Raw genomic sequence first — 568,154 nt, 5'->3', positions numbered from 1 at the left:
GCCACCTGAAACGGGGCCTAGGTCTACATAGCTCTCCGCAGATGCTTCCCAGGGTTGAGCTGGGTAAACTGTTCAGAGCCTGAAGGACTTCACTTAAAGTAAACTGAGATGTTTACTGTTGCTCCTCTTAATTTCTTAAATATGTGTTGTGTTCTTACGAATTCTTTAAGAATCTTGTTTCCTAATCCCTTTATCTTTCTAAAAACAGACCAAGGGATTACTTTCCAGCCACCTTTTCCATGACTCCTCTGTCCTTCATCTTGGCTATTCTCCTTTGCCACGGTCAGGTATCAACTTCGTGGGTATTCATATTCAGGAAGGAAGAAACCATATATCGAGTGCCTGTTCGTGCCAGATTTTTCCACAGACATTACCTCATTTAATTTCACAAGAACAACCTTGTAAACTAGGCTTTATTATCACAAACTCAAGTGCAACAGACCAGGCAGGGAATGTAAATGGGTTAAGTAGGCTAGGTGATTTTTCAGGATAAGAATTTCATATGAAGCTCCAATTTTTAAACATTGGCAACTAGAACAAATGAATGAATGAATGAATCCATAAACCCATTGTGGTGGATTGTAAAAAATGCCCATAATTTCCTCTCATCCTTGTATGCATGCCCCTTTGCAATGTCACTTTGCCGCTCCTCCCATCAAGAGATGAAGTCTTTTTCTTACCTCCTTGAATCGTATTTTGGCTAATAGCAAACATGACAGAAGCAGAGGCTTGAAAAGTGCTTTGTGCCTCAGGATTTGTCCATTTCTTGCTACTTGAGACCACCATGCAAAGCAGCTGGGCTAGCCTCCTTGAAAATGAGAGACCATATGGAGAGAGAGGTTCAGGCAACAGACCAGCACTAATGCCAGCCGTGTGAATGAGGCAATCTGGCTGCCAGATGATTGCAGACACATGAGTGATCTCAGGTGAGACCAGGAGGAGACCCACCAGCTAAATTTAGCCCAAATTGCTGACCCACAGAATTGTGAGCAAATAGAATGGTGTATTTTATGCTACTAGTTTTGGGGTGGTTTGTTAAGTGGTGATAGATACCTGATACAATTATGTCAAAAAAACATTCATGCAGGTTTGAAATGACTATGGGCTGCAGTGTAGACCCTCTGCTTTAGATAAATGGGTCTAAGCAATCTCCAGATGTCCCCTGGCTCCAGCATACTGCAGTAGCAGCAGAATGATTTGCCTGTGTATGAGGCGTTAGCACAGAGAGAGCCAGACCAAAGGGGCCATGTCGATAGAAACAAGTGACAGGTTGGTAACAAACCATGTGGATTGATGCCTGCGGACCAGGCAGCTTATAGGACATTTCAGCGTCTGTCAGCATAGACAGATGAAATTGTGGTGTTATATAAGCTTCCCTGGAATTTATATGCAAACCTGAGAGGAAGTGGGGGTGCAGACCCCAGCTTCACTGAGGCTAAGTTTTTATTATTCCTGCAGGATACAGACTCAAAATCCAAAAGTGAATTCAAGAAAAATATTTCTTGCACCTGAGTTTATGAGTACATTGGGTCTTGAATCTCTACTGATCTTGGAGGTTAGTCTTCAGTGGTTAGGAAAAAAAAATGAATGGGAGTCAATAAAAGACAAAGGAAAAAGCTTTACTGCTTTATTTTTCCATAAACTTCCTAGCTCTTTGCACTGAATCAGCTTTGAAGACAGATTTAAGAGATGTTTCAGTTCTTAAGGTGTGAGAGATTTCCCAAAGAGTGAGAAAGTGGTAGCAGATCCCTGACCGGATAAAAATTACTTTGAGGGGCTTGAAAATATTTAAAATTGAATAAACCTATTGCCAAACTTTGGGGGGTTTTCTCCTAAGTGGGTTAACTTTATTTCCTGTTTTTATAACAATAATTCAATAAAACAAATATTTGCTTTGTAACTACTGTGCAGGCACTGTGCTATATACACACAGGAAATACAAGAATAAACAAAACAGGAACAGATAGTTCTGACTGTACATCTGATGGTTTTCTATTTTAATTAATGTAATCATGCACTCATCTATTTTACAATTACTGAGGACCTCCTATGTGCCAGACTCTGTGAGATGTGGGGGATACAAAAATGACTGAGATTCAGTCCTGTTCCCTAGCAGGGCAGTGTACCGAGAAGACTGACCCACAATCGGGCTGCTACAACAGAGTGCCATTCATGCTAGGACAGGGAAGAGCCGAGGGTGCTACGGGAGGGGTTGGGGGCACTCAGCCCTGCCCAGCAGGGCACAGAAGGCTTCCCAAAGGAGATGATGCCTGAGCCAAGTCACATAGAATGAAAGTTGGATAGGGCATTGAGCAGAGGGAACAGCGTGTGCAAAGTCAGAGAAGTGGAAGTGCAGGGCATTCAAAGAACTGTGTTTAGGGCAGCGTGACTGAAACAGCAGAGTGGACGCGTCTAGCGAGGAAGGCTTCTGGGAGAGGGAGAGAGTGGGCAGATATTTGACGCAGGGGAATAGGGGAAACTTCTGGGCAGGGTGTGCCTTCTAGCACTCAAAAAGACACCCAGTGGAAGGAGCAGGTTGTGTGTTGGGGTAAGGCAAACACATACTGGACTGGAAGAGTCGCAATATGGAAATGCTGAACAAGAACAAAGATGCTAAAAACCAGACAAAGGAGGATGGATTCAGTGAACCAAAACTGGGAACATGTGAGGTGGAGAATTTGAAGAGGACCAGGAATTGGAGACCAGGTATCTCCTTCATATCATATTTCTGTTTTTTTTTTTTTTTTAAAGACTGGCACCTGAGCTAACAACTGTTGTCAATCTTTTTTTTTCCTGCTTTTTCTCCCCCAAAACCCCCCAGCACATAGTTGTATATGTTTTAGTTGTGGGTCCTTCTGATTGTGGCATGTGGAACACCGCCTTACCATGGCCTGACGAGCGGTGCCATGTCTGCACCCAGGATCTGAACCAGTGAAACCCTGGGCTGTCGAAGCGGAGCGTGCGAACTTAACCACTTGGCTACGGGGCCGGCCCCCTCATATTTCTATTGTATAACTAGAAAGATGTTCCTTTTCTGTAGTGGGAAACGGGCGATTGTGAAAGTCGAGGTGGGAAATAAGAACTAGCAATGAGCTGCATCCACAAGCAGATCAATTTTAACATACATGCGAACTGATGATCTGGAAAGTGATTCCCTTAAAACTATCTGTGCCCATGAACCTCTTAGAGGGGATATTTGTACCCATCCCAGTCGGAAGACCACTGATCCACACCAAGATGGTGGAAAACATTACATCCAGGAAGCTGGGTATTGTTACAGGTAATGTGAAGGAGAGTGTGACAGGCTTATGGAGCAATCACTCCAGAACCGAGACAGAGGATGGAGGATGCCAGGACAGATGGCTTCAAGACAAAGATGGAACTGATAGATTACCTGATATACTTGATGGTACTGAGCAAGATTTTACATCCTTGTTGAGTTTAGGGGTTTCAGTCTTCACAATTACCTGTTGAAGACCTTGGTAAAGCTTAGTGGTTAGCCAGCTGAGAAAACAAACATGGTACAAGAGACGGGCTGTGAATAAGATGGTAAGGCATTTTATTAGATCAGAAATAGATATACCTGGAGGGTAAAAAATTGGTAGCAAATAAAAATGGTAGCAGTACCATTTCCTGTTTTGCCAATAGAGGGTGTGACAATCAGGTCATGATTACGGTGGCTTGTGTGGCCTTGAGAGGGAGGAGTGGCTCAGTTCATTAAGGTGAGATCATGTGAAGGAAGTCAAAAAACTTGACGAACTCTGCTATAACAGGGCCGTAAGGTACAGAATCTGTAATCCATGTATTCTCTACTTTTTTGATATTAGTCCATTATCTTTCTCAAAGGGTGAATCATGGTCTACCTACATCAGAATCACCTGGTTTGCCTATTAGAAATACAAAATCCTGGGGCCAGCCTGGTCGCATAGTGGTTAAGTTCGTGTGCTCCACTTTGGCGGCCTGGGGTTTGTTGGTTTGGATCCAGGGCTATGGACCTACACACTGCTCATCAAGCCACGCTGTGGTGGCATCCCACATATAAAATAGAGGAAGACTGGCACAGACGTTAGCTCAGGGCCAATCTTCCTCACCAAAACCCCCCCCAAAATCTGTACCTATTGCTATACATAGAATTGGGAGAGAGGGACAGATGAAATCCTGGAATCTGCATCTTAAACAAGTACTTCAGAGGATTTTTATGTACTTTTTTGAGTTGGAAAGCTACTGCTTTAAGTCCTTAAATGGAGGTGCTGATTAATTATAACTGGAAGTCAGATCCCTTTCCTACTCTATGGAGCAGCCCTGGCAGGCTCCAGCTCCAATTCTGCATGAGGCAAATACACTGTGGAATACCTGAGGCTCAGGGTTCTCCAGAGCTAGATTTCCTGGAACCCTTCCTCTCCTATCACAGTGATTTAACTCAGTCTTGCGATTAGGGAGAAGTGAATTTTTCATTTCCTTCTCCTCCTTCCCCCTAAACAGTATGCTCCTTTGAATTTTAACAGATGTTAAATCAATGCAGACATCCTGTTAGACCTTCAAACTTCTTAAAATAGATGCTACCTGTGCTTCAAAAATTTCAATTAAACCCCCCAAAAATAAAGAAATTTCAATTAAGTCAACACTTATTAAATACCCATATGAGGCCCTGCAATAGTGGGGCTACAGCTCCAACTAGGACAGTGATTAGGAGCTCTTCATCCTAGTCTAACAGCTGAGCACAACTGTTCCATGCAGTCCATCTTCAGAATGGATAGAAAAACAGCAGGGTCAAGGCACTTGGATTATATCATGGAGACCTCAAGTTCAGGGCCTTCTGAGAAGCTGAGATTAAGCTGATATGGATCACCCTCCTTGGGAAAGCGACTCTTAGAGCACTAAGGTGGAGAGACCAACCCAAATCCTTCGTTGGATTCCAACTAAGGGTCCTGCCACCTGAGGGACAGATGAGTGGCCATATGCCTTCACATCTGGTTATCTCCACAATGCGTAAGAACATTGGCTAGCCATCTAAATCACAACAGGGAAAAAAAAAAAACCTTTCTCCATGGTAGCAATTTGTTCCATCAACAAAGTAAGAAAATTAGAGATGAACATTCTTTAGAAAGTGTTTTCATATTTATACTCATTTATTATCTAAAAGCAATTTTTATGAGCAGGTCTCAGGAAGTCTTAGTAAAAATTAGGCTTCAAAAACATTCTTTTGAAGAACTCTGGCTAATAACATTCATTTTGGCAAACAGCCTTTTGCTGCTACTAACACTTGTAACAAACTTACCCTAGATTATTAAAAATCATTTTTTCTTAGAAAACCATAACTCAGGGAGTCAAGCCCGACAGCAAGAAGGAATGGAGTTCAGTACTACTCATTTTTCAAGGCTGACCCTGAAGCCATCAGTGTTGGGTTACTTTTATTTTATTTTTCAATAAGGAAGAAAATAAAGAAATTGGGATTTATTTTAATTAAGGGAAAGAGGAAGAAAGAGGAGAAAAGGAGAGGGTTTTTGATTTATTTTTTAAAAGAGGAATACACAGCGCTTTGGCTGGTTTGGGTCTTTGTGGATGCATTTGGTTTCTACTTCCTAACTGCACAGCCTCTGTCACAACACACTTGTGCCAAATTCCACATACAGATCCTGATTTGCATAGCTCTCCTTTATGTCAAAAAAGAAATCAAGGCTAAGTCTTGTGGGGGAGGATGCAAAGAAAGACTGGAGAATATTCTAGCTGATGAAAGTGCTTTAGCAATCCTTTTCCAAATTCCCAAGACTGCCTTTCTAAAAGCTCTCTCTAACATTCTTATTTTAATATCTTCTTTCACAATACCTTGATTTCCAAAGTACTTCTGAAATTTAATTAAAATGGAATAGAAAGGGAATTTGAAGTGATTTTTTCCCCTAGTTTTAAAATGAGAAGCTGAAACTGTGTATTTATTATTACTATACTTGAATAGGGAGCAAAATGAGGAGTGCAGAGAGCTGTGGCAGAGCTGGAGAGAGAATATGTGTGAAAAGGTGTTACTGAATAAGGGAGCAACTTACAGTTTTTGGAAACCAGGTTTATATATTAAAGAACTGGGGAAGAGAGTTAAACAAGCAAAAATGATGGGTAAAAAAAGTAACAATGAACAATTAATGCCCATACACACACACCGCCCCCCAAAATTCTGGATTATGAAAGCCAAGAATGCTAGTCCATAACTGATGTAAATATGTTGCTCTGGAACTTATTTTTACTTCTCGCCATAAATACACCATTGACACAAAGAATGATATTCTTAGTTTACGGACTATCGTTAAGGGACAAATCACGAGTTGATTTTTTCCTTCAAAAAAAATAAAAACTGAAGAGGCTGTAAATCTCTCTTACTGCCCTTGCGCAAGTCTTAGATTTCAGCCTATTTCCAAACTGAAAACAGTAAGAGAGTGCAGACAGCTGTAACCTAAAGAGTGAAGGATTTAGTGAGCCGTCAGTTTCTTGCAGAATTCTTCTTTTCTGGTACTGCTGTTCTCTATGTATTATTAATCTATTTATATTTAACTCTAGCTATTAGTCTGCCTCTTCCAGCCATGGAGCCATTTGCAAAGGAGAGGAGAGGGAGACAAGGGTGGCTATTATTAGGCATCCTTGTGTGTGATGAGGGTGGAGACAATTAAATAACACCATTTTGCTTCTTTGAAAATGACAGAGATTGTTCGGGGTGGACAACTTAGGGCTGGTTAACATAACCTTTCCCCCCAAGAAAGTAAAACAATAGAGATACATTTCTGAAGTACTTAATTAAGCCTTCAGCAAGGAGTGTGGGAGAATTACAGACCCATAAAATCCCTCCGGTTCTAGGCAAGAGTCAATTTTCTGTGCGGCACTCTGTCACCGCTCATTTACTGCATCATTTTGACAACATCTCATATTTCCACAAGGCTTTTACATAATCTATAAACAGGGACAGAAAGGTGAGGAACAGAGAGAATGGGGACAAAGTTTGGACCGACCCTCCCCCGCCACTGTCACTTCCTTTCAGTTTTTCATGAAAGGGTGAGGCTGAAGGGTGGCATCTTAAGATGATTTCTTCAAAGGCTGAGACATTAATAATCAACACAGCAAGAAGAAAGCCCTGAAAAACTGCCTCTGCTTGCTCAGTCTTCCAAAGGAGGAGTGCAATTCAGTCATAATGAAGGCTCTTTAATGTTCCGCCCCCAAACCTTTTTCGATCAGGAAAGCCCGGAATCTGCAGGCAAGAAAGATAATCACGTTAAGTCTCAAGCAGACAGAGTTCAAGTGCTAAAAGTCTTTAGATTTTACCCCCTATTTTTTGTTTCTGTATGTTGGCCTCTTTTTCCTTAAAGAATCACCATTATGAGGTTTTACTCAGAAAACCATGGCAGATTCACTAAGAAAAAGTCTACCAAATGGAAAACATTTGCCAACAAATTGGTGATAGTGTCATCTAAATCAGAGAGGATGAAGATGAATCTCGTAACATTTACCTATTAGACTTTTATATGAATTATCTGCACTGTGGTAGACTCTGAATATACACCTTTAGTCTCAAACAAATAATTTTCTTCTTTTATTTTATAATGTAACTTTACCCCCATCCCCTTTTTTTGTCCCTTAGACCCTTATTTTCCCTTGATCTGATTTTTTCTTTTTTATTTAACAGGACAGAAGAAAATCAGTTGCTTGTACCTACAAATGACTTCCCCTCACTTTTTTTTTAATCACTTCTGAAAATAAACTTGGAAATCACCTCTCTCTAAATTTAAGAACCCATTTTATCAAGAAAAGATAGATACTGACCTGATTACCATCTCTTAAAAAGTATCTCTTCTCTATGACCTGTGAAAAACAAATAAAGATTTTAAGGGTTTAGCACACATACCTGGAAAAAGTGGTTGACTGCAATGGCCACTAACAGGACTAAAAGACACATATCCAAATTAAGAGTCTTTTCAATAGCTACAGACGTCTAGTACAATGAGTTAAATCTGGAGCTAATAAGATCAGGATTGTGGGAGTATTTCCATAAAAGCCTGCCTCATTCCAAAAAGCATTAGTGATAGAGTAAAGAAAAAAATGAACAAACAAAAACGACTGAATAATTAGCAAATGACATAAGATCCCATGCAATTCCTAGTGTCTGACAGGAAATTTGCCTCTAAGTTTCCTAGCAGCCAGTCCCAAAAGGTACCAGAGAGAACCCATAAGACAAAAGCAGAGCACTTTTCTACTACAATAGTACAGCTATTCCTAACAGAGAATGCTGTGTAATATAATGAACTGCCACATCCCTCTAGTAAACACAGTGATAAATTCTGTAGGTCCTCAGTGGAGAGAGATGACACATCGACATCAGGCAATTAGCTTCTTTTTATGGACTTAATCTGTACCCTTCATTCAGTAGTTTCAGAAGTGTTATTTGGTCCGTGGGAGAAATAAGGTGAAGCAGTGGATGAATCTGCACAAATCCATCACTACTACTGAAAAGAAACCCTCAAAATATATGGCCTATTATAATGAGTTTAAGAGCACCATATGTTCAGATGATGAAAAACAATTGAAAAAATAATGAATTCTGTTCTAACACTTGAGAAACTGCAATGGTTGCAGAAGCAGTATTATTTTCTTTACTTAGAGCTGTTGTGATTAAGAAAAGTTAATCAAATAAGAATACAGATTAGCTGGAGATTAACTTTAAGACATCGGAATCTAGAATTATGAAGCTAAGAATTCCTCTGAATAAGAGCAGAGTGTCCTCCAGGCCCACGCCAGCTTGCTCTCACTGGCCTGACAGCCAAATCATCCAGATTCTATTTTCGTGACTATGGTTGGATTACTTTTAGCCACAAGAGACTCAGCGTAAGGTGGCATTCGCTGTCCTGAGAGATTAAAATACTCGACCCCACAAAAACCAAGAAGGGAATGATTCTCTTTCCCCTCTCCGGGGCAGGACAGGAAAATCCTATCATGTAGAGTAGGGAGGAATTACTACTGGCCAAATGAGTCTGGAGGAGTTAGATTTCCTCTTGGAAAAGAAATCTTTACACTAAATTCTGGAAGATATGATGTAGAGAAAACTGGGTGAAATACAGCTGTAAAGTGCCTTGGTTTCAGGCAACCACCTCAGTCTGGAGGTCTGGCCAACCTCCTAATCTACATACGTGTTTTTATGATTTAGGCAATGAAGAGAGAAGCTGCCTTTTTGCTTTTGCTCATAATTCCCTACCCTCAACTTGCAACACCCTTTTCTTACCAAATCTTGCTCTCTTCTTAAAACCAACCAAGTTCCCTCTAATTTTTTTCTTTTTGAGGAAGATTAGCCCTGAGCTAACATCTGCTGCCAATCCTCCTCTTTTTGCTGAGGGAGATTGGCCCTGAGCTAGCATCCATGCCCATCTTCCTCTACTTCATACATGAGATGCCTGCCACAGCACGGCTTGATAAGCAGTGCATAGGTCTGTGCCCAGGATCCGAACTGGTGAACCCCGGACCTCTGAAGCTGAGTGTGCGAACTTAACTGCTGCACCACCAGGCTGGCCCCTGATTTTTTTTAAATAAAGCCTTACCTGAAAACTTGGGTCACACTAGTCTATAAGCCATTGTTTCTCTAAGATATAACTTTACTTTTTAATTTCAAAATTAATAAATTATTTAAAAATTTAAACAACATATTGTGGGATCATTCCATGTCAGACACAGATCTGTAAGATGTTGCTTTCAGGGGAAAGAATTTTGTATTAGGTGAGGGCCAAGGATCTACACCACATGGAAGTTCTTACATTTTAAGTTTGAAAACAATGTGGAGAGAAAATCTGGTTTCTAGCAATGCTTCCCAACATTTTTCATGACATGGTACTCTTAGAAAATGCTAATATTTGTACAGCACATTTACCCCAGGGTACAGCACTGGGGTAAATGGAAGAGACTGTCGGTCACCCAGCCCAGGGGGCTCTGGTTGCACTAGAACTGAGGGGATCACTATCTCAGCACACCTGTGTCCCTTTGCCATACACCAATCGGGAAGTGGTGCAATGACGCGAAAAATTCCAAGTGACCTAATATTAACCAGGGAGGGGCATGGGGCTTATCTTATGCTGGCACATTGGATAAAGGTCCAAATATTAGACCCCTAATCAGCTAAAAGAAAAATGATTCATAGAAAAGAGCTATGAGAAGAGAAATGATTTTCTTGGGAGATTATAGTTAAAAGGAACTATAATACAGAAATTAATCCTTTTCAATAATGCATAGAGAAATACACCCTATTTTACTTTACTACACAGTGTCAACACTGGGCAAACAACTTAAACTTGGTCAATACTATGTGCAATGCAGCCATGTGGCCTGGTGAAGGAAAGACAAACAGTGCTCTAATTTCCCAGTATGCTGAGTCATTCTGTTTTCATTCCGGTCAGGACAATAAGATGATGCTAGCAGGAGTCAAGAATTGGAATGCAAAGGTTTCTGATGGGGAAAGATTAGGGAATCAAGAAGATGATGTAACCTTAAAAGTAATAGTAATGTTTATGTGGAGAATATTAATAGCTGGGAGAGCAAAAAGAACTCAGGGCTTTAACTAAGCTGAATTTCCTCAGTTCAGTGCCTTTTGAGGGGGCTGGGGGGAGAATAAGTACAAAGAGAGCTAGAAAACAGGAAAACATAAATTGCTCTAAAGAGGAGAATTAAGTATCTTTTAAAAAAACCCATTTAAATCCAGTAGCTTTCATCCTTTGCTTAGAGAACGCTGGTGAGAGAATAAATAGGCCAGCAGGACTTTAGCAACTATACCAACAGACAAGAGACATCAAAACAGGTATTATTCAGGCTGTGAAGTTCAAGACAAAGGAACAAAAGGACAAAGCATTCTACAAAAAATTTAAATTCCTGTAATATATAAATTAAGTTTAAAAATAACAATTGAAGCCATTACCTTATCAAAAAACCTACTTAGCTTGACAGCATTGGAAGAACCCGCAGCTAAGTATCGTGGATTTGTGCAATCCTAGAAGATAAAACATAAAATCCACAATTAAAAGTTAGGAAACATAGCTCTTTGTTAGTTATTACTGTTCCTGTTGCACATTTCTATACTAAAATATTAGGCATGATACTCTCATAAAATATTCATGTAAATTTTCAAATTATGATGCACAAAGCAAAGATAAAAGTGCTAAAGGAAGATAAGGACACTTTTGTTATTTAAGCAATTTTAGAGGATACTGAACATATTCATCATAATTCATAAAGGAAGACAGGATTGTCAATATCTTACTAATAACAAAACCAAGACACCAATCAGGTGACCTACCTACATTTACCCTGAAAAGCAGAAGTAGAACCATTAAAAACAGTAAACACTTCACTGTTTAGTACTAGTTACTGACCAGTACTCAACTAATTAAGTACTGTGCAGTTCACACAAACAGTAGGAAGCATGAATAAAGAGTTAAGAGGAGTAAAGAACAAACAGAATAGTTGCCAGAGATTTCCCACTCATTGACTGCAGGGTACTACATCTCTTGGTAGGTCATAGAAAAAATAATAAACAATAGATACATTTTTTGATAATAAACAATAAGTTTATTATTATTAAATATCATTAAGTATTATTATTTAATAATAATTTGTGTGTGTGTGTGTGTGTGTGTGTGTGTGTGGGGTGGAAGATTGGCCCTGAGCTAACATCTGTTGCCAATCTTTCTCTTTTTGCTTGAGGAAGATTTGACCTGAGCTAACATCTGTGCCAATCTTCCTCTATTTTGTATGTGGGACACTGCCACAGCATGGCTTGATGAGTGGTGTGTAGGTCTGTGCCCCAGATCTGAACCTGCAAACCACGGGCTGCCAAAGCAGAGTGTGCGAACTTAACCCCTAGGCCACCACACCAGCCCTAATAATAATTAAATAAACAATAATAAACAATAGATATATTACTATTAAGTAGGATTTTTAAAAATAGAGAAAAAATGGGGCCCAGAAGAGACAAACAATCCGGACTATTAAATCACTGCAATGACTAGTAAAGACCTTAAAAAGTTTACTATCTTTTTCCTGGAATTCCAGTGTCGTGCTGCCTTCGCTTGTCATCATTGACTTGCCACCTCAAGAGAGAAAACAGTCATGAGCTGCATAACGATGTTTCAGTCAATGATGGACCAAATATACGATGGTGATCCCATAGGATTAGTACCATAGAGCCTAGATATAGGTAGGCTATACCATCTAGGTTAGTGTAAGTACACTCTGTGATGTCTGCATAAGGATGAACTTGCCTAACAATGCATTTCTCAGAATGTATCCCTGTTGTTAAACGACACATGATTGTACTTTGATTTTTTTTTTGGTGAGGAAGACTGGCCCTGAGGTTTACCTGTGTCAATCTTCCTCTATTTTTTATATGTGGGATACCGCCACAGCATGGCTTGATGAGCAGTATGTAGGTCTGCACCCAGGATCCAAACCCGTGAACCCCAAACCACCAAAGCAGAGTGCATGAACTTAATGACTGGGCTGGTCCCTGTACTTTGATTTTTACCTCAAATGCCACCTAAGATCAAACTATGAGGATATCATGTAGGGTCCTTTGCAAGAATGATATTTGTCTTCCAGTTGTAGATCATCTGTGTCCCTTGGGAAATTACTGAAATTATTGTTGTTGCATTTATTCTGTTTTGTAATCCCTAAGCCTACACAATTCCTTCCCAATGGATTTTGTAACGATCACCTATTTTGTCCATATACAACATTTCAAGGTTCACATTTTAAAATTTGGCTGGAAACTATATAATACATTTTCCAAAACCACAAAAAAGAGATTACAACAAACTTTTCAGAGATCACAGAGTACTAGAAAAATTAGAGGTCTTTGAAGCCAGCAAGCTCTGAATCAAATATCCGTCCCAACATTTCTAGATTGTGTGACATTGGTTAGGTTACTAAATCTTTAAAGTAGAGCTTGCTCACTTGTGAAATGGGGTAACATCACTTATACTGTAGGATTTTTGTAAAAATTAAATGAGACAACGCATGTCTGGCACATAGAAGGTACTGAAATATTAGTTCCCTTCTCTCTTCCTTCCAAGAAAATGCTATCAAATTGAATTTTCAGACACAAAAGCAGCTAACATAATAAAAGATAATTCTATATATGGATTAAACAAACTGAACTGTCATCGTGCAAACTGTTGTATTTGAAATAATGTTTGAACACATTTAAACAGCAGTTGGGGCACGTAAGAGACAAACTGTAGATAGAACTGTGTTAGATATGTTTTACAAAATGGATATTGATTACATAGTCATCAGAACGTCAAAAGACTTCTGAGGTGATTCCAAATAGAGCCAAAGTACTAAATACAAAAACTAAATCAAGCAGCAAACAAACAAAATCTCCCAAAAACTTAATTCTAAGGATCCACAATTTCAGGTTGATCGGGCTAGAGAAACCCAATGATTTAGGATGAGAATTTTAAATTGAAAGAGCCATCTGCTTTTGATCATGGCTGAAGGGAAAGCCTGAAAACTAATAGCTCTAAATAGCTTGTCCAAGCTTCAGAAAGGAATACTAACTAAGGAAGATGTTTCAGTATGATCACTTTGAAGTAAACACAGAAAAATTTGTACTCGATGAAATAAACCTACCAGGATTTTAAAAAATAAGTAATCTTCTTCCTGTTTATAATGTAAGCAATTTGCCTTTTTTCAGGCACAAGATAACTGATTCCATCTTTGATGGATACACTTACGTTATATTCTTCCTTTTCTATAGTTTTAAGTAAATTCATACAGTAACCAAAGATGCTAGCGCTAATATTGTTACATTAGTTTATTTGAGGGTTCATATTTACTTGCTGAGTCTTTTTGATTGCTATCTCTTTTTGATACTGTTACCCCATTCTCCTCTCCTTTTTCCTTCCCTGCATACTCAAGACCTTCTTGTGGTTTCTGCTGTGTTCTTGAAGCCATACACTGATAACAGACAAAAGTATGTTGCATGTGAACTCTGTGGAGACTGTGTTTGCCACAGTACCACCACTTGAGTACCTTTAGATCTTGTTAACAATTAAAAGACAGCCTTGCCTTTCCAAGTAGGTGATTGTCACTGAAACCCACAGGTACTAGAAAGAGAGACATTCCAAAATACATTAAAAGTAATTACTGGAACAAATTAAGTGTATTTGATGGTAAATTTCCCTTTGGAAATAATGTTCAAAGGAAGTAACCTCAGCACTTCTTCAATAAGGACATTGTATCTTCTAAGCAGCAGGAATCCTCTGGAATATCACAGTCCAGTGCTGACTACCTGGGGGATATATGCTGAATATTCCATGGTGGCAGCTAAGAAAAATAAAGCACCTCCACTGCAAAGTAGAAGGTGAAAAACAATGGCATGGCAGACAGAAGCTGACTCATTTATTGGGGCAGAGGTGGGGTTGAACCAAGCAGTGTTCACAAATGTTGACTCACAGAATAAGGGCATCAGAATCACCTGAGTCATTTGTTAAAATTACAGAGTCCTGGTCCTTCTGCCAGACCTTATGAATAAACTGTGGGGCAGTTACTTAAAATTTTTCTCAGATGCTGTTGGTAATACGAATATGCAGTCAGGTTTGGGTAATTGTTAATCTAGATAATTTTTAAGAGTTCTTTCAGCTCCAAGATTCTAAATGTTAGTTGAAGGATAATTAAGTGGAAAATAGGCTTAACTGTAGAGCACAGGCTCCGAAGTCTGAGTGCCTGGTTTGACCTGTGTAACCTTGGCCTAGTTATCTCTCTCAGCTCCTAGTCTTCATCTTTAAAACTGGGGATAATAACAGTACCTGCCTTAGACAGATGATGTGAAGATGATGAATGTGAGATAATGTACATAAAGCTCTAGAACAATGCTCAGCACAGACGTGCTCAATAAATGGTACCCATTGGCATTATTATACTACCACGCCCACCCCACGTCTGAATGCCAGCACATGAATATGCTGCAGAAATCCTACTTGTGAACAATGACATATAAACCATGACTGAAGCTGCTGCCCAGAATCCTTCTCTGGGCAACACTAACTGGTTTATCTGAGGGCTTATCTTAGCCTTTTTAGTGCCAGGTTCTAATTGAGCTAAATACCTCAGGAAAAGACTCAATCCTCTGTATACATTATACATATAAGTTTATATAAACTAATGCTTATGAAGCACTCCTGGTTTACAGGTTGTAATTTTCTCATTTATTTGTTAGCCCTTTTTAAGGTAAACTCTGTAGTTTAGAAGCTAAGAGGCTTTTCTGAAGCACAAATAGTCAAGGAACAGCATCACTGACATTCTTTGTCATCTTAATTCAATTATTTTTATACTAATTAAATTATTTTGACTTTGGTGAGATATTTAAAAATCTTTTCAAGAAAAAGCCCATGATTTACATTATTCATAGAACAAAGTTGGAACATTCCAACAGATCAGCATACAAGGAGGCTGAAGTGACTGTGTACATCTGACAGTCTTTGTTGATCCCAATCTTTACTACATTTTGGACTAGAACCCTAAAAGCCTGATTTCAGGTATAAAGCTTCTTTTGCAAGAATATGTGACTTATGAAGTCTTTGGTTTTGCCTTCACCTGATAATAATACAAACATGCTTTAGTGAAAATACACACCAAATTAATCTCTTCCGCATTGAAATCTTCAGCCAGGAAAGCAGTCCTAGTTAAGACTTCATGGCGCTTGGTTTCATGAATCTGATCCAGTTTAGTCCCTATCACCAATAGCGGGATTTGGTTATCAGCAAACTGTTCCCGGTCATAATCCCTGTGATAAACAATAATGAAGAGGTGAAGAGAATTTACCTTTCTGATGTGGATGTGTAATATTTAAATGCAACTAGCTTATCCTACTTTACTGATAATTCACTGACTCTTACCTATCATCAATAAACCCATTTTTCTCCCAATTTCTTCCACCTACTTGTTTACTTAACAATTCATCACCATCTATCGAGTTCCAACTATTCATCTAACTACTCAAAATTTGTTCCCATGAATCTTTATAGATTACTTGAATAACTAAGTGCCCACCAGGTAGACCAAAGTAGGTTGACTTGACTTCTCCCAACAGCTCAGGAATTTTTCTGTGTAGATGCAGAGACTGGATTCAAACCTCAGTGGAAAGAAAACTCAGGAACCTTGCACAGCACTCAAGCCTTGTGCCAGAGGGGAAAATGGCAAGCTTCTAGGTACCTTCTTGGATATACATAAGCTCTACATCTACCATACATATTTTTGTCTATGAATAATAAAATAAATAGATCATTTTAGGGAAATAAGAAATAGGAATGCTGAAGGCCAGAATAAGTCAACCACAGGAGATGCTATATAGCCTGGGGAAAGATGGATTCAACAAATGGAAAGGGAAGGAGATAGCTGAAATGCAAAATGAATAGGAAAAGAAAATAATTAAGTACCAAATACCTAATACTTGTTTGTTCTGACACAAGAGCTGTGGGAGGCAGAGGACAGGCAATACAAATCATTTAGGGTTAGTGGCCTTGGGTCACTGGCTATTAGAATCCCTTTTTTCTATTCTTACCCAAAGGACAGAGTGGTGTTCTTTCTATTACCGAAAGGAACACAGAGCCCAATGTTGTTGAATTAATTTAAATTCTGTTCACATATGAGAAATAAAACAGATTTGAATTTCTGACATGTTATAGGCTTAATTTACAAAAGTCAGCAAAACTTGGCTGCGAACACCTTATGACAGTAAATCAATATTGCATAATCCAATCAATACAACTCAGTTGAGCATAGCTTTTTTTCTTCCTTTAATATTGCTTTTCTTTTTCTTTGAATAATCTAAATTGTGGGGGCATGAAAAATTATCAAATTCTTTTGCCCTTCATAATAATCTTACAGAGCTTCAGTTACTGTTCAGCCTTGGAACACAATTGTTTTGAACTATGTAACCTCCCATTTCATAAAAATATTATTTTATTTATGCATCAAAGCCAATAATAACTGGAGTTCAAGGCTTTTGATTCTCCTTACCAACATCAACCCTGACTTAGGAGACATGGTCCAAAACTGCAATTTGCTTTCTTAGAGAATGAAGTATTGAGTGTCTTCCTTTTGCATTATTTCCTTTTCCTATACTCACTAACTCTGGCTCAGATACAAATTTTTATATATATTTTATTAAACATCATCTTTGATACACATATATCTCTGTCACTTGTAGTCTTGTATAATTTCTTGTACATGTATTAACATATATATGGTACTATATATGTAACTTAAAATATATATGTTGCCATATATATATAATTTGTTCTCTTGTTTCTCTTTTCAGCTTTCCTTTTTTCTCACTTTCTTTCATTAAATCTTACATCCAATTTGAAGTCAGATCTTGAGATTCCTTTTTTTTTAACCGTTAGGTGAAAAACTAGTGGGGAATTTTATCGTGGATAGATAAGGCTGATAATACCTTAACACCACAAAGAGACAGACAACCAGGTATTGTAATATATGCAAAATACCACTATGGAAAAACAAAAAACTTGCATCTTTCAGGCCACTATATTTAATACCATTTTAGAGAAGATTTAGCATTCAGAGAAACAAATTTAACAGACATTATAGGGATATGGTCAGCAAAACCCAGGACACAGAAAACTCTCCAGGACAAACAAGCCATCTTCTTTCACAAACAAACTGCTAAAGGGTTAAAAAAAAAAAAAAAAAAAAGGAAGGGGAACTTAAGATCAAAGACACTTAAGAAACCAAACACAATGAGTGGATTTTATTGAGATACTGTTTTGAACAAACCACCATTTATGAGACATTTGGGGAAATTAAAATAATATGTGATATTAAATAATTACTGTTAAATTTTAAGTGTGACAATTATATTTTGGTTATGTTCAAAAGGTCTTATCTTTTAAAGTTACACATTGAAGTATACATAGATGAAATGATATGATGTCTAGGATTTGCTTCAAAAAATAAATGAAGAGACATACTGTGTTTATGGATTGGAAGATGCAACAAAAATTCTCCCCAATTTGATCTATAGGTTTTAATGCAATTCCAATAAAAATCCAAGTAGAATTTTTGTCAATATAGACACGCTGATTTCAATTTTATATGGAAAAGCAAATGAGCTGGAATAGCTAAACAATTTTGAAAAGTAATAATGTGGACGGAATCACACTGCCTAATTTTAAGACTTACTCTAATGCTACAATAATCAAAACAGTGTAGTATTGGTGAAGGGATAAAAACAGATGAATGGGACAGAATTAAGGAATCTAGAAATAGACCCATATAAATATGGTTAACTGATTATTGGTAAAGGAGTAAAAGCAATTCGATGGAGAAAGGATAATCTTGTCAACAAATGGTGTTGGAACAACTGAACATTCACATGCAAAAGTTAACCTCAACCAAAACCTCACACATTATAACTAATTCAAAAAGGATCACAGATCTAAAAGTAAACCTAAAACTATACAACTTCTAGAAGAACATAGGAGAAAACCTGCATGATCTGGGATTAGGCAAAAAGTTCTTAGACATGATTCCAAAAGCACAATACCTAAAAGAAAAAATTGAGAAAACAGACTTTATCAAAATGAAAAATTATTGCATTGTGAAAGACACCGTTAAGAAAATAAAATGACAATCTACAGACTGGGAGAAAATATTTGCAAATCAAACATCTTACAAAGTGTTATTTTGGGTACGTTCCTATGATTGCTGTAACATTTCAAGCCAATTGTGAAGTAATCTGGGCTTACCCATTTGTTACCAAGACTCCAGTTGGCACCAGATCCCTGTTGAGAGCTTCCAATGACCAACGATACAAGTTTTGGGATGACTTCTTATTTGTTAAGTCGTGTACTAAAATAATACCTAAAATAACCAGAGAAAATAATGTTGATACTGTAACAATTCCTCTTCGTTTTACAAATGGCAAAGTGAGGCATAGTAAATTCAAGCATTAGGTTGCTTAATGAATCTAGCATTTTAGTATGACTAACAAACTCAGAGACAATTATTTTAAAATTTCCTCTACAAATTCTCACAAATGATTACCTACAAAATTTTCTTTGTCATTATGTAACTTTTTGTAATTCTACAAGGGCTGACAAAATGTCATCAAATTTTTAGAATGTCTTTTCTTTGTTTCTTCATTCAACACTTACCGAGTGCCTTCTTTGCCTGGTCCTAATTGCAAAACTACCTCATCAATAAAAATAAGCAAAACCACATCAAGTATATAGGGAATTATATTCATTCAAAAATTTAACTGTTTCTGCACTGTGCATAGTACTGATCGTAGACAGTACTTATGTGCTACATATTGTGCTTTATGTGTGTTATCTAATTTGATTTTTAGAACAGTCCTATGAGGTAAGAACTATTTTACCTCATTTTACACATGTGAAAACTGAGGCTCAGAAAGGTTGGGTAACTTCCCCTGGACACAGAGTGGTCACTCCATGAATTGCAATTATATCCTCTATTACATACGTCCATCTAGAAGTCTGTTCCAGGTATCTGAATTTCTACAACTGGATGAAATTTCTGCACCCTAAAAACACCCTTAGGTAGCTCTTTATTACATAAGACTGTCTCCCAGGAGCAGATGAAAGAAATCTCTATCTCTGTGACATCTGGCTTAGACTATGGGACTCCTAATGGTCCTATCATACATACTCAACTGACTGGAGAACAGAACTCCCAGAGAACAGTGTTTTGAAAGTTCCATGTTTTATGTCAAGTACCCAAAGTACAATTTCATTTCTCAATATTTAGTTTATGACAATAATATAAACAGAAACACTTAGACAAAGCAAATATGTAATGTTCTGAATTACATTGTTAGAACCTGGAAACACAAACTGGAATGTGATATGTAGATTTAAATTAAGAGTCGTGAGTAACTAGATCTTTCTTAAATTAAGATGAGTCCAGCATCCCATAGAATTTCTTAACAGATGATCTATACTCCTAGACCATTAATAAATGGTAGAAATAAAAAATGCTTTACCATTTACAGAGTTGTAGAATACTGCTCTTGTGCTTTTCACACTGCTGGCACTGCCCACAGAGCCTCCAACATCCCATAATTCTATATAGTAGGTCTTCTCTTCTGGTGTTCCTTCTTTGTAGTCATGAACCTAACAAATCAATCCATCAAAATAATTATTATGGCCACTAAGAAAACTGATAAGCACCCTCATTCCAGTTTAAAGCAGTGGACATTCCATATGGGCATCTCACCCTCTGATTCTCTGCTCACCACCTCCTATCTTTTAAGCTTCCTTCCTCTAATATTCCAACTCTATTAATAGTCTTTGACCCCACAGTACCCTATAGTTAATTGATCTTAACACCTTTCACAGCTTTCCCTTCCACTTGCAAATCCTCACTTCCTTCCTAACTAAGCACAAATTCCATGACTATCTTAGTGATGAATCATACTGTATTCACCTGGAAAAATTCCAACCCAATTACAGTCAGGTGCCACTTAATGAAATGGACATGTTCTGAGAAATGCATTGTTAGCTGACTGTGTCTTTGTGCGAACATCGTAGAGTGTACTTAAACAAACCTAGATGCTATAGCCTACTACACACCTAGGCTATAAGGTACTAATCTTATGGGACCACCATTGTACACGTGTTACACAATGAATGGCTGTATATTCACCTTTTCCCTCATTCCATGTCTACAAGCCAGCTAGCTGAATGTGAAGCTCAGAAAAATACAGATTCAAGCTGACTGGATTCACTTTAAATTCAAGTGCACCTTTGGAGCTTCCCTTTAATCAGTTCCATAGTCCATTTCCTCTTTAGATAACTCATACTTTCTCCTCTTTTTCACATTTCCAATATGTCTTCCCTATACTCAAGCACAGCTAATAACCTTGCTTCCTGAGACAGAAGCAATCAGAAGAGAACTTCTACAATCTGTTCTTCCCTATCTATCTGAAGCATCTGTGCCCATATAATCTGCTTTCGCTCCAGCTATTATAGATAGGCTGTCTGTGCCCCTGAGGCCAAATCACCCTCTTGTGCATGAGATCCCATCTCCTCTTTCTTATCAAAGATGTAGCTCCACCAATTCTCCCCTCTCTCCCTTTCATCATCAAATTTTCCCTCTCTGTTGGATAATTCCCATCAGCATACAAACATGCCATACTTTTTCCTATCTTAAAAAAAAAAACCTTCTCTTCACCACCTTCTCCAGGTATAATGCCACTTCTCCATTCCTTTTTATAGCAAAGCCTTCCAAAGAGTTGTCTATTTTCAACTGTCTCTAATTCTTTCCCTTACATTCTCTTCTGAACTCATGCTTTTCACACTTCTGCCCCAATTACCTCACTGAACTATTCCTTATCAAGGTCACCAATGGCCTCCACATTGCTAAATCCAATGATCAATGAAAAGTTTGCATCAGTTACTCTACTATTTGTCACAACTAATCACTATCTGCCTTGCAAGACTTTCTTCACTTAGCTTCCAGGATATCACACTCTTCTGGTTTTCTTCCCACCTCTCTGGCTAATCCTTTTTAGTCTCCATTTGGGTTGTCCTTATCTTTCTGATCTTGTATTGTTCGAGTGTCCTAAGGTTTAATTCTTGGATCTCTTTTCCTCTCCGTCAACACTTGCTCTCTTGGCAATTTCATCTAATCTTATGATTTTAAATTCATCATTATGTTGATGAATTCCAAATTTACATCTATCCTGGACCAGCCCCTTGAACTTCAGACTACCATATCCACCAGACTACAATTTGGATGTCTAATAGGCACCTCAAAATTAACATCTAAAAAAAAATTTCCTTATCTTCCTCCCAAATCTATTCTTCTCCCAGTTTTCTCTTTCTCAGTAAAAGGCAATTCCGTCCTTCCAGTTACTTGAAGGGCCAAAAACTTAAGACTGATCATTAACTCCTTTCACACTGCATATCTGATCTGTCAACAAATCCTGTTGCTTTTGCCTTAAATATTTATCCAAAATCTGTTCATTTCTCACCATCTTCTTTATTACCACCCAGGTCAAAGTCTCTGTCCACCTCTTTGCCGGAATTAATATAATCATCTCCTAGCTGATTTCTCTACTAGAGCATTGCCCTGCTCATGTGGTCCACCCCCAACATTGGTTTTCTATATAGTAGCTAGAGTGATCCTTTAAAAATCAATGCTAAGTTAGATCATACCAACCCTCTGCTCAAAACCCTCTAATTACTTTCTTACTCAGAGTAAACTTCCTTTCTCAGGTCTGGACTCTATAGGCATTTATTGCCTGTACTATATAACTATTCAGACACAAATTGAGATACTGGGCAACCTTATCTATTAGAATAAAGCTAAGAGCCAGATTATAGTATGGTGGTTTAGGGGTGTACATCAGAATCTTCTAAGAATTTTTTTTTATTTTTAAAAATATACAAGCTAACAAAAGAAAAAACAAACATGTGGGACTACATCAAATGAAAGACCTTGTACACAGCAAAGGAAACCAGCAACAAAGTGAAAAGGCAACCTATGGCATGGGAGAAAACATTTGCAAATCATACTTTTTATTAGAGGTTAATATCCAAAACATATAAAGAACTCACACAACTCAACAGTAAGAAACCCAAAAAATCTGATTAAAAAATGGGCAGAGGAACTGAATAGACATTTTTCTAAAGAAGACACAGATGGCCCACAGGTACATGAAAAGGTGCTCAATATCACTAATTATCAGGGAAATGCAAATCAAAACCAGAATGAGAAATCACCTCACACCTGTTAGAACAGCTATCATCAAAAAGATAAGAGAAAACAGTATTGGCAAGGATGTGAAGAAAAGGGAACTCTTGTGCACTGTCGGTGGGAATGTAAATTGTTGTAGGCACTATTGAAACCAGTATGGAGGTTCCTAAAAAATTAAAAACATAACTACCATATGATCCAGCAATTCCACTTCTGTGTATACATTCAAAGGAAATGAAAACAGGATTTCAAAGAGATATCTGCATTCCCATGTTCATTGCAGCGTTATTCATAATAGCCAAGATTTGGAAACAACCTAAGCATCCATCAATGGATGAATGGATAAAGATGTGGTAAATATACACAATGGGATATTATTCAGCCATGAGAAAGAAGGAAATCCTGTCATCTGTGACAACATGGATGGAACTTGAGAGAATTATGCTAAGTGGAAATGATCCAGACAGAGAAAGACAAATACTGCACGGTATGGATTATATGTGGAATCTAAATAAAAGGTCAAACTCATTGAAACAGAGAGTAGAAAAGTGGCTGCCCGGGGCTGGGAGGTAGGGGAAATAGGGAAAGGTTGGTAAAGGGGTACAAACTTTCAGGTATAAAATGAATAATGTCCGAGGATCTGATGTATAACATGGTAACTACAGTTGATAATACCATATTGTATAATTGAAATATGCTAAAAAACTAGAACTTAAATGTTCTAATCCAAAAAAAAAAAAAAAAAAAGAAAAAGATATGGGCCCAGCCCCTCAGCTGAGTGGTTAAGTTCTGTGTGCTCCACTTTGGTGGCCTGGGTTCATGGGTTTGGATCCCAGGCGCGGACCTACTCCACTCACAGGCTATGCTGTGGAGGTGTCCCACATATGAGCAAATAGAGGGGGACTGGCACAGATGTTAGCTGAGGGCTAATCTTCCTCAAGCGAAAACAGAGGAGGATTGGCAGTGGATGTTAGCTCAGGGAGAATCTTCCTCAGCTAAAAAAAAAAAAGATAAACCAAGCAGTGACGGATGTGTTAATTAACTGGATGGGAAGAATCATTTCACAATGTATACATGTATCAACTCATCACAATGTACACTTTAAATATCTTCTAATTTTATTTGTCAATTATACCCTCAATAAAGCTGGAAAAAAGTCCTCAAAAAAAGAGAAATATCCATGGCAGACTTACTGAATCAGGACCTTTGGGGTTCAGTCCTAGGCATGCTTACTTTGAACAATTCTCCAAATGATCTTGCTGTAACCTCTAGCGAGAACTGCTGATTTTATAGAATGGAACTATTCTGGTATCAGGAGGCCTAGATTATATTCCCTGATTGCCACTGATTATTCCCAATATCTTTGGGCCTCAGTCTGTCTATAAAATGAAGGAATTGTATTATGTGTATTATGTGGCTCTGAAATGATAAAAAGCAAGATATCTCAGTAGTTAAAACAGATGTCATAAAATGCAGTAAAACTCACATACTGTATTTAACAGAATGCTTTACACTTTTTACTTATTCCCATTTTTTTTGTCCAAATCGTTCTAAGGAAAAGTTTAAGTAAATAAGATAGTCTACAGACAGCCAAATAGACATTAAGAGAAGACAATTATCAACTGACTGAATAGCACAGAAAAATGAGAATAGCAAAGTCATAGCAGTTGGGGACCATTTTGGATAACGGAAATTAATCCTGTTTACTGTGATAAAAGCTATCACTATTTTTCTATATGGCATAAATAACTGATAATATGTGATCATGCTAAGGCATCAATAAAAAGGTTAAATTACATGAGTTCTGTTTAAGAAAGCAGGAAAATGTATATTTTAACAAGATTTCTAAGCAAAACCACTGAAAAAAAACAATACAAGGTGTTATAAGAAGTCAGTTACCTGTCATCAAAAAGCTCAGCCACGTTAGCGAAGCTTTCTTGATCCTGCTCCCCTCCCCCTGTGCCCCAAAACCAACCAGGGCAGGTTAGGTACTCCTCCTATTTGCTCCCATAACATCCTGTACCCCTCTATCATTTCACTAACCACACTGTCTTATTTATCTGCTGATATCTCTTCTATTAGACTTTGAGCATAAGGACAGGGATCATGTATTATTCATCTTTGTAGGCCTAGAAAACAGCATAATACCCAGCACATATTAGATGCTTGGATATGTTTGTTTAAACCAACAATTAAATTAGGATGTTTCTTCCTCCAAGGTTTTATTACATTCAGTTTATTATTTTACTGAATTCCAGTGCTTCTCAAGTGCAGTTCTGAGAATGAACTAAATTAGAACCATAGGAAGTTTGTTAAAAATACAGATTCTTGGACCACTCCTGAAGCTTCTCGCGTGGGGCTCAAAAATCTTTACTTTTAAAGAAAGCTCCGTAGGTGATTCTGATACATAATTAAGTTTGGCAATCACTGCACTATATGACTTTTTCTCTGAAATTATTTCAAATGTCTAATGTTGTCTCCTCTAAAAGACTAACTCCTCTAAGAATAGCCACTATATAATACAATTCCCAGGTAGCACGCCCTCTCAGCTTTGCAATGTACCAAGTCTGCTAGCCAGCTCCCTTTTGGCTATGCATGCTCTCAAGCCAGATTGACCCACTCATCTATACTCTTCTCCATCACAAAATACCTTCCCTAATCAATCTTTTCATGTTTCCCTCCAGACTTAGAAGAGAAGGTGGCCTTCTTCTTTTCCAACTTGCTCAATTAATACTAAGTTTAACTTAATTCATATGGAATGAGTTTTAAGAACTTTAATCAGTAGCTTGTAGCTATGACATTCTATCTTTTACACGGGTGAGTGATCTCCAAGGGAAAACTTGACATTATAACAAGTATTGTTCTTGACACAATAAGTGGTACCTTGGTGCTATACTAAAAGCCCAACATGATGGGGGGTAATGCCAAACTACAAGAAATGTGTTTTATATTTAAATCAGGTCATCAAGGATATGATACTTAAAGTCATTACAGACCTTACAGCTATACAAGGAAGGATTTTCTCAACAGGTAGCAATAGTACGTGCTGATCATCACATGTGAAGAGGAGCCATACTCCTCAATGCTGCTGTCACTTTGGTACTTCTCGTTTACTCACCTCTTGACTTTTTATTGGAAAATAAATCAAGACTAAGTACAAAGGTTTTGTCTCATTTGAAGAGTTTATTCATTGTTTGTAACTTTTAAAAAGCAGAAAACAAATTTAGTAAAGAAAATGATATACATCAAGAGAGAATACTAGAATCATTACTAAATAACCAATAGAATAAGTTTGGTTTAGTATGTGTGCCTGCAGAATCATTACTAAAGAGAAACACGAAGGTGGGAGGTTTTAGGAGAGAGTCGGGAGAAAAAAGAGGATAGAAATGAGCAACTAGGACAGTGCACTGGGGAGCAGGAATTGAATTGGTTTCATTCATTGCTATACTTCCAATTCCTTACAGCGCCTGGTCCCCAGTAGGTATGCAATACATGCAGTGAATGAACAAAGTAATGAATGGATAGTATAAAGGTTACTGCTAATTGCCATTTCCTTTCCAGTAATCTTGTTTTGCCTTCAGCCAAGCTCATTTTCTCTATTTTGTAAAAAAAAACCTTCATTTTTCCTTCTGTTGTGTACCCATTCACTCCATTATTTAACCTCTAAACTTTGTGAAAGATTAATTTAAACCCTTGTCTCTATTTCCTCTCTTCCTACTCACATCATTTGGTTTCTGCCACTAACATTCCATTGCACTTTCAAAGATCAGTACTGACTTTGTCATCACCAAATTCAATTCTTTTTTCTCTCCCTCAGTCCTTATATTGCTATAGTATTTCATAGAAAAAGTCAAAGTCTCCTTCATGAAATTTCAAATCTCTCATCACTCGTGTGGTATTTCATCAACTTGGCTATCCTACTTCTTTGATCAATCTTTCTCTGACCCCTCTTTTTACCATCAATTCTCTAAATATACCCCAAGGTTCTCCCTCAGCTCTTCTCTTTGTAAATTTTCTTTTTTGAAAACCTCATCAGCTCTCATGGTTCAGGATTATCTCTATATGGATGATTCCAACTCAGAATTCTCTCTTAAGCTTCAGCCCCTTATTTCCAAATGCTTTCTGGACAGCTTCAGTTGGATAACTCACAGATACCTCCCTTCATCATGTCCAGAACTGAATTCATTATCATTTCCTTCTCTTTCACCTAGAATATATATCCCCCTCCTTGAGGAAGAGTCCATTTGTCCATTGCCCAGGCCACCCACTCAATCATTAACACCCGGTATAATTTTCCATTCTTCACAAGAGCCTAACTTTCTCACTTAAACTGCTGTAACACTAATTTTCAGTATCAGTGCTGTCCCACAAAACTTTCTGATGATACAAATGTCCAACATAGCAACCACTAGCAATGTGTGACTACTGAGCAGTTGAAATGTGGCTAGTTCAATTAAGGAACTAAATTTTTAATTTTAGTTAATTTAAATTTAACCAAAGTGCCACATGAGTCTAGTGGTTACTGTATTTAATGGTATTAGAATACTTTCTTCTTAATATCATTCTTGAACAAGAGGCAGTACAGAGTAGTGATCAAGAGTACAGGCTCTTGAACCAGACTCCCTGGGTCTGAATCCCAACTCCATCACTTATTAGCAATGTGACCTTGGACAAATCATTTAACAACTCTGTGCCTCAACTGTTTCATGTATCAAACAGAGACACTAATAGTACCTACCTTGAAGGGTTGTTGTGGGAATTAAATGAATTAGTATGTAAAACAGGTGCCTGGCCTAACTAAAAAGTGTTAGCCATCATTCATCATTATTGCTATTTTAAAGATCATTTATATATAAACCTTGTCCTGCCTCTAATCCCACCTCATATTCTTAGTGAGGATACAGTCTGCCTTTAAAATAAATTCCTCTCCAGTGCTTGTACACTGTTATGCTGCCCAAAGAGGAATTCAATAAATATTGATTGTATGCAATGTGTAAAGTAGAGAGTTAAAATCCCATTAAAGTGAACCAGAAATGACAAATCAATTTCTTTATTTACAATTTGTGAAAAGATTAAGTTCTAAAAGTCTTGTTTTCATAATTAAGAGTAGCCATGCATTTATATTAGTCCCATTAGACTTGGGGCAACAAAATTAGAAGACAGGAACAAATAAAGAATACCACAAAACAAAACTTTTCTCTCTTTTCCCTTCAGTTCAGTTATGAAGACCTCTGCACTGCATAGTAAATCCAAAATGTTAATAATTACTAAGTTCATACATTAAGCTCACTAACTTCACCCAATACTTGAAATTAAACAATTACATTATCACCTTTATCCATCTCTATTTTTGGTTGGCTCTTAACAGATGTGAAATGAGTGAAATGGAGCAACTGTTTCTAAGAGTTCTGAAGAGTGTGTATTCATGGGCCTACGCTGATTCTGGAGATCCCTTCTCACAGGTTTCAATAACAGGGGAGCTGTAATTGCAATACAAAAGCTGCTACAGAAGAAAGGGTTCTTTCAAGCTATTTAGGTAAAGGTTTTATCAGATTTAATCATTCTTGCTAGAGGAAAGAAATGTTCACTTTATTATAACAAGAGTCAAGATGATTTACATGTCTATGACAGTTTTCCTTAAGATTATTGCTTAAAAATGCATTTCACTTATTTTCTCACTCAAGAAATGCATTCTTCACAAAGATGGAGGACAGATATCCAAGATACAATGAAGAGTAATAAAAGCAAGGCCATTGTCAGCCCCATACGCTCCACTCTTCCACAATAATGCAATTCAGGCCAGCCTGGCTTTAAAGGAGTCAATTAGTACCATAGTCATTCCAGTAAAATCAGTCACGTTACATGACATGTGTCTTTGACTACTGTAGCCTTTATTCCAGCCTCTTTTTGGGCAGTTTTGTGTCCTCCCCAGGGTTCTTTGGAATTATGGGAGGAGTTAAAAAATCTGCAGTCTAGCATAAGCATAACTCAAGGAAAGTCCCACTTAACATTCTCCAAAATCAGGGGTTTCCAAAGAGAATTGCTATTGTTACTTCTAAAACTTGGTCAGAGTCTTGAGAACTAACTAATCTCATGTTGGTCTGCCCTCTGGAACTTGCATAGAAGCACTCCTTGCAGATACAACCAAGTCTCCACTGTCATATGCAGGGGATGGTTGGGACAAAACTTCTTTTGGAAATTGTGCCACCAGCTATACTCAAGACATTTTACATCTCTGTTATCCTCAGTTACCATACATTTTGGGTCCTTAATTGGTTTCTCATATTCTCATCCCTAAACTACTTTCTGCTTCCTCTACCCATCATTCCACCTCCAATTGTTTCCTTCCTCTAAATCTCTTCACTTTTCTCATGGAAACTTACTCCATGGTTACAAAATTCCAACATATCCTTATCCTCAGTCTCATTGTATTAACTGATGCCAGCCTCTCTCTGAGGACACAACATCTCCTGCTGCCCTCTCAGGTGGATGCTGTTCACTCTTCCTCATTCTAATTACCCTGGAGTTGAAAAATAGGAAATGCCTTGGTTACTCTCCAAAGTTACTTGTAGTACCTTATTCCTCTGCCCTAACATAAAAAACCTGTTTTCTTTAGAGGCTTTGGACTATCTAGCTATACTCCCTTCCCTCTCCCCTTGCCTTACTGTTAATACCTACTAGCTTCCTATCAGCATCGGATTCATAGTCTTGCCCCTCTGCTCTAAGTCTCATCATTTAACCACTTCCATATCCACTTGGAAAACTGCTTCCACATCCTACCCAGTGTTCCTAAAACACTATTCACCTACACCAGAATCACCTCAGGTGCTTCTTAAAATGTCAATTCCCGGGCACCATGTATAACTCTGAATAACTCTGAGGGCAACGTCCCAGAATCAAATTAAAAGACTAAAACTGTCAGATTGGTTATCAGAACAAAATTTAACTATATCCTACTTCCAAGACATATATATATTTATACGTATTTGCTGTTGCAAATGGCAGGATTTCCTTCTTTTTTATGGCTGAATAATCGATTTTTCTTTACTCATTAATCTGTTGATAGACACAGAGCTTAAAAGCTCTCATCACAAGAAAAAAAATTTATAACTATGTGAGGTGACAGAGGATAACCAAACTTATTGTGGTAATAATTTTGCATTATATATAAATATGAAATCATTATGTTGCACATCTTAAAGTAATACGTCAATAATATCTTAATAAAACTGGAAAAAATATGTTGGTTTAGCTATTTTATTATCAGACAAGATAGACTTGAAGGCACAATATATTACCAGATATAGAGGGACATATCACAATGATAAAATGTTAAATCCTTCAGGAAGTTTAAACAATCTTAAATTAGTACTTATCTAGTAATATAACCTTAAAATATATAAACAAAAAACAAACAGAACTAAAATGAGAAATGGACCAATCAACACTTTTAGTTGGAGATTATAACATTCATTCCTTAGCCACTGATGAAACAAGCAGGCAAAAAAATCAGTTAGAGATAGAGAAGATTTGAACAAAATGATTAACAAACTTGGCCCAACTGACTACACTCAACAACTACAGAATACGCATTCTTCTCAAGTGCACATGAAATATTTACCAAAATTGACCATATAATGGGACAAAAGTAACTTTCACCAAATTTCAAAGAATGAAATAATACAATGTATGTTCTGAGCACAATGAAAGTAAGATAGAAATCACCATTAAAAGATGATAAATGTTCTCAAATGTTTGGAAATTAAGCAGCACATTTCTAAAAAACACAAGTCAAATAAGAAATCACAGTGGAAATTAGACAACATTTTGAACTGAATGATAACAAACAAAATTTCAGAGATACAGCTAAAGCTGTGTTTAGATGGAAATTTAGAGCCTTAGAGCTCTAAAAGGAAGCCTGGGGAAAAAAATCAATGAAACTACTTCCCATTTCAAGACGTTAGAAAAAAGACAGCAAATTAAAACTAAAGAAAGTATGGATGTAATAAAGAAAAGAGCAGAAATTAATGAAATACAAAATAAATATATAATAGAGAAAATCAACAAAGCCAAAAAATGGTCCTTGATAGACCTCTGGCAAGACTGATCAAGAAAATAAGAGAAAAGCTACAAATTACCTATACCAGATATGAAAAGAGGAATATTACTGAAGACTACATATATTGAAAGACAACAGAGGATACAAAACAGATTTTTTGACAATTTACATGAAATGGACAAATTCTTTCAAAAACATAAGTTACCAAAATTAACACAAGAAAAAAATAGTCGTTTTCATATTTTCTTTAAGGCTATTTAAAAATTTCCCACAAAAAAAATCTTTAGGCCCACTTGGTTTCACCTGTGAATTCTTTCAAATATCTAAGAAAGAAATAACACCAATCTTACATAAACTCTTCCAGGAATAGATACAGGAATAACGCTTCTCAACTCATTTTATGAGGCTAGCATAATAACGCTGATATCAAAACCCCACAAGGAGATTAGAAGAAAGGAAAATGATAGGCCAACTTGTCTCATGAATTTAGATGCAAATCTTTGAAAAAATATTAGCAAACTGAATTTAATGATATCTGAAAAGACTAATACATCAAGACCAAGTTGGATTTATTCCAAGAATACAAAGTTGGTTTAACATTTAAAAATCAATCAACATAATTTATCATAGTAACAAAACAAATCAGAAACACTATGATTATCGTGAAAAAGCAACTGATAAAATCCAATACTGGTTTATGATACAAACCTTTACGAAAACAGGAACAGAAGGGAACTTCTTTAATCCGATAAAGCATATCTACAAAAAATTCTACAGCAAACACCATACTTAACGGTATTACATTGAAAATTTCCTGCGATTGGGAATGAGACAAGGATGCCCACTGACATCACTTCTACTCAACATTGTACTGGAGATTTAGCCAATTCAATAAGACAATGAAAAAAAAACAAGACAAAAGGTAAATTAGAGGAGCAGACTGGGCTTTTGGTGGGGATAAGAGGGGCAGGGCAGGGGTAAAGAAGCTGGCAGAAAATTGAACAATTTCAGTTCTATTTCAACTTCAAGCTGTAAAGCACTATACCTTAACTTCACGTCTATTAAGCTTTTCTGATCCTCCCAACAAACCTGTAGGCTAGATAAAGCAGGTTTTATTTACCTCTATTTTGCAGAGGATATACTAAGGCTCAGAGAAATAAACTGATTAGTCTAAAGTCACTCTTTAAGAAGCAAATGGCAGGGGCCGGCCCGGTGGTGCAGCAGTTAAGTTCACACGCTCCGCTTCTCAGCGGCCTGGGGTTCGCCGGTTCGGAACCCAGGTGTGGACATGGCACCACTTGGCATGCCATGCTGTGGTAGGCGTCCCACATATAAAGTAGAGGAAGATGGGCACGGATGTTAGCTCAGGGCCAGGCTTCCTCAGCAAAAAGAGGAGGACTGGCAGTAGTTAGCTCAGGGCTAATCGTCCTCAAAAAAAAAAAAAAAGCAAAAGGCAAGATAGGGAGTGACTCAGGGGGTGGGAGTTTAAAGGGAGCTAGAAAAGTCCAAAGGGAATTTTGTCTAGAACTTGTTATTGGGTCTCCTGAACTTAAATTAAGTTTCCACTGAACTCATTATCTAGAATTTGTTTTTCTTCTATATCTAAGAATTTGGGAACATGGCAGGCTGAAATGACACAGACAGGCCCCCTCTGACTTCAAATTCATAGAAATGCCATAAAAATATTTTTTAAAAATAAAGAGGACAAGTTCAAGAGAAAGAAAGGAAAATCCCCAGATGCTAGAAATGAAGACAAAACTTAAAATCAGAGTGAGAAGTGGGAAATGACCCAGATTCAGATATAGCTTCAGGGGCTGGTCCCTGGAGTTTCAGTGCCCATCTGGGAATAGAAATCTGTTTCCCAGCTTGTGAGGCAAGAGCACACGTGGATGAGTGACAAAGACCAGACTGTAGCTCCCTTCATGAAACCCAGACCCTTGATGAGCTGCCCAGTCAGTGAAAGAGAGTAGGAAAAACTCTATCCACTGGCTCAGGAAAGCAGAAAAAACTTTCTGCCAAGGACCTTGGGTAGGGTGGTAGTGAGTAGATAAAAGGTCCACAAGAAATGGAAACCACAGGCCCATGCTACAATCAGATACTGGCGGAATTTACATTTATCTAGATAGCATGGAAACTCCAAGGTGAGAAATTACAAGGACCACTGAAATCTCTAGTGCATCTCCAGTGCTTTCACAGCAACAGAAATGAAAAGGCACTGTGCTTTCACAACACAGCATACAGGACTTCCACCGGAATGAGGAAAAAAATCCTGCTGAAGATGTGATCATCTTTAAGAATTACAAACCATACAAACAGATTCATTTTCATGAAGTCAGCAAATACAGCAAGTAGGATATCCACCACCCATCCAGAAAGAAATAGAACAAACCAAAAGAAACCATAAAATAGTATGTTGAAAATGATTAAAATTAAAGGTAAAACCATTATCGAAGATCAGGATATTTTGAAAATTTTTGACATCTGAAAAAGAACCAAAAGGAACATCTAGAAATTAAAAATTACAGTTACTAAAATGAAATATTGAGTGGAGATATTAAAAAGCAGATTAGACATAGTCAAAGAGATTCTTGGTTACCTGGAAGGCAGATGTGAGTACATCATCCAGAATGCACCAAGCAGAAATACAGAATAGAAGACATGAAAGTGCAATTAAAAGATACAGAGGACAAAAATCTAATAGAAGTTCAAAAGGAGAGATAGAGGGAATGAGGGAAGACAAACAGATAATGGCTAAAAATTTTGAAAAAGGAAGACAGACATGAGAAGCATGACAACTTCTGAACAGGATGACTAAAAACTAATCCACACCTCGACACAGGTTGGTGAAACTAGAGAACACCAAAGACGCCATAAAAAAAAATCATTTAAAAGCAACTAGAGAGAAGAAATTACCTTAGAAAGAAAGGAATAATAATTAGGCTGACAGCAGATTTCTAAGCAGCAGGAATATAAGTCACAGACCTTGAAACAATAGCTTCAAAGAACTGAAGGAAAATAACTATCAATGTAGCTAAATACCATTCCTTCCCTATTTATTTCTTAATTCAGTGAGAAGAGACACTTGGACAGGACTAGCTGGAATTAGCAAACACCAACAACATCCAGGAAGATATTTAATTCAATAGAAACTGTACCTGTTTCCTAAATGTGAAGTGGAACAGACAACCTAGACAACAGGCTCCAGAGCTTTCACATTTACACTATATTTCTAGCCAAAATTTGGCCATCTCAGTGGCAAAGGCTTAGGCAGATTTATTTATGGAACATACTAAGTGAACTCTAGATATATGGCATAGTAATTAAAACTGAAGTCTCTGGAATCAGACTAATTGGGATCAAATCTTGACTTTGTTTGTTATGCACTGAGTGTATTTGGTGAAGTTACTTAACTTTTCTATGCCTTAGTTTCTGCAGCTATATTTCACAGTTTAAAAAAGATTAAATAAGCAAAGGCATGTAAAGCATTTGGCATGGTATCCAGCACAGAGTAGGTGCTTAATAAAGCCCAGCTATTATTATTACTCAGTCTTGACTACAGTAGTGTAATTTGATTATGTAGTTTGAAGGAGTTATCTTTAACATGACTATAAAAAAACTAAAATAAAAGAAACACATACTCTGACATCTACTGAGCAGCCCACGGTCCACGATGGATTTCCCAGTACTTGATTTTGGCACAGAAGATGAACTAGTGAAGATTTCCCAACTCCTGAAAGAGATACAAGAACTCTGGTCATATAAGAAACTCGCTGAAATCTATTATGGCAATAGTAAGTCTGAGAATATGGAGTAATAACGGTATGTAAAGTACGGTTGTTTAAAGGATGTTCAGCATACCAACCATTTAATAAGCTTTACTGATAAAGAGAAGATGGTCAAAGACAATGGTTCTCTCAAATTTAGCATCAGAATCACCTGGAATGCTTGTTAAAACACAGAATGCTAAGTCCTGCCCCCAGAATTTCTGATGCATCAGGTCTGCCTTGAAGCTCAAAGATGTAGCACTTCTAACAAATTCCCAGGTGATGCTGATGCTACTGGTCCAGGGGCCTCACTTTGAGAACTGCTAATCTAGTACAATTTCATATGAACTAATCCCTTTCCTTTTGAATGATTTCATCTATTTAGCCTATTTTAGAATTGTAGAATATTAACAGATCTTGGAGGTCATCCTCTAATCTGACCACCAAGGCAGAGGTCCCTTCCAAAGTACCTTGTTAGATAGTCTTCCAGATTGTGCTTGAACACTGTCAGTAACGGGGACTCATACTTCACAATTCCAAATTTAGACATTTCAGTTCTTCCACACAGTGATTTTTAAAAGGCAGCCAACCATTTGGCCCAGACTTACCCTGTGGAAAAAGAGAACAACTCAACTCTCTCTTCTACATCTTGGCCCTTTATCTTAAGGCAGCATTTTCTTTTCTTTTAGAGCTCCTGGATTCAGGGCAATCTAGTTATTAATGCTAGGGTTAGCATTCTGAGATCTGTACAAACAGGCAAGGGAATGACATTTCCCTATACATCCACGTGTAGTCACTCATTCAATTAACATTTTGAGATACCATCATGACAAGCATGGGTGGGGAATCTTTATGCATCACTAGTTGTATCAGAAATTTAGACCATCTATTTGTGTGCATTACTGTGTATGAAACTATCACTTATACTTATTTTTATTATAAAATGTTATATTTACAGACAATCTAGATAGTATTAAAAAAAAAAGAAGCAAAAAAAATCACTTGAAGAGCACTGTTGTCAACATGTAGGTTTATTTAATTCCAGAAGCAGGGTTTTCCTATAAGCAGGTTGTTATCGTGAAATACACAGTGTTCTTAACAACAACACATATGCCTTTGTTTACACACCTGGTTCTGTCTGGAATGTCCTTCCCATCCTCCCCCCTCCATTTCCACTCTTCCGTTGGCCTGGTGAATTACTTTCAAGACTCAGCATCATGCTAATCATAAAGTCTTTTCTGACTCCACACACATATAACTATGGCACATCATCCACCATCCTCTGGGTCTCCACTATATCCTGTACGTTTTTCTATAGAGCACTTAAAATACATTATTACATTACATTTGTTTACAGGTTTTACCCACTTTTAATTTTAAGTTCTTTGAGGATTGGTACCAGGTTTTAGTTATCTTTTTCTACCTCCAATATTCAACATGGCCTTAATTAGTATTTATTTAGTGACTAAAACTTTCCATGTTACTACAGAATCTTCCTCAACATTTTTAATGTTTCCATTGAAGTTTAGAGAGTTGACATAACAATTTACTTAAGCATTACCTCATTATTAGATATTTAGTGTTTTGAAATTTTCACTATGCTAAGAAAAGATTTGTTTAAACGTTTGCTTAAAATTAAAATTATTTCCCTAGTATACCTTCCCAGAAGTGAGATTAATATGTAAAAGGAAATGAACATTTCAAGTCCTTGATATACACTGACACCTTTCTTCTGGTTACTCTGCCACTAGCCATACACATAAGCCTGCAGGTCTTGTTGCACCTCAATAATATCATCTAGTTGCTTTTTCCTTTTTGTAAATTTGATAAGAGAAAAAAAAGTGATATCTCACTTTAGTCTGCATTTCCTTACTTTCTGGAAAAGATATACACTATGATCATCTTTGCTAATCAGCTGTCTTTCCTCTCTTATGAATTATCTATTGATGTGCTCTACCCATTTATCTACTGGGTTTTAGTGTTAGCAATTCACATGACCTCTTCACATATTAGCCGTCTCTTGTAATTGATCAAACATTTTCCCAGGTTTCCCCTTCCTTTTTTTCTTTTTTCACATACAGACACTTAAGATTTTTGTGTACTCAAACTTAGCTTTGTCTTTGTATTTACTGCATTCCATCTGTGACCTTCAGGGCATATTGTCGATTTTTGTGTTTGCATGTAGGTTTGTTTATGTTGGAGACACATATCTAGGCATTTAGTTATCAGCTTGATGCAAGGCTTGAGCTTCTAGTTAGGCTTAACTGTGTCAAGAGTAAACATCTTTATGCAGTAATACTGTATAACTCTCCATGAATTAACTTTGGGTGATAAGAGTCAGCTAACACTTGATGAACTCTAAACAGCAAGAACAATTGAAAGTACCAGGAACAATGGCTAACTATTCATTTCTTTAAGAATTTTGGGAGGTTATGATTCTACATTTTCACCACTAGAACTAAATTAGATCAAAAGAATGCACTTGATTTGCTGGGGGAGAAAAAGGCCCAATATAATTAAATAAGTACCCAGTTCCAAATATAGTTGTTGGTAATGTGTTATGCTCATCTCTTATCTTTGAAAGAACAAAGAGAAAACAGCATGAGCATGTTAGTGGGACTTTCAGGATTACTAACTAAATTATCAAATATCTCTAAATCCCAAGTCATTCCTTTATTTATCTGTGAAATCCTCAACATTTCTTGAAGGAAATAAGCCTTTATTCAAAAGTAAAGTTTGAAGTTTGAATACAAGGGAAGATGAAGTGTAAAAAGTATATTCTAACCTGTCAGACAGCAAATCACTGTTAAAAGGGAACTGATAAAAAGGTAATAACTGACTTTGCACATATAGCCTAACAGCACTGAATGTGTGACAAGGTCAACCACTTTTCCTGGTGGGCATGGCTGCATCTTCTGTTTTACAACTAAACTATAAAGAAAAAAAAAAGCTTATTAATTGCCAGATCACTTTTCTACATTGAGTGCAGCAGCCAATTCAACTCTGTTTTGTAATGCATTGACTCCACAGTTATAACCCCAGCACCCAACACAGTGGCTGCTATGTAATAGGTACTTTAAGCATTTTTGGAGGAAAAAGAAAGAATAAATTGACCAATTCCAACAATATGTAACATGAAGGGAGTGTTAGATGCAATGGAAAGGAGAATTATAGACGAGAGAGAAGACCCGCTTTACATATCATGAACTGTGTTAGCTCTGGATTCCTGTTCTAAATCCTATTTAATGATACCCTTACCAAGTCTCTTTAGACCACCATTACTTTCTTCATCTGTAAAACTGAGTCATTTTATTAAATTAACTTCAGGACCACCTCAAGCTAAAGAACTGGAATTGACACAAATTGGATTATGTTCATAGCATTTCATAATGCAATTTTTTAAAGGGAATATTAAATAGTGCTCTCTGTAAAATATTCTGTAATGCAAATAATCTTTAGGCAATGTGAAAACTTCCTTAACCTTCTCCTCTCCCCTCAAATTTTCTTCAGTTCTTTAAGGCTAGTTTTCAAGCTCTCTGGGGTATGTACTCCACTCCCAATCATCTGGCACAATGTCTTTGCTCACAGCACACATTCAAAGGTCACCTCCAGAAAAGCAGGTCTAGGAAATGCTAAGTTAGCACTCATTCCAAGTTCTTAAGAAGCATAGGAGTGGAGGTTATAGTGAAAAAGAAAAGCTAGTGAGAGGGGAGTGGGGGAAATGCAGACTTCTATCCTAGTTCTCAAATTTCCAAGGTGTCAAAAGAAGAATTTTAACACAAGGATTAAATTGGGCTTGGCTTCATAATATGGTCTTTATCTTACTTTCTCTATTTCTTACAACCTAGCACATACTATGCTTTCAATTAAGATTAAAGAGAACAAAGCAATCAAGAAGCTCAGCTGAGAGTAAAATAGGACTACCATCCAATACTTCCTTTCATAAATAGCCTACTGTTAAGTACATGGACTCTGGGTTCAACTTGGTTTTATCATTCACATCTCTCTGCCTCAATTTTCTCATCTGTAAACCAGGGTAAGAGGGCTGATCTCAGGATTAAATAAATTAATACACGCAAAGCACTTGGAACAGCGTGTCAAAAATTGACTATACTGGAGCCATTTTAAAAGGAGTCAGAGCCACCTTTCCAGAGAAACTGCTTTGATGTCTTCAACCTCAGACTGGCCAAACCTTTGGACTGGGCCAAAATGGCAATTGTGCAATTGTTTGAGAAGTCAGCAGGAGAATGGATAACCAGATAGCAAAGACTGAGGGTTGTGGACTTTCTGAAGACAGAATCAACAGTCAATCAGTTTAGCCAAGACCAACTCTCTGCCTCCAATTCCAATTAAATTCTTTGTAATACAACTGTCCCTTCTTTGCCTTTAAATGCCCAAGACTTTTATTCCTAGCGGAACATGTCTTGGATTTCTACCTGAATCTGTCTCCCGAATTATAATTCGAATGGCCGAAATAAATATCTGCTGCTTAAATTGTAGGGATTTTTACTCGGTTGACAAGTGTCATTCTTCTTATAGTCCGTTTTGATGTGGGCTCGGGGAGCTGAGTCCTCGAAAGAAAGATTTCTTGGACTCTCAAGCTGTGGCAGTAGTACTCTTTTATTCAGAGAATAGCGTGGAATAGCATGGGGACAGGACCCATGGGCAGTAAAGAGCTGCAGGCATGGGGAGAGGACCCATGGGCAGTGAAGAGCTGCAAACACGTGTTCAGGGCAAGGCTAAATTTAAGGCATAGGTATATGAGTTATCTCTTTACAAGACAAAGGAAAAGAATATGTAAAAAAAAAAAAGTTGTTAAAATGGTATCAGTAGAGGCGAGGTCTGGTTATTGGGTGGTCCTATAACTTTTAGATAAGAATCAGATCAGGTTAACTAAATGGCTGAAGCCACCACCTTAAATATTATCTTCAGCTAAAGACAAAAGATGTTGGGGGGGGGGGTCAGTTACATGAGGTTACCAGACAGTAAACAAGAGCAAGATTATTATGTAGACTTAAGTCCTTGCCTTCCCCATTAAGAGTTTCTAGAGATAAGGTCATCCCCACTTCCTCCAGGTGCAGAGAGGGGGGACACCCCTACAGATGCAGATCTCCTTTACAAATGTAAATATCTCTTAACAAAGGGCAAGTAAATTCCACTTTTCAGAGCCTCTTTCCTGTCTGCAGTTTCAAAAGCAACCTGCCCAAAATAATCCTCATCGGTTTGACTGACTTAATGAACCAAACCTCTTGATGGGACAGTCCTAACTTCTGTCTACTTCACACAGCACCCAATATAGTACTCAGCGTGAGGATATCTTTTAAAACAAAGGAATTGACAAAACACACTAGACTACAGGCGCCAGGGAGACCAACGTGGAGAACTGCGAGGGCGGAGAGGGACTGGGGCTCTGCGCCCCCTACCCGCGCGACGCCACCGCTGCGTCAAACAGAGCAAAGTCCTCTGGGAAGTGTAGTCTTTAGGCTTGAGAGGGCTTTCACCCACGGACCAGACACAGCGAGTTGTAGGGGAGAGAGTAGTGAAGGGGGAGGGTTATCAGATAACTCAAAAGTGCCGGGAGCCCCAGAATTGGGTTAAACCGCTCACCTGAGTCTCCCAACACCAGTACCTTCACCCGATCCAGGGACGCCATCTTGCCACAACCTTCCCGAGGTGAACACCTTTTCCGGGACTGTAAGCCAATCAGAGCTGGGTATGGAAGGCCGAGCCTTTAATTTCATTGGCCAATCGGAGCATGACGCCTTGATTGAAGGCTTCACTGTGCTGATTGGCCCGCCTGGTTAAGAGTAGCGGTGGTTTCCAAAGCTGGTCGCAGGAATGATGCGTTTTCGTTGTCGCACAGGTGGCGTGGCTCGGTTAAGCCGGTAGTTGAGGCGCTGAGGGAAGCTGTAGTGGGAGTGTTCGAGGATTCGCTTTGGTAAACCTTATTCCCTGTTCCTTGTTCTCGGTTCCCTGGCCTGGAGTCGCATTTCAGGGTTTCTCCTCCTTTTCGCTCCTCTCTCCTTAGCTACCCTCTTCCTCTTAGGTACTCTCTTGACTTGGTCCTCCAAAGAACCATTGACCCCGGAGCGGCCCGTGTGCGACCTCTGGTAGGACGGACTTGGCCTCGCCGAGTGTGGCCCTGGACTCAGCTGGCAGAGTCCGAGGGAACTTAGGGCCTCGGGGTCTCTCAGTGGGGAGTAGTGAACATGACTGAACCGGGCTCGTGGAGGGCAGCTGGTCCGGAGGTTTCGCGGTGATAGCCGCTTTATGTAGGAAGGCGTGGAGAATACCATGAAATATGGTAACCGAGAAAACCACAGTTAGATGTAGAGAATCCAGATTCTAGAACTGGAATAGTAGAATACTGAAATAATCCACCTGGGCTCTCCGCATCTGCTCCTTTCTCCCTTTATTTTACGCCCTGCAGTCAGAGTCATCTTTTAAAATCGCGAATTTGATCTTGTCACCTTCTGTTTAAAACCATTTGAAGTTTAGGAAGAGGATTTCTAATAGCCTATCCTTCTCTACTCTGGAAGCAGCAGTGGAGGAAGTGAATTGGGGGAGGCTGGCAGGGTGGGCGTGTTGGAAGAACACGTGCTTATCTGTTGAAAGTTTTATGGAAGTACTTGCCTAGCTGTGCTGGATGCTGGAAAGCCGGTAAACTAGTTTAAGCCCCCAGCCTCAGAGATAGACATGGAGAAAGTACGAGTATGTGTCCTGCAAGAAAGAAGGGTAAAGTGCTATGGGAACGTGTGAGAGGGAGTCATACTAAGCTACCCAGGGGAATCTGGGAAGATCTCTCTGAGGAAATGTCATTTGAGATATGAAGGATGATTAGGAGAAGGGAGTTTGGGCTTAGCTTTGAGGGCAGAAAGAACAGCATGTGCGAGGGCCTGAAAGTGGGGAAAGCACATACGGCTCATGTGGCACTGAGAGAATGCCAGTCTAGCTGGAGATGAGGCCCATGGGTAGACAGAGTGCAGAGAATGCATTCGTCTCAGTGTTGTTTCTCTAACTCTGTGCTTGGTGCACAGTAGTCCTTACGTGTTTTTATGATTAGAATACATACAGTTCAAAAACAAAACCAATTTGCCTTTGGGGGTCTGGGCTGGTTAGGGAGATAGGTGAGGTTGGGAGACGACTGATGGACTCTGAGACAGAAAAGGGCTGGCCTGAGAGGTTGCACACTCAGAAGTCTCCAGAGGCCAGCCAAGCTCCTTCCCTCTTTAAAACTGTCAACTGCTCTTCAGCTTCAGCATATTGTTTCCATGTGGTAACATGGCCTCACTTTTTTCCTCAGATAATTCCAATTTTCAAGAGGAGCTGAAAGTTGAAATTTATGTGAAATCTCACAATTTTAAATGTTGACAACTAATGTAATTCAGAAGATTTTCAAAACATTCTTTGGGTCAAACAGTGGCAAGGCTGCCAGTTTGAGACCTCTGACCTAAGTAATTTAAGAAATCCAGAAATTGAGGAGGAGCTTCAGCCTAAGTGGGGAAGTAGAAGTGGTGGAAGAGAGAACACAGTGGTCAGGAAGGAGCATTTTAGAAGACAGAGATTTTGAACAAGGTGGCATAACCTGGCTACTTTCCTGAGCTCCAGTTTCATTTGTTCAGCTACCTGCTTGACATCTTCACCAGAATATTCTGTGGTGAAGACAAGCAACTAAAAGTTGAACACTTCATTTCTTCCAAACCTGTTCCTCTTCAGGTGCTAACCTATTTCTCATGGTAGTACTTTTGTCCTCCTAATTACTCTGCCTCAAAGCAGATAGCTACATGTTATTGTTTAATATTAAACTATGTTATTTTTTAATGGCTATCGCATTTCAGTTTTACAAGAGGAAAAGAGTTATGGAGATGGGTGGTGGTGATAGTTGCACAAAATTATGAAAGTATTTGATACTACTGAACTGTATACTTAAAAATGGTTAATTGGTAAGTTTTGTGTTATGTGTATTTTACCGTAATAAACAATTGTAAAAATAAGACCCAAATAGCTATTTAAAATTTTCCTACTCTGTTACTCTATTTCCAATATATTATTGGGTCCTTTTGATTTTGTTTCTGTAATAAGTTTCATTCATCCTAGCCTCTTACAATTTTGCTCTCTTCCTTAGCTCCTCATCCTTCCACAGTGCGTCTATCTTCACTTACTTCAGTCCATTTCTCATGTCGTTATAAGAGTCACTTTCCTAAATAGGGGGTCTTATTGTGAATGCCAGTGCTTAATGGAACTCTTATGATATCAAGCCTTGAAAGCAGAACACTTTACATGAATTATCTCATTTAATCCATACATCAACTCTATGAAGAAGGCACTGTTAATCACTTTTTATATATGAGGAAGCTGAGACAGAATTTTCCAGGGTCACATGCTAAGAATGGTGGAACTGGGATTCAAAACTCAAAAACTATTGGACTGCAGAGTCCTCATGTCACTCTCTTGCTCAAATCTTTAGGGTCCCCTAAGGTGTTTCAGGCAAAGGAAACCAGGTGAATGGTAAGTGGCACTGGGTCCTCCCCATGCAGGATGTGCAATGGTAGGTTATGTGATAGCCAGGCACCAGATTTGTCTGATCAGTGGTCAGGGACTTTTTATGTGTATTAGAGATACCTAAAGAGCTTTTAAAATAAGATAATGCCTAATCTGGCCCTCCCAGCCCAGCTGAAACAGAATCTCTGGGAATGGGGCCCAGGGTGGGTATTTTTAAATGCTCCGCAGATGATTCTGCCTAAGAACAAGGGATGAGAATCATTGGTCTGGAAAATGGAGTGTATGGAATGGGAGATCAGGGAGGGGAATACGATAGTAAGAAATAATACTGGAAAAGTGGGTTATTTTGACATTTGTCCGCCATTCTTTGGTCTGTTGGATGTTTCTGAAGCCATGTGTTGTGTTCTGCCAACTGTTGAGCATGTAAAACAAAACAAACAAAAAAACCAAAACTGGGCTCAAGTACGATGTATAGACCAAATTGGAAAGGAGAACAAAATGTATCTGGTAGCATGCTATGATACTACTTTGGTGTTGAATCCAGCCCTTGCTGGGCATCCTTAAGCCTTGGGACGAGCAGAAGGCTCTAGGACCACAGGTTTGGATGTAGGTGCTACTTTGTTATCTCTTGTATATAGTCATGCCTGTCTATTTAGAATATGAAGTATATATTACAGCTGACTCCTTTTATTTTTCCTTTATTACAAGTAGAGCATTATATCCCCCCCCCAAAAAAAACCATGTGTATAGATTAGTTATTTAGGAATATCTTATTATAGTACTGTGGATATAAATAATTTCTTATAAAAAGAGATCAAATTTGATAGGATTGATGGTAACCACTGATTTTAAATAAAAGGTTCAATAGAAACTAGTGTTAATAACAGAATATGACTCCCTATTGAAATAGTTCAATGGGATATCTGTTAAAAATTTCTCTATGGTGCAGGGAAATTTCATTTGACATAGTCTGGGTGGATAGCCTGGTCATTTTTAGTTTAGGACCTTTTAAATCGATATGGAAGCTATCCTTATTAACAAGTGCTTTCTAAGCACATTACTTACATTCTCATTTATTCATCACAGCCTCATTGAGGTAATTGATATTATCCTTATTTCTCAGATAGTAAAGTGTGGCTTGAAGTTGTTTGAGGGATTTGCTTAGGATCACACAGCTACGAAAACAAAACACAGGCTGTCTAACTCTGAATTCCAAAGCCCAGGCTTTCCAACAACCACATGAAAGTCTAGCCCATGCCAGTTTGGGCTTCTGGAATACAGCTTTCTGGGTCATGGACAGGAGAATTGGGTACACTTAGCTTCTGCTTTGTCCTGCAAGGGATCCAGTAGTTAAGGATATCTTGGACTTTTATTTTTTTAGGACTGTGTGGTGTTTACTTAATTGGTTATTAGATTTAACTTTCAAGGTTGGTAAAGCTGTCTGGATCTAAGTGTTAATTTCTTTCAGATTTATAACAGTAATTTTGCCAAACACCCCAACTGGTCATTACTTATGTGTTTATTGGTTTGTTGTGATTTTATTGTGAGAGCATGACTATGTAAAACATCCTAGAATATATTTTGATATACAAATTTTACTCAAGAAAGACACTTTAAGGATATGCTAACTGCTAGGTTTCTCAGGGGGTTTCCAGCATTCCCAAAGATCTGTGGCATTGAGAATAGTGAGACTTCAGAGCCTGCCCAGTGGTGCAGCAGTTAAGTGCGCACGTTCCATTTCAGCAGTCTGGGGTTTGCCACTTTGGATCCCGGGGGTGGACATGGTACTGCTTGGCATGCCATGCTGTGGTAGGTGTCCCATGTATAAAGTAGAGGAAGATGGCATGGGTGTTAGTTCAGGGCCAGTCTTACTCAGCAAAAAGAGGAGGATTGGCAGCAGATGTTAGCTCAGGGCTAGTCTTCCCCCGCCCAAAAAAAATAAAATAAAAAGTAAAAAAATAATAAATAAATAAAAAGAATAATGAGACTTCAACCCAGCTGTGATGGCCTAATGATTAAAGTTCAGTGCTCTCTACTTTGGCTGCCCAGGTTCAGTTCCTGGGCACAGAACCACACCCCTCCTTTTCAGTAGCCTTGCTGTGGTAGCAGCTCACATAGAAGAACCAGAAGGACTTACAACTAGAATATGCAACTAGGTACTGGGGTTTTGGGAAGGGAAAAAAACAGAAAGAGGAAGATTGGCAACAGATGTTAGCTCAGGGTGAATCTTTCCCAGCAAAAAAAAAATAAAAAAGAATAGACTTTATTTAGCTTTTTTGTGTGTCTCTTTCTAAAGTAAAGTGGGCTTGATATGTCATTGCTGTAAGTAATAAGTTGCTTTTTGGGATCAAGCACACTGTAGATCATGGAAATAACTATTTAAGAAATATGTCAAGCTTTTTAGATGTAATTTTTTGTGTACTCTACAGAAAAATCTTGTTCTCTGTTAAATGCTTAGGCATTGTAAGTCTTAAAACAATGTTTTGAGTACCTTTGTGGCACTCCAAGAATAGTGGTAGCTACCAGCTACCTAATGGGTTGATTATTCTAGATTTAAAATGATTACTGTGTCTTTAGCCTAGCTAACCTTCTCTTTTCTTTTTTTTTCTGAATTCAGTATATCTAAAGTTGAAGTTTGCTGCTAAAAATGGCAGACCCAGACGTCCTCACTGAGGTTCCTGCAGCATTGAAGAGGTTAGCCAAGTATGTGATCCGGGGGTTTTATGGCATTGAGCATGCTTTGGCCTTGGACATCTTGATCCGGAACCCCTGTGTGAAAGAGGAGGATATGCTGGAGCTGCTCAAGTTTGATCGGAAGCAACTTCGATCAGTTCTGAATAATTTAAAGGGAGACAAGTTCATCAAATGCAGAATGAGGGTAGAGACTGCTGCAGATGGGAAGACCACTCGCCATAACTACTACTTTATCAATTATCGTACTCTTGTAAATGTGGTCAAATATAAATTGGACCACATGAGAAGGAGGATTGAAACTGATGAGAGAGATTCCACCAACCGGGCTTCCTTCAAATGTCCTGTCTGTAGTAGTACTTTTACAGACTTAGAAGCTAATCAGCTCTTTGATCCCATGACAGGTGAGATTTTTCCAGTTTATGGATCTTTCTTTTAAGTAACTTTAAAATAAAATATGTATGTATCCTTTTTCTTAAATTGATCTAATTTTTAAACCAGTCATATATATCCTTATGAAAGTGAATGAATTGGTATCAGTCAGCATACAGTCATTTTTAGTCGTCTTACTGTCCAGTTTGACTGTCATACTATTTTTAAAAACTTTTACAAAGCCTTTCTGCTTCACCAGGGAGTGTCCTCTCCCACCCATGGCCCTCCTACCTCTGCTCCCTCCCCAACCCCTTATTTATTTATAGCTGTAGCCCAATCTGAAGGGTTGACTTCAATACTACTTTGAGGCTATTCTGACAGCTTTATTTTTGACCTCTTCATTCAACAAATATTTAAGTACCTACTTGTGCCAGTCACTGCCAGACAGTTACAATGCAGTCTTTTTAAACACTTTCTTAGTGGAAGTGCAAAGTGCTATCAGGAGTATATAACTAGGGCATCTAATCTGAATTTGGAGAAGGCCTCTAGAAGAAGTTAAGTAACAGCTGAGACCTAAAAGATAAGTAAGAGTTAGCCAGATGAAATAAGAGGAGCACCCTTTCCAAGTTAACAAGTTGATAAATATTGTCTCTTAGCCGTTCATTAATGGAAAAGAATTGTCAACAAGATATATAATTTGTTTCATTTAATTAAATAGTTTTAAGGATTTTTCTTATCAACACAGAATTCATAAAACATGTATTTTCTAAAAATGCAGTATGTCTAGCATTAACATGAGAAACTTGAAAGTGCTAGGTTGTCTAGTTACTTGTCTTGTTATTTGGAAACTGGAAAAGAGACTATAGTTTTGCTAATTACTTGGTGAATCAATTTTGCGTTATTTTCTAGAGATAAAAATCTCTAGAAAGATTCAGTACTGTTAAGTTAGATTGTCCTTTGTTGGGGCTAAGTTCAGGAGTATAGGTCACTTTTTAGTTCGTAGATCTACCTTTTAAAAAACTATATGAAAAATGTAACTTAAACTTGCACACTTGAAACATTTTATTATAAAAAAATTACAGATTTACATACATGTTTAATCTTCTGATTTTTGTATATGTTATGAATTGTACATTAAAAATTTTTTTTGATGGGAAATAATCCCAATATCAACTAAGATTGTTGACAAAAAGCTAGAGCTAGCCTGTGACTTTTTTTCCTTATTTACTGTGAAGCAGTCGTTTTGGATGAAAAGTCATTTAAAGTATTCACATTTGTGTTAAATGTTTAATTTGTCTGAACCTAATTATTTACCTTGAAAGGGCTTAAGTAGGAGAGATCTTAGTTACAAGAAAATCTTAACCATCCTGAGTATAAGAATTGCTTGAGTGTGCTATAAAGGAAGGTGGTAGAATATATCTGGAGCTCTTTCAAGATAGACTAGAAAAGTCTCATGATTTTTGCCATTCACTCTAACAGATTTCTTAAAGGAGCTCTGGGTTTTGGTTTTGTGATTCTCTGCAGATGTTGGTGTTACAGTGGTCATCTTCGTCACTCTTGACTGCAGTGGAAGGTGTTGTCCAGTCCCTCAGAGAGGGTAATCTAAAGTAATGTGCTTCTACTACATATATTCATCATTTGGTTCTTATTTAATTTCATGAAACTTTCTAAAAGGAAGTTATTCCACTCTTGTATATCAGTATTTAGGAGATTGGTCCATGATGCTCTTTGAATTTCACCTAGGGTTAGTGTTTGAATGAAACTAATTGTAATCAACAGGTGGCCTGTGGAAGAGATGGCCTAACACCCAAATATAGTCAAGGTTATTAGAATGAGGGAGTTGAGAAAGGGTAGGGGACAAGAAAACATTTTATGAAAGAGAGCTAAAACTGAAACAGTCATTGTGTGGCCAGTCTGAACAAAGACTGAATTAATATGAGGGTATGGTCAGCATGAAGTGGAGAAAGAAGGAGTTTAGGAAAGCAAGAATAGTCACTTTACCTTGGCATCACTCAGGGGAGGGTGCCCTGATCAGCCAACACTCATAATCAACTTAATTGGAAGTTATGTCTCTACAGTGAAGCCTGAGGAATCATAATTGAAAATTCTTCATCATTGGTGACCCTCGTTCTGAGAATGTTCTCGCCTTTTGATTATAATGTGGTTTTTCACTTGAGCTTTCCTTTAAGGAGAGCATGTGCTGACTGGGTGATATTAGGCCCCAGTCTGCTTGTCAGCTCTGATGTGATGTTTCACCATTAATACCTTGACACCCTCCCTTGGTCTATACGTTCCCTTTAGAAATCTTGGTCTTTTTCTCTCTGCTCCCTTCCTATTTTGCTCAGTATTCACCTTCCTGCCCCTCATTTTCAAGAAGATGGGAAATAAACATTTGGTATGTGTCTCAAAGGAGGAGGAGGGAACTTTTTCTGCTGTAATATTTATGCTCTGTTGAAATTGATAGAGTAGTTTTCATCCTAAGCCCAGTCCTGTACAAAGCTGTTCTATTTCCTGGTTGCTATTGGAGATTGACGATATTTCTGATCAAATGATGGGGATATCTGATGGGCTTCTATCTCCATTCCCATATGAACCGTTATTAGGTTGAACTGTGGTTTATATTAGCAATTAGGGAATATTCTGAAATTAGATTTGAAGCTTCTAGACTTTACGGTTTCCCTGACAAAAAGTTCATAACTCAAGTGTATGGACAGTTCTCTGCCACTGAACAAAGGGTAGTGACTTCTTAGATGAGCATTGGGAATTTCTATGCTCAGGGAACTCTGAGTCCAGCAAGAATTGTTTTACCAGTGTTGATTCGCACATAAGCCAGTGATCTTCCTACTTCAGTTTCCAGTTTTTCCCTACCCTCTCTTTTTTCCTAAAGAGTGTAGGTTCTCTCCATACTTTCCATTTAGATTTTGCCTTTGGTGTTCTCTCCGAATGTTTGGTGTTTGGTATGTATAGATACTCTCTTTCCTTAAAATGGAATAGCCTAGCCTTTGCCCACTACTTCTTGGTTTCAGAAACTTAATCAGGCAAAACCAGCTGTTTGACTTCCTGAAATATGGGGGTTTTATGTAATTAAAACAAAGAAAACATGACATGAAATCCCTCAAATTATCAAAATAGCATCTTGTGGTTCATAAATGTATGTTTTAGATTTAGCCAGCTTTCTGATCATGTAAATAGAATTTCTACTTTAGCAGTCTCAGTCATGGATGATTTAGTTAATGACACTTCTAAGTTAAATTCAGCAACAGGCTTCCCCAAAAGGGAGGAAGAGACCATATTCTCTTTTTAGATATTAATGTTGGACGATATAGAAATAGCTTTATATTTTCCATTTTTAATTTAAAAATTATGCAGCCATAAAGCCAGAGAAATTTTTGAAGAGAAAAAAATTACCCACAAAACCACCAGCCTTTTGCACATTATCTATAATTACAATCATAGCCAAGAATAATGTGTTATCTCTCGGTTCCATAATGTACCAAACTCCAGTTTCTATCTAGTGTTTCATATATGTTTTAATAGGTATGATTTCCCCCCACCGTCCCATTTTCCTTTTCAACCCTTTTGGGCACTTTGATTTTATCTATTTTTTTGCTAGTATAAATTTGATGCTTTTGATACTTTTGTGTATATAGCATTTTATTCCTGTTTAAGTTTTTCTTTAAGAAGAATTCTGAGCAGTGGAAATATTGGGCAAAAGAATATAGTTTTACAGCTTCTGTAAAGGCATATATGGCACTGTCATTTTATTGTGGCTGGGATTAACTTGTTAGATATTTGAGTTGGAAATAGTTTCGGAGCTGCTATTACTGAATTCACCTAGAGACCTGGCAATCTTATTTTAAATAAACTTTGAAATGAGTTAAATTTTTTAAAAAGGAATTTAATAAGGGGCCGGCCCATGGCTGAGTGGTTGAGTTCGCGCACTTCGCTGCAGGCGGCCCAGGGTTTTGTTGGTGGGAGTCCTAGGCGCGAACATGGCACCGCTCATCGAGCCGTGCTGGGGTGGTGTCCCACATGCCACGGCTGGAAGGACCCACAGCTAAGAATACACAACTATGTACCTGGGGGCTTTGGGGAGAAAAAGGAAAAATAAATCTTTAAAAGAAAAGGAATTTATTAAAATCTTAGAAATAGGAATTTAGAAATTGCTTATCTAGTTCAGCTCATCAAATGATGTGTGTATGGGTGCACATACACATGCCTACGTTGTGCTCTAGGGATTGGAGGATCCTACAAAGTAATGGATAAATCTAGGGTTATATAGATTTCTAGGATGTCTTAGATTAAATATTAGGGAAGAATATATAGCTTTCATGGAGATTCAGCTTGTTTTGTGTGGCTCCCTGGAAAAGACTTAGAGACGGATTTTAGGATTAGTATGAAAGAAGTCTTTAATAACTAAGTCAGTCTAAAATAAAATAAGTCTCAAATAACTGCTAAAAATAGCCAACAGTGGGAATTGTACCTTTTCTAGTGGTTAGTTCAGAGCCACTTGGGATATTCAAGTAAACCCCATATCTACTGTACTTGGGATATTCATATACAAATTTAGGGTTAAACCCCATATCTACTGTACTTGGAATATTCATATACAAATTTAGGGTTAATCATATGAGTTCCTTCTTGCTTTGTGACTGCAGGTAAAGCCTTTTGGTTTATAGAAGGATCAGTTTCCTGATCCCTGTTTCATTAAAATTCCTCTCTAATTCCCTTACCTAACCTTTTTAAATTGTTAAGGTCTTATATTTGTGAGACTCTTAAAGACTTGTTAATAATGTTTACCTTCATAGAGCAGGCTTTTTCCTGTCTTCATCTCTTTCTGCTTAGCATAGGAGATGTCTTATAAGCAGTCTTTTCAGTTCCTGAAAAGCTAAAAACACAAACAGACAAACAAAAAAGAAATCTTTCAAGGTTATTTTGCTCAATTGCTGATTTGGAATCTTGCCCAGGATTGGTTCATTACAAAATTATGCTGGAAAGCTGAGCGGCGTGGATGTTTTTGGTGGTGGGAAGTGGGTATTATTAGAGTAAGTTAAAAAAATTAAAAACAAGTTATGGAAAGATGTAAGGAACAAGTATGTTCCCTCTCTTTATTTTGGTGAGGAAAATTGGCCCTGAGCTAACATCTGTGCCGATCTTCCTTCCTTATGTGGGATGATGCCACAGTGTGGCTTGACAAGCGGTGCTGTGTCCACACCCAGGATGCGAACCTGCAATCCCTGGGCTGCCGAATTGGAGCATGTGAACTTAACCACTACACCAGCAGGCTGGCCACAGTATCTTCCCTCTTTTACTCATTCTTCCCTGCTACCAAACCCTTAAGACTGATTTTTAAAAAAATTTTGTTGCTTTTGATTTTGTGGATTTGAGAGCTTTTTTTAAAAAAAATGTTTTATCTTTTTTGTATTTTGATGCTGATTACATAGGAGCTAATTTATTTGTGAAGAGTTGCTGTTAGTTTTGATAATAGCACATAATATTCTATTGATAATTGTCTTTCAAATAGTCATATAAAACCACAGACTTTTTGCCTGCTCACTGCATGCTGAAATGAATTTGTTTTAGGCCTAATTTAGAGAATTTATTGCAAGCTTTAGCATTCAACCAAGTACCATACTTAAATTTATTTTCCCTCCCACGCATAGTACATTTTTTCCCCTATATAATGAGTTCCAGAATCTAGGAATGATGCTTGATTAGACCAAATCTAGAAGTGTCCATTTAAGGAAGGACAGAAGCCAATTTCATTGAAAGATAGAGTTTTGGGGTGTGAGATTTTATTGTGTACATCGTTAATACGTTTGAGATCTGAATTTAAAAATACATTAAACTTGCTTGGTTTTTTCCTTTTGCATGCAAACAAATGAGTCTTTTACAGTGTTACATGTTCTGCAGTGAACTGTTAAAGGATGATTTTTCAAATTCCTTTTTATTACAGGTAAAATAATTCTAGGAAATATGTGACTACGTCCCTGTCACGTCTGTTACTATTTTATAATAGCAATTCCTTTTCCGTTCATTTACCCTTACTTAGTCAAACTGAAGAAATTTGCTTTATGAAATAAAGTTTGGAAATTAGAATAGAAGGTGACTTTTTGAGACTAGTATTTTAATGTGTATGCCCCTGAACTTTTTTTTCTGCTTTTTCTCCCCAAATTACCCCAGTACATAGTTGTATATTTTTAGTTGTGGGTCCTTGTAGTTGTGGCATGTGGGACACTGCCTCAGTGTGGCCTAACAAGCAGTGCCATGTCTGCACCCAGGATCCAAACCAGCGAAACCTTGGGCCGCTGAAGTGGAGAGCACGAACTTGAACCACTTAGCCATGGGGCCGGCCCAGTCCCCTGAACATTTTGAGTTATAAAAGTTACAACAAAGGACTTTGATAATGCTTTCAAACATTAGCCTAAGAATGACTGTAACTTCTGTGTATTAGTTAAGAGGGAGTTGAGTGTCGTTGGAGGACTCAAAATAATTGTTTTCTGTCTTCTAAAAATACATAAGTAATATATGTATATAAATTTGTTAAGGACTCAAATCATAGAAAACTATGTAGAATAAAATGGGAAACCTAATTTTTCCTCTCTCTTCTCCCACTCAGTGCAGTCCCTGATCTCACCACCTTTCAATGTGTTAACAACTATTAAGTTTTGTGGTTATCCTTCCAGTCCTTTTACCTTACATCCCGACCCCACCTCACCACCCCGCATAAGCCCTTTTGAAATCTAAGAAAGCAAAATGATTCTTTTTCTTTTGTTTTCTTTTCTTTGGTGAGGAAAATTGGCCCCAAGCTAACATCTGTTGCCAATCCTTCTCTTTTTGCTTGAGGAAGATTGTCGCTGAGCTGACATCTGTGCCAGTCTTCCTCTATTTTGTATGTGAGCTGCCTCCACAGCATGGCTTGATGAGTGGTGTGTAGGTCTGCACCCAGGATACGAACCTGCGAACCCAGGCTACTGAAGCAGAGTGCATGAACTTACCCACTACACTACTGGGCTGGCCCCCAAAGTGATTCTTAATTAAATATTTTGTTGTTATAACAGCTTATGGTTATTAATGCTTGGCCAACTTCTGATAGTATTGTCAGGGATTTTTAGAGCGCTTATTACATAGGGACCTTTTGCATAATCAGTGTGTTCAATGGATATCATTTTCAGAATTTTTTTTATTTTAAAGCAATGGCTGTAATAGAGTAAAATGACAGTGTATTAGGATTCTAGAGCCCTGGCTTCTAGTCTCGGACTATGTTAGTAACTGTTACCTTGGGCAAGTCCTGTAATCATTCGAGGCCTTTTAGCATGTGTAAAATCATAAGTTCAGTTTAGTCTATACCATACATGGTTTCTGTCAACTCTAATTTGAAAGCACCCTTTAATTTGGAGAATAGTTGACATTTTGACATTTTAAAAGTATATATAGGTTTGGGCTTGTTTTATCACTGCTGGTAGAGGATGGTGTTAGTGACTTGGTTAATTTGAAAGCCTTGGTTAGCAGTTGAAACTCCTGGTTATAGTAGTGTTCGTGTAGAGAACATGCTCTGTTCAATTATGTCATCTTCAGAAACACATTGTGACATAATGGAGAATAATACTTACAATTTTCTGGCAGTCTTATTTTCCCAAGCTCCCTGGTTCACTCCCTTTCCCCAAATCTACAAAATCCATAAAATATTCACCGAGAGGGAAAACAATGTCCAAATATGCTTCCTAAGGTATATATGGTGGTTGGATTTTTAATCTAGTACGTTAGTGATGTGTCTTGCAGTTTTATAGTTTCCTCTTTATCTCACTAAAATCCTAGGAGTTCTGGTCCTAGATGCTTGGTTTTAACATGGAACTGTTAATTGTCATAAAATACTTTTATCCAAAGTTTTCTCATAGGATTGTCCAGGAAAGTTATCTAAGCTGTTCTCTCTTGCTTAGATTTTGCTGCCCATATGGAATATCTGTCACAGTAGCTCGTGACCTTTCTAAAATGCACAGTCCCTAACAGAACTTATAAGGTCTTTTGTCTATACCCCCCCCACCACCCCCACCCGCCCCCCACCCCCCATTTCGGAGACTTTATTTCTACTGCTCTCTCCCATGTTCACTCCACAGCAGCTGCACTGGCCATGTTATTTATGTCTTGCATGCACCAGGCCCACCTTCACTTTACGTGCCTTTTTACATGCTGGTTCCTCCTGCCCAGATATCCACCTGACTGGCTCCTTTATGCCTTTTAAGTCTCTGCTCACATGTTGCTGTATCAGAGAGGTCTTCCCTGAGTTAACTATATCATAGAGCAATGCTCCTTTCCCTTCACTCCCTTTTTCTTTATCCTCTTTCCCTGCTTTGTTTTTCTTTAGTATACTTATCAATTTCTGATGTTATTTTTTGTCTTGACTACCCGCCACTAGAATGTGAGCTCCATTCCACAAAAGCAGCTCAGAAGATAATTGGCTAGACTTAGGAAGGCAGATTGTGGGAAATCCTCGGGACATCAGTCCCTCTGTGCTGGGGTGAGAGCTCTGCAGTGGCAGACATTTGATCCTCCCGTTTCCTTGGCCAGCCTTGAGGACTTGGGCTGCAACCTGGCTCCCCCTTCGGCTCTGCGGCACCTGTGTCACCTCAAAGCAATTGGGCTTATTTTAATTATTTGGGGGGGAGGGGAGGAAGATGGCTGAATAATATTCCAGTTGCCACTAATACCTTTGACAGATCTTTGACAGAGAATTCTGGGCATTGGCTGATGACATGTTCATTGTATTTACTGGAGTGAAGAGGGAAAAGATACAATCCTAAATAATGTCTAATTTTGGGGGAATTTGACTCATAATGTTTTCTGCTCTTTTCCTCAATGATAAATTTTTAAAGCATTCTTTTCAAAGTAAGGAGGGTAAACATTTTTTCACCTTGATTTTATTTGTATTTATTTATTATTCCCTTGACTTAATATTCACATGACTGAGTGCTATGTTTGTTAAAATGAGTAACATGTTGGAAACAATTAAGTGGAAGACCTTGGCCAGCATAATAAACACCACTTAAATTTTCTTTTGTGGTTAGCAAAGGAAAAATATTAAGTTTGAATTTTGTTGAATTTTACTATTTTTTTTTCTTTTGTTCCTAGTCCCTTCTCTCCCTTCCCTCCACCCCTGATTCATTTTTGTTTTTACATTTCTTATTTTGGGAGAAAGTTAAAATTGTGTAGAATTCTTCCCTCTTCCCCTCACTCTCCCTGCTCTCCCTTTTTCGTATCCATAATTAGGTCTCTTTCTTTTCTCATTTTGGAGTGATAACTTAATTCATTAGAAGAGTCCTCAGTCATAGAATTGGGATATTGATATACTACTGGATAGTCAACCCTAAAATGTGGTTTTGAAATATCTGTTTGTTAAAGATCTTTTTTTCCCTACTTTCAATGCCTGTTAGTTATCTACAACTGGATATATTTTGATCCTTCTGGCAAATCTGATAGATTAAAACTCAGGTGAGTAAATGCCAGGCATGTGATAGGCACTTAATGTCTGTTAAGTAAATTCTTTGTTATAAGTCCTCTATCCTGTTTCTTATTTTACGAAGGTAGAGCCTATGTTTATACATGGGGGAAGTTTGCTACACTGGAGCTGGCAGGGATGATAGGAGGTTGGGAAAGGGATGTGGAATTCAGGATGATACAGTGAATTTAGTTTTTTGAGTCAGAAAGATTTATATTTGCATCGAGGCTGGTGATTTTTGTTTTTAAGTTATGACCTGGTAAATTTAACCTCTCTGAGTCTTTATTCCCCTGTATGTCAGATTTAGATAATACTATTGGCACAGACTTGGCTGTGAAGAACACATGGGAATATTTTTGAATTAGCTTTCTCAGTTCTTTTGTGGTTTGTGAATGTAGATAATCAAACGAATGTGTTATCATTGAACTTTTTTTCTCCTAATCCCATCATTTGTCAAACTTTGCCTAAAGAATCTTTGTAGCCTTCATTTTCTCCTTGCTGCCACATCCTTAGATCTAGCTTGCGTGTTCTCCTTTATGTGGCTTGGATTCACCATTTCCAGTTTTTGCCTTCTTAGTCTTATGTGTGGGAAGGGAAAGATGGTACAGAGCTCTGAGTTTCAATTCCAGTTTCTTCTCATACTTCAGCAGTGTATTCTGTGCACGCTACTTAGTACAGAGTGGTCTAGTTACAAGAAGAGTTGGGATATTTATTATATTGATTACTTAACAACAGGTCTCCACCAGGGGTGTACATTAGAATTCCTTGTGGGACTTTTAAAATTTGCATTCCTGGCCCATTCGAGACTTACTGAATCAGCATCTCTGGGGTGGGGCCTGAGTATAATTAAAAATTCTGCTAGTAATTTTATGCAAACACTCAGTTAAGAACTGGCTTATTGGAAGACCACCTCAAGCCACTAAGGCAGATCAATACTTATAAATATTAGTTTTGATGACCTCATGTTCTTTCCCAAAATCTTTCACTTTCCTATTACTAAAGAATGAAGTCAAAATGAAGCTTGGCATTCAAGACCCACTTATGACCACCCTAGTTTATCCTATTAATTCCATTTTTTACCGTTCTTTTTCATAACCATATTCCTACTAGAATGAAATTGCAGTTTAGCATTATTTTCAGCTACCTACTTCTCTTATAATGATCTAGAATGTCCTTTCCTCTTCCACCTTTCCTTGATCTCTGTAACAACTGCTTTTCTTCTACCTCAAAAGGCACACCTTCTCCATAAACCTTCCCTAGTGCCCTCAGCTAGAAGTCATATTCCTTCTTTGAACTCCAGAATGCTTACGTGCTTTATTTTTGTGGTGATCCCGGATCAAGAGGAGGCTGGTTTGTAATGTTTTGAAGACACATTGAAAGGATTGTTAGTGTTGCTCTTTGTCTTAGCTGTCTTTCTGTGGTCCAACCAGAGCACTTGCTTTTAGTTTATATGTTAGGTTTTCTTCACTTAAGGAATGGGATGTCTTCCTTTAAAAATAATTTTGAAAACTACTGAATTAGATAACTTCTCTGTAGTATTCTCCAGTTCTCATTGACAGTCTCTGTAAGTACCCATCTTTCAGCAGTCAACATAAGTCCCACATCAGTGTGTTTTCTTAATTCAGGTATCCAAGAGCTGATTTAGACCTTACTTTATATGATTTATTTTTTAACTCCCATGTGGATTATATTCCTTATTGCCATTGAAGAGAAGAGGCTGAGGCAGCCTGGAATAGTTAGAGAATAAGATGGCATACCAGCTAAAACCTCTGTAGTCAAGGTCACTAATTACTGTTTGTTACTAAATGTAAAAACTGGTTTTCAATTCTTGTTGACTTTGAAAAATTAACACCATACCATTTCTTCTTTGAAACACTTTCCTATCCCTCTGGTTGTACCATTTCTGTCTCAACGATTCCTCTTTCCTTGGGTTTTTACCTTGACTACCAATTCTTCTCACTCTTAATCTCTTTGGATGCTCTGATCTACTTTATGGCTTCAGTTACCATCTATATGTTGTTGATTTTCATATAAAAATTTCTAGTCCAAATTCCACTCTTGAGCTCTAAGCAGTTGTAATAATTTGGCTTCTCACATAGCCATTTTGATGGCCAGTGGGCAACGTGGATTCAGATATCTAAACCAACTTTATATCTTTTCCACATGAAGAAAATAGAACTTGTTCTTCCTTTCTTTCTTTATTTTGGTAAATAGTATCCTTCTCAAGTTGGTCAAGCTAGAATCTGTATGTCAATGCCTGTTAGTAAAGACCATCAGGTACGTGCCCGTAGTCAACAAAGAGGGCTTTACTGATGCTTTCTGTAGCAGGGGAAGCATGGGAAACCATGGACTGTCTCAGTAAGACTGTACTGGACAGACTTAGAGAATTTGGTTATTTGTTAGGTAATTTTGGGGAGGATTCAGGGACATGGTGGGGGTTTGCTCTGGGTTGGGTGTTGTCAAGAAGTGAGGATAATTCTGTGATTGGATATCTTAATAAATCTTATCTAGGAGGTAAGAGGAAGAGGACAAGGCTAAAACTGCAATCGTTAAAGCAGCATCAGTCATTCGTGTTAGCTGCGATTCTTTTTAGTTGTACAGAGACCTTGCTTTTGTCTGTACTCAGACAGATTCAGACTCAAACTGGCTTGGTGTTGCCTCACTTCCATCATGGTCACAGAGGACCTTATCTGATATGGGTGATCTGTGAGAATCTGTTTGACAGAAATCATCACAGCCTAGCTACACATGCTGGGCCACCTCCTACCTGTGAAGGGCTGTTTTTCTCTATCTTTCTCACTTATTTGGAACAGATATAAAAGATTAGGTAGCATTTGGACAGCAGGAAGATGGATCAAGAGTATTTTAGACAAGGTATATGAACAAAGAATTTACATGGTGTTGGCTGTTTATATGTGAGAAGCAGTAAAGAAACTTATTCTGCTTGAAATATATCAGTAGGATCTCTTGTTATGTTGCGGTAGAGATGCTTAGTTTGTTTATTCCTTACCTGGGGAAGACGGGTTAGGGGGTGGGGTTATGTATCAATCATATATGGGGCTTTTTAAAGCTAAATGTTTGTGTTCTCACAGTGTGCCAGGCACTAAGTATTGTATGATCTCTTTCAATCCCTCAGGTAAATTGGGTTAGAAAGGAAGGATGCCTATCCCTGGCATTGGGAATAAGAACCAAACTGGAGATCCAAGAGGGGCTAGAGAGGTAGACTGTTAAGTAATTTTAAGAGTGTGAGTTTCAGCATAATGTTTTAGGTTTGAGTCCTGCCTCCTTCCCCAATTACTAGTTGTATGATCTTGAGCAAATTACTTAACCCCTTAGAACCTCTGTATTTTGCAGATTTAAATGGACAATAATACCAGCCTCAGACGGTTGGTGATACTTGGTACTTAGTAAGCACTCGGTGTATAGTAGCTGCTCTTGTTACGTTTTTTTAATTGGCTACACGTTTTTGGACAAATCACAAAACTCCTCAAAGCCTCTTTCCAGGCTTGGTATAAGGATTGAAAAGTGTGCATAGAAGCGTTTTAGAAACAGAAAGCAGTATACAAATAAGATAAATAGTAATGTCTAGTATATCATCTCTCAAATGTTTGAATCTACTTGACAGGTAAAGGACTGTGTTTATGATGTTTTTGGGCCAAATTATATAGGGTCTTGAATGTTAGGATGCGAAATTTAGATTTGATGCCGTGGACTTTAGGAATTCAGTTACCAGATGGACTTTAGAGCAGGGGATAAGATGATAAAAATGGTGCGATAGGACACTTGGAATTGGAGAAGGAGAACCTAGGGGTTCAAAGACCAGATTGAGGAAGCTATTTCAGGCTAAGTAATGGTGGCCCAGATTAGTGAAATGATAGTAGAAGTGAAAAATCTGAGATGTTTCTAAGGAATTACCACAATTTAGTTACAAGTTGAATGTGAGGGATATAGAAATAAGAACAATAAAGGCTTCTGAACTTTAATTTTGGAAATGGATTGAATTAAATTTGTTTAGAGAGAAATAATTAGTAAGTTTGAGGAAATCGCCTTGAAACAACGTACAGGATGACTAAGGACTTGGTTTTAGGTGTTTATTTGGCTTTCCCCATAATGTAGACCCTAATGTGTCATATACAAAAGGAAGGCTGTTGGGAAAAGGTGCAAGTTTCAATGGGAAGCTATAAAGAATTTGGTTTTAAGTTAAAATAAGTTAAATGTTAGAAATATGATTAAAAACTGTTTGCTATGCATGGTACTGGTACAAAAACAGGTGCACAGATCAATGGAACAGAATTGAAAGCCCAGAAATAAAACCACACATCTATGGACAGCTTATCTTTGACAAAGGAGCTGAGGGCATACAATGGAGAAAAGAAAGTCTTTTCAACAAATGGTGCTGGGAAAACTGGAAAGCCACATGTAAAGGAATGAAAATTGACCATTCTTTTTCACCATTCACCAAAATAAACTCAAAATGGATCAAAGACCTAAAGGTGAGACCCAAAACCATAAGGCTTCTGGAAGAAAACGTAGGCAGTACACTCTTTGACATCAGTATTAAAAGGATCTTTTCGGACACCATGCCTTCTCAGAGAAGGGAAACAATAGAAAGAATAAACAAATGGGACTTCATCAGATTAAAGAGCTTCTTCAAGGCAAATGAAAACAGGATTGAAACAAAAAAACAACCCACTAACTGGGAAAAAATATTTGTAAGTCATATATCTGACAAAGGCTTAATATCCATAATATATAAAGAACTCTTGCAACTCAACAACAAAACATCAAACAACCCAATCAAAAAATGGGCTGGAGACATGAACAGACATTTCTCCAAAGAAGATATACTGATGGCCAATAGGCACATGAAAAGATGCTCATCATCGCTGATCATCAGGGAAATGCACATCAAAACTACACTAAGATGTCACCTTACACCCGTTAAAATGACAAAAATATCTAAAACTAATAGCAACAAATGTTGGAGAGGTTGCGGAGAAAAAGGAACCCTCATACACTGCTGGTAGGAATGCAAACTGGTGCAGCCACTATGGAAAACAGTATGGAGATTCCTCAAAAAATTAAAAATAGAACTACCATACGATCCAGCCATCCCACTACTGGGTATTTATCCAAAGAGCTTGAAGTCAGCAATCCCAAAAGTCCTATGCACCCCAATGTTTATTGCAGCACTGTTTACAATAGCCAAGACGTGGAAGCAACCTAAGTGTCCAGCAACAGACGAATGGATAAAGAAGATGTGGTACATATATACAATGGAATACTACTCAGCTGCAAAACAGAACAAAATCATTCCATTTGCAATAACATGGATGGACCTTGAGAGAATTATGTTAAGTGAAATAAGCCAGCGAGAGAAGAATAATCTGTGTATGACTCCACTCATATGAGGAATTTAAAATTATGGACTAAGAACAGTTTAGTGGATACCAGGGGAAAGGTGGGGTGGGGGGTGGGCACAAAGGGTGAAGTGGTGCACCTACAGCATGACTGACAAACATTAATGTACAACTGAAATTTCACAAGATTGTAACCTATCAATAACTCAATAAAAAAAAAATGGTCAAAAAAAAAAACTGTTTGCTATGTCACAGTTAGTGGTGAAATTACTTTGAAATGCATCAAAAAGTGATAGGTAGATAGAAATGTGATAAATATAGCAAACTATTAATTGTAGAATCTCGATGGTGGGCACATAGATGTTTACTATAAAGTTCTTTCAACTTTTCTGTATATTTGAAAGTTTTAGTAATAACTTGTCAGAGGAGGAGTGGAGATATCAACTATTTGCTAAAGGATTTCTCTTGCCTGACATGAGACTATTTTTTTCTCTGTAGGAACTTTCCGCTGTACTTTTTGCCATACAGAGGTAGAAGAAGATGAATCAGCAATGCCCAAAAAAGATGCACGCACTCTTCTGGCAAGGTTTAATGAACAAATTGAGCCCATTTATGCATTGCTTCGGGAGACAGAGGATGTGAACTTGGCCTATGAAATACTTGAGCCAGAACCCACAGAAATACCAGCCCTGAAACAGAGGTGAGTGTAGGCCTTGTGTCTTACCAAAAACACTTTGAAGCTCGCCCTTGTTTTAACTACCTGTACTTTGGAGAGCAGGAGTGGGTAAGTAATTTACCAGGAGACTAAATACTATAACGTTACATGGATTCTAAGCTCTGCCACACACGTCTTACTAACTTGTGCCTGTGATGAAATTTATACTGAATGCAGAACAGTGTGGGCCTTAGGCAAAAATCTTTAAATAGTCAGATTTGACTTCAAGTACTCACTCTGCTTGGGCCTGCTGCAACTCAGCCAATTGTTAGCTAATCCTAAATTGGTTGTACCTCTTGGGGATATTTGAATTTTCCTAGCCAACTTCTGGGGGCTGAAGTTCTTTAAGGGATACAGCATTCGCTTTTTTTTTGTTTTTAAAGTATTTTAACCACACATTTCTTGCCTGCCTTAGTTTTCAGTGCAACTTCCTTGAAAGTGAAACATAGTTGGTGTTACCTGTGGGTAAATACTTCTAACTATGGCTCCCTATTTTTATCACTGTACCCTAATGTTTGAATTGCAGAGAACTGTTGGCCTTTCAGCAAGCCAACCTGTTGGTGCTATTTAAAGTCTTCCTATCTTTCTTCAATGGAATTCCTTGCTTTTTCCATTATATCTTATTTAATACTCACCTTAAAGATCTTTAAAATTTTAGTTTTGAAATAATAGTCTTCCCTTACCCTGAGAAGGGTTGTATCTTTTAGAAGTTCTAGAATTTTTAAAATAATAGAAAAAGATTCAAAACTGAATTGTCACTTTTGTCATCTTTAAGAGACGTTCTCTTTATAGAAGAAACTTAAATATACAGAAGGAGTGAAACTGGGTGTTTCTCATGTAGATTTTTTTTCTTCCTTTTTTTTTGCTGAGGAAGATTCACCCTGAGCTAACATCTGTTGCCAATCTTCTGCTCTTTTGTATGTGAGCTGCTGCCACAGCCTGGCCATTGACAGACAAGTGGTATAGCTCTGTGCCTGGGAACTGAACCTGGGCCTCTGAAGCAGAGCATGCCAAACTTAACCACTAGGCCACTGGGGCTGGCCCTAGATTTTCTTTAGTATAACATTTGCTGGTGATTTAGATTTGTCTTTATCTGTGGTAAGAGTAGAAATAAAATCTATGTAGTGAACTCTCCATAGTTAAAAGTATCTTTCTAAAAATATTCTTCCAAATTTTAAAATTTGTTTGACTTGTGGTCAAATCTCTCTTGCCTCAAACTGGAATAAAACCAGTCTTGAGTTTCTATGATGGAGTACTAAAAACAAAAGACTTTTAAAAGTCGTCTTGTGCTAACATTTATTTTAATTGTCCTGTCCTTTATCTCTACTCTTGTTGTTGTTCTCAAAGTACCAAATTCTTGCTAACCTTCAGAAGATAGTCTTCAGAGTTAATGCTAAAGATGGAGCGTAGATGAAAACTATGTGTTCAAGGTTATATACGGAGAGAAACAGAGTAACTTCAGAGAGAGTGAGGACTCATTTAAGAGTCTGGATGAAGGGGAGACAGACAGCTAAGGACAGGGATGTAGTTGGCCAGGTCAGAACTAGAGAAACATTGGTGGAAAGAGACAGAAAAGGTGTATGGTTAGCTCAGGGAGACACATTTGGGGGAAGACAGGCATATAGAGCAAGCTTGGCACAAGATAAGGATGTTGGCTGAGGATAGTAGAGATAGTAAAAGGAGTCACAGAGACAACCGAGTGAGAGAGGAGAGACTCAGAATGTAGAGCAAACACAGAAACACATAAATACAGATCAGGCCAGGAGAGAAGAGAAGAGAAAGAGAAGTGAATGCTTGAAGGAGACCAGAATTCAAAAAGCCAACTTCCACCAGTGTAGGCAGATTATAGTGAAGACAGAGACAACAGCCTTTTGGAAGACAACATGGGACAGGTAGAAGATAGAAAGAGAATGACTAGGGACAGAAAAAGATTAAATTGAGACAAACCTAGTAAATCATGAAAAAGACATTAGATGAATGCAGAAAGAAATAAAAGGTAGAAAGAGACCAGTTACTTGCAGCTGCAGGATAAAACTTTAATATAGCAAGACAAATAGATGGATTGGGTACAGAGAGATGCCTCGTAGACTTAGACTCAGAGTAGGAGAGCAAATAACTTGTACAGAGGTGATGGGAAGGGATGGTTTCCAAAGCAGCCCTGGGTATAGCTGGAGGCGATAGCTGGCAGGCATGGATTAAATGACTGGATTGGCATGGATTGGACAACTGGAGAGAGCACATTTCTTGATAGCAAAAATAGCACTTGATGGCAGTGGGCCTGTAGAGATCCAGAGGCAGAGCAGGAAGGATGGGATAAGCCCAGGGTTACCTACAGAGGGTGGTCAGAGAGAGACACAGTGCTCTCAGGGAGAGATGTAAGGGGCCAATCAGATACATGGGCAGAGATATATACAGAGAAATCTCAACTAAGCATGAGGCAGAAGGCTCAAGTAGGTAAAAGTGGGCCAGGAAGAGCAATGGAGTAAGTAGAAATGAAGTTGAACCAAAAAGAAGGAAAAATAGTGAACGACTTCTGAGAGAGAGAAGTGGTACAGAACATAAAAACAAGTGAAGAAGTATTGGTTAGGCTCAAAATGAGACAGGCTCCACTTAGGAAACAGTCCAGGATCCACGGAAAAGATTTAGAGAAGAATGGAAGAGAAGTAAAGGAGAAACATGGGGCCACGAGAGTCAGCCAGTGACTGAAAGGAACACAGCAAAAGGTATGGAGACAGATCAGGTCGTTTATGAAAAAAAGATAGTTTATGGGATAAAACGTAGCTGTGTAAACAGAGAGGGAGGGAGAGTCATGCACAGAAGTTGATGCAGAAAGCATCAGTAGCAGGCAGAGAAAGACAAGGCATGAGCTTAAACACACAGAGAATGGGGTATAGTCAAAAGAATGTGGAACAGATTGAAAGTGAAACAAGCAGATAAAACGGGGGAGCAGCAGAAAGACTGAAAACTTGACTTAACTCCTAGAAATGAGGCAACATACAAGGAATGAGCAGGCCTGGAACAAGCTAAGAAGATCATGGGTAGTAGCAGTAAAAAGCAAAACAAAATAGACTGAGAATTAGATCATGGTTACTGCAGGGTAGAGATAATGGTTGGGGGTGGACCTGGAGAGTCGGTGTAGGTGCAGGGATGGAAGAACACAACGCAGTAGAAAAGAGTCTGATCTGTGCATAGGGATATGCCTTTTTTGGTGAGTAGCAGGAGAAAAGCGTTAACTCTAAGTTGAGGTCTGGCTTTTTAGAATACTTTTCTAGCTTCCCAGCACACCAAAGAGAAAAGTGCACAAAACCGCTTTGACTTATTCTGGGTTGAGCTGAGAGAATGCTTTTAAAAATGTAATGCATTTTGTTTTGCTTGTTTTGTTTTTTAAACAAAATACTCATGAAAGATGTGACTGGGAGAGATTTTGGGTTATGGATTATGTCACCATATCATTCTCCTCTCCCTAAGTAGATTTATTGAAACATCTTAAACTATAAAACCTTCGTCATTTATACACACCAGAGGATCCAGGAACTTAAATGTAAATATGCCATGTTCTTCTAACCCATTCAACTTTCTCCTTGAGGTATGAGAGAGGTTTCTCAGAATTGTTAAAGCATGATTGCTACATAGCATTTATTTGTAATACTTTAGTATTCACCTCCCCAGCTGCCCTTCTTTTCCAACACCAAGACTTTAATTTTTCTTCTTCCTGTCCTCTAATCTTTTTATATAGCAAGGACCGTGCAGCAGCTACCACTGGATCTGCTGGCCTGGCAGGTGGGCACCACCGGGAAGCATGGGCCACCAAAGGTCCCTCCTATGAGGACTTATACACTCAGAATGTTGTCATTAACATGGATGACCAAGAAGATCTTCATCGAGCCTCATTGGAGGGCAAGTCTGCCAAAGAGAGACCCATTTGGTTGAGAGAAAGCACTGTCCAAGGAGCATATAGCTCTGAAGAGATGAAGGAAGGTAAGAGTAGAAGTCAGTAAAATGAATATGACTTGGGTTCAGTAGAAAATGAGCCTGACTTAATGGGAAATTGCCTGGGCAATTCTTAGTTTTATTGATAATCCACTGTATCTGTTTTACGAAACAATTGCATAATACTAGGAAGTAAGAAATTGAGCAATAAGCATTAAAACCAACCAATATACTTGTATTATCCTTCAACTTAGTTGAAATAACAAATAGCTTTTTAAATCTCCATTTTTAAATTTCAGAAATTACTATCTATTTATCCTAATTTCTTAGAAAAGTGCTATTGTGTTCAAGGTGGCCAAATTCACCTCTTCTTTATTCTTCTGTTGCCCTAACTTACCTGCAGTTTTATTTCTCTGAATTGGGAGCCGTAACTATACACTAGACCAAATTTCTTATGTTGTTTCTTCATAAATACCAAGGAGTTTGTGCTGCCTGAATTATATAAAAAGATATTACCTGAGTGAGAATCAAGGATTCTCACCATTCAAGAAGAATTATGGAACTTTACACTAGAAGACTTTAGAAATTTCTGTGAGCCCTAAAGTGGTAAGAATTGCACAATAACCAGAAGTTTGAGAACTGCAAGATTTTACCTTTTAAATTTTAGTCTTAAGTTACTGGATTCAAAGACTTTGGGTGATGATGGTTTAGGAGTATGTAGAAAATGGGAGGCTAAGACTGGACAAAGATCGCTCAGAACCTGGGAAGGAGGACTGAAAGGAAGTCTGTACCTCTGATTTGTTTCCTCAGCATTGGAATCTGTGTGCCCCTATTCCCAGGTTATGTATCATCACTTGCATATCACCTGATTATGCTGCTTTAACGCTAAAGAATCATCAGTAATTGAAAACCACTGTTGTTGTTTGGCCTTTCTCCTAACCTCTTTTCCCTTCATACTTCTTTACTGTGTATGCCAAGAATCGTAAAAGTAGTGTGGAGTTGGGTAGTGATGGTAAAAGCAGGTAATACCTTTAGTGTGATTCTCTTTGGTGTTTTAATTCCAATCAGAAAAAGTTTTCCTTGGCAACCATTTTTCACTCTCCCTCCTTGCCACTGATTAGCTCGGGTACGATGTTTGGTTATTTTGATTCAAGTTGTTTTAGTTTATATAGTAGTTAGACTGTCAACTATTTAATAGATGTGTTTTCCCCAACTTGGCTTCTTGCCTGTTCTTGAGGCAACCGAACGTTCCTTTCTTTGAACTTAGAAACAAAATAAAATAAAATAAAACTATTGTTAGCCAATATTAAATATGGTTAGACTCATAAGCTTAACATTCGATGTTTACAGTTCCTTGAATGATAGAATTTCAACTGTAAGTGCCTTAAATAAGTCGTCTAGCCTACCCAAGTTAGTTTTGTGAATATTTCTTTCTCTATACAATAGGATAGTATTGCTGTCGTGTCTAAATTTGTCTTTAAGTTTTATGATAGTAGAATAGGCTCTATCCAGTGAATGTGTGAAGTGAGTCTTATTTATCCTACTTAATTTTCCTCAGACTTTTTTTTAATATCTTTCAGAATTTTATAGACTTCAGTCATGTCCTCATTACTATACTGAAAGTTCTAATTTCTTTTGATTCTGCTTTCCTTACAAATAGTCCTCTACCCTCAAGCGACCTCCACCCACAGTTTTTGTTTTATTTTAATTAGATGATGGTCTTTTTCTGGACCATCTTCCATCATATAATACTTTACTTGATACCTAGTGCCCAGAACAGTACATGTTGTTCATGCATGGATTTATTGTTAATGATCTGAGTTTTGTTTCCAGTATCCTTCTGATTTTTGTCTGACTCTTTGTTGCTTTGGTTCTGGAAGCATATTACGACTAAGAACTTGGGAGACACGTGCAGGGATTTTTTCAGACCTTCTCCTGCCCTGTATCTGATAGCTTGGACCCTGTCTTTCAGTATATTTTACATTATTTTTCCATAGGCAGATTTTCTTTTGCCAGTATAGAAGTAGACGGTCCCTGACCTATGATGGTCTGACTTAGGATTTTTCAGCTTTATGATGGTGTGAAAGCGATATGCGTTCAGTAGAAACTGTACTTCAAAGTTTGAATTTTGATCTTTTCCTAGCTAGCAATATGTGGTACAATACTCTTGTGATGCTGGGCGGTTGCAGCGAGCTGCAGCTCTCAGTCAGCCATGTGATCACGAGGGTAAACAACGAATACACTTACAACCAGACCGTCACTCAGACATCAACCATAGTCAGACAATCATTTTGTTTTTCAGTTTCAGTACAGTATTCAATAAATTACATGAGATATTCAAGACTTTTATTATAAAATAGGCTTTGTGTTAGATGATTTTGCCCAACTGTAGGCTAATGTATATGTTCCGAGCACATTTAAGGTAGGCTGGGCTAAGCTATGATATTCAGTAGGTTAGGTGTATTAAATGCATTTTTGACTTATGATATTTTCAACTTATGATGGATTTATTGGGACATAACCCCATCATTAGTTGAGGAAGACCTCTAGATCTGCCACTTTCCTGCCCACTTTACAACCTTCAGCTCTTTCTATGTCTTTTTTGCCATCAGCTTGGCCTTTAAGCACCCACAATTGCTTAGCATCATCTGTGAACATGACCATTCCATGGTGTACATTTTCTTTGTAATTTTTAACTATTAAATAAGACTGTTCCTAAAACTAGTGTTTCTACCCTACCATCCAGAGATTTGCTCATTTATCTTTATTTTTTATTTCTTGTCTTCATCTATAACAGAACAATTCCTTTTTCCACAAATGTCTCAAGACCTTTATCTGTTAGATATGACTTCATTTAGTTTACAAAACTAAATTGCTTTTCCCCAAATTTTATCTTTACTTTAAACCTTAATCAAAATATGTTGGTAATATTAAGCTATTTAGAACATTCTTTTAGAAGCGATGATTGCCTTAGAGACTTGTATGCATTCCTTGTCTTTCTTTTCCTGTTGAAATGCTGCATTGGCAGTAAGGGCTCTAGGGAGGAAGTTCAGCCTTTGGCAATGTTTTAAAGTAGAGTTTGATTTTAATTCTCAGTTTTATATCTGTGTTATCAAAAGCCTGTTTTCTCTGACCTAAACTTTCGCCTTCTGAATTCCTGTTTCCCTTTGTCTTATCTACCCAATATCTCACCTCAGGAGTTCTATACTTTCTAAAATGTCCAAGGTTACAGCTAATCCATTCTAATGCGTTAATGAGAAGATGCTTTCATTTCATTCATAGGCAGAATTGACCGTTTCTGAGCCTTCTCTTGATGATAATGAAGACGATAGATGACTATTCTAAGTGCTAGGGTTATCCTAAGCACACCACAGATATTCACTTAATCCCCACAATAATCCAGTGAGGTAGATGCTATGATTTTTTTTGATTTTCGTACTTGAGAAAATTGAAGCATAGAAAGATGAAGTAATTTGGCCAAAATCACACAGCTAATGAGTATTAGAGTCAGGATTTGAATCAAGGAGCCAGGTTCCAAACAACACTTTTGATCCTTTTATATATTTTAAATGGCAGTATGTTTGGTAGTATTTTCAGAATACTGAATACAAATATTTTTCTTAAATTTTTCGTCTGCTATATATCAGGCAAGATGTGTACACAAAATGATAGGAGGCGTGTGGTGAGAGAAGCTTCATTCCTGATACTAGATGCCTTTTTATAAAGAGTTCAAAGTACGCTTAGTTTGCTTTAGGAAAATAAGACTGCATTTATTCACTCATTCATTAAATATTTGTTCAGTGCCTAACAAATGATAGGCACTATTCTAGGTACGTGGGATATATCACTGAATAAAAAAGATAAATATCTGTTGTGGAGAATCTACATCCTGGGAAAAGGGGGTGACAAAGACAATATACATAAGTTTATATGTAAGTTATTTATTAAATTAGAAAATAAGTGCTATGGGGAAAAAAATAGAGCCTTGGGAATATAGGAGTGGGGGTGAATTAAAAGAAGATGACATTTGAGTAAAGACGTGAAAGATGTAAGGAAGTTAGCTGTATGATACCTAGAGGAAAAATATCCTAAGCTGAGGGGACACACTGTACAAAGGCCCTGAGGTGGGAGTATGTGTGTCGTGTACGAGGAATACCATGGAGGCCACTGTGGCTGGAGCAGAAGGAGCAAGGGGAAGGAAAAGAAACAGTAGGTGGGCAGGAGGGGTTCCAGGTGATGTAGGACCTGATAGGCCATTGTTGAGCCTTTGGCTTTTACTCTGAGCAATATGAGGAGCCATGTTTTAATTTCTTATTATGCCAGCTACTATACTTGGCCCTTCATTAACATTATTTCGTATGTTCTTATCCTGAGCCCTAGAAGGTAGATGCTTTTATCGCCCCATTTTACAGAAAAAGGTACTGAAATCTAGAGACTACATAACTTGACCAAGGTGGTACAGCTTGTATGTGAAAGAGCCAGGATTCAAATCCAGGCTATATTACTCTTAAAACCCATGTACTTAAACATTGTGCTACGTAAGTTCCAGTTTGTGAGAAACATTTTGAATATATTACGGGTAGCAGCTCAAAAAATGGAACCAGTGAAGTCTGTGTTGTTTATTACTGTTATCCTGTATGTAAATATAATATGTTAAAATGTTAAATATTGGTTATAAAGGAATGTCTTATATTAACTTTCTGGGTTTTGCCTCCCAGGTGGCATAGATATAGATGCATTTCAAGAGCGCGAGGAAGGCCGTGCAGGGCCGGATGATAACGAGGAGGTCATGCGAGCACTGCTTATTCATGAGAAGAAGACCCCCTCTGCCACGGCGGGCTCAGTAGGGGCAGCTGCTCCTGTGACTGCTGCCAATGGCAGTGACTCGGAGAGTGAGACCAGTGAGTCAGATGATGACTCCCCACCCCGTCCGGCAGCTGTGGCTGCACCTCATCGGGAAGAGGATGAGGAAGATGATGAGTTTGAGGAAGTAGCAGATGACCCCACTGTTATGGTGGCTGGCCGTCCATTCTCCTACAGTGAAGTGAGCCAGCGGCCAGAGCTGGTGGCCCAGATGACACCAGAGGAGAAGGAAGCATACATAGCAATGGGACAACGCATGTTTGAGGACCTCTTTGAGTGAGCTTTCCCTACCTTTACCTCCTTTCCCTAATGCTCATTTCAAAAAGAAACTCCCTACCTTTGAAGAAAAGTTTTTATTGGCTTTCTGATCCTCTTGATGTAAAGCAACTATTAATCTTGCAGAGAGAATAATGGGAGAGAAAGTTTGATTTTTATGCCAGAAACTTCTGAACAAGGTAGGTTGGCTATAAGCATTCCTTTTCCTGCTATTATTACAGTATTAATATTTTACTGTATTTCCTTATCTAATCTTTTTTCTTCCCTTTTTAAGACACATTTTTCTCCCTTCTGAATGAGTGAGGGAAGTCTGTAAGGTAGATTCTTCCTGTGTGCCTGCAGAAGCCCACCATAATAGGTTACAGTAATTCACTGATCACATCCTTTTTGTCTATTCTACAAGCATTCCAGACAATTCCTGATATTGCTGCCAACCAAAGCAGTTTGCCAACAGGCAAATCATTGATGAGGGAAAAAACAATCTTAAAACTTCATACTGCCTCACAATTGAGGATGGAGTCAATATGTAAGGGGAGGTGGGAGTGTGTATGGAAGTGGGATGGGTATGCATAAATCTCATCATCAATATCTAAACCAAAATTTGTGTCTTGGGAACCGACCTGACTGGTAGATTCTTTTGTTTTGCATATTGACTTTTGGTTTGGATGTTGGATGATAGAAAACAGAGTGTGGTGAACCCTTATGAAGAAATTAGAAACAAACATGGACATAGGACAAGGAGTTCATGTAAAGGGCTGAAGAGTGGAACAGTGCCTTTTAGAATTGCCTGAGTTTGTGCTGATTTGGAAATCGTTTATATAAAGCGGAGACTGGTCTCCTTTTTCCCTTCTTCTGCAATGCTAAAAATTGTTTAATGAGGCCATTCCAGCAGAAATCAGCATATGACAGTTGATTACTCCTCTCTTTCTCTCAGCATCAGTGAAGGCCTTCTTTTTCTCCCTTTTGGTTCTTGTCAGACATGATATTTTAGAGTGCATTCAGTATATTGTTGAGCATTGTAACCTCAAGGAACATAGTTTATTTTTGGTTCCGATATGTAGCATGGTATTATTCCCTAAGGCAGAACTTCAAAAATGAGGAAATTTCATACAAGGATCTATAACAATTGTATTTTTTGTAATATTTTCCCTTGCTTTGTAATTTTTAAGTATTTATCATTTGTGTGTGAAGTTAAGATAGATTTTAGAGTATCTGAGCCTTGTATGAAGTGATGTTTCATTTACCTGGGTTGTATTAATGACTGAATGTTGACAATAAATCTATTTTATACTGACTGAAATTTGCTCATTTCCACCTCTGTAACATCTTGGAGCATAATTAAAATGAATACTCTTGCCATTAAAAAAATGTTTCAGACGTTTTTCTCTTATTGATTATATTTCAAATAATAGATGCAATTGTATGTGGTCTAAACTTTTTCTGGCAATAAATTGCCTTAAGAATGACTTTTATATATTTGCCTTGTACACATGGGGCTATTCAACTTTAAACATTGTTTTTTAAACTTTCATAGTTCTAGAAAGAAGTTCATTTAAATAAAATAGTAATTAGCTGTTAAGTTTTAAAACATAGTTGTAGGTGAACTGTCAGCTCTTTATTTCAATGAATAAATGTTTATTGCTATTTTTTCTTAAATCTAGCTTGCATGTTCTACTTCCTAAAGCTACTGTTCTATTTTTCTTTCCCATTATCTGCCAACTTCTTAAAGAATCATGTAGACTAGTTGCATATTTCTTTCATCTCCCTCTTGAAGTCTGGGTTTTGTCCTGTTACTGCACTGAAACAGCCCTCTCCAGTCCTCATTGTCCTACCTTACAGCTCTTTATTTCTCAGTCTCTTTGGCTGCTCTTCAGTATTTGATGCTGTCAACCCATCTTTTCTCCTTGAAATGTTTTCATTTGGTATCCTAGCCATTATACTGACCTGGTTCTCTTTACTTCATTGGCTATTGGCTCTTCCTTCTCAGTCTTCAGACTTTATTTCCTCCTCTGTATGTATATGAGCATACGTCAAGGTCTAGTTCTTTTTTCCTTTCGTGTGTGTGTGTGTGTGTGTGTGTGTGTGTGTGTATGGAATCTGTGTTATGGAAAAACATGACAAGTGAAGACAAAAATATAGATAAGTGTATTCACTGCAGCTGTGTTTGGAATAGACTAGATACATAGATATACTACATGTGCATTAATCATGAATTAGTTAAATTATTTTCCATGTAGCCATTAAAAAGAATCATTGTTGGGAAAAGATATTCATAATGTATTAAGTATAGAAGGATTCGATTTTTCTGCGTGTGTGTGTGTGTATGTAAAGAAAAAAGTAGCTAACATATAGTGCTTACTGTGTGTCAGACACTGAGTACTTTACATATGTTGACTCATTTAATTCTTTGTAACAAACCTGTGAGGCAGATACATGTATAAAGGTATATATAATTAGGAATGAGAATTACAGTGGTCTTAATGTGTTATAATGGAAAAGATGCTCCCGTTTTGGAAAAAGAATCAAATGGACATTTAAAGAAGTTCATGTAGAAAATACCTGGTAGAACTAAAGAAATAGCAGAGTGACAAAAAGCAAGCTTTTTATGTTAATGCTAGGATTTTTAGGTGTACCATTTTTTTTTAATCCTGGGTTCATCATTTCCTTAGACAAGCATCTCTGAATTTATACTCATAATTAATAGGGAAATATAATTTAATATGTAAAATTTTGAACATTACCATATATTTCAGTAACATATCTAATGACTCAATAGAGTTTGATATTACTTTATCAGACAGGTTTATGTCTATTGAGTGGCACAATATTCTGGTGAGAAAAGTCAGTCAGTGATAGAATAACCAAAAATGGGAGCCCTGCCAATTATCAGCCTCTGAAGCTCTGGTAAAGCAACTGACACACAAGGTTGGTTGCTACATGTAGTCACAGTGTCTCTTGGCCTCAGGATGACTGGAGTTACTACCCAGAGCCTATAATAAGGGATGGCCAGGAGCTTGTTGTCTCTGAGTGAAGTTGGCTGTAGTATAACTCAAGTGTGAGCGGCCCTGGCGTCCCAACCTATCCACTGTCCTTTAAGATTTAAGTAGAACATTTTTATCCTAACATCATGGGATACTTCCAGTATTGTTTCTTTTTTCAGTGGAAGGGCTTGGTGGTTTGTATCCTCCTGCTCTGCCTCTCTGCTTCCCTGGCTTCTCTACGTCTCATACCCACTATATGACCCCGATAGTGCCATCAACCCAAGTCTGTGTAGCTGATCTTCCCTGAAGTTTTTACAGTAATGGGCAGGGCATGGGCAGTGAGGGGTTTTTGTCTCAGCTTTGCATAATCAAGGACTATAAGAGTGGATCCTATACATCCTTGTTCTTAAAGAGTCCCTTCATCATTCTCACAGGTTTCATCCCAAGTAGAATCCAGCCTCCAAATCTTGCTAAAATTTCAGCTTTCTTCATTCTTCTCTTCATCACCTCTTTCTTTCCAAAGGCCTTGGAAAGTTATAAGTGTATTAGAGAAAATAACTTCATTCTTTATTTTATTCCTATTCTAAATGGTGCTTTGAAAGCTCCTATCCTATCCCAAGAGGCCTATCAAGATGTTTCCCTAACCAAGGAGCCATCTCCCCACCTCTAGGAGTCGGCATGGGAGGTTAACTGTGGCTTTAAAAGGATTGTTTTCTCTTCTCACTGCACTGAAAAATATTACTCATCATACTTTGCTACAAGTGAGGTGATGAATAACAACCTGGCCCTAGGTGATCCACAACCTTGTATCTGGTGGAAACTGCTTTCATTCTATCTGCCCTTGAAGGTGAAGCCTTTTTCTTATTTAGATACCCCTTTTTCTCAAAACTGTCAATACTTAAGGAGTATTTACACGATTAAGAGAAAATATCCAATTTGGCATAGCCCGGAAGTCAGGTGGCTAGGTTCTAGTCCCAGCTTCAGTTAACTAGACACTTGCACTGTGACACTGTTATCTAATGTAATCTTTCTGGGCCAGTTTCTTAGCTGTCAATAATCAGAGGATAATACTAGAATCACCAATGATTCCCTTCTCTGATATTTTATGGAGGTAAGTGGTAGGTAATACCTTTTAAAATGAGTCCAAATAATAATAATCTCCCTAAAAAAAACCAAGAAGTCTGAAGTGGTACAGCAATTCAAACCAGGTGAAGGATATTTTAATTGAGGGACTAGTGTAGGTGGCAGGTTTACGATTTACAATGTAGCAAACCACAGCATAAACAATTGTTAATTAGGTTTCCTTTTTCTTTTCTTGCCAAGGTACTTCATTTCTAATTATCCAAAAGGCTGAGGGAAAAAAACTGAATATTTCATAACTCTTTTTGTATTGTTTTGAGAGAACTGGACACTCAATAGGAACAAGATTGGGAAGAGCAGTTCATTTTCTTTCCGACCAGTTGGCTCTATGGCTAGATTCCTAGCCAGGACCACAATAGAAAGACTTAACATATGTACTTTCTTGTTCTCTTTATTCCTGAGTTTTAAAAAAATAAGAAATGACAATCAAAAAAACCAAATATGAAAATCTTTAGAATTTAGAAATTGGTATAATTCCGTCTTCTATTTGTTTAGTATTTTGTTTCCACCAAAGCAATTTAATGTGTTATCTCTAGCAGAGCTGGGCTACCATGTCTTTGTTTTTTAAAAATATCTAGAAATCTCTAGGGGAGATGAGGAAGATTTTCAGAAAGAAACTGGCACTATGGTAAATTTACTGTCTGTTCTGTTGGCTTTTTATATTACAAAAGAAGCAAATAAACTGAAGATAAGTACAGGTACTCTTAAAACATGTAAAGCCAGATGGGTTGAGAAGGGCAAAGAGTCATGAAATTTTGCTGCTTCCTTTGAAGAGCTAAAGGAATGAACTGGTTTCTCTGTGCCCTCAAAGGGAGGAAGAAGTACCTTAGCTTCTCTTCAGAAAGAGCTTCACACCTTCTGAGTACTAGAGGCTGCTTTTCCTCTTCCAGTTGCAAAGCAGACCCAGTTTCAACAGTCAGTCCACGTTTCCCATCACACAAGAGGACACTATCGCCTACCTAATGTAGATAAGTCTGAGAAATTAGTCTGGAGAGAGGCTGGTACCAGGTCCTAAAGTGCCTTGAATCATGTCAAGGCATACAGGATGGTCGTAGAGTTTGTTGTTGTTTCTGTTATATAAATGTATTATTTAGAAATTCATCCAATAAGATTTATACAGTAAAAAATGAAAACTCCCTACCCAGCCCATCCCCATCTGACTACTTCACGATAACCATTGTCAACAGGTGAATGTTTATCATCCCAGATTATTTCTAAGCCTTTAGAAACAACATTCACACATACTTGCAGTTATACTGCAATGCCTTTTAAATAAATGCAGTCACATGCACATTGCCATTTGCTTTTGCCATCTGCCCTTGAATGATCTTTCCATATCAATATATTTAGATCTGCTTCATTTTTAAAAATAAGGACTACATAGAATTTTATAGTTGTATGATACTTTGTGTAACAATTCCCTTACTGAATGGTATTTAGGTAGTGACCAGTTTTTCACTATTAAAATGCTATAATGAATTACCCTCATATTTTCATTCTCTGAGTATTTCTATATGATAGAATCATAAAAGAGAGCCAATCAAAGGGCATGTTCATTTTAAACTTTGATAGACATTGCCAAATTGTTCTTTAAAAAGATTGTTGAATTTTAAGCAGAGGAACAATTTATAGCATTCATGTTGGTCTGGAATTTAAACTTGGAGATTATTAAGGCCATTTCAATAGTTTTGCTGAGTAATTTGGTCAAAGAGCTGTGCAAGTCAGTGAGGGTAGAAAGGAGGGGACAAATTTGAGAAACTTTGGGGAAGTAGAGTTAATAGATTTGGTGACTGTTTGTTTAGGACAGGGCCTTGGATGGGGCTCAGGTTTCTGACTGGATGGTGGTTCCATTTACCCAGATTGGAAATATAGGAGGAGGGGCAGGTCCTCTTCCTGTTTCAGCTCCCCATCTCAGTAAATAGCACCACCGTTCCAGCTACAAGCTCAAGCCAGAAGTCTAATAGTTGGCCATCATTCCTTTTTTTCATCCCACCTCCAATCCATCAGCAAATCCTGTCAGGCTCAAAATATACTCTAATTTATATAATCTAATTTTGAAGGTAGAGCTGACAGGACTTGCTTATAAATTCGAAATATATTCTAAATCTGACTTCTCATTACTTCCACCACTACCTGCCTACTCCAAGCCATAACAGCTCTTACCTTGGCTACAGCAGCAACCTCCCAACTGGTCGTTCCTCTCTTAAACCCTCCCTGCCTACCCCGTCCCCGCCCAAGACACACAGGGATTTTGACCATTCCCTTCATACAGAGGGATTTTTTTTTAAATGTAAATCAGATGATCTCACCCCACCCAGCTTAGAACACTTCACTGATTTTTTCTAAGAATAACATCTAAACTCCTTACCCTTTTCTACAGGCCCTAAGTGGTCTGGCTGCTGGCTGCCTTTATGACCACATCTTTTATGATTCTTCTTGTTAACTACACTCTAACCACATTGACATTCTCTCTGTTTTGCAAATATGCCAAGCTTTTTCCTGATTTAGGTCTTTGCCCTAACTATATTCTCTGCATAAAACACTCTTCTCCACTCCTGTCCATTATTTCATTCTCAGCTTAAATGCCACCTTCTCAGAGAAGCCTTCTCTGTCTGTCCTATCTAAAGTAATCTCCTCTCCCATTCAGGACCATATTTGCCTATTTTTTCTTCATAGCAAAATTGCTATTTGAAATGAACTTGTTTATTTCTTATTTAATTATTTATGTCTATCTCCCTCTGCCCCCAAAGACTGTAAACTCTCTGAGGGGAGGATACTGGCCTATACAATAATTCTGGCATATAGTAGGCTCTCAATAACTGTTGAATGGATGGATGGACAGGTGAATTGACACTCGGGGAACATAGCCTTTCTCCACCAAGGCTGATCATTTCATTCCTGCCTGCATTGCAGATATAAGTATATTCTCTGAATCAGTTAATTATGTTCACTTGTGGTACATGGTACCTAGGGCCTGTCTCTAGGACTTACCGTAGAGGGTGCTATATTATAGCTTCTTGGGCATAGCCAATGAGACTTCTGGAAACTTCAATTCTGGGAAGCCATTAGCTTTAATGTTCATGGAAAAGGGAATTTAGTAAACACTCTGTCTAGGGCTGCACTGTCCAGTAAGGTAGCCACTAGCCACATGTGGCTACTGAGTACTTGAAATGTATCTAGTGTGAATTGAGATGTGCTATAAATATAAAACACCAAATTTTGAAGACTCAGTGTGGGAATAAAGAATGTCAAATGACTTAACTAATAATTTTTATATTGATTGTGTCTTGAAAAGATAATGCTGTAGATATGTTGGGTTAGAGGAAATACACTATTAAAAATAATTTCACCTGTTTTTTAACTTTTTTATGTGGCTATTAGAAAATTTAAAATTGCACATATGACTCACATCTGTCGCTTGCATTATATTTCCATTGGACAGCACTGATCTAGGGCATTGTCTTCAGGAGCTAGAGTTACATGTATTGTACTTAGTGATTATTTGCATTTTTCCTCATATACAAGTCTTTGACCTGAATGCTATGCCCACTTCCTCTCCTCCCCCACCCTCTACCAGAAAGGTGGGTTCTGTTTTGTTTGTAGGCTTTTTCTTGGAAACAATAATGGATTTTGCTTCTGGTTTAATTTTTCCTCTTTTAGGGATGGGAGTGGTTGGGGTGAGGTTTGTCTTATTTTGTTTTTTTCCCTGAAGTAGGGTGAAATGTAGGGATAATATCAGCAATGGTGATAAGGAATTGAGAGGTTTTGACTACTGAGACCAATGTTGTGATGTTGAAAATGCTGCTGCCGACTCCTGGGTAACAGGGGAACCTCAGCACCCTGTGAAGCCCTGCTGGAGACAGAGGAGCTAAGAACCAGTCCTAAATCAGAGGAGAGTTGGAAGCCCAATGTGTCTTTCCCTATGCATTACGTTAACGTAGAGTGCATGTGAAATTGCTTATCTGTTTACTGTCTGTTATCTCCCCTCGCTAGAATGTAAGTTCCATGAGGGCAGAGGCCCTGTCTTCCTTGCTCACTGTAGTGTTCTGCTCAGCCCTGGCTCAATGCCTGTCACATGGTGAGCAGTCATCAATACATATTGAATGAAGAAATAATTATGTTTATTCAGGCCAGGAGTAAACTATGGCCTTTATATAACTGTTATTTTCAGTTCTGTCATCCCTCTTATACCTAATGTTTATGATGCTGTTTTGTATTAATTACCTTCCTGTTGGGAAAGCTTACAGATGGAGTGTTGATCTGCATAGCAAAGGGCATTGTCCCAAACCCAGTGAAACCATCTCACCAAAGTACAGCTAACAGATACATCCAACCCCAGCCTTATGTGTGGATTTGTTCACTAGGTCTAGGTTAAGGTCACTCTCTAAAAAGGAGATTTGTAAAGAACAAAGATTGTGCTGTTTCTTCAACCTGGGGTTTTATTTGTCTCATAATAAAATTGATGATCCCATGGTTTCCTTCATATCAAAGACCCAGCTTCCTTTTATCTTTCTGCTCAGCCATTCTTGGCAAATATTTGTTGCTTCATGGTCACATAATTGCTGATCCACCTATATCTTCAGGTAGAAAGAAGGGAAGGGATAAGGGGATAAAAGTTTATGCAGCTGAGTCAGTATCTCTGTCCCTTTGCAGGGGTGGATTTTTTATTGTGAAATTCACATGACGTAAAATTAACCATTTTAAAGTGAACAGTTCAGTGGCATTTAGTACAGTCACAAGATTGTGCAACCACATTCTCTATCCAGTTCCAAACATTTTCATCACCCCAAAAGAAACCCCAGTACCCATTAAGCAGTTGCATCCCATTCTCTCCTCCCCCCAACCCCAGCCAATAACCAATATTCTTTCTGCTGTGGACTTACCTATTCTGGGGATATGTCGTATAAATGAAATCATACAGTATGTGACCTTTTGTGTCTGGCTGCTTTCACTGAGCATGATGTTTTCAAGGTTTACCCACATTGTAGCATGCATCAGTACTTCATTCTTTTTTATGGCTGAATAGTATTCCATTGTGTGTATATACCACAGTTTGTCCATTTAGCTGTTGATGGACTTTTACATTGTTTCCACATTTTGGCTACTGTGAATAATGCTGCTGCACACATTCGCGTCCTAGTATTTGAGTACCTGTTTTCAATTGTGGGGAGTATATACCTAGGAGTGGAATTGCTGGGTCATGTGATAATTCTGTGTTTATGTGCTATTTCTTTTTAAAGTAATACCTCTCCCAGCACTGTGTGCAATAACTACTGTCATTCATTGGGGAGTAAACAGGGCCTTGTAACCAAGATGTCTGTTTTGGATGTGAGTGTCAACAGAGAATACCAGAACTCTAGAGTTTGTGACGAGAGAGCCTTTCTTGACAGCAGCTACAGAGGACAGAGTAATAGGAGGCATGCAGATGAGGTAAAAATTCAAGAGTCCTGGATTTCCTTTCCTGAAGGAATTAGCTTCTCTGAGTTTTCCTCTTTACATCCATTCTGGGATACAAACCCTAAGTCATACCATGGATTCATCCTGGCCTCCCAGAGCCCTCACCTGAAACTGCCATCTGTGCTCCTATTCTCTGTTACATAGTCAAACCTTTAATCCAGGCTCAGAAGTGTGCTAATATCTTCATTTGGTTAAGCATGAAGTGAGGCCCTTCTGTTTGAACATGCTTGGAAGTGTACCAATATCAGGGGTGGGGGCGATGGCAATTGTTAAGATCCCGAGGGTGGATCCCGAACTAAATTACCTCTCACAAGTATTTGCTCAGTATGAATTCAGCTTTAATCAGCCCTATGCCACTGGCTTCAAAAACGGGAGGCTAGCAGCATTTCATTTCAGGGTAGTGACCTACCTGGGAGGTCTAAAGAATGATCCTGACAGTGTTCCAAGAGAATCCTTCCCTGCTGTTATGTGCCTGTGTGCAGGTATAATGTGCACGTAGGAGGGCAGAAAAAGGCAAGACAGGGTGAGCCTCTGTGTTTAGCAGGTGGGTGGAGAGGACCTACCGTGCTGCGTATGTCAGTCACATTTCACATCTCTTTGACAGGCTGTAACTTCTAGTAAATTTAATGATAATTTCTTTGCTGCTTTTTCCACTGAGACTCATTAAGCTATAAAATTATGGCAGTGTTATGGGCATCTATGTCCATGTCTCCTGCATTAGTCTAGCTCCTTCAAGACTGGCAGTCCTTTCCCCTCCTCCATCCCTCCCCCGTCCACAACAGTTAGGGACAAAAACACCATTCAAGCAAAGAACTAACTGGAAGTCTGTTTCAGTGGCTGCTTTTGCCTCCTAAACAGCTATTTCTCAAAGGGTGCATTGGGCTACTTTGGGAATTCTTAAATACGTCCTCACTGTGTTCTCACTGACAGATCTCTGTGTTTCAGCACCTGTCTCATTACACCAACTCCCCACCCGCAAAGTACACTCAGTAAATCCCTTTTAAACTTGCCTTTCTTTCTCTAATAAGTGCTACTCTTCCTCCGCCTTGAATTCTCCCTTGATTTTCATCCTTCCTCTGTCCTGTGTCCTCTTCTCCACAATCAGCACTTCTTGAACAGGCCTCTGACGCCTGCCTCCTGTGGTAGATGTGGGTGGCTTTCATTTGCCCCCCCACAGCTTGCATTCCTCCCTGCCCTCCGTCCCTGTGATTCAGCTGGGGTTGACGGCGGTCACAGGGATTGGTTCAGAGAGCAGCAGATGATTCAGGCCAGGAGAGTCACCTCAGCGTTTTCACTGAAATGAGAAAAAGGCACCCTCTTTTTCTACCATGGTTACTAAACTGGTAGAGCATAACTGGTAGCTGCTGGGGACAATCTTTGTCACAGTTTGAGGAATACCTGCCTGAAAAATGAAACCAACACAGTGGAAGGCAGACACTAGAGATGGAGAGAGACAGATTTCCAAGCATAACACTTGAGCATCTGAATCCTGCCACACTTGAAGCCATTTTTCCTCATGCAATTATTTCTATTATGTGGGTCAATACATTTTATTTTATTCTTCGGCCAATCTGAGTTGGGTTTCTATCCCTTGCAATTAAAAGTCTTGACTTAGACAGTGCTTCTCAGTCCACTGATATCTCCAATTTACCTTCACTCTGTCTTTCCCTCCAGACCCTATTCAGTTGGAGACAGCATCTCACCCATACCCTAAACCTCCTCACTTCCTCCCGCTGACCCACATCAGTGTTACAATCCCATACATATATTTATCTAGGGCTTTGTAGTCTACCGAGAAGCTTTCCTATCTCATCTGATCTTCACATAAGGCTCTCAGGAAGGTAGAGGAGCCACTATTGCCCTCTTTCTGCAGCTGAGGAAACAAATTGAAGAGAACTTTATGATGACTTGCCCAGATTGTATTCATAGTCACTGCTGGGACTCAAACCCAAGTTTCCTGACTGCTGATCTAGCAGAGTTCTTCCTTTTATACTGTGTTGCCTCCCCTGGGTAGAAACCTGAAACACGGCTCTAATGTAAACTCACACTCTCCTCTCCCATGGAGACCTCCTTTCTCTAACACCTGTAGGCCCAGTGGGACAAAAGTCCTCATCTTTGTTTCAGTATCTCTTTCATGTTGTCTGTGTAGGGGAGCAGAGTTTACCACCCCAAAATGTGTCTCTTTGGCCTGATTATTTTTAAGAACAAAAGATGCAGGAAGAAACTTTGAACTTGCCCCTAACTGCCTAAAAGAATTTAAGGTAGAAGGCCTGTTTCAGGAAGGAGCTATCATCATAGATAACTATAGTATAATATAAACTAGGTGTGGCAGACAGGGAGGAACCTTGCAAGGCCCATTTGATCAAAGTCCTCTCCATGTCTCATTGTCTCTGTAAGGCATGGCAAATATTTATTTACCAAACATTTGCTTTTCCATTTTCATGTGAATTGCCTTCCTCCCCTTTGAAGTCTCAAACCACTACCCCCAACATCCTCTTTTGTCTTTAGCTGAAGATGATATTTAAGGTGGTGGCTTTAGCCGTTTTGGCGAGTTACTCAGTCTTCCTGCATTTCTTCCATGTATACATGTTGTTAAACCTGTTTGATTTTCTCCTGTTTTTCTGTCTCATGTCAATTTAATTCTTAGACCAGTCAGAAGAACCTAGAAGGGTAGAGGAAAATTTCTTCCACCTCTGCAGCTGTCCTCCATTTTTTATCATTTGGATTCCATTTCATCTGTCTGGACCATCTGCCACAAGTCTTTGTCATAGGTTACTTCTCAAGAACTTAACCTAGTTTAAGAATATGACTGATTCTGGGTTATATTATGATATTGTCCCCACTGCTCATTTGAGAACCCCTTGACTTCTTCAAGTCTCCAACTTCTTTAACAACCCAAGACCTCCCACAAAGCCCTTCAAATCATCCTCCATCCCTACATATCTTCCTTCTCTGCTTTTATGCTCCCATGCCTGGGCTGGAGAGTGTAGCAGCAAAGCTAACTCAGGCACTGCTGGCCCTGCTGCCTATTTTCATCTGGGTCTTCCTGCTGTACAGATCTCTAGTTGCCTACAGTCCTACGGTGGTTGCTTCTCTCTCCCTTAACCTTTGCCAATCTGTTCATGATCTTGTTTTCTCCATTTCTTTGATGTCTGAGATCAGTTTGCCTTCATATAACTTCTATAATAAACATTATTGGTTGCCTATTCTGCATCCCTTGCGCCCTTCCTAGTAGTACCTGATTTTTGCTAAGGGATCCTCTTCCCAAGAAAGTACATGTGCTTCAGGAGAAGCTAATGCTATAGTCTTCTGTACAGTTGGTCCTGATTGAGCCAAGGATAATTGTAGTGGTAGCTGGGGCTATTCACAAATACTCTAGTTCTCTTAGATACATGGTAAGTTTGCATTTCCTAGCTTGTTGAAGTTAGGTGTGACCACGTGACTTGCTTTGACCAGTAAAATGTGAATAGAAGAGATATATGTCATTTCCAGGCAGAAGATTTTAAGAGCCAGTGTATGATTCACTAGGTCGCCTTCCCCCTGCTGCATTGATTGCTAAAGCAAGTGTCAAGATGAAGCCTCCATCAATCCGGGTCCCAGAGTGACTATAATGGTAGAGCTCCCCCTGCCGATCTACACTGACGTGTAGTGAGAACAACAAATACATCCTTGCTGTATTAAGCCACTGAAATTTGGGAGTTAGCTGTTGCTACAATATAAGCAGCTCATTCTAACAGATATAGTAATCTCATCCTCTTACCAGTGTCTGGGTCAGGAATCTAGCCTAAGCCAAGCAGTCCATGGCATTCTTTGGTCAAGTAATTGGTTGAGAAAAAGGCTTGTGACTCACTTGGTACAATGAGATGAGAAGGGAGATTTTCTGGGGCCATAAAAAAATAAGGTTCCTCACTTTTAAGAGAGCCACCAGAAGAGATGGATTCTCTTTTCCTCTGGATATTATTTGTAAATGTGAAACCTGGAATTACTACAATCATCTTGCTAACAGCCTGAGGATAAAGCCAACACATGGAGAGAGTAGTACCAAAAGAATCACAAAGAAATGAAGCCAAAACGCTGATTGAGTCATAATCAATCATTACCCTACCCCTGGACTTTTTCAATTAGAAAAGCTAATAAATCCCCTTTACTATTTAAGCCATGTGATTTGGGTTTTCTGTTACATACCTCCAAAAGCAACTGAACAGTTGTAACTTCCTTTGTCATTTCTCATCCCTACTTGCCACTCTTCCATCTAGTCTCAGAGAAATAATAACTAATAATAGTGTCCATTTACAGAAGACTTACTGTGTGTCTGGCACTATGGTAAGTGCTTTACAGAAAGAGATTCTGATTCCATTTCAGAGTAGTAAATACATGTGTGACCTCCTTGAGAGCAAGAACCTTTTCTTATTTATATTTGTTTCCCCCACAATGGCAATTTGGTATAAAGTAGCAAAGTAACAAATATTGATTAACAGAACAAATATAAATTGAGCTTTAACCCTTAAAGAGCTTACAGTATTATTGACTATCCAAGTCTCACAAACCTGAAAGATTAGAAACCAATACAAGACAGTATAAGATGTTAGGTACTAAATTGAAGTTCCAAAAGGCATATTAGGAACAGCAAGGCGATGGAGAAAGCTATCAATATTGCCTGAAGGCTGGGAGTGAAAGGCTTTTGGAGAAGATCAGACTTGATCTAAAAAAAGAGTCAGATTTGGATAAATGTAGCAGAGTGGGAGAGTGGATATCACTTAAAGTTAGGGCAAAAACAAGCAACAGCATGGTGTCAAGAAGGAACATGGCAAATTGAAGAACATTCAATACATATAACAGAGATGCTCGATAAATGGCAGTTTTTAAATTTTTCTCATCTTGACACAATAGAGAGCCATTTTCTCTTGAAATGTTTGATGTGGGCTTGATAGAAAAAAGGTGTGGTGACCACTAACCTCTTTCACTACTTACTTTCTCAAACCCCTTGCACATAGTAGGCAGTCAAAGATGTTTGTAAAATTTCAAAGACATCCATGCACTATTTCTCCCAGAGACAGGAGCTTCCAAGGGCTTGTCTGCCAAGCATTCTACTTCTTTTCTGGCTCTCTTAATTCAATGCTTGGCACACAGTAGGCTCTTACTTAAGTACTTGATTGAATTGATTCAAATTATCTGGTTTAGGAAGAAGTTATATGCCTAGTGAGCCTGGTTTCTCAGCACATCAACACTTCATCGAACCTCTGTCAGATCAGATTCTCAATAGGGTATCTTAAATACATGCTATTAAAATACCTAAGTAGAAGTCCCATCTGTTTGAATAGACTGAGCCTGATGAATCAGCTAGAGAGGTGGGAGGCTGATCCAGCCAGACATGAACTGATCGGGTGGGGAACAGGCAGCTCTCTCTCACTTTGCCATCCCAGAGTGCTTACGCCATAACGTACAGATTTATAAAGAGAAAACTGGATTGCCAGTTAGCAAAAACACGAGGACTGAAGCAAGCCACAGGGCAGTGTCTGTTGGCTAATTAGCAGAAGTCTGGCTGGAGCCCCTTGTCCCGGCTGTGGCTCATACGGAAGCACGTGTCAGTGCAAGAGAAAGAGGAGCCCAGGGACTTGCCCCTTTCATAATTCTTGCACCTCTGGAATCTAGATTTTGTTTTCATGCAATTGTAAAAAGCGTTTTAAAAAACAGGATTTATTTCGGAAACTGTCACTGGTGAGGTCACCAAGGACTTAAAGACCTAAGATAAAACACAATGATAGAAAAGTGTGGAGGAAGCTGCATCCTTTTTTATTCCCCCAAGAAGGATTTTGCACAAACATCCTTTCCTGATGAGATGTCATGAAGCCCACATTTCCTTGGTCTTGGCCGCCAGAGTCCTAATCACAATCAGCTTCTTAACTACCATCATCTCCCTTTCCCACCGCCCCTTAAGTACCCTAGGTGTGGAGTGTACTCTGATGCTGCCATTAAAGAAGGAAAAAGATCTGGGGGTCACTCTTCACCACACCAAAATACATGTTAAAAAATGTTCTTTCCTAAGGTCTACTCCTCTTGGTATCACCTAGTGTACAAGGCCTTGCATACAATAGGTGCTCAATAAATAATCTGTTCAATTAAATTGAATCACTCCTCAGTTCTCTTGGCTAAGAAAAAAATTTTATGTGCTTCCTTATTATCACCAACAATCTGATTTCTCTTCTGCTCTGCTGTCAACTTGCCCCTCCACATCTGTGTCCTTAACCCAGCCCCGCATACACACAGGCAAACACAGTCCCACACTATCTCATTCAGGTGTTTCTATTGCTCCTTTAGAGTTTTTTGTTGTTGTTGTTTTAAGGTATTTCTTTATTAAATGAGAGAAGAAGTGGAAGAATAATGTATAAGAGTCAAAAGATCTGGATTCTGGTTCTAGCTGTGCCTTTTACTTTGGATCTGAGGTAAGTGACTATGGGCTCAGAGTCTTCATCTCTGAAATAATAATAATAATAATAATATTGGGGGCCGGCCCCGTGGCCAAGTGGTTAAGTTCATGCGCTCTGCTCCAGTGGCCCAGGGTTTTGCTGGTTGGGATCCTGCGCGCAGACATGGCACCGCTCATCAGGCCATGGTGAGGCAGCATCCCCCATATTACAACTAGAAGGACCCACAACTAAAATATACAACTATGTACTGGGGGGATTTGGGGAGAAAAAGCAGAAAAAAAAGAGATTGGCAACAGTTGTTAGCTCAGGTGCCAATCTTTAAAAAATAAATAAATAATATGTACATGACTTACCTTGTAGGTTGGCGCAAGTGTCAAATGAACTAAAATATATGAAAGCCCTTTGAGAACAGAAAAAGTACTTTAAATGAGTATTTTTATCATAAGAACCTCACCCCTTCTTCCAAGATCATGTCGTCAGTAAAGCACATGTAGTAACAAAAAAGTCTTCCGTAGTGTGTTTCCCCGGAAAATGGGCTCCCTTTCACCTCCCTTCCCCAGGAGAGGCCAACTGGCTGGCCTCCTGGGGCCTGGATGGGACACTTCTTCTCTGGTGAATTCACTGGGGTCCAGGGTCAGGCCCTCTGTTTTGCAGCATCAGAAACTGGATCTTGGCAGAGCGTCTGAGTTGATCAGACTCTGGGATGCTGATTCATCTAACTCACGAGAGACTGATATATAACCAGAATGCCAGTTGATTAATTTAGAGTGGGAAACATTTGGCCTCATCTGCCCCTTTTCTCCCTATAGGCCAGTGGCAAGGGAAGGGACATCATCAGAAGGTTGCTCAGTGAGTAGGGAGCCTTGATGAGGGAGTTAGATGATTCAAATGTTTAATAACATCAGGATCTGCTCATCTGGCTCTGCTAGCTCCTCAACAGGCATCCTCCCTCCAGGTGGTTTAGACGTTTCTGGCACTCTGGCAGGGGACCCAGTTCCAGAATCCTGCTTGCATGAGCCCTAATGTTCCAAATGTGCCCTTTTCCCCACATTCCCTTTGCTCACCAACCCTTTTCTGACCTACACATTGCTCTTTATATATGTTAATCCCTGTCAGACTTCTTGCAGTGGAACTGTGCTTCCCAAAGCCAGTCTGCTGACCAGCATGGGGCTGATTGCCACAAAAGAACCTGGAGGATTTACAAAGAAATAAAGACTTTTTTGGCTCTACTAGAAATTATAATTTATTGAATCTGTGGAAGAGTTTAGGAATCTGAATATGTACAGGGATCCCAAGAGACTCTGATCATTAGCCAGGTTGGGGAACCACTGATACAAAAGTCTTATAAGTCAGAGGGAGAAAGCCAAATACCATATGATCTCACTCATAAGCAGAAGATAAAAACAACAACAAACAAACACATAGCAACGGAGAATGGATTGGTGGTTACCATGGGGGAAGGGAGGGGAGAGCAAAAGGGGTGACTAGGCTCACATGTGAGGGGATGGACTATAATCACTTTTCGGGTGGTGAACATGATGTAATCTACACAGAATTCGAAATATATTTTGATGTACATCCAAAAGCTATATAATGTTATAACCCAATGTTACTGCAAGTAAAAATAAATAAATAAATAAAATTGAAAAAAAAAAGCTTTACTTGGCTAAGAATCTGTACTGTCACTTTAAGATGACTTTGTATATTCTGATCTGATCCACTATGGATTGATTGTACAGATTAACTCTCAGAACAGAACGTTATTTCCTAGTTCTCAAGGGCCAATCACTGTTGCATCCTTGAACCAACCTACCTTCCTTCCTGCTTTCCTTCCTCCCTTCTTTCCTTCCTTCCATAAATATTTATAAATACCTAATGGATAAGGAAGCTTACCAAGGGAAAGTTGTGGCAATCAACACTCCAAGTGCCAAAAGCAAAAGCTGCTTTTAAGTGATAATAGACTTTGAGGATTAGGATATATAATCCTGGTGCATAGACAGCTCTAAGGCCAGCCAATAAAAACCAAGGCCCAACATTGAACAATCTAGAGACAATTTCCCTGTGGTAAGTAACACTGGGTCTTGGCATACTTCCTGAGCCTATATCCTCTAGGAAACAACCTTATGCTCACAAGTGGCCTTGAGGGAAACTACAAGTACCATGTCCCCATCCCACTCATGGCAAAGAAAACAGCTGTCTTTCCTCTTAAAATGGGACATGGTTCCCATCTCACTAACACCTGGCTGGGTCTTGCTTCGAGTAGCACATCTAAATCAGGGGAATCAACTAAGAATAGTCTAAGGAGGGGTGCAAACGTGTGATGGCCATCTCAATATACCAAGCATTATGCCCCCATATTTGATATGCCTTTTGTTTCTGTTGGTGCTGTCCAGGCGATTCTGACTCCTAGCAACCCTGTGTACAGCAGAGCGAACCCTGCCTGGTATTTTTTGCACCATCCTCTCACCTTCTGGTGCTATATCAAACAATGCTCTGCTGCTATTCATAGGGTTTTCATGGCCAATTTTTTTGGAAGTGGGTGGCCAGTTGCATCTTCCTAGTGTATGTCAGTCTGAAAGCTCCACTGAAACCTGTCCACCATGGGTGACCCTGCTGGCATTTGAGATACCATTAGCATAATTGTCAGCATCACAGCAACACGCAGCCACCACATTATGACAACTCACAGATGGGTGCTGCATTCCCTGACCAGGAAATGAACCTAGGCCGCAGTGGTGAGAGCAATGAATCTTAATGAGTAGACCACAAGGGCTGGCTTGATATGTGTTCTGCATTACAAAAACTACTGATAGGGGTTAATATCCTCTTTTTCCAGAAGAAGAAATGAAGCTCAAAGAGGTTAAGTAACTAGCTGAAGATCACACAAGCAGTAAGTGGTGGAATTGGGATTTGAATCCAAGCCCACTCAGTTCCAAGATCTACATTCTTTCCATGAGCCATGCTGCTTAGTAAATGCTGTTTTGAAGTGGGAGTTTTGAGCATAAAATTCATTGTGCTATGCATATGTATTTATAGATAATACTTAAAATGTCTCTATGCAGAAATATATCTATATATCTATATCTATATCTTTTTCATATATTCCACAATGACAACTACCACATTCCCACATATAAAATATATGAGCATCTAAATCTGTATCTGGTTACACAGCTAATTCTGATTCCTTTCTGGGAATAAAAAGGCTATAATTGGGGACAGGATGGGGAGTCAGGGAGCTGGGATACCTGGTTTATAGTCCTGGCTCTGCTGTTCACTCACCATGGGGCTTGGAAAACTCCTTTTTCCTCCCTGTGCCTCAGTTTCTTCATCTGTAAAAGGAAGGGTCAGACTCAACTCAAACATGATAGGATTCTAAGAATTTGGTGACAACTGTTACCATGTTTCTTAATTGTTTTAGATCAAAGCATAGCAATTGAATACTAGAAAAAAAAAAGCTGAACACATATATTAGAAAACTACTTAAAAATTACTAATATTTATGAAGCACTTTAATACATGCTATGGACTGTACTAATTAGTTTACAAGCTTTTGATTCATTCTTATCACATCAACTCTATTTTTATTTATCCATTTCTGAGGAACAGAGAGATGAGTAATTTGCCCAAGATCATATGAGTGTTGGGTAGAGAAATCACTGCTGAAGTCCAGGCCTGCTTCTAGGGCCAGCTCCCAACCACGGTCCTATCTTCTACTCTCTTGCTGTATGGCACACTCTGATGACTTGTGTAGGACATTTCTCAATGTTCCATGAGAGGTTATCCGACCTTGGAATATGAGGAAGAAGGAGCCCGTAGAGCCCGTATAAGCCCAGGTAAGGGAATTTCCTAGAGATTATTATTATGATTATCTCCCTCTGGGAGGAGAGCTGTAAAAGTCAGACTGAATATGTTCAGGTTCAGAAAGTATGTTTTCATTTCAACTGCCTCAGAGAAAACATTATACTGGTCAGCAGGCCCTGGCCACAAAATTGTGTCTATTCCTTAGTTTTGTTAGTAAGCTTTGTTTTCCTAACATTAAGTTCATAAAAGCAAGGCCCCAATTCCTCTGATTGGGTCTAAACAGGAGGAAACAAATCAAAGGGAAAGACTCTTTTTCTGTCTGGTACTTATCTGTGGAGGGGAAGGAAAGTGGGAGGAAGGGATGGTTGCTGGCAGGAAGATGGCGAACCATCAAAGGTCTGAGTCTTGTACAGACTGGGGCTGCTGTATTTGACATCCATCCTATTCAAATGATGCCTTGATACTGGCCTGTTGCCTCTGATCTTCCTGGAAGGGAAGTTGAGCAGCTAAGCTGAACCCTCGTCTAGGAGAAGCTATAAACACATCATTAGCCTCATCCACCCCCAAGGGATGAGACCGGGATCAGACCACAGAGTGTCCAATCCTGGGACCAGGGACAGGAGAATAGGGAGGAAGGTGCAGGTAGTGTCACTACTTCTTTCTGTTTTCTTCCTTGCTCACTAACTGCATTAGAGAGGCTTCTTTTTTCTTCTTTGTGTGCTTTATATTAACATGTCATGCAGGTGGGTTGGAAGGAATTGAAAAAGGCTGTCTATAAATTGCTCAAGCTAATTTAGAAGTCATTCTGCATCATGTACCCAAGCCTACACTTTCAATAATGTCAGAAAAGTTTGCTTTACTTTTGCAATGCATCAGTAGGTTAGATGGCATTTTTACTAAACCTACAAGTGACACAAAACTGGAAAGTATAGCTACAAACCTAAATCAGAATTCAAAATTGTCTAGACCGTCTGGAGTATCTTGCCTAACTCAATAAGATGAAATATATCAGAAATTATTGCAGAATTCTTTATTTAGAGTAAAAAAGAAAACCAGCTGTTCAGGATGGAGGAGATTACCCGGCCAGCGTTTGTTCATATGAAAGAAATAGGGGCTTTAATTAACCACAAGTTGAATATTTTCCAACATTAGGATGTGCCTGCTGAAAAAAACCTACCCAATCTTTAGTATGTGAAGGGAAGTGAGGTAGAGATCACAGGCAGCCCTGGTCCTACTGCAGTGGGCTGTGGTCAGACCACACTAAAGTACTGGGTTCTGTGGTAGGGACCACAATTCTTGGGGGATATTGACCAACTAGAGCACAGCAAAGGCAAATGGGATGATGAAAGTCAGGAAATCAGAGAGAATTAGTAGAAATGGTCACATTTTGTCTGGAGAAGAAAAAAAGCCAACCAAAAGAAACCAGATCACTGTCTGCAAATATTTCAAAGGCTCTTGTGTGACAGGCAGAATAAATCTGTTCTTCCCTGTCAAGATGTGGAGCTAGACAAAGGAGCAGAAGTTAGGAGGGCATGTTTCAGTTCATTGTAAGAGCTGTTTAACAGCTGAGCCATTGTCCTAGTGAGAGGGAGCCTTCAGATGCCAGAAGTACTATGGGGAAGGCTACCTTGGAGGAGACCTTCACACTGGGCAGAGGTGAGGTGAGAAGTGAGGCAGCATTATTTGTTTCATTCATATTCCTTAGACCAAAGGAGCCACCATTGTCTGTTTTACCCCAACTGGATTCATTTCTCTGATTTCACATGATATTTCATATTTACTCTTGGGCCTCAAGTTTGAAGCCACCAACATCGGCCAGAGGAACAAGCCTGAGGATTCAAGGCCTATGACTTTCTAAGCAGGAACCACCACTTTTGAAAACCTGAGCCCCTTAGGAATTCTCCCCACAGTGAAACTTGAGCTCTTGTCCTCATCCATTTGCTTAATAACAGACTCACTTTGCTTTTTGAGCATATATTAGGCAATTATTGTTTCTGCTGCAGAAATATTTTTATTATTCCATACATTGTACTTTTATTTCTTTGAGTTTTATTGGGTAATTCCTAGACACTTTTTTCCCTGCTTTTAAAAATGATGAACAGACCTTTGATAATATGATAATTTTAATAACTAAATTTATTACACAAAGGAAAAAAAGATGAACAGGAAGTTTCTGCTCTGAGGCTTGACCATGCAGCTAAAATGACAGCAGGAGACTTTGCTGTATGAGGTGCATCTACTCAGCCCTGAAAGAGATTGACCACCAGGCCCGCATCATCTCTTCCCTTACAGCTCTCCCACTAGGAAAGGCAGGCAGTCTCATTCTTAAAATCCTTGATCCAGGAGCTTAGGAGAATTATAGCCCAAATTTCTTTTCAGGAGAATACAAGCTTGGCTTCAAAATCTTTTGGAATAAAATAATAACAACAACAACAAGAAATACGTTCATAACACTTACCATGTGCCAGCACTATTTAAGCTTTTTTTTTTTTTTGAGGAAGATTAGCCCTGAGCTAACATCTGCCACCAATCCTCCTCTTTTTGCTGAGGAAGACTGGCCCTGAGCTCACATCTGTGCCATCTTCCTCTACTTTATATGCGGGACGCCTACCACAGCATGGCGTGTCAAGTGGTGCCATGTTCATACCCGGCATCTGAACTGGCAAACCCTGGGCCACCAAAGTGGAACATGTACACTTAACCGCTGCACCACCGGGCAGCCCCTATTTAAGTATTTTATGTAACATAATTCATTTAATCTTCACAATACTCTGTGGTAGGTGCTATTATTATCTCCATTTTCTAGATGGAGAAAATAAGTCATGGAGAAGTTATGTAACTTGGTCAGGGTCACAGAGATAGCAAGACAGGAGGCAGGGAGTCGAGCTCATGAGTTCTGGCTCCAGAATCCAGCCTCCTAACCATCATACTATATATACTACTATACCATGCACCCTCTCATTTTTAGAACAGCACAATTCCTTAAGATAAACTCATGACTAAAGTTTCTAGTTTCAACATTTTATAATCTTTTTAAAAAATGCGTACTTTTTCCGTTATAAAAATAATAATGTAGTAGCTACGAGTCCTGACTTTAATGTCGGATAGACCAGGACTCACATGCAGGCTACCCACTGATAAGTTACTTAATTTCTTCACTTTCCTTATATGTAAATTCATAGATTTGTAAGGAGGATTAAGTGAGATAAAATATGGAATGTGCTTAGCAGAGTGCCTGGCCCAGAGTCAGTGCTCCAGAAAAGTTAGCATTCATTAATATGTATTATAATAAAAAAAATATGGGAAGACTGAAAGTAGAAAAAAGAAAAACAATTACCCATAGTTCCACCACCTGAACTAAATTTGAGCTATTTTCATTTTGTCTTTTATCTATGTGCAAGAGAAAGTAATGTTCTGTTGTTGTTTATAACTCTGAGAGCGGGATCCTGGGAGCTAGGATGCCCTCGTTTGTTGAACATGATTGGAAGGTGAGGATAAAATTTGGAGGTAGAAGTTGGTGTGTACATGTGTGCAGAATTGCTCTGCATAATACAGGGAGGTAAGTGAGATTCCCTAGGGGAGAAATGATGTAATTTCTGGATTAGGTCTTCTGAAAAGTCCCTGTTAAAGACAGAGAAGGAAGCCATTGAGGGCCCCAAGTTTTAGAACTGCCCCTGTCAGAATGGACTGCCTTTGTGAGGTCTTTTATACCAGTTTCCAATTCTTTGAAAGTAATGATGAGCGTCTAAGAGCTGAGCACACACGTGTGCAGAGAGCCATTTATCCAGCCCGCCACCCCTCCAAATCATTCTTCTCTGACCCATTACTCCCACAGGCAGCCAAGGTGGTCTCTTCCATGTTTCTTTATCTCAAGTTGGACGCTTACGGAAGTGGGAGCACACATGAGCCAACTTAAATCACATTAGTCAATAGGCCTGCAAATGCTTTAATAGTAGAGAATCTGGACCAGGAAGATTGATTCCCTGAGGGCTTGAGTTAAGGCTAGCCACCTGAATCCAAGGAGAAACTACTTGACCAAACTAATTTATAATCACAAGCTGACATTGTTGAGTGATAGCCTAGGGAAGAACTATACTTCCCACTAAAATCCAGGCACCAATGTTGCTATTTAATAATTTAGTTTTCTTTGCTTATTTATATCCATGGTTGGATATTTTAGATTGGTTTGAAAGTTATCACTTACCCATTAAGTAAATTTGGACCCTAAAGATTGCAGATCCTGTGTGTTGCCAGAATCATACCTCAGTAAGAAAGATTAAGGGGCAAAAGTAATAAAATAGAATAAGGTCTCTCTATTTCTATGGCTAACATTTTATAGAACCAGAAGCTTCTTCATCAGCCACCTGTGGATAGATTTTCAGCTCGATCTAATCAGCCATGATTACCCCTTGCTGGAACTATGGGGAACTAGTCACTCAGTTTGATAGACTGTTAGGAAGGGACAAAATAAATCTGGGAATTTTAGATAAAATTTGAGCACATCCTAGAGGATGTTCTACAAAGAAATATTACACGTAAATCTTCTGGTAAGTATTTAGTAGAAAGTTGGTCAGGACGACCACTAGCAGGCGCACAAACTAAATTAAGGCGGGGATGGGAGTGAGGGGGTGGGGTTTAGAAGGAGCAGCAGCTTCCCAGGCAAAACCAGGCCCTTCCAGGAAATGCAACTGGAAATGGGCAAAGGTAAGAGGCAAAGAGCCCAGCCCTGGGAGTCCAGAGAGTCAAATCCAAAGACTCCAAGGGGTAGGGTCCAGGCCTTGTCAAGGCACCAGTGAGGGAGGTAGAGGTGCATAGAGAGGAATGGGAAATCCCAAGGAACCAAAAGATCCAGACTTAGAGGAACTATCATTGAATCCAGAGACGGCGTTCAAGGGAAGCTGTCTCTGAAAGCATTTCAGGGTCATTTGGGTCCTGTATCAGTTAGTAATTTTTAGCTTCGAGTAAAAGAAAAATCTGATAAAAGTATGACTTAAACAAGATGGACATATACTTTTCTCTGAAATAACATAAAGGTGGGAAATTGGTAGTCCAGAGCGGGTATAGCAGCACCACAACGTCATTGATGTCCCAACCTTATTTTCCCAGATGCCAACATCCTTAGCTTGTAGTTTCCATCCTCAAGATTGACTCACCATCAACAAAACAGACAACCTAACAATTGGGAGAAGATATTTGCAAACTGTAGATCTGATAAGGGGTTAATATCCAAAATATATAAAGGACTCATGCATCTCAACAACAAGAAAACTAACAACCCAATTAAAAAATGGGCAAAAGATCTGAACAGACATTTATCCAGAGAAGATATACAGATGGCCAACAGACACATGAAAGGATGTTCATCATCATTAACTATCAGGGAAATGCAAATCAAAACTATAATGAGATATCACCTCACTCCCATCAGAATGGCTATAATTAACAAGACAGGAAACAACAAGTGTTGGAGAGGATGTGGAGAGAAGGGAACTCTTACACATGAGTGCAAACGGGTGCAGCCATCATGGAAAACAGTATGGAGATTCCTCAAAAAATTAAGAATAGAACTACCATACAATCCAGCTATTCCACTGCTGGGTATTTATCCAAAGAACATGAAAACACAAATGCATTAAGATACATGCACCCCTATGTTCATTGCAGCATTATTCACAATAGCCAAGACTTGGAAGCAACCTAGGTGCCCATGAAGGGACAAATGGATAAAGAAGATGTGGTATATATAATGAAACACTACTCAGCCATAAGAAATGGACATCCGGCCATTTGTGACAACATGGATGGAACTTGAGGGTATTATGCTAAGTGAAATAAGTCAGAGGGAGAAAGTCAAATACCATATGATCTCACTCATAAGTAGAAGATAAAAACAACGACAAACAAACACATAGCAACAGAGATTGGATTGATGGTTACCAGAGGGGAAGGGGGGAGGGAGGAGGGTGAAAGGGGTAATTAGGTACATGAGTGTGGTGATAGATTGTAATCAGTCTTTGGGTAGTGAACATGTAATCTACATAGGAATCAAAATATAATAATGTACATCTGAAACTTAAATAATGTTATAAACCAATGTTATCTCAATAAAAAAATAATAATAATTCCAAAAAAAAAAAAAGATTGCCTCACAGTCACAGTTGGTTGCTGCAACTCCAGCCATCACATCTACCATACAGGTAGAAGGAAGGAGGAAGCAGATGGGGTGGGGGGTGAGAAAATAAACACTTACCAACTGAGTCAGTCAGTCCCATTGAAAGAGTATTCCTTGAAACAGTCCATCCTGTGATTTCTGCCTACATCTTTTCACCAAATCTGTTTCATATGACCAATCCTAACTAAAAGAGAGGTTGCAGAAATATAGATTTTAAGCTGGGCACTGAGTTGCCTTAGGTAAAATTGAAATTCTCTTAGTAATGTAAAAGGGAATTATGGATATTAAATAGACAGTTAGCAGTCTCTGCCACAACCCCCAGCCATAGAATGACAGAACAAGTGTTTGCAACTCTCAGCTTTGCATTGGGTGAGGCTGTAGATGTATTGGTGTGTCTGGATGTCCTTTCACTGATTGTGAGGAAGAGCAAGACGGTTTATAGACATCTTATTCCAACACTGGGTTTGAGCTAAGTCAGGTTAAGGACAGATGACAACAGTATTAAAAAGGGATGCTTATGAGAACAGCCTAGAGGAAGCACATCATAAGGATTCCAGTGATGGGGAAAGTGATGCGATCATGACTTTTCTACTTCTCTGTTATGCATTTGTTTTATTTTAAATTTTCTTTTTTAAAAATAGAGGATTTTCATTGAGTTCCTTTTCTCTATTTTGAGACTCCTTGTGGAGGGAAGGCATTTGGGCCAGCCTACTTAAAGTGAGACATATGCCCAATGTGCAAAGTAGGCCAAAAGGCCACAAAATGTTTTTAAGAAACAAACCAGGGCCTGTGAGATTGCTCTTGTACAAACATATTGTGTGTGTGTCATTTTGAGCTCCATGTCATAGGGGAGCCATAATGAGCTGCCTAAGGACCCCAGGAGGGAAAATTAGAAGATGAGAGAGCCGCCCCAGGAAAGTTACTGAAGAGCAGGTGGCACAGTAGGAGGCCTTTGGGAGGGTGACCTAGGTTCTAGGTCTTTCACCACTCTTGCCTTTAATTAGCTGTATGATTCTGGGGAAATTAACCTATTTTGTCCTCTATTTTTAATCTATAAAATGAGAGAAGAGGACAAGATGATCACTAAAATTCTTTGCCATCGTAAATAGCTTTATTTTCTGGAATTGTAAAACCAAGAGAGAGAACTGAAATATTTCCCAAGGTTAGGGTAAGGGAGAATGAAAGTAAGTAAGTGGCCTAACATGTAAAGAGGTTTAGCCAAGAGTAAAAAGACTTGGAAGAGGAACATGAAAACAAAGGAAGCATTTGGGGTGATTTTAGGCGCATGGTAGCTATAGGGAAGCCCTTTGATTGGGGGATTTAACACACCTTTTTGATGAATTGAACTTTGTGATTACAATTCTAGCACTAGGAGGGGATGTGCATCTGGTTGCAGCCGCCCAATTAAAATTCCAGAAAAAAGGAATTATTTTTATAATCCCTAAGTCAATGAAATGGACTAATTCCCTTAGAAAGAGTTTTAATGCAATTATTATTATTATTATTATTATTTTAAAGATTGGTATCTGAGCTAAAATTTTTCTTCTCCTCAAAGTGCCCCCCGCAAGTACATAGTTGTATATTTTAGTTGTGGGTCCTTCTAGTTGCAGCATGTGGGACGCTGCCTCAGCACGGCCTGATGAGCGGTTCCATGTCCACACCCGGGATACGAACCAGTGAAACCCCAGGCTGCCCAAGCAGAGCATGTGAACTTCACTACTCGATGACAGAGCCTGCCCCGAACGCAATTATTTTTAAATAAGATTAATTCCACAGTTCTCCTAACCTTGCTGTACAGCTTTCCTTTACGTCTGTTCCTCCAAACTCCCAGACCTTTTCTCTTTAAAACTCCACAACCTTTCCCTCTTTAGATTTAGGAACATCTGGTCACCAGTTTCTTACTTTCTGAATGCTTTTTAATTGAAAAAGTATGTGTGTACTTATACTCTAATATACTGCTCTAACGAGATTGTTTTTCAAATGGATATAAGTTCCCGAATTGTGCAGAAGAAATGGAGTTTCTCTGTCTGCACTATCACCCTAATTACAATTATTTTATTATAACAGCTCTTCCTTGAGCAAAGCTTTGCTCATTCTTCCTGCCAGCAGCAACTTGGGGATAAGGAGGTAAAGTCAGTTTCCTGGGTTGGTGGAGAAGTCAACGAGCAGAATATTAAGAAAGAGGAAGCAGAGCAACGCAAATTTAGCCCCAAATTGGTGAAAACTCAGGCTCTTCACATTCACTGTGGCCTGAATGCAGCATCCACTCCTTGGTCTCCCTAAGCCTGAGCCTTCAGATTGCTTTGATAAATTTGGCAATTCCGCTTTTATTTTCAGCACATGGCACTGACATCATTCCACGAAACTGCTCTTTCAAAATCTCCCTTCACTGGGACAGAAAAAACCCTTCGCATCCTGTTCCCTTATCTTACCCTCTGGATCTAGAGAAAGAGGTCTAGCATTTGCCTAAAGTTAATTTCTGTTATTCATACTTCTCCAAAGTTCTCGGAGGCGTTACCTCTGGGTAAACCTGAAGGAGCTGGGCTATCTAACTCTCATCAAGGCCAGGCTTGGCACATTATTGGAGACTAAAGAAAATCCAAGGCAGAAAATTCTAAAGAGGAATGTAGATCTTCACCGAAGTTTCTGAGGGAGATGGAGACAGCCTAAACAAAACTTCCTTAAAATATCTTATAAACGTCTCTCCTTTGAAAATCCCACTTCCTTCTTATCTGCTTCTCCTCCCTCCAATTCCCACCACCTGATCTTTCCCTCTGGAAGTCAACTGCATCTTCTGAAGCCGTTTGGTTTCCATCAGCTTTTCCAGTGACCCTCTCCCCTCCTCACCGTATGGCACAATTAAGGCTCAATAATTAGCTGCTAAAGAAAATCTTCTTTCTCTTTAGAGCCCAGAGGACTGGATAATACTCAACATTCAATATTACAAAATAGGGATAAGAATCATACTTCACAGAGCTGTTGTGCGAATTAAATGAGATAACATATGTAAAGTTCTTAGAATAGTGACTGGTGCAAGGCAAGTGCTAAATACATTTTAGTTCCTTTAATTATTAACTATTTTTTTTTTTCTGGCATGTCACGTTTGCTTTTCTTTTTCTAGCAGTTTGTATTTCCCATTTGCTCCTATTGTCCATCCTAAACAATCAACACTGACCATTTCAGACAATTTTTTTCTTTGTTTTTAAATGCTAACCTTCTTGGAAAGATAAGCTATTTCTCCACATTTTCATTTTCTAAATGCCTATTACCTCCTCAAGTCCTTGATTTCTAGAAGTTCAAAAGAGGTGAAAATAACATGAAAAGAGCACATTGCAACACATACCCTAGCCTTACAAAGCTCTGTTAGTGCCAGAAGGATGATGGGATGGAGAGAATATTGGGCTAGGTGGAGTGGGCTGGGAAGACTTGAGCAGAGTTTGGGAAGAGAGGAAGATACTTTTTGGCAGGGAGTGAGGAAGGGCATCCGGATGGGCATGAACTGTGATTTGGAGCAGAAATGTATAAGTTGTGTTCAAGGAGTAGTAAGGTTGTTATAATGAAACAGAATGTCTCAAACAGGGCAATGAAATGTGAGGTTATTGAACAGTATAATTTGTGATGAATGAGGATTAGGCTGGAGGTAATTGGTTGAGAGCTTAAAGCAAAGGCAAATGTCTGGATGTAAAGCAGGGAAGAAGCATAAGATCGTGTAATTCAGGCTCATAATTATTAATAATGATGATGATCAGTCTTACCTCTGGAGGGTCTACTGCGTATGAAGTATTGTGCAAAAACCTCCTAAATGGTCTCCTTGCATTTTCTTTTATTCTTCTGCTAATTCTTTCCTCAATATAGCAGCCACAGTAATTTTTTTTTAAATGCAAATATGATCATATTACTGACTCCACCCTCACTCTTCTTAAAATCGTTCACTGGCTTCTCTTCGCTTTTATGAAAAAGACCGAAATCCTTTACATGGCCTGCTAGGGCCTGCCTCACCCAGCTCCAGCCTCTTCAGCTTCAAGTCTTGTTCTCTCTTGGTCCCTTAACACAAGTCCTGCCCTCTCCTGGTTCGGTGCTTCACAGATCCTCTTTCTTATCCTGGACAACTCCTGCCTGCAGGTCTTGGTCTGATTAACACTGCCTTGTCCTCCAGATCTCCATTTAAATGACACTAGATCAGGGAAGCCTAGGTTAGGTTCTGCATTAACCTCTCTTACAGTTTTCCTTCATAGCACAGACAGCCATGGAGGTCCAACAAGTGGATCTTCCTTCAAGAATTTGCTATTCAGTTGCAAAGAGTGCAGTTGACTGACTGCCTTCTTTCAGAGCCTTCAGGACCTGCCTGAGCTTTCTAGCCAAGGCCACATTCTTCTGTGGCAGCCCCAATCTAATGACTGGACATAGTGGGTGGTCCTCGTGCCTGGTCATTTCTGTCCAGTGTGGGATTCCCTAATGGGCAATCTTTGTTCCTACATCTCTCTTGAACTGGCCAAGCCTTTAATAGAGCTGCATTGCAGTCTGAGGCTCCTCCTGCCCGATCCTACTTCCTCTTTCCTTAAAGTTTCTCAGGCACTAGCTCCAATAAATCTCTAATGCTTCTAATTCTGTCTTTGCATCTGCTCTCTGGAGGACCCAAGTGACACATAGCACTAATCACTATTTAAACTTATATATTTATTTGTATAATATCTAATTCATGTTTGTACCACACTGAGAAATTCTTCAGGGGAGGGGCCCCTTCTACACTGGAAATTATATATAGCCTTAGTTATCTTCCAAAATACATAAAAGCCCTCAAAAACTATTTGTGGCAAGAAAGTGAAGAACTTTCACATGCATTATCTCACTAATCCTTTGAGAGAGTTTCTATTATTATGCCATTTTGAAGATTAAGAAACTGAATGAGAGATTAACTTGCCCAAATTTGAATCCAGGTGCATCTCACATCAAAGATCGTCTAAATCTCTACTTAATTCCCTTCCTGAACAGGTGAAAAAGAGGCTCAGAATGACTCTTCAAGTAGGACCCTTGGGTTTTGTACCCTGCTGGGTCCTTGTTCCTACTAAAAATTGTGAGCTTGATTTGAAAAGGGATCTTACTCAATTAATTTTTGCATTTCTAAGAGCTCCTGGAACATAATAGTGCTCACTCTGTGTGTAGTAAACTAGATGGGCAGTGGAGGGCAGGTATGATGCTTAAAGAAGATGATTCTTGCTGCTTCTATGGATGCCAGTAGAGGAGTGTGAGTCAACTCTACAGATTCCTAAAGAGGAATCGATGCCCAGGACTCTGGAGCACAGTTTTCTTTGATCCCAGCTCCCCTACTCCCATGTCTAAGGTTATATGGCAGTGCCCTCTGTAAAGTTTCCATTTATGCTGCAAAGAGAATTCAGTGCATCTGAAAGCCAACGATTTTCCTCTTGCCTTCAGAGTTGTGTTGCACTTGATGCAGCTAAGAATGAATTATTGCAGCAGAGCCTGGAAGGAACCTTACAGAAAGATTTAGCCTATTGATTCTGCAGGAGGAAGAAATTGAGGCCCATAGAAGTAAAGCAACTTGCCCAAGTAGCTGAGGTAGAACTGGAACTAAATCACGTATTTCTCCATTCCTGACTTCCAGCCTGCAGAAGAAATTAAGGATCTTCATTTTCCTTCTCAGCAGTAAGGCGAAAGTTTGCTTCAGAGAGAATCATGCAACCACATTTTGCAGGGATGTGGCCCAGGGGGAGAGGAATGGGCCATGGGGATGAATAGGAGGTTCTAGAATAGCAGTACTGTGGGAGAATCAGTATTTCCTAGACAAGCCTGACTTCTGAAAATAAGATAGACTCACTGGAAAGAGAAGTGCAATCCTTGACTACAGTTACCTATTCTAATTTGGATCTTATTATTGGAAAGTCTGACCAAATATGAGTTCTCTTGCACTACTTTCTCAAATCTTTAATAGTTCTAGCCTAAAGCAATCACTGCTTTCTTCCAAGGAGCTCTTGCCACTGCTCTGACAGTGAGTGTCTCTGTGTGAATATTTGTGCCTTCCTGGTGTTATTTTCACCTTATAAATTAAAAAAAGGAGGCAAAAGCAGGTCATGCCAAAGGTCACACCACCTTAATATTAGGACCAGTCTCTCTTCATTACAAGGGTTAAAGGGATTCTCAGACTAGGAGAGATGGACAAGAGAGTCCTGGTTCTTCCCCAGCCGCCGGTCCTCCCTGGTGTCTCTTAGCTTGCCAAGAGCCAGTGCCGCAGCTCTCTTAGTGCCCATCATTATTCTGGTTGGCAAGAAGGCCCTGCTGGGTTTGGAGAGGGTCAGGGCACAGGGCCAGCCAAGATGAGAGGCCACAGAGAAGAAATGAAGAAAAAAAATCCTGGGGAAATGGATCAAAACAGCGCTGAGAGCAAAACTCTGGCTATGGACTGAGGATTGGCAAGAAAGTGAAATAGCCCTGTTCAAGGTCAAAGCAGTGAGGACATCTCTTAAGTTGGAAACTGAAATCAATTCTTCTTTCCTTTCAGCCTGGCAGCTGCGTCTGGTGGGTGTCTAGGAAGCTGGAACAGTAAGAGACAGGCCCGGCAGCAGCACCAGTAAAAGGCAAAAGGGCCCACAGACACAGGGCTGGAGCCAGAAAGGAACCCATTCTTTGACCCTTGTCATGGACCCGTTGCTAACAAAGGCAGAGGCCCTCTATGGCCTAGAAAGGACATCATGCCATATCTATTCTTGAGGGTTCCCATTTTCATCATGATTAGTTTTTCATAAGTTTGTTTTTAACATATAGGAATCATATGTTCTTGTAGCTAAGGCTGTGTTTTGATGAGAGTGAGGTAAGAGGAGACACTTCTTCTATTATGAGGCTTAAAATTCAGGACAGGAAAGCTGCTGCACTTCTTACTAGAGTCAGTTCTTGCCAAGACAGGTCCAAGTGTTTTAGATCAATGGAGCAAGAGGAAGGGAGGTAGGGAATATAGGAAAATAAAGCCCCTTTTCTCTCTCTTCTGCTTCACTGCTTGGTGGAGTGCATAAACGAGAGTGTAATTCAGGGATGGAGAACAGGAAGGGAAAATAGCATCCAGAGAAGAAAAGTATCACAGAATGAGAATTTCTAGAGATAGAAGAAAATTCATATTTTGAAAATTTTAATGTGAAAGATCCATTTTCACACATATATAGTTTATGTAGATTTATAAATGAGCAAATAAAATGAGAAGGGACATGAAGAGAGAATACAATGGCCAGAACAGTGTGGACTGGAGGCAGATCTGACAGCCTCTATAATGGAGAAGAAAGAGAAAAGATGAGGTGGAGGCTGATAGTCCACCCTTTTCACATTTCAACTTAACCAATATTTATTGAGCACCAATTAGGTGCAGGCATTGTGCTGGGCACTGGACATTCACAAGCTAACAAGATAAAAGTTATACCACTAAGGAGTTCACATTCCAGAGGAGGAAACAGATTTGTTCACAGAAAATCTCAAAACAAGGTATTATATGGCAGATTCAATAGAGGTTCAAGCTGTGTGCTACAGAAGACAGAGGAGGCTGAGATTAATGCCATCTAGCAGATCACGGAAACCTTCATGGAGAGACTGATATTTGATCTGGAATTTAAAGGATGATTTCCTTTTCCTTTGCTCTGTGCATTGATGTTTTGCTTATTTGAATAAGTAAATTTATTAGCTTAGGAAAATTAAATCTCTCCATCCTGAATTAAAACAATAATAGCAACAACATGTGTAATGACTCCTTGGGGATATTATCATTATCAGAGCTAAGGTCCACATTCAGTCACTCCAATAGCCATGCAAAGGGTCTTTTGGAAACATGAGAATGCAGAGTCCAGAGATAATCCAACAAACTACAATAAGAAACAGAAACTTCTCCAGGGCAAATGACAACACATTATTTACAAAAAGCAGTATTGCCTCTTCCTCTGTAATATGTAGCTGTTGCAGCCTTGTGATCCCAGCTCAGATCATATTTATAATTCACTTATTTTTATATGTGAAATTGCTTTAAGAACATAGCAAATATTAAAGTCAGAGATTGGACAGCCTCACTCAGACGTTTTAGCCAAAGGTCAGCAGACTTTTTCTGGCCCACATAGCAAATATTTTCAGTTTTGCAGGCCACATGGTCCCTGTTACAACTACCCAACTCTGCCATTACAACATGAAAAGCAGCTGTAGGCAGCTCTAGGCAATATGTAAATGATGAGTGTGACTGTGTTCTAATAAAACTTTATTTACAAAAATAGCAAGCTGGATTTGGTCTTAGGGGCATCGTTTGTTGACCCCTGCTTTCAACTATCAGTTTAGCGTGACTCTCCCCAAACCCAGCTACCCTCTCACTTCTGTACCATGAAGAGCAGTGAAGGTATCCATTAAGAGCATAGACCTCTTCTTCAACCTCCCATTCATATTTTCTCATCAATAATTTCCTTTTTATACTTAAAATCAAAACATTCTATCCCTGCATTCTAACTTAGATTTCTGCCTCCATTTTTTTCTGCCTCTAGCCAGGCGTATTTTAATAGTGACATGGATTAATCTTCTCATCCTTAACAACAGCTGTGGCTACGCTGCTCTGGAAACAATTTCCAGAGCTCTATCCTGAAACGCGGCATAGATTGCTAGTTGTTAATCTCAATATTTATTCTTCTCTTTCCTTAGTAATATAGTCCTCAATATTTACCTAGGCATATAGCCACCTGGAATATAGACATTTCTCAGTCTCTCTGTAGCTGTCTATGATCAGGTAATTAAGTTTCAGCAAATGCAACATGAACAGAAACATTGTGCAGCACCTTCTAGGAAACTATTTGAAAAGGTAGCTGCTGAGAGTCCTCTGCCCGTCTCCTTCATCCCTGTCTCCACATCATGCTACCTGAAAAAATGATATGATGACTGAACTCTAGTTACCCCCTTGGACCATGAGGACAAGGACTTTGTCATAAGGATGTCAAAACAGTGAGCTGGAAGAAGCATGAATATCTGAGGATTTTGGATTCTCATACTAGCCCTGGGCCACCTTTTAACTGATAGAGAAACAAACTTCTGCCTTGTTTAATCACTGTCACTTGTAGCCATACTTAATGCTAACGAATACATTCAGATGCTTTAAAATTTTAAGTAAGGAAAAAAACTTTTAAACGACTGAGATGAGTTTCATTGTAGTTCTTAAAATGACTTTTTTAAAAAAAAAACAATGATCATTTGAAGTTTTAAATCATTGAATATTTATGATTGTTAAATGTGGCAGAAAAGAGCACAGGTGTCCATTTGAATTTATTGCAAGTTTTTTTACCATAGTTTGTAAACTTTCATTGCTTCTTATGAATTCAAACAGAGGGAACTGAGAAACACTTACTAATACATTAAGTAATCTTGGGATCTGGAGCCTGCTGGTTCTCTCAGCAACATTGTTAAAGCAACAGGGCAAAAGTCATGCTATATAACCAGGTTAAATTGACACCGTTAGGGTGCTGAACAGAGCAGCAGCTCTCAGAAAAGCTGAGGGTGTACATCTTCTACAGTTCACCTGTTTCCCACACGCATTGCAATCTGCAGCCATACCTCCCCCTCCCCCAGGCTTGCACTCTAAGGCCAGCTTGTTGGAGGATGTAATCAAGAGGACATGACCGCTGGTTGACCTGAGAGCTGAACTCGGGCAAGCAGAGGCTCCTCACCCCCTCCTCTGTCCTTGGAATGGATGTTTTACCCACTGTTCCCACAGTGGGAGCTGTTCCACAGACACAACCTTGAAAGAGTAATGTGGTATTGAGACCATCTGGACAGTATACATGACTGAGCCCAGTTAAGGCCTTTCTATAAACTTCAAGATTCTGGCAGGCAGGTGCGGAAATCTACTTCTCTTGCGGCCACCCAAGACAAACCTTGTAAGTAAGTTCTCTTGCTTATTGAAACTACCACCTACCAATCTGGAGTGGTCTGCCTCCTTCTTCGGTCTTTCCCTGCTCTCCATGTTGGGGGACCAGTTTGTGAATCAACATAGCTTCTTGTGGATGGTAGGATATATAAGGACCAGGGAATCCCATAGGCATCAGCTTATACTCTCGATTCTTTGGAGAGGGATTTGTCCTTTGGTCTCCAGTCACACTGAGTTCTCACGTTGTTGTAGGAGTTCCCCATAAGGGGAGGCCCAGCAAAGCAGTCCTCTTCTGCCTGATACTGCAATACTGGGTGGCATAATTTGTCTTTTCCTTCTTTGCAATTGGTGTGGTGTTCCCTGCCATGTCGATTTCAAAACACAGGTCAGAGGCAAAATGGTTGCACACTGGTCCTGTTTTTCTCTATCTGCGCTGCCTGGGTAACCTGGAAACAAAGATTGCCCCTTTCCTGCTGCGCTTTACTAAAGAAGATGAAAATAAACTACTATTCTTTACTTTAATTCCTCAGAAATACTCTAACGCAGTGGCTACAAAGTTCCTGAAAGGTTTGTCTTTCAGGGGCCCAAGATATCCCAGCCCACAGCTTATCTTTCCAGCCTTACCTCCTCAAAACCTATACTTCCTCCTTCTCATACAAGATGGGAAGATGTGACTGCTCCTCACCCTGATAACAGACCAGAGCAAGTACCACACTTTCTTTGGAATTTTTATTTGATGCCCCATTCTTGGTACCATTTTCAGGTTTAGTTACTTTCTTGTGGTTGCAAAGAACAGAGACAAATGAGGAGGAGGAGTGACTGTTCTAAGGATATACTTGGACTGTAACTGAACCTGGAAATCTCATAGGAGCCAAAGCAGTTCCAGAGACTGGCTGCTTTCTCCAATTCTCTCAGAGACTTATGGCTTCTGTAACTAATGTTGTCTCAGATACTTTCTTTTTGCTCTCCTAATTGGCTTTCTCTTCATTCATCCACCAAATATTTATTGGTCATTTGCCATGTGCCAGGTATTGCTCTAGGCACCAAGAATGCAGCAATGAACAAAACAGACAAAATCATGGAGTTCAGAATTGAATGGGAAGAGACGGGCAATAAATGGATGAAAAATGTGTAATGTCAAGGAGCAATAAATGCTACGAATAAACATAAATCAGGGTAAGAAGAGAGTAGCAGGGTGCTATTTTACACAGGATGGTCAGAGAAAGCCTCTCTGAGAATGAAATGGGTAAACCATTCATACCTATGAGGAGGTACAAATTGAACATAGACTTGAATGAACTGAGAGAGGGATCTATGGGGGAAGGGTGTGCCTACAGAGGAAACAGCAAGGTAAAGACTCCAAGGCAAGAATATGCTTGTCATATTAGAGAATCAACACAGAAATCAGCTGTGGCTGGAATGCTGAGAGCAGGGAAAAATTCATAGATAATAGAGGTCAGAGAGGTATCCAGTGGCCATATTACATAGGGTCCTGTGGGGCATGGTAAAAACACTCATGACCTGATTTCCAAGTTAGAAGTATCATTCTGGCTGTGGTGTAGAGTCTAGAATCTAGGGGAGCAAGAGTGAAAGCAGAGAAGCCAATCAGGAGGCCAGTATGGTAATCCAGAAGAGAGATGATGACAGCTTGGACTAGCATACTACCGCTAGGGAGGCAGAAAGTGGATGGAGTGGGATAAATTTTGAAGAATTTGCTTATGCATTGGATATTGAATATAAGGGGAGAAGAATGAATCAAAGATGACTTAAAATTTTTTTGGCTGGAGAAACTGGAGGGTGTTATTTTCTAAGAAGGAAAACATTGGGAGAAGAGTAGGTTTAATTAGAGGATATCAAGATTTTAATTATGTTAATTTTTTTCTCATATTGATGAGTTTATTTTAGTCTCTGAAATTATCCGTTAATTCTCAATGGCAATTCTATCACATTTAAAGATAGTAAATTAAGTGTGACAATTGAGACACTTGTGGCATAGCAGCAAATACAATTTGGAGTTAGAGAAGTCATAATTTTCATGATCCTTAGCAAGTTTAGTAATTTAAAAAATAGTGAAATAATAACAAAAGTTAGTGACTAGCAGTTACGATGTATCAGGCACTGTTCTAAGCCCTTTACATTATACTGGCTTAATTCTCAAAACAACCTCAGGGAAAAGAAGCATAGAAAAGTTTCCAACTTGCCCTAGACACACAGCTAGTGGTGGAGATAGTACAGAACCTTATGTAGTTCGTTCCATGGCCCATGCTCTTAGCCATTGTGCTCTACTACCTCATGTGGCTTTTTCCTTAGCCTGTTAACATGGTATATTACACTGATCAATTTTCATATGTCAAACTACCCATGCGTTCCTGGGACGAATCCCACTTGGTGGTGATGTATGATTCAGTTTTCTGGTACTTTTTTGAGAAGTTTTGCACGTGTCTTCATAAGGGATATTAGTCTGCAGTTTTCTTGGGATCTTTGTCTCATTTTGGTATTAGGATACTACTGGCCTCACAGAATCAATTAGGAAGTATTTTCCTCTCTGATTTTTTGGAAGAATTTGTGAAAGATTGAAAAGCTGGACTTTCCTTTTTGGAAAGTTTTTCAATTACTAATTCAATCTCTTTACTAATTGCAGGTCTATGCACATTTTCTATTTCTTCTTGAGTCAATTTTGGCAGTTTGTGTCCTTCTAGGAATCTGTCCATTTCACCCATATTTCACATGTATTTTACTGGTACAGTTGTTCATAGGGTTCCTTTACAATCCTTTTTATTGCTGTAAGGTCAGTAGTAGTGTGCCCTTTTTTATTCCTGATTTTAGTAATTTGAATATTCTCTTTTTTTTTCCTTGGTCAGTGTAACAACAGATTTGTCAATTTGTTGATCTTTTCAAAGAATCAACTTTTGATTTTGTTGATTTCCTCTATTGTTTTTCTATTCTCTTATTTATTTATGCTCTAATATTTACTATTTTTCCTTCTGCTTGCTTTAGGTTCAGTTTGCTCTTCTTTTTCTAGCTTATTAAAGAGGAAGTTTAGGTTACTGATTTATGACTTTTTTCAGCTTTATTGAGGCTAATTGACATATAAAATTACACATGATGATTTGACATAGGTAGACATTGTGAAAGAATTCCCACAATCAAGTTAATTAACACATTCATCACCTCATATATTTAAGTTTTTTTTGTGGGTATGAGAACATAAGTTCTACTCTCAGCAACATTCAATTATGCAATACAGTATCATCAACTATAGTCACCATATTAAATATTAGATCCTCAAACCTTATTCATTTTATAGCTGAAAGTTTATGCATTTTTACCAACCTCTCCTCATTTCCCCCACACCACAGTACCTGGCAACCAACATTCTACTCTATTTCTATGAGTTTGATTTTTTTAAAAAAGTATTCCACATGTAAGTGATACCATGCAGCATTTGTCTTTCTCTGTCGGGTTTATTTCACATAGCATAATGCCCTCCAGATTCCTCCATGTTGTAAATGGGATTACTTTCTTAATTTCTCTTCCCAATCTGTTGTTAGTGTACATAAATGCAACTGATTTTTGTATATTGATTTTGTATCATGCAACTTTATTAAATCAGCTTATTAATTCTAACAGTTTTTTTGCAGAATCTTTAGCATTTTCTATATATAATATGTTATCTCAGAACAGAGACAATTTTACTACTTCTGTTACAATTTGGATGCCTTTTATTTCTTTCTCTTGCCTAATTGCTCTGGCTAGGACTTCCAGTACTATGTTGAATAAAAGTGGCAAGAGTGAGCATCCTTGTCTTCTTCCTGATCTTAGAGGAAAACCTTTCAGGTTTTTACCACTGAGTATGATGTTAGCTGTGGGCTTGTCATATATTTGGCCTTTATTATGTTGAGGCACATTCCATCAACACCCAGCTTGTTGAGAGTTTTTATCATGAAAGGATGTCAAATTTTGTCAAATGCTTTTTATGCATCATTGAGAGGACCATATGATTTTTATCTTTCATTTTGTTAATGGAGTGTATCATATTTATTGATTTATATATGCTGAACCATTTTTGCATCCCAGGAATAAATCTCACTTGATCATGGTGTATGATCATTTTAATGTACTGTTAAATTTGGTTTGCTAGCATTTTGTTGAGGATTTTGCACCTATGTTCATCAAGGATATTGGCTTGTAATTTTCATTTCCTACAGTGTCCTTGTCTGACTGTGGTATCATAATAATTCTGGCCTCATAAAGTTAATTTGGAAGTGTTCCCTCCTCTTCAGTTTTTAGAAGAGTTTGAGAAGGATCGGTATTAATTCTTCTTTAAATGTTTGGTAAAATTCACCAGTGCATTTTGATTGATTAAGTGTTTAATCCATTTACATTTAATGTATTACCGTTAAGGATTTATGTCTGCTATTTTATTATTTATTTTCTACATGTCATATCTTTTTTGTTCCTCTATTTCTGCCTTCTTTTGTTTTAAATAGATATCTTCTAGTGTACCATTTTAATTCTTTTATTATTTCTTTTACTACATTTTTTGTTATTGTCTTTTTTTATTTTATTGAAGTCATACTGGTTTATAACATTGTGAAATTTCAGGTGTACATTATTTTTTATCAGTTTGTGCATAGACTGCATTGTTCTCACCACCAATAGTCTAATTTTTATCTATCACCATATATATGTGCCCCTCTACCCCTTTTACCCATGCTTCTACTCCCTTCCCCTCTAGTAACCACTAATCTGTTCTCTTTGTCTATGTGTTTATCTTCCACACATGAGTGAAATCATGCAGTGTTTGTCTATCTCTGGCTTATTTTGCTTAATGTAACACCCTCAAGGTCAATCCATATTGTTGCAAATGGGATGAATTTTTCTTCTTTTATAGCTGAGTAGTATTCCATTGTATATATACACACACACACACACACACATATATACTATGTCTTCTTTATCCATTCATCAGTTTATGGGCACTTGATTGCTTCCACATCTTGGCTATTGTGTATAATACTGCAATGAACATAGGGGTGCATAAATCTCTTCGGAAGGTTGATTTCAAGTTCTTTGAATAAATACCCAGTAGTGGGACTGCTGGATCATATGGTATTTCTATTTTTAATTTTTTGAGAAATCTCAATACTGTTTTCCGTAGTGGCTGCTGTTTGCATTCCCACCAGCAGTGTATGAGGGTTCCCTTTTCTCCACATACTCTCCAACATTTCTTGTTTTTTGTCTTCATAATTATAGCCATTCTGACTGGTGTAAGGTGATATCTCATTGTAGTTTTGATTTGCATTTCCCTAATAATTAGTGATGTTGAACATCTTTTCATGTGTCTATTGGCCATCTGTATATCTTCTTTGGAAAAATGTCTTCATATCCTCTGCCCATTTTTGATTGGGTCGTTTGTTTTTTTGTTGAGTTCTATGAGTTCTTTATATATTTTGGATATTAACTCCTTGTCAGATATATGATTTGCAAATATTTTCTCCCAGTTGGTGGGTTGTCTTTTCATTTAGTTCATGACTTCCTTTGCCTTGCAGGAGCTTTTTAGTCTGATATAGTCCCACTTGCTAATTTTTTCTTTTGTTTCCCTTGCCTTAGTAGACATGGTATTCGAAAAGATGCTGCTATGACTGATGTCAAAGAGTGTACTGTCTATATTTTCTTCTAGGAGTTTTATGGTTTCAGGTCTTACAGTCAAGTCTTTAATCCATTTTGAGTTGATTTTTTGCGTACGGTGTAAGATAATGATCTACTTTCATTCTTTTGCATGTGTCTATCCAGTTTTACCAACACCATGTATTGAAGAGACTTTCTTTTCTCCATTGTATCTTCTTGGCTCCTTTGTCAAAGAGTAACTGTCCATAAATGTATGGTTTTATCTCTGGCCTTTCAATTCTGTTCCATTGATCTGTGTGTCTGTTTTTGTGTCAGTACCATGCTATTTTGATTACTACAGCTTTGCAGTATATTTTGCAGTCAGGTATTGTGATGCCTCCAGCTTTGTTCTTTCTTCTCAGGATTGCTTTGGCTATTTGAGGTCTTTTGCTGTTCCATAGAAATTTTAGGATTCTTTGTTCTATTTCTGTGAAGAATGTCATTGGGATTCTGATTGGGATTGCATTGAATCTGTAGATTGCTTTAGGTGATATATACATTTTAACTCTGTTTATTCTTCCAATGCATGATCATGGAATATCTTTCCATTTCTTTATGTCTTCTTCAATTTCTTTCAATAACATCTTATAGTTTTCAGTGTAGAGGTCTTTCACCTCTTTGGTTAAGTTTATTCCTAGATATTTTATTCTTTTTGTTGCAATTGTAAATGGGATTGTATTCTTCAATTCTCTTTCTGCTAGTTCATTATTAGCGTATAGAAATGCCACTGATTTTTGTAAGTTGATTTTATATCCTGAAACTTTGCTGTAACTGTTGATTCTTTCTAATAGTTTTCTGATAGATTCTTTAGGTTTTTCTATATATATAGAATCATGTCACCTGCAAACAGTGAGAGTTCTGTTTCTTCATTTCCAATTTGGATTCCTTTTCTTTCTTTTTCTTGCCTAATTCCTCTGGTCCAAACTTCCAGTACTATGTTGAATAGGAGTGGTGAGAGTGGGCACCCTTGTCTTGTTCCTGTTCTCAGAGGGATGACTTTTAGTTTTTCACTGTTAAGCATGATGTTGGCTGTGGATTTGTCATAAATGGCCTTTATTATGTAGAGGAATTTTCCATCTATATCTATTTTATTGAGAGCTTTTATCATAAATGGATGTTGAATCTTGTTAAATGCTTTCCCTGAATCTATTGAGGTGATCATGTGATTTTTATTCCTCATTCTGCTAATGTGGTGTATCACATTGATTGATTTGTGGATGTTGAACCATCCCTGTGTCTCTGGTATAACTACCACTTGATCATGGTGTATAATCCTTTTAATGTATTGCTGTATTTGACTTGCCAGTATTTTGTTGAAGATTTTTGCATCAATGTTCATCAGTGATATTGGCCTGTAATTTTTCTTCTTTGCATTGTCCTTGTGTGGTTTTGGTATTAAGATGACATTGGCCTCATGGAATGAGTTAGGAAGCATTCATCTGCTTCAATTTTTTGGAACTGTTTGAGAAGGACAGGTAATAAATCTTCTTTGAATGTTTGGTAGAATTCTCCAGAGAAGCCATTTGGCCCTGGACTTTCGTTTTTTGGGAGGTTTTTGATTACTGTTTCAATCTCTTTACTTGTGATTGGTCTATTCACATTCTCTATTTCTTCTCGATTCAGTCTTAGGAGGTTGTACGAGTCTAAGAAGTTATCCATTTCTTCTAGGTTATCTAATTTGTGGGCATATAGTTTTTCATAGTATTCTCTCATAATCCTTTGTATTTCTGTAGTACGTGTTGTAATTTCTCTTCTTTCATTTCTAATTTTATTTATTTGAGCCTTCTTTCTTTTTTTCTTGGTGAGTCTTGCTAAGGGTTTGTCCATTTGGTTTATCTTCTCAAAGAACCAGATCTTAGTTTCACTGATCCTTTCTACTGTTTTTTTTAAGTCTCTATTTCATTTATTTCTGCTCGAATTTTTATTATTTCTCTCCTTCTGCTGACTTTGGGCTTTGTTTGTTCTTTTTTTCTAGTTCTGTTAGGTGCAGCTGAAGATTGCTTATTCGAGGTTTTTCTTGCTTGTTGAGGTGAGACTGTATTGCTATGCATTTCCCTCTTAGAACCAATTTTGATGCATCTCATAAGCATTGGTACGTTGTATTTTTCATTTTGATTTGTCTCCAGGTATTTTTTAATTTCTTCTTTGATTTCTTCATTGATCCAATGGTTATTCAGTAGCATGTTGTTTAGTCTCCACATATTTGTGACTTTCCCAGCTTTTTTCTTGTAGCTGATTTCTAGTTTCATAGCATTGTGGTCAGAAAAGATGCTTGATATGATTTCAAACTTCTTAAATTTATTGAGGCTTGCCTTTTTTCCCAACATATTGTCTATCTTTAAGCATGTTCCATGTGCACTTGAAAAGAATGTGTATTCTGCTGGTTTTGGATGGAATGCTTTCTATATATCTGTTAAATCCATCTGATCAAGGGTTTCATTTAAATCTACTATTTCTTTGTGGACTTTCTGTCTGGATGATCTATCCATTGATGTAAGTGGGGTGTTGAGGACCCCTACTGTTATTCTGTTGCTGTTAATTTCTCCCTTTAGGTCTGTTAATAGTTGTTTTATATACTTTGATACTCCTATGTTAGGTGCATTATATTCATAAGTGTTGTGTCCTCTTGGTGGAAAGTCCCTTTTATCATTATATACTGTCCCTCTTTGTCTCTCATTGTCTTTTTTATCTTGAAGTCTGCTTTGTCTGATATAAGTATGGCAACACATGCCTTCTTTTGTTTGCCATGTGCTTGGAGTATCATCTTTCTTCCCTTCACTCTGAACCTATGTTTGTCTTTAGAGCTGAGATGTGTTTCCTGGAGGCAGCCTATTGTTGGATCTTGTATTTTAATCCATCCAACGACTCTATGTCTTTTGATTGAAGAATTCAATCCATTTACATTTAGAGTGATTATTGACATATGAGGGCCTAATATTGCCATTTTATTTATTTATTTTCCAGTTGTTCTATGTTTCAATTGTTTCTCTTCCTTTGTATTACTGACTGCCATTTCAATTTGGAGGTTTTCTGTGGAGGTTTTCTCAGTTTTCTCTTTTTTTATGAATTGTGGCTCTGTTCTGATTTTTTGTTTAGTGGTTACCTTGAGATTGGTAAAAAAGTTCTTGTAGATGAGATAGTCCATTTTCTGATGGCCTCTTATCTCCACTAACCTAAGCAGGTTCCATCCCTTTCCTTTTCCTCTTCTGAGTTATTGTTGTTACGAGTTATTCTATTTTGTGTTGTGAGTTTGTGACTAAGTTGAAGTGTCTATAGTTATTTTGATGCTTTCTTTCTCTTTATCTTTTAAGTTATTATTAAGTATTTGCTTCTCTGTTCTAAGGAGATCTGAAGTTTTCTGATTTTGTCTATCTATTTATCTTCTTGCTCAAAGCTTTGTAGACCTTTGCCTTTTTGTTTCAGGTGTGAGGGCATCCTTAATTATTTTTGGTATGGGGAGGTCTAATGGTGATGACCTCCCTCAGGTTTTGCTTATCTGCAAAAGCTTTTATTTCTCCATTGTATCTGAAGGATAGTTTTGCTGGATAGAGTATTCCTAGCTGAAACTTTTTGGCTTTCATAATTTTGAATATATCATTCCACTCTCTCCTAGCCTGTAAGATTTCTGCTGAGAAATCCACTGAAAGCCTGATAGGGGTTCCTTTGTAGGTTATTTTCTTATGCTTTGCCCCTTAATATTTTTCTTTGTTGTCACCTTTTGCCAGTTTTACTATTATATGCCTTGGAGAAGGTCTTTTAGCATTGATGTAATTAGGAGTTCTATTGACTTCGTGTATTCCTAAGTCCAGTTCCTTCCCCAGGTTTGGGAAATTCTCAGCTATTATTTCTTTGAACAAGCTCTCTGCTCCCTTCTCCTACTCTTCTCCCTCTTGAATACCTATAATCCTTCTGTTGCTTTTTCTAGTTAAGTCAGATATTTCTTGAAGAATTCCTTCATTTTTTAAAATCTTAGTTCTCTTTCCTCCACCTGAAGCAATTCTATGTTTATATCCTCTAAATCACTAATTCTTCCCTCCATAACATCAGCTTTATTTTTAAAAGATTCTAGATTATTTTTTATTTCATTAATTGTGTTCTTCATATCCAGAATTTCTGCTTCAGTTTTTGTTACAGTTTCAATCTCTTTGGTGAAGTATTCCTTCTTCTCATTAATTTTATTCCTGAGCTCATTGAACTGTCTTTCTGAGTTGCCTTGTAACTCATTGAGTTTCTTTATGACAGTTATTTTGAATTCTCTGTCATTTAGATTGTAAATTTCTGTGACTTCAGGGCTGGTTTCTGGAGAATTGTCATTCTGCTTATGCTCTGAACTGTTGCTATAGTTTCTCATGGTGTTTGATGAACTAATCTTTTGCTGGGGCATTTGTGGTAGTATCAGTCACACATTCTACCTGCTACCCTGGGGGGAAGTAGGAGCTGTGTTTCCGATCCCACCCCATCTGCCAGATGTTGCAGGGTATTATGAGTGCTTTGCCAGCTGGGAAGGTGTTCACCTGGGTGTGTAGATCTGCTTCTGCCTCTTATAGTCATGCTGGCCGCTGTGCTTCGTGGGTGGGTGTTCCTCAGGAGTCCAAGCCTGGGCCCTCCTTCGATCACAGTGGCACTGTGGACTCTCCAACCAGATTGGAAGGTGATCACGTGGGGACTCGGGGCTGCTGTCATCTGTTCCCACACTTGCGCCGAGGTGTGCTCCACCTTCTGGGCAGCAGCACTACTTTGGGCACGAATGCCAACTGGTAGAGCAGTCAGGTGCATGCACAGGGCTGCCAGGGGCTGGCAGGGGCCAGGGAAGTACTCACCTATCTCTACCACCTCCTTGGGGGCAGTCCATCCACCTTCAGATGTATAGCTGCATGGGTCTCTCAGGTGTCCTGTCGTGCTGTTTCGGTGTCCTCTGTTGATCAATGAAAGTCCATTTAGTTGTAGTCTGAAGTGGGAGAGATCAAGGGAACTTCTCACTCTGCTATGTTGCTGTCATCACTCCTATTTTTTATTTTAATTTTTGCATTTTCTCCCCAAAGCCCCCCAGTACATCGTTGTATATTTTAGTTGTGAGTCCTTCTAGTTGTGGCATATGGGATGCCACCTCAGCATGGCTTGATGAGCAGTGCTAAGTTTGCATCCATGATCCAAACTGGCAAAATTCTGGGCTGCTGAAGCAGAGTGCTTGAACTTAACCACTCAGCCACAGGGCCAGCTCCACTCCTGTTATTTTCTTAATGGTTGCTCTGGGGGTTACAATTAAAATCTTAATTTATAATAATCTAGTTCAGATTAATACTAACAATATAACAGTATAAAAAAACTTTGCTCCTATATAGCTCCATCCCCTCCCCCTTCTTTGTTCTATTGTCATACAACTTCTATTTTTATTCATTATAAACCTATTTACAGTTTTGTAATCATTGCTTTATGCAGTTGCCTTTAAATCAGATAGAAGAAGAAAAGAGTTACAATTAAAAAATATGTTTATATTGTCTTTTACAATTACCCAATTAACTTTGCTAGTTCTCTTTATTTTTTCATGTGCATTTGAGTTATTGTCCAGTGTCCTTTCATTTCAACCTAAAGATCTCCCTTTAGCATTTCTTGTAAGGCAGATCTGTTAATGATAAATTCTCTCAGTTTTTGTTTATCTGGGAATGTTTTAATTTCTCCTTTGTTTTTGAAAGAAAAGTTTGCTGGATATAGAATTCTTGGTTGACTGTAGTTTTCATCTAGCATGTTGAATACATCATCCCACTGTCTTCTGGCCTCTGTGGTTTCTAATGAGAAATCAGCTGTTAATTTTATTGAGGCTCCCTTGTACATGATGTGTTGCTTGTCTGGCTGATTTCAAGATTTCTCTGTCTTTGGCTCCCAGTAGTTTGATTATGGTGTATCTCAGCATGGATCTCTTTTATTATTTATTTTAATTTTTTTTATTGTGGTCATATAGTGAGATTTCAGTTGTACATTATTTTTTGTCATACACCATATAAGTATGCCCCTTCACTCTTTGCCCCAGTAACCACTAATTTATTCTCTTTGTCCGTAAGTTTGTTTATATTCCACAGATGAGTGAAATCATATGGTGTTTGTCTTTCTCTGTCTGGCTTATTTCACTTACCATGATGCCCTCAAGGTTCATCCATGTGGTTGTGAATGGGACGACTTTTTTTTTTTTTTACAGCTGAGTAGTATTCCATTGTGTGTGTGTGTGTGTGTATATATATATATATATATATATATATATATATAATATACCACATTTTCTTTATCCAATCATCCATTGATGGGCACTTGGGTTGCTTCCACATCTTGGCTATTGTGAATAATGCTTCAATGAACATAGGGGTGCATAAGTCTCTGCATTATTGATTTCAAGTTCTTTGGGTAAATACCCAGTAGTGAGATAGCTGGGCCATATGATATTTCTATTTTTAATTTTTTGAGAAGTCTCCATACTGTTTTCCACAGTGGCTGCACCAGTTTGCATTCCCACCAGCAGTGGATGAAGGGTTCCCTTTTCTCCACAACCTCTCCAACATTTCCTGTTTTTTCTCTTGGTGATTATAGACATTCTAACAGGTGTAATATGGTATCTAAGTGTAGTTTTGATTTGCATTTCCCTAATGATTAGTGATGTTGAGCATCTTTTCATGTGCCTATTGGCCATCTGTATGTCTTTGGAAAAATGTCTGTTCATATCTTCTGCCCACTTTTGATTGTTTTTTTTTTTTTTGTAGTTCATTTGTGTGAGCTATTTATATATTATGGAGATTAACCCCTTATTGGATATATGATTTGCAAATATTTTCTCCCAGTTGGTGGGTTGTTTTTTCATTTTGATTTTGGTTTTCTTTGCCTTGTAGAAACTCTTTAGTCTGATGAAGTCCCACTTGTTTATTTTTTCTTTTGTTTCCCTTGTCTGATTAGATGTGGTATTTGAAAAGATCCTTTTAAGTCTGATGTCAAAGAGTGTACTGCCTATATTCTTTTCCAGAAGTTTTATGGTTTCAGATCTTACCTTCAAGTCTTTGGTCCATTTTGAGTCTATTTTTGTGCATGAGGAAAGATAATGGTCTGCTTTCATTCTTTTGCATGTGGCTGTCCAGTTTTCCCAGCACCATTTATTGCAGAGGCTTTCCTTTCTCTGTTGTATGTTCTTGGCTCCTTTGTCAAAGATTAGCTGTCCACAGATGTGTGGTTTTATTTCTGGGCTTTCAATTCTGTTCCATTGATCTGTGTGTCTATTCTTGTACCAGTACCATGCTATTTTGATTACTATAGCTTTGTAATATGTTTTGAAGTCAGGGATTGTGATGCCACCAGCTTTGTTCTTGTTTCTCAGGATTGCTTTGGCTATTTAGGATCTTTTGTTGCCCCAGATGAATTTTAAGATTCTTTGTTCTATTTCTGTGAAGAATGTCACTGGGATTCTTATTGGGATTGCATTGAATCTGTAGATTGCATTAGGTATTATGGACATTTTAACTATGTTTATTCTTCCAATCCATGTGCATGGAATATCTTTCCATTTCTTTGTGTCATTATAGGTTTCTCTTAGTAATGTCTTATAGTTTTCTTTGTATAGGCCTTTCACCTCCTTAGTTAAATTATTCCTAGATATTTTATTCTTTTTGTTGAGATTGTAAATGGAATTGTATTCTTGAGTTCTTGTTCTATTAGTTTGTTATTTGAGTATAGAAATGCTACTGGTTTTTGTCAGTTGACTTTGTACCCTGCAGCTTTGCTGTAGTTGTTGACTATTTCTAGGTTTCATGATGGATTCTTTAGGGTTTTCTATATATAAAATCATGTCATCTGCAAAGAGTGAGAGTTTCATTTCTTCATTGCCTATTTGGATTCCTTTTATTTCTTTTTCTTGCCTAATTGCTCTGCCCAAAACCTGTAGTACTATGTTGAATAAGAGTGGTGAGAGTGGGCACCATTGTTCCTGTTCTCAGAGGGATTGCTTTCAGTTTTCCCCCATTGAGTATGATGTTGGCTGTGGATTTGTCATATATGGCCTTTATCATCTTGATGTACTTTCCTTCTATACCAATTTTATTGAGAGTTTTTTTTTTTTAATCATGAATGGATGTTGGATCTTGTCAAATGCTTTCTCTGTATCTATGGAGATTATCATGTGGTTTTTGTTCCTCATTTTGTTAATGTGGTGTATCACTTTGATTGATCTGCAGATGTTGAACCATCCTTGTGTCCCTGGTATTAATCCCACTTGATCATGGTGCATGATCTTTTTAATGTATTGCTGTATTTAGTTTGCCAATATTTTGTTGAGAATTTTTGCATTTATGTTCATCAGTGATATTGAAGTGTGATTTTCCTTCTTTGTGTTGTTCTTATCTGGCTTTGGTATCAGGGTGATGTTGGCCTTGTAGAATGTGTTAGGAATATTTCCATCTTACTCAATTTTTTGGAATAGTTTGAGAAGAATGGGTAATAAATCTTCTTTGAATGTTTGGTAGAATTCTCCTGGGAAGCCATCTTGTCCTGGACTTTTATTTTTTTAAAGATTTAAAAAAATTTTTTCCTTTTTCTCCCCAAAGCCCCCCGTACATAGTTGTGTATTTTCAGTTGTGGGTCCTTCTAGTTGTGGCATGTGGGATGCAACCTCAGCATGGCTTGATGAGTAGTGCCATATGCATGCCCAGGATTTGAACTGGCGAAACCCTGGGCCGCCAAAGCAGAGCACGCGAACTTAACCACTTGGCCATGGGGCTGGCCCCTGGACTTTTATTTTTGAGGAGGTTTTTGATAACTGTTTCAATCTCTTTACTTGTGATTAGTCTATTCAGATTCTTTATTTCTTCTTGATTCAGTTGTGGGAGGTTGTAAGGATTCTAAGAATTTGTCCATTTCTTCTAGATTGTGTAGTTTATTGACATATCATTTTTCATAATATTCTCTTACAAACTTTTGTATTTCTGTGGTATCCATTGTAATTTCTCCTCTCATTTCTAATTTTATTTATTTGAGGCTTCTCTCTTTTTTTCTTAGTGAGTCTGGCTAAGGGTTTGTCAATTTTGTTTATCTTCTCAAAGAAACAGCTCCTTGTTTCATTGATCCCTTTTACAGTCTTTTGTTTCAATTTCATTTATTTCTGCTCTAATTTTTATTATTTCCCTCCTTCTACTGAGATTGGGCCTGGTTTGTTCTACTTTTTCTAATTCTTTCAGGTGTAGTTTAAGATTGTTTATTCGAGCTTTTTCTTGTTTGTTAACATGGGCCTAATTGCTATAAATTGCCCTCTTAGAACCACTTTTGTTGCATCCCATATGAGTCGGTATGGTGTGTTTTCATTCTCATTTGTCTCCTAATATGTTTTGATTTCTCCTTTTATTTCTTTGATGACCCATTGGTTGTTCAGTAACATGTTGTTTAGTTCCACACTTTTGTTCCTTTCCCTGCATTTTTCTTGTGGTTGATTTCTAGTTTCATAGCATTATGGTTGGAGAAGATAGTAGATATGACTTCAATCTTCTTAAATTTATTGAGGTTTGCCTTGTTTCCCAATATATGGTCTATCCTTGAGCATGTTCCATGCACACTTTAGAAGAATGTATACTCTGCTGTTTTTGGATGGAGTGCTCTCTCTATATTAAGTTAATCTGGTCTAGTTTTTCGTTTAATTCCACTATCTCCTTGTTGACATTTTCTTTAGATGATCTATCTATTGAAGTTAGTAGGGTGTTGAGGTCCCCTACTATTATTGTGTTGTTGGTAATATCTCCTTTTAGATTTGTTAATAGTTGCTTTATGTACTTTGGTGCTCCTGTGTTGGGTGCATATATGTTTATAAGTGTTATGTCTTCTTGCTAGAGAGACCCTTTTCTCATTAAATACTGCCCCTCTATGTCTCTCTTTATCTGTTTTATCTTGAAGTCTACTTTGTCTGATATAAGTATGGCAACATCTGTTTTCTTTTGTTTGCCATTAGCTTGGAGTATCGTCTTCCATCCCTTCACTCTGAGCCTATGTTTGTCTTTAGAGCTGAGATGTGTTTCCTGGAGGCAGCATATTTTTGGATCTTGTTACTTAATCCATCCTGCCACTCTGTGTTTTTTTATTGGAGAATTCAGTCCATTTACATTTAGAGTGATTATTGATATATGAGGGCTTAATACTGCCATCTTATTGCATGTTTTCCAGTTCTTCTGCATATCCTTTGTTTCTAGTCCCATGTATAACAGGCTACCAATTTGATTAGGTAGTTTTCTGTGTTGGTTTTCTGCATTTTCTCCTTGTTTATTGTATATGTCTCTGTTCTAATTATTTGTTTACTGGCTACCATTAGGTTCATATAAAAAGTCTCGAAGATGAGATAGTCCATTTTCCAATTGCCTCTTAGTTCCTTAGATTATACTGACTCTGTCCCTTTCCCCTTCCCCTTCTAAGTTATTTTTGTCATATCTTATTCCATCTTGTGTTATGAGTTTGTGGTTAAGGTGAAATAATTTTTATTTTGGTGTTTTCCTTTTCTTTATCCTTAATATAAGAGTTAAGTGTTTATCAACCTGATCTGATAGAGAGTTGCTGATTTTTTATTGTTGCATACCTATTCATCTCCTTGCTCAGGGCTTTGTAGCCCTTTCCTGTTTTCTTTTTTTCCCTTTCAGGTATGAGAGCCTTCTTGAGGATTTCTTGTAATGGTGGTCTTGTAGTGATGAACTCCTTTAGCTTTTGTTTATCTGGGAAATTTTTTATTTCTCTGTCATATCTGAAGGAGATTTTCACTGGATAGAGAATTCTTGGCTGGAAGTTTTTGTCTTTCAGGATTTTGACTATATCATTTGACTCTCTCTTAGCCTGTAAGGTTTCTGCTGAGAAATCTGCTGAAAGCCTGATAGAGGCTCGTTTGTAAGTTATTTTCTTTTGCTTGCTGCCCTTAGTATTTTTTCTTTGTCATTGACTTTTGCCAGTGTTACTACTATATGTCTTGCAGTAGGTCTTTTTACATTATCATAGTTTGGAGTTCTAGTAGCATTTTTCACATGGATTTCCATCTCCTTCCCAAGATTTTGGAAATTCTCGACTATTTTTTCCTTGAACAAGCTTTCTGCTCCATTCTCCTTCTCTTCCCCCTCTGGAAGACCTATAATCCTTATGTTGCATTTCCTAATTGAGTCAGAAATTTCTCTGAGAGCTTCTTCATTTCTTTTTAGTCTTAGTTCTCTCTTTTCCTCCCTCTGAAGCTTTTCTATAGTATTACCTTCTAAATTGCTAATTCAGTCTTCCATATTGTCAGTTTTGTTGTTTAGGGAGTCTAGATTTTTTTAAATCTCATCCACTGTGTTTCATCTCCAACAATCCTGATTGGTTCTCCTTTAAAGTTTCAATTTCTTTTGTGAAGAAGCTCCTGAATTCGTTAATTTGTCTTTCTGTGTTTTCTTGTAACTCATTGAGTTTTTTTATGATAGCTATTTTGAATTCTTTGTCATTTAGGTTATGGACTTCTGTGTCTTCGAGGTTGGTTTCTGGGTACTTGTCATTTTCCTTCTGGGCTGGAGATTTAATATACTTTCTAATATTGCTTGATGGTGTGGATTTTTGCCTTCACGTGGTGTTACTATCTGGTTGCTGCTGCCACATGCCTCCACTTGGTGAGGATAAGGCACTGTGTATTCTGGGTCCAGCATAATCTGTGGCTCCCCAGCTCTGGCCACTGGCTTTATATCTCACTGTTTGATTCTCTGGCTGATGGCAGATCTGGAGCACTGGGAAGGAGAAGGGCTGTTCTCCTTCCCCTGTGCTTCCTCCAGCCTGCGCTTCTCACTCTGTGTGGAGTTCTGGCTGATAGCAGGACTGGAGTGCCAGGTGGGGTAAGGAGCACTTTCTTATACCTGCATTCCTCCGCAACTGCTGCCTCTCTCTCTGCATGGTGCTCTGGGTGCTCATGGAGCTCCACCTGCCACTGCGTCTCTCTCCATGTGGTGCTCCCAGCATTTGTGTGGCTGGAGTGCAGGGCTGGAGCATTGAGCAGGAATGGAGTGCCTCTCCCCAGCTGAGCTGCTCCTCTAACCGGCTCCTCTCTCACTGTGCTGCTCTCTTGGTGAATCTGGGGCTGGAGTGCAGGGTTGGAGCACCAGGTGGGAACACAGTGCCTCTCCCCGGCTGAGCTGCTCCTCTAACCAGCCCCTCTCTTGCTGTGCTGCTCTCTTGGCAAATGTGGGGTGGAGTGTGGGGCTGGAGCACTGGGAGGGAACAGAGCACTTCTGCCAGCTGAGTCACTCCTCTAACTGGCCCATCTCTTGCTGTGCCACTCTCCCAGAAAACATGGGGCTGGAGCACCAGGTGGGAACAGAGCACCTTTCCCCTGCTGAGCTGCTCCTCTAACTGTCCCCTCTCTCACCGTGCTGCTCTCTTGGTGAACTTGGGGCTGGAGCATGGGGCTGGAGTGCCGGGCGGGAACAGATTGCCTCTCCCCAACTGTGCCCCTCCTCTAGCCATGGCTCTTCTCTCTTCACAGAGCTCCTCTTGAGCAGGTTCACCTTCTTCTGGAAGATCCAGCCTCACCACCACCTTCAGGCATATGGCTGCGTGGGTCTCCCAAATGTCTCCTGTGTTTAGTGTGTGTCCTCTGTTGGTGTTTGAATGTCCTTTAGGTTGTATTTTAGAAGGGAGAGTCCAAGGGAAGAGCTCACTCTGCCATGATGCTGACATCACTCCTGGATCTCTTTGATTTTATCTTACTTGTAGCTTGAGTTTCTTGGATGTTGATTAATGTTTTTTCATCAGATTTGGGATATTTACAACCATTAGTTTTTCAAATATTCTCTCTGCTCCTTTCTCTATATTTTCTCCTTCTAGAACTCCTATTATGTATATGTTGATATGCTTGATGGTGTCCTACAGGTTTCTGACACTCTGTTCACTTACTTCATTCTATTTTCTCTCTGTTCCTCTAATTGGAGAATCTTAATTGACCTACCCTCAAGTTCATTGATTTTTTTCTTGCAGCAGCTTAAATCTGTTGTTAAGTCACAGTAAATGTTTCATTTCAGTTATTGTACTTCTCAACTCCAAAATTTATATTTGCTTCTTTTTTAAGAATTATAATTTTTTATCTCTTTATTCGTATTCCCTATTTGGTAAGACATTGTTCTCATATTTTCCTTTAGTGCTTTAGACAAGATTTCCTTAAAGTTTGAACATATTTATAATAGCTGATATAAAGTCTATATTTAGAAAGTCCAATGTCTGGGCTTCCTCAGGGACAGTTTCTAGTGACTACCTTTTCCTGTTTCTTTGCATGTATCTTACTTTTTTGTTGATAACTAGGCATTTAAAATAATATAATGTGTCAATTCTGGACACAAGATTGCCCTCCTTCCCCAGGGTTTGTTGGTTTTGCCCTTATTGTTACTATTTGTTTGTTTAGTAACTTTCCTGAACTAATTCTGTAAATTCTGCACTATTTTTCATGTTTCATCTCTGAAGTCTCTGCTTGGTTATCTTAGTGGTCAGCTAATGATTGCACAGTGATTTCCTTGAATGCTTTGAACCAATACATCTCTTAGCCTTTGCTGATGAGCTCTGTGTATAAGCTGGGGCACACCTTCAACTCTCTGGCAGTTTAAAACTTTGTCTTATCCTTCACTTCCTGCTTATGTAGAACCTCACTGTTAGTCAAAGTCAAGAGATTAGGGCCTTCTCAGGTCTTTCCTGGGCATACACACAGCCTTGCACATGTGTGTAGTCTTTTAGATTTCCAGGAACATGTAGGAGGTTTTCAAAGCCCATAAGTATATCTTATTCCTCAGCTTTTCTTTTTACGTTTTCTGGTCAGCCTCTTATTTGCCCCAACAATGATCTCCCCTTCAGGCAGTTATAACATTAAACAATGACCACTAATTATTTTTGACAAATGCCCCAGGGAAAAGGCTCTACACACTGAATGAACTCTGAGCTAGATTAAATAAAGCCCTATGAGTTGGGGTTTCCAGGGAGCTGTCAGACAGGTCAAATAATGATAGTTCTCTGATATGGGAGTGATCCAAGCCAATTCTCTTTGTCTCCAGTGGCTGCTAGGCTGTTGATTTCCACAGCTATTGTATTCACAAGGCTGTTAATTTTCAAGGCTACTGGGGAGTTGGGAAGAGGGGGATAGGAACAAGGCAAGTTAAAACACCACAAACTTCACTGTCCTTACCAAAATTTGACCATTTTTCTTGAATAAATGCCTCTCAGATAGTTGCGAGTATTTGGTTAATTTCAAGAGTTCTGAAAACTTGATTATTTGTTGCTAGTATTCTCTTTGCTTTTATGGAGGAATGGACTTTTAGAGGTCCTAACTCTACCATTCTGGAAGTGCTTCTCTTGAATATGTTAAATTTGAATTATTTATTAGCAGAAGGCAGGATTGCAAAATTAACAGCATGTAATCTGGAACCAGATTGGCTTGGTTATGCCAATTTTTAGCTGTGAGAACCTTGGCCTCAGTTTCCTCTTCTATGAAGTAAATATATCAATAGTATCTATCTCATAGGGTTGTTGAGAGTATTATATGTGTTAATCACAAGTAAAGCTTGTAGAATAGTGGTTAGCAAACTATGACTTGTGGGCCAATACTGCTCACTGTTTTGTTTTTTAGGGCACACGAGCTAAAAATGGTTTTTATGTTTTTAAATAGTTTTAAAATCAAATGAATATTTCCTGACACTTGAAAATTACATGAAATTCAAATTTCAGTGTCCATAAATAAAGTTTTCTTGATACACCACCATGCTAATTCATTTCCATATTGTCTATGGCTGCCCTTACAGTAAAACAGCAGAGTTGAGTAGTTGTAACCAAGGCTGTATGGCCTAGAAAGTCTCAAATACTTACTATCTGCCTATTTTTAGGAAAAATTTGCTGACCTTTTGTACACTGACAGGCACGAAAGAACTTAATCATCGTTAGCAATAATTTTTACTAGATAGCTTATAGTTACTGCTCAGTCTCTGCTCTTTTTAAAGGTATGTTCCACATAGTCCACACTGATCTCCTCTGTCTCATTAGGTCACATTGTACTCATTGTGGCCTCCCGATCTCAGCATGGTCTGGCTCCTGTCTCTCTCTCTGAGCTCATCTTTCCCTCTTGCTCCCTCTGATCCGGTTGCTCTGGCCGTCTGTCAGTTCTGGGAATGTGCCGAGCAACTCCCTTCTCCAGGGTCTTTGCATTTGCTTTTCTCTGTGTTTGGAATACTCTTTCCTTGACTCTTCACAAATCTGGGTTTATATAATTTTTCAGGTCTCAGTTTAAATTTCATACCTCAGCAAGCCCTTCCCAGACCTCCTTATATAGAGTAAGTCCCTCCTCCTTGCTATTCCTTATCCAAATATTCTATTTACTTCCTTCACGGCAATAATAATAATCTGTTATTATCTAATTTATTTATTTATTTTAACTACTTTTTGTTTGCTTCCCCACTGGAATGTTAGCTCCTTGAAAATAGGGACTTATGTTTCTTATTCTTTATTAAAACATGGTAGTGCCCTCACTCAATATTTGTTGAATGAATGAATCACATTTTAGCTTCAACTCCCATGGTTAAGCATATTGATTCTTTTATTTTTCTCATATTCCCATGCCAAGGAAACTGATTTCCTTTACTTATCTTTTTCTCAAGGGCATGTCACAGGTCTCTGGCTGAGCTGTCATTTGGCTGACTTTGGTCAGATACCCTTTGCTGGTCTGGTCAACTGTGGCCAGGAATTGGGAGTGAAATGGAGTCACAAGGGTCAGAATATGGCTCTCTAGGGTCTGTCCTTTCAGCACAAGCTGTGGATGTATAGGAAAAAGCAGGGTGCAATCAGAAAACACCTTTGTACTTTTCTTTCACTGCCCACACTCTGTGCAGTTATGTCTTCCTCTGCTCCCAGATGAAATCTTGGGCAGACCTCATAGTTTAAATGCTCAAAATTAGATAATAAAATCTCATCTCCTCTGGTCATTTGATTTCCTAAAACAGTCTTAGTTCAGTAATGAATATTAGTCCAGTGTAATAGTAAATTCTGAACTTCTGCTCAAGGGAATGTCAGAGGTCCCTGGTTGAGCTATCATTTGGCTCGGCTACATCATCTTCTTTCCCCCAACCTGGACCTGCTTCAACTGGAAGCTTGCTGTGCAGGTGGGTGTGGGTTCCTTTTCTTCTGTGCCACTCACTGGGCTCACTCTGGCTCCTTTAACATTGAAGTGTGGGGAGGCAGGAGAGGTGTGGGACAGCAGAAGTCTGACCAGCACCACTGTAGTTGTCTTAATTTTCTCGACTGGGGTAGAGATGCAAGCCATCTCTCTAGTGGTGCTTTTGTGGCCTCCTCAGAGATCTCCCTGGTGGGTAGTCAACTGTATCCCCTTCCCCTGGCTGCTGACAACCCCTCTGTGCCCCTCCCCAGAACTTTTATGTCCATTGATACTTCTGAACATCTTTCTTCTGAAGGTTGTCTTGTCCCTCATAGAAAACCCTCCTGGACACTATTCTAACCAGTTCCAGGTCAGCACCTCTCTCCTGAATTGTCCACAACAGACTCACAGCAAACACCTTGGCTGGTTGTCAGCTGGGATGTAGTTACCTACCAGCTGCAGTGCTCTGTTCTGCTGCCTCAGGTTACTTCAGGCAGTCTCTAACCCTTTAGACTTCTCACAGTTGACCTGGAGACACATATTGAACTCTGGTGTCCTCTTTGACACTCCTTTCACTGGGCTTGAGGTACAATACAGGGCTCCATGTTGGTGCAAGGTAGGCATGATGAGGAAGGAAAATGTCACCACCCTTCCACAACTCACTCTAGCAGAAATTCTTTTCTCCATCTTCAAATACTCTCTTGGCATCTCCAACCTTATTTTTCTAGGTAGGGAATGGGTTATCAAGTAATCATTACAAAACCGCAAGTCCTGCCTAGGGGATCCAGCACTTCACTTTGGAATGTGGCAGTGGTTGGCATTCATTATCATGAGGGCTTTGGCCCAAGGCAACAGAGTCTCATTTTAACATCTCATTACACATGTCTGGTACCCTCTGAAACATTACATGTCTCATGCATGAAACGCTCAGTTAACTTGTGTGTATGTGTGGCAGTTTTTATTAATTCCAAGGATTGCATCATACACTTTTCAATCTGTTCTGGAGGGTTTGCAAAGGCCCGTGGCCAAAAAGTTTTAGCTTCATTTATAAACTAACTTAGACTATTGGGTCTATATCAAAAATATCATAAGCAAAATTGAAATATTTTTAAAATAGTTTCAGGTGTGCTAGGTGGGGTGGTACAGTTTTATTGCATGACAGATTCTACTTGTATCTCTTGAAGCATCATTTTTGTAACACAGCTCATAAAGGCAACAGAAGGTAGTTCTGCGTTTATTACTTATGTGTTGGTGGAGTGAGAAAGAACAATTTCTAATTTCTGCCAGTAAAATTCTTTTCTGTTCCTGTCTGTTGAGCTTGTTCTGGCAGTAATCATATTCTCCCTCCCTCCTTCTCCCCCCAGCCTAACAGAGATACATTTGTGCTCATGCTGGATTGATGTAGGAAAAGTGGAAAAACTCTTCTTGTTTTGGAACCACTAATTTCTTCTTGAATTCAGAAAGTAGGATTGAGTAGCCTACACATCTAATTGTCTTCTCTGCTATAAAGTGGAGGGAGCTTATAAAGACAGATGAAGAGTTAAATGCTTTGTGGCATTTTATTAACAGCCTGAATCTCTTTACCCCTTACTAATTATTTTGTCTCCACTCCCCTATCTATTCATTGACTTACTCTTTTTTTAGAATCTTCTTTTTTTATTGAGTGTGAGTGACATTGTACCTGAATAAGCATAGGTGCTCAATACATATTAACAAATGGATAAATGATTTTCCAGGAGCATCTGCCTATATGGGTACCATGGGTACTATGGTATTTACAGAGCCTTATGTTAGGGATGCTTGATTAGAGAGCTGTCCATGTATGTTGAGCCGAAGTCAAGTGGCCATGAAGTTGGAGAAATGCTACAAAATAGAAGTTCCTGTTCCAGTTGATGCTAACTGCTCATGGATTCAACCCAAGCAAGAATAGTTTCACCCATACTTTTTGGTCCCAAGGCTGATCTTAATTGGCTAGAAGAAGAGTAATCGTAGACTTACAAACTCTGACTTAAAAAAAATAAAAAATATCTGTGGGTCATATTTTATATCACTTCCAGTTCTTGTCTAAATAATCAATTAACATACCTCTCAGGAATTCAACCCACCAACAAAGCTGTTAATATTCAGTTCTCTTTTATACTTTGTAAGTTTTGAGGAAGATGATCCTTTGGAACCTTGGGGCACACTGAGACCCAACTCCCTTACTATGGAGACATTGCTCTCGAATCAGAAAGGGGAGCTGCTATAGTTTACCATGCACCTCTCTCCTTTGAAAGTTCCTTGTCTGCCTTATCATCTAAATCTGTGTTCTTAACTATGTATGGTAAAAGCTGCCATTCATTGATCTCTTACTATACGCCAGTCACTGTGCTAAGTACTTTACATACACCACATTTAATTCTCCAATGTTCCACCCTAAATCCTAAATTATACGCTCTCTCTTTTCTCTCTTCACCAGGGGAGCTCATCTGTTCCAATGGCTTCGACTATCACCATCATACTTAATCTGGATATGTCCACATCATCAGGTCCACACACCAAAACTTCAATCAATGTTTCTCCATGGATGACTTGCCATCACTACTCTCTAATTCAACATCTTGGAAACCTGTTCTATTCTCCTCTCCCATCTTCTTTCTCTGTTTATTACATCATCATCCTTGCCATCATGCAGGTTTAAAACTTGCAGTCATCCTTGACTCATCTTTCTCCTCTTTTCATGTATATATGTGAGAGATTCACCAAGTCCTACTGATTTTCTTCCCTCTGTTCCCTGTACCACAGTACTACATCAGATCTCCTCACCTTACGCATGAATTATTGCAACTCACCTCTTGAGGGACCTTCCCACTTCCAGGCACTTTGCTCTCTGATGCATTCTGCCACCACCCTTGGCCAAGCTTTTACACACACTTTTCTCATATTACTCTGATTGCTAGTGGCCCGCTGAGCTGAGTCCACATCTTATTATGGCCTTACTTATCTAACTGTATCCATGTGACCTCTTTTTTTTCCCCCCAATATATAGTGTCCGCCCTAGTCAAGGCCAGGGTCTTCTGTCACCTTTATCCCCAGTTCTCTGTTTATAAAGTTACCTTCATCTAGAATTTTCTCCCTTCTATTTTTTGGATGAAAAATCCAAGGCTCAGAGAAGTTGAATTATTTTCTTGAGGTTGTACTACAAGTGACTGAGCCACATTTAAACCTATTCTTCTGATCCTCAAGACAGTGCTTTATTGCCTTAGCCACAACTCCTTGTTTCAGAATCAGATTAATATAGGATGGAATCCATAGATGGAAACTCAAATTGCATTTGTGTAGCACCTGCTTGACAATAAAATACTACCAGCCAAGACAACTCCAGCCTCTGAAGACGGTCACCCTTATACTAAATCCCAGGCATGGCAAATGAAGACATTTAATATGTCCAGTCAAATTAATCTGCAAAATATGTCTTAATTTTTAATAGCTTTTTGATCTGTAGTCCCTTCGAGAAGACTTAAAATTCAAAAAAATGATAGTGGGGTGCCCATAATTTGTTTCAAAGTTACTGAAATTCTCCATTCAAATTCAAAATCAATTATAGGGGCATTGCTCTTAGTTGTCCTAGGTTTGTACTTTAAGCTGCACCCAAAGTTCTAGCACTGGTTTTTTTATGATTCTAAAAAAGGATCAGATAGCATATGTTCAAGCTGAGCAAGCTACTAGGATGCCAATAGCATGATTCTGTAAACTTTTGATTGTAGATTTCCTATGCAAATAGGATTTCTTAGGGTCTTGGCTAGTGCTGCTTTTAAATGAGGACATGATCTTTAGTTCAAATGGATATCAAAGATGACTAGACTCTTATCCAGAATCTTTCTTAGGTGTCCTAAGAGTGCAGAAGTCTGGATTTGTGATCTGGCTGCTAACTTGCCGAATAACCAACGGATGTCTTTCTCCATCTCCATTTCCTCTTCTAATGAAGGAAGGTAACAATGTCTTTCCACGCTCTCAGGGGTATCAAAGGATTAAGGATGTTGTGAACATTATTAAAAGAGAGGTTATATTTTATTACATAAAAATCTCATGAATGTAATCTCCTCCTGGCAATAGCTGAGTTTTATCGCAGGTACATGCAATGGGCAGTTTTTGTTCTTAGTCAGCTGCATTATTTGTCATGACCACATTGATTTCAGTCTGAAAAGCTAGATTCTCAGAAACATAAACATCAAATTTGATTCAAACTAGCAACACTCATGGCCCTGACAAACTTTTAAAGAGAATTAGAAATTAGACAGTTGTCAGAATCTGCTTCTGGAATCTTCTTCTCATTTCTTAGATTTAGTGTTTCAGTTCCAGAGGCTAGTTGCTAATAGTAGCAGAAGATATGTCAACGTCATTCCAAACTCTCCAAACCATGATGAAAAGCTAATACTCTTCTGTGGTGAACACAGCAACTTCTTCCTACTGTCTTCCCAGTAAAAGAAAACCACATATTATACCACAAACCAGATACCATTGACCACTCATTCTTTTCTTATTTGACACCTACAGTATGTAAAACATTCTTTGCAATTATAGGGGGTGGGGAGGAAGGTTCAAAGCAGAATAAGACACAGTCTCTGCCCTCTACAAACTCATAATCCAACACAAATTTGTTGCACTACCCAATATCATAATTTGTATTTCATATCTAATAACTGAATTATTTTTCTGCCTTTCTTTTAACACATGGAATGGTGTAAAAAGCTTCAAATGAGTGGTTCAAAAACTTGGGTCTTAGGACTGGCTCTGACATTGACCAGCTTGTTTGACCTTGACAAGTCAGTTTACTTCTCTGGGCTTCACTGTTCTCATCTGTAAAATTCCAAGCTTTAGTGCCCTACTCATTCCTCCAACATTCATCAGCTATTGTTAGAGAACCTCCTGTATGCCAGGCACTGGTCCAGTACTTGGGTTATCTTGGTGACCTAAACAGACACAAATTCCTGCCCTCCTCTTCTCTTACATTCCATAGAGGAGGAAGACAATGAACAACACAATGATAAATAAATAATAGAGTATATTAGAAGGTTGTAGTGCTTTAGGATAAAGACCACAATGTAAGGAGGAATCAGGAGTGCGGGATGAGGGAAGAGTTGCAATTTTACATAGAGTGATCAGGTGAGACTGAAAAAGTGCCATTTAAGCAAAGACTTGACAAAGCCATGTCTATTGACCTCTCAAATTATTTTTTCCTATGTGGTAAGAGGGAAAAGAATCAAGAGAAATGCTGGAGCAAACACCACAGAGATGATTCAACCTTTTATTGCAGCTTAAGTTAGATATACGATCTATAAGTTCTCTGTCGAATATAGTAGCCACTAGCTATATGTAGCTATTGAACTCTTGAAATGTGTCTAGTCCAAATTGAGATATTCTATAAGGGTGAAATACAAACCAGATTTCAAAGATTGTAAAATATCATATTAAGGCTTTTATGTTGAAATAATATTGTGTGTATGTTGGGTTAAATAAAATATATTTTTAAAACACATTTTACTTGTTTATTTTTTCAGTGCTGCTACCAAAAAATTTAAAATTATACGTGTAATTCACATTATATTTCTACTGAGTAGCTCACATCTAGAGCTTGAAATGGAAGTTTTGCTATTAGAGAAAATGTCAGTCTCGTCTTGCTAGGTAAGTCGTCTCTCATTTTATGGAACGTCTTTCCTCTGGCATTCCTCAAAAATTTTCCCCCTGTGGCCCCTGGGTCAAGGAATGCAATCACAGGGTTCACATTTCTAGAATTAGGATGCCTTAGGGTTATAATTATGATACAATGTGGTAGGGGCAGGAGAGGAAAAGAAACTTAGGTTCTGGGATGGAACATAATTTCACAAGAGCATATTTTAGAAACTGTAATACAGGCCATTTTGATTTGGTGGTTATGCTAATTAGAATGAATTATTTCTATCTTAATCTTTGTTCTGAATTTAATGATAGAAAATGTTAGCTGTCATAAGTAGTGAATGAGGGTATGCTGGTATAAAATAGGTACCATTTCTCCAAACCACAGCTAGTCATGGAGGTCAACAAACCTTTGCGAGTCAAACTAAAATTAGGAGAAAGGCCTATAGAAAGGCCTATATAAAATACAAGCAACTCTTTTTTTTTTTTTTTAAAGAAAGTCAGGGTATAGCATGGGACCAATTTAACATACAGCTCTAAACAATTCACTTTCTAGAATCCTGAGTTCTCCTGAATCATGGTTTTGGAAGTATTCTAGAGCCACAGAGAATGCTAAAACATTCTTCAGTTACCTTTCTTTAAGCAGGTAAAGAACTAAATTTTCCAGGTCAGGGCATTTTCTGTTCTCTTTATGATGATTCCTCAGGGATAGCAATAAATACTTATCGAATGACAAGAGATTCCATAATCTGCCTTAGGAGCCCATTTCAGTATTTCATCCCTCTGATAGTAAAGAAAGCCTTGCTGGTATACAACCCAAAATAGTATTCTTTATTCTAAGCCAATTTTCTTTTCTTTCTTTCTTTCTTTCTTTTGTCCATGGAGAACAACCAATGAGCACTAGTCTCTTAAAATTTTTCAGGTATATAAAATTTTGAATGTAATTCATCCCTCTCTTCTTCCCTTCAGTAAATTACTGTATTAGCTGCAAAGCTCTACACAGTTGCACAGTATTGTTCCCTACCTTGTATTTATGTTTTATTGCCTCTGTCAATAAAGCAACCACCTTGAACTTTGTTGAATTTCATCCTGATGTTCTACTTTCGCATTTATCAAGGTCATTATCAATGTTTTTTCTTTCACCTCATCTTACCAAATAGATATATTCCTGAACCTGCAGTATCAGAATGCCATAGACCATGGCACTACTAAAATATATGTTCCAGTAGGGAAACAAGAGAAACCAGCTTCCACTGAAGAACACAGAAGAGAAGGAACAAGGAATGTGGGATTATGAGAAAGTCAGTAATTGAAAACCAGGTAGGAGCCATTCACCACAGAACACAGGGAAGAGGAAAAGATAGAATCCATTGAAGATAAAATGATTCCTAAATATCCCAAGTTAAATTATATAATCTGAATCATCTCAAATAGGTTATTTAGAAGTCCCCTGCCCATCCAGTTTAGAACAATTCAGTTTGAGCTCTTTTATTTAGAGCACTGTTCTTTGAGATCAATGGAAAGTAAATCTTGCTCAAGTCCCAAAGGTTCTTCTAGTCAATCTTTTTAGACCAATATCACCATTGGTTTGTTCTCAATCTAACTGCTGTCTTGCTGGGCACCAAATAAAACTCTAACTGAAGGGAATATAATTTTTTCCCACTGGTCTGAAGAATCATTGCCTCAATAAAAATGTAAAATACTCATGAGTCAACTGCTTACTGATGAATCAATCATCTTGGGGTAGAGAGCGTAGGGTAATACTGCCTTCTGTTGCTATATGGATGGGGGAGGGAAACTCCTATTAAAGTAGATGACAATTCCAGGTGTCTGATATAATTGCAATTATCTAGTTTCTTTTCTGTCTCCCTCACTGCTCTGTAAGCTCTTTGAGGATAGTGACTGGGTCTTATTCATCTTGGGATCTTCAGGTCTCACTTCAGGGCTCAGAACAAAATGTATTCAGTAAGTAGTTGATCAGTGAATGAAGGAATCTATATGAATGAATCAAGTAATCTATCTATTCATGAAGGAAAATAAGTGGCAATATCAACATTTCAAAGCAAAATTATTCATTTATTCTAAAATCATTAATAATCTGTGTATAATTCTACTCTATGCTAATGAAACAAAGTAATAAAGTACCTTAATTTTATATAAATTAGTTTGGAAGATAAATAATATATAAAAATAATTATATATATACATAATGCATATGTATATATATTTGTGTATATATGATAGTACATGCAAATGAAAATCAAGGTGATCATGAGTGTGGCCTACCTAGGTTGAACCAAGGAAAGCAGCAAGTAAATCTTGAATATGATTAATTGAAGGATGGCCATGAATTGATGGGGAGATGTTGAGAGCCACCCCGGCAAGGGAAAAATAATTAAAAAACAAACAAAAATGGGAATGACCAGGAGTTGGAAGGAAAATGGTAATATCAATTTGACTTACACCATGCACAGAAAACTAAGAAATGAGGAAATATTAATACATACATATCTAACTACCTATTTTGACTTACACCATGCACGGAAAACTAAGAAATGTGGAAATATTAATACATACATATCTATCTAACTACCTATCTATAATTGAGTCAATAGGCAATTAGAAGAAATTGGTGGTTCTTAAGAGAACTGCAAGATGAAAAGGTTTTTTAGAAAGCTGTGCTTTCCAGGAAGATCTGGAGACCAGGGGAAGGAAATCCAGCCATGAGGATATTGTGATGACATGAAGGTGAAATGATTAGGGTCTGTACAAGAATGATGACTATGGGATCAGACAAGAAAGGAAAGATAGGAAAGGCATTCATTGAAACAAACCACCAAACTTTGTACCAGGATATATACATGGAACAAAGAAAAGAAAAAAGTAAATTTGAGATTGTGAATAAGGGGAATTTGAAGACATATGTGTCATTAAGAATAATGGAGAATTTAGGAAGGTATTATATTTTGAATGGGACAGTTTTTGATCTGTTAAGTTTTAGTGTCATTAAAACAGCTATCTCTGGAAGTAGCTAGAAGTTTAGGACTAACAAGGAGAAGTCAGGGCTAATCCCTGAATCTTTTTTCCTCTCAGCATGATTGCTTCTCCACTCTAGGAATGATTTTCTGTTTGTTTATTTGTTTGTTTTATTTGCTGGCTTTGGACCATATTGGAGGCTGACCTCTGCCTTTATGGGAAGGCTGTACAAGTCTCTGAGCCAAGACAATTCTTTCATTTATTCATTTATCCAAGTGATATGAACTGAGTATCTTCTCTGTGTCAGGAACAATGCTGAGTGCTACAGACACAAAGATAAAAAATGACCAGTTGGTAGTCATCCAAACAAATAATTACAAAAAATATAATAATTACCAGTGAAACCCAGCTTATTTCATCATCCTTGCTTGACGGTAAATTTCAGGGTACAAAATTCCTCATGAAACTATGTCTTTAGCTCTGTCCCAAGTCTACTCAGCAGAAAATCCAGCCCTTTCAAAAGCCTCCAAAATAATTTAGGATTCCTCAACGTGTCACACATTTTCTCTCAGCTACCACATGGCATCTCTTTTACATACTAGAGTGCATGGAAAGTTCTAGATCTAAACCTACTTCAGTATTGCTAGACTATAAAGTATGGAGTGAAGTCTAGTAGGATATGAGGCTGGACAAGCAGGGAGAAGTCGTATCCATACTGAATCTCTCTGACTTCTGTAAATTTCTTCTGTAGATTTCTTCATAATTCGCTTTTATGAAATAGTACACAGTCTTCCTAGGAGTATTCCACAGAACCGCTGTTCGTTCAGAGGAATAAAGAAAAGTAAACAGATCCCTTTGTTCTGCATACTTGGAAATCTTTTGATGTGAGTTGGACTGGCTTCCTCTGATGGAATGCTGCCATTTGCCTCCTTTGGACTCTCCATCTCTCTGTTTTTCTTCTTTTCTGTCTTATAACAGAGCCTCTCACCAATTTAATCTCTGGCTCTTCGTGACTAGGTAATCTTCTCCCAGTCATCTACCGCTCTAGGCCTGAACACTGCCTTTGGGCCTTCCTCCTGAGGGGGTCTTTAGGGATGCCTGATTTTTTTCTTTCTACTCTTACCTGCTTTGCTGGCCAAGGAAAGGAATCTGTTCTCTCACCAAGAGATGCCATCCTGCCACCTGCAGTAGTGCTGGCTTTCTATCCTCAGATTTTCCTGAGTCTAGCTTTGGTTCAAACTGCAACTCATCATCTGCCTCCAATTCCGCAGATTACCCCCTTCCTCCTGTCCTTTCTTTATATAGTCGGTAATGCTCTTTTGAATTCTCCAGGGATATCCTAGAACGGTGCTTTTCAAACTTTAAATTACATAGGAATCACTTGGAGGTCATGTTAAAACACAGATTCTAATATAGAAGGTCTGGGCTGGGGCCTGAGTATCTGAATTTCTAACAGCACACCAAGTGAAGCCAATGCTGCTGGCCCATGGATCGCACTCTACATAGCAAGATTCTGAAGGTTTTTCTCTTGGGGGTCTACCTTAGCTCAGGTCTAAGTAAGCTACCTCATCTGAAGATCAGATAGTGGTCCCCACTGTATCTGGCTGGTCCAATTATGCTTCCTTACACCACATTCCTAAGCTTTCAACCTGGCCTCTCAGGACTTAGCATGAGTCCAAGTGCAATCAACCTTATGTCTGGTCACCAAGTGTCAGTGAACCTCACCAGACCCTTCAACCGGTCACCCCCAAGTTTTCTCCTGTTTTTCTTTCTGCAGCTATCGCCATCCTTTGAGATCTGTTTCCCCCCTAGTTTGGCCACAGAGTGGGACACAGGCCTTAGCATTCCAGTCTCTTAGCCCCTTGAGGCCCACAGGTCCTATTAGTTTTAAGGGTATTCCTTCTAACTGTTTTGGCAAAAATTTTTTTTCTATATTTATAGTAAAAATTATAAACATAAGGAAGTTACAGAGATTAAAGTTTTAAAAATCCTGATCTCTGTTTTGCAACTGCAGCTATCTTCCTCTGAGGTGGTAAAAATGGATGCCTAAAATCCCTTCCCTCTGGTATCAAAGTCCTACTTTCTTCTGGATGCCTTGTACCTGCTATCTTTTGGTTTCTCCCTGCTTCTCTGGTTTTGTGAACTCCCTCCTTGGTTGCTCTCCAATATCTGACCCACCCCCTCATGACCCTCTCTCCTCTTGTATATTCTGACACTGATTTCCTACTTCTGGTCCCTTGCCTGGTCTAACCTGTCCAACTCACCATTTTGCTTCCTCCAAGGAGGCAAGAAACCAGAAGACCCTGCTGGTTTTACAGCAATCTTGTAGATGATTTAGAATGTTGACCTTGCCAATATTACTTGACTTTGTTCCCCTTGACCGCAGCTCTGGCTCCTGACAAGTACTTTGGACCTTAGCTGTGTTAGTACCATGCCTTTATCAACTGCCTGGTTATGCCATTGAACTGATTATTTTCTGCCACTTAATTTGGACTCCCTGTCCCTATCCTCATTTTCTAGTTCCAATCCACAGACCTGCTGCCAAACAACAAATATTTAGCATAGAGCAATTAGGGCCGTCTCCCACATTTGTACAAGATTTACTATTAACAAACTGACTGTCCTTGCTACCTTTTAAAAGAGCTGAAAAATCCAAATTTTGTATTATAGATTCAAAATAAATTGAGAGGGAATATGGATTTCTTTGAAAGTTGACCACTATTCTTCAACTGCACTGGTCCCTTTGCATATGCTGTTCCCTTCTAACACTTCCCCCCACTGCTCTTTACATGGCTGGCTCCTTCTCATCATGTATGTCTTGGCTTAAACATCACCTTCTGGAGACCCTGACATCCTATCTAAGAAGTTTCGCCTTCTTGTTTCATTATGCTTGGATACTTTATTCTGTTTATCTTCTTCTTAGCCTAATCACAAGTTGTGCTTATATATTTATTCATCTATTATTGATTTTTTATCTACTCACTAGGCTATAAATTCTATAAGGACATAGGAACTGTGTCTGGTTGTCCAATATTATATCAGCATATTAAAAAAATTTAATACTTGGTGAAAGGATGCTTGAATTGGATCTAACCTTGGTAGGAAACAAATATGCCAGCATTAACTCAACCAAAAGAGTGTTTTAAGACTTCTCAGTGAGGGTGGAGGCCCAAAACTTTGAGTTGAAATAGGCTGAATGGGAAGCCTGGAGAGTCATGTGGAGTTCTATAATTCCAGAAACCCCAGATGGGTTTCAAGGCTAATCAGCAATCAAGCATGGTTGGTCCTTTGACCTAATTTTTGCTGAAATCCCTCCTGAGACCATCAGACATGATTAATTATTGGATTAACAGACAAAGGATTAATGGTGCCTCCTGGTTCAGACGTTTTGAACTGTTGATGTAAGGCATTCATATTCTCTTATATTCAAGTCTGTCCCTTGAAAGATTATTCTTTTTTCTCTGCCCTTAAATTTGTTGCTATAGCTCCTGTAAATGACTGTAAATATTATCACCTATTGATTTTTATTTTTCTTGCAGTACAGTTAAAAAAAAACAACCAGATGTGAGGTCTCTAAGGTAAATTAAGACATGAATGGGGAGAAGTAGAGCCTGGTGTGATTAGGGAATAGAACTCTGCACGATTTTAGAAAAGTTAAATATACAGTAAGCTCCCTGAAAATAGAACTGAAGAAAATGAAAATAATTTTCTGTTATGGTTGTGAGAAGGGAAAACAGGAGCACAGTGAAGGTTTTTATACAACATTTTCAGTCTCTGGAAGAAGACTTCATTAGGCTTAGACTATTAAACTTATTAAACCTATGAAAACCAAATAAGCTTCTCTTACGAGAATAACACATATATGAATGTCTGTAAGTGTAACTGCAAGAGGGGAGGAAGAGTAAAGTCATTCTTTGTGTTCACAGCGAAGTTCTTTTCCTGGAGTGTGAAACCATTAGAACTGCAAAAGTGCTTGGTGGAAGTAAAGCCAAATATGTGCCTACCGTATGACTCAGCAATTCCACTCCAGAATATACCCAATAGAAGGGCGTACGTAGATTCACCAAAAACATGTGCTGGACTGTATAGAGAAGCACTATTTATAAGAGCCTCAAACTGGAAACTACGCAAACGTCTAACAAAAATAGAAAAGAAAAATAAATTGTGATATATTCACACAATGGAATACTATCCTGCCATGGAGAAATAAGATCTAAATCTGAACACAACAACCTGAAAAAACTTCACAAATGTAATATTGAGCAAAAGAAAACAGACACAAAGAGTCTGTATGAAATGATTCAAATGATATAAAATAGGAATACAGGCAAATCTACGCTGTTAGAAATCATGATAGTAGTCACCCTTGAAGAGGAAAGTGAGGACTAGGAGGGGGCTTTAGGGTTTAGTGTTCTAGAATGCTCCTAATTTTCTATTTCTCGATCTGGGTATCAGTTAAATGGCTGTATTCAATTTGTGAAACTTCATCAAGCTGTATGCTTAAGATATATGCACTTTTCTATAGGTATATATTACATGTTAATTTTTAAAAATACAGTTCTCCTTTGGGACTAAGGATTCTCTATTTTCCCAGCTATCAAATAATTCTTGTCTTTTCTCTCTGCTTTCATCCTTTTTGGTTGATATCTTGAAAAATTTAAAAGAGGGACAAGAAGCAGTGATTTCAATGGCTAAATCCAAATGAAAAGAGTGAAAATCAAAGAAAGTTTTAAAAGAAAGGAAGAAAAGCAAGAAAGATAAAAGAAAAAAAAGGAAAGAAAAAAAAAAGAAAGAGGAGAAATCCCATCACCTAGTGTCAGCCCTTATCGCTCCCTTCTGGTGACTGAGCTTCTGGACCCTTAAACAGCTCCATCTTCCCTCAGCCTGTCTGTTACAGAGTAGCCAAGTTCTACACAGTCTGAGGGCTCTGTCAGGAAGACAGGGCTGAATGGAGAAAGGAGAAAGAAAAAAAGGGGAGGAAAGGATAAAAAGAAGGAAAGGGAGACGCCATCTTCAATGAGGCGCTTCATAAATCACCACCTGCACACCGTTCTGAAAATTTTACTTATTTTCTTGCCATTTAACTAGTCAATGGCCACTTTGAGAAATGCACTCAATAAAAAAACAGTAGACTGTAGTTTCAAATCAAACACATTTAAACTAGACACAAGACTTTCAAAAATTTCAATGGCCTACAGTAGATAAAACTAAAAATTACTTTCTGACAAGACTCTTGAGTGGCTGAAACCTGACCTGGGTGGGGCCTGTGAGTTTAGCCACGGAGTAAAAAGACAAGAGCCAAATAGTTTGATCCCAGGTATCACTGATGTATAGGATGACTTGTGATGGCTCTTATCTGTTCCTGGGGTGCCTACATAGTAACTTCTAAATGAAAAAACCCAGTTGGCTCTTTTGTCTACAGAATACCAAACCTTCAGGAATATCTGGATGATCCATTTTCCATCCAGAAATGAAACATTAACATAAACTTTGTTACTTATTTCCAATAAGCTGGAAAACAAATTCTCAGAAGTCGATAGAAGCCCCATGTTCTATAGTCCTAGGTAGAAGAAACTCTAATGATCATCAGATGCCAATTTCTCATTTTATAGACAGAGGTGAAATAGCATATTCAAGGTTAGACAGGGAGTTGGTAATTAGAGCCCAGGCCAATCCCTTTGGCATCCCTGGGTAATGTGTGATGCATGTTATCATATATTCTTTTTAAAAATCTGGTTTCATTTCAGTTTCGGGGCACAGAAGAGAATTAAAACTGTATTCAGTTTTTAATTTTTTAGATATAGGTTATCATAGAACTGGGAGTACAGATTGTAGAATAAATTCCTCCTAAGAGCTTCTTCCTTAAAAAGTGTGTTTCAGGGTGGCATGGTGGTATAGTTGTTAAATTCATGTGCTCTGCTTCAGTGGTCCAGGGTTCACTAGTTTGGATCCCGGGTGTGGACCTACATACTGCTTATCAAGCCATGCTGTGGTGGGCGTCCCACATATAAAATAGAGGAAGATGGGCTCAGATGGGAGCTCAGGGCCTCTCTTCCTCAGCAAAAAGAGGAGGATTGGTGGCAGATGTTAGCTCAGGGTTCATCTTCCTCACCAAAAAAGAAGAAAAAAAAGAGAATGTGTTCCTACAAGAATATTTTCTCTGTCCCTTATCTTTTCCCTGCCCTTTCCCAATATCATTGTCTTTCATTATCTGTTTTTATTCATTCATTCTTCTTGTTTCTGGATTCAACTGGGAGATGATTTAAAAATAAATACATGGATGAAAATGTTCACATATAGACGTCTTACTAGTTTAAAGGGCCTAGTTATAAGAATATTGAAGTAGGAATAAAATTCTGTCTTGCATAAAATTTTACCCAAATTCTGGGGCCGGCCCAGTGGCTGAGTGGTTAAGTTCGTGTGCTCTGCTTTGGTGGCCCAGGGTTTCGCCAGTTTGAATCCTGGGCGTGGACATGGCACTGCTCATCAAGCCCTGCTGAGGTGGCATCCCACATGCCACAACTAGAAGGACCCACAACTAAAAAATACACAACTATGTACTGAGGGGCTTTGGGAGAAAAAGGAAAAAAAATTTTTTACCCAAATTCTATTTCCTTTTGAAAAATATCTTGGTACAGAACATTATTCTGAATTTTTAAAAATAAATTTTCTCCTCTTTAATCTTGAATAACTGTGGAAATTTAAAGAATATTAGGTAATAAATAAATATTTTGTTATGCAAGAAAGTTTTTACAAAGTCTTTAAAGAAGAAACATTTATCTTTCTCCTTTGGAGAAAGCAAGGTTTAAAAGAGTTGTCTTAGGTACTACGGTATCATGAGATGCGGATATAATCTTAGTTTACAAAGCATTTTAACACAAATTAAACTTGCTTAATCCTTATAAAAGTATGAGAAGTAAGCAGGAAAATACTATTATTCCCACTTCACAGATGAGGAAACTGAGACTAAGAGAGGTGAAGAGATTTTTGCATAGTCACATAGCAATTTAGTGGCAAGAAACAACTTGAATAGATTTTGGTCTCTAAGTTCCGTGTTTTTTTTAAACACTATATCATGGCTGTTACCCCTCTTCTCCCTAACTCCTCTGCCCCATTAACTGCCCTCCCCCTTCCACACAGTGCTTCTAAGGTAGACTGTTCAGAGAATATACTCAGGAAGACATATTGAATTAAGCATTCTGGCTGTACAAGCCTCTACCCTCCTACCCAAGCAAAAAAATTCTGGCAAGGCCATCTGTTTAGTCAAGCATGTGCCTGATGGCTGTGGGAGGATTGACAACTGTACCGCCATGGATTCAGGCCCTAGAGAGTAAATATTGAAACATGTGTTTGTTTCTGTACATGTGCCTCAGGGCTCAGTGATGGGCACATTTTAAGGATCTAAATAATAATAGTGATGGTGATGCTGCCAGCCCTCGTATTATTGCAGTACCTGAGCTTCACTTGAAGGAGAGCTGTGGTTATTTTACTGACTTCACATTCTCTCTCCCATTTGTGCAGTGTCTTCAAGCAAGCCCCTGCTCTCCCCATACCCGCCTTGGTTCTCTCCTTCCTCTTCTCCCAGCCATATTTTCTCTTTTGAAGGGCCCACTGTGTATTCCCACGGATTCTTGACAACTGATTTCTTCCAAGGAGATGCCTAAATTCCTAGTTTTTTTCTCCTCTATATGATGGGCTACCTCACTCCATGTATCAGTAAGAAGCAAATAACACAGTCATGATTTCTTGAGTGGGGTGTGCATCAGGTGTCATGGGAACATACAAAACAAATAGGAAACTGTACCTGCACTCAAACACCATCACAACTGGTTTGGAAGGTAAAGGATCATATCACCTAAGAAAAGCAACCTTGAAATAGGTGTCCAAGATCATACGTGATGGCACATAACAAGAGAATCAAGGGAATTCCGAGTGAAGGCATCAGGTGGGGTTGCATGGGGGTGGCTTTTAGGAAGAAGAGAAAACAGTGTCCAGCAGTGATCTAGGTGGGCTTAGACACAATAGTCTCCATCAGCACTCATTTCCAAACTATCCCAAACAAACCTACAATCTAAGTTAAGAAAAATGAGTTTTCTACCCAATATCACTTCAAAATAAGATCCCTTGCTACTCTCTTCAGATCAAGTTGCCATATAACCTAAGTTCCTCAAATTTAGAAGTCCTGGATATATACTGAGAAGTGAGCTTCAAATGAAATGATGCACATAGCATTTTAGAAAAAAGATTTGAGAGAATTTTTCCACTTGGTATAAAGTTTGTATAAAGCCAGTAACAAGTATGTTTGTATCCACTGGTTTGTATAAAGCCCGTAACAAGAAGGGAGAAAAGAGATGTGACTAAAGTAAAAGGAAAGCCATGTCAGGTTGTAGAGAGAAAAGAAATGGAAATTGAAAAAGAAGAGTGAGGGGCCAGCCCAGTGGCGCAGTGGTTAAGTTCACACGTTCCGCTTCCCAGCGGCCCGGGGTTCGCTGGTTTGGATCCTGAGTGTGGACATGGCACCACTTGGCAAGCCATGCTGTGGTAGGCGTCCCACATATAAAGTAGAGGAAGATGGGCACGGATGTTAGCTCAGGGCCAGGCTTCCTCAGCAAAAAGAGGAGGCTAATCTTCCTAAAAAAAAAGAAAAAGAAAAAGAAAAAGAAGAGTGAATTAATTGATGGAGGTTCCTGAAGGCCAAACTAATAATAACAATGGCTAACTTTTATCAAGCTTCCGTTACACACGAGGTTCTGTGTAAGGTATCATAGTACACTATCTTATTTTAGTTGCATAACAATCCCACGAGAAAATGTTATGAGTCCTGTTTTAGACGATACAATAAAAGGGTTAAAAGGTGTACCAAAGTCCCACAGCTAATAAATGACACATCTGTCTGAATCTGCAGTTCACGTTATTTCTCCTTTTCATAATTTGAATAACAAGTAGCTTAGATTGACTGTGTTAGGAAGTTGGGAATCTTTTTAGGTTTCATCTTTCAATTAAACTATTTTTGTCAGAGTAATATACACAAATAGTTTTAAAAGTCAAGTATAAGACACAACACAATTTAGCACTCCTCCCCATCTCCAGGTATTGCTCCTCAGAAGCAACCACGTCCATTTCTTTTAGTTTTTTTTATTCTACTCCATTTTCCATATTTCAAAATGACATGGTTGACTACTATTTATTGTTTTATCATTTTTAAACAATACCTATTGATATCTTGTTTTCATAGATGAGGATTTATCTTTTATATACTTCCACCTCTTCTTCCCCTCTCTACTCTATCCTCTCAACAATTATATGATTTGGGAGGGGGTAAATTAATATTCAATGTTTACATTATGATGATGATATAAATACTGTTTACTGCCCAGCTAGGCAATATATGCTGATTATGTTTCCTTCTTATATAACTTTTTTGCTTTTTTTTGGAGTAAGAAATTGCTTCATTTTTTTTTTAACGACTTTGTTTCCTGTACACTTATTGCTAATTCTAAATGCACCATAAATTTTTATAAATATCTCACAATATTATCTCCATATGGTCAAATGCATCAGATAACCTGTCAGTTCCTTGTTTTTTATCCTTGAGAACCTCTCTCAGCCCTTGTCTCCTGCCCCAATTGAGACCAGCTGTCCTACAGTCATCTTTCACTGCTTTCTCATGTTGGAGTTCATGTTTCCTGAATTCTGTATCTTTTTATTTCTCAATTTACTCTGTTGCTTTTGGTGGAGTGCATCCCCCAGAAGCATCCTAAGAAACGGTACATGTAAGGTCCAGTTCTGAGTCCCTGAAGGCCTAAAACATATTCTTAGTCTATTCTTATAATTGATTGATAATTTGACTATTATAGAATTTAAGGTTAAAATTTCCCTTAGACTTTTGAAGGTATTTCTCCAGTATCTTCCAGCTTCCCATGTTGATATTGAAAAGTGCAATGATTTCCAATCCTTTGTTCATGATTTGTTTTTTTCAGAATTTTCTCGTTTTTTCTTATGCTGTTATTTTCTATGAGTCTTGGTATCTGGGTCATTTTCTTATCCTTTTCTTTCCATTATGCATCTCATTGTCATTTATTCTTTATTTGAGAGCTTTCCACATCTTTGTCTTTCAAGCATTCTATTGCATTTTTATTTTTTATTTTTTATTTTTATTTTTTAAAGATTTTATTTTTTCCTTTTTCTCCCCAAAGCCCCCCGGTACATAGTTGTGTATTCTTCGTTGTGGGTTCCTCTAGTTGTGGCATGTGGGACGCTGCCTCAGCGTGGTCTGACGAGCAGTGCCATGTCCGCGCCCAGGATTCGAACCGACGAAACACTGGGCCGCCTGCAGCGGAGCGCGCGAACTTAACCACTCGGCCACGGGGCCAGCCCCCTGCATTTTTATTTTTATCATATTTTTATTTATCAAAAGTTCTCTCAGCCTTTAATTTTTCTTCCCTCCCCATTTTTGCTTCATTAGATGCAATAGCTTTTCTTTTTTCCTCATAGATATTAAGTTATAAATATTTAATTTTTGGAAATTTTTTCTTCTTCCTGCATTTTCACTATTTCTTCTACATTTTTTTCCTGGTTTTTTGGTCTATTTTTCATATTGAAGCTTTCTTCAAATGTTTGGTTACTCTTGTCTGACCATTCCTGTGTAAGAATGAAAGATTACAAAACCGGAAGCTCTGTGTGTGTGGGAAGCGCAGGGTGATCGAGCAGCCGCATATCTTTTTCATTCAGGACCCCCAAATGCCATACAATGACTTTTCTCTGGAGTCATTCAGTGTCTACAGAGAAAACTCCCCAATCTCTTGTTTGGGGTCAATATTCCAGCCTTTGTAAAGAGAGCTTATAGGAGGAAACAGAGAAGGGGGGAGCAGTCTTCCTACTCAACATGCAGACTTTAATTTATTCCCATTATTTTCAGCTTCAACACTCCCTCCTCCTGTAGCGACCCCAGCATCTCCAAATTCAGAGCCTCCCTTGTCCATTTTCCAGGAAATAAATCTCTAGTTTTATGCAAGGATAAAGGAAGATACCTAGGAGCTGTAAGCCTTTAGCACGTTGATTTCAATCGGTCTCCTGTGATCCACTTTATTCTTGCATCTGTCTCCAGGGGCTCCAGTCCTTCCAAGTCCTGAGGCTTTAAGAGGTTCTATGGAAGAAATCACCCAACTTCTGATTGGTATCCACTCTACAAGAATTTTTGTTGCTTCCTACTTTCTCCTAAGACAACTATGATTCCTTCATCCATTGAGTTTCTTTTCTTGTTGTCTTTCACCGAAGGAGTTAAAAACAAAAATACCTTACCTTCATTTTAGTGGAGTTTCTGAGATATGGAAGAGACGCGTATGCCTAATCTTCCATGTTTAACATTGTCACAGGTTGGGTTCCCTGAAAGCAGATGCTAAGATAGCTTGGAGTTCAAGGTTAGAGACCAGTACTTATGAAAGGAAAGATGAGTAAGCAGGATTGAGCAGAGAGAGAAGTCAAACCATGATGCAGTTCTGACAAAGCCTCAACCAACCCATCAAGGAACTCTGTAGTGAGCAGTGCTAGTCAGAATTGTCCTTCATCCAGCAAAAATAGCTAGGCCTTTATACCCCTGACTCACTGGAATGTGGGCTCCTCTGGAAGGGTGTGACCTTGGATGTAAAGGAAAAACTCAGTTTTCCACCTGTGTTTCTCTCCTATGTATCTCCTTTACTGTTCACATGGAACACTTCACTTCTGACCCTTCTGGTCACCAAATGTGTAGAGATTTTTCCCCTAAAAGCAATTCTCTGTGACACTAGCTGGGTGTCCTAAAACTTAGCTCAATTTTGACCCTATCTACCAGATCCAATGTCAGATCCCACAGGTGAAGGGCTCAGTCCCTCAAGACTTCTCCTATCCCATTTCAGATGCCAATTACAAGTAGTAGGTCCCCAGGTTACCCATAATTTCTGTCCAACTTGGCTACAAATCAGAGGTTTCCATGACCCCTTCTTCAGGTTCCATTAACTTGCTAGAGTGGCTCACAGAACTCAGGGAAGCACTTACATTTACCAGTTTATTAAAGAATATGATAGAAGATAAAGATGAACTATCGGGTGAAGAGCTACATAGGGCAAGGTCTGGGAGGGTCTCTAGTGCAGGAACTTCTGTCCCTATGGAGTTGGGGTGTGTCACCCTCCCAGTAAGTGGATGTGTTCACCTACCTGGAAGTTCTCCAAGCCTGTGCTATTGGGATTTTTATGGTGCTTCCTCACATAAGTATGATCAATTATTCATTCCATTTTTAACCCCTCTCCCCTTTCTGAGGAAGTTGGGAGTGGGAGGAACGGGGCTGAAAAATCTAAGCTTCTAATCATGGCTTGGTCTTTCTGGTGACCAGCCTCCACCCAGGAGACACATCTTTAGAACAAAACATGCTCCTAGTGCTCTTATCACTTAGGAAATTACAAGAGTTTTAGGAGCTCTGTGCCAGTAAATGGGGGCAGAGACCATTATATATTTTTTCTATTATCTCACATTGGGCCAGGCAGCTCTCTGAACCTGAGGCAGACCCTGAAGGAGCTGACAGCTGTAGGCTGTCTGCTGAGTGCTCCTCTCAGCTGGGCAGCAAGAGGTTCCTTGAAGGGGAATCTGGGTATTGTATCTCTATGTCTACAACAAACAGTAAGCCTAGGCAGGTTTTCTTAACAGCTGTATTGAGATATAATCCACATACCCAACAATTCACCTACTTAAAGTGTATAATTCAATGACTTTTAGTATATTCACAAAGTTGTGTACCCGTCGCCATTAATTTTAGAATACTTTCATTACCCCAAAAAGAAACCCTGCTCGCCTTAGCTGTCACTCCACAATCCTGTCAGCATCCCTAGCCCTAGGCAACCACTAATCTACTTTCTAATTCTATAGATCTGTGCTATTCTGGACATTTCATATAAGTGGAATCATACAATGTTTAGTCTTTTGAGACTGGCTTCTTTAACTTAGCATAATGTTTTCAAGTTCATCAATGTTGTAGCATATGTCAAGTCTTCAGTTCTTTTTATGGCTGAAGAATATTCTATTGTATGGATATTATTTATCCACTACCAGTTTATGGACATTTGGGTTATTTTCACTTTTTGCCTATTGCGAATAATGCTGCTATAAATATTCATATACAAGTTTTCGTGTAGACACCTATTCATTCTCTTGGATATATATCTAGGAGTAGAATTGCTGGATTATATGGCAATTCTATGTTTAACTGTTTGAGGACCTACCAAAATGTTTTCCAAAGCAGCTACACCATTTTACACTCCCATCAGCAGTTTACGAAGGTTTCAACTTCTCCATATCTTTGCCAACATTTGTTATTGTTTGGGTGTTTTTTTTATTATTATTATAGTCATTCTAGTCATGTGAAGTTGTCTGTCCTTGTGGTTTTGTTTGGAATTTCCTTCATAGCAATAATGTTGAGCATCTTGTCATGTGCTTATTGGCCATTTGTATAACTCTTTGGAGAAATGCCCATTCAAATTCTTTGCACATTTTAAAATTAGATTATTTGTCCTTTTATTATTGATTTGTAATAGTTCCTTATAGACTCTAGATACAAATCTTTTATCAGATACAGATTTGCAAATATTTTCTCCCATTCTGTAGGTTGTCTTTTTACTTCCTTGGTGATGTCTATTGAAACACAAAAGTTTCAAAATTTTGACGATGTCCAGTTTAATCTATTTTTTCTTTCGTTATTCAAGCTGATGTCATATCTGAGAAACCATTCTGTAATCCAAGGTCATGAACATTTCCATCTATGTTTTCTTCAGAGAGTTTTATAGTTTTAGCCCCTACATGAGTTAATTTTTGTACGTAGTATGAGATAGAGGTCCAAATGTGGTTATGCAGTTGCTCCAACCACCATAAATGTTAAAGCTAGAGAATGGCATGATTAATTTAAGAAAGTTAAGACAACAGCTATTGAACATCTATTCTGTATGCAGCAATATATTATGCATTATGACATACAGGACCACTGTCCTCTCTCTGGTTATTAGTTTCTGATTCTTTTGCACTGGACCATTTGCCTTTAAAATTTTATTTAATAATTGCTAGTATTAGAGTGTTGAAGAGGATAATGGTCATGCATAGAGTATTTAAAACATGCCACTTAAGAATTCTTTTGTGGTTGACCTGCATCCATTAAAAAGTTCATTTGGAGTAGACTTGTTTAAACGCCTACGACTTCAGGAAAAATGGATTGGGTACTTAGTGTTTGTCAGGCATTGAATTAAATGTGAGAGATGCAAAGAAATATAAGACATGCTCTTTTCTGTCATAGAACTCACAGTGTAGTGGGAGAGTGACACATTCTAAAGAAATTTCAACCCACTATCTAAACCATCATCCTATCTCACACCAAATCACCTTGTCCATGACATTCTAAGAGACTTACTTTTTTTCCTGACTTATTGAAATAATTTGTCTTTAGAATTCCTTTTACTTAACAAACTTATAATCTTAATTAAGGAAAATAATTATTTTTTAGGATCCCATGCTGCCTCCTGATGGTCACCACTTCTTTAGCCATGTGCTTGTAAGCCATCGTAAATAAATCTGTTTTTAATTTTACACTTGTTTGTCCTTAGTTCCTAGTCACAGAGTAACTCTCTCTTTTACCTTGCCACTTTTGTTAATTGGGCAAAAGTTAATCCATTTCAATCTTCAGGCTCCTTTACTATTTTCTGTGATCACTAAATATTAATCTGTAATGGTTCTGTGAAATTGACTTTTCTTGCAAATTTAATTAGGAAAATTTTCAACCTTACATATGACACTTTACATAACATTCTTCTTTTCCGTCTCAATAAATGCAATCACTTAATAGTAGGCCAAGTAGGGCAGGGAGATATAGCCCAAAATCAAGGGCTATAATGAAGAATTTACATTATACAATGCAGGAAAAACAACTTTTTAAAAAAGATAATGGATGAAGGTGACTCTCTGAAATTTAATGGAATGGGAAAATAAATAAGAATAAGCATAAAGACCTTGATCTAATTTTTAGAGTACAGCATATATTTTTGGTTCTGAGGATTCTAGTATAGATAGCAAAAACTTATCTCAGCCTCAAATCTCTTTATCCTAAAATAAATACACTTTGGTCTGAAAGTATGGTGCAAATTCGTAAGTGTCTTTCCTCCCTTCCTTCTCAAATTCCAGCCTTGTCTTGGCTATATGCACTCTAAGGTCTGATTATGCTCCGTTTCCTATGAACTGGTCTAACTCGCCTTCTCAACTCTTCTCAAAGCAAATTTATTTATGTATGTTGTATTTATTTATTTATTTAATTTTCGTTTGAGGAAGATTAGCCCTGAACTAACATCCGCTGCCAATACTCCTCTTTTTGCTGAGGAAGACTAGCCCTGAGCTAACATCTGTGCCCGTCTTTCTCTATTTTACATGTGGGATGCCTGCCACAGCATTGCTTGCTAAGTGGTGTGTAGGTCTCCGCCCAGGATCTGGGCCTGCGAACCCCAGGCTGCCAAAGCGGAGTCCGTGAACTTAACCACTGCACCACTGAGCTGGCCCCAAGCAAATTTATTTTTTCTGGCTCAAAATTCCCAGAATTCTTTAAGTTCTTGTATTTAACTGAGGTGTCTCATTTGAGAGATGTGCCTTATCCACAGGCACAGCAAAAGTAACTGACACATGTTCCCCTTTTGAGCTCAAGTTATTGACTCTCATAATGCTGGGTAATTTGAAGACGTGGAATTATGAGAGAACGTAATGTTCTTTGCAAATCTTGAGGATTTTGTAGAATGAGTGACTCTCTCTGTCCATCACTTATTATTGCAGATGCTGTACCCAGCAGAGGTTTGTAAGATTATGGACTTGAGGATATGCTTTAAAGTCACTCAAAAAAATTAAATCCATGATGTCTAATTTTTTTCTTGTACTTTGTCTCTTTCTAAAAATATAGAGCCATAGAAAACATCCTCAAGTGAACCCAGCCTCAGTAGTTGGGTTCCTATTAAAGGAGATCTTACTATCAGAAAATTCATGAAGTAGAAAATGTTGTGTTTTTTAAATAAAACGAGTGATTATAATCCAAACTCTACCAATGCTCCCAAATCATGATTAGAAGTGAACTATTTTAAGCCTTTCCCCTGATTTTCACATGCAGACCAAGAATTGTGTGAGTGGTATTTTCTGTTTATCCTATTTATTGTAATTTCATTGTTTATGCTGCACCATGAGGAGAGGAGCATTATATGTGAAATTGTTATGAATTATTGTTGGCAGGAAGAAGAGCAGCCAGAATAAGTGATTAAAAAGAGAATGAGGCGAGGGTCTGGTGGGGATAGGGTGCAGTGCTGCAGCTGCTGCCTCAGCATGAGAACAGAGACCTGTTACACACGTGGGGGGAACACATGGTCTGATTCCATCCTTGCAGAGTCCCTATTTCCACTGAGTTCTCAGCTGACTCTAGTTCTCAGTCCAGAAGGAACTGGCACAATGTTTAGTACCTGGAGGGATCAGAAATAAAGACCAAGACCCCATGGTGCCTTTGAACAAGTAAGCCTAGAAAGCCACAGAAGGGTGGACAGATTGCTAATAGCAACGGGAGGTGGGTATGCCTTCTATAATATGGTCCTAAGGGAATACTATCTATGGGCTCTATCCAGGAAGAGGAAAAGCCAGACCTCTACCAGAACAAAAATCTCATTGCTCGGGTGAGGACTGAACAGACACTGGCCCTGTGTTCATATGCTATTTAGAGGATTGCTTAAGAAGAATAGGCACACGGAAGCAGCCATTCCCCTGTTGGAAACTGCCTCCTGGTAATTTCCTTCCCTTGGCATGGTGAGCCTCTCATTTTTCGCATAAAACACACTGGCACCTGGACACAAAGCTCCTTGGAAATTTTCCTGAGTGTCTTTTCTGGGACATGCCAGGTTCATGGCAGTCACTTAGGATCACAGAATCTTAGAATTAAAAAGGCAGAAGGGGCCTTAGAGGTCATCCAGTTAGCTGTGTATGCCCAACAGACTCTGAGTGAATCATGAGTTTTCATCAAGTTTGGCATCTGCCTGTGAATTTACATGATGTCACTTGAATGCTGACAAATGAGCAGCCTGGCTAGAGCCAACACTTGTGTGGGATGCTTCATCCACAGGCGTTAGCTGGTTAATTTGATGAGAAATCAGTTCTTTCTGACTCAGTGGACTGCAGCATCAGTACTCTCATCTGGTCTGGGCTTTATTTCCCTGTCACTGTCACTGTGATTGCTGGGGCTCTGATTTTTTCACTTCCTTACTCTGCCACTGACTTTCTGGTGGGCTAGCTCATTGGCTCACTCTTCTCTGTCCCCCTTGCACTCTGCCTTCTCACAATCTCTCCCCTCAAATTAGAGAGAAAGAAGGGCATAGATCAGGCCTCATGTCTCAGGATGAGGGTTGATTGTCCATCTTCTCTCAATCTGAAATTCTTCCCTTCTCTTCCGGGGTCAGGATCTCTCCATTCCCCTCAGCCCCTCCCTCAGCAGCACATTGGGAGGACTAGGCAGTGGAATGGCCTGCATTGAACCATTTCAGCCTATGGGTCAGGGCCTGAGACCAGGCCAGACATGAAGAGGCAACAGTAGAGATTTAGTTCCAAATAAAACCCTCAAGTGGGGTGAAGACACAGGAGTCTGCATCATTCTACTAAGGGGACCTTCTACCTACAGACGCAGTGAATCAGAGGTGGGATAAGCTGCAGACCTTTCTCTTAAACCCACTTGGCCAAAACCTGTCTCCTAACCTGAAGCCAGGGCCTGAGAGAAAGATACAAACACGTCAGAGAAAGGAACATTGAGAGAGGCTATATGACTGAGATAAACTGAAACAGGAAGAGACAATACTACTTTGGGGATGAATAAAAGCAATGTTCGTCCATTCCATTTCTGAACCAACAAGTAATCCTACTCTTGTCAGAGAAGCTTAAGAGTTGTGAGAGTTAAACATCTATATTAAGGGGGAAAATCCCCTTTAACTCTGAATCAGTGATTTTCAACCTTACCTTTACATTGGAATCATCTGGGGAGCTTTAAAAGATACTGATGCCTGAGTCCTACTCTCAGAAATTCTGATTTAATTGGTCTAGGTGCTGCCTGGGCATAGGAATCTTTAAAATCTGCCTACTTTAATCTAACAATCAAGGATGAGAATCAAGATTCCGAAAAGAAATAATCATATGTAACAGAGAAACTTTTCAGAAATTAAGTTTCTTTTCCTTTCCTCTAGAGAGAGGTACCATAAAGCACCTTGGAATCACTTTAGGACTTTCCTTTAGACGGGAAATTACCTTGGAATCTGAAGGTGGTTTCTTTCAGACAGGCAGGTGTACAGGAGCCTGTGGAGTCTGAACTCAACAGTCACTGTCTAGAGAAAAGGGGATATGAATAGACGATTTGGGTTTTGAAATTTCAAAAGAAAAGGCTACTCAACCCTTTGTTGCAGATCCTCAGAGAAAGAAAAGGTATAGTGGTTCAGGGTCAGCTGATGTTCTGGCAGGTGTCTGCATGGGACTCTTACCTTTGCTTTTGCTGCTCTGTGTCTGAAATTCTCTTCTCCCTCTTATCAAGTTCCCAGCTCAAATTTCAGCTCCCCTGACTACAGTTTTCCCTGACCACTTCAGGTAAAATTAATCTATCTTGCATTTCCAGAGTCTGCATGCATATTTCTATTCCCGTACTTGTCACACTGTATTACAGTTATTTGTTTACCTGCCTGTCTTCTTTCCCAGCTAGACTGTGAACTTCCTGAAAGGAGTGACTTCACTTTTCATCTTTATGTAATAAACATTGAGAGTGGCTGACATATGGTAGGTGCCTCACAAATACTTATGGAACCAATCAGAAACAATGCATCGGGTTCCTAGACTAGTTCAAAATCCTGTTTAACTTACGATGTAATTGAAATAGATTTACAAGTAGTGAATGGTGGAAAGCAATAATGTGGAATCATCTCCATCTTTAGAGTACTATGAAATTTGTTTAAACACACAGAATAAAAAAAAGAACATTAAATTCATAATGCGCAAATTTTTCAACACACTACCAGTCAACGGTCCACACATAATATGCATGGGGTAGAAGAGTGGCTGGAGCTGAGGATGGGAAGACTGGTTGGAGCTTATTGTGAGAAGCTGTGCATGCTGGGGGAGGCATTTGGACTTTACACTAAGATGTTGTGGAGCTAGAGGAGCCCTCCAAGCAGAAAATGACAAAATCAGACTAGTCACTTAGAAGAGAATCATTCTGTTTAGAAAAGGAACAATCGGGTGGCTTTCCGGCAGAATTATCACAGTGTAGCAAAGTGGGCATATCAGGTAGGAGGCTACTGTCCAAGTGAGAGATGGAAAAACGTGTCTTCTATTCCTAGTTCCAAGTAATAGACTTACCAATTGTTATGGGCTGAATTGTGTGTCCCTCCTCCCCCATCATATGTTGAAGTCCTAACCCCTTAGTACTTCAGAATGTGACTGTTAGGAGATAGGGTCTTCAAAGAGGTAATTAAACTAAAATGAGGTTTTTTGGGGTAGGTCCTAATGCAATATGACTGATGTCCTTATAAAAAGAGGACATTAGGACACAGACACACACACAGAGGGAAGACCATGTGAAAATACAGGGAGAAAACGGCCGTCTGCAAGCCAAAGAGAAAGGCCATAAGAAACCAACTCAGATGACACCTTGATCTCAGACTTCTAGCCTCCAAAATTGTAAGAAAATTAACTTCGGTAGTTTAGGCCACCCAGTCTGTGGTACTTTTTTTATGACAGCTCTAGACAACTAATACACCAATAAACTCTCAGAGCATAATCCATTGGTAAGTTGTATACTGCTGTTATATATTATTTTTCATGACCAGATGCACTAGGCCTTAGTGTAGTTTAGGGACCAGAGAACAGATATTTTAACATACAGTGTTTGACTAAACTTTAAAATAAGAATATCCTAGAAATGCCGCCTAGAAACCTAGAGTTTGAACTAGCAACACAAAACTTTCAAAAAACTTGAATAAAGATAATTTTTCATCCATTTGAGAGCTCCCTGAATGAATATATTAGAAATCAATATTTGTCACTTTCTCCCCCTCTGCCCTCCCATTCAACCTCAAACATGTACTCACGTACACTTAAATATATAACTGATAGAGAGAATCTGCAATATAGCCCCAGTGGCTCTGTTGGTAGCAAGGAACCCTGTCCCATCTTGGCTACAGTGACCACAGGAGTAGTCATGTGACTCAAAGAGAGCCACTGTATAGGCGAGGCTGACAAATCAGTCTCTCTTTCTCTCTCTCATTTCAAGCCAAGAAGCCCAGAAGTCGAGGGCACCGGAAGCTGAATAATGTTTATGGTGGAATCCTACATTGAAAACTGAGACTGGCTATTGCTGAGGTTTCTGGATTTGTTTCTCCTGAGGCCTCTTGGTTTGTAGGAGATTGGTATCCTTATAACAAACTCCACATCTCCCTTTACTTGAGTTCTTTTAAACAGATTTCCCTTCGCTGTAACCAGATGTACCCTAATACAAAGGATAAAATGAATTCTAAGTCTGAGATTAAGCTTTAGAGACTAAAACCATGAATAACCATTGATATACCCCAAAATGTATGTAATTTCACATATCCTTTTATTCTTTGGAGCAGAGGACAAAGTCTACATCATATAGAGGGGGCAGAGTAGAGAAAGAAAAATAAAAGGGGTGAAGTAGCTGCTTCCATGATTTATGTAAACTTTGTTTTGAATCTTCTTAAAATAATATTTTCATTTATATATGAGTGAGTATATATGTATGAATATATGCATACGCTAAATATACCAGAATAATGGATGGACTGTTACTGAGAAAGGAAAGAAGGCGGAGGATATGGAATTGAAGCATGAAGTTCCATGATATACATGGAAAGCAAACAATTTAAAATCTATTCCTGTAATACTAAAATGGATACATGAAAGATGAAGATTGTTTAATTTTTTTCAAGAAACTCTAAACAGATGCCTATGTTTTTCATTTTTTTCAGCAATCTTGTTATGAATAACCAATTGAAATGCCTTATCTAAACCCACGTATTATTTTAATCAAGTCAAATTTTAGTAGCTTTCTGAATTATAATCAAATTCCTATATGTGAGTATTTAAATCATTCTTAACTCTCTGAAAATACTTGGTGAGGTGATTTTGGGGTGTGATTCATTGTCTTCTTTTCTCTGACTCATTTTTTTCCACATGAGCATTGCTTTCTATGGGCATTGCCATATCAGGCTAATGGACTGGCTTCCTCTTTCTTATAAGAGGCTTTGGGAGGCTTTCTGGATTCAGTGGTACATTTCTAGGTGGAGTTCTGCATTCAAGATTAGGATTTGAAAATGGGATTCTAAGCTGGTGAGGTGTGGCCCTCTGAGGGAGAGGCCTGGGTGCTTCCCCCTCATTGACCCAGGACTGGCTGCCCCTCAGGATGGCCCTCCAACTGGCTCTCATTAGGAGGAGAGAGAAGCCAGACAAGGTGGATCTTACCTTCCCTTCTCAGCATCTGTGACAGAGGAAATAACTGGAAATCAAAGATTAAGTGGTCAGTCCAGGGCCAGAAACATAAAGGCCAGGCTGGCTCAGAGAACAGAAGCAGCAAAACAGCAGCTTTATAAGGACAAGATAGGATGGTCTAATGGTTAGGTGCACAGGTACTGAAATCAGGCTACTGGGGCTCAAACTCCATCCAGTCTGTCATTTATTTACTGAGCTTCTTGACCTCTCCAAGTTCTAATTTCCCCGTCTGAATAGAGACATGGTAATAATAGAACCTACCTCATAATGTTGTTTTGAGGACTAAATGTGCTAAGATATGTAGAATGATTTGATTCTATCTCATGTGTGACAAATGTTTTACATTAGTAATATAAAGCTTACCAACCTAGAGGAGAGACATGAAGGGAGGAGACAGGGCCAGGGGCAGTAGTGTGAAGCTGGTACAGGGTAAGTATAGCCTACATCTCATACCACCTTGTTCTCTACCTGTGACTGTCACAGAGGTAACGTGTGCTCTTCTGGCTGGGCAGCTGCGCCAACACGGAATAAGAGATTTGGAGACTCCTCAGAAAGTGAAGAACAGCTGTGTCTTTCTCCTCTGCTCAGCTGATTTTTGTTCCCTGTGAAGGCCACTCTAGCTACTGAGATTAAAAACAACCCCCCTTCCCCCCCCCACCAAAAAAAAAAAAAACCCTCTCTCCAGTGAACCAAGAGATTTAAGTGGCAGCACCAGTGACAGAATATCTGGCTGTCTGGCTCCTGTGTGCTGGAGCCTCTCCACCCCCGCCCATCTCCATCCTAGTTTTGGCTTCTCTAGTCAGACTTCTCTCTGCATAGCAGCAGAGGGTGTGCTCAGCAGCTCTGTCCAATGACTGACGGACCTGCAGCAGCCCCCGCTGAGGAGGCCAGGCTGTGATTCAGACTTCAGAGCACATTTGGAGGGTATTGCTTCTCAGCTGCCAGTAACAGCATTAGATTTTGTATTTTGTTAGTGATGGGCACTCTGTGGTCACTTTTCTGATTAATCAGTTCTCTTGTCTACCTAACCCTCTTCTCTTCTCAACTACCCCGTATCTTTACCCTTCTCTCCTCTGTCATCCATCTCCTTATTTGTCCTTGTGAATAACTACGTGTTTCAATGTATTTGGATATAAAGTCCTCTCGAGAGTTTGATGGACAATGAAACTTAATTGTGAATGCCTTTGGGAGGGTTCTACTTAATAATAGGTGAGGCTACTCAGAGGAAGTCCCTTAGCCCATGAAGCCAATGCCTGTCTAGGGGTAAATGAGGGCCCTCAGCTGGCCTATACATCCTATAGATATTTTATGTCACCCTCAGGTTCCCAGATTCAAGGACCCCTCAGGCTGATCATGTGTGCAATCAAACTATTCTTTCCAGAGCCTGGGACCTTGAACCTTCAGGGACAAGCTGGGCGCCTCTCATAGTCCTATGATAAATCCAGGTTATCTTATTTACATGTGTACTGTCTTTTCGCAAACCACACAGACCTGTTGTTGATTGTGACTGAGATGTTTTTAACATAAGGACTAGACCAGAGCAAAAGTACCCCAGAGATTGCTGTGGTGACAGTGAGTGTAGAGAGGGGCAAGCTGGCAGGCTCTGAACATCCCCACTCCAATTCAAGAAGAGAAACTGCTTTATGAGTTTTGCATATTTGGTTTTGTGCTGTATATTCTGTTTGCCTGTTCAAATCCATTCTCTCCCCTTCTCTGTCTTGCTCTTTGCCCCCAGGAAGCTGACTTCCATGGATGTTGGCATTTGGCCTTCCTTGCCCTCTAGCTTTCCACTGGGTTCAGCAGCAGGAGATTGGAGGGCAGAAGGAGAAAGAAGCAGGGGTATTTATTCCCCTGACTCCTTCCCATCTAGGTTGTGGTTTGGCAGTGGCTACATTCCTCTGCCAAGGTCCACAGCTCCTATCTGGTGGCCCCTCCTATAGCTATGGTTCTTGCCAGGTTCTGGTAACCACTCTGCCCACTCACTGGCCCCTTCAGGCCTAGGGGTGGCCGTGCCTGTGGTACTTTCACCTTTCCGTGATGGCTTCCCTTTACCCGACGCACACTTTTGTGAATAGTCCCTTCCTTAAACCCTCTTTACTCACCCTTTTTGAGTTCTCCAACTGTGTCTGAATTTTCCATATGAGGACTGTGACTGATTCAGTCTACTATTATAAGATTTTGTTTAGTAAAGGATTCTACTGCTAAATAAAATTTGGAAAATTACAACAGTAGATCAATCAGACGCACTGTAAGAACAAATGTTACATTTTTTGTGAATGTAAATTACTCAAGATGGCTGAAGCAATGTCTGAAAAAAAAAGCATTGAATTAGATGATCTTTACCATACATTTTAAAGTTTCTATTGAGGAATACATTTAATTCAGTACTAAATTTAGTTACTAAATAGAAGCTACAATGACTCTGGAATCAGACAGACTTGAATCCTGATTCTGGCACCTATTCTTTTGAGTAAGTTATTTAACTTTCCTAAACTTCAGTTTTCTCATCTGTAAAATAGAAATAATAACATTCCCTACCTCGTGGAATTGTTGTGAGAATTAAATGAGATAATGTATATAGAGTGCTTAATACTGAGCTTGATACTCAATAAAGTTTAACTTTTGCTATTATTATTTATAATAATAAACTGCAAAAGAATATATCAAATCAGCAAAAGTCAGCAGTTTGAAGAAACAACAGTTTGAAAATCTAAGGGTCTGGAAGGGAAGCAACAAGTGCTTCATTTAGACAAATACCAGACCTATTTCTTCCTGGAGCTTGCAAGTGTTTAAATCAGCCTTCCTGTCCAAAGATCCCTGATGAACCAACATGCATTCTGTGCCAGCAGAGATTTGCTGGCACCATCAATAAATTCAGCCGGGCAAACAAAAGGCAGAGAAGGTAAAAGTTACCTGAGGAAGTTACCAAAGCTGGAGATCCTCCTTCAAATCTTGGCTCAAATCTCAATGAAATCTACCCCTGACATATTCAAAACTGCAACTCACTCTCAACACCCAGATCTCCTGATGTCCCACCTCCTGCTCTGTTTGTTTTTTTTACTCCATTGCACCCATCACTTTCCAACATTCCATCAATTTGTTCATTTATTTATTAAAATTCTTGCTTATTGTCTGTCTCCTCCAGTTAGAATATAAACTCCATAAAGGCAGGATTCTTTTGCCTTGTACACTGATGTCTGCCAACTCGCTACTCAATAAATATTTGTTGAATGTTGTTGAGTCATCTCTGCATTACATTGTGTATGAGATTTGGCTACTAGAGTATGCTAAATAATAAGCACAGGGTCATTATTTAATTGTATTTAATAGATGTTTACATCAGTTTAACTGGTCAGTTGTCATTTATGTCCAGCCTCCACTCGAATTGTGTCTGTTTAGCAGTCTGGCACAAAGTGGGTGCTCAATAGGTGTTAGTTCCCCTCCCTGTTTAACTGTGTTGGATATAGCTTTTTTCTTTAATCAGTCTCTGTGTACATGTATCTGTGTGGGTGTGTATACCTCAAGGCACATCTGTGCTTGAAAGCAGTGTTAAAGGCCCTCAACTATCTATTTACAGCTTATCAGAGAGAAGACGTTAATTGCTTCTTTAGTATTCCCTTCTTGCGTCTAGCGTTTCCCCCTCATTTCCTTCCTCCTCCCCAGGAGTGACACATTTAGTTTCCTAAGTTTTAACTGTTTAGTTTGTTTTCCACATTGAATTTTTGACAGGACAGAAGCAAGCAAAGCCCAGGAAAACTTTTCTTGTCAATATGGGTGCTGTTTGTACTGTTTTCCTTCCCTATTAGAAAGCCTTGTGTCTCCTGTCCAAATTATCTTCTAAGGTAAGCAACAGCCCCTTCACTTGCTTTCCTAGGATCAAAGGTGAGGCAGGAAATCACCTTGACAGTCCATAATATTAAATCCAAAGGCATAGTCCAAAAGCTGGAACTAAATCCAAGACAAAGGATTTGTGATGAAGAGTACATGATACTGAGTGGAAGTATCTTGGAAGGAGAAACCAGAAGTTCTCTGAATCAATGGGAAGAAAGCTTTTATAGGACACCTGTAATGGGAACTGTTAGGGGTTCTCATCTGCTCTGGATGGCTATTATATGTTTTCTAAGGCCCATGGAGATAAGGTTTCCTAACATGGGATAGCAAATAGGTTCCATTGTATGAGTCAACTGTGTTTGGTTATGAAATGGTGTTTCTCAGAGTGTGATCCCCAACCAGCAACATCAGCATCACTTGGGAACTAGTTAGAAATGCAAATTCTGGGTCCTTACCCCAGACCTACTACATCAGAAACTCTGAGGTAATCTCTATTTAAATAAGTCCTCCAGGTGATTCTGATACACACCAAAGTTTGAGAACAACTGGTATAGAGTACTGTGTTAAGAAGGATTCTAATCTGAACTCAGTGGAGGAAAAAAATGCAGTAAACTATTAGTGATGTCTATCATGAACATGGGAGGGAGGGGTGGCAGCCAGTATGCCATGTATTTGTGATCTCACTTCTAGACAGAGTTAATAAATATAATGCAAACAAGTGATCTAAACAAGCTACCAAACTTTAGCTACCCAAAAGTTCTCAAGAACTAAAAGAACTATTGGTCAAAGTAAATAACAAATGCAGATGGAATGGTGTCAGTGGACTGCTGGAGAGCCACATGACTCCTCATCCATAAACAGTGCTCTGGAGGAGACTCCAGAAAATATATTTCATTCTAAATTCAGCAAGATATGATGGTCATAAACATATTATTTATTGTGGCAGAAAAAAATAACTCACAGGTATCCAGAACTTCTTTCTGTTGATCCATAAGGAAAATTATATGCTCACCAGCTGAGTTTATGGGTCTTTTTTTGAACAGAATCAGTGGGAGAGTTGAAGAAGAGGACGGAATGGGACCCAGAAAGGAGGGCCTGCACTACGAGGGTAAGAGAAGGTTATTGGAAGGATAACATAAGAGGCCCCAAATGTGAAAGGAATGTAGGAGAAGAGCCAAAATGGGCTGTTTGTGGAAGAGATTTATTTTGAGTTTTGAAAGCTGTTTGGAAATAGAATTGAGGGAGGTGAAAAGTATATAGAGAGAGATGGAGAAAATTTTAAGAACTTTTGCTACATGTTAGGATAAAATTGGTATTTTGAAAGGCTTCTGTAAAAATTTAAGTAGGTTTTTCATTATTATTATCACTATAAACATTATTTTGGTGGTTGAACTGTTTGTTTCAGAGGGATGCCACGTTAAAACTGAGCTTTATTTAGGTTAAGTATTTGTATATTTATTTGTTTGTTTGTTTATCTTCTGTCTTCCTCTAAAAATGCTTTATTTAAGGTGGCTTGCAGACAACAGTAATGCTAATCGCTTGTTTTTGTTTAAAATTTTGTAATTGTAAAACCATTTTTATATATCACCTTTACGGTAGAGCATTATGGTGAGGCAAGTGGGATGACATTATTATCCCCATTTTTCACATGAGGACAGTGAAGCTCAGTGAAGTTATATACCTTGCTCTGAGTGAAACAAATAATAAATGATGGATTTGTGGTTCAAACTTGGGTCTCTGGACTCCAAATCTGGCATTCTATTTATTACCTCAGATGGTAAAAACAGTAGCTAGCATAAATTAGGAACAAGTCTTCTGTTGGGGAAGGTAATTTGTTCTAAACTTTATGTTTACACAGTATCTCACAAAATATGGTTGTACTTTTAGCCACACCTTGGTATGTAAGGAATTTGGATCTTATCTGAAAGGTGAGATTATTACAGGTTTTCATAAGGGGAACAAGGAAAGTTTTTCAGACTAAAACAGGAACAATGACAGGTTGAAAGCAGAAGGCACCCGGTCTAGCTTAGTCTAGCTACAGAGGATTAAAATCAACTTTTGGTGGACATTACTAAGAGAGTGTTTTGGGGCTAAGTACATGTCTTCAGAGAGTGGGTACAGATGGACTAGAACAGAAAGCAAGCTTGCCACAAAACCATCAGAAATCTGTGCTTTATAAACTGTACTTTTTAATGCTCTTGGTCTCTATGTTTATTTCCCTTTTTGTTCTTCCCTTCCTATTTAATAGAGTTGTGTTGAAAGTTCTATCCTGCCTAAGCCAAACCAAAGGGAACCAAGGAAATGGGTTTGGTCCTATTTGGGTTGGAGTTTTACTTGTAGACCCCTGAGGATTCAAAATGGTGGTGTGAGTGGAAACGTGAATCTCTAGGACACAGAGTTGGGCTGAGGTGGTCAGTTGGCTCCTCCTACCTAGAGATCTCTTTTCCTTGGATAAAATGTTGGATGAATGTAGTCTTTTTAGTTTTGTTTGTTATTTCCTTGAGAGAGAGAGAATCTTGAATCTTCACATGATTTGTAGGAGAATTGAGGCAGGGTAAAGGAGAGGTTGGGAAGAAAAATTAATAATTATCTCAGAAACATAGAATTTTAAAAAACATGTACAGACTAAAACTGTTTAAAAAATAAAGAAAATGTTTAGAATGCAGCTTTTCTCTATTGATATCTGGTCTTTGGACTTCCCAAATTCAAAAGGAATATTTTTATGTATGTTCTACACAGTGTCAGATGACATGGAACACAATAAAGCTTTCAAATGCAAAAGTAAAATAAATTTCAGGATATCTTTCCATTTTCCCAAACTGAGGAGAAGGAAGAATTAAGGGCTTTACTTGCTTACAGACTTCTAATGTAAAAGTTGGGGAGTTTTCCTATTCGGCTGATTAGGCCTTGAAGTCTGGAGATAAACAGTGGTTGCAACAAACATTTACCCCCTTAGAGACTGGAATCAAGAAGCATATTGCCCTAATTCTTCAAATACCATAGAGAAATAAAGAATAAAAGAGAGAGAGAAAGAGGGAGAAAGAAAAGAATAAATAAATCTGAAAATACAGTAATTGCAATATGGCTTTTCCTGATCCATGAAAGAGTTGAAAGATCACCACTGATAAGAATTCAAATAAATATGAATGAGAATACTAGACTATACTTTAACAACATTAGCATGTTTTCCTAGCCTATATAAATTGTCATTGAAGTTCTATTTATCTGGTGTTGTTGCATAATCACCTGCTCTACCCAGGCAATGAAGTGAAGGCTGTAGCACCAGAATTTATTTATATTTAATTCTGTGGGGACCCATCCCTATATTGGTACATGCTGTAGCTTGGCATTTACATGCAAACCAGCCAGTTATTTATATTTTTCTTTGTTTCCCCTACAGCATAATGGTGAAACCGATTTCTTGCATGTATAATTCTAAGGAATGTAATTCTAATGAGAAAAAAAGATTCACAAATACTGTTCACTAAAATGTACAATTCCAATGCTACCAGGATGACCAAGCACATTTTTATATGTTAGATGTGTACTGCATTTTGTTTTTTAAAGGAATCCTTCAGGGACATAAGAGAGGAAGAATCAAAAAGAAGAGACAAGTTGCTGTTCCCACTATTCTATTGCCAGATGTTCTGTTGCTACTTTTGCAAAGTGAACAGAGAGGTACCCAATTAACTTCCTTGAGTAACCAAATATTTAACCCAAGTGAATACACAAAAACCTTTCAGCGACCTTCATTTGTAGGCAAGGCAACCACAGAGAATCAATAAATAAATTGACCAAGCACTTGGAAGAAGAATATATATATCACAGGGCTGTGTTGCTTACTGACAGTACACCTGACTGGCTTCCTGTTCCCAGATTCCCGGAACCCAGGTGGCTGCTCCTTCCCAAATTCACCTGGAGGCTCTTCTTCCTCCCAGGTCTTGGAATAAGTCTTACCCAACTCACTGATTTGAAACTAAGATTTGTTGATAGCCTCTCTCTAACTCTGGTGTCCTAACTGTTCCTCGTTGGGTTCATTTCCTATCTAATTACGTAATTGACTGAGCTTCTTGCCAATTTTTCTAGATCTCATGTTTCCCTGTTCTCTGAAGCTTATATATCAGTTTGCTAGGGCTGCTGTAACAAAGTACCACAAACTAGGTGGCTTAAACCACAGAAATTTATTGTCTCACAGTTCTGGAGACCAGAAGTTCGAGATTAAGGTGTTAGCAGAGTTGGTTCCTTCTGAGGACTGTGAAGGAGAATCTGTTCCATGCTTCTCTCCTAGCTTCTGGTGGGTTGCTGGAAATCTTTGGTGTTCCCTGGCCTGTAGAGGCATCACCCCATCTCTGCCTTCATGTTTACATGGCATTCTCCTTGTATGTGTGTCTGTCTCATCATGTTTTTTTAAAGGAACCCTTCATGGATATAAGAGAAGAAGAATGGCATTCTTTTTATAAGGACACCAGTCATATTGTATTAGGGGCCCACCCTACTCCGGTATGACCTCATCTTAACTAATTATATCTGTGATAACCCTATTTCCAAACAAGGTCATATTCTGAGGTATGGGGGTGCTGGGACATCAACATATGAATTCTCGGGGAACACAATTCAACCCATAACAGCTTAGTAACTCTTAACCTAATTTTCAAATGCTATCCTACTTGATTTCTGCCAATGGCATGCACGTGCTCACCTTTGGTTGCTTACTCTACCAATTCTTTGATAAGCATCTTGGATTTGATTTCAGCATCACCTGACTACATTCATGATCTTTCTCCTCTGACATTAGGACATTAATGCCCTAGGTCTACACCTACCATGGGATTCATGTCTCATTATGCTAGCCCTGTGTAGCAGACAGAGTAATGCCCCCTAAAGATATTACAAATCCTAATCCCCAGAATCTGTGAATACATTAGGTTCCATGGCAAAGAAAAATTGAGGTTATAGGTGGAATTCAGGTTGCTAATCAGCTGACCTTAAAATAGGGAGATTACCCTGGGTTATCCAGGCAGGTCCAATGTAACCACAGAGTCTTTAAAAGTGAAAGATGGTCAGAGACAGAGATGTGATTACGGAAGCAGGGTCAAAGAGATGCTGTGCTGCTGCTTTGAAGATGGAGGAAGGGGGCTACGAGCTAAGGAATGTGGGTGGCCTATATCATTGGAAAAGGCAAGGAAATGAACTCTGTCCTAGAGCCACTAGAAAGGAACAGAGCTCTGCTGACACCTTGATTTTGGCCCAGTAAGACTTATGCTAGACTTCTGAAGGATAGGATTATAAGATAAATTTGAATTGTTTTAAGCCACTAAGTTTGTGGTAATTTGTTATGGCAGCAACAGAAAACTAATACACCCTAGAATTGGAAACTTCTGGATGTGTCCTTATGTTTAGATACCAGTCTTTAGATGACCCTGAAAGTCCTCCTGTCCCCCTACTCCCAGGCTTGCCCCAAATAATCCATTCTGCCACCACTTCAAACCTTAGAATGAACATACATTAGATGTAGCATGGTGTAGGCATTAGAGTTTACATGGGCATTGGAGCCAGATTTGACTGCAAATTCTGGTTTTGCCACTTTCTAGATGTATGACTTTAGATAAATCACTTAACTTTTCTCCCTTCCTTCCCTCCTTCCTCCTTTTTTTTGCTGAGGAAGATTCACCCTGAGCTAACATCCATTGCAATCTTCCTCTTTTCGTATGTGAGCTGCTGCCACAGCATGGCCCCTGACAGATGAGTGGTGTAGGTCCACACCTGGGAACTGAACCCAGGCTGCCAAAGTGAAGCATGCCAAACTTAAACCACTAGGCCACTGGGGCTGGCCCTCCCTTAACCTTTCTAAGCTTCAAATACCTTTCCGTTAGCTATAAAAGGGAGATAATAAAGCATGCTTCTTACTATGAGGTTTAGTATTAATATCTGTAAATGTACCTAACATAATGCATTGTATATACTAGGTACTCAATAAGTGGTAGCTATTATCAGGGCATTTAAAATTTTTAAGACCACTGTTTCATTTTTCTACCACATGTTATTTCTAATCAAGGCTCCCTTTGGAGTCAGAATATAAAGAGGTAATAGGATCTTGAAAGGAAGAATCAGTGAGGCATTTTGTCTTATAGACTTATTGATGAATGGATGGATATTCAGGAATGAAGAATCACAAAACTGTCAAAAAATGTGTCCAGTGACTTTTTCTGAGGGGGAGACACCCTGAAATAGAAGAGGACAACACCTGTACACTGATTTAATTGTGAAATATGTGTTGTCCTTCAGTAGACAGAGAATAGAAAGATATTTTCTCTGCTGAATTGGAATAATAATGTAATTAACTTGAAAGCTGTTTGGAAGATCACATGTATGTATTCTTTTTCTTCCAAAGGACTCTACGTCTCATGGCCTAAATCTGCTTCATCATGTCATTACATCATCATCAAGTTAAAGACACCAAAAGATCTTTAGAAAAATGGAAGTGATAAAACATCCAATAACTACTCATAACAAAAAGGAGTTTATTAAAAAACTATTTAAAACATTTCTTCTCTTTAAAAACATCAAGGGAGAAAAGAATGTAAAGAATGCTAAAGTGACACTAAAACCTTGCAGTAAAACTTGATAGGGTGAAGTGATAATTTCCTTTGAGAATTAAAAAAAAAAAAAAACTTCAAGAAATAGCAATAGTTGTTGAGAATCTTAATGTACTCAGAAAAACAAGGGCAAACCATGTAAGGCAGTACTTTCTGGGTTTAACTACAGAGTGACAGACTCCAGAATATTTAAAACCACAGTATTTAGCAATCATTGCATCTGAATCAAAAAGTGCAGTGTTGTTAGATATTTGTCAACTAAATAATGGATAAAAGCAACTTAAAGTATATTGGGAGACTCAAAATGTATTTCTAGGGGCTGGCCCCGTGGCCGAGTGGTTAAGTTCGCGCGCTCCGCTGCAGGCGGCCCAGTGTTTCGTTAGTTCGAATCCTGGGCGCGGACATGGCACTGCTCATCAGACCACGCTGAGGCAGCGTCCCACATGCCACAACTAGAAGAACCCACAACGAAGAATACACAACTATGTACCGGGGGGCTTTGGGGAGAAAAAGGAAAAAATAAAAAAAAATCTTTAAAAAAAAAAAAAAAAAAAAAAAAAATGTATTTCTAATTTTAAGAATCAAAGAACATAAGTAATAGACTTTTATTAAGAAACAGGAGTAATTGTCATTAGTCAATTCTTGCTGCTGTAAATTTCTTAAATCCCAAATTCAAAAAAGAGAAATATGGAGTCAGCACCACGATCACATTTTACAGAACTGGAAAACAAATGTTATCACCCTTGGAATGGCAGATGGGATCCAATGGATAATTCTCGTTGCCCAGAGCAACTGTGATGACTGGGGTGAGGCTAGAACAGCAGTTGTAAAGCAGAGGCTCTCCAGAGGGTAGAGGAAGTTCCAGGATGGAAGTGGAGCACCTGGAAGAAACATATACCTCGCTCCTGGAAAGGAGCCAGATGCCAGGTTCAGAATGTGGTTGGAATGTGGCACCAGAACACATGTGATGTATAAGGAAGAAAGTGGGACTTATGAGGAAGTAAGAAGCTGCTAGGTATGTCTGGGAGAGAGAGTAATGAAACAGAGCCAGGAACAGCATGACATCACTCAGGATCACTGATCAGGAGCAGACTGGGGGACATACCGTGGGACTTCAAAATCCAGCAGGCAGTTACTTCTAAAGATGAGCTTGTGGGCATGGCCTAATTTCTACAATGTCAGCCAGGACCTTCTGCCCACTATTCTCAATTCTTAAAGTGGTTAGGTCTGGCCAGGTGGGCAACAGTGTGAGTTTTGGCAAGGAGCATTCTTGTGATTTGATATTGCAAAAACAGAATGTCTTCAGGTGGTAGGTCCCAGAACGCAGTCTGAGAGTCTGCCAAATAAATATATCCTGAAATATGCCGGAAAGGCAAGGCACAGCAAAGCTATTGGAGCTTATTTTTTCTTGTCGAAAATGTCCCAACTTCTTCAGCCAGGGACAAAATTAAACATTCACTCCAAATGAAGATGTAACCTGATTCGTGATGGAGCAGAAAATTGTTTCAATTTGGGCGATCCTGTAATTTTTAGCAGTCTATGAAATGGGAAAATGAGATATCAGATGCCCAGAGTCTATTGGAAACTACCAAATTCATCTCAGTTATTGATTTATGTAATGATTTCCGGCAAGTGGCCTTGAATGAGAAGTGAAGTCTCCAACTATATTTATAATTCTATTTTTTGAATTTTTAAATCATTTAATTTTAATTAATTTTTTAAAATTCTTTTTTTATTGCAGTAACAGTAGATTATAACATTATATAAATTTCAGGTGTACATCGTTATATATTTTGATTTCTGTGTAGATTACATGTTTACCTCCCAAAGACTAATTACAATCCATCACCACACACATGTGCCTAATCACCCCTTTCATCAATCTCGCTACCCCCTTCCCGGCTGGTAACCACCAAACCAATCTCTGTTGCTATGTGTTTGTTTGTTGTTGTTTTTATCTTCTACTTATGAGTGAGATCATATGGTATTTGGCTTTCTCCCTCTGACTTATTTTACTTAGCATAATGCCCTAAAGGTCTATCCATGTTGTCACAAATGGCTGGATTTCATCATTCCTTATGGCTGAGTAGAATTCTATCGTGTATATATACCACATCTTCTTTATCTTTTTATCTCTTAGTGGGTACCTAGGTTGCTTCCAAGTCTTGCCTATTGTGAATAAGGCTGTGATGAACATAGGAGTGCATATATCTTTATGCATTCATGTTTTGACATTCTTTGGATAAATACCCAGCAGTGGAATAGCTGGATCACATGGTAGATCTATCCTTAACTTTTTGAGGAATCTCCATACTGTTTTCCATAGTGGCTGCACCAGTTTGTACCTCCACCAGCAGTGTACGAGGGTTCCCTTCTCTCCACATCCTCTCCAACACATTATTTCCTGTCTTGTTAATTATAGCCATTCTTACAGGAGTGAGGTGATATCTCATTGTAGTTTTGATTTGCATTTCCCTGGTAGTTAGTGATGTTGAACATCTTTTCATGGGCCTGTTGGCCATCTGAATATCTTCTCTGGAGAAATGTCTCTTCAGATCCTTGCCCATTTTTTAATTGGGTTGTTAGTTTTTTTGTTGTTGAGATGTATGAGTTCTTTATATACTTTGGATATTAACCCCTTATCAGATATATGGTTTGCAAATATCTTCTAGTTATTAGGTTGTCTTTTCGTTTTGTTGATGGTTTCCTTTGCTGTGCAGAAGATTTTTAGTTTGACGTAGTCCCATTTGTTTATTTTTTCTATTGTTTCCCTTGCCCAGTCAAACATGGTACTTGAAAATATGCTGGTAAGACTAATGTTAAAGAGCGTACTGCCTATGTTTTCTTCAAGAAGTTTAATGGTTCCAGGTCTTACATTCAAGTCTTTAATCCATTTTGAGCTAATTTTTGTGTATGGTGTAAGATAGTGGTCTAGTTTCATTCTTTTGCATGTGGCTGTCCAGTTCTCCCAACACCATTTATTGAAGGGATTTCTGGGCTCTCAATTCTGTTCCATTGATCTGTGTGTCTGTTTTTGTGCCAGTACCATGCTATTTTGGATACTATAGCTTTGTAGTATATTTTGAATTCAGGGAGTGTGATACCTCCAGCTTTGTTCTTTTTTCTCAGGATTCCTTCGGCTATTCGGGGTCTTTTGTTGTTCCATATAAATTTGAGGATTCTTTGTTCTATTTCATCTATTTCTTCATTCTATTCATTGTGTAAAATGTTGTTGGAACTTTGATAGCTGTGAATCTGTAGATTGCTTTAGGAAGTATGGACATTTTAACTATGTTAACTCTTCCGATCGAAGAGCACAGAATATCTTTCCATTTCTTTGTGTCTTCTTCAATTTCTTTCAACGTTTTATAGTTTTCAGTGTACAGATGGAATATATTGGTATGATATCTTGCTCTTTGAGTTGGGAACACACTAACCTCATTCCAAAGATTGATAAATAAGTTGTTATATGAACTAGGAGTGTTTACTCTAGTTTATCTAGATGAACAAGTAAGTATACCTAGCTAAAATACAGAAAAATATCTGAAACATTGCAGGTTGATGCTACATGCAACCCACATCTAATCGGAAATCATATTATTCTGATTCTGCCTTTTAAATATCTCCCAAATTAATCTACATTTTTTCCTATGTCTTTTAATGACAGTATTCTAGTTTAGGGCTGATCACCTAGATTACTGAAACAGCTTCTTAATTGGCCTCTAGTCTTGCTCTCCCTCATTTCTTCCAATTTCTTTTCCATACTACAGGAATTATTATTTTTCTAAATATTTAACCTAATCATTTCACTTCCCTGGTTAAAACTTTTAACGTATTCGCACCTTTCTTGGGCTAAAGCCTATATTTCTTAAAATGGTCTACAAAGATATTCATGAACTGCCCGTCATTCACTTCACCAATTTGAATTCCATATTCCATCCCCACTGGACAACTTTCAGCTCCCGTCTGCCATGCTTTCTCACCTCTGGGTTTTCTACTTTATGTTCTCTCTGCCCATAACATTCTTCATTATCTCTCTCCCACTCCTCTCCCCCTTCAACTTTCATGGCTGATTGCTATTCTACCTTGAGGTTTGGGTAGGCAGTACTTATGCTTGCCAGTATCCACCTTTCCCTCTTCATCATTGGCACATGGTGGGACCACATTTCCTAGGCTCCCTTGCAGTTAGGTGCGACCGGGAAAGTAAAAAAATGCGGTGGAAGTGATGTGCCACTCTCAGACCTGGTCCATAAACCCTGCCACAAGTAAACCTTGCTCTATTTCTCCTCCCATCATCTGACTAGAAAGGATTCAGAGGACTTAGAGGAGGACAGAGGCCTAAAATGAAGGTGCCTGAGACTTTCATTTGACTGTAACACAAGCAAAAAGTAAATCATTAGTGTATTAAGCTGCTGAGAAATTGGGGTTTGTTTCAGCAGCTGGCATTACTTTCCTTAGGCAATCCAAGGTCATAGCTTAGTTTTAAATTTCCCGGGGAAACTTTCTCTGATTGACAATATCTATCTTCTTCACTCTATTGTAACTTCAGTAAGGGCAGGGACTATTATCCTATGCATTATTGTATCTTCAGTTCTTATTACAGTGTCTGTACACAATGCATGAACAACCAAAAATATCTATAGAATTTTAAACTAAGGGGCTTTATACTGAAGCTTAGAAAATTCAATTTTTTTTTAGAGTTTTCAGAGGTTAAACATATTGGATCAAATTAGGAAAAGTACGTTTCCTTTATGGAACAGAGAGGAGACTATGAAGAACTGGAAAATTCTTACATCTATGCAAGCAAACAACTTAAAAGACCAAATCAGCATGTAGGGGGCAACAATGTTAATACAAAGTCCTTCACTTTGGTACTCTAGCTGGTCTGCTTTTTTATTTTACTTTAGAAGAGAAAAACCATGATACGAATATCTGTCACCTGGAGTGTCAAGAAGCTTTTGAAAAGCTGAACTAAGCTCTGATTTTTCTTATCAGTTTTTAGAGCTCCAGGCAATTCTAACCTGTTCAAAGTGGCAGTTGAATATGTCCGATAATGGCTAAAGCACTTTGTTACAAGACCACAAAGTAATAGTCATCTGTTTGCCAGAAAAATATCACCAAGAGAAAGAAATTTGTCTTCTCTATAGTATCAATATAAAGTAATTTATACTTCTTGGACAAAATGGATCTCTATCTTTGGCCAATATTTTTTTGCGTTAAGTGATCATTAGGCTCTCTCTTAATTAGGGTGTGCTGGGCTTAACAGTGGCCTGTAGAAACAATCCTGGAAATGGCAGTATGAATAAATTTTCAGAGAGGGAGAGAGAGAGAAAGAGATAGAGGGAGATCACATAATAGAATATTCTCTGTGTGAATAGAAAGCCTAAGATTTTTGTATTTCATGGGTATCCCTCAATTAATAGAAGTTATACAATTGATTTTCACCAAAAGTAATTAAGCCATGAATAAGAGAGGGTAGGGAGAAAATGGTATTCATAATTTATTATGGTTCTATATTTCTTTTACTCAAGAGAAATTATTAGATCTCTACCTCACCTGTTTGCTAAAGGAATGCAGAAAACATGATTTCAGATTGTATTTTTAAGGCAAACACCATTAGTTGTCTGCTCTTAATTCATTCCTGTTTCTTCCTTGCTAATAGACGCCTAACTGTTGATGTCCAGCCCCGTGTGATGCAACATGATTGGTAAGCCAATTATTATAACTTTCCTTTCCTAGTCTGTCTTGCAGCTCAGGGTAGCCATGACACTCCTTTGATGGAGTGTCGGGGGAAAATTTTTTTCTTGATAAAAAGAAACAAATGCTGCTGGCATTGTTCTCCCCTCATTCCTGCCCATTTCCCACCCCCCACTTTTCCTACTTTGAATGCAGATGTGGAGTCTAGAGCTTCAGAAGCCATTTTGCTACCATGAGGCAATAAGCATGAAGATAAAATCCAACACACTTTGGGTGAGAGAACAGAAAAATAAAAGGAGCCTACGCCTTTAGCATTGTTGAGCAGATGAATTAATACCAACAGAGATAAACACTTATTTCTAGGTTATCTGTAATATGAGAAAAATAAGCCCCTATTTGTTTAAGCCTTCATTAGTCAGGTTTTCAGAAGCAGTCAAAAACCAATACACAGAGAGAAAAGAGTAGAAAACATATTGAAACATATTTAAAACTCACACCAGATTCCAAAGCATACCTCCCTTCATTAGTTGGCTGAACAGAGTCTGGGATATAAGACTTATGTGCATTTTGGTGTTCAATTTAAAGCTTTGAATTGTGAAGATGGGAAAAATGAGTACAAGTTATTAAGTTAAGAAATGCTCTTGCCAGTTACTCAAGAAAAAGCCTGTGTGAGTTTTAAAAAGTCTTTTATACTGAATCATGAAGAAATAGAAAATTTGAGCAGATCAATAACAACTAAGGTGATCAATTCAGTAACCAAAAACCTCCAAATGAAGAAAAGCCCAGAACCAGATGATTTCACTGATGAATTCTACCAAACATTTAAAGATTTAACCCCAATCCTTTTCCAGCACTTCCAAAAATTGAAGAGGAGAAAACACTCTCAAACTAATTTTGCAAGACCATTATTACCCTGATACCAAAGCCAGATAAGGACATTACAAGAAAAGAAAACCACACACCAATATCCCTGATGAATATAGATGCAAAAATTCTTTTAAAAAAATACTAGGAAACCAAATTCAACAACATGTTAAAAAATCATACACCATGATCAAGCGTATTTTATCCCTGGGATACAATGATGGTTCAAAAAACACCAATTAAGAAATGTGGTATACCATATTAACATAATGAAAGATAAAAATCATATGGTCATTTCAATAGATGCAGAAAAAGTATTCAACAAAATTCAACATCCTTTTATAATAAAAACTCTCAACAGTGGCTGGCCTCATGGCCAAGTGGCCAAGTTCATGCTCTCCACTTTGGTGGCCCACAGTTTTGCTGTTTCAGATCCTGGATGTGGACATGGCACCACTCATCAAGCCATGCTGAGGTGGCATCCCACATAGCACAACCAGAAGGACCTACAACTAGAATATACAACTATGTACTGGGGGAGGCTTTGGGGAGAAGAAGAAGAAGGAAAAAAAAAATGAAAAGAAGACTGGCAACAGATGTTAGCTTGGGTGCCATTCTTTAAGAAAAAAACAAAACTGTCAATAAGTTGGGTATAGAGGGAATGTACCTCAACATAATAAAGGCTAGATATGACAAACTCATAGTAACATTATACTCAATTGTAAAAAGTTGAAAGATTTCCTACTAAGATCAGGAATAAGACAAGGGCCCACTCTCACCACCCATATACAAATAGTACTGGAAGTCCTAGCCAGAGCAATTAGGCAAGAAAAAGAAATAAAAGGCATCCTATTTTGAGAGCAAGAAGTAAAACTGTATCTAATTGCAGATGACATGATCTTATATATTACTTTATTACAAAGCCATAGTAATCAAAACAGTATTATACTGGCATAAAAACAGACATTTAGACCAACAGAACAGAATTGAGAGCTCAGAAAGAAAAGCCAAAAGAGTCCACCAAAACCTGTTAGAACTAATAAACAAATTCAGTGAAGTTGAAGTATATAAAATCAACATACAAACACCAGTTGTGTTTCTATACACTAACAATGAACTATCTGAAAAATAAATTTAAAAACCATCCCATTTATGATAGCATGAAAAATAATAAAATACTCAGGAATAAGTTTAACCAAGGAGGTGAAAGACCTGTACACTGAAAATTACAAGATATGATGAAAGAAATTGAAGACGACACAAATAATTGGAAAGATATCCTGTGTTCATGGATCGGAAGAATCAATATTATTAAAATGTTCATTCTACACAAAGCAATCTACAGATTCAACGCAATCCCCATCAAAATTCCAATGGCATTTTTCAAAGAAATAGAAAAAATAATCCTAAAATTTGTATTAAACCACAAAAAGACCCCAAATAGCCAAAGCAATCCTGAGAAAGAATAATAAAGCTGGAGGCATCACAATTCTTGATTTCAAACTTCATTACAAAGCTATAGTAATCAAAACAGTACTACACTGGCATAAAAACAGACACTTAGACCAACAGAACAGAATTGAGAGCTGAGAAATAAACCCATGCATATACGGTCAACTAATATTTGACAGGGAAGCCAAGAATACTCAATGGGGAGGGGAAAGGATAGTCTCTTCAATAAATGGTGTTGCATATTTTCTACGTGTAGAAGTGGATACTCACATGCAAAAGAATGAAATTGGACCTCTATCTTACATTACTGACAAAAATTAACTCAAAATGAATGAAAGACTTAAGTGTAAGACCCAAGACTGTAAAACCACTAGAAAAAAACATAGGGGAAAAGTTCCTGACTCTGGTCTTGGCAACAATTATTTGGATATGATACCAAAAGTAAAAGCAACAAAAGCAAAAATAAAAAAGTTTGACTACATCAAACTAAAAAGCCTCTGTTCAGCAAAAGAAACAATCAGCAATATGAAAAGTCTGCCTACAGAATGGGAGAAAATATTTACAAGTGATCTATATAATAATGGGTTAATATTCAAAACATATAAGGAACTTATACAATTCAATAGCAAGAAAACAAACAATCTGATCAAAAAATTGGCAGAGGATTTGAATAGACATTTTTCCAAAAAAGACATACAAATGGCCAATAGGTACAAGAAGAGATGCTCAAACTCACTAATCGTCAGGAAAACGCAAATCAAAACCACAATGAGATATCACCTCATACCTGCTAGAATGGCTATCATCAGAAAGACAAGAGATAACAATTTTGACAAGGATGTGGAGAAAAGGAACCACTTGTACACTGTTGGTGGAAATGTAACTTGGTAAACAGTACGGAGGTTCCTCAAAATATTAAAAACAGAACTACTATATAATCCAGCAGTTCCATTTCTGGGTATATATCTGAAGAAATTGAAATCACTATCTTGAAGAGAAATTTGCATTCCCACATTCTTTGCAGGATTATTCACAATAGCCAGGGTAGGGAAACAACCTAACTGTGCATTGATGGATCAATGGATAAAGAAGTTGTAGTATATATATACAATGGAATATTGACAATAAGACAAATACCGTACATTCTCTTTTGTATGTGGAATCTAAAAATGCCAAACTCATAGAAACAGAAAGTAGAATGGTGCTTTTCCTGGGCTTGGGAGTAGGGGAATTGGGGAGATGTTGGTCAAAGGTTATAAACTTCCAGCTATAAGATGAATAAGTTCTGGGGATCTAATGTACAGCATGGTGATTATAATTCACAATATTGTATTACATACTTGAAAGTTGTTAAAAGAGTAGATCTTAAATGTTCTCACTACACACACACACACAAATTATAATAATGTGAGAGGACAGAGGTGATAAACTAACCTTATTGAAGTAATTGTTTCACAATATATTTGTGTATCAAATCATCATGGTGTACACCTTAAACTTACATATGTTATATGTCAATAATGTCTCAAAAAGCTGGAAAAACACACACGTACTCTCTCCCTCCGTGAAGAGAAGCAGGTCTGTACCTCCTCAAGGTGCTAGGATGGATAGCACCACACCAGCAGCATCTTAATGAGTATTCACTGAGAAGCCCATGCTGGTCAGGAACAAGACAAGATTGCCCGCTGTAGCTAACATTTCACCGGAGGTATTGCTCAATTCAATTGCATGAGAGAAAAAAAATAGACGTATAAAAGCTGGAAAGAATGAGGTCAAAATTATGACTATTTATAGATGATATCACTGTATGACTGGAAAACTCATGAGAATCAAATGACAAAAACAACTGTAAATAAGAAAATAATTAAGAATGTTGCTAGGATATAAAATTAAGACATGAAAAGAAATAGTTTGTAAAAAAATGTCTTACAGTTACAAGAACATAGGTACTACATTAGATGGGACTAGTAGTCAGACATATAATACTAGAATGCTGAGATATTACTCTCACATGTGAGATTTTTAAAAAAATTACCTATGATTGAGAATAGGATTGGTCATCAAGTCTGGGGCATGGCCAAAACCATGGTCCAGGCCTCATGGGTAGACTTAAACAATGGGATTAGGGAAGATAAGTCACTGACAGAAATTGTCCACAAAGAGTTTTGATAAAGTTATGGCTTTATAGATCCCTATCAACCTATTATGGGGATTAGAGATGTTTGATTCTTAGTTTTTTGAGGGTTGGAATATTTGGAACCCCCTCATCAAATGCCTCTCAGTATTAGAAGTTAGACAAGCCCAACCATTGAGCCGAGCCAGAGCATATTAAGAAAGAGTAAATGTTTGGAATCAGAAAACCTGGGTTTAAAGTCAGAGCTCTAACACTTAATAGCTCATTGACCTGGGGAAAATCACTCTGATACTCAGTTTTCTCCATGAATATAATACTACTTTTCCTCGGTTCCTCCTACGGTTTTTGCTAGGCTGAGATAAGATAATGTATGTAAGATCTTTTTGTATACTGTTAAATGTTATGTGAATGGTAACTGTTATGATGATGGCTATTCAGATGCCCAGTGTGGTGCCTGGCTATTACTCAGGGATTACTAACCTCTCTTAATAACTTCCTTCTAAAAATCACAACAGACTCTTGAACACTGTCATTCTATAAGCATCTCTGGCTGGGTTCAGAGAGCAAACAGAAATCTAGAGCCCAATTGCTCAAGTCATGGCTGTACTATCAGCTAGCACATTTCTGGTAACCCCTCAATGTTTCTGCCAACCTGAGGTGTGCATTTCAGCTCACAGACTCCTGTCATCTGTCAGAGGCTGAGAAATTTTTAGTGAGGGTAGAAAAGTCTAAGAGCCTTTTGTCTTCTTGTTCTTGAAAAGAAAACATAATTGTTTGGCAGAAAAACCATTCATAGGTCTGACAAAGGCCTAACATTTATGCTTCTAAAATGTGCTTATTATGAAATAGTGCAGACATATAAAAATTTATAACCATTTATAGTGAACATTAATATACCACCCACCTTAACAAATAAAACACCAGCAATACAATTAAAGCCCATTGGGACCCCTTCCAGATTACATCTCAGGTAACCAGAATCTTGAATTTTGTTGTTTATCTTAGAGGGCTTTTCTCTGTAATTTTGTTGCTAACCAACATCAATTCTTTATAAGAACAGATCTTACTAGACTCTTCACAGTTCTATATCCCAATATTCCTTCTTCATCTCCTGTTTTAAAGGTTATAGCACTTCTTTTTAAAATTGTAAGTTTCTCACTATTATACATGTTTTTGACATCTCAAGAACTCAGTTTGGTGAAATATATATATTTTGGTAAAAAAAAATACATCACAAATACTCATTCTCTTTATACATTGCAGAGTGTCTCCCCCACACCTCCCCTCTTCCTGAACCTCTTCCCCCTTCTTTATTTGCATTGGCATGTGGACTTCTTGTTCCCACCAAATGAGTCAGTTGAGATAGAACGGATGTCAATGTCTTCTGAAAAAAAGATGCCATACTGTCTTGTGAAGTCACATAAAAGCATTAGTTTGAGCCAACACTGAAAAAAATTGGGAGAGCTCACATAAAAGTCTGGATTTCTGGCTTCTTTTGAAAAATTGACAAGACTGGTAACACAGTGCCCACATTCCTAAATGGCAACGATCCACTTGAACCCAGTAGCAGCTGCCTCTTTTAAATGGGGTACTCTTCATTTTACCATACTCCTATCACTCTTTTTTTTTTCTCCCTGAGACTAAGACCAATGTCAACTGCCATTTTTTAATATACTAAGACTGCTGATGTCCCTCATGGTAAAGAAAAAGCTTTTTCTTTATCCATATCAGTACTATCAAAAGTGGTAAAACAAAAAATCAATCAAAAGGGCCACATCTACTCTGAAGCTACTCTCAAATAAACGCAGGAGCCTAGAAAAAACAGTGTGCTCATTTCACAATCGCAACTTTAAGAGAAGTCCTCTTGTTCCTTTATCAATCAGATTTCTGTCTCTAAGCTCCTCGTCTATAACGACGTACTCCAGTCACCGCCCCTCCCATCCCTCCCCCAACAAAACCACTAGCCTCTTCCCCTGTCTAGATGTGTATGTGGTTTTAATATAGACTTGAAGCAATGAGTGTGGAAAATGAGACAAGAGAAATATAGAAAGAGGATAAATATCAACATACTCCCAACATAAGCTATAGCTTTAAATTTAGGAGTGAGGCACAGGGAATTGACACATAGTAGACAGTATTATTTGCAGAACAATTTCACAGAGGAGACCTACTTTAAATATGATTTATAAAGTGTTGCTGGTAAGATTAAGGTGTCTGCTTTTTCGCCATCTCATCAGGAAGCCAATCTAAAATATGATGATGAAGGATAAGCTCTAACCTTGGAAATTATATTGAAAGGTAAGGCTGTAACGACTGAAGCACTTTGTGGACTAATAGGTAATATTAAAAAGGAAGAGAATGAAAGCAGAAAAATTGTGTCTTTAGCTTGCAGCTTCCAGAGAAAAAAGGCACTGTGTAGCTGGCAGATAGACACAAGAATTCCAGCCACTAGCAAGGTGTACTCTGGACAGAGTAGGTATAAATCTTTTGGCTTTTGCATAAATTATTCAAATACCTTGTCTCTGGCTTCAAGCTTAAGAAAAGTCTTCTAATTATTATTTTGGGTAGTGTGTGTCCTACCTAAGAGACATGAAGACAATTACTCCCTGATGTAAGAACATCTGATTTACAAACAACTGTACCTTTGGAATATTTTCTCAATATTAGTCACATCCCTGTTTCACATACCACTGTTCCCATATGCGATACCCCTGCTGTTTGTTCTTCTATTGCAAGTCACACGAGAAGTGAGGTAGAGAGGTGGGAAATTAAATGTATGTGTACCTAGAAGCATCAACCTAGCCTCAGGTGACTGCTCCTGTAGCAGTCCCCCTCTTCCCACGTCTTCTTCCCTATTCCCCTCTACTGTCTCTGTCATGGGAGGAGGAGTGTCAAGGGAAAGCTGCTGCCACAGGATAAATGCATTCTTGATATCTTTATGTAAAATGCAGAATGTCTTTTCCTATATAAATAATACTATAAACTGTAGCTAAATGTAATTGAAATAGTACTGAAAGCACCATACTCAAGCATATTTTTGGGTGGATCAATCTTTTTGAATTAGCCTGGGTCTCCAAGTATGATTGAAAAATATATTCCACACTTACAAAAAAAACTATGTACAAATGAGATTTTGGAAACAATTTGTTTCTGAATTTGGGAAATGTCTTTGCTCTATTATAAATTATTGCTCACCATTAATTTATAATCACCCTGGCTTCATTATCCTTGATTTTATAAGGAGACCCGACCTCCTCCGGGAGTTAGGGAAGACTAGGGAAGACTAATTTGGGGCCTGAAAGATGTGTGAGTTAACCACTTAAACAAATGGAGAACAAGTACACCTGCTGAAGAGCCATTATCTGCAAAGAACCTGAGGTGAGGAGGAGCTTGAGGTATTGGAAGAACTGAAAGGGGGCCAGTGTGGCTAGAGCATATTAGTATGAGCTAAAGATGGAGTGGTAGGCAAGGGCTAGATCAGGCAGGATTTTGTAGGCTATGTCATAGATTTTAGACTTTGCTCTAAGGTCAATGGGAAACCATTGGAGTATTTTAATCAGGAGAATGACATGCTTAGATTTAGGGTTAGCTCCAGTCTATAATGATTCCATAAAAGTGTTGCTGTCCCCCCAAATTAGCCTGTAGCAAATAGCTGCCTCACTCCACTATACTACAACCAGCAGCATGCCATATTTTGCATTTCTACAGCATAACCAGTAGCACTGCATATAATGCATTTCTAAGTCCATTCCTGGAGTGAGCCCTTAAAATATCACTGTGTCCCACACTGCCTCCTAGAAAAATTGACTTGAACTTCTCGGCCTAAGGAACGAATACAATGACTAATGCTTTCTTTATTTCATCTTCAGTCTTTTAACATCTAAATAATTTATCAATTTTTCCACTAGCCTCTAAACTCCTTCCTAGAAGTTTGACAGGAGTTCAGAATTTGTGTCAACTCTTTTAGGCCACTAGGAATTAATTTAGGGAACCGAAGTAGCACTTTATTAGCAAACTGGCATGGAAGTCCTTTTCCTCATCCTTGTATTTGTTTCTGCATTTGGGCTATTGTGCAAAGTGGCAGTTACTTAAGGCTTTAGAAAGTAAATGCAGTGTCCAGATTGCTTACTTTATGACAAGTGAAAGACTCTACTGGGAGAATTTTGTTCATTATAAAATGCTTTATATTATAAGCATATTTAGAGACTCTTTGGCATCAGTTCCTTTAAAAAAATTAAATAAATAAAAGTAACTAAATATAATTCAAACCCACCCGACTTATGCCATTGTCTTTTTCTCGCATGTGCAGAACTCTCTCTTATTATCCAGAGAGCTCAGCCTGTAGAAGCAGTGTGTGTGGGGGCGGGGTGGACAGAATGAGATTTTGGCCCTCCATTGCAAACTGCTGCCTTTTCAAACGATGCACACATGCTTGGTCCATCTGTCTTCAAGGACTCGGCAGAATAGTCAGTAAAACTTTCTATTCAGTGTTCGAAGCTGCATTGCCAAATATTAATAACTCATTTTATTTATAACCGATTCTCCAAAGTAGGAAAAACAGGTGGTACTCATGAAGAACTCAATAGTAGCCAAATTTCAAAGGTCAGATGCTGCAAGTGTGGAATGAGAGAAAGCATTTTGTGCTCATACTCTTACTGTAAAAATGTTTGCCTGTGGTTCCTTTTCTCAATCATAACACTAGTAATTAAGACTACCGAGGACCTCTCTTTAGAGCTGCCCCCACCCCCTACATCATCATTCTCCAAGAATTTCCCAGGGTGAAGACTTATCAAAACATACTCAAGGTCCTTCATTTACTTCCACACAGTATTGCTCTGATAAATTATGGCCATCTAATCTCACAAATTGATCCATGAATTGTTTTGGTGATGATTAGTGTTAAATCTCTCCTGGAGATGATGACTACAAAAAATAATGTCTATAATGGTGAAAGATTCCAGCTATGTGGCATGTTAGTAAGAAAGATAATGTGGACAGACAGGATCTTCCTCTTGTCAGTCTCCCATCCTATGGTCATGAGAACAACAATAAACTTCCAAGGAATCAAGAATAGAAGAGATGCCAGGAGACAGCTTAATGAAGTTCAAATTTTCAAAAGAGATTTCCAGTGTCCCTCTTTCCTTCTTTTCATAACAACATTGATTTTCTTTTGGGAAATTATCTCTTTCCACAGTGAAATGGGATATTAGGATGCTTGATGTCCCCTAGCCATGGAATGGGCATGCGACTCAATATAACCAATGAATTCCCAGGCCCTGGATGGGCATCGAAAAGACTGAATTTGTGTGGATTTCATTCACCTCAATAGGGGTGCCTTTAAGAGGCCATTCATTCATTCTTACTACCAAGACACCCAGAACTGCTCTGGTTTTTTATCTTTCTGAACCTGGTTATTAAATCTTCTCTTTTTAGGCCTCTCAATGAATTCCTTTTATTGCTTAAGTTAGCTACAGTCAATTTCTGTTGTTTGCAAACAAAAAACTCTGATTGATACAAATGTTAATTCTAAACTGGTGAATATGGTATTCATCATGTAAGATTTTAGGGATATGGGCAGTCATTAGTATTATCCACCAAAACTTTCCAAATCCCCTACCATTTATGTGGTAGGACTGCTCTTCTTAGTCCCCTTTGAAGGTGTGGCCATCTTATTTTTTTTGGCCAATGAAAAGTGATGGGAAATGATATGTAGCATCCTAGGTGGAAACTTTAAAAAGTCACTGTGCGATTTGCCACTGTTCTGGTGATCAGGGAAGCTCATGTCCTGCTGAAGTCTATTAGCATGGGCATCTGAATGGCTATGATGAGGAGAGCTTCTTTGGTGATCTGCAGAAGGCTTATAGCACGAGGTAGATAAACTTCTGTTATATTAAGCTATTGAGATGGGGGGGAGGTGTTACTGACTAATGCAAAAGAGACTTTAGAGGATGTACAAAAATGGATAGTTTTTTGGTTCCAGCATGGAGTCATAAAGGAGGAGACATGTTGGATATTTTATTCTCTCACTTTTAAAAATAAGAGTCATTAGACTAGAAATATAAGGAAAGTGAAAAAGACTGGCATTTCTCCAACTTAAGTAATAATTAAACCCTATTAAGAGGAAAGAGAATAGAATCTATCTAAATTATTTTTATTTTAATGATAAATATAAATAAAACTATATACCAAGATCATCCAATATGAATGCTAATAAAGCTATAAAACCAATATTATTTGCATTTATCTCATTAATTTCATGTGATAGTTGATATCGTTTAGATGAACTAAATACACTGCTTAGCAAGTGAACGTGGTACCAACTTCCATGGGTTTGATCTTCCCATTCTACCACATGCCATGTGATGATTCAGGTCACCCACGTCTTTTCTTTATTTGATACACTGCAAAATCATCACTTATAGAGGACACAGTGATGTCATTTGGCCTGCTTTTTGTGTGCATGCATCATTTACGTATTAAGACAGCCTCTGTTTTTTTTAACTAACAATTAAAATAGTACTTCTTGGCACCAATGTGAGGATGAATGCAGACCCAGGAACAGAAGTGTGGCAGTCCTCAAGTATAAAGAAGTCATCCAAATTATATTAAATATGTCTGTATTGATTTTAAAATATTTTTATTAAGATGAACGGACAACATTAGAATAATTATCGTATAGAATTTGAGGACTTCTAAGGTTATATCTGTGTACTACTAGGGGCAAGATATGCTAGTCTGCAAAACATTGAAATTGATATAAAATATCCAAATTTCAATAAAGCATGGCATGTCTGACAACACTGGACATCCTTACGGATGGACAAGATAACGAAATTATCAAGCCATACCATAGGTAGATGTTTATTAATGGGTCAGTATCAACCAGGAGGGAGGTCTCTAGTGGCATGGTTTAGAGCTCTATCCTGAGACTTGTTTTGTTCTATAACTTCATCCAAGTCACAAATAAAAATATAGAATATGTGTTAGACAAATATATCAATGATAAGCTGGAGATGAAACCAGATATGTTGCATAAAGAAGAAATATTCAAAACAACCTCTAAACCATCTCCCTCCCAAAATTTGATTCTTATGTAATCAGATGTCTATTCCACCCACTACTCCACCTGTTTTCAGTCATGTACTGACCCCCAAAAGATCACTCCTCCTCATTTCTGTCACTCTCTCCAATAATACAGCTGTCTTGATTCTTGATGATTTCTTTACACACATAGATGATCCTTCCAATTACCTGATTTTTCAGTTTCTTGAACCCTCTCTTCCAATGACCTTGTCTTCTACCTTACCTCAGCCACTCTATAGGTCATGTCTTAAACCTTGTTTTTGTCAACAACTGAAACCCCTGCATGATTTCAATTTCAAGCTTTCCACGCTGACTACCACCTCCTCTAACCTCCAGTTCATTTCGTCTAGTATCTCAATTCCAACAATCCTTTGAACCTACCAGGACCAAGAGTATCTATTTTACTTCCTTTTCACTGTCTCATCACTCTTCTTCACTTCCTTTGTTATTCAGCTTGCATTCTGTAGTGAATCATTATACTAACTCCCTTGCCTATACTCTCACCCTCTTTCCACGTTCTCACTATATTGTTTTCACTTGTCTTCAATGCTGGTTAAAACCAATTTTATGCCTCTTGCATGTCTGTACTTGTTAAGTTGACATGACTAAAGAAAAACACACGATGCTGACTGGTCTCACTTTATGTTCGTGATCATTAACCTTAAGTGGACCCTTAATGTTGCCTAGCAATTATACTTCCACTATGTTAGACTTAGATAATTATTTCATTCCTTCTCCTTTCTTCTTAAACCTCCTCCCTCATCGTTACTCTTAATTTACGATCTTTCTTCCTCTTCTCCTGAGAAAATAGAAGCAATACTTAAAGAACTTCCAAAAGCAACAACACCTTTTCTATCCACCCTAATGCATCTGTGACCATATACTATGCTTTCTCCCCTGTTACTATGGATCAACTCTATGTACTTCTAGATAAGGTCAGCCCTTCAACTTGTGTTCTAGATCTTTTTCCTTCTCTCCCACTCAAGGGTATCTTCCAACTGTTCTCCTCACTTCTCATGCATCATTGATTTCCTCCTCTCTAATGGATTTTTCCTAAGAGTAAACAAACATGCTGTTTTTATTCTATCTCCAAAAAGAAAAATCACCTTCTCTTGATCTGACTTCCCTTCCAGCTACATGTCCCTTCTCTTCTTTCCTTTATAACAAAACCCAAAGAAAAAGATATTTATACACTTTATCTCCACTTCCTCTGTTCCTATTCTTTCCTGAATCTGCTCTAAAGAAGCTTTTGTTTTTCCACTCCACCACAACCACTCCTGTCAATATCATTCATGACTTCAAGTCTTCATCTTATTAGACTTTCAGCAGAATTTAACACAGCTGAGCACTCCCTCCCCTCCCTTGGCATGCAGAACACACTCTGTTGGTTTTTCAACTACCTCACTGACTGCTCCTTTTCATTCTCTTCTCCTAGTTATTACTCACTTCTTTATGTTGGAATGCCCTAGGGCTCAGTCTTTGCACCTCTTCTCTTTTCTATCTATACTCATTCCTTTGGTGGCCTCATCCAAAATAATGCCTTTAAATACCAACTAAATGCTGGTGACTCACAAATTTGTATCTTTCTAGTATTTATAGCTCAGACCTCTCCCCTGAATACCTGACTTAAATATCCAACTACCAACTAACAGGTGCTAAAATATTAACAGGTCGAAAACTAAGTCCTAATCTGCCCTTCTCCAAAACTTTTTCCTTCCTAGGTTTTCCCCTGACCAGTTAATGGCAACTCCATTCTTCTAATTGCTCAGGCCTGAGACTATAAACTTCCAGTAATAGTGTACCATCATGCACTAGTGGATTATCACTTATTTAATGGTTCATCATAGTAGTAAATTTTTTTCAATTATTGATCAACTACTTATCTCAATCTTTCTATTTTAAGGTATCTGGGACCAAGAAGCTAATCTCCATCTTTCTGGGAACCATAATTTAAGAGGGCTACAGGTATCTGGAAAGTAATAAGAGGAAAGTGACCAAGATATTGAGGGAAAGTAAAGCCATGTTTTATGAGGAAGAGTTGAAGAAACTGAGGATATATTTAACTTAGAGAAGAAAGAAATTGAAGAAGTGATATCTTATTAAATATTTTTAGAGTCCTTCATGTGGAAGGGTGATTACCACACTTGGACTATCCATCTTGGTTTATTTAGGCCATTAGAGATGTGACAATGCTTTCTTCTTCTGAGAATGGATGAAGTTGATAATCAGCCACTAGGAGAACATGATACTGCAAGACTTAGGTCAGTTAGTTGCCAAGATAGTATTTATATATATAACAAAAAAGGAAGGGAACAATATCTTGAGATGTTTTACAGTCTTAGTATCTTGCTATACGTCTGGAGGATTTTTGCATATTGTTACTTTGCAATATCTCTACTAGAGTATAGAGGAAGCCCATCATTCAGTGACCTAAAAGAAAACATTTACTTGGGTGTTATGATATCTCACATGAGAAAGAGATGGGCAGGGATCTCATGGGGAGAAGCAGTGATAGGATCATGTCCATAGAGCCAGACTCTATGTGAAACTTTTTGTGTCCAATCCTCTTAAGACAGGGGCTTCTCTTCTGCTCAGACGTGTAAAAGTTTAAGAAAAAGGTTATTTCCTTCAAGGGCTAAAAAACAAATGGGAGTTATATGTGATGTCTGTCACTTATTTTTCTGAACCTTTTACTCATGCTTTATAAAAAGAAACTATTATTTAACTTTTGATCTGGCAAGGAGAAGAGAGTCTTCCCCTGAGCCTCAGCTGAGTGAATTCCCAAGAAAACTTCTTTTAGGACCAATAGGTCAAAGTTGCAGAGTGACAAATTTTGGCTCCCAATAAAAACAATTTTATCATTTTCAGGATGTATTACTACTAGAGAGGTGATTCTCAACCTTGGCTGTATTTGGAATCACTTGAGAAGTGTTAAAAAATTCTGATTTCTGGGGCCAGCCCTGTGGCCAAGTGCTTAAAGTTCCATGCACTCTGCTTTGGCGGTCTGGTTCAGATCCTGGTCATGGACCTACTCCACTCATCAGCCATGCTGTGGAGGCATCCCACATACAAAATAGTGGAAGATTGGCACAGATGTTAGCTCAGGGCTAATCCTCCTCACACATACACACAAAAAATAATAATTCTGATTTCTGGGTCCCAACCCCAGAGATTCTGATTTTGGTCTGTAGCCTCATCATGCAGATTTTTAAAAGCTCCCATGGATGTTATATTGTGCAGTCAAGGTTGAAGATCTCTTCTCTAGATACATTTTACTCCCTCGTGCCGTTGCTGGGGATAGGTGAGGGCAGGATGCTGAGGGGAAACAAGAGTGTTTCAGATACATGCTGGCTGACCACTTGGAGCAAATGTTGTTGAGATAATTTAAATATTAAACAGTTGATTGCAGTAGATGGCTTTTTATACCTTTCCCAACCTTGAGACTATATCATTTTATATCTACCCACCACAATGAACATATATGGAATCAAAGAAATATATAAAAGGACACAAATTCCACTGAGCTCTATAAATCTGGATGATTTTGCAAGTATAGCTGTATTCCTAGTTGCTGCCTCTTTGGGTGGGTGAACTATTCTTTTATTCTGGCTGATCTTCAGTGCACATGACACAGTTTTATTAGATTACATTATGCACAGCATCACTGAGTCAAAGTGATGTTATTAGCTTGCTAGAAGAAGCTTCTTAACCAGCTGTGAGGGCTCGTTAATATACATTATGATGTTAATAGTGCACGTGAATATGTGTGAGTAGGTGGTAGAGGACAGGAATTTAAACCAAATTACAAATGTGAGAGAGACTGCAGCACATGGGGAAAAAAAGCTCATTGCCACGAGTCTCAATTATTTTTCACTATTTTCAAGGTCAAGCTGGCAATTTTTCACAACTCCTACCCACAAATGCCCTTCCTGATTGATTGACTCTTACAGCTAGAAGCTCTCCTTACACCCAGGAGGCAAGTCTGCTTTTTTATCGTATTAAAAAAACCAAAATGCCAAAGTGAAAATAATATTGAGTTTCTGTTTATTTTTATCTGAAAACTGAAATACCATGCAAACTCTAAAGCAATGAATTTAGTATTAATTTCATATTTTTAAAGAAGTTTAAATGATTTAAGAAATAATATGCTGAGGAAATTATTATTTTTACTGAAACTAAATAAAGCCTATTACAACCCTGCTAGGTAGGAATCTTCTAATTCTTCCTTCCCACTTGATAAAGCATGCTCTCTGGCATGGCAAAAGAAAGAAAATCTTTCCTTCACCATTCCAATTGTAGAATGAATAAATATGTTCATTTATAACAGTGTAGGACTTTTTCTTATGGATATTTTTGTCCCCAAAATCAATCATAACTTGGAGAATCAGGGTAAATGATTATATTTTGCATATAGAAAAGGTGAAAGGTTTCTAGGGATTCTAGTTGTCATACTGATGAAACAAAGAGAAAGACATAGGAAGTTTGGTAGAAGTAAGAGAGTGTGGTTAAATGGGAGAAGAGAGGAACAAGGTGGGAGATAGGAGCTGTTAGTAGGAGAAATCCCTCCTCAATTGCCAAAGGGGTGGGATGAGAGTGGGAAGCCATGGGTGCGTGCTGATGTTAGTATTGTCTTGAAGATTTGATGCTAGGAGGACTAGGACATTCTCATTTAATGACTTCCATTTTCTCTATTCAGAGCAATGCCATCACCTGGGGTTGCAATGGGAGAGGAGAAGTTAAAGGGTTGGAAAAGGAAATATGAAATAGTTGTTGCAGACTATGGACTTGTTCAATTGATTATTTTATCTTACTCTTGGATCTTTAATGGTTTGTTCTCTGGTTTTACATCTCTGCCCCAAAATATTATTCATTCCTATCCCTTCCAGCCCCTCCTTTTTCACTTTTTCATTTCCTCTGCTTTCTCCTTTTCCTTTACTATCATACTTCTTGAAATAGTAATTTATGATAACTATCAATTCTTGCTCATATTCCATTTTCTCCCTAAATCCTTAGAGGTTGGGAAAAGGAAGATGATACAGTGAAGAAGGTGAAAGAGACCTCAAAGAAGTAGAAGGAAAATCAGCATGAGCTGTGTTGGGGAGCTGGGTATAGAAAAAAGTTCAAGAAGAGCTAAAACCAACCTTGTCAATTCATTTGCCTCTTGTTCACTGAGGCACCTGAAAGAAATAATTGGTTATTCTTTCAATGCAACCACAGGGCTCTGCTTATACCATTCACATTACTCTCATAACAGTTTTATAATTGTCTGTCACCCCCCCATACTCAATTATTATCAGCTTTTCAAGTCAGTATTACTCTTTTTGTGTTTTGTCCCCTATAACATCTAGCATTTTACCTAGTGCAAAATATGCATGCAATGCATGTTTGTTGAATAAGAAAAGCATTTTATCTAATTTGCGGCTTAATTTCATCTTCAAATCCAGGTTCAAAATTCTAGCATGTATCATGAATATCATGTAAACTCATTCATTCAGTAAATATTTATTGAACACCTATCATGTGCCAGACACTATTATAAGTGCTGGGGATATAACCATGAACAAAACAGACAAAAATTGATGTTTGTAAGCCATTTTAGAGATTATAAAACAGACTCACATCTATTTTTGGTATTTTTCCTCTTTTCTCTTCCTGTACTATCAAAGGCTAAGGCTTTCATCAAGCCTGATATGCATAAGGGGAATAAGGGTCCTTCCGCATCACCTCCTTTGCTTCTCCTATCCTTCGGAAAATGCTTTTGTAGCTACTCCCCTTGATTTCTTCAGCCTTCTTCCTTTCTTGGACTGTGGCAATCTCTGTAAGAGTTGATGAATTATAAATATGGTAACCACATTTTTAAATGTACAACTCAGGGCACATATTCTTAAAAAAGGGTTTATTTTTTCTTATTTGTAAGTGAATTTAGATCAAAAGTCTTAAAGTGGTATAAAATTTAAATCACATTTAATTATACATATAATGAATATTATTTATATGTATAAATAATTATACATATAATGAAAAACCATCATTAAAAAGTATACAATTACATGAAGAGAAATAAAAAAATTCAGCCAAGACATACTAGTTAATACCATATTTGCATTGTCATTTTCATCATCTGCTGTTGAAATGACAGCACATTATTCCTCTCATACTTGTTTAAAGAACTCAGCTTGCTTAATAATTGTTTATTGTTTCCAGTTTTTTTCCAGCATTTCTTGGCAAGTCTCTGAGTACTTCATATGGATTATCAGGAAAGATTTTACAATATCAAAGGCTGTCAATGGTTATTCCAATCTTCAAAAGTTGTTAACGAGGAAAAAAAAAAAAACAAAGACCAAGCAAGCAAACAATAACAGCAACAACTCTCCTCCATCCTAAAGTCTGGACAAAGAGAGACTGAGTTTACACATTTCTTTCTACTTGGAAGAATAATGTTTCCATGCTGAAAATCTTTAAACATATTCAACCATTTTTGATCTACAGATACATTTTCCTTTGTCCCATTTTGCTAGGAAGTTCTCATTAAGATATGACCTAAGGACACAGTGTTCATTAAACAGGTAATATGACTAAGTTAACTGCCTATTTTCTAAGATTTGCCATTCTGGGCCTCCCCAACTAAACCTAGCCAAGCTTATAGTTTCTATGAAGATTTCCTTTCTAAAGGACTAGTTAACTATTAACCTATGAATACCAAGCTCCCTACTTCCCAAGGTCCAAATCGTAACAAACAGCATTTGAGTAGTTTTCATGTTAAGGTCTTTTCCTTTAGTGGTGAAATTAAAATTTTTTTCTTACAATTTTTTTATGATCACCAATATTCATATGAGATTTTTGGTGCTGAAAAATAATAATAGCTAACACATGTGAAGGGTTTCCTATGTGCCAGGCAGCGTGTTGGGTGCCAGCATGAATTCTCTCAATCTTCACAGCCATCCTACAGGGTTGGTAATTTTATCTTCCTTTTATAGATAAGAAAATTGAAACACAGAGGAATTAAATAACTTGTTCAAGGTCACACTGAGTAAGTAGCAGACTCAGGTCAGTCTGAAATCAGAGTTCCTGCTCTTAAAAATACACTATTGTGTATCCCCCCCTTCCCCATAGGTTTTGCCACTCAAATTTAAAAACGGCATCATGAAAAACAGCGGTATTTGTTGAGAAACTCGATGGTTTTTGAGGTAGTTTATGAGAACAATGGTACAGAATATTTCAAATAGAAACTGTTACAGAAAATTCAAGAATTTTAGTCTCCATAATTAAAGCACATTAGACACAGACATACTTGAAAAACTACGCAAAACAAAGTAATATTTGCATTAAAAGAAGAATTATGGCTAAAGACAATAGAGAGTGGGAATAATGGGGAGGAAGGAACAAGGCAGAGAAATAAAATTTGTTTTTCTAACTGAGGAGAGCGAGAAGAAGCTATAAATCACTTTGGCCGTTACTGAAAAGATACTTGTAAAGTTCCTCAGCTTGGCAAAGGTTAAGAGAACAACAACGTTTTGTCAGCCCAAGCTAGCTAAGGAGCTGGTTGAAACAGAAAGCTTATCCTACATGGCCAGAGAGGACCCAGTTAAAGGGTTCTCTCTTGTCTTAGAGTCTGCAACTGGGCAGGCAAGAAGTCACGCATCCTTCCCCTACTCTCATGACTCTGTTTTGGAACTTTTGTTTATGGTAAAGCGAAGTCAGGCTGGCATCCTGGTTTATTTTCTAAAATGCTAGTGTGCCAATTTTAGCAGAGGTAATAATTAATATGGACAGTTACAAAATCCTAACATCTAACCCTTTTTTAGCCATTATAAAAAAATTAATTCAGTAACGGCATTATTACATTTCATCATTGTCATCATGAAAACAAACCACATCCCTACTTAAACTGGTGCAATCATCACGAGTCATGGTGAATCAAAGCTTTAGGAAACAAGAGAGGCCAGGTCTAAAAGGGATCATTTCCACTTGTCTACATATTCCAAACCCAAGAAAGGCTGTCAACTCTTTGTAGTTTTTAGCATTGAGATCAGGGTCAGAGAATCTATGGTCTGAATCTTGCTCTCAGGTTCAATTTGTATAACAAATTCCAAGGGTTCACATCTCTATTTAGTCTATAGTGGCAAAAACCCAATCTAGTTTGAAAAGTCTTAAATGTTCTTTTAAGATTTGTTTATTTTCCTATGAAATTATCCTTCTGTAGGTCTATCTATATTTCTTTCTCTACCCTTTAAGCTCTCCCTGTGCTTATTTTCTCACTTTTCCCCTCAAATAAAAATAACATATGACAAAATAATAATTTAAATTTGTTAATATAATTGAATGGAGGTTTATATTATTTTTAAATTCAGAAATCAAACATGAATTACTAAGTTTCTTTCTAACCTTAAAGTTCTGTGAAAACTTATATTTCTTCCTCCAAATTGAAATTACAAGCTTTATTGAATTATGTTTTACCTTGTCACATTTTTCTGCTGTTTAGTTGATCATCCTTACCAATTCTTGTCATGTTAAAATTCTTTTTGAATTTTTTCAACATCTAAACAAAAATAAGTCAGTGTAGGTGGTATGCGATATCACTTTACAAAGGTTCATTGTAACATGAGTTCTCCACAGGAACCTAAGCTCTTAATGAGGGTATAAATTAGTACAATCTTTTAAAAATAAAATTTAGAACTATGCATGAAGACATATAATTCTGACCTAGTAACATCCCCTAAGAAAAAATCTGATAGAGGAGTTCATCTAAGGAATTAATATTATGCAAATTTTTAATATATGAGGCACATTTATGAAAAAAAATCTGAAACCTTGTCAAAGATTTAGCATGTGTTCTCTCCATTATTATATATGATAGTGTAAAATTAGATATAAATAAAATATCCAAGAATATGAAAAAGATAAAATATACTGCATAAATATCCATATGATTGAATATAATATTGACATTAAAAATGGTATTTCTGAAGAATATTTACTGAAATGGAGAAAGCTTGCAACAAAATGTTTAGTTAAAAAAAAATCCAGGAATAAAAATGGTATATACTGGACACTTCCAATTTGTTTAAAAATGTCCTGAAAAGGCCTGGAAATAAATCTCTGGATTTGCTAAAGTTTCTATAATAAGCACACCTTACTTTTATAATCAGATATACATGCACGTGTATATAAATAGAAATATTAATAAAAAATGTGATCCCTAGGAATCCCTAACTGGGAGACGGATACTTTTTAAGATTCCTGTGTTTTTTACCTACTGTAGGCTGCAGGTCATCTCTGTTGGCCAGTACCTACGTGGATACCCTTTTAATCACCTTTTCAATGAAGCTTTGAAGTATTTAGGAAGAGAATGCAGTGAACTTGGACTAAATAAATCATATAAAGACAGAACTTTGGATTGGAAAGAACCTTAAAGATCATCTAGTCTAAACCTTCTTCCTCTCCTTCAATTGCAGCAACAGTCAATCCACAGATGCAAGGGACTTTTATATTAATAATAATAGGAAAATAAATTGAACTCTAAAGTCAATTCCTATAAACTATTTCACTAAAGTAAAAGAATAATGAAAATAATAACAATATATTTGTATAATGGTTTGCATTCTACAAATCATACATGCATACATAATCTCATTTGTTCCATATAATAGCCTATATAATAGCTTATATAAAGGAAAAACTGAGGATTAGAGGTTGCCAGGGCTTTTAGTGCCCCAGCTAGAAAACTCAGTCCTGTCCCAAAACTAAATCCCTTTCTCTTACTACATCTCAAAGTGATGGATGGATATGTGAAAATCTATTTTAAAAGATGTACAAAGAGCTGATTTTAATTACATGTTTAATAGCAAATATTTGAGTTTTGCCCTAGAAGGCATGAGTTCTGTTTGCAATTCTGTCCTTGACTATGTGCTGAGCCATACTTTGTATGTTTTGGGTCAATCCTAATGACCCCTGGCTGTTTATCGGAAACCCCTGAGAGCTATGACATTATTTAATTAACCCTGTGGTCTCTCCCTTTGTGGGCTTGGAGTAGGCTGAATAAGAGATTTTAATGCTGGTTGCTATTTCCTGCCATATGACAGAAAGCTGACAATGATCAATCAGCACCCCTCCCGAAGGATGTATAATAGAGTCAGAAAAAAGTCAGATGAAGATTTAGTAAGGAAGGTAATTCCTAAGCCTCTTGAAAGTTTTACCAGAAAGGATACAGGTGGAACCTATTTTTCAACTGTGTTTCCTTAGTGAAATTCTAACTCCCAGAATGGCAAATAATAAAGGATGGTGCTATAACTTGATTGAGGAGTCAGAAGTGGGTGATAAATTAGGTTGCTCAGCCTAAGACCCACTAACTCACAGGAAGCACACTGAAAATGTTCACACTTGCTAATGTAAATAATTGCCAGCCTGGCCTTATGGTAAGTCTTGCATCATCACCCTCCCCTCCACCCAAATTCTCCTTTCAGCGGTTCTGATATTTACTGAGACTACAGCCTCTCTAAGCGATTTAGTACTGCCTTGCTACATCTAATTAGTTATTGAATAATTGATTTTCTTCTTTTTTAGTGGGATAGTCCCCTGGGACTCTTAATATATTTCAAATTATAGTGAGATTTCTTGTGTGATAAGAACCTCTTACTAGCTTGCCATCTCAATAGTTCTCTGCTTCTAGTACTCAGTCCTCCCGACTCCCAAATGTCTTTTTAGTTCTAGTATCCAAACTCCTTAGCAGCTATTTTCCATTTTTTCTGTTCTGTCTGTTTTATCCTAATACTTAGATTTTGTAATAATTTCCTTTTCTAATATCAAATATCTGTATAATGGGATTTCTTTGGTGTCTCCAAAGAAATCTAATAGCATAAGTAAAGAGCTTTGGGATACAATTTATATGAGTCCAAATTCCTATTTCACAACCTACTAGATGTATGATGTTGGGCATACTACTTAACCTTTCTTTGCTTCCATTTTCTCACCTATAAAATGGAGTTATCAATAGCTACCGCACATGATTGTTGTGAGGATTAAATGAGAAACTAAATGGAAAATTGTTTACACAGTCTCAGCTCATAATAGATGCTCTCCTCAAAGAATGTTGAATTTGATTACCATATGGTTTTGTGAATTGTGCCCCCCCCCCCCCAGAATTCATATGTTGACGTCCCAACCCCTAGAATGTTACTGTATTTGGAGATAGTACATTTAAGAGGTGATTAAGTTAAAATGAAGCTATTAGGATGGGCCTTAATCCAATCTGACTGATGTCCTTATAAAAAGAGGAAATTTGGGCACATAGAGAAAAGACCATGTGAAGATACAGTAAGAAGAAAGTCACCTGCAAGCAAAGGAGAGAGGCCTCAGAAAAAAACAAACCTGAGGACACTTTGATCTTGGGCTTCCAGCCTCCAGAACTGTGAGAAAATTAGTTTCTGTTGTTTAAGCCACCCAGTCTGTAGTATTTTGTTATGGCAGCCCTGGCCAACTGACATGCTCACTACTATACAACATATACTCATTGTTTCAGAAGAATTGACCCCTGCTTTTTTCTTATTTCAGGTCCTACTTAGTCCTCTAATTAGTATTAGGGCAGTGATTAAGAGCATGATCTTAGATGTTAACATAGAAGTTAGGCTTGAATTTGAAGACTAGGTTATCTAACTAAGTGACCATGAGTGAATTTCTCAAATGTTTCTGAGTCTCAAATCTCACCTATAAAATGGGGACAACATTTATCTCATAGAGTTATAATAAAGATAAAATTAAAAGAGATGCTTGTAAATTTCATAGTATAGTATCTGAATAACTAATAGAACTTATTATCTTTATATATGATGAACCATTTACACGTGTTTTGTCACTTTGGCTTAGATTTCTCCAAGTCTAGTCAGTTAAGCAAATATTCTCTGTGTGAAGTGCCACACATGTACATACTTTCTACAATTATTTGATTATTTTTTGCATGTGGAAAAGCAGCTTCTATTAGCTTCATTGTTGGCTTGAATCCAAGATCATAATCCCTTAAAGTGAGTTGTAATATATTTTTAGCATATATTCTAAAAATTCTTCCAATGTACTGGATTTATTTAAATGATTTAATGATTCTGTCCCAAAACCAAGCTTAGGCTATTTTTCCTTTTTGCAATTCATCATGCTTAGGAAGAACTGCAATTCTTCATTCTAGGAAGACATCATGGCTTATCAGAAACTCCTCTCCATGAGGCATTCTTCTAGTTTGCAGTAGAATGATCAAAGCTCTCCAGTATTATTATCTGACCTAATTATAAAATTCCCTAGATTATTTATAAGGTATATTTCATGGTCTGAACTCATTCCCTTTACCAGATGGTTTATAAAATAACATCTTATTTCTCTTTAATTAATTAAGGATGGAATTTGCTTCCATACACATTGTACTGCTCTTACCTTTTAAGATTTTTAGGCTATAGTTTATGCTGTCTCCTCACATACATAATGCACTCTGTCTCTTGCTCATTTGTATCCTCCTCTCAGTTTGTGAATTGGCATCACAATATCCTCTGTCCACAGGTTCTCTCTCTCTATGAGACTGAAATTATGTTAAGATTTTTACTTGTCATTTGTTCAAATCAATATTTACTGGGCACTTACTATATGTAAGGTACTGTGCTATCTATTGTGGAGGGACAAAGATAGTTAAAATAGTCCCAAAGAGTCCAAAATGTCAGCCTAATCATATTTTATTTTTTTAGTTTTCTAATATTTGTTTGAAAGCATTGATATACTTTCACTTGGCTTTACTTCTACTTCTCATTCCTATTTATTGTCCCATCTGAAGGGAGATCTACTCTGTTACCTCTTTTTAACTCAAGTAGGCCAATGAATTCCCTCTAGGGTCCTCAAGCAGAGTCTCTGTCAATTTGTTTTGTGTACTTGTCCTTCTCAGTTCTCTCTCAATTTAAAGAATAAAAACCACTCCTTAGTTTGTTAAGTTGGTATAGTGTTAATGTTGGATGGTTTAAGGGGTTTTCTTGCAAAAGTTACATCTCACTTTGCTGAATCACTCTCATCAAGAAACCAAACTACCACTTGGTATAGGCTTGTTTCCATTTATTTGAAAATTAAGAAGTTGTTGATAGACTTTCTGATGAAGGGAAGGAAGACATCTAAACCCATTATTTTAGACAACGATGCCTACTACTCAAAGAGTTAGAGCAACCCCCCTCCCTCATCTTTTTTTTTTTTTTTAAAAGAAAAGCCAGACTTAAAAAAGAGGAAAGCAAACCTCTTTAGCCTTAATAGGCACCCATGCTTGGAGGTGAAATGGGCTAGGAGGAAGAGAAGAAAAAAGTGGAAAAGAGAGTAAAGACAAAGATACATACTGTTAGAAAGCCAATCCAATAGAATTTAGAACCCTACCAAGATCTAGTTTACATTAGACATGGCGTTTGTTTCCACCCTTATTTTTACCTCTCCCAAACAGGATATAATTGGGTATCATCCCATAAATCTTTTACTAAAAACCATTAATAAACCAACTGTTCAAAACCCTTTAACTACCTTTTATATGTGAAACAGTGTGCCAGGTGCTAAACAAGATAGGAGAAATACACAATTCTATGTCTGCCTTCAAGAGTGTTACTGTCTAGCTGTGCCAATGAGAGACTACCAGACAGTACTGGGGGTCTTTGAGAGGTCTCAAAAGGAGTAAAATAGACATTAAGTACTGAAAAATTCAAAAGGAGAGAGGGAGCATTGAGCTGAGGATCCAAAAAACTGGGCTCTATTCTGTCTCTGCCATTTCCTCGCTATGTGACCTTGGGCAACTCATTTCTCTCTTTCAGGTCTCCCCTTTCATTTCTCTCATCCCTTTCCTCCATAAAAAACAAACAAACAAACAAACAGAAAAAAAAAGAGAGAGAGAAAGAGAAAGAAAGAAAAAAGAAGAGGTCATCCTAGAAGATTTCTAAAATGTAAGAACGTTTGGGATGATTACTAAGGAGCTCTGTTGTGTTGCCCGGACTGAAGTCTACAGCTAGCTATGGCCCTCTGAGCTGCCCTTCATTTTCACAGATCAAGAAATCGAGGTATAGATTTTGCCCAACTCAGTAGCGAGTCAGAGATCAGAACTAAATCTTCCCATCCTGACGCTGTTTTTAAAAAATCCTGCACCGAACAGTGCATCTTTCAAAATGATTATTGTGATTCACAGAAAAAGCTTAAAATATATTCTTAACACGGTTTACTAAGTGAGAGAAAGAAAAAATAATCTTTGTATATGTGAAAATAGAGGGAAGGGGTAATTCTACGTATTAGAGGGAACACGGTGAGCAATTGATTCCTTAGTATCTGGAAGGCTGTATATTCCAAAACTCTGTTGAAGCACAATTCTCTCTGGCAGAGGTGACCCGTTAAGCCATTATGCAAGCAGCAGGGCAGTGAGGGGAGCCCAACAGATGCACCTGGGAGAGCGGGAAGAGGCTCATATAGGCATAAACTGCGAAACACTTCCCCAGTTCACAATATTGTCCAGCGCCTGACCTAGGGAAACCCTCCTGCAACCTCGGACTCAAGGAGCCCAAGTTCGCACTCTTCCAAGCATTCTATTGATTCACACTTGCGTCCTTCAACAGGTAGCGCCAATTACAACCCCCAAAGCACGGCCCCCCAGCATACTGGCCAATACCGCTGTCAATCAAATACTTCACCTACCTTTCTAAATTCTCCCCTCTTCCTTTCATTGGCTTTTTCTTCGGCCTATCCCCAATTTCTCCCGCGCCTCGCGACCGCAGAACTTGGCCCTGTGGATCCTAGGATTGGAGCCGAGGCTGCTCCCGCCCTTTGACGTCCCGGTGCTCTCCGCCCCTTTTGCCGGCCCCGGGCCGCCCGGGAAGGAGGGGGCGGGGCGGGCGAGGGGGCGGTTCGGGGCGGGGCTTGCCTCCCACGGCGGGAGGGCGGAGCCTGCGGTGGAGGCTGCCTGCTCGGTTAGGACCTCGGAGAGCGCCGGGCGCCGTGACCAGAGGGACTGGAGAGGCGGCCGGAGCCAGGCTGGACCGACGCCTGCGAGCCCGCCACCCTCCGCTCCCTCAGCTTCCTGGGCTGGCAGGCGGCTAGTGGCGGTGGAGGAAGGTGCCTAAGTCGGGAGTCAGATAGTCATACCTCTGGGACGCCGACGCCGCTGTCCAGCCGCGGCTTCCTCACACCTGTGTGTGTGTCTGTGAGCGTGAGCGCCCGCGCGCCAACGTCTGTGTGAGGGTGTTTGTGTGTGCTCCGGCTGGGCGCGCGAACGTCCGTGTGAGGGTGTTTGTGTGTTCGCGCGCCCGCGGGCGAGAGCCCCGCGCCTCGGCGTTCGGCCCGGGGAGGGACGGCGGGAGCTGCGGCTCTGCACGCCCAGCAGACTGAGGCGGGACTCGGGCCGCAGCCGTCGCCGCCCCTGCCTCACGTCCCCCAAGAGCAGCCGCTGTGCTGCGGGGAGAGCGGACGGCGGGCGAGCGCGGCGACGGCTGCGGGCAGAGCGGCGCGGGAGGCGGGGGGGGGGGGGGGGGGGAGGGGGGGAGGAACGTTGAGGAGGGAAGAGGAGGGAGGGGGCTGGAGACGCGGGGAGGGAAGCGGGAGGCGGAGGGAGAAGCGGAGGCAGCCGGCGCCGCCGCTCGCCCCTCTCGTCGGCTGTTGCTGTGGGTCGTCCGGAGATGCTTTGGGGTCCGGGCTCTTGGGAAGTGGGGAATGGAAGAAGGGCCCCTCATTTCCTATTGAGAAAAAAGGAACATTGAAGATGAGGGGGGAGAGCCCAGAAGGTAGTGGCGGAGTAAATAGTGGCTCCCGGCTCCAACATCGTTTTTCTGAAAATAAAATATTCTGAGCTGAACCTTTAGAAGGAAAGCCCGCCCTTAAGAGAGACAGAATCTTGGTCTGTCGGACTCTGGTTTGATTGTATAATAATGATGATATAATGCTAATGACGATGATGACACTGCCTTTTATTTTTACCCCAGTGCTGATAAAGCGTAGCTACAGCTGGGGAAAAAGCCCTTGAAAATTTGATGTACCAGGAGCAAAGACCATGGCTTTTGGAATTGTGTTTTATTATTTTTTTTTGGAAGGATATGCTTTTTAGAATTAAAATTTGACAAAATGAAGGCTCATTTTTTTTTTTTAAAGTCATTTATAGCCAATGCTCGTAAAATGGGGACTGGCTACTGCCTTGACTAATGAAAAGCTAAACACTTTTACCCAGGTATAATTCCAGGTGTTAAGTCACCTTTTCCTTTGATTTTCTCAACAGTTTTTTAAAATGAAGAAGTTTAATTTCCGAAAAGTTTTGGATGGCTTAACTGCCTCCTCCCCCGGCAGTGGTAGCAGCAGTGGCAGTAACAGTGGTGGTGGGGCTGGAAGTGGTTCCGTGCACACAGGAGGGACTGCGGGGATTCTCAGAGAGGAGATTCAGGAAACCCTGACTTCGGAGTATTTCCAGATTTGCAAGGTAAGTTTTTGAATTGGCTTAACACCTATTATTTCTTCGTTTTACTGTTGTAAGGAAAGAAGGGTTAAACAACAAAAAAAACCCCACCAGGGACTGGAAATTGTTGAGATGCCAGAATCAGAGTCTGGTGCAGGGAACTCTGTGGATAGGTCAGTTTGAATTAATAAAGACATTATAGGCATCAACTTCAGCATCAATTTCAAAGCAATGGTAGTTTTAGTTAAGGGGGAAATAGGCAAACAGAAAAAGTAGAATTTGCAAGATAATGTTAAGGCCCAACAGTGGACAAAATTTTAATGTAATATTCATGTATAAGTAGTAAACTGAAGGAAGAAACTGTAATTATTAATCTCGTGTTGTCATTCAGAGAAACTAATTGTTTTTTATTTCACTGTTCAGTATAAAATAATTAAAGCTATTAAGATGTTGCTAGAATTAAGTAGATAATAGCTAGATGAATCTATCCATTTAAAAAGATCTAACGGCATTGTTTTAAATTCGTTGTTTAAGATTCTGAATAAAAACACCACCAGATTCTTAAACTCTTAAATAAAGAAACAAACAGATGTCATGGGCTTAATACTTGTAAGAACTTGTAATACTTGTCAGAACTCAAAAATAGCCTGTGTTCAGGTTTAGTGAGGAAACCTTTTAGGTAATTGTACTTTAATGTTGAGCTTTTAATGAGTAAGCAAAAGAGTTTCTGGTGTGAGAGATGAGGGTTTACAAAATAAATATTATGTTAATATCTAGAAATATTGTTACATTTTCTGATGTAAAGTGGTTTACAATTTTTATTGTCTTTTTTTTAGCATAGCCTCGAAATGTACTTTAGACCTGCCATGTGCAATAAAATCTAAACATGATTCACTCATATGTAGTTCATATGATACATTCATATGATACAGATAATTAGGGTTTTATAAATGTGTTTGAATAAATAAGAAATAGTACATTTTTAAAATAACAGAAATTAAGTATTAAATTTGTTGGTACTTCAAAAATTTTTTTGAAATTATTATTTTTGTAGTAAACAAATTATGTATAATGAGATGTTTCAATTATGCCTTAATCTCCATTCCCAGTAGGGTCATTATAAAAACATTAAATCTATAATCATTAAAATATTATAAATTAGTTTACATAAAAAATAGTTTATTTAGAATTAGATAAACAGATTAATTCTAACCTACTCTGGGAGGTTTGTGTACAATACAATTTTGTCCTAAATTTGAAATAATAGATATTTCGTCACCTTAGGGAGGGGCTTAACAGTGGTCAGGAGACAAATATGTAAAAGGTCCTGGAGGCCAAATTTGAACTGCTAGGCAGGGGAATTATGCCCTGATTCTCTAATCTTTGACATATTACTTTTTCCATTCCAAGATTCAGAAAAAAATTCCAAATTCTCTCAGTTCGTGAATGTGATAGTGATGCAGGAGAGTTTTAGTAGAGGTAAAACTGGTAAAGAAAGGATAGGCTTCTGAAACAGAATGCGTTCGGCTGTTGAGGTGAATGCAAGAGAGGAAAATAGGATATATAGTCATCATCCTATTTATTCAGATAAGAGATAGTCATCAAAAGTGGCAGAAGTTAAATAAATACTATTTCAAAAGCATACAGCATGGTAAGAAGAGCACTGGCTTAGGAACCAGAAAATTTGTATTTTATTTAAAGTTCTGCCACTTTCCAGCTATATAATCTTGTGCAAGCCATTTATCTGCCTTGAGGCTTGATTTTCTTATTTGTAGTATGGTAATAAGTATTTCTGCTTTTCTTAGCTAAGAGGGTTATTTGGAAGATCAAACAAGATAATTAGGAGAAGACAATGTATAAAATGGAAAAAGCAATAAAATGTGTATTTATATTTTTGTTAAAGTTTTAAAATCACCTTGTTCTTGGTGGAATGACTATAACCAGTGGGTTATAATAATATTAGGTAACAATTTTTGAGGAAATTATGAGGATAGATAGCTATATAAGCTGAACACTAATAGTATTGAAATCTCACTAAATGGGCAAAGTACTATGGTATCTTTGGATAGGAATATAGTTAATTTTAGAAAAGTGGTTATATGACTGCACTTTAGGTTACCTAGACTATAATAAAATATATAAAAATGGATTAAGAAATTCCAAAATTAGAACTGTTACTAAAATGGAGACTTCATTTGGACTCACTGATTATATTTGCAAAGAACACTCTATTCTGAATACTAAGCAGTTGGCACCTTCTGGGTACTTTTACCTTTTCAACATGCCCAAAATTAAAGTATAAATCTAGAATCTGCCCTTTTGAAAACCATTTTCCTCTCTATTTTCTGATCAGTCATCAGATCCTATCTATTCTATTTCCTTAGTATTTCTGAAATTTATTCCCTTTTCACCATCTCCAGGACTTGTTCATTCCATCATATTTTCTTGCTTGGTCTTTTGAAATCACTTCCTAACTGATCTTCTCACCTCTTGTTTTACCCTATTCCGATTTGTTTTATTATAATAATGGTTATTTCTGAATTATGTTAATTATGCATTTCTCTACTTAAAATTCTATCTTGGTTTCCCTAGAGCAGTGATGCTCTACAAACAAAAGTCTTATGTGAAATCCCAATAAATAACATCTATTAAAACAGATAAATGTGATACTTTATTGGCATACTCTTTTTAAATAAACTATAATAATAAATTATACAGCTAATCAATAAAAAACTTGGTTATTATATTTGATTTTTGTTGTATAATTTTATCTATAGGCAAGTAGTAGGACATTTGTTAGCTTTAAAAAAGTAAAAGTAGAAAGCTACAACCTTTATAGCCAGTGACACATCTATAAGAAGTTCAAAAACAGAAATGATAGAAGAACTTTTTGTTCAAGGTCAGCAAAAAACAAGTTAATACATTGGTTTACAACAATCCGTTTGAAATGTAATATGTATGCATTTGAATGCTCATGTTCAGATATTTGTGAAATACATACATTAACTGCCTTTTCTGAACTTGAATTCTGTGAAACACAATTTGAAACCACTGCTCTGTATATAATAAACTTCAAACTGCTTAACTTGATCTGTATATAGAACCTTCAGAAGGGGTTCCTGTTTACCTTTCCATCCTCATTTCCTCAACCCCCTGAGCATACTGCATTCCCTGAAAGCATCATATTTTCTCCTATCTCACTGCCTTTTCTCAGTCTATTGCTTCTGACTAGAATATCTCTTCCAGCTTTAATATAATTGGAGAATTTCCAGTTACCCTTTACTACATAGTTCAAACATCACCTCCATAAAACCAGCTGTGACCACCGCCTTCCTCATCTACCTGCCCCAGGCAGACTTAGTTGTTTTTTCTGTTCTCTGTTTTCCTGTAGCAACTGGCATATACCTATAGTGTGAATTTAGCACTTGATTGTGATTAAAAAATTTTTTTCTGTCACTGTTATACTATGAACTCTTTGGGAGGCAATTGTATTTTGTTTCCTTATCATTCTTAGAGTGCTCACTTACATAGTGGTCCAGTGGTTCTCAACTCTGTCTAAAAGAGAGATTTCTAGCTCCACCTCAGTCTTAGAGAATCAAAGTCTCTAGGGATGGGGCCTATGAACTTGCATTTTTAAAAAAAGCCCCACAGGAGATTCTGATGCACAGTCAGTATTGAGAACCATTGTAGTAGGCACTTGATATACTTTGGGAATGAAGCGGCATATACATGGTTGTTTGATTAATTGAAAAGACATTACAACAGAAAGTCATTAATAATGATATATATCTTACACATTTTATTTTAACTGAAAACATATAAATATACATCCATTTACTAAGCAATTGATAAACGAACCAAGATTTTTTTGAGTATTGGTTCTCTGATTGGAGTTCTGTGTGGACCGCTCTTCCATAAACCATCCCAAATTCATTATGTATAATTTTCAGCTTTAGTTTATTTAAAGTAGAATAAGAACTTATATGCTTTTGAAGCAAACTAAGTATCCGGTCTTTCTAGATGATATATATATGTATCATCTGACACAGTTTATACGTGTGTGTATGTGTGTAATCTATATACATATATATATATATATATAATCTCTCTCTATATATTCATCCCTATAGTTAACTGGCCCACATCTAATTAAGCTGGGAACAGGAGAGTTTGAGTATTCTAGCTAGAGAGTTTACTAGTTTCAAGCATTCAATGAACCATTAGTATCAATCTGTGTTTTACAAAGAAAAAGGAGAGTTTTGTTAATTTGTCAGGCTGGCTAAATTAAAATTAGAAAGCTTCATCTGTAAAATATCCCATTTGACCTTCATAACAGTCCTGTAAGAAAGGCAAGGAAAGTGTTGATATTTTTATTTTACTGATAAGACTTCTGAAGTCAGAGAATTTAAGCGGTATTCTTAGGTCTCCAAGTTGGTAAAAGATATAGTCATCTTTCTTATTTATTAGAAAAGACAACATGATCAAATCCTCAGAAACATGGAGACTTTGAGGAGATAAAGAGACCATTCTGTTGACTCTCCATTCAAAATACATTCCAAATCTGACCACATCTCTTCACATCCACATCTGTTGCGTAGACTATAGTCTTCTAAGTGTTTTCCCTCCTTTGACTCAGGCTTTATCTCAGTCTCATCTCATAATAGATAGGAGAATCCTTTTAAAATTTAAATCATATCATGCCATTCCTGTTCAAGACTCCCCAATGGCTTTTCATTTTTCTTAAAAATAAAGTCATAAGTCCTGTTATGTCTCATAAAGCTCTAAATGATCTGACCCCTGACAAGACATCATTTTCAATTGTTCTTTCTCTTACCTACTCTGCACCAGCTATATTGTCTTTCTTACCATTTCTCAGACATGATTTCTGCCTCAGGCTTTTACATTTACTGTTTCCTTTACATGGAACACTTTTCCCCAAAATAATTGTATTACTTGTTCTCTTTACATCATTTGCTTCTTAGTTCAACTGTTAAATTCTCAGAGAGATCTTCATTGACCACTGCTCACCCCCTTTACTCTCTACCCTTATCCTGATTACTTTTTCTTGATAACATTTACAACTACCTGTTACTAAACTGTATGTTTTTTGCTTGTTGTTTGCTTCTCCTATTGTAATGCAACACCATGAGGGCAGGGCTTTATTTTGTTCACAACTGTTTCAGTACTTCATAGAACAGGGCCTACCACATAGAAGACAGTCAAATATTTGTTTAATGAATGAATGAATAAAGAAGATCAAGGAAGCTGATAGAGTGATGTGTTAAGAGCAAACTAGATATTACTCTGAACAGCCTCTTGGAAAAGGCTTTTATTAAATAAATTTTATATTGCATAAAGACAAGGAAGCCATTCAGTGAAAGAATGACACCACTTTAGGAACGTGGTTTATAATTTTCAAAAAGATGTGGGAAAGAAGATTGTAGAAAGATTCAATTAAATTTATTTCAGTTTTTATTGAGGAAGATATTAGGAACATTCTTGTTTCCAAATGGTGTTTTTAGGGGAACAATTCAGAAGTATTAGATTGACAATGACAAACACACGGGGTATTCTAGAGCTAATTAACAAAATAGACAAAAATAAATATATTACCAGAACCAGATAGTATAATCCCTAAAGTTTTGAAAAACTCTTAAATTAGCTAACTCATTATTCATCAACATTTATGAGCTGTTTTTATAAATGGTCACAGTGTCAGAGCCAACATGTAGATAACTAGTGTAACTTCTGCAGGGAAATGGATTTGTAATCATGATTCTAATACCAGATGTAATATCAGATCTTCACAGATAAATAGGTGTACAATCAGAAATAGAGGTGTGGGCTGTGGCGAGTTGGGCTTTCCAGGACCTGGAAAGCTGAAAGCAGATTAAGTACCTAGATATCCTTGACTATTAGCTCTTCTTCAGGTTCTCCGTTGTCTCTGCATTCTTCTAATTTCACATCATTTTACTTGGGAGGTTCTGTAACTGAGATTGGCATAAGACCATGATCACAGTTCCACATTTCTGCAATTTTCATTCATTAAAAGAACTATACAAGATTCCCTGAGCTGTGTGGACTTGTCTCATTCTATACTTATAAATCATTAGAATAAAATATAGTACAGTAGACACAGCAGGATAACTTATTATGGATAAAGCATCTGCAATGACTTCATGGTCCTGTCACCAAAATGGACAGTAGAGGATGGGCGTCTTTAGGAATAGTAATGGAGGCAAACCAGAAGAATTAAGCTACCTTGTTAAGATTGAGATGTTAACAAATTTAAGAATCAAAAAGAATTAAAATAAAAAATGTTTTAAGAACCAGAAACCAAAGGCAGATTATTCAGCACTCTAGGCTCTCTACTTTGCTTATTCTAAGAGCAGCAGGATGCAGGGGCAGGCTCAAGTAAGTAATTATAGACTTGTAGGAAGTATGTTTATAAATTTTTTAAGTTACTGTAGAAAACAATCACGTTTTCTCACAAAAGGTCCTTTGGTATTAGTATATTATCAGCAAATCGGGTTGTTGGTCTTATTTAGTATGGCAGTTCCTACATTCCTAAAAACAAACCGTGGGGCTGGCTCTGTGGCCAACTGGTTAAGTTCTTGCACTCTGCCTCAGTGGCCCAGGATTTCACTGGTTTGGATCCTGGGTGCAGACATGGCACTGCTCATCAAGCCATGCTGAGGTGGCATCCCACATGGCACAACCAGAATAACCTACAGCAAGAATATACAACTATGTACTGGGGGGCTTTGGGGAGAAGAAGAAGAAGAAATAAAATGAAGATTGGCAACTGATGTTAGCTCAGGTGCCAATCTTTACCAAAAAACCCCCAAACTCTGCTGTCATACTTTGTGTATGTCTCAATATAAACTAATTTAAAATCTTACATAATTTCCAAGTTTATCTATCTGTAGGATTATTACTAGTGATTAAACCGAATTTCTATTTCTGTAAATTTAGTGCATGTCTGTAGACCCCCTTCTGCCTTCACTTGAAGATGTGTCTTTGAAAAATCATAGGGTTAAATTCCATAGTTTGCTTTTAATGATAGAATGATTGTATTGATTTCCCACATTATAGCTCTATAAACTATTTACATATTAGTTTAATAGCAATGTTTGACTATATTCATTAAAGATTTCAAGTAGAAGCCCTATTAAGCTTTTGAATTTAGTTTTTTCCCATAAGAGAAAATTGAGTTTTTGTTATTACTTAATTGTCAAAATAATGATCTTTGTAAAAGATTTTGGTTATAGCAACAATTCTTTTCTTTTTTAATTTTAAAAAAGAAGATAACTTTTCTTAATTCTTTTTAATATTTGAATGACTAATTTTTTTTTCCAGGTGAGTTGCATGCTGCATTTTACTTTATTTATTTTTTTCTTTTTATTAAGATTATGATAGTTTACAACCTTGTGAAATTTCAGTTGTACGTTGTTGTCAGTCATGTTGTAGGTGCACCACTTCACCCTTTGTGCCCACCTCCTACCCCCCCTTTCCCCTAGTAACCACCAATCAGATCTCTTTGTCTACATGTTTAACTTCCACCTATGAGTGGAGTCATATAGAGTTCATCTTTCTCTATCTGGCTTATTTCACTTAACATAATACCCTCAAAGTCCATCCATGTTGTTGTGAATGGGACTATTTTATCCTTTTTTATGGCTGAGTAGTATTCCATTGTATATATATACCATATCTTTATCCAGTCATCAGTTGATGGGCACTTAGGTTGTTTACACATCTTGGCTATTGTAAATAATGCTGCAGTGAACGTAGGGGTGCATGGGACTTTTGGAATTGCTGATTTCAAGTTCTTTGGATAGATACCCAGTAGTGGGATGGCTGGGTCATATGGTATTTCTATTTTTAATTTTTTGAGAAATCTTCAGGCTGTTTTCCATAGTGGCTGCACCAGTTTGCATTCCCACCAACAATGTATGAGGGTTCCTTTTTCTCCACAACCTCTCCAACGTTTGTCACTTTTTGTTTTGGTTATTTTTGCCATTGTAATGGGTATAAGGTGATATGCTAGTGTAGTTTTGATTTGCATTTCCCTGCTGATTAGTGATGATGAGCATCTTTTCATGTGTCTATTGGCCATCTGTATATCTTCTTTGGAGAAATGTCTATGTCCCCTACCCATTTTTTGATTGGGTTGTTTGATTTTTTGTTGTTGTTGAGCTGTGTGAGTTCTTTATATATTATGGAGATTAACCCTTTGTCAGATATATTGACTTGTAAATATTTTTTCCCAGTTAGTGGATTGTTTTTCGTTTCAATCCTGTTTTCCCTTGGAAAGGCTAGTTTTTTTAACATGTGTAGTACACGTGTTTTTATTTAAAAAGATATATATTAAGTATACAGGGGAATAATTTCCAATTTTCTAAGTAATGCTAAAATTTATTTATGAAAACAGGTAGAAAATCAGTGATTAAGTTTTAGAAAGCCAAAAATAGAAATTATATTTAAAGGATTTAGTGAGGGTAGTTGTAAAGAATAGACTATAAGAACCTCCACAAAGTACATAATAGACCCATTTAACTTGGTGAAATGGAGCATTCACAGTCACTGAAGGAATACAACAAACAGATATTTTGACAAGTTCATTGTTCAAAAGATATCTTATTTGTTATACAACGTTAAAAATGATTAGGACATAAACTGTTCTCAGCCAACTGACTATAAAAAGAGTGAAATAATGCTTTTTGGTTGATTTATCAACAAAATCACTTAAGATATTTTCTGGACTTATGTAAGATATTAGAAAGAAGAGGGTGTTCTTAGTTCTATTGGAGGCCCCAAATTAAAAGTTGATATTGAGGGGCCCGCCCCGTGGCCGAGTGGTTAAGTTTGCATGCTCTGCTTCAGCAGCCCAGGGTTTTGTGGGTTCGGATCCTGGGCACGGACATGGCGCCGCTCATTAGGCCATGTTGAGGCGGCGTCCCACATGCCACAACTAGAAGGGCCACAACTAAAAATATACAACTATGTACTGGGGGGCTTTGGGGAAAAAAAAAGAAAAACTTAAAAAAATTTGATGTTAATGGTGTATAGAATGATTTTGAATAAAATGGTATATAATGATGATATACAATGAATAAAATGAATTTGAATTTGAAAACAAATACAGTAATGTTTTAATTTTAGTTAAATGCCTTATAATTGGATTATATGTGTTCACTAAGTATCTCTTGAATTGAAAATAGCATAAAAGCAACATCTATTATGATATATACATTTCATTATATATAAAACTGATCATTTGTAGTGATAGGTTTAGATGTAGATTTAATACCTGGATTTAAAATGTAAGGGTTGGTATAGCTAGAGAAAACTGTTGTATTTCTTCTGTTTTTCTGCTCTGTTAATGACCTATACATTTCAGTGACATTAGAAATCCAGTACTTTACCTAAATTAACACAATAAAATTAGACTGTCAAGAAAATTAATTGGATTGCTTAATGTTTAGTCTAATTTTTTCATTATAAATTGACTAAAAACCTGTGTATAAATCTACAAACCAAAAAAGTTTGAAAATCATTAGTAGTACAATAAATTGAGAAGTTAAATTGAGTCTGGGGGAAATGCTTATAGCTTGTAAGCATCTGAGTAGGTGGGAAATGTAAATCTAGCAAAGGAGACTAGGAGATCTGAGCAGAATAGTATAAGGAAAACTCAAGAGTAGAGGCAGGTAATCTGAAGCTTTCTTTAGAAAGAAAGAGAGAAATTCAAGAGTGTCTCAACATCCAGAGAGATCAAGGATGGTGGAAATAAAACAAAGAAATTAAAAACAAACAAACAAACCAGAACTGCCAAGAGACAGCTGAATTAGACCAAGAGGAAGTTGATTAGGGTAAAAATATTTTCAGTAAGATGATGGATAGAATTAAGGTCATACTATAATAGAGAATAGAATTGATAGAATCACTACTTTTAAGACTAGATGTATAAGAAGTTGATATATAAGAGAAGAGTGGCAGGAAAGTAGCAGAGATGGTAGATTCTGATATCATTTTGTAGGGGGAATACAGTTAAGCCACAGAAGAGAAATTGAGGCTACCAGAAAGGAAAGGGTAGGTGGGGAATAGAGGTAAGATTTGCCTTTAAAATAGTAAGGGTATCTGATTGGGAAATTTTTTCTTTACTTGATGAGAATACATATTTCATTTGAATTCTCAGTAAACTCTGTGTTTTATCTCCTTTCAGGTAAATAAAAATATGTGATTCTATTAGAAGATTGAATTAGGTTCCTATTTCTGCTGCATTAAATTACCAAAAACTTAGTGGCTTAAAACAACACAAACTTCTTATCTTACGGTTCTGGAGGTCAGAAGTCTGAAATGGATGTCACTGGGCCAAAATCAAGGTGTTGGTAGAGCTGCATTCCTTTCTAGAGGCTCTAGGAGAGAGTGTTTTGTTTTTCAGCTTTTAGAGACTGCTCACAATTCCTGGACTGGTGGCTCCCTTCTATCTTCAAAGCCAACAGTGCCCAGTTGAATCTTTCTCATATTGCATCTCTCTTCCAATAACTTTCCTGCTTCCGCTTTCCATATTTAAAGACCCTTATGATTATATTGGGGTCACCAGAATGATCCAGGTTAATCATGGCTGACATCTCAAGGTCCACTGCAACTTTAATCCCCTTTTGCCGTATAACCTAACATATTCACAGATTCTTTGGGGAGCTATTATTCTGCTTGCCACAAAGATGCTCATTACCTTCATCTGTCTGTTGTTTTTTAGTTTTTTTTTTTTTAATTTTTATTTTTTTTGAATGTACATCATATTTCAAATTCTGGATTCATTACATCATGTTCACCACCCGAACACTAATTATAGTGCATCTCCTCACATGTGACCCTAATCACCCCTTTTGCCCTCCCCCCTCCCCCCTTCCCCAATGGTAACCACCAGTCCAATCTCCAATGCTATGTGGGGTTTTTTTTGTCGTTTTTATCTTCTACTTATGAGTGAGATCATATGGTATTTGACTTTCTCCCTCTGACTTATTTCACTCAGCATAATACCCTCAAGGTCCATCCATGTTGTCACAAATGGCTGGATTTTGTCATTTCTTATGGCTGAATAGTAGTCCATCGTGTATAAATACCACATCTTCTTTATCCATTTGTCCCTTGATGGGCGCCTAGGTTGCTTCCAAGTCTTGGCTATTGTGTATAATGCCGCAATGAACATAGGGGTGCAAGTATCTTTATGCCTTTGTGTTTTCAAGTTCTTTGGATAAATTCCCAGCAGTGGAATAGCTGGATCATATGGTAGATCTATCCTTAATTTTCTGAGGATACTCCAAAGTGCTTTCCATAGTGGCTGCACCAGTTTGCACTGCCACCAGCAGTGAACAAGGGTTCCCTTCTCTCCACACCCTCTCCAACATTTGTTGTTTCCTGTCTTATTAATTATAGCCATTCTGACTGGAGTGAGGTGATACCTCATTGTAGTTTTGATTTGCATTTCCCTGATAGCTAATGATGTTGAGCATCTTTTCATATGCCTGTTGGCCATCTGTGCTTTTTAGTTATTTTATGGACTGGCCCCTATTCGTTTTTTTTTAATGGCTTAAATTCTTTGCTCCCTTGCCCCTTCCTTTAACCTTATATTTCTACTATTTTTGAATCATTTTATAATGTATTTGCTGTCTTTCTCTTTGTCCTTTGCTTACTGTAATTTCTATTTATATGGTTTTGGCTAAAAGCTCTTTTATTATAAAATGAAAGAAACTGGAAAGTGTTTGAGACACATTTCTTTTGCCACAATTTTGTTCTCCTGACAAGTCTACTACTCTTGTTGGGACTATTAATATACCAAAATAACTCTGTAAGTCACAGTTTCTCTTTTATTTACCAGTTTCTTCTTGAAAGAACTGAAAAGTGTTTAATCTTGATCTTCTCAGTATAATCCTCAAAGAATTATCCTCAAATCATGCTTTTTTTGTTTCCTTTAGCTAACCTAATTTCTCTCTTCATACGAAGCAGGATTATACATTTACCATGAAAAGTTTTAACATTTTTCACAATGCCCATGTATTTTATTCTGAGGAGACTTATAGTTTTAAAAATCTTTGAGCAGGGGGCCAGCCCCATGGCTGAGTGGTTGTTTGCTCACTCCACTTTGGCGGCCCATGGTCTGCTGGTTCGGATCCTGGGCACAGACCTGCACACTACTCATCAGGCCATGCTGTGATGGCATCCCACATGGAAGAACTAGAAGAACTTGAATGACCTACAACTAGCAATATGCAGCTGTGTACTGGGGCTTTCGGGGGTGGGGAAGGAAGATTGGCAATAGATGTTAGCTCAGGCCAATCTACCTAGCCAAAAAAATGCGCATACCTTTAAAAAAATCTTGGAGCAAAAGATGAATATCGAGAGGATAGGGTGCTAAGAGCTGAACACTTGAGGATTGATAGTGGAAAGCAAAATAGGAAAGAGCAGGGAAGGAAGAATTTGAGGTATAATTTGCACATAATAAACTTCAAAGATTTTAAGTACTCAATTCAATGAGTTTTGGCAGTTATATACATCCGTGTAATCATTGGTCAAAATATGATAATAGAATGGCTTAGGTTTTCTTAAAATTTCTTCCTGCCCCTTTCCAGTCACTTTCCCACTCCCACCCCTTTCCAGAGGCAACAAATTTCTGACTTTTATCAGTTATTAGTTTTGCATTTTTGGACTTCATATAAATAGAATATACAGTGTGTATTTGTGGGTGTTTGTCTTCTTTCATACAACATGATGCTTTTGAGATTTGTCTATATTGTTGAATATGTCAGCAGTTTGTCCCTTTTTTATTGCTGACTAGTAGTCCATCAAATATTTTTATTGAAAAATTACATTTCCATTATAAATATTGATATGCTCATCACAGAAAATACAGCAGGTTATTGAAAGTATTGACTCAGATATAGGTAGTGATTAGTGATTTTCTGGCTACATTTCATTTTAGCATTTTTTATTATGTGGAAAAAAATGACCACCCAAATGAGAACAGAGGCTATTTATTCAGAGCTGGAGGCAGGCTAACTCTAAGTGGGGCATCCTATGTAATTGGTTCGGGAATCATATTAGGCTTTCTTAGTTTGAAGTGCTGTCGGGGAGAGGGCTACAAAAATTAGGGAACCTGGCAGCCACTGACCAAGTCCTAATGTTCTGGGCTGGTTGCTGCAGAGTTTGTGGGCCAGAGTTCCTTGTCATACCTGATCTGGCCACTGTATATTGTATATTCAGTCTCTCAGTTATATTTTGGTATGTATTATCGATCTTATATAGAATTTTACATCCTAGTTGTTTTTGCTTAACAGTAGAACATAAACATTTTTTTTGTGTTGTTATGAATTTTTTATTTATATAATTTTAATGGCTTTATAACAGTCTAGTGGGTGCATTATTCCTTTATTATTAGAAATTCAAGTTGTTTCAAGTTTTTCCATTCTTTTTATAATGCTGTTATGAGTATCTGTGAGCATTAAGCTTTTAGCATATTTAATATTATTTCCCCAGCCTAGATTCCTAGATGTAAAATAGTTGGGTTATAGACTCTTTATATATCTTACTAAATTACTTTCCAAAAGTGTTCGCCAATTTAAACTCAGTTTTGTAATATACAACTGCCAATTTAATGAGAAAGTCACCAGCTTTAGATATTTAAAAATATTTTTTCTAATTCAGTAGATGAAAAATAGAATTTATAGTTATTTTAATTTATATATATATTTTTAGTGATCTTGATTATTTTCTCATATATTTATTAACCTGTTGAATTTCTTCTTGCATGAATTGCCTTTTCATATCCTTTACCTTCTTATCTATTGGTTCTTAGTAGTTTTCTATTATTTTGAGTATTAATCTTTTGTCTGTTATATTTTGTGAAAATATTCCCAACTCATTTTTTGTTTGTTCATGATTTTCATAAATATATATGTAGGTTTATATTTTTTTGTATACTTAAATCTATTGATCCCTTCCTTTTTATCTTCTAAGCAAGGAAATGCCTCTAAAGTTTGGAGTTTAGATTAAATATTCATGTCTATTTTGTTCTATTTCTTGGTGCTTTGATCCTTTTTATTTTAACATTTTTATCCAACCGGAATTTGTTTTGGTGTATAGTGTGACTCTAAAATAATTTTTCTTCCAAATAGCCAATCACTTTTAATATACCATTTATTAACCGATTCTTCCTTTTTTCCACTGGTCATGATATTCCTATTAACTTTTGATATGTACTAAGATTTGCATAAGGGAAAACAATGTTCTTCCATCTTTCTGCCTGTCCTGGTGCCAATATCATACTGAAGTTTTAGGTGCTGGACTGGCCAAATGACTGAGTTTTGGAATATTTGAAAGTAAATGTCTGTGCCCATCAACCAAAGACTGTATGTATACCTGAAGTCAAACAAAACTGGGTTTATTACAAGGGAGATTGCATGCCATAGGGAACCATGAGACAGCTCAGGGTATTGGGAATGGCTTATGACAGGGTTTGGGCTTGTGTTAGGTGATTTTAGGAAAGTTCAAAGAAACATGAATTGAGTGTTGTCGGAAAGTGGGGGACAATTCTATCATTTGATATCCTAAGAATTTTTATCTAGGAGGCAAGAGGAATGGCATGGGGCTAAAGCTACAATTGCTAAAGAAGTAACAGTTGCTTATGTTAGCTAGAAGAGGGGAACGTTTAATCATTAGTGTTTTGCAAAAGTTCTTAAAGTTCTCAGTATCCAGACATGGTTCTGCAGTGGTTTTGTTTTTGTCTTGCTTCATCGCAGTCATAGAGTGGCCTTGTTTGATATTGGTTTTCTGTGAAATTGTTCATGTTCAACAGGAGAACACCATGGCCTAGCTGTTAGTGCCAGGCAAGCTCCAGTGGACAGCTGTTATAGGCTGCTTTTTTCTCATTTAGCAATTTATTGCTTTTAAAGTAGCTTTTGTAGCTAAAGTTACTACAGTATGTGGCTAAGCAGGCCTGATTCAATACCTGGATAAAAGAAATTTTTCTTATTAATTGACAGCCAACAAGCCATATTGGTCGATTTGAATTTGTTATGTAACTGTTGGACAACAACTATTGTTTAGTATAATTATATGCTTGAAATAGTATATTTGAAAACAACTATCCTAAATAAATATAACAATTTCTTAAGCTATTTTCATTTGCACTATTTCCCCATTTATTTACATTTTCTTTTCCTCTCCATTCTGAAGAAATAATGCAGGTTTTATTTCCTCCATATAATATTCCCTAGCAAGCAGCCATTTTTAACTCTAGCAGGTAAATAGGTTTGAAGTAATTCTTGTTTCTCTGAGAGTTCAAACCTGTAAATCAATTTAGTGTTTTTGTGTAGCCAGGTGAATATACGAAATTCCATTTACTGTGGAAATAAAACTAATTTCCAAAAATATAACTATGTAGAGAGCTAGCCCTGTGTCCTGTGGTTACGTCAGTGAGCTCAGCTTTGACAGCCAAGATTTGGTTCCCAGCTGCGGACCTTTACTTGTTGGCAGCTATGCTGTGGCAACAGCCCACATAGAAAATAGAGGAAGATTGGCACAGTTGTTAGCTTAGGGCAAATCTTCTTCAGTAAAAAAAACCCTGAAAAAACAACAACAAACTATTTGTAGAAATAAAACTTTCAAAAATCCTATAGGAAGCTCTGTTGTGTATGTGTTAGTCTAAGTGAGGTAAGCTGCCTATAATACTCTCATTTTTTACCTGAACTGTGTGATCAGCTAAACCAGTTATTTTAACTAAGTTCCAGAAGGGAAATTATTATCTGGCCTGTATCACTGCAAATATTTTAGAGTGCTGGAGCAGTCTCACTTCTATTTTTCTAGCCCTTCCTTTTTGTCACTCCTATTCTGGCAAACATAGACTATTTGACAAGAGAAAATTATGTGACGTAAAATAATATCCTTAGCAAATATATATTTTGAGGAGAACATTGCATTTGGTAGTAGGATGGCCAGGCTGTTGAATGAATTATACTCAGAAACTTAAATTCCTTAGTCTGGTGGAGATTCAGGCAAGGAGATGCATAGAGCATAGTCATAGAAGGCAATTTTTCTAAAAATTGTATTTGCTTGCTTTAGTGTGATCAAATATAGGCAGAGGTTAAAATTCAAGATGAAAGCTACAGAACCTGGAAGAGTAGAAGTGATGCAGGAGGAACTGGAATACTGGACAAGATTCCAAATACTCTGATTGATCTCAAGCAACCAGGATTAAAGATCCTTGGGGGACCAGCAACAAAGCTGACTCAATACCAGGTCTATTGGCCAAGGTTTTCTTAATCCTTTTAATCCAGTGAAAGGATTTCTTTTAAAGGAATGGTAATAGTTTGCTGAAACCGCCAAACTACTTTCTTCTGGTAACTTCACACTACAAAATTTTTGAGATTTCTTTCTGTCCCTTTTGTTCTCTCTGCCCAGGTTAGTTCTAATGAGCTGCTGTTCTTCCTTTTTTTCTGATTTCTTTCTTTCCCTAGGCTTTTCAGCTTTCTTTGTTCAGTCTTTGTGTTTGCTGTCTCAGTTGTTTTTGCCAAATCATATTATGCCTGTTTCCAAATTAAGAATAATTTTTGGTATTAAATTGTCTTGAAGCTTTTAAAAATTTCTATATCTTTTTAATTTCTCTTAAGATTTCTTCTTTGACCTATGTATCATTTAGAAGTGTATTGTTTAATCTCCAAGTATTTTGGGGTTTTCCAACTATCTTTCTTTTATTAATTTCCAGTTTAATTTCATTGAGATCTTATAGCATACTTGTATGATTTCAATTCTTTTAAATTTGTTAAGATGTGTTTTATGGTCCGGAATGTGGTTTATCTTGGTGAATGTTCTATGTCAGCTTGGGAAGAATATGTATTCTGCTATTGTTGGATGAAGTACTCTATAAATGCCAGTTAGGTCTAATTGATTGATAGTATTGTTCAGCTCAACTATGTCCTCACTGGTTTTTGGCCTGTGGGTTCTGTCAATTATTGAGAGACGGGTGTAGAAGTCTCCAACTATAATAGTGGATTTAACTATTTCTCCTTGCAATTCGATCAGTTTTTACCTCATGTATTTTGATGTTCAATTTGTTAGATGCATACACATTAAGGATTATTATGTTTTCTTGGAGAATTGACCCCTTTATCATTATCTAATGCCTCTCTTTATCCATGATAATTTTCCTTGTTCTGAAGTCTGCTTTGCCTCAAATTAATATGGCTACTCGTGCTTTCTTTTGATTAGTGTTAGCATGGTATCTTTCTCCATCCCTTTGCTTTTAATTGATCTGTGTCTTTACAATTAAAGTGGGTTCCTGTGGACAACAAATGGTTGGTTTGTTTTTTTATCCATTTTGACAGTCTCTGTCTTTTAATTGGTGTAGTTAGTCCATTGATGTTTAAAATGGTTATAAATATAATTAGATTAACATCTACCATATTTGTTACCATTTTCTATTTGTTCCTCTCGTTCTTTATCTCTCTTTTTTTGGTCTTATATTCTTTTTTTTTGCCTCTTCTGGTTTTAACTGAGAATTTTATGTGATTCAGTTTTCTCTGCTTTCTTAGCTTATCAATTATACTTCTTTTTATACTTCTTTTAGTGGTTGTCCTTGAATTTGCAGTATACATTTACATCTAATCCAAGTCCTCTTTTAAATAACACTTTTCCACTTCCTGGGTTGTGCAAGTTCCTTATAATGGAGTATTCCAAATTCTTCCCTCCTGTCCCTTATAACATTACTGTCATTCACTTCACTTATGTATCAGTTATAACCACTAAATACATTGTTGCTATTATTATTTTGAACAAACTATGATCTATTAGATCAATTAAGAATTAAAAAAATAAAAGATTTTGTTTTACCTCTATCTATTTATTCCTTCTCCAACACACTACTTTTTTAAAATGTAGATTTAAGTTTCTAACCTATATCATTTTCCTTCTTTCTGAAGAATTTCATTTAACGTTTCTTAGAAGGCAAGTCTACTGGTGACAGATTCCTTCAATTTTTGTTTGAGAAAATTTTTATTTCTCCCTCACTTTTGGGAATAATTTCACTGGATACAGAATTCTAGGTTGGTGGGTTTTGTCTTTAAACATTTAAAATATTTCACTCCACTCTCTTATTGTTTCTGTGGTTTCTGAAGAGAAGTCTGACGTAATTCTTATCCTAGATCCTCTATAGGTAAGATTTTGTTTCTCTGGCTTCTTTCAAGATTTTTCTTGGGGCCGGTCTGGTGGCGCAATGGTTAAGTGCACACGTTCCACTTCTCGGCGGCCTGGGGTTCGCTGGTTCGGATCCTGGGTGTGGACATGGCACTGCTTGGCACACCATGCTGTGGTAGGCATCCCACATATAAAGTGGAGGAAGATGGGCACGGATGTCAGCTCACGGCCAGGCTTCCTCAGCAAAAAGAGGAGGATTGGGGGGCTGGCCCCGTGGCCGAGTGGTTAAGTTCGCGCGCTCCGCTGCAGGCGGCCCAGTGTTTCGTCAGTTCGAATCCTGGGCGCGGACATGGCACTGCTCATCAAACCACGCTGAGGCAGCGTCCCACATGCCACAACTAGAAGGACCCACAACTAAGAATATGCAACTATGTACCTGGGGGCTTTGGGTAGAAAAAGGAAAAAAATAAAATCTTTAAAAAAAAAAAAAAAAGAGGAGGATTGGCAGTAGTTAGCTCAGGGCTAATCTTCCTCAAAAGAAAAAAGATTTTTCTCTTGGTCTTTGATTTTTGCAATTTCCATATGATATGCCTAGGTGTAGAGTTTTTGGTATATAGTTATCTTACTTGGTATTCTCTGAGTTTCCTGAACCTGTGATTTAATGTCTATCATTAATTTTGGGAAATTCTCAGTCATTATTTCTTCAAGTATTTCTTCTGTTCCTTTTTCTCTTCTCTTTCTGTTATTCTCATTACATGTGCCACACCTTTTGTAATTATTCCACAGTTTTGGGATATTCTCTTCTGATTTCTTCATTCTTTTTTCTCTTTGTATTTAAGTTTTGGAAGTTTTGATTGACATTTCTTCAAGCTCACTCATTCTTTTCTCGGCTGTGTCCAGTTTATTGATGAGCCAATTCTTCATTTCTGTTACAGTGTTTGTGATTTCTAGCATTTCCTTTTGATTCTTAGAATTTCCATTTTTTCTGCTTATGTTACCCACCTGTCCTTGCACATTGTCCACTTTTTCCATCAGAGCCCTTAGTATATTTATCATAGTTGTTTTAAATTCCTGGGCTAATAGTTAGAAAATCTCTGTCATATCTGAAGCTGGTTTTGATGCTTGTTGCCTCTTCAAACTGTGGTTTTCTTCTTTTTTTTAGGTGAGGAAGATTGGCCCTGAGCTAATATCTGTTGCCAATATTCTTTTTGCTTGAGGAAGATTGTCCCTGAGTTAACATCTGTGCCAATCTTCCTCTATTTTGTATGTGGGATGCTACCACTGCATGGCTTGATGAGTGGTGTGTAGGTTTGCACCTGGGATCTGAACCCACGAACCATGGGCCACCAAAGTGTAGCACACAAACTTAACCACTGTGCCACTGGGCTGGCCCCCAAACTGTGTTTTTTATGTCTTTTAATTTTTTTTTGAGGACAGCATATGATGTATAGGGTAAAAGGAACTGAGGTAAATAGGCATTTAGTGTGGGGTTTTATGTTTATCTGGCTAGGAACTAGGCTGTGTTTTCTGTTTGCTGTACCTGTTGGTCTTGGAGGCTAACATTTTCTCTAGTGTCCTTGTTTTTGTCACCCCTGTTGTCTTTGGGTTTCCCTAGAGATGCCTGCTTAAATAAAGCCTGAGATGTGCAGTTCTTTCAGTTGTTTTCCTGTGTTGTTACAGAGGAACCCTATCAATGTGGTGGTAAGGTGTAGGGGAGGGGGAGTATTATAGTCTTATGATTAGGACTCAGTTTTAGTGAGCCTGTGCCCTTGGGCTGTGACTTTCACCAGTGCTTTTCAGGTATTTTTTTTCCCTTTGGTGAGACAGGAAAGCTAGATTTGGTATTTCCCTTTCCTCACATTGAAGGCTAGAGGGGGCTGGTGGTGAGTATTTCCCTTTCCCTTGTTGGTTAGGCTCTGATGAAATAGTTTCTCTTGAAGGCAGAACTTACTAAGAAAAACAGAATGCTCAGGGCACATTTCAAAATGGCTACTTTTTCCCTCTTCCTTCCAGAAGCAGGAGGGATTTTTCCAGTCTTCACTGTGAGAACCTAGCAGGGCTCCTGGAGGTAAAACTCTACAAAAGTGTGGGGGCCTGACCTAAGATTGGGCCCCTTGGAGTTTTTAACTCTCAAACTTGTCCACACTGAACCTCCAGCAATTTGCCAATTACAGTTTAGGTTTTCCTACTCTGATACTGGTTCGTATGTGGAGGTTTCTGCTCTTGGGCTTCTGCTCCAGTCAGTTGTGATTCTCTATGTCTCCCTGTCTGTCTCTCCAGTTTTGGGGGCAGTGGTTTGCCCTGTGATTTCAGTTCTCTGAAGGATTTAAGAAAAACTGTTGATTTTCACTCTGCTTTTTTTTTTTGTTTTGTATATCAGGTGATGAATTCTAATCTCCTATATACCAGCCTAGAAATTAGAACTTGTTACTTTTTTTTTTAACAACAAATAAGCTTAAAACCTTGAAGTCCACACTGGAATTAATTTATGTAATTAGAAAAGGGTTTCAGCACCATAATAATAGTAAATAATTGTTGATGATTTACAACTTACTATTTGTAGACTTTAAATCTAATTTTGAAACACATTAGTAAGGATGTAAAACTTTTTCAATTATATTGAGGTTCACTGTGAGTTTAAATTCAGGAATTGTTTGGTGAGTATCTAAGATGTACCCAGACTTCCTTCTTTTAAACTTTTATTATTATTATTTTTTTTTACAAGTAAATCTATATTTCTGATAGAAAAACAAGAAAATACAGATAGGCAAAAAGAAAAACTCCCATTATTTTGCCTAGATATTACCATCATTAATGTTTTGCAGTATTTATTTTTAGGTGTTTGTCTATACTTATGATTACATGTAAAAAGTTTTTATATAAAAATTGAATCTATATATTCTTCTTCGTAACTTTTTCCCACTTAATATGTTATGAACATCTTCCTTATCTGGTTATTTATTCATTTTTTTATATATGGTTGAGGTTTGCCTAGAATTCTATTATATTTATGAATTCTAGCTTATTTAAACAAATCCTCAATTATTTCTAATATTTTACTTTTATAAAATACTATAATATCTTTATGCATCTTTATTTACTTAGAATTTTTCTTAGGATAAATTTCTAGGAGAACAAGTTCATAGCTAAAGAATGAGCATATTTTTAAAGGTTTTTGATGTGTATAATCAAATTGTTCCATTGAAAAGTTGTACAAGTTTATATTCTTATTAGAAATTTATATTTATTTGTCAATTATACCTAGTAAAGATGGAGGAGGAAAGAAGCTTATGAATACTTGTTTCCTTTTACCTTTGAAAACCCTGGAAACTGCTAATGCTTTAAAAATCTTTGACTATATAATTGGCAAGAGATGATAACTCAAGGTTGTTTTGTATTTCATTGTTTAGTAGTGAATTTTGCACATAAAAATATTTATTGCTCATTTGCATTTCTTTTGAAGTTAGATGTCTTGAGTATGTTATTTTGGGCCTTTTGGCTTTTTCTTATTGTTTACAAGAACATTTTATATATTAAATATATTAATACTTTGTCAACTATGTTATGTATTAAAAGCTGTTACAGCATTTCATCTACTATGTTATGTAAAAAGGCTTTAAGGCTCCCTTAATCACATATGAATATGTGCCCAAAACAATTTGTTATGTTTTATTAGTTTTGTTTTTCATGAGTTTTTATAGTAATACATTTTAATCCATCTTGAATTTTATTGTCATATGGTGTGAGATAGGAATCTGATTTTGTAATGATCAGCCAGTTGTTACAGTGCTAGTTATGGAATAACCCTTTTTTTCTCACTGATTTGATTGCTACTTTTAATCATATATTCAGTTATTTTATTTACCTGGCCAGCTTTTTAGCATTTTATTTTATTCCATTAATCTATGTCTTCCTATATTAGTACCACAATTAAAATTTTGATTGTTTTATAATATACGCGAATATTTTATAGCTCTTCCATCTCTTATACTTCCCTTTTCAAAAATTCTGGTTGAGTTTCAGGTTTATACTTTCAGATAAATTTTAGTCTTCTTTTCTTTGTCTCAAGTTTTGTAAAAAATTCAGTTGACGTCCTGATTGTTCTACATTACTTTTTAATGTTAATTTGGGGAAAGCTTGTTATCTTTTGAATATTGAATCTTCTGATTTTATGGTATACCTCTCTAGGTGTTTTTATTTATTTATTTATTTTTTTACATTGATCGGGAATGTTTTGTAGTTTTTCTTGGTTGTTATAAAGGTAACATGTTTCTCACTAGGTTTCATTCTAGGATTTTATTTGTTTTGCTATTCTGAATAGGAGCTCTTCTTACAATATATTTTTTGTTTAATACAAATCTGAAAGAAAGCTAATATTTTGGCATATTTATTTTATAACTGGTTCAGTAAATTTACTGAAGTCACGTTGGAATAGAGAGATGCCTAGGTTTACTGGAGAGATATTTAAGAACTTATACAAATTTGTACTTCGGGAATAAACCCTACTTAATCATGTTATACTTTAAAAGATAAACAACTAGAAATACTTTTCAAATATTTTACTTGGGACTTGCCTTTTATGTGTCTAAATAGAATTTATGTGAAATTTTCTTTGGTGTGCATTTCTAGAGTGGGTGTGTGTATATGTATGTGTAGTCTATGTAAGGTTTTTGAATTTGAGTTTAATATCTTCATTTTTTTTCTATCTGAAGGTTTGAAAAATACTCTTTTGGCTGGGATCAATATTTTTGAGGACAATTTTTTTTGAACCAAATATTTTATGGTAATTGATCAATTTGGACTATTGCCTTTCCTTTAATGAAATTTACTAATTTATATTTTCATAGGAAATCATAAATTTCTTACAGTGTTTTGCATTTATTAGTACAGAGATATATATTCTTTTTATAATAAAAACTCCTTTGTAACTATGGCTATATTTCTCAATCTAGCATTATGTGTTTATATCTTCTCTTTTTCTCTTTAACTTTTCCAGAGGTTTTCCTATTTTATTGGTCTTTTAAAAGAACTAGTTCATGGAACTGATACTTAACATTTTAAGTTATTTATTTTTTCACTTTCATTAACGTGTCCTCTTTAATATCTACTCTTTGGAATTTGAGATTTTTCTGTTTGTGAGTCTGTATGTGATGAATCATTATAAATGTTTCATTAATACTGGAAAGGAGCACTAGAAAAGTATTTTTTATTTGGGGCAGGCAAAGTTCATTATATATTTGTAAATCTTACTAGTCATATATACAGTGCCTCTATATTTTTGTTCGCTTTTGGCTTACCAGATTAGTTAATAGTAGAGAGATATATTCCACACAACTGTTGTGTTTCTGCCCATTTTTCTTCTTGTTAATTTATCTTTTATATTTCAATACAGTGATATTTGTGCCAAAGCATTATGATATGTCCATTGTGAAGTAAATCCATTAGCTATATAAAATTATTTGCCATCCCATTTAATGCTTTTTGCCTTGAATTGTGATGTTAATAGTGTGTTCCCAATTTTCCTTTTGTTCACATTGCTTTAACCTGATATTTTGCTGGTTTTTACGATATTTTTGGAGTTTGTTCTAGATGTTAATTTTGTGAAAAACATTATAGTTTGATTTTATTTTTTAACACAAATTGAATGTCTTTCTCTTGTTAATATATGCTTAGGTAAAATGTCTAACAGTTCTCCCTGGAGGCAGCTAATGTTATCAGTCGTTCTTGTGTCCTGCCGGAGATAGTTTTTGTGTACACATGTAAATATATTTTCATTCTGTAGCTAGTTTTATAGTTTTATTTATAGCTAGTTTATTTAAATTATAGCATATTGTACATACTTCTGCACTATACTTTTTTACCTTAACAGCATATCTTATTTCTCATCCCATACAGTTCTACCTTACTCTTTCTATGAGCTGCATAGTATTCACTTGTATGGCTATGCCATAATTTATTTTACCAGACCCTTAGAGATGGATGTTTAAATTTTAAAAGGCATTTATTATTACATGCTCTAATAAGCTCCCTATATATAAACCTTCATTCCTAGAAATGGAATTGCTTAGTCAAAGGAGATGTATATCTTAAATTAGTATTTTAGTGTTGAAACTTCTCCCATTTATATTTATTATTATAAATAATACCTTCTTTTCTTTTTGAATTTTATTTTATATGTTTTTTAACAGCTTTATTGAGGTATAGTTCACAACCATACAATTCACCTATTTGAAATGTATAATTCAATGGCTTTCAGTAAATTCACAGAGTTGAGCATCCATCACCACAATCTATTTCAGAACATTTTCATTATTCCAGAAAGATAGCCGTCACCCTCCAATCCTCTCATCCTATCCTTCCACCTTAGGAAACCAGTATCTACTTTCTGTCTCTATAGATTTTTCTTTTCTGGACATTTAATATAAATGGAATCATACAATATGTGAGTTTTTGTGACATAGTCATTTTAATGCTTTTAGTCTGTTTTCTTTTTCATGATTTTTGCTATATAGATAGTATTTTCTTTGCCTTTTTCAGTGTTGAGGAATATATATATATTTTAAGTGTTTTGGAATATGTATGTATATATTTATGCACACAACAGACACACACATGTGTAGACACACTTGTGGACACAACAAAGTTGTGTGTGTGGGGTATATATGCATTTTGATTCAATTAATGATTACTTTTATATTTTTCAAAAATTATTCTTTAATTCCCACTTATCTAATTGTCAGAGTTAAGTGTTAAATAGAATCTTTTGGATCTGTTTTTTTGCCCACTTTTTATCTTCACTTTGAGATGCTAAGTTTAGCATACTTTTATCATATACTCTTACATCTACACAAGTCTTTTATTGATGTAGTCCTGAGCTTTGGTGTCACAATGTTGTTAATTCTATAAAGTGTCTCTTTAATTTAGAAACAGCTCTTGACTTTTGCATTATTTTATAGCTAGTTTATTTAAATTTAAGTAAATTAAGTTTAAATAATTTAAATAAATAACTATTAAATTTATCTCTATTTTTACTGATTTCAGTGCTCTCCATTAATCTTTTTATACCAAGACTTCCCCATCCATCTTATAAATGGTATTATGTACTACACTTTCTGAGCTTTTTGTATCTAAGAATATCTTTCTGTAGTCCTAATACATGAATAAAAACTTCAGTAGTTAAAAATTTCTCATAGTCTTTTCCCCTCAAACTCTTTGTTGTTCCATTGACTTTTCATATGTTTTGAGTAGCAGAACTTCAAGACCGGCCTGAGGCATCACATAAAATAGGTCTAAAATATATTTTGGATTGATCAATAATAAGGTAAACCTTTTGGTAATCTATTTTTCCCTCTTGGATATTTGAGCTGTCTTTTTATATGATAAAAGATATAAGAAATCCTCTGGTATAGAGAGCCATCTACCTGTGCTTAACTGAGCACTTTCGAGGCTTATGTGACTAATGTCAAACTTTGTGACCAATTTGCAAACTTATATCATTTATGTGAGTGGTTATGTGACCTTTTTGATATGATACCACTTAATATCCTCCGAAACCAGTGTTCCAAAGAATATACTTAGGGAAATAATGATTTAGTGTATTTTTCCCATAATTAAGTAACTTTCTTATGCAATACATTACTAAATATGTGAATACATAAATTGAATTCAGGATATGCTACTTGGCTCATAAAACTGGGATGCAGATTGAAGACTTCCAAATCTTGGGGAAACCTTTAAATCCCTTGGAAATAATTAGAAATCATCACAAGATTTTAGACCTGGAATAGAATTTAGAGATAATCAAATCAAATGTATGCCTTTTACATGCACAACAGTCAAGGTCAAAGAGATTAAAATTACATTATTAAGATAACATTAAGATTACATTAAAGTTAGATAATGTTAACTGTTGTTATATTTTTGCCAGCTTTTTTGCAAAGGAAAATAATCCATTCTGTGCTCTTGAACTAGAGATATAGCTAGAACTCTGTTATAATAAATACCTCATAATGTTTAATTCAATATAACAAATATGTTCCCATATCCCGTCAGTGTCTTTTTGTTAATGTTAATCTCTTGAATACCAATTCTTCTTTAAATAATGCTTTCGTATGTCTCTTTGCTTTTAACAAGCTGTTCATAAAGCTGTACTTTTATTATGGCATTTTTGTATCCAGAAACTTTATTTTAGAATAACTTATTTTAGTTTTTAAAAATGAAAAACTATGACATGTTTTTCAAAATTCTGTTGACAGTGTAAAGAATTACTTTTGTATTGAAAATTATAGGATAGTGTGATGGGGTACTTACCTCATCACTTTGATAAAATGTCTGGTTTATACATATCATATGTCACTGTCTAGAGTAGAAGATATCAGATTTCACAGAAGAAAATTTTTGATTTGGAAAAGTTAATTAGACACCTAGTTTTTGACAGTTTGGATCAAGTATGCTGTTTGCTTTTGGTGGGTGGTTCAGGTAAATGGCATTTGAAATGCCTTTTGAGATGTTTGAAGTTAAGTGAGAAGAGGAAAAATAAGTTGAAAGTTATTATTGCTAGGTTTACTGTGAAAATGTAAATCAGTTCAATTTTCCCTTCTCTGCTTCCTACCTTGACTGTCATCGTAAATTAGCAACTGATAATTACTTTGCAAACATCTTAATCATTACTTAATTTTTATATTTGGAACTGGTTCTGAAAGGAAAACTAGATAGCATTCTTAGTCTCCTTAACAAAAGATATAAAAATAATTTAAGACAAAGAAATTAAGATTCTGTGAATATTTGGTGAATGAACTCCACTGTTTTTTATTAGCTGGAAATAGTAAGAGAATTTTATGACAAATTCACTCAGCCTACAAGGGCTTTGGGTGAGGGACTGGGAAACCTAAAGTTGTATTTTGTGGAAATATGGATGTTTTTGAACTCTTGACGTAAACTTTTACTCTTGTTTTATTGGAATGTTTCCTTGTTGGCTCTGTAATAAAGAGGGTGCTCAAGAAGTGATGAGAGAGTATGAGAGAGTCTCTTTTGGATGAGGGGGGCCTTGGTTAATATATGAAGCACTATATGGTACTAGGAAGCACTATGGGTACATAATATGGTAATTTACAAAGTGATTTGGGTGCGTTTTGTTTGTTATCTTGCTTAACTCACAGTTGCTACCCTAAGCTGATCAGTGACACCTTTAGTTTTAGTTTCTGTTGGCATTGAATTAAAACAATTTCTAAAAGCAGAATAACCTATAATAAACTCCAAGCCACTGATAAAATAGCATTGTGAAAAATGCACAGTAGGGGTGATAACACCTCTGTATACAATATCCTTCTTACCCATACTTATTTGAAAATATAATATACATTTGTTGTTTTCCTTATGAAAACCATTACTAATAAGAACAGCGAATCTCTTCTACATGGTATATAGCAATGAACAACTATTTTTAGTGAAATTTTTGAAGTTTTTTGAATTGTTAAAAGGTATTTCAATTTCATTTCTGTTTCCTCTTAAGTACGCTACTAATCTGACTGGTAGAATAGTCTATATTCCAGAGGGTCCTTGAAATAGATAAAGAAATTAAAAGACAAGGAAAGCCTATTCAACCTCTGATACTCTCATTTGGCCAACTAGACATTCTTTAACAAAAAAATTATATGGAAAATTTTAAACATACACAAAAATACAAGAATATTAAAAGCTATATATATCCATCACCCAGTTTCAATAACTATCACATTTTGCTGTTCTTCTTTCACCTTTCATTCCCCATTTCCTCACACAACTTTTTTTTTCTTGGAGTATTTTTTTTTATTGAGGTCATATTAGTTTGTAACATTGTGAAATTTCCATTGTACCTTATTGTCAGTCACTATTTAAATGTGTCCCTTCACCTCTTGTGCCCACCACCCAACCCCTTCCCCTCTGGTAACCACTAAACTGTTCTCTTTGTCCATGTGTTTATTTTCCACATATGAGTGATATCATACAGTGTTTGTCTTTCTCTGGCTTATTTCGCTTAACATAATACCCTCAAGGTCCATCCTTGTTGTTGCAAATGGGATGATTTTGTCTTTTTTATGGCTGAGTAGTAGTCCATTGTATATATATACCACATTTTCTTTATCCAGTCATCAGTTGATGGGCACTTGAGTTGCTTCCACATTTTGGTTATTGTGAATAATGCTGCAATGAACACAGGGGTGCATAAGTCTCTTTGTATTGTTGATTTCAAGTCCTTTGGGTAAACACCCAGTAGTGGGATAGCTGGCTTATATGGTATTTCTATTTTTAATTTTTTGAGAAATCTCCATACTGTTTTCCATAGTGGCTGCACCAGTTTGCATTCCCACGAGCATTGTATGAGGGTTCCCTTTTCTCCACAACCTCTCCAAAATTTGTTATTTTTTGTCTTGGTGATTATAGCCATTCTAATGGGTGTAAGGTGATATCTAAGTATAGTTTTTTTTTTTTGAGGAAGATTAGCCCTGAGCTAACATTAACTGCCAATCCTCCTCTTTTCGCTGAGGAAAATAGGCCCTGAGCTAACATCTGTGCCCATCTTCCTCTACTTTATGTGTGGGATGCCTGCCATAGCATGGGTTGATAAGCAGTGCATGGGTCTGCACTCACATCTGAACTGGTGAACCCTGGGTTGCCAAAGTGGATCGTACAAACTTAACTGATATGCCACTTGGCCGGCCAGTATCTAAAGTGTAGTTTTGATTTGCATTTCCCTGATGGTTAATGATGTTGAAAATCTTTTCATATGCCTATTGGCCATCTGTATATCTTCTTTGGAAAAATGTCTGTTCATATCTTCTGCCCACTTTTTGATTGGGTTGTTTGTTTTTTTGTAGTTCATTTGTGTTCTCTATATATTATGGAGATTAACCCCTTATCGGATATATGATTTGCAAATATTTTCTCCAAGTTGTTAGATTGTCTTTCTGTTTTGATCCTGGTTTCCTTTGCCTTGCAGAAACTCTTTAGTCTGGTGCAATCCCGCTTGTTTATTTTTTCTTTTGTTTCTCTTGTCTGAGTAGACATGATATTCGAAAAGATCCTTCTGAGACTGATGTCAGAGAGTATGCTGCCTATATTTCCTTGTACGAATTTTATGGTTTCAGGTCTTACCTTCAAGGCTTTGATCCATTTTGAGTTAATTATTGTGTATGGTGAAAGATAATGGTCTACTTTCATTCTTTTGCGTGTGGCTGTCCAGTTTTGCCAACACCATTTATTGAAGAGACTTTTCTTTCTCCATTGTATGTTCTTGGCACCTTTGTCAAGGATTAGCTGTATATAAATGTGTGGTTTCATTTCTGGGCTTTCAATTCTGTTCCATTGATCTGTGTGTCTGTTTTTGCACCAGTACTATGCTGTTTTCATTACTATAGCTTTGTAGTATGATTCAAAGTCAGGGATTGTGCTGCCTCCAGCTTTGTTCTTTTTTCTCAGGATTGCTTTAGCTATTCAGGGTCTTTCGTTGCTGTGTATGAATTTTGGGTTTCTTTGTTCTATTTCCATGAAGAATGTCATTGGGATTCTGATTGGGATTGCATTGATTCTGTAGATTGCTTTAGGTAGGATGGACATTTTAACTATTTTTATTCTTTCAAACCATGTGCATGGAGTATCTTTCCATTTCTTTATGTCATTATCAGTTTCTTTCAGTAATGTCTTATAGTTTTCATCTTGTAGGTTTTTCACCTCCTTGGTTAAATTTATTCCTTGATATTTTATTCTTTTTGTTGTGATTATAAGTGGGATTGTATTCTTGAGTTCTCCTTCTGATAGTTCGTTATTGAAATATAGAAATGCAACTGATTTTTATAAGTTAATTTTGTACCCTGCAACTTTGCTGTAGTTGTTGATTATTTCTAATAGTTTTCCAATGGATTCTTTGGGGTTTTCTATATATAAGATCATGTCATCTGCAAACAGCAAGAGTTTCACTTCTTCCCATTTGGATTTCTTTTATTTCTTTTTCTTGCCTAATTGCCCTGACCAAAACCTCCAGTGCTATGTTGAATAACAGTGGTGAGAGTGGGCACCCTTGTCTTGTTCCTGTTCTCAGAGGGCTGGCTTTCAGTTTTTCTCCATTGTGTACGATGTTAGCTGTGGGTTTGTCATATATGCCCTTTATTATGTTGAGGTACTTTCCTTCTATACCCATTTATTGAGAGTTTTTATCATAAACGGATGTTGGATCTTATCAAATGCTTTCTTTGCATCTATTGAGATGATTGTTTTGTTTTTATTCCTTATTTTGTTAATGTGGCTCTATCACGTTGATTTGTGGATGTTGAACCATCCCTGTGTCCCTGATGTAAATCCCACTTGGTCATGGTGCATGATCTTTTTAATGTATTGCTGTATTTGATTTGCCAATATTTTGTTGAGGATTTTTACATCTATGTTCATCAGTGATATTGGCCTGTAATTTTCCTTCTTTGTGTTGTCCTTGTCTGGCTTTGGGATCAGGGTGATGTTGGTCTCATAGAATGTTTTAGGAAGTATTTCATCTTCCTCAATTTTTGGAATAGTTGAGGAGGACAGGTAATAAATCTTCTTTGAATGTTTGGTAGAATTCTCCAGAGAAGCCTTCTGGTCCTGGGCTTTTATTTTTTGGAAGGTTTTTGATTACTGTTTCAGTCTACTTGTGGTTAGTCTATTCAGATTCTCTATTTCTTCTTGATTCAGTTTTGGGAGGCTGTAAGAGTCTATCAATCTATTCATTTCTTCTAGATTGTCCCATTTGTTGCCATATAGTTTTTCATAGTATTCTCTTATAATCTTTTTTATTTCTGTGGTATCCATTGTAATTTCTCTTCTTTCATTTCTAACTTTATTTATTTGAGTCTTCTCTCTTTTTTTCTTGGTGGGTCTAGCTAAGGATTTGTCAGTTTTGTTATCTTCTCAAAGAACCAGCTCTTTGTTTCATTGATCCTTTCTACTGTCTTTTTTGTTTCAATTTCATTTATTTCTGGTCTAATTTTTATTATTTTCCTGCTTCTGTTGACTTTGGTCTTTGTTTGTTCTTCTTTTTCTAATTCTGCTAGGGGTAGTTTGAGATTGCTTATTTGAGATTTTTCTTGTTTGTTAAGGTGAGCCTGAATTGCAATAAATTTCTCTCTTAGGACTGTTTTTGCTGCATCCGATATGAGTTGGTATGATGTGTTTTCATTTTCATTTGTCTCCAGATATTTTTTGATTTCTCTTTTAATTTCTTCAGTGATCAATTTGTTGTTCAGTGGCATGTTGTTTAGTCTCCACATCTTTGTCCCTTTCCCAGCTTTTTTCTTGTAGTTGATTCCTGGTTTCTTAGCATTATGTTTGGAGAAGATGCTAAGATATGATTTCAGTCTTCTTAAATTTATTGAGGCTTGCCTGTTTCCCAGCATATGATCTATCCTTGAGAATGTTCCGTGTGCACTTGAGAAGAGGTTTTGGATGGAGTGTTCTATATATATCTGTAAAGACCATCTATTCTAGTTTTGCATTATTTCCACTATTTTCTTGTTGACTTTCTGTCTGGATGATCTATCCATTGATGCGAGTGGGGTGTTAAAGTCTCCTACTATTATTGTGGTGGTGTTAATACCTCCCTTTAGGTTTGTTAATAATTGCTTTACATACTTTGGTGCTCCTTTGTAGGGAGCATAAATATTTATAAGTCTTAAGTCTTCTTGGTGGAGTGTCCCTTTTATCATTATATACTACCCCTCTTTGTCTCTCTTTACCTGTTTTATCTTGAAGTCTACTTTGTCTGATATAAGTATGGCAACTCCTGCTTTCTTTTGTTTGCCATTAGCTTGGAGTATCATCTTCCATCCCTTCATTCTAAGGCTATGTTTGTCTTAGGAGCTGAGATTTGTTTCCTGGAGACAGCATATTGTTGGGTCTTGTTTTCAATCCATCCTGCCATCCTGAGTCTTTTGATGGAAGAATTCAATCCATTTACATTTAGAGTGGTTATTGATACTTGAGGGTTTAATGCTGCCATCTTATTGCTCATTTTCTGGTTCTTGTCCATTTCCTTTGTTTCTCATCCTGTGTATTTTGAACTACCAATTCAGTTAGGTAGTTTTCTGTGATGGTTTTCTTAGTTTTCTCCTTATTTATCATTTGTGTCTCTGTTCTAATTATTTGTTTAGTGATTACCATTAGGTTTGTATAAAATATCTCATAGAGAAGATAGTCCATTTTCTGATAGCCTATATTTCCCTAGACTAAGCCGATTCCATCCCTTGCCTCTTTCCCTTCTAATTTATTATTGTCATATCTTATTCAATCTTGTGTTGTGAGTTTGTGATTAAAATGACAAGATTATATTTATTTTTGTTTTTTCCTTCCCTTCATCTTTTTAATATTATAATTGTTTACTAGCCTGTTCTGATAGAACGCTGCAATTTTCTGTTTTATCCTACCTATTTATTTCCTTGCTCAGGGCTTTGTAGCCCCTTTCCTATTTTTTTTTTTCAGGTATAAGGGCTACCTTCAGTATGTCTTGTGTGTGTGTGTGTGGGGGGGGGGTCTTGTAGCAATGAACTCCCTTAGCTTTTGTTTATCTGGGAAAGTTTTTATTTCTCCACCATATCTGAAGGATATTTTTGCTGGATAGAGTATGCATGGCTGAAAGTTTTTATCTTTCAGAATATGAATATATCATTCCACTTTCTCCTAGCCTGTAAGGTTTCTGCTGAAATCTGATAGTGGTTCCTTTGTATTTTCTTCTGCCTTGCTGCCCTTAATATTTTTTCTTTGTCATTGACTTTTGCCAGCTTTTCTGGTATATGCCTTGGAGAATGTCTTTTTACATTGATATAATTAGGAGATCTATTGGCTTCTTTCACTTGTATTTCCAGCTTCTTACCCCGATTTGGGAAGTTCTCAGCTATTAATTCTTTGAACAAGCTTTCTGCTACATTCTCCTTCTCTACTGCCTCTGGAATACCTATAATCGTTATGTTGCATTTCCTAATTGAGTTGGATATTTCTTAGAGAATTTCTTCATTTCTTTTTAGTCTTAGTTCTCTTTCCTCCTCCATCTGAAGCATTTCTATATTTATGTCCTCTAAATTGCTGATTTGGTCCTCCGTAATATCAACTCTATTATTTAGGGAGTCCAGATTTTTCTTTATCTCACCCATTGTGTTTTTCATCTCCAACAGATCTGATTGGTTCTTCTTTATAGTTTCAATCTCTTTTGTGAAGAAGTTCCTGATTTCATTGAAGTGTATTTTTGTATTTTCTTGTAACTCCTTGAGTTTTTTTATTATAGCTATTTTGAATTCTCTGTGATTTAGGTTATAAATTTCTGTGCCTTCAGGATTGATTTCTGGGTGCTTGTTGTTTTCCTTCTGGTCTGGACATTTAATATATTTTTTAATACTGCTTGGTGACATGGATTTGTGCCTCTGCATAGTGATAGTATCTGGTTGCAGCTTCTGCTACCACTGGGTGTGGGTCAGGAGCTGTGTATTGTGATCTTCTGTGATCTGCAGCTCCCTAGCTCCAGCCACTGAGTACTTTTCTCTTCATGTGGTTCTCTGACCAGCTGCAGAGCTGGAGCACTGGGCAGCAGGGGCGGGGGTGGGTGGGTGGGATGCTTTCTTTCACCTGCATGATCCCTCCAGCCTCTGAGTACTTTTCTCTCTGTGCGGTGCTCTGACTGATCACAGAGCTGGAGTGCTGGTCAGGGGGAAGGGATCTTTCTTTTGCCTCCACAATCCTGGGGGCATTCTCACTGGGCCCTTGCTTTCTGCTCTCCTGGGATGCTAGCTTGATGAAGACATCCCCACAATAGCTCAGTTACCACTGTGTGGGGCTTTCCCATGGGCTTTGAGGGAACTCAGAGAGCATGGTGTTCCACAGATGGCCTCTCCTCCCCCGATTCCTCCCAGAACTGTGCACAGTCCTGGGGTCTCTGTTGTTTGGGAGGAAGAGAAATTTCCCCTTACCTCCTTCCACTTCCTCCAGGGAGTCCAGCTTCTCCATCTTCAGATGTATAGCTGTGTGGGTCTCCCAGACATCTTTTGTGTTGTGTGAATGTCCTCTGTTGGTGTGTGAATGTCCTCTGTTGGTGTATGAATGTCCTTTTCATTGTATCTTAGAGGGGAGAGCAGCAGATCATTTCAATAGATGCAGAAAAAACATTTAACAAAATTCAATATCCTTTCATGATAAAAACTTTCAAAAAGTTGGGTATAGAAGGAATATACCTCAACATAATAAAAGCCATGTGTGACAGGCCCACAACTAACATACTCAATAGTGAAAAGCTGACCGCTTTTCCTCTATGATTTTAACAAGACTAGGTTGCCCATTCTTACCACTCCTGTAGTACTGGAAGTCTTAGCCAGAGCAATTAGGCCAAAAAAAAAAAAAAGAAAGAAAAAGAAAGAAAGGCATCCAAATTGGAAAGAAAGGAGTAAAATTCTCTCTGTTTGCAGATGATATGATCTTATATATAAAAAAAACCCTGAAGACTTTACTAAAAAACTGTTAAAACTAATAAATAAATTCAGTAAAGTTGCAGGATACAAAAATCAACTTATAAAAATCACTTTCATTTATATACACTAACAATGAACTATTTGGAAAAGAACAATTGCATTTACAACAACAACAAAATGAATAAAATAGTTAGAAATAAATTTAACCAAGGAAGTGAAAGAATGGTATACCAAAGGCTTTCTTGAGGTTACTTTTTCTGTAGCTTTCTGCTACTACCACCCAAGGGATCAGGGGTTATAAATCTTTAAGTATTACCTTTGGGATTAGTGTTTTCCAATATGAAAAATACCTCTGTTGGTAGCTTCTATTTCAGCAGATGAGATTGGACTTCAGCTTCCAGTCTTCTCTTTCTTAACTTTTTCCCTACTATTATATTGATACCCCTCCCTCCTTTAGGAGTAAAAAGCACTGCTACTCATTATGATAATCCCATTGTGAAAAGGTATTTAGTCGATGTATTATTTTATAAAATATCTTTCCAAATGTTGTCTTTCCCAGGCATTTGTTTTTTGAGTTTTTGTTGCTGTGGTATAAAAAAATATGTTGTCCTAAGAATTGGATTTTGGGCAACAGAGTAAATTAATGGAAATGTTGGGTGTGTATGGGGCCAAAAAATATTTATATTTCTCTTGAAATTGTGCTTTGGTGATTAGAACTCTTAAGAGTCAGAATAAGTAGGTCACATTTTGCCTCCTCAAGTATCTACCTGCTTCTCAGTTGTTGGCTTATGGACTGTGTTGGCTATAGTTGAGGCCTATTACCAGAAATAACTTAAGGTAGAGGTGGCCCTGACAGTGCGAAGGGCTGCTAGCCTCGAATTTTTTTCCTTTAGTAATCTCTGCCAGCCTTCTCCTTTCTCCCCTGAGCATGGACCTTATTCTCACATTCTTTTTTTTTTAATTTTTTTTTTTTTTGAGGAAGATTAGCACTGAGCTAACATCTGCTGCCAATCCTCCTCTTTTTGCTGAGAACATTGGCCCTGAGCTAACATCTGTGTCCATCTTCCTCTATTTTATATGTGGGACGCCTGCTAATGCATGGCTTGATAAGCGGTATGTAGGTCTGCACCTGGGATCCGAACCAGCAAACCCCAGGCCGCTGAATCGGAACATGCGAACTTAACCATTGCACCACCTGGCCAGCCCCCCTTGTTCTCCCATCATTACTCATAAGTTTCCGAGTTCTTGTGTCTATTTTTACTGTACTCTGAACCACTACACTTTTGCCATCACCCATGCTCTTGCTTTTTTCTGCAGTATATTTGCAAAATGAACTGTTTTTACACGTTGTAGAAAAATTAATAAACTAACACTGTAGATTTTTACAAATACCTTGAGTTACAAAGCCTTAAGAACTTAAAAGCTTGCATGGATCAATTTCTTTTTAACCTAAAATGACAAAGCTTATTCCAAAATGGCCTGAGAAGTAGGAGGTAAAAAAGCATTTTACTGGTCTGTATTGCCCTTTTTTTCATACCCTACCACTCAAAGATCAGAAATGACCACTGCTCCTCCTTTTTGATACAATCTTACTATTTTGTTGATTGACGCATGAGGCATAAGGATCAGTTGATCTTATTTACACTACTTAGTAAAGTTAGGAGCAGAAGCATTTGGTTATTTATTGTCTTTGTGGTTTCTTTAATTCAATGGCTGATCTTGATTCTACCCCAGGCTGAAGCTTTGAAAGCCATTTTTGGCTTTGGTTTTAAATTCATATTGTGCAAATCAGGAGGTTACATTCTTTCATCCTGAGACAAGATTAGAGTACTGAAAAGCTACATAGCTCTCATTTCCAAAGCTATCAATTAAATTGTGTATTCACTAGCTTAGTGACCTTGAATAAGTTGGTTAACCTTACTAAGCCTCAATTTCTTCATCTGTAATGATACCACCTACATCATAGGAATAGACTATAGAAATAAACGAAAATTAAGTGAGATAATCCATGTAAAGTGTTTTCCACTGTTCCTTATGCATAGTAAACAGATGGTGATGACAGTAGCCTTGGGGGTAATGATTGTATGCATATAGTCTTCATTGTTTATTTCTAATGTAGCAAGAGGAAAACCTTCATTTTCAAATTCTTCGCAACTGCCAGTAAATAGGCTGAGGAAAGAAAGCCATCAACTCTCCATTACTTCTTTGGTAGGGAACAAAATGCTGTTTCTGCAAGTAGATTGTAAATTTAGATCTTATTTTATTTGTAATGGATGCTCCAAATGCCTACCCTCCCTATTACTGGAGATTTAAGGAGGTGCCATCTGAGGGACAGAGGTGGCCTGCAAATACTTAAAGGCTATTTATACTTATAGAAATAACAATAGTACCAGATATCTCAGTGGACTGTTTGAAATGCCAGTGTGTAGCTCACAAGGGAATCAAACTAAATAAACAGCAAATCATCTGTAATAGTCTAACACCATAACTACTTAGATAATTAGTCCTTTTGAATCAGGGAACATAACACTAAATATAAGCCTATTGTTTGTTTCTTTTAAGGAATACATTCATAGCGAGAAATACAGAACTACCTATCTCTTTATCATGTGTCCCTAAGTCTACCATGGTTTCTAGTGCAAGTATTTGTATGAAGAGCAAAGTATGGAATTGGAAAGGATCTTAAAGTAATTTAGTTCATTCTCTTTATTTTATAGATGAAGAAACTGAGAGCTTAAGTAATGTGTCCAAGTTAGATAGTAAGTGACAGAACTGGGACCTGAACTAGATCTCCTGATTCCTAGCACAATATTCTTCCACATCATCCTGTCTGTAATTTTGCTTCACAAGATTTTCATTTCTTTTAAAGTGATTTTTAGTTTACCCCAGAGCCAAATTATTTTTCTATGACTACAAATTTCCATTTTTATAATATATCAATGAGAAAAGATCTTAGTTCACAGAAATTTGTTTGATATATATAGATACATAAAATAGATTCAATAAAAGATGTATATATTTCTTTCAAACGTGATGCAGAATTAAATTGAAATGTGTTGAGATGTTAAGTTGTGAATAGAGGCTAGTGTAGTCAGAAAGAAAAATAAAGATTTCAGATAAGTAGGAGGGTTTAAGTGGAAGTACTAGGATAGTAAGAAAGATGAAACAGGGGCCAGCTCCGTGGCCGAGTGGTTAAGTTCGCGTGCTCCGCTGCCGCGGCCCAGGGTTCGGATCCTGGGTGCAGACATGGCACCGCTCGTCAGGCCACGTTGAGGCAGCGTCCCACATCCCACAACTAGAAGGACCTGCAACTAAGACATACAACTATGTATGGGGGCGGGGGGGGGGGGGCGGTTTGGGAAATAAAACAGAAAAAAGAAAAAAAGATTGGCTACAGTTGTTAGCCCAGGTGCCAATCCTTAAAAAAAAAAAAAAAAAAAGATTGACAACAGTTGTTAGCCTAGGTGCCAATCTTTAAAAAAAAAAAAAAGAAAGAAAGAAAGATGAAACAGAAGTGACGAGAGGAAAAGATACTGTGAGTCAATAGAGAGGATGCCAAATTTGAGTTCTTGACAGAGGTCTAGAAGTGTATGATGTTGAGGCTATGTTCATTTGAGTCTGATGGTATTAATTGGCAATGGTCAGGTGAGCTGAAAGGGGAGAATGATGTAGTCAAGGTGTATGATAGATTGAAACAAGGATATTGAAGTCATAAGACTGTTAGTAGGTTTCAGAGTAGAGAGAAAATATATAAACCAGAAGATAAAATCACCTAAGAAGATGAAAATGAGTCCTAGGGGTGGAAAAAAAATCAATGGAAATACTTTGCAGGAGCACTCTGCCACATTAGAGACTGTTCTGTCCTTCAGTTCTGTGTCCTTTATTAAATCATAAAGATGATAGAATTGGATGTCTTTTAGGGTTTACCCATGGTTAGTTCATGTTATTAGTCTATTAATATTCATGTTAGTTCTGTCAGTACATATTTCCTATGTATATCTCTATATTTTTCAGTAGGGAGAATTGGGCCTGTTCATAAACCATTTGGTATGTTTTTGAAGGTATGTTTTAACATACCTACAAGATACTATGAGAGAAGATGATAGTATGAGAGATAGTGAGATAATATTAGAAAGGTAAATGCATTTAATTTGAACTTGATTCCCTCATATTTTGAAAGGACAGTTTTCTGTTAAGTTTAAGAACTGTAGACTTGTATTTACATAGTATGCTCAATTTGTAAAGCATATTTATATGCATTATCTCAATTATAAGTCAGATTTTTTGTAACATTAACAGTATGAACTATAGAATCATAGTTACTCACTGTATGTGTTAAACTGTCAGTGATAAAAATCAATAGTTTTTTGAATTCCTGTAATCCTCTTAAGCTTGAAACAACAGAATCTCTGATCTCAAATCGTCTGTAATAAAATATTGTAGGAAGAAACACAATCAGGTAGTAAAGAATAACCTACTTTTATATTAGATTTAATGATGCATTAGTATCTATAACATATCCTCAGTTAAATAACTGTGTATATTAAAAATATCATTCAAATGTGGATGCTTGTTTTAACACCTTAATGTTATATTATTCAGTTGCATATGGTTACAATAATCACAAAGGTTCTCAGAGGGAAAAGGGTGAGAATGATAGCTATTGAACTTTCAAAAAAAATCTCAAATATGCTTTCTTTATTGTGGAAAGTTGAGACAACAGCTCAAAATACAGAGATAATTATATATTGATTTAAAATTATTCTAGATAAAGATTTTATTTCAATACTTCAGATATTCAGTACTTCAAAAATATTTTAATTATTCATCTTTCTTAAAAATATGAGAATAGTTTTTGAAGGAAATACTACTTATTTGCATAAATCATACTGACAAACTTTAAAACCTAACTATTTAATCAATAGTACTGAGCTAAGTGAAGGGGACAAATTAAAGGCATGGTCCCTGCTCACAAAGGAACTTAGAACTTATTTAAGGAGACAAAAGGTTCATAATCATTCTTCAGTAATTTTGACTAAGTGCTAAACTGTGGTGTTAACTTAGAATTTTAGCAAATATTTCATGTAGGAGAGAGGCCTTGACCTTGGATTTGAGAGATAAGTGGTGAATATTTTATTTTTGAAAAATGCTAATAATTAGGGCCTCATTTGTTTATTACTATGTATAAATAATTTTTCCATTATTAGGTTTTTGTAGATACTTTGAAAAGAGATGCTTTTAGCAGCTTGAATCACAGAACAATAATGAAAAAATTTTTGAGGTATATAAACAAATAATTGCTTCTTGAATACTAAATTCTGATGGTATTTTGTTGTCACAGCTACAACACAAACTAATTACATCAGCTCTTTATTTCTAGTGGAATTCTAACAGTTGTGCAGTAACTTCTGTAGTAGTAAATAAACATTGAAATATATGACTACATTCCTGGTATTAATCAGATTAAGTTCCAATCCAGTGAAAAATATTTTCTCTCTAATTATTTTATGTATTAGAAAATATATTATTCAATGCTACTGAAGAAAACATTTGTTTGAGACTTTTAACAAATTTGACAGACTTTAACAACTGAAAATATAATTGGGGATTTCCCTCCAATTTTATTGGTAATTGGTTATTTCTAGTACAAAGAAAAGTTACTGATTTTTGTTTATTTACCTTGTATTTAGACAACTTACCACATTCTTTTATTTCTAAAAAATTTTAGTAATCCATTTTGTTTCTTACTTTCTTGCATTTATATATATTATTTTAATTTCTTGTCCTATTGAATTAGCTTGAATCTCTAAAACAAAGCTGAATAATAATGGGAATAATGAACATGTATGTCTTCTTCTTGATTTTAATGAGAATGATTATAGCTTTTTGCTGTTTAGTATCATGTTTGTTGTTATTTTTGTTATTGTTAATATATATCATCTTTAAGTAGTCTTCCTTTAGTCCTATATTACATAAGACGTTTACTTGAATTGACTGCTGAATTTTATTAAATCTCTTTCTAGAACCTATTCATATAATCATGAGGTTTTATCTTTTAATTTGTTGATTTAATGATTGTCAGTACATATCCTGATATTGAGCTGTCTTTGTTAGTTTAAATGAGATTAGGCAGTCAAATCTTTGTCTAAATCCAACAGAGACATACTTTTAAATGTTTTTTTTCTTTCACGCATATGAGAGAAAAAGAAAAAGTACCAATGACTTTATTCTAGCTTTATAAAGAAAACTCGCATGTATTTATATTTTTCTGAAAATGCTACATCAATTTGAATATTACTATCACGGGAACACATTATTAAGTAAAACAACCAATCAGAATTACAGACTCCTTAGAGATTCACAAGGGGTAGCAGCAATCTGTAAAGTACAGCTGTCTTATTAGACTCCTTTTTAGAAATAACATTTGCAAAGCATTTATGTGATGAATATTATTTGCATTTCTGTATCTGTATCTTGCCGAGGTTTATTTTGTAAGCAGTTAGAAGGCCTCTAGTTTCAAGGTGGAGGCCTGAAAAACTTCAAATTTAAGATAAGGAAAGGAAAAGGGTGACAAATATTAGTGACAAATGGAATATGAGGTGTATGTATATTTAACATCTATACTTACATTTCTGGAATAAACTTTATTTGCTTATGGTTTATCATTGTTAGGATATATTACTGGAGTGAATTACTAGTATCTTATTTAGCATTTTATAACTATATTCATGAGTATTTACTTTATAATGCTTAAAATAATCTGAAATTATAAATACTGTACTATGTGATGAGTTTCCTGTGAAATCACTACCATAGTCAAAATTGGGAACATTTTTGTTCCCAACATTTTGTTCCTGTGGCTCTTTGCAGCAGCCCATCAATCTTTCTGCCCCTGGACCCATGGGACAACTGATTTGCTTTTTTGTCACTAGAAATTGTTTGAATTTTATATAAATACTCCTTCCCTTTCTCTCTCTGTCTCTCTTTCCCTCTCTGTCTCTGTCTCTGTCTCTCTCCTTCCTCTCTCTGAATATATATACCTGATGTGTTTAACATATTAAAAGATGATTTGGGCAATTCAGGGAAGAGTTTGGGATTGGATTAGTGACAAGCACATAAAAACTAAGCAAACGAAACTTAAAAAAAGAAGAGTAACCTCAGGGAACAAAAACATTTGTGAGGCAAAATAAGAAACTAGTAATAATAGAGTGTTAACACTTAGTTCTCACTAGCCCCATACGTGGAGAGCAGGGAGAGACTAAAAAAAGAGTCACACCATGCCAGATTGGTAGGTGGTAGGTTTAATAAGCAAGGGAACTTACATATGACGCTTGTTTGGGCAGCTGAAAGACAGTACATCTCCACACTCACCCACCAGAATCTTAAAGTTTATATAGAGGCCTTAAATGGGCTCAGTCACATATACTGTCCAGATGATCTCAGTATCATGTCACTATCTCAAGACTGTGTCCTTGGGCAGCTTCTAGCATGGGGAAGGCAAGCAAGAGTGCACATTCCAAGGACAGGGGAGGGAGTGAGGTGCCTCTGATTGCCCAGGCCCAGCTCTAGGGTCAACGGGTCATCATGTCCTCTCCAGAATCTCCACCAACATTCCACCCTTGTGACTGGCTCTTACAATCTTTGCATTCCCCCCTCTTCCACAATGTACCCTGAGCAGTAAGTGAGGGGTTTCACTAGCATGGAAGTGGCTTATTTGGCAGCTATCTGGCTGCATTGAAGGCAGATGCCACAGCAGCTGTACAGGCACATGCCAGAGAAAACACAGATTAAGACAATGATTCCCAAAATCAGTGACAGTTTTTTCCACCGAGAACCCCATGATCTGAACCCCATGACTGATTTATTAAGCCCCCTAGGTTGGGGTCAGATCACTCAGGGTGTTCACTTTTGCCCTCAGGTGAGTTAATAAAGATGATACATTAGTAGACTTATCAGGTATGATATACCAAACAACATTCTGTTTGGATAATTACAGAGGTGCCCCCTTGCAAGGCAGTGATAATGTCCAAGCCATCCTGTTTTGGAGGATAACGTTTCTCATTAGAGACATTTCAGTGTTCAGTAAAGACAGGCTTAGCTGGTTATCATTTAAGGCCTGCTGGGTGAATTTAGTAAGGGCTTCTATGTGTGTTACAATGTCCTCTAGGCCAATGGCAGGGGACAAACACTGAGGCCAAATGATCATACCAGTGGAAAACAGAATGTACTCACCTGACCTTGAGGAGAGGGAGGTTGGCAGCTTTGGGAACTTGATCTGGTTGTGTGTACCACACATGTTGGCCAGGGCAGGCAGAGCTGTTAGGCATGAGGAGATGGACAAGGGGGCATGATGTGCCGGACCAAGACACCTACCTTCTCCCCTCTTTTAATTCCATTCCAGGCATAGTTCATTTCAACATGTCTTGCTTGCAGCAGGACAACAGGATCTCAGTGGAGATTGAGTAGTTTTCTCTCACTCAGGGATGCGAAGTGACTCACCCATTCTGGTGGGAGGTCCTATTGCAAATTCCAGTGGATAGTGCCTTTCCTAGGTATGATGGGGCTTGGTATTCTCAGCAGTATAGCACATTGATCCACGATGAGAATTGGGTCAATGGCTGTTTCCTTCAACTTCCATGCCTTGATTGGGTGTCTCAGCAGGGGTCCTCAGTCTGGCATATGGGGCGATAGGCCTTACAGGTTGATCATTCAAATGTATTAAAGCCTGGGATAGTACGTTAGTCCACCCGGCCAAGGTGGTTTTACCTGTTAATAATTTGATCTGCTACTTTAATATTCTGTTTTTCCTTTCTACCAAGCCTGCTGCCTGTGGCTTATAGGGAAGGTGGAACTTCCATTCAATGACATGTTCTTTTGCCCAGTCTTTCATATCATGACCTTTGAAATGTGATACCCAATCACTGTCTATTCACAAGGATATCCATACATGGTACTCAGCTTCTTTAATCCCCTAATGGTGGCAGCTTGGTTTGCATGGTAACAGGGGACAGCTTGGGTTAAGCCAGATGCAGTGGCTATACAAACCAAGGTGTATTTAGAACCCTCACTCGCAGGTAGGGGGCCAATATAATCAATTTGCCAATCCCTCATAGGTTGGGAACTCTGGTGGTGACCCCAGACTCCTTTGGTAGTTGCCTTGGGCATTGTTTAGAACACGCAGGGCATGCTGTTACTGCCTTAACCAAGTCACGGTATTTTAAGGGCAATCAGACATCTTTGGCAATACGCCATCTGACATGGGCACTCCAGTGACTGCTCTTTCTAGACCCCCAATCTGCCATATCTACTGAAGGGTCAGTTCCTAGGGCTCATAGATGAGCTAGGATATCAGCTTCCTGATTGCCAGGGAATATTTTTGCCTTATGAGCTCGGATGTGGAAAACAGTTTTTGAGTGCCTGAGGCTCTCACAGGTGGACCCAAATGTCTTTCCACATATTCTGACCCCACGAAGGTTTATTCATGATCATTCACTCCTCGGCTTCCCAATGTCCAAGCCATAGGTTAATCCCTTTAGAATAGCCCAGCTGTCAGTGCAGAGGATTAATGGCCAGGGCTCATGAGTGATCACCAGCCAAACTGCTCTGAGTTCAGCCCACTGGCTGCTATGATTTGTTACTGTTTCCATCCAGATGGTGTCGGTGATGCGCTGAATAGCGACAGCAGTCCTTTGGACAGATTGCCTCAACTAGATCCATTTGTATATCAGGCATCAGCAGGAATTTCTCCCACTCCCTTTCTACAGACTACAGGGGTCACCATAGGAATAGAGGCAGGGGCATCTGGAGGATCTACGTAGTTCACAGGGCGTAGTAGCCCCTGTATTTCTAGAGATAGTGGGCTGGTGGACAAGGTGCTCTTCTGCTGCAAATAGGCATACCACTTAGTCAAAGTGGGAGTTTGAGCCATGGCAGAGGTGCGTCGATGGAACATATTCTCACCACCTCTTAATAGGAAGGGAAGTTCTTACCATGATGTTGTTCCTTCGTGAGAGGTTCTACCTGGAGGAGTGCTGTGGACACTGCGAGGAGCTGTTACTCTGTGGAGGTATATTGTGTTTCTGCCTCCTAGCAGAACTAGGACCAAAATCCTAGAGGTACTCCCTCTTTATGTTGTCTCTGCCATAGTGCCCAACCTTCCAGAGTCTCAGACACATCTAAATCAAATAGGAGCTCTGCTTGGGAGATGCCCAGAGCTTTAATCTCTTTACTAATATTTTTACCTTCTCAAAGGCAGCTTGCTGCTCAGATCCTCAGTCCCACACATGCCCTTTCTTTATCAGGTGGTATAAGGGAGGAGCCAGCACTAGTGGTTTAGTGGTTAAGACTCAGTGCCTTCACCGCTATGGCCTGGGTTCATTTCCTGGTCATAGAACCATACCACCTGTCTGTTGGTTGTGTTACTGTGGCCACTGTATGTTGCTGTGGTGCTGAAAGCTCTGCCACCAATATTTCAAATACCAGCAGGGTCATCTATGGTGGACAGGTTTCAGTGGAGTCTCCAGACTAAGACAGACTAGGAAAGAGGGCCAGGCTACCTACTTGCAAAAGAATTAGCTGTGAAAACCATATGAATAGCAGTGGAGCATTGTCTGATACAGTGCTGGAAGGTGAGAGAATGGCACAATAAGATTGGGCAGGCTTCCCCTCTGCTGTACACAGGGTTGCTAGGAGTTGGAATCGACTTGATGGCACTAACAACAACAAATAAGGGATGGAGGCACTGTGACAGGTAGGGAATGAAAGTCCTCCAGAACCCCCAAAATTCCTACAAAGGCTTGCACTTCTCTCACATTCTTAGGGTTTGGATAGGTTTGCACCTTATCAATCACAGCTTCTGGGACAATGTGTGTCTTACCTGATCAAACAACTCACCAAAACCGTGCAGCAGTGCCTGGGCCATGAATTTTCTGCGGGTTCCTCTGCAGGTACATCTTATCCTCTTCCTTGAAGATGTTCCAGCAAAGTCTGCAGAGTGTCCTGCAGTAGAGGCAAGTCTTCACATGTTAACATTATATCAACAATGTAATGGGCCCATTTTGTTGATGTGAGGAAGGAGAACAGGGACAAGTCTCAAGCCACCATCCCATGACATATTGTGGGGCTCTGCAGATGGCCTTTGAGAAGCACTTGAAAGTTTCATTATTGCCTCTCCCATGTGAAGGCAAATTGATCTTAGTTATCAGAAACCTGTACTCGTCAGAGTCTTTTCTTGAATCTCCTTGAAGATAAAGCACTTTTATTAATAACATATATTTATACAAATAACCTAAATAAAGTTTAGCATCACTTCTTATTTGTCCATGCTCCCTATGTAATATATCAAATAAGCCTAATTTAGTTTGATATCCTTCTTTTATAAGGAGAGAGAACACATATTTTGAAATATTCCAGGGGCCCTCTGGAAAATCCTAAAGTTCGTTCAAAGTCAGCAAGACTTCATTTAGAATTTGACTTTTGGGAAGCTTGTCAAAAATACCAAAAGGTTTTAAAAACTTGATTAAATAGGATCAAAGATTGCTGTGAAACAATACTTAGTTATCCAATAAACAAAGCTGACAAAGATTTCAAAGGAAAATGCAGAAAGTTCTACAGTTGTAAAAATTTTAAAAAATTTAGCTTTTTTTTTTAAAGATTTTATTTTTTTCCTTTTTCTCCCCAAAGCCCCCCGGTACATAGTTGTATATCCTTCGTTGTGGGTCCTTCTAGTTGTGGCATGTGGGACGCTGCCTCAGCGTGGTTTGATGAGCAGTGCCATGTCCACGCCCAGGATCCGAACCAACAAAACACTGGGCTGCCTGCAGCGGAGTGCGCGAACTTAACCACTTGGCCAGGGGGCCAGCCCCCAAATTTAGCTCTTTTAATAGAGAAAATTCAGTTTTCTTAAGTAATTGAAAACCTGATAAAGACAACATGAAGCATAGGAAATTATTTTGATAAAACATAGAAACTTTGTTTTCCAGGCAGATTACTTAAAAGGTGAAGGAAAACCTTTCACAGTCTCATCAAGAATAGACTAATAGTACAGGAAAACTTTGTCTTTTAGCAGATGAAAGAAAAATAAATTTCAGTATTGCATAAGTACACTATTGATATTAAAGCTTGTTTTTATTTAATCCAGTTAAATAGAGCTTTTTTACAAAAGAATTTTGATGATACCCTCTGGAGGTAGAAACACATCACATATACATAACATATATTCATTGATAAACATATAGACAGACACAGAGACTCCATAGCTTTCATTCCTGCAGTGAACGTGGTCTGATCAGGACCTTCAAAGGAGGGGCATAGATTGCCAGTCTCATTCCCAATTCCTTAAGAATTTGTTCTACCTCCTTTATGGATTTCCAGGGTCCTACATACCCAGGGAGGTTCCCCTCATTGGGCCAAGCCACGCTGCAGGATACAATAATCCAATTTATAAGGGAATGAGTACCTTGAAACCCCCGAGTGCCATGCAGGGACTGCCAGAGGGCAGGCTGTATGGTGATGTTGCTCATTTTCTCTACCTCCTGGCTAGTTAGAGAAATCCCATTGCCCCCCATATCCCATAGCCACACTAACCATGCCTGGATACTTTCCCTGGCCTTTTGCTGCAACTTGGTGGCTATATCAATAAGCTCAGTAAGAGTATATTCTCTCATTATTAATGTTTCCTGAACTGGGGGCTGCCCTGATGGCTGGGGTTTTTGTTACTGTTTTTTTTCTTTCTTCCATGTTAGGTGTTGGACACCATGGGGTGTTTCCTCCATTTCACTGTCAATTACCACAACATCCTCCTCTTCACTCTCATCACTTTACCAGGGATTCTACCTCTTAGTGTCCCAAACAGGCTTTGTCACAAGTGCTTGGACCTTAATCCATGGCAGCTTGTGCCCTCCTAGCTTTGCAAAGTGGCATGCTATGGTCTCTAACTTATTATCCTGCTCTCTCACCTTGTCTGCCAGCTCTGAAGCTGGCAGAATGGTGGACAATTGCACAGCCTTCTCTAACGTCAGCTCTTCTTCCATCTTTCTAACTCAAATTTCAGCCTCTAGTTGGGCATTAGTGGCCAGCTGAACTGCCTACTGTAGAGGCTTGCCCACTGTAGAGGCTAGCCCACTGCAGCAGCCATTTGTCTTCCTTCTTTGCCACAATTCCTCAAACAAGCATATTAGACCAGCTGGAGTTTGCGGGCATTTCCGTACTCAAGTAGTGGTCCACAGCATCTAACAGACAAGCCACTCCTCCCCACATAGAGGTTGATGGCCAACTCAGGATTTCTCACATGGATGCCTCTTTCCCAAGGCCCATTTCTTCAGTCTCCTGGCTGGCTCACCAATTGTTAGTTCGCAAACTGACCCTGTACAGGGAAGGTAGGAAGAGACCAAAGAAAAAGGTGCACTACTACAGATTGGTGGGTGGCAGGTTTAATGAACAAGAGAACTTACATGTGAGGCTTGTCTTGGGTGGCTACAAGATGAGTAGATCTCCACACCCACCCACCAGAATCTTAAAGTTTTTATAGACGTTTTAACTGGACTCAGTCATGTATACTGTCCAGATGGTCTCAACACTACATTACTATCTGAATGCTGTGTCCTTGGGCAGCTTCTTGTGTGGGGAAGGCAAGAGGAACGCACATTCCAAGGACAGAGGAGGGAGGGAGGTACCTGTATTGCCTGGCTCCAGCTCATGGGTCAACCAGCAGTCTTGTCTTCTCAATGACCTCCTCCAACAACACTGACTGTCATGGGAGGAGAGTGATATGGCAAGGGTGCTTGTATGTGTAGTGAGGGGGTGGGTATAAAAGAATATTTTTTTTGAAATGTCAATAAGTATCAATATTAAAATGTTATTTTGAGACATATTAGGTACATACAAAATAAATAGCAAAAGATTGAAAAGTAGTTGCCTCTGGGAAGTAGGAAATGGGGAGGGGACAGATGATTTCTAATTTTTATAATATGTCCTATGGGATTATCTGGCTTGTTAAACTATGTACATGGTTGAGTGTGATAAAAATAAAACTAAAATGAGAGAAAAATGATATAAAATTTCAAAATATTTGTGTTAATAAACATTCCATTTCTATTATGTCTGCTTCCAAATATCTTGTAAGATGGGGGTATAGTAGTGCTTTATTCTTCTTTAATTTTAGTATCAACTGCCTTTTGGATCTTTGAACTTGATAGTTTTCTTATTCTTTCAAGAGATTTAAAAGTCTTACTGAGAAATTGGTACCAAAACCTCAACTGCCAAGGGCATTTGTATGAACAGGTACTTTGCCGTACTTGTGCATATAGAGCAATGTTACCTTTTTATCACAGTGTGATGGGGTTTTATAGGAACTTCTTATTTTTGTTACCATTATGCCACTCCATGGTGTCATATGCCTGTCATGGTCCTCTTAGTCTTTTCCTTAATTCAAGAGAGCAGGAAATTATTCAGCAATACTTTCAGTGATCCAAGATGACATCAAATTTAGGGAAGGTTGTGGACGTACACACATAGCCCTAAGCAGCCCAAAGTTAAAGTAATTTGGCTTTATTGGAAACAAATATCATTGAAATTGAGAGAATTTTCCCATCAATGGGAGTTACTCCACAGTTAGAGTAATAATTGTTTTTTGCTTACCAGAATATATTGTGTCCGTGTGAATGTCATTTTCTAACTGTGGATTAAACAATGTAGAAATTTATTTCTCTTTCATGAAATCTGTCCAAACTTAAGCAACACAGGACTGGTTCAATGGCTCTATGGTGTCTAGAACCCAACAAAGTCTTTCTGTCTTGTTTCTTTGCTATCCTGAAATATGGCCTCCATCTCATGTTCTAAGATGGCTGTTCCAACTCCCGCCATTGTATCTATTTTCCAATCCATAGGAAAGTGAGAAAAATAAGTAGGATTTTCCTTCACTTTAAAGGGTTTATGTAATTTCTGCTCTCATTCCTTTGTTCAGAATCTAATCTAGCCTGCAGTGGAGGTTGGGAAATATAGTGTGAACTGGATTGCTATGTATAGCACTCAAAATTTTATTACTAGAGAAAAAGGGGAAAAGAAGATATTGTGGAGCAACAGGCAGTCTCTGTCACAGGTAGTTTTGAGGCTGTTTTGAAATATTATGATAGTATTAAGCCTAGTCAACCAGGCCTAATATGAATTCTGCATTGTCTCATTGTATTGCTTTCAGTTCCACATCAGGCCTTCTGTGCTTTCATTTATATACTGAGGAAATTAAAATTAAAACTAAACTAAAACTAAAACCAAAATGTTCAGAATTCCTTGTCAGCTGGGTTCTGGTTAGATTCTGCCAATGAGAGGCACTTGTGCCAGACTAAAAAATAGGAAGAAAGAAAAGTCCTTTTGCTTTTGGTAGTGCCTCTTGCAGTGTCAGCAATGAGTATGGATTTGTGTCTTTCATCTCAGAGGTGGTAGCAGCTTCCTTAACCCAGGGTAATATAACCAGCCCTTCCACATATTTGTAACTAATTCTGTCTATCTTTCTTTGCTTCAAGTATCTGGAGAGATTTTTGGAACTGTTGATATGATTGGCCAGCTCATGTCATCCCCTGCAACATTTTGAAAGGAGAGTGCTATGAACTGAACTGTGTCCCCCCCAAAGTTCGTATGTTGAAACGCTAACCCCCAATGTGATGGTATTTGGAATTGGAGCCTTTGGGAGTTAATTAGGGTTAGATGAGGTCATAAAGATGAGGCCCTTCATGATGGTATTAGTGGCTTTATAAAATGAGGAAGAGAGAGAGAGCACTCTCTCCCATGTGAAGACACAGTGAGAAGGTGACCATCTGTAAGCAAGGAAGTGGCCTCTCACTAGGAACTGAATTGGCCAGTAACTTGATCTTGACTTCCAGGATCCAGAAGTGTGAGAAATAAATGTCTTGTTTAAGCTACCCAGTCTGTGGTATTTTGTTATAGCAGCCTGAGCAGACTAATACAGAGAGTAAAAAAAAAAGAAAGCAAGAGAAGCAAAATAACTTTAATAAAAATTAGATATATAAGAACCTAATTTTATTTGTTGGTGATTAGCTTTGTTGCCATTGTTTTACTTCATCAACTGAGCATAAACTATAGTCTTTCAATAACACTTTCTGACTGCCTAAAATTGAGATTTTTTTGACCTTGACATAGTAGTCTTCAGACTCTGTTCTCCTACATTTTTCTCTTGCTTCCTTTTTTTTTTTTTTTAACTATATCTGTCATTCCATTTGATAGCCTTGATTCTTTTGAAATCAGCCAGGTACTCCAACTCATCCTAACTTCTTATTGCATACTTTGTCTGATGATACAATAGCAGTGCATTTGATATTCTTGAGGGGAGCAATATTTTTTTCTTTCAAATTAAGATAGAATTCACCTACCATACAATTCACCCTTTTAAAGTGTACATTTCAGTGGTTTTCAGTATATTCACAGAGTTGTGGAACAACCACCACAATCAATTTTAGAACATTTTATCACCCCAAAAAACAACCCTGTACCCATTAGCAGTCAATTCCTGTTACTTAGAGCCCCTATCCCCCCTCCCTGGGCAACCAGTAATATAATTTCTTTCTCTATATATTCTCCTATTCTGTACTTTCCATATAAATGGAATCATATTATATGTGACTGTCTTCTTTCAGGTAGCATAACATTTTCAATGTACATCCTGTCATAGCATGTCAGTACTTCATTCTATTTTATTGATGAATAATCCATTGTATGGATATACCACATTTCATTTATCCATTCATCAGTTGATGGATATTTGAGTTGTTTCTACTTTTTGGCTATTATAAATAATGCTGCTTTGAACATTTGTATAAAGCTTTATGTGGATTTAGTTTTCATTTCTCTTGGTTATATACCCAGGAGCAGAATCACTGTGTCTGTATTTCACAATTTGAGTGAAACTGCCAAGCTATTTTCCAAAGAGACTTCATGATTTTACATTTCCACCAGCAATGTATTAGGGCTCCAATTTCTCCACATCTTTGTCAACATGTATTAATATCTATCTTTTTTATTGTATATATCCTATCAGGTGTTCAGTTATATCTCATTTTGGATATGATTTGCAGTTCCCTAACGGCTAATGACGTTGGACATCTTATCATGTGCTTATTGGTCATTTTTATATATTCTTTGGATAAATGTCTGTTAAGATCCTTTGCCCATTTTTACATTGATTGTATTTTTATTATTGAGTTATAAGAGTTCTTTATGTATTCTAGATGTAAGTTCCTTATCAGATATATAATTAACAAATATTTTATCCCATTCTGTGGGTTGCCTTTTTATTTCTTGATGGGATCCTTTACAGCACAAAAGTATTTAATTCTCACAAAGTTCAATTTATCTATTTTTAATTTTGTTGCTTGTGCTTTTGATGTGATGTTTAAGAAACCATTGCCTAATTCTAAGTAACTCAGATTTAAGCATGTTTTTCTTCAAGAGTTTTATAGTTTTGGCTCTTACATTTAGGTCTACAATCCATTTTGAGCTAATTTTTGTATATAGTATAAGTGAAGAGTGCAAGTTAATTCTTTTGCATGTGGATATCCAGTTTTTACAGTACCGTTTGTTGAAAGGCTATTCTTTCCTCATTGAATTGTCTTGGCAACCTTGTCAAAAATCTGTTGACTGAAAATGTGAGGATTTATTTCTAGAATCGCAATTCTGTTCCATTGATCTATATGGCTATCCTTACCCCAGTACCTCACTGTCTTGATTACTGTAGATTTGTATAAATTTTGAAAATAGAAAATGTGAGTCCTCCAACTTTGTTCTTTTTCAAGATCGTTTTGGTATTCTTGATCATTTGACTTAGGATCATATGAATCTTAGGATGAATTTGTCAATTTATGCAAAAAAGCCAGCTGGGATTTTGATAGGGATTGCATTGATTCTGAAGATCAATTTGGGGTCTGTTGTCATTTTAACAATATTAAATCTTTTAATCCATGGATATGGGAGCCTTTCCTTTTACTTAAGTCTTTTAAAATTTTTTTCAACAATGTTTTGCAGTTTTTAGCATATAAGTTTTGCACTTCTTTTGTTCATTTTTTTTTATGGGTGTTTTGTTCCTCTGGATGCTACTGTAAATGAAATTATTGTCTGAATTTCATTTTTGGATGGTGTATTGCTAGTATATAGAAATATAATTGATGTTTGTACATTAATTTTTCAACCTTGCCTAACTCCTTTATTAGTTCTAATAATTTTTAATTGTATTTCTTAGGCTTGCATATTGTGCCATCTGCAAATAGTTTTAGTTCTTCCTTTCTAATCTGGATGTCTTTTATTTATTTTTCTTGTCTAATTGTCCTAGATAGGACATAGAAGTAGCAAAAGATGACATACTTGTTTTATTCCTCATTTTAGAGTGAAAGCATTTGTTCTTTCACTAATTAGTGTGATGTTAGCTGTAGGTTTTTTGTACATGCTTTTTATCAGATTGAGGAAGTTCTCTACATTTTCATTTGTTGAGTGCTTTTTAAGATGAATGAGTATTGGATTTTCTGTAATAATTTTTCTGCATCTGTTGAGATAATCGTGTGTTTTTTCCCCTATATTCTATTGATATGGTATATTACATTAAATATTTTTTATGTTAAACCAACCTTGCATAACTGGGATTAATCTACCAAGTTATGGTGTATATCCTTTTTATGTTGCTGGAATTAGTTTGCTAGTATTTTACTGAGGATTTTTGCACCTATATTAATAAGAATTAGTGGTCTTTAGTTTTCTTTTTTTGTGATGTCTTTGTCTGTTTCTAGTATCAGGATAATACTGGCCTCATGGAATGAGTTGGGAAATGTTCCCAACTCTTTTATTTTTTTTGCAGAGTAAGTATATTCTGATTTTTGTTATCCACGTTGCTCTACAGGAAGATTAGGAATATCTTCTTCTTGACAATGTTATGTTTATAAGTTTGAATAAGGAAGACAGTTCAGAGTCAAGAGGGAAAAACTCAGTTAAGAATCATGACTAGAAACTGTTTTTTTCTGGGTATTTTTTTTTTTTTACCAACTTAGTAGAGAATTTTTTGGAGAATACAGAACAGTGGTTGATTGGCTAAGGACATCATGGTACATTCATACTATAATAAGCTCTGCAACCTTGAAGTAGGTTGAAGTACATGTACATATTTTTTTGTGGTAATATTTCCATGATCTGCTGTCGAGTAAAAAACAGATTGCAGATCTGGTTATATGTTATGTAATATGCATATGCATATATGTTCATATATGCTGTAGAAGAAAAAGAGGAAGTTATGCAATGAACTTAAACTGTTTTTGTCTGGGGAATAAGAATTTTAGGTGAACTAAAAGGTAGTTTATCTTTATTTTCATCTCTGAATATTTACAAATGCAATATTTTGTTATGAAAGTATTTCCATTAAAAATAGTTCTTGGAACACTAAATATCTCGCTGAACAAGATATAGTATCTTTTTTCTTACTTATGTGGATTCTCTATTTCTTTGAAAAGTTATAGCACATTGAATATTAATTCCTGTCTAATATTGCATGTTCCTTTTCATATGTTAGTCTTACCTCCTTTATGATATTATGAGCTTTTTATATCTTTATTTTTTTCCATTGTGTTATTATAAAAGCTTTCAAACATACAGACGAGTTGAAAGAATTATACTGTGGACACTCATGTATGTATGTGTGGGTGTGTACACACGTACACACTCACCACCTACATTTGACAATTATCACTTTGTTGTATTTGTTGTATGTCTATCTATCCATATATCCATATTACTTTTTTGGATGTATTTTGAAATAAGTTGCAAGTGTCAGTACATTTCACCTCTTAACTTCAGTATGCACATCATGAACTAGAGTTCAAGATTTGTTTATAATGCTTTTTTCTTTGAGGTACAATTTACATATAGAGAAATTACAAATTTTACTGTACCATTTGATGAGTTTTGACTAATGTATACACTTGTGTAACCTAAACCTCTATCAAAATATAGACTATTACCTTCACTCAGTAAGTTCCTTCATACTCCTTCCCAATCAGTTCTCTTCAAGTCAACCACCATTCTGATTTTTTTCACCATAGATTAGTTTTGCTTATTCAGAATTTATGTGTGATTATACTATATGCACTCTTTTGTATGTTCTTTTACTTAGCATAATGTTTTTGAGAATCATCCATGTTGTTCCATTTATCAGTAGTTTTATCTTTTTATTGTTGAGTAGTGTTGTATTTTATGAGTATACCACAGTTTTTTTTGATTCTCTTCTTATTGGACACTTGGGCTGTTTCTAGATTGTTAAATATAAATCTATTAGGGGCATACTTATACAAGTTATGTAGGCTCTTAATTTTCTTGGGTACATACATAAAGTGGAATTTCTCGGTATTAGGACGGGTATATGTTTAGTTTATAAGAAACTGCAAGGCGTTTTTCCAAAGTGTCTGTGTCATTTTGTACTCCTACCAACAACATTTGGTAGTTGTTTCTTTTTTTTAATTAACAAAAAATATTTTAGTAATTCTGGCGGTTGAATAGTGGTATCTTGTGATTGTAATTTTATTTCCCTTGTGACTTTTTTTACTATTTGCTTTCTTTCAGACAGTTCGGCATGGTTTTCCTTATCAGCCCACAGCATTAGCCTTTGATCCAGTTCAGAAAATCTTGGCTATTGGGACGAGAACAGGGGCTATACGAATGTATCCTTAATTTTTGGTTCATTACTTGCTATCTTAATACCAATTTTATTTCCTTAAATATTCAGGTAAGTGAAATATTTATGACCAAATTAAGTTTATTTTTCTTTAAAAATGAATAATGATTGTGAAAACTCACATTGTCAAATTTATTGGCATATTTTCAATGTCTGTGAGATAAGTCCCTTCTTTAATTCCTGGTATTGGTAATTTGTGTTTTCTCTTTTTTCCTGATCAGTATGGCTAGAAGCTTATCAATTGTATTAACTTTCAAAAGAACCAACTTTGGTTTCATTGCTTTTCTGTATTGTTTTCCTATATTCTATTTCATTGATTTCTGCTTTGATTTTTTTTTAATTTCCTTTTCTTGCTTCACTTTGGGTTTAATTTGATCTTCTTTTTCTAGTTTCTTAAGGTAGAAACTGAGGTCATTGATTTGAAAACTTTCTTCTTTTCTAATATATTCCTGTAGTGATGTGAATTTCCTCCTGAGTTCTGCTTTAGTGTCATCCCATTTTTTTTATATTAACCTTTTTATTTTGAGATCTTTGTAGATTTAATTGTGGTAGTAAGAAATAATATAGAGAAATTCCATGTATTCTTCACCCAATTTCCCCCAATAGTAACATCTTATAAAACTATAGTGTAATATGACAACCAGGATATTGACATTGATACATTTCAGAGCATTTCTATCACCACAAGGATTTTTCATGTTCCCCTTTTACAGCGACACCTGTCAGTCCAATTTCCCCACTCCCACCCCTGACTCCTGACAATCACTAGTTTGTTCTTTATTTCAATAATTTTTCCAATTTAAGAGTGTTATATAAATGGAGTCATACAGTACGTAACATTTTGGGATTGGCTTTTTTCACTCAGCATAATTCTCTGAAGATTCATCCAAATTGCTGTATGTATCAATACTTCATTTTTTTATTGTTGAGTAATATTTCATGATATGGATGTACCATAGTTTGTTTAGCTGTTCACTTATTAAAGCACATCTGGCTTCCCAGTTTTTGGCTGTTATAATTAAAGCAACTATGAGCATTTGTGCACATGTTTCTGTGTGAACATAAGTATTCATTTCTCTGGTTTAAATGCCCAGGAGTGCAGTTAGGAGTTGTATGGTAGTTGCATGTTTATTTTTATATGAAGATGCCAAACTATTTTCCAGGTTGTAACATTTTAAATTCCCACCAGCCATATATGAGTAATCCTATATCCCCACATCATTACCAGCATTTTGTGTTTTAAAATTTTTAAATTTTAGCTATTGTGATAATTTTGTAGTGATATCTCATTGTGGTGTTCTTATATATTCTAAATAATAGTCCTGTGTTATATATATGGTTTGTAATTATTTTTTTGTGGTCTTTAACTTGTCTTTTCAACCTCTTAACAAGATATTTCAGAGTCCAGTTCATCAATTTTTCCTTTCTAGATTGTGCTTTTAGTATCATGACTCTTAAAACGCTTTGCCTAACCCTAGCTCGTAATTATTTTTTTTCTAAAAATTTTATAGTTCTACATTTTATATTTAAGCACAGTTCCATTTTGAGTTCATTTTTTATTTGTATTGTCTTTGTCTGGTTTTGGTATTGGGGTAATACTAGCTGCATAAAATGAATTGAGAAGTGTTCCTTCTTCTGTTTTCTGGTAGGGATTGTATAAAATTGGTGTTAATTCTTTCAGTGTTTGATAGAATTCTCTAGTGAAAGTACCTGGGACTGGAGATTATTTCAAGAGAGATCTTATATTACAAATTCAATTTATTTAATAGTGGTAGGACTATTTTGGTTTTCTATTTGATCTTAGTTGAGTTTTGATAGTTTTTAGTCAGTCTTACTAGCGGTTTATACATTTTATTGATTTTTTTTGGAGAACAAGTATTTTGTCTAATTGATTTTCTCCATTTTCTTGTTTTCAGTTTTTTTCTGACATCTTTTTTTTAATGAGATACAATTGGCATAAAATATTACATTAGTTTCAAGGTAATTTATCTTTATTATTTCTTTCCTTCACTTTTTTTTTTAGCTTATTCTGCTCCTTTTTTCTAGTTTCTTGAATTAAAAACTTAGATTATTGATTTGATACCCTTTCTCCTTTCTAATGTATGCATTTAATGTTATTAATTCTCCATTCAGCACTGCATTAAATGGATCCCCAAAATTTTGATATGTATGTTTTCATTTTCATTTAGTTTTATGTTATTTTAAAATTGCATTTGAGACTTATTCTTTGGACCATGAATGACTTAGTAGTGTTTTAATTAATAGGCAAGTGTTTGAAAATTTTCTTCTTGTCTTTCTGTTATTGATTTCTAGTTTGATTCCACTGTGGTGAGAAAACACATTCTGTATGATTTCAATTCTTTTATTTTTATTTATTTATTTATTTATTTTAAAGATTGGCACCTGGGCTAACAACTGTTGCCAATCTTTTTTTTTGTTTTCTACTTTATCTCCTCAAACCGCCCCCACCCCCCGTACACAGTTGTATATCTTAGTTGCACGTCCTTCTAGTTGTGGGCTGTGGGACACCGCCTCAACGTGGCCTGACGACTGGTGCCGTGTCCGCGCCCAGGATCCGAACCCTGGGCCGCCGCAGCGGAGCACACGAACTTAACCACTCGGCCACGGAGCCGGCCCCCAATTCTTTTAAATTTGTTAAGTTTGTACTGTGGCCTAGGATATGGTCTGTCTTGGTGAATGCCCTATGGATCAGGAAAAACATGTGCATTCTTTTCTTGTTGAGTGGAATATTCTATATTTGTCAACTAGATATTATTCGTTGATTTGGTTCTTAAGTTCTATATGCTTGCTAATTTTCTGTTTGATAATTCTAAGTTTGAATATATTTATCTTTCTTTCCAGCTCTATTAGTTTTTACTTTCTATATTTTGAGGCCATGTGGTTTGGTGTGTACACATTTCTGTATATCTTCCAGTGGATGGATCTATTTATTATTATGTAATGTGTTTATTTGTCTCCAGTAATTTTTTTATTTTTTTGAGGAAGATTAGCCCTGAGCTAACTATTGCCAATCCTCCTCTTTTTGCTGAGGAAGACTGGCCCTGAGCTAACATCCATGCTCATCTTCCTCTACTTTATATGTGGGGTGCCTACCACAGCACAGCTTTTGCCAAGTGGTGCCATGTCCGCACCCGGGATCTGAACTGGTGAACCCCAGACCCCTGAGAAGCAGAACATGTGAACTTAACCGCTGCGCCACCGGGCCGGCCCCTCCAGTAATTTTTTTTGCTCTGAAATCTGCTTTATCTGATATTAATAGAGCCACTCCTGCTTTTTAAAAAGAATAATGTTTGCATGGTATATCTATTTCCATCCTTTTGTTTTAAACTTAACTATGTCGTGTTTGAAGTGAGTTTATTGTAGACAGCATATTGTTGGATCATTTTCTTTCTTTCCTTTCTTATTGAGATATAATCAACATATAACCATATATTAGTTTCAGGTATACAACATAATGATTCAATATTTGTATATATTGTGAAATGTTCAATAAGTCTAGTTAACATACATCATCATGCATAGTTACAAAAATTTTTTCTTGTGATGAGCTTTTAAGATTTATTCTCTTAGCATCTTTCAAATTATAGCCCAGTGTTATTAACTATAGTGACCATGCTGTACATCACATCCTCAGGTCTTATTTATTTTGTAACTGGAAGCTTGTACCGTTTGACCACTTTCTCTAATTTTACCCACCCAGCACTTCCTGCATCCACCTGTCCTCTGTATCTATTATTTCAGTGTTTTGTTTATTTTTTTTTAGATTCTACATATAAGTGAGATCAGACAATATTTGTCTTTCTCTGACTTATTTCACTTAGCACAGTGCCTTCAGTGTCCATCTATTTTGTCACAAATGGCAAGATTTCCTTCTTTTTATGGCTGAATAATATTCCATTGTGTGTATATATGTGTATAACACATTTTATTTATCCATTCATTCATCAATGGTCACTTAGGTTGTGTCCATATCTTGGCTATTGTAAGTAATGCTGCAATGAACATGGGAGTGCAGGTATATTTTTGAATTAGTGTTTTCTTTGGATATGTCCCCAGAAGTGGAATTTTTGGATTGTATGGTGGTTCTGGTTTTAATTTTTTGAGGAATCTCCACACTGTTTTCCATAATGGCCCTGCCAAATTACATTCCCACCAACAGGGCACAAGGGTTCACTTTTTTCCACATCCTCACCAACACTTGTTATTTCTCGTCTTCTTGATGAATAGCCATTCTAACAGGTATGAGGTGATATCTCATTGTGATTTTGATTTGCATTTCCCTAATGACTAGTGATGTTGAGCATCTTTTCATGTACCTGTTGGCTATCTGTATATCTTCTTTGGAAAGATGTCTATTCAGATCCTCTGCCCATTTGTTAATTGGATTGTTTGTTTTCTTGCAAATATATAAGGAATATGAGTTCTTTATATATTTTGGATATTAACCCCTTATCAAATAGATGGTTTGTAAATATTTTCTCCCATTCAGTGGGTTGCCTTTTCATTTTGTTGATGATTTCCTTTGCTGTACAGAAGCTTTTTAGTTTGATGTAGTCTCACTTGTTGATTTTTACTTTTGGTATCAAATCTAAAAAATCATCACCAAGACTGATGTCTGCGAGCTTATTGCCTATGTTTTCTTCTAGTAGGTTTATGGTTTCAGGTCTTACGTTCAAGCCTTTAATCCATTTTGAGTTAATTTTTGTATCGGCTGTAAGATAGTGGTCCAGTTTTATTCTTTTGCATGTGGCTGTGCAATTTTTCCAGCACCATTTATTGAAGAGACTAACTTTTCCCCATTGAGCATTCTTAGCTCCCTTATCAAATATTAGTTGACCATATATACCTTAGTTTATTTCTGGGTTCTTGATTCTGTTCCATTGATTTGTGTCTTTTTTTCTGCCAATACCATACTATTTTGATTACTACAGCTTTGTAATTTGGTTGGAAACCAGGAAGTGTGGTGCCTCCAGCTTTATTCTTCTTTCTCAAGATTGCTTTGGTTATTCGAAGTCTTTTGTAGTTCTACACAAATTTTAGGATTATTTGTTTTATTTTTGTGAAAAATGCCATTGGAATTTTTATAGAGATTGCATTGAGTCTATCTATTGCTTTGGGTAGTGCAGACATTTTAACAATATTAATTATTTCAATACATGAGCATGGAATATCTTTCCATTTATTTATGTCCTCTTTAATCTCTTTTGTCATTATCTTATAGTTTTTAATATGCAAATCTTTTACCTCCTTGGTTAAATTTATTCCTAAGTGTTTATTCTTTTTTATGCAATTATAAATGGGGATTATTTTCTTAATTTCTCTTTCTGATAGTTCATTATTGATATATAGAAACACAACTGATTTTTGTATATTGATTTTGTAGGATCATTTTCTTTCCAATCTACTCTGTCAATCTACTTCTTTTAATTGGTATATTAAAGTCATTTACTATTAAGGTAATTATTTATATGTTAGGGCTTAAGTTTGCCATTTTTATTTCTTTATTTTCTGTTTCCTCTGTTTCTTGCTCCTATTTCTCTTTTCTTACCTTCCTGTGGGTTATTAAAACATTTTTAATGATTCAATCTTTATTTATCTGTATTGTTTTTGAGTATATTGCTTTGTACAGTGTTTTTGGTGGTTGATCTAGGTATAATAAACATACATAAATTATCATAGTATGCTGGTATCGACGTTTTATTTACTTCAAGGGAAACATAGAGAACTTATTTCCAATTAGCTCCCCCTTCTCTACTTTTAAAGTATAATTATCTTAAGTATTTCCTGTATATACCTTGAGCACCATTTCAGATGGTAGTGTAATTTTTACTTCAACCATCAAATATAATTTTAGAAACGCATAAAAAGTAAAATAATCTATTATATTTACCCAAATTTTTACCCATTCTTATGTTATTTCATTTCTGAAGTTCCAAGCCTTCTTTTTCCAGGGTCTTAAAGGTGAAAATATGGGGTGTTTATTTGAGATCTTTCATCATTTCCGTCTGTTAGATAACTTCCTTTAGATGTTTTTAAGGGAAGGTTTGCTAGAAACAAATTATCTTAGTTTTTCTTCATCTGAGCATGTATTTATTTCTTCTTCATTCCTGAAGGATATTTTTGCTGGATATGGAGTACACAGTTGACAATTATTTTCTTTCAATAGTTGAAAAATGTTGTGTGACTTCCTTCTGGCCTCTGTGATTTCAGATAAGAAATCTATTGTCATTAAAATTCACGTTCATTTGTAATGCTTTGTTTGTCTCTAACTGCTTTCCAAAGTTTGTTTGTTTTTTTAGTTTTCAGAAGCTTAATTATGATGTTCCTTGGCATGGATATTTGTGGGTTTATCTTATTTGGTGTTTTCTCAGGATTTTGCATCTGTAGGTTTATGTATTTCATCAAATTTGGGAAGTTTTTAGCCATTATTTTTTATAATAGTTTTTCAATCCAACTGTTTTTCTTCTCTCCTGGGACTCCAATAGTACGAATGTTAGATCTTTTGCTATTGTCCCACAGATTCCTGAGACTGTGTTCATTGTCCCTCCCCCCAACCCCGAGTCTTTTTCCTTTTGTTGTTCAGATTGGGTAAATTCTATTGATCTCTTCCCAAGTTTACTGATTTTATCCTCTGTCATCTCCACTCTACTACTGAGCCTATGCATTTTTATTTTGGTTACTGTATTTTTCACTTCTATGATTTCAGTTCTTTTTTAGAACCTCTTTTTCTTTACTTATCTTTTCTATTTCATTTTTTTCAAGAAGATTTATAATTGCTTATTGAAGGATTTTTGTGATGGTTAATGAAAACCTTTCTCAGATCATTACAACACCTGATTCATCTTGATGTTTGCATGTTTTGATTGTCTTTCCTCATTCAAATGTCATTATCTTGGTTCTTAGTATGATGAGTGATTTTCACTTGTATCTTGGATATTTTGAATATTATATTATGAAACTCTGGACTCTATTAATCTTTTTTGTTTTACCAGGTAGTTCTCCTGTTGAGGTGTGGCTTAAGGGCCAGGTGTGTGTGTATGTTCAGTTTCCTGTTGGGCCTTGTTAACATACCCACCCCCACCAAAAGTGGGTACTGACTCACACTGCCTTGTTTCAGATGGGTGGGGGGGAGTTCATCTTCCCACTAGGCCAAGTGACATCAGGAGAGGTAGGAAGCATAGCTTCAACCACCTCTCCTTGCACCACCTTGTTCTACTGTATTGATGTGAGTAGAGGTTCAGTTTTTAGTAGGATCCTCTGACACAGAGGAGGTGCTGACTAGCCTTGCTTCCCCAACCTTGTTCAATCTTGTTGCTGTATGGTGGATGTGAGGATTCAGCTTCCCAGTGACTACTCTGCTGACATAGAGTGCTAGAAGGATGAGTGTAAATCCTAATGATAACTAGCCCCATCTTGTACCACCTCATTAAATCTTGTTGCCGCTGAACTCACTGATGCTACCTTGATAGGAGAACTGGAACATCTCTTCCTTATGCTGGGCAGCAAATGGAAGATCAACTTCTCATTCAGACTTACTAGTACCATCCCATCAGGATTGGATTGCTGCCACTTTCCTCCACTGCTCTGGAGATGGTAGATCAGCGTCCTCTTTAGCACACTGGTACCACCTGGCTGAACAAGAGTGCTACCTGCATCTGCCAGGCAGGAGATGGATGATTAGCTCCCTGCTTGTGCTCTTAAACACCACCTGCTGGGGGAATTGGAGTATGTTCTCTGCAGGGTGGAGATGGGGTAGGGTGGAAGATCAGATCTGCAATCAGCCCTGTTGAACTCTGTGGGAGGGAAGAGGAGAGTATGGTTTTTTTTCATTGTTGTTTGGCTAGAATAGGGTGAGTAATGCCAAAGTTTGTTTTTAGACCACCCTGCTTTCAATCCTTTGGCTGGAAGAATAACATTTTCTTGGAATTTTTGTTTTTGTTTTTTGTCTGTGCCAGTTGATGGTTCTGGGTTGGAGACTTCTGCAGTGCTCTGTCCAGGATGTATGGGACAGAATAAGCAAACCCAAGGAGCTCACTGCTGTGTCCTTCCTGAGGTTCTTAGGCATTCCTCCTCCTTTCTACCTTTCAGTTTCCCTATGCATGTTTGTAATGTTAGATCAGGGGTTTTTCTAGTTGTAAGAGACAAAAAGTATGAGGAATGAGGCTACTCCATCTTGGCAGAATAGGAATTCTTCATCCCCCAATTTTAATATGTTATGTTTTCCTTTCGTTCAGTTTAATATTGTCTAATTTCTACTTGCTTTTTTTCTTGACCTATGAGTTATTTGTGTGTTATTAGTTTCCAAATATTAGAGATTTTTCTAGAGATCTTTCTGTTATTGATTTCCAATTTAATTCCCATTGTGGTCAGAGAATATACTTTGACCTAAATCCTTTTAAATTAATTGAAGCTTGTTTTATGGCCCTGTCTGTGGTCTATCATGATAAATGTTAAATGTGCACTTGAAATGAATGTGTATTCTGTTGTTGTTGGGTACATTGATCTGTAAATATCAATTAGGTAAAATTGATTGATAGAGTTGTTCAAATCTTCTATACTCATACTGATTTTCTATCTACTTCTATTACTGAGTGGTATTGAAATCTGCTATAATTGTAGACTGATCTATTTATCCTTGCAGTTCTATTAGTTTTGTTTTGTTTCATGTATTTGGAAGCTGTTATTAGCTGTATAAAGATTTAGGAGTGTTAAGTCCTCTTGAGGAGTTGACTCTTTTAACATAATGAAATGGCTTTCTTTGTCTCTGATAATATTCTTTGAACTGAAATTTACTTTGTCTGATATGGATATAGCCACTAAAGTTTTCTTTTGATTAGTCTTGACATGGTATATCTTTTTCCATCTCTCTCTTTTTTGTTAAAGATTTTATTTTTCCTTCTTCTCCCCAAAGCCCCCCAGTACATAGTTGTATATTTTAGTTGTGGCTACATCTCTTTTATTTAAACCTATTTGTGTCTTCGTACTTAAAATGTGTTCTTCTAGGAAGCATATAGTTGGGTGTTGCTTTTTTGTCTAATTGCACAATCTCTGCCATTTAAAATGATAATTAAAAATTTTTTTATATTTAAAATTCATATTTTAAAGAATTATTTTTAAGAGATGTTGCTTTTCTTGTTATAGCACACATTAATCAATTTTTAATTTCATCTTTAAATATTATCATATAATATTTATATAAATTTGACGTTTTTCTTTTGATATATAGTCCTATGAATTTAAATATAGGTTTGTTTAAGTACTAACATAGTCTGGATACAGAGCAGTTCCATCACCCAAAAAGACTCCCTTATATTTTCCCTTTATAGTTAATCCATTTCCCTACCCATAACGATAGAAAGCACTGATTTTTTTTCCACTTGCAATAAATATTATTTTGGAGAATGTCATGTAAATGGAGTCATACAGTATGTGATCCTTTGAGGCTGGCTTCTTTCACTCAGCAAAATTTCTTTTAGATTCATCTAAGTTGTTATGTGAATTCAAAGGTAATTCCTTCTTATGGTGGAGTTGTATTTCATTGTATGAGGTATACCACAGTTTGTTAATCCACCCACCTGCTGAATAATATTTGGATTGTTTCTAGCTTTTAGCTAGAAAAGCTTTTTATCTAGCTTTTATCACAAATAAAGCTTCTATGAACATTCATGTATAGGTTTTGTGGTAGTGTAAGTTTTCTTTTGTTGGGTAAATTCAACGAATAGGATTGCTAGGTCATGAGGTAAGCATATGTTTAAATTTATAAGAAACGGTGAAATCAGTTTCCAGAGAGACTGCATTGTTTTAAATTCCTACCAGCGATATGAGTTGCAGTTACTACTCAGCCTTGCTGGCACTTGGTATTGTTAGTATTTTTGTTTTAGCTATTCTAATAACTATACTAGTATTGCAATGTGGTTTTAATTTCCATTTCCCTAATGACAAATGAGATGAACATCTATTCATCTCCTTACATCCACTTTGTTGAAGTGTCGTTTCATGTCTTTTGCCCATTTTTAAACAGGATTATTTGTTTTCTTATTGCTGAGTTTTGAGAGTTCTTTGTATATTCTGAACATAACTCGTATTGAATGTATGATTAGCAAATATTTTCTCACACTCTGCAGCTTGTCTTTTCACTCTGTTAATGCTATCTTTTGCAGAGCAAAATTTTTAAATTTTGATGAAGTGCAATTTATCAATTTTTTCTTTTATGATTGTTCTTTTGACAGCATGTCTAAGAACTCTTTGCCCTCCCCAAGTTCAGGTAGATTTTCTCCTGTGTATTCTTCCAATATTTTTGTTGTTTTCGGCTTTACATTTCAGTTTGTGATCTATTTGCAGTTAATTTTTGTCTCTGGTGTAAAGTATGGATCAATGCTCATTTTATGACATGTAGATATTTAATTGGCTCAATATTTTTTGTTGAAAAAACTGTTTTTTTCTCCACTTAATTTCCTTTGTACTTTTGTCTGGATCAGTTTTCCATATATGTGTATCTCTGGACTCACTATTTATTTATTTTATACCAATATATTGTCTTGATTATTTTAGCTTTAAAATATATTTTGAAATCAGAAATTTATTCTTTTTCAAATTGTTTTGGCTTTTCTAGGTTCTTTGACTTTCCATTAGAGTTTTAGTATCACACTGCCATTATCTACCAAAAAATTCTGTTGAGATTTTGATTGGAATTGCATTGAATCTATAGATTAGTTTGGAACTAATTGATATCTTAAAATCTTGAATGTTCCAGTATGTTAACGTGCTCTACTTTTCCATTCATTTGTGTGAGTTCTTATTTCCTTTATCATCATTTTTAGTATTTATAACAGAGTTAAAATGTATTGACAGTAATCTGTACATGCTATCTCTTCATCCTTGAGTTAATGTCTTTTATCATTTGGAAAATATAGAAAACACTAAGGATGGTATAACAAATTTTTATGTCTGCCATCCATAAGGAACAAATGTTAGTTTTTTACAATATTCACTCCTGTTTAAAAAAATTACTTAAAATATTACAGATAAATTTGAGATCTCTAATTTCCTTTCTCAGCCCAGTTTCTATCCATCTCTACCCAAAGCTGGTCATTTAACATGATTTGGTGTATCTTTTTGTTGTTTTTGTTCAACTTTTTAAGAAGCTTTATTGAGATATAATTTAACTACCATGTAATTCAATCATTTAAAGTGTAAAATTCAATGGTTTTTAGTATGTTCACAGAATTGTGCAATAATCACCATAATAAGTTTTAGAAAATTTACATCACCCCAAAAAGAAACTCTGTTTCTTAGCTATCACTCTCCATTTCCCCTCAATCCTCCTAGTCCCAGGCTACCACCAATTTAATTTCTATCTATGTAAATTTTCCTGTTCTGTACATTTCTTATAAATGAAATCATGTAATAGGTGGTCTTTTGTGACTGGCTTATTTCACTTAGTAAAATGTTTTCAAGATTCATCATGTTGTAGCATGTATCAGTACTTTATTTCTTTTTATTGACAAATAATATTCCTTTGTGTGGATATACCACCTTTTATTTAGCCCTTAATCAGTTGATAGACCTTTGGATTATTTCTACTTTTTGGTTATTATGCTGTTTGGTAGAATTCACCAGTGAAGCCATCTGGGCCTATGTTTTTCATTCTGAGTAGTTTTTTGAATATTAAATCAATTTTTTAAAAGGTCTATTCAGATTTTTTATTTCTTTTGAGTCAGTTTCAGTGGTTCATGTACTTCTGGGAATTTGTTCATTTCATCTAAATTATCTAATTTGTGGGCATATAATTATTTATAGTGTGACTTTACGATATTTTTTGTTTCTCTAAGATTGGTAGTATGTCCCATTTTTTACCCTCTGATTTTAATTATTTAAGTTTTATCTCTTTCTTTCTTGGTTCATCTAGCTAAATGTTTATAAATTTTGTTGATTTTTCTGAAAGAACCAACTTTTGGTTTCACTGATTTTCTTTATTTTTCTATTCTCTATTTTATTTATATCCACTCATCTTTGAAAAGATAAACAAAATGGACAAATCCTTAGCTAGGCTAACCAAGGAAAAAGGAGAGAGGACCCAAATCAACAAAATTATAAATGAAAAAGGAGACATTACAACTGATGCCACAGAAATCCAAAGGATCATAAGAGGCTACTGTGAACAACTACATGCCAACAAATTGGATAACCTAGAAGAAATGGAAAAATACTTAGAAATGTACAACCTACCAAGACTGAATCAGGGCAATATAAAAAATCTGAATAGACCAATCACTAGTGAGGAGATTGATTCAATAATCAAAAATCTCCCAACAAAGAAAAGCAGAAGACAAGAAGGCTTCACTGGTGAATTTTACCAGACATTTAAAGAAGAATTAGCACCAATTTTTCTTCAACTCTTCCAAAAAATTGAAGAGGAAGAAACAGTTCCAAATTCATTTTATGAGGCCAGCATTACCCTGCTACCAAAACCAGATAAGGCCACCACTAGAAAAGAAAACTACAGGCCAATATCCTTGATGAAAATAGATGCAAAAATTCTCAACAAAATGCTAGCAAACTGAATTTAACAGTACATGAAACGTATCATTTACCATGATCAAATGGAATTTATCCCTGGGATACAAGAATGGTTCAACATAAGCTAATCCATCAATGTGATACATCACATTGATAGAATGAAAGAAAAGAATTATATGATCTTCTCAATAGACACTCAAAAAGCATTTGACAAAATTCAACATCTGTTCATGATAAAAACCTTAACAAATTAGGCATAGAAGAAACATACCTGAACATAATACAGGCCATATATGACAAGCCACAGCTAACATCATACTCAATGGTGAAAGACTGAAAGCTTTTCCCCTAATATGAGGACAAAGAGTGCCAACTCTTACTACTCCTATTCAACATAGTACTGGAAATCCTCACTAGAGCAATGAGGCAAGAAAAAGAAATAAAAGGCATCAGAATTGGAAAGCAAGATGTATAATTGTCTCTAATTGCAGATGACATGATGTTATATACAGAAAATTCTAAAGACTCAACCAAAAAACTGCTAGAACTAATCAATGAACTCAATAAATTTGCAGGATACTAAATTAACATACAAAAATCAGTAGCAGTCCTATACTCTAACAATGAATTTTCTGAAAAAGAAATAAAGAATTCAATCCCATTTACAGTAGCATCAAAAACATTAAAATACTTAGGAATAAATTTAACCAAGGTGGTGAAAGATCACTACTCTGAAAACTACAAAACATTGATGAAAGAAATCAAAGAAGACACAAATAAATGGAAAGGTATCCTGTGTTCATGGATTGGAAGAGTTAATGTTGTTGAAATGTCAATGCTACCAAAAGCCATCTATAGATTCAATGCAATCCCTATCAAAATTCCAATGACATTTTTCACAAGTATAGAAAAACACTCCTAAAATTTGTATGAACCATATAACACCCTGAATAACAAAGAAATCCTGAGAAAGAAGAACAAAGTAGGAAGTGTCACACTTGTTGATTTCAGGCTATACTGTAAAGCTATAGTAATTAAAACAGTATGATGCTGGCATAAAAACAGACACACTGATCAGTGAAACAGAATTGAGAGCCCAGAAACAAACACAAGCATATATAGTCAACTAATATTGGACAAAGGAACCAAGAATACTCAATGGACAAAAGATAATCTCTTCAATATATGGTGCTGGGAAAACTGGATATTCAGATGTAGAAGATTGAAGCTTGACCTTTATGTTAAACCACTCACAAAAATTAATTTGAAATAGATTAAACACTTAAATATAAGACCTGAAACCATGAAACTTCTAGAAGAAAACTTAGGAAAAACATTCTTTCACATGGGTTTTTGTAATGATTTTTTGGAAGTCACACCTGAAGTGCAAGCAACAAAATAAAAAATAAACAATTAGGGCTATATCAAACCAAAATGTTTCTGCACAGCAAAAGAAGCCATCAAAGTGATAGAGATACCCTACGGAATAGGAAAAAATATTTGCAAACCATATATCTGATAAAGAATTAATATCCAAAATATATAAAGAACTCATACAACTGAATAGCAAAAAAACAAAAAATCCAGTTAAAAATGTGCAGAGGACCTCAATAGATATTTTTCCAAAGAATATCTGTGGCCAACAGGTGCATGAAAACACGCTCAAGATCACTAGTCATTAGGGAAATATAAATCAAAACCACAGTGAGATATCACCTCACACCTGTTAGAATAGTTATTATCAAGACAAGAAATAACAAGTGTTGGTGAGGATGTGGAGAAGAGGGAATCCTTGTGTACTTTTGGTTGAATTGTAAATTGGTATAGTCACTATGGAAAATATTTATGGATTTCCTCAAAAAATTAAAAATAGAACTACCATATGATCCAGAAGTTCCACTTCTGGGAATATATCCAAAGAAAACAAAAACACTAACTCAAAAAGATACCTGCACCTCCCATGTTCATTGTAACATTATTTACAATAGCCAAGACAAGGGAACAACCTAAGTGTCCATCGATGGATGAATAGGTAAAGAAATTTATATATTTTAAACAAACTTCCAGTTATAAATAAATACTAGCACTAGGGAGGTAATGTATAACATGATGACTATAGTTGACACTGCTGTATGATATATAGGAAAGTTGTTAAGAGAGCAGATTATAAGAATTCTCATCACAAGGAGAAATATTTTTTTCTTTTTATTGTATCTACATGTGATGATGGATGTTAACTAAACTTATTGTGGTAATCATTTCACAATATATGTAAGTGAAACCATCATGCACCTTACACTTATACAGTGATATATGTCAATTATTTCTCAATAAAACTGGGGGAAAAAAGAGAAATTCTTGAAGGAAGCCATGGAAGTTAATCCACTTTACTATACAGGAACAAGGGTAAGAGTTACAGTAGACTTTTCTTTAGAAACAATGCAAGCAAGAAGAAAGTGGAGTGAAATACGTAAAGTATTGAAACAAAAACTCAGCAACATATAATTCTATATCTAGGAAGTTATCGTTCACAAGTGAAGAGGGGAAACTTGAAAATTACGCAATAATGTTCGAACTAATAAATGGACCCAGCAAAGGTGTAGGATACAAAATCAACACACAAAAATTGATTATTTCTATACATTAACAGTGAACAGTCTGAAAAGGAAATTAAGAAAATTCCAATTACAATAACATCAAAAATAATAAAGTATTTAGGAATAAATTTAACTAAGGAGAAAAAAAGACTTGTACACTGAAAACTACAAAATATTTCTGAAAGAAATTGAAGACACAAATAAATGGAAAGACATCTTGTGTTCATGGTTTGGAAGGCATAATATTGTTAAGATGTCAATACTACCCAAAGTGATCTACAGAATCAATGCAATCCCTATCAAACTCAACAATATTTTTTGCAGAAATAGAAAACTTCATTCTAAATTTTGTATGGAATCTCAAGGATCCTCAAATAGCTAAAACAATCTTGAAAGAGAATAAAGTTGGAGATCTCAGATTTCCTGATTTTAAGACTTATTACAAAGCTATGGTATTCAAAACAGGTGGTTGTAGCACAAAGACAGACCAATGGAATAGAATAGAGAGCCCAGAAATAGATCCTTACATATATGATCAAATGATATTTGGTGAAAGTGCCAAAAAACCATTTACTTGGGAAAGGAGAGTCTTCTCAACAAATGGTGCTGGGAAAACTAGATATCCACATGCAAAATAATAAAGCTGGAACTTACCTTATACCATATGGAAAAATTAGCTCAATATGGATCAAAGACCTAAGTGTAAAAGCTAAACTTATAAAACTCTTAAAAGCACAGAGGAAAAAATTCATGACATTAGATTTGGGAATGATTTTTGCATATCACATCAAAAGCACAGGCAACCAGAGAAAAAATAAATATGTTAGGCCTCATCAAAATTAAAAGCTTTTGTACATCAAAGGAACTATCAAGAGAGTGAAAAGGCAACCCATGGAATAGGAGAAAATATTAGCAAATCATATATCTGATAAGGGATTGATATCAGAATATATAAAGAACGTCTTCAACTCAACAACAAAAGGCCAAACCCAGTTTAAAAATGGCCAAAGGACTTGAAGAGACATTTTTCCAAAGAACTTATACAAATGGCTATTAAACATGAAAAGATGCTCAACATCATTAGTCATTAGAGAAATGCAAATCAAAACCACAATGAGATACCACTTCACACTCACTAGAATAGCTATTAAAAATAAACCCAATATAAAATAACAAATGTTGGTGAAGATGTTGAGAAATTAGAAGGCTTGTGCATTCCTGGTGAAAATGTAACATGTTTCAGCCACCATGGAAAATGATATGGCAATTCCTAAAAAAATTAAAAATAGAATTACCATATGATACAACATTCTGACTTCTGGATATATACCCAAAAGAAGTTAAAGCAGAGACTTGAAAAGATATTTGTATACCCATATTCATAGCAATGTTATTCACAATAGCCAAAAGGTGGAAGCAGTCCAACTGTTCATCAACAGATGAATGGATTAAACAGAATGTGGTATATACATACAGTGGAATATTATTCAGCCTTAAAAATGGAGGGAAATTTTGACACATGCTACAACATGAATGGTCTTAAAGATAGTATGCTGAGTGAAAGAAGCCAGTTACAAAAGGACAGCTATTGTATGATTTCACTTATATGAAGTTCCTAGAGTGGTCAAATTCATAGAGACAGAATGCAGAATGGTGACTACAAGGGCTGGAGGGAGAGTGGAATGGGGAGTTATTGTTTAATGGGTACAGAGTTTCAGTTGGGGAAGGTGAAAAATGTTCTGGAGATGGATAGTGGTAATGGTTGCTTGACAATGTGATTGTACTTAATGCCCCAGAACTGTACACTTGACAATGGTTATGTTATGTGTATTTTACCGCAACAAAAAAATAATTAAAAAATTTTTAAAAAATGAAGTAGAAATAAAGACTTTCTTAGACAAAATATTAGAGAATTAATTGCCAGCAGAACTTCCTCTAAAAATGTTAAAAGAAATTTTTTAGGGAGAGAGAAAATGGTAAAGGTCAGAAATCTAAATCTACATAAAGAAAGAGAAGGAATGAGAAAGAACACATGAACATAAGGCAAAATCTCTTATTTTTCCCTATTCTTTATTTTTATTGAGATATAATTGACATATAACATTGTGTAAATTTAAAGTGTACAATGTGTTGATTTGATATATTTACATATTATAGTATAATTACCAGCATACCATTAACTAATACCATGTTGCTTTGGAACCCCCAGAGTTTTCTGGGTGAAATTTGAAACTGGCCCCCATACACAGAGGGCAAGGAGAGATCAATGAAAGAGGCAGACCGCTCCAGATTAGTAGGTGGCAGTTTTAATAAGCAAGGAACTTACATAAGAGGCTTGTTTGGGGCACCACAAGATAAGTGGATCTTTGCATCCACCCATCAGAATCTTAAAAGTTTATATAGAAGACTTAACTGGGTTCAGTCATATATTCAGTCCAGATGGTTTCAATAATACATTACTCAAGGCTGCATCCTTGAATGGCTGCTAGTATGGGAATAGTAGGCAGAAGGTACATTCCAAGAACAGGGAGTGGCAGGAGCCTCTGATTGCCTGATTCCACTCTTGACTCCACTGGTGGTCCTGTCTTCTTGACGACCTCCTACAATACACCTTCATCATGTCCTGTAATTATCATTTCATTTTTGTGGTGAGAACATTTAAGATCGAGTTTCTTAGCAACTTTGAAGTATGTAATACAGTATTTTTAACTATAATGACGATGTTCTCAGATCTCCAGAACTTAGTCAACCTCTAAGTGCATTCTGATCTTTATTATTTCCTTTCTTCTGCTAACTTTGGGCTTAGTTTGTTCTTGTTTTTCTAATTCCTTGAAGTATAAAGTTAGGTTGCTTTTTGGGTTTTTTTTGCTTGAGGAAGGTTAGCCCTGAGCTAACATCTGTGCCAATCTTCCTCTCTCTTTTTTTTATATGTGGGTTGACACCACAGCATGGCTGATCCAAACCCACGAACCTGGGCCACCAAAGGGGAGCATGCCAAACTTAACCACTATGCCATGGGGCTGGCCCCAACATTACTTTTTTGAGATATTTCTTTTTCTTTTTTTATTATTATTATTTTTTTTATTGAGTTATTGATAGGTTACAATCTTGTGAAATTTCAATTGTACTTTAATGTTTGTCAGTCATGTTGTTGGTGCACCACTTCACCCTTTGTGCCCACCCCCCACCCCACCTTTCCCCTGGTATCCACTAAACTGTTCTTGGTCCATAGTTTTAAATTCCTCATATGAGTGGAGTCATACACAGATTATCTTTCTCTTGCTGGCTTATTTCACTTAACATAATTCTCTCGAGGTCCATCCATGTTATTGCAAATGGAATGATTTTGTTCTATTTTGCAGCTGAGTAGTATTCCATTGTATATATGTACCACATCTTCTTTATCTATTCGTCTGTTGATGGGCACTTAGGGTGCTTCCACGTCTTGGCTATTGTAAACAGTGCTGCAATAAACATTGGGGTGCACAGGACTTTTGGGATGGCTGACTTCAAGCTCTTTGGATAAATACCCAGTAGTGGGATGGCTGGGTCGTATGGTAGTTCTATTTTTAGTTTTTTGAGGAATCTCCATACTGTTTTCCATAGTGGCTGCACCAGTTTGCATTCCCACCAGCAGTGTATGAGGGTTCCTTTTTCTCCGCAACCTCTCCAACATTCATTGCTATTAGTTTTAGATATTTTTGTCATTCTAACGGGTGTAAGGTGATATCTTAGTGTAGTTTTCATTTGCATTTCCCTGATGATCAGCAATGATGAGCATCTTTTCATGTGCCTGTTGGCCATCAGTATATCTTCTTTGGAGAAATGTCTGTTCATGTCTCCAGCCCATTTTTTGATTGGGTTGTTTGATGTTTTGTGGTTGAGTTGCGAGAGTTCTTTATATATTAAGGATATATGCCTTTGTCAGATATATGACTTGCAAGAATTTTTGCATCTATGTTCATCAGTGATATTGGCCTGTAGTTCTCTTTTTTCGTGGTGTCCTTGTCAGGTTTTGGTATCAGCATGATGTTGGCCTCATAGAATGTGTTAGGAAGTGTTCCATCTTCCCTAATTTTTTGGAATAGCTTGAAAAGGATGGGTATTAAATCCTCTCTGAAAGTTTGGTAGAATTCCCCAGGAAAGCCGTCTCGTCCTGGGGTTTTATTCTTTGGGATGTTTTTGATTGCTGTTTCAATCTCTTTCCTTGTGATTGGTCTGTTCAAATTGTCTGCCTCTTCTTGAGTGAGCTTTGGGAGATTGTAGGAGTCCAAGAATTTATCCATTTCCTCTAGGTTATCCATTCTGTTGGCATATAGTTTTTTGTAGTATTCTCTTATAATCTGTTGTATTTCTGCAGAGTCTGTTGTTATTTCTCCTCGCTCATTTCTGATTTTGTTTATTTGAGCTTTCTCCCTTTTTTTCTTTGTAAGTCTGGCTAGTGGTTTGTCAATTTTATTTATCTTCTCAAAAAACCAGCTCTTTGTCTCATTGATCCTTTCTACTGCCTTTTTCGTTTCAATAGTATTTATTTCTGCTCTGATTTTTATTATTTCTCTCCTTCTGCTGACTTTGGGCTTCATTTGTTCTTTTTTCTCTAGTTCAGTTAGGTGTGCTTTAAGGTTGCTTATTTGGGATTTTTCTTGTTTGTTAAGATGTGCCTGTATTGCGATGAATTTTCCTCTTAATACAGCTTTTGCTGTATCCCATATGAGTTGGTACAGCATGCTATCATTTTCATTTGTTTCCAGGTATTTTTTTATTTCTTCTTTAATTTCTTCAATGATCCATTGCTTGTTCAGTAGTGTGTTGTTTAGTCTCCACATCTTTGTCCCTTTCTCAGCTTTTTTCTTGTAATTAATTTCTAGCCTTATAGCACTATGATCTGAGAAGATGCTTGTTATTATTTCAATTTTTTTAAATTTGTAGAGGCTTGCCTTGTTTCCCAACATATGGTCTATCCTAGAGAATTTTCCATGTGCACTTGAGAAGAATGTGTATTCAGCTCCTTCAGGGTGGAGTGATCTATATATGTCTATTAAGTCCAATTGTTTTAGTTTTTCATTCAGCTCCACTATTTCCTTGTTGATTTTCTGTCTGGATGATCTGTCCATTGATGTGAGTGGGGTGTTGAGGTCCCTACTATTATTGTGTTGTTTTTAACATGTTCCTTTAGGTCTGTTAATAGTTGCTTTATGAATCTTGGTGCTCCTGTGTTGGGTGCATAGATATTTATAAGCGTTATTTCTTCTTGAAGAAGTGTCCCTTTGATCATTATATATTGTCCCTCTGTGTCTCTCTTTACCTGTCTTATTTTGAAATCCACTTGGTCTGATATGAGAATTGCAACACCTGCCTTTTTTTCCTTGCTATTTGCTTGAAGTATTGTCCTCCACCCCTTCACCCTGAGTCTGTGTTTGTCCTTGGGGCTGAGGTGTGTTTCCTGGAGGCAACAAATTCTTGGATCTTGTTCTTTAATCCATTTTGCCACTCTGTGTCTTTTTATTGGAAAGTTCAATCCGTTCACATTGAGAGTGATTATTGATGCATGTGGACTTAATGCTGTCAATCTGTCGCTCATTATCTTGTTTTCCTGTGTTTCTTTTCCTGTGTCCTTTATCCTACCCATTTAACACTGCAATTTCTTATGCTGGGTTTCTTAGATTTTTCCTTATCTATGATTTGTGACTCTGTTCTGTACTTTATTTTAGTGTCTACCTTGAAGTTTGTATTTAGAATCTCGTGTATAATATAGTCTATTCTCTGGTGGTCTCTTACTTACTCGACCAATACTGATTTAGACCCTTTGCTCTTCCCCTCCTAAATAATTATTTTCATTTTTTATTCCAACTTGTCTTATTAATTGGTAGTTAGAGTGCTAAGATCGTCCTTGTTTTGGTAGTTTCCTTATTTTTACCCTAATGCTATAGTTGAATATTTGCTATCCTGTTCTGATTCTATCCATTGGTCTCCCTAGTCTGTGGATTGTGTCCCCTTTCTCCCTTTTTTCTTTTTTCAAGTATGAGAGCCTTCTTGAGGATTTCTTGTAATGGAGGGCTTTTAGTTACAAATTCCCTTAACTTTTGTTTGTCTGGAAAAGATTTAATTTCTCCCTCATATCTGAAGGAAATTCTTGCTGGATAGAGTATTCTTGGCTGAAGGTTTTTATCCTTTAAAGCTTTGAATATATCACTCCATTCTCTCCTAGTTTGTAGGGTTTCTGTAGAGAAATCCGCTGACAGTCTGATAGAGGCTCCTTTATAGGTTATTCTCTTTTTTTTTCTTACTTCCCTGAGTATTCTTTCCTTATCATTCTTATTTGCCAACTTTACTACTATGTGCCTTGCGGTGGGTCTTTTTACATTGACAAATCTAGGAGATCTAAAACCCTCCTCTACACACATTTCTCCGTTGATCCCTAGATTTGGGAAGTTCTCTTCAATAATTTCATTAAGCACACTTTCTGCTCCATTTTCCTTTTCCATATTCTCAGGAATTCCTATGATCCTTATGTTCTTACTCCTCATTGAATCCATTATCTCTCGGAGATTTTCCTCATTTTTTTTAATTCTTAGTTCTCTTTCTTCCTCTGTCTGGCGCCATTCAGCCTGTCTGTCCTCGATTATGCTGATTTTCTCCTCTATGTTGTCTACCCGGGCATTCAGGGAACCCGTATTCTGTTTTATCTGGTCCATTGTGTTTTTCATCTCAAGTAATTCTGTTTGATTCTTCTTTATGATTTCAATCTCTTTTGTGAAGTAACTCCAGAACTCAGCTTGTTTCTCTTTCTCTCTACCTCATTGAGTTTTTTGATTATAGCTGCTCTGAATTCATTATCACTTAGTTTACCTAATTCCAAGTCCTCAGGACTTAATTCTGTGTTTTTATTGTTTTCCTTCTGGTCTGGGGCTTTTATAAATTGCTGGATGGTAGAGGAGCGGTCTTTTCTCATGGTGGTAGAATTCAGTTGTAGTTACAGCCTGTCACCACTAGATGGGGGTCGAGAGCGGCGTGTTAGCTCTCTGCCTTGGGGCAAGATGGCTGCGCCCACTGGCTTTGCTGGGGGGGAGGGGCTGTTACTCACACATGCCGGTCTGGGTTCAGATCAGTTCTGTTCTCTGGTCTCCCAAGGCCCTTGATTTATAGGGTCCCCGCGGACGGAAGCTTTCCCCCCGTCAGCGGGTCTGCACTGAATCAGCGGCAGGAGTCCTGGATGATCCCCCGGTCACGCGGCCCCTCCCCGGCTCCTTCCTGACCTGCGCTGCAGTGATGGCAGACTCTAGGGGAGGGAGCGATGTTCTCTCCTACCGTTCCAGCGCCTCCAAAGGTGTAAAGCAAGGTTTATGATCTCCGCCTTCTTGGTATTGTAGGTCTCTAATGAGCTGGCATTATGTTTATTCTCTGAAATTCAGTTCTTCCAATCTTTTGTTGTATTTTGGAGGGGAGAGAATCCCGGGTCAGCTCACCCTGCCATTTTGCTCCGCCCACCAGAGAGATATTTCTTTTTCTTAATGTAGGCACTTGTCATTATAAACTTTCCTCTTGGAACTGCTTTTCCTGAATCCCATAAGTTTTGGTATGTTTTGTTTTTATTTTCATTTGTCTGAAGATAGTTTATGATTTCCCTTTTGATTTCTTCTTTGATCCATTGGTTGTTCAGGATTGTTGTTTAATTTCCGCTTATTTGTGAATTTTTCAGTTTTCCCCCTATTACTGATTTCTAGTTTAATATCATTGTGGTGAGAAAAGATACTAGATGTGGTTTCATTCTCCTTGCTTTGTGCCCCAACATATGAGCTATCCTGGAGAATGTTCTGTGTGCACTTGAAAAGAATATGTATTCTGGTGCTATTTAATGGAATGTTTTGTATGTGTCTGTTAGTCCACTTGGTCTATGGTGTTATTCAGGTTCACTGTTTCCTTATTAATTCTGTCTTCAATGTTGAAAGGAGGGTTTCAGTCCTCTGCTGTTCTGTATTGCTGTGTATTTCTCCATCCACTTCTGTTAATACTTACTTTAACTATTTAGGTGCTCCAATATTGGGTGCATGTATATTATAATTTTTATATCCTCTTGGTGAATTGATCCCTTTATCTCTATGTTGTGACCTTTTATCTCTTGTGATCAATTTTGACTAAAAGTATTTTATCTCACATAAGTATAGGCACTCCTGCTCTCTTTTGGTTACTATTTACATGGAATATCTTTTACCATCCCTTGAATTTCAGCCCATGTGTGTCTGTAAAGCTAAAGAGAGTCTCTTGTAGACAGCATATTGTTGGATCTTGTTTTTCAATCCATTCAGCCACTTTGTGTCTTTTGATTGGAGATTTAGCCCATTTACATTTAAAGTAATTGTTGATTAATTACCTACTGTTGCCATTTCTTTGTTTTCTGAAAGTTTTTTAGTTCCTTTGTTTCTTTCTTCCTCTTTTAACTGCCTTCATTTGTGATTTATTTTTGTATATTTTTTGTGTGCATGTTTTCTCTTTTATGTAACTACTATAGTTTTTGTTATGGTTTCCATGAGGCTTACTGAAAGCATCTTTTAGATATAAATCTATTTTAAGCTAATAATAACTTAATTTCAATCACATACAAAAACTCTACACTCTCCCTTCTCTTCCCCTAACATTTAATGGTCTTGTCACACTTTTATGTCTTTTTATATTGTGTATCCATCAACAAATTATTGTAGCTATAGTTGTTTTTAATATTATTTTCTTTAGCTTTTATAATAGAGATAAAAGTTATTTATAGGGGCCAGCCCTGTGGCTGAGTGGTTAAGTTCATGTGCTTCACTTTGGCAGCCCAGGGTTTCACAGGTTTGAATCCTGGGTGCAGACATGGCACTGCTCATCAGGCCACGTTGAGGCAGCATCCCACATGCCACAACTAGAAAGACCTACAACTGAAAAAATACACAACTACGTACCAGGGGGCTTTGGGGAGAAAAAGGAAAAATAAAATCTTAAAAAAAAATTAAAAACAAAAAAGTGATTTATATGCAACAATTATAGTAGTATGGTATTCTTAGTTTAACTATATATTTACTCTTACTAGTCAGTTTTCTATTTTTATTTTTTCATATTGTTACATAGCATCCTTTCATTTCAACTTGAAGAACTTCCTTTAGCATTTCTTGTAATGGCAATGGTATAATGGTAATGAACTCCCTTAGCTTTCGTTTGGGAATGTCTTTATCTCTCCTTCATTTCTGAAGGATAATTTTGCTGGGTATAGTCTTCTTGATCGGTAGGGTTTTTTTCTTTCATCGCTTTGAATATATCATTCCACTACCTCCTAGCCTGCAAGGTTTCTGAAGAGAAATCCACTGATAGCCCTATGGGACGTCTTTTTTTTGGGATGAGTTGTTTTTCTCTTGCTTTTTTTCCAAATTTTCTCCTTGTCTTGGACTTTTAATATTTTGATTACAGTGTGTCTCAAGGTAGTCTTCTTTGGCTTCATCTTGCTTGGGTTCCTTTGAGCTTCCTGTACCTGGATGTCCATTTCTTTCCAAAGATTTGGGAAGTTTTCTGCTATTATTACTTTAAATAAACTTTCTGCCCATTTCTCTCTCTCTTCTCTTTTTGAAAGTCTCATGATGCAAATGTTCATTTGCTTGATGGTATCCTGTAATTCACTTAGACTTTCTTTACTCTTTTTCATTGCTTTTTTCTTTTTGTTTCTGTAAGTGGTTATTTTCAAATTATTTGTCTTCAAGTTTGCCAGTTCTTTCTTCTGTGTGATCAGGGCTGTTGTCAAAGCTCTCTATGAATTTTTCAGTTGTGTGTGTTCTACAGTTGTAGGATTTCTGTTTGTTTCTTTTTTTGGTTTCTATTTCTTTATTAAATACATTTTGTTCATGAATTGTTTTCCAGATTTTGTTTAGTTGTCTATCTGTGTTCTCTTGCATTTCATTCAGTTTCTTTAAGATGATTATTTTGAATTCTTTGTCAGGCAAATCACAGATCTCCATTTCTTTAGGGTCAGTCACTGGAGTTCTATTAGTTTCCTTTGGTGGTATTATATTTGCCTGATTCTTTGGGATCCACATAGCCTTGCATTGGTGTCTGTGCATTTGTGGGAGAAAACACTTCTTCCAGTCTTTACAGACTGGTTTTAGAGGATAAAGACCTTCTCCTGTCTGTTCTCTGGGTTGATAGGATTACCTGTGAAATTACACAGCAGTTGGGCTATGTTGGAGCCACTTACAAGGGTGTCACTGGGTCTGCAGTGGGGTCTGTAGTTGATGGCTTGTTACCAGGGCTTGGGCCACTGTGGATCCCTTCTGTTCCCTGGGTGGATGCGACTGCCTCCAGTACCTTGTTCTGTATGGTGGCACTGGGACAAGGGTCTGCTTTAGGGTCTACATATGGCTCCTCAGAAAGCAAGCCTATTACCAGGTAAATGGTAGGTGTGGCTCCCCACCAGGTCCCTGGGAGAACTGCTGCCTGGTCCCTGGATGGGTACCGAGGTGGGCAGGACTGTCCCTGGACTGTGGCTGAGAGGTGCTAGAACTGAGTCTCAGGACTATTTCAGATTCCACAACCAACACTGAGGTTCAAAGACCTGGCTCTGCAGGCAAGGATGGGTGTGTGTCCCTCCAGGTCATGTATGGGCTGGATTGGCCCCTGACTGTGTCTGGAGTGACTGGAGTTGCATATACGGCCCTTTCAGAATCTCCTAGGGTACAGTTGGGTCTCCCTCCAGGTCGCTGTACTAGTAGGACTGCTCATGGGTTGCAGCTGGGAGGGGTTGGAACCGAGTATAGGGCCCTTTCAGAGTCTCTAGGGTTGCAGACAGTAGTGTTTCCCCCTGGGACCCTGCACCCTTAGGACTTCTGTCTGACTATGGCTGTGTGGAGGCTGGGGCTGGGTATAGGGCCCTTACAGGATTTCCAGGGATGCAGATGCAAATTTCTTGTGTCTGGTACCTGTGCCAGCAGGGCTGCTCTACACAGCAGCTCAGCATAGACTGAAGGAGGGAGCTGATACCTAGCATTGGGCCCTTTCAAGATCTCTAGAGGTTCAAACAAGAGTGTCTCCTACAGGGTCCCTGTGTCAGCAGGATTGTTCCTGGACTGTGGCTGGGATGGGCTGGAGCCCAGTTACAGGGCCATTTCAGAATCTACAGTCTTACAAAATTTGGCAGGTTTACCTCCAGTGGCCCCCGCACTGCAGCTGAGAGGGGCTGGAGCTGGTTCAAAGGCCACTTCTGGATCCATAGCTGGGACCAAGATCTGTCTGCCTATTACCTGATGTATGGGTGGGTGTAACTCCTCTGGGTCCCTGGCATATAGCATATACTGGTAACAGACCAAAAGCCAAACAGGGATGTAGCCAAGTTCTCAGGGGTGGGGAGCTATTTCCTTTTCTGTAGCCAAGACTACAGTGAGCGAGTCAGCCACCTGGGTTCAAGCCTGTCTTTTCAAAACAGCTCGCTTCATTCTTGGACTGCACTGGGGTTTCACAGTCTCTTCCCTGGATCCCAAAGCTCCCACGAAGGCACTTTTTTCTGTGCATGGGTGCCAAATTATTGTTGTTGGGGGAAATAGGTGCTAAGGATGTCTTATTTGGCCATTTTGCTGACATCTTGTGCTATTTAATGTAATTTGCATGAATTAAGACTAAGATTTTTCAACTCTTTATAAAAATAAGGAAAACTAAAAAGAAAAAGATTAGTTGCTAATTAATATTGGTGCTAATTAAAATGTTAGAATCCTTGACTTTTATTATATTAGACTCGGGAGACCTGGTGTTGATTGTTATTGCCAACATGAAAGTGGTGCAGCTGTTCTGCAGCTCCAATTCTTGATCAATGAGGTAAGAGTCTTTTTGACTATTTGTCACATATACACTGCATTAGTTGATATAATCTTTTTTATACTATGATTCTAAATGCTTAAAGATGTATATATTTATATATATGCAATATTATTCATGGTCACATTTTTCATAAAAGACTATACTCCTGTGTTTGTCAGTTTATAAATTTTAAAGGAAAAAAGTTGTATATACCAGAAGATTCTGTTATTGTGATTGTGTAGCGTAATTTATAGATTACTTACTTAAATGGTTTTTAAAAAATTACTAAAATCCTTTGATTGTTTTACTGATCATTAAACTTTCCATTATGCACTCTCCTCCCACCAACTTAAATTTTATAATCCAGCACTAACTTCATGTTTTGTCTTTATCTTCATGAAATAATTTTTTTTTACTTGTTTACGTATGGGCTCTTTAATGTATGTATCTCCATATGCATTTGTTGGCATGTGTATTCATTTACATTTATTTATATATCCATAGCTACTATGACAATTGACTGCCTACCCTATCACTGTTTTATAGACTTATGGTGATAAATAACTCCTTAAAGACAGAGCATGTATTTATAAAGCTTGGAAAGATTGCAGATGTTCCATTAGTTGAAGGCTGTTAAAGGCTTCTTGATTCAGATTTTTACAGTGGATCTTTGAGTCTTCTAGAGCTGTTTTAAGTGAGCCAGTCAATACAAAAATGCTTTAAGAGTTATTTTTTTTTTGTGTGCCATACCAAATTCAGGCACTTAGCAGATTGAACTCAGTGCCTTGAGGGAAAAAAAATGAAATACCACTGATTGCTTTCTTATGGCCTGAACAATGATCTTTTATTCAGTGTCTTCATATATTTGTGTATATATTTCTAAGAATTTATAATTGTAAACATGGATAAAATGGTTCATAGAACTTTGTATTAGAGATACCTGAGGCATGAAAACTTTGTGGTATTGGCAGATGTCCACTTTTTACTTCTCTTGGCTCAAAATCTTTTTCAGAAGGCTGTGAGATTCTCCTTATTCACAAACCTAGAGTATTTTACCTTGTAGGCATACTTCCTATGAGGTACCAAAATGAGAGAGGGAGATAAGGAAGAATAGGGAAAACATTTTTAAAAAATATTTTATTATAATAACCAGTCATTAGTATCTAGAATGATAACCTTTTTGAAGTCTCAGTGTTACTCTGTAGCTCCTAGTTGAGAGAACTCAGCCTTTTGCCTTGTGTACGGATGTGTACTGGCAGGCATAAATCGTTTCTAGGTGATTTTCTCTGGGTCCAGCCCTCTGAGAATTGTCTTCAAGGTCCTAATTTGCCTCTGTGCTACATAGCTAAGAATAAATAAAGACAAGCCTTCAACATCCTTCCATTGTTTACATTGTCTATCCTGACCTACTCACCTTGATCCACCTCACACTCAGTTTCTCTACCTTTTTCCAGACTTCCCAGTTTCCAACCTCATGACTGGTGTTTTTATTCATAGTTTTTAATCTTTTCACAGATCTTCATTAGTAGTGCTTCTTGTAGATTCACTTTGCTTTTGTAAATGAGCCCTAGACACCCTGCTGATGTGCTTGCTTTCATGTGTCTTATATCTCTTTTGGTGCTGTTATGCTCAGTGGTCCTGTTCACTTCCCTCCAATAAGTTACCTCTTAGTTTTATCAGAGAATTACAATACTGACTTCCTCCCTAGATTTATTCATCTATTACACTATTATTGAACATATGCTGCTTTATTTTAATTCCATTGCCTTTGACATGTTGTATCTCCTGTGTAGCACATAACTATTTACTGTAGAGAATGTTTTCTTAATTTCATATATCACATTCTGTCCTATCCCAAGTGAATTTCCACTTTCCTGAGAAATGAGATCGGTGTCTTATATCTTAAAAAAAATTGTGGCAAGCAATCCTAATAATTTTCCAGTTTGTATATATGAAACATTTGGGAACAGTTTACAAGTAAAACAAGCAAACAAACATAAAAATCCTCAAGACATGTGTAGGGTGCATTTTATTGCATGGAATGTAATTATCTATGAGTTCATGTTAAAATGTATATATCAATGTGTACCTCTTTGAACATGTGTATTTATTACAAATATGCAAATTATAGAAATTTTTAAATATTTTTAATGGATATGTTCTCTGATTATGATTGGTGTGTTAAAAGCTATTCTTCTTTGAGACTGAAATCACAGGTATGTAATAGAAAGAGATCCATCATAGGCTATATGAGCAATTTTTGTCTTAGGAATTTTTATGAAAGAGCATTTTTATTCCTATCTTATTCTCTCCTCTAATTCCTAAAGAAGAAATAAATTATAGGGATTTCAATATAGTTCTTCCTATCATCTAAAGAGGGTAATCATTTTGATGTCTGTGATTGGTGTTATAAACTGTGAAAGGTTACTTGTAACAGAGTTCTTTGGAAAATATGAAAAGAATTTTAGGTATCTCAGGAGCACCGTGATTCTGCAAGATCTCTTTTACAGAACACATTCAATACTCTAGAGTAGCTTCAGGCTGTGTCATAGGACAAGCATTGACATTTTTAGCTGGGAAACTCATAATACTAGAAGTTCTGACATAGTTTAAGATGATCTTACTTAACTCAGTGAAATAAATAGTTTGTGTGTGTGTGTATATATACATATGATATACACATATATATATACACATATATTATATATATAATATATATGTGTATATACATGTGTGTGTGTGAAGTCATATATGGCAGCTAGTTATCTGCCCATATGGTGTGTGCCATATTAAGAGGTAGAAAACATTCTATTGTATTTGAAATAGGATTAATTTGTATTTAGGTTTTGTATAAAAAGAATGCTAGTGTTGTTTCTGTAGTTATACTGAAATCTAGTTGAAGAAATGTTTTATTATAGATGTTTTCTTTTATCGCAGATGAAACTTGAACTATAAAAACAAATTAAAATACACCAGATATACTTTTTAGGAAGAATATATATTTTCCAACTATGTAGAAAATTCTTACAAATGGTGAATTTTTATATGATCAGATTGCAGTTTTAAAACTGGGTTGGATATTTACTTCTCTGTAAAGCTACATAGTATATATGTGACTAAAAGAAACAAAAAAAATTAAACTTAGTTTTTTCCAAAGAAAATTTCCAAAGAAAATTTTGTGTTAAAAATACCTCAGTAGTCACAATGATGCTTACAATAATTCTTTCTTTCTATAGGTAAATGCATATTCCTTGAGCTGGTCATCCCGACCAATCCGTATGCAGTAGTTCACTTGCTTCACTTGCTTCTTCCACTTTCAGCATCCTTAGCCTTCCTGATTGAAATATGTGCGATTGTCCTTCCTTGTATCTCTGGGTGATATAGATACAAATAACTCTTCCAGCAGTGAAAAAATCAGTAAATTGTTCAGCTTCTTGTTTTTGCTTCACAAAAAATCCTAAATTAAGTAAATCACTCACTTTGTCTTCTTTTTGTTCCAGGGTGCTTTGGTCAGTGCAAGTTCAGATGACACACTTCATTTGTGGAATCTTAGACAAAAAAGGCCAGCTATTCTTCATTCTCTTAAATTTAATCGAGAACGGTAAGAATGTATGAATTAAACAATTTCTTTTTTTTTTTTTTGCTGGGAAAGATTCACCCTGACCTAATATCTGCTGCCAATCTTCCTCTCTCTCTTTTTTTTTTCTCCTCCCCAAAACCCCAGTACATAGTTGTATATTCTAGTTATAAGTCCCAAAGTTCTTTTTTGTGAGCTGCTCCTGCAGCACAGGTACTGACAGATGAGTTGTGTGGTTCTACTCCCAGGAACCGAACCTGGGCCACTGAAGAGGAGCACACCAAACTTTAACTGCTAGGCCATCAGGGCTGGCTCTAAACAATTTCTTAATGCACAGCAAAATTATTTCCTGAGCAAGTTTCAGGTTAACTTTTGAAAGACTGTTTTTTCATAATCTTAGTAGCTAGAAATAATTTAATGTTTATACTTGCTTTGTAATAGTTTACTTCATAGAAAATTCATAATTGATTTAGATTCAGTCATCTGCTAATGGGGAACTCCTAACATTTTTGTTCTTCTCACTACAAACCAGTACTTCAGCAATGATGTATTCTTTTCTCTAGGCCAGGGAGTTGAAAACCGTGACCTAAAATTTAAAAGTTAGATAAATACTAAATGTACTTCTACGCCTTTTGATCGTGGCAAGTACCTCCTACACTTTCACCATTTTGCTTAAATATTTTTTTATGTTAAAAAAAATTGTGACAAAAGTTTTAGATATCCAAGAATATTGGTACTAATTATTGAGGAACAGTACACATCCAAGATTAATGTTTTCAAAGAGGGTTATTTGATCAAAATTCAGATTCCTCCATTTTATAATGAATATTAATAATCAGAAAGAGAAAATTATATGAATGAGTATGGGAAAAGTTTTTAGATTTTATTTGTAACAAACTGTACCAAATTTTAATGTTTCTGATGTGGGATTCAACGAGGCCTAGAACATAAACACACATCCACTTAACTGACAATCCACCTGAGATGAAGTAAAATTTGTGTTTTATTACCTGTCTCAGTAATTTAACTATAAAGTAAATTTGTTTACTATTTGGAAAACAATCAGACTCTTTGCAGTGAATGGGCAGGGCCATCACAGGAAAATTTGATGTTAATGAAAGGAAAAGAAACCTCTGAGAAGTAAATTTATACAAATCAGCAAGTACTATTCAAACTGAAATAGGTGAATAATAGAGGCAGGCAGTCTTTGCTGAGAGCTCAAGATAGTGCTCATTTTAGTTTGTTGAATAACAATAGTTCATAAGGAATCAGCACTATATGGGCAGAGCTTAATGAGGTAAATTTGTTTTTATGGGTATGGTGAGAAAAAAGGATGGCAGCTATACAGACATTCTTCCTTTTTCTCCCTGAAGCTTTCTCTTTTTCTTTTCATATGCACACTATACTGTTCAAATCATTAACCCTCAATATTCTGAGTAGTATTCATAAGTTTTACATCCATAGTATTTTAGGATTCAGCATCAATAGGAATTTTTCTTATATCTAGTATTTTTTGAGAGGAGGGAATTTATATTTTAGACATTTGCTAAAACTAGATAGGATATCTTTCTTTAGATTAGGTCTAATTTTGGTTATTTTATCTTAAATTTTAAAATAACTACTGTAGCAGAAATTTCAGGATATTGAAAAATTTAAAGATCAGTCACGAGTTGTTATAATATTTCTATTTCTTTACCACTTGTAAGGTTTTTTGTTTATTTGTTTCAATGGTTTGAGTAGATCTGGCCCTATGCTTTTGTGTTAATGGACACGATGGGGTTTTTTCCCCTCACAATTGGAATGTTGAAGGAAATGTTCTGACTCCTTTTATGGCCCTTTTAGGGGAAGAAATAATTGATGGTGATAATTTCCAATTATAATTTTATCTCAGTTGAGGTGAATTTAACTGCTAACGACATAAACAAGCAAGCTGACAGATTTTGGACAAGCTTAAATCATAGGAACTTTTAAGCATTGACTATTTTAATGTTTGCAAAAAATGTGATATTTGTCTTTTTGAGAAAGATAAATTCATTATCTTGAATTTGAGAATAATCGTTAATTATCTTGACTTGAGAATAGTCATTAACTATCACAATTTATTGTGGAAGAAGAAAATTCTCCTTAAATGTGGTAAATGGGAGGTTTAGGTTTATAAAGGAGAATTTAACCAAGCATCTTTTGGAACTCTGAGCCCTCTTAAATTAGCCGTCTAACTATGTAAATTTCTGTATATCCTTATCTTTATGCTATATATATATATATATATATATGTATATACACACACTATATACATATATGTGTAGATATGTATATTTAGGTTATATAATTTATGCTAGAAATTTTAGTGGTTTTTTTTTGTTTATTAGGGCACCTTCAGCTTTTGGTCTTACAATCTTTGAAGGCAGCAACCAGCCTTCATTTTGAGAAGTAGGTTTAGATATTCCAGCTTCTTCTGGTGGGTGATCCTTGGATTGCTTTCAAATATGATTTAAACCTAAATATGGAAGAGAAACTGTTTTGATTTCTGTGATGCATGATATGAAAACTGAATAAAATCAAACATTCACATTTAGGCATATTTACAGCCCTTGCTGTCACCGATCATAAATTGTGTAATGTTAGGGAAAGCAGAGTTGTTTCATATGGTTTTCAAGTAAAATTCAATATGTAGGCTGTGATATACAGACTTTAAATTATTTGTACTTGTTATATCAGAGTTTATTTTTTCTGTCTGTGGCATTCTGCTAATTAATATCATCAGAGTACTTCTAAGGAATCTTAGCTAAACTGCAGGGAAGGAATATTCTGTTAAGAACTCTATTAAATCTTCAGCCATTTGATCTATCAGAGTTGTCTTTTGGTGACACAATTCATAACACAAATTTAACATATTTTATTGCTTTATAAAGGTAATTTGAATTATTTTTCTTTTAAAATTCCTGAATAATTAACATATTTGCCTGGTTTGACATTCAAAAGATACAAGTTGTATATACAGTGAAGGATCTTTCTACAGTTCCTGTCCCCTGGACTCTTAGTGCCCATCAGCAGAGGCAAGCAGTGTTATGAATTTCTTGTGAGATTCATTACGTAAATATATAAAGAAATATTATATGTAACATAATTTTCTTTCTTGTGCGTATATAAGCAAATATGAAAATACATATTTCTGTTACACAAATTGTAGCATGTTATACAAACAGTTTTGTATCTTGCTTTTTTCTCTTTATAATATGTTCTGAAGATCATTCCTAATCAGTACATGAAAAGCTTCCTTATTCTTTTTTTTGGTGTGTGTGTAAATGTTACCGAATTATCAAGAAACTGTGTAAATATTGTGTACTCCTTGAAATAATTTTACACCCATGTAATAAACTCACAAATCAAGAAACAGAAAATTACTAGACCACAGAAACCCTTCTGTGTTACCTTCCAATCACTACTTAACCCCCGGGTGTACCACTATCCTGATTTCACACACTATAGATTAGTATTGTCTATTGTTTTCGACAATTATAGAAATGGAGTTATACATATATACTTGTTCGTGTTTGGCTTCTTTTGCTCATTATATTTATAAGTTTCATCAATGTTGCTTGTAGCTGTGGTTTATTTTCATTTTCATATAGTATTCAATTTAATAGTATTCTTCAATTTGATTAACCATTCTACTTCTATTCTCTTGCTTATAATTAACTTTTCTCTGTCCATTTAAATTTTAGAAAGAGGTTGTCATATTCCACAAACACATTTGCTGAGATTTTGATTGGAAATACTTTGAATCTGTAGATCAATTAGAGAGAACTGACATTTCACATGTTGATGGGGGACAGTAATATTAGTTCATTGTCATTGACAATGACAACATTAATTTACTCAGTCTATGAACATGGTACATGTTATATCCCTCCATTTACTTAGGTCTTCTTTGATTTCGCTAAATAAAATTTGTAGATTTCTCTTTAGAAGTCTTCCACAGTTTTATTAGGTTTAGTCATAAATATTTGATATTTTTAATGCTATTATAAATTGAAAAAATTACAATATAATACAAATATAAATGATACTTAATGATAATTACAATATAATACAAATATAAATGATACTTAATGATAAAATTATATTAAAATATCATTTTCTATATGTTTTTTGTTGGAATATAATTGACTTTTATATGTTGGCTTTGTATCTAGTGACTTTGCTTAAATTCAATTAATAATTCAAATTGTTTACCTGTGGTAGATTTTCCTACATATACTATCATGCCATCTTCAAATAATGACAGTTCTATTTCCTTCTTTATAGTTTATATATATATCTCTTTATTTCTTTTTATTACCTTATTGCACTGGTTAGAACCTTGTATTAGTTATTTATTTCTGTGTAACAATAATACCACAAATTTGGTGACTTAAAACAACATACATTTATTATCTCATAACTTATGGGTCAAGAGAGTAGGCATGGCTTAGCTGGATTTTCTACTTCAGGGTCTCACAAACTGCAAGTAAGTTGGCTAACCAGGGCCATGGCATCATCTGAGGCTTGATTGTGAAATGATCCATTCAGTTTCCTAACAAGTTGTTGGATTAAGGACCTCAGCTTTTTGCTATTGACCAGAGGCCATCCTCAGTTGCTTGCTGTATGGCCTTCTCCATAGGCTTCTTCAAAACCAATAAGGGAGAGAGTCTCCTCAAAAGATGGATGTCACAATCATATGTAATTTAGTGATGGAAGTGACATCCCATGACCTTTGCCATATTGTATGTGTTAAAAGCAGGACACAGGTCCTGTGCACACTGAAGGGGAAGGGCATTATGCAAGGACAAGAATATCAGGAGATGGAGATTGGGATCATGGAGACAACCTTAGAATCTGTTCACTGTAGACTTCCAATGCAATATGGAATAAAAAAGTCAAGACCAATGCTTTTCTTGTCTCTGATCTTAGGGGGAATATTTTCATTATTTCAGTTTTAAGTATATGTTTGCTTAACATATGGAAACTTCCCTAAGGAAGTTTCTTTTGCTGCTAATTTTTTTATAAGCATATATATTCTTAAATCATGAATGGATGTTGAATTTTATCACAGTTTTTTTGTGTCTATTGAGATGATCGTGCAATTTTTTCCTTTTTATCTGTTAATGTGGTAAAAGACATCAATTGATCTTTGCATGTTAAATGACACTTGTCTTCCCAGAATAACTGCAACTTTTGTGATGTATTAGTATTATTATATATGCTGGATTTGCTAATATTTTGCTAATGAGTTATTTGAGAGTATTCTATCTATGTTAACAAGAGCTTAGAATGTAGATTTCCTTTCTTTTGAATTCCCTGTTAGGTTCTCATGTCATAGTTATTCTAACCTTATAAAAAGAATGTAGGAATGTGTCCCTTTGCTATGCTCTACAAATATTTGTGAAAGATACTGTTGTTTCTTTCTTAAAATTTGAAAAAAATCACCAATCTGGGCCTGGGTTTTTCACTGTGGGAAGATTTTAAATGTCATATTCAATTTCCTTAATAGGTATAGGAATATTCAGATATTCTGTTTCTTCTTGAGTCAGTTTTGGTAAGTTTTGTTTTTGAAGAAATTTGTCCTCTTCATCAAAATTTTCAAATTTATTAGCCTTAACAGTAGAGTCTGTATAGTAATTTTCTGTTTTCTATTCCTAATATTGGTGATTTGTGAGTTATTTTTTTTTCTTTATCAATCTTCTGGGGATTTATCACTTTGGTAGATTTATGATTTTAATAGATTTGTTGATTTCCTCGACTGTACACATGTTGTTCTAGTTCATTGATTTCTGCTCTTTGCTGCTTTTGTTAGGTTTGATTAACTTTTAACTAGATTCTTGAGATGGAAACTTATATGGTTGATTTAATATTTCTTCCTTTCTAACACATGAATTTAGGCTATAATTTTTCCTCTAAATATTACTGTTTTAGCTGCATCTCAGAGATTCTAGGTTTGTCTTATTTTCATTAATGTGAAGCTAAAATATTTTATAATTTCTCTTTGAATTTTCTGTTATTTAGAAATGACTTAATTTCTAAGCTGTTGGAGGTTTTCTATTTATCTTTTTTATTGCTAGTAAACAATAAATTGCTACTTTGGAGAGATCATCATCTATGTGATTTTAGTTCTTTTGGCATTTGTTGTGACTTCTTCTGTGATCCAGAATATGAACAATGTTGGTAAATGTGCACAAATTGAATTTTTACTCATCTATTGTTGGATTCGTGTTCTATATATGTAAATTAGACCAGATTTGTTAATTGTGTTGTTGAGATATTTAAATTATTACTGATTTATATTTGTATTTGTTCTATTTGGTATTGAGTGAGGAGTGTTAAAATCTCCCACTATGATTCTAGATTTGACTATTTCTCCTTTTAATATTAATAATTTATACGTTCTGAAGCTAAATTGTTGGATGCATACAGATTTGGAGTTGTCCTATCTTCCGTATATGTCTATTCTTTTATCATTATGAAGTATCTCCTTTCTCTTTAGTAATATATCTTGTTTTAAAATATACATTGTTGATATTTGTATGGCTATACCAGCTTTTCTTGGTTAGTGTTTGCATAGTATTTATTTTCCCACGATTTTATTGTCAACTTTCTATGTTCTTTTTGTAAGCATATAATTTAAAAAATCAGTCTGACATTCTTGGTTTTGTCTTGGTATATTTACATTTAATATAATTTACTGATATATCTAGATTTATATCTACTGTCTGTGATTTTTTATTTCACTCTAATTTTTATGTTCTTTTTTTATTTTCCTTGCCTTCTTTTACTTAAACTTTTTATTGTCCTAATTTCCCTATATGAAGTTAATATATATTTTTTCATTCTTTTTTGTGAAAGAGTGAAGGGGGTTACCTTAGAGATTTTAACATGTCACATCGCTTATTTCAGTCTACAACAGTATTTCTTTTACCATTTCTTTGATAATGACAGTAACTTAAACTTTACCTCCATTTACCATACCACCCTGCTTTTTGCATTATTGATGGGTTGTATGTAATTCTACATTCATATTAAACTCTATAACGTATTACTAATATAGTTTAGTATGTCAATATTCAGTTTATAGTAATATATTTTTACTAATATATATTTATTTTTAATTTTGATTCTCTTCTCTTTCTGTAATTCTGTTTGGATTAATTTCCTCTTGTCTGAAGAAATCTCTTATTTTACTGAAGGTTTGATAGGATGAAATTTCTCAGTTTTTGTTTGTATTATTTCACTTTTTAGAAAACTTATTTTGAAATAATTGTATATTTGCTGGAAGTTGCAAAAATAGTATAGAGAGGTTTTGTTCCCTTCACCTAGTTTCCCCCAGTAATAATATATAACTATAGTACAATATCAACCAGGGGATTGACATTGTATAATCCACAGATTCAGATTTCACCAACTTTATGTGCACTCATTTGTGTGTATGTAGTTGAGTATACATAGTTATATTCAATTTTATCATGTTTACACTTGTGTAACCACAACTACAATTAAGATACAAAACTGTTCTACTGCAATAAAGATCTTTCTTGTGCTATACCTTCATAGTTACACTCACTCCCCTCCCTCCCCATCTCATTCTTAACCCCTGCAATTCACTAATCTGTTTTCTATTTCGATAATTTTGTCATTCAAGAATGTTATATAGGGAGCAATGTCAGCGTCATGGCAGAGTTAGCTTGCCCGGGACTCTCTCCCCTCCAACATACAACAAAAAGGATCAATCATATTCCAACAAAAAAATATTCTAATAGCACAGGAATCCTCAGAGACCCACAGCAGCCAAATGAGGGCAGAGAGGCTGGAGCCCCCTTGGAGGAGCTGGAACAGGGTAAGAGAGAACTTCATTCCCTCCCCTAAAGACTGGGATCACTGCCACAGGAGGCTCTGTGAGGGAAGGAGTCGGGGTAGGACCACATGTCAGCAGGATCACCCAGGACTCCCTAGGGCCCTTGCAGCCCAGATGGAAGCCCTCTAATGGGGTGAAAGCTTTTGTGTGGGGTGACTGCATCAAGCCAAGACCCCTGGAGAGCAGATAGTAAGAGCTGATTGGGAAACGCAGGTGTGCATGGAAGAGAAAGTGCCCACCACCCCCTAACCTGCGCTGTGCCGGGCCACGTTGGCTGAAGGCGGAGGGCTCAGAATATGCAGCTCTCAACCCCCATCTAGTGGTGACAGGCTGTAACTGCAACCGAATAATATCACAATGGGGAAGACCTGTCCATCTTCCAGCATCCATCCATCTTCCAGCATCTGTCAATTCATGAAATCTCCAGACCAGAGGGAAAACAGGCACCCAGAATTATGTCCTGAGGACTCAGAAATAAGTAAACTAAATGATAATTAATTCAGAATAGCTATCATCAAAAAACTCAATGAGGTAAAGGAAAATATAGAGAAACAAGTCAATGAGTTCTGGAGTTACTTCACAAAAGAGATTGAAACTATAGAGAAGAATCAATCAGAAATACTAGAGATGAAAAATACAGTGGAAGAAATAAAACATAATATGGATTCCCTGAATGCCCGTGTGGATGCCATAGAGGAGCAAATCAGCATAATCAAAGATAGACAGACTGAATGGGTCCAGACAGAGGAAGAGAGAGAACTAAGACTAAAAGGGAATGAAGAAAATATCTGAGAAATAGCTGACTCAATGAGGAAATGCAATATAAGAATTATTGGTATCCCTGAGGGAGAAGAAAAGGAGTATGGAGCAGAAAGCATGCTCAAAGAAATAATAGCAGAGAACTTCCCAAATCTAGGGAATGAGAGAGATGTGTGTGCAGGAAGGTTTCAGGACTCCTAGATATGTCATTGTAAAAGGACCTACTGCAAGGCATATAGTAGTAAAACTGGCAAAAGTGAATGACAACGAAAGAATACTCAGGGCAGCAAGGCAAAAGAAAATAACCTACAAAGGAACCCCTATCAGACTTTCAGCGGATTTCTCTGCAGAAACCTTACAAGCTGCGAAAGATTGGAATGATATATTCAAAACTTTAAAAGATAACAATCTTCAGCCAAGAATACTCTATCTAGCAAAAATATCCTTCAGCTATCAGGGAGAAATTAAATCTTTCCCAGACAAACAAAAGCTAAGAGACTTCGTAGCCACAAGACCCACTCCCCCACAAGAAATCCTCCAGAAGGCCCTCATACATGAAAAAAGAAAAAAAAAGGGAGAAAGAGATCAGAAAACACAGAGTAAGGGGACAAATAGATAGAATCAGAATAGGATAGCAAATATACAACTATAGCATTAGGCTAAAGGGAAGGAAAACACCAAAAATAAAGACAATCTTGTCACTTTAACCGCAAACTCACAACACAAGTTGGAATAAGAGAAGACAATAATAACTTAGGAGGAGGAGAGGGGCTGAATCAGTTTAGGCTAGGGAAATAAGAGGCCACCAGAAAATGGACTATGTTATACACGAGATTCTGAATACAAACTTCAGGGTAGCCACTAAACTTAAAAGCAGAACAGAGACACAAAAAATAAATAAGGAAATAAGAAACTGCAGAAGTCAATGGGTAGGCCAAAACACAAAGGATGAGAAACAAAGGAAATGCAGGAAAACCAGAAAATGAGTGACAGAATGACAGCATTAAGCCCTCATGCATCAATAATCACCCTCAGTGTAAACAGATTGAACTCTCCAATAAAAGGACACAGAGTGGCAAGATGGATTAAAGAACAAGGTCCAACAATTTATTGCCTCCAGGAAGCACACCTCAGCTCCAATGACAAATACAGGCTCAGAGTGAAGGGGTTGAAGACAATACTCCAACTAATGGCAAACAAAAGAAAGCAGGTGTTGCAATACTTATATCAGACAAAGTAGATTTCAAGATAAGGCAGGTAAAGAGAGACATAGAGGGTCAGTATGTAATGATCCAAGGGACACTCCAAGAAGAAATAATGCTTATAAATATCTATGCACCCAACACGGGAGCGTCAAAGTTCATAAAGCAACTATTAACAAACCTAAAAGAAGATATAAAAAATAACACAATAATAGTAGGGGACCTCAACACCCCACTCACATGATTGGACAGATCATCCAGACAGAAAATCAACAAGGAAACAGTCGAATTAAATGAAAGCTAAAATAGTTGGACTTAATAGACATATATAGAGCACTCCATCCAAAAACAGCAGAATACACATTCTACTCAAGTGCACAGGGAACATTCTCAAGGTTAGACCATATGTTTGGAAACAAGGCAAGCCTCTATAAATTTAAAAAATTTGAAATAATAACAAGCATCTTCTCCGGTCATAATGCTATAAAGCTAGAAATTAATTACAGGAAAAAATCTGAGAATGGAACAAAGATGTGGAGACTAAACAATATGCTATTGAACAGGCAATGTATCATTGAAGACATTAAAGAAGAAATCAAAAAATATCAGAGACAAATGAAAATGATAACATGCCATACCAACTCATATGGGATACAGCAAAAGCTGTATTAAGAAGGAAATTCATCACAATACAAGCACACCTTAACAAACAAGAAAAATCCCAAATAAGCAACCTCAAATTACACCTAACTGAATTAGAGAAAGAAGAACAAATAAAGCCCAAAGTCAGCAGAAGGAGAGAAATAATAAAAATCAGAGCAGAAATAAATGCTATTGAAACAAAAAAGGCAGTAGAAAGGATCAATGAAAGAAAGAGCTGGTTCTTTGAGAAGATAAATAAAATTGACAAACTCTTAGCCGGACTTACAAAGAAAAAAAGAGAGAAAGCTCAAATAAACAAAAAAATCAGAAAGTGAAAGAGGAGAAATAACAAGACCCCACAGAACTACAACAGATTATAAGAGAATACTACAAAAAAACTGTATGCCAACAAAATGGATAGCCTCGAGGAAATGGATAAATTCTTAGACTCTTACAATCTCCCAAAGCTAAGCCAAGAAGAAGCAGGTAATCTGAACAGACCAATCACAAGGAAGGAGATTGAAACAGCAATCAAAAGCATCCCAAAGAATAAAACCCCAGGACCAGATGGCTTTCCTGGGGAATTCTACCAAACTTTCAAAGAGGATTTAATACCTATACTTATCAAGCTATGCCAGAAAATTAGGGAGGATGGAACACTTCCTAACACATTCTACGAGGCCAACATCACGCTCATACCAAAGCCTGACAAGGACGCTGATGAACATAGATGCAAAAATTCTAAACAAAATTTTGGCAGCCCGAATTCAGCAATACATCAAAAGGATCATACATCATGATCAAGTGGGATTCATACCAGGGACACGGGGATGGTTCAACATCCACAAATCGATCAACATGATACACCACATCAACAAATTGAGGAGTAAAAACCACATGATCATCTCAATAGATGCAGAGAAAGCATTTGACAAGATCCAACAGCCATTTATGATAAAAACTCTGACCAAAATGGGGATAGAAGAAAATTACCTCAACGTAATAAAGACCGTATATGACAAACCCACAGCCAACATCATACTCAATGGGCAAAAACTGAGCACCATCCCCCTGAAAACAGGAATGAGACAAGGATGCCCTCTATCACCACTCTTATTCAACATAGTACTGGAGGTTTTAGCCAGAGCAATTAGGCAAGAGAAAGGAATAAAAGGAATCCAAATAGGGAGGGAATAAGAGAAACTCTCGCTGTTTGCAGATGACACGATCTTATATATAGAAAAGCCCAAAGAACCCATTGCAAAACTTTTAGAAGTAATCAACAACGACAGCAAAGTTGCAGGATGTAAAATCAACTTACATAAATCAGTAGCATTTCTATACTCTAATAACGAACTAACAGCAAAAGAACTCAAGAACACAATACCATTCACAATTGCAACAAAAAGAATAAAATACCTTGGGGTGACATTTAACTAAGGAAGTGAAAGACCTATACAATGAAAACTTCAAGGTTTTCCTGAAAGAGATGGATGTCGACATAGAGATGGAAAGACATTCTGTGTACATGGATTGGAAGAATAAACATAGTTAAAATGTCCATACTACCTAAAGCAATGTACAGATTCAACGCCATCCCAATCAGAATCCCAATGACATTCTTTACATAAATAGAACAAAGAATCCTAAAATTCGTATGCGGCAACAAAAGACCTTGAATTGCTAAGCAATCTTGAGAAAAAAGGACAAAGCTGGAGGCATCACAATGCCTGACTTCAAGACATACTACAAAGCTACAGTAATCAAAACAGCATGGTACTAGTACAAAAACAGGTGCACAGATCAATGGAACAGAATTGAAAGCCCAGAAATAAAACCACACATCTATGGACAGCTAATCTTCGACAAAGGAGCTGAGAGCATACAATAGAGAAAAGAAAGTCTTTTCAACAAATGGTGTTGGGAAAACTGGAAAGTCACAAGTAAAAGAATGAAAATTGACCATTCTTTTTCACCGTTCACAAAAATAAACTCTAAGTGGATCAAAGACCTATAGGTAAGACCTGAAACCATAAGGCTTCTAGAAGAAAATGTAGGCAGTACACTCTTTGACATCAGTATTAAAAGGATCTTTTCAGACACCATGTCTTCTCAGACAAGGGAAACAATAAAAAGAGTAAACAAGTGGGACTTCATCAGACTAAAGAGCTTCTTCAAGGCAAGGGAAAACAGGATTGAAACAAAAAAAAAACCCACTAACTGGGAAAAAATATTTGCAAGTCATACATCTGACAAAAGCTTAATCTCCATAATATATAAAGAACTCACACAACTCAACAACAAAAAATCAAACAACCTGATCAAAAAATGGGCAGGAGACATGAACAGACATTTCTTCAAAGAAGATATATGGACGGCCAATAGGCACATGAAAAGATGTTCATCATCATTGATCATCAGGGAAATGCAAATCAAAACTACACTAAGATATCACCTTACACCCATTACAGTGGCAAAAATAACCAAAACAAAAAGTGATAAATGTTGGAGAGGTTGTGGAGAGAAAGGATCCCTTATACATTGCTGGTGGGAATGCAAACTGGTTCAGCCACTATGGAAAACAGTATGGAGATTTCTCAAAAAATTAAAAATAGAAATGCCATATGACCCAGCCATCCCACTACTGGGTATCTATCCAAAGAGCTTGAAATCAGCAATTCCAAAAGTCCCATGTACCCCTATGTTCATTGCAGCATTATTCTCAATAGCCAAGATGTGGAAGAAACCTCAGTGCCCATCACCTGATGACTGGATAAAGAAGATATGGTATATTTATACAATGGAATACTACTCAGCCATAATAAAGAACAAAATCATCCCATTCACAACAACATGGATGGACCTTGAGGGTATTATGTTAAGTGAAATAAGCCAGATAGAGAAGGGCAATCTCTGTATGGCTCCACTCATATGAGGAATTTAAACATGTAGACAAAGAGAACAGATAGTGGCTACCAGGGGAATGAGGGGGTGGGGAGTGGGCACAAAGGGTGAAGGCGTGCACCTACAACACGACTGACAAACAATAATGTACACCGGAAATTTCACAAGATTGTAAACTATCATAAACAATAAAAATTTAAAAAAAAGAATGTTATATAAATAGAATCACACAGGATATAATTTTGGGGAATTGGCTCTTTCACTGAGCATAATTCCCTTTCAAATTATCCAAGTTGTGTGTATCACTAGTTCATTCCTTTTTATTGGTAAGTCATATCTCACAATATTAGTGTACCACGGTTTCTTCACCCATTGAAGGACATCTGGGTTGTTTCCAGTTTTTGGTTATTACACATAAAACTGCTACTAATATTTGTGTACAAATATTTTTGTGAACAAAAGTTTTCATTTCTCTGGGATAATTGTCCAGAGTGCCATTGCTGGTTGTATGTTAATTGCTTTTATAAGATGTGAAACTATTTTCCAGAGTGGCTGTATCATTTTATATTCCCACCAGAAATATGTGAGATCAGTTTCTCCACATCCTAACTAGAATTTGTTTTTGACACTATCTTTTTTTTTTTTAATTTTAGCTGTTCTGGTAGGTAAAATAGTGATATCTCATTGTGGTTTTAAATGGCATTTATCTAATGGCTAACAATGTTGACCATCTTTTTATGTGCTTATTTTCCATCCATATATCCTCTTTGGTGAAATGTCTATTAATGTTGTCTGCCCATTTTCTAATTGGATTGTTTGTTATTTTATTGTTGGATTGTGATTATTCTTTATATATTCTAGATGTCAGTGCTTTATCAGATATGTGTTTTGCAAATATTTTCCCTCAGTTTTTAGCTTGTCTTTTTATTATCTTAACAGGGTCTTTCACAGGGAAAACTTTTAAAATTTGAGGAAATGCAATTATCAATTTTTTTATTTTGTGAATGTTTTGGTGACACGTCTAGATCATGTCTAGGTGTCTTCTCCTAGCTTTAGGTTGCAAAGATTTTCTCCCATTTTTTTCTAAAAACTTTTTATAGTTTTACATTCAGATCTATAATCCATTTTGAGTTAATTTTTGTATGAGGTGTGAGATTCCGGTTGAGGTTCATTTTTTTGGAGGATATGAAATTGCTCTAGTACTATTTGTTGAAAAGACTATCCTTCCTCTATGTAATTACTCTTGCACTTTTGTCAAAACTCAGTTGGACGTAGTTGTGTGGGTTTATTTCTGGGTTCCCTATTACTTTCCATTGATCTAATGTATCCATCCCTCTGCCAATACCACACTTCTTGATCACTGTTACTAAATATAATAAGTTTTAAAATTGGGTATAGTGATTCCTCACGTTTAATTTAATTTTCTCTTTCAAAATTCTGTTAGTTTTCTAGTTCCTTTATCTTTTCATATAAATTTTAAAATAAGTTTTTCTAGTTCTACGAAAAAAATCTTGCTGGAAATTTGATAGGAATTACATTACATCTATATATCAGTTTGAGGGGAATTGATATCTTCACTGTGTTGAGTCTTCCAACCCATAAATACAGTATGTTTCTCCATCTATTTAAATCTTCTTTGATTTCTTTCATCAGTGTTTTATATTTTTTTTTAGCTTGCGAGTCCTGTACATATTATGTTAGATTTATGCCTAAATATTTTTTTATTGGTGTAAATGATGTCTTTAAATTTTTGGTTTCACATGTTCATTGCTAGCATATGGATATACAATTAATTTTTTTATGTTCATTTTGTATCCTGCAACATTACTTATCTCACTTTTATTAGTTTAGGCAGGACCAGCTTTATGTACATGGAACCTATATAGTTGGACAGGGGCCTGTGCTCAGAAGGCCTGTGCTTGGTTAAATGCTCTGCTTTCACTGTCTTGAAATTCTTAGTAATTTTATGTTTGAACTTGTGTTTTATAAGTTAAGTTTTGTAGGACGATGGGGAATGCATGTGAACAGAAGAACAAGTACAGTAAGTGTGTCTTCTGCCATTTCTTGCTGCCCCATTCTCATATGGCATTTAAACTGCCCACCACAAAGCTTGTATAAAACTCAGTCTTTCCTCAGAGCTCTGTGCTCAGAAAGACTCATACTTGGTTAAATGCTCTGCTCTCACCATCTTGAAATTCTTAATAATTTTATCTTTGGATTTGTGGTTTATAAATGAAGTCTGATGAAACAATGAAGCATGTGCATGAGCAGAAGGGAGATGCACAGCATATATGTTGCCTGTTTCTTGCTGCCCCCTTTGCATATAGTGTTTGTGATGTCCCATGAGCCAGAATTCTGAGGGACCCACAATGCGTGGGAATTTAGCAAGACCAAAATGAGCACAAGGAAAGTATATTACATCTGCAACTGAGAAAGCAAGGACACTGACTGGCCTGAAAAACCATACTTTTCGTACAATTTACAACTTCCTTCAAATGCGGAAAGAAGTCAATGGTATTCTAAGAATCACCAATGACTAAGGAACTTTATCATATCCTTTTTTTTATTCATGTTACTTTCCTCTGTTAGTTAATCACTTATGCTGAAAATAATGACACAGTAAGAATGATGCAGCAACCCCTAGTTCCTTTTTCTTTCTTTCTTTCCTTCCTCATCAGTAAGCCGAAGGTAGAGTGTTGGTATCATGTGTTATCAGGAAGTGAAAGAAAAACAGTTGTTAGCTTTGTGTAGTGTTTACACTTTTCTAGTAAGAACCATATACATATGCATCTATAAGCTATAAAATACAGATTGTGTATTTGGTGATTCTCTGTATGAGTTAAATTGTTCTTATGTTTGCATTTAAAATGGTAATGCACAATATAAGGATAATGATAAAATTCAAATAATTTAAAATTTTACTTTTTCTTTATTTAGAAAGAACCACCATGAAAAATAGAGACTGCAAAAGAAAGAAAAAGTTATATCTTTTATTACCTTTCATGATACTTTTTTCTGCTTTTTGAAGAGACCCTGTACCTTTATTTTGTACTGGGCGCCACAATTTCTGGAGCCAACCTTGTTAGTTCTAGGAATTTCTTTTCTGTAGGTTCCATGGGACTTTCCACTTAGACCAACATGTCATCTGCTAGTAGGAAAAGTTTTATTTTCTCCTTTCCAAAGTGTATGCCTTTTATTTTCTCTTTTTACCTTATTGCACTGGCTAGATCATATTAAATGAGAGTGGTAAGAATGGACCTATCTGCCTTATTCCCAATCTTAGAGTGAAGGCATTAATTCACTCTTTTACCTTTAGGTATGATATTAGCTGTAATATTTTACAGATAATCCTTATCAAGTTGAGGCAATTTCCTTCTACTCTTAGTTTTCTGACAGTTTTTATCATGAAAGTTGTCAAATGTATGAGTTAAAACTTACCTCCATGTAGGTCGCCTTATCCTTCCTTCTTTGTAGTATAATTTTCTTACATATTTACTCAATATACATTTAAAATCTTATCAGTGTTATAATTTTTTCTTCAACTCTCAAACATGATTTTAAAAACTGAAGAGGAGAAGGACAGTCTATTATGGTTACTCATATTTTTACTCTGTTATTCTTTCTTTATTCCTGATGTTCCAAGTTTACTTCTTTTATCATTTCATTTCTGTTTGAAAACTTCCTTTAGTCATTCTTATAAGTTAATTCTGTTGGCAACAAATTCTTTTAGTTTTCCTTCATTGAATATGTCTTGATTTCACCTTTATTCCTAAAGGATACTTTTATTGAGTATAGAGTGCTGAGTTTCCTTATAGCACTTGAAAAACACTGCCACTCCCTCTGGCTTCCATGGTTTCAGATGAGAATACCACTGTCTTTTGAATTCTTGTTCCACAATAAGTAAAGAGTCATTTCTCTCTAGCCTCTTTCAAGAATTTTTTGTTTTAGTTTTCAGAAGTTTGATCATGATGCATCTTGGATTTCTTTGGGCTTATCCGGTTTGGAGTCCATTCACCTTCTTGCGTTGTAGTCTATGCTTTTCACAAATTTGGGATAATTTCACAAATATTTCTGCCATTATTTCTTCTAGGACTTGTTCAGCCTAACACGCTTTCTCCTCTCCTTTTGGGACTCCGATGATACTAATGTTAGATCTTTTATTATTGTTCCATAGGTCCCTGAGGCTCTGTTCATTTTTTTTCCCAGTCTGTTTTCTCTTTGTTGTTCAGATTAGGTAATTTCTATTGATCTGTCTCAGAGTTCCCTGATTCTTTACTCTGTCAGCCCTACTCTACTAGGGAGTCTCTCCAGTGAGTTTTTGATTTTGTCATTGTATAGTTCAGTTCTATAATTTCTATTTGATTTTTTTTATAACTTCTATTTCTTTGCTGAGATTTTTCATTTGTTTCAAGAATGTTCATAGTTGTCATTGAAGCATTTTTATGATTGCTGCTTTAAATTTTTTTTCAGACAAATCCATATTAGTGCCTGTTAGTATTGGCATAGTTTGGTTGTCTTTTCTTATTCAATTTGTGATTGTCCTGGCTCTTGATATTTATCCTGAAAAGTTTGAGTATTATTTTGTGATACTCTAGATGCTATTTAATCTTTTTTGGCAGATAATCACTCTGTCTACATGTAGCATGCAGGACTGGGTGGGTTTGAAGTTTAGCTGCTCTACATTGCCCCACCTACCCTGCTGATACCTCCTAGCAAAAGTGGAGTACCAATTTGCAGCACCTCATTTCTGCCAAGAGGGAGTATAACTTGAGCTTCCTAGTGGGTACCACTGACACCAGGATGAGTGGAAGTGGAGTATCGAGTAGCCCACATCTTACTGCCTCATTTTGCTTCACTGAATGCCAGGTGAGGGTTGATGCTTAGCTTACACTTGATCCCACTGACACCAGGGTAGGGAAAAAAGGGAGTGCCAGCTATGCCTTCTTGTACTGCCTTGTTCAGTCTTATTGCTACTGAGTGGGAGTGAAGGTTCAGCTCCCTGCTGGTCCCTGGTGCCCTAGGCAGGTGGAAAAGTAGATTACTGATTAGCCCACCTTCCATTACTTCATTCAGTCTTCTTGCTATTGGGTGTGGGTGAAGGATCAGCACCTGCTGGATGCTACTGACATCCAAACAGGGGAATTGCAATGCTACTTTTTCCCATCAAGTAGGGGATGAAAGATCAGCTCCCCACTTGGCCCTGCAAACACCACCTGAGGACCTTCTTGAATCAGACCATCACCACCTATTTCTGATGGGTAGGAGTTTGAGTACAAGATTAGCTCCCTACTTGGCCCTGATAAAATGGTAGGTGAGGGTCAGTCTTTCCTTTTTTGTTTGCCTGAAATTGGGCAAGTATTGTCAATAAGGTATTCTGTTTTTGTGAGATAACTCTTCCTTGTTTTTCCTTTTTTCTTTTTGCTAGGGGAACAAACTTTTACTGGAGGCTTTTTATGCTGTCTTCACTTATTAGCAATTATAGATTACAGGCTTCTCCTAAGTCACCGTAATATATAAGACAAAAAGAAAACCTCGGGAACTCACAGTGGTGGGGTTCCTCGTCTCAAGGTCCCTTGGCACTCCACCTTCTTTGTTTCACATTTTAGAGTCTTTCTATGTGTTATTTATTTGTGTTATGTCCAGAGTGTTTAGTTTTAAGAGCTTTTTAGTTTAGAGCTTTTTACTAAGGCAGAGGACCTAGAAGAAAAGAGGCTATTCTACCTTGAATAGAACTGGATGTTCCATTTTAATTATTTTTATTTTTATTTTTTGAGATAATTATAGATTCACATGCAATTATAATATGTAATACAGAGAGATCCCATGTACTCCTTACCCAGTTTCACCCAATGGTAGTAACATTTCTCAAAACTATAGTACAGTATCACAAACAGGATATTGACATTGACACAGTCAAGATCCAGAGGATTTTCATTACCATACGTTGCCATTTTATAGCCAGACCAACTTCATTCTCACTCTCCATTCCCCAATCCTTAATGCCTGGCAACTACTAATCTGTTCTAAAGTTTAAATTGATTTTTTTCACTCAGTTTAATAATCTGGAGATTTGGCCAAAGTGTTGCATGTTTCAAAAGTTCATTCCTGAATAGTATTCCATGGTATGCATGTACCAGTTTTTTTTTTCCTTGAAACTTTTATTTATTATTTTTTCCAGTTTTATTGAGATATAAATGACATATATCATTGTGTAAGTTTAAGGTGTACAATGTGATGATTTGATATGTGTATATATTGTGAAATAATTAACCACAAGAAAGTTAGTTAACACATCTATCACCTCACATGGTTACCTTTTTAGTGTGTGTGGTGAGAACTTTTCAGATCTATTCAGTTAGCAACTAATTTTCAAGAATACAATACAGTATTAACTATAGTCACCATGCAGTACATTAGATCCTCAGAACTTAGTTATCTTATAACTAGAAGTTTGTACCCTTTGACCACCTTCACCTATTTCCCCCCACAGTTTATTTAGCCATTCATCCGTTGAAGGACATCTTGGTTATTTCCATTTTTTAACCAGTACATGTGAAGTTGTTATTAATATTCACATACATGTTTTTGTGCAACCATAAATTTTCTCTTCTCTGGGCTGAATGCCCAGTAGTGCAATTGGTGAGTTGTATGATAGTTGCACGTTTAGTTTTATAAGAAATTGTAAAACCCTTTTCCAGAGTGGCTATACCATTTTACACGTCCATCAGCAATGTATGAGTGATCTAGTTTCTTCACATCTCACCAGCATTTGGTTTTGTTAACATTTTGTTATTTGTATTCATTCTAATTGGTGTTTAGTGATATCTCATTGTGGTTTTCTTTTTTCATTTTTTTAAAGATTTTATTTTTTTAGAACAGTTTTAGGTTTACAATAAAATTGTGAGAGAGGTACAGAGATTTCCCATTTACCCCTTGCCCCCACATATGCATAGACTCCCCCATTATCAACATCACTCATCAGAATGGTACATTTTTACCAAGGATGAACCTACATTGACACATCATAATCACCCAAAGTCCATAGTTTACCTATGGTTCACTCTGTTGTACATTATAGGCATTTGGACAAATGTGTAATGACATATATCCACCATTATAATATCATACAGAGTGTTTTCACTGCCTTAAAAATCCTCTGTGCTCTCCTATTCGTCTCTGCCCCTCACTCCACCTTTGGCAACCACTGACCTTTTTACTGTATCCATAGTTTTGCTTTTTCTAGATCTCATATAGTTGGAATCATACAGTGTGTAGCCTTTTCAGATTAGCTTCTTTCACTTAATAATATGCATTTAAAGTTTCTCCATGTCTTTTCTTGATTTCTCATTTCTTTTTAGTGTTGAATAATATTTCATTATCTGATGAACCAGTTTATTTATCCATTCACCTACTGAAGGACATCTTGATTACTTCTAAATTTTGGCAATTATGAATAAAGCTACTATAAAGTGTGCAAGTTTTTGTGTGGACATATGTTTTTAACTCTTTTGGGTAGATACCAAGGAGTACAATTGCTGGATCCTATGGTAAGAGTTTTGTAAGAAACTGCCGATTGTCCTGCCTCCCCAAGTGGCTGTCCATTTTGCATTCCCACCAGCAGTGAAAGAGAGTTTTTGTTGCTTCACATCCTCACCAGCATTTGATGTTGTCAGTATTCCAGATTTTGGCCATACTAATCAGTGTGTAGTAGTATTTCATTGTTGTTTTAATTTGCATTTCCCTGATGACATATTATGTGTATCTTTTCATATGCTTATTTTCCGTCTATATATCTGCTTTGATGAGGTGTCCACTAAGGTCTTTGACCCATTTTTTTATCTGGTTATTTTCTTATTGTTGAATTTTAAGAGTTCTTTGTATATTTTGGATAACAACTCTTTATCAGATGTGTCTTTAGCAAATATTTTCTCTCAGTCTGTGGCTTGTCTTTTAATTCTCTTGACATTGTCTTTCACACAGCAGAAATTTTTAAACTTAATTAAGTCCAGATTGTCAATTATTTCGTTCATAGATTATGCCTTTGTTGTTGTATCTAAAAAGACATTGCCATACCCAACCAAAGTCACTTAGGTTTTCTCCCCTGGTATCTTCTAGGAGTTCTTTAGTTTTTCATTTTACCTTTAGGTCCATGATCCATTTTGAATTAATTTTTTTGAAAGGCATAAGGTCTTTGTCTAGATTCTGTGTTTTTTTTTTTTTTATATGGTTGTCCAGCTTTTCCAATATCATTTGTTGAAGAGACTTTGCTCCATTGTGCTGCCTTTGCTCCCTTTTCAATGATCAGTTGACTATATTTATAGGGGTCTATTTCTAGGCTCTCTATTCTGTTCCTCTCATTGTGGCTTTAATTTACAGTTCTCTCCTGGCTCATTTTGCCGAACATCTTTTCATGTCCTTATTTGCATCTGTATATAAACTCTTCATTGACACATCTATTTGTGTCTTTTGCCTGTTTTCTGATTGGGTTACTTTTAGTAGACTTTAGTTTTTAAAAACAGTTTCAACTTACAGAAAAGTTGAAAAATAGTACAGAGTGTTCCCATATACCCCTTTATCCAATTTCCCCTATTATTAACATCTTACATTAGTATGGTACATTCGTTACAGTTAATGAACCAATATCAATATATTATGATTAACTAAAGTCAGAATTTATTCAAATTGTTTTAGTTTTTACCTGTCTTTTTCTATTCCAGGATCCCATCCAGGATACCACATTACATTTACTTTTCACATCCTCTTAGGCTGCTCTTGGCTGTGACAATTTCTCAGAATTTTCTTGTTTTTATGACCTTGACAATTTTGAAGCTCCCTGGTCAAGTATTTTTGTAGGATGCTCTTCCATTGGCATTTTTCTGATGTTTTTATCATGATTAGACTGTGGTTACAGGTTTTTGGGAGGATGATCACAGAGCTAAAGTGCCATTTCATCATCTCAGGGGTACATACCATCGATATGATTTAACACTGTTGATACTGACTTTAGTCACTTTGCTGAGGTAGTGTTTGTCAGGTTATGCCACTATAAAGTTCAGCTTTCTTCTACATTTCCATACCGTTCTCTTTGGAGGGAAGTTGTTATGCATAACCTATACGTAAAGAGTGAGGATTCATGTTCCACCATCCTTAAAGGCAGAATATCTATAGAAATTATTTGGAATTTATTTGCAAAGGAGGTTTATCTCTTCTCCCCCATGTATTTATTTATGTGTTTATTCATAAATTCATTCAATCAATCATTTATTTGTATCAGGATGGATTCATAAAATCTTATTTCATACTTTGGTTTATAATCTAATTCTCATTTATTATTTTGTTGTTTTTATTTTTCCAATTTTGGTCATCAGCTTTTTCAGTTGGCTCCTGTGTCCCTTTAATATACTCCCATCATTATAGGCTTTTTTGTTTTAAATACTTTCTTACTTTTTTGCTTTATCTTTGCTTTATGCCCCAATCCTAAAATCAGCCATTTCTTCATTTTCATTTTATTGTATTAGAAACCAAGATATGGACACTGAATGTGCTCATTGCTACTGAACCATGGTTCCTTCTAGGCCCACTCAGCTAACACAGCAAGGAAATATATGTGTATGAACTAACCCATGTCTATATGCATATCTATAAATATTTATCTCTGTAACTGTTTGTGTTTATATTAAGGTACATATGAATTCATCCTGATGTCTCCAACTGTAATTCATTACCACATGGGTCATTTCTGCTTCCTCCCCTTGCTTGTCTGTAAATTTCCACTCAAACACCGAGAAACCTGGCTCCTACCATCCACTATCCATTTACTTAATTATTCAACTTCAGTATACATGTATATCAGTATCAGAATTATTAACCCATAGCCCTGTGGGAAACACCTTTATCAACTAGCGTATACTATTTATGTACAATTTCTTTTGTCTTCAGTCTCACAGTCTCCACTCATTTCCAAAATTACTTAGGTCAGTATCTTTTCCCCCAACTCTCTTCAGTGAGGTTGTTTCATACAATTGTAATAGAATTAGATTATCTTATCATAGTCTGCATTCCTTCCAGATATCCTTTGAATTCTAAAAATGATTTTTTTTTTAAATTCACGTACATTAAGGTTTATTCTTTGTGCAGCAAACTTGTACTGATTTAGACAAATGCATAACATCATGTATTCACCATTAAAATTTTTTAAAGAATAGTTTCACTACCCTAAAAATTCTGTGATTCACCTATTCAGCCCTCTCCCATTTTCCCTGAGCCTTTTGCCACCACTGCCTCTATAGTTTGCCTTGTTTAGAATGTTGTATAATTGTACTTTTATAGTATGCAGCCTTTTCAGATTATCTTCTTTCACTAAGCAATATGCATTTGAGTTTCCTCCATGTATTTTAATCACTTGATAGCTCATTTTTTTAATTGCTGAATAACATTCTAATGCATGGTTGTATCAGTTTGTTTACCCATTCACCTATTAAAGGACATCTTGGTTGCTTCCACTTTTTAGCAATCATGAATAGAGGTGATATAAAAATTTGCATGCAAATTTCTTTCTTTTCAGTTCAGTGGGAAAATACATAGTACCAAAGTTAGTGGATCATATAGGACTATGGTTAGCTTTGTAAGAACCTGCCAAACTGTCTTCCAAATTGGCTGTCCATTTTGCATTCCCACCAGAAATGAATGAGAGTTCCTCTTGCTCCATATACTTGCCAGTGTTTGGTATCATTTGTGTTTTAGAATTTAGCCATTCTAATAAGTATGTAGTATCATCTCGTTGCTGCTGTATTTTCAATTCCCTAAAGACAGATGATGTTGAGCATCTTTTCCTCTGCTTATTCCCCATCTATGTATCTTCTTTGGTAAGGTATCTGTTCAGATCTTTTGCCCATTTAAAAATTTAGTCAATTGTTTTAAGAGTTTTTAAATATATTTTGGATACAAGATCTGTATTAGATATGTATTTTGCATATATTTTACCAAGTCTATGGCTTGTCTTTTAACTCTTTTAACAGTGTGTTTTGCACAGAAGTTTACGAATTTCATGAATTGCACAGAATTTTAATGAAGTCCAACTTATCACTTTTTATTTCATAGATTGTGCTTTTGGTGTTATATCTTAAAGTCATTGGCAAACCCAAGGTCATGTAGATTTTTCCTGTTTTTACTTCTAGAATTTGTGTGTTTTTGCATTTTACATTAATGTTTATGATACATTTTAATTTTTGTGAAAGATGTAAAGTTTGTGTTTAGATTCATTTTATTTTGTATATGGATGTCAAATTGTGTAAGTACCATTAATTAAGAAAAACTATCCTTTCTCCAATGAATTGCTGTTGCTTTTTCGTCAAAAATCAGTTGACTATATTTATATGAGTCTGTTTCTGGGCTCTGTAGTCTATTCCATTGATCTATGTGTCTATTCTTTTGCCAGTACAATGCTGTTTAGAGTATAGTTACTTCAAAATAAGTCTTGAAATTAACTAGCATGAGTCCTTCAATTTTGTTGTTGTCTTTCTGCTCATTCCTTCCCCCCTTCTCCTCTCTTATGACCTGCCCTGCTCCTCCTGCTCTCCCACCTCCTCCTTCTTCTGTTTGTATTGGGTTACTGGGTCTTTTGCCTTTCCATATAAACTTTAGAATTATTTTGTCAATATCTACAAAATAGTCTTCTGAGCTTTTGATTAGGATTGCATTGAATCTATATAACTAGTTGAGAATAATGGACATATTAAGAAAATCAAGTCCTCTAATCCATCAACATAGAATATCTTTCCATTTGATGTTTTTAAATCAGTTTTGAAGTTTTCTGCATATAGATCCTGTATATATGCTATTAGAATTATATGTATGTATCTTATTGTTTTTGGTGCTCTTAGGGATGGTATTGTGTTTTTAAATTCAAATTCCAATTGTTTATTTATATAGATAGGAAAGTAGTTGATAGCAATTGTCCTGTATCTGAAAGCTTACTGTAATTGCTTATTAGTTTTAAGAGGCTGTTTTTGTCAATTTTTTGGAATTTTCTACTTAGATGATCATGTATCCTGTGAATATAGACAGTTTTATTTCTCTCCAATCTATACAACTTTTATTTCTTTTGAATTCTAATATTTCATTGGCAAGGTCTTCCAATACAATATTAAAAAGGAGTGGTAGCTCTTTGACATCAGTCTTGAAAGGATCTTTTCAGACACCATGTCTTCTCAGACAAGGAAAACAACAGAAAGAATAAACACATGGGACTTCGTCAGACTAAAGAGCTTCTACAAGGCAAGGGAAAACAGGATTGAAACAAAAATACAACCCACCAACTGGGAAATAATATTTGCAAATCATATATCCAACAAAGGCTTAATCTCCATAATATATAAAGAACTCACACAACTCAACAACAAAAGATCAAACAACCCAATAAAAAAATGAGCAGGGGACATGAACAGACATCTCTCCAAAGAAGATACACAGATGGCCAATAGGTCCATGAGAAGATGCTCGTCATCACTGATCATCAGGGAAATGCAAATCAAAGCTACACTAAGATATCACCTTACACCTGTTAGAATGGCTAAAATAAACCAAACAAAAAATAACAAATGTTGGAGAGGTTGTGGAGAAAAAGGAACCCTCATACACTGCTGGTGGGAATGCAAACTGGTACAGTCCCTATGGAAAAACAGTATGGAAATTTCTCAAAAAATTAAAAATAGAAATACCATATGATGCAGCCATCCCATTACTGGTTATATATCCAAAGAACTTGAAAACACAAATGCATAAAGATACATGCACCTCTATGTTCATTGCAGCATTATTCACAATAGCCAAGACTTGGAAGCAACCTAGGTGCCCATCAAGGGATGAATGGGTAAAGAAGATGTGGTATACACACATAATAGAATACTACTCAGCCGTAAGAATCTGCATTGAATCTGTAGATTGCTTTAGGAAATATGGACATTTTAACTATGTTGTTTCTGCCAATCCAAGAGCATGGAATATCTTTCCATTTCTTTGTGCCTTTTTCAGTTTCTTTCAGCAATGTTTTATAGTTTCAGTCTACAGATCTTTCACCTCTTTGGTTAAGTTTATTCCTAGATATTTTATTCTTTTTATTGCAATTGTAAATGGGATTATATTCTTAATTTCTCTTTCTGCTACTTTGTTCTTAGTGTATAGGAACACAACTGATTTTTGTATGTTGCTTTTGTATCCTGCAACTTTACCATATTCATTTATTATTTTTGTTATTTCAAAAAGTTTTTTGGTGTATTCTTTAGGGTTTTCTATATATAAAATCATGTCATCTGCAAATAGTGACAGTTTCAGTTCTTCCTTTCCAATTTGGCCATTTTATTTCTTTTTCTTGCCTGATTTCTCCGGCTAGGACTAGTTAAATAAGTGTGGTGAAAGTGAGCATCCTTGTCTTGTTCCTGTTCTTAGAGGGATAGCTTCAGTTTTTCTCCATGGAGAATGATATTAGCTCTGGGTTTTTCATATATGGCCTTCATTATGTTGAGGTAATTTCCTTCTATACCCATTTTATTCAGAATTTTAAAGATAAATGGATGCTGTGTCTTGTCAAAAGCTTTCTCTGCATCTATTCAGATGATCATGTGAATTATTCTTTTTTTTGTTAGTGTGGTATATCCCATTGATTGATTTGCGGTTGCTGAACCATCCTTGCATCCCTGGAATAAATCCCACTTGATCATAGCGTATGATCTTTTTAATGTATTGTTGTATTCGACTTGCTAGTATTTTGTTGAGAATTTTTGCATCGATGTTCATCAGTGGTATTGGCCTGTAATTTTCTTTTTTTGTGTTGTCCTTCTGTGCTTTTGGTATCAGGGTAACATTGACCTCATAGGATGAGTTAGGAAGCTTCGCCTCCTCTTCAATTTTTTGGAAGAATTCTTGCTTTCTTTTTTTTGAAGGTTATTAATTATTGATTCAATTTCTTCAATAGGTATAGGCCTATTCAGATTATCTATTTCTCTTTTTGTGAATTTTAGTAGTTTATGTCTTTCAAGGAATTAGTCCATTTCATCTAGGTTATCAAACTTGGGAACATAGACTTTTTCTTAGTATTCTTTAATGATCCTTTGAATATCCAAGGGATTAGTACAATGAGCCTCCCTATTTCTTATATCAGCAATTGTGTTTTCTCTCTTTTGCTCCTGATTGGCCTGGTTATAGGTTTATCAGTTTTATTAATTTTTTTGAAGAACAAGCTTGGTTTTGTTGATTTTCTCTATTGTCTTTTACTTCTCTAATTTTTACTATTTATTATGTTCTCCTTGCTTTAGGCTTAAATTGCTCTTTTTTCTATAGTTTCCTAAGGTTTAATGTTAGATTATTGATTTTAGATTTCTATTTTCTAAAATATTCATTTAGTGTTACAAATATCCCTGTAAGCACTGCTTTCAGTGCATGCAATAAATTTTGATTAGTTGCGTTTTCCTTTAGTTAAAAATTTTTTTGAGACATCTTCTTTGAGCCCTGCTTTATTTGGATTTTATCTCTAAATGTGTGGGTATTATCCAGCTATCTTTCTGTATTTGATTTCTACTTTAATTCCATCATGTTTTGAGAATGTACTTGTATAATTCCTATTTCTAATGTTTTTTAGGCTGTGTTTTATGATCCAGAATGTGTTTATCTTGGTGAATATTTCATGTGAGCCTGAACAGAATATTTTTTGCTGTTGTTATTTGGTGTAATCTATAAATGTCAATCAGAAGAAACAGATTGATGGTGATGTTTTAGTTGCCTGTATTCTTATTGATTTTCTGCCTCCTTGATCTATCAGTGACTGAAAGATGGGTGTTAGAGTCTCCAACTATGTTAGTGGCCTTTTCTTTTCTTACTTGCACTTCTATCATTTTTTCCTCATGTATTTTGACATCTGTTGTTAGGTGGATACACATTAAGGATTCTTATGTCTTCTTGGAGAATTGGCACTTTTATCATTATTTAATGCCCTTCTTTTTCCCTGATAATATTCTTTGTTCTCAAGTCGGCTTTGTCTAAAATTAATATAGCTACTTCAGCTTTCTTTTGATTAGTGTTATCATGGTATATCTTTCTTCTCCCTTTTACTTTTAACTACTCTGTGTCAGTATTTTTAGAGTTTTTGTTTATAGTAAGAGACTTCAGTACCCCACTTTCAGCAACGGATAGATCATCCAGACAAAAAAATCAATGAGCAAATAATAGACTTGAATGACACTTTAGACCAAATGGAGCTAACAAACATACACAGAACATTCCATCCAAAAGTGACAGAATGCACATTCTTCTCAAGTGCACTTGGAACATATTCCAGAAGAGATCACATGATAGCTTACAAAACATGTCTTAGTATACTTAAGAGAATTGAAATCATACCAAGTATATTTTCCAACCACAACTGTATGAAATGAAAAATCAATAGCAGAAAGAAAGCTGGAAAATTCACAAGTACAGTGATGTATCAGTTAATGACAGGGATACAGTTTTGGGAATGTGTTGTTAGGTGATTTCATCATTGTGTGAACATCATAGTGAGTACTTACACAAACCTAGGTCGTATAGCCTCCTACACACCTAGGCTATATGGTACTAATCTTATGGGACTACCATCAATATGCAGTCTGTCATTGATTGAATTGTTGTTATATGGTGCATGACTGTATGTGAAGATTAAACAATGTGATCTTGAATAACCAGTGGTTCAAAGAAGAAATCAGTAGAGAAATTAATACATATCTTTAAACAGATGAAAATAGAAGTACAATTTATTCAAAACCTATGGGAAGTTGCAAAAGCAGTTCTAAGGGGAAAGGGTGTAGTGATAAGCACCTACATTAAGAAAGAAGAAAAACCTCAGAAACCTCACTTTACACTTCAAACTAGAAAAAGAATAACAGAGTAAGCCCAAATTTAGAAGGTAGGAAATAACAAAGATCAGAGCAGAAATAAATGAAATAGAGACCAGAAAAACAGTAGAAAAGATCAATGATACTAAGAGCTATTTCTTTGAGAAGATATGCAAAAAACCCAATGTTTAGCTAGATTAGCTAAGAAAAGAAGAGAGGACTCAAATAAAGAAAATCAGTAATGAAAGAGGAAACATTATAACTGATACCATGGAACTGCAATGGATTATGAGAGACTGCTATGAACAAGTGTATGCCAACAAACTGGATAATCTAGAAGAGATGGATATATTCCTAAAACATATGCCCTTCCAAGGCTGAATCATGAAGAAATAAAAACTGCAAACAGAGCAATAATGAGTAAGGATATTGAATCAGTAATCAAAAACCTCCTGACACAGAAAAGTCCAGGACCAGATGGTTTTACAGATGAATTCTACCAAAATTTAAACAAGATTTAACACCATTCCTTCTCAAACTCTTCCAAAAAACTGAAGAGGAGGGAACACTCCTAAACTCATTTTATGAAGCCAGCATTACCCTGACACCAAAGCCAATAAAGACACTACAAGAAAAGAAAATTACAGACCAATATTTCTGTTGAATATAGACCAATATTTCTGTTGTAAAAATTGTCAACAAAATATTGGCAAACTGAGTTCAACAACACATTAAAAAGATCATTTACAGTGGTGAAGTGGGATTCATCCCTGGGATGCAGGGATAGTTCAGCATACACAAATCAATAAATGTGATATAACACATTAATAGAATGAAAGGTAATCATAGGATCATCTCAATAGATGCGGAAAAAGCATTCAGGAAAATATGTCTTTTCATGATAAATATAGATGGAATTTTTCTCAGCATAAAAAAGGCCATATATGACAAGCCAACAGGTAATGTCATACTCGATGGTAAAAGTTAAAATTCTTTCTTCTAAGATTAGTAACAAGACAAGAATGCCCACTTTTGCCATTTCTATTCCACATAGTACTGGAAGTCCTACTGTTTGCAGATGACATGATCTGATATATAGAAAAACATAAGCACTCCATTAAAAATCTTTTAGAACTAATAAATGAATTCAATAAAGTTCCAGAATACAAAATCAACCTACAGAAATCAGTTGTATTTCTATACTAACAATGAATTTTCTGGAAGAGAAATTAAACAAACAATCCCAGGGCTGGTCTGGTGGTGCAGCAGTTAAATTCGCATGTTCCGCTTTGGGGGCCCAGGGTTCGCTGGTTTGGATCCAGGGTGCGGACCTACGCACTGCTTGTCAAGCCGTGCTCTGGCAGGCATCCTACATATAAAGTAGAGGAAGATGGGCACGGATGTTAGCTCAGGGCCAGTCTTCCTCAGCAAAAAGAGGAGGATTGGCGGCAGATGGTAGCTCACGGCTAATCTTCCTCAAGTAACAAGCAAACAAAACAGGCACAGAAATCAGTGGAACAGAATCAAGAGCCCAGACATAAACCAACACACATATGGTCAACCAATTTTTGACAAGGGTGCCAGGAACACACAATGGGGAAAGGACAGTCTCTTCAATAAACGGTATTGGGAAAACTGAATATCCACATGCAAAAGAATGAAATTGGACCCTATCTTACACCACTCACAAAAACTAACTCAAAATGGATCAAATATTTAGATGTGAGACTCAAAACTGTAAAACTACTAGAAGAAAATATAAGGAAAAAGATCCTTGACTTTGGTCTAGGCAGTGATTTCTTGGACAAGTCACTAAAAGCACAGGCAACAAAAACTAAAATAAACCAGTGGAACTACATTAAACTAAATAGCTTCTGCATAGCAAAGGGAACAATCAACTTGAAAGGGCAACCTAGAGAATGGGAGAAAATATTCACAAACTATCTATCTGAAAGAGACTAATATCCAAAATATATAAAGAACTCGTATAACTCAATAGCAAAAAAGCAAGTAATCCAATTAAAAACATGGGGAAAGAATCTGACTAGACATTTTTCCAAAGAAGACAGAGAAATGGCCAACAGATATATGAAAACATGCTCAACACCTCTAATCATCTCAGGGAAATGTACATCAAAATCACAATGAGATGTCACCTCACACCTGCTAGGATAACTTTTATCAAAAAGGAAGAGATAACAAATATGGTTGAGGATGTAGAGAAAAGGAAACCCTTATACACTGTTGGTGAGAAAGTAAACTGATATAGCCATTCTGGAAAACCGTATTTTGAGGCTCCTCAAAAAATTAAAAATTGATCTACTATCTTATCTAGAAATCCCACTCCTCAGTATATATCCGAAGGAATTGAACTCACTATCTCAAGGAGATAGCTACACCACTATGTTCATTGAAGCATTATTCACAATAGCTAAGATGTGGAAACTACCTAAGTTTCCATCAATGGATGAATGGATAAAGAAGATGTGATTTATATATATATATATGCACAATGGAATTTTCAGCCGTAAGAGAAAAGGAAATCCTGCCTTCTGGAAACATGCCAGCTTTTGTTAAAATATAGGATGGTTGTTTTGTTTTGTTTTGTTTTGTTTTTTGAGGAAGAAGAGTTGAGGGCTGGGATCCAGCAGACCCAGGCTAGGCGGGGATCTGGGCAGGGCTTGAGGAGGAGGCAGGTGTAGGGGGACAGAAATGGGAGTCAGGGAGAAGAGGAGGCAGAGCTGGGAGGGGGCGTTGAGAAGTGGGACATGTGGGAGCAAAGAGGACTGGGTGAGGTTTGGGGCTGGGCAAGCCTGAGCCCTAGGTGATGCCCCCTCTGCTTAGGCTGGGAACTCACCAGGACCAGGCCCAGAGTCTCCAAGGTTATCAGTTCCCACCCCACCCAGAGAGTAATTGTCAAGGGGTTAGAGTTGAGGTCAGCTCCCTTTTGCTGTGTACTTTGGGAATACTGGACCCAGGGAAGGACAGAAAGTGCTTATCCCTAAATTTTCACTTAATCTTCCTTTCAATCCTTCCTCCGTTTGTGGATGAAAGAGGCCAACTGAAGTGCCAGGAATTGAACCTGCCAAGGTCTTTTTTTGAAGCCTGTGTCTATGATCTATTCATTGAGATACCCCCTTCCCAAGGAAGCTTCAGGGAAGGAAACAGGCCTCCATGGCTCGCTACTCCCATAACTGCTCTCGCCATGATGAACATTCTCCTCCTCCCAAGGCAGTTGACTTTTAAACCCAGTTCTTCAAAACACCTCTCACCTCCACTCCCTCCCTCAACGAATCTTGAGGGCATTTTGCTAAGTGAGACAAGTCAGACAGAGAAAGACAAATACTGTATGATATCACTTATATATGGAATCTTAAAAAAACTGAACTTGTAAAAACAGAGAGTAGAAGGGTAGTTACCAGATGGAGGGGAATTGGGGAGATGTTTAAGGGTACAAACTTGCAACTGGTAGATAAATAAGTTCTGGAGATCTAGTGCACAACATGGTGATTATAATCAACAGTACTGTACTATGAATTTCAAAGATGCTAAGAGACTAGATCTTAGCTGTTCTCAACACAAAAAACGAAATGATAATTATGTGCTGCGATAAAGGTGTTAGCTAACACTATTGTAGTAATCATATTGCAAAATATAAATGTATCAAACTAACACCCTTTACAAATCAACCTTATACAATATTATGCCAATTATATCCCAATAAAAAATAAAAATGTATTGTTTTATAGGCAGTGAATATAGCTTATAACAAAGTATTCCTAAATCCTCCCTTTTGTCCATTATGACATTGTTTCCATTTAATTGATCTATTTGCAATAATCACACAATACATTATTACTATTATTACTTTAAAGATTTTAATTTTTCCTTTTTCTCCCAAAGCCCCCCAGTACATAGTTGTGTATTTTTAGTTGTGGGTCCTTCTAGTTGTGGCGCGTGGGATGCCGCTTCAGCATGGCTTGATGAGCAGTGCCATGTCCGTGCCCAGGATTCGAACTGGTGAAACCCTGGGCTGCTGAAGCAGAGAGCATGAACTTAACCACTCATCCCTGGGGCTGGCCTCCTTTATTATTACTTAAACAGATATTTATCTTTAAGATCAATTAAGAAAAAGAAAAGATGTTATTTTACCTTCATTTATTCCTTCTCTCAAGCTCTTCCTTTTTAAATGTAGATTCCATCTTCCTGAAAAACTTTAAACATTTCTTACCAGGCAGTTCTACTGGCAAAGAATTCCTTCCTTTTGTTTTCTGAGAATGTTTTTATTTCTTCACTTTTGGAGGATAATTTCTCTGGATATAGAATTTTAAGTTTGTGAGGGTTTTTTTCCCCAACACTTTAATTTTTTCATTCCACTCTCTTCTTTCTTTTGTGGTTTCTGATGAGAAGTCTGCTGTAATTCTTATCCTGTTTTCTCTATAGGTAATGTAGGTAAGGTGGCTTTTTCATCCCTTCTGGCTTTATTCAAGATTTTCCCTTTGTTATTTATTTTCTGCGGTTTGAATATGATATGCTTCAGTGTAGATTTTGTATATGCGTCCTTCATGATGTTCTCTAAGCTTCCTGGATCTGTGGTTTTGTTTCTGTTGCTAATTTTAGAAAGTTCTCAGTCATTATTGCTTCAAATATTTCTTATGTTCAGTTCTCTCTCTTCTGGTATTCTAATTATGTATATTTTACATCTTTTGAAATTGTCCCACAGTTCTTGGATATTCTGGATTTTTTTATTTGTATTTAAGTTTGGTGAGTTTCTAGTAACCTATGTTCAAGCTCACTGATTGTTTCCTTGGTTGTGTCCACTGTATTGATGAGCTCATCAAATGCATTCTTCATTTTGTTTGCAGTGGGTTTTTTTTTGTTTTTGCTAAGAAAGATTTACCCTGAGCTAACATCTGTTGCCCGTCTTCCTCTTTTTGTATATGAGCCACTGCCACAGCATGGCCACTGACAAACAAGTGGTGTACATCTATACGTGGCAACTGAACCTGGGCTGCTGAAGCGGAGCATGCCAAACTTAACCACTACACCACCGGGGCTGGCTTTGTTTACAGTGTTTTTGATTTCTAACATTTCCATTTGAATGTTTATTAGAGTTTACATCTCTCTGTTTATATTACCCATCTTGCATGTTGTCTACAATTTCCATTAGAGCACTTAAAATATTAATCATAGTTAAGCATATTAATAATTCTGTTATTTTTGTCACATCTGAGTCTGGTTCTCAGATGTTGCTTTGTCTTCTTGGACTATTTTTTCCCCCTTACCTCTTAGCATGCCTTGTGACTGTTTTTTGAGAGCTGGACTTGTGTGTTAGATAACAGGAATTGAGATAGATAAGCCTTTAGTGTGAGATTTTATATTGATCCAGTAAGAAGTTAGGCTGTATTGATGTTTTCTGTAGCTGTAGGTGCCAGAGGCTTAAAATTTCTCTAGTTATCTTAATTTCATCTTTCTTGTTTCTTGGTTTCCCTAAGAACTCCTTCTTATATAAAGTTTTTTGGGGTTGTAGTTTGTCTTGAGACTTCAATTCTCTCCTGGGTCCAATAGAAGTAATTGATTTTCTTTTTTTCTTTTTTAAAGATTTTATTTTTTTCCTTTTTCTCCCCAAAGCCTCCCAGTACATACTTGTATATTTTTCTTTGTGGGTCCTTCTAGTGGTGGCATGTGGGACGCTGCCTCAGTGTGGCTTTGATGAGCAGTGCCACGTCTGCGCCCAGGGTTCGAACCAACGAAACACTGGGCTGCCTGCAGCGGAGCACGCGAACTTAACCACTTGGCCACGGGGCCAGCCCGAATTGATTTTCATTTTGTTAGGCCTTTCTTTTCTTTTTTTTTTCTTTTTACCTTTCAGTTTTGAGAGTTTTAAAATTTATTCTAGATACTAGTCTTTTGTCAGATACGTTGTTTGCAAATATTTTCTCCCAGTCTGTCACTTGTATTTTCATCCTCTTACCAGGATCTTTCATAGAAAAATGGTTTTCATAGAGAAAGTTTTGATGAAGCCTAATTTATTAGTTCTTTCATTATAGATCATACTTTTGCACCACATCTAAGTACTTGTTGCTTAGTCCCAGATCCCAAGGATTTTCTGCTATTTTTTCTTGTAAAATTTTATATTTTACATGTAAGTGTGTTCTAAGTTAATTTTTATATAAGGTTTGAAGTTTAGTTGGAGATCCATTTTTTTTTTTTCTGAACAGATATCCAGTTCTCTAATACTGTTCATTGACCTCTTTTTCATTGGTTTTTCTTCCATGTTTGTCAAAAGTCAATTGAGCATCTTAAATGGGTTTATTTTTCTGTGTTCTTTATTTTCCATTGACCTCTATGTCTATCCCTCTGCCAATACCACACAGTCTTGATTACTGTAGCTATATATTAGGTCTTGAAATTGGGTAAACTGATTTCTCCCACTTTATTCTTCTTTTTCACAATTGCTTTAGCTCTTCTATTTTCTTTACCTTTACATATAAATTTTAGAATAAGCCTGTCTACAAAATCTACAAAATGTCTTGCCAAAGTTTTATAAAAATATGAATAGACATTTTTACTATGTTGAGTATTAAAAATTCGTGAACACAGTGTGTCTGTTTACTTAGATCTTTTATTTCTTTCATCTAGATTTTGTAGTTTTTAGCATACAAGTTCTATAATTGTTTTTTATATTTATACCTCAGTATATCATATTTTGAGTGATTTTAAATGGTATTGCATTTTTAATTTTAGCTTCCACATGTTCATTGCTAGTATATAGAAATACAGTTGAGTTTTATGTTTATTTTATATACTGCAACATTGCTGAACTCACTTATTACTTATAAGAGTTTCTTTGTAGATTCCTTTATAGTTTTATTTTTAGGTTTTCTATGTAGGCCATCATATTTTCTGCAGATAGGGAAGTTTTATTTCTTCCTTTCTGATCTACATGGCTTTATTTCCTTTTCTTGCTTTCTTGCACTGGCTAGAACTTCCAATACTATGCTGAAGAAGACTGATAAGAGCAGGTATCCTTGTTTTGTTCTTGATCTGAGAGGGAAAACATTTGATCTTTCATCATTAAGTATAATGTTAATTGTAGGGGGTTTTGTAGCTTCTCTTTATGAAGTTGATAAAATTCCCTTTGATATTATTTTCGGTAGCTTTTATCATGAATGAGTGTTTAATTTTGTGAAATGCTATTTCTGCATCAATTGATACGATCATGTCATTTTTCTGTTTCAGCCTGTTAATATGGTGAATTACATTGACTGATTTTTGAGTATTGAGCTAGCCTTGCATTCCTGGAATAAGTCCTTCTGGATCTTCTTATATATTATTGAATTCTATTTGCTAATCTTTTCTTAAGGACTTTCACGTCTGTATTTATGAGGAGTATTGGTGTGTAGTTTTCTTCCCTCTCCAGTTTTATTGAGTTATAATTGACAAAAATTGTATCTATTTAAGGTATACAAATTTGTTTTCTTTACTTTACTGTTTTAGTTTGATTTTACTCTCAGGTAATCCTGTTTTCCTAGAATGATTTGGGAAGTTTTCCCTCGTATATTTTCTGGGAGAGATTGCTACAATTGGTGTTGATTATTCTTTAAATGTTTGGTAAAATTTTATCGTGAAAACATCTGGGCCTGTAGATTTCTTTTCTGGAAGTTTAAAAATTATTAATTAAATTTTCTTAATAGTTATAGGACTATTCATTATATTTCATATTTGGGGAATTGTACTAATTTGTGCTTCTTGAGAAATTTGTCTATTTTATCTAAGTTGTCGGATATACTTGTATAGAGTTACCATATTTAAGTTTGATCTGTAGTGATATTCCTTGTTTCATTCCTAATATTGATAAATTGTCTTTTCTTCTTTTTGCCTTGTCAATCTTGTTAGATAATTTTCAATTTTATTGAACTTTTCAAGGAAACTGCTTTTGTTTCGTTATCTCTATTGCTTTTCTATGTTTCAATTTCATTGATTTCTGCTCTTTATTACTTCCTTTTGTCTACTTGGTTTGGGTTTATTTTGCTCTTATTTTTCTAGGTTCTTGAGGTGGGAGTTTAGTTATTGATTTGAGGCTTTTCCTCTTTTCTAATGTAAGTATTTATTGCTGTAAATTCCCTCTTAGCATTGGTATAGCTGTGTTCCACAAAACAACTTCTTAGACCCATAGATTAGAAGAGTGTTGCTTAGTTCCAAGTATTTGGAGATTTTTTCTATTATCTTTTTTTGTTGTTGATTTTTAGTTTGATTCCATTGTGTTTAGAGAACACATTCTATATGATGAATTATTTTAAATTTGTTGAGCTTTGTTTTTTAGCCCAGGATGTGGTTTATCTTGGTATATGTTTTGTGGATGCTGGAAAAAATTTTCTATTTTGTTGTTGTTGTTTGGCAAATCGTTCTGTAAGTGTTGATTAGTTCCTGTTGGTTGATGGTTGTGTTGAGTTCTTCTGTATCTTTACTGATTTGCTAGAAACAGGTGTTGGAATCTCTTACTAGAATCATGGATTCTCTTTCTCTTTTTTCAGTTCTATCAGTTTTTGCTTCACATGTTTTTCAACCTGTTTTTTGGTGCATGCACATTTAGGGTTGCTATATCTTCTTGGTGGACTGACCTTTTTATCTTTGCATAATGTCTCTCTCTGTCTCTGGTCATTTTCTTTCTTCTGAAATCTTTTTTATCTAACATTAATATAGCCACTCCTGCTTTCTTTTGATTAATGTGTACACAATGTATCTTTGTCCTTTTTTTTAATTTCAGCCTACCCATGTCAATATATTCTAAGTGAGTTTCTTGTAGATAGAATATAGTTAGCTAGGTAATGTTTTTTAATTCACTCTCCCAGTCTGTGTCTTTAATTGATGTTTACATTTTATGTAATTATTAATATATTAGGGCTTAGGTTCTCATTTTATTTTTTGTTGTCTGCTTGTTTTCTCTATTTTTCATTTATCTGATTTTTTTCTTGCCTTCCTGTTGTTTAATTGAACATTTTTTAAGAATTCCATTTTGATATATCTATAGTTTACTTTTTAGTGTATCTCTTCGTATTGCCTCACTTCTTTGGTGGTTGCTGTAGACATTTTATTATATGTAAACAACCTATCACAGTCTACTGCTGTTGAATTTTCCCAGATAGAATGAAGTATAGAGAGCTTTCCTTTCTTTAGTTCCCTCATTTATAATAAATTTTCTTCTCTATTAGAAGAACCACATCAGACTGTCTTATAAGTTTTGCTTCAACTATCAAACATAATTTAGGAAACTCAGAGAAGGAAAATGTATTTACCCATATTTATACTCTCTGTTGTTTTTCCTTCACACTTGATATTCAAAATCTTCTCCTTTTATCATTCCTTTCTATTTAGTGAACTCCCTTTAACCATTCTTTTAAAGTTGGTTTTTTAGTGACAGATTTTTAGTTTTCCTTCACCTAATAGTGATTTTCATGATTCTTCATGATTTCTCCTTTATTCCTGAGAGAGAGTTTTGGTGGATATAGAATTGTGGATTGGCAGTTCTTTTCTTTAAGCACTTGAGTAGTGTTCTAATTCCTTCTAACCTCCTGTTTTCTGATGAGAAATCTACTGTCATTGGAATGTTTCCCCTATGGTTAAGGTATTGTTTCTCTCTTGCTGCTTTCAGGATTTTTAAAATTCTTTTTAGTTTCAGATGTTTGGCTATGATCTATCTTGGGTTTATTTCTTTAGGTTTATCCTGTTTGGTTTTTCTGTTTCTTAAATCCTTTAGTTTGTCTTTTGTCAAATTTGGAAAGTTTTTAGACATTATTTCTTTGATTACTTTTTCAGTCCCATCTTTACCTTTCCTTCTGGGACCCTGCTAACATGACTGTTACATCTTTTGTTTTTGTCCCACAAGTTTCTGAGTCTCTGGCATTTTTTCTTTACATCTATTTTCTGCTGTTCAAATTGCGTGATCTGTATAGTTTCATCTTTTGGTTCACTGAGTCTTTCTTCTGTCCCCTCCATTCTACTGTTGAACTCGTCCATAGGTTTTTAAATTTTCTTTATCATATTTTTCAGTAGGAAAATTTGCATTTGGTTCTCCTTTTAATCTCCTGTTTCTTTGCTGAGACTTTCTAGTTTTTCTCATTTCATTTCATTCATAATTGCTTGTTGCATTTTTATGATAGCTCACTTTAAATATTTATAAGTAGGGGCCAGCCCAATGGCACAGTGGTTAAGTGTGCACGTTCCGCTTCGGCGGTTTGGGGTTTGCTGGTTTGGATCCCAGGTGCAGACATGGCACTGCTTGGCACACCATGCTGTGGTAGGTGTCCCACATATAAAGTAGAGGAAGATGGCCACGGATGTTAGCTCAGGGCCAGCCTCCCTCAGAAAAAGGAGGATTGGCAGCAGGGCTAATCTTCCTCAAAAAAAAAATATTTATAAGTGAATTCTAACATCTGTATCATCTTGGTGTTGGTTTCTATTGCCTTTTTTCATTCAAATAGATATTTTCCTATTTCTTGGCATGATGAGTGATTTTTTATTAAAACAGGACATTTTGGATATTATGTTCTGACACCCTAGGTCTTATTTGAACCTTCTGTTTTGGGTGAGTTGTTTTGACATTGCTCTGGCAGGGAAAGGGCAAATCTCCTCTTGTTCCTAATAGATGTGAATAGGAGTTCAAGTTCCTTAACTGTCCTTCACTAACCCCTGAGATAGGGAGAGGCACTTAGTTTCTCCTGGTTGGGATGGGATTGTGTCTCTCCAGTATACTTCTACTTGTATCACCCCGACCAACAGATCAGTGCCTCTTTCCTGCTCCCTACATGTCCTCCAGTGACTCAGTTCTCTCATTCAGAAATTGAAATAGTCTATGAATTTAGAGGAATGTAGAAAATATTGTTTCATTTGCTATAGGAGAATGAGAATAAGCTCAGAGTTGCATTTGCCAGAATTCATGATATTATTCCCTATGGAAGTTCAGAGATTTGACTTATTTTTAAAATTTGACTTAGGTTTGATAGTTTTGGAACTATTACAGACAACAAAATCAATTTTTACTGTCTGGTTAGTTGATTAATAGCCCATTAAGACCGTGAATGAAATTCAATGAAATTTTCACTTATCTGTTTAATTTAGTCTCTTGTATTATAATTCTAGTTGGGTACAGGGTGTCCAAAATTATCAGATTTTTTTCTTAAAGAAATTTTAATTCTTAATTTTCTCTTTTATGTGATTTGAACTTTTCCACTAAAATTCCTAAATGTCAGTCTTTGACTTAAGATGCTGAGGGAATCTTAGGGTAGCTATCTGTCCCTTTCCCTGGCTGTTGTTTGGTTCCTATCATCATCATTGTTATAATCATCATTAGATCTTTTGGGGAGACTACATAGCAACAAGGCTTTCTGCCTACTAAGGCTTTATCCCTACTACTAACTTAGTAATTGAGATTCTTATTCTAAAACTTGAAGAGTAAGTAAGCAGCAGTCATTCAGCCACAGGACAGTCTTTCTTAGAAAGTAGTTCATAGGTTATCTGTATCAGAATCGCCTAGAGAAGTGCTTCCTAAACTTTAATGTGTATATGACTCACCTGGAGGATCTTCATAAAATGTAGTTTCTGATTCTGGCGTAGGACATGAGATTCTGAATTTCTACTAAGCTTCTAGGTGATGTCCATGCTGCTGGTCTGTGGACTTCATTTAGAATAGCAAGTACTGGATACTTGTTAAAATATCAGTCATATGTCTCATTCCAGGTCCATGAAGTAGAATTTGTGTGGCTGGGATCTTGGAATATGCATTTTAATGAGATATTTATTTATACCAAAGATTAAAAATTGTTGCTATAATTTAGTGATTCTTAACTGTGGTTGTGCATCAAAACCACCTAGGAAGAGTTTTAAAACAGTGTTGCTAGATATTGCCTCAGAAGTCCTGAATTGTAATCTCTGGCATTTTTAATATGCAGAATCATTATACACATGATTCTGAGTGTAACCAGGTTGTAAAGCATAGTTATAAATATTATGGAGGGGACTGGAGACATTGTCATCATGTCTGGTAGTAGAGGTTTCACCCAAAATCCAGAGAAAAAAATAGGACTAAAATGGAACTATGTTAGAACTTGAGGGGAAAAAGTTTCAAAGTTGAAATCTCCCACTTAATTTCATATGGCATAATTTCTGTAATTTTAAACCATTTCCTTTTTTTAAAATATATTTTTGGCTTATGTATTGACAGTGCTTCTCAAAATAAGGTCTATGGGCATAGTCCTCGGGTTCTGAATTTTTCACAGTAATTTTTGATGTAATATTTTTACTTTTATAAGCAGACAAATAGAAACAATCTGAGTGATTTGAATAAACCCTTTTATGCAAAAATACTGCCACACGGCTCCAATATGTGAAGTTAAATTTGCATTTGTGGTTGTGTTGGCACCAACTGGTGTTGTTTTAATTGTTGTGGATTAATAAAATAACAAAAATTGGACTATGCACATGTATCATGTATTCATGCCAAATGATTGTAAAATTACGTGGTGGTGTACTATACGATAGAGTTCAAAGCTGTTCAAGTAGAGGCAAGTGGTGAAAGAGAAGCACTGAGTAAGTATTGACACACCAAATTCAAAAGAACCTGTGCAGTCAGAACCATATCCATATTGTGGGGTTGTTTTATTTCTGTAAAAAAATTGATCTGTCACATAAATTAATATCATTAATTTGAATTCTAGTTTTAGTTTTATTTGTACTCAATTTGTATGTTTTGTTTTATGCATATATAAGAGCTGTAAGTATGGGGGATTTATGTCTTATTTCATTTTTATGTGTAAGTTAAAAAAATTATAAAAGTCAAAAGTGAGGATCAGCCAAAAAATTTTAAAGGCCTGTGGATTGTTCAAGCTTGAGAAACGTTTATTTTGTTTCATATCATTATGTAACGTATATATCAAATCACAGAGTTATTTGATCTTTAATGGCCCAATTCAAATACAATTTTCTACATTAGCTTTCCTTGATTTCCTTTACTGGAATTTATCCCTCCCTCCTTTGACCTCTTTATAGCAATTAAAACATTTTACTTTTATTTTTCTTACTTGTCCACTTGTCTTATCTCTCCTATTAGAGGATATGTTTTTTGAGGGAAAAAGAGTGGTTGTGTTGTAAGCAAGGACAGTACTTTTTATAAAGACTTATTCAGTGAAGGTTGAATAAATGGATGAATGTATGGAAGACTAAGAATGTCTTAGATAATTTACTATAGGAAAATGATAGTGAACATGGATATAGGAACAAGATTATTTTTCCAAGGCTCACATATAACAGAAAATCCTTCATCTTGCAGGTGGTGGTGGTAAAAGTACATTGCAAATGAAAGTGTAACTATTAAATACAGTAAATTAAGTTCTGTAAAAGTATTGATTAGTCACTTAGGGTTATCGAATATACAGCACAAGTGTAATCATGCCCTCTCTCTCACCTATGTCAGACTTCTTAAGGATTTACATTATTCTTTTTTATTGGGTTCAGATAAAGTCTGGGAATCTTTCTTAATTACTTGTTTAACCACTATCCACCAGTTGGACATTGGGCATAAGATGAAACTCTTTTGCCATCAAGGGTTTAGTTTCTTGTCAAAAAGAATGAGGAGAAAAGTAGTATTGGTTCAAGGAATAGTTCTAATTCTGTTTGGATCTTCTTCATGTATTCCATTGTTCTTGTACCATAAAATCTGTCTATATTAGAATTCTGCCTCTTGCTTTTGTTCTTGTTACTGAAACCTAACCATTCTTAGACTTTTCTTCTTAACCTTGTAAATGACTATGTAATATTGAAGTTTGCTCTTTTTCTATCCAAACTGCTATATTTGTGTCTACCTGTATGAGATTAGTGTTTTTTTCTACTCTCCCTATGATTCAGAAAGGGTGATCTTATATCCTCTTTCAAATGAATGTCCTCTTTCTACTTAGATTGAATTGAAAATTTATCCTTCATTGCCTAGAAACATGAGCATCAAGTTGTTTCCTGTGGAACATTATTAAATATCCCTTGGCAACAGCAATTCTAAACTTTTGGTTTTAATCAGAATTGTCTAATATCATATAGGTTACACTTTAATTAGATTGTCAGTTAACTCTCTGAGTATGTAATAGCAGGGCGTCTAGTTTTTTGGATGTAGTGTACAAGGTGCTTTCAGCAGAATACTTTTGGATAGATGAAGTTTGGTTTAGAGAAGTAGGCTGTTGAATAATTTGGTGAACCACACTGAGAATATAAATTTGACAGACTGGATGCTTACTCTCACATAAAGAGGTATAAGATGGAATCTTACTGGCAATTTACCATTCACATTCCTTTTTTTAAAATTATTATTCCGTATTTGTCTGCCTGGCGTCAGAATTCTATCCAGCTCTTCTAACAATTTACCAGCTCCTTTTCTGAGTAAACTCTAGGAAATATTATGATTCACTAACAAGTTCTGGCAAGGGATAACTATGAACTTATCTCCTTTGTCTTTTTAAGAGTGATTAAGGACCATGAGTAGGCCGTACTAGAAAGTGATGATGTTATGAGTAGAAGACTCTGGCAAATTCTCAGATTTCATATATGGGAGTCATGGTTGCTCTGACTATGGGACAGGTTCCCAGAGCTGATCAGAAAGCCCATTGTTAAGATAAAGGCAGAAGAAAAAAAATAAGAGAAGAGCACAGTGAATCTCTGACCTTACAAGCTTTCTTTATACTACTACTTAGATGCCAAGCATCTGAATAAAAAGTAAATACTTTATCATCTCATGTAGACATAGCTACAAACTCTCTGAGGACTCTGAAATTTATGTTTCAATTGTACCTAATTTCCATTTGAACTGAATATTACCCGAAAAACTAAGTAGACAATGTAACTTGGTAGAAAGATGGTACATTTGCAACCAAACAGGAATGGATTTGAATCCCAGCTTTGCCACTTATTAGCTGTTGGTCCTAGGCAAGTAAAAATAAAAATTCTTGGCCTCAGTTTCCTCTTTGTAAAACAGAAATATATATCTGTCTTGTAGTGCTGTTTTCAGAATTAGAAATAATATATATTAATGCCCATGTCAGATACTTATTTAATAGTGGTTCTTATTGTCATTATTTTTAGTAATATATTCTATTGTTATTTATCCTATACCCTCTACTATAACTAAATGCTACTTGAGTATATAGTAAATTTTATTGTTTATATAGCTATCATTACATAATAAGTGTGAGGAAAATATTATGCTGACCAGACATAAAATTTAGATATTTTAATTGTAATTTTCTTTCTTTCAGAATTACTTACTGTCATCTACCTTTCCAGAGTAAATGGCTCTATGTTGGAACAGAAAGAGGAAATACACATATTGTAAATGTTGAATCTTTCATTCTTTCTGGATATGTTATCATGTGGAACAAGGCAATTGAACTGTAAGTTTAAACTTGAATATCACTTTATTTGGCTTAAATATTTCATAGGGTTATGTAACATATATATCAAATTGCAGTTATTTGAAACATCTATAGCAAATTTATGATTAATTTGAGTTAAAAGTTTAGCTAAAATAATTTAAAACTATAAAGGCTTTTAAAAATAGATATTGTAGTATTAACAAATGCTAATTTTAGACTTTCTAAATACTGTAAATAGTTAAGGGTTATATATGCAAAATTTGATGATAAAATAGTAAGGCTCATTCTGAAAGTTATACATGAAATCATCTCATTTCTTTGTAGTCAACCTTCGTATAGCCACTTCCAACAGGAATGACAAGTGGATTATGACTACATTTAGTTTTACGTAAAAGTCATGATCAGTTCACATATTTTTTAATGCTGGCAGGTTATTCTTCACTTGCCTCATTAACATATTGTTGTGGTTCAAAAGAGAATCAGTTTATCAGTATATTTCATGTTGTGATGTATACAGCTATTTGGGTATGTGGTTGATGGCAATTATCACTTTGACTTTGGCACTGATATTTAAGTTTCTGCACATGTAAAATGTGAAGTACTTAAATGTGAAACTTCATGAAATTCCAAGCCATCTGTTTGTAATATATACACAAACAATTCTACTGATTAATGTGTTTATAGAACCTTTTAAAAATTTAATATTAGTACAAATAGTAATAGATACATCATTTGTGTTCAGTTAACACAAATGAGCTACTAAAGTAATTAAAAAGAATTTATCTAAACAAATCAAATATTTTGCCACTCTTGCAATGTTGTTTACATATTCCTTTATTAACAAATCCTTGTCATAGTACAAATTAATACTACCTGAACTAATGACTTATGCTTTACCTATATGTATTCATATAGTGTATACTTTATGATATCAGGACTAATTAAGAGTTTCAAAACATTATAAAGGAGAGTAAAATTAGGAGAAATTAAAGAAGTAAATAAGGCACTTTTATTTTTCATAGTATGATCTTATACATGCATCAGAATAGAATCTACTGTTTATATAAATTCAGTGTTTATAGAGTTGTACATGCCTCTGAAAATGTCCTTGAAATATCCTCGAGAAATTATTAGTAGTCGACATCACCTCCTGACTGTTTCTTGGTTTATTTAGACCAGATTTCCAAAAGTATTTTCCATTGAATTATAGTTCCATTGTGATAGATAGAATTTGTAATGTCAACTTCCAGTCTCCCAGAACTGTCTTTTAATTGCTTTTTACCTCTTGATATACATTAGAAAATGCATACCACTTCCTGTTATTATGTGTCAAATGTATGGGACAATAATAAAATATGTATTAATTAAAAGAGTCATTTCATAAATAGAATTTTAGGTACAAATGTTAACAATTGGTTTTCTAAGTATGACAAATACTGAATTGTCTTTAGGAGATATGTGAGATTATTCCTGTTTTAAGTCCTTACTTGAAATACTTTTCATTCAATGTTTGTTATTTTTCAGCTTGTTTCTGTTTTTAATGAATTTCTAATTGTAATTTTAGGCAATCTCCCAAATTATAGATAGTTTGTGTTCCCAAAATGTGGATATTGATTATTTGGAAACTGGAACACATTTTCCATGAAAACAGTGATGTTTGTAGAATACCTCATAAAATAGTAGTATAGAACTAAACTGAGATTACAAAAATATTTTTATGAGAAAATGTATTCCACATTATAGCACAGAAATATCTGTTTCTGGAGGGCAGCTCTAGTTTTTAAAAAAATGCAACCTATTTTTCCTACATATGATTAAAACTAGAGCATGAAATTCAGAATTAAATCATAAATACAAGGCTTGTATTTAGCTAACAATCATTCAAACATGTTTAATGAGTACTATGGTATGCTAGTTACTGGAAGCAGCTATAAACTGGTAAGACATAGTTTCTGTCCTCTTGGGGCTTCCAGTCTATAATGGTGAGATTAAGTAAAAAGGCGATTACAATATGTTGGAAACATAATGTGGCAATCTCATAAAGAGGCTATCTACTATAGACATGGGGTCTCAGAGAAGTGTCTGTGAAGGAAGTTACATCTAAAGTGAGATATGAAGGATGAGTTTCAGTTGGATGACTGAAGAATTGAGAGAGAGGGGTGAGAGTGTTCCAGGAAGAGGGAAAAGAAGATTTAAAGGATGGGAAATGAGAGAATTTTTGTTTCATGCACAAAATTTTAAGTAGTTTAATTGATTGGAATGGCTAGAGGAGAGGGTGTCAAGAGATAAAGCTGAGGAGTAATCAGGGTATATAATATGAAAGACCTTGTAAGCTAATTTGAGAAGTTTGAACTTTATCTAAGGCCAGGAGCTAGATTTTAAAGAGTTGTAAGCAGAGAATTGACTTGATCAAATTTTCATTTAGGAAGACTACTCTGAATGCAGGTATGGAGAAATGATTGAAGAGAGAAAAGAATATATTCTTGGTAAAAATTATAATGGTGGATTTAGGAGTGGACATAAGTTGACATATTAAAGAAATAGAAGATAAGAGAGGCAAGACTTGGGTATTGTAGGAAGACTTAAGAATAACAGAGAAGAATTAAGAGTGATCCCAAGGTGTTTGCCCTGTGCAACTGTGTAGATAGAAGTATCATTTAGTGAAAGAATGCAGGAGATTGAGCAGGTTGGGAGTAAAATAATGAGTTCAATTTTAGGTAGGTTGAGTTATATATGTTTATAAGACATGCAAATAGAATAGGTATGGGAGAATGGTAGGAAGTGGGATATATGGATCTGAAGGTAGTGAGATCAGAATTTACATGGTCATTGAAACCATGAGAATAGATGAGGTTCTGCGTGAAAAGTATATAGAAAAGAGGTAGCAAACTAGTAGACAGTGAACCCATTCTGACTCATAGATATGTTTTGTTTGGCCATCATTTAAATATGTTCTGAATTATTAGATTCTAATATTTAAAAATTGGTAGAGTAAAAATAAAAATGTGGATTTCTAGCTTCTCATGAAAAAAATCCATGATGAGACAATCCTAGTCCAGTATTCTTGAATGGCAGTCAGTAATCAACTAGAACTGAGTAACAACTTTCCTTTTGTAGGTGGATATTGTGCTATCCATTTTGGCTCAGTTCTTATTCAGCCTATGTAACTCCTTTGCGATACCTGCCTGGCTCCTGTGGGCTCTTGAATTCATGACCACATATAATATGAGAATAGTTGTCAGTTTAAGGACAGAATACAAAGGAATACCAATATTTAAAATACAAGAGGAGAAAGTCCACAAAGGAAACTATAAAGAAGCCATTGTGGTGAATGAGAGGAAGAGAAATAAATAGAGCTACTCAGAAGAATTACTGGGCATCAGTTAAAGGGATATTACATGAATTTAAGCTCATTGATAATTCTATCTAAAGTGATTTTTGTGGGATTTACAGAATCCAGAGTACATAGATGCTTTTTTATTTTTTAACTCAATTTCTAATGGCCATATGTTTTGCAAGGAATGATTTGTAGTTTTTGGAAGTCTAATGTTAGGGAAAAAGTCAGAAAAAATACATCAAAATGTTAATAGTCATTATATCTAGGCAGAGAAATAATATGAGAGAGGTTTTTTCCTCTTAAGTTTTGGTATCTTCTACGTTTTGTTTTGTTTTTTACAATCAATAATATTTCTTCTATATTCTTAAAAAGTCATTACAAATAACTGAAGTTTAATGCTAGATTATTTTCTGAGTGTTTTTTAGAGTCTGATACTCTAAATGGAAGAATTAGACTCTTCTAATGGAAGAGTCTTGCATATAGTCTGGTGTTTTTCATGGTATGTTTCAATGATTCCCTTAATATGGTCAATGATAAAGGATTCTATGGACCAATAATTTTGGAAAATATTCAAGTTTGCAATGCTTATTTGCATAATATGGCTGTAAGAAGTTGTATAGAAGAAAAATATATTTAACTTTGTTTAATTCAGGGTCTCCCAAACTTTTTTGATATGTAACACTCTTTACGTGAAATACCTTTTATATTCACTAGTTTATCACAGAGTACAGTTTGGTATTTGTTGTTCCAATAAAACCCAAGAGACACATGGGATTTTGTGGTTTGTTGGATATTATTAGTTTCCAGAGGATAATTGAAGGACATTGTCCCTTATTGAAGGCATTTATACTGCAATAAAGCACTTCATTTATGTGTAAATGATACATTACATATAAACATGGAAGAATTCCAAAAAGCTCTGTAAACTTTTTATAAAGACCTGTTTAGTTTCTTTTCTTCTTGCATATATTCTGGAATGCAAATAGTAACTCTGATTTCCAATTATTCCAATGATTTACAGTGATTCCCTTCATATCCCCAATTATAATACATATTATTTATTGAGTACTTGCTATGTTTTGGCTTTATATTAAGTGCTATACATATCTTCTAATCCTCAAATTATTCCATAGGGTCAGTTCTACTATCTCTATTTTTAGATGAGAAAATTTAGGATAAAAGCACTTACAGAATATCTAATTAATCTTTATTTATTCCTTTGAGTTACTCTGGGGAGTCAGTATCTGGGGAACCTGCAGTTACTTAATTTGTCACTTTTCTCTGATTCCAAAGAGTTTCTAAAATTTAAATCTTTATTGTTTTCTGCAGAATCTTCAATGGTTTTCATGTGTGCTTAAGAAATAAATTATAACTATGTCAATATAATAAAATTAATTTGACACAATTAGGTCATGGAAGAAAGGACAAGGAATAAAATACATCTATGGTCATAGGTCATATCATGTTTAATCATGGCATAATCATATTCAGCAATGATATAAGTTAAAGTAGGAAATATTTTAGAAAATGCCAGATATCAGAGTAGAATAGATTTAGTCAGATTGACAGAGCACAGGTCTGTTTAACAATTTGCTCTTAGACTCATAATTAACTGTTATTGATTACCCTAGATAACCAGATAAATGAGACATAACCAGTGAACTAGGTTTCCCCAGTTTCTCAGTTTTCTGTAAGCTGGCTATTGCAAGAGAGACAGTTTCTTTGTGAATCAAAGGAACCACTGTACTTTTCTTTAGGAGCAAAATCAGAGATTTTATTCAAAGGAAATTTCAAATCAGGTATGTACTTTGCAATTTGTTTGAAACAGGATTATAGCATCAGCCTTGTGGCCATATAAGTTTTCTTTTGTCTGTGTATGTAAAAGTTCAGTTTCACATTTTCAGAGGACCAGATCTGGCAACAAACATATAAGATAATGAAGAATCCCGTTGTTATGTGGATCTATATTCTTAAACCTGATCTTTAAAAAATCATACCTACTTTAATAGAATTAGTAGGAGAAAGAAAAGTAGTCTTAAAGAAAAACAACCCAAAACTCAAATTAATCTAAGCTAAACCCCAGAATATTGGGAGTGTACTCCAGTATAATCTTAGTTTCTTTGTTTCAGTCTCTAATGATAAAGTGTTTTAATGTTTACTTTTTAATTTACTGTTTTGAATTGATTTAACAGATCCACAAAGACTCATCCAGGTCCAGTTGTACATTTAAGTGATAGCCCAAGAGATGAAGGGAAAGTGAGTATTACAATACCATTATTCTTGCATTTCTTTTCCTCATTCTTGAATAAAGTTGTTTCTTACTATTTATTGCTAACATCTATCACAGTTCACAGCATTCAGCGTAATCTAAAATTAAAATATGTCAAATGAATAAATGAATAAATGAATGAATGAATTATTCACACTAATAATGGTCCCAAATGAAGTCTTTAGTTTCACCTAGAGTTAAAGATATTTAATTCTAGAATCTTGAGGAAGTCATTAACTTAATTTTCAAATATTCTGTGCTTGAACTTAATATATTTATCAGTCATTAATCATTGGTCTCTGCCATTCAGTTTTGGTAATGATAAATGACCAATATTAAATAATCATAAATTAGCCAATCTTGATTTTATAATTAGGTAACAATATAGAAAATATTTTCAGATTACAGAAATAGTCCTTATTCATCTTAATTATTTATAATTTTTCTATGATGATGAGGAAACAAAGTTGATAACATGAAAAGATCTAAAGCATCACTTTCATTATAAACATTGTCTCTTCAAATATATAATTTTGCTAAGTACTGTAGAAAATACTTGAATAAATAATTCCATACAGGTTTGGTTCTTTGTTTATTTTTAAATGATAGAAACTGAATTAGTCTAATAAATATTTAACCTGAAAGGCAACCCTGCCTGATGGTGATAGAAAGAACATTGGATTTCTTCAAATTGATCCAGAAATGCAGTGTAATCAAGTGTCATCAGAATTTACTTATTTTTAGAGAATTCGCAAGCTGATTCTAAAATTCATAAGAAAAAGAAAATGTTTAAGAATAACCAAGACATTTTTAAAAAAAAGTACGTTATGATTTTGGTATAGGGGTACAAGAAGACCAGTAGATCTAAATAGATATTCCAGAAATTGCTCAGGCAATTGAGGGAATATTGTATATTTTAAAGAAGATATTTCAGGACATGTTAAACTATTGAATAAATGATATTGGACAATTGGCTGTTCATTTTGAAAAAAATAGAAAACCTTTACCTCATACCACTCATAGACATAAATTCCAGATGGAGAAAATACATAAACATTAAAATCACAATTCAGAAAGTTTTAGAAGAAACTATAGGAAATGAATTGTAACTGCGAAGTAGAGACATCCTTAGACAAGACATAAAACCTAAAAGCTTCAAGGAATATACCATAACAAGACAATCATGATAATATATAGGCAACAAAGTAGGAGACAATATTTGCTACATATATAGTAGGGAAATACTGAACAAGCCAAATATATAAAGCACTTGTACTAAATCCTCATCTTTCATAATGGGAAATCAATTGTTAATGTCTAATAAATCAAGAAATGGCAATATAAATATATTTAGAAATATGAAAATAAGTTTACTAGAAAAAACGATTATAAGAATTGAAGGTGTGGTTGCCTCTTAACTCAAGAGAGCAAAGTTTGGCAGTGAGGCGGAAACAGCTTTATGAATAATGACTAGGGAAATGCAATATACCATTTTTTATCCATCAGATTGACAAAATATTAAAAATTTAAAATATTAATAATATTAGGTAATGTAAAAGGCATTGAGAAATGGGCATCTAGATACAGCAATAGTAGGTTTATATACCAGTATGGGCAATTTGGCATTATCAACATTTAAAACATGTATTCATTATGACCTGGAAAATCCATTTCAGATATCTATCCTATTTATATGACCAAGGGGCAAAATATTGAAAACACCATAAAGGTCTATTAATAGAAAATTGAATAAATGAATGCTAATAAATTCATACTGTGGAATGCTGTGATGATATGGAAAGTTCTTTAAGCCATGTTTTTGAAAGAAAAGTTGCAGAACATTAAGTGCAGTATAAAACCACTTGAATAATGTATTTATGTTTTTACTTATATATTCAAATACCCAAGAAAAAAAGCCTGAAAAGGATATGTACAAGTCTGGGGAGGATACTGGAGATTGGAATTGGGGAAAATGGTCAAAGCTATTCTTATTTTATTTGTGTTATTCAAATTTTTATGAAAGAATATAATGTGTGTTAATTGCATAATTAAAAATTAGGCATGCAAAATAATTAGGATTACAGTCAGAAGGCTATATGTTTGAATTGTGGCTCTACTACTTATTGGCATTAACCTTGAATAAATCACTTGACTTCTTGTAGATTAGTTTTTCCATCGATAGCCTTTTGTCACATAGAAGATTTTAATTTTAATATTCAAATTTATCAGTCTTTCATTTGATGCCTGCATTTTGTTTCTTATTCAGTAGATCTTTACTTTCCTGAGTGAAAATATAATCCTATTTTTTTCTATTAGTTTTAAGGCTTTCCATTTCACAATTAGATTTTAATCTATATGTAATTTATTTTTTGTTGGCTTGAGATAAGGATATACTTTAATTTTTCCATGTAAATAATTCATTTATTGAATATTCAATTCAGTTTCCACTGATTTATAAAGACATCTCACTCATATGTCAAGTTCCCATATTTGGGTGGGTCTTTTTCTGGGCTTTTTCCTCTGTTGCACTGATGTATTTATCTATTATTGTACCAATAGCACACTTTTTTAGTTATAATAACTTTACAAAATATCTTGATATCTGGTAGGCCCTCCTCCCTGTCCCATCTTGGCTTTTTCTGGCCATTTATTCTACTATATGAAGTTTAATATCAGCTTATCAAGCTCTATGTAAATTCCTGTTGGGATTTTGTTTGAAACTTGGACACATGGATTAATTTACAGAAAATCTACATCAAGATATGAGTGTTCTATCTATAAACTTGATATATTTACTTTGGGTTTCTTTTATGTTTTTCTATATAGCTTTATAACTTTTTTCACAAAAGTTGTACTATCTTTTGTTATCTTAATTCTAAGTACCTTATAGATTTTATTGCTCCAGTGAATTCATTTTCTTAAAATCAGTTTCATAATTGATTGTTAGTGTGTTAAATATTGATTTTTTAATTTTTTTGTATTCAATTACATCACTGAATGTTTTGTTTTTAAGAGCTGTCCTTAGATTATCTAGAATATTCTATGTGTAAAAGCATAGCAAATGTTTGTTTCTTCCTTTTCAATGTTTATAGTTTTTTAAAGATATATTTGTTTTGTTGGATAGGAACCCAGTGCAGTGTTGAACATAAATGGTTTTAACGGAAACTTTTTTTGTTTCCAACCACAAAGGAAATGTTTCTGAGATTTCAACATTAAGTAAGATGTTTGCTGCAGGTCTTTGGTTGATTGCTTTTATGAAGTTTCCACCTGTTTCTAATATTCTAAAAATTTTAAATTATGAGTGGTGTTGAATTTTATTGAATGCTTTTCTACATGTGTCAAGATGTGTTTTGTACCAGTTTCAGCCTATTGATAGTGATGCTATCATTTAGAAATGCCTTGGGGCACTCATCTGGGCCTGAGGGGAGCCCCCACAGATATTTCCCCTTTCAGAGCTAACGTTGTGCCTGGACTGGCCCTTGTGGTTCTTATTTTGATTGCAAGACATACCTCAGTAACAACCATCAGGGAACTTTGAAAAACAAGGCTTATTACTCACAGATCCTGTAAGGTACATGGTATGCCCAGGATCACACAGTGAGGTCATGGGTGGAGAGAGAGAGGGTGCAGACTTTGAGTTCTGCTTTTTTTTCTGGGGTCAAGGGTGGAGTGCCTAGGGTTTCACAGGTTCACTCTTTACTGGTGAATTTCAAAAAAATATAAGACCAGAATTAAAGTGCAGTAAGGGAAAAGCAAATGGTCAAAGGGTCAATTTATCTAGGTCAACGAGAGCCTTCTAAAAAATGGGAACTTCATGGGTATGGCAGCCTGGCTCTTTCTCTAGTCCTGTAGCTGGCAATGTGTTTATTTGAGATAAATGTCTTTGAAGTGGATTCCTCAGCAATCAAAAGCTTAATGTCAGGAACTTACATTACAATCAGAAAAGTTAACTGTCAGAGGCTTACACTATAAAATGATTTTTCTTTAATTTGTTCCTTGGTTGAACTATGATAATAGATTTTCTAATTTTACACATTTTTGCATTTCTGGTATAAATTCAACCTTGAAGGGAAAAGCTTCCATGGAGGCTTGTTGGTAAAGTGAAAGAAGGAACAAATTACTGATATTAAGGTTCCTACTGAAACAAGATAGTATCATAGAATTGGAAAGTAGACCACCCTCTCCTGGTACTATTTACTAAAGAAACTGCACATTAGTCTATCAAATAGGAGAGGGTGTTTTTGAACTGAGAGATGCCTGTACTGGGCATAGTATTCTGTAAATCTCCTTGGATTCTCTCAGCCTTGCTTGTCTCCCAAACTCTTGGCTGCTTGCTTCACCTCATTTTGTCAGGATTAATCAGCTTCATGCAGTACTACTTCCTGAAGTTGACTGGCTATGCCCAGAGTTTCTGGCTCCTCCCTTTAATTCTTGAGAATTATAATGTTCCATACTATAAGGCAGGAGATCTTGCTTCCCTAACAGCTGCCAGAGGGGTCAAATGACAACTCTGAAGTGAGGGGGTGTTAACTTCTCATGAAGAAAACCTTGACCAATATTCGACAAGACACAAGAAATAAATTCTCCCTCCCTTCCTCCCTGTGGTTGGGCTATTCTAATTCACGGTTTTTCCACATAAAGTGTTAAGAGTCATCCTGTAAGGCCAAGCAGATACACCTGCTGAGTGATTAGCTATGTTTCTTCTACTTGTCCCCATGAAACAGTGGTTAGTGTGATGAATCATCTTACTTCTTTGCTTTCCTTCATTTTTCCTTTACTATTGCAGCCCTGAGATTGCACTTTTCGGTGAAATATTAGCACTTAAGCCTTGCCTCAGGCTCTTTTCTACAGAACCCGGGTTAAGACAACAGTTATCAGAATTGTTCTAGATCAGGGATTGGAAATTAAAGCCCATGGGACAAATCTGGCATGCCACCTGTTTTTGTAAAATGGTTTATTGGAACATAGCCATGCTCATCCATTAACATATTGTCTATGGCTGCTTTCTTACTACAAGAGCAAAGCTGAGCAGTTGTGTCGGAGCTATAGCACCTGCAAAGCCTGAAATATTTACTATCTAGACCTTTACATAAAAAGTTTGCTGACCCCTATTCTAGACTATAGACCTTCAGGATAGGATTTTGGAGTGGATTGTCTCCTATCTAAAATCAAAAAACCCATTAAAAGTGCCAGGTGAAGTGGTATTAAATCCTATGCAGACATCACAATTACTTGAACAGGGGCCCGGCTCCGTGGCCGAGTGGTTAAGTTTGCGTGTTCCGCAGCGGTGGCCCAGGGTTCGGATCCTGGGTGCGGACATGGCACTGCTCGTCAGGCCACGTTGAGGCAGCGTCCCACATCCCACAACTAGAAGGACGTGCAACTGAGATATATACAACTTTGTATAGGGGGGGTTTGGGGAGATAAAGCAGAAAAAAAAAAAAAAAGATTGGCCAGAGTTGTTAGCCCAGGTGCCAAAAAAAAAAAACAAAGGAAAACAATTACTTTAACATTCTCCTATGATTAATTGGGATGAGAGGTTGATGGAAAGGTAAAACAATGGGAGATCAAGTACTTGTAGTGGTTAATTGGTAAAGGGCTATGATAATTATAGTGATGATGAAATGAAATAGCTTCCTTTGATGCCACTTGTATTTTCTATTCTGACACAAATTACAAATTTAGTAGTGTAAAACAACACAAATGTATTATCTTACAGTTCTGTAGGCCAGAAATCCAACACAGGTCTCACTGGGCTAAAATCAAGAAATCGTCAGGGTTATATTCCTTTCTGGTAGCTCTAGAAGAAAATCTGTTTTCTTGCATTTAGCAGTTTTCTAGGGTATACATGTTCGTAGGGTTGTAACCCCTTTCCTCCATCTTCAGAGACAACAATGTAGAATCTCTTTGACCTTCCATCTTTGCATCTCTTTCTAACCACAGTTGAGAAAGGTTCTCCACTCTTGAGGACTCATATGATTAGATTGGACCCACCTGGATAATCTAGGATACTCTCCCCATCTGAACAAACCTTAATTACATCTGAAAAGTCTTGTTTTGTCATGTAAGGTAATATATTTACGTGTTCTGAGGATTAAGGCATCTGTAGACATCTTTGAGGGGCCATTATTTTGCCTACCAAACCACTGGAGATTGTGCGAAAATAAAATGATCAACTCAGAACAGTTAATTACTGATTTAAGGAATGCCAGAGGCCCTCTGAGGCAGCTTTAAAGGAACTCTTATCTTCTGCAGCTTTAGGGCAGACTGTGCTAAAGATAGGCCCAGGATCTATTTATAAGGAGACTTAAGTACATAGTTTGATAGGTCTTGTTTGTTAAAGTCAAAGCCCTGATAAGGAAAGAATGTGGCCCTGACACCTGGTATATTAGCTTCCTATGGCTGCCATAGCAAAATTCTACCAAACTAAGTGACTTAAAACAACAGAAATTTATTATTTTACAGTTTGGAGGCCAGAAGTCCAAAATTAGGGTCTTGGACAGGCCATCCTCCCTCTAAAGGCTCTAGGAGAGAATCCTTTCTTGCTTCTTCCAGCTTCTGGTGGCTCCTGATGTTCTTTGATTTGTGGCAGCATAACTTCAATCTCTTCCTCTGTCTTCACATGGCCTTCTTCTCTGTGTCTCTGTATCCTCTCCTCTTTTATAAGGACACCAGTCGTTGGATTTAGGGCCCATCCGAAAGCAAGGATGATTTCATCTCCAAATTCTTAACTAATTACATCTGCAAAGACTTTATATCCAAATAAGGACATGTTCTGAGGTTCTGGTGGACATGAATTTTGGGAGACATTATTCAACCACTATACCTGGAATAAGGAAATTTGTTTAGATAAGCCTGAGAATATTGTAAACCTCACCCCTTCCAATTTCCTTGAATCCTCCTGGCCAGCAGAAGTACCTCTTTCACTGTTTCCAGAGAACAGTTTCCCTTTTCTAGGAGATTGTATAATGACCTCACCTGAGATATTTTTCTTGCCTGATGATGTTTATCCTTATAAGACCAACCTTCAATCTTATTACCTCCAGGCCACAAGAATCACATTTCAGATCTCAGCACAGCCTAACATAGAAGCGTAAGTCTTCCTCCAGGAAGAAACAGACTCTTTATGAAAGAAATAGAATATCCCCCAAAGGATTTTATGACCTTGCTAATACTGTCAGTCACCAAGTGTGTAGAAGTGTTTTTTAAGAGTTTGAACTTGGAGGGGGCTACATAGAGGAGAGTTCATTTACGTGGGAGCACTCAACCACAATTTGAGATTTAATGCTTTGAGAAGGACACCTGGATCTGGTCCTAGTCATTTGCTGGGATGGCTCCTTGAAGCTTGGACTCAACAAAGGATTATGGTAAATAAAGTAGAGATACCAGAGCCTTTTGATATAGTATTAAAGAAGGGATCCGAAGACAGGGAAATGAGAATGTTAAAGTGGATATATTGTATTTGGTCTGGCAACTCATCTCCTGACTGTATTCCCTAGGAGGCTCCTAAGGACACTTCTTCACTTAACCTAATAAGGAATGCTCTGGAAAGATGAGTATCAGCGTATTTGAGAAGTTTGGTAGTGGTTGTCCTTTTTCGGCTTTTGTTGCTAGTAGGAGATGATGACAAGAACCAGGCTCCATAATATCTATGGGGATCAAATATCATGTATTGGTAGAGGCCAGATGGCAATATGTAATCATCTGGCAATGTAAACATAATTACCATAACAAGCAGCAAGGCTGGATGGCAATTCAGAAATCTCTGGTAATAGCTAATATATCATGCTGTTTCTAGGGGCAAAATTATGTGGGCAGATTACTGGGATGTTGTTTGGTTTGCATAATGAGAAAAAAATCAAGAACAGTTTAGCTCTTGACTTGACCACCAAAGTGGGAAAATCACAGTGCCTCATCAGGTTTCCAGATATATCAGCTCACAGATCTAGAATCCATTGATTGAAAGGGTGAGGCCAGTTGCCCCTGAAGAAGGACTTTGAAATGCTCCCATAAGTACTTAGAATAATTATTAGAAGCATCTGTGCTCATTTTCAGGCGTAACTGTTTACTTTTTCAGTACTATTAGCTATAGGGTCAGAGCAGATATTAATACCAAAAGATCCAAAAAGCAATTGTGGTCCTCCAGTTAGAATCATGGTATATGGAACTAGGTAACCAGGTGATAAATGAAGTTTTATCTCAAGTGTATCTTATAGTTGGTCCAATGAGTATGCAGGGACACCTAGTTATTTCACAGCCCAATTGTATAATTTGTACAGATTATGCTTAGAAGCTGCCATAATGCTCATATCAGTTTTCTGACATTGAAATTAGAGCCATTGTCTGGGTTCTGCAAAAAACAAGATAGATTGAGCTTGGTGTTAGTAGACCACTATAAAATTAACCAAATGATAGCCCCAATCACAGCTGCCTTGCTGTTGAAACTTTTACAGGTGCAGATCAACACAACCTATGTCACTTGATAAGCAATTATTGATATAGTGAACTCTTTTTTCTCAATATCCATCAGCAGAGAGGATCAGAAGTCACTTTTATAGAAGGGGAAAGCAGTGTAACCTCACAATCTTTTTTCAGGACTATGTTATTTTTCCTGCTGTCTGTTATAATGTAGTCTGCAGAAATCTTGATTGTCTTGACATTCCTTAGAAAGGATACTAGTTCACTTTCTTTACTATATAATACTGATTGCATTTGGTGAGAAGTGGCAAGTCCCTATATAGTTCATAAGACTCATGTATCAGAGAGTGGGAAGAAAAATCCAACAAAGGTCTAGGACCTTGCCTTATATGTGATGATTTTGAGGGTCTAATTGTCTGGGGCATACAGGGACATGTCCTCTAAGGTAAAGCATAAGCTTTTTTATTTGTCCTTCCTAAAAAAGTGTCATATCACTTGGTGGGCCTTTTTGAATTCGGATAATACTATATCATACCCTTGAAATTACTGTTCCAAATTATTTTTTTAAGTTATCTGAAAGTCTGCTAGTTTTGAGTGGGTCCTAGAGAAAAAAAGGGCTCTTCACTAAGTCCAAGCTGGTTTTCAAGCTACCCTACCACTTGATACCTATAATCTAGTAGGTCTGATAGAATTTAATGTATCTAGTAGATAAGAATGCTCTATTGGAAAGCCCAATATGAGTCACATGAGCTACTCTCCATTTTCAATTCCTGGCATGCTAATAGGCCCTTGTAGAGACTGAACACCTAACCATGGGACACCAAATGGCTATGTAACCTAAGCTGTCTAGCGTCAGTTAGATTATCATATTCATTGAGTCATACGATTCGGTGAGGGAAGTGACGATCCATTTTACATTGGAAGTGGTATATTCAGAAAATCAGCCTTGAGCTTGGCATAAGTAAGTTAGATAAATGGGGATCCCAGAATTTCGTCTGTTGCAGCAATGCCTTTCTCTCGAGCCACATATAAGGACTCATGGGGTGGGAAAAGAATACGTAAAATCAACGATGGAAGAGGACGAAATTCAGGCCTGGTTCACAGGTCAGATGATTGGTTGTCTGATACTATCTGGACACAGCCTACTGCTCAATTACATCCCCCTACTTAGAGGTGACCTTGAGTAACCTGATGAAGAAAAATCCTTACAATGGATAGATCCCCAAGCAATATACTTGATTGTGCATCTCATATGGAGAGTGAAACATAGTAATAAAGTCTAAAAACAAAAATTTCTTTCCACTTGGAAATTTAAAAACTCTTCATTAGACAACATTAGGTAAAATAAAAAATAAAAATTAAAATTGAAGAATAAAAATTAACAGTAATGTAATACTACATATAAGAATCTATGAAATATAATTAAAACAATTATCGTAAAATAATCCATAGCCTTTAATACTCATTTGAGTAAAAACAGAAATTTAAATAAATTTAATATGAAACAAAAAAGCTAAAAAAAGAACAAGAAAATACAGCAAAATGAAGCAGAAGAAATATATAGAAAGCAGAACTTCAGTTAGTTCTCCTGATTTTAAGCTATCTTATAAATTCATCAAAATGCTGGTTCTTTGATTAAAACATAAACAAAATATGGAAACTACTATCTGACCTAATTGAGATAGAGAGGGAGAAAACAAAGTTATGCAAATAATACACAAAACAAGGGGAAGCACACTAAAACTAAAGAAATGTTTAAACATTTAAATTAAATTATTTTATACAACTCTAAGCAGATAGATATAAAAACCTAAGTAAAATGAGTAATTTCCTAGGCAAATAAATTTATCAACATTGACAACAATGGAGACAGAAAGCTTAAGAAAATGAGAAAGTTATTAAATTACTATTCCCATACGTAAGTGCCAGACCCAGATGGTTTTACAGGGAAATTTTACTAAATTTTCAAATAATATATAATCCCAGTGCTACACAAACTATTCTAAAGCAGGGTTTGCCACTATGGCCAGAGAGACAATCTGGTCTGCCTTCCATTATTGTAAATAAAGTTTTTTTGGTCTGAACAGCTTAAAATACTATCTGGCCCTTTAAAGAAAAAGTTTACCAACCCCTGCTCTGAGTATAGTTTTAAAAAAGGAAAATATACAAATTGTTTTTATTTTGTGAGTGACAACTAAACCTGATAAAGGTTGCACTAAAAAGAAAAACATGGAGTTACTGAACTCATTAATATCAGTGGACAAGTCTTAAATAAAATAGCAGACTCCAATAGCATATTTAAAAACAACACATTGTGACAAGTGGTGTTTTATTCCAGGGATGCAACGATGGATACTGTGTACAAATCCATCAGTAGAGTTCATATTGCTAACGTATCAAGGGGAAAAAATTATGATCATCTCCACTGATGCTGAAAATGTCTTTGAGTAAAATGTAACACCCATGGTATTTCCATTTTTGGTAATAGCAGACGATTTTAGATCAGTCCTCCCACTGGGACAACTAGAAAATCTGGACAAAATATTTTTGAAAATCTGTTTGAGGGCACCAGAGAGTGACCAAGGCAATGAAGATTTGTAGGCCCTAGCTCCCAGAGAAAGCAACACAGAGAGGTAAACCAAACTTTTGGCACCACCTTTCCCCTGTAAGCATTTTCCTATTTGAAAAGAATGGCTGAGATATTGAGTAACCACAAGAAAGTTATTGGCTGAGAGACTAAGCAGAGTTTCCTGTGATTTCATAGGGTAGGAGGGTAGTGGGGATAAAAAAGGTGTTCAGGGAAAGCCAAAAATAAAGGTCTCTGGTAATCGTTCCAAGCTTTCCATGTGTCCCCAGAGGAATATGCCCCCCAGATACGGTTGAACTGGAAATATACCTCCCCTCTAAATGACTGGAATCCTTGTTAACGTTATCTGAATCCTTTTTGGGATTAAGTTGATCTGCCTTAGTCTAACTACCTCACAAAAGCAAAGATCAGTCCTTTCTGGAAGAAGGAAACATTACCCAGAGGCTTTATTTGTCTCTAAATTTCTCCTATACTTAGCCTCTATACTTAAAGTAGAAATAATGTGTATACAAGGATCAGAAAGATCAGAATTGACTGGAAACTAATTGACTAGAACAAACAGAAAGTAGAGATAGATCAACAGGAGATTCAAATAGCAGTTATTAAGCATAGACTTTAAAGTAAGTGTGATTGAAATGCTTAATAAGCTAAAAATGATGGAGGTTTCAGCAGAGAAGTGAAAAATAGAGAATAAAATAACATTATAAACAGATGAAGAGAGAATTAGTGACCTGGAAGATAGGTCAGAAGAAAATATCCAGATGAAAGCATGGTGAGGCAAGAGGATAAGGAGCTTTTGGAACATAATGAAAAGGTGTGTATATGTGTAATTGGAGTCCCAGAAGAAGAGAGAGAATGTGACAGCAGCAATATTTGAAGAATGAGTGGATGACAATTTTCCAGAACTGATGACAGATAATCAAAAATCCAAGATACACTACAAACTCAAAACAAACTTAACAAAAAGTAAAGTTCACCTAGGCATATCAAAGACAAAGAGAAAAATCTTAAAAGCAGTCAGAGTACAGAAAGAAAAAAAAAACTGTAAGACTAACAGTAGGCATCTCAACAGAAAAATTGGAAATGAGGACAATTGAATGATAATGTCAAGGTGCTGGGGAAAAAGCAACTGCCTATGCAGAATTTTAAACTCTACAAAAATATCCTTAAAAACATATTATCAAATTATTGCAACTTTAACATAATTTGTAATAATTCGTTAAAAGCAAATCGGCTCTAATGAAAAAGACTAAAGGAATTCTCTCATAAAATAAAGTTGATCCATTATAAAAGAACAGAGATGGAGGAATAAAGAACAACAAACATTGGTAAATCTAAGGGAATAGTTTATAAAAATCATAATGATGACTTCTAGGAGTATAACATGTTGAGGATTAATATACAAGTTAAAAATAGGTCAAAAGTTGGGATGAAGTCCACTGAATTAAAGTTCCAAGGTCCTTATAACTTCTAGAAAGTAATGCAAGTATTAATTTAAATTATAGTTTGATAAGTCATGAAAATATTTTGTATTCTTGTGAATAACACTAAAAGAATAATAGATATATTTATAATGGATAAGTTAATAGAGTAGGATACTGGGATAATAAAAATTAGTAACTCAAAAGAAGACAAAAAAGGAGAAGGTAGCATTAATCAGATGAGATAAATATAAAACAAGTAGGTAGATTTGTTCTAAACTATGTCTGCAGTTACATTAAATATAGACAAATTAATATGCTAAAGGACAGTAATTTTTAGACTGTGTTAAAACAATGATATGCTGTTACAAGAGACACACTTTAAACTTAAGGATATAGAAAAGTTGTGTATAAAAGGGTAGGAAAAGATATAGCATGTAAACCCTAAGCAAAGAAAGCTGATGTAGCTGTACTAATATTAGGCAAAGTAGATATCTTAGTTCAGGCTGCTATCACAAAAATAATGTAGACTGGATGGCTTAAACAAAAAAACGTTTGTTTCTCATAGTTCTAGAGATGGAAAGTTCAAGATCAAGGTGCCCGCAGATTTGGTGTCTGGTGAGGGCCTGGTTTCTAGATGGCCATCTTCTTGTTGTCATACCATGGTAAAAAGGGAAAGAGATCTGTCTGTAGTCTCTTTTATACGGGCGCTAATTCCATTCATGAGGGTTCCACTCTTATGATCTAATCATCTCCCAAAGGCCTCACTTTGTAATACTATCACATTGAGAATTAAGATTTCAATATATGAATTTTAAGAGGACACATACATTTAGTCCATAAAAGTAGACTTAAAGGCAAGAACATTTTCTAAGGGGAACATTTTGTAATAGAAATAGAGTCAATTCAGTAGGAGATGTGATAATCCTAAATTTGTATGTCTGATAACGTAGCTTTATAGTGTATAGGCAGTGCTTGCGTTGCATGGTACCATGTTAACTGAAATGTGCTTATATGAACCATGTTTTTGTTTTGCATGGTTCCTTGGTGTATGTGTGTGTATAATTTGACAATACTAAGAAATATACAGAAGTCCCCCTTATCCACAGCTTTGCTTTCTATCGTTTCAGTTACCCAGTCAACCACAGTCCAAAAATATCAAATGGAAAATTCTAGAAATAAATAATTTCTAAATTTTAAATTGCGTGCTGTTCTGAGTAGCATGATGAAATCTTGTGCCATCCCACCCAGGATGTCCCTTTATCCAGTCTATCTATACTGTGTATGTTACCTGCCTGTTAGTCACTTAGTAGCCATCTTGATTATCAGATTAACTGTTGTGGTATCACAGTACTTCTGTTCAAGTAACCCTTATTTTACTTAATAATGGCCCCAAAGTGCAAGAGTAGTGATGCTGGCAATTTGGATATGCCAAACAGAAGCCATAAAATGCTTCCTTTAAGTGAAAAGGTGAAAGTTCTTGAATTAATAAGGAAAGAAAAAAAATCATATGCTGAGGTTGCTAAGATCTATGGTAACTTTTATTACTGTATAGCGTTATATGTTCTATTTTATTATTAGTTATTATTCTTTGTCTCTTACTGTGTCTAATTTATAAATTAAACTTTATCACAGGTATGTATGTATAGGAAAAAACAGTATATATAGTGTTCAATACTATCCATAGTTTCAGGCATCCACTATGGGTTTTGGAACATATCCCTCTCTGATAAGAGGGAACTAGTGTAAAGTAAATTTGACAGAACTAAAATGAAATATACTCAAATCCACAGTTGTAGTTGGTGATTTTAACATACCTCTCTGAGTCACTGAGAGAATAAGCAAACAAGAAGTGATTAGTGAGGATAAAGAAAATCTTAACATGATTAACAACTTGATTGCTACATATAGTACCTTATACCCAATACCTGCAGACTATACATTATTTTCAAGGGTATGTGGAGTATTTACCAAAAATCTGCACTTGTTGAACCATAAAACACGTTTCAAAAAATTTCAGAAGATTAAAATAATACATAATATATTCTCTAACCACAAGAGAATTTAGCAAGATTGTCAATGAAAGATAAATAAGAAATCTCCCAAATGCTGGTAATTAAGCACACACTTCTGGATAACATATGTCAAAGAAGAAATCAGTATTGAAATTAGAATATATTTTAAATTAAATTACAATAGAAATATGATATGTAGAAACTTGTGGAATGTAACTGAAGCTGTGCTTAGCAGGAAATTTATAGCTTTTGTTGCATTTATTAAACAGTGAAGAAAAACTGGAATTCAATAATCTTCACATAAAGATAGTAAAATAGTGGATTAAACTCAAAGAAAGTAGAATAAAGATAATAAGATGTGATGTTTGATTTTATGTGTTAACATGACTGAGCCATGAGGTGCCCAAATATTTGGTCAAATATTTTTCTGGGTGTTTCTGTGAGGGTGTTTTTGGATGAGATTGACTATAAATCAGTAGACTTCAGTAAAGCAGCTTGCCCTCCCCAGTGTGAGTGGGCCTCATCAAATCAGTCTCCTGAACAGAACAAAAAAGCTGAATCTCCCCTGAGTAAAGAAAATTCCTCCTGCCTGACTGCTTTTGAAATAAGATACCAGCTTTTTCCTGCCTCCAGACTTGACCTTAAACATCACCTCTTCCTGGATCTCAAGCCTGAAGGCCTTAAGATTGCAATTACACCGTTAGTTCTCCTGGTTCTCAGGCCTTTAAACTCACACTGGAGCTGCACAATAGGTTCTCTGGGTTTCCAGCTTGCCAGCTCACCCTGCAGATCTTGGACCCTGTCAGCCTCCAGTTAATCCTGTGAGCCAATTCCTTATAATAAATCTCTTTCTGTCTCTGTGTACATCCTATTGTTTCTGTTTCTCTGGAGATCTCTGACTAATACAAAATATGAAATCAAAAATTAAAAGAAGTAGAAAACAAGAACGTAGTACCTTAGCAAAAACAAAAGTTAATTCTGTGAAAACACTAATAAATCTGATGCATCTCTGGCAAGTCTGATCAAGAATCAAAGAGAGATGGCACAAGGGAACACAACCAATTTGTATTCATCCCAGGAATACAAAGTGGTTTTAACTTTTCAAAATAAATGTAATTTGCATATTAACAGAAATGAGGAGAAATAATGTATGACAATAAAAAGATACATAAGAAGCACTTGATAAAATTTAACTTCTCTTCATGATAAATAAAAATCTCTTGTTACAGTAGGAGAAGAAAGGAACTTCATTGATAGGAACTTTGCTAATTTACCCAAAATTATGAAAATATCCTACTTAATGGTGAGTTAATAAAGATTTTCCTCCTCAATCAGAAATGAGACAGAGATGCCTGCTACACACCTCTTCTATTTAACACTGTCCAGCTGTTGACAATATTAGTTGGTAAAGAAGATAAGAAGGCATTGGAGCTCTCATTTGCAGCTTATGGAAATGGAAACTGGTACAACCACTTTGGAAAACTGCTTGGCAGTATCTATTCAAGTTAAACATACTCTTACCCCATGGATCAGTATCTACCTGACAGAAATGCATATATGTGTTTACCAAAAGACATATACAAGTTTGTTCATAGCAATGTTATTACCACTTATATAATTTCAAAAACAGACAATAGTAACCTTTAGTGTTAGAAGTCAGGATAGTATTTTCCTTTAGAGAAGAGGATGAGGCTATTGACTGGGTAAGGATGTGAAACAGGCTGCTGAGTGTCTGGTATTGTTTTTCTTCTATTTCTGATTTTTCTATTGTATTTCTTGACTTAGGTAGTAGTTTCATGGGTATGTTCACTTCATCATAATTCATTAAAGACACATGTATAATTTATGTACTTTTCTCTATGTATACTTCAATGAAAGTACTTATTAAAAATTAAACACCTGTTCCTGATAAAATAGATTTATAAAAAAATGAATCAATTCCTACTTCTTAACTATATATATGTCAAATACATATAGAATCTTGGATCTTATTTGATGGAGAAACACTAGAGGCATTGCCACTAAAGTCAGGAAGAAAGTAAGAATGCTCACCCTCTCCACTGTTTTTAACGCTATAAGATGCTTTAGTAATGCAGTTAGACAAATACAAACGATTAAAGGTACACAAATTAGGAAGAAGTAAAATAGTCTCTATTTTAGATTATATGATAATATACCTGGAATGCCTAACAAAATCAACATTAAAATGAATACAAACAATAAAAGAACTTAGAAGATAGCATGCTAAAATCCAACTGTAGAGATGATGCACTCTTAGAAAAGGTAATGAGGAGAAGACTCCATATAAAATAGCAACCAAAAATTCAAAATAATTAGCTATAAAATTAACAAGCAGGGGCTGGCCCAGTGGAGCTGTAGTTAAGTTCCCACATTCCACTTCTACAGCCTGGGGTTTGCCGATTTGGATCCCGGTGAGGACCTATGCACCACTTGTTAAACCATGCTGTGGCAGGCGTCCCATGTATAAAGTAGAGGAAGATGGGCACAGATGTTAGTTCGGGGCCAGTCTTCCTCAGGAAAAAAGAGGAGGATTGGCAGCAGATGTTAGCTCAGGGCTAATCTTCCTCAAAAAATAAATAAATAAATAAATAAAAAATAAAAAATAAGAATGGAAACCTATTTAAAAAAAAAAAAATAGAGGGCCGGCCCGTGGCCTAGTGGTTAAGTTCGTGTGCTCAGCTTCAGCAGCCCAGGGTTTCACTTGGTCAGATCCTGGGCGCGGACATCGCACTGTTCATCAAGTCATATTGAGGCGGTGTTCCACATGGCACAACCAGAGGCACTCACAACTAGAATATGCAGCTATGTACTTCGGGGGCTATTGGGGAGAAGAAGAAAAACAAAAAGAAAATAAAAAGATTGGCAACAGATGTTAGCACAGGTGTCAATCTTAGAAAAAAAAATTAACAAGAAAATCTCTTTATGGAAAACTTTCAAACTTCCTGAAAGATGTAAAAGTGTGCTTGAATAAATGAAAGATATCCTTTGCTGTTAGATAAGATGACTCATTATTTTTTCTTCTATTTCTTGAAGTTTAGTCTGTTTTTTCTTGACTTTCTAAAGTCAAATGCTTATACTGGTAGAAAATTTAAAATTTTTCTTCTTTTCATTTGTATTCTGAAACTATAAATTTTCCTCTTGATGAAGATTCATCTGTGTCCCACAAGTTTCAACTTGAAACTTTTGATCAGTTCTATTTCATACTTTTCATTACGATTTCTTCTTTGACTACAATTACTTGCAAATATATTTTTTAGCTGATGGTCTAGTGGTTTACATTGGTGCTCTCACAGCCTTGACCAGGGTTCATTTCCTGGTCAGGGAGCCACATCACCTCATCTGTCTGTCACTTGTTATACTGTGGCAGCTGTGTGTTGCTGAAAGATATGCCATTAGTATTTCAAATATCGGCAGGGTCACTCGTGGTGGACAGGTTTCAGTGGGGCTTCCAGACTAAGACAGATTAGGAGGAAGGGCCTGGCCACCTGCTTGTGAAAAAATTGGCCATGAAAACCCAATGAATAGCAGCAGAGCATTGGAAGGTGAGCTCGTACAAAAAAGACAGGACAGGGTTCCACTCTGTTGTACACAGGGTCACTAGGAGTCAGAATCTATTTGATGGCACTAACAACAACAAAAAATATTTTCTAGTTTCCAAAATATTTTTGTTAATGATGTCTAATTTCATTTCAGGCCTATTAAAGAACATAGTGTCTATGATTTTGATTCCTTAGTATTTAATAATTTAGCAGATATTTATCAGATACCTATTTTCTTCAAATACTGTTTCATGTCCTGATGATATGTAGTGAAGTCATCCTACTTCTTTGCCTTTATGGTACTTACATTCTATTGTGAGATATATATATTTTAAATTACTTATGTATATAAACATATAATCATATAAAATATAATTATACAAAATTAGATGTATAATATGTATTTGTGGCTTGGGTGACGTTCGTGTTTTGATGTGATCAGATATGATTACAGAGTGTTCTTGTTTTTATCTTGATTCATCGTGGTCACAGAGTGACCTTGTCTGATGTCTCCTGGATGTCAGAGGCTGCTTTTCTCTTTCTCAATTCTCTAAGTGATTCTAATGTCTTTTCATATTTCCTATATCATAATATTGTATAGTTATCTCAATAATCTATGACATTTTGAGGTTCAATATTTATATTTTGTGATTACTGAGGCTATTGCTAGTAATATTTTATAAACAAAATGACTTCTATATTTCAGTAGTTTACTATGAAAAATATAATATCATTTTAGAATATTATTTCACTACACCTTGTGGCTCAAATTTTGAAAGGTCATGTTGTTCATTTTCTTGCTTAAGTTGTATTTTCCAAACTTTTTAGACTTACAAATCTTTCCATACACACCATAGGAATTGGTTTTATAGTTCATTATTATATCTGGTATGTAAAAAGAGTTCATTTGAAGTTAAAACACATCTTAATACAGTATATATGACTTTATAAATTTTAGTTTAGGAAATATTCTTTAAGTTCACACTTAAGTTTGACTTTTTAAATTTAGCAAGTCATTATGCCATTTAATTTAGTATGTAAATAAGCTCATTTTTAAAGTCGATTTTAAAATTTATTGCCTGTGGTTTAATAATAAAACATTTAAATATATGTTACATTTTCAAAAATAAGTGTATACATTGCTTTCTTGATATTTGGGATTTTGTTTGTTTTCTGTTAAAACTACTAGTTGGTTTATTTTTGTTATTTATTGTGTTCAGTTATAAAATGTTGAAATAAGTGATTAGGTCTCAGGAGGTTGGAGTAGTTTATAATAACCACTATATTTTCTGTTTTTACCACTGCTTTTTGGAATTACTGAAACATCTTTGTGCACTGTATAAAAGTTTTCATCACAGAAATACTACTAATGGATTTCAAGGAAATCATCTTAAGGCAAATTCATGGGAAATATTATCACTATTGGAACATTGGCCTATTTTTATTCTTCATGTTCTTTTTAACCAATGATAGATTAAATTTAAAATAAAACTACAAATGATAACTCAGAGTTGTATTATAGTAAAAGTCATCAGCACAGCTTCAGTGTTTAGCTGAAGGAGTCTTGAATATGATCATCTAATAATCATCTATTCTCAAATACTTCTATTTTAAAATAAAGAACATGTATTTTGTTAATTGTCTTATTTATTGATTTATAAATAAATAGCAACCATTTTTAATGATGTGAATCTCTAGAATATCTTTGTGAACTTCTGAGCGTTCATAAATCACCGGTTTAAAATATTGACATGAGTCAAAGAGAAAATAGGATTTGATATAAAGAAATTTGAAGCCAAATTTATGGCCACATTTTTCATGTGCGTAGACCTGAATTGTGTATACATTGTTTATTGAACTTGTCCTTTTTATCCTTTATTTCATTTTCATTTTCTATCCCATTTTTATTTTTTCCAATTTTTAATTTATTTTTATGTTATGTCATATATATTTACATGTTTCCTCAATTTCTTTTTGGAATAAGGCAGATTTCATTGGTAAATGTGTTAAGTAGAGTTTGTCAATTTTTTTAAATGTAGGTAACCTATATTCAAATTCAGGAAAAATTGGTATTCTAAATATAGTTGTAGTATTTAGTGTGATTTTACTTTATTGTGTTAACATTAAACTTCATTTGGAGCAAGTTAAAATTAATGTTAGAATTACAAAAATGATTGTTCTAATGTTTTCCAGCTGCTAATAGGTTATGAAAATGGTACAGTAGTATTCTGGGACTTGAAATCCAAAAGAGCAGAACTGAGAGTTTATTATGATGAGGTAAGTGATTTCTACTGAAATATTTGAAAGGAGTATTGTGACTTCTTGCCTGTTTTCTGCTTTTAAGCTTTGTATGTCAACAATGGTTTTATCATTGGAAAACTGCCTGATTCTGAACTAATGCCTCACGCTGCCTTTTGGTATTTCACAACTTCCAATTCTGGGTTGTTCTCCTCCCTGGGAATTCTACCTTGACTGCTATTTTGGGCCCCTTTTGGCATCTTATATACGTTCGTGACTGGAGCTTATTACCTATCCTTTTCCTTCCTTTAGGCTCCATACTTACGTCTTACCTCATTGTCCTTAAGGTCTCTAAAGACACTATTCACAGCTTCCTTAGAAAATTCTTTTTCTGTAGCAGAAAGTTTAAGTAGTCAGTTTGAAAGGCCTTATCTTCTAATACTTGCTTCTTAGAATAAAGATTTCCTGTATAGTTATACTTAATAAGACTCAGTAAGATCTTGAAGTTTTATTGTACATAGTTGAGACTTGATCAGTTTTTCATTTACAGAACACAATGAACTCCTATTTATCAAGGAATAGTCTCTGAATTGATTCTTCAGTTGTTCAAAGATTGATTCTAGGCCATTAATTATTCCTCCTTCAGAAAAGGCTTATGTGAACACAGTAAGGCTGGGGGCAAAAGAGGAGAAAGGTGAATTACTTTTTTTTTTTTTAAAGATTTTATTTTTCCTTTTTCTCCCCAAAGTCCCCCGGTACATAGTTGTGTATTGTTAGATGTGGGTCCTTCCAGTTGAGGCATGTGTGATGCCGCCTCAGCATGGCCTCATGAGCGGTGCCATGTCTGCACCCAGGATTTGAACCAGGGAGACCCTGGGCCACTGAAGCGGAGCGCACAAACTTAATCACTCAGCCACGGAGCCGGCCCCGTGGATTACTTTTTGTAGCTGTGGAAATAAAGGTGATTCTCTATGCTCTCAATTAAATTTTAAAAATGGTAGAGTAGAGAGAGAGAGGAGGTAAAATAATCACTGTTTGCTTTCACCCATGCTTTTATGGAAAGAGTGCTGAGGAATTTAAGGCAACACAGATAAATAGAAAAAGAAATTAAAAAGACAAACAAAAACATTTCTTTTAAAACACTTCGTTTGTGTGCTCCCCCCATCTTCTCATAACAGTTAATTTTTTATGTTTTGATGCTTAAAGATATAAGCCTTCAGCTATCTCATACCACTCCCCACCCCCTGCCCCAATTCATTTCTTATTGGTTCTGGCAAACTAATATTTTATGGTATCTACAAGATAGTTGTCCTAGTGACAGAGTTCAGAAGTAGATATTATAGCAGCTTGGTAATTTGGTCATGATCGATGAAAAATACTCTGGCAAGTGATGTCATACAATTATACTCTTTATGATCAACTTCCAGGGCATCTTGAGTCATAAGGAAAGAAGGTCCTAGGCAGCTAAGCTAGGATTTTCCTTTTGTTAAATACACAAAATACAAAGATGAAGATGGAGATTGCTTCCTCTCTAAAGACTAGCAGCTAGATAGGAGTCCAAATACTATCTGGGTATTTAACCAGTTGGAACTAGAGTAGACTAGCTAAAAAGGAAATCCAGAGGAAAATGCTGAATCAACTAGTTTTCCTATGGCCTTGAAAAATGTGGCAGAAAACTTTCTAACCTTAAAAATCTAGCAAAAGTAATTTTGCAATGAAATGTTTAAATAAGGATTAGCAATGTTTGTCAGTAGAGTACTACACTACATCTACTTTATACCTAGAAATCATTTTAAATATTGATTTATATATGTATATATGTATAAATCTGTAATCTGTTTACCTTAATACATAATTATATGTCCTATCATTTTAATAGAAATAGTTATATACTTGATTTTACTGCCAAACTTTTCAAACTTTCCTCAGCACTCTCTCTCATATTGAGAAATCATCTGTAATACTTATCTGAAGTGTGTTTTCATGTCACCAATGATCTCTTCATTAATGTACACAGTGACTCCTTATTAGTATTTTAAGTTCCTCACTAAACCTGTGGCTTTACATCGGCACCTCTTTCTTAAAATGGTTTCCTCCCTAGTCTGTGTCTTTCTACCTCATTTTTTTAGCCTCTCCTTTCTCTATCGCTGATTCTTTCCTTAAAGATACTCTTCAGGATTCTATGTCTTCACTCTCTTCATTTCTCCTCCAATTGACATACATGTTCATATCCTCTCCTATCAATTCAAATATTACCTTTATACCAATAAATTTTAAATCTGTATGTATATCTCCAGCCCTTACCACTCTCCTGAGCTCTACACCCAAATATCTGTTAGATGAGTCTAGAAATATCCCTATGGCAATAATGAATTTATAATTAAAGATCTGAACCTTTTTCTATGTTCTCTTTTTATATGAAGTTTCCATTAGTTCTTTCAGTTTAGAACCCTCAGAGTCATATTTGACCCTTTCTTCTTCTTCATATATTTTATGTAATCAGTTTTGTAGTATTTTTTATTCTACTTTTATATGTATTGTCTCTCATTTATTTCCTCTCTTTTTCCATTCCCACATTTGATGCTCTAGTTTAGATTATCTTTAGCCTGGAAGACTATAATAGCCTTTAATTAATCACATATCTTACCTTATCAGTATATCTTTCACTAACAAGATTATCATTTTAAGACGTGGTCAGATCATGTAATTCTCTGCATCAGAACCTTTGAATGGCTCCCACTTGTCAACAATGCAAAGTCTTTATTCCTTGACTAAGATTTAAGGCCCTGCTGCTATCTTTTACCTTTAGTTTAATTTACTGCATCCTTCTACATACTCCTTATACCGCAGACATATTACTCACTATCTCCTAAACATACTTTTTATTTCCTACCTCCAAGCCTTTGCTCCTGCTCATTCCTTATCATGAACTCTCTTCTTTCCTCTTCTGCATATCAAAATTTTATTAATTCTTTAGCTGCTGTAAAGCTATTTGGACTATCAGACTACCCCATTGATGAATCTGCATTGATGAATTGAGCATTTTGTTTTGTAAATCCAAGATCATTTTCAGAAATAACTGTATGAATTTTATTTCCATATTAGCTGTGAAATTTTTTTTCATTACATCAATATTTTTTAATCTCTCACAGATAAATCCCACAGAGTTTGACATGAAGATAACCTTTTAATTCCTTGAGTAACTGCTGTTTTCCTTTTTTCAGATTGTTATCTAGCTTTTGGGGTTTCCTTTTCCTTTTTTGTTTTCAAGAAGCTCAATCACAGCCACTGAATTGACCAAATGGACTAGTGTTTTATCTTCCATATTTTCTATCCTTGTAAATTCTTCTTGAGTTAGTTGTATTATATATTTTTTTCAGTAAACTCTTAAAGTCCTTTTTTAAGAAAAGAGTACCGTATAATCAAATAAATAGAAATTGAATATTTATCCATTGAGTTGGTTCAAATACTGACTCTTCACTAATGCGCTACTTGATAGCCTCTTCTCTAATAACAAGTTGGTTTTACATGCCTACTCTTCTATACAATAAATGTACTTCTTTTATAGTATTACTTAATTTAGTTTTGTGTTGTAGCTGTTATTTTTATATCTGTCTTCACCAGTAGGTAGAAATTCAGTGGACTAGGAAGAAGAGAGAGGGCTGGAGATGCTTTCTGTGCCCCTACAATTTGTAGCAAAGCAGTCTGAGAGAACTTTAAATTGACTGAGTTTCACCCAAGTTAATCATAGAGGAGGCAAGAAGCAGCATTTCCCTTCTCACAAAAGTGCGAAGAAATAAGCAGAGGAAAAGACAAAGAAGAATCTTTTTTTCTTCTAACTGCCTCTGCAGAACCCTGGCAAAAAATAAGTCTTCTCTGCCTGGTAGTGAAGACAAGGGTGAGAGAAAACATAAGTCCAGGGTTTCATATTATCTGTTCCACTTAATCAGATCTTCCTTATCTTGAGGTACAGTTCATATCCTATTTCCTTGATGATATGTCTAGTGATTACTCTGGCTATCACTTGTCTGTAACTCTAATAATACTCTTTGGAAGTTCCAAACAATAAGTTAGTTTTATGTATATGTATATATAACGTATATGTATATATATATACACACATATATATCTTAGTTTAGTATATAGTATAAACACATAACTTACTTTTATATATATATATATATATACCTAAATTTTAAAAGTTTCAAAGCCGTTAAGTATTATTAATATTCATTTATATCAATCTTCCCTATCTCGCAGTTTTTTAAATTCCTTTAAGGAAAGGCTCATGTTGTATATAGCTTTTATGGCTACTAGAGCTTCTCTCATTGAGCTTAGCACATTACCCAAGTTCTATATATACTTTATTAATTTAGAAGGAATACCAAAAGTGTGGAAATAACTTATTCATTCCACAGATATTTTATTGGGTACCTACTTTATGCAAGACACTGTTCTACCACTGGGAATGAAACAATTTAGGAAAATGGACTAATTACTTTTTAATTTTATCTAATTCATGTCTACAGAGTGAATCTATGAATATAAAAAATTTTAAACCCTTCTTGCTTCAAATCAATTTAAATGATATATGTTAGAGGCAATATGGTACAGTGGTTGAGAATATGGGTTTTGTAGTTACATAGAGCTTCGCTTTGAGTTGTGTGAGCTGAAAAATTATCTCAATCTCTCTAGGTCTATTTCACCATGAATAAATTGGAAAAAATAGTACCTGTTTATACAATTAAATGAGATAATATACATAAAATGCTTACCATGGGATCAGGCAGATAGTAAGCCCTCAGATGGTAGCTTTTATGTAAATTACTTTCTAAATTGGCTACTTTAAGTGGAACTAGGCCTCTACTTTACCAGAAATTACCTTCTGATAACCTTGCTTTCACTTCTATGGAAATAATTTTTCAAAGAAGCAGTATAGGATATAGGGAGGGCATAGGATTTACCACCAACAATTCTGGGATCTAATGAAATTATGAAATTTACTTAACTTTTCTTTATCTCAGGAGATGAGTTTTTACAGCCTCTCATAAAACCTATAGATGGAGCCAAAGGTATTGTGATTTGGGTCAGAAAAATTGCATATGTTTCTTAAGTATTGTTGCTGGAATAATTTTATATCAGAATATTTTTCCTTTGGAATATAGAATGATGTAACATTTTGTTTTTTTCCCCCTCAACTTGTTTCTAATTGTTATTTCATTAGGCTATTCATTCAATTGATTGGCATCATGAGGGCAAACAGTTCATGTGCAGCCATTCAGATGGTAGCTTGACTTTATGGAACCTGAAGAGCCCAAGTCGTCCTTTCCAGACCACAATTCCACATGGTAAGATGTCTGCTTTCAAAAGAAATGAACTCTGGAGATACAATGCCTTGACTTAAAGTAGGAGAGGTGGTATCAGTGTGTTTGGTAGAAAAAGGTGATAGGACATAGTGTCTGATTCTAAATAGCTTTTTATTCCTCCTTCAGATCCCCACATTATGTCCCAAAACTTTCTGTACTTCCCTTCTTCCTGTCTATCCACTTTTCTACTTTGTAAATGATACGTATGTAGAGACTTTCCCAACCAAAAATTGGATAATGGATGGTTGATGTATCTGAGGCAGAGATAATATAGGAAATTTGGCCAGTTTTAAAGGTTAAGGACCTAGCAAGAGAATGACACCATATAGATCTGAGTTTCAGACCTAATTCCTATGCTGCTTTATAGTCTGTTGTTTTCCAGACTTTCTCATTTTTCCCATTTTTGCCATTTGATTCCACTAAATTATGAGAACTGTGGTTTTTATCATATGTTGTATTTATCTTATTATCTTCCTCTTGAAAGGAGATATTTAGGATTTATGTAGGACCTCTCTACCTAACTGGGCAGAATAAAAAGTTCAAATGTATGAATATCTTTTATTCAGATGACCATATTATTTCAGACAATATTGCGTATGATCCAAGTTTCAGGTTTATCTCACCCCATTCGTTGTTTGTAAGAATAGAGAGATCAACACCTAGCACTTAATCGAATACATTCTATTTTATAGTTTCTGAGCGTTTATTATAGTATCAGGTTTAGAAAATAGTGGTATGTTTTTTATAATGGGTGACCCATAAATCACAAGATGAAATTATTCCATTTTGTAGTGATCTGCCATTTTTTATACCATAGTTGCATGCTTCATCTGCAAATGATTAAATTATTACAACATTTAACCCAGCAGTTTTACTTAGAGATTACTTTATGTTTAGATGCTTACTTAGAGATACTTTATTTAAAGATTGCCATTATGGAAACTTGGAATAGGTGTTTGCTGTGCATCCCACTCAGGTTTAGTTATTTGTTTCTATGGTGGGATCCCTCCCCCCACCCAAAAAAATCCTGATACCTTTTATTTGCAGTTATTTTCAGGTGTGTAATATGATTTATTCATAAATTTTCTATTCTATTCTTCTCAACAGTCAATTTCTATAAAAGTTCTTTTCATCTTGATTGGATATTTGGTACTTTCATGTGTTCTACTATATCCATATTTCTTTGATCAATTTGGATTGTTTTCTATAATTCTCTTTTCCTGTTGAAAGAGATGAAGTTCTGTTCACAGGTTGTTGAAAACATCAGCTTCTGTGTTTCTCATATAGATCAGATTAAATTCCTGCTGCCTCACCATGACACACTTAAGCAAGTGTCAGTGACTTTGACAAGAGAGGCATTCCTAGTCATATCTACCTACAGTCGTCAGGTTCATTTAGTTCCCTTTGGTTTCAGCTGTTTATATTTCCTAAAATAAAAATTTTATGTAAGTACCACTCTAGTTGTAGCCTACAAATTTTGATATGTAATTGCATTAATAATTTGTAATTTTGATTAATATTCAGTTTGAGGTATTTTCTAATTCTATTATAATTCTCCTTTCACCTATGAGCTATTAAGACATACATTTTCTATTTCTAAAAATGTTTTTTATTATAGATTTTAAAATTAATTGTAGTCAGAGAAGGTGGAATGATACTAGTTCTACAAAATTTACTGGGATTTGCTTTATAATTAGATATACACAATTACCATAAAGTTCCAAGTGTGCTCGAGAAGAATGTATGTTTTCTGTTACACAAAGGTCAAACTTGAAATTGATTTTTACATTGTATTGTTTAAATCTTGGTGAAGATTTTGTTGTTTGATTTTTCGATTCTGAGGGAGGTAAGTTGAAATCACTATTATTATGGATTTTTTCCCTGTAATTCTGTTCATTTCTGCTTTATATACTTAAAAATCAATAGGTCAATCAGATTGATAACGTTAATCAGATTCTCTATAATTTTGCTGATATTTGACTAATGCTATCAATTTCTGAGAGAGTGGTATTAAAATTTCCCAATGATTATAGAATTGTCTACTTTTCACTTTAATTCTTTCCTTTGTTGTTTCATGTATTTTGAGGCTTTATCATTAGGCATCCATCATGACTCCTGTAGAGAGCATATAGTGGGATCTTGCTCTTTTATCCAGTCTTATATCATTTAGGTGGAGTGTTTAGTCCATTAATATTAAATATAATTACTGATAGGATTGGATTTAGATATACCAGTTTATTATTTGTTTTCTTTTGGTCCTGTTGGTTTTTTTGTTCTTTTTTCTCCCCTTTTTGCCTTCTTTTGGATTATTTGGAAGGTCTTATTAGAATTCCATTTTAGTTACATATAGGCATTTTATCATCACATTTTTTTAAATCGGTTGCTTGAGGAATTACAGTATACTTCCTTAATGTTTCAGTCTGTTAGAGTTAACATTTATAACACTTAACATAAGTAGACATTTCACAACCATACATGTTTATTTACTTTCACTCACTGTCCTTTATACAGTAGTTATCATATGAGCTACATCTAAATCATTGTTATAATTTTTGCTTTAGTCTTAGGTATTTTTTTTAACTATAGGGAAAAATATTCTTTTGTATTTTATCTTATTTATAATTTTTAATGCTTTTCATTTGTTCCTGAAGATACAAGAACATCATTTAGCATTTCTTGTAGAGTGTAGGTCTGATGGAAATAAATTCACTTCTCTTTCATTTATCTGAAAATTTCTTTTTTTGCTTTCATTCTTGAAGTACATTTTTGCTGGATGTAGATTTCTGGGCTGACAGTTTGTGTGTGTGTGTGTGCATATATGCTGTTTTTAAGGTGTTGAACACTTTAAAGATGTTGTTCCACTGTCTTCTGGCTTACATAGTTTCTGAATGAGAAATGTGTGGTATTTTGATTTTTGGTTCCTCCATATATAATCTGTCTTTTTTCTCTGGCTGCTTTCAAAAATTTTTTGTACCTTTTATTATTAGCAACTTGAGTACAATATGCCTAGGCTTGTTTTCTTCAAGTTTATTCTGTTTCGGGTTCTATTGAGCTACAGAGCTTCTTAAATTTACGTCTTTCACAAAATTTGGGAAAATTTCACCCTTTATTTCTTCAAATATGTTTTCCTGCTCCATTTGCTATTTCATCTCTTTCTGGGACACCATTACCTTTCCAGTAGAATTTTTCAGTATTGTCCCACATGTCTCTGAGCCTGTGTTGTTTTTTTTGGTCAATCATTTTTTTCTCTGAATTTCAAATTGGATAATTCCTATTGATCTATCATCAATTTAATTGCTCTTTTCCTCTCCAGTCTTCATTCAGCTTTTAAGCCCACAAGTTATTCTTTCATTTCAGGTATTTTTTCCAGTTGTTACTTTTTTATGCTTTCTATTTCTCCGCTAAGATTTCTCTTGTCATTCATTATAAGCATTTTCCTTTCCTTTCCTTTGAACCTCGAACTTAGGTATAATAGCTGCTTTAAATCTTTGTCTGGTAATACCAGCATCTGCTTCACCTTGAAGTTGCTCTCTGTTCGTAAGAATGGCTCACATTTTCCTGCTTCATGTGTCTAATAATTTGGACTGTATCATGCATATTGTGGATGTTATGTTGTATATACTGTAGAATATAGTTTTGTTGCTCCCTCCTTCCCCTAGCCAGTATGTCTCCTAAACTGAAAAACCCATCTAGATTTTATTTTTCTACAAATCAAAATTTTCTAGACTACAAGAAGAGGCTTTTTCTGAAACTCAGATCATTGGGCACTGGTGGGACAAGAGGGAGGGTGGCCACAGCCAATGAGGTTAGATTAGTGCCTATTTCACTTGACATTAGCACTGTGATGACATGGCCTTTGTTGCGGCTAGTTTTCTCTGGCACTGCAGGGATTGATTTTTTTTCACAATAAATTGTAATGATCTCAAATATTTATTCTTCAATCATAATGCCCTCAGCTAAACATACACACGCACACATATACACATACACACACACACACAGAGCTACATACATGATCTTAAACCAAATCCTGTGAAATATTTACTAGTGACATTGTTGCTCAGGAACAGGACAGAGGTGTCAACAGTTATCACTATTATCTAACATTTTCCTGAAAACACTTTCCAATGTAATTAGACTTGAAAAAGAAATATGATATTTAAAAGTTTAGAAAGAGTTCAAAATTATAATTATTTTAATAATGCAATTGCACACCTAAAATATAAAAACTAATTAGGAATATATTAAGTATAAATGAAAATTCTGCATACAAAACAAAATACAATGCTTATTTATTTATTGTTGTGTGCGTATGTGCTAGAAACTAGTTATTTTATTGAGGTCACATTAGTTTATACTATTATATAAATTTGAGGTGTACATCATTATATTTCGACTTAAACTGCATTGTGTTCACCACCAAAGTCTAGTTGCCATCCCTCATCATACACATGTGCACGTTTACTACATTTGCCCTCCCCACATCCCCTTCCCCTTTGGTAACTACCAATCTGTTCTTCGCATCTGTGTGTTTATCTCCACATATGAGTGAAGTCATATGGTAATTGTCTTTCTCTGTCTGAGTTATTTCACTTAGCATAATTCCCTCAAGGTCCATCCATGTTGTTAAAATTGGGACAATTTTATCTTTTCTATGGCTGAGTAGTATTCCATTGTATATATACACACCGCATCTTCTTTATCCATTCATTCATTGATGGGCACTTATGTTGCTTCCAAGTCTTGACTATTGTAAATAATGCTGCAATGAACATAGGGGTGCATATATCTTTCCAAATTAGTGTTTTCATTTTCTTTGGATAAATACCCAGAAGTGGAATAGCTGGATCATATGGTATATTTTTAATCTTTTAAGAAATATCCATACTGTTTTCCATAGTGGCTGTACTAATTTACATTCCCACCAGCAGTGTATGAGGGTTCCTTTTTCTCCACATCCTCTCCAGCAGTTGTTGTTTCTTCTCTTTTTACTAATAGTCATTCTGACAAATGGGAGATAATATCTCATTGTAGTTTTGATTTGCATTTCCCTAATAATTAGTGCTATTGAACATCTTTTCATGTGCCTGTTTCCCATCTGCATATCTTCTTGGCATAATATCTGGTCAGATCCTCTGCCCGTTTTTTGATAGGGTTGTTCATTTTTTCTTCAGTTATATGACTTCTTTATATAATTTGGTTATTAACCCCTTATCAGATATATGATTTGAAAATATTTTCTCTCATTTAGTGGGTTGTATTTTCTTTTTCTTCATGGTCTCCTTTGCTGTGCGGAAGCTTTTTAGTTTGTTGTAATCCTGTTTATTTTTTCTTTTGCTTCCCTTGCCTGAGTAGACATGGTATTCAAGTAGGTTCTTCTAAGACCCTTTTACATACTGTCTGTGTTTTCTTCTAGGAGTTTTATGGCTTAAGATCTTACATTCAAGTCTTTAATCCATTTTGAGTTAATTTTTGTGTATGGTATAAGATTCTTTTGCAAGTTGCTGTCCCAGTTTCCGTAAACTATTTATTAAAGAGACTTTCCTTTCTCCATTGTACATTCTTGGCTGCTTTGTCAAAAATTAGCTGTTCATAGATGTGTGGGTTTATTTCTGGGCCCTCAATACTGTTCCATTGATCTGTGTGTCTGTTTTTGTGCCAGTACCATGCTGTTTTGATTACTATAGCTTTATAGTATATTTTGAAATCACAGAGTGCGCTACCACAAACTTTGTTCTTTTTTCCCAGAATTGCTTTGGCTATTTGGGGTCCTTTGTTGTTCCACATAAATTTTAAGATTTTTTGTTCTATTTCTGTGAAAAATGTCATTTGGATTCGGATTGGGATTGCATTTGTAGATTGCTTCAGGTAATATGGACATTTTAACTGTCTTTATTCCTTCAATCCATGAGCAGGAATATCTCTCCGTTTCTTTACGTCTTTAATTTCTTTCAATAATGTCTTATAGTTTTCAGCATATAGGTCTTTCACCTCCTTGGTTAAATTTTTTGGTAGGTATTTTAATCTTTTTGTTGTGATTGTAAATGGGATTGTATTCTTGAATTCTATTTCTGCTAGTTTGTTGTTAGTGTATCTAAATGTGACTGATTTTTGTATGTTGATTTTGTACCCTGCAACTTTACTGTATTCATTAATTATTTCTAGTAGCTTTTTGGTGGATTCTTTAAGTTTTTCTATGTATAGACTTACGTCATCCACAAGTAGTGACTGTTTTACTTCTTCCTTTCCAATTTGGATGCCTTTTATTTCTTTTCATTGCCTAATTGCTCTAGCTAGGACTTCCACTACTGTGTGGAATAGGAGTGGCGAGAGTGGGCACCCTTATCTTGTTCCTGTTCTCAGAGGAATAGCTTTCAGTTTTTCACCATTGCGTATGATGTTGGCTGTGGGTCTGTCACATATGGCCTTTATTATATTATTATTAAGTATATTAAGTATATATTATATAAGTATATTATATACTTTCCTACTATACCCATTTGATTGAGAGTTTTATCATAAGTGGATGTTGAATCTTGTCAAATGCTTTCTCTGCATCTATTGAGATGATCATGTGATTTTTATTCTTCATTTTGTTAATGTGGTATATCACATTGATTGTTGTGTGGATACTGTGGGATTTATTCCATCTCTGGAATAAATCCCACCTAATTGTAGTGTATTATCCTTTCAATGTATTGTTGTATTCAGTTGGCTAATATTTTATTGAGGATTTTTGCATCTATGTTCATCAATGACGTTGGCCTGTAATTTTCCTTTTTGTGTTGTCCTTGTCTGGTTTTGGCATCAAGGTGATATTGGCCTCATAGAATGAGTAAGGAAGCGTTGCATCCTCTTCAATTTTTTTCGAGCGTTTGAGAGGAATAGGTAATAAATCTTTGAATGTTTGTTAGAATTCACCAAAGCAGCTGTGTGGTGCTGGACTTTTTATTTTTTAGGAGGTTTTTGATTACTCTTTCAGTCTCCTGATTGGTCTATTCAGATTCTCTGTTTCTTCTTGACTCAGTTTTTGGAGATTGTGTGATTCTAAGAATTTGTCCATTTCTTCTAGGTTGTCCAGTTTGTTGGTGTATAGCTTTTCATAGTATTCTCTTATAATCCTTCATATTTCTGTGGTATCCATTGTGATTTCTCCTCTTTAATTTCTGATTTTATTTATTTGAGCTTCCTCTCTTTTTTTCATTGTTCCAGCTGTGGGCTTGTCAATTTTGTTTATCTTTTTGAAGAAGTGTCTCTTAGTTACTTTGATCCTTTCTATGTTTGTTTGTTAGTGTCTCTTTCATTTATTTCCACTCTGATTTTTATTATTTCCTTCCTTCACCTAACTTTGGGCTTCATTTGTTCTTCTTTTCTGGTCCTTTTAGGTATGTTGTTAGATTATTTATTTGAGACTTTTCTTGTTTCTTGAGATAGCCTTCTTTTGGTATAAACTCCCTTCTTAGTACCGTTTTTGCTACATCCCATAAGTTTTGGTATGTTGTGTTTTTATTTGAATTTCTCTCCAGGTATTTTTGATATCTTCTTTGATTTCTTCATTGATCCAGTGCTTGTTCAGTAGCATGGTGTTTAGGCTCCACATGTTTGTGACTTTTCCAGCTTTCTTCTTTTAGTTGATTTCTAATTTCATAGCATTGTGGTTGAAAAAGATGCTTGATATGATTTCAGTCTTCTTAACTTATTGAGGTTTCTTTTGTTTCCAAACATATGGTCTATCTTTGTGAATGTTCCATGTACACTTGAGAACAATGGGTATTCCGCTGCTTTTGGTTGGAATGTTCTGTATATATTTATTAAGTCCATCTCGTGTATAGTGTATCATTTAAGGCCAATGTTTCCTTTTTCACTTTCTGTCTGAATGAACTATCCATTGATGTAAGTGGGTTGTTAAAGTCCTTTACTGTTGTGTTGCTGTCAATTTCTCCACTTAAGTCTATTAAAAGTTGCCTTATCTACTTTGGTGCTCCTCTTTTAAGTGCGTATATATTAATAAGTGTTATGTCTTCTTGGTGGAATGTCCCTTTTCTCATTATGTAATGTCCATTTTTGTCTCTTCTTAAACTTTTTGGCTTGAATTCTATTTTCTCTGGTACAACTATGGCTACACCCACTTTCTTTTCCTTACCATTTGCTTGGAATACCATTTTCCATCCCTTTACTCTGAACCTATGTTGGTATTTAAAGCTGAGATGGGTCTCCTGGAGGCGACGTACTGTTGGGTCTTGTTTTTAAATCCATCCAGCCACTCTGTGTCTTTTGATTGGTGAATTCAACCCATTTACATTTAGAGTGATTATTGATATATGAGGGCTTAGTACTGCCATTTTTATCTTTCATTTTCTGGTTGTTTCATATTTCCATTGTCTCTTTTTCCTTATATTTCTGTCTGCCATTTAGGATTGACTTTTTCTGTCATATGTTTCTCAATTTCCCCTTTTTTTGTATTTTGTGACTCTGCTCTGAGTTATTTGGTGGTTACCATGAGATTTGTATAAAAGTTCTCATAGATGAGGTAGTCCATTTTCTGATAGCCTCTTATCTCCTTTAGCTTACGCAGGTTCTGTCCTTTTTCTCTTCCCCTTCTATGTTTTTGTTGTCACAAATTATCCTTTTTTGTATTGTTAGATTGTTACCAAATTGAAGTGGTTATAGTTATTATTTTTTTATTGAGATCTTAATAGTGTATAACATTGTGAAATTTCAGTTGTACATTATTGTTTGTCAGTCACCATATAAATGTGCCCCTTCACCCCTTGTGCCCACCCTCAAACCACCTTCCCCCGGTAACCACTAAACTATTCTCTTTGTCCATGTGTTTGTTTATCTTCCACCTATGAGTGAAATCATATGGTGTTTGTCTTTCCCTGTCTGGCTTATTTCACTTAACATACTACTCTCAAGGTCCATCCATGTTGTTGTTAATGGGTGGATTTTGTCTTTTTTATGGCAGAATAGTATTCCATTGTATATGTATATCATATCTTCTTTATAATCATCAGTTAATGGGCACTTGGGTTGCTTCCACATCTTGGCTATTGTGAATAATGCTTCAATGAACATAGGGGTGCATAAGTCTCTTTATATTCTTGATTTCAAGTTCTTTGATTAAATACCCAGTCGTGGGATAGCTGGGTTATATGGTATTTCTATTTTTAATTTTTTGAGAAATCTCCATACTGTTTTCCATAATTGCTGTATTCTCACCAGGAGTGTATGAGGGTTCCCTTTTCTCCACATCCTCTCTAACATTTGTTATTTTTTGTCTTGGTTATTATAGCCATTCTAATGTGTGTAAGGTAGTATCTAAGTGTAGTTTTGATTTGCATTTCCCTGATGATTAGTGATGTTGAACATTTTTTCATGTGCCTATTGGCCATCTGTATATCTTCTTTGGAAAAATGTCTTTTCATATTCTCTGCCTGTTTTTTGATCAGGTTGTTTGTTTTTTTTGTTTTTGAGTTGTATGAGTTCTTTAGCTATTTTGGAGATTAACCCCTCGGGAGATATATGATTTGCAAATATTTTCTTCCTTGTGGTGGGTTGTCTTTTCGTTTTGTTCCTGGTTTCCTCTGCCTTGCAGAAGCTGTTTAGTATGATGAATTCCAATTTGCTTATGTTTTCTTTTGTTTCCCTTTCCCAAGTAAGCATGGTATTCAAAAAGATCCTTCTAAGACTGATGTCAAAGAGTGTACTGCCTATATTTTCTTCTAGGAATTTTATGTTTTGACGTCTTACCTTCAAGTCTTGAATCCATTTTGAGTTAATTTTTGTGTAAGGCAAAAGATAATGGTCTACTTTCATTCTTTTGCATGTGGCTGTTCAATTTTCCAAATATCATGTATTGAAAAGGCTTTCCTTTCTCCATTGTATGTTCTTAGCTCCTTTTTCAAAGATTAGCTGTCTGTAGATGTGTGGTTGTGTTTCTTGGTTTTCAATTCTGTTCCATTGATCTGTGTGTCTGTTTCTGTACCAGTACCATGCTGTTTTGATTACCATAGCTTTGTAGTATATTTTGAAGTTAGAGATTGTGATGCCTCCAGCTTTGTTCATTTTTCTCAGAATTGCTTTAGCTATTCACGATCTTTTGTTGCCCTATATGATTGGTAGGATTATTTGTTCTATTTCTGTGAAGAATGTCACTGGGATTTCGATTGGGATTGCATTGAATCTGTAGGTTGCTTTAGGTGGGAAGGACATTTTACCTATGTTTATTCTTCCAATCCATGTGCATGGAATATATTTCCATTTCTTTATGTCATCATAGATTTCTTTCACTGATATCTTACAGTTTTCATTGTATAGGTCTTTCACCTCCCTGGTTAAATTTATTCCTAGATATTCTATTCTTTTTGTTGCGGTTGTAAATGGGATTGTATTCTCGAGTTCTCTTTCTGTTAGTTTCTTATTAGAGTGTAGAAATTCTACTGATTTTTTAAAGTTGATTTTTACCCTGCAATTTTGCTGTAGGTGTTGATTATTCCTAATAGTTTTCCAATGGATTCTTTAGGGTTTCTCTATATAAAACTGTGTCTTCTGCAAACAGCAAGAGTTTCGCTTCTTCATTGTCAATTTGGATACCCTTTATTTCTTTTTCTTACCTAATTGCTGTGACTGGAACCTCCAGTAGTGTGTTGAATAAGAATAGCGAGAGTGGACACCCTTGCCTTGTTCCTTTTCTCAAGAGGGATAGCTTTCAGTGTTTCCCCATTGATTATGAAGTTGGCTGTGGGTTTGTCATATATGGACTTTATGATGTTGAGGTGCTTTCCTTCATGTGCATTTTATTGAGAGTTTTTTTTTTTTTTTACCATAAATCAATGTTGGATCTTGTCAAATGCTTTCTCTGCATCTATTGAGATGATCATGTGCTTTTTATTCCTCATTTTATTCATGTCATCTATCACATTGCTTGATTTGCCAATGTCGAACCATCCCTGTGTCACTGGTATAAATCCCATTTGATAATGGTGTATGATCCTTTTAATGTATTGCTGCATTTGGTTTGCCAATATTTTGTTGAGGATTTTTGCATCTATGTTCATCAGCAATATTGGCCTGTAATTTTCCTTCTCTGTGTTGTTCTTGTCTAGCTTTGGGATCATGGTGATGCTGGCTTCATAAAGTGTGTTAGGAAGTGTTCTGTATTCTTCATTTTTTTGGAATAGTTTCAGACGGATTGGTATTAAATCTTCTTTGAATGTTCGGTAGACTTCTCCAGAGAAGCCATCTGTTCCTGGACTTTAAGTTTTTTGGAGGGTTTCTGATTACTATTTCAATTTCTTTACTTGTGATTGTTCTATTCAGATTTTCTATTTCTTCTTGGTTCAGTTTTGGGACGTTGTGTGAGTCTAACAATTTATCCATTTCTCCTAGATTGTCCAATTTGTTGGCATATAGTTTTTCATAGCATTATCTTATAATTTTTTGTATTTCTGTGTATCCGTGGTAATTTCTTCTCTTTAATTTCTAATTGTATTTATTTGAGCCTTCTCTCTTCTTTTCTCAGTGAGTCTGGCTAAGGATATGTCAATTTTGTTTATCTTCTCAAAGAACTAGCTCTTTGTTTCATTGATCCTTTCTGCTGTCTTTTTTGTTTCAATTTCATTCATTTCTGCTCTAATTGTTATTATTTCCCTTCTTTTGCTGAATTTGGGCTTCATTTGTTCTTTTTGTAATTCTGTTAGCTTTAGTTTAAGATTGCTTCTTTGAGCCTTTTATTTTCTGTTAACATGGGCCTATTGCTATAAATTTCCCTCTTAGCACCACATTTGCTGCATCCCATTATGAGTTGGTATAATGTGTTTTCATTTTCATTTTTCTCCAGTTATTTTTTGATTTCTCCTTTAATTTCTTCAATGATCCATTGATTGTTCAGTAGCATGTTGTTTAGTCTCCACATCTTTGTCCCTTTCCTAGCTTTTTTCTTGTAATTGATTTCTAGTTTCATAGAATTATTGTTGGAGAAGACGCTAGATATTATTTCTATCTTCTTAGATTTATTGAGGCTTGCCTCTTTGCCAGCATGTGTTCTATCCTTGAGAATGTTCCCTGTGCACTTGAGAAGAATGTGTATTCTTCTGTTTTTGGATGGAGTGTTATATATATCTCTATAAAGTCCATCTGGTCTAGTTTTTCCTTTAATTCCACTATTTTACTGTTGACTTTTTGTCTGAATGATCTATCCATTGATGAAAGTGGGGTGTTGAGGTCCCCTACTATTATTGTGTTGATGTATTATCATTCATAGTACTCAATTATAATCCTTTTAATTCTATTAGGTAGGTAATGATGTCCCTTCTTTCAATCTTGATTTTAGTAATTTGAGACTTTTTTTTGGTTAGTTTAGCTAAAGTTTTGTCAATTTGCTTGATCTTTTCAAGGAACCAATTTTCAATTTGATTTTCTCTATTAGTTTTCTCTTCTCTACTTCATTAATTTTTGCTCTGATCTTCATTATTGCCTTCTTTCTGCTTGCTTCTGGTTCATTTTGCCCATTTATTTTGTGTCATAAGTTGCAAGGTTGGGTTATTGATTTGATACACATTTTTTTTAAGATAGCTGCTTATTGGCATAAATCTCCCTCTCAGCAATGATTAAGCTTTATGTTCTTGGGTGCTCCTGTGTTGGGTGTATGTATATGTGTAAGTATTATGTCCTTTTGGTAGAGTGTCCCTTTTATCATTATCTACTGCCCCCGTTTGTCTCTTGTTGCCTTTTTTGTCTTGAAGTCCACTTGTCTGATATGATTATGGCAACACCTGCTATCCTTTCTTTGCCATTATCTTGGAGTATTATCCCATCCACCTTCTTTGTGTGGTTATTGTTAAATATACTATATATCCCACATTAAAATTCTATACATATTTTTTACAATTGCTTCTTAAATCAGTTGAGAAGATTGGAGAAGAAATACTCAATTATACTATCTTTTATAATTATCCACATAATTACCTTTACTGATCCTCTTTGTATTTTGTGTGGATTCAAATTACTGTCTTTCAGCCTGAAGAACTTCGTTAGTTTTTTTTGTAAGAGAGTTCTGCTAGCAACAGATTCTCTCAGTTTTTGTTATCTGGAAATATCTATATATTTCACCTTTATTTTTGAAAGATAATTTTGATGAACATAAGATTCTTGGTTGACAGGTTTTTCTTCTTCCAGTACTTTAAACATATGATTCCACTGCCTTTTGGCTCCATTGTTTCTGATAAGAAAGTCAGCTGTTAATCTTATTAGGGCTCTCATATGTGATGAGTCATTTTTCTCTTGGTGCTTTCAAGTTTTTCTTTTGGGCCTTCAGCATTTTTTTTGTAATGTGTTTGGGAGTAGATTTCTTTGCTTTTATCCTATATGGAGTCCACTCAGGTTCTTACGTGTGTAAATAACGTTTTTCATCAAATTTAGAAAGTTTTCAACCATTATTTCTTTGAATGTTTTTCTCTTCTTTTCTCTTGTCTCCTCTTATGTTACTCGCTTAATGCATATATTGGTGCAGTTAATTGTATCAAACATTTCTTTGAGAATGTTTGTTTTCCTTCATTCTTTTTTCTGTTTTTCCTGCACTGTTGCAATAATTTCCTAGTTTTTCCAGCATCAGTATCTTACATCCTCGAAATTGCTGTATTAAATGAAACCATATTAATATTTGTGAAACATTGGTTTAGACACATCAGTTTCCAACTTGAAAGCTTCCAATTACTCTTCATCATCTATATTGCATATTAATTTTACAGATTGCCATTGTATGGCTCCTTTGTGCCTCATCAACATTATTTTAACTATTCTCCTACATGAATTATTTAATCTACCCAAATTGGCCTACCCATTATTCCCTCAACATACTAGGCACTTTCTGTCAAAAAAGGCATGTGCTCTATTACCCAAATCCTGGCCTTTAATGCTCAATCTAGCTTCTAGGAAGGAAAGTCTTCTATTATAAAAGGAAACCACAGTTTTATTCTTAATCCCTACAGCATTTGATGTCTATCACTCTTTTGGTTATGGTACCTCATGTTGTCATTTTTATATTTATTTTGTTTAACCTAGTAGTTAAGCGTCTTGGTGGTCAGTTATTTCTTTGTGCCTTGGCACTTAGTACAGTACTCCGAACATAAGCAGAAGCGATAAACACAGTTGTTGATAATGATGTTTTATACAACATGACAGCTAAGCATGTTTAAATTACTACAGACAACAAAGCAGAAACCTTAACCCTAAAATTAATTATTGGAGTTGGAAATTGAAGTAAACCATTAATTAATTAGATAATTATTCTTTTCTACTGAAATCAGTGCATGATACTGATGAGTATTGATCAAAAAATAGTAATTGGTTCCATATATATAAACAAGTGGAAATACACTGTTTTGATTATTTAATGGCTTGGCAATTATTACAGAAGCACTGAATGAAAAAGACATTAACTGAGAATAATGGGTCTCTTTCCTGGCTGTGTCACTTCCTTCAGTTCTCTCTATTCCCACTTATGAGCAAAACCAGTAATCACCAACCAGTTGTTCCTCACCCCTAAGGCCATGGTTTAGAGTGAGTCCCTGAGCCAAAGTTGTCTCTTTGTAAGGCATCATGGTCTACATATACTGTCAGCAGTTCTTTTTTATACATAATACAGATACTTTTTAATCTTTCTTCATATTTTGAATGATTATGACCTATATCTTATTAGTTGACATAGAGTAAAAGAAAGACAAGGCAATTTCAGAAAGCATGCAATGGAGCAGGTAAGGTATGTTGTATGCTGTTACCCTGCCCTTTAAACAAATTTAATAAAACTATCTTGACATCCTATTTGGATTTAGCTGTACCATTCTGAAGCTGTCCTGAAAATGTAAACTTACATACATGTAAATGTCCCTCCTCATAATAGGTACCTGTGTCTATAAACAATTGTGGCAACACAAGAATAAATAAGGTGCTTATTAAAATAAAAAACAAACATATCATCTAAAAAACATTTAAATTTTATCAAAATGAGATGGAATTATAAGGAAAAGCATAACTAGAAAGATAAGTGTGTTATATGCAGATGTAGCTTTCCTTCCATTTCCTACTCTTTTTGATCCTTTATTCCAAATCTTATGGAGTCTAAACAACATAACCTTTCCTCTACAGGAAACTTATTTTTGTTTTATTTAAATAGAGTACATCATTAAAATTTTTAAAAGTCATGAAATGTACCATCTGTGTTCATTGTGTAATGGACTTTAAATGAATTTGACAAAAATGCAGTGATTTTGATAGTCTATCATAAGCTTTAAATGGCAGATCTTTCTGCATATGAAAGGGGTTTGCTTGTATTATAGATAAAATTTTGAGCCTAGTATGGATTTTCATAACAGTACATTTCATTATGCAGATAAGTGTGTACGTGTGTATGTGTTTGTCTTCAATTCTAAAGTTGTTTATTTTACCTTGAAACTTAAATAATTAAAATAACTTTATGAGACTAGGTTTATAGACAGAGAATGTAAAGCATACAAATATGATAAGTTTACAAATAACTTTATTGATTAGATAGCAGTCAATTGTTAGGACTCAACAAATTGTTTACAAATTCAACAAAAATGTTAGGATGCATAGACGTGTTTATCCTATTAAGAAAAACACATTGTTATATTTTCTTTTTTTCTTTATATTTCTTTAGTCAAACTTTTTAAATTCTCACGGATGAGGGGAATTTAAATCATACTTAATAAAATTCTTTTTCTTTTTTTAGGAAAAAGTCAAAGAGAAGGAAGAAAATCTGAATCTTGTAAACCAATTCTTAAAGTAGAATACAAGACCTGTAGAAATAGGTATGCACTTTTACTTTTGGAGATAGGGGAAAATATATAAGAATCAGAGCCAAGAAGGTCGGATAACCTTTAATGTTTATGTATTGTTTAAAGTTTTACATAATTATATGTATATTAACTGACTGAATCCTCTTCATTGATATTAACAGCTTTCTTATTGTTGAATAGGCATCTCTATGATATTTTTATTATGAATATTTCAAATAGCAGCTGTTAATTATTATAAATTTCTATGAATATTTAGATGAGTATTATATACATTAATTTTAACAATGTAGGACTTTTTAGCCATGCACATTACAAGTAGCAATTATTCAGCATTATTAAGCAGAAGCTATGTACCTATTGGTATTGCACGTGAAAGAATTAAATACATAACCAAATACATAACCAAGTCTCTGTACTTTAGGATCTTACATTCTGAAATTGGAAGGATTATAGTCTTGGAAAGATAAGCAGTTATGCATGTTGGCATAATAGTATTAAATTTTAAGATATAGAAAATTACATAAAAATAATATTTAATAAAGTTTTATCTTGTCTAACATATGTAGCAGACATATCCTGTATGTCAACAGTGTTCTTTTTACTTGCAATAATTGTTAATGGCAATATTCGCATCCAGAATTACCATAATTACAAATCTTGCCTAAACCTTAATTTTATTTTAACTCTAAGTTGGATAATCCTACTTTATGTTACTTATGTGCTCACACTAGAATGTTTTCTTGGCATCATAGGTACATTTAATGTTTTTTATACTTGCTCTTCTAAAGGTTTAATAGTATAGAATCATAGTCATTTTTAATTAATTAGTATATATATGTATATACTAGATAGATACCTCTTTAGCCCGGGTACTGTTACTATGCATAACTAGTAAAAGTGACCACAGTTTTATACTGTTATAACTAGATTATTAAAACATTTCAAAATTACTAATTATGCATGGAAACAGTTTACATATATTCTTTTCCTTCTTAAAATATTGTTTGTAATTTAGACCTTGTTTGAGTCTGCAGGTTCACTATTATTTACATTAGCTGCTATGTAGTGTTGCACTTCAAGGATTATTGAAGTGTGGGGTACTATATTAACTATTAGTAGCAGCTTGTGGGGTTTTTTCTTTTTTGTTTTTAAAAGTTTTTCTCCTTCAGTTTTGGACTACCAGGACCTCTTATAATTTCTATTGTATCATCTGCTAGTATCCAGTCTTTTGTTTTCTATAGACTGAGAAATTTGAAACCCAAATTTGTAAAATGAGAGTAAATAGGTTCATGTGAAGGCATGAGGTTTTCCATGACAAAGTGCGTCATCCATGGACTTTGACATCTAATTTGTTTCTCAGAGGCTTTTTAAAAAATGTGTTTCTATGAGGTGCTCACCAATATTCAGCTTAATTCAATTAAAACGATATATATTAAGATACTACTATGCACTGTGCAATTTGTTTGATGTTCTAAAATGAAAGTGAATACTGCCTTCTTTTGAATTTGTTATGGTCTAGTAGCAGAAGTGAGGCAATAAACTAGTGGTTTCTGTACAACATGTGAGGTGCTTTTATGGAGATATGCTATGAGAACACAGCAAAAGGGCACCTAACCCAGCCTAGAGGGAGTGGGAAGAACAGTGAAGAGAGATCAGTGAAATTCTTCTTGGGAGAGGAGATGCCTGAGATGGGACTTAAGGGATGATAGGATGGTGCTAGGCAAAGGGAGAAAGGCGTGAAGGTGAAGGTGAAGAGAATACTTCAGGAGTCAGGAATTCAAGTCAAAGCAGGGTGAACTACTGATTAAAATCGTTAGCTTTGGAGTAAGACAGCTATGTGACCTTGAAAATTTTAATTTACTCTTTTAAATTTTAATTTCTTCATTAACAATATCCATCTCGCTGTGATGTTTGTGAGGATTAAATGAAATTATGCATAGAGTTTGTAATGTCGTAAGTTTGATGAATGGCTCATAGTGGATTTCTTAATAAAAGGAAATTATTATGATCATCATCAAAGCTATGATATTCCACATTGTTAAAATTATTCAACTGATCCTAAATTAATGATTTGTTCTAGTAATTAGTAATCCAACTTTGTATAGAAGTAATTCTTCACATTTCTAATGAGAAATAATTATATATTATTGATCATAATTACTATCATCTCATTTATTGTGCACTTCAGTACACTGTGTCTATTTGTTGTGATTACTGCTATATTAGAAAAGTCACGTCTAGAAGCAGTGGTTCCTCAACTCAGAACACAAGGAGACTGAAAATCAGAGGAACACTGAAGTTAAGGGTACTGAAAAATATTGCCAGGCAAAATGGGCCATAGCCTGGAAGTGAAATTAGAGACTATATTTCCACTCCATCTAGTACAGAGTAGAAACTTTGTGAAGTCAAAAACTGGAACGGCTGTGGCAGGAGCAGGAACTTCAAGAAGAGTTTTACCGTATATGCTGCAACAATAAGGCCTCTTAAAGGACTGCATAGATAGCAGATGTAAGGGTTATGTTTTATGCTTAATTTTATCTTAGACCAGTCATTCACAAACTTTCTTTACATTTCTAGGGATGAACAACCATTCTGCTTAGGAATCGTTGGTCCCCAGTCACCAATTTGCTTACTGGCACTCCAACCACAATTGGCTCTAGGCTTAATAATTTTATCCTCTTCAATAAAAGGAATAATGATCTCTCTACCTGCTATGACAATAGCATTGTCATGTTCTCTGTAGTTTACAAAAATTACTTTCTACTTGTCCTTTAATCCCTTCCTATCATGGCCACCTACTGATAGACTTCTTGTGTAGTTAAGTTCTCCAAGCCTCAGTATACCCATCTGTTAAGTGGAAATAATAATAGCAATTCTCTCATTAGGATATCATAATGATTAAATACAATAATGCCTGTAAAATTCTTCACACAATACCTGGAACATCATAAATACTCAACAAATGTTATTTTAATACATATTATATTATGCTACACAATTGTTTAATCCTGCTGCCCTTCATTGAGACAAAATTTTAATGTTTTTTTCTTTGTTATATTTTTTTCTACTTTATAAGTTATACAGTAAAATAGACTTTTTTCTTTTGGTATACAGTTCTATGGATTTTAACATCTGTATAGAATCCTAAAGTCACCACCACAGTAAGAATATAGCAAATTTCCATACCCCCAAAATTCTCATATTTTATCCTTTATGGTCACACCTTTCCCCAGGTCTAACTCCTGGTAACCACTGATCTCTTCTCCGTCTCTATAGTTTTGCCTTTTTGAGATGTCATATAAATGCAGTTATATATTGTGTAACCTTTCAGCCTAGCTTCTTTCACTCAACATAATGCCTTTAAGATTTATCCAAGTTGTTGTTGATAATTTTTTATTTTTATTAATGTTTTCTTTATGTATGAAGACATTGTCAATTATGTAGTTATTTATTTCTTTTATAATAATCCATCTGATAAGTATCCCAAGATACAATTGTATTAAATAGTAAAGGAGGCCATTTAATGTGGCATAGCATTTACCAAATTGTGTTCCTTTAATCACTAACAGTATCCATGGAAAAAAGGAATCTGTAATCAAATAAATTTGAGAAATCTGAGAAATTCTGGGTTATGTAAAAGTAAATTTGATTTTTTATAATTTCTCAGAATCTTTAATATATGACATGAATTAGAAATTTTTAAAAGGGAGATATAATGGTTTTCAAGTGTTTGTCAAATTATTAAATTACGAAAATTCTTTTTTGCAGAACACCTAATAAGTTATATTCCACAGTTTGAGAAACATTAGACTAGAAATGAATAATGTGGACTTTGGAGTCTGGATTTGAATCTTTTTCTGCTGCTCACTAGATGCTTGACTCTGAACAAGTTATTTAACCTGTATTAATTCCAGGTTCCCCATCTTCAAAATGGGTAGTAGCACTTTCTTTGTCAGGGTTGAGGTTTACAGAGTTATGAGGATTACATAAAATTTACTTTATATATATACATAGCACAATATATGCCACATGGTAAGCATTCAGTAAATTGTGGCTATTTATTACTACAGGCAGTGTAGACCACTGTTTAGGAGAATAGGCTTTGAAGTCTGATAGATCTGTTTTCTTCTGGGTTTTTCTGCTTAGTTGTCATTTAACTTTGTTAATAAAATGAGAACAATACCTATGAGGATTTAATGTGATAATTAAATATCTAATGCAATTATCTGTGAGTGGTTCCTTAAGCATTTTCCTGAGGAAATCACTTCATATTCAGTCATTCAGTAGTCTACAGAAACGTGCGTATATATCAACAGTTATCTTCAGATCCAGTGTTTTTTGATGCAGAGTCATAACAAGGACAGAAAAGGTTTTGCTTCCTTGCTGTAGTTTTAGAAAGGCTATATTTTCCAATGTACATACAAAAATATGGAGAGTAAATTGCTTCTTAACCTATGTTTGGATTAATACTAGGATATGAGAGTAAATTCACCCACTCTTACATAGAAAAAATAGATATTTATGATCTTTATTAATATTTGGAGCAGATAGTTAAGCTCAATATGTATGAAAAGATTACGTTCTCCAAGTCTTGACCTTTGTTGCAAAACAAAACAACAAACACAAGTGCAAAAACTCATACTCGTTTCATGCGAAATGATTTTTAAATCTGAAGAAATCTTCTTAATGGTATGTGTATATTTTATAGAAAAAACAAACTTGCTTATTATCACCATTAGAAGGTTGGTAATTTACTATGTCAAATTACTGGGGCAAGACTAACTCAGGTCAACTTATGCAGGACTCGAGGAAAATAAAATAGAGCATTTTTCCTTATTTAGCTTACAACTCAAATATTTATGTCAAAACACTGAGACAGAGCTATAAGGAAAAAAGTAGTACAAGCATTTTGTATGTAAGTTTTGATGGAGACTTTGAAAAAGGTTTCGTTGTTTTTATATAGCCAGCATAAGATTAGCAAATGTTCCATTGGTAATATTTGGTACTATGTATAGTACAAAATGGAAGAGAAAGGGAAATCTTATAGAGTGATTTCTAGAAACAAGTAGATTCCGCAGTTTAGCAGATGGATGGAAGTGAATTATTTATAGAAGCATATGTTCTTAAAAAATTTTGAGACAATGGAAGTCTCTAGTTCTTCTTGAAAAATTTTTTGGAGGAGAGTATTTTCAATTTGGTATTTACTTATTGAAAATACTTCATATCAACACATATTTTCTTTTATATACATAACTAGAGATAAAGTTATTAATTTGAGAAAAGTGAAAAATTATGAAACTATTTCATAACTTTCAGGCAACTATAGTATTTTATAGTCATCTCAGCCCCGTTCTTTTATCTAATTGTATCTTGCAACTAAAAGAGACTAAAAATTTTGTTTGAAGTTAGTTTTACAAGCTAAATAGAACTGTCTGGCCCTAGGGAAAATCAAGAAGATCACATTTATTTTTGGTGAATTATCTTTCGCTTACCTATTGGTTTCCTCCATCTTTTCATCGTAACCCTTTTTCCATAGAAATTCCATTATATAGAATTTTCATGTTACCTTGTACCATTCTGGGCTTGCCACTGTCACATTTCATTTCATATTGAAATTTGCCTCTTTTGTCTAGAGATTTTGGGCCTCACATGCCAACTGCTTAATATGTTAAATTAACATAGCCTAATGTTCTAATGGTAGTGATTTAGATTTGGAGAACCAACTAATATGTATGTGAAGATATCCTTTTGAATCACTGAGTACCTCCACCTCCCTCCAACCTCATTGCCTTTCCCCCACCCCACCTCAACACTTTTAGACTGATTCATTAGTAATTTTAATGGTGAGAATGTACATCCATAAAAAGGGAAATGATAGCATAGTAAATTGTTGGGTGAGATATCTTGGGCCAGCAAAGACTTTTGCACTCTGTCAAATTACACTATGTATAATACCCATCAAACCCATTTTTTATTGTCTCAGTCCTGTGACATTGTGTCAGCTTAAAGAACTTCTCAATCTCATTAGCTTTTTTCCCTATATAGTGAACCATTCATAATATTTTCTGGTGGACTGTCCTATGACAAAGCTTGCAGAAGACCAAGTTTAACCATCATGCATGGAAAAGCAATTACAGTGCTTGAAATGGATCATCCGATTGTTGAATTTCTAACATTATGTGAAACACCCTATCCAAATGGTAAGTAACTAAAATGAAACTATTAATGTTTAAAAATCATTTTTGAAATGCTAAGTTCCTATAAAATTAAGCTTAAATATTTTTAGTTTTGGCAGTTGACATCTACTGTGGTACAACACTGTGAGCTACAGGTGCTGGAGCAGGTTCTGCAACTGTACCTATATGACAAACTGGAAGTAAGACAGATGTAGTGCAGCAGTGCTGGAGTTTCAGGTTCTAATATCAGGTAAGTGCTTTAAACTTTGATAAGGATGGTGGAAGCTGAGCTGGGAGGGTCAGATAGGGCTCGGGGTGAAATCACTTGGGGAAACTGAGGTCTTCTAATAGCCTTTCCTAGACCAGCTCCACCCATCCCATTCCAATGCCAATCAAAGTTAAAGCACTTACCTAATATCAGTGATCTGTAGCTCTGGTGGTGCTGCATCTGTTTCACATGTGGCTTTGCTTCAGATGCAACTGCAGCACCTGTGATTATTCTAGGATTGCTGATGTATGGTTAGTGATTTATTTCAATTTTGAGTATAATTATCAGAAGGACCTTTGGGAGGAGATGCTTATATATTTTTATCATCTCAAATATAAATACTTTTTTAAAGGTAAAAACTAAATTATATGCAAACCGTGTAATGGAATTTAATGATGAAATATTTTACTAACGAAATCTAAAAATTGAGAAGGGGTGAAACATAAAAAGAGAAATATGAGTTTATGATTAAAACAACATAGTGGGTATATACATTACTACATCGTCAAGAAGTAACAAAGAAGGGACAAAACACTGGAATTAGAGACAGAATATTTGGGTTTATGATTTAGCTCTGCCATTTACTAGCTATGTGACCTTGAGCAAGTCAGTTTACATTTGTGAGTTTGATTTGTTGTTTATAGAAAGAGAATAATAATATTGACTCCACCTGATTATTGGAAGGCCAAAGTGAACATACTTTATAAACTATAAAGATATATAAATTGTGAGTTTTATTATACATATATAATTTTAAATTCTTTAGTTTCATATTTAAAAGATGGGATAAATTGATATGAAATAACAATCAAAATGTGACACTTTATTTCCAGAGTTACTGGGGACAGATAAATTACCTGTGTTGTTAATTAGTCATAAATATTTATGGGATGCTTCTATAGTCTCATTACTACAAGGACTTGTTGATAATACAGATAAAGTATGAAACTGATCTCTGATGTCAAATCACAAAATCTGGTCAAATTAAGGAGATAATTGTGACTTAAGTTTAAAAAATATAACACCTTATTTAAGTGCTCAGTTATATGGGTCAGAGTTTAAATAATGTACTAATTTATAGACTGGTCAGATAATCAGTGATTGAAATATTCATGCAAAGCTTCATGGAAAAAGTAGGATTTAGGCCTTGAAGAATGACTTGGACCTTGGAAAGGATATTGAGTAAAGGTTGTAGAAACTGTGAGGATTGCTAGATTGAGATCAATTTACAGAAAGCATTGAACACCTTTTGGAGATATTTGGAAATAGGCAGCTACAGAGGAATTTTGAGGAAATAATAAGATGAAAGAAGGCAATGTTTTTAGTAGATTTGCCCAAAAGGAGTGTGTGAGTTTGAAGAGAGACACTGAAATCTAAAATTCCAGATTCCAGCTGAGAGGCCTTTATGATAATGTGCATTAAAATGGTCAAGATCTGAAACAGAGTGCTGCCTGTAGGAATGGAAGGAGGAAAACTCGTTGAATTTGGTCAACAATTGGATTAGGGAGTGACATGATAGATAACTCAAAGACAACAATATATTTTTTTATATTCAGTAATAATAGTTTTTGGAAAGAGAGAAAGATAAGCCTGATTATGAGTCAGTAGAGTTGTTTAGAGAACAGAAAAAGAGAGAAAAGTCTTTAATATTTATGAATAATCAGAATACAGATATTCTTTGGAGTTAGGAGAAAGAATGATAAAGGAACAAAGGAAGAATGAATGGAGGACCAAAGCTGAGCTTAGGAAAATGCTTCCTATTGAAGAGCCTAGAGAAGGAAGAAGTGCATGCCAGAAATAGAAACTGAAATGGGTGGTTGCAAAGATCAAACACTATATGTGTCTGCGTATATAAATTTCTGCACATCAGTGGAGGTGTTAGGACAATTTCTAATAATGTTAAATTATAAATGTTCTCTAACCAAGTCTAATCACTTCCAAGCCACATATACAAGACTTTGTTTTTCAGAGAAGTGATAATGAGGATAGAACTTATTTGTAAGAGGCTAGAAGAAATAGTTTAGCTTTACACAGTAAATCATAAATGTACTTTATTAACTATTGCTAATTAAAACAATAATACATGAAAATGCCAGAAAAGAACCCTACAATACACAACAGGATATAATGAAAACTTTCTTACTGGCCTTCCAGAGGCAACAACTGTTAACTGTTTCTTATGTATTCTCCCCAAAATAATCTATTGCATGTGCCTATGTGTACTTATTTATGTACGTATACATTATCTCTTTTCATTACAAATGACAGTATACTCTGTGTGCTGTTCTGTATCGTACTTTTATTTCACTTAACAGTATATTTTGATTATAATTCCATATTAGCAAATATGGAACTTTAATCTTCTTTACAGCCGCATAGTGATAAATGTTATGCATATGATAAACAAAATAAATTTATTAACAATTTTTAATATTGCTGAATCACTTGTGACATCTGACAATTCAATCCATTTTTCAAAGCCTACAAATGCCTAATCCTCTTATCTCAGGGGAACACATTGCCCAGAATAACTAACCAACTACACCTGGAATTCATCAGTTTCACATCTAGATTTAACTGTATCTAGTCCTTTACAAGTGTTATAAATAGTGGATTTCTCTTCAGAGACGTAGTAATTATGATAAAGCTGTTCACTTTATTGGGGGCTAGGGTTAAAAAAACTGAGCCTGCTCAAAAATGAACCAGTTAATCTAATAAATGAAGTAATGCAGTTGGGATCTATTGAGCACCTACTATGTGTCAGGCTTTGCATTAAACATCTTCCTATACATCTAATCTTCATAACAGTATAACGCAGTTGTTATTTTGCCATTTCAGTGGGTAAAGAAATTGAATGTCAAAGAAGTTAACTAATTTGCCTAAGATCAAACTGTTAATAAATAATAGACATAGAACTGAACCCAATACTGGCTCCTAAGGAAATCTTTTTGTTCAATGGATACCACAGTACACCGAGTATTTCTACAAAGGTGAAACTTTTGCTACTAGTTTTTACTTGAAAAGAAACAACATTATCTACAATAGATGTAACTACCTAAAATGCTAATTTATGACTTTTGCTCATTCGTGCCAATGTCTCAGCTATTTTATTTTTGTGTCAATTGCTTCCAAACCAATGATTTTCCTAAAGAGGAGAGAGAAGACAAAGAGGCAACTAGTAGTATAGAACCCCTATTTTCTTCAAACTGAAAACCAAACCAAAAAAACCCCAACAAACCCCAAACCCCAAAGTTTTGAAACAATGTTGAAAAACTTAAAACAGCTTTAAGAGATACGGGAGAAGTGGGCAGGAAGCCTCAGTTTGAGAACAGTTTAAGTAGCAAACTGTGAGGACTTTATACTGTCACACAGATATCACACAGATATGTACTCAAACAAGGGCATGCTCCTCAGTTTTTTTGTTTTTTGTTTCTATTTTTTCTCTCATAGCATGTGACTTATAAGCATAAATATGAATAGTTTCTGTAGCTTCTCAGGACTGGAAGGACTATGAAAACCATCTATTCCAGTTTCCCATCCGAGAGTTGAATACTCTGAACAAAATTCTTGCCAACTGATTGTTAAGTTTAGGATTAAGTACCTCTTAAATTAGCAAGTGGAAACTGCTGGTATAATGAAAACAGGATGGAGTTTAGAGTCTGAAGGCCTGGGTTAAGTCTTCAGCGCTATCACTTGCTAGCTTTGTAACGGTGTGCCGATCTCATAAACTCTTTGGACCTCAGTTTTCTCTATGAAACGGAAAAATAGTAATACCTGCTCCAGCTGCTAAGAATCAAATGGCACATAGGTAAACTGTAAAATGTTTTTGTAAATAGTTTTTCTTTAAATTGAGAATAACACTTTGTGGCTTTCCCTTATTAGTCCTTTATTATAGGTGGAAAGCAGTGTCTTCCCTGACCACTATAACTAAATTAGCACTCCCCCACCAACCACAAGTCATTCTTATACCATTATCCTTATTTTTTTCATAGCTCATGTTACCTTCTGCATTCTTATGTATTTAGTACTTGTTCATGGTTTGACTACATCCCTAGAATGTAAGCTCCATGAGAACAAGGACCTTGTCAATCTTATTCTCCATATGTCTTTTGTTCTTAGAATAGTTTCTGGAATATATTGAAGAAAGGAAGGGAGGGTTGAATTTTAAGAACTTGAAAATCGTAGACTATCCTTAGACGCTCTGCTTTTTTGAGATATATACTCTTGGACACATAGTAGGCAATCTTTAAGTACATGTTAAATTACATTGAATTGAAAGTAAATTTTTTGCTGTATGGAGTGTTGCTCTCATCGGGAGTTGAATATGTATCATAGCCCAGAGAAGCAAAACTACTATTTCCTTATGTCTCCTTGTAGGCATGAACTCAGATCTAAAATGGAAGGTTATGGAAGAATAAGATAAATGTTTGTGAGATGGAGGTGACAGGCTCCCTCTCTTCATGTAATCTACTACTATCACCACCTCATGATTATTGAGATATATTTAACTATGCTATGCACCTTCTCATTTTTTTGTTGTTTCCTGTAATGATCTTAAACATGAAGTTTGAGAAACACAATATAGATTTTTTAAAAGAGCTCTTTACGTCTTACTTTGGCTCATTTTGGTCTTCTCAAATCATTTAAATAACATTTATACAAGAGATAAGGGAAGTGCAAGTTTGGTGCTTTTATGAAATGTGAGATATGAAAACTTTTCCATTTTTCCTTTTTTATTTGTAGAATTTCAAGAACCCTATGCTGTCGTAGTACTTCTGGAGAAAGATCTCATTGTAGTTGATCTGACACAAAGCAAGTAAGTTATCCATGTACAGATTAATACTAATTATTTTTAAATTCTATCCACAAATAAATAGAGGAAGACATTATAGATAATTGGTATTAGTATTCTTTAGGTGGTAAATCTTCTTTATGTGGAATATTGCTTTACTAGAATTATGGAAATATAATTTGGTTCAATAATGAAAATTAAACCAGGAGAGTTTAGGGGACACTAAGGAAATTGTGAGATGTTTTAAAGGTAAGACCTAATGTTTGGAAAGATGCATTTGAAGACTCAGGACACACAAAATGGATCACATTTCTACTGTTTCCCTAAGCAAAAGCAACTGTTACGAAAACTTGTACAATATACTGTCTGGCCATCTGTAAATCTATTGACTAAAGGAAAATGGCACATGATGAAAGTATTACTGAACTACTGCAGCAGACAATACAGAAGAGCAGGATCTCCAGGGCAGAGAAGATAGAGGCCCTCTTTTACTTTCTTTTCTTTTTCATTATGTTGTGGACAATGGAAATGGATATAAAATATTGGTATTAGAGTGGTGCTTTCTACTTATTTACATAGACAGTAAAAGTAGCCTTGAAATTGATGAACACTGTCTTCGTGCTGCACGTTTTCATTATAAATGATAGGCATAAAACTGATTTTTCCCTCATTCTGTGCCCTAGACTCTCTGATCTTTTAGCCCCTTGTGTTTGTAGAATTTTTGTACATGTTCTCTCCTCTTCATGGAATAGTCTTCCTTTCCTTTTTCTCCTTATTAACTAACATCTTATCTATAAGACTCAATTCAGACATCATTTCCTCATGGGAAAAAAATTTTCACTACCTGTATAATTTGGTCAAATATCCTATTAAAGGCTCTCATAGCTCCTGTATTCCACTCCTTCATAGCTTTCACACAGATAAAATTTTCCATTTATTATTGTTTTAAAGATTGTCTCCCTACTAGCCTGTAGGCCTCCTGAAGGAGGGGCCTTGTCCCCTCATGGAGTAAGTTCTCAATAAATTTTTGCTGAATGAATTACAATCTGAGTTCTGCTTTCCATGTAGTTTGTAAATATAAAAGCCAAAGCTCTTTCATGCTAATTTGCAGCATATAACATTTCAATATTTTGAAAGAGATATAGGATTTGGGCCCTAAGATCATCATAACTGAATTCTGCCTAGCTGCTCTATTTATCAACATTAAACTTGATTAAGTTTTGGGTACATGTATGGATTTATGCTTCTTCCTCTAATTTCTAATGTAACTTTTATTAAAATGTACTCTTCTGGGGCCAGACTTATGGTATAGTGGTTAAGCTCATGTGTTCCGCTTCGGCGGTCCAGGGTTTGCCAGTTTGGATCCTGGTTGCAGACCTATACACTGTTCATCAAGCCACACTGTGGTAGCATCCCAGATAAAAATAGAGGAAGATTGGCACGGATGTTAGTTTGGGGACAATCTTCCTCAAGCAAAAAGAGGAAGATTGGCAACAGATGTTAGCTTAGGGCCAATCTTTCTCTCTCTCACACACACACAAACACAATGTACTCTTCTGATCTTACTGGTACTCGACTCTTCTTTCTGCGCCATATTTGGTGGTTCCTCATACCTTGTCTAACATCTTCCAAGGCCTGCTATACGTTACCTTTAATGCTCACTGTCTTCAGTATATACATTTATTCTTTTGTTTTGAATGTTTTTATTGTAGTAAAATACACACAAAAGTTACTATTTTTATACATTTATTCTTTTCATTACCTTATGTAAGTATGTGAATTGACATTTTGTTTGCAAATTTTTATCTAACATTTCACCTTCTTCAGCACCATGTTTTAAAATCTATGTGATGCTCCCATTTCATTGTCTATTACAAGAAATTTAATGTGTCAAAAACTGAATATATTCTCTTTCCTTCCAAACAGTTACCTTTTAGCTATGTTTAATGTTAACATTAAATTGCAGCTTTGTACTCCTTTTCAAATTAATTTATTAATTTCTCCTTCCTTCTTTTCTTTCTTTTTTTCTGTTTAGGACTCTACATGAAAGTAACATCAGGGCTTACAAATTTTTCCTCTTCTTGGTTTCTTGGATTTATGTCTTCACTTAGATTTCCATAGCAACCGGTCAATACTTTTACATCTAAATTCCTATAGTACATTTTTAGTTATTATTTCTCTCTTAAATATCTTTTTCCCTACTCTTTGCCAATATACTAAAATAATTTCCCCAAAGATTTTCATGATATTGTTCACCTTGTCAGGAGTCTATCATTGTAAGCTCTTGCATATCAAATCCCAAATTGTGGATCTGGTCTTTAAGGTGATCCATTTATTTTAATTCTAATTCTTCAATCTCAGAAATGTTGACAATTTCTACTCTGAAGGAGGAAGCTTTGATCCATCCAGTTTAACCTACTTGCCAAGCAAACACAACTTCCTTCTTTCCATCTGATTTTGCATATGCTACTATTCTTATCTGGGATACCATCTGCAGCATTTCAGATTGGAGGGAAGGAACTTCTGCCAACACACACTCACAGCCCAAAGTCTCTGAAGATTGAACTAACTTCCTAGTAATATGAGGAGAAAATTATTTTTAATAAGCCCTTCCCACCTCCCAAAAAGACACATTGTATCACAAGTAACATGATCACACAGACCTAGAACAGATGCAGCATAGAATTATACTCAATTTCCTCTACTACAGTGCCTGGTACATAAGAAGTGCACAATAGATTATGGCTAAAAAACTCTTAATTTGATTTTCTACTGATACCTCTTTTTAAAATTATAATTATATAGGCTTGAGAATATGAAATTTACTGTACCCATAATTCTGCATGTCCACTATGTTCTCTAGTTTACATAGGAAATGATCTTTAACATATTTAATCACACACACAACTACCTAGCACTCACTTCTTTCCAGTTACTCCTGCAGAAAACAAAAACAAAATACTTGCCTATGTATTACCTTCCTTGGAAAAACATGTCAAATTTAGTAAGATATTTTAATACTTATAAATATATAAATATTTAGATAAAATTGTACATAGAGAAAGTACCTAGGAGATATGTTTTAATAAACTGATGTCAACTTGCTGCATAATATTTTCAGTTTAACAAATTCATTCTGTCCGTATTAGCAAAGTGATATAACTGTGGAATTTTGGGAAAGAAAATGAATTTATTCAAATAAAGTTGTAGGAGTATTTATATTACATTTTTAGATAAATATTTTTAAAAGAGCATTCTGTTCCTGTGATCCTTGTTTTATGATACTTAAAAAAACAAGTGAAATGTATAATTAATATTTAGAAGATTTTAGAGTTAGTTTTATAAAAGTTATTTCATTTTTTTATCATTGCAAAATGACACTAATATATTATCTTCATCTATTAGTTTTCCAATCTTTGAAAATCCGTATCCCATGGACATTCATGAATCACCAGTTACATGCACAGCATACTTTGCTGATTGCCCGCCAGATTTGATTCTAGTACTCTACTCTATAGGAGTCAAGCATAAAAAACAAGGATACAGTAATAAGGTAAAAGTAACAATTAAAAATAAGTTTTATTGTATTCGTATTCATATCATATGATCATACTTTTTCCTGTTATTTTATTTTCTGACTTTCCATATAAGAAGACTTGAAATAAATTCTTTCTAAGTCATAAGCTGGCATCTATAAAAGACATAACTTCTGAAATTCAGATTTCCTAAATGCTGCATAGCTTTAAGCCTGCAGAAATACAAATTTCTTATATACTAAGTATATAATTATATCCTAAGGTATACTTATCTATCATATATATTTTTATATACTTAGGGTATATTTAAATTAACATATTTGAATCATAAGATGTAACTTTTAATTATTTTAGATGAAGGATTATGTTTTAAGAAGTTTTTAAGAGTCAGCTCTTTCTAGTTAATCATTTCTTATCAGTCAGTGGTTAACAAGACATAATTATCAAAGGTCATTTGTTAAATAACTTTCTAGTGGCCGGCCCAGTGGCACAGCAGTTAAGTGCACACATTCCACTTTGGCAGCCCAGGATTCGCCAATTTGGATCCTGGGTGCAGACATGGCACCGCTTGGCAAGCCATGCTGTGGTAGACATCCCGCATATAAAGTAGAGGAAGAAGGGCATGGATGTTAGCTCAGGGCCAGTCTTCCTCAGCAAAAAGAAGAGGATTTGCAGCAGATGTTAGCTCAGGGATAATCATCCTCAAAAAAAAAAAACTTTCTAAAATTACATTTTGTTATATTTAACTACTGGAGTCAAATACTTAGAATTGTAATAGGCCCCCTGTTATGATTTCTCTTGTTTGCACAGGGCTGTTGGGATGGACAACTTTAGGGCTCGCAATTTATGTAGTATTCTGTGTTAAATGGCACCACAATAGTTTGGCAGTACACAGACAATGTGACAAATGTAGCAGCACTGTATTTGTATGATTAAAAATACTTCTTTGAGTTTTTATATGAATGGTAATATTTGTTAAAATCTATATTTTTAAAGGGGATAGAATTATGCATTTGGAATTGTTTGTTTAATGAAAGCATTAAAAGATAGCTACACACTTCATCTTTCATTACTTTATAGCTATTTATTTCTAAGTGAACCTTTTACCATTATTTTTAAATATTTTCATTTTAAATTTATAAGTCATTCAAATTAAAAAATAAAACTTATTAATTCTTCCTGGATAATCTATTTAGGAGTGGCCAATCAGTGGAGGAGCTTGGAACGTTGGAACACAAACATATCCAGAAATTATTATTACTGGGTAAGTGAGATGTGATTTGTGAGTTTATCAATTAATCAACAAAAAGATTTCATTCAATTTTTACACTTTCCCATAATTGTCCTCTAGGCAGACTGACAGTTTAAGTAAAAGTAAAAATATAACACACAGCTTCTAACCTTGATGGAAGATAGAATCAAACCATTGAAAACAAACTTATAACAAGAATAATTAAATATAGATTAGAAAAGCAGAAGAAAGTCAAAGGAAGAAAAATCATGAGAGATTAGTCAAGGAAGAATTCCTGTCAAAATCTTACATTACTAGCCTTAGAAAGGCCCTTACCAACATCTCTTGAGTCCTGCAAAATCCAGCAGTCACTGCTTTGTATCCCCATCAGGTGGTTAGTTAAAGTATGCTTCAAAACTTATGGCTCAGAAATGTCACTACTTCCTATAGCAACCCATTTCATGCTCTAATATTGAGATGAAAACAGAGACATAGTAACAGATAAAGATGAGATTTAAAAGATAATAAGGGGCTCTGCTTATGGGATATGGAGAAGATGTATTTTTCCCTATTCTTCCCACTAAGTACAACTAAAATCCCTGGATACTATATATTAAACAAACATAAAATGACTGGAAAATATGGAGAGAAGTCAGACTGGCTAGGCCCCCAAGACCCAAGGAATGACGTGATGGTCAGTTTCCTGGATTTTCTTTTTGTCTCATATATCCCAGAATCAGAGCTGAAGAAGCTAACAGCCTGGAACTATGAATGGGCACAGACAAAACACACCCAAGAAAAGCTAGCTCTCTCTAGCCAGAGGATGAGGAAAGGGGCAGCCTATCAAGACAGAAAACTTTTAGAAAATAATGTCTCTACTCTAGCTAACCAATACAGAAAAAAATCTATGGCCCTACTCCAACCCACTCCATCAAAGGCTCAGTGGGGAACCCAAACTTTCACCCTCATCAGGCTGTAACAAAGTGCCTCAACTTACCCACAAGGGGTGTGTCAATCTCTGACTCAGTGCAAAGCCTGCACAGGGAGCTAGTACTATTAACCCTGCTGGGTGGTAATGAAACCAATGACCCATGGTGTTGGAGGAGATCATGTGGGGAGCCAGAATTCCTACCACTGCCCAGCAATAATGAGGAGCCACACACCCTCCCCGTTTTGTGTCAATGGAAGTGCAGTAAGAAAGGAGAGAAATGAGAAAGAACAGGGCTGAAAAAGTACCTAAGGAAATAATGGCTGAAAACTTCCCAAATTTGGTGAAAGACATGAACCTATAGATTCCAGAAGCTAAGTGAACTGCAAGAAATCCACAACAAGACACATCATAGTCAAACTTCTGAACACTAAACACCAAGAAAAAATCATGAAACGGCAAGAGAGAAATGACACTTTACCAATAGGGAAAAACCAATTTGAATGATGGCAGATTTCTCATCAGAAACCTTGGAGGCCTGAAGGAAACCTGAATCTTTTTCAGGTGTTGAAAGAAAGGAATTGGCAACCCAGAATCCTATACCTGGCAAAAATATCCTTCAGGAATTAAGTTGAAATCAATACATTCTCAGATGAAGGAAACTAAGAGAATTTGTCAACATCAGACCTACCCTAAAAGAGTAGCTAAAGGAAGTTCTATAAACAGTAAGCAAAAATATGGGTAAATACAATAGGCTTTCCTTTCCTTGAGTTTTTAGAATTATATTTGATGGTTGAAGAAAGTATTATAGTTCCCTTGTCAGATGTGGTTCTACATATGTATAGAGGAAATATTAAAGACAACTATAAATGGGAGAGGGTAAAGTGATGTAAAAGGAGGTAAGGTTTCTATACTTCTCTCAGAATGGTAGTATGATGACACAAGTAGACTGTGACAAGTTATGAATATACAATGTAATACCTAGAGCACCCATTTGAAAAAACCTATACAAAGAGAGTTACACTCAAAAACATTATTGATGGATATAATAAAATAATTCAAGTAACCCATAAGAAGAGAAGGAAAAAAACAGTGACAAAAAAATGGAGGAAAAAAACAGAAAAGAAAAAAAATGTCAGACTTAAGCCCTAACAGATCAATGATTATATTAAATGTAAATGTTCTAAATACACCAATTCAAATGCACAGATTGGCAGAGTTAATTTAAAAATATGATCCAACTATGTTCTACTCACCATACACTCACTTCAAATATAACACTATAGTCAGGTTAAGATAAAAAGGATGAAAAAATAGTTTATAAAAGAATCAAGAAAGATATCAGAATAGTAGTCCAGACTTTGTTCTCCTACAGAGACACTGATGTAACAACATGTATGGTTCAAAAGCCTTTATGAAAACTCCAGAAACCAGGTAGGAAGTCATATCCCAGGCAAGCTCAAAGCCACAAATAGCCACATTGAAATGAGTAAAAACAGCCATTTCATTTCAACTTTGTCAGCTCCTCCCACAAATTGTCACAGCTCATGTTCAGGAGGAAAACCCAACTTGCACCTTCTCTATGAGAGGGAAATAGAGTAGAATGTCCATCCAATGTTCCTGCTTTTCAGGGAACTTCCCTAGAGACTACTTTCTATCTTATCTGAGTCAGAGTACTGAAGGAACCTGGATGCCAGGGGGTTGCACAGAACAAAAGAGAGCTCAGTGGCTTGTTGAAGTGTCAAAAAATACTGCAGACAGACAATAGAGGGAGGAAGAGACTACAAGCTCCTGAAAAAGAAACCAGAAAACCTCTCTAATTGGGGAATTATGCACATAAGCCCAGAGAAGATATATACCCATTAAAGATTTTAGAGCCTCCCAGGATCTCTGGCTGGGCTGATTGGTGGAGGTTTTCCCCCATACAAAGCCAGTCGATTAGAGGTGGCTGTATTTTCAAATGCTAAATTCAGAAGAAATAACAAGGCACACAAAGAAACAGAGAAACATGGCCCAATCAAAGGAACAAACTAAACCTCCAGAAACTAACCCTAAAGAAATGGAGATTTGTGAATTACTTAACAAGCAATTCAAAATAATTATCTTAAAGAAGCTCAGTGCACAACAAGAGAACACAGATAGACAACTAAACAAAATCAGGAAAATGCATGAAGGAAATGAGAATATTAACAAGGGAAACTATAAAAAAGAACCAAAAGGAAATTCTGGAGCAGAAGAATACAATAACTAAGTTGAAAAATTTACTAAAAGGGATCAATAGTAGACTTAATGAGTCACAAGAACGAATCAGCAAACTCAAAGATAGGTAATATGAAGTTCCCAAATCAGAGAAACAAAAGATAAAAGTAGGAAGAGAAGTAAAGAATGCCTAAAAGACTTATGGCATGTCATCAAGCAGACCAATATAAGCATTATGGAAGTTCCAGAAGGAGGAGAGAGAAGAAATGGGGCAGAGAACTTATTTGAAGAAATTATGGCTGAAAACTTCCCAAATCTGAGGAAGTAAAGGGATATCCAAATTCAAGAAGCTCATATTCTCTAATGAAGATGAGTCCAAAGATGTGTACACTGAGACAAATTATAATCAAATTGTGAAAGACAAAGAAAGAACCTTGAAAGCAGCAACAGAAAAGCAATTCATGTATATGGAAACTCCCATAAGGTTATCAGTGGATTTCTCAGCAGTATCATTACAGGCTAGAAGAGAGTGAGATGATATATTCAAAGTGCACAGAGAAAACACAAAGCCAGCCATGAATACTATAGATGGAAAAATGTACTTCAAAAATGAAGGAGAAATAAAGACCTTCCAAGATAACAAAAGCTGAGAACATTTATCACCACTACACCTACTTACAAGAATTGCTAAAGAAAGTCCTTAAAGTTGAAATGGATGGACACTAGACAACAAAATGAAAGCATATGAAAATATAAAGCTGCCCAGAAAAAGGTAAGTACGTAGACAAAAACAGAATCTCATAACATTGTCATGGTGGTGTATAAATAATTTTAAATTCAAATGTAGAATTTAAAAGATAAAATCACTTTTAAAAAACTATAACTATAAAACTATGCTAATGGTTACAAAATATAAAAAGATGTAATTTGTGACATTGATAACATAAAGTGGGGGAGTGTAAAGGAGTAGGGTTTTTGTATGCAATTAAAGTTAAGTGGTTATCACTTTAAAATAGATCAGTATAACTATAAGATGTTTTATGTAATACCCATGATAACCACAAAGAAAGTACCTATAGAATATGCACAAAAGAAAGTGAGAAAGGAATCAAAGTATGTCACTATGAAAAATCAATGAAACACGAAGGCAGCAAGAAAGGGAACAAGGGGCAAAATAAATACAGGGGACAGGAAACAGTTTTAAAATGGTGATAGTAAGTCCTCTTATATCTGTAATTTCTTTAAATATAAATGGATTAAACTCCCAAATCAAAAGACATAGAGTGGTTGAATGGATAAAAAAAAAAAAGAGCCAACAATATGCTATTACATGAGACTCACTTTAGATATAAGGATGTACATAGGCTGAAAGTGAAAGGAGTCATAAAGATATTCCATGCAAATGCTAACCAAAAGAGGGTGGGATGACCATACTTTTATCAGACAAACTAGACTTTAAGCCAAAAATTGTCATAAGAGACAAGGAAGGACAGTATATAATGATAAAGTGGTCATTTCACCAGAAATATAAGTTATAAATATATGTGTACCTAACAATACAGCACCCAAATATTTAAAGCAAACAGTGACACAATTGGAGAGATAAATAGGCAGTAATAAAAAATAGTAGGAGATTTTAATACAGTACTTTCAATAATGAATAGATCACCCAGATGGAAGATCAATAAGGAAACAGAGGACTTGGACAACACCACAGGCCAATTGGACCTAACAGACATGTACAGAACACTCCATCCAACAACAGCAGAATACGCCTTCTTCTCAAGTACACATGAAACATTCTCCAGGAGAGATCATGTGTTAGACCACAAAACAAGTCTTAACAAATTTGAGAAGACTGAAATCATAACAAGTATCTTTTATAACCACAATGAAATGAAACTAGAAGTTGATAGCAAAAAGAAGACTGGAATTTAATTTCAACAAATATGTGGAACCCACAACCAATGGGTCAAAGAAGAAATCACAAGGAAATTGGAAAATATCTTGAGATAAATGGAAATGAAAATACAACATACCAAAACTTATGGGATGCAGCAAAAGCACTACTAAGAGGTTTATAAGTAAACCTGTATGACATTTATAGTAGTAAATGCCAACATTAAAAAAAGATCTCAAATCAACAACCTAATTGTACACCTCAAGGGATTAGAAAAAGAAGTAAAAACTAAACCCACAATTAGCAGAAGGAAGGAAATAATAAAGATTAGAGCAGAAGTAAATAGAAGTGAAATAATAGGAAAAATATTAAAAGCTGAGTTTTTTTTAAAAGATCGATGAAATTGACAAACTGTTAACTAGACTGAAATAAAAAGAGACTCAACAAATAGCAGAAATGAAAGAGGAGATGTTACAATTGACGCCAAAGAAATAAAAAAGGTTTGTAAGAGATTACTGTGAACAATTATACACCATCAGGCTGTTTAACCTAGAAAAAATGGATGAATTTCTGGAAGCGTAAAACCTACCAAGACTGAATCATAAAGAAATAAAAAAAATCTGCCCACACCTATAACTTAGTAAGGAAATTAAGTAAGTAATAAAAAAAAAACCTCCCAAGAAAGAAAAACCCAGGACTAGGTGGCATCACAGGAGAATTCTACCAAACATTTGAAGAAAAATTAATACCAGTCCTTATCAAACTCTTCTGAAAAATTGTAGTGGAAGGAATACTTCCAAACTCATTCTATGAGGCCAGCATTACCCTGGACACAAATCAGACAAAGATACTATCAGGAAATTAAACTACAGATTAATATCCCCAATGAATATCAATGCAAAAATCCTCAACAAAGTACTAGCAAACTGAATTCAGCTACAAATTTAAAAGATTAAACATCACAACCAAGTGGGTTTTATCTTTAGAATGCAGGATGGTTCCACATATGAGAATCAATCAATGTGATACACCACATGATCATCTCAGATGATGCAGAAAAAGCATTTGATAAAATTCAACATCCTTTCATGATAAAAAACATTTAAGAAACTAGTAACAGAAGGAAATTGCCACAACATAGCAAAAGTCATATATAAAAAGCACACAGCTAACATCATATTCAATGGTGAAAAAGTGGGAAGGATGCCCACCCTCATGACTCTATTCAACATAATTCTGGAAGACCTAGCTAGAGCAATCAGGCAAGAAAAATAAATAAAAGACATCCAAATCAGAATAGAAGAATTAAAATTTTCTGTTTGTAGATGACATGACCTTATATGTAGGAAACTCATAAGTTTCCACAAAAAAAGTGTTAGAACTAATAAATCAAGCAAATTTTCAGGATAGAAAATCAACTAAATAATCAGTTACATTCCTATACGCTAATAATGAACGATCTGAAAGAACATTAAGAAAACAATCCCATTGACGATAGCATCAAAAAGAATAAAATATTCAGGAATAAAATTAACCAAGGAGGCAAAACTCTTGTATAATGAAAACTACAAAACATTGATGAAAGAAATTAGAGAAGACTCAAATAAATGGAAATATATCACATGCTGATGGATTAGAAGACTTGATATTGTTAAGATGTCCATACTACCCAAAGCAATCTACAGATTCAATGCAGATCCTTATCAGAGTCCCAGTGGCATGTTTTGCAGAAGTAGAGAAAAAGAACTATCCTAAAATTAGTATGGAATCTCAAAGAACCACAGATATCTAAAACAATCCTGAGAAATGAAAACAAAGCTAAACTCCTCACACTTCCTGATTTCAAAACATGATACAAAGCTAATCAAAACATATTACAAAGTGGGGCTGGCCCTGTGGCCGAGTGGTTAAGTTCGCGCGCTCCGCTGCAGGCGGCCCAGTGTTTCGTTGGTTCGAATCCTGGGCGCGGACATGACACTGTTCGTCAGGCCACGCTGAGGCGGCGTCCCACATACCACAACTAGAAGGACCCACAAGGAAGAATATACAACTATGTACCGGGGGGGCTTTGGGGAGAAAAAGGAAACAATAAAAAAAAATCTTTAAAAAAAAATATTACAAAGTAATCAAAACAGTATGGTACTGGCATAAAGACAGACATATCGACCACTGGAACAGACTAGAGAATTCACAAATAAACCATCACCTATATGATCAAATCTTTGATAAAGGTACCGAAGCTATACAATGGGGAAAGGATAGTCTCTTCAACAAATGATGTTGGGCAAACAGAATTTGCACATGCAAAAGAATGAAATTGGACCCTTACCTTACACCATATACAAAAATCAACTCAAAATGGAAAAACCTAAATGTAAGACCTGAATCTATAAAACTCCTAAAAGAAAACAGAAAAGCTTCCTGACATTGGCTTTGGCGATTATATCTTGCTTGTGACACTAAAAACATGGGCAACTAAAGCAAAAGTAGACAAATGGGACTACCTCAAACTTAAAAATTTTTGTGAAGCAAAGGAAGCAATCAAGAGAGTAAAAAGGCAACCTTTGGAATGGTAGAAGATATTTGCAAACCGTATATCTGACAAGGGGTCAGTATCCATAATATTTAAAGAACTCCTACAACTCGATAATAACAACAAAAAATCCAAGTAAAAATGGGCAAAAGACTTGAATAAGTAATTCTCCAGAGGAGATATACAAATGACTAAGAAGCATATGAAAAGATGTTCAACATCATTACTCGTCAGGAAAATGCAAATCAAAACCACAATGAGATATCATTTCACACCTATTGGGATGGCACTATAAAACAACAGCAACAAACAGAAAATAACAAGGGCTGGCAACGATGTGGAGAAATTAGAACCTTTGTTCATTGTTGATTAGAATGTACAATGGTGCAGCTGCTATGGAAAACAGTATGGAGTTTCCTCCAAAAAGTAAAATTAGAATTACTCTATGATCCAGCAATCCCACTTCTGGGTACATATTCAAAAGAAGTGAAAACAGGCTATCAAGGAGATATATGCACTCTCATGTTCACTGAAGCATTATTCACAGTAGTCAAGAGGTGGAAGCCCCCTAATATCCATCAACAGATGAATGGATTTTAAAAATGTTATATTACATACAATGGAATATTATTCAGTTCAGGCTTAAAAAAGAAGCAAATCATGTCTCATGTGAACCTCATGGGAACTATGCTACGTGAAATAAGCCAGTCTCAAAAAGACAAATACTGCATGATTCTATTTATAAGAGGTACCTAGAATAGGCAAATTGATAAAGACAGAAGGTATGATGGTGGCTGCTATGGGCTAGGGAGAGGTGGGAGAAGGGAGTTGTTGTTCAATGGATGTGGAGTTCAGTTTTGCTAGATGAAAAAGTTCTAAAAATCTGCTGCACAACAATGTGCTAGATAACACTACTGTACTATACACCTAAAAGTGGTTAAGATGGTAAATTTTACATTATGTGTTTTTGACCACAATAAAAAAAAATCAATGTAAATTATAGAACTGAAAATTATTATAACTGAAAATAAGAACTAAATAAATTATTTTAACAGCAAGATATAAACTGTTGTTACTCAGAGACAACATGATTATGTATGTGGAAAGCGCAAAATAATGTACAGCTATTTAAATTAACTTGACTATTTAGCAAGTCACTGGGTACATCAATATACAAAAGTCAGCTATATTTCTATATACTAGCAACAATTATAAAATAAAAACTCCAAAATTATACAATTTAAAATAGCATCCAAACAAATCACATAATCTAGAAATAAACCTAACAAAAGATATGCAAGACATCTTCAATGAAAATTGTGAAACAAATCTGAGAAGTAGGAAAAGACGTAAATGTGTGGAGAGAGAAACTGTGGTCATTAACTAGACTCAGCGTTGTAAAGATATCAGTTTTTTCCCTGTTTGATCCAGAGATACAGATGTGTTCACTTTGTGACACTTTGTTGTGCTGTAATCTTTAGATTTGTGCTGTATGTGTGTTATAATTAAATTAAAAATTTACTTTAAATTATCGGAAGTTTACATCACTTACAACGTCAGGGTAGAACTTGGGCCTTTCACTAAAGAAATGATTATTTTGGCAAAAATAGAATCAATTTCCTCAGAACTCTAGAATCTAGTGGAAAATTTATAGTAACCAGGAGAATGCTTAAGAAAGAAAGAAATTACTATAAAATAGATAAATCAGGGGGATGTAAAATACAGCATGGTGACTATAGTTAATAATACTGTATTGCATATTTGAAAGTTGCTAAGAGAGGTCTACTCTTTATAAAGTTCTTATCACAAGGAAAAAGTTCTGTAACTATGTCTGATGATGGATGTTAAGTAGACTTATTGTGGTGATCATTTCACCAGTATGTACAAATATCGAATCATATTGTACACTTGAAACTAATATAATGTTTTATGTCAGTTATACCTCAATTTTAAAAAATAGAGGAGCACACATGGAGATGCAAGTTATTAGTAATGTTAGTTCTTTGATTTCGTGATTGGTTTACAGAATTTCAGTATAATTTTATTCTATGTATTAAATCTATATTACATATATTGTTCTTTGCATGTCAAATACTGCATGATAAAAAAATAAAACTGAATTAAAGGTTATTAGAATATAGATTCTCAGACCATCATCCTGCAGAATTTCAGTAATAAAATAGGTTTTTTTGGTTACATCTATAAGTGAATAATTAGAGTACGTAAAGATACAAAGCATTCATAGCGGCTTTATTTGTAATAGCCAAAAACTGAAAACAACCCAAATGTTCATCAACTGGTAAACGGGTAAACAAAATGAGGTATATCTATACAATGGAATGCTATTCAGCAATAAAAATGAACACATTACCAATACATGAAACATCAGGGATTATCCTCAAAAACATTATGCTAAATGAAAGATACATACACAGAAGAGTAAATATTGTAACAACACAGAAGAAATCTGTGCAGGCAGAAACCAGATCAGTGGATATCTGCTGGGGTGGGAAATCAGATTGTATGCTGGCATGAGGTACCTTTTGGAGGTGATGGAAATGTTCTAAAACTGGATTATGGTGTCAATGGGACAACTGTATAAATTTACTAAAAATTACCAAACTGTACATTTATCTTGGGTGAATTTTATGGTATGTAAATTATATCTCAATAAAGCTGTTAACAAAATAAAGCTACTCAATTAGCAGCTACCACCCTCTCAAAAAAGTCAAGTGACCGTATGTGTGTGGGTCTATTTCTGGACTATCTACTATGTTCTATTTATATATATATGTCTCTTTTTTTCACCAATAGCAATAACTTTATGGTAGCTTTAGAATAAGACTTAAAGTTAGGTAGTTTCAGTACTCCAACTTTTAAAAAATTTTTTTAAATTTCTTTAGGTATTCTAGTTCTTTTACTTTTCCATATAAATTTTAGGATCAGTTTATTTCTACAAAAATTTTTTTTTGCATATTTCAATTGAGATTACATTGAATCTATACATCATCTGGGGAGAACTGAGATCTCTGTCAGTTCTGACATCTAGTAAGTCTTATAATTTAAGAATACATTATATCTCTCCATTTATTTATGCCTTCTCTGATTTCTTTGATTAGGATCTTGAAGTTTTCAGCAAACAGATCTAACACAAATTGTGTTAGTTTTTATATAGGCATTTCATGTTTTTTGGTGCTATTGTAAATGGTACTCTTACAATTTCAATTTCCAAATGTTCATTGCTATTATATAGAAATACAATTGATTTTTTTACATTGTCCTTGTATCTTACAATTGTGCTAAACTCATAGATGAGTTCTGATATCCTTCTTGTAAATTCTTTGGGATTTTCTACATAGCCAATCATGTGATCTGCAAATAGAGAATTTTATTTCTTCCTTTTCAATCTTTATTCCTTTTATTTCTTTTTCTTCCCTTGCTGCAGTAGTTAGGACCTCCAATATGATGTTTAAGGATGGTGAGAGTAAACATTTTTCCTTTGTTCCTGATCTGAGGTGGAAAGTATTCCATCTCTTTCACCATTATGTCTGTTAGACAACATCTGTAGGTTGTTCCTAGATGCCTTTTATCAGATTGAAGAAGTTTCCTCTGTTCCTAGTTTACTGAGTTTTTTTCATGAGTGGATGGTGAATTTTTGTCAAATGCTTTTGTTGCATTTAAGATGGTCATATGGTTTTTCTCCTTTAATCTGTCAGTATGATGGATTATAATATGATGATTGATTTTTTTTTTAATGTTTAACTGGCCTTGTGTTCCTGATAAACCCCACTTAGGCATGATGTATTATCCTGTCTATATATTTCTTGATGTGATTTGCTAATATTTTGTTGACTATTTTTAGATCTATGCTCAAGGGATATTGGTTTGTAATTTTCTTTTCTAGTAATATTTTTCCTGGTTTTGGCATCAGGATAAAGCTGACCTCATAAAATGTGTTGGGAGGAATTCTATCCTCTTTATTTCTAGATGAGTTCTTATAGAACTGATGTTATGTTATTACCAAATAATGATACAATTCTAGATAGGCTTAAGGATTTGCTTTTATATTTTGAAGCTTAACTTTAATTTCACTAAGATACCCATTTCAAAATTATTTTAATGTAATCAAAATTAACTCAGATATCTTTTTTATTATGTAAACAATTTTATATAATTTTATATATTTTATATATTGTTCATTTTCCACAGGCCAGTTTTCATTGCTCTCTATTACACAAAAAGTCTTCTTACAGTAAAATCTAAGCAATTATTGTTCTTTTTAAATTTGGATTTTAATGTATTGTTTAAAAGATAAACCATTGTTTTGAGCTTAGAAATGGTTTAGCATACATTAGTTTTCATTGGAATGGTATTTTTGGATTGAATTTAACACTGACTCAAGTTTTTGTACATTTAGAATGATTATGGTTTTTTAATTTACTATACCTTAATTAACACTAATTTATTTCCCATCTAGTCATGCAGATGGATCAATAAAATTTTGGGATGCTTCTGCAAGTAAGTTTTAAGTTTCTCTATAACAGAAAACACTTGGTTAATGTTTACCCATAGCCTTTCACTACTTTTTTGTTTGGGCAATTAACATTTCAGATACATTTTTAGCATACATATATGGCTGTGTTACAAAAATCCATTTCCTATATTATTAGATGAGTTTATAGTATTATCTCTCCTGTATTTTTTGTCTATAATATAAGTAAGACTGAAGTTACTCCTTATCAGCAACCCATTTTATTTTCAAGAAGCAAGGTACATTGGAAAAAGTACCAAACTTTGACAGAATAATTCTATTAAGGAATTCTCTTCAGCTCCTACTTCTGTTTTCTTGGAAAAGTGCTTTTATCCCACCAGTCTTCACTTTTCTTTCCCATTTGTCTACCAAGTCCTGTGACAATCAAAAGAAATGATTTGTGGGGCTGGCTCGGTGGCATAGTTGTTAAGTTCATGCACTGGCTTTGGTGGCCCGGTATTTACAGGTTGGGGTCCTGGCGTGAACCTATGCACTGCTCATCAAGTCATGCTGTGGTGGCATCCCAAATACAAAATAGAGGAAGATTGCCACAGATGTTAGCTCAGCGACAATCTTCCTCAAGCAAAAAGAGGAAGATTGGGAACAGATGTTCACTCAGGGTCAATCTTTCTCACCAAAAAAAGAAAGAAAGAATTTGGGAAATGTGAAATTTATTTCAAAATCTTGAGAATTACATAATTTAAGGAATAAATAAGGTACTCTGCTCAACATTTAAGGGCATGCAAAGATATTTAAAACTTCATTATAACCATACATACCCTTCAGAAAATTTATAGTCACTGGAATAGATAGAGGAATGCACGTATATAACTACAGGGCAAACAATATAAGAGCTCTAAATGTAGTGTAACCCAAATTCTGTTATCAGAAATGAGAGATTTATTTGAACCAAGTAGATCCAGGAAGAGTATTTTGATGGGTAACATTTCATTTGAGTTTTGGAAGATAGTTGAGATTTTGACAGGAATGGAAGGATAAGAAAAAATGAGCAATGACTGAGTTTCTGAGGATTCGTAATCAGCAAGATATAGGTAACTCTTGGAAGTAAGAAATACAAGAGAGTTCTGGAGGTTTGGATTTTGTGGCAACACCAGGAAATCCAAGTAAAAATATCTAGCAGGTAGGGAGAACAGTCAAGAATGAAAACTAATGAAAAAGTAGCATAAAAGTAATGTTTGAAGCTATAGAAGTGAACAGCTTCTGAGGAAGACTATGATAAACAGAAAAACCGAGGGAAGAAGCTTGAATATTGATGATTCTCTCAGTCTGTAAACTCGAGTCCTTCAGCAATGGAGCAACCCATTAGCAAGAGAAAATGATTAAAAGAGTTAAAGCCATGAATTCTGAGGCCCGTTTCTGACCTCACAATAAAGAGCAATTGCTCAGGGAGAGGGGGGAATTCCAAAGGACAACAAGTTTTCTTTTGATGAAGTTTTACATGTAAATGTGAGTTTGTTCCAGGAACACAGTTAATTGCATAGTGACATCATTGCTGGATTCCCACCACCTGAAAGTCACTCCTTAGCTTCTAAAATGTGAGAAGATACTTTAACACTCTAATGATTAGAGTACATACCACCATTAAGCATACATGTTAATATTTTAAGAGCTTAATTTTTAAATAAAATATTATTTTATCACATTCAGAACATATATTGCAAAGGTTTGCAGCATATTTAATGTTTTTAGTGTAATCAATTATAAGGGCATATTTCCAATTGTATGGATGTAATTAAAGAAATACCACTTAGTTTGCCAGTTTTGTGGAATACTGTCGAGTACAGGAAGTTAGGTTACACTGAATTTGAATAATTGAGTTTATCCCATGTGTATTAGTTTTCAATTTCTGAGAAATAAATTACCACATTTTAGCAGATTAAAAAATACCCATATATTATCTCATAGTTTCGGTGTGTCAGGAATCTGGGTACAGTTTAGCTGGGTTCTTTGCTCAGATCTCCCAAGACTGCAGTCAGGGAGGTGGCTAGGGCTGCAGTTTCACCTGAGGCTGGATGCTCTTGCAAACTCATGTGGTTGTTGGCAGAAAATTCATTTTCTTGCAGCTTTTTTAGAACTCATGGTGACTTGCTGCTTCAAGGCTAGGAAAAGAGTGTCTCTAACCTCAGGGAGGGCCCCAGTCCCTCTTTTGAAGGGCTCACTTGATTATGTCAGGCTCATTCAGATAATCTCTGTTGATTAACTCAAAATTAAGTAATTAAGGGCCTTAATTATGTCTGCAGTATCCTTTTACGATTGCCATGTCACATAAAATAATCATGGGAGTGATACTCCATCTGACCTAGAAGCAAGTCTGTAGCGCTTAATACAATGTCTTGTGCTTTTTTTTTCTGGTGAGGAAGATTGGCCCTGTGCTAACTTCTGCTGCCAATCCTCCCCTTTGTGCTTGAGAAGATTGTTCCTGAGCTAGCATCTACGCCAATCTTCCTCTATTTTGTATGTGGGACACTTCCACAGCATGGCTTGATGAGCAGTGTGTAGGTCTGTGCCTGGGATCCAAACCCATGAACTCCAGGCCTCCCTCCAAAGGGGAGCACACGAGCTTAAACATTACATCACCGGGCTGGCCCCACCTTGTGTATTATAAAAACTATTTTTGTTTGACATAAATTTGGGCTTACAGAAAAATTGCAAAAAAATGCTTTGAAGTGTTTCATAGCCTTTAGGTAGATTCCCTAAATGTCAATGTATAATACATTTGTTCTGTCTCTCTCCCTCACCCCACAACCCTCCCTTACTTTTTCTCTCTCCCCTCCATATATTCACACACATACATATGTATAGCTTTTTATAATCATTTGAGAGTAAGTTGGAGACGTGATGCTTTTCTAACACTACATGCCCCTAAATACTTCAGTGTGTGTTTCCTACAAACAAGGGTATTATTTTACACAAATTATCGTTATCAAAATCAGGAGATTAATATTGATACAATACTGTTATCTAACCTCCAGATCTTACTCAGTTTTGTGAATTGTCCCAATAATATCTTTCATAATAAAAGAAAATCTAGGATCATTTATTGCATTTAGTTATTATATCTTTTGAGTTTTCTTTAATCTAGAATGTTTCCTGAGTATTTCATGAAATTGACATTTTTGAGAAGTTCAGCCTGGTTATTTTGTAGAATCTCCATCAGTTCAGTTTGACTGATGTTTCTCATGATTAGGTTCAGATTATGCACTTTGGACATGAACTCCCAGATTTTTAGAACTTTTCTCAAGGGTCCTTTGTAGAATCAGAGCTTTTTTGTAGGGAAGTTATCATCAGGATCTAAAACGAGGAAAATATTTCCCCAAATATATATTCCTGAAAACAATTCACACACCCAAAGTTTATTAAAATTATATCTGAACTTTTCTTAACACAAAGCCACTCAGAAAAGGTTCTTTCTAAAATAATTACAGATTATTGGACTCCCAATATTGCTAGCTGGTAAATTATAAATGTTTCTCATCTGAAGGAGTGTCTAAAAATTTATTGAGAAGAGTAAACCTTCTATGAATAGCATCAACCTCTCATTTAGCACTCAGAGAAGAAAATTATAAAAAAAGGATTGAGGGGTGTCCCTTAGTAGAGAATTAGGTTCGGTGTTTCCATTGTAAACTTTCTTGAGTCCCAGTGTTTTCATCAACAAATGAAGATAAAAATATTCACTTCATGGGAGTTTTCTGAAGATCACATGAGAGAATGCATACAAAGGACCTACACATTCCTTGGCATATAGTGTATGTTCACTACATGTTTATTTTTTCCCTGTAGTCTCCCTCCAGCTAAACTGTACTGATATGAGAGCATGACATTGAATGCTTGCTACTTAAAATGTATTTTGTCTACTTGGGTTTTACTTTTGTGGTTTAACAAATATATTCAAAAAGCTTCAACAACATCTAAGAATTAAGTTCAAATTAGAAGATAACTGTGCTTCGATATCTTACAGTAACTCTGCAGATGCTGTACAAGCTAAAAACTTCAAAAGTGTTTGAAAAACAGAAGGTAGGAGAAGGAAAACAAACATGTGAAATTGTAGAGGAAGATCCATATGCCGTTCAGATGATTTATTGGTGTCCAGAGAGCAGAATATTCTGTGTATCAGGAGTCTCTGCATATGTCATAGTTTATAAATTCAGCAGACATGAAATTACAGCAGAAATAGTGGTAAGTCATTTAAAATTTAACTTTCACACTTACAGTTATTAAAAGACAGCAGTTGTCGTACTTGGCTAGCGCTTTGTATGGTTTTAAGCCAGCAAGACTGTAGTATGTGGCCAGTAATCCAATTCATAAGATTTTTAATTATTCTTGTTACTTAGTATAGCATATTTAAAAAAGCTTGGCTTAAGATGACACAAACACTTCTCTATCAAAATTTAGGATTATTAAATGGGATAGGTTATTCCTACACGTTTTATACAGTCATTGATTTTATGTACCAATGGGAAATTAATGCAGGCTTTGTTCTATATCTTTATTAAATTTTTTAAGGTTTGTCTTTTCTTGTCAATTAATTGCCACAAATGATTATTTCTCAAATATACTAAGGTTAATTTTAATGATTTTCTATGTAGCAACATTTTTATAGGATAGAAATAATTATGAGGTTGCCTTACCTAATCTTAACTTTTAAATTATTTTTATTCAAAATGTTGATGCTCTCATGGGATAAATTAAATCTAAATTAAGTCACCTACAGATAATGGGCCTCTTCTACCTAGTCCATTTTATCAGAAAGTAAAGATTATCTACTGAAGGCCTGTATATAAGTATTTTTACCTCAACAACTAAAATTAAGTATTGCCCCTTAGAAGTACATTATTTAAAATTCCAGGCTTTGGAGTCGTAAGCCTAGGTTTTAATTCTGGCCTTACCAGTACGTACCTGTGTGACTGAGCAAGTCAAAAGGCTCCTTTAGTAGGAGAGTCTGGGTAAGACTCAGTTTTATCACCCATATAATTTCCTGTGTAAATAAAATAGAAAAATGGGAAGTAGTAATAAACTAGAAATAATAATGCCAATTTCATATGATTCTTGTGATGATTGTATAGTCATTAGCATAGTGTCTAAGTGTAGTAAGCACTCAACAATTGTTAATTTTTATTGTCACAGGAGGTTTTTTGTAGTTTTCAGATAATTACGGCAGTCATTTTTGTAATATTGCTATATTCACCACCCCATAATGACATTTTTGTAAGCACTTGCTTTCAACCTCAAAAACGCTGATTTTTGCATTGTAAAGCAAATGTTTATTGTAAAATCAATTGTAAATTAAAGCATTGAATGCAATCATAAAGCACTTAATTTTTAAACCTTTTTAACTTAAACATGGTTTTTGATCACCTTTTTATTTCAATATAAATTATCATATGTTTTTCATTAAGCAATTCTGACCAAGCTAATGAAATTAAACAAGTAAGGGCTAAGTTAACGAGACAAACAAAAATACGATATTTATTTTGGAAAATTTTTACTGAGTTAATTCAGTCAAAATCAAATGAAGCTTTTTTTTTAATACTAAAAAGACATATGAAAAGCAATTTTTCCAGTTTAATTTCTTTAATTGGAATAACCATGACCAATTTCTCCTTTTATTTATCACATATAGAATTGTAATTTTACTTTATCTTAAGAAATATTATATAAAAACTTTATCTCCAGTGGTAGATATTTTTCTTATAATTCTGAAGAATTAAAAAATATTTTACATTTTTTGTGAATGTCCTTGAATATTCCCTATAATTCATTATTTAATTCAGTGTAAGATGTCTTAGCTTTACTGTAAATTGAAATTGAACTTATTAACCTGAAAAAATAATGAATAATTACCTAAAAATTATCAGATGTTTTAATGTGATTATTTATTGTTATGACCTAGATTAAATTAAAACAATTTTTTTAAGTCATTAGAGGTACGACTTCAGTATGATGTTGAAGACATTATTACCCCAGAACCGGAAACAAGTCCTCCATTTCCAGATCTCTCATCCCAACTTCCTTCTTCAAGGAGTCTTTCGGGAAGCACTACCACTGTGGCTAGTGAAGGAGTAACAAAGGACAGTATCCCATGCCTCAAGTAAGACTTGCTACCAAATTTCACAACAGTTTTACATATTAGTCTCAAAATTATTTGAAACTGTGCCAAATAAATAATTTTTCTCTCTTATTGAGTTGTCAAGTGATCTACAATCCACCAAAAGGTACCCAGGTCTTTTCTTTGAATATCCATGAAGGGGACACAATATTTTCATTCTTCATTCCTAATTCATAAATTTCCTTTCCAGAAGAACCCTAAAGAAAATATGGCTTTGATAGAATGGGAAAACATTTGGCAGGGCAGAAACTTGATCACTTGCTTGGTAGTTCCCAACTGAAAAAGTGTATTTAGGGAATTTATTCAGCCTTCTTGGAATCGAAAAGAAAACCAAGTTTGCTATCTACTGCAAAACTACTATGTTAAAAAAAGAGTTTCTTACATGAATGCTAAGTTAGTGCATAATATTTCTTTCTTTTTTTAAACTGATGCTATTTGGTAATAAATTATATTGTCTCTGTATATCTAAACAAAGTTTAGTGTCATTATCAAATAAAACTGAATCAAGCCCATAGTAATATTTATCTTAATTGTTTTTATGCTTTTTAGTAATAAGGTATAAAAGAATTCAGTTCTCTTAAATTACTACTTACTGCTTCTACATCCTCAAACCGAATGTTTCTAGTATTAGCTGGTTGGAGAATTGAGCCTAAGCAAGGAATTTCTCTGAGCCTCACATGAAAATACAGGCATACCTCAGAGATATTGTGGGTTCAGTTCCAGACCACTGAAATAAAGTGAGTATCACAATAAAGCAAGTCACGATTTTTTGGTTTCCCAATGCATATAAAAGTTATATTTACTGTACTGTATTCTATTAAGTGTGCAATAGCATTATGTCTACAAAACACCATGTATGTACCTTAATTTAAAAAATACTTTATTGGTAAAGAATGCTAACCATCATCTGAGCCTTGAGCAAGTTGTAATTTTTTTGCTGGTAGAGGGTCTTGCCTTGATGCTAATGGCTGTGACTGGCCAGGGTGATGGTTGCTGAAGGTTGAAGTGGCTGTGGCAATTTCTTAAAATAAGACGATGATGTTTGCTGCGTTGACTGACTTTTCCTTTCGCGAGCAATGTCTCTGTAGCATGCAGTGCTGTTTGGTAGCATTTTACCCACAGTAGAACTTCTTTCAAAATTGGAGTCAATCCTCTCAAACACAGCCACTGCTTTATGAACTAAGTTTATGTAATATTCTAAATCTTCTGTTGTTATTTCAACAATCTTCACAGCATCTTCATCAGAAGTAGATTCCATCTCAAGAAACTACTTTCTTTGCTCATCCATGAGAAACAACTCCTCATCCATTAAAGTATCATGAGATTACAGCTATTCAGTCACATCTTCAGGCTCTACTTCTAATTCTAATTCTCTTGCTGTTTCTACCACATCTGCAGTTACTTCCTCCACTGAAGTCTTGAATCTCTCAAAGTCGATCATGAGGATCTGAATCAACTTCTTCCAAACTCCTATTAATGTTGATATTTCTGTCTCTTCCCATGAATTATGAATGTTCTTAATGACATCTAGAATGGTGAATCCTTTCCAGAAGGTTTTCAGTTTACTCTCCCCAGATCCGTCACAGGAATCGCTACCTATGGCAACTATAGCCTTCTGAAATGTGTTTCTTAAATAATAACACTTGAAAGCCAAAATAACTCCCTGATCAATGGGCTGCAGAATGGATGTTATGTTAGCAGACATGAAAACAAAATTAATCTCATTGTACATCTTCATCAGAGCTCTTGGGTAACCAGGTGCATTGTCAATGAGCAGTAATTTTTTTTTTTTATTAATGTTATGATAGATTACAACCTTGTGAGATTTCAGTTGTACATTTTTGTTAGTCATGTTGTGGGTACACCACTTCCCCCTTTGTGCCTTCCCCCCACCCCCCTTTTCCCTGGTAACCACCGATCAGATCTCCTTATCAATATACTAACTTCCACCTATGAGTGGAGTCATATAGAGTTCGTCTTTCTCTGACTGGCTTATTTCGCTTAACATAATACCCTCGAGGTCCATCCACGTTGCTGTGAATGGGCCAATTTTGTCTTTTTTTATGGCTGAGTAGTATTCCATTGTGTATATATACCACATCTTCTTTATCCAATCATCAGTTTCTGGGCATGTAGGTTGGTTCCACTTCTTGGCTATTGTAAATAATGCTGCGATGAACATAGGGGTGCAACGGACTCTTGAGATTTCTGATTTCAGGTTCTTAGGATAGATACCCAGTAATGGGATGGCTGGGTCATAGGGTATTTCTATTTTTAACTGTTTGAGAAATCTCCATACTGTTTTCCATAGTGGCTGTACCAGTTTGCATTCCCACCAACAGTGTATGAGGGTTCCTTTTTCTCCACAACCTCTCCAACATTTGTCACTCTTGGTTTTGGATGGTTTTGCCAATCTAACAGGTGTAAGGTGATATCTTAATGTAGTTTTGATTTGCATTTCCCTGATGATTAGCGATGATGAACATCTTTTCATGTGTCTATTGGCCATATTCATATCTTCTTTTGAGAAATGTCTGTTCATGTCCTCTGCCCATTTTTTGATCGGGTTTTTTGTTGTTGTTGTTAAGCAGTGTGAGTTCTTTGTATATTATGGAGATTAACCCTTTGTCAGATAAGTAGCTTGTAAATATTTTTTCCCAATTAGTGAGCTGTTTTTTTGTTTCAATCCTGTTTTCCCTTGCCTTGAAGAAGCTCTTTAGTCTGATGAAGTCCCATTTGTTTATTCTTTCTATTGTTTCCCTCAACTGAGGAGTTATAGTATCCGAAAAGATTCTTTTGAAACTGATGTCAAAGAGTGTACTGCCTATATTCTCTTCCAGAAGACTTATTGTTTCAGGCCTAATCTTTAGGTCTTTGATCCATTTTGAATTTATTTTGGTGTGTGGTGAAAAAGACTGGTCAATTTTCAATCTTTTGCATGTGACTTTCCAGTTTTCCCAGCACCATTTGTTGAAGAGACTTTCTTTTCTCCATTGTAGGCCCTCTGCTCCTTTGTCGAAGATTAGCTGTCCATAGATGTGTGGTTTTATCTCTGGGCTTTCAATTCTGTTCCATTGATCTGTGGACCTGTTTTTGTACCAGCACCATGCTGTTTTGATCACTGTAGCTTTGTAGTATGTTTTGAAATCGGTGATTGTGATTCCACCGGCTTTGTTTTTCTTGCTCAGGATTGCTTTAGGAATTCGCGGTCTTTTGTTACCCCATATGAATTTTAGGATTCTTTGTTCAATTTCTGAAAAGAATGCCTTTGGGATTCTGATTGGGATAGCGTTGAATCTGTAGATTGCTTTAGGTAGTATGGACATTTTAACTATGTTTATTCTTCCAATCCATGTGCATGGAATGTCTTTCCATCTCTTTATGTCGTCATCAGATTCTTTCAAGAAAGTCTTGTAGTTTTCATTGTATAGATCCTTCACTTCCTTGGTTAAGTTTATCCCAAGGTATTTTATTCTTTTCGTTGCAATTGTGAATGGGATTGAGTTCTTGAGTTCTTTTTCTGTTAGTTCATTGTTAGTGTATAGAAATGCTACTGATTTATGTATGTTGATTTTATACCCTGCTACTTTGCTGTAGTTGTTGATTATTTCTAATAGTTTTTCTATGGATTCTTTGGGGTTTTCTATATATAAGATCATGTCATCTGCAAACAGCGAGAGTTTTACTTCTTCGTTAGCTATTTGGATTCCTTTTATTTCTTTTTCCTGCCAAATTGCTCTGGCCAACACCTCCAGTACTATGTTGAATAGGAGTGGTGAAAGTGGGCGCTCTTGTCTTGTTCCTGTCCTCAGAGGGATGGCTTTCAATTTTTGTCCATTGAGTATGATGTTGGCTGTGGGTCTGTCATATGTGGCCTTTATTATGTTGAGGTACTTTCCTTCTATACCCATTTTATTGAGTGTTTTTTATCATAAATGGGTGTTGGATCTTGTCCAATGCTTTCTCTGCATCTATTGAGATGATCATGTGGTTTTTGTTTTTCATTTTGTTGATGTAGTGTATCACGTTGATTGACTTGTGGATGTTGAACCATCCCTGTGTCCCTGGTATAAATCCCACTTGATCATGGTGTATAATCTTTTTGATGTATTGCTGTATTCGGTTTGCCAAAATTTTGTTGAGGATTTTTGCATCTATGTTCATCAGTGATATCGGCCTGTAGTTCTCCTTCTTTGTGTTGTCCTTGTCAGGTTTGGGGATGAGAGTGATGTTGGCTTCATAGAATGTGTTAGGGAGTACTCCATCTTTCTCAATTTTCTGGAACAGTTTGAGAAGAATAGGTATTAAGTCTTCTTTGAATGTTTGGTAGAATTCTCCAGAGAAGCCGTTTGGTCCTGGACTCTTATTTTTGGGGAGGTTTTTGATTACTGTTTCTATTTCCTTACTTGTGATTGGCCTATTCAGATTCTCCATTTCTTCCTGATTCAGTTTAGGGAGATTGTAGGAGTCTAGGAATTTGTCCATTTCTTCCAGGTTGTTCAATTTGTTGGCATATAGTTTTTCATAGTATTCTCTTATGATCCCTTGTCTTTCATTGGTATCTGTTGTGATTTCTCCTCTCTCATTCCTAATTTTATTTATTTGCGATTTCTCTCTTCTTTTCTTGGTGAGTCTGGCTAAAGGTTTGTCGATTTTGTTAATTTTTTCAAAGAACCAACTCTTTGTTTCATTGATCCTTTCTATTGTCTTTTTTCTTTTAATATCGTTTATTTCTGCTCTTATTTTTATTATTTCCCTCCTTCTACTGACTCTGGGCTGTTTGTTCTTCTTTTTCTAGTTCTGTTAGGTGTCGTTTGAGGTTGCTTATCTGAGCTTTTTCTTGTTTAGTGAGGTGAGCCTGTATTGCGATGAATTTCCCTCTTAGAACTGCTTTTGCTGCATCCCAAATGATTTGGTATGTCGTGTTCTCATTTTCATTTGTCTCCAGATAATATTTGATTTCTTCTTTAATTTCTTCAATGATCCATTGTTTGTTCAGAAGCATGTTGTTTAGTCTCCACATTTTTGCACCCTTCTCTGCTTTTTTCTTGTAGTTGATTTCTAGTTTCATAGCGTTATGATCAGAAAAGATGCTTGATATTATTTCAACTCTCTTGTATTTATTGATGTTTGCTTTGTTTCCCAAAATATGGTCAATCCTTGAGAATGTTCCATGTGCACTTGAGAAGAATGTGTAACCTGCTGTTTTTGGATGAAGTGTTCTATATATATCTATTAAGTCCATCTGGTCTAATTTTTCATTTAATTCTATTATTTCCTTGTTGATTTTCTGTCTGGATGTTCTGTCCGTTGGTGTTAATGGTGTGTTGAGGTCCCCTACTATTATTGTATTGTTGTTGATGTCTTCTTTTAGTTCTATTAAGAGTTGCTTTACAAATTTTGGTGCTCCTGTGTTGGGTGCGTATATATTTATAAGTGTTATGCCTTCTTGGTGGAGAGTCCCTTTTATCATTACATACTGTCCCTCTTTGTCTTTCTTTATCTGTTTTGCTTTGAAGTCTACCTTGTCTGATATTAGTATAGCGACACCTGCTTTCTTTTGTTCATTATTAGCTTGGAGTATTGTTCTCCATCCCTTCACTCTGAGTCTGTGTTTGGCTTTGGGGCTGAGGTGTGTTTCCTGGAGGCAGCATATTGTTGGGTCTTGTTCTTTGATCCATCCTGCCACTCTGTGTCTTTTGATTGGGGAGTTCAATCCATTTACATTTAGAGTGATTATTGAGATGTGGGGGCCTACCACTACCATTTTATGTCTTGTTTTCCGGTTTTCTTCAATTTCCTTTGTTTCTCGTCCCATGGTTTAATCTGTTCTGATGTAGAGCTGCTACTCTTTGTTGTTGTCCTTCTACTTATCTCCTCTGCTCTTGGTTTTGTAGTCCCTTTCCTTTTTTTGATTTTTCAGGAATGAGGGTTTTCCTGAGGATTTCCTGAAGAGGAGGTTTTGTGGCAATGAACTCCCTTAACTTTTGTTTATCTGGGAAAGTTTTTATTTCTCCATCGTATTTGAAGGATATTTTCGCTGGGTAGAGAATTCTCAGCTGTAGGTTTTGGTCCTTCAGATTTTTGAATGTATCATTCCACTCTCTTCTAGCCTGTAAAGTTTCTGCTGAGAAATCTGCTGATAGCCTGATGGGGGTTCCTTTGTAGGTTAGTTTCTTTTGCCTGGCTGTCCTTAGTATTTTCTCCTTGTCGTTGACTTTTGCTAGCTTCACTACTATATGCCGTGGGGTTGGTCTTCTTGCATTGATAAAGTTTGGAGATCTATTGGCTTCTGTCACCTGAAGATCCATCTCTCTCACCAGATTTGGGAAGTTCTCACCCATTATTTCTTTGAATAGGCTTTCTGCCCCTTTCTCCTTCTCTTCTCCCTCTGGTATACCTATAATCCTTACGTTGCATCTCCTAATTGTGTCTGATAATTCTCGGAGAGTTTCTTCATTTCTTTTTAGTCTTACTTCTCTCTCCTCCTCTGCCTGCAGCATTTCTATATTGCCATCTTCCAAATTGCTAATTCTTTCCTCCATGTTATCGGCCCTACTGTTCAATGCATCTAGATTTTTCTTAATCTCCTCTATTGTGTTCTTCATTTCCAGTATTTCTGTTTGGTTCTTCTTTATTGTATCAAACTCTTTTGTGACATAGCTCCTGAACTCGTTGAGTTGTCTATCTGAATTCTCTCTTAATTCATTGAGTATTTTAATGATGGCTGTTTTGAAGTCATCATCATTTAGGTTATATATCTCATTTTCTTTGGGATTGTTTTCTGTGTATTTGTTATTTTCCTTCTGTTCTGGAGATTTAATGTATTTTTTCATATCGCTTGATGTTGTTGATTTGTGCCTCTGCATAGAGATAGAGTTTAGTTGCTCCTTCCACTTGTTTCTGCCTCTGTGGTGGGGGAGCAGCTGTTTATACTGCACCAACCAGGAACTCTATCCGCAGTTGCTAACCAGGCCTGGGCCCCTCCTTGTAGTCACAGTGGTCCTTTGGATTCCCTCTTCTGCTGTGGGGGCCGTCACGGGGGGGCTTCAGGCTGTTGGTGCCTACTGTTGCAGCCCACCTAGACGTGCTCCCTCCTTGGGGTCTGCAATGGTGTTATGGTCTTTTCCAGCGGCCAGGGGTAAGATCACTTATATTTGCCGCTCCGTCACTGTCGGAACCCACAAAATCTCACTTGTCCACTATGGGTCACAGCAGAGCTATTGGCATCTTCTACAGTCTGTGGTTAGCTCACCTAGTTAAGCTACTTTTGTCCCAGGGTCTTCCAGCCTTGTGGCTGCCAGTTGGGTGCTCTCTACTAGTGCTGTGCAGAGGCTTTCCCTGAGGCTGCTGTGAGCCTGTAGGATTTCCCCCTAGGCTACGGAGCTGGGTCGCTGGAACTCCACCCAGCCCCAGTCCTGTTCCCCAGGAACTCGGGGAGCACTTTGCCCTGTCTGGAGGATAGCCGGAGATCCCGATTTCAGTGGTAGCTGGTCAGCTGCTGCCCTGCCTGATATTCTCCTCTCCGGGACCCTCCCGGTGTTGTGGATGCTGGGTGTGGCCCCTCCGCTAATAGCAGACAGAGAGTTTTGTCTGCTGCCTAGGCAGAACTCTGGAGCTTCCCCTCCGGGCTGCAGGGCCAGCCTCTGGAGCTCCCACCAGCCCCAGTCCTCTCCGAGATCTCTGGCAATCCCTTACCCCACGGGGCGGGCAATGGCAACTGGGGGTCACCTCGCCCTCTGGGACTCTCTCCGGGACTTTCCTGGAGTTGTGAACCCTGGAAGTGGCCCCTCCGCTAATGGCAGACAGAGAGTTTTGTCTGCTGCCCGGGTGGAATGAGCAGTAATATTTTGAAAGGAATCTTTTTTTCTGATCATTATGTCTCAACAGTGAGCTTAATATATTCAGTAAACCATGTTGTAAACAGATGTGCTATCATCCAGGCTTTGTTGTTCCATTATCAGAGCACAGGCAGAATTATGCTTTAGCATAATTCTTAAGGGCCCTGTGATTTTCAGAATGGTAAATGAGCACTGGATTCAACTTAAAGTCACTAGCTGATTTAGCCCCTAACAAGAGAGTCAGTCTGTCCTTTGAAGCTTTGAAGCCAGGCATTGACTTCTCCTCTCTAGCTATGAAAGTCTTAGATGGCATCTTCCAATATAAGGCTGTTTGTCTACATGGAAAAAATTATTGTTTAGTGTAACCACCCTTCATTAATTATCTTAGCCAGATCTTCTGGATAACTTGCTGTAGCTTCTATGTCAGCACTTCCTGCCTCACTTTGCACTTTTATGTTATGGAGATGGCTTCTTTTCTTAAACCTCATGAACCAGTCTCTGCTAGCTTCAAACATTTCTTCTGCAGCTTTGTCACCTCTGTCAGCCTTCATGGAATTGATGAGAGTCAGGGCCTTGCTCTGGATTAGGCTTCAGCTTAAGGGAACATTGTGGCTGGTTTGATCTTCTATCCAGACCACTGAAACTTTCTGCTTAACATCAATAAGGCTGTTTCATGTTCTTATCAGTCATGTGTTCACTGGAGTGGCAATTTTAATTTCTTTGAAGAACTTTTACTTTGCCTTCACAACTTAGCTAACTGTTTGGTGCAAGAGGCCTAGCTTTCGGCCTATCTTAACTTTTGACGTGCCTTCCTCACTGAGCTTAATCATTTCTAGCTTTTGATTTAAAGTGAGAGACCTGAGACTCTTCCTTTCACTGGAACACTTAGAAGCCATTGTAGTATTATTAAATGGCCTAATTTCAATATTGTTGTGTCTCAGGGAATAGGGAGGCCTGAGGAGAGGGAGGGAGATGTGAGAATTGCTGGTCGGTGGTGTAGTCAGAACACACACAACGTTTGTTAAGTTCACCATCTTATATGGACACAACTTGTGGTGCCCCAAAACAATTACAATGGTACAAGCAAAGATCACAGATCTCCATAATAAATATCATAATAATGAAGAACTTTGAAATATTTTGAGAATTACCAAAATGTGACACAAAGACACAAAGTGAGAAAATGCTGTTAGAAAAATGGTGCCAATAGACTTGCTCAACACAGGGTTTCCACAAACCTTCAATTTGCCAAAAATGCAGTATCTGTGAAGAGCACTAAAGCAAAGTACAATAAAACAACGTATGCCTGTATCTGAATCTGCTACTCAAGGAACTTTAGAAAACTAGTTTTTTCATTTCTTATGAAAACACTTATAGAAAACTTAAAGATAAGATTTCAGGAGCAAAATTAGTTTACCATACAATTAGCGGTTGCTATACTTTTATAGTCATTGATTTTTCCCCCAAAAATTTCTTATGAAGTAAGAAAGGGAAATGTAAGCAGAAATGACTGGTAGGAAAATCTACGAAGAGGAAACATCATCATAAAATTTTAGCAAATGGAAAACTTTTGTAATGTTATAATTTTACATAATTTTCCCTTCATATCACTTTACTTCATGTAATTGATTCCTGTTAAAATGAAAACAAGAAAGAGAACAAGAAGTTCAACAAAGCTCAAGAAATCACTGTAGATTGATTTGTTTATTAACTAAGAAGACCCGTTATTAAAGTGTGAGTCCTCTAATGACATAAACATTTTTCTACAAAATTTTAAAAATTTAAAAGAAAGGAATAAGAGAGAAGAGCCAGTGAAATAAACATCTGCCCATTCTTATCAATATGTGCATTTGTGCAATTATTTGATTTTTTTTTTTTTTTTGCTGTTGTTCTTCCTAGTGTATAAAATGAATGGTCATCATATGCCTCATTAAGAGGGTGAGATTTAAACAAAAAAATAAATGAGGGAGTTAGCTGAAGCATATCTGGTGGAAAAGTGTTCCAGGAAGAAGGAACAGCTAGAGCAAAAGATTTGAAGTGCCTCACATATAAGGAGGTCAGTGTAGTCAGAACAAAGGGAGAAAGGTGAGGGTAACAGGGAGGATAGTAGGAGATAAAGTCAAAGAGATAATAGAGGGCCAATTATAGGCCATTGTAAGGACCTTGGCTTTTAATCATAATTAAATGAGGAGTCATTATAGGGTTTTGAATAAAGAAGTGACATGATCAGACAAATTTTATTTTATTTATCTTTTATTGTTATTTTATTGTAGTAACATTGGTTTATAGCATTATATAAATTTCAGGTGTACATCATTAAATTTCAATTCCTATGTGGATTACATCATGTTTACCACCCAAAGACTAATTACAATCCATTACCACACACATGTGCCTAATCACTCCTTTCCCCCTCCCCTCTCCCCACCTTCCCCTCTGGTAACCACCAGTCCAATCTCTATCTCTATGTGATTGTCATTGTTTTTATCTTCTACTTATGAATGAGATGATACGGTATTTGGCTTTCTCCCTCTGACTTATTTCAGTTAGCATAAGACCCTCAAGATCCATCCATGTTGTCACAAATGGCTGGATTTCATCATTTCTTATAGCTAAGTAGTCCATTGTGTATATATACCACATCTTCTCTATCCATTTGTTTTTTGATGGGCACCTAGGTTGCTTCCAAGTCTTGGCTATTGTGAATAATGCTGCAGTGAACATAGGGGTGCATGTATCTTTATGCATTCATGTTTTCATGTTCTTTGGATAAATAACCAAGAGTGGAATAACTGGATTATGGTAGTTCTATTCTTAATTTTTTGAGGAATCTCCATACTGTTTTCCACAGCAGCTGCACCAGTTTTCACTCCAGTGAGAGTTCCCTTCTCTCCACATCCTCTCCAACACTTGTTTCCTGTCTTGTTAATTATAGACATTCTGACAGGAGTGAAGTCATATCTCATTGTAGTTTTGATTTGCATTTCCCTGATAGTTAATGATGTTGAACATCTTTTCATATGCTGTTGGCCATCTATATATATTCTTTGGAGAAATGTCTGTTCGGATCTTTTTCCCATTTTTTAATTGGGTTGTTAGTTTTTTTGTTGTTGAAATGTTTGAGTTCTTTATATACTTTGGATATTAACCCCTTATCAGATATATGGTTTGCAAATATATTCTCCCAATTGTTAGGTTTTTTCATTTTGTTGATGGTTTCCTTTGCTGTGCAGAAGGTTTTTAGTTTGATGTAGTCCCATTTGTTTATTTTTTCTATTGTGTCCATTGCCCAGTCAGACATGGCACTTGAAAATTATACTGCTAAGACTGATGTCAAAGAGCATACTGCCTATGTTTTCTTCTAGAAGTTTAATGGCTCCAGGTCTTACATTCAAGTCTTTAATCCATTTTGAGTTAATTTTGTGTATGATGTAAGACAGTGGTCTAGTTTCATTCTTTTGCACGTAGCTGTCCAGTTTTCCCAGCATCATTTATTGAAGAGACTCCTTTCTCTTGTATGTTCTAGGCTCCTTTGTCAAAAACTGGCTGTCCATAGATGTATGGGTTTATTTCTGGGCTTTCAATTCTGTTCCATTGATCTGTGCGTGTGTTTTTGTGCCAGTATCATGCTGTTTTGGTTACTATACCTTTGTAGTATATTCTGAACTCCAGCTTTGTTCTTTTTCCTGAGGGTTCCCATGGCTATTCAGGGTCTTTTGTTGTTCCATATAAATTTTAGGATTCTTTGTTCTATTTCTGTGAAAAATGTTGGAACTTTGATAGGGATTGCATTGAATCTGTAGATTGCTTTAGGAAGTATGGGCATTTTAATTATGTTAATTCTTCCAATCCAAGATCATGGAATATCTTTACATTTCTTTGTGTCTTCTTCAATTTCTTTCAACAATGTTTTATAGTTTTCAGTGTAGAGATCTTTTACCCCTTTGGTTAATTTTATTCCTAGGTATTTCATTCTTTTTGTTGCAGTTGTAAATGGGATTTTATTATTAATTTCTCTTTCTACTACTTCATTGTTAGTGTGTAGAAACACAACTGATTTTTTATGTTGATTTTGTATCCTGCAACTTTATCATATTCATTTATTATTTCTAAAAGTTTTTTTGTGGATTCTTTTGGGTTTTCAATATATAAAATCATGTCGTCTGGAAGTAGTGACGGTTTCAGTTCTTCCTTTCCAATTTGGAACCCTTTTATTTCTTTTTCTTGCCAGATTGCTATGGCTAGGACTTCCAATACTGTGTTAAAGGAGTGGTGAAAGTGGGCATCTTTGTCTGGTTCCTGTTCTTAGAGGGATAGCTTTCAGTTTTTCTCCTTGAGAATGATATTAGCTCTGGGTTTTTCATATCTGGCCTTTATTATGTGGAGGTACTTTCCTTCTATACCCATTTTACTCAGAGTTTTTGTCATAAATGGATGCTGTATCTTGTCAAATGCTTTCTCTGCATCTATTGAGATGATCATGTGATTTTTATTCTTCACTTTGTTAATGTGGTGTCTCCCGTTGATTGATTTGCAGATGTTGAACTGTCCCTGCATCCCTGAAATAAATCCCACTTTCTCATGGTGTATGATCTTTTTAATGTGTTGTTGTATTTGATTTGCTAGTATTTTGTTGAGAATTTTTGTATCAATGTTCATCAGTGATATTGGACTGTAATTTTTCTTTTTTTGTGTTGTCCTTGTCTGGTTTTGCTATCAGGATAATGTTGGCTTCAAAGAATGAGTTAGGAAGCTTCCCCTCCTCTTCAATTTTTGGAAGAGTTTGAGAAGGATAGATATTGTCTTCTTTTAAACGTTTGGTAGAGTTCACCAGGGCAGCCATCTGGTCCTGGGCTTTTATTTTTTGGAGGTTTTTGATGAATGTTTCAATCTCCTTACTGGTGATTGGTCTATTCAAACCCTCTATTTCTTCTTGATTCAGTTTTGGAAGGATGTATGATTTTAAGAATTTATGCTTTTCTTCTAGATTATCCAATTTGTTGGCATATAGCTTTTCATAGTATTCTCTTATAATCTTTTGCATTTCTGAGGTGTCTGTGTAATTTCTCCTCTTTCATTTCTGATTTTATTTATTTGACCCTTCTCTCTTTTTTCCCTGGTGAGTCTAGCTAAAAGTTTGTCAATTTTATTTATCTTTTCAAAGAACCAGCTCTTAGTTTCATTGATTTTTTTCTATTTCTTTTTAATCGCTATTTCATGTATTTCTGCTCTAATTTTTATTATTTCCTTTTACTGAGTTGGGGCTTTGTTTGCTCTTTTTCCAGTTCCTTTAGGTGCACTGTTAGAGTATTTATTTGTGATTTTTCTTGTTTGTTGAGGTAGGCCTGTATTGCCATAAACTGCCATCTTAGAACCACTTTTGCTGTATCCCATAAATTTTGGCATGTCGTATTTTCATTTTCATTTGTCTCCAGGTATTTTTTGATTTCTCCTTTGATTTCTTCTTTGACCCAATCGTTGTTCAGTAGCATTTTGTTTAATCTCCACATATTTGTGGCTTTTCTGATTTTCTTCTTGAACTTTATTTGTACTTTCATACCTTTGTGGTCATACCTTTGGTATTATTTCAGTCCTCTTGAATTTATTGAGACTTGAATTGTGGCCTAATATGTGATCAACCCTGGAGAATTTTCCATGTGCATTTGAAAAAAATGTGTATTCTGTGGTTTTTGGATGGACTATTCTGTGTGTGTGTCTACACATATACTAAGTCTGTCTGGTCTAATGCATCATTTAAGGCCAATGGTTCCTTATTGATCTTCTATTTGGATGATGTATCCATTGGTGTAAGTGGAGTGTTAAAGTCCCCTACAATTATTGTTTTACAATTTCTCCATTTATGTCTCTTAATAATTGCTTTATATATTAGGAGCTCCTATGTTGGGTGCATAGATATTTACAAGTGTTATATCCTCTTGTTGGATTGTTCCCTTTGTCGTTATGTAGTGCCCTTCTTTGTCTCTTGTTATAGTTATTGTATTAAATCCTATTTTGTCTGGTATAAGTATTGCTACCCCAGCTTTCTTTTCATTGCCATGTGCATGGAGTATCTTTTTCCATCCCTTCACTTTTAATTTGTGAATGTCTGTAGGTCTGAAGTGTGTCTCTTTTAGGCAGCATATATATGGGTCTTGTTTTTTTATCCAGTCGGCCACCCTATGCCTTTTGATTGGAGCATTTATCCCATTGACATTTAAAGTAGCTATTGATAAGTATGTACTTATTGCCATTTTGTTACTTTTTTCCTGCATGTTTTAGCAGTTCTTCTCTGTTCCATTCTCTTGCTCTCTTCCCTTGTGGTTTGATGGCTTTCTTCAGTATTATGTTTGGGTTCCTTTCTCTTAATTTTTTGTGTATTTATTATAGGTTTCTGTGAGATTCATATGTAATAACCTAGGTAATAGCTATCTATATTAAGTTGATAGTCTCTTTAGTTTGACCTCCTTCTAAAAGCTCTACTCTTTTACTCCCCTCCTCCCACATTTTAAGTTTTTGATATCATATTTAACCTCTTGTGTGTGTGTGTGTGTATCCATTACCCTCTTATCATGGAAATAGGTAATTTTAGTACTTTTGTCTTTTGACCTTCATGTTATCTTCATTGATGGTTGATCTGCTACCTTTACTGTATTTTGCCCTTACTAGTGATTTTATTGCCTTTTGTTTTTTCTGATAACTTTCTTATTCCTATTTGTGGTCTTCTCTTTCCCAGTTAAATAAGTCCCTTTATCATTTCTTGTAAAACTGGTTTCTTGGTGATAAACTCCTTTAATTTTTGATTGTCTGGGAAACTCTTTATCTCTCCTTCCTTCAGAATGATAACCTTCCTGGGTAGAGTGTTCTTGGTTGTAGGTTTTTTCCTTTTAGCACTTTGAATATATTGTGCCACTCCCTTCTAGCCTGTAAGGTTTCTGCTGAGACTTCAGCTTATAGCCTTATGGTGTTTCCTTTTCTGTAACTTGTTTCGTTTCTCTTGCAGCTTTTAGGATTCTCTCTTTATTTTTAATTCTTGACATTTTAATTATAATGTGTATTGGGTATTGGCCTTTTTGGGTTTTTTTTTGTTTTGTGCTCTCTCTGCTTCCTATACCTGGATGTCTCTTTCCTTCCTTAGGTGAGGAATGTTTTGAGCTATTATTTCTTCAGATAGATTTTCTGCCCCTTTGTCTCTCTCTTCTCCTTCTGGGACACCTATAATATGAATGTTAGTGTTCTTGATGTTGTCCAAGAGGTCCCTTAGACTATTTTCATCCTTTTTAATTCTTTTGTCTTTTTTGTGTTCAACTTGGGTGATTTCCTCTAGTCTTTTGTCCAGCTTGCTGATTTGTTCTTCTGTATCATCTATTCTGGTATTGAGTCCCTCTAGTGAATTTTTCATTTCCAATATTGTATTCTTCATTTCTGATTTGTTCTTGGTATTTTCCAGTTCTTTGTAGAAGTTCCTACTGAGTTTATCCATTCTTCTCCTAAGATCAGTGAGCATCTTTATGACTATTAGTTTGAGTGCTTTGTCAGGTAGATTATTTCTATTTCATTTATTTCTTTTTCTGGTGTTTTGTCCTCTTCCCTTACTTCGAATGTATTCCTTTGCCTCCTCATTTTGCTTCTTTCTCTGTGCTTCTATCTATGTATTAGGTGAGTCAGCTGTGTCTCCTGATCTTGAGGAGGTGGCCTTATGTAAGAGATGCCTTATGAGCCTGAGCAGTGTGCTTCTCTCTCATCACCACTTCCAAATGTTCGAGGAGTGTCCCCTATGTGGGCTTGTGTGTCCTTGTGTTGTGGCAGGGTTGCTCTTGCTGCATGTGCCCAGGGAAGCTAGGATCTCCCTAGACCGGCTGGTCATAATGCTCAGCTGTGTGTGGCTGCTATGGATCCTTCGGTCACTTTATTGGGCATGGGTAGCCTCAGCACAGTTGGCTGCAAGGTCTAATAGCACATTCCTGTTGCAGTTTTTCAGTTAAGTGAGTAGGCCCCCAGTGTGGCTGGTTGCTAGGCTCAGGGGCTTACAATTTCTGTAGGCGTTTGTCCTGAAAGACTCTTGTCATCTCTTTCAGGATTGCAGCTGAGTCTGGCTCACCCCAGGCATGGGAGCACTCATTTGTTTCAGGCTTTAGAAGGTGGGGCCGATATGCTATGTGGCTGTTGGAGAAACACAAGTCTTCTGCAGCTGCCATGCCCCATCATCCACAGGGCCACACACACCTTCAACACAGTCCTGTCCCATGTGCACACCCTGACTCCCTGAAGTGTACACAGTAGCCCCCCTGCAGAGGCCCCACACATTCCACCAACACCCCACGCATTCCACCTGCTCCTTGCAGGCCCCTCAGAGGCAGACCCATTCACTCGGCTGCAAAGGATGCAGGCACCCAGCCTATGCAGGCCCACAAGTTGCCCAAGGGCTTACTGTTGGGTGGGACCAGTTCCTAGGGTGGGCTGCCTGCCCTGGCTGAGCTGGATTAAATTGCTGCTCTAGTGTGTGGGGCAGACCCTGGGCTAAAAGGCGAGGGGAAGAACTCCAATGGTGTCTGCCAGTGTTGTGTCAGAACACCTATACTAGGTCACAATAATGGCTGCCATGAATGTCTCAGTCCCTGGAGAGTCTCACATCTCATTGAGATGCACTCAGAGACTATCAGGTGAGTCTCTTTTCACCAAAAGACTGTGCACCTTTCTTTCTGGTGATTTTAGGTTGCTTTCCAAAATGATTAAATCTATGCCTAGGTCCTTTAAGAGCTGGCTTTTTCCCCTTATGTCTGATAGCTTTTCTGGGGTGTTCCCCTTGCAGTTAAGAGCCAGCAAAGCCAGATATTATGACACTCGTCTTGGTTGTGCTGAGTCCAGAGGAAGCCTATAGTGGTAAAGCTCCCCTGTTCAGGTCCCCCACTCCTCCAGGGAAGGCCATGTGCCTTAGGATTGCTTCTGGCTGGCCATGAAGTGCTGTGGCTTGCAGAGGTGGATTTTTTTCACTCCAGAAAGGAATTTCTCCCTCTTCCACTGCAGTCAGGACTGTCCCTTTTTGTGGGAGTTCTTTTTATCCAGTTTTCAGTTCGCTCTCAGGGGTATTTGTTCCCAGAATAGCTGTAAATTCGTTGTGTCCATGGGAGGAGGTGAGTTCAGAGTCCACCTATTTCCTCTTGACACCTCTTTCTCAAATTATAAATTGATTACTTTGGTGTCTATGTGTAAAATGGATTTTAGGGTGGAAGGGAAAGGTAGAAGCCAGGAGACCAGTAAGGAGGCTATTGCACCTAAATAGAGATGATATTAAAATCTGGCAGATTCATCAAATAATAATACAGGATCCTTTAAATTTAAATTTCAGATAAGCAATAAATTTTTTAGTATTAGTATATCCCAAATATTGCATAGGACACACTTATAGTAAAAAAAAAAAAAGTTCTTACTGTTTATTTGAAATTCAGACTTAAGTGGATATCCTGTATTTTTACTTGTCAACTTCAATTAGGTTTGTAGCAGTAGAGAAGTAAAAAAGTGGTCAGATTTTGGATATATTTTGAAGGTAGCACCAACAGAATTTGATAATTGATTGGATGTGAGGTATGAGAGAAGGATATTAGTCAAGGATGATGTTAAGGTTTTTTAACTGAATAACTGAAAAGAAAGGAGTTGCTATCAAATGAAATAGAGAAGCCTGCAGGTGGAGCAAATTTAGAAGAAAAGAGAAGGAATTCAGGTTTTGGATATGTTGAACTCTTAAGTTGGGTGGTAGATTAATGGTCATTCTTTCTGTTGTTACACATTATAACTTACGTATATGTAACAAGTATTATGTAAGAAAAATAATTAAGTAATAAAAATAATTATAAATACTATTCGCAAAAGAAAAATGTGATAGGGACAGCTGGATTTGTGGACCTGACTGACTAAAAGCTCCTTAAAAAGAAAACTAAGCAATCAAAAGTGGCTTGATGTATTTTGAGAAAACTAGAAGACACTGTTCACCTGCATACTGCCCTCAAAGCCTGATGTATATATTTCTGTAAGAAGATTCTATGTAACTTCTGAAGAGGAGCGTGAGCATACTTATTTAAACTGTATGTGATAGAACTACGTTTTCTTTTTGTTCTAGTGTTAAGACACGACCAGTGCGGATGCCTCCAGGGTATCAAGCAGAACTTGTTATTCAGTTGGTGTGGGTGGATGGTGAACCTCCCCAACAGATTACTAGTCTTGCTGTAAGCTCAGCATATGGAATGTAAGTAGCTAAGCATTCTTTTCTAATTTGTTTTATTTATTTAATATGTTTGATATATTTAAATGCTTCTTGAAGTCCTAGAAGTGGAAAGAATCTCTTATCTGGATTTTTATTAGATTGAAAATGGTTTAAGAAAATCAATGATTTCAGGATAAACTGTGGTTATTTCTTCTTCCTTGATGTCAAACTTGTGATAGTATTCCCATTTTTAATGTTGTTAGGATGTTATTACACTTATTTTGTTTGTTTTTATATTTTCTATCTTTTTTCCTTCTTGTGTTTCATTTTGGATACGTCTTATCTTTTAGTATTCACTAATTCTCTCTTCAACTGTATCTAATCTGATGCTAGATCTATCCATGGAATTCAATTTCAGTTATTTTCAGTTCTAGACCTTACATTTTTTTTTTCCTAAATCTTCCTGTTATCTTCCTAAATTATCACTCTTGTCTTTTATTTCCTTGAAAATGTTGAATATAGTCATTTTAAATATATGTTTGAGAACTCTATATCTCTTATTAGTTTATTATTTGTCTTGGTTTTTGGTCACATTATATTGTTTTCATGTAATCTAGGTTTGCTTTTTGGTTTTGTTTCTTTTTTTTGTAGTTGAACATTATATACCATCATGTATATAGTCACGTGTCACTCAACGATGGGGATACATTCTGAGAAATGTGTCCTTAAATAATTTCATCATTGTGCAAACATCATAGAGTGTACTTACACAAACCTAGATGGTATAGCCTACTACACACCTAGGCTATATGGTACTAATCTCATGGGACCACCATTGTACATGCAGCTCATCATTGACTGAAACATTGTTATACAGTGCATGACTGTATAAATGTTATAGAGATAATTTGAGGTTATACATGATGTTTATCATCCTCCAAAAAGTATTTACATTTCCTCTGACAGGTTGAGAAGCTAAGAGGTAGAAGAAGGTTCAGAACAACATAATCCAATCAGATATCCTATCTTTGAAATTTGGATTGTATTTCCTTTAAAAGCTAATTTAATTCTAATTAATTCTTATTCCTAGGTTGTAGCCCTCCATAGAAGTTGTGTAAAATTGTACTCCTACCAGCAATTTAGAAGAATGCCTGATTCCCCACAACCTTTCTAACAATAGTGTATAACCAAACTTTTAATCCTGTCATTTTGTTAAGTGGAAGAAAGTTATTATAATATTGATAGACTTTTCTCACATCTTAAGTGAAACTGAACATCTTTTCCTGAACTGTGACATTTCTGTTTATATTCTTTGTCCATTTTTCTGTAGTTGTTGGTCTTTCTCTTATAGTTTTGTGAAAACTGTTTACATAGTAGGGCAGTTAGCTTTCTCTGTGATGTAACTTGTAAATATTTTCCCTGCTTTTCTGTGCTTTGTGACTATTTAGGATTTTTTTCCATGTGTAAATTTTTTAAAAATTAAGTAATTCTATTTTTTCTTCTTCTAGATCTGAATTTTGTGTCATACTTAGAAAAGCCTTCCTCAATTCAAGATAATAAAAAATTATCATATTCTCTTCCGATATATTGTTTCTATAATATATTTAAGTCTTTAATCTATCTGGGATTTATTTAGGTATAGGGTATGAAACAGGGATTAAACTATATTTCTTTCCTGATGACTAAGAGTTGTGCCAATACCACTTCCTGAATACTTTATCTTTTTCCTCTAAATTTGGAATTATCTTTTATCAAATGGTACATTTTCTAAATATGTTTGACTCTATTTCTATAATTCCCAGTCTGCCCCTAAGCTAAGTCTGGTGAGCTCTAAAAGAACTCTTTGAAGCCATCTGACAGGGGTTACAATAGTTTACAACCTTGTGAAATTTCAATTGTACATTATTATTTGTCAGTCATATTATAGGTACACCACTTCACCCTTTGTGCCCACCCACCACCCCCTCCTCTCCTCTGGTAACCACTAATCTGTTCTCTTTGTCCATGTGAGGAGCTTCCTTCTTGACTGAAAAATTCTTTGATAAAAAAGCTGACAGGAAGGGAGGAGAGGAAGGGAGTGTGAGACAGCTGATAAACCTGTTATTTGATATGGCAGGAATATATGCTTGTCCTACAGCCCCACTAGTTACCATGGAAAATGACTGAGCTCAAGCCATTTTCAGGGTTCCTTATGTAAGAGATTGACCTATAAAGGCAAATGGATGTCTAATTAAGAGGCCATGAAAGTATATCGCCAGATTCAGGAGCTGAAGTTTGTTAGAATAAGTCAGTTAAAGAGCATATTTCCCATGTAAAGTAACTGTGGGAGTAACAATCCCTATAGAACCTCTGAAGAACCTACACTTGTCTGAGAAAGACAGCTTGGACAACTGCTTCATAGATATATTCAACTGCCAAAAAACTCCAGCTCAAGTGGTTACCCATATAAATTCCACCAAAGTTTTAAGAAATAGGTAATACCAGTATTACACAAAATTTTTCTGAGAATTTTAAAGGAAAAGATCACATTAATCTCATTTTATGAGGCAAACATAACTTGATGCTAAAACTTAAAAAGGGCATTACAGAAGGTGAAAATTATAAGTTTATATCATGCATGAACATAGATATAAAAATTCCAACCAAAATATAAATAAATATAGCAATAAAAATATTACATATTATAAACAAGTTTGGTTTACAACAAGAATGCAACATTTAACATTTAAAATGAACCAGTGTAATTCATCACATTAACAGGATAGAGTAGAAAAGCATATGATTAAGCCATGAAATGTGAAAAGCAAGAACATTAGATTAAATTCAATATGTATTCATGATTTAAAAATAAACAATTAACTAATTTAAACAAGAAGGAAATTTCCTTAATCTAATACACAGCAGCAAATATCATTCATACTTTATAGTAAAATGTTGAAAACTTACCTCTAAATTAAAAACAAGATAAGAATGGCTGCTATCACCACTTCTATTCACGTTGTACCAGAGAACCTAGCCAGGGCAATATAGAAAGGAAAATAAATCAAAGTTACGTGAATTAGAAAAGAAGGAAATTGAAAAAAATTATGATTGTGTATGTAGAGCATCTAAATAGTTAGATAAATTATTTGAATTAGTAATTGAGTTTAACAGAATTGCTGGCTATGAAGTCAATGTTAAAATATGTTTCCATATACTTAAAAAATAATTAGAAACTAAAATTGTATAAAAATAAAGATTCCATTTACAATAAAATAAAAATAGTAAAAGATCTAGGAATGCATCTAATAGAAGATGTTCACAACCTCTACACAGAAAACTATAAAACTTAAGATAAAGAACCTAAATGATGGGATGGAAAATTCAATAATAGTATAAAGATGTCAGTTTTTCCCAAATTGATCTGTAGATATACCACAATACCAATAAAAATTTCAGTAGATTTTTTTCCTTGAAGTTTAAAGCTGGTTCTAAAATTTATAGAGAAATGCAAAGGGCCACAACTAGCTAAGACAGTATTGAAGAAAAGCTTTGCTCTACTAGAAGACAAGACTTATTAAATAAAGCTATTTAGTCATGACAGTGTTTTCATTGGCACAGAATAGATAGACAAATAGACCAATGGACAGAATAAAGAACCCAGAAATAGATCCAGGCATATATAACTAAACCATTTCTACAGATCAATGGGGGAAATGACTGGTTCCCACCGCAGCCCCCCCCCCCATAAATAATACAAAGTCAATTGAAAGATTATATAAAAAATTGGATCTGACTCTTCTCTCCCACTATACACAGATTCTAGAAGATATTAGAGGAGAATATCTTCATAACACTTGGGTTAAAGAAATATTTCTTCAACATTACTCAAAAAGTATTAACCATAAGGAAACGTTAAGAACCTGGAAAAAAGGTACCATTAGGAAAGTGAAATGGCAGGACAAGGAAGAGATATTTGGATTAACTGCATCTGACAATGGGCTTATATCCAGAGTATAAAGAGTTTCATGAATCACCAATAAGAAAAAGACAAACAACTTAGTAGAAAAAAATGCAGAAGAAATTTGAACAAATGTCAGAAAAGAGGTTATCTAAATGAAAAATATTTTTTTCATGTATATATGAAAAGATATACAACCCCATTAGTAATGTTGGTAGGTTTTGCAAAGATATTTAGTAGCAGGAACTCTCACACACTACTGCTGAGGGTAAATTGATGACTTGACTTTATAAAATTGTTAGCTTTATTTACTCCATTTTAGCATACATATATATGCATTCCCTACAACCCAAAAGTTTCATATCTAGATATATACCCAACAAAATGGAAGCACATGTGCACCAAAAGACAGTAGCATTATTTGCAATGGCACTATTATATTTATCATAGTTCCAAACTACAAATAATTAAATGTCCATCAGAGTAGACGGAATAAATTATAGTATATTAGTCCAATTGAATTCTATAGCAATGAAAATAAATGAACTACATTTATATGCAACAATATATAAGAAAGAAGACAAACATCTATCAAAAACATGCAAAACTGATTTTTGATATAGGAAGTTATGTTTTGCGGGGAGGAGAGAAGAGTAATAATTGGGAGGACATGCAGTTGCTGATAATGTTTTATTTCTTGACCTAATTTTAATTACGTGGGGTTGTTCACATCACAGTAATTCATTGAAGTGTACAATTATGTACACTTCTATTTATATATGTTATACCTGAATAAAAGTGTAAAGTATAAGAAAATTTTTTCCATTAAGTTTATTTTTAGAAATTTATCCCATAAATATACTCAGTATTTAAGTGCAAAGTAACTTATGAAGGATAATCATTATTGTATTGTTAGCAAAAGACTAGAAGCAACCTAACTGTCTATCAACAAAATTCTAGGTAAATAAATTAGAGTACACACAAATATGAGTTTACATAGGATAATTACCAAAATATATAGTAAAATTTTAAAAATCAAGATTTAGGCTATTACTTACACTGTGCAACATTTGTTTATCTTTGATATGCTGTAATTATCCAGAATACATTTTTTAAATTCCTACACATTGATAAGAAAAAAATAACCCAGTCAAAAAATAAACAAAGCATATAAACAGGCAGTTCACACAGGAAGAAAAACAAATGGCCAATAAACTTGCAAATATTCTTAGCTTCACTAGTAACAAGGAAAAAATGAAAGAATACCAATTTTTACCTATTATATGGGCAAATTTTTTTTTTTTAAAGATTTTATTTTTTTCCTTTTTCTCCCCAAAGCCCCCCGGTACATAGTTGTGTATTCTTTGTCGTGGGTTCTTCTAGTTGTGGCATGTGGGACGCTGCCTCAGCGTGGTCTGATGAGCAGTGCCATGTCCGCGCCCAGGATTCAAACCAACGAAACACTGGGCCGCCTGCAGCGGAGCGCGCGAACTTAACCACTTGGCCACGGGGCCAGCCCCTATATGGGCAAATTTTTAAGGATTGCTAATATTTTCTGTTAACCATACTGTGAGGAAAGGGATCCTCTTATATCCATATATTTTATCTTTTCAAATAAAACTAAGCATATCTTTTGACCCTGAAATTCTAATCTTAGTGAAGTTTTTACAATTTCTGGAGACTCTCACTTATGCACAATGTTTGTAGAAGGATATTCCTTGCATCATTATATGTAATAGCAAAATATTTGCAACATATGTAAATGTCCATAAATAGGAAGATACTTTTCTAGAAAACATATTATTTTTGTCATAGAATACAATGCAATAGTTAAAGAATACAAACAAGGAAATATCTCTTAGACATATTTTAGTGAAAACAAGAAAGTTATAGAACAAATATTTGCTTGTTAAAACATAGATAAAGGGCAAGAAGGATATAAACAAAACTGTTAATGGCAGTAATCTCTGAAAAGGGGATTGGCATATAGTGGGTTGATTAAAGCGGACTTTTATATTTATTGTTTGAAGTTTTTAAATTAAGAATATTTTCAAGTATAATTTTTTAAAACTTAAAAAAATAAACAAGAAGAAAACTTGGTGCCATGTCTCTGAAAAATACCTTCCTTAGGAGTTTAGCCGTGTGAGTTGGTGAGAATCATTAGATACCAGAAATAGTTAGAAAAGCTTGAACCTTTGAGAATAATCACTCCCTAGAATGCAGGGGGCAAAATTCCTGCCCTCATTCAATTTATATTCTAGTCAGGGTATGTATTAATGAAGGTATATAGTATACTCTGACTTGAAAGTCATTAAGAAGAGTAAAATTAGAAATTGATAGAATGCAGCAAGAGAGAACAAAGTTCATGGAAAAAAGAGGTTGAGAAATTAAAGTCATTGAAGGAATGTAATGAGAAAATTAAATGTGATTATTTCACTTTTATTCCAAAGATCAAAGGAATGATATTGAGTCAGCTCTATTATTATCAGCTCTTCTTCTTCCCATAATTTCCAGAGGATACAGAACCATAGAGCTTTGATGGTTAGGCTTCGCGGAGAGCTCTGTTGTTCTTTTTTTTTTTTAAACTAAAATAATCTGTAGAGTTGAAGAGCGTAAATGCTAGAGTCAGATTCTTTGGGATTCAAATCCTAATTCTTCTTTCTAGCTGCTGGATCTTAGAAATGTTACTTAAACTTTCCTGTGCTCAGTTTCCTTATCTGCAAAATGAGGATAAAATGTTAAAAGGACTAAGTGTATTAACAAATGTAAAATGTATCTTTTAGACTCAGAGCAGGATACACATGACATATTCAAAATAGAATAATTTGAGGAGTTTTAAGAAATGGATTATTTATCTAGGATGTAGAGAAACAATATGAGACAGTGTTGTATCCCAGGGCTAGAAAGAACGGTGCTTTATTACTATCTGTCAAAGAATAACTTGAAGACATAGTTAATTATTACCATGTTGTTTAGTTGAATACAGAGTAAACCAATAATAGATGATTTTATCTAACAAATATGAAAACAGAATTTATATATGAGAAAAGGAAAAAGCAGAAAAAGAAAAACCACAGACACTTTCTAAATAATAAACTTTGTGTTTTCCTCTCACTGGGTAAGATGCTAATAAGTTAGCAGCTAGCAAAGATCAGGGTATTTGCTCTTGGGCAGCTGTATGAATCATCAACTAAAACAGTTTTAGTTATTTATGGCTTCTCCAGAAGACATTAGCTGTTTAATTTGTGACATGTGTAAAAGACATTTTCTGTATTCTGTTTGTCATCATTTAGGAATACTCCCATCTGGGTTATGCCAAGTCTGTACCATTTTTTTGTTAGAATTTCTCAATTCTATCCTTTTGGTCAAACTCAGCCCCAAGCTGAGACCATGAGAGCCTCAGACTCTTTGTGAAGCAGATTGTTAGTTGAATAGTGCCCCAGAACAATGGCTCTGCAGCAACATTTAAGTACCTGATATTAGACATCAAAGAAGGAGAAAAACAAAAACAATTACAATTATTATACAAAATATTTGTAAATCACTCGCTGTCCAATATCCTAGTTGGCCTAAGTCTAACCAGGAGAAGTCCCAAGGATCAGTGTAATCAGGTTTAGTTAACTGAGTAGTCCTATTTTTCCGTTGATTATTGATTGTTCTACTCTTGAAGAATGTATCAAGCAGCAACTAAGTCAGAAACTCTGCAGGTTTTGAGATTTTCCCTCTTACAAGCTAGTTAATTAGCCTGCCACATTTTTGTGTGTATATTTATTGACAGAAAACAGCCTCTGGGTCAGAGGCAAAGATAGTTTATCATTGACAGCAGAAACAGCAGCTAGAGCAACATCATGCATCAATTACCAGAGCCTCAGTACCAGCAGGGTAACATGGTGAGGGACAGATGGTACCTGCATATGCAGTGGTATTACAAAAGAAGAACTCCAAATTTTAAAAACTCAGGTCTGCTGGTGACCTGTGCATCCTCCCATCTGGGGAGAGAGACCTTATCTTTACTCTGGAATGTAAGCACATCTTCTCTGGGGAAGTGAAGGAGAGCTCTTTATCTTTCCTACCCTGAATTGTCTCCAGGGAGGGAGCTGCCTCTGAGCTTTACTATCCTTGGATGTTTCCTTATACAAACACTCTTAACTTGACTGTAAATACCTTCACTAAAAGGACCCAGACCATGGAGAATGGTCTACCAATAGCAATACAATGTGGAACCTATTGTACATTATTATTTAGGAATACTTTAGCCAATTTGTTTGTACTAATCTGTGAGACCCTTAAAACTTGAATTGTTTTAGTTGCCATTTGAGTCTATGATCAGAGATAAATTGCAGATTTCTCATTTTTGTTTAGGAACTTTTTGCTAGAATAGGTTCTTTAAGAACCTTTGAAATCTAGTTACTTGTATTTTGGGGGGTATATTACCACATTGAGTTTTTATAAAATGTGAGTAACTAAGAGTTTTTCTCTGAACTTGGAAAGATAATATAACAAATTTAAGAGTTGGAAATTGATCTATTTCACTGTGTGTTTCTTAAGAACAAAGGCATGCTTTTACATCATAAGCACAGTACATTTATTAAAATCAAAAAATTCTACTTTGATTCAATACTGTTGTTGACTCCACAGAACATATTCAGTTTCTACATTTGTCCAAATAATGTCATTTATATTGGTTTTTCCCAGAACAGAATCAAATCCAGCATCTTACATTGCTTTCACTTTTTATTTCTTAATCTCCTTTAATCCGGGACAGTTCTTTAGCATTTATTTGGGGTTTTGACCTTGATATTTTTCAAGAGTACAGACTAGTTATTTTGTTTAATGTACCTCAGTTTTAATTTGTCTGATATTTTCTCATGATTAGAATAAAATTAAGCATTTTAGCAGGTATACCACAGAAGTAAGATGGTGTCTTTCTCAGTTTATGATGTCGAAAGGTACAGGATGATGGTTTATCCTAACATTCATGGTGCTAGTTTTGATTGCTTGGTTAAGGTGATGTCCACTAGATTTCTCCACTATAAAGTTATTATTTCCCTTTGTAAATAGTAATTAATTTATGGAGAAAGATGTGAAATTATGTAAACATCTTCAAAGTTTCACCCATTAGTTTTACCATCCATTGGTGATTTTCTAACTCCATTATTCTCCCTATGTTTATTAATTAGTGTTTTACTAGTTAGCATAACTTTCTATCCTATATAAATATTTATTTACTTATTTGCATCAGTATGGAATTATGGATTTCTATTTTATTCAATGAGTTAAGATTTTGTTACTATCATTTGTTGTGATGCTCAAATTACCCCAGATTTGACCACATGGAACCCCATCAAGATGGCTTCTGTGTCCTTTTGATAGTTCACATCATGTTTTTTAGCAGTTTCTTATTTTCTGGTACTACATGATGTTCCAGGCTTATCTTATAGATTTCTTACCCTAGCCCTGGAATCAACTTTTCTGCAAGGAACTCTGGAGAATTCCAGAGAATGATATTGGAGAAAGTTATTTAGAAACCAGTATCTGGCATATATATACGGTTATATATATACACACACACACACATATATATATATATATATGTATATATATAAACACACACTCAAATACTGTATATATGTATATATATTTATAAATATATATTTATATGTGTATATATATTTTTATGTATGTGTGTGTGCCAAATATTGGTTTCTAAATAATATTCTCCAATATATGTAAATATATATATATATGTCTGTGCATGAATGAGTATCCAATACATTTATTTCTTGGAAGCTTACCAGTATATGAATACATCACAGTTTGTATATCTGTTCTCCCTTCAATGCGCATTGGATTATTTCCCTTTGGAGGCTATTATAAATAAAGCTTCTCTGAACATTCTTGTACACATTTTTGGGGACATGTACTTTCATTTCTATTGATAAATACCTAGGAGTGGAATTTCACGGTAATAGAATATATTTAATTTTTATAAGAAACATCAAAAAATTTTCAAAGATTATGCAGTTTACATTCTAACCAGCAATATGTCAACATTCAGTTATTCCACATCCTCACTGATAAATTTAGTGTTGTAAGTCTTCTTAATCTTAGCCTTCCCAAAGGGTCTCAAGTGGTATCTTACTGTGCTTTTATTTTGCCTTTTCTAATGACTAATGATGTTGAGCACTTTTTTCATGTCTGATGATCATTTGTATGTCTTCCCTTATGGAGTGTATGTTCAAATCTTTTACCCAATTGTTTTTCTTTTTATTATTGAATGTAGAAGTTTTTAAAAATAAATTCTGTATTCAAGTCCCTTTGTTAAGTATATGTATTGCTAATATTTTCTACCAATCTGTGGCTTACCCATCCATTTTTAACGGTGCCTTTTTTTTGAGAAGATTTTAATTTTGAAGTAGCTTAAGTTATCAATTTTTTTCTTTTATGTTTATCTCTTATTGTGTTCTTTCTAAGAAATCTTTGCCTATCCCAGGGTTGTTTGTTTGTTGTTGTTTTACTAAAAGTTTTATAACTGTTGCATTTATGTTTAGGTCTGTGATCAATCTCAGTTTGTGAGTATGATGTGTAACAGTTGGTTTCCTTTTGTCCACATATATTCAGTTGCTCTAGTACCATTTGGTAAAAAGATCCTTTGTTCTCCATTGAGTTCTTTTGGTATTATTGTCAAAAATAAAGTGTGGGTCTATTTCTGGAATCTCTACTCTGCGCCATTAATCTGTTTTTCTCCCTCTACCAATCCCACACTGTTTTGATTAATGTAGCTTTGTAGTAAGTCTTGAAATCAGGTAGCATAAGTCCTTCAAATTTATTCCACTTTTTAAAAATTGTTCTGGCTATTCTAGGTCTTTTGAATTTCTGACAGGAGCACAACTGAGCTGTTAGGTGTCAGAATAGCTGATTAACACAACAATGAGCCAAACTGAAGCCTTTAATCACTTACTTTGGAGTTGTAAGCAAGAAGCTAAAACTGGAAAAAGCATCAAATCCCCCCTGTTCTACTTTGCCCCAGGGAACAGCACAGCAGTGGAGGGTCAGGTGGATCAACCTGGACATAGAGTTCTTCTCACTGTTGAGGTTGCCCCAAACAAAAGGTTCTCACAGTGTTATGGACCCTGAGGTCAGAGGAGAGGGAGAGGGAGGAGGGCTAGGAGTGGAAGAGTATAGGGTAGATTGTCAGAGTAGGGAAAAGGGTCTTCAGAGTCTCCCCTTTTTCCCCAATAAGGATACCTCAGCAGAGGCACTTGAAGAAGACTTCTGCACAGGCCTCAGAAAAAGAGACCTAGCAATGAAGGCACTTGAGCTAGGAATGCAAATAGGCATAAAAACATGACCTGCCTAGAAAAGGGCCCTGAATCTTGACTGCAACTTCCTTCAGAGACTGCAATGCATTGGCTGTGCACTAAGTCTGGTCTTGGGAGGGCAACTTTCCCCTTGAGAGGCCTGCCAAGAAAATCCTTTGTAATTGCCTATTCAAACCTGAAAAATCACACAAAGGTTTTTAGCCAGGAGCTGGACTCCTCAATTTCCGTATACATTTTAGAATCAGCTTGTCAATTTCATTCAAAAAAGCTTACTGAAATTATGAATGGGGTTGCATTGAATCCATAGAAAAATTTGAGGAGAATTGGCATGTTGATAGTATGTAGTCTTCCCATCTATAAATATAATACGATGTTCCATTTATTTGGCATCTTCATTTCTCTCAGCAATGTTTTTTCATTTTGCAAGTGGGATTCTTGCATATATTTTGTTAAATTTATCCCCAAGTGGTTCACATATGTTGATACTATTGTAAATGGTATTATTTTTAAATTCATTTTCCAATTATTCACTTCTGCTATTTAGAAATACTAGTGTTTTTGTATATTTAACTTGAATTCTGTAAACTTGTTAATTCACTTATTGGTCCTAGTATTTGCTTGTGGTTTCCTACATAGACAATCATGTTTCTATGAATAGAAGTCAATTCTACTTTTGACTTTCCACTCTTTATTTCTCTTTCTTGCCTTATTGCACTGGTTAGGACATTTAGTACAATGTTTAATAGACATGGTAAGAACGGACAGTTTGCTTTATTCCCAGCCTTGGGGGGAAACTATTCAATATTTCACCATTAAGAATATCATTAGTTCTAGATTGACAGTCTAGATTCCTTTTAACCCTAACTTGCTGAAAATTTTTATCATGAGTGGCTTGTGGATTCACTCGGACCCTTTTACTGTGTTAATTCAAGTGATCATATTATTTTCTCCTTTATTTTGTTACTCTGCTGAATTATACTGATTAATTTTCAAATAATATACTATTATTGCATTCTTGGGATAAATCCCACATGGTCACAATGTATTACCCTTTTAGTATGTTACTGTATTTGATATGGCAATTTGTTAGGAATTTCTTTTGATGAGGAATATTAACCTTTAATTTTCTTTTCCTGGAATGTCTTTGTCAGGTTTTGATATCAAGGTTTTTAGGCCTCATAAAATGAATTGAAAAATGTTCCCACCTACTCTACTTTTAGAAAAGTTTGCATAAGATTAGTGTTATTTCTTTCCTAGATGTTTGACACAATTAACCAGTAAAGCTGTCTGGACCTAGAGTTTCTTGGTGGGAAGGATTTAAATTACAAATTCAATTTTTAAAATAGATATAATGGCTATCCAGATTTTTGTTTCCCTTTGTGTCAGTTTTGATAGTTTGTGTTTTTCAACGAATTTGTCATCCATCTGAGAGTTGGAAAAAACTAATAAACGTAATGATAATTTAAAGTGTTTTTTAAAGATACTTTAGTATAATTTATATAACGTAAAATTTACCATTTAAGTTTACCATTCAATTATTTTTAGTAAATTTGCAGACTTGTTCAAAACCATAACCACAATCAAATTTTAGAACATTTTTATCAGCCCTAAAAAGATCTTCATGTTCATTTGTCATCAGTTCTCATTCCTATCACTAGACAACCACTAATTTATTTTCCATCTCTATAGATTTGCCTTTTTTGGACACGTTGCATTTTAATATGTAGTCCTTTCATCTTGCTTCTTGAACTTAGCGTAATGTTTTTGAGGTAGTGTAGATTATCAGTACTTCATTCCCTTTTATTGCTAAATAGTATTCCATTTTATAGATAGACCACATTTTATTTTCCATTCACAAATTGATGGACATTTGGATTGTTTCTACTTTTTGAATATGATGAATAATGTTGCTGTGAACATTTATGAACAAGTCTTTGTATAGATGTTATGTTTTTATTTCCCTTGGGGAGATACCTAGGAGTGGAACTGGTCTGTAGTTTTCTTTTCTCTGGATATCTTTGTCTGTCTTTGATATCAGAGTAATACTGACCTCATAGAATGAATTCTATCCTGTATTTTCCAGCTAAGTTTGTGAAGGATTGGCACTTTTCTTTATATGTTTGATAAAATTCAATAATAAAGACACCTGGCTTCGATTTGCTCTGGTAGAACTAGAGCTATGAAACTGGGGAGCAGGGGAATGAGAGCAGCCCCTGGCTAAAATTCCACAGACTCTCACTATTCTGACTGAGTTTCTGTAGTTTCTCTTCAGCAAACAATTCTCAATTTGATATAAGCTTTGGGAAATTTCCGGAGTCCTAAATAGTGGTTTATGTCAATTTTGTCCACTTTTATCACTGCTTTTTGAGAAGGGAATTTTCTGAGCTCCTTATGCAGCCATTCTGGAAGTCCTGCTGGCATAAAATTTATATCTAACATTTTCACATTATCTTTTTTGTGTCTCTCGGATTCTCATTTCTGATATCGGTAATTTACATCTTCTCTTTCTTTGCCCCCTGATCAGTCTTGCTAGGGTTTATCAATCTTATTAATATTTTCATAAAATTTCATAAAATAAACTTTTGGCTTTGTGAATATTCTCAATTTTTTTCTCTTTTCAGTTTCATTGATTTAAGCTCTTATTTTTATGTCCTTCCTCTACTTATTTTGGATATACTTTCCTCTTCTTTTTCCAGCTTCTTAAACTAGAAGCTTGCATAATTGCTTTTAAGTCTTTCTTTTTCATGTAACCATTTAGCATTATATATTTTCATGCAAGCACTGCTCGAGCTGCATCCCACAAATTTTGCCTTGTTATTTTAAATATGATTTAGTTTGAAGTTTTTTTAATATTTCTTTTTTATTGCTCCTAAGTTATTTAGAACTGTTTAATTTTCAAATATTTAGAACTTTGCTATATATCTAATTATTATTGATTACCAATTTAATTATCTGTTGTAAAAGAACATATGTTGTCATTTTTTTCATTCCTTTAAAATTTACTGACAATTGTGTTATGGCCCAGCATATGATTTGTTTTGGTAAATGTTTCTTATTTGCCCCCAAATTCTGCAGTTTTCTTTTTAGCCTCAAGAACAAACTTACCACTCTTATAGTACAGTCTGAAGACAATGAATCCCATTTATTTCTTAATGGCATAAATGCATGTAGGACTGCTTGTTTGCAAATCAGTTAGAACATTTTATTTAGTATAGGCTTTATTCTTGGTAACTGAGAGGATTTTTTTTCCTAGATGTTAGATTGCTTCTAATAGTCATAATTTCTTTTCCTTTTTGTGAAACTAAAGTATCCAAATAAGTTAGTAAAACCTTTTATTTTTATAGTGTGTCAAAATTGTGTGCTACCCTGAAGGCATATGTAATATCAGTATATTAAAGTGACTATCTGGGGCCTGCCCCATGGCAGAGTGGTTCAGTTCACATGCTCTGCTTTGGCGGCCCAGGGTTTCACTGGTTCGAATCCTGGGTACGGACATAGCACTGCTCATCAGGCCATGCTGAGGCGGTGTCCCACATGCCACAACTAGAAGGACCCACAACTAAAAATACACAACTATGTACCAGAGGGCTTTGGGAGAAAAAAGGAAAAAGATAAAATCTTAATAAATAAATAAATAAATAAAGTGACTATCTAAGTATAATAAGTATAGGTAATAGAATATTTTAGATTTTAGATATTTTATATTAAATCATATATTTATAATTTATAATTAAATCATATATTTTATATCATCAGCGTGGCTTGATGAGCAGTGCCGTGTCTGCGCCCAGGATCTGAACCAGGAAAACCCTGGGCCATGAAAGCAGAGCATGCAAATTTAACCACTCAGCCATGGGGCTGGCCCCTGATTATTTTTAATACATAAGCCACAATCAAGTAATATCATATTAGAGTTGAACATCAGTCAAGTCAAGATGAGATAAGTTAAAATTTTCAATAGCTATTTGATTGTCATGCAATTCACCATCAGGGAGGGAAGCAATTTAGCTGAATTTAGATTAGAGCTATGTTTAACAGGTATGTGGAAAACAAACATTAAGATAATTTTATTGACATTAATGTGACTAGCTGACAAAGGTTGAATATTGTTGGGTCACCATTTTAAGCAGGTAAACAATAGATAACTTTTGCTAAGGGTTAAGAGAAATGTTAGGCTAAGCACAAAACTTATAGTCAGCTTCTCATTTTGAGTTAGCTCCTATAAAACATAACTTGTCTTTTATGCACAGTGAGAAGTGTTAATATAGTTAGAAATGACCATCTACTTAAGAAATAAAAAGACTTTTATCATCTGGATACCTCTCTGTGTGTCTTTTTCTTACTTGTAAATTGTCCAGGTATCTCAAATTATCAATAAATTGATTCAGTTTGATATAAAAGTAAGTTCTTGATTTTAATTAAAGATCTGGAAATTATAATGTAAGCCATTACATCAAGCCCTTATAATTTGTAGCATTATAAGAATGAGTCCATTTTATTCAGGTGTTATCTATTCTAATTCTTTAAACACAGAATTTTATAATGTTAAAATAATATTAGTTTCTTTGATCAAGAAAATTGATATGGGAAATTTAGGCAATTAAAATTAATTAGGCTTTTTATGAGAAAATAAACATTAGATTTACATTAGACGTACATAACTTACAACAGTACTGTCCAATAGAACTTTCTGCAGTGATGGAAATGTTCTATAATCTGTACAGTCCAATATGGTACTGGTAGCCACACTAAGCACTTGAAGCTAGTACAACTAAGGAACTGAACTTTTAATTCTATTTAATTGTAATTAAGTTAAATTTAAATTAAAAATTTAAACACATGCTAAAATTATTTTTATGTGGTGGTCAAATCAGGGAGAAAATGTAAAGCTGTTTTTAAGACAAAATTATTAAATCAGTCTAATTATTCCAAAGTATATTGATTACAAATGTTGCATTAGTTTTTTCCCTAAGTATATACTGGTAACAAAACTAAGATATTTAAAAGCAAATTTTTGCTTTTTATTTTGTAACTTAGTATCCAAAGCCATTAAGGAAGCATATTTAAACCTATTTTTCTATTTTGAGTTACAGCTTTAGAAAGAAAAGTGATTTCTTAAAGCACCAAAATATTAAAAGATATGAAATCGAAATATATTTTTTAAATATTTGATTTTCACCTATTTTGTATTTATATAAGTGCTTATACATTAACCTTTTTTATAAATGCCAAATAAAACAGAACACCAATAGGATTTTTAGACTTTATAATCTGTATTTTAATTCCCTAAGGTAGACAAATTATATTAATTTCTATATTCAAATATATTTTATGCTTATAAAATAGAAGTTTTTCAACTCTTGTACAATTTAGAAGGGCTAATTTTGATATGAAGTATAAAATTAGCTAAAGTATTTAGCTAAGTGTTGATTAATTACAGAAACAAAGAAGAGATTAACAAAAATGTTATTTTTATTATAAATCCCAAATCTTGAAACTATCTGTTTGTTGGTTGATATTTTCTTTTGAATTTCTTTACTAACAAGATATTGAAAGAAAAAAAACATCTCACCTTGTTTTCCTCAATGAAATCATTTTATCTTTCAGTTATGTTAAGCAAAATATCCAATTTTTAAAATCTTTTCTCTGCCTGTCATTCTCTATCCCTTTCTCTCCAGAACACTCTTAGGGACCAGAGTCTATAATTTTAGCTCTGATTTTCTCAGACTACCTTTTGGTAGTAATTTAATGAAGTAAATGTTTATTAATGTTAAAAATAACTTTTTTGAGGTATAACATATATGAGATAAAATTCACCAATGTTAAGTATGCAATATGAGTTATGACAAATATAAATCATAACCACCAACAAACTAATAATATAAAAAGTATCCATCACCTCAAAAGGTTCCCTCATGCCCCTTTGCATTCAATTATCACCCTCTCACCTCCTGGCCCCCAAAACCACTGATTTGCTTTCTATTACTATAGTTTTGCATTTCCTGCAATTTCATATAAATAGACACATAAATCATTTTGTTTTCTTTCACTTAACATAATGCTTTTGTTTTTGGTGAGGAAGATTGGCCCTGAGCTAACATTTGTTGCCAATCTTCCTCTTTTTGCTTGAGGAAGATTGGTGCTGAGCTAACATCTGTGCCAGTCTTCCTCTATTTGGCATTTGAGACACTGCTGCAGCATGGCTTGATGAGTGGTGTGTAGGTCCTGGCCCAGGATCCAATCCTGCAAACCCCAGGCTGCTGAAGTGGGGCATGGAAACTTAGCCACTACACCCTGGGGCTGAACCCCTGCATAATGCTTTTGTGATTCATCCATGTTGTTGAGTGTATCTGTGGCTTGTTCCTTTTCATTGCTGCATAATATTCCATTATGTGGATATACAAAAATGTGTTTATCCATTTACCAGTTTATGGAAATTTCATTATTTTCAGTTTTAGGCTATTGTGAATAAATTTTCTATTAACATTCAGTTACAAGTCTTTGTGTAACATTTGTTTGCATTTTCTTGAGTAAATAACTTGAGTGGAATTACTGGGTCATATGGTAAGTATATATTTATAAGACAGAGACAAACTATGTTATAAAGTTGTTATATCATTTTGCATTTCTACCAGCAATGTATTAAGGTTTCAGTTTTTCCACATATGTGTGAACACTTGATATTGTCAATCTTTTTAATTCTATCCATTCTGGTGGGTTCAGTGATATCTAAATGTGGTTTTAATTTACATATCCCTGGTAATTAATGATGTTCAGCATCTTTTAAATGCTTATTTCACGTTTGTACATCTTGTTTGGTGAAATGTCAGTTCAAATCTTTGCCTATTTTTTGTAATCAAGTTGTCTTATTATTACCAAGAGTTCTTTGAATGTTCTGAATAAGATATATATTTTCCAAATGGTTCCTCTCAGTCCATGGCTTGCTTTTTCATTTTGTTAATGGTATTTTCTATAGAGCAAATGATTTAATTTTGATGTCTTGCAGGTTACCAAATTTTTATTTTACAATTTGTGCTTTTCATGACCTGTTTAACTGTTGTCTAACCCAAGATTACTATGATTTTTTCTTGATCCATTTTTTTTTTTCAGAATACTACTTTCCAACTCATTATTTTTTTGGTTGGGAAAGATTCACCCTGAGCTAGAAGATTTGTTGCCAACCTTCCTTCAGTTTTTTTCTCCTCCCCAAAGCCCCAGTGCATAGTTGTATATTCTAGTTGTAAGTCCTTCTAGTTCTTCTATGTGAGCCACCACCACAGCATGGCAACAGACAAGATTAGTGGTGTGGTTCTGTGACTGGGAACCAAACCTGGGCTACTGAAGCAATGAGAGTGAGAGTGCCAAACTTTAACCACTAGGCCATCAGAGCTGGTTCTCTTGATCCATTTTAAGTTATTTTTTTTGTATTATGGAAGGTAAAAGTTAAGCCTCAGTTTTTTACTTATGGATATCCAATTGTTTCACCATCATTTACTGAAAATATTGTCTTTCTGCTGATTTTCCATAGCACTTTTGTCAAATAACAATTGACCAATTATGTGTGAGTTTGTTTATGAACATTTTTTGTTCCGTTAGTATTTATGTTTTCTTTATTTTACTACCATGCTGTCTTGATTCCTGTAGCTTTAGAGTAGATCTTGAAATTATACACTGTAAGTCCTTAAACCTTCTTATTTTTTTAAACTGTTTGGGCTATTCTAGACCCATTGCATTTCCATATACAGATGGTCCCCGACTTACAATGATTTGACTTGTGATTTTTCGACTTCACAGAGGTGCGAAAGCCATACGTATTCAGTAGAAACTATAGTTTGAATTTTGATCTTTTCCTGGGCTAGCAATATATGTGGTACAGTACTCATGTCATGCTAGGCAGTAGCAGCAAGTCACACTTCCCAGTCAGCCATTTGATCACAAAGGGCAAACAATGGGTACACTTACATCCATGCTGTACCCAATCAGCCATTCTGTTTTTCACTTTCAGTATTGTATTCAATAAATTACATGAGATATTCAACACTTCATTATAAAATAGGCTTTGTGTTAGATGATTTTGCCCAACTGTAGGTTAATGTAAGTGTTATGAGCATGTTTAAGGTAGGCTAAGCCATGATGTTTGGTAGATTAAGTGTATAAAATTTGTTAAATGCATTTTACAGTATTTTCAACTCTCAATGGGTTTATCAGGCTGTAACCCTATTGTAAGTTGAGGAAGATATGTATATTTTAGAATCATGTTTTCAATTTCTTAAAAAAGAAGTCTTTGGGGATTTTGTTTGGAATTGCTTTGGCTTTGTAGATCAATGGGGGGAAAATTAACAATATCGAGTCTTCTAACTATTGATCAAGGGACATATCTCCATTTATTTAGGTCTTCTTTAATTTCCCTCAGCAATATTTTCTAATTTCAGTGTACACATTGTCTAAATATGTTGCTAAATTTATGCCTAAGTATGTCATAATTTTGATGCTATTATAAATATTGGATGGAGAGTTCTATAGGTGCCAGTTTAGTCAAGGAGGTTGACAGTGTTGTTCAAAACTTCTGTATCTTTACTGATTATTTTTTACCTAATTGTTCTATCAGTTATTGAAAGAAGAATGTTTGCACCCTTAATTTTCCTATTCTTCCTTCCTGCTCTCAGTATTTCTCCACTTACTTTGAAGCTCTATCATTAGATGAATCCACATTTAGGATTGCTGTATCTTCTTGATGAATTGACCTCTTAATCATTCTCCCTATTTATTCCTCAAAATTTTCCTTGTTCTGAAATATACTTTGTCTATATTAATATTACATTAATATAGCTATTTCAGCCTTCTTTTAATTAGTGTTTTCATGTTATATGTTTTCCTTCCTTTTACTTTATCTTTAAAGTTGATTTGTTGTAGGCAACATATAGTGGGTCTGAGTTTTTATCCACCTAGGCAATCTCTGCCCTTAATTGGAGTGTTTAGATGATTGACATTAATGTGATTATCCATACGGTTGGGTTTCACGCAAACATTTTTCTATTTGCCTCATTTGTTCTTGCCTCCTTTTTTCCTGCCTTCTTTTGAATTGCATATCTCTTAATGATTCTGTTTTTATCTCTCTTATTGTCTCAAGTATTTTATTTTTTAATTTAAAAAAAGTAATTAATTTTTTATGGTTTGCTCTGTGGTTTACTATATATCTTTAACTTATCAAATAAATAAATAAATGGCATTATACCACTTCACATATACTGTAAGAACCTTATAACAGGATACTTTTATTTCTACTCTTGTTCTTAGTACTATTATTGTCATATGTTTTATTTCTATACATGGTATAAACCCCCAAAACATTGTTCTTGTTTTTTTTAAACAATTATATTTTGATTAAATAAGAAAATTCTTTAACATTAATCCACATATTTACCATTTCTTGTGGTCTTCCTTACTTAGTGTGGATCCATTTTCTATCTGATATCTTTTCTCTTCTGCTTGAAGGACTTCCTTTATTATTTCTTGTAGTACAGGGCCCCTAGTGATAAATTCCCTCAGCTTTTATTCATATGTAAAAATGGATATTTCACCATTTGAAAGATATATATACTGGGTATAGAATTTTATTTTGACAGATTATATTCATTTATTATTTTAAAGACATTACTCCATTGTCTTTTGGTTTCTCATGAGTAGGTTTCATCATTCTTAAGATTTCCCCTGTGTCGGAAATATATATTTTTCTCTGACTGCCTTTAACATTTCCTCTATAGTACTAGTTTTCAGCAATGTTGTTATGACGTTTGTATTTTTCTTTGTGTTTATTCTTCTTAGGATCCTTTGAGTTTCTTGAATCTATAGGTTTATTGTTATCATCAAATTTGGCTATCATTTGGCTATTTTGGCTATCACTTCTTCAAATATGTTTTCTGCTGACCTTCCTTTCTGGAAGTCCAGTTACATTTATTCTGGATTGCTTAATTTTGTCCCATGGGTCAGTGATACTTTGTTGGGTTTTTCAGCTTTTTTTTCTCTCATGTTTCATTTTGGAAATTTTCTATTGCTATTGATTCAAGTTCACTATTCTTCTCTTCTACAATGTGTAATAGTCAGATGATTTTTCATTTTAGATTTTATCCCTAGAAATTTGATTTGTCTTTTTTATACCTTCAATTTCTCACTTTATCACATTCATGTTTTCCTGAACTGTCTTGAATGTCTGGAAAATATTTTTCGAAGCATTTTTAATATCCTTGTATGCTAATTTTATCATCTGTTTCATTTCTAAGTATGTTGGCTTATTTTTTCCCCTCTGGTTATTGGTCATGTTTTCTCAATTCTTCATATGCCTGCTACTTTTAATATAGTGGACATTGAAAATTTTACATTTATGGTAGTATTTTGTTGGATTCTTTTCAATAGTGTTGGATATTTTTCTGAAAGGCAGTTACATTACTTAGAATCATTGTTTTTAACCTTTTTTGTGGTGGGTCCAGAAAAGCTTTTAGTTTATGGCTAATTTGTCCCCACTATTGAAGTGATAACTTATTTCTGTTTTTCCATGTATTAGGAGATCTTAACAATTTTGCTGGTAGTAACATGAAATATCCTCAACATTGTGTGAGCTTTGGGAATTGTTCTACTTTAATTTTTGGTGGTTCTTTCCTGAGCCTAGGATAGTTTCTTCACATGGCTACACGGATCAGTACACAGCCAAAATTCTGGACCATTCTGTAAATCTCTAGTGTACCCTCTCTGTGCAGCTCTCTTCTGTATAGTATTTTGCCTCATAAATTCTAGCTGCTTTTGTAGCATCACTCTGATCTCCATCTTCTCAATTCAACGAGACCACTGATCTCTCTTTTAGTTTCAGTTTCCTGTGCTCTAGCGTGGAAATCTCTCCGTTCACTAAGCTAGAACACTTAACTAGAGTTCCTAGTTAAAGTTTACCTCGATTGTTTTTCTTCTCTCATCTTATCCTATGTTGCCTGCTGTGAAACTGTTGTTTAATATATTTTGTCCAGTTTTCTAGTTGTTTATGGTAGGAGATTAAACCCAGTATCCTTATTCACTTTTCAACAACCATTGCCTGACCTCCCCAATACTGAGGTATAATTTTCCAGTATTCTTATTTTTAGTTCCAAGATAAAAATAGTTATTTTGGTTGGTGTCATACATTCTAGTTGCCTATTTTTATCCTTTCAGTATTGCATTTGGGAACTCTGTCATTCCTGTAAGCAGAAGTAATTTATTATATTTTAACATAAAAAGTTTAGAGATATTAACTTGCTACAGTATATATAACATTACGTTTGCTTATAATAATATTAAGATCAATCCTACTTTTGTGTGGAAAATTTTCACAGTACTTTAACAACAGATTTCTGATTTGATATTCATAAAAGCCCTGTGAACTAGATAAATCTAGTAGTATAATTCTCATTATAAAGTAAAGCCTGGCAAGATTCATTGATTTTTCTCCAAGTCATATAACCTATAAATGATAAAGATGGGATTTCTGACTTCTATAACAATACTTTTTCCAGTTTCCAAAGTCTGTCTTACTGGAAGATGTAGAACTCTATGTGAAATACCAAAACATCCAGTATGGTGGAACTTCTCTTTTAATTTCTTGTGAGGAAGGCAGTGTGGTGGAGTGGGAAGAACTAAACTGAGAGTAAGCAGATGATTTGTCAACCAGATTCAATCTAAGTAATAAAACAACATGGAATTTATATAAAACGAGCAAAACAACATTCATTCAACTAGTGTATATTTAGTTTAGGGAGCAAAAGCACAGATTTACAATTGTTCAGCCAGAGGGCATGTTGTAAATGGAGAAAAAGAGAGTTAGTGTATGCCTAATGGTTAAGTTGAGCAAAATGCCTGCTGAGGAGAGCTATTTTAATTTATCGAGAGATTTAGGTAATAAATTAATCAAGTTGTCTTTCTCTTTTAATAAATGAGGCAAAATACAGAACAGAGTAGTGAGAACATTTTAATTTTTTGTGAATGAAAGTTGTATTTCTGTTTATATCTACTACAATGTCAAAACTTTAAATATATGAATTAATTTTTATGTAAAATTATGTGTTAAATGTATACTGTTTGTTTAAGAAGAGAACTAATTTGGAGCCTAATAATTATTAAAAAAAAGATCTAATTACGTACCTAAGCATCTGTAGCTATTAAAGCATAACATTTCTTGACCTTTTCCCCCTTGCATAGCAAAAAGATTTTATGTAATTCTTCTGTAAAAACCTAAAACCAAGTTAAAGAGCAGATTGGGTAATCACTACTTACATGATAAAATTGATAATAAAACGTGATTGCAGGTCGTTCCTGGTTTTTACAGTGGTCGTGGCTATTATACAAGGTCAATCTATCCTATGTAACGGCATAATATCCTTCCTGACTTTACACGAATCACTGCCTGACCCTAGGGCATTACTTTCCAATAACCTTCTTTTTAATTCAAAGATAAAAATCATACTGGTTTCTGTGATACATTCTAGTTGCGTATTTTCTTTCTCTCAGAGTTGCATTTGGGAACTGCAATGGGTTGGCTGTGGTGGATTTTATACAGAAGACAGTACTGTTAAGCATGGGGACCATTGACCTATATAGATCAAGTGACCTATACCAACGACAACCACGGTCTCCTCGAAAAAACAAGCAGTTCATTGCAGGTAGGAGATAAAACAAGATGGTTATGAACTTGAGTAGTTCATCTGTTTTCTTACCTTTAGATTTCTTGTCTTTCTTCTGTGATGCTATTCAAATGCATGGCAATATAAAGTCAACATAATTTACAATACCATGTAAGTAAAACTGGGCAGAAACATAGTGAGAATCTTTGAAAGGGTAAAAGAGGTGTTTGTACTTCAGTTTGCTGTTAAAGTTAGGAAGTATTTCAGTTTCTTAGGTTGAATTCCTAAGAAATAACAGAAAATATGAAACTATTATATATAAAAATGTTAAGAAGATAAGACTCTGTAGTTGAAAAAACTTCTTACAATGGTTGTATTAAACAGGATAATTTTCTTCTAAAATATCTGACCCCTTTAAAATATAATATTAGGTCATTCACTACTTTTATTTATTTATTTATTTATTTATTTTTCTAAGGATTGGCACCTGAGCTAACAACTGTTGCCAATCTTTCTTTCTTTCTTTTTTTAATTGCTTTTTCTCCCCAAATCCTCCCAGCACATAGTTGTATATTTTATTTGTGGGTCCTTCTAGTTGTGGCATGTGAGACGCCGCCTCAACGTGGCCTGATGAGTGGTGCCATGTCCGTGCCCAGGATCTGAACCGGCAAAACCCTGGACCGCTGAAGCAGAGTGCACAAACTTAACCACTCTGCCATGGGGCCGGCCCCACTACTTTTAATATTTTTAATTAACTCCATATTTTAGCTGTCATCTTTCCTTGTTGGATGAAGACTTTCTTGGTGATATTTTTACAAATGAAAAAAATATTAATTAACATTTAAAAATGCTATGAAAGATGATATTTTTCTTAACAGGACCAATAAATTGATTTATTTAACTATAAAATAAACCTATATAAGGTTAATTAGGATCTAAGCAGAAATACTTTCTATATAATGCTAAACTTTGCTGTGCCGAATTATGCCAGATTTGCTGAAATTTCAGTATATATCCAAATAGTTGGTTTTATAAACATTGCCAGAATTTTGTATATTTTCTGTCCGCTGACATAGTTTAGTTAAAAAATTAGCTGAGCTAAAAGGTTTGCAGATGGAAATGCATCCTATAGTTTTATGTGTTGTTTTAGATGGTTCTTTTAAATTTTCTTTTTTTTAAATAGTCAATTGAATATTGAAGCCTTTAATAAATATACCAGTGCAAAAAATATCTTAAAATAAAAAGAGTACATGGTGTTAGGTGTTATTTTCTAAACAGCAGGTGTGCCAAATTTTACATCTGAATATGATAATAAAGGAAGTTTCCTTTTGGGCTAATGATAAATTGCTTGATATACTGAAGTTCTTCCTCTCATTAATCGTTCTTTTGTAAACCTCAGCCCTTTTCAAATTGCTAGTTTAGACCCTTTTCAAAGGCACAAAATTTCTCCTTCAGAACCTGGAGTTTCTTTGTTTTTTGTTAGGGATCTCAATTTTTAGCAATATTTTAGGAGTGCTGGAAACTTCAAATTCTACAGGTTCTGCCTCTACTACTGGCTTTTGAAAGGAAAGCAGAATAAGAGGAACTGTGCATGCATGCATGTACCATAAGATTCCCTCATGATTGGGAAAGAAAAGGTTGATTTTTGAAAATTAATGGACTCTATGGTAGAAAGATGTTAGGGAATAGTAGGCACTGTTTGCGTGTTGAAGGCAATAATTCAATCAGAAAACCTGTGGATCCCATTATAGCATCTAAGTTACTTGCTGGATATACACAGTGGGATGACAAAGTATATATTTTGACAAAGGTAGGACAACTTTAATTTAAACATGTTGAGCCTCAAAATTGTGATTAGAGCTTAGAATTTTGATGATTTTACAATCAGAAAAAACTGATGAAGTCGTAAACTCCATTCATATTTAGTGAATAAAATGACTACAATGAGTATTCACTTTATGTTATAAAAATAAAATATTAAAGATAAAAATCTCTAAGCTTTCTTTTTAATATGAAGATTAAAGACAACTGTTTTGATATTTATGAGGTAACTTATACATATTATTTATAAGCCAAATAAGTTTACTATGTAAAAAGCATATAAGAAATATGCTATTTTTATAAGATATTTGATTAAATAAAACTACAGCATTCTCATCATTCATCTGTCACCTCTTACTTTCTAATTGATTTATTTTTTCAATATCTCCTTTCTAATTTGATTACCTAAACTTGCTGCAATTTCTTCATCTTGGCTGTTCTAGATTCTGGTATGATATCACTTCCTTTCACTTTAGACTATTTTTCTCTCTTTTCTCTGCCTGCTGCTGATGCTGGTGTGCTGGCATGTTCCAAAGACAACTTTTGCATGCGTGGCCTGTCTAACTTTTATCCTGATTTAACGAAACGGATCCGTACTTCCTATCAGAGTAAGTTCTATTAAGGTTAGGCAAATAGCTTTTTTAAGTCATAATGCTTGAGTTAAATCCATACATCTGTGCTCAGTAATGTGTTTTTTAAAACACATTCAGCATGCATGCAAATTTTTGTTTTGTTATGGAAGTGCAACTGATAATTTTAATAAAAATTATACAAATAGTTCAAATAGTTATTGTCATATACCCATTTACTCATATCCATTGTTTCAGTGTTTATTTCAAACCATGCAGACCATGTCCTATTAGTCCAAGAGTCCCTGTCTTTTGTTTTGTGGAGGAAGAGCCATGGGGTCTTGTAAATAATAAATCTGATATACCAGTATCAATAATAATTGAATGCTTTCTTATTTTGGAAACCTTGTGCCTTTGGCCCTTTTATAGAACTATTCTAATCAGGGCCACAATATTTGCTTTTTCTAAGTAATTAGATTTCTAATTAAGTATTGAAATTTCATAAAATATCAACACAATATTTGCTTTTTCTAAGTAATTAGATTTCTAATTAAGTATTCCTAATTTCTGATGCTTTTTATTAAAATAGAATACACAAACATGTTTCTATAGTGATTTTAGGTACCAAACACACAGTAGAGTTGGGGAATTAAGGTCACAAATCAAAGAGTCAATAACATTAACTTTTACCATGGTAGCAAGTGCAAATCTGAAGACGGTGGAGTAAGCAATTCTAAAAACTGGTGCAGAAGGAGTGGGGAGTGGGGAATGAGGGTATAATTGGAGGTGCAGATGATACTAGTGACGTTATAGGTGAATATTTATTGATATGAGAAGATGCTTATAATATATTAATATGTTACATTAAAAAAGCAGATTACTTAATATATTTAAGATGGCTTCATATTTGTATAAAATATACATATATCCATATACACACCTACACACATATACACATGTTGTTTGTATCTTGAATTACTTCAGACCTCACCTCACCAGCTTGTAGAACTAGTGCAGTCACATCACTTATAAAAACCTAAAACTTTGTGGGGCTGGCCCTGTGTCATAGTGGTTAAGTTTGGTGTGCTCCACTTCAGCAGCCTGGGTTTGTGTGGGCCTACACCACTCATCAGCCATGTTGTGGCAGCAACCCATGTATAAAGTGGAGGAAGGTTGGCACAGATGTTAGCTTGGGGCTAATCTTCCTCAAGCGAAAAAAAAAAGGAGGAAGATTGGCAACAGACGTTAGGTCAGGGCTAATCTTCCTCAGCAAAAAACATTTTAAAAAATTCGAAAACTCTGTGTTCTTCTAGCTAAAGGAAGTCAATTGCTATGAAATCCTTAAAATTTTTCTGGGAGTGCCCAGAGAGTGACTTTTTTTGCTCATAAGTATTCTCTAGTCTTCTACTCTAACAGAGCACCCTCTTTTGGGTGCCTCCCACTGCCTCTACTCCTGGTACCTTGTGATCAAACACTGATATCTATATTCCTCCTAAAACAGAAGCTTATTATGTATTGTGATAATATTTCTTGACACCTAAGAATTACATGAAATTTCAGTTTTCATAAATAAAGTTTTATTGGAAGACAGCCATACTCATTCATTTACATATTACATATTGTCTATGGCTGCTTCCACACCACAATAGCAGAGTTGAGTAGTTACAACAGAAACCATATGGCCTATGAGGCCTAAAATATTTACTATCTTGCTCTTTACATAAAAAATTTGCTAATCCCTACCCTATACTATTCTTTCATACCCATCCCCTGCCACATAAGGGTTTCAACCAAATCCTTTCCTGTAAATAGTCTCCAGGTGGTTTAACACACATTCATAGACTTCTGAATCCCAAGTTAGCCTTCTCAAGGTGGAATCCTCGTACATTGTGTGTATGTGTGTGTGTGTGTGTGTGTGAATGCATACATCTATACAAATAGAAAAAGTTTCTGGAACATAACATTGTGGATTTTACAGATTTCTTCTTTTAATTTTAATTTATTTTATGATATTTCAATAACAAACCTGTAAAGCTTTTATATTAAGAAGAGAAATTGGATACTGAGAATAAGAAGCAGAAACAGGCTCTTAATCATAATTCTACAGCATCAACCACGATGTAAAGGTTAAAGAAGTGCTGAGATGTGCTCATTTATCTCTGACCCTTTAATATTCTTATATTGCCTTCAGAACAAAAAGCAAAGATTTTTAAACCTTTATTCAGGTACTTTAAAATATAATTCCTATGTACATCTTTAAATGAATTTTCTACTACTCTCCTGTAAAAACACTCACCTTAAGCCAAGTGTATTTATTTTACTACCCTTGTAATTTACTCATATCATCCCCTCTTTGGAAATGCCCTGCTCAAATTTCACTCCTTATAGTAAACCTTTCCTGCTGCCATCAGAGCCCTGTTGTGCCAATTCCTTTATTTAAATGCCTACAGTGTACAGTAGTGTCTGACCATTTAGTTGGTACTTATTGTAGATATGTTTGTGTGTTTACTTATTTTATGCGTATGCTCTACATTTCCAAATGCATGACAAGAACCTGAAGACCATATCTAAAATTGTTTGTATCCTCTACACCAAGCACAAGTATGAGCTCAGCAAGTAAATGATGGTAGTGGGATAGAGCATGACAGCAGTCTCTTTTCACTCACATGAACAGCCAGGGGACTTTGCAAATTTGACAAATGAGAAATACCTTCTGTAGTTACTGGGTCCACTGGAATTTTACAAAAGAAATCGTAGTTTCTTCTAAACAAAGATCTAAAGTGTCAAGACAGAAGTAAAATCAAGTCCTTAGAAGGCCATAAAGAGATTCTCCTGTCTCCATCAGTGGGGCTCCATGGGGGCTCAGACAAGTCCTGGGATTTGCAATCAGATTTCTTAAAGTCCTCTTGATAATCAACATCATATATTTTGATAAGGGACTGATTCTTTGAGGACTTGAAGGTATAGCCTAGAATTTTCTTTTAAAAATAAATTTTGTGAAAATTTGTCTTTTAACTTTTGGATCATATAACCTGGTTACATTTCTACAGTTTCATTTTTTTTATAATAGAGACTGTATGGACTTTTCATGAGTTATTTCCTAGCTTTCAGAAAAGCATATCCACATTCTGCCTATTTGGGGAAACTTAACCCACTTCCATTGAATGTTTATTCTATTCTGGGATTGTGCTCAGCAGCTTGACTCAGTGTTATATTATTGGTCATTACAAAACCCTTTGAGCCAGATAGATATTTATTAGTAGATTCCTCTACAGATGAGAAAATTGAAGTTTAAGGAGATTAAATTAGTTTCTCAAAGTCACACAGAATAAGTGGGAACCAAACTTAGACCTGTCTGATGCAAAAGTGACTTCACATGCTTTCTTCTATATTTTCCTGTGTCTCCAAGTCTTTTAAAGTTTCAGGTGCCTTGGAAACCAATTCCATTATTCTATAATCAGAAACCACTTTTTTTTTTCATTTTTTTCCCATGATCAATGAAATAATATATTAAAAAAATGAAACAATTTAAAATTGTTTTTCACAGTTGAGATCGGACAATGTGCTCTGTAAAATCCATTTTTATATTGTATAATATCAATTTTGCTCTCAAAGTGATATCACATTCTGTTTTAAACCTTATCCTTTTCATTTCTGGAGAAACATCTCAATTCCTGTTTTCTCCTGGGCTGTTTCACTGGTCACCTTTTAACATAGGTTAGGCTCCAAGGAGCTTCCTTCTCTAAACCCTTAAATTCTCATCTACAACTCTTTCACATCAAAGAATAATAAAAGTTGATAGTTCAGACTCTGTATTTTACAGATTATGATTTGAGGAAGCAATGAAATGCTTTGGAAAGAACAGCAGACATAGGGTCAGAAGGTTTATATCAAGTTCTGCCTTTTCTATTTATTAACTACTCATTACATTTATAATCTTAAGCACGTCATTTATCTGCTCTGAGTTTCTTTTTTTCTCATGTATAAAATAAAAATCATAATTCCTACCTCTCTTAGAGACCTTTGGAACTTTCCTGGGTTAATGTTTGTAAAAACACTTCTATAAGTTTTAGACATTATTATTATAATAGAAGGTGAAACCAAGCCACAGAGAGGTTAAATAACTTTCTAGAATTGGAACCAATCTATGGAAGATTTAGGGATAACATCTAGTCGGATGCTTCATCACCTAGTGTTCTTTCTACCTGTGATAATGTCAGAAATTTTGCTAACTAAAAATTGATAGTATGCCATTTGAACCAAAGGAAGTTTGAAAAGTAGGCTTAAGGTAGAGCATTGTCAGGAAAATTTGCTTGTGCATCAATTTCTAGTTATGCAATGGAGGATCCTTTGGAAAGTCTTAAGCCTATCTATAGATATTTTTTCTCTTTCACTGCATGGTTTTTTCAGAGTATGGGGAATGATAACAGATCCTGGAAACACAAATCAGAAACATAAAGAAAAGTTGAAAGTAAAGGGGAAGATAAGACTAAGAAAGAACTAGCAAAGAGAGGAAGTAAATATAAAAAAAAATGAATGGAGAAAATCAAGAATGGACGAGGAGTAAAACAAAGAAAGATTAAGAAAAGAAGTAATGCCTCAAGGAATAAAAACCAGCAAAAATTATGGTAAACAATAAATGTGAAAACTTCATTCATTCAAAGAATATTTATTAAGCATCTCTGTGTCAAACATTTTTCTAGACACTAGACATACAGTGATGAGTGAAATAATTATGGTCTCTTCTCTCAATTTATAAGAGAAAACATATAGATAAAGAAACCTATAGATATATGATTATAACTGAAAAAAGGAAGCAATGCTATGAAAGAGAAAAATGAGTTAAGGGAGAAAAGGTAGACCTGTTTTTGAGAGTGTTATCAGAGAAGAGCCTGTCTGAGGAGGCAACATTTAAGTGAAGCTTTGCAAGATAAGGAGGAATCAGACAAAGCTTTGGACTTACACTTCTGACCAAGACAGAGTAACAGGGACCAGATTTAACCTGCTGCCTGAAACAAAGAGACATAATAAATGAAATTATGGTTTTTAAGACACAGGACATCAGGCAATGAAAAATAGTAATCTCTCTGACAAGATGGGAAACAAAAGAAGTGATCCCTACAGCCATACCTGTTTACCACCCTGAGAGAGTTTCTAGACTGCAGCCAAAGGAGGAGGGGAAACCCAGGAGGAAACCACTTGACTCCTTGAGTTGAAGAGAGGGAGATGAGAAACCAGGGAAAACAAAGCAGCTAAAGTTCACAAAGAGAGGATCCCAGAGATGTACAGAGTTTCTTCCTCAAACAAAGTACTGATCAACACATACATATGACAAAACTAATCAGTGACAGGTAAATAACCATCTGAAAATATTGAAGGAAACAGTGCTCAAGACTCAAAGAAAATAGTGCCTATTCCCATCAGCCAGACTAGAAAAAATTTATAGTTCACATCCACTTCTAGTTAACAGAGTCTAGCCAGTGTAGTCAGGCAAGAGAAAGAAATGAAAGTTATCTAGATTTGAAAAGGGGGAAGTTAACTTGTCTTTTTTCAAGGCAACGTGACCATTTATGAAGAAAATCTAATGAAATCTACAAAAAGCTACTGGAACTAATAAGTGATTTTAACAAAGTGCGAGATATAAGATCAATATATGAAAATCACTTTTATTTCTATCTACCCACAAAAACAATCGAAGTTGAAACTTAAAAATATTATTTATAATGGCATCAAAAATATGAAACACTTAGCCATAAATTAGACAACAGATGTGAAAGAAACGCACATTGAAAATCAGAAAAGATTACTGAGAGAAGTTAAAGAAGACCTAAAAACCTGAAGAGTTACATGTTTCAGAAGACTTGATATTAGGATGTCAATTCCTTCCCAATTGATCGGTAGTTCAATACAATCCCAATAAAAATCCAGCAGACTTTTAATAGAAATTGATAAATTGATTTGAAAGTCCGTACAGAAATGCAAATGATCTAGAGTAGCCAACACAGCTTTTAAAGAGGAACAGTGTTGGAGGACAAACACTACCTGGTTTCAAGACTTTAAAAAAAAAAACTAGTATTGTTGAGACAGTTTGGTATTGGCCCAAAGACAAATAAATCAATGGAACCCAACCAGGAATACACCCACACATATAAGGACAACTGACTTTTGACAAAGGTGCAAAGGCAATTAAGTAGAGAAAGAATAGTTTTTGTACAAATGGTACTTAAGCAATTGGATATCCTTGTGTAAAAACCTTAACTTTTAGGGGCCAGCCCGGTGGCACGACCGTTAAGTTCACTCATTCCACTCCAGTGGCCTGGGGTTCGCCAGTTTGGATCCTGGGTGCAGACCTACACACTGCTTATCAAGCCATGCTGTGTCAGGAATCCCGCATATAAAGTATAGGAAGATGGGCATGGATGTTAGCTCAGGGCCAGTCTTCCTCAGCAAAAAGAAGAGGATTGGCAGAAGATGTTAGCTCAGGGCTAATCTTCCTAAAAAAAACTTTTATCCATACTTTGTACCAAATTTTTAAAAATTTACTTACAATGGATCACAAGCCTTAATATAAAACCTAAAACCATAAATCTAGAAAAAAAGGAGAAATTTTTTGTGACCTTGAGTTAGGCAGAAGTTTTCTAGACAGTATACCAAGAACATGCTCCATGAAAGAACATATGGATAAATTGGACTTCTTCAGGTACTGACCTATTTTTTTGCACCCCTTCATAGTCAAACATCTTGAAAGAGTTATCCACTTTTGTGTTCCTCACTTGCCACTCCACTCTAATATAATTTTGGCTTTTTCAAATACTTTTCCAAGACTAGCTCTACTGGCATCTAGTGGGTAGAAGCCAGAGATGTTGCTAAACATCCTACAATATACCACCCCACAACAAAAAATTATCTGGCCAAAATGTCAATCAAATTGGAAAACATTCAGGACCAGAACATTTTATGTGGTAAATGGCAATTTGGTAAGAAAACCCCCAAAAGTGTAGACTATTATATGTATGGAGACGTTTGTGTACTGGGGGTTAGTCTCCTAAGGAATACTGATATTTTAACATTCACAAGTGGCTACTTCAAATACTATCATGATTATTGTTATCAATTAAGATACTTTATAGGTAAATATTCTTAGAACTTTTTAAATAAAATTGATATAATTCATTGTACCCCAAGGGGATTTTGTCTTCTGATATTCAATGGCCTATTTACCATAAATTTTTTTATCTGTGCTTAACCAGGATTTATATACAATTTTTAATGAATCACTGTACAGATCTTCCAAGTTTAGTAGTCAATTTGCTTGACTTGATTCATATATCAAACATAACTTTCTCCACATAATCTTATGGAAATCTCACCATTTAGTGCTCAATATATTATTAGGAAAAGCACAGTTATTTGGCATGCCCCTTGAGCACTCCAGTGAGTACCTACTAATGTTAGTAACAGATTAACCAATTTAACTGGTTTCCATTCCCTTGGTCCTCATGTCTTCAATCCAGCTTCCACAGTATTTCTAAGATGTAAAATATAAGTGAAGGAGGGCTTTCCATTTCCAGATAGGATGTTGAAAGATGTGAAAGTCCTTCATGCCCTTGGTAATAACAATGATTGCAACAACAGTAATAAAATCCTGTGATAATAACAATGATAAAATTAAGAGCATACTTTTCCATGAGACTACTGAAGAGTGGTGGATTCAAAGAATTCTTGATTAACTGAATTTCAGAGAGAGAAGAGCCATTCATAGATGAGTAGAAAGCTGCAGCTGCTTCCATACCTGGGGCAAGTGACTAGGCACATGGGTGGGGGTTGGGTTGGAGGAGGAGTGGGCTTTCCATAGATGGACAGAGTGCAAAGAACAGGAAAAACCAGTGAGGTTTATTGACTGCCTGGAATGGCCTATTGAGTGGGAATCTGAAATAGCTCTAAACACACAAAAAAATTATTCAGTTTGGCAATTCTCTGCCACCTAGCACTCACTGCTTTGAGAATTTTTCTGAGAAAGTGGCCATGCAAGTGGGACTGAAAAGAAGAGAGAAATCATGTAGTCTCAAAGTACTTGCATTCTGAGGTTATTATAGCATTTGACCTAAGGCAAATTAAACTATCCGAACCTGTATCCCAACCCTCTCCCTGCACAAATACTGAGAAAATTAGGAATCAGCCCCTTGGTGAAGGGAATGTGGAACTTTGAGGGTTGGATTGAAGAGCAAAGAGAGATTTTCTTGGTCCAGTTTTAAAGGGAAACTTAATTTAATCAAAGCTGCAGGCCAGCCCCAGCTCAGTTCAGTATTTTGTAGAATTGGAATGACTAGCCCTTCCCTTAAGCTGTCTGCCAAAAGAAATGAAAAAAAAAAAAGGATATATATGTACTCCAGTCATATATATATATATACTTCAGTCTCCACTATTCTTTTATACACATCATACTATCATAAATTAGAAAACATGTAAAGAAGCAGAAAATCATAGGGGGAAAAGTCAATCTCAGTAGACCCATAGATGACCCTAACTGAAATTAGCAGACAAGAATTTCTAAACAATTGTTATGAAATTTATAGTAAAAGATGGATTAGAAGAGGTGAATATGTTGGGGAATTTCAGGAGAGAAACTGAAACTAAAAAATGACCAAATAGAAATTCTGGAAATGAAAAATAAAATATCTGAAATCAAAAGTTCATGTGTTGCCTTAACAATATATTGGGCAGCCATAGAAAGTATCATTGAACTTGAATATAGGTCAATGAAAAAGATCCAAACAGAAGCAGAATTTTAAAAAATGTTAAAATCTAAATGAGCATCAGTAACTTGTGGCTGAACATTTTTCTGAATTTTATGAAAAACATGAACTGTAAGATCCGAGAAGCTCAGAAAACCCTACACTAGAAAGATGCAAAGAAACCATACTTAAGACTTCATAGTAAAACTACTGAAACCAACATCAAAGAGAACACCTTAAAAGTCGTAAATAAACGTACGTACACACACAATGATATGAATAAAGAGTCATCTCTGAGCAGAAATAATTGAAAACAGAAGACATCTTTCAAGTACTAGAGAAAAATAATTGTACATTCAGAATTCTATATCTAGCAAAAATATTTTTAAATGAAGGGAAAGAAATTTGTCATTAGCAGACCTGCACTACAATAAATGATAAAGGAGGTTTTTAAGGCTGGAAAAAAAATAATACCAGATGGAGATTTAGATATGCAGTAAGAATGAAGAGCACTGGAAATAATAAATATCTAGGTAAATATAAAAGATTATTTTATCTTTTCTTAAAATATTTAAAAGTTAATTTACTCTTTAAGTTAAAAAGTAATAATGTATTATGGAGTTTATACCATGTAGAAGAAAAATGTATGACAACAGTAACAAAGGATGGAAGGGAGGTAAACAGAATTACACTGCTATAAGTTTCTTTTATCATAATAGAAATGATGCAATAATAATTAAAGGTATATTGTGATGAATTATAGATGCTTATTATAATCCCTAGAACAACCACTAAAAAAATACAACAGAGAGGTGTAGTTTACTAGCCAAAGAAAACACAAAACGGAATACTAAAAAATGTTTGATTTTCTCAAAAGACCAAAAAGAAGAACAGTGGAGAAAAGAACAGAGGGGACAAACTGAAAACAAATAGGAAGATGGTAGATGTAAACCTAACTCCATCAATGATTATATTAAATGTAAACGGAGCAAACGTTCTCCCCCTCCAAAAAAAGGGCTAGATATTGTGAGACAGGATGAAAAAAAGACCCAACTATATGCTATGTATAAGAGATGCACTTTAATTGTAAAAACACACAAATTGAAAATAAGAGAAAAAGAATTCCATCAAAACACTAACCCAAAGAAAGCTGATGTGGCTATGAGATGAAGTAGACTTCAAAACAAGGAGATAGAGAGGCAGTTCAAAATTATAAAAGAGTTGCTTATCAGGAAGATAAAAAAATCCTATACTCATTTAGACCTGATAAGAGATATTCAAAATATATAAAGCAAAAATTGTCAAAACTAAAGAAAGAAATAGACAAATCTACAATCATACCTAGAGATTCATCATTTCTCCTCAGTAACTGATAGAACAAATAGAAAAACTGGTAAGGATATAAAAAACTTAAGCAACTGTCTTAACCAAATTGAACTACTAATGTAAATAGACACCTACACCACACAAATTAAAATATGCTCTCCTTTCAAGCAGACATGGAACATTCATAAATATAGGCTGAGTTATAAAACAAGTTATAATGAAATATAAATTACAGGATTGAAATCAAGCAGAGTATGTTCTCTGGTAACAATGAAATTAAATTAGAAATCAATAAAAAAAATATATCCTAAAATCCCCAAATATTTGGAAATTTAGAATAGCTGCTGACTTAAAAAAGAAATCAAAAGGGAAATTTTAAAATACTTTTGAACTGATTGAAAGTATAAACACAAAATATCAAAATTTTTGAGGCGCTGCTAAAGTATTGCTTAAAGGAAAATCTAAAATTTTAAATGCTTGTGTTACAAAAAAAAGAACAATCTCAAATCAACCATCTAAACTTCTTTGTTAAGACACTGAAAGAAGAAGAATGTAGCCCAAAGTAAACAGAAGAAAGGAAATAAAGGTGGGAAATCAATGAAATATGGGGCAAACAATAGAGTAGATCAACAAAATCACACAATAGTTCTTCAAAAAGATTACTCAGATCTATAAAACCCTACCAAGACTGAAGAAAAAAGAAGAAAGAACATAAGTAACCAATACTAGGCATGAAAAAGGGAGCATTACTGTGGATTCTACAGACATTAAAAATAATAAAGTAATATTATTAACTATATGCCTATAAATTGACAATATAGAAGAAATAAAGAGATTTCTTAAAAGAAAAAAATTAGAAAAACGGACAGCAAGCACATTGGAAAATATAAATAGCCTCCTGTCTTTTAAAAAATCTTGAATTCAGGGGCTGGCCCCATGGCCGAGTGGTTAAGTTCACACAGTCCACTTTGGCAGCCCAGGATCTCACCGGTTCGGATGCTGGGCATGGACCTAGCACTGCTCATCAAGCCATGCTGAGGCGGTGTCCCACATAGCAGGACTAGAAGGACCTACAACTAGAATATACAACTATGTACTGGGGGCCTTTAGGGAGAAGAAAAAAAAGAGGAAGTTTGACAACAGATATAAGCTCAGGGCCAATCTTTAAAAGAAAAATCTTAAATTCAAAATCAATTACAGCAAAGAAAACTGTAGGCCTTGAATGTCTTCAGTGATTAATTCTGTCAAACATTTAAGGAAGAAATAACACTAATCTTATGCAAACAAGTCCAGCGAATAGAAAACAGAAGAAATTCTTCCCAACTGGTTATCTAAGGCCAGCACAATGTTGAAAACCAAAACTTGACAAAGACAGTAACTTAAAGGAAAAGTACAGGCTAGTCTCACTCATGAACATAGATGCAAAAATCCTAAATAAATTATTAGCAAATGGAAGACAGACATATGCAAGAAAGATAAAACATCATAACCAAGGTGCATTCTTCCCAAGAATATAAATTTAAAATTTGAAAATCAATCAATGCAAAACATCTGATTAACATAATATAGGAGAAAATAATGTCATCTCAATACATGAAAGAAAATTTGTCATAATTTGACACTTATTTATCATAAAAATCCTCAGAAAACCAAGAATAGAAGAATATTCCCTTAATTGAATAAAGCTCATCTATAAAAAACCTACAAATAACATCATACTTGATTGTGAAATGTTGAATGTTTTTCCACTCAAACTGGTAACAAGATAATGACGTCCACTCTCATCACCTTTGTTCAACATTGTACTTGATGACATAGCAAGGGCAAAAGGCAAGATAAAACATAATATACCTAAAGATTGGAAAGACAACATTAAAACTCTGTTTGCCAAAGATATATTGTATGTAGGAAACCCAAAGGAATCTATAAAAAAGCTACAAAAACAATGTATGAACTTAGTAACATTGAAGAATACAAGTCAGTATACAAAAACAAATCATATTTCTATGTAATAGCAGCAAACAGTTGAGAAATGTATTTATTTTAAAAATGCTATGTACAAGATAGACCTCCAGATGGCAACTTGAAGAGCACCATGGGCACATTCTCCAGAAAAAAAGCATAACTGGTGAAAACTATTTTTTAAAAAAACAATTATTTAAAGTTTCAGGAAATTTTCCTAAGGATACAGAAAATAAAGAAACATTTATTCAAGAAAATCTACTGATACTTGGTAAAATATGAGAGTCTATAGCACTGAGCCACAACTTGCTTTATACCTCTCCTGCCTTCAGGTTGCCAGCATTTCTCATCCCCTCCAACTCCAAATTGAAAAGGCCAAATTCCTGGTGAATGTGGCCAAGAGGTTAGAGATTTCCTTCCCCTGCCTATCCCCCACTCATATGACAGAAGGTTTACACCAGCCATGGCAAGCCAAAAATGCTGCGGCCCGGATTGCTCACACTCCAACTTGCTCCTAAGCAGAGATTTCATGCCAGAAACATCAAGCTGACTACGCCAAAGCTACCCAGGGCCTAGACTAGTGGCTCAGACGTTTTGCCCAGGGGAAGAGGCAATCTTAAGAAGAGTGAACCCTGAAGCTGTCCCCCAGGGACCTAGCTTTTTTTGAAACACAATTTGGGCATGTTCAAGCCTAAGGATGCCCTCAAAAACAATGAAGTATTTGGTAGAAATCAAATAAGAAGCTGGTAGCTTCTTAATTAAGAGCACCAGCTAGACCCTAGGTGAGCTGGTGAACCAAGAAAAGAGACAGCTAAGAAGACTCCTCCTAGGATTTGAACAGACCTCAAAGACTGGGTTCAAATATGACCTCTGCTCAAATTTACTTGGATTAGAATGTTGAGTAATAGATGTCCTAGGACATTGTCAAAAACAATAAAGCAATCACCTGGTTCTGATTGTGATACCTAATAGCTGGATGTGATATCAACAGAAGCAGACAGCTTAACAGAGAGATCAAGGAAAGAGACAGTCAAAGAGAACTTTGCTAAAATCACTACCATTCCAGAGTGACTGTATGTCCACTGAAGACTGTACCTTCTGAGAAGCAACATCAAAGTCTTCGCAATGTAAGGGAAATAAACTTCACCCAAATAGTCTAGCCATGTCCCTAAACAAATAAGCAAACCACAACAAACATCAAAGGAGACAGGGAATTAGTAATCAGTTACGGGAATTGCTATGTTACCTAAAATATCTAGTTATCAATTAAATATAGTAAGACATGCAAAGAAACAGGAAAGTGTGACCCATTCATAGGAAAAAACAAGGCAACAGAAATTGCCTCTGAGGGGAGTCCAGATGTTGGATTTGGCAGATACCTCACAGCAGCCTTAAAAAATGTGTTGAAACACACCATGCTTAAAGAACTAAAAGACACCATGCTTAAAGAAGTAAAGGAAACTATGATGATAATATCTCATCCAAAAGATATATCAACAAAGAGATGGAAGTTATAAAAAGAACCAAAATAGAACTATCATAGACAAGAATTACCTCAAAATGGATTAAAAACTTGAACGTAAGACCTGAAACCATAAAAATCCTAGAAGAAGACATAGACAGTAAGCTCCTTGACATGGGTCTTGGCAATGATTTTCTGGATTTGACGTCAAAAGCAAGGGCAACCAAAGCAAAAACAAACAAATGGGACAACATCAAACTAAAAGGCTCCTACACACCAAAGAAAATCATCAACAAAATGAAAAGGCAATCTACTGAATGGGAGAAAATATTTGCAAATCACGTATCTGATAAAAGGGTTAATATCCAAAATATATAAAGAATTCATACAACTCAATAGAAAAAAAAAAAAAACCAAACCCAAACAATTCAATTAAAAAATGGGCAGAGGACCTGAATAGACATTTTTCCAAAGAAGACATACAGATAGCCAACAGGGACATGAAATGGTACTCAATATCACTAATCATTAGGTAAATGCAAATCAAAACCACAATGAGATATCACCTCACACCTGTTAGAATAGCTATTATTAAAAAGACAAGAAATAATAAGTGTTGGATATGGAGAAAAGGGAACTCTTATGCACTGTTGTTGGGAATGTAAATTGGTGCAGCCGTTATGGAAAACAGCATGGAGCTTCCTTCAAAACATTAAAAATGGAACTACCATATGATCCAGCTATTCCACTTCTGAGTATTTATCCAAAAGAAATCAATACAGCAACTCAAAAAGATATATGCACCCCCCCCCCATGTTCATTGCAGCATAATTTACAATAGCCTAGATATGGAAACAACCTACATGTCCTTCAATGAATGAATGGATAAAGCAAATGTGTATATATACAACAGAATATTATTCAGCCATAAAAAAGAAGGAAATCTTGCCATTTGCAACAACATGGATAGACCTCGAGAGTATTATGCCAAGTGAAGTAAGTCAGACAGAGAAAGACAAATCCCATATAATATCTCTTACATGTAGAATCTAAAGACAAATAAATAACAACAATAACAAAGAGCTCATAGATACAGAGAACACATTGTTGGTTGCCAGAGGCACAGGGTGGAGGATGGATGAAATGGGTGAAGGGGATCAAGAGAAAAAAAGAACCAACTGGAAATTCTTGTGTTGAAAAGTACAATAAGTGAAAAGAAAAAAATCGCTAGAGAGACTCAACAGTAGATTTGAACAGGCAGGAATAAGAACTGGCAAACTTGAATGTATGTTGACAGAGACTATGCATTCTGAAGAAGAGAGAGAAAAATTAACAAAGCTTCAGAGAAGTGTGGGATACCTTAAGTGTACCAACATGTCCATAACAAGAGGAGGAGGAGGAGGGAAGAGAGGCAAAGAAGCAGAAAAATATTTGAAGAGATAATGGCTGAAAACTTCCAAAATTTGATGAAAAACATTAATGTACATGTCGAAGAAGCTCAAAGAACTCCAAGAAGGATACATTAAAAGACATCCACACCCAGACACATCATAGTAAAAATGCTGAAAGACATTGAGAAAATCTTGAAAGCATTAAGAGAAAACTGACTTGCCACAGGTGCCAGCCCAGTGGCATAGTGGTTAAGTTCACACACTCTGTTTCGGCAGCCCAGGGTTCATGAGTTCAGATCCTGGGTGTGGACCTACACACTGCTCATCAAGACATCCTGTGGAGGAATCCCACATACAGAATATAGGAAGATTGGCACAGATGTTAACTCAGCAACAATCTTCCTCACCAAAAAAAAAAAAAAAAAAGACTTGTCACATACAAGGGAACTCCAATAGGATTAATGGCTCATCAGCAACAATGGAGGTTACTAGGATGACACATGCAAGGTGCTCAAAGGAAAAAACTGTCAACCAAGAATCTTATATCCAGCAAAAAACTGTAGGTGAAATAAAGACATTCCCAGGTAAACAAAAACTGAGTGAGTTTGTTACCAGCAGAACCACCTTACAAGAAATACTAAAGGAAGTTCTACAAGCTGAAAGAAAGTAACCCTAGATAGTAATTTGAATCTACACAAAGGAAAAAAGAATACTTTTAAGGTAATTATGTAATTAAAAATAATAGTGTAAAAGCATATTTCTTAATCTCTTAATTGATTTAAAAAGCAATTTGTGAAACGATATGTATAAAATTGTATTGTTAGGCCTAAACATGCAAAAATGTAATGTTTTTTTCCAATAACAGCACAAGGGAGGTGAGTGAGAGACAGGGTTGTATTTGAGTAAGCAGATGACACCAGATGATCTACCAAAACAAATGAAGAGAGCCAGAAATGGTAAATCAGAATATTAATATACAAACTTTATAAATATATGTTTGCTTTCCTTTCCTCTCTCATCTTTTATAAAAAGCATAAAATTATATAAAGTAATAATTGTAACAATACATTGTTGAGTTTGTAACACATATGGATGTATAGAACATAAAGGAGAAAGAGGAAATAGAGATATAAAAGAGTAATATTTCTATATCTCACTGGAATTAAGTCGGTATACATCTGAAGTAGATCCTGATAAAACATACATGTTAAGTCTTAGAGCAACCACAAAGAACTGGAAAAATATAGTGAAAAATTTATTAAAGAAATTGAAGAGTTACACTAGAAAATATTTACTTAATGCCAAACAAAGCAGTGAAGGAGGATTAGAAGTACAAAAAAGACATGAGACACACAGAAAGCCAAAAGTAAAATGACAGATGCAATCTATCTATATCAATAATAACATTGATTGTGGATAAACAATCCAATCAAAAGATAGAGATTGTTGGACCAGATTTTTTAAAAATCAAGATCCAACTCTATGCTGTCTTAAGGTGACAAAAAGTATACAAATAGGTTGCAAGCAAAAGGATGGAAAATGATCATGCAAACAGCAACCGTAAGAAAGCTGGAGTTGGACCAGCTGGTGGCACAGCAGTTAAGTGCGCATGTTCCACTTCTCACCACCTGGGGTTCGCTGGTTTGGATCCTGGATGCAGACATGGCACCACTTGGCATGCCATGCTGTGGTAGGCGTCCCACATATAAAGTAGAGGAAGATGGGCATGGATGTTAGCTCAGGGCTAGTCTTCCTCAGCAAAAAGAGGAGGACTGGCAGCAGTTAGCTCAGGGCTAATCTTCCTCAAAAAAAAAAAAAAAAAAGAAGGCTGGAGTAGCTATACTAATATAGACAAAATAGATTTCAAAGCAGAAAAAATATTACTATAAGTAAAGAGGGACATTTAAAATAATAAAATTGTCAATCCATCAAGAAGATAAAACAATTATATATACACCTAACAATAGAGCTACAAAGTACATGAAGCAATACCTGACAGAATAAAAGGGAGAAATAGACAATTAAACAATCATTATTGGAAATTCCAATGCTCCACTTCTGATAACGATATGAGAACTAGACAGAAGACCAAAAAGGAAATAGAAGACTTGAAAAATGCCAAGTACAAGACCTCTATGCTGAAATCTTCAAAACAGTGCAGACAGAAATTTTCTAACAATCATTTAAATGGAGAGGAATACCATGTTTAAGAGTTGGAAGACTCACTGTTTTTAAGATGTTTATTCTACCAAATTTATCCATAGATTTATCACAATACAATAAGAATCTAGCATATCCTCTTGTAGAAATTTGATTCTAAAATTAATATGGAAATGCAAAGAATCTAGAATAACTAAAACACTCTTGGAAAAGAACAAAGTTGAAAGATTTCACTACCTGATTTCAAGATGTACTATAAAACTTACGTTAATTAGATAGTGTGGTAGTCAAACAAGATAGACAAATAGACCAATGATCACAGAATAGATAGTCCGGAAATAGACCCTCACATATATGGCCAATTTATTTTTGACTACGGCACTGATAAAAATCAATGAAGACAGGAAAGTCTTTTTTAACAAATAATGGTGGAACACCTTGGCAAACATATAGGGGGAGAAAATGGACTTTACTCCCTACCTCGCACCATAGTCAATATTAACTTAGGATGAATTATAGCCCTAAAAATCAAAGCTAAAAATTAAAGTGCTTCTTGAAGTAAATTAAGAATAATATCTTCATGACCATGGGTAGGCAATGATTACTTATACTGGAATCCAAAAAAGATCACAATGAAATAAAAAATTAATTGTCAAGTAAACTAATTTGCTCATCAAAAGACACTCCATTTTCATTAAGAAAATAAAAGATAAGTCACATACTGGAAGAAAATATTCACCATACCTACTTCTGACAAAAAACTCAACCAAAATATATAAAGAATTCTACTTAAGCATTGGCACTTAGTTCTGTAACCTTAAATGAATACTTTAAAACTCTTTGAACTTAAGTTTCTTGTCTATAAAACATAAGGGTTGGGCTAGAATATCACAACGAACCTTTTCTAAAATTCTATGACTTTTTGAACCTACAGCAAGTTTACTGGTACAAATTATATAAAGAAGCGGGTGGTGGGAAAGATGGTTTTGGTAATTGACAACAGCTCTTAAGTTTTCCTGGGTAGGGAGATTTACATTAAAGTAGAAACTCTGAATATTTATTGACAAAGAAAAAGTATGTGAGACTCTCAAAGAAGGATAGGAAAATCATAATTAAGGGTATTTTATGAATGCCATAGAAATGCAGACTGGCAGATGTAGTGAGACTTACAAAATGTTTATTGATCTATTATGTCTATCCTCGTTTTGTCAGGAAAGAAACAGAATAGAAAATAAGAAATATTAGAATAAGAGAAAAATGTAGTGATTATAAGAAGAAACTTGATACCATTGAACAAATCACTTAGTACGTACTATGTAATACTGCATTTTTATATACAAGTATAATATTTAAAATTTGTAGCATCTCCATAAAGATCTCTTTAAAAGCCAATAACCATTTTTCTTGAAAGTGGAAGATTTGATTAGCTCTTTTTAAAAACACCTTCTCATTTGTATTATTATTAGTCTATTTTCAGATGAACTAGGTTATTTATTAAAGTAGCTATTTCATATAAAAAATAAAAGAAATTTTATGTCTTTCCACCATGTTCAATTACACTTTGTATATCAATTAATTATTGCTTCTTACTTTTTCCTATATCACTTTTTTTTAAAGATTTTATTTTTTCCTTTTTCTCCCCAAAGCCCCCCAGTACATAGTTGTATATTCTTCATTGTGGGTCCTTCTAGTTGTGGCATGTGGGACGCTGCCTCAGCGTGGTTTGATGAGCAGTGCCATGTCCGTGCCCAGGATTCGAACCAACGAAACACTGGGCCGCCTGCAGCGGAGCGCGCGAACTTAACCATTCGGCCATGGGGCCAGCCCCCCTATATCACTTTTTGAAACAAATTTTAAGAATAACTGTCATAACATGAGCATAGAAAAGTAGCTTTCACAGGAGAAAAAAAATACCTTTTTAAACTTATTGGAATTAAGAAATAAGAATTATCTATGAAGTGTTGGCAAAATTTAACTCATTTTTTTGTCATTTTATTTTCAGGTTTAACTGAGTTGAATGATAGTCCAGTTCCCCAGGAACTTGAGCGATGCAAGTCTCCCACTTCAGGTAAACATGAGTGGTATTTTCAAGCTTCTGGTAATTCACTGCAGTAATCTCCTGCTTATTTTCATAATTCTTATAATGTAAAATTTGTAATTTTAGTAATCAGGTGTAATTCAGTTTTAGGAATTTAATCATAAGCAAGTTTTATTCCAAAACCAAATAGAAATAAATGTCTTTAAAAATATTTTTGGCCTCCCAAAAAATTGAGATCAGAAGTATGAGTGCAATACTTTTAAAGACATTTTAAAGGAAAGTTATTTTTCAGATATATTAATAATTCTAAGTAAAAATTGATAATATTATACAGAAACTCTGTCTTCTTATAGCTAGAGCTGAATTAGTGGGAAATATATACTATAGGTGCAGCACATGATACCATCTCTCTGGACCCTAGTTTGGAAACATGTATATTCATTGACAAAGAAAGAAAAAATGGTAATATGTTGGAAGTAGAACGTCAAGATAAAGGGTGAGCCATTAAAATATATTAAAAATGTGAGTATAAAGATTCCTAGGAATAAGTCTTTAAGGTATGTGAAAAAAATATTAACAGTTGAAATTGTTGGGTGGTGGGATTATGAATGGTTTGCTTATTTTTTAAATTTTTATTTATGTTATTTTTCTAAAATGTGCATATAGTAATGTGTAAATTCTTAAGCACCAAAAATGTTAGGTATGTCTTTGACACTGAATTGTAGATCTGTTTTCACAGAGTATCAAAAAAATTATAATTCCTTTTTATTTTAATTATTTTATTTATTTTTATTTGATCTTCATACAAATTTGCAAACATTTAATAACGTCTTTATAAAGCAATAAGTTTTGACTTTTAGAAATTCATTAGAATGTGACATTTCTTCAGTTTACTCCATCTTTTAAGAGTTATTAGTTGTTTATCCTTAGTCTTCAGAAATGTAGGCTAAGTAGAACCTAGTGTCCTGTGTAAATTTTTGTTTTAATCATATCTATTTAATCCTTATTTTACTGTTTTTATTTTAAACACAGTCTTATATATTTACCCTTTGTTTTGCATTCCCATTGGCACCATTTTAATTTAGGTATTTATTACCCCATATCTAGAGTATCCCAAAAATGTCCTAACAGGTGTCTCTGCTTTCTTTCTCTCCCTCTTACAATTCATTTTGCATATCATGTTGCAAAATTAATCTTCTTAAAATACTACTTTGATCATATTTTCCCATGTCAGAATCTTTAATATAAAATATAATTAGGTATCCTATATCAAATTTAAATAACCTAACCTCACTTTAAATTCTCGTCTATAATCTGAATTTGAATAGTAATATATTTATATGGTTCAAACATCAAAAAAAGAACGAAAAAATCTCCCTACCATCCTTCGCCATACATTGTTTCTATTCTCTTGAATTATAATCATTATTATGTTTCTTTTTTATCCTTCCATTTGTTTGTAAACAAACCAAATATGCATATATTCTTTTTTTATAGAGATAGTATATTTCAAAGTATATTCATTTCACTATACTTTGCTTGTTTCGCTTTACTGTGTATCTTGTCTTTCCATTACATTACATGAAGTATTTCCTCATTCTTATTTATAGTTATATGATATCGAATTACATAGTAATTTAATAGTAGTATAATTTAATAATTTCACCAATTCAAGGACACTTAGTTTGGTACCAATCTTCTGCTATGTCAAACAATACTGCAGTGACTAAACCTTGTACATTTCTCATTTCAAATGTGTACAGGTATATCTATGGGATAAATTCCTAAAATTAGAGTTGCTAGATCAAAGCGTATATGACTGTCTAATCTTTATAGATACTCCCAAATTGTTCCCCTTAGAGTTTGCAACAATTTTCTCTCCTTCCAACAATACATGCAAATATTGCTTCTCAAATTTTTTTTCCTTTGTGAGTCTATTAAGTAAAAAGGATATGTCAATATAGTTTCAATTTACATCTCACCTATTGTGAGTGATGTTGAATAGTTTTTAATATGTTTAAGCTGTAACTCATGTTTAAATATTTTTTCTGTAACTCATCTATTCCTATACTTTACCAATTTTTTATAGCGTTGTTTGTCATTTTCATATCAATTTGTATTACCTCTCCATAAATTAAGAGGATTATCCCTTTGTGACATGAGATCCAAATATTTTTCTCACTTATCTTTTAACTTTGTGGTGCAGTATCTCTACCTTAGAGCAGTTTTTTGTAATCAGATGTTGATCTTCTAAAGACTTCTTTCTTTATGCCCAAGAATTTAAATACTATTGGGATTATCTACTTTTTAAAGTTTTGGTAGAATTCCCTTGTCAAGTCAATTACCTCTTATGATTACTTATTTTGTATATTTTTACTTTCCTATAAAGAAAAATATTTTCATTATGGAAATTTTCTAACAATGTATAATGTAACATATGCAAAGATTGAAATTCTTTCTTTCTTTAATTAGACTGGCTAATAGTCAATCTATTCTGCTATTTATTTAAACCCAAACAAAGGTTTTACTGAGTTTTTTGTTTTCTAACTTATCGCTTTCTGCTTTTATCTTTATTAGTTCCCTCTTCTGCTTTCCTTTTATTTTATTTTTCCATTTTCAACTTTTTTGTGGTAGATGCTTAATTTATTTATATTTATTATTTCTTACATGGTGATACAAGTTAATAAGGATGAATTTCCCTTTGAACTCTGCATTAAATGTACAGCTTTTGATAAATTGTGATTGCATTGAGTATTTTCTATATAGTAGATGATTTGTTTATATTTCTTTGACCCAAGAGTTATTTAATGTAAATATGTAGCATTAAGTAGTTTTGTGTTACCTTATTAATTCTGCTATCTAAATCCTTCATATCCTTACTTATACAGTCACGTGTCACTTAATGGCAGGGATATGTTCTGATAAATGCGTCGTTGTGCAAACATCACAGAGTGTACTTAGACAAACCCAGATGGTATAGCCTACTACACACCTAGGCTATATGATAGTAATGTTATGGGACCACCATCGTATAGTATGCAGTCCATCCTTGAACGAAACATCGTTATGCGGTGCATGAATGTATTTTGATTACTTGACTTGTCAAGGATGGAAAAAAGGCAAATTTAAAAATCATACTAGTATGTTTTTGTCTATTTTTCCTTGTATCTGCTGTGTTTTTATTTTAAGAATATTCATGTGTAGATTATTCAGAAATATATTCACAAAAACTACATCCTTTACCATTAATCACCATTGTTCATTTCATATTATGTGTTCTTCACCTGAATTCTACCTTGTTTACTATTAATACTACAACTCTTGCTTTTTTTATTTGGAATTTTTTTGTGTACCTTGGCCTTACCTCTTTTGAGGTAAACATTTTTAACTATGGGATAATATATAAATATCAAAGTGCATAAATCTTAAGAGTTCAGATAGACTAGTTTTTACAAATGAATACACCATGTAAACAACACCCAGATAAAGATATAGAATGTTTCTAAACCCCAGAAACCTCTCTCATGCCCCTCTCAGCCACTAACCCCTACAAAAGTACCTACTATTCTGACTTCTATCACCATAGATTAGGTTTGTAGGTTTTAGATTCTTATGTGAATAGAATCATGCAATATTTACTTCTTTTGTTTCTTGCTTATTTTGCTCAACGTTATGTATATGATATTCATCTATGTTGCTGAGTGATTTTTCACTGTTATATAATATTCTATTATATGAATATACTTCAATTTATTTATGCAGTTTATTGTTGAACATTTAGATGATTTTCAGTTTGGAGCTATTATACATAAAGCCATTCTGACCAATCTTTACAATTTTTAATGCAAATGAAAGCTCACTTCTGTTGTACATGTATCTAGGAGTGGAATTTTGGGGTAATAGGGTATGTATATGTTCAGCTTCAGTAAATACTACTGAGTTTTCTAAAGTGGTTGCACCAATTTTACTTCCATTAACAGTGTATGAAAGTTCCCTTTGTTCCACATGCTTGCCAATGTTTAATTTTTAAAAAAAATTTTAATCATTCTGGTGTGTACGTAATGCTAATGGAATTAAATCGAATTGCATATCCCTGATGTCTAATAATTTTTATTAGCTTCTTTTATGTTTCTTAACTCTTTTTGATATCCTCTTTTATAAGATATTCAAGACTTTTATTCATTGTTATTGTGTTGCCAATTTTTCTTCTGATATATAGGAATTCTGTGTATGTACCTAGATAGATAAATACATATATACATGGAAGTCTTTTGTTGGATGTATATAGTGCAAAATATCTTTTCCCATTCTGTGGCTTGACTTCTACTCTCTTAAAGGTGGTCTTTTGATAAACAGAAGTTTTTAATGGTAATGTAACTCAATTTATCAATATTATCTTTTATTGCTAGTGCTTTGTGTTTTGTTTTAAAAAAAAGTATTTGTCCACCCCAAGGTCCTGAAGCTATTTTTCTATATTATCTTCTAGAAGACTTGTTGTTTTACCTTTCACATTTAAGTTCAAGTTCCATTTGGAATATATTTCTGTGTATAATGTAAGAAAGGAGTCAAGGTTCATTCGTTCCATTTTAGGTATCCAGTTGATAAGCACCATTTATGGGAAAACTGTCATTTCTCACACTGCACTAAAGTGGTACTTTTGCCACAAATTAATGTACTTTAACATGTATGTATGTGTGTGTTTCTAGACTTCATGGTCTATTTCATTGGCATGCTTATCATTTATCCAATTCCACACTGTTTTAATTGCTCTACCTTTATAGTATTGCTGATAGTGTGAGTTCTCCAATTTTCTTTTTGTGGTTCTTTTTAAAGAATGTTATAGCTATTCTAGGTCTTTTGTGTCTCCATATAACTTTTAGAAAGGATTTTTTCAGTTTGCCCACAAACAAATGTGTTTAGATAATGATTGCAGTTTCATTGGATCTATATATCAATTAGGCAGGTTAACATAGTCAACTGGGGCCAGCCTGTGGCACAGCAGTTAAGTGCACACATTCCACTTCGGCAGCCCTGGCTTCACCGGTTCAGATCCCAGGTGTGGACATGGTGCCGCTTGGCACACCATGCTGTGGTAGGCATCCCACATATAAAGCAGAGAAAGATGGGCACAGATGTTAGCTCAGGTCCAGCCTTCCTCAGCAAAAAAGAAGAGGATTGGCAGCAGTTAGCTCAGGGCTAATCTTCCTCCAAAAAAAAAAAAATTCAACAATATTGATTTTTCCATTTAATATCTCTTCATTTATGTATGTCTTCTTTACTTTCTCTCAATAATATTTTTAGCTTTCTTTGTAGGAGTCTTGTACATCTTTCATTAGATTTATTCCTTTGTATTTAATGTTTTTTTATGTTGTAAGTTTTAAAATTTCTTTTTCTTATTGTCTGTGTCTAGAATATACAATACAATTAATTTTTTAAAATTGACCTTATATCCAGAAAATTTGATAAATTTATTTAATTCCAATAATTTGTAAATTCTTTTGGATTGCCTCTTAATCCAATTATGCCCCCTGTTAAAATGACAGTTCTATTTCTTCTTTCTAAAGGAAGAAACTAGCTAGGACCTCCAGTACAATGTTGAATAGATGTGGTGTTAGCAGACATCTTTTTCCTTGTTCCCAATCTCAGGGATAAGTCTTTCAATATTTCATAATTAATTATGATAATTGCTGGAGGTTTTTAGTAGACATCTTGCTTTTAGCTCTCTGCCTATGATGTTGCTTCTTTCATTAATGTTAGAGCAGATCTGGAAACACCAACACCACACTCTTTTGTTTTGGTTTTTTGCAAGGCAGACTCAGAGGACTTTGCATGCAGTCATGCTTCAAAGCAGGAAGGTTTGGACTACCTTTGTATTATGTTACTTGGAACAGAAATGACTAACTGTGATAAGATTCATTTATCACTTCAGTGCCTTGAGACTGGTTTGAGGGGCACATCCCACTCTTTTATAGTAGCAACTTTAAATTACAGATAATCATAAAAAGGAATGAGAGATTTTTTTTTAACATAACAACTTTTTCATCATTATATATTTGTTAAAAGATGTGAAATTTATCTTTCTAGGAAAAGTACCAACATATTTTATCTTACTTAAGAATACTGGAAATAATATTTGCTCATTCCATTCATTTCCCATGAAAAATAAAAATAAGTAACTGTGCCGTATTAAGGGATCTTTTTAAGCCCACAAAGGAGAATCTGCCCGATGCTATTTCCAGAATACATGTACATAAAACACATTCTTCAATCTCTTGCTTTTGTTTTAGGAATTGCTACGTGCAATCTAGATTATCAGAAAGAGTATAGTTAGGATAAATGCAGACTTCTTAGCCCGATCTCATAAAACTAAAATGTAACTATGAAAAAAAGCAAATTTAAGACTTTAATGATAGTTTACAAAACTCATGAAGCTTATTATCTCTAGAGGAGGAAAAGAATGAAAACACAACAATTAAAATGTTTAGATAACTTATGAATGAAAGAACCAATATGTGTAAATAAGAGAAACTAGAATATTTGTAATACATTAAAACTTTTGAAAACTTAAGAAATGTAGTCATGCCTTCTAACAAGTCACTTTGATTTATACACTCAGAAGTAGTTCATTAGGTCTGATTAATAATGGCAATTATTACGTTTTTATCTGTTTTTATCTCCCCTTTTTTTATATGTAGCATTTAAGAACCAATACTATTCTTGCCCTCTCTTTTTTTTTCACTTAGTACAGTGATTCTTGAACATAAGAATGTATCAGAATCATGTGAAGAGTTTGTTGAAACAGATTGCTAGTGCCAGAGATTTTAATTCAGTTAGTCTAGAATGTGGCCTGAGATTCTGCATTTCTAGCAAGTTCCCAGTTGATGCTTCTGGTCTCTGGAGCACTTGGGAACCATGGCTCTGTGAATTTTCTTTGATATTCTTTTTTCAGTAGTTATTTCCCTTCTCAGTATTTATTTTGGGATCTCAGACCCTCACCCCTTTAAAGTCTGCTAAAAACAGATTAAAACATTGACACAAATATCTCTGAGTAAGAGAGGTTAGAACTTAAGAAAGCCAGAGACCAGTAAGCGTTTTATAACTCTGATTTTCTATATGGATCTGAAACTCCCTCTAATAGCCCAATAAATACAGGAAAAATAGAGTGAAATTTTAAACTGTTAAATATTTCCTTGAGGATAGCGAGAGAGACCAGAGTAGGAATTGTGAGCTGAAAGAACCCCAATGAGCCAACTAGAATGCTGATGTTCTTAGCTTCCTGGATAAAACAATCATTTCATATTATCTATTCATTCACTGAACTATTCAACAAATAATTTTCAGTATCTACAGTTAGGTAGATATTATGTTATCCAATGAGAATAGACTAGTGAACAAAATAAACATACTCCATGCCAAATGTGACAGTCTATCTGCAGAAACCAACATTAAACTAATAACTTTACAAATTGTTAGTTGTTTTTTCTTGAAGCTGCATAACCTTTTTCACTCACCAGGTAAGGTTGTGCAATTTGTGTACTGCATAAACACCTCCCAAAGGGGTGAGCAGGAGCTAACAGTCAGACCTAGCTCCACTTACCTGGCACAGAACTGCAATCCTCTAAAGGAAAGAGCCCCTTTTTCTCTGGACTAAGAGTTGAAAACTAACCAAGCCTTCAACTGCAGGGTTATATCTACCTACAAAGTGTGTATTTTTCTAATTTGTCCTCCTTGAAGGTGTGCCTTTAAAAATCACTTGCTCATGGGGCCGACCCCATGGTGTAGTGGTTATGTTCAGCACGCTCCACTTCAGTGGCCTGGGTTGGCGGGTTCCAATCCTGGGCGCAGACCACACCACTTGTCAGCCATGCTGTGGTGATGATCTACATACAAAATAGAGGAAGACTGGCACAGATGTTAGCTCACAGCTAATCTTCCGCAAACAAAAAAGAAAAAAAGAGGTGGATTGGCAATAGATGTTAACTCAAGATGAATCTTCCTAACCAAAAAGAAAAAATATCACTTTCTCAGATGAACATCTCTTTCTAGGCTAGCATCAGTCTCCAGTACTGCTGGTACCTATACAGCCATCCATCCTCATGATTCTTACTGTCCACAATATACAACACACATTATGCTATCGAGTTCAAGTGAAGGCTAGCATGATAGAAATATTTGTCTTTATTACAATTTATTTATTTAGATATCTTTAGTAAATATATCTTTATAAAAATATCATAGAGGCTAACATCACTAAATACTCACAAAGAACTAACTGGCTCTGTTGTTCTCAAACTTGGGTTAGAACTGGGTCTTATGGCCTAGCTTGAATGCTCCTTCTGTGTGATTCTATGTGCTAGAACCCCACTGCATCCTCCAAAGAAGAAAGATTCTTCCCTCCAAACAGTCCTCTGTTGGGGAAGTACCAAAATACTCAGATAAAGGCACAAAATAGAGACCCTTCCAAATAGTTTACATGAAATTCACCTCTAAGGTAAAAATTCTTGGTTTACTTGGTCTAAGAAATTACATGCCAATAGTTTTTTATTCCCTTCCTTTAGGACTTGCTACCAGAACTCCCGAGGCAGCACCAGGCTTTTATAGGAATGAAATACCAGCTGTGAGACAGAGGAATCAAGTACATCACTTGCCAGGTGAAAGTGAAAATCTCTTTTATGAACAAACAAGTTATTCACATCTCCATAATTTTCTAGACTTCGCAACTTGTCTCAAAAGTTTTATTATTTTTGTGCTGAAAACACAGGTCCCTCATGGTGAATAAAGGGAAATTTCCCTGAAGCAATGGTTAAAACCATAGACACTGACTTCATGAGATATAAAGCAGGAATTCCTAAGGCTTTTGTGAAAGATTTTGAAATATTCCATCGGATTTTGATAGTGTTATTTTTCTACTCAAAACCTGAATAATTTCCTCAGGCCTATAAGAAAATATAGAACGGCCAACAGAGAATTCAGGGAGAACTTACAAGCCGAAAACTAAGAGTGGTTTTATAAAAATTCCCCATAATTCTTCATAACACAATTAAATACTTTCTATAATCAGAAATAACTATGATGATCATGGAAACTCCACCAAAAAATTGCCTCAAAGGGGCAATGTTCTCTCTCAAAAATAGTGAGCAGAAAGGAAGGTGCTATAACCTAAATTTTATGCAGAGTCCTTGATATTTGCTGCTGTTCAGAGGGACCAAATCAGAATCAAACACAGGTTGTACAGCTTCCTTAAATTAGGCATTCATCCCAAAATAGTTGTCACCAGATTTACAACTTTAAGAAGCATGAATTACCAATGTTTTAGACCCTAAATAAAGTCAATAACCAAGGAAACTAAAGATAATTGTAACCCACAATTTTCCAGACAGTAGTTTCTTTTTTTCTTACATAATACAACACCCCTGTGATAGGCCTTTTTTCTGAGGAGAAAACTGAAGCTCAGAGTATTTAAGTAGGGCTGGAATTTCAACTTAGTTATATTTGGTTGTAAAGCCTATGCTTTTTCCCTGGTTTTCATTAATAAAATGAGAAAAAGAAATATGAGAATTACAAAAACTAGTCACAAGTAAAATTATATGACATCTGAGCAGTGAGAAGTTGCTGAGTTCTGAGGAGACAATGTTTTAACAAAGAAATTCAAAAGAACTTGATATACTGTGCATGAAACATCAGAAATACAGTTTACCATTTAAGTTCCAGGAAAAACTGGCTTTGAAAATAACTTTTAGTTTTTATAGTTCATAAAATCAACAAATTATCACCACATTGTGAATTTATTAAGGCTTGTTTGCTAAAAATTTTAATCACCAATGATATAATACTTTAAAGCAAACAAGATATTTTTCATGTGTATTATCTTATGTAACCCTACAGCAACCCTGTAAGGTTGGTATTGCTGTCTTTTATATGGATGGAGAAATTATGGCTAAGAAAAACAATTCTCTAACCTGCCCAAGGCTACTCAGCTAGTAAATGGCTTAGTCTGAACCAACCCAAATCTTCAGACTTCAAGGTCCTCTGACCCCAGTTATTTGGCCTCCTATTGTGTGCTTAAAAAAAAAGTGTGTGGAAGAACCTAATTCTCTCGGGAAGTTTATAATTCAAGATAGACAAGAACAGAAATAAAGTCTCATAATCATTTAACACTTACTCATATGACACTAATAAAAAGTCACTAATTCATTAACATCATCTAGATAGAAATATAATACATATTTTAAGGTAGCAAGAAAAGTAGTTACAACATTAAACATTTTTATGCTGGGGCAAATTCTGATAAAGATACCTCTTTGCCATAGCCACGTCTAGAAAAAAAAATGGCAATAAAATTAGAGGCATATAGGACTTTCAGGGCTCCACCATGGCATGGTAACCCCAAAATGTTTGTGTATGTGTTTTTTTTTAACTGTGCCTATATACATACTAGATGTTTGTGTCCTATCTTAGTTTCTGGCTTAGGGAAGATAGAGACAAATGAAATTCATTATTGTATTCCCACCAATTGGTTAATTAATCAATAGATAGATAAATAAACTTTACAAACATTTTAATCTAAACTTATTTTAATTTAGTGTTAGATTTATTTATTTTATAGAAGATATCCAGGTCACACAAGTGGTATCTTCTATATCAGGAAGATTGTGTTGCTTAGTGGAAAAGACATAGCTTTGGAGTCAGAGAAATGTGATGTTAACCTGTGAATTTCTACCGTTATAACTTTAGCCAAGTTTCTTAACCTTAACTTTGGGCTAATGTCCACAATATAGATTCTCAATAATATATTGTACTGGCTACCATAAAAGCAATAATGAACATCCGTGGCCTAAATAGACTGACCTTGGTTTCCTTGACCCTTCTAAATTTCCAAATATTAGTTTTAGCTTAGCCATAACAAAGTAGAAATCCTTCATTGGAAATCAAAAGTCAATCCAGTTTCTAATCAAGAAACAACTAATCAGAAGCTTTGAATTAGAAACTTCTAACCTAGCTGTTTATGTTATTTCCCATTAAAGTAGTAGCCATATTCAGACTGACTCAGGGTTCACTCTGTTCCTAAAATTTTGATTCAAATGTGGAACCAGGGATCTAACTGAGACTTATTTGAAGCCAATACAACAGTCCTCTGATGAGCCAAACTGCATTATCCATTGACTTTGAATTGAAATAGGAGTTAGGAAAAAGGCATATGGATATACAGGTGGTTGAAGGAATTAATACAATCAAGAGATGTGAAACCCTCTAGGCAAAATTCTGTTGTAATGCCTGAAGTTCTGTTCATATTTAGGGCTGAGCATATGACTTCATTCTGGCATAAACTATGGTAAGCCACCAGACTACCCTGCCTCATTACTGTAACTGAACCTGAATTTGGGAGGCAGAAAATCTATGAGTAAAGATGAATAGTCTTGCAAAGGTTTATAATCTGGTGCTACTGTAGGGCTTGGCGATCACCTGATCCTTAGGCCTGAATTTATAGATAAATATTAATGTGTATTTTGCATTCAGCCAATCTTTTCATTCATTTGCATCATTTTGATCTCTTATGCCATCCTACTAACAATTTCTAGGTAAGTGATTAACCCTATCTGTGGGGATGCTTTCTTTTGAATTTTCTTTTTTTTAACTAGATTTACTGATATCATTTATGTAGAATAAAATTCACCTTTTTAGTTTACAGTTATGAATTTCTTTCTTTTGTTTTTATTTTCAAAAATGTATGCCATGACATGTTAAAGTAACAAGAAGAATTTTCTGACAGTTTGCCCAGAATATAATAGGACTAGGATTATAAGAAATCAAACTGTTGTAAGTCTAATGCTTGGTGCAGCAATATTCCACGCCCTGCAGCAGTATTACCTATGGTACTATTTGCTGTGTTACTGTCTGTGAGCCAAGGCAGGCAGTTCTTCAAAGTGTGAAGGATTAAAGATGCTATTCTATGTGAGGATGCACAACATGATTTGAAGAGATTTTTATGGGAGATAAGCTCATTGTGAATCAAGTGTGTGATGTCACTCTTGAAGAGACAGTGAGCTCTTAGGAAGTACTATTGTGCAGGGCAAAGAAATAATAGTACTATATACAATTGGAGGCTTTATTGAGTGTGCTAGGCACTAGATTTTAAGTAGGACATGTTGCCCAGATAAGTCATTTTTGAAGAATGACAATCTTTTCTTGCCAACTAAGTTTATTAATGAAAATAATAGCTAATATTGAAAACTTGTTGTATACCATACCATGCTAAGTGCTTTACACATATTCCCTTAATGCTGACAAGATCCCTATTAAGTAGAGGTTATTATTATCCTCATTTTGCAGAGAAAGGGAAACAATCATCCTGAGATTAAGTAACTAGCTCAGGGTCACTCAGCTGAATCTAGCTCACTTGTGTTTTTGATCCCTGGACTTCAGTTCAAATACCAGAAAACCCGCTTTGGAGAAAAGCAAAAGTCTTTGTGGAGCTTTACAGAGGGAAGAAAAAGGCATCGAGCCTCTTCCAATAGGGGCATTACCATCCTTGTAACTACCACCTTTTATTCCTCACTAGCAGATGGAAGATCAAAAATATGATGAAATATTTGTATAACTACTCAAAAAGAAGGAACCAAAAAGTTACCTGTTAACTTAAAAAATATCATAATGACCTTAAAAGGCTCAGCAAAGGGATGTCTATATCTAATTTAACAACTTAAGGACAATATGGCATCTTTTGTATGGAAAATCAGAGATGCATATCAGGAAGTACTTTTTGTGGAAGGGTCCTGAGTGAAAGTCCCATAGGTTGATTAATATTCATAAAACCATAAAACATTATTTCCTAAAATATGACCTACCAACCTCTTGGCATCAGTATTACCTACAACACTTTTGAAAATACAAATTCCTCCTGATCTACTAAGAGTATCTGGAGGTGGCCCCTAAGTATCTTCAGATGCTTTAAAATCTGGCATGTGAGAGAGTAAGAATCAGTTACTCTTTATTGCTCCAGAGGATAGAACTAGGACAAATTAGTAAATGGTAAATGAAAGTAGTTTGAGCTCAAATATAACGAAGTTTTGTAGAAATTATAGCTACCCAAAATTGCCATTTTGTTATACCTTTGAAAGTTTCTGTTGTGGAACTATTCAAACAAGTAGGACGTTGAGAATGTTGTAGGAGAAATACTTGCATGCATTGACTAGGATACTGAACTAGATCACATCTAAGAATCCTTTGAGCCAAGATTCTCCATCTCTCTTCTCTGTGCAGTGTGCTAAGCCAGTGAGTAGTGAGAAGTTTCTGCTTCTCATTTTCTGCCCTTTGGCTAACAATATGAAACGACAGTGGTGTGTATGCTTTAGTTTAGATAACAGTAAAAATGAAGAAATTCAGAGAGCTGCATTTCCAGGGACACATTACAAAGATTAATACGTATTGTTTTCATTCTATACATTTTCAGGACTACTTGCCTTATTCCCTCTTGCCTTATTCATCTTCCAACCCAAATTCCTCAAATGTTAATATGTACCATTTTCCTCTAACGCTTGAACATACTTTCTCAGTCTGCTTAGCCCTCTTCAAAGAGGGTTCACTCCTACCTTCTGACTACTGTTTTTCCAACATTCATTCAGCAAACACGTATCATACACCTACTCTATGCCAATTCTTCATTAGGTATTGGGAATACAATCCCTACCTTTGGAAAACTCAAAGTTTCAGGATGTTGGTGGGTAGTAGAGTAAAAAAATCCAGCAAAATAAAATGTAAGTGTTATAAAGGAGATGTGCACAAGGTGTTATGAAAGTTAAGATAATGGCATCAGATGAAGCCTTAAGCTTGAGGCTGCCTTCAGAAAGGAGGTAATTTTTGAGTTGTTTTGAAGGATGAGTAGGAGTTTACAAGTTGGACAAGCAAGGATGAGGATTATTCTGTGCATAAATAACAGGGGCCTGTTATTAACATTGTTATTAAAGAAGTTCCCTAGTTAATCCCACACAATTAGTATGGGGTTTGTGAGGGGACTCCCAGTTTTCAGGTGGGAAGAAGTCTACAGAAAGCCAAAAAGGTACATGTTAAAGTGGAGGGGGGATCCAAAAACTGGAGTAGATTTGATAGCCAGAGCAAGTAGGTACTAGAATATAGGAGGTGAATTTTCCATCGGAGAGAATGTTGGGGAGTTGCAGGACATCTGACATTGTGGTCATTGTCCTGCTGTATGCATCTGGGCTTATTGACCAATAGGCAGCGACTGTTTTCCCTCTTTTTGAAAGCATTTTTGTAATCTGTTTTTTAAGTAATTGATATTATATAGATGTGTTGAAATACCCTATTATTTAAAAACAAAATACAAACAATCAAAAAGATAAATTATGAAACAAATCCTTACATCATAGAAAATTAATTCCTATTTAAAAAGTTAAATAAAAGATTATTTAAATAGGACCACTCCCTCAGTTCATCTGAATTATCAATTTACAAAATATGCTCTATTTTCAACCTCTTCTGAAGCATAATTATTACATATATGTTTGCCATATTCTGATATAAATAACATCTTTTTGTTTGTGCTACTAACGCTAAACCCAAATTACTAAAATTTGATTTCCCCTTAATAGAATTATTTTTTAATGTCTTTTCATAGAGACAACTGCTTGCTGCTATTATTTTTATTAGAATGATAATTCTTAGGTTTCCTTTGCTAAGTAGTTTAGCATGGCATATTGTAGTCAGAAAACTACAGCCCACAGGCCAAATCTAGCTTGCCACCTATGTTGGTATGACTTGTGAGTTAAGAATGGCTTTAATTATTAAATGGCTAGAGAAAAATCAGAAGACAAGTAATGTTTCATGACACAAAAAGTACATTTAGGGGCCCGACCTAGTGGCATAGCGGTTAAGTTTGCGCGCTCCGCTTTGGAGACCCTGGGTTTGCAGGTTCACATCCCGGGCACAGACATATGCACTCCTTGTCAAGCCATGCTGTGGCAGACATCCCACATATAAAATAGAGGAAGATGGGTACACATGTTAGCTCAGAGCCAATCTTCCTCACGAAAAAGAGGAGGATTGGCAACAGATGTTAACTCAGGACTAATTTTCCTCACACACACAAAAGTAAATTTAGGTTTATATTATATTGAAGTTTTATACAACTATATAATCCAATCAAATGCCAGCTGAAACACTAGAGATAGTATCAAGAATATTATTTGACAGACAAAATTAAGCTGCAAATTGATGAAGGGATTTTTTCCAAAGTCATATAACTAAATGGTGACAATTGCAAAAGCCAGCCCTAGTGGTCTAGTGGTTAAGATACAGCACTCTCACCACTATGGCCCAGGTTAGTTTCCCAGTCAGAGAACCACACCACCCATGTCTTGGTTGTCATACTGTGGCTGCTTTGTGTTGCTGTGATGCTGAAAGCTATGGCACCAGCGTTTCAAATACCAGGAGGGTCACCCGTGGTGGACAGGTTTCAGTGGAGTTTCCAGACTAGGACAGACCAGGAAGAAGGAACTGGCCACCCACTCAGAAAAACACTGGCCATGAAAACCCTATGAGTAGCAGCAGGAGCGTTATCTGATATAGCACCAGAAGGTGCAAAAAGGCCGGACAGGATTCTTGTCTGCTGTACACGGGGTCGTTAGAAGTCAGAATCAACCCAACGGCACTAACAACAAATTCAGAAATATGTGAGCCATGTTTTCTGACTTTAAGTTTAATATTATTTCTATTCTATCATCCTGCATCTTTATTTTAATATAACTTTCCTAGTTGTAAAGAAAATCACTCATTAGAAGGTATAAGTTAGTTGGTAGTACCAATTTGAGTCTTAATGAAGTATTGATTGACAGAAAAGATTTCTAATGTTATCTCCCCTAATGCATTTCTTTCTGTGATAACATGCATTCCAGTTAAATATTTTACGAGAGGCTCAATGTAAAATTTTTAACATAAATAATGAGGAAAGTTTTTCAATAAATTGTAGAAGTTTTCTTGGTTTATTCAAACATTTTTCTGGTAGCTTGATTTATAATAATATAACTAAATTCATTTACAAATATTTTGTATTTTCAAGATGTTCTTATCTACTGAATTTAACATTGTAGTATTCAATGCTAAAGTCATTTCATCTGCAATAGGCATGGTAAGGTTTCCTTGAATATATCATATACATCTATAATAGAATTTTCTTTCTATTTCAAAAAATGTTGACAGAGTTCTTCAGTTTTTACCCTTATTGTTATTTATGATATGAGCTTATACATTTGTTGCAATATTTCTTTACCTATTAGATTCATCTGAAATTGATTTTTGATTCTTTTCAAATTAAATAAGAAATCACTTCTCATACCACATGTGAAAAAAACAATGCAAAGATACACTTAATTACTTACTGTAAGAACAATTGCTTTTCTCATGTTTCTGTTTGCCTATTAAATATTTACTACTGAATGGCAATGAACTAACACTGAACAATATTTCCACTTCCATACATGCTCACTGAATGTAATGTTCATCAGGATTTTAATAATTATACTGTAAGACATACTGTTACCCACACTCCTCTTTAATTTTATATAATTAACAACTGCCTTTTTCCTTTTTCTGTTGTTTCAGTTAAAGGATCAAGAAAGTTAAGTCTGCCAACAGATCTTAAGGCTGATCTTGGTACGGTAGGCAAAAGCCAACAATTTTAAGTTTTTTTACATTCATTTGGCTGAACGTTTTGACCAACCAGTCCATGAATAACACAAGTTTCCTAGATGGCAGTGTTTGATAGCTTTCCAAAAAGGCTTTCTTAAAAATCACCATACAGTTCTGTTGGCAGCATTCAAGATTTTGTTTGTTAAGAATTGTTTTACAAAATTATGTTTTATAAATCATCACACACCAAGGTATATAATGTCTTATTTGTTTTCTTTTTATCATGAAAATGTTTTTAAACATTGAATAGTCACACATATGGACCCTTTGTAACTATAATCATGTAAATGAGCATCTTTTATTTCTATAATTATTTTTCCTGTTTTATACATTAGTATCATGTAGAATTAATGCTATTTAGGAAAAAAGTCTGATACATAAAAGAATAGAGCTCTGGATTTTTTTTTTTATTTTAGGGAAGTTATAGAAAATTATTCACTTTTAATTTATTTTTTGTGGTGGTCACAGGCTTATTCATAACTCCAGCTCTGAAATAAATAAGGCTTTATTAATAGGCTTTCATAAATTTTTCTTTCAGAACTTTTATCTGCTTGTTCCAGCATGGCTTTTCTTTTTTGAAATTTAATTGATATACCTTTATTTTCATCTGCTTTACTCTGACTTAAAGCAATAGGATTAAATCCCATGAATGTCATGGTTAAAATAACAAAAATACAATAATTAGTCGTTGCATTATTCTTTAGAGTTTACAAAGCTGTTTCACATACATTATTTTATTTGATTTTGTTAGCAACGCTTTAAAGTTGTTGTCACTATTCCCAACCATTTTTTTTCCAGAGCAGAAACTGAGGCTATGTTTTTAATAAAAAGTAGGATTAAGATTTCAACCTAGGTCACAGAAATGGTACCCAAAGTTTATGGAGCATATTCACATACCTCATCTCATTGTATCTAAATTAAATAACTGTTAGACAATAAATTGTTTATTACTTTTAAAATCTAATGACATATAATCTTTTATATAAATTTGATTAAATTAAATAATCACAGTGTTTTTTAAATGCAAAGCCACTACCATATTGGGTATAATCATTAGTTCAATATTAAAGAAATTGTCTGAAGTTAATTAGTATTTTACCAGTGTAATTGACATCAAAGGAAGAATCAACATTATAATTTCATTTATTGACCTTCTACTATGTGTCAGACACTGTGCTATATGATTTGTACATATTATTTGAGATAAAGTAGGTGATACTGTTCGCAATTTACAAATGAATAAATTAAGGCTATGAAAAATTCAAATTTGCCTAAGATCACACAACTAATAGCAAAGCTGAATTTAAATCAAGTATAGATTGTTTCAAAGCTAATAACCTAATAGCTACCTATCATTTTGGTATAGCATGTACTCTGACAAATGTCAAATGAAGATTATTTAAAGAATGATAACACTTTTCTCTAAAAAAATATGCATTCTGATATTTATTCACATAATTTCCATATATCATCATTTCTTTCCTGGAATGTTGAAAAAAGAAAAATAAAAAAGAAAGAAGATTCCCAGCCTACTTCTATATTTATTAGGAGTATCAAAGAAAGCTCTTAGTTATAACTCTAATCTGGAGGTCAGTTAAGTATGGTTGTTATTAATAAAGGTATTTTTAAAATTTTCTACCAATGTCAGTCACTCAAAGTCTTCAATTATCTCCATTCCAATTGCTTCATTCTCCCTGTTTTCATGCATACCTTAAGCAAAGATGAATTATGAAAACTCAGATATATACAGAAGATAAAATAGCCAAGTGTTTGTCAGTTTACTAAAGAACATTTTGCACTTAAAAGAATTCACAGTAAAATTTCATTAAATCTCTATTTCTAAGTATGTTGTCAATGTAATTTCATTTTTAAAACTTATTTCCTACAAATTTCCAGAAAAAAATCATAAGGCTTCTGAAAGAGGATAAATGTCTGTATATATGTAAATTCTTCCAACATAAAACTTGAGTATAAAATATACCCTGGGTTGCTTGAAACATGTTTTAGGAAGATTATTTTCCAATAATGCTTAATCTATCAGTGAAGGAGGAAGATGTTCAAGAAGCTGTTGCAGTAGAGCAAATGAGGGCCTGAAATAGGATAACTACAATGAAAATGAGAAGGGGCAAAGAAGGAGTTACCATGGGAAACTCTAGAACTGATAGGATTAGGAACATTAGGGGAACAGGGCTTGGAAGGCATAGGAAATAGATGTCAAGGATGACTATAGAGTATTGAAAATAGCTCTCGTGGAGAATACCTGGTTTGAGAGGAAAGGAAAATGAGTTTGAGTTGCTACAGGGATATCCATGCTAACTATTCAATGAGCAGTTAGAAATGTCGAGCTGGAGCGTAGCGGGTGGATCTCAAGCCAAAGTAATAGACAAAATTCATCTATATAAAGGTATTAGTGACTGTATGTGAGCTGTTCTCTGAAGACAAAGGAAAGATGACAATGTGTTGGAGAGCTTTGGATATTAATGTAATTTCTTTGTTGCAAGAATTCTTAACTGGAGTAGCAGTATAACAGTAACAGTAAAGACCTCATACATCGGGCACTTATACAGTTAGAACCCTTAAGTAGTTGGCATTTTATGATGTAACTGCAGATTCATGGATAATTGCTTTATACCTAACATTTTTACATTTATGTTGTTTCTCATTTTTCACAAAAAAATACAGATACTATTCTTTCCTAATAAAAAAGATTTTGAATTAAAAACCAGAAACAAACTAATTTTACAGAATTCAAGGCTTGAATGTACGTAAATTAAGACACATAAGTTATGAATAAATGGTTCTATATGCATTATAAAATACCATAAATGAAACACAGACCTTCATGAGCCCTTACAAAAAAGTCTACTACAGGATGATGTCTAAGCAATGAAAAGATGCATGGAGAGGCCATGGTCAAAGGACGTGTACAGTCATGAGTCGCTTAACAACAAGGATATGGTCTGAGAAATGCGTCGTTAGACTATTTCATTATTATGTGAACATCATAGAGTGTACCTACATAAACCTAGATGGTATAGCCTACTACACACCTTAGCTATATGGTACTAATTTTATGGGACCACTGTAGTATATGAGGTTCGTCCTTGACCAAATGATTGTTATGGAGCACATGACTGTAGTGATTATTTAACTTTATTTAATTGTAGAACTAAAGTTAAACAACAGTGGCTAATATTATTATAAAATAGAATGTAAACAAAATTCATAACAATAATAATGGTGTAATTTTAAAATGGAGAGATGGAAGGTAGAGAGGAGGTTAAAGTTGCCAACAAAAAAGTTAATAATTTTATAGCTAATTTTAGTGGCTAATTGGTGGGGAATTGAAAGCAAAGACAATTAGAGGAAGAGGAATTATATTAATTTTACCTTTCATAAGGGGAAATCAATTTATATTATGCATAGATAACAATTCAAGAAGAATTAAGACTCTATCTTCAAGGTAACCACTAGAAAAAAATTAAAATACCCCAAAACTTCAATAGTTAGGCAAAGGATAATATATATAAATAAGAAAATACAAAACATATAGCAAAAGTATTTACAGAAAGCAAAAAAAAGGAGGATATACAACCTACTACAAAAGTGGCAGAAGGGAACAGAGCCTGTTCATGTTGACTGACCAGAGTCTTCAAGTTCTCCCCTCTGAGCCTGTTAGGATTTCCCTGAACCCGGTATTCTTACCTTTGGAAACACCAAGAATATTATCCCCACAACAGTTTTTATTAGATCACTTGTCATGCCTGGAACAGGGATCATGCTCGGATTGCCCTTCGCCACGATAACCATGAAGTTCACATCTATAAGAAGAATGGGAGCCAGTGAGTAAAACCTCATGAACTCTGGGAGCACTCTTGGACACATCACAGGTGTTGACTGGGCTCTCAAGCGTGAGCACATTGTCCTTTGCAGGAGTCAGAAAGATAGTGTCTGGAAGCTAACCCTGGTGATCTTGAGAATTAATCATACAGCCACTTTTGTGAAGTGATCCCCTCTAGAGAACAAATTTGCTCTGGACAGTGAAGCACAATTCATTTCAATTTGTTATTTGAGCATGAAAATGACAAGGGGTAAACAAGCACATTAAAAAGCCAATTCATATGGAAGCTGAAAAAAAAACCCCTATTCATTTGATGTCCACAGTTTGGAATGGCATCCCAACGATGTTTTGCTGGCAGCAGGATCATGTGACTTCAAATTCAGAGTGCTTCTGCATACATTAATGAAGTGGATGAAAAGCCAACCAGTATGCCATTTTGGTTAGCTGATGTCAGAGTTTGGTGGCACTGGAGGCTAGGTCTCAGGTTCAACTTTTCTGCCAGTGGGAGCTCTCTGGCTTGGGTCAGCAATGACAGTACCGTGTCCATTGCTGATGGCTTAAACAGTGTTCAGTTTTCAATCTGAAAACAGAGTTACTGCCACTGCTCATTTGTCTCAGAAAACAGTGTTGTTTTAGCTGCCAGCCATGACTGCTTTCCAGTGCTCTTTAAGATGAGCATGGCTGCTTGACCTTAGTCTTCAAACTAGGCATTCAGAAACGTAGCATCCAGCACCTGTTAGCCATGGAATATTTCCACAACACGGACAAGAGAGTCACAATCTAGGACCACAATACTGCCTCAGAGATGCTGTACCAGAATAGCATCATTCAAGTACCTATTTATGAGGTGGACAAGCAAGATTATTGGAAATTTTACCCGGTAGGAGTGGATGGAGTCATGACAATTTGGGATTTCAAGACCTTAGAGTCTTCTATCCAGTGCCTTCACAAATATGAAGCTGAGTGAACCTCTGTGATCTAGTATGACAAACTACAACTGACTGCAACTGTCATTTGCTTGATGGAGAGGAAAGCCAACCACAAGGAAACACTGAAAACACATATCATGAAAATGTCATTTGTGTGTTTTCTTTGAATATAATTGGTGAAAATGTCAGATTTCTAAAGCAGCAGTCTTTTAATATTCTTATTTATTTGTTTGGACTGTTTGCTGTTTCATTCCATTTTTGACCAAAGCTTTTCTTTAAGTAGTTTTTTATGGAAAATTGTTGCATTAACGTGCTGGGGGGGGTGGGTAGTGAGGGGGGCACGGGAGATGTGAATTATCTCCCAGAAAATTATGTAAAAATACTAAATATATTTTTTAAATGACAGAATTAAGATGAAATGTCTCACATCAATAGATGTAAGTTAAAAAAAGTCACTTTTTATAAGAAAAAGGCTTTCAGCATGTATCATAAAACAAAAACCAACAAGAGAAACATCTAAAACAAAGTGATTCAAAGGTTAGTAGTAGGACATACTAGATAAATACTAGCAAAAATAAAACAAGGGTTATGATGTTAATATCAAAGTTAAGTTCAAGGCAAAATATATTAAATTAGAAAACTACTTGTATTTATAGTGATGAAATGTACCATCAACATGAAACTGTTTTACAGATTTTTTTTTATTATTCAGAGGAAATTTTTTTTTTTTAAGATTTTATTTTTTTCCTTTTTCTCCTCAAAACCCCCCGGTACATAGTTGTATATTCTTCATTGTGGGTCCTTCTAGTTGTGGCATGTGGGACGCTGCCTCAGTGTGGTTTGATGAGCAGTGCCATGTCCGTGCCCAGGATTCGAACGAACGAAACACTGGGCCGCCTGCAGCGGAGCGCACTAACTTAACCACTCGGCCATCGGGCCAGCCCCTTTACAGATTTTAATAAGGCAAATAATGTAGGATTAACAATTGTACATCAAAAACTATAAGAAATAATAAACAGAAATCTAGTAATAATGAGAGATTTTAGTACAACTTAATGACAACTCAAGAAGACAAAAAACAAGGAAGACCACAGAGAAACAAAGAAACAACTTACACGGGAAATCTGTTTAATATATCTTGAACTTTATACTTTGAAAATGTGTTATTTTCAAGTGCCCATTGAAAAATTTGAACTTATATTAAAGCCACAAAGAAAACTTCAATACTGAAAAATTTGAACTTATATTAAAGCCACAAAGAAAACTTCAATACTTAAAAGTAGAATATTACAAACCACATTATTTAATCATAATTAATGACATAAGAAAATAATAACGAAAAATAGAAAACAGTGGGAAGATTTTAAACCCTCAACTCTTGGGCCTGGCTTCTGACTTGCTAGATCAGTAGCTAGATTATTTTTCATATCCCCAGTAATATCATGGATCAGGAACTATGAAAACTATAGACTGGGGGTCTAGAAACTAGTGGAGAACAACTACAAAACTGTTTACTCAGAGTAGAGAGCAAAGAAGGGGAACTAGAGAAAAAATTTCAGACTGCATAAAGAAGTCTAATGCTAAGAAAGACAACAAAAAAATTGACTACTACAACAATTGATTCCAGATGAAATTAATTTTATTAAAAGAATAACAAAGACTTTAAAAATAAGACTTTTTAGGATACTAAAAGAGTGATGAAAAACTTTATTTTTTTAAGATCAAGAAATTATGAAGCTAAAACAAGCACAAATGAAAAAAATAATTAAGAATTTTGGATAACAATGAATGAACAAATGGAGACTACCAATAAAGAAAGAGAAATTATGAAAAGGAACCAAGTAGAAATTCTGGAGCTAAAAATTACAGTAGCTAAAATGAAAAATTCCCAGAGAGGTTCAACAGCAGATTTAAGCAGGCAGAAGAAATTGGCCACGTTAAAGATAGTACAGTTGAAATTATCGACTCAGAGGAACAAAAGGAAAATGAAAAGAGGCTAAGAGACTTGTGAGACACTATCAAGCTTACTAACATATTATAGGAGTGTTAGAAGAAGAAAAGAAAGAAAAAAGTGGGAAGAAAGAATATTTGAAGAAATAATGGCTGAAAACTTCCCAAACTTGAGGAAAGATGTAAATCTACACATCCAAGAAATTCAATGAACTCCGAATATGATAAGCTCAAAGATACCCACATAGGGACACATTACAATCAAACTTTACAATGACAAAGAGAGGATCTTAAAAACAGTGAGGGAAAAGTGACTCATCATGTGTAAGGGATCCTCAGTAAGATTAATAGCCAATTCCAAATCAGAAACAATAGAGGCCAGAAGGCAGTGGCATGACATATTTAAAGTGCTGAAAGAAAAAACAAAAACTGTCAACAAAGAATTCCATATCTGGCAAAATTTTCTCTGAAAAATGAAAGAGAAATTGAGACATTCCCAGAAACACAAAAGCAAAAGTTGTTCATCACCAGTAGACCTTCCCTAAAAGAAATGCTAAAGGGAGTCCTGCAGGCTGAAATGAGAGAACACTGGACAGTAACTTGAAGCCAAATAAGGAATACTGGTAAAGGCAACTACATAGAAGATATAAAAGCCAGTATTATTACAGTTTTGTTTTTTAACTTTCTTTTTTGTTTCCCACATGATTTAAGACACAAATGTATAAAACAATAATTATAAATCTTTCTTAATGGGCATGCAATGTGTAAAGATATTAAGACAACAACAACATAAGGGGAGGTGATGCAGCTGTATAGAGCAGAATTTTGTATGCTATTGAAGCTAAGTTGGTATCAAATCAAATAGCCTGTTATAAATTTAGGATGTTAATTTTAATCACCAGAGTAACCATTAAGAAAATAACTAAAAAATATACAGAAAAGGAAATGTGGAGGGGAAAAAAGGTATATCAGGAAAAAATTAACAAAAAAGAAGGTAGTATTGTAACAATTCAGGAACAACAAAAGATATATCAGATAAAGTAGACTTTAAGTCAAAAACTTTTATAAGAGACAAAGAAGGACATTATATATTGATAAAAGGGTCATTTGGTGGAAAGATATAACAATTGTAAACAAATATGCCCCAAACAGCAGAGGCCAAAATATATGAAGCAAACATTGACAGAATTGAAAGATTTTAGATAGTTCTACAATAATAGTTGGAGAATTCAGTAGCTTGTTTTTAATGTTGGATAGAAAATATAGACAGGGGATCAAAAAGAAAATAGAAGACTTGAATAACACTATAAGCCAACTAGCCTTAACAAACATATATAATCACACAACAGCAGTAGAATACATATCCTCATGTACACATGGAACATTCTCCAGGATAGAATATATTTTAGGCCACAAAACCAATTTCAATAAATTTAAAAAGTTTAAAATCATACAAAGTTTTCTCTCTGACCACAATGGAATGAAACTAGAAATTGTAAGTAAAAAGTGGAAAATTCACAAAATTTGGAAACTAACAGCACACTCTTAAACAACCAATGAGTCAAAGAGGAAATCACAAAGAGGAAATTCGAAATACTTTGAGATGAATGAAAACAAAAAGCAAAATTTATAGGTTACCCTAAAGACACAGATCAGAGGGAAATTTATAGCTATAAATGCATACATTAAAAAGAAGAAAAATCTCAGGGGCCAGCCCCTTGGCCAAGTGATTAAATTCATGTGCTCCTCTTCAGCAGCCCAGGGTTTCACTGGTCCGGATCCTGGGTGGGGACATGACACTGCTCATCAGGCCATGCTGAGGCGTCATCCCATACACCACAACCAGAAGGGCCTACAATCAGAATATATACAACTATGTACTGAGGGGCTTTGGGGAGAAGAAGAAGAAAAGAAAGATCTCAAATCAATAACCTAACTTTATACCTTAACGAACTAGAAAAGAAGAGAATTAAACCCAAAGCTTGCAGAAGTAAAGAAATAATGAAGATTTACAGAGAAGATACACAAAATAGAGAATAGAAAAACAATAATCAACAAAACCAAAAGTTGGTTGTTTGAAAAGATCAACAAATTGACAAACCTTTACCGAGACTAAGAAAAAAGGACAGAAGATGTGATTAATATCAGAAATGAAAATAGAGACATTACTATCAACCTTACAGAAGTAAGAGGATTATAAGAGAATACTATGAACAATTGTATGCCAACATTAGATAACTTAGATGAAATAGGAAGATTCCTAGAAACACACGAATTACCAAAACTGACTCAAGAAGAAAGAGAAAATCTGAACATAGCTTTAACAAGTAAAGACATTACATCAGTACTCAAACACCTCCTGACAAAGAAAAGTGCAGGATGAGATGGCTTGTCTGGTGAATTTTACTAAATATTTACAGAAGAATTAATATCAGTCCTTCTCAAAATTTTGCAAAAAATAGAAGAGGAAGGAATATTTCCTAACTCACCCTATGACACCAACATTACCCTGATTTCAAAGCCAGACAAAGAATATGACAAGAAAATAAAGTTAAAGACGGACATCCCTTATGAATATACATGCAGTAATTCTCAACAAAATACTAGCAAACAGAATCCAAGAACATATTAAAAGGATTATATACCATGACCAAGTAGGATTTATCCCAGAAATGCAAAGGTGTTTCATCAGAAGAAAATAAAAAGTGTAAAAACCACACTAATGAAGGAAAAATAAAAACACACAATCATCTCAATTGATGCAGAAAAAGCGTTTGGCAAAATTGAACACCCCTTCATGATAAAAACACTCAGAAAACTATTAATAGAAAGGAAATTCCTCAGACTGATCAAGGGCATTCATGAAAAACCCACAGACAACATCCTACTCAATGATGAAAGACTGAAAACTTTCCGCTTTAATACCCAGAACAGGAAAAGGATGCTGTTTTCACCTCTTCTATTCTATATTATACTACAAGTTCTGGCCAGAGAAATTAGGCCAAAAAAAAGAAAGAAAAAAAAAGAGACAAAACACATCCAAATTGGAAAAGAAGTAAAACTATCTGTATTGACAGATGGCATGACCCTATATTTAGAAAATCCTGAAGAATCCACAAAGTAATAACTAGATCTAATAAATGAATTCAGCCAAGTTGTAGATATAAGATAAACACAAAATTGTTGTATTTTTATACACCAGCAATGAAAATTTTGAAAAATAAATTTTTTAAAAATTCCACATACAAGTCTCCAAAAGGATAAAATACCTAGAAATAAGTTAAACCAAGGGATTGTAAGACTTGTACACTGAAAATTACAAAACACTGCTAAAAGAAATTAAGGAAGGCCTAAATAAATAAGACATCACTTGTTCATGGATTGGAAGGCTTAATATTGTTTAAATATCGATACCACCCAAAACAATCTAACAGAGTCAATGCAGTCCCTACCAAAATACCAATAGCCTTTTTTGCATAATAGAACAGCTTATCCTAAAATTCATGTGGAAATACCAAAGCAAGAATACCCAAAACAATACTGAAAAAGAAGAAGAATGTTGGAAGACTCACACTTCCCAGTTTCAAAACTTGCTGCATAGCTACAGTAATCAAAATAGTGTGGTACTGGCATAAAGATAGACATATATATCAATGGAATAGAATTGAAAGTCCAGAAATAAAACCATAAATCTATGACCAATTGATTTTCAACAAGTTTCCAGGACAATTCAATGGGGGAAAATATATTCTTTTCAACAAATGGTACTGAGACAGCTGGAAATCCACATCCAAAAGACTGGAGATGGACCATTACCTCACATCACATACAAGCAGTGAATCAATAGCTTAACTTTAAGAGCTAAAGCTATAGAACTCTTAGAAGAAAGTGTAGAGGAATATCTTCATGACCTTGAATTTGGCAATGGATTCTTAGATATGACACCAAAACACACAAGCAACAAAAGAAAAAAAATGGTAAATTAGACTTCATCAAAATTAAAAACTTTTGTGCATCAAAGGATACTATTAAGAAAGAGAAAAGGCAACCTATATAGAAAATATTTGCAAATCATATGTCTGATAAGGGTCTACTATCCAGAATATACACTGAACTCCTAAGGTTCCACAACAAACTCAATTCAAAAATGGGCAAAAGACTTACATAGACATGTCTCCAAAGAAGATATAGAAATAGCCAATAAGCACATGAAAAGATTATTCAACATCACTAATCATTAGGGAAATGCGAATCAAAACCACAATGAGATACCACCTCACACACAATAGGTAATGACTACCATCGGAAAAAAACCCAGAAAATAACAAGTGTTGACAAGGATGTGAAGAAATTGGAACATTTAGGCATTGTTGGTAGGTATGTGAAATGGTACAACTACTATGAAAAACACTATGGCAGTTCCTCAAAAAATTAAAAATATAATTATCATATGATGCAGCAAATCCACTTCTGGGTATATACCCAAAATAATTTAAAGCAGAGTCTTGAAGAATTAATTGTATACACATGTTCATAGCAGCATTATTGACAACTGTAAAATGTGTAACCAGTCTAAACGCCCTCAATGGATGAATAGATAAGCAAAGTGTGGTATATGCATACAATGGGATATGTTCAGCCTTAAAAAAGAAGGAAATTCTGACATATGCTACAACGTGGAAGAACCTTGAGGACGTTATGCTAAGTGAAATAAGTCAGTCACAAAAAGACAAAAATCGTGTGATTCCAATTATATGAGGTACCCAGAGTAATCAAATTCATAGAGAAAGAAAATAGAATGGTGATTGCCAGGGGCTAGGGGAGAGGGAAATGGGGAGTTACTGTTTAATGGGTAATGAGCTCCATTTTTACAAGATAAAAAGAGATCTGGAGATAGCTGGTGGTGATGGTTGCACAATAGAAATGTACTTAATACCACTGAACTGTAGACTTAAAAGTGGTTAAGATGGTAAATTTTATGTTATATGTATTCTACCACAATTAAAAATTGTTTTATTTTAAAAAGCGAGTACTAATACATGCTACAACATGGATAAATCTCAAAAACATTATAGGAAGTGAAACAAGCCAGATATAAAATGATTCCATTTATATGAAATATTCAGAATAGCTAAGTCCCTAGAAATGGAAAGAAGATGGATGGTCACCAGTGGCTGGGGAAGAGTAGAATGGACAGTGACTGTTTAATACAGTGCTATTTTTTGTGGTGATGAAATATTTCAGAACTATATAGTGGTGGTGGTTGCCCAAGATTGTGATATACTAAATCCCACTGAATTGTACATTTTAAAATGGTTAATTTTATATTACTTGAATTTCACCTCAATAAAAAATGTAGGAAAATTTTTTAAAAACTGGTGAAATACAAATAAAGTCTAGAGTTTAGTTAATAGTAATGTACTAAGGTAAAACTTGGAAAGGGGAATATTGGAAATTTACGTATTATCTTTGCAACTTTCCTCTCAATCTAAAACTATTCCAAAATAAACTTGTATTTTAAAAAATGGGCAAAGTACTTGAACAGACTCTTCACTAAAGAGGATATATAGATGGAAAATAAGCACATGAAAAGATATTTAACATCATTAGCCACTAGGAATGCAAATTAAAACAATGGGATACCACTAAATACCCATTAGAATAACTAAAATTGAAAATAATAGGGGCCGGCCCAGTGGCAGTTAAGTTTGCATGTTCGACTTTGGCGGCCCAGGGTTCGCTGGTTCAGATCCCAGGTGCAGACCTATACACCACTTGTCAAGCCATACTGTGGCAAGCATCCCACATAAGATAGAGGAAGATGGGCACAGATGTTAGTTCAGGGCCAATCTTCCTCACCAAAAACAAGAGGATTGGCAGCAGATGTTAGCTCAGGGCTAATTTTCCTCCAATAAATAAATAAATTTATAATAATAAAAATAGGTGATGGTGAGGATAATACAGATCAACTGGAAATCTCATACTGTGTTGGAAGTGCAAAATGGTACAATCGCTATAGAAAATAGATTGGCATTTTCTTATAAAGTTAAAGTGCAGTTACCATATTATCCAACAATCTCACTCCTTGGTACTTATTCTAGAGAATGAAAACCAATCTTCACTCAAAAATCTGTACACAGAGTTCATAGCGGCTTTAATTGTAATAGCCAAAAACTAGAAACAACCCAAATATCCTACAATGGGTGAAAAGTTAAACAAACAGTGGTACCTCATACTGTGGAATACTATTCAGCAATTAAAAAGAACAAATTATTGATATACACAATTTGTATGAATCTCAAGAAAATTGTGCTGAGTGAAAAGAAGCTGATCTTAAAAGGTTAAATATTGTATGAATCTATTTATATAGCAATCTTGAAATAAAATTAGCGAGATGGAGAACTGATTAGTGTTTACCAAAAGTTAGGAATAGATGAGGAAGGAGTAGCATGGCTATAAAGGAATTAACAAAGGAGATGTTTGTGGTGATGGAATAGTTCTGAATCTTGATTATAGTGGTGGTTACCCAAATCTACACATGTGACAAAATTGTGTAGAACTATACACACATACACACAAATGTACAATTAAGTGCATCTTGAACTGAAAATCTGAGTACGTTCTATGAATTGTACCAATGTCATCTTAGTTTTGATGTTAAACTATAGTTATGCAAGATATTAGTGATGGTGGAAATGGGTGATGAGTACATGGAACCTCCCTGTACAGTTTTTAAAATAATATATTTTTAATATACTTTATGTTTTAAAGGAATTTTAGGTTTACAGAAAAACTGAGTGGAAAGTATAGAGAGTTCCCATATTCCCCTGTCCCAACACATGCACAGCCTCCCCCACTATTAATATCCTCCACCAGAGTAGTGCATTTGTTATAATTGATGAACCTATATTAATACATCATCACCCCAAATCCATAGTTTACATTAGGGCTCATGCTTGGTGTTTTGACATATGTAAAATGACAAGAATCCATCATTATGGTATAATACAGACTAGTTTTACTGCTCTAAAAATAGTCTGTGTCAACCTATTCTTTGCCCCCTCTCCCTTAACCCCTGGCAACCACTGATCTTGTTTACTGTCTTCATAGTTTGCCTTTTCCAGAATGTCATACAGTTGGAATAATACAGTATGTAGCCTTTTCAGATTGACTTCTTTCATTTACTAACATGTATTTAAGGTCCCTCTATGTCTTTTTCATGACTTTCTAGCTCATTTCTTTTTTAGCACTGATAATATTCCGTTGTCAGGATGTACCATAGTTTATTTATCCATTCACCTACTGAAGGACATCTTGTTGCTTCCAGGTTTTGGCAATTAATGAATAAAGCTGCTATAAACATTCATGTGCAGGTTTTTATGTGGACATAAGTTTTCAACCCCTTTGAGTAAATGCCATGGAGCACAATTGCTGAATCATATGGTAAGAGTATATTTAGTTTTTTAAGAAACTGACAAACTGTCTTCCAAAGTGTATGTATAGTTTTGTGTTCCCACATCAACGAATGAGAATTCCTATTGTTCCACATCCTCGCTAGCATTTGGTGTTGACAGTGTTTTGGATTTTCGCCCTTCTGATAGGTGTGAAGTAGTTTCTCACTGTGGTTTTAATCTGCGATTTTAAATATTTTCCTGTACTTATTTGCCATCTGTCTATCTTCTTTGATGTGGTATCTGTTCAGATATTTTGCCCATTTTTTTAGTCAGATTTTTTTCTTATTGTTGAGTTTCAAGAGTTCTTTGTGTATTTTGGATAACAATCCTTTATCAGATATTTCTTCTGTAACTATTTTCTCCCAGTCCATGGCTTGTCTTCTCATTCTCTTGGTAGTGTCTTTCACAGAGCAGAAGTTTGTAATTTTAATGAAGTCCAACTTATCAATTTTTTCTTTCATGGATTGTGCCTATGGTATTGTATCTAAAAAGGTAATTGCCAAACCCAGGTTCATCTAGATTTTCTCCTGTTTTCTTCTGGTAGTTTTACAGTTGTGTGTTTTACATTTAGGTCTATGGTCCATTTTGAATTAATTTTTGTGAAGGTGTAAAGGATGTATATATCCTTTTTTTTTCATGTACATATCCAGTTGTTCTAGCACCATTTGATGAGAAGAATGTCTTTGCTCCATTGTATTGCCTTTGCTCCTTTGTCAAATATAAGTTGACTATATTCATGTGGATGTATTTCTGGGCTATTCTTTTGTATTGAAGTGTAATTGACATACAATATCCTATTTCAAGCGTACATCAAACTGGTTCAATATTTATATACGTTAACCAATCACCATGATAAGTCTAGTTGCCATCTGTCACTATACAAAGTTATTAAAATATTATTGACTGTATTCCCTATGCTGAATATTATATTCCCATGACTTATTTATTTTATAACTGGAAGTTTGTACCTCTTAATCCCCTTCACCTATTCTGCCCAACCCCTAACCCCTCCCCACTCTGGTAACCACCACTTTGTTTCCTGTATCTATGAGTCTGTTTCTGTTTTGTTTTGTTTGTTTGTTTGTTTTGTTTTTTAGGTTCCACTTATAAATGAAATCATATGGTATTTTTCTTTCCCTGTCTGACTTATTTCACTTGGGATAATACCCTATAGGTCCATCCATGTTTTCACAAATGGTAAGACTTCATTCTTTTTTATGGCTGAGTAATATTCCACTGTGTTTTTGTGTATGTGTGTGACACCTTATTTATCCATTCTTCTATCAATGGACACTTAGTTTGCTCCCATATCTTAGCTACTGTAAATAGTGCTGCAATGAATATAGGTGTGCATGTATCTTTTCAAATTAGTGTCTTCATTTTCTTTGATAAATATCAAGAAGTGAAATTGATGGATCGTCTGGTAGTCCTATTTTAAAAATTCTTAGGGACCTCCATACTGTTTTCCATAGTGGCTGCACCAATTTGCATTCCCACTAACAGTGTGAGAGGGTTCCCTTTTCTCCAAATCCTTGTTATTTTTTGTCTCTTTTGGTAATAGCCTTTCTGACAGGCGTTAGGTGATATCTCATTGTGGTTTTAATTTGCATTTCTCTTATGATTAGTGACATTGAGCATCTTTTCATGTACCTGTTGTCCATCTGTATGTTTTCTTTGGAAAAAATGTCTGTTCAGTTCCTCTACCTGTTTTTTAATCCAGTTGTTTGCTTTTTTTTGATATTGAGCTGTGAAATTTCTTTGTATATTTTGGATATTAACCCCTTATCGGATGTATGATTTGCGAAAATCTTCTCTCATTCAGTCGGTTGCCTTTTCTTTTTGTTGATGGTTTCCTTGGCTGTGAAAAAGCTTTTTAATTTGATGTAATCTCATTTGTTAATTTTTGCTTTTGTTGCCCTTGCCTGAGGAGACTGGTCCAAAAAAATATTGCTAAGATGGATGTCAAAGAGCTGAATGCCTATGTTTTCTTCTAGGACTTTTATGGCTTTAATCCATTTTGAATTTATTTTTGTATATGGTATAAGAGAGTGGTCTGGTTTCATTCTTTTGCATGTAGCTGTCCAGTTTTCCCAACACAATTTATTGAAGAGACTGTATTTTCCCCATTGTATAGTCTCCCCTCCTTTGTCATAAATTAATTGACCATATATGCATGGGTTTATTTCTGGGCTCTCTATTCTATTCTCCTGATCTATGTGTCTATTTTCATGCCAGTACCATACTGTTTTGATTGCTCTAGGTTTGTAGTATAGCTTGAAATCAAGAAGGATGATACCTCCATCTTTGTTCTTTTTCAAGATTTCTTTGGTTATTTAGGGTCTTTTGTGATTCCATACAAATTTTAGAATTCTTTGTTCTAGTTCTGTGAAAAAATGCCACTTGTGTTTTGATACAGATTGCATTGAATCTGTAGATTGCATTGGGTAGTATGCACATTTTAACAATATTAATTCTTCCAATCCATGAGCATGATATTTCTTCCCATTTATTTGTGTTGCCTTCAATTTCGTCAATGTCTTATAGTTCTTAGAGTACAGGTCTTTAACCTCCTTGGTTAAATTTATTTCTAGGTATTTTATTCTTTTTATGCAATTGTAGAGGTGATTATTTTCTTAATTTCTCTTTCTGATGGCTCTTTATTAGTGTATAGGAATGTAACCAGTTTCTGTATATTTTGTATTCTGCAACCTTACTGAATTCAGTTATTCTAATAGTTTTTTGGTGGAGTCTTTACGATTTTCTATAGATAGTATTATGTCGTCTGCCAATAATGACAGTTTTACTTCTTCCTTTTCAACTTGGATGCCTTTTATTTCTTTTTCTTGCCTAATTGCTCTGGCTAGGACTTCCAATTCTATGTTGAATAAGAGTAGCAAGAGTGGGCATCCTTGTCTTGTTGCTGATTTTAGAGGAAAAGCTTTCAGCTTTTCATCATTGAGTATGATGTTAGCTGTGGGTTTGTCATATATGGCCTTTATTATGTTGAACTATGTTTCTTTTATAGCCACTTTGTTGAGAGTTTTTATTATAAATGTATGTTGAATTTTCTCAAATACTATTCTGCATTTATTGAGATGACCATGTGATTTTTATCCTTTGTTTTGTTAATGTGGTGAATCACATTTATTGATTTGTGGATGTTGAACCATCCTTGCATTCCTGGAATAAATCTCACTTGCTTGTGGCAAATGATCCTTTTAATGTATTTTAATATATTGTTGAATTCAGCTTGCTAATACTTTATTGAGGATATGCATCTATGTTCATCAGGGATATTGGCCTGTAATTTTCTTTTTTTTGTGGTGTCTTTGGTTTTGGTGTCAGGGTAATGCTGGCCTTGTAGAATGAACTGGAAAGCATTCCTTCCTCTTCAGTTTTTTGGAATAACTTGAGAAGGATAGGTATTAACTCTCCTTTAAATGTTTGGTAGAATTCACCTATGAAGCTGTCTGCTCCTGGACTGTGTTTTGGGGGAGTTTTTCTTATTACTGATTCAATTTCATTGCTTATAATGGGTCTATTCAGATTTTCTATTTCTTTATGATTCAGTCTGGAAGATTGTGTGTATCTAGCAATGTATCCATTTCTTCGAGGTTTTCCAATTTGTTGGTGTATAATTGTTAGTAGTCTCTTAGGGTCCCTTGTATTTCTTTGGTGTCAGTTGTAACTTCTCCTCTTTCATTTCTGATTTTACTTATTTGAGCCCTCTCTCTTTTTCTTGATGAGTCTGGCTAAAGGTTTTTCCATTTTGTTTATCTTTTTAAAGAACCAGCTTTTAGTTTCATTGATCTTTTCTATTTTTTTTTTTGTCTCTATTTCATTTATTTCCACTCTGATCTTTATTATTTCCTCCCTTCTACTGACTTTGGGCTTTGTCCTTTTTCTAGTTCCTTTAGGTTTAAAGTTAAGGTGTTTGAAATTTTTTATGTTTCTTAAGGTAGACCTGTATCACTATGAACTTCCCTTTTAGAACTGCTTTTGCTGTGTCCCATAGAGTTTGAAAAGTTGTGTTTCCATTTTCATTTGTCTGAAAGTATTTTTTGATTTCTTTGTTGATCCATGGGTTGTTTAGGAGCATGTAGTTTAGTCTACCCCAGCTCTTTTCATTTCTGTTTTTATGGAATATCTTTTTCCATCCCTTCACTTTTAGTCTTTGTCTGTCTTTAGATCTAGAGTGAGCCTCTTGTAGGCAGCATATAGATGGGTCTTGTTTTTCATCCATTCAGCCACTGTATGTCTTTTTATTGAAGCATTTAGTCCATTTACATTTAAGGTAACTATTAATAGGTACGTACTTTTTGCCATTTTCTTTGTTGTTTTCTCGGGGGTTTGTAGTTCTCTGTTCCTTTCCTTTTCTCTTGGTCTCTTTCATTGAGGTCTGATGGTTTCTTTAGTGTTATGTTTGGATTCCTTTCTCTTTATGTTTTTGTGTGTCTATTGTAGGTTTTTGGTTTGTAGTTACCCTGAGATTCATCTATATTGACTTATATATATATATAGCAGGATATTTTAAGCTGATACTTGCTTAAGTTCAAGTGCATTTTGAAAACACATTTTTACTCTCTCCCACATTTTGTTCTTGATGTTGTATTTTGCATCTTTTTATTTTGTATATCCTTTAACTACTTATTGTAGTTATAGTTGATTTTGCTACTTTTGTCTTTTAACTTTCATATAGCTTTTTAAGTGGCTTATTTGCTGCCTTTACTATATATTTGCCTTTACTGGTGAGATTTTTTCTTTCACATTTTTTCTTATTTTTAGTTATGGCCTTTTCTTTTCCACTTAAAGATGACACTTTAACATTTATTATAAGGCCAGTTTAGTTGTAATGAGCCTTTTTAGTTTTTGCTTGTCTTGGACACTCTTTGTCTCTCCTTGAATTCTGAATGATAGCCTTGCCAGGTAGAGTAGTCTTGGTTCTAAGTTTTTGCCTTTAAGCACTTTAAATATCTCCTACCACTCCCTTCTGGTCTGCAAAGGTTCTACTGAAAAATCAGCTGATAGTCTTATGGGGTTTCCCTTGTATGTGACTAGCTGTTTTTGTCTTGCTGTCTTTAAGATTCTCTCTTCATCTTTAACTTTTTCCATTTTAATTATAATATGTCTTGAGGTGGATCTCTTTAGTTTCATCTTTTGGGGACACTCTATGATTGCTGGAGCTGGATGTCTGTTTCCTTCCCCAGGTTAGGGAAGTTTTCAGTCATTATTTCTTCAAATAAGTTTTCTGCCCCTTTCTTTCTCTCTTTGCCTTCTGGGACTCCTATAATATGAATGGTAGTATGCTTAATGTTGTCCTGGAGATCCCTTAAACCACCTTTATTTTTTTAATTCTTTTTTTTTCTTTTTTGCCCTTCTGATTGGGTGATTTCCACTATTCTATCTTCCAGATCACTGATCCATTCTTCTGCATCATCTAATCTGCTGTTGATTCCCTCTAGTGTATTTTTCATTGCATTTATTGTGTTCTTCAGCTATGATTGGTTCTTTCTTCTATTTTCTAACTTTGTTGAAGTTCTGCGTTCCTTCATTCTTCTCCTGAGTTTGGTGAGCATCTTTATGACCATTACTTTTAACCCTTTATGAGGTAACTTACTTATCTCCATTTCATTAGGGTTTTGGGTGGGTATCTTGTTATTTCATTTAGGATATATTCCTTTCTATATTTTGTTTGACTTTCTGTGTTTGTTTCTATGAATTAGGTAAAACAGCTACTTCTCTTGGCCTTGAAGGAGTGGCCTTATATAGGAGCATCCCACGTGTAGACTGCATGTGCAAGGCTGCTTTGGCAGGCCAGTTGGAACTGGAGCAGGCAAAGGTCAGGGGGATCCCAAGATGTGTTGCACCAGGGCCACCCCAGCACAACAGCTGGGGCTGGAACAGGCACAGGCCAGGGGGTCCTGGGGCATGCTGCACTGGGGAAGCCCCATTGCGGTGGCTGGAGCTGGTGCAGGTGTGGGTCTGGAGGTCCCGGGGTATACCATGCCACAGCCACCCCAATAGGATGGCTGGAGCTGGTGTCAGTGTGGGTGGTGGGGCCTGGGGCACACTGCACTGGGCCTATCTTGCGGGGATGGCTAGAGCTTGTGTGGGCGAGGGGCCCAGGGCAGGCTAGGGCAGCCTTGGCAGGTTGGCTAGAGTACCTGGACCATGCTCCTTTCCACGCTATCAAGGTTTAGGGGAAATGCAAAAAATGGCACTCACTGGTGCCGCCAAACCCAGGGTGAGTTCCAGCAGTTTCCCACCTGTTTGGCAAATGCTCGGGGTTTGTAAATGGGTTTTCTTCATATATGGTCTAGGTGGGCTTTAAACCACTGTTTTTTTGCTATACCTAGGGTGGGCAAGACTGCATGTGGTCCTTCCATGATATCCCTCTCTGCTGCAGGTCACTGCATCGGGGGTGGGGCTCCTATTGATACCGTGTCTCTTCTCTCTTACTGGTATCTATGTGGTCCCTCTATTTGTTGTGCAGCAGCTGTTCATTCAGTCCTCACTTCTTCAGGAGGACTTGCTCTAAATGTAGTTGCAGATTTGGTGTATCCATGGGAGGAGGTGAGTTCAGGGTCTTCCTACGCCACCATCCTGGATCCTCCTTCTGGCTTCTCTATTCTGTTCCGTTGATCTGTTTGTCTGTTATTTTTTACCAATACCACACTGTTTTCATTGCTTTATCTTTACAGTAATTCTTGAAGTCGTGTAGCATTAGTCCTCTCACTTTGTTCTTCTCCTTCAATATTGTGTTGATTATTCTGGGCCTTTTGCATCTCTATATAAACTTTATAATCAGTTTGTCAATATACACAAAATAACCTGGTGGAATTTTGATTGGGATTGTGTTGAATCTATAGATCAAGTTGGGAAGAACTCACATCTCAACAATATCAAGTCCTATCCATCAATATGGAATATCACTCCATGTGTGCTTCAGTTTCTTGCATCAGTAAAGAAAATTTTTTGTAGTTTTGTAGTTTTCCTCATCTAGATCTTATACGTACTTTGTTAGATTTATACCTCAGTATTTCATTGTTGAGTAATAATGTAAATGTTATTGTTTTTAATGTCAAATTCCATTGCTAGTATATAGGAAAGTTTTTGTCCCATGTGAATGCTCACCAAAGGGTGACCTCAGCAGAGGAGAATTTTAACAATCAAGTGGATAGCATGACCTGTTCTGTACATAACAGTCAGCTTCTTTCCCAGTCACCTCTGTCATCACCTAATGAACTCATGGACAAAGTAGCCATAGTGGCAGGGATGGAGATTATGCATGAGCCCAGCAACGTGGACTCCCAATCACCAAGGCTGACCTAGCTACAGCCAATGCTGAGTGCTCACTATGACATCAGCAGAAACCAAGGGATGCCTCTGCCCAAACTACCATCAGTGGATTTACAGAATGCCTTATCTACCTTCATGGTATTCTACAGAGCATTGCTTTTCATCAAGGAACTCATTTCATAGCAAATGAAGTGTGGCAATGGGCCAGTGCTTATGGGATTCACTGGTCTTACCATGTTCTCCACCATCCTGGAGCAACTGAAGATATAGATATATAAAATTATTAATTTTTGATTCATTTTAGCATAGTATATCTTTCTCCATCCCTTTAACCTATATATGCATTTATACTTAAATTGGGTTTCTTGTAGACAACTTAGTTTTAAATCTCTTTAAAAGATAATTGATGACTGGAAACACCCCCAAATATTAATCAAAGAGTGAATAAACAAATTTTCGCAAATCCACACAATAGAATACTCCTCAGCAATAAAAAGAAATGAGCTCTTGATACATACAACAACATGGCAGAATCTCAACTGATGGATATATTCATTATTTTTACTGTGATGATTAAGAACAGATTAGTGGTAGTCAGTTTTAAATATGTGCTATTTATTGTATGTCAATTATATATCAACACTGTTAAAGCATAACATTACATAATATAAAAATCAGCCTTAGCCTTCTTAACCAAATAATTTTAACACAATATATTAGGAGATTTTTTTTTTTCAGGAAGATTAGCTCTGAGCTAACACTTGCTGCTAATCCTCCTCTTTTTGCTGAGGAAGATTGGTCCTGAGCTAACATCTGCTGCCAATCCTCCTCTTTTTGCTGAGGAAGACTGGTCCTGAGCTAACATCCATGCCCATCTTTCTCTACTTTATAATGTGGGACGCCTACCACAGCATGGTGTGCCAAGTGGTGCCATGTCTGCATCTGGGATTTAAACTGGTGAACCTTGGGCCGCCTAAGCGGAACATGCATACTTAACCACTACGCCACTGGGCCGGCCCCTGTATTAGGAGATTTTTCCTCTCAAAGGATTAGTTTCTAATTATTTATTATAGGTTTTCATATATCACTTAGAAAGCATATACTGTATGCACAGTTCATTATGGAAAGAAGATTCAGACACAGGAGCATTAAGAAAAAGTGATTATTAACTTGCATGAGTTTTACAAAGAGGTTCAGATTTTGAAGACTCGCTCACTGAATGTAAAATACAATAGGTGTTTCAAACAGAAAACCCACAAGATTTTTCAAGGTTAGGGTAAAGTTGTTCATACTGGGTGGGATGGGGGGAGGGTACCATTTTACCCACCTGATTATTATATCTCTAGATATCAGTATGCAAATATCAGGGATAAAAACGTTTTTGTTGAGAAATGAGTAATTTAGCAACTCAAGATTTCATCTCTTTAAAGACTACAGTTAGATCAACTTCTTTCTTTTCTGTTTATCTCAGGATGCACCATGCTTTTTCTCTCTCTCTCTCTCTCTCTCCTGCTTCTTAATGTAGAACTTGATGTGAGAATTTACTGATATGGCTTAGGGCAAGGTATCAGTTTGCTTCTTCAGGATGAATCCGGATATAATGGCATTTTAATATTATAATTTATTGTTATTTTGAGTTCTGGTCCAAGATGGCAACCTAGGAGGCTCCTGACCTCACCTCCACCTGTGGACACACCAAATTACAGCTACGTGAGGAGCAATTCCCTCTTAAAGGAAACCAGAAACCAGCTGAGTGACTCCCATACATTGGACAAACAAGAAAATACCCACATGGAAATGGATATTGGCACACCCTCAATTACTAGGAGACACTAAGAACAGAAAAGGTGGCTTGGACAATCGCACAAGTTCAAGAGACCAACAAGAGCTTGGGCCAGGCTGAGTGATAGGGTTCATTTCCTACACAAGACCACTCCATCAAGACTGAGAGGTGGCTGTTTTATCTATTGTGTAGAAACCAACACAAAGAGTCAAAGACAATGAAGAAACAGAGGAATATATTCTAAATAAAAGAACAAGATAAAACTCCAGAAATGGACCTTAATGAAATAGAGATAAGTGCATTACCTGATAAAGAGTTAAAAATAATAGTAATAGGGGCCAGCCCAGTGGTTCAGCAATTAAGTGCACATGTTCTGCTTCGGTGGCCCAGGGTTTGCTGGTTCTGATCCCAGATGCAGACATGGCACCAGTGGCTTGGCACAACATGCTGTGGTAGGCGTGCCACATATAAAAAGTAGAGGAAGATGGGCATGGATGTTAGCTCAGGGCCAGTCTTCCTCAGTGAAAAGAGGAGGATTGGCAGCAACTGGCTCAGGGCTAATCTTCCTCAAAATAAATAAATAAATACAAAATAATAGTAATAAAGATGCTCACTGAGGTCAGGAGAAAAATGTATGAACAAATAAGAATTTAAACAGAGAAATAGAAAATATGAGAAGGTAGCAAACAAAAATCACAGACCTGAAGAATACAATAACTGCACAGAAAAATTTAATAGAGAGGTTCAACAGCAGACCAGGTGAAGCAGAAGAAAGGATCAGCAAGCTTGAAGACAAAGCAGTACATTTCATGTGGTCAGAGAAGCAAAAAGAAAAAAGACTGAAAAATGGTGAAGATAACTTCAGGGACTTAAGAGACAACATCAAGTGGACCAATATTCGCATTATAGCAATCCCTGAAGGGAAAGAAAGAGGGAAAGAGAAGAAAACACGTCTATCAAAGCACCACGATGTACACTTTAAATATCTTACAATTTTATGTCAATTATACCTCAATGAAGCCGAAATTTTAAAAATAAATAATTATTATTCCAATTTAAAACATTCTACTCATCAGTGACAAAGCCTATGGCAGTGTTTTCAGCAAGAGATTATTTTCCCAGACACTGCAAGTTTGGTCCCAAATAGTTTTTAAACATTCACTTAAATGAAGTAGAAATTAAACTTGAAAAAACAGACTGGGGTAATTATTGAAAAACCGGCAGAAACTCTTTGAAACTTTGGATTTCAGAGACTCAACATTAAACAAGAGTTTTAAACCTGAGCTCATTTACAGTATTTTAGCTTTGAAAACAAAATCATAGCCTTGAAAACTTTTCTATAAAAGAATCAAATTAAAACTGGGAATAAAAATTAAGCTGACTTCAAGGGGAAGTCTATGACTCAGTCCCTCTGGGTCTTCAGCTTAAAATTCTTCAGAAAAGTGCCCAAAAGAATGAGAGCTTAAAACCCTCAAAATTGTGAGCAAAAAAGTAGAGAAAGATGAAATAGCTTATTCTTTGTTTGACATTCAAAAACACTGAAATAAAAACAAACTAAAAATTTTGTAAACCTCAATTTTGGTGAGTATGATGGCAAAGATGTCCTGCTGTACCAGGCCAGCAGTGTAGCACAGCTGCTAGCATCTAGGCCCCAGTGTCATCAATGCTGAGCCACTGACATAGTGTCTTAACTAAAACAAAACTCAACTTGGCGTGGTTGGGCATTGTTCTGGTTGCAAAGCTTCTGAGTTCTCACAGATACTCCCTGAGATTTTGAGCTGCCTAATATCTCTTTTTTAAATTTTTTATTTTTTGGTGAGGAATATTGGCCCTGAGCTAACATCTGTTGCCAATCTTCCTCTTTTTTTTCTCTCCCCAAAGCCCCAGTACATGGTTGTATATCCCAGTTGTAAGTCATTCCAGTCCTTCTGTGTGGGATGCCACCACAGCATGGCTTGATGAGCAGTATGTAGGTCCACACCCAGGATCTGAACCGGCAAACCCTGGACTGCCAAAGCAGAGCATGCAAACTTAACCACTCAGCCATGGGGCAAACCCCCCTAATATCCTTTAATAAATACTTTTCCTGCTTAAACAAATTAATCAAGCAAACAACCAACATTAAGTCAATCAACAAACCAACTTGCCCTCCAACCAGGATTATAAACAATGATTAAGAAGGGAGAGAGGGAAGAAGAGTTACCTCTTAACTATAAAAGTAGGGTAAGGTAATGTGGGCTTTCAAACATTTTGACCAATTGTTTGATATTGGTTGTATTTTTATATGGTTAAGTGCAAAGTCTTTTTATTTCATTTATTTTCAACTTTTTACAATCCAAATGCTTATTTTAACTTAGTATTATGTTCAACATTTATTTCAGCATAGAATCACCCTCTGTGGCATAAGCATAATACTAATTTTCATTTTCTAGGAATTGTATGGTGTATTTAAAAGTTTGCATAACAAGGTTAGTTTACCAAGTATTAAATTAAATCTTCATTTACATTCTTCTATAAAGCTTTGGCAAGGACTATGTTAAAAATAATTTCAATTGGATTCAATAAGCTATTTTTCAGTAAATCACTATTGTACCTTACTTTATATAATAAATACACTAAATCAAATTTTGATTTAAAGGCATAAGAGAATCAGCTAATTTAAAGAAACTTCTATTTTTTAAAATTTGGGAATCTTTCTGTAAAATAAAAAATAATTTCCCTTTTGCTTTAATTTATTTATTGTTATAAGGTTGAATTTTTTAGAATATTGAATTTTCTCTACATGACATAGAGCTCTACAACTGGGCTAAAGCACCTTTGTAATAAAAGCACAGTTGTAGCAAGCAGAAACCTTCCTATTATGTTATGCAGAAAGTGATTTAATACAAGAAATTAGGTGCTTATTAAATCATTGAAAGATTGGAGAAGTAAACTTTAAGCTTGGCCTACAGGTATTTTCAGAGGAAGGCCACCAAACAGGCACACCCAGGGAGCAGACACATTTGCTACTGTTAGAAACAGAGAATCAGAAAACTACTGCCAATCAATTGCTGAACTGGAGAGCATATTGTTGTAAGATCAGGAATCTACTACAACTGCCCCTTGACGTACAAAAAGCTTGTGACTGGACACTGGAATGTTGCTTTCAAAACAAAATGAAGTCTCCATTGCAATAACACTAGAAAGCAACAGAAATATGGCTTTCATCCCATTTTGAAAATCATTTGCCAGGCTTTTTGAAGCCATGAGCCACTATGTAAAAGAGGTCACCATGCTGTGAGGAAGCCCAAGCTTCCTGAAGAGGCCCCCATTGACAGTCCAGATTGAGCCCAGCCTCTGTGTCATGCTAGCCCAGGCCTGTGAGTAAAGAGGCCTCCAAAGGATTCCAAGCCTCCAGCCATGCAAGAATTTCCAACCAATGTCCCAGACATCGTGGATACAATATCCTCACCTTGCCTCAGCCTAAGTTCTGGCCCAATGAATTTGTGAGCATGATCAAATGATTGTTAGTTTAACATCATTAACATTTGGAGTGTTTTTTTATGCAACAAGCTAACCAAAGCACATAATTTCATGAGTATTTTATAAGTGTCAGCCAGCATTTCAGAAACATTTTTAAAGGCTATAATACTCTATTATATGATATATACCGCAATTTACCTAAAACTTTATGCTCAATTGTAAAGGATAGCTGGTTTCCAATTTTTATAACTAAAACTACAGTGAATAGTTTTATCAATAGAGGTTTTGGTTTTTCTTTTGTATTTAGCATTATTTCTCTGTCATAAATTTCCAGAATGACTATGTCTGGGCCTTGACCAAATTTCTTTCTAAATGTTTTGTATCGATTCATTTCTATCTTGAATATTTAGCACAGTAAAAAAAAAGTTTTTTAAAAAGCAAATTCACTTTCATATATTTAAAAAATTTAATTACAAAAATAAATCCTTTAAGTTAACCAGCCCTATTGAAAACAGAAGAATATGGCCAAAAACTCCAGGTTGCTCATGTAGGATAACATCAGCCAGACCTCATGAGTAAAACATGAGAAGCTGGGGAAAATTGGCTCCTGGAGCAGCTAGGGGGTATAGGGGTGATGGGGGGGTGAAGACCAGCATCCAGCATGCTGAGTAATCTAATAACTGATACTGCCCTGTTATAAGCTGCAATGAAACAGTATTCACATGAAACAGCCATCAAAAGATGGTAATAGCCAGGTGAGGGCTTTGGCTTAGCAAGTCCAAAGAGTCCTGGCTAAGGGAACAAATGTTACTCTTCTCAGGTTCTGGACCTAACTAAGAGGGTGTGAAGAGGGCTGGAATCCACCCCACATTCCTCTGGACCAGCAGTGAGCCCTAGAACAAGGCAACACATCTGTGGAAGGGGCAACTTTTCCTAAATGATGTACCCAGATGGGGGTTATTTTTGCAATTTGTACCCCCAAAGTCATTGCCATTTTCTTATTCACGCTAAGTCCTTGTTAGTGCCAGCTGTTGCCATCCAATTTATAAGGCTATTTATAAGTGAGAAAATCTAGATTAGAATACTGCCTCCATGAATGCTACTTATGTAATATTAGACAATTTTCTAAACCCTTTTTTCTGAGCTGCAGTTTCCTCATTTGCAAAATCAGGATAATAAAGCACCTACCTTGCAGGGTTGTTGTGAAGATTAAATGAGTCATGTGTAAAGTGCCTGGCATTTAATATTCAATACATGTTAACTCCAGTTTTTTAAAAATAGTAAAACACACTAGTGCATTCAAATGGTGAAACCTGATTCTCATCCTTGCACTAGCCGCAAGGGAATACAGGAAATGTACAATTTTAAACTTCAAACTTTACAATACAGAAAGGCTGTAACGGAGTAGATACTGACTGCCAGTTCCCCTTGTCCAACATGGATATTAAACATGATTCTTCTCCATTTAATTCTATTGTCCTTTGAATGACCAAAGAAGCACACTTTAAAATGCATTCTGAACATTGCAGAACTATGAGATAATGTTTCAAATACTATTTGTTAGCATTAAGAAAAAGAAGACATGTTTTCCATGCAATTATTTCCAAGCTTTTAAGTTACATCAAACCAGTAAACTCACAAGCTCTAAATAAACAAGTCGGTGTTGTCTTAGACATGAGCAGTTTTAATACTGTGGAACAAGAATGACAATCATAATTTTTGTTCAGAGTTTACCACATCCCAGAAAGTGTTCTGGCCTGTGACATGTATTGTCAGAAAAACCTCCATGAGGTAGACAATCAGATTCACAGTTTACAGAAGAGGAAACTAAAGCTTGAAGACTTCAGTAATTTGTACAACTGGTAAATGGTGGAACTGGCTCTAGGGTCAGTATCCTCTAGCACCGTGCTCAGCTGCACAGTGGGATGCTTCCATTCTGTATTTTAAGCTCCAAGCACTGGAAGTACTTCCAAAACTTACGTAAATAGGGGTATAGTTAAATTATGCAAAAGAAAGTCCAAAACTATAACCTATTTTTTAGTGCCATTAGATAGTAGAATACATAATAGGGACATAGAATAAATTTTAACCTATGTTAACTAGTCAAATTAAAAAATGAATCATATTTAATAAATATGAAATTTTTGGCTAACTACTGAAATTGTGACTAACAAAGTAGTAAGGACTTAGCCATCTTAATACGCTTTGAAAGAGAAAGGCATTCTCACTCTTCTACATTTATTAATGTACACACTTGGATTCCTTTATATTAAGACTGAATTATGATATTTATGCTGCCTTCTTCCTCTTGGTACAGATCATGTTAATGGACACTGCACAAGTCCAACTTCTCAGAGTTGCAGTTCTGGAAAACGTCTTTCTAGTGCTGATGTTTCAAAAGTAAATCGCTGGGGTCCTGGAAGACCACCATTTCGAAAAGCACAGTCAGCTGCTTGCATGGAGATTTCTTTACCAGTTACAACAGAAGGTAGGTTAAACATACAAATTTCTGTGGATACAATTAAAATTTGATATACAATGGCAATAGGAGCTGGAGGATAAGGGATGGAGGTCCCTTATCTGTAAAAGATATGAAAAACTACAGTCAACCTTAGACAATTAGCAACTGAGAGCTTGGTCAGGCTGTGGCCATGACTCCAAATCCATTCCTCATCCACTACACTTTCCTCATCTCTAAAATCAGAATGGCTCTGCTCATTGGTACAAAGGGAGACCTATGCCTTAATCTGTTCTCTGCACTCCCAGTAATAATTGAATGTTTCTTTCCATCTCAATGGTAAACCTCTTAGTGTCTCTATCTGTAGATAGTTATTTAATGTCTTGCAACCTTAATTTCCTCAACTGTCAAGTGAATGTGACCCAAAAAAGGCAAGATATTAAATTCTAAAGTTTGCAATCTTCATTTTCATCTGTTTTTAAAAGGAAGAATTATTTATTTATTTATGGAATGAATGCGAGGGCAGGGAGTAAAGTACAAGAGCCAGAAGGCCAGAAATTTTTAGAAAGGGGAAAAAGAGAATCTTGTAACTGCTGCTACTGTCTTGCTGATAAAGAAATTTGGGGAAAGTGATAGAGAAAAATAATCTTAGGAAGATTTCCTATGGTAATTCTATGCTATAAAGCAATTCTTCATTTACTACCCCTCAAAAAATTTGATAGTAATGGACCATATTATTCTTCAAAAATTTTTTAAATGAATTTTTTAGTTTTTGTTTCTTTAATATTATGCCTTACTAAGTCTGGTCCATGGACATGTAGATAATGATATTCTCTCTCACGCAAGTGTCTATAAGTAGCAACCTTGAATGTTGATGAACCGTGAATGGAAAAATTTTAAAAACATATTATCTAGGAATGTTATAATAGAAGCAAAGTGTAAAAGTTATAAAAGAAAGCACTCAATCAATGGACTGAGAGCTGGGAATTTTGAGTTTTAGACCTTTCTGCCTCTGGACTCTGGGACAATTACTTAACTTCGATGTCTCTGTCCCTAAATTTGTAAAACATATAGATTATACCGAAGCTCCCTCTGATCTGTAAATTCTATTACAAACAATTATTTTTATAAACTTGCTGAGAGATAGAAGGGGGAAAATTAGGAATACTATATTTTGTTTTCTGGAAAAAGAATAATCTGAGGACCTTATAGGTTTTTAAATAAAATGAATCACACTTGTATCTATCAAGATAGAAAGGAGAGTGAAGGCAGTAGAAAGAAGAATATGAGGAACTTGTACTCTGGAGTGATTATAAGAACAATACAGCCTTCCTACTATCATTTAACGAGATGGTGAGTTTATGCTTGCTGCAGCGTGCACCACTGTGTTGTGTTGATAAGCAAGAGAACCTGAAACCATCTTGTTTCCTTTAAGTGGGCAGAAGCCCTCTCAGAAAGATTACCACTACAATGGGGTGGCACTGTCTACAGCTCCTCATTTGGCCTTAGACAAAGTTAGGACTAAATTTGGATTCAAGGTTGGCAGCTTGAAGCCAGTTCAGGGAGATAACATTTGTTCTTGAGCCTTGGTAAATAGTTCAGTTTTTACAATTGTAATTACTCCAGATATAGCAAACCAAAATTGTGTTAGTTGGGTGAATGTATTCACCACAGAACATTTGTGACCCTTCAGGTAAAGTAGCCACAATGTTGTAAGAGGATATTGCCAAGAAATCGTTAGGAATACTTCCAAAAATTAAGAAATAGGAGGGAAGCATAATTGAAATGGTACCAGAAATTCTTGTAACCTTGACTATTTAGACTAAATATTTTTTTTACCGAGTAGAGAATTTCAACTAACTTGTGAGGTAATGTAGAGAGAAAAACATGGTAAACTTAAACTCCAGAGACTCAAGTTCTAATCCCAGCTCTGCCTAAGTTTATGATTTACACTGCTGGACTTCAGTCTCTTCATCTTCAAAATAAACTGATGAACTGGATAAGCTGCCTTCCAGATCAGTTAACAAAGAATCAAATTCTACTTCCCCCTCAGTCATACTAAGTCTGACTTGTTCTAGAAACACACTAGCAGTTAATTTTTGTTTTTCCATTTCCATAGAAAGCAGAGAAAATTCCTATAATCGTTCTAGAAGCTCTAGCATCTCCAGTATTGACAAAGATTCTAAAGAAGCAATTACAGCACTATACTTCATGGAGTCCTTTGCTCGGAAAAATGACTCTACCGTCTCCCCTTGTTTGTTTGTTGGAACTAGTCTGGGCATGGTGTTAATCATCTCCCTGAACCTACCTTCAGCAGACGAACAAAGATTTACAGAGCCAGTCATGGTATTGCCAAGCGGTAAGAGTTTTTATTTATTCCTTCATTGCTACTTTTTCAAATTTAGATATAAGATATTGTAAAACATTGATTTGCTCTAATCTGGAGCAAAGATTATAAATATTTTGTGTGATAGGAATTATTTGATAAATAAGGAGAATTTCATAAATCATATACTATCCCAACATTTGTCATATTGCAACTTACCTTTCCCTCAGGATAAAACAGTAAAACTATTTCTAAGGTAGTAAACTGTGGAACTGCCAACCTAAACAATGCCTTGGGAAGTAAGTTTCTGAAAAGCACTGAGGAAAACCTTAACGCAAAAGTTAAAATTTTATTTTTAATGAATTGAAGCGTTTCTCCAAAGTTCCATGCCAGATCAGAGTCTATGAGTGGTTTTACATCATCCTTGAAGAATTCGGAACGATTGAGCTAGAAGTGGTCTGACTTGAGGTAGCTTTCTAAAGTCGTTGATGATCTTCTCATCTTGTTTCAAGGCATGCCACAGAATATCTTTCCTTTTATCCTAGTTCCTAGAGAATTTGACCTAAGTCATGCGTATTTTTGCTAAAGCATATGTTGTATTCTCTTCCTTCTTGAATTATCTTTTTTTTCCTTTTGAAGAAGGGATGAATGTGATTCCTCCTGTTATTCCTTTGAATATTTTAAAATTTGTTCTTCTAACTTTTTCTGTCTCTCTCTTTCTTATATATAGTTAGAAATGTTTTTCAGATAGTTTTTAAGTAAAAGAAAAAAAAGAACTTCATTAGTATATAGGATAAAGGATTTTATTTTAAAAGAATACATATATATGGCCTGGTAAGTTAGAGTTGTGTTTTCTTTGTTAATTGGTATGCTAAATTCATACAGATGGATTGTTACTTATTTTAGGTGGAATAGTCAGCTCTCTACTAGTGTGGCAAATTCAGATAAGTGTATTGTATTTTGTGTGTGTGTGTGTGTGTGTGTGTGGCTTAAACAACAGGAGTTTATTTTCTCACACTGCTGGAGGCTAGAGGTCCAAGATTAAGGTTGGGCAGGTCTGGTTTCTTCTGAGGCCTCTCTACTTGGCTTGCAGATGGCCGCCCTCTGGCCATGTTCTCACATGACAGCCCCTCTGTATGCATGTACTTCTGCTGTCTCCCTCTATGTCATAACCTCCTCTTCTTAGCAAGACACCAGTCAGTTTGGATTAGGGCCCACCCTAACAGCCTCATTTTAATTTAATCACCTCTTTAAAGGCTCTGTCTCAAAGGCGGTCACATTCTGAGGTACTACAGTTTAGGCCTTCAACATATATAAGAACTTGTGGGGAGAGACACACAATTTTAGCAAATGTATCACACTGGTACAAGATGTCAGTAATAGAGGAAAGGACAGGGAGCTTTTGGGAACTCTCTGCACTATCTGCTCAATTTTCTGTAAACCTAAAACTACTCTAAAAAAATAAAGTTTACTGATTAAAAAAAAAAAGAGGTACCTATAAAGGAGAAAACTATGAGGTTGGGTTCAGATCTGTTTTATATGTAACCATGGAAAGACGGAATGCCTAACTGGAAGCCATAATTTATGGCAGTAAAAAGGAAAAAGGAGGGTGCAGTTTCATAAGAAAAGATAGAGGTGACAGAAAGCCAATTCAAATTTAAAGTAGAAAACTCAACCCTTCTTCCTTCGCAGCTCACTTCTTGACTCCCACTCTTCACTCTCTTTCCAGTATCTACTCTCCATCCTCTCCCTGCTCCACTAGCCCTTACCCCATTGGGACTGCTCCGGATTGTGGGAGCCATTAAAAAAGGTTTGGAATTGGAGGTGTTTCCCTCTTCCATTGGCAGTGCTGAAGTGGGTTACATGCTCTCAGGCTTGAATGCATTTTTTTTTCCTGCCAAACATTGGTGAATAACCTTTTATCAGTTGGCCTCAGAAAATGCATCTGAGTCTAGCAATTTCCTTAAAGTTGAATAAAATCCATTTTGAAATTTATTCATCCATTCATTCAACAAACATTTACCAAGCCCATACTACTGAATTAAACACTGGGGATACAATGGTGGTCAGGACACACAGTGGTTTTTGTTCTCAGATATTTGTAGAGAAGAACAAAAGTAAACAGATAATTACAATTATAATTTGTAATTGTAATACAGTTTACAAAGATAATTTACAAACTCTTTACAGAGAAGTAAAGAGTACTGTGGCAGCATGGGAGGGGGATCAGGGAAGACCCCACTAACAAAGCAGATATCTGAAGTGGGAGATGGACAGGTTTGGGAGGGAGATGTGCACAGCACTGATGTTTAAGACTAATTAAGGACAGCATGATAAAACCTAGAGGTAAAAAGAACGTGGCATAGCTAAAGACTAGAGATAGAATGGTGCTAGATGAGGCTAGAAAAGTAGTCAGGGGAAGATTAGAGGATCATATAAACTATGTTAAGGAATTGGAAAAGACTTTATAGCTCAGTGGATTTTTTTTTTTCAGCACAAAAATTACGACATGATATGCTTTTTGTCTCTCAAGTGCTGGTTCTTAAAAATTTCATGTTTGTAAAAAATCAAAACACAGAGGAAAAAAATGAAAATTCTGCCACTAGCAAAGTTACCCCCTTCTCTGTCCCCTCTCCGCCTCCACATTTTCACCCCTTGGAATTTTACTCTCCAGCAATAATTCTGTGAGACATTTGCTGAGACTTATTTTTTTTAAGCTACTTTATTGAGGTATGATTGACATACAAAAAGCTGTATCTATTCGAGGCAAATGACTTGAGTTTGGAGATAATGTATACATCCATGAAATCATGACCACAATCTATGCCATAAATACATCCATCACCTCCAAAAATTTCCCACCCCTTTGTTTTTCAGAGACTCATTTTAAATTGTATTTTATTTCTACTTAATGCTTTGTGCTGCCAGCTAAAAATTATTCTGTAATTATCAATTCTGCCACATTAAGTGAGTAGCTCTGTTTTGTCAAAAAATTAGATGTCTTATGATCAAGATTTAAACTCATCATTAAACTAAGATTCCTCAAAATAAATTCATTCTCTTTACTCTCAAACCAGTTCTTCTTGCCACTCTCCCCATTTCTATTTTTAGTGCCATGAGACTACCTAAATGACTTCTATCACTTCAGTTTCTTCTTTTCTGATACCATTTACTCACTGCCTCTGCACTGGTCTTACTCTGGTATTGTTTTCATCACCTAATTTCCATGCCCCATGTTCTCTGATGTCTTTCACTCACCCATAGAAGCAGTTTCAAGCTCTATGTCTCAGAAATCAATGATCTCTATAAGCTCAGCCCTGTTCTACCTCTCTAATCTTATTTCCTGCTACTTCCTAGCACCAGGTCCCTGGTCCAGCCAGTCTTATTTCCTCACTTCCTTTTTCTCTCTTTACCACCTGTCAATCATCTATCATTGGTAAATGTCATACGAACTTTCATGTTTTTTGTCAAAATTTCAGAAAACCTGTATCAAGTTTCTTGTGTGACCTGTAAGATTTGGAGGAATTTTCTACAGACTAGCTTTTGGCTCCATGCATTTCAAATTTCAAATCGTTCGTTCTATATTATCTACATATTTCTAATGTTGACATAATATGCTTTTGTAATATGACCTCCAGCCCTAGGCTTTCATGTCAAAATGATACTGAGTTGCATCAGAGTAGCAGGACTTTTCCAGGGAACCATTCCTGTACCTGGAAGGCTAGCAATAACCTAGACATGGTAGTGTCTGTGAACCACCTAAATATATCTCACTAAACCCAAACTAATGTACTCCATCTCAATTTCTTCTTGTCTAAATTCCTGAGATGCTTGTCCACTACAGTGTCACCTAACTGGAGGAAAGTTAGAGTGGAAAGAGAAGGAAATTTTAACTTGATTGTGTTAAAATTTTTAGTTTCACAGATTTAATAAAAACACATGAACATGTGAACACATCATTAGGGTCCTTTCTGGGCCTTGGAACCAGTGCTAGTGAAAGGCCCTGAAGTTTAAGCTTCAATGGCTTCATGAGAAATCTGGCTCTGCCTTCAACAGTGTCTGCCAGACCTTAAAGGACTGAGTGTAAGATAGGAACAGGGCAAGCACAGATTAATAAATCCAGCCAAAGCCAAGTAGAAGTCATCATCCAAACAGCTTATACTAATGAAACCTTGGGAACTAGGGAATTGGAAAAGCTGTCATCGCTAAATTAATTCCATTAAATGTGATTAATACTGTCAACCATTAGCATACCAACAAGGTGCCCTATATCTAATCCTAGATAAAGAACAAGTACAATTGCTTACAAGGACTCAGCCCAAATCACTCTAGACCTGGGCCTTGCATTTTGAGGTGTTGGAGGTAGAGGTGATGTGTGATGCCTCACTTAAAGAAAGGCAGATAAAGAAAAGTTAAAAGTAAGGATTCGTGTAAATGGACTTACCTCATATTTTCTCTATAGCTTTTGCTCCTTTGTATACTAAAAATATGATTTTCATTTACTAATTGTTTTTTATTAAATAGTATGTAAGCTTAGGTATATTTTTGTGTTTTCATATGTATATTTACGACATTAAGCCTATGCAAAAGTATACCAGAGATGATCTTCTCTCCTTTTCTTTACTATTTCTTTTTCTTCCAGTATTTTTGTGTTGTCTTTTGCGTGTTGACAGGAATATCTCCTAGACCTACCTTCCTCTAGACTTTTCCCAGCCCACTCCCTAGGTCAAACTTATTTGCCAGCATTTAATTCCTTTAAAGTCCAGCTCTCTGATGAAGAACTAGTAAGTTAATTTATGCAAATGTAAAAGTGGGTTAATGTGCTATGTCACAGATATAATATGAAACTAGTTAACAGGCTTTGTCATTTAGTTAAAATGAGAAGGATTCGATTTTTAAGCTTAAATCTAAACCTTGATGAGAAACTTCATTATATTAAAGTATTTAGTTAGGGCCTTTCAGTATAAAATGTGTATATTTCAAACATATTTGTGAAATTTATGTATTATATCTCTCACAAATTACAATAAAAACTAATACAGTATAAATACAGTTCGATCAAACATAATGATTATATTTGAATATAATCATGGCCTAATACAAAAAAATAAACACACACTCCCCATTTATAGGTTGCAGCACTGTTAAGTGTTTACAACTGTTATTACTAGTCATATTGTGTGTGTTTGTAGAAATTATATTTTCCCTAAAGTAGATATAATGTCACTTGAAACTGCTGAGTGTGAAGTAGGGAATCTGTCTAAGCCCTTAATGACTAGACTAACACATATAGGAAGCAATTAAGATTTTTAGATATTTTTAATTCATTGAATAAAAAAAGCAAAACAAAATTCTCTCCAGGTCCTATCAAAAACAAATGAAACTTCATGTACCCTTTTGTCATTTGCTACTGTCATGAATTCAAACTTTTCCCAGAATGAGATCCCTTCTTAAATGGAGAGATGAAAAAATATGTAATTTCTTTGTGAAAATCCAATGATCTAGATATACAGTTCTTAATAAAGTAGGAATAGTAAGTAACTTTGTAGATGTGTTGCTGGCAAATATTGAAAGACTATTTGTCAATTATATACATCCTTCCTTGGGGGTATAGCCTTGAGATATTTGTAATTCTACATCTTTTTTTCAGACTTAACCAAATCCAAAACAAAACAAAAACTTTCTATTTTACATAAGGAAGCTTGAAAAGGAAGAGATAACCTTGAACTATGGAAATACAAATTGAAAATGAGGAAAATATCTTTTCAAACAAATAGGAGATTAAAAATTATGACTTTAGTTAAGGCTGAATTTTCAAAAGCATAGTCTTACAGATGAGAATGGTAGATACATACCTTAAATTATTTCTGCTAAACTTTTAGTCATTGAGGATACTCTTGTATTTTCTCCATATGGTCAGGAAAAAAATCAAAACAAAAAAAGAGCAGAATTATTTACTTTGCAATTTGATCTTATGTCTTGAGAAGCCATAAAGTATAATTTTAAAAACAAGAACAAAAAATACATAAGCATTAGATCCAGAAAGCCCTGGATTTAGATTACAGCTCTGCCAATTTCTGTGGGTGATTTGTGACAGTCATTTAACTTCTGTGAGCTTCAGGATCCTAAAAAAATCCAGGATAGCCTCCCCTAAGCAGTTGTTGGGAGGATTACCTGAGATAACTCATGAAAAGCACTAAGCACATAAAGCTTGTCAATGGTGTTAGTTCCATTTTTATTTTATTATTTTATTTTATTTTATTGTAGTAAGAACACTTAAAATGAGATCTACCCTCTTAACAGATTTTCAAGTGTACAATACAGTATTATTATCTGTAGGCACGATGTTGTACAGCAGATCTTTAGAATTTAGTCATCATGCATAACCTAAATTTTATATCCATTGATTAGCAACTCCTCATTTCCCCTCCCCTGAGGCCCTGGTAACCACCATTCTATTCTTTGCTTGCATGAGTTTGACTTTTTTAGATATCTCAGGTAAGTGGAGTTATGCAGTATTTGTCCTTCTCTGACTGTCTTATTTCATTTCCTCAAGGTTCATCCGTATTGCCACATATTACAGGATTTCCTTCTTTTTTAAGGCTGAATAATATTTCATTGCATGTATATACCACTTTTTTTTTTTTTTTATCCATTCATCTGTTGGTGGACGTTTAAGTTGTTTCTACATCTTGGCTATTGTGAAGGAACATGAGAGTGCTAATATCTCTTCAAGATCCTGAGTTCAGTTCTTTTGCGTAAATACCCAGAAGTGAGTTTGCTGGATCATACGATAGTTCTATTTCTAATTTTTTTAGGAACCTCCATACTGTCTTCCATAGAGGCTGCACCATTTTGCATTCCTAACAACAGTGTGTAAGGGTTCCAATTTCTTCACATTCTTGAAAATGTTGTCTTCTGCTTTTTTGATAATAGCCATCCTAGCAGGTATAGAATGATATCTGTGTGGTTTTGATTTGCATTTCCCTGATGATTAGTAACATTGAACATCTTTTCACATACGTGTTGGCCATTTATATGTTTTCTTTGGAGAAATGTCTATTCAAATCCTCAGCCCACTTAAGTTTTTTGAAGTGGTTTTTTGAAAAGATAACCAAATTGAAAAACCTTTAGCTAGACTAAGAAGAAAAGAGAAGACTCAAATAAAATCAAAAATGAAAGAAGAGACATTACAACTGTACCACAGAAATAAAAAAATCATAAGAGACTACTATGAACAATTATATGCCAACAAACCGATAACCTAGAAGAAAGGGGTAAATTCCTATAAACATACAACCTACCAAGACTGAATTGTGAAGAAATAGGAAGTCTGAACAGACCTATAAGTAATAAGGCGATTGAATCAATAATCAAAGACCTCTCAAGAAAAGAAAAGCCCATTTTTCTTTTCTGAGGAATCGTTTCACATTAATTTATCTTGATTGTCTTGACAACAAATTTTCATCAATGATATGGAAATTTGAAGTGCACTAGATCATTGAATTTTAGAGTGGGAAAGCACCTAGAGATTATCCATTCCAGTAGCTGTCACTTTAGTCTGTATCACGATCACCTGTAGGGTTTGTCACAATGCAGATTATTGGGATCCCACCCCCAGAGTTTCTATTCAGTAGGTCTAGGGTAGGGTCTGAGGATTTGCATTTTTAATAAGCTCCCAGGTGATGCTAATCTTACAAATGCAAATTTACATCCTGAGAGGGGAAAACCTACAGTTATTTCCTCCTGGATAGGGAAAAATCCAAGTCCTTCCTTCTTCTGTGTCTTTTTCCTGTGTGTCTCCTTTACTCTCACACGACTACCACACTCACAACACTCTGACACCAGATATGCGGAAGTTTCTCCCTACAACAAGCAGTTCTCTGCAACACCAGCTGGGTGTCCTACAATTTAACTCAATTCTGTCAGATCCCATTGGTTAAGGTCTCAGTCCCACAAGACTGTCTGCCCACCCTCCTTCAGATGCCATTCGCAAATCTAGGTTGTCACCGGTGCTTCTGACCTATCGGCTTTAAATCTAAGGGTCCCACAACTCCCTCCTCGGGTTCAATTAATTTGCTAGAGCAGCTCACAGAACTTAGGAAAACTGTTTACTTACTGTTTACCAGTTTATTATGAAAGGATACAGATGACTATCCAGATGGAAGAGATGCATAGGGCAGGGTATGTGGGAAGGAACACAGGGCTTCCATGTCTTCTCCAGAAGTGTCACCCTCCCCACACCTCCAGCTGTTCACCAACCCGGAAACTCTCCAAACCCCTTCCTTTTGGGTTTTTATGAAGGTTTCATTACACAAGCATGATTGATTAAATCATTGGCCATTGGTGACTGAACTCCATCTCCAGCTCCTTTCCTCTCCTAGGAGTGGAGGTGGGCTGGGGCTGAAAGTGCCAACCCTCTAATCACATGGTTGGCTCCTCCTGGCAATCAGCCCCCATCCTTAGGTGAGGTCCCAAACTCGCCTCATTAACATAAAAAAAGAGTAAATATTATGCAAGCCCAGTGGGTGAATCAGTGGCAGGTGAAGGGGTTGCCCAGCCTGGACTCACCACCTCACCCTAGAGAGCAGAGTGTGGTCAGGAGTGAGGAGACAAAGGCCAGAGTTATGGGACAGGGGCCAGAACTGAAAAGTTCAGATGGGGGAAAAGAGCCAAAATAAAAGAGTTATAAAGACTAGAAGTTAGTCATAAATAGGGGAAAAAAATAAAATGGTAGCGAAAAGCCCTGGTGTGAAATATCCATTCCTGGCCATAACAGCAAATAAATGGTGTTGCTTAAAACCCAAAATTCCAAGGGTTTTAGGAGCTCTGTGCCGGAAACTGGGATAAAGGCCAAGTATATGTTTATTATAAATCATAATATCACACAGGCATATTCAGCCTAATCACAATCCTGGTTAAATTTAATTCTACCTACTTTCTTTCTATACCTGTGTGTCTAGATGAATATGGCTGGAGAAAATATATAACCACACAAAATAGTCTCATTTTGAAATAAATTATCAATAACTTCAAGTGGGCTTCTGTGCTGCTGGATAGTCATACTATATTTCCCTAGTCCTCTCTCCCAGCCTATTGAACAACAATCTCATGTTTTCTCCACTCTCCTCAAACCTCCAACACCTTCTCCACTGTTTTCAATCTCAGCTAATGATCATGTGTTCTCTTTTATTGAGAAACTTGAAACAATCCGATAAGAACTTCAGCAGCTGCCACCACCATATCTACCAAGTTACCTGTCTATATGTCCATGGCCTCTATATTCTCTCCTGTTATTATGACTTAACTGTGTAAGCTCCCAACTCGGCCAGCTTCTCCAGGGTACACTAGATTCTACCCCGTTTCACCAATTCAAGAAAGTCAATCCAGCAATTTTCCCTCTGTTTCCTTTATATAATTATATTATTATATATAATTTTTATATATAATATTTATCTATTTATAATAAATATTTCTCTTTCTACTAGATCAGCATATAAACATGCTGTTGTTTCTCTCATTAAAAGAGAAAAACCCTTTCTTGAACTATTCTTCTATAATGTCCCATTTCACTTTTTCTTTAATGCAAAATTCCTTGAAATGGTTGTGTTATATTCACTATTGACCAGTTTTATTCTCCTATTCTCTCTTGGGTCTATTCTAATCAAGCTTTCTCCCACACCAATCAATGATATTCCTATATAGGTCACCACTGACCTCATTGCTAAATCCAACGGTCAGTTCTCAGGCCACATCTTACTTGATATGTCAGCAACATATTATAGTTTACCATCCCCTGTACCTTAACACACTTCTCTTGGATTCCAGAACACTTTGTTGACCTAGTTTTCTTCCTACCTTTCTAGCCATTCCTTCTTAGTCCTCTTTGCTGGTTCCTCCTCATTTCACTGGACTTAAAACATCAGAATACTAAAGACTGACTTCTTGAAACTTTTCTGTTTCCTATTTATATTCAAGCCCTAGGTGGAATCAGTCAGCCTTATGACTTTAAATGTCATTTATAATCTAATAGGTCATATATTTATATTTATAGTCTGGACCTATCCCCAAATTTCTGGCATAGATATCCAGTTATTTGACATCCACTTGGATGTCGAATAGGCATTTCAAATTTAACATGTCCGAAACTGAGTTCCTGATATTCCTTTCTCCCATAGTCTTTCCCACATCTATTAGTGGCAATTCCATCTTTCCAATTCTCAGGTGAAAAACATTAGAATCATCCTTGACTGCTATGTTTCTTTCACACTCTAAAACAAATTTATTAGCAAATTCTGTTGGCTTCATCTTTATAATATACTCAGATTCTGACCATTTCTCACCATCTCTACTGTTACCACCTGGTTTGAGAAAGCCTCTATCCACCTCTCACCTGAATTATTGTACTAACCTCTTAACTGCTTTCCCTTCCTCCAACCTTGACGCCCTTTAGGATACGCCCAGCAGGAAGAATAATCCTGTTAAGTGTCTACAAGACCCTACATGACCTGGCTCCATATTACCTCTCTGATCTCATCATCTATGAGTCTATCCTTCACTGCTCTAGAAAGTCAAGATCTGTAAAGAGTTTTAAATTTTACTTTATTTGCAAGCTGATAAAGTTAGGTTGCCAGTTTCATGGATGCTGATAGAAAACGTGAGACTCCTGGGTCAGAGATGAAGGATAATCAGAGTACAGAATATCAGCATTTTGTGCTGATTTCCTGAGCCATAATTCCCACAGTATGATGCAAAGAAACCTTCTCTTCTGAATTAGTCTGCTCAGGCTGCCACAACAAAATACCACGGACTGGGTGGCTTAAACAACAGAAATTTATTTTCTCACACATCTGGAGACTGGAAGTCCCAAATCAACATGCCCATCAGTTGGTATCTGATGAGAGCTTTCTCCTGGAGTTGCAGACAGCTGCCTTCTCACTGTGTCCCCACAGAGAGAGAGAGAGAGTGCTCAAGCGCGCTCTGGTGTCTCTTCTTATAAGGACACTAATTTTATCAGGTCAAGGCCCCACTCTTATGACCTCATTTAACCTTAATTATTTCTTTAGAGGCCCCATCTCCAAATACATCCACACTGGGTTAGGGCTTCAACATATGAATTTGGAGGAGGGGAGAGGCAGAAACATTTAGTCCATAACACCTTCTACTCGATTTAAAATTTACTCCCACCTTTTCCCAACAGTTCATGTCCCCCTTTCTGCTTCACTTTGTTCTTTAGTACTTATTACTATCTAATATCTCATATATATACTTTTTAGCATGTATGCTGTCTGTCTCTATCATAGAAAGTAAGTTCTATAAAGGTAAGGATTTTTGTTTTATTCGCTATTGTATTCCCTGTGCCTAAAACAGAGCCTAGAATACATAGTAGGCCCTCAATAAGTATTTGTTGATTGAATGAATGAAGGTTGTAGTGGGGAGGGCTGGTAATTTGGAAAGCTGGAGTAAGATACACATCTAGCTACTGAGACCTTCTTTAAGAGGAAAGTCCTAATTAATTGTGTGGTTAATTATTTACTGTAGACTGAATTGTTAGGATCTTATTATAGAAGCCCTTAAATTTAAGCTTACTTTGTAACGAAGTGTATTTCTGAAAGAGTAGCAGCTCATAATTTGGACTTGCTTGTTTTTTTTTTTTAAGTTAGGAAAGATAAAAGAGTTATAAAGATTAATAATACATTCTTGGGAAGACATAAGCCCTGTATAAACCTAACGAACAGAATATAATCAAAGCATTTTGCCACAAATTAGGAAACAAAGCAGCTGTTTTGGCAAGGGCAGCTTATTGAGAAACTGTCATTTTGATGCTGACAGATTGTGAGAGTAAGGTATAAACAAAATGGCTTCCAAAATGTAGATTTCTTGTCGTTTTAACCTGCTTTAGGTTATCTCTAAATTGAGGATGCTGAGATATTTACACTTAGAAAAGTCTGCCCGTGGCAGCAGGTATTTATGGAAAGGTGGTTTTATAGAATAGAAGGATCAATCCTAGATGAATTCTAATTAAATCATTCATCCTAGCTTTTGGCATTATTTTTTCTTCGTGGGAGGTCGGGAGAGCTGTTCCTTTGTGCCTTGATCCTCAGACCGAAGCACCTAAATGCCTACTCTCTCATCCTCTTCAGCTACCCCTGTTGGACATTTACAGGCTGCCTAGTTTTAAAGTGGATTTAAAAATACAACTGAGATGTTAAATCATCCAAACATGTTATTTTGAATCTGATAAATTTTAAGTATTTTAAATTATAAAGTACTTTCTAAATAGAATACATTTTTCTATATCACCTTTCCCTTTTCAAGTCTCTGTTGCATGTACACTCTTGAGGCAGATCAGCCTGGGTTCACCCCCTTCCTCTCTATATCATGTCAAAGGACAAAGGTAAGAAAAGCCTGCTAGGGCACCGCTTGGGGGAGAGTCAGGAAATGTCCAGAGGTCAATCTATCCCAAGTTACCTCCTAAGCCTTAAAGTATCCTGTCCTCCAGGACTGGTAAAAATCACTCATAGGTAATAATCTGGCATGGATATTCAACCTTGGAGGATCCAGGTGAGTAAACCTCTTTTCTGTATAAAGATGCATAAGCCTACCTAAGAACCAAAGGAATTTTTTTTTTCATTCAATCAGAATTGCTAGCATGATCTCTAGATGTTGAGATTTCATGAAATTTATTCTGTCTTCAATTTCAGAAGAAAAATAAAATCATTTTCTAGTAAATGAGCTATGAAATAAGGAAATGGAATCAGATGGCATGATTATTTTTTCAGTTGAAGTTATTTCAATGAATGAAAATTTAAAATTTTCTAAAATTTGCTTTTTAAAAAAGGATTTTAAGGGGGACTATATAGTATAGTGAGAGAATATTGATACTGAATTCGGAATTGGGAAACCTGAGTTCTAGTCCAGGCTAGCCACTAACTTGCTATGTGACTTGGCCCAAGTCTCGTCATGTTTCTGGGTCTCTGTTTTCTCATGAATATAATGAGAGAATTTCACAAGTTGATGTCTTAGACTCCTTTTTGACTCAATATTCTGTGATTCTGAGTTGAATAACATGAACTCACAAATCTAATTGTGATAATAATCTATATTATGACACTATAGATATAAATTATCATAACATAAAACATTTATTGCCCATAGAAGAATAGCAGCTGTTTTAGAAAGATTTTCGTGTGCCAGTGATATGAAATTGTTTTTATAGGTACATTCCTCTCATTGAAAGGAGCTGTTCTAACATTCTCCTGTATGGACCGAACTGGCGGATTAATGCAACCGCCATATGAAGTTTGGAGGGATCCAAACAACATAGATGAAAATGAAAAATCTTGGAGAAGGAAACTGGTCATGAACTGCCCCTCTCCGTCCCAAGAAATAGGAGATCATCAGTATACAATAATCTGCTCAGAAAAACAAGCCAAAGTCTTCTCACTGCCTTCTCAGACTTGCCTTTATGTTCATAACATCACCGAGACATCTTTTATACTGCAAGCAGATGTGGTGGTCATGTGTAACAGTGCCTGCTTGGCATGCTTTTGTGCCAATGGGCATATCATGATAATGAGGTACTTGCCTTCTTTATAAATTATCTGGTAATCACAATAGTGCCAGCAAGGTACAATTTTGAAAAGTGTGTAATGTGCAAGATGTTATCAAGAAGCAACCTGAGATCATTGTTTCATTATGTTTGTGAATGTTTTATTGTTCAACAATTTGAGGAGAGTTTGGGTTTTTTATTTTTTGTTTTTGTTTTTTGGCTAAATATGCTTTGCATTACGAATGAAATATATATTTTAATTGACATCAAGGAATCTAGGGAAAGAGTGATTTTCCAGTCATTAACACATTCATTCAACAAACATTTATTGAGCATATGGTATCTCCCAGATGCTATGCTAGGCACTGGAAATATAAAGATTAATAAACTGCAAGGAAAAGAAATGAAGTATTGGGGGTCAGCCCTGTGGCGTAGTGGTTAAGTTCACATGCTCTGCTTCAGCAGTCCAGGGTTCACAGCTTTGGGTCTTAGGCACAGACCTACACATCCCTCATCAAGCTGTGCTGTGGCAGCATCCCATATATAAAGTAGAGGAAACTGGCATGGATGTTAGCTCAGGGACAGTCTTCCTCACAAAAAAAAAAGAAGAAGAAAGAAATGAACTGTTACCTTCATTTGGACAACTGGACTATAGTCCAGTTTCATAGTCCACCCAAGAATTTTGCTTACAAAATTTAATTTGGTCTTTATACCTTCTCTAGGATATAGGAAAATAAAGTAATATTTGCATCCTCCATTTTACATATGTTAATAAATTAAAGTTTTAGTTTGCCTAAGGTTGCAAGTCTTGGAAATGGTGAGACCACTACTGAACAGACACTTTATCAAAAGTCATCAGACAACTTATTTTTTTCCAGCTTTATTTAGATATAATTGACATATAACATTGTATAAATTTAAGGTATACAATGTGATGATTTGATATTGCTTATAGTGTAAAATGATTACCACACTAAGGTTAGTTAACACATCCATCATCTCACACAGTTACCATTTGTGTGTGTGTGTGGTGAGAACTTTTAAGATCTACTCTCTTAGCAACTTTCAAGTATATAATACAGTATTGTTAACTATATGTATATATGTACCATGCTAGACATTAGATCCCCAGAATTTATTCATCTTGTAACTGGAAGTTTATACTCTTTGACCACATTTATAATAAGGTATCACCTAAGAGATTTTATTATACTGTTAGTGAATTGAAGTAAAATTCATGAGATACAATAATTACCTAATAATTTTATGAATTTAGCAAACACTTAATAAACATATAGTATGTAGAAGTCACTGTCATCCATTTTAATATCTCACCTAGTTCCAAAAATCACCGAGACAATTAAGCATACTGGCCTGTGAAGGATGTAAAAATTAGTAAAACATAGTCCTAATCCTTAAGAAGCTTACTATCAAATTGGGGAGAGAAGACAGGTACACAAGTAATTATAACATAAAGAACATGTATATTCCAAAAGAGGAAATGTAGAGTTGAATCTTCTAGTCAAAACTAAGTCCCCAGAGTTCAGTCATGAGATAGTTGAATATATTTTATAAAAAAAGGAGTTGTTGGAAGGAAAGTAAACTGGAAAGGTAGATTGGGGCAAATTGTTGAGGACCCTTAATGGCAGGCTAATGAGCTTGACATTATCAATAAATAGGAAATGGGGTTTTTAAAGCAGGTCATTAACTGGTTCTGGCTAAGCACTAGGAAATGACGTGAGGGAGGGCTGGGGATGATCTTTTGAACTGAAGTGGTAGCTATCTAGCAGGCAAGGTGAGAATAGATGTGAGGGATAATCAAGGGAAACTTGCTTAATGTAAAACTAATTGGTTATAGAAAGTATTGGAGGTCATCAAAAAATCTCAGGGCTAGAAGAGAACATAAAGGTTAAAAAAAATTTTGTGAACCTGGATAACAGTGATGTCATTAGCAGATAGGAAAGTCAGGAGAATTTGGAAAGGCTGATAATGAGAAGTTTGAGAATTAATTGAGAATGAATGCTTGGAATCTGAAGTGCTTATACGCCATCCTGAAGAAGTTTAGCAAGCAATTTAAGGTCTGGACTCTTAGAAAAATACAGGTGGAAGATCCAGCTCTGGAAGTTGTCTATGTAAATGTATTCGTGAAAGTTATGGCAGTAAATGAGATCATCAAAGAAGATAGTTTAAAAAGAGAGGAGAAATAGATTGATCTGGGGACAAAAACTTGGGGATGTGTCTACGTTTATGTGGTGGAAGAAAGAAGATCCAGCAAAGGAGGTTGAAAAGTCATCAAAGAGAGAGAAAAAGGACCAGAATATGTAACTGCATCAAATAAAAAGGGTACAAGAGTATCAAAACAAAGGATAAAAGACCACAAAAACAATGGTCAACAGGTTCAGATATAGCAGAGAGGCCAAAGAATTTGGGTACAAGAAAAAACACTAGACCTGGCAACTAGTAGGATATTAGTGATCTTTGAGAAAGCAAATCTCAGGGGCATGGTGGAGGCAAAAACTAAATTTTCAAGGGCGCAAGAATAGAGGCAGATCAAGAGTTGACAAACTTACAGCCCACAGGCCATATCTACGTTGCCCTCCCCACAATCTGACAGAGCACAGCCTGCAAGCTAAGAATGATTTTTACATTTTTAAATTGTTGAAAAAAATCAAAGAGAAGACTACTTCATGATATGTGAAAATTATATGAAATTCAGATTTCAATGTCCATAAATAAAGTTCTTTTGAAACACAGCCACACTCATTTGTTTACATATTGTCTGTAGCTGCTTTTGCACAACAGGGCAGAGTTGAATAGTTACAACAGAGACCACATGGCCTACGAAGCCTAAAATGTTTACTACCTGGCCTGTTAAAGAAAGTCTGCCAACTCCTGGTGTAGATGATGCTTTCAGGATATTTTGTGGCAAAGGGAGAGATGAGAGACAGGAAAGTAGTTCAAGAGCAAAACTAGGTTTTTGGAAGTGTTTTTGCTGTTATATTTTCTTTAATAGGGGAGACGTGAGTAGATTTATAAGCCAAGGAGAAGTAGTTAGCAGAGAAAGTTTTCAAAAAATAAAAACAATCATTTATGGTCTGCTCATTCTCTTATATAGTTCTGGTTCTTTCTCTCTTTATCTGGTTTCTCTTTCTCAAAGTATTTTTAGAGATTTCTGATGAAGGTCATTCCAGTCTTGTTTGAAAATGATGACTTAACTCCTAGATACGCCTTAGTTTGTGAAAAATAAAAATGCATACACACACACCCCCTACCCTCCCTTAAGCTCACATTTAGTCACTCAAAATTTGTTTTTAATTAAAAGACATTAAACTGTTACGTCACAATTGAGATTTTAGCTTGAAAATGATTACTTTCCCTGTTTTTGCAAAATTTTAGTGTCGTTTTCTTATATGGTATTGAGTATATCTGAAAATTAATTTCTATTTAAATGAATATGTGCTACCATCTACGTTTATGAGAAGGGAGATTTCTTGAGAAATGAAAAACAAGAGAGAGTTTAAAAAGCAACAGGAGTCATAGCAACAGGAGAGATGATCTCTCTGTCTTCCTCTGCCCTTTGTAAAAGCTGCTTTACGTGATAATGGTACTTTATTATTATTCCCTAGTAGAAACTCTTCATGTGCTCCTGAGGATCTCAAAAGCATTTGAAAAGGAAATGATTTTGACATAATTTTAGTAACATATAAGGTGTGGCTAGGAAATAATATGTGGCTTGAGGAACTGAATCCTACAAATTGCCATGCTCCTGACTGATCATCTTCCCATGCTAAGCATATTCCCAGATCTTCGCAGACCCTATCAGAACTTAACTATACTGAGCCTCATCTCCTCAAGTCCCAGTTTTCTGATGGATGGCAAGTAGTTAATGATTGCTTATGTGCTAATGTGCCTAGACCTAGAAAAGAGTAGAGAGAGATACAAGAGGCTTATCTATGTATGCGTTCTCAAACTAGGCTGTAAGAGCCTTTTGTGTGTGTGTCTGTGTGTGTGTGTGAGGAAGATTGGCCCTGAGTGAACATCTGTGCCAATCTTACTCCACTTTATGTGGGATGCCACCACAGCATGGCTTGAGGAGCAGTGATGGGTCTACGCCTGGGATCTGAACCTGTGAATCCCAGGCTGCCTAAATGGAGTCCGTGAACTTAACCACCACACCACCAGGCCTGCCTCAGTAAAAGCCATTTTTAGTGAGAACCATCTTAAGTCACTTGACACTTTCCTTATAAAAGTGTCCCTGCACAGAAAAAAATCTATTCTTTTTTTTCTTCAGCTTTAACAGTACTTGTTTCCTAGCCCTTAGCAATTGACTTACTTTTTTCCTACCTAAAGTGATTACATCTTTTTAATTTTATTATCTTGGCTTACTTTTATTATGCTAAATAGTCAAGAACGTAGCTTATCAGAAAAGTCCATTGGAACCTCTTCCCCACCACTGCCCACTAATTTGACTGAATCTATCATGGAAGAGTGTTTAATTGGGTTGGTTTTGGACTCATATCCTAAGGAGTTTAGTTACTTGAAATATCATAACATATATTTTTTAATATATTTTTTCTTACTAAGTTTGACATCCAGTATGTAATTTACACTTAACAAAACATCTCGATTCATATGAACCACATATCAAATGCTCAATAGCCACATGTGGCTAGTGGCTACCATATTGGACAGGACAGAGCTAGAACCTCATGAAAAGTATATTCCAAAAGCACAGATTTCAGATCTACCACATTTTATATGGTAAAGTTCTAAGGCTTAAATTGTGATTACAAACTACTTTGATAAGAGAAATCAGTACTATTTTTTCAAGGTGCTATTTTTATGATCTGGGATAATTTAATATCATTGTGCACACTAGAATCAATAGAATGATTTCAAAGCTTGAGATTTAATTACAAGTATTTATTTTTCTCCTTTTGGCATTAGAGGTGTGATTTAAAAGCAATGAGACTGGTTTTCTTCAGTAGTTTATAAAACTGACTCTGACAGTATCCAAAAGGACGTTCTGATGAATATTTAAGCAAAATCATTGGCTACAACATTAGAATAAGCATATAGCCATTTGGTAAGACACTTGAGATGAGTGGTATTCATTTGGATGTGCAAATTCTGATCTATTATTTATAACTTATTCTCATTCCCTTACAGCCCCGGCCGTGTTTATTTATTAAGCATGCCTTCAGTGCAGGTGCCCTAAGTCATAGGTAATTTTCATTTCCTGTGTATAGAGGGAGTAAAGGACTGGGAAGCAAAGCCACTCGATTCCCAGGCACAGTGAACTGGACTCACTTCACCTCTCGATCAGTGCATAACCTCCTCAGACTCAGGAGTTTTGCCTTAAAAAGGGAAAACAGACCAAGTATGCAGTCAGCCACTTTCTAGCTATGATGTTTCTGTGATAACCAAAGATCATAACTATACTAGGAATCTGTGAAATGCTGCGAAAAGTATCCTGAAATTGCTGGCCACTGCATTCAGTCCATCCTTCAAGGACATTTGTTAGGTATCTGTGTGGATGAAGATAGAAGGACTGTGCCCATGACCCTTGTGTATATGATTTTAAGTGAAAGTCTAGTTTACTACCACTGGGACTTCAAGAGGATAAAAAGAAACCATAAAATAGTAGTATAAAAATGTACTGTTTTTATGTAAAGATCTGCAAATTTTATACAGAGAAATTAAAAGCTTCTAACAACTTGAATATGAAATGTGGATTTGCTCTTGTCCATTCAGCCTACCTAGTCTTCGTCCAATGTTGGATGTTAATTACTTGCCACTGACAGACATGAGGATAGCACGGACGTTTTGTTTTACCAATGAAGGACAGGCATTATACCTCGTTTCTCCTACTGAAATTCAGCGGTTAACATACAGCCAAGAGATGTGTGATAATCTACAGGTGGGTTAGGCACATTTATGAATAAACATTGGACATGGTTGTAAAGAGAGAATGAGAGAGATATCTAAAAGCTAAAAATATTATTGGGCCAGACAATAAAATGCCTTCCCTAAGATATGTTTTGCATATGTGTTCATCATTGTGACTCTACCAGCTTCTAGTATGGTTCTAGGTAAACAGAGAAAAAAATAAGAAACAGAGGGAGAATGTGAAGATCATACATATTAATAGTTAATTCTTTGTTGTTTATTTCACTGTTTGGTTTTTTGCCTATGGAGAATCCTCTGAAAAATTATATAAACTCTCCCTCCAGGGTGGAGAATATCTATGTACACACAAAAAATTTGCATACAATTCAGGGTGTTTGTGGACTTTTTTTTAAAAAAACCTTAATTTTGATTAAGAGCCATACAAAATAAATACATATCCTGAGGGTTAGAGTTGGGCATTTGTCTTTGATCATAGCAGTAAACAGAGCCTAGACACAGAATAAATATAAAAGCCTATCTAATCTTGGGTAAGTAGAAATTGTCACAAAATTTTCAAAGAGCATCTTAGAGATTTAATTGGTTCAACTCCTTCATTTTATAATAATAAAACTAAAACCCATTCATTATAATTTAGAGGTTAAGAGTATAAGCTCTGAACTGTTTAAGTTGTATTTTGCCTACTTGTATAACTTTGGGCATTTGCCTTAACCTACCTGTTTGCTCTACCTTGGAGCACTGTAAGTAAGAATTCACATAAAGTACTGAGCACAGTGCCTGGAACACAGTCAATTTTTTAAATAAATAATAATAAATGTTGTTATTATTGCTGTTCAACAAATACTTATTGAGCTTTTACCATATACCTGGTACTTGGCTAGGCTCTAGGAATACAATAACAAACAAGATACAAGTCCCTACCTGCTGGTGTGGAGGGAGAGATAAGAGACAACCACAATACTCTGTGGAAAATGCTCTCTACATATGGCTGTGCCAGTGCTGGGGAGATGTGTAAGAGGGGCACCTGGTTGATGGGACAGAAGGGAGGGGATTGTGAATGGTGACTAGGAGTTATCCACAGGAATGGATGGCTGGGGGTGGAAAAGGTCATGATATTCTCGACAGAGTAGTGGCATGCAAAAGCCCAGGGGTTCAGGCAACTACTAGCAAGGTGCAGAGTTGGGAAGTGAAAGAGTGGAGGGATGGTGCTGGAGAATCAGTCAAGAACAGATCTTAGGCACCTTTGTAAGCTCCTTAAGGAATCTGGCATTTATGCCGAGGGCAATAGAAAGTCATTAAAATGGTTTATCAAATTTGTTTATTAAAACAAATAATCTGGTTGTAGTACGGCAATTCGTTTTGAGGAATTAAAACTGAAGGTAGAACAATTAGGAGACTTTTCAAAACAAATTAAGACCAAAAATAACAGTGTCTTGAAGTAAGGCAACCAGCAGTGAGGATGGAGAAAAGTTAGCAGAGCCAATAGCTATAAAGTGCAATCAGTTGGAATGGAGAGTTATTAGATGTAGGAATGAGGGAAAGGAAGGAATTAATCATTACTCCCCGTTTCTGGCTTGGGGAACTAAGTAGGTGGTGCTGCTATTTCCAAAGAGAAGGGTTTCAGGAGGAAGAGCACAGGCCTGGTGAGTAGAGAGGTGAGGGGAAATGATGAAGGTAAAGTCATGCTGCCAGTTCAGAGACAGACTAATATTAGGTCACAGAACTCCTGACTTTTGGTTCAAGTTCCTTCCTTCATACCAATGGTTCTCAAATTTTGGCCTGCTTTGGAAAGACCTGGAGAGCAAGTTAAAAATATAGATAATCAGAGCACATCTATGTAGATTCTAATTTAGTATGTGTAGAATAAAGCCTGAGCAACTGTATTTCTAACAAAATGCTTCTCCAGTCATTCTAAAGCACAGCAAATACTGAGAACAACTGCACCTCGCCATGCAGTAGCTGCCTATTTTGACGCATCTAAATTATCCTGAGCCATTTCATAATTTTGTACTTGATATAAAAATAAATTCAGCCTTCCCCACATACCACCAAAGGCTTCCTATTTCATGGGGCAGTCCATGCTTGATTCAGGAAAGGGAACTGGGACAGGAAAGAGGCCATGGTAACTGAAAAAGGATCAGAAGTCTACATTGGTAGTTATTGAAAAGGTGGAAATTAATCGTAGGTGAATATATTAGGTTCCCATGCTTTCTAATTGTAGAAGGGAGAAGAGGGCAGAAAAATGAAAATTTTAGGACGTCAGTTACTGAAGAAGGGAAGAAAAAGGAGGTGGAGAAAGAAATCAGAGGTAGAACTGGGAGTAAAGCAAAAATCACCAGAAAAATATATGGAAAGTGGACTGTCTTTTCATGATGTGCTCTAACATACTACAGTGTTATCTTTTGATCTACTAATTTATTTTTCCTTGCTGTAATGCTTTTTTCTTTGAATTTGGTACAGGATATGCTAGGAGATTTGTTTACTCCCATAGAGACACCAGAAGCTCAGAACAGAGGCTTTCTGAAGGGACTGTTCGGTGGCAGTGGGCAAACATTTGACAGAGAAGAGCTTTGTGAGTAAACTCCTGATTGTAAAATTGCATCACAAAATAGAAGACCTGTTTCTGTGTGTGGATGGATGTGTGTGTGTGTGTGTGTGTGTGTGTGTGTGTGTGTGTGAACACTGTAATATGAGATCTCAAATTCTGGACTAGCTTTTTTTTGCTTCTATACCATAAAAATTATTTCTGTTTACCAAACATGAATAAAATGGATCACTTCATATTAGGAAATAGTTTAACAAAAACAGCACATGTAATTCATCCAAACAATGAGTAAGCTAATAAATGTGTCATTTGCAAGTAGCTCATACCTGAAAGGCAGGGTGAAGACATTTGGTTACTAAAGTCTGGAAAAATGTTTTTGAATCTGCCTCCTTTAACCACTGCTGGGAAACAGATTCTTTATTCAGAACCCAAGGTTTATCAATGCTACAGAATAAATTACTTTAAAAATCTGCCAGTGAGACTCTGATGAATAATAATCAAAAAGCAGTAGAAAGATACTAGGGAACATTTTAAGAAAGAAGAATATATTTTCCAGAATATCTCACCACCATTTGGCTCTGCAGATCAAAACTCCTTTACTCTTGAACTTTTTTAACTATGCAAGAGATCTAGGTGCCTCCACACAATGGAATATTATTCAGCCATAAAAAGGAGTGAAGTTTGATACATGCTACAAGATGGATGAACCTTGAAAACATGCTAGGTTAAAGAAGGAAGACAAAAAAGGCCACATATTGTATGATTCCATTTATATGAAATGTCCAGAACAGGCAAATCCATAGAGACAGAAGGTAGAGTAGTGGTTGCCAGGGTCTAGGGCAAGGAGGCTTTGGCAAGTGACTGCTCATGGGGATGGAGTCTCTTTTTGGGATAATGAAAATGTTCTAAAATTAGATAGTGGTGATAGTTTCAGAACTCTGTGAATACACTAAAAACCACTGAATTGTACATTTTAAAAGAGCGAATTTTATGGTATGTTAATTATATCTCAATAAGGCTCTTTTTAAAAAAAAATAGATCAGATTCCATTCCTAACGTTACATCCTTGGGAATGCTCATTAAATCGCTCAAGTTAACTTTCAATTTAAAAAATTACTTCATTAAAATTAAATGAAACTGGAGCTTTGTAAGTAATGAAGAAATTTTTAGTCTTTTATAAAGTAACAAAATTTCAACAAATGTATATTATTGTCCCTCATGCATCTACCCCATTCTCTAGTATTTATACACACACAGATTTAAAAACAACTGAGGCTTACAAAGGCTGAGACCAAGATGAACAGAGAAGGTTGGCATGAAGTCTTGGGCAGAAATTTAAACAAATGATCAGGCCTGAAATTGGAACAGACACAAGTGTGGGTTAAATATGAGGTCACATATATTGTGAGCATCCCAATTCAGCAACATCAAGAAATGCAATTATGCTATATGGTATGGAACCCCCATACATACAAAAATGCATATGGAAACAATACCTCTCTCAGTCTCTTTTTAGGCAGTTTTTGGGTAAGTGCTAACATCTCCAAACACATATCTATGATAGGACCAAATACGTCTCTCTTTTAATGAGAATTATGACAGTAGAATTTAATATATGTACTTTGGTGATAAACTTGACTACAATTATTTAAATTACTGACAAAATGTTTTAAATTGCTATGGTTTGCATTCCCAGTTGGGGAAGCTTCAGCAGGAAAAGCATCCCGTAGCCTTGCACAACACATTCCTGGACCAGGTGGTATAGAAGGGATGAAAGGCGCTGCTGGAGGAGTGATGGGAGAGCTGACTCGTGCACGGATCGCACTTGACGAGAGAGGACAGAGGCTGGGAGAACTGGAAGAGAAAACTGCGGGCATGATGACCAGCGCCGAAGCATTTTCCAAACATGCACACGAGGTAAACTGCTGACATAGATATCGGCATCTTCATACAGTAAGAACTTGAAACATTCAGGTCCTGCACAAGAAAGCTTAGACAGAGATGCCTCTGTAAGTAATCCTGTGTGAGAACCAAGGTAAATTGAATTTCATTATAAGTTTTATAATTCCTTCAGTATCTGGGGGAAAAAAGTTTTTAAAAAATAATAAGTTAATGCTTCTTTACCTTAGGATATAATTTAAAAGAAAATTATCCATTGATTCTGATATACCGGGTCTCTCTTGTGCATCAGCTGCTAAAAAGGCACTTAGGTAGATTACACGGGCCCCCAAGAAGGTGCGAGGGCAGGAGAGGCTGGGATCACACACTCCTTTTTGTCCCAATCATTAAAAATCATTTCCTGTCAGCTGAGTCTTTACAGCTTAAGTTTTTTAAAAATCTTTTTCACACACGCTTTATTTCACAAAATAAAAGAGTTTTCTAAGTTTTGAGATTTAGTTAGATATGCATGACTAACTCAATATGAGCTTGCTTTGATTAGCACTTTTAAAGATTTTTTTTAATGTCTTATGGTGACTATTTTTTCTTTGCAGTTAATGCTGAAATATAAAGATAAGAAATGGTACCAATTCTAAACTTCTAAAGAAGCTGTGACTGCTTTGAGAAACCATTATTCAGGGAAACCAAATTTATTCCCAGCATCACTATCCAACTGCTAGAAGCCAGTTTCTTCTACAAAATGTTCCATTACAGTCCATCTCAAGTTATCATAAAGGAGATTTATCAGAGACACTGTACAACCCAAAGGCTGGAACCCTGGTTAAAATCCTGAGATGTGTCTGAATTCGCCTTTTTCCACACGGAATGGAGCTATCATCTTGGCATGTCATTTGCTAAGGATTTACATTTAGGAACTACGGGGAGTCCTTCTGATTTGAAAAATCCTGTACAAACAAGAGCTTTAATGCACTTAATGAAAAAAATCTTTGCATGATAAATTAACATCTTAAGAGGAAAAGAAAAAAAGCACGTGTGACAGAAGAAAAAAAAGATTTGTAGTAAACTATTTTTGTAAATTGGGCCACACCTGACAATTTTAAAAATCTGCATTGGAAGATATCAGTGCATTTCAAGTACATTTGCCATTCCCAACTGAAAAAGAAAAGAAAACAAAAACCAGAGTTTTCTTCTCATCTGTAACTTTCATTATACTAGGACATTATTGAATTCTCATGGCAAGACTCTGATTAATGTTTCTCTCTCTCCATAATATTTTACATCACTCACAGTTCTTCATCATAATCAAGTATTGCCAGATACCCAACACAATTATTTCCATTTCTGTCACCTTCAGAGCTATTTTTAGTCACAAACTATGCAGGGTTGGGTCACTTCAAAGCATTTTTTTCAGCCTGGCTTGTATTCTGCAGGAGTTGATAGGTTTGGGGAAATTAGACTATAGGGACAATGCAGTTAGCTTTGAGAACTGATTTCACACACTCTGGTTTCCGTTTCTAAAGTGATATACTTTTAATGCTCCATTTGTATCCTTGTCTGCCGATTACACAGTATATTACTGTTCAAACCCAGTGGGGTCTTCAATCCAAAGGTGCTCTTGCAGCCTGACACTCGCAGACCAAACTGGTCATTCTCTGTAGTATGATTCAGTAAAACCTCAGCTAATGTTTTAGCAAAGGGACTCTGATTTATTACATTTCTGATTAACAAGGGCTTTCATGAGAAAATACTTTTTGTTTCAATACTTATTATTGAAAATCTTTATAAAATGAAGTGGTGTGATTGCTATCTTGGCCTCAGTCATCATTACAGAAATACAGAGAGAGTTTAATGATACAAAATCAAGAATTTTGTCACTCATGAGGCTAAATAATATAAGCCACAAGATTATGTCAATATGTATCAAACACCTTTCCTTATTAAAAATTCTCTTAAAAAATGGAATAAAGAATATCCTTAACATGATAAAAGGTATCTATCATAACTCAACAGAGAACTTCTAGAGGCAAAACAAAATAACGTCATCTGCTATCATTAACATGATTCTGGAAGTCAAAAGTCGTAGGAAATGAATATATGGAGATTCCAGGACCCATCCTGGAATATGTTGTTCCTTCAGAAGGAATCTTTTTTAAAAATTAATGAGTTTGGCTTGTTGAATTTTGATTAATCATAGTCTTACTAGATTTCATTTGTTTCTTAAGCATTCACCCTTTTCCTGAAGTCCAGGTTATTTTAATTGCCCAAAATAGTATTTCTATTTGTTTTCTTAGATTTTTTAATTTTTAGTGAATTTCTTTGAAGTGGCACTTCCTTTACAATGTTCTCAGTATTATTGAGAAGATCAAAGATCATGGGAAGAGTTAGAGAATCTATAACAGGATAGCATTTCTCAGAGTCCTTGAATTCTCCTGATTTCTGAAAAAAGCCTTTCCATGAATGTCTTCACACTCCTATGAACAGTCTTGACTTGGAAATACAAACATGGCACATAAAATTATATTTAATTTTAAACATAATATATATTTAATTTTAAATTTAAAAAATGAAAATATTAAAGAAACTTGAGACCAGGATTTGGAAAACATTGGTAGTCAAACTGCAGTGCCCTCTTGTACCATCAGTTTCAAGGACCCAGTCTTCTGATTTTCTGAACAGATACTTTATAATTTTTATATTGGGGAAAAAAACCTAAAAGAGTAAAATAGTGGTTTATTTTGGAAATAATGAAATTCAGGGCCGGCCCAGTACTGCAGCGGTTCAGTTCGCACGTTCCGCTTCAGCGGTCTGGGGTTCGCCAGTTCGGATCTCGAGTGTGGATATGGCACCGCTTGGCAAGCCATGCTGTGGTAGGCGTCCCACATATAAAGTAGAGGAGGATGGGGACGGATGTTAGTTCAGGGCCAGGCTTCCTCAGCAAAAAGAGGAGGATTGGCGGCAGATGGTAGCTCAGGGCTAATCTTCCTCAAAAAAAAAAGAATGAAATTCAGTCCAAAGTGGCATTAAATTCAACGAATATCTCCAAAGCCCCCAACAAGAGTTGATTTAATGTGTTCTACATCAGGCTTTCTCAACAGTGGCACTATTAGAAATTTCTTTGTTGTGGGGGACTGTCCTTTGCTTTGTAGGATGTGTAGCAACATCCCCGGCCTCTGTCCTCTAGATGCCAGTAGCAACCCCCAATTAATGACAATCAAAAATGTCTCCTGCCATTGCCAAAATTGCTCCGAGTTGAGAGCCACTGTTCTACATCATTTAAAGATAGATTGTGTGAATAAGTAATATATGTCTTGTACAAAATGAAACATCCTAAGTGCACAGTGTCTTAACAAGATAAATTATACCCAAAATTACATGTGTGGTCCATACGCAATAAAATAGTCTTTTGGAGAAAGCTTATATGAATCAGTGAAAAATAATAAGACTATTTTAAAGCATACAGAGAAAATACCAAAAAGGACAATATAGCATTTCACAGTAGAAAAGCTTGAAACTTTGGCTTGAACGAGTAGATCAAAAATTTATAATTGACATACCAGTTGGACATGAACAGGTGCTTCTCAAATGCTTGAAAAGAACAGATTCTTTTAAGTAGTTTAAAATGTGACTTTCAATATTTTTTATAAACCCTTTCTTAATGTAAGGGTAACTTCACCCCACAAACTCCTGATTAGTGGAATACAAATTAATGAGGTTTTACTGTATCAAAATTATTTTTATAATTCAAAGAGATAGCAATAACAAGACTCTAATGTGGATGTGATTTTTCTCTTTGAACATTTCCATTCTGTTGCACTGACCTTAGCACACACACACCCCATCGCCACCACCGTCATCATCTTATCATCATCTTTGGAAAATGAGTACTGTTGATCCATCTAATTCTTTACAACTCTCTTCTCTACTACTAAAATGTCTTGCCTCTATATTGAAACAAAAGAAAAATGCTCCTAGTAACTTGGACGATGATAGAGAAAATGACTCTGAGCCTTAGTTGTCATCAAAATTAATTACATTACATCTACTAAGTTGGCATCAGAAGATAAGGCTTGCAAACCAGTTGACCTTATCTCCTTATCATTCCCTCAAGAGATAAGCCCTTCTTAGTGTTCTAGGAGAAAATAGCCCTTTGCATTCTATTCATCAGTGAGAAGATAGAAGTATTTGTTTTCCTGGTCCTAATAATGTGAGCAATAATCCCCACCTTGGAGTTTGGAGGGAAGGATGATTATCATTTATTTTAATCTCCTACAGAAGCAGTACTACTGACTTTGTTTCCAATACTTCACGGAGACCTAAACTTAAGTGTCCCAATCACCATCAGGGTCTTGTCTAACTAACTTTGGAAGAACAGTGACAGAATTGAGTGAGATGTTTTCTGATAATTCAGTCAGAAAGACAATTTTTCAAATCTTTCATATAGTCTTTAGTGATTCTCAAATTAATAAATCAGAATCCAGGTCTCTATTCCTCAAAGATCTTAGGGGATCGTAAAGGAAAAATCTTACTGTTGGAGTCCCTTTTTATGTGACCCATGCGTCCAGTTTTAAAGGTGCCACTTGTCTATTATGTGCATTAAGGCATCACTATGGCTTCGAAAAGGAAAAAAAGATTATGCCTACAATTGGTTGGAGAAGATTAAAATTAGCTCTTCGAGATACTTGGTTATAAAATATTGGCAGAAGGGAAAAGTGAAGCAGGTGTAGAAGAGTAGGCTAGACATCCTCTCCTTAGGGTCACTGGAGCACCCAGGAGGGTCTGTGTGATTGCAGCTTGCCCTGTGGGAAGACATTGTAACTTGACCACTTTTGTTCAGAAAGGGTAATGTCAAAAGGAGTCAGACATTCCTTTCAGGCCTTGCTCTTTGCATCAGGAGAAATGTGGTGGCTTTCACAGCGTCTCCCTCTCTGTCCTCTGGAGCCCCAACCCCATTTTTGACTAGATACTATTTCACATACACATTGCCCCGGGTACCGGAAATACTTGCCAGTAAGTCCTGTATTTGGATTGCGCCATTTCAAGGAACATCACTGTTGCATAGCAGGTTCAGTGTATATATTTGTAGACAACATAGCCCTTAAAGGGTGACATGCAGTAAGGTCTGACTTGGGAAAGGAAGAGGAAATGCAATTTGTTGCAAGAGGTTGGAGTGAGAAGGGAGGTGGGAGCCAGAGTGAAGTATAAGAGGATTTGATGAGGAACTAGTGGCACAGGTGGTTGCCTTTATTTATATGTTTGTGTAGGAAAGTGATTCTCAACCTTGGCTGTACATAAGAATCACCTAAGGAGCTTTTAAAATTCCAAATTATATCAAAATCGCTCAGAATAGGAACAAAACATCAGTGTTTTTGAAAGCCCCCAAGGTTGTTCCAATGTCCAGCTAAGGTTGATAACCACTGTTTTATGGCCAACTAAGGAAGACATGCTTGTCTGCTTTGGCTGGTGTCCAAGCCCACTTCTGAGGGGTCAGGGAGGGCAAGATGTAGGCGATATAGTGATGGCTAGAGTGATATTTATTCTGTGTTGCAACCCAAACAAATGTTCTGTGCAAATTTCTGACCAGGCAGTGCCCCATTAACTCTTAATAACTCTGTCTTTGTGTTTTTCTCCCATGTGACTTGACCATTAATTATTCCAATTCAAACATCCAGGTTTTGATAGTCTTATACAGGTGGCATCACAAGACACCAGAACTATAATAAGAAATTCAATAGCATGTAAAGCTAAGTGGAAAACTAATTCTCAATAATTGGATAGTAGAAATCCTCAAAACAATCATTTACTAAATCAGATCCAAATTTATTATTCATTCTTCATTTGGAGGAGATATGGGTACCAGCTACCTGTTCTGCTATAGGTATATTTTACTTGACTTGATCTTAGCAAGAAGGGAGAACACCTCTTCCTTTTTGATTGTTGTCTTAGCTCCCAGGGCCACTTGGATTTATTTTCTTAGTTATTAGGCATGTATTTAAAGAGAGAAGAATGCCTGTAATTCAATATCTGTCCTCCAGTGTCCTGAACAAAGGGAGAGTCTGCCTATCCAAGGCAATAACACTCGATGAGAAAACTCGAGAGAGTTCTCTCCTCTCACACTGCTCCCCTCTTGTATTAGCCCACCCTTCTCAACTGCAAAGCCAGGAAATAAACTAGGCGGTAGTTATGGACAAGTGTACACAGGATCAAAATCTCTGACAACCTATAATTTTTAGTACTTAATTATGTGATGTTTTATTCTAGGAAATAAGAAACAGATGACATCATTGATGTATCTTTCTTTCATCTTCAGAATTTTTGCATCTTTTCAGAAAATGACAAATTACTATTTTTCTGTTGCACTCAGCAATTGTGACTAAAAATTCTTGTAGTCTGTAGAGATATCAATAAAATTGTATATGTTTGTACATAGATGCTCTCTTATGTTATGATGTCATGCACTACTAATGATTTTTGCCAGGATTAAATATGGACAGAGGTAAGACCCTCATTTGCAACACTGTGAACCATGGTTTTGCAAAGTAGAATTGTTTTAACAAGGCAGGGAGGCAGGTGGAGGAGCAATAGACTTTATTTATTGGAACTAAAAAAGAAAAAGAGAAAAAAGTAAACACAAGTTCCCCACACTTACAGATTTTCCTAGCGTTTTTAATCCAAGAGGGTAGAAATAGCCATTCAAAATTTCCATCAAACTGGGGAGATGTGTAACTTTTTATTGGAAGATTTTAGAGACAATTTTTGAGGATGTTACCTGATTTCACCTTCAGTGAAGTACAAGTAAAACTAAGTTTGGTGAGAGTGCATCATAAGAAACTGAGGCTGAAAAAGATGTATTTACAAACTCAACATTCAGGCCTTCCTTCCTCACTTTAAAGCTCAAGCTTTAATCCCTGTGCAGGCAAAAAAATAAGCTATTATGGGCTCATACCACCACCTAGTGGTCACCATGAGCATTCATTAACCCGGCACCTCCAAAAGGCCCCCAGGAGCACAGGCTCCTGCTCCTCTGGCTTTCCTCTGCACAGACGGTTCCTCTTCAGGCACTTTCCCTGTATCTATCTATACTATGGCCTTAGCCAACTATTCTTATTTTTCCAAATGCTGTCTAATTACCTCAGGAAAAACTTCCCACCACCACAATTTCCCTCCTAGTTTTCGTTCCGTATAAAAATGGAAAAACAACCAACCAACCCTAGGCTGAAAAATGTTTTTCAATTAAAAGTACCAATATAAAGACAGACCCTTTAAAATCCAAATGCCCAGTCTATCCTTCAAAATTTTCTCAAAAGGATCCATCTATCTCCTCACCTCATTACTCGGGCTTAACATATGTGCACTCAATATTTAAAATACTGATTTGACTTCCTCCCCGCCTCCCTCCAGGTTGTTGACGGCAGCCCAATGCAAGGACTGCTTTGGAGCAGAATGAGAGGGACAGTCCACAGGAGGACAAGTTGGAGTGAGGTGGCAGGGTCAGCCCTCAGGCAATCAGTAATGGTGGCCTAGTGAGGTAGGCATCGGAGCCAGTCAGGAGGCAGCCCAGCCAGTCAGGAGACTGGAGATTGAACAATTAATTAAATATAACGAGGACACAGGAGCCAGGTTTCTCACTGAGGGAGAAGAGAAGTACAAATAAAAGGGAAAGTGAGGATAAACTCTGTAGCATTGGATTAGAATTGGAACTATCAGTATGAGTTTTATATATATAATACACACACATACATAGTTTAATAAATATATATGATATAAAGGTGTGTCTGTGTTGTACACATATTTATCCTAATTCTGAACTCTGAGAGGACTGGGAGCAACACCCCAGCAGCAATGAGCACACCTAGGCCCTGGATTTTTATTCCTAGACACTATTCTCTGGGAACTGGGGCTCCTCGAAGAAATAGCTGATTCAAGGCTGGGATGTATTTTTGTGCCAGAAAATAAAGTATTCAAAGAACAATGGGGAGGCGTCAAAAGGACACAGAAGCCAGCTTGAAAGGGCCCACACAGGCCAAATCAGGAATAATTTGAGTATCAAAAGTAATGATAGTAATTGAATAAAATAGGTACCCACGAGTCCTCACTGATGTTAATTAATTAATTAGGAAAAGAGAAAGCCCTTCCCTACCCTTCCCTACAATATAAAGTCAACCAATAAATGTGGATTGAATTAAAAATTACTATTTGGCAATCATTGTAGTAATTAACATGGGCAAGAAATACCAGTGGATGCTAAAACTAGTGGGTTAAAGTGGTTTGGAGGAATAGGATTCTTACATAGTCTTGAAGTGTCTTCACAAAAAATACTTGTTAATCATAAAGAAAAAAGATAATTTTACACCAGAGAAACCTGGCTGATACTATTTTAATCAAGTGATCACATTTACCATGACTAGTAAGGGAACAAATCAACATTGTGTGCCATCTGACAGCATGGAATGAGAACGCAACATCACCTCTGTGATAGTTCTGCCAAAAATGCATAATCCAGGTCCAATTATGAGGAAATAATGGATAAAACCAAATTGAGAGACAGGCTATAAAATTACTGCCCTGTATTCAAAATTTTTAAGGTCCTGAAAGCCAAGGAAAGATGGATGTTCCAGACTTAAGGAGACTAGAGAGATGTGACAACTGGGCATAACACATGATCTTGGATTGGACCCTTTTCTATAAAAGACATAGTTGGAGAAGTTCAGAGAACTTAACATGTTGTTTCCCATTTAAGTGGGATTCTTTGTACTATTCTTGAAACTTTTATTTAGGTTTGAAATTATCTCAAATAAAATTATAAAAATAAAAAATATTTTCAATTTTGTTGAATTACTTGCATATGACATTGTCTTCTACCTTTCGTAGCAAATGGACAGCTGCTCTATGGGTTAAAGAGTAGTTTTTTGAACTGGTTTGGGAATCTAACCATTATTTAAAGTTTTTCTTTTAAAACTTGTTTTAATTACACAAATAATATATGAATTTATAATCACACCAAATAAAAAATTTAGGCAAGACCAAGTGAAAGCTTCCCTGGGTCACCTCCAACTCCTTATCTAAACTAGTTGTTAGTTTGTTGTGTTTCCTTCCTAACGTTTTCCTAAGCTGCAGCTTGCATATGTACCTTATGCACAGGATGTACCTACTATGCCTTAGATATCTTTCCATGTCAGTACGGTCACGCATCACTTAGTGACAGGGATACGTTCTGAGAAATGCGTCATTAAGCAATTTCGTCGTTGTGCAAACATCATAGAGTGTACTTACACAAACTGAGATGGCATAGCCTACTACACACCTAGGCTATATGGTAGTAATCTTATGGGACCACCATCATATATACAGTCTGTCGTTGACCAAAACGTGGTCATGTGGCGCATGACGGTACTTATAAATATCATTCATTCTTTTTAACTTACTTATATTATTCCATGGTATCAATAAAGCATAATCTCTTACCATTCCTCTATTAGTGAACAGTTATTTTCCAATCCTTTGATATTACAAAAAAGACTGCAATGAACGTTGTTGCACATGCATTTTGCAAATCTGCAAGTGTTTCTCTAGGGAAGATATCATGGAATTGAATCAAAGATGCATGCTTATTTAAACCTCTTAAATAGGGGCTGGCCCTGTGGCTGAGTGGTTAGGTTCACGCGCTCCGCTCCGGCAGCCCAGGGTTTCGCCGGCTCAGATCCTGGGCACGGACATGGCACCACTCAAAAGGCCATGCTAAGGCGGCATTCCACATGCCACAACTAGAAGGACCCACAACTGAAAATACCCAACTACGTACCGGGGCGCTTTAGGGAGAAAAAGGAAAAATAAAATCTTAAAAAAAAAAAAAACCTCTTAAATAGATGTTGCCAATTAAACTATTCTTCACCAGTACATAAGAATTACTGTTCCCCTACATCTTTGCCTCTTCTCAATATTAATCTTTTTATTTTTTTCACAATCTGAAGGATGAAAATGGCATCTTGTTTTCATTGTAATTTCTCTGCTTAGTAACACTGAACACCTTTTACATTTAATTAGACACTCTTATTCCCTCTTCTGTCACTTGTCTGTTTGTAATTTTGACTATTTTGTCTGAATAGTTGTGGCCCTCCTACAGAAGCAGACTGGACACCCTACCCAAAATTTGGTTTGGATGTTGAGACTGATGACACCACACAGACCCTAAGAGGACACGAGAAAGGTTTATTACAGACATAAAGAGGCTTTCTGGGGGAGCAGGGTGGCTCCCAAACTGGTCCAAAAATGGCTTGAGAGAACAAGGAGAAGAGATTGGGGTGGGGTTTTTATTAAGGTTAGAGGGTGGGGCCAGGGTTTGGGGGAAGGAGCTCACATGGGAAAGAAGGGGGCACACAGGCTTTCTTCTCAGTTTACCCAGATGTGGGGCAGAAGGGGAAGAGGGAAGGTGAGGATTAAAACTTGTCAGCAAACACCAAAACGCAGAGTCAGACTGTTACAGGTTGTTTGTCTATTATTGGTTTTTATTATAACTCTGGAAATTAATGTAGCTTAGTTATTTTACATAACTGATTTTTCCTTATTGTTGAGTCCTCCTAAAGGCTATTCAGATATGCTCTCCTTCCTTCTCGCTTTGGCTTCTGGGTCTAGAGGAAGGCTTACATGAACTCATGGCACGGGAAGAGGGGTGCTGGCCCTGGTCTTCCCAGAGTCTTCTATGAGTCCCTCTAGGATAAAGGCTGGTCTGTTCTCCACCTTTGAGTACCTTTCACAGATCTGTGCTGAAGAACAGTTAGTCAATGTGTGGCTTGCTCTCTTGTTTGGGGCAGGGCCCTGTGGTCCTCACTTGCTGACTCAGCCTCCTCTAGGCTATGGACTCCTTTTGGGTCCTCTGTCATGCCCTGGACCCTAGGGTAGACTGTTCAGTGTTTTGACGTCATCACTTTTTCATATTGAGGATTTTTTACTTTTAAGGCAGTCAAATTTATAATCTTTTAGTTTTTATGACTTTTCAACTTTGTTTTAAAGGCTTTTACTTCTATAAAATAATAAGTAGTCTCTTAGAGCTCCTTCTTTACTTTCATAGTTTTATTTTTCATATTTAGGCGTCTAATCCATCTGGAGTTTTGGGATAGGGAGCTAACTTGATATTCTGACAAATGAATAATACATCACTACACCTCTATTTCTGAATGACTCATCCTTTCACCACTGATATGAAATGCCATTTTAATCATTTCCCATATATGTATAAGTCTGTTTGCTAAATTCTTTAGTCTGCCCAAGTAATCCATTTATCTATTTCTGTGTCCTTATCAAACTGTTAAATTATTTTATCTTTATAATATGTTCTAATATCTGATATCTTTGATCTTTTTCAAGATAGGTATTTTTTTCTCTAGTTGAGTTTTAGAATATCGTCTATCTAAAAAAACTCTTGTTGAGACTGATAGGAATTACAGTTCGTTTACAGATTAATAAGTAATGAGGCTTTTTGCTGGCATCACTTCCTCTAAGACATCTTCATCCTTTTTGTCACAACCATTTTCCTAATTTATGTTGATAATTTTGCCTTCACTAAGTTTTTCAAGTTGCATATCTAGAATATCTCAAATGCATCAGTGTCAATATTTCCACAGTCAGCTATTTCTTCTATAACTTTATCCAAGTTCAATTTGAATTTCACCTCCAGTCTTGTCATTTTCCTTTCTCTCGTGTAGTTGCATCTTATTATGAGCCAATTTGTTCTTTTGATTACCCATTTTTGTAAAATTTCACATGGATTAAATACTGGGACACAAGAAGTCAACACTGCTACACGCTTTACTGTGTGTAAAGTGAATGACACATGTGCAGTCACCGATCACGGACAGACTCTGAAAGAAGTGATGTAATTGGTAGCTCATCATGAAGTGTGTATGAGTTTCCTATTACTGCTATAACAAATTACTACAGACTAATTGGCTTAAAAAAAAACACAAATTGAGGAGTGACGTCACCAAGATGGCAACATAGGTCATTCTCAACTTTACTCCCCCTCACAAGAAGAACAACTAACAAGCATTTGTGGACAAGACACCACTGAGAAAATCCCAGAACATGGGGTGAGGCTGGAGCAACCCTCTGCACCACAGAGACTGAGACAGATTGCATTAGAAGCAGGAGAAGGGGCTACACGCTGACTGTATTGCCCCTCGCCCGGGACAGCACAGGATAGTACCAAAAGGTCTCCTCTAAGCCTACAGTTCCTTCAGTGGGAAAAGAGAGCCCAGGGTGGACATCTAGCTCTTCCAGCATTGTACGTTGGGAATCCCACTCTGGTCTTGCCTCACAGGGATCGAGGGGGAACCTGCAGGACTTGACCACTGGGAATAGGATTGTGATGGAGAAGCGGGCTTGCAACAACCAGTGACTGGACCTCGGCAGACTGAGGTCCTGCCTACAACACCCAAGTTGTAATCCCAACCAGCAGCTTTGCTCACCTGCAGAGTCAAGACAGTGGTGGAGTCTGACCAGAGAACTTGGTGGGGTGTGGGTCTGCCTGATTTTGGACTTCAACTGAGCCTTTGAGGCCCTAGAGCCTGATCTTCCCTCACCCCTTGGTCTGGGCAGGGGAGATAAGTCATAACTCCACCCCCTGTTGAGTGTAGCTCCCAACCTGCCCAAACTTTAAGCCAGGCCAGAACACCTGGAAGCTGCCTAGCCCAGCAATGTACAAATGGTGAGTCTGGCAAACAGATTTGATCATCCTCACAGCAAAGCCAGTGGCACCATTCTGCCAGGGAACTTGGGGCACTGGTTGGCTTCAGTCAAGACCACAAACAAAGAGCCTTGCCAGCCTTGGAGACAATTCTGTCACCCCACCTGGGCAGGGGAGCTAATTAATAGCCGCACCCACTTCCAGCCCTGCCCAACCAGGAAGCCCGGCCTCAGCACCTGGGAAATGTCTTGGCCTAGCAGCACTCAAGCAGAGAGCCTGGCCAGCAGCTCTGCCCGTCCACAGAGACAAGCCAGTGACCCCGTCTGGCCAGAGTGTTCGGTGTACAGGTCTGCTTGATTAGCTCCCCAAACAAGAGTCCCGTCAGCTGTGGGGCCTGCTCTGTGACCCCACTCCTGGGCCAGGGGAGCTAATTGGTAGCCCTGCCCACCGGTGAATACAGCCTCCAATGCTGCTAACCTGAAACCTAACCAGAGCTCCTGGGAGTCTCCATAGCCCACCCTGGAGTGCTGATTACAGTGGCACCTAAGCAAAGCAGCTGACCAGTGGCTCTGTCTGCATAGCCAAGATGCTGGCCCCATCTGTCCAGGGAGCTTAGCACACAGATCTGTCTGATTTCATCACCATATAAGAGCCTTACCAGCCACAGGGCCTGTATGGAGCCCTGCCTGAGCAAGGAAACTAATTCCTAGCCCTACCCACTGCTGAATACAGCCTTCAGCTCGCCTGGCCAGAGGATCTAACCAGAGCACAAGGATAGCTGCACAGCCCGTCCTACAGCCCTGCTTACGGTGGCACTTGAAAAGACAGCACAGCCCTGGGCTCTCCCCAACTGCAGACCAAAAGCGATGGCCCCATCTGGCCAGGAAGTTCAATGCAAAGTCTAGCCTGATTCAGGTCCAGAAGCAATGAGCAAGGCAGGTCTTGGGGCCTATTCTGCTACCCCGCCAGGACAGGGAAGCTAATTCATAGCCATACCTACTACTGAGTATAGTACTCAGTTTGATCTTCTAGGAAGCCTAACCAGAGAACCCAGACAATCAGGGAACCCATTCCACAGCCTCGATGGAGCAGGGAACCAAGTCAGCAGTCCTATCCTAACTGTTTCCAGCCAGCATACTGCCCCTTCCAGTTTGACATCAAAATGTGGGCAGTGGCTTTGCCCAAATATAGACCCGATGGCAGCCCCACTGGCCAAGGACATTATCAGCTGACACGTCCAGAACACCAAGCTGAGTGGACTGGTAAAGAACTGTCACTGCCAAAGCGAATCTGTAAAGTCTGGAAAAGGAAACTGCTTATTTAAATCCATAGAGACCAATGCACAGAATCAAGGATCATGAAAAATCAGGTAAATACGATACTACCAAAGGAAATTAATAAAGCTCCACTCATTGACCCTAAAGCAATGGAGATCTATGAACTGTTAGACAAAGAATTCAGAATAATCCTCTTAAAGAAGTTTAGAGAACTACAAGAACGCACAGACAGACAACTAAATGAAATTAGGAAAACAATGAATGAACAAAACAAGAAGTTCAACAAAGAAATAGAAACCATAAAAATCCAGAGCTGAAAATCCAGAAACCCTAGAGCTGAAAAATACAATGAGTGAACTGAAGAATTCAATAGAGAGCTTCAACTCAACCACACAAAAGAATCAGTGACCCAGAAGACAGGACATTTGAAATTATCCATTCAGAGAAACAAAAAGGAAAAAGAATGAAAAAGAGTGAAGAAAGCCTACAGGACTCATGGAACACAATCAAAAGAAACATTATCTGCATTATGGGAATCCCAGAAGGAGAAGAGAAAGAAAGGGACAGAAAGTATATTTAAAGCAATAATGACTGAAAACTTCCCAAACCTGGGAAGAGAAATCAACATCCAGATCCATGAGGCCCAAAGACACTGAACTTGAATAGGACTACACAGAGACACATTATAATTAAATTGTCAGAGGTCAAAGACAAAGAAAGATTTTGAAAGCAGCAAGAGAAAAGTTATATACAAGGAAAGCTCCATAAGACTATGGGTGGATTTCTCAACAGAAACTTTTCAGGCCAGGAGAGAATGGGATGATATATTCAAAATATAACCAAGAATTCTAAACCCAGCAAAGCTGTCCTTCAGAAATGAAGGAGAGATAAAGACTTCCCCAAACAAGCAAAAGCTGAGGAAGTTCATCACCACCAGACCAGCCTTACAAGAAATGCCAAAGGGAGTTCTTTGGGTGGCAGTAAGAGAACACTAACATTATAAAACATAAGAAGGTAGTGTAAAACTCACTGGTAATGGTAAAGATACTGTCAAAATTAGATTCTGTAATATGATAATGAAGGTGTGTAATTCACAATTCTAGTTTAAAAATTTTTTAAATAAACATAGTAAAAGTAACCAAAACTACAATAATATGTTTTTGGATGTACAACATATGGTATGTAAACTGTAATATCAATAACCTACGAATGTAAGGAAAAGTAAAAGTATACAGTTTAGGAATGCTATAGCAGTTAAGTTGTTAGTTTAAAACAGGGTGTTATAATTTGTAGATATTTTATGGAAGCCTCATGTAACCACAAGGGAAAAACCTGTAGTAATTACACAAAAGAACATGATAAAGAAGTCAAAGCATACTGACAGCAAAAGATATCAAAATATAAAAAAAGACAGCAGGCTAAGAAGCAAGGAAGGATGGATCTACAAAACAATCAGAAAATAATTAACAAAACAGCAATAGTAAGTTCTTACCTATCAATAATTACTTTAATGTAAATAGATTAAATTCTCTAATCAAAAGATATAGAATGGCTGAATGAATAATAAAACAAGATCCAATGATATGCTGCCTACAAGAGACTCACTTCAGCTTTAAAGACACACACAGACTGAGAGTAAAGGGATGGAAAAAAATAAATCAAGCAAATGGTAACCAAAGAAAAGGCAAGGGTATATCAGCCAAAATAGACTTTTAACTAAAAATGGTAAAAAGAGACAAAGAACATCATTATATAATGATAAAGGAGTCAATTTATCAAGAGGATATAACAATTGTCAATATTTATTCACTCAACATTGGAGCACCTATATATATAAAACAAAAACAAACTGAAAGCAGAAATAATCAGCAATACAAGGTGGAGCCTTTAATACCCCGCTTGCAACAATGGATAGATCATCCAGAGAATCAATAAGGAAACTGAGGATTTGAACAACACTATAGACCAAATGGACCTAACAGACATGTACAGACCATCGTATTTGACAACAGCAGGATACACATTCTTCTCAAATGCGAATGGGACATTTTCTAGACTAGAACATAGATTAGACCACAAAAAAAGACTTAGCAAATTCAAGAAGATTGAAATCATACCAAGTATATTCTCTGACCATAATGGTATGAAACCTGAAATCAGTAACAACAGGAGGAAAACTGGAAAATTCAAGAAAACATGGAAATTAAACAATATTCTCCAATGGATCAAATAAGACATTAAAGGGTAAATAAAAGAGTATCTTGAGACAAACGAAAATGGAAACACAACATACCATGCTTCTAGGATGCAGTAAAAGCAGTTCTAAGAGAGACGTTCATAGCAATAAAGCAATAAATGCCTACATAAAGAAGCAAGAAAGACCTCAAATAAACAACCTAACTCTACAGCTCAAGGAACGAGAACAAGAGGAGCAAACTAAGCCCAAAGTTAGCAGAATGAAGGGAATAATTAGATTAGATTAGAGCAGATTAGATTAGAGCAGAAATACGTGAAATAGAGAGCAGGAAAACCATAGAAAAGACAAAAAAACCCCTAAGAATTGGTTCTTTAAAAAGATAAAATTTATAAATCTTTAGCTAGAGTAACCGAGAAAAAAAGAGAGATGATCCAAATCAACAAAATTGTAAATGAACGAGGAGTTTTACAACTGATACTACAGAATAAAGGATCACAGGAGGCTACTATGAACAACTCTATGCCAAGAAACTGGACAACCTAGAAGAAATGGAAAAATTATTAGAAACATACACCCTACCAAGACTGAATCAAGAAGAAATAGAAAATTTGAATAAACCAACTACTAGTAAGATTGAATCAGTAATCAAAAACCTCCCAACAAACAAAAGCCCAAGACCAGATGGCTTCACTGGTGAGTTTTACCAAACATCTAAAGAAGAATTAATGCCAATCCTTCTGAAACTCTTGCAAAAAACTGAAGAGGAAGGAACACTCCCAAACTCATTTTACAATGCCAGCATTACCCTGATACCAAAGCCAGAAAAGGACACTACAGGAAAAGAAAACTACAACCACTATCCCTGAAGAATATAGATGTAAAAATTCTCAATAAAATGCTAGCAAACCGAATTCAACAACTCATTAAAAGAACCATTCACCATGATTAAGTGGGATTTATCCCTGGGATGCAAGGGTGGCTTAACATACGCAAATCAATCAATGTGATACATCACATTAACGGAATGAAAGGAAAAAATCATATAATCATCTCAATAGATGCAGAAAAAGCATTTGACAAAATTCAACATCTGTTCATGATAAAAATTCTTAACAAATTAGGTATAGAAGGAACGTACCTCAACATAATACAGGCCATATATGACCAAGCCCACAGCTAACATCATTCTCAATGGTGAAAGGTTGAAAGCTTTTCCTCTAAGATCGAGAACAAGACAAAGGTGCCCATTCTCACTATTCCTATTCAACATGGTCCTGGAAGTCCTAGCCAGAGTAATGAGGCAAGAAAAAGAAATAAAAGGCATCAGAATTGGAAACGAAGAAATATAATTGTTTCTATTTGCAGATGACATGATTTTATATATAGAAAATCCTAAAAACTCCAGCAGAAAACTGTTAGAACTAATCAACGAATTCAGTAAAGTTGCAGGTTGTAAAATTAACATAGAAAATCAGTAGCATTTCTATACACTACAATGAATTATCTGAAAAAGAAATAAAGAAAATAATCCCATTTATAATAGCATCAAAAACAATAAAATACTTAGTTATAAATTTAACCAAGGAGGTGAAAGATCTCTACTCTGAAAACTACAAAACATTGATGAAAGAAATTGAAGACACAAATAAATGAAAAGAGATCCTGCGTTGATAGATTGGAAGAATTAATACTGTTAAAATGTCCATACTACCCTAAGCCATCTATAGATTCAAGGCAATCTCTATCAAGATTCTAATGTCATTTTTTACAGAAGTAGGAAAAATAATCCTAAAATTTATATGGAACCACAAAAGACCATGAATAACCAAAGCAATCTTGAGAAAGAAGAACAAAGCAGGAGGTATCACATGTGCTAATTTCAAGCCATTTTACAAAACTATAGTAATCAAAACAGTATGATACTGATATAAAAACAGACACATAGAC

At 36.0% G+C, this 568,154-nt stretch overlaps 3 protein-coding genes, 1 long non-coding RNA gene and 1 pseudogene across 29 annotated transcripts; 3 read left to right on the top strand and 2 right to left on the bottom strand.

Annotated features, from left to right (window-relative positions):
* Positions 1–2,272: 2,272 nt before the first annotated feature.
* GTF2E1 (general transcription factor IIE subunit 1) lies at positions 2,273–72,148 on the top strand. 3 transcript variants are annotated; one of them, XM_070583819.1, is made up of 5 exons: positions 2,273–2,706; positions 45,695–46,172; positions 61,495–61,696; positions 65,448–65,689; positions 70,360–72,148. In XM_070583819.1, exons 2-5 carry the CDS (start codon positions 45,725–45,727, stop codon positions 70,782–70,784), a joined length of 1,317 nt encoding a protein of 438 aa, XP_070439920.1. In that variant the 5' UTR covers positions 2,273–2,706; positions 45,695–45,724; the 3' UTR covers positions 70,785–72,148. The 3 variants fall into 3 exon arrangements, with proteins under 3 accessions (XP_070439920.1, XP_008512862.1, XP_070439919.1); XM_008514640.2 differs by lacking the exon at positions 2,273–2,706 and adding an exon at positions 40,375–40,513; XM_070583818.1 differs by lacking the exon at positions 2,273–2,706 and adding an exon at positions 40,549–40,685.
* Positions 5,111–40,392, bottom strand: RABL3 (RAB, member of RAS oncogene family like 3). 5 transcript variants are annotated; one of them, XM_070583822.1, is made up of 8 exons: positions 40,183–40,374; positions 35,046–35,184; positions 34,450–34,541; positions 18,780–18,894; positions 15,646–15,796; positions 10,931–11,002; positions 7,801–7,839; positions 5,111–7,228 (listed from the first exon to the last, which is right to left on the bottom strand). In XM_070583822.1, exons 2-8 carry the CDS (start codon positions 35,123–35,125, stop codon positions 7,163–7,165), a joined length of 615 nt encoding a protein of 204 aa, XP_070439923.1. In that variant the 5' UTR covers positions 35,126–35,184; positions 40,183–40,374; the 3' UTR covers positions 5,111–7,162. The 5 variants fall into 5 exon arrangements, with proteins under 5 accessions (XP_070439923.1, XP_008512860.1, XP_008512861.1 ...); XM_008514638.2 differs by lacking the exon at positions 35,046–35,184 and adding an exon at positions 20,036–20,165; XM_008514639.2 differs by lacking the exon at positions 35,046–35,184 and adding an exon at positions 20,036–20,165 and having other exon boundaries at positions 10,948–11,002.
* A 119,736-nt stretch (positions 72,149–191,884) lies between the features above and the next one.
* LOC139077132 (uncharacterized) lies at positions 191,885–201,485 on the bottom strand. Its single transcript, XR_011529462.1, has 2 exons — positions 200,991–201,485; positions 191,885–192,124 (listed from the first exon to the last, which is right to left on the bottom strand). It is a non-coding gene; the product is annotated as an uncharacterized lncRNA (long non-coding RNA).
* On the top strand, positions 201,193–552,056 carry STXBP5L (syntaxin binding protein 5L). 20 transcript variants are annotated; one of them, XM_070583799.1, is made up of 30 exons: positions 201,193–201,407; positions 202,561–202,758; positions 257,988–258,085; positions 284,981–285,062; positions 288,545–288,645; positions 333,176–333,310; positions 338,822–338,885; positions 359,093–359,176; positions 364,362–364,485; positions 380,255–380,333; positions 386,367–386,521; positions 391,509–391,581; positions 394,963–395,110; positions 396,290–396,357; positions 408,362–408,402; positions 412,395–412,612; positions 414,352–414,524; positions 432,498–432,623; positions 456,372–456,523; positions 458,842–458,913; positions 477,913–477,978; positions 486,507–486,599; positions 494,563–494,613; positions 523,685–523,855; positions 525,945–526,184; positions 539,371–539,731; positions 545,458–545,623; positions 548,071–548,182; positions 549,852–550,072; positions 550,648–552,056. In XM_070583799.1, the coding sequence occupies exons 2-30, from the start codon at positions 202,570–202,572 to the stop codon at positions 550,687–550,689; spliced, it is 3,705 nt and encodes a 1,234-aa protein (XP_070439900.1). In that variant the 5' UTR covers positions 201,193–201,407; positions 202,561–202,569; the 3' UTR covers positions 550,690–552,056. The 20 variants fall into 20 exon arrangements, with proteins under 20 accessions (XP_070439900.1, XP_070439909.1, XP_070439896.1 ...); XM_070583795.1 differs by having other exon boundaries at positions 201,224–201,407; positions 458,749–458,913; XM_070583798.1 differs by having other exon boundaries at positions 201,227–201,485.
* On the top strand, positions 498,265–499,594 carry LOC103548431 (actin-related protein 2/3 complex subunit 1A pseudogene; annotated as a pseudogene).
* Positions 552,057–568,154: the final 16,098 nt, after the last annotated feature.

Source organism: Equus przewalskii, chromosome 18 (assembly GCF_037783145.1).
Source record: "Equus przewalskii isolate Varuska chromosome 18, EquPr2, whole genome shotgun sequence".
NCBI classification, from domain to species: domain Eukaryota; kingdom Metazoa; phylum Chordata; class Mammalia; order Perissodactyla; family Equidae; genus Equus; species Equus przewalskii.
This window is presented reverse-complemented; position numbering and strand designations above follow the sequence as displayed.

Coding starts and splice junctions, on each gene's coding strand:
- RABL3 (XM_008514638.2), bottom strand. CDS start 40,228: ATGGCGTCCCTGGATCGGGTGAAGGTACTGGTGTTGGGAGACTCAG. Junction 20,166..34,449: donor GCTGCTCAGTAGATGTCAGA/GTATGTGTTTCT, acceptor TTGATTTGTTAG/GTTCATGACTACAAAGAAGG. Junction 11,003..15,645: donor ATGCGGAAGAGATTAATTTG/GTGTGTATTTTC, acceptor TTTATCTTCTAG/GATTGCACAAATCCACGATA.
- GTF2E1 (XM_070583819.1), top strand. CDS start 45,725: ATGGCAGACCCAGACGTCCTCACTGAGGTTCCTGCAGCATTGAAGAGG. Junction 46,173..61,494: donor GCTCTTTGATCCCATGACAG/GTGAGATTTTTC, acceptor TTTTCTCTGTAG/GAACTTTCCGCTGTACTTTT. Junction 65,690..70,359: donor CTCTGAAGAGATGAAGGAAG/GTAAGAGTAGAA, acceptor TTTGCCTCCCAG/GTGGCATAGATATAGATGCA.
- STXBP5L (XM_070583795.1), top strand. CDS start 202,570: ATGAAGAAGTTTAATTTCCGAAAAGTTTTGGATGGCTTAACTGCCTCC. Junction 396,358..408,361: donor CCAGAAATTATTATTACTGG/GTAAGTGAGATG, acceptor TTTCCCATCTAG/TCATGCAGATGGATCAATAA. Junction 550,073..550,647: donor TTTCCAAACATGCACACGAG/GTAAACTGCTGA, acceptor TTTTCTTTGCAG/TTAATGCTGAAATATAAAGA.